The sequence below is a fragment of the Mastigoproctus giganteus genome, chromosome 10 (assembly GCF_048544385.1).
Source record: "Mastigoproctus giganteus isolate SK-2022 chromosome 10, ASM4854438v1, whole genome shotgun sequence".
NCBI lineage: Eukaryota > Metazoa > Arthropoda > Arachnida > Uropygi > Thelyphonidae > Mastigoproctus > Mastigoproctus giganteus.
The window spans coordinates 95,696,717-96,273,432 of NC_143584.1; the positions used below are offsets into that span (position 1 = coordinate 95,696,717).

General features: G+C 37.9%; 5 protein-coding genes across 7 annotated transcripts in view; 1 reads left to right on the forward strand and 4 right to left on the reverse strand.

Annotated features, from left to right (window-relative positions):
* Window positions 1–522: 522 nt before the first annotated feature.
* Window positions 523–274,092, reverse strand: LOC150079172 (mitochondrial carrier homolog 2-like). Its single transcript, XM_090384014.1, has 12 exons — window positions 273,958–274,092; window positions 248,936–249,020; window positions 168,816–168,922; window positions 157,340–157,496; window positions 110,359–110,410; window positions 85,589–85,648; window positions 66,143–66,236; window positions 62,939–62,971; window positions 35,789–35,856; window positions 22,067–22,142; window positions 5,436–5,565; window positions 523–633 (listed from the first exon to the last, which is right to left on the reverse strand). Exons 1-11 carry the CDS (start codon window positions 274,072–274,074, stop codon window positions 5,452–5,454), a joined length of 963 nt encoding a protein of 320 aa, XP_090240140.1. The 5' UTR covers window positions 274,075–274,092; the 3' UTR covers window positions 523–633; window positions 5,436–5,451.
* Window positions 274,093–367,491: 93,399 nt separating this feature from the next.
* On the reverse strand, window positions 367,492–373,223 carry LOC150079173 (uncharacterized). Its single transcript, XM_090382981.1, has 2 exons — window positions 373,114–373,223; window positions 367,492–368,074 (listed from the first exon to the last, which is right to left on the reverse strand). Exon 2 carries the CDS (start codon window positions 368,065–368,067, stop codon window positions 367,492–367,494), a length of 576 nt encoding a protein of 191 aa, XP_090239107.1. The 5' UTR covers window positions 368,068–368,074; window positions 373,114–373,223.
* Window positions 373,224–391,252: 18,029 nt separating this feature from the next.
* LOC150079174 (uncharacterized) lies at window positions 391,253–455,338 on the reverse strand. The gene is made up of 3 exons (XM_090382394.1): window positions 455,195–455,338; window positions 397,030–397,122; window positions 391,253–393,498 (listed from the first exon to the last, which is right to left on the reverse strand). Exons 2-3 carry the CDS (start codon window positions 397,084–397,086, stop codon window positions 392,056–392,058), a joined length of 1,500 nt encoding a protein of 499 aa, XP_090238520.1. The 5' UTR covers window positions 397,087–397,122; window positions 455,195–455,338; the 3' UTR covers window positions 391,253–392,055.
* A 45,036-nt stretch (window positions 455,339–500,374) lies between these two features.
* Window positions 500,375–555,380, forward strand: LOC150079175 (uncharacterized). 3 transcript variants are annotated; one of them, XM_090382574.1, is made up of 2 exons: window positions 500,375–500,488; window positions 553,436–555,380. In XM_090382574.1, the coding sequence occupies exon 2, from the start codon at window positions 553,643–553,645 to the stop codon at window positions 554,537–554,539; it is 897 nt and encodes a 298-aa protein (XP_090238700.1). In that variant the 5' UTR covers window positions 500,375–500,488; window positions 553,436–553,642; the 3' UTR covers window positions 554,540–555,380. The 3 variants fall into 3 exon arrangements, with proteins under 3 accessions (XP_090238700.1, XP_090238699.1, XP_090238701.1); XM_090382573.1 differs by lacking the exon at window positions 500,375–500,488 and adding an exon at window positions 522,413–522,650; XM_090382575.1 differs by lacking the exon at window positions 500,375–500,488 and adding an exon at window positions 529,924–530,027.
* A 15,455-nt stretch (window positions 555,381–570,835) lies between these two features.
* LOC150079176 (ras-related and estrogen-regulated growth inhibitor-like) overlaps window positions 570,836–576,716 on the reverse strand; it is a 10,451-nt gene continuing 4,570 nt past the window's right edge. Inside the window, exons 2-4 of the mRNA XM_090383925.1 lie at window positions 576,349–576,405; window positions 573,766–573,839; window positions 570,836–571,344 (exon numbers count right to left, since the gene is read on the reverse strand). Of these exons, the coding sequence (XP_090240051.1) occupies window positions 570,922–571,344; window positions 573,766–573,839; window positions 576,349–576,405 (554 nt within the window). The 3' untranslated portion in view covers window positions 570,836–570,921. The remainder of the gene's footprint in view (window positions 571,345–573,765; window positions 573,840–576,348; window positions 576,406–576,716) is intronic.

Consider the following 576,716-nt stretch of genomic DNA (forward strand, 5'->3'; position numbering starts at 1 on the left):
TGCATATTAGACTCTCATTCACTGTGATTCTCACTGGTTCATATGGTTGGTGACTGTCGTATTCCATATTCCATGCATCATATCCAGCATAACAAATTTCTGTGTTCTCTCTCTCATTGGTCTTACTAATACACTCACTAATTTAAAAAAAAAAAAAAAAAAAAAAAAATTATATATATATAAAAACTAAATAAAACCATATTGCAGTTTATGATTTTATTTAGTTTCTGATTTTATTGTTTCTTGTTATGAATCTGTATAAGTTTATACAGATTCATAATTAACCATTTGCTAATGAATATTCCATATTATTTTCACACATTGTACCATCTTGGTTTTATCACAGCAATGGCATTTTTGTGTTCTTTCTCTATGGTTTTTATACTATGTTCCTTAAACTGCTGACACGCGCACACACACACACTTCACTGAAGAAACAACTACACAGCAAATTTATAAACTATTTATTTATTAGATTTTCAGTTTATACAGATTCATAATTAAGTGCTACTGCTAATTATAGGCAGTAAACAGTATTACAAATATGACTATCAACTGGCTCTCTTGTTGAACCTCATAATTATAACAGCTTTTCAGGAACAAAAATGGTTTCTGGCTAGATTCACAGTTTACCTGGAAAGAATAATCAATTTTTCATATACTATTAATTCATAAAAATAATATTAACCTTCTGGCATACCAAGCAAGATCAGAATTGACTCCAGTCAAATTTTTCCTTGTAGTATGATATTTTTTTCTCATATTTTGCTGTGTTGATTTTATCGATCACAAGGAACATTCTGCTCCTTCAAAAGATCGATACCAAGAACTTGCCGGGAAGGCTTGCCTTATGTCCAACTTAGAGGCATATATCATTATCCACAGTTCACCTGAGTTGTGAATATATTCTTAAATTGTATAGCATCACCTGAATTCACTATGCATTTATAAATGCTGAGACATTGCCAGGATAGTAGTTTTGAATTTACTGGCTTCTCATCAGCTGACGGATTAACCTCTATTAGTAAACATATGCTGAACTGTGCGAATAATGTTCCTTCTTCTCTAAGTGAACACGCAATGTATGGAAGAAAAGTTCCATTTAAATACATTATAATTTCTGGGGGAACACAAACTTAACAGTTATGGTTTAAATGGAAGTTTCTTTCTGTACACCACTTAGACAAAATAGACGCAACCCACTAGCAGATGAGAAGCTTTGAAACAGTTGTCCTGGTGGTAATTCAAATTTTTCAATGCATAGTAGATTTTTTTTTGCATATTCTGGTGACATTACGCAATTTAAATAAATATTAGCAATTTAAGCAGAACCCCGTATAACAATATGCATGTTGAAGTTGGACGTTATGACCAAGCCTTAAGCAACAATCTTTTGAGGGAACAGAATGTTCCCATGATCGTATAACTAATGCAATAATGCATGCCAAATTTGTTTGATTTTGATTTCTACATTGAATTCCCCTCATTGTTATCAGATTTTGTTTCTTGTTATAAAATAACCAAAATAAAATAAAATTAGAACAAAGCTTGGGCCATATCTGACCATGTTTGGTAAGGTACATACTGAATTATAATTTTATGATTTTCTTAGTTTTATTTCCTCTAAAAAATTTTCCATGGAGAATTAATGCCCATCAATTTATTATTTAGAAATTGAGCCACATGTATTGTGAAAACAAGCTAGAAACCCTAATGCCGTTTAACACAATTCCTGTTAATTTCAATGAAAAGTTAAATATTTATGTCCACTATTGCTAAGATTGGAAAAGTAAAAAGTGGTGTAATGAACACTGCCATATATGTATTTTGAAAATTGATGACAAATTGTTTAGTTACATTAGACTATGATGTGGTTATGGAGATGTGATTACAATCTATTTTGTAATCAGCAGACAAATTATTAGAGGGGATGGACAAGTAATATCAGAAGTTTTTTTTTTAGTTGATGCTTTAGAAACTTGTTTGCTTCCTTGAATCATTTGCCAATACTAATATGCATGAAAATAGACGTCAACTTTAATGTTAAGTCATCACTGTTTTGTATTTCTATTTGCATGAAATTTATTTTAAAGAAATATTAAATAATATGTGTTGACGTTACTAAGTGAGTAATTATGAGAAAATTTTAGTATTAGTAGTAACAAATGATCCCAGAGTGCAAGTTTATACAGTCAGACAACAACTCACCATGTCACCTGTCCAATGATTTGTTTAATGATTCTTTAAATTTATTCAAACAGCCCAACTGTGACAATGCCAGATGAAACTTTGTTCTATCAGTCTATTACTGTAAGGATTTTTGCATGTCTATCCTGCAACCATCCTTTTTCAATTTAAATCTCCTTGTGTGTTGTCCAAGGATTTTAAAGCATTAAACACCTCAAATCAAGTCACCTTGCAGTTCCTAGTTGCTAAGTGCTGCAATTTTCAGGGTGAGGTCTTTCATGTCCTTGACTAATCTTGTTGCTTTGTACCTATTCCAAGAGATCCATATCCTTCCTAAAATGAGGTTTCTAGACCTGTATGCAGTACTGAAGATGTAGCTTAACCACTGCCTTAAAGAAATGGGACATAATTACCTCCTTGTCCCTGTTAGAAAAATTCCTGCATCTCATTGAGAGAACCCATGAACTTCATGTTGACTGCATTACTACTTTTCATTCTGCACTATTCTGCATGCATGTAGGTACCATGCAGAGTAGTGCAGAATAAAATAACACACCACATTTGGTATGTTACTCTAGGATTACTACTGCCCATATGTAGTATCACGCATTTATGAATATTAAACCCTGACTGCCACTTCTCAGCCATCTGCCTAATTTCTCTGGTCCTTGATGCAGCAGTAGGCCTTGATTGCTGTCATTAGTTACCCTGACAAATTACACAATAAGATTAATATGCTTTATTGATATGAGTATCATTAATAAATATTGAAAACAGTAAGGGAGCCTGCACTAAGCCACAAGAGAGTGTACTAATAACATTAGTGAAAGAGCAGCAATACCTATTTATAACCACCCTCTATCTTCTTCCATCCAACCACCCCTTTATCCATAGCAGTAACTTGCCCCTAATGCTACACCACTTCTCCTATTTGTGTTGCAGCATTTCATGTAGAATCTAAGGATATGATGTCAAAATTATTTTTTGCATCCACTTCCTTTATTACTGCATCAGAGTAACTAATTGAATTGGTCAGACAAGATCATCCCCTTAACAAATCCATGCTGTAATTTCCATTTAACTGCATGCTAGTCAAGATTATCCTACAATATTGCTTTAACCATTGACTACATTATTCTCCCTGGAACAGAAGTCAAGTTTACAGCTCAGTAATTACTCATTTTGCCCTTCATAAATAGGAGAGATATTTGAGCATCAGGGAACTCTCTCATAATTATGGCCTGAAATTTGCTCATCACTTTTGCTGCTTCTTTTAACATAATTGGATAAGTTCCATCAGTCTTTGGTGCCTCATTATTAGCTTCAACAACAGCAGCGTTTTGAGGTGGCTATATGATCGGCCTACATATTTTTATATTACTGCATCATTATTTCGCCACAAAGATGGAACAGTATTAGTAGTGGCAAATGATGCAGGAAACCAAGTTTATGGTTTCCTGTAATGCTTTTATGATGCTGATGCTGTAATGCTTTTTCCTAATAGAAAAATTCAAGTAACTCCACTAGAGATGTTTTCAACATAAAACAAAAAAATAAATAAATAAATAAAAAATTAAATTAAAAAATTTTATTCAAATTACTCACTTCCAAGCACCAGATATAAGTTTGTTCCAACAATCAACTATCCACTGGTTGAAAGCAAATTTCTGCGCATTAATCAAGAGGAAGGATGCCATCAGCATTTAGCTTACTCAATGCATTCAAAGTCTTAAATACCTCAATCAGATATCCTCACAGGTTCCTAGTTTCCAGAAAGAACTGAAGCTTTTCTTGGAAAGAGCACCCTTTTGTTCTCCTCACCAATCTTGTTGCCCTTCTCTATACCCATTCTAGCAGATTATTGCTCCTAAAATGAGGGTTGCAGACAAGTATACAGTACTCAAGATGTAGTCTAACCCTTGCCTTATACAACGGGATAATCACCTCATTATCCCTGCTGACAAAACCTCATGAGCTATTATAGACAGCCTATCTGCACAAGATATGTCCATCTTTTTCATTCTGCATCACTACTCTAGGATTACTGCTACCCATATGCAGTACCTTGCATTGCCATCCAATCTCACTTTGTTGCCTATGACAGTGAACTTAAACCTAATATTCCTTCATTAATAAATATTGAAAGCAACAATGGCCCCAGCACTGAACCCTAAGGCACTCCATTAATAATGATAGTCCAAAAAGAGCAGAAGAGCAGTGCCCACTGATATCCATGGCAGTAGCTTGCCCCTAATGCCACACTGCTCCAATCTGCACAGCAGTCTTTCATGTGGAACACTATCAGAGCATATGATATTAAAATTATTTTTTTTCATCCAGTTATTTCCTTGCTGTCATAGTATCCATCAGATTGGTCAGACAAAATTGCTCCTCAGTTGTAATGGCTGCATAACTGCCTTAACCACTAACTCTATTTTTCTATTTTCCCTGGAACAGAAGTTAAACTTACTGGTTTTTAATTATTGATTTCACCCTTTAGTCCCTCTTTGTGAATTGGGAATATATTGTATATCTCCAGTCCAAATGTCTCCCCCCATAATTATGGCTAAAGGTTTTAGCTGCCTGTAATTTGATATACTTTTGGCTTCCCCATCTCCAAAAAATTCCTTATCTGCAAACATAGATGCAAAATATCTATTCAGTTTTTACCAAAAACCCAAGCAGATCATACCATTCATAACTAGTGCACCAATGTGATTCACTCCCATTTCTTCTAGTGTTTACATAAGTAAAGAAGTCCTTGCAACGTTTCTTTGCATTCTTCTCATAACCTGCCCCCCTAAGCTTGCCTAACCCACTTTGTGACTTTAACTGCAGATTAATTTACACCCACTATCAGCTGATAATTTAATAGGCATCCCATGCACTTTTATCATGTTATCTGACAACCATTTAAGTCCAAACCTTGAATAATATCTCTTAGTTGGTATAAAAAGCCTAATAAATATATCATACAGAAGGGGAGAGAAAACATCGAAAATGAGTGATAGTGTGTGTGTGTGTGTGTGTGCATTTGTAAAAGAAATACCCTCTAAATATAGACCAAATGAACCTTGACCCACTCCCCTTTTTTGTTGTTCCTTAGCATGTTATGTACAAATGCTACTATGGCCTGAGTATGCTACACTTGTGCTATCACTAATCAGTTTGGTTAACAAGGTTTTAGGCATTAATGCTGTATTCTTTTAAATGCATCATGCAACAAACATCTGAACTACAGGACTTACTATTTAAAAACCACATTCATGGACTTCGAAAATTTGAACGTTTAACAAATTCTGGGTGTCCTTGCCTATCTAACACGTAGGGTCCATGATAATACCTCCATAAAATACTGGAACCTCGTTTTAATTGTCCCTAAAATTGAAAAGGAAGAGGGCACAGATTAAGAAAACCTACAATTTACTATTTTTTATATATATATATATATATATATATATATATATATATATATATATATATATAATTACACTATATGTAACTATTTGTAAATATATATTATGAAGTGCTGATAATTTTACTACCTCTTAGAAATCTACTGCATTTTGTTTTAAGTTTATTTATCACATGTACACAGTGTAAAAAAGTTCTGAAATTTTTGAAACGACTTTCAAAGGATGCAATCTTAAATTCTCATAACAACTTACTGTAACTGCATTGAAAATAAAATAAGATGGTAAAAAACTACTTTCAAAATTATATGATATGTTAAAATCTAATACTGTGTGAAAAATATGAGATATTACAAAAATGAATCATTTTTATCAACTCTAAAATATCTTCTATGCTGCTATTCTTACAACTATACAAGGTTTGTGTAACACCAAATTTCAGAAAATCAAGCAAAAGTCATAAAAACGTACACAAAGAGAAGACCTCAACAGAAAGGGGAAAAAGAAATACAATTCAAATATAGGCAGTAACACTTATGACACAAGTGGTTCCTGAAAATGGTCTTAAGGGAAAGAAGATTTACCCATAAGAGCAATATTAAAAATATGGGTTACATTCCCATCCCAGTGATCAGGTGATTTATTTAGTTTTTAATAAAATAATTAAAGGCTTCAAATAGGGATGCAGTAATGGCTTGGGAAACTGTCACTGAAAATAATACCAAAGGAATAAAGTGCTTAAGACATTAGAACCCCTCCCCAGCCCAACTATCTTTAAAATGCTCATAAAGAATCCTGGCCTTTTCTTGAATTATTGCTAAATCCAAGGGTATACAGCATTTTGTTTGAATGTGAATCCAAATGGTAAGAAGTTTTTCAACATCAGCAATAAAACCCTCTTGCTACTTATCTCATATTTATGATTGTCACCACTGATGTACGAGGAATACCTAAGGCTCAACCGATGTCTCACCTTTTTTCAGGATGTTTAATACTTCAATCTTGTATTCATCCATTGTTATGGTTCTACAATTCACAGAACTACAGGTAGTTCCCGACTTTACGAGTTTCCTATTCATTCCTAGCGAGAGCTCTTAAAGCGAAAACTCATAAAGCGGGAATTTTTTCCCCATAGACATAATGTTAAATAAAGGTCAACAAAACTAGTTCATGCTTAACAATGATTCATTTTCCAAAGAAATTAAAACTGTCTTTAAAAGTAATCAAATTATAATAATAAAGTAATTATGTATGTCACAAATGTTAAAGAATGTTTATTTGTTATCACTGACTAAATGCACACTCGACTCATTATTGGTTTGTTGGAAGCACAGTCATTTGCTTCCAAGATAGTCTTCTCTTTTCTATATAAATTTCACGATAGCATTACACACAAAGATCTTTAACAGTCATTCTGGCTGCATTTTTGTTTATGATCGCATATTTTGTTTCCAATGTTCTTTCTCTTTGCTGTTTCTTTTTATTAACATCATTCTCCGTAGTATTTTTGGCATACTGTACAGTATTAATAAGGGGGATAAATGTTATGTGAGTCAGTGAGATGCTATGTGGTGTGAAATACCTTATTTATGAATATTTAGCATTTATTTATTGCAATTAATGTTCATATTTTCGATTTTGTTGATATTTGGGGGGGAAAAAAAACTTGTAAAGTGAGAACTAACCTGTATAACAATGTAGTACTTGATTTTCTCTTATCAGCCATTTTTAAGGTGTAGGTATAAAAAAAATAATGCAAACAATATATACTCTTTCAGAATCACACAAGCATAACAATACTGGCTAAATGACATGCTCAAATCTGAATTATGCATGCACATATAATAATAATATGTAATATGTTTTGTCAAATAAATAATGGAAGCCACTTTATATAAATACAATATGTACAGTAATATAATCAAGACAAAGCACTTTGTACATTAGTCTGGCTGAGCTCTATAAGTGTAGAGTATACACCTTAAGATAAGGTATGTCAGAGCCATTTTTTTTTTTTTTTTTTTTTTCTAATTTAAACAAAATCTATACAAGTGACACCAATGCCAATTTATGAATTTCTCAATTATTGTTTTTCTGCATCTTTAATTGTTTTGCTATTGAACAAGTTTGGCCATAAAAAAAAAAAAAATACCAAGCCTGTTCATGCATATTAATTATCTCATGTTGAAAAACAAGAATTTAAAATTAGCCACATTTTTCCCATCCAATTACCGAAGTGCATCTTCAAATAGGCCTCAGAGGCTGGGAAAATTCTGATTCATAATAACTGCAATGTAATACTGAAACTTTATTAAAATAGAAATATTATAAGATAGGATCAAATTAAAAATGAAAATTAAAATACAATGATTGTACAATAAAAGCAGTAAGAAAATAAATAAAATATAAAGAATAGAAATTACACTATACGTGGAGGATACTGCCTGTGCTCCTATGGCAACAGGTGCTGCGAGCTACCATCCTGTAGTTATTTAAGGATGGACCATGACAAGTTAAGCTTTACTGTTGATAAACGAGGCGGTCGCCTCTGAAAGCCAAGGTTGTTTTTATCACTTTTATTCCGTATAGTGTAATTGCTATTCTTTATATTTTATTTTATCATTTTTAATTTAATCCTGTCTTATATAAGTTTTAGTTATACAGTTTGTGTATTACATTGCAGGTATTATGAATACCAAAGCATATTATTGTCACTGATCCATCTGTCTCCTAATGGAAGTGTTTGTTTGCTTCTGATGTTTATTCTCTCCGATGGTGGACCATTCACTGCATCATGCAGGATATTTGAATTTAGTTTATTTCAAGTTTCACTATCTGACAGTAAAGGTAACAGATCTAAAACATGGCAGTGGGGGTTTTATTTAAAAAAAATATTTTTTTATCTTTATTTATAAATAAAGATATAAAGAAGGGAAAGAAAACAGACAAAGTTCAATAAAAAAGAGAGGAAAAGGGTAACTAAAAAAGTAAAAAATTATTGTTGTCCACATTTGCACTGGAAAAACGGAACCCAACAACAGTTAGAAATAGATAACACCTGCAAACCTTCATAGCAGAATGATAACTCACAATGGTTACATCATGTTAAGTTATGACTACCTCCATGATAGGCTAGATTTGGACTACAGATCTGATGTTAGACTAGAGCAAAGGATGTAAAGAGATTCAAGTTATGATTTAATTTGTCAACTACCTCCATATTGCTTATGTCAAGTCAACCATAGCATTCTGTTTCTGTGCTTTATGTCTGCAGATTTGGCACTACCTACTGAATTTCTGTGGTAAACATTTGATTTCTTAGCCACCTTATTTATTTATTTTTGTGTCTGTAGTTGTGTGGGTTTCCTGCGAGAATTTGAAGAAAGCTTAGAATTCCCAATGCTTTTTTTTTTTAAATAAATGACACAGTGATTGTATGCACCTTCACTGAATAAAATTTGTACACTATACTGTTATCAATCATGAGATCTTGACTCCAGCTAAAGACAAATGGTTGTGTTTTCAACCATCAAGGCTTGGGACTTATGTTCAAATTAGAGACAAATATCATTATCAATGTTTCTGCCTAATACTTATATTGAATAGCACTACTGAAAAACAAAATCCTCTACACATTTAGAAATCTAAGACACACTGAAAGTACAATGCTTATTGGTTTTTCATAAGTTGGTGGGCTTGATTTTATTTTTTGGCAAATTGACAATTTAGGCCATAATGCACCAAGTCCAAATGTATATGTTAAAAATAATTTTAAAATAAATAATTTTAAATATTAATATATTTAAAATTATTAAAAATAATAATTAAATAATTATTAAAAGATAATAATATATTTAAATATATTTATACAGGTTTAAAAATTTCAGACAATATCTGAGGCTTAGATGGTTAAAAGTGCTAAAAGAAACCTGTGCAATGATAAAAACTCAGATATTCAATAAAACTGTGTCTGATAGTTAAAAGAATGCAAAGATAAACAGCAAAGACTTATGTAAATGCTAAAAGGAAGGGGATGAATCACATTGGTCCACTAGATGAGTGGTTTAACTGTTGATGAACTTGCTCAGGTTTCTGACAAACTGAATAGGTATTTTGCATCTAAATTCACACACAAGGAGCTTTTTAGGGATCGGGATGCCAGAAGTGTATTCAATTCTAGCAGTAGTGCAATGGGTCTGTGATAACTTGAGGAAAGTGGAAGAAAAATTGTTGAAGATAAATGTAAAAAAAAAAAAAAACAACACATGGGGTTGATAGATGTATCCAATTACATCAAAAGAGGCAGGAAGAGAGGTCAGTAAACCTTTAGCCATAATTATGAGAGCATCCTTGATTTCAGGGCAGGTAGGTATGGAGTGGAGAGATGTGCAAATGTATGCTCACTTCAAAGGGGAATCAAAGGGTGACACGAGTAATTACAGACCTGTTAGCTTAACTTTGGTTCTAGAAAAAATAATGATAGTGGGGAGTGCTATCATTGGGTAAAGAAGTAATGCAGGACCATCTAGACAGGAATGCATTTATACTGCAGTCATAGCATGGATTTATTAAGAGATGGCCTTATCTGACGGGATACTACTAGACAGTGAACTGGATGCAAAAAATAATATTTACATCATATACTTAGATTTTAGAAAATTTTATGATACTGTTAAAATTAAAAGACCGCTGTACAATTAGAGCACTGTGGCATAAAGGGCAAGTTACTGCCATGGATAAAGGGATAGCTGAGTGGGAGAAGACGGAGAGTTGTTATTTTACAATATTTATTAATGATACTAATGAAGGCATATCAGTCATGTCTAAGCCCGTAGATTATACGAAGGTTGGCAGGGTGGTTAATGATAATCAGAGAATGCTACAGCAACAAGATCTAGGAAAATTAGGCAGATGGACCGAGAAGTGGAAACGATGTTTAACACTGATAAATGCAAGGTACCATGTGGGTAGCAGTAATACCAAATTAATGTTCCAACTGTTTGGTACCAAAGTCAGGGTAGTGGAGTATGAAAAAGATCTGGGGGTAATCAAGCAATGGATATGAAGTTCTGTGAACAGTGCAGACAGGCTCCCAGGACAACCTATGGGGTTTTTGCCGGTAGGGGTAAAGAGTGATTATCCTGTTGTATAAGGCAATTGTTAGGCCACATTTTGAGTACTGCATACAGGTCTGAAAGTCTCATTTGTGGAAAGATGTGCATTCTGTTGGAGCAGATGCAGAGAAGAGCAACAAGATTAGTTAGGGGAACAAAAAAAGGATGCAAATTCAGCATCTCGAGACCACTTGTAAGAGGATTTGATTGAGGTGTTTAAGGTTCTGAATGGATTGAGTAAGCTCAATGATGGAATCCTTCCTCTTGCTCAAAGCATGCGGGTTTCAGGTTGTTTGGTTTTTAGGAGCATTAGCAACTAAGGCCATATTGCTCCAAGGATATGCGGTGGTCATTCCCTGACCTTTCCGCATCCTCCGTATTTGGTAATCATGGGCTCGAACCCTGGTCTAATCAAGAAGTATGTGCTGCGCACTGCTGCTCCTGCCCACCTGGCTATGGAGGCGCCTCAAAGCATGCACATGAGAGGGCATAAATTTAAATTAGGGAAAGATGGTTGCAGGACAGATGTGTGCAGAGTTGTCTTTGCAAGGGGATTATTGACTGTTGGAACAAACTTCCATCTGGTGTTTTAGAAGTGGGTAGTCTGGATAAATTCAAGGAAGAACTAGACAAACAAAATTAATTAAAAATTAAAAACCGTTTCTTTCTCTTGTTATTTTCAATGGAACGAGACTTTATTAAGCATTTCATTAAATTATAACTCTGTGTGAAAATCCTCTGTCATTTCGAAAAGTACTCAAATGAGACTTTAGGAAAGCAGATGTAAAAACCCACTGATCTTGAATGGGCATTAACTGCTCAGTTATTAAAGCATTTCCAAATGCTAAAGACGAAAGACTGAAAAGTGTATGCTGTATTGATTAAAAGATATATTATAGTCAACAATATGTTGTAGTGATTATATTTTTTTCATAGTAGTATGAATTTTTATTGGGCTGAACTGATATTTTCATTACAATGGTATTCATTAAACAAACCATTTTTACATAAAGATAAATTTGCACAGGATGGAAAGCGATTTCGTTACTTTCGTATTTGTTATATCAACATTTTGCTATATGCGTAAAGATGATTCACAGAATTTTAAAATTATTTTTGCACATCACTTTCATTGTATCTCGGCATTTCAAGAATTGTTACACACTTGAGTTCCTGGTTGATGAAAACAGATTACTAACATATGTAACATTAAGAAAAGTATGATGTAGTTGATAATTTAATAAAATTTTTAAAATTTGTGATTTGCTGCCTTCAATAATATGAAAATATTATTTGGTATTTAGATATAAATTTGCTAGTTATCTTCCCCCCCCCATAATTTATAATATGTATAATTGATATAAGACCACATATTTAATTTTTTTAAAGAAAATTTTAGTAAAGAATTTTTTAAATTCTTTCTTAGAAAAGGTGTAAAGTATGACTGTACTTTACAGTACATACTTTACCCATGGCATAAAGTTGCTATACAATGTTAAAAGTTTATAATTTTTTACATTACGTGTCTTCTCAGTTATTTAAAAAAATATAAAATGAACAGATATTAAAAGACATTGTTGTAAGATTAAATAAAAGTGAATATTTACTATATTCCAGTCCTCAGCTATGTAAGGTTTGGGATGTTATATCAACATGGGTCTGATTCTAAAAAGGTAACAGACTTCTGGCTGTTTGAAGTGTTTAAAAATGTCTACAGATTTTTGAATGGTAAAAAATAATAATTGAAATTATAAATAAGAATACACAAATACATGCCTAATAAAATGGTTTTTTTCACACTAGGTTCACTTCATATTCTTCATTTTTTTATTCTTTATATTAATTTTCAGCATCCAAAATTTGAAGTTAACCATGCTAAAGCACAGGATTACCCAATACGATTAGTAATTCTAATCTTATGATGGTGCTATAATATTATGCTGTAATTCTACATGCTGAACCAGTGGATCTCTTGTGGCAATGTTTAGAGAAAAAGAAACACCAGTATGCAAACCCATCACACAGTACAATACTATTTTATTATGTAATGAAAGTATGGCAATATGCCACTCCTGCATACCGCAGAGGGAAAAAGGGGGAGAAGGAACTGGATTTGAGTAAGGTCACTTCAGGAATGGAGAAATGTAGTGGATGTGCTGACAATTTCTTCTTAACTTAAATGCACGCATGCAAGCACACACAGTCTTTATTGCAAACATTCAATTGTAAATACAGCAGGCCCCCATTATAACGTGGTTCGCTTTACGCTGATTCGCTATAACGCTGTTCTTATATTATAACCCGTATCTGACTATAAAGCTGTCACAGATCGCTATAACGCTCTTTTACAGATTGCATCTTTGGCATATTTAACGAAATTGTTTCATTTGATGGAGTCGAAAACTTGAAAATGAATACCAAAACAGCATTAAAACGTTTCCCACGCTGACTTGAGAAATTTTCTCACACGCTAATTTAATTGCAGTACAGTGACTTGTTACGTCGATCAAGGAATCATGAAATAAATTTTTGCTTTGCGAGCGCATGCTAGGAACGAATTAACTCATAAATTTGAGAACTACCTGTGTATATATATATATATATGGGGCTTAGAGGGGAACAGGTATCCTGTGTGTTATCAGACACTCAGTCTAAAACACTGATGGATCCAATATCTTTCTATTACAGAAGATTTAGGAGAAGTCCGGTTGGCCTGCCTCCCTAAAATCCACTCATGCACACCTCGATGGTAAGCCCTGTTACGTCACTTAGGTGGCAACGAACGTGTAGAGTGGTTCTCTTCAAGATGCCTGGTCAGCGTGAAGAGGAAAAGACCAAACCCTCCAGCATATGACAGCACGACAAAACAAATGGCCCTCAGTCCCCAGCGGCTTTCACTCTCCCCCTCTTACGGCAGTGAGAGGATCAGAGTGGAAGCAGAGGGTGCTAAGAACCTCTGGGTACGACCAGGCTGCCATGCACGGAAACTGAACTTGGCCTGTTACAACGTAAGATCACTCATCGGTGAAGACAGGATATTAGAACTGGAAAAAGAATTAGAAAATGTGAATTGGAATATCACCGGTTTGGCTGAAACAAGAAGAAGAAATGAATCACTTATAAGTTTATCAAGTGGAAATCTGCTGTACACCAATGGAAACAGTGAAAGGAGTGAAGGTGGAGTTGGGTTTCTGGTCCACAAAGATTTAAAAAACAACATTTTGGAATTCAAAAGTACATCACCAAGGGTGTCAAGACTAATACTCAGGATTTCTAAGGGGTACAAACTAAAGATTATAATGATTTATGCACCAACATCGAGCCATGATGATGAAGAGGTTGAAGAAATGTACACCGAAATTGAGTCTTCTAGATGAGCAGAAAACCCACTACACTATTATTATGGGGGACTTCAATGCTAAGGTTGGAAAAAGACAAAACAGCACAGAAAGGGGAACTACAGGAAATTTTGGAATTGGTGAAAGAAATGAAAGAGGCGAAAGACGTGTGGAATTTGCAGAATCTCAAGGATTGTCAGTAATGAACACTTTTTTCAAGAAAAGGGTGAACAGAAAGTGGACTTGGAAGAGTCCAAATGGATTAACAACTAATGAAATCGACTTCATCCTCACTAACAGAAGATATATTGTGAATGATGTTACCGTCCTGAATATGTTGGAAGTGATCACAGAATGGTAAGATGTACACTTGATATAGATGTAGGAAAGGAAAAAACTGACTCGAGTAAATAATACAAAGGTCTTTGAGATAACAGAAGAGGAGAAAAAGCAGTATGTACTGGAACTTAAGAACAAGTTTGAGCTTCTGCAGACTGCTCAGGACCAAGATATTGACGAGGAATATTACAACTTTCTGAAAGTGATAAAGCCCAAGAAACCTATAGGCAAAAAGAAATCCAAAGAAGAAAAATTAGTCAAGAAACACTTATGATGAACTGAAGGCAAAAAGTGAAGAGCAAGATAAACACTGACAAGGAGAAAATTGAGTATACTGAGTTATGCAAAGCCATTAGAAAGAGACTCAGAGAGAACATAAGAAAAGTAGAACAAGCATTAAGGGAAAACAAAGGATTTAAATCAGCAGCCATGAGCTGCTGATTTAAAGACAAATGATACTGAAACTGAAGAATAGCGATGGTGTACTAATAAACAGCAGAGAAGGCATAATTCAAATAGCAGAAGACTACTATAGAGAATTATACAAGGAGCGAGGGAATGATGCCAGCAGTGGGAAAGATGGATTGCAAATTAGCAACACATACGACATATCCGATATTCTTCCCGATGAGGAAAAAAATGCATTGAAGAAAATGAAGAATCAGAAAGCCCTGGGGGAAGATGAAGTTACTGTAGAGTTGTTAAAGTTGGGAGGAAGAGACATAACACAAAAACTGGCAAGGCTCTTCACAAAGTGCATTAGAAAAGGTGTGACGGCTAAGCAGTGGAATAATGTAATCATAGTTTTGCTGCATAAGAAAGGAGATAAATCAGAAATTGGAAATTATAGACCAATTAGCTTGTTATCCCACATCTACAAGTTGTTCACAAGGGTCATTACTAACAAATTAGAAAGAATACTTGATGAGAATCAACCGAAAGAGCAAGCTGGCTTTAGGACAGGATTCTCAACTATGGATCACCTTCACATAATATCACAGCTAATGGTGAAAGCAAATGAATATAATACACCATTATGCCTGGCAGTTGTCGATTATGAAAAGGCATTTGACTCCATACAGCATAAGGCAATATTTCAGGCACTGGAAAGACAAGGCATTGATACCCCATATATTATGATTTTGAAGAAAATATATGAGAATGCTACCTCCTTTATTAGACTAGACAAAGACAGTAGGAAATTTAAAATCGAGAAAGGAGTTCGACAAGGAGACACAATATCTTTGAAGCTGTTTACTGCTGCCCTTGAGGAAGCTTTCAGAAGATTAGACTGGTCGCAGAAAGGAGTCAATGTGAACGGAGAGTTGCTAAACCATTTACGATTTGGAGATGACATTGTGGTCATAAGCCACGACCCCAAAGAATTAGAGGAAAATCTTAATCAGTTATGCACAGTTAGTAAGGAATTTGGACTAAAGATGAATATGGTTAAAACATAAGTAATGATGAACAAGTATGCCACAGAAAGGGAAATAATGATTGAAGGAGCAGTAATTGAAAAGGTGGAGTCATATACTTATCTGGGACAAGTTATTAGCTGTAATAATGATAAATGGCTGGAAATCAAGAGAAGAATAAATTTTGGAAATTTATTCTTCTCTTGAAAATTCAGGAAATATAGTCACATACTGAAGAGCAATATCCCAGTTTGTCTGAAACGTAAAATAATGAACCGATGTATACTCCCCACCATGACTTATGGAAGTAAAACTTGGGCACTCACCAAAAGAATGGAAGAGAAGCTGAGAACTACACAGCGAAGAATGGAACGAATTATATTGGGAACCAGACTGTTAGATAAGAAGAGGAACACACGGATTAGGCAGAAAACTCAAGTAATGGACATTCTTATCAAAATTAACGAACTAAAATGGTCTTGGGTAGGACACATAGCTCGAAGACATGATGACAGATGGACTAAGAAAATAACAGAATGGTACCAAAGAGGAGCTAGAAGAAAACCTGGAAGACAAAGGCAGAGATGGATAGATGAAATTCATGAGTTTGTGGGTAGTAAATGGATGACCAGTGCTCAAAACAGAAGGAACTAGAAAGTTGCTGGAGAGGCCTTCATCCTGCAGTGGATTGAAAACGGCTGATGATGAATGTATGTATATATATATATATATATATATATTTATTTTTTTTTTCATTTTTATATCTTCTTTTAGGTGCTATTAACAACTAATAGTATATTGAATTTATAATACATACCTATTCAACACTAGTAAACTGCAACAAATGGTAACTACCGAGGATAAATGCACAACATGCAATGCAGAGTTCATATGAATAAAACAGGTCACTGGGGGAAAAGTTACTTTTCCCAACTAGACAATCAGGAGCTTCCAGGAACTTTCAAATGGACAAATTTCCCCATGAAATTTCTCAAAGTCAGTTGATCAGTCAGTCGTAGAATAAATTTTAAGATGTATCTACCCAAAGGGAGTTGATGGTTTTAAAGACTTGTGGAAAATCCAAGTTAACATTTGCAAAATATTTTTACTGGAAAACTCTCCATGTGGTAAGCTCAGAGAAAGGGTACCAGTACGATTAGCATCTCTCCCTTCTAAATAGCTCTGGAAGTAGTTGCACGAGTCACGCAAGGTAAATCCTTGACACACCAAATTTCTCTCTCTCCACCTAAACCCCACCCGTGGAATCGACAGACTACTGCAACGCTGAATCTGCTTGGAAAAACCCTTTGCCCCTTAAGCTTCTGGAACTTTTTGAAAGAAACGATTCCTTCAGCAGCAAGAAAACTCCACTTCCAATGTTTAAGAAATGCGAACTGAAAATCTAAAAATACAGCAGGCCCTCGTTATAATGCGGTTCACTTTACGCTGATTTTTTTTTTTTTTTATGAAAACTCCAAACACGAAAGGTATCAAAACCTATAGTACTTAGTACCGTGCATGGGTTGAAGGAGAAGTATGGGGGGGGAGCCGGAAACTTTGCTCTAGAGACGAAACATCGGTTTCACCACTTCAAGCCTCCAGTAAGCAAAGTGGTGGTATTTCACCGGTTGATGATTTTTTTTTTTTTTTTTTTTGATTTGGTAGTTGTTGGCGCATCGGCTTCTGTGGCCATATTGCACCCCCAAGGTTTTTGCAGTACTTTGATCCAAGCCCGAGGCGGGAATCGAACCCGCGACCTTTGGGTTGCCGGGCAGGTACTTTACCCACTCAGCTAGCCCGGTCGGCACCGGTTGATGAAAGTCATCTACCGCTATACTGCTGTTCTTATATTATAACCCGTATCTGACTATAACGCTGTCACAAATTACTATAACTCTCTTTTACAGATGCATTTTTGGCATATTTAATGAAATTGTTTCATTTGATGGAGTCGATAGCTTGAAAATGAATATCAAAACAGCATTAAAACGTTTTCCACGCTCAGTGAAATTTTCTCGCACGCTAATTTAATTGCAGTACAGTGACTTGTTACGTAGTTCCAAGATCAACATTTTAAAAAATGATCAAGTATATTGCTTGTAATATTTGCGTTATACGCATTTATCTGAAATCTAGTCATCACTCGGTACAGTATTAGACATTGTGCGTAACGGACAGTTTACACAAAATCATTGTATCGTAATTAATGCAACCAACGCAGTTACATTTTCGAAGAGATAAGAATGAAAAAGCAACGTCTGGACGCAGTACGAAGACTATAAATGTAAGAAAAAGACTGAATTTGAAAATTAAATTAGACGTTTTGAAGCAAATCGATTCTGGTCAATGACAAGCGGATGTGTGCCACAATTTAGGACTTGCAAATTTAACTGTAAGAACAATTATAAAAAAATAAAGAATTAATTTTAGCAGTGGGAAAGATAGCTGTTCCACTGCAAGCAACTAGGGGTAGGCCGACTATTAGGATTGAAATGGAAAGACTTTAACTAATTTTAATGAAGATAATGTCCAATGCAGAATTCAGTTAAGTTAAATATTATAAAAGAGAGAGAGAGATTAGCCAATATAATGATCTAAAGAAAACTCACCTAAAAAAAAAAAAATGTGTAACCATTTAAAACTGGTAAGGGCTGGTTGAATAGATTTAAAATCCAGGGAGAAGCCACAAGTGCAGATGAAGGAGTCGAAACTTTCAAAAAAGAACTTGTTAAAATTATTGGAGGGGTATTATGTGTTATACTTCTCAACAAGTTTTTAACATAGATGAAGCAGGACTTTTGTGGAAACGAATGCCTAAAAGAAGTTTCATATTGAAAGAAAAAAAAAAAAAAACATGCCAGGTTTCAAAGTGGGGAAGGATCGGTCGACTGAATTTGAAAATTAAATTAGACATTTTTAAGCGAATTCAATTTCGGTCAACGACAAGCAGATTAATTTTAGCAGCGGGAAAAACAGATGTTCCACTGCAAGCAACTAGGGCTAGGCTGGCTATTAGGATTCAAATGGAGAGACTTTAATTTTATTGAAGATAATATCCAATGCAGAATTCAGTTAAGCTAAATATTATAATAAAATAAAAGAGAGAGAGAGAGAGAGAGAGAGAAGCCTATATGATGATCTGAAGAAAACTCACCTAAAAAAAAAAATGCAGAACCGTGCAGAACTAGTAAGGGCTGGTTGAATACATTTAAAATCCAGGGAGAAGCCGCAAGTGCAGATCAAGGAGCCGAAACTTTCAAAAAGAACCTGTTAAAATTATTGAAGAGGGATATTATGTGTTATACAGTCAGTCCTCATATAACACGTGTTTACACTACACAAATTCGATCATACACGATTTATAAATAGGGGAACGATATCTTATATAACACAAACTGAATTCGCTTATGCATGATTTGCCTTTGTGTTTGCAAGAAATGGCAGTCGAACGCAGAATCACTCCAACCAAACGCAGTATGATAGGAATGAAGAGAAGATTCTGAAAATGTATTTATGTTTTTTATATCAGTGAAGGGGAAACACATTTCACCATAATAACGTAAAAACCAACACAATTCCAGCTATTGGTATAATTGCAAATGCAATTAGATCGAGTTTACTACCAGTTTATAACAAATTCCACTAGCAGAAACGCAAAAGAAATTGCTTTTATTGTTTTATGGTAGTAACTCCTAGAAATGTGCTTTAGTAAAATGTGAGGTGTTAATAGTGTATCTCTGCCTTTACGGTGTTGTTTATTCAGTTGCTACACACGCGCCGCTTTGTTTTACGTGTATCAAGCGTGCCTCCTCATTTTATAATTGTGCTTTATTCTCTAAAAATGAGTAAAATACTTAAAAGGTGTGAAAAGGAAGCGTCCTGGTTACACTGCAGATTCAGAGAGAAAAAGAAAAGCAATATCGATAAACAGAGGCGGACTGGGTCAAAAATTCTTACCCAGAAAAATTTATAGTGGCCTCATACTATGGTTTATGGCCAAAATCACACCAGCCTCCGGCCCACCGGGGTTTCCCCGGTAAAGCTTATGGCAGTGTTCAAATACAATATTCAAATTCAAATACAGTATTTAAGTACCAGGAGTACTTAAATTTAAGCAAATGCTAATGAAATTGTTTCAGAATAGTGAACTTGATCCCTGCAGTTTCAGTTTATGACTGACTGCAGGGTACTTGTCACATCTTGATGGAGAAGTGACTTAAGATGACTGCACATCTGCTACTTTGGGAAAAGTGCTACCTCTGTCAAATGGGTGCATTGCTTTAGATTCCATGTGCCTCTTAACTGAGAGCATAACCCCCTGTCCTTTGTATACACCTCACATTCAAATTCTGTGCCATCCCTTATGTCTGGGTAGCACCATGTCTCCGATATCCCTATAATGTCCATGCTCGATGACTAAACTAGCACAACCACTCCCCGATTAACGTAAGGGTTGCGTTCTGTGGAACTCTACATAAGTCGGAAATTCCCTAAATAAGCATTTAGGGAAATTCCGCACTCGCAGCTATGCGTGCTGAATTTGATAGAAGAAAATTTGATTGAAGCAAAAAAGAAATATTGGACAAACATGTAAATACTGCAGAATTATTTATTCAATTTTTTTTTTTATCTCACATGCAGGAAAAATTACAGAAGTGTACAAAATTACAAAAATTTCAAAATTATAAAATGAGAGAGAAGACAGGCATAACATCAGCAAGTTTTACCTTTCAGGCATCGTTGCCAGAATCAACATCTCCAGCTGATAAGTACGCTGTTGCAGAGGTTGAGGGCTGTGGAGATTTAGAATAGGTTTTTTTCCAACACATCACAAAATTTCTCTGCAGCTGCAGAATTGGCACTGGCGACTTCACCTCATACGTAAATGTTTTGGAAACCAGCGAGATGCTTGAACCTATTAAACCACCCATTGCTTGCCACGAACTTGGCTTTGGGTTTGCCCTAGCTATCGTTATCTTCATAAATACTTCTTGCTTGAATGGCCGTTAAATTCAGGGGCACTTGCTTCTGAATCTGATTTTCCATCCATATTATTAATAGCTTTTCCATCTTCGATATAGCACCCGAACGCTGCTTTGTGATCACCGATGATCTTAAACGCGTTGATCCTTTAACATGTTCTTTTATACGTGCACTGTCCCTTAAAATAGTATTCACTGTTGAAGCAGCAAGACCTAATTCTTTGCAATAGATGACAAACTTTGTCCTGCTTCGTACTTCTTAATTAACCACCTTCATTTCTTAATCAATTTTGTTTCGTTTTGTTTCCTAGCACTGCCAGCACTTGCACTTTCCATTGGTAGCTTTCCCTTCATCATTGTAATAAGTAAATAGGAATGAAGAGAAGATTCTGAAAATTTATTTATGTTTTTTATATGAGTGAAGATTTCAGTGAAGGGGACATACATTTCACCATAATACCATAACATAAAAACCCACATAATTCCAGTTATTTGTATTATCTAAATGCAATAAGATCGAGTTTACTACCCGTTTATAATAGATTGCACAAACAGAAAAGCCCAATAAACCAGAAAGTGCAAATTGTTTTTGTTTTATGGTAGTGACTTCCAGAAATGTGTTTTAGAAAATACCACAAAATTGATTCTTATAGTGGAACATATGACAATGATGAAAGTATACTTCAATTTCCATTATAAAAATGACCTTTTAGAGAGATAAATAGCTTAGTTATATATAGGAAAATTTCAAATTCCGAGGTCTTGGAACGAATTACCAAACAAAACAATGTGTTATTGGGTTGACATTATGATATTTTCACGATACCTCCATTTATTCTTACAGATGCAAAATACGTTTCCACAATTTTTTTAAGTTTGCACTGGCCGCCAAAATCTTATGTAAAGTCAAATTTCCATAAGTCGTTGAGTTCCTGTACTTCAAATTCATCAAATTTGTTTATTAAACTCCTATCATTACGGTACATACAAGTACATATACATCTCTTTTTACTGTTCATAACCTTGACAGCTGATGTAAAATATAACCACTTAAATGGGGGAAGGGGGTCTACTAGTCTGATTCAAAACATAGCTAAATCTTTTTATTTCTATGGGAAAATTATTTCTATGATACAAGATTTAGTTTTAACCAATTTCTAGAAATGCATTAACTGTGCAACATGAAGGATATCTGCAATATTTTGCTAAAGAATAGCTGATAAAGATTCAAGTAAAAAAAATATTAAAAACCTAAAACACTGAAATTATAATTACCATAGCACTAAGATGTGACCAACAATCTGTCCAATTTGTGTATATACGCATATTGGGTGGCAAACCAGCAACAAGTCTAAATATAAAAAAACCAAAAAAAAAAAAAAAAAAACCCAATTATTATGTTGTAGAAGTTTAAATACATAACGTTTCTTAAAAAAAATCACAATGACAAAAAAAAAAAAACATAACATATATGCTATTTATATATCTTTATTCTATATCACATCATTCATCAAAAGCATTAGGACACTGATGATTTATACATTCACTTGCCACCTGTATATGAGAGGGCCCATCAAATGTGCTATAAATTTCAGAATGTAGAGAAATTAACATTCTGAAAATTTACAAATTCTCAGAAATCTGAAAATTTGTAAGTAATGGTTGAAAAGCAAAAGTCGGGAATTCATAGCTAAAAGTGAACTTAGTTTTTGGGCTGAGCTGTAAATCAGAACCAAACTCCCAAAATTTTATCAAAAGTTTTTTCTATGTATATAAATTAAACCTAAAAAAAAAAAAGAGAAAAAACAAATAAAAATGTGTGCCAAGCTATAAATAAAAATGAATTGTTGTTGCTAATGGCCTGGAGGTCAAATCAGTGTATGCCAACACAACTGAGCAGTTCACTTCATGTGCCTTTACTTTTACACCATTCATATATTGACTGCTTAAGAATGATTCCCTTTATGGCACGTTGAGTGTTGTTCCACAATGGATATAATCATTACAGAACAGAACTTTGGGTACAGCTTATACAAGTTACACAGTGAATGTGTTAAGAACATTTTTACTAATTCAAATATTGTAGAGAGAGAGAGAGAGAAGTGTGATAGAGGCATAAATGCAGCAGCAGAAGGTAAAGGTATTATTTGTAATTTGCATGCCACTGCCAACTCACAGACAAGTGGTGAAAGGCAATTAGCCAGCAAAGTTGAAAGTTGGAACCTCTACAATAACAGAGGCTCTTGCTATGAAAGAGGTTTCAGCATGATGGGTCCCAAAGTTATTGACAAAAGAACTAAAACATACAAGAGAGTTGTCAAGTCAAGTGAACATTTGCATAATTTTCAAGCAGATCCAGCAAATTTCCTTGCAAGGTTTGTAACCACGGTTGAGACATGGACCCATCACTTTCAGTTAGAGACAAAGGAGCAGTCCAAACAGTAGGAACACAGCTCTTCCCCATTAAAAAAAAAAAAAAAAAAATCTAAGTTGATTCCTTCTGCTGGCATCAGTTTTTTGGGCGTTGATGGAGTGGATATTAAGAAAGGCCAGACAGTCAAAGGAGCATATTATGTAGACTTTATCAGATGTTTGTGTGAAACATCAAAGAAAAACATCGAGGAAAACTCAGCAAAGGAGTTTTGTTCCACCTGTTCACAAGTCTGTCCTTGCCATGTCTGTACTGCATGAGTGCGGCTTTGAAACCTGTGACCATATTCACCAGATCTAGCATCAGACTTTTACCCATTTCGAAAAAATACCTAGCTGGCATCCATTTTCACACTGACAGTGATATCACTTCTGCAATGGATGCATCCCTGGAGACTAAGGAGACAACTTTCCTTGCAGCTGGAATCAATGCATTGCAGCATCGGTGGCAAAAAAGTGTATTGACTCTAAAGGAATAGTAAGATGTTACTGGAGTCTTCAAATAAGCCCTTCATTTTAATGTTTTAACTTAAGTGTTTTTTTTTTTGCCGCCCGCGGGGCGAGAAGTTTGACTTTATATTCTTGGAGAGGGTTAGACTTTTAATGAGGTCACTCAGGTCTGGCTGAAGTTCTCAGATCTCTGCAAATTGCATCTTCATTGCATTTCACTTTGTCTCCTATTTAACTAAATTTGCATTTTTTACTGTGTATTGTTAAGATATTTTTTATATAAAACTTTATAACCATTTTTAGAATTCTAAATTACTCAGACCTCTGTTTAACGAACTCCTTTTATAGCGAATTTTTTTAAATTCCCCTTGGAAGTTACATTTAAAATAGTTTCCATTGAGCAAAGGAAATTTTCATATAACGAATGGATTAGGAGACTTAACTCGGTGCATTTCTGGCCTTCAAGCAATTAGTGCTGCTGCATGAATTAAGAGAGCCAACGGGATTACCATTCTACAAATTTGTGGTACTCGTAAAACCTATCCGACCACCTGTCCCACATATGGAGAAGTCATGCTGGTGAAGAGTGAGCAGATCAAGGGGTATTACTGATGCTGACAATGGGATGTGGTCAAATCAACCTTCTACTGCAATGGTGTCCAACATTTTCCCATACAGGGGCTATATTCAAAAAAATAATTCAAAGTTAGATTTCTTTTGTGAGCAGCACTGAGTGATTCGAGAAAAATTAGTGTTACATTTTCCATATCTTGTTACATGTTAAAGTAAAATTGAAAATATTCAAATATTTTATTAAGTACAATACACAATTACATTTACTGAACAAAACATTTAGCGAGAAAATTTTTTTGATAATTAACAAAATTTAAAATGCTGTTTTGGTTCACTTTCTGCATGGGCCGTAGGTGGGACACCACTGTGAATCAACTGTAAGCACCCTGTTTGAGAATCAGGAGAGAGGGTGATTTTCTTTTACCCCGACAAATAATCATCTCTTGTTTTGCGGAAGTGCCTTATCCACATTTTTCCCTCTATTTGTTTACATGGTCACAGTACCTGAATATCCAAATAACACCAACATTTTGTACAGTTTCAAAAAATAAAATAAAATAAAAAATTAAAATTTAACTAGTTCAAAGAACTAGTGACAATAACGATGATGAGAGAAGGAAAATGAGGACAACGAAGGTATTAAACCTTCTAAACATGGAATGTTGGCATTTGGTGAAAATGAAGTTAGAAAATTGTCAATTAGGCTACAGTTAAATGAAAGAGATACGATTCGTGGATTTCGGGAATACCTAATTGAAAAGATCGTTTCGAAAGAATTGAAGCATTTGATGAATGCTCTGAGTACAACACCAATTTCATAAAGTGAATGTGAATGAGGATTTTCATGAATGAACCTGATCGTCAGCCCAACCAGAGCTTCGTTGATGACAAAAACAATTTCTTCACTATATTTCTTAAAATTGTAGGCCCACCGCTTCGATTCAGCAAAATATGTGATTCGTGGCTGCTTCGGAAATGTCATTCAGCAACAGTCAAAAATAGTAAGAAAAGGAGTCGGCATATTGTATCAGATGAGAACTTAATAAAAATTTGGAATATTCTACAAAAACTTTATTATGAAATTATTTTTACTTATTTTATTTATTTTTTACACATTTTACTTATATTTTTTATATACTATAATAATAAATTTATGCTTAATAAACTGTGTGTTAATATACTTAATTCATTGTTCTTATTTCAAAAACATTACTATTAAAGTAACAATATCAGGAAAAAAAACTTTTTAAAGTACTTTTCATATTCTTTTAATTTTCAATTTTTTCTGATAGCAAAAAATGAGTACTGGCACCTATTTTTATACAAAAAAAAAAAAAAAAAAAAGCATTATTATTATTTTTAAATCTCATGCTTAGCATAAAATTATTGGAGACACCATTGGAAAAGCAGTATGCAGACACAGCCAGTAAGCAATTAAGATGCATTTAAGCAAACTGTCTGTATTTCAGGTGTGCTTTTCTAGTAATAATTAAAAAAAAAAAAAAAAAATTTAGTATCATATAACTGCAAACTGTGAATGAATTTCCTTACACTGTTCTAAAACAGTTATTTAGAGAGAAGATATTCAGAATACCATCTTTAAATTTAATATTTAAATGCATCTGAATCTTCTGAAGGAAAAAAAAAATATATATATATATCAAATATATATATGAATATATATATATTCATATATATATTTATTCAGACACTGTGCAGGTTTCCATCATGTTTAGAACAGACTATATAATGCCCATGCAAACTGTCTACACTTAACTGAAACAAAGGAAGCACAGGGATTATATATATAAGTTAATTGAGAGGACGAAAATAGAAAATGAACTACAAATGGGGATTGGAACTACGGAAAACAGAAAAATATAAGAAAATAAAAAGAAAAGATAAAATAAAAATATAAGAAAATAAAAAGAAAAGATAAAATAAAAATATAAGAAAATAAAAAAATAATAATAATAAAAAGAAAGTACTTAATGCTGAAAAACTCATGATTTCAGAAAAACTTCAAATGGTCAACCATCGAAATCACAGGAAAGACAGCAAGAAGTAAGGCCTCTGTTTCTGACATGAAATATTTGCTAGAATATGGAGGTAGCGGTAAATAAATTTTGAATTTAGCAGTAAAGGGGGGTTAGGCCTAAATGCTGAGATGAGCACAGGAATAGTGACTGTATATTTCATGGCTGATCCAACAGAGGCGGAAAGCAAAAAAGGAAAGTTAAAATAAGTATAATTCACTGAATCTAAAGAGGTAGAGGGAACCTTCTGGACTGAACAAGGTGAGAAGCCAGAAGATCTATGAAGCTACAACCAGTTTCCACCTACTTATCTTTATTACCACTTTAATAAAGCCATCCATATCATCAAACATAAGAAGCTTATTAACCACCAAGTTAACATCCATAATATAATTGAAAGCTGATTTTCAACTGTTAAAAGGATTGTACATATTGTACACATTATACTCACAGCTTATTGGGGTTTTACAGTGTAGAAAACTTGTACCCACCAATTGGCTACTAAGGGGTATAAGCTCTGTATATAATTTTATTTTAACTCTATTTACTACATAACTGACTTAAACATATGAAGTACACTCCCAGAATTATGTTCAGGGTCCTAACTAGAGGAATTGCAACCCTGAACAGCCCGCGCCCACTTATTTCCCTCTTATTCCATATTCTTTTTACTTTCCTATTACTCTATATTTTTATTTCTCGTGAAAGTTTACTGAATGCAATACCAAGATGCTATTTTTCTGTAAAATGCTTTTTTTGTCTCCACAAAGTTTAGCGACTAGCTACTGCTACTTTTTAAGACTATTTTCCTTTCTATCCTGGCCAGTTCTACTTCATATATTTAATTCCAATTTTTCAACACACTTGTAATTTATTGTCTCTGACTTTCAAAACACAGGGTCATTACATACAGCTTAAATGCAAACATATGGCTTCACAGATCTTTTGGCTTCAACTTGTCTAGTCCAGAAAGTTCCCTCTGACTGCATACCTCTTCAGATTCAGTGATTATACTCATTTTAACCTTCCTTTTTGTTTTCTGCCATGAAATATATGGTCACCATTCACGTGCTTATCTCAGCATTTAGGCCTAACTCCCTTTACCACTTAATTCAAAATTCCATTACTGGCATGAAATATGCTAATGAATATTTCATGCCAGTAACAGAGGCCCCTACTTCTTGCTGTCTTTCCCATGATTTTGTTGGTTGACCCTTGAAGAAGACATTGAAACATGAGTTTTTCAGCAATTAGTACTTTCTTTTTTTCCTTTTTTCTTTTTATTTTCTCATATTTTTCTGTGTTTTCCATAATTCCAATCCCTGTTTGTAGTTCATTTTCTACTCTCATCTTCTCAATTAACATTTTATACAGTTTCTAATCTCAATTTTATACAATAGAACTTCGATTGTCTGTCAGGGTATGGGACCGAGACCATGATGGATAATAGAATATGTACATTAAAAACATTATACATACAATAGACCGGATCATCTAACTTGTTTATTTTATTACATAACACATAACCTAATGAAATTTAAACTTTAATTATTATTTATTTTTTACCGGGTCATCAAAAAATAATAGTACAGATATCTACATATATACCTATTTTTAATATTTTGACTTACATTGGTCTAGTAATGTCATAAAAAAATTTAAAAGAAAACAATATTACATAATTAAATTTCATTTCTAAAAAAGTCAGTCAATTTCTTTTTTTTCATTACTCATTGAGCCTCTTGGGAGGCAATGTTAAGAATTTTATGCAAAAGTATCACTTGCATAGCATCTGCTTCGTGTACCTCAAGTAGTTTCAGCTTCACAGTGGCTAATTATGTTTGTTGTTTCATCAGCAACAGATGTAGCCGAGTGGTCAGGAGCGAAAGTGCATAGCACGCATTCCTTGAGTGACTGGGGTTCAAGCCCGTGACTACTAAATACGATAAATATTTGTATCGACGATTTATTGTAAACTCTACTGACTTGTTTGTCATGCCGGAGTATAAACAGAAAATTTATTTATTTATTTTTCTTCTTCACTTTCAGTTCATCCAAAATTGCCATCACTCTTTGTACAATTTCATTGTCGTCTAAAATTTCACATCCGATGTCCATTTTGTCCATATCCAGCCAATCATTTACTTCCTCCATTAAAATATTTTTAAAACCCAGGAATATTCAACATAACTGCAAAATTTCAGTTTCTTTTGGAATCAATGGTTTCTGTCTCACTTGAATATATTTCTGGCCACAACTTATTTCAGCTTCTTTGTATTGTTTGAACTGGAACATCATTCCAAGCATCAGCGACATTGAAAATTGTATCTTTTATAAGTGTAGCATTTCCAAAACGCTATCACATCTAATTTATTTTTTGCCAAAACAAGTTTCTGAATGAACATTTTGTGATAACAACGTTTCATGCTCTCAATCACGCCTTGGTCCATTGGTTGAATGAGAGATGTTGTGTTTGCTGGCAGAAATTTTGATAACTTTGTCATCATCACTTTTTAAATCACATACGTGTATGTCATGAGTAGGCTCATTGTCCATCAGTAGCACTGCATATTGTGGTAAACCTTTTGATGCCAAATGTGATCTTACACATAGTGCAAATGTTTTATGAAACCAATCATGAAATATATCTTGGCTCATCCAAGTGTTGTTTTTTGAGAAATATTTAACTGGCAAAGAATTTAAATTAAAATTTTTATATGATCTAGGCTTTTTTTGGTTTTCCTATAACAACCAAAGGCAATTTATGACTACTGCTGGCATTAGTTTGTTATTTGGTTTTTAGGAGCATTAGCAACTAAGGCCATATTGCTGCGGGGATATGCGGTGGTCATTCCCTGACCTTTCTGCATCCTCCGTATTTGGTGGTCACAGGCGTGAACCCCGGTCTAATCAAGAAGCGTGTGCTATGCACTGCTGCTCCTGCCCACCTGGCTATGGAGGCGCCCTGGCATTGGTACATATCATTATAGTGATACAATATTTTTGTATCTTATATCCTGGTGCTATATGTTCAGTCATTGAGGCCAGTGTCTTTTGAGGTACTGCCTTCCAATTAAGGCCAGTCTCACCGCAGTTGTATATTTGGTCTTTAACCAAACTTCAATCAGCTATTTGCGCTTCTGTAGTTTTTCACGATAAACAGAAATTGCTGCTCTATCTGTACTTAGCTTCTCACCCTGGATCGACAACTGTCAAATATCATGACAAAACTTAAATTTGTCCAACCATCTGATGCCAGCCTTGAATGAAGGATCTCCGCCTAATTTTTTTTTATTTATTTCAATGGCTTTTTCCATTATTATAGGTCCCAACAATGGAATTCCCTGGCTACGTTTTTGAACAAACCATTGAAACATTGCGGTTTTCCAACTGCTCATTTTTAGCAAGCTTCACTGTTTTGCGACTTTTAACATTACTATCAGTGGTTTCCAATTTTGTCTGCATCATGATTTATATCATTTACTGTTGTTGTTGTTCTTCCTATTCCATAAACCGATGCTATACTTGTAGCACTTTCACCTTTTCTTAGACGATTGATTATTTCATTTTTCTTTGATAATCCCAACACTACTCGTTTATGTTTCTCTATAATTTCAATGGGTTTACTAAATAAAAATATGAAATGAGGTTAAAGTACAACTATATACAGTGAGTTGTAAACAAAGACTGAGTGACACATGGCACCAATATCACAATGCATTATGGCGTAGTGGGTTTAAATGATGGTTAACAGAGATTGATGGTAAATAGGGTGACAGAAAATTGAAGTTCTACTGTATACAGGGTAAGGGAAAGAATTTATTATAGTTTTACATACTGTTAATTTTACATACATTAATTTTATATAATGTTAATTCTCAACATGCCCACCGTCATTACGTATACAAACTGAGCTATGATTCTGAAGTCATATAAATGTTTTGCAACTGATTTTCAGTAATACCCTGAATAACATTAGTTATCCTAGTCCGAAGGTCTAAAGAGTTCTGTTGAATGAAAAAATCCATTGGGCTCAAATCTGATGAATGTGTTGGCCAAGAGGTGCACCTCTTCCAGTCCATCTGTAAGGAAATTTTCATTCAGAAACTGCCTAACACTGAGAGCAAAGTGACAAGGTGCACTATTTTGCTGAAGCACTGTATCGCCTATAAGTCCTAAATGTGTTCTAACCTATAAGTTCCTAAATGGGTTCTAAAACTTTTTTGTACTGCAATTACAGACTTCAACTCGGCCAACCACAGCACACAATTTACTTTCTCTTCTAATGAAGCCATTTGGTCAAGGCTAATTCTGCAAAAAAAATAATAATAATGAAATTTTTTGCTAAAATACAATAAAATAAATGAATCACTCTTAATACATACCAAACATCATTAAATTACATTTCTAACGATTTTTACAGATTGATTTGATCATGTATAAATCAATCAGTGCAGTGCACGTATCCATTAAATTTTCTGTAAAAATCCAATATTCACGGGTAATGTTAATGACTTCTTGCTACTTATTAGTTAACTTTTCAATAGTCTTGAACAGAACTTCCTTGATTTTGATGCAAAACTTGTTTTGACTAAAACCTTAATACTCTCACGAAGTGATTACATCAATAAGTTTTTTTAACAACTAGAACGTATTGTAGTTGGTAGGAGAGAGGTACGGAAGAAACTTACCAACCAAACTTCTCTGCTTCACAGGGAGGCCATAGAATTTGATTAATGCCCCGAGGGGGCCATGGCCAAAAAAAAGATTGAGAATGGTTGATGTATAGAACAGAAGTTATGAAAATTTAAAACTGCAAAAGGACCGTATAATGACCCTGTACATGTTTATTTAAGATATGGGACAGAGTAGGAACATATATGTGTGGTATGATCAAAAAGTACAGAAATTGAACTAATATTTTGAAAATGAAGCTCACCAACTGTTCAGAAGGATTTCTTTTGAAGTAGTCTCCTTGACACTATATATCACAATTCCAATGCTTTTCCAACTTCTGGAAGCATTCTAAATGCCTTTAGCTCTTGCAAATCTGTGACTTTTCAAGTGAAACTCTAAGCTTGGAAAAAAAAAAAAAAAAAAAAAAAGATAAATGTGGTGAGTATGCCAAATACGAGACTACAATGATGGAGCAATATACAAGAAATTCTTAGTGTTGTCATGATGAAAATGCTAATTCCTTGAAGCCTGCTTTTCAGCTGTGTTAGCATTAGTAGAGGCAATGATGCAAGAAAGCAAGCTTATACAGCATCAGCCAAAAGAAAAAAAAAAAAAAACCTTCCAATTTCACACCTCCACTCACTCCAAATGTTCGTCTAATTCTGCCTTGAATTTATTTAAGCTGTTAACTTCTACAATGACATGGAAGTTTGTTCCAGCAATCAATGACCCACTGGCTAAAGGCAAACTTCCACACATCTATTCTCCAAGTGTCTTTCCTCAATTTGAATATGTCCCCTCAGGCAATTAACTGGGCAAGAGGAGGAATCCCATCAGCATCGAGCATGTCAAACTATTCAAGGCCTTATGCACTTCAATCAGATCACTCACCTTGCAGATGTCTAGTCTCCAGACATTGTAATTTGCAAAACTTAAACCTTTCTTCGTAAGAGAAACCCTTTGTTCCATTCACTAATCTTGCAGCTCTTCTCTGTACTCATTCCAGCAACTCTACATCCTTTTCAGAACAGTACTGCCCAATTGTAGTAGTATTCCTGGTTCGCTCTTTGATCATGGGAATTGACTTGCTTTTTTGGGAGCCTTGAAGAAGGATGAGTCATCAGTTAAGAGAATTGGGTTTCTGTTTCTGGGTAATAGCCATATGCACACAATTCATCACTAGTGATGATGGAAGAAACAATGTTAGTCAACAGCAGCACATCAATTAAGATTCGAAAATGCAAAAACTTGTCACTATCTGTGATCATCAGTGAGGATGCCAGGCATAAACTTGGATGAAATGTATTACATTCCCAAATCCAAAATTAACTAACATATCCCATAAGAAACACAGGCAATTGAATCATCAATGTTTGAAGCTGAAGCACAAAGAGAGAGAGAGATTTTCAGTGGACAACTGGCCAGCTGAAAGTGTCTTTGTGCCTCTGAAAAACACAGCATTTGCTCCTAAAACTGTTTTTCATATGTTATTCGGTTTCTGTTTTTCCTAATTTTAAACAAAATTCAATGCAAATTCTTTGCTCAGTAAAATTAGTCATTTTAAAATGTAACAAAATGCACAAAATGAAGCATTCCACCTGTTCAGATGAAAGCTGGTAAGTTTCATCATTCAGTGTGCACTAATTTAGTCTGATTGCAGACAAATAAGTGATTTATGGGTTAATTTCCAGATACAGTCAATCCCACACTTTTTGATCATCACTCAAATATAAGATTTGTCTCTTTTTTTTTTTTTTGTCAAGTTTTATCTTTTTATGAATGACTGATTTGGAAACTAACAACATTTGATGAAACTGCAAAGGGATAATTTGATGTAATTTCATCAAAGGACAGATATGCTAAGGAAAAATAGGATGGAATATGATGTAGGTTCAACAATTTTGGGTAATGAAGTTATTTAACAATCCCACCATTTGTGGTCTCATAGTGCTACACACCAAACACTGCATTTCACTGTAGTGTATGATATTTGTATCACAGTAGCTGTGGTGTTTTCAGTATTAACAAATGATATCACCATTTGAGCTTTGTACACAATATATTTATGGAGGTACTTCAAAAATGTTGTGTGCAGAGTTAATGCAAATTTAATTTGTGCAAAGTTAATGAATTTTTGTGTGCAACATTAATGGAGGCTCACCATTATACCAGTTTTTCCAAGTGGTATAGGTTGGTTGGTTGGTTTAAATGGAAGTTTATTGGCACAAGGGCAACTAACTAGGGCAAACTGCACCTGTCACAGTAATTCTGCAAATGATTTTTTTTTTTTTTTTCCAGTCATATGTCAGATAAGTTCATAAAAACGAATTTGTTTTAAAAAATTAAATAAATCGGAGAAATTTGCATCATCACTAAGAATATGGTTCATCTCTAATGAATTGTTTTGGGTTAAAACCGACTTAAAATTTGTTAATCGAGCAGCATGATTGTAGGGACACTCGAGGAGAATGTGTTTCACCATAAGTAGGGCTGAACAATGATGACAGTGAGGAGGTTCATCACCTGTCAACAAATGGAGGTGGGTCAGATGGGAATGCCCAATGCGTGTCCTTGCAAGGACAACCTCTTCTCGTCTGTTTAATTATGAACTAGATTTCCAGTATTGTGGCTTTTTCTTTATTTGGAAAAGTTTGTTATGGGTCTGTTGCTGCCATACTGATGTCCATTGGTCAATACATAACTGTTTTATGATGAGTTTACAGTCCATATAAGGAATTGAAGCAAGTGAAGAAACGGGGTTGACTGGATTTTTTGCTGCCTGGTCTGCTTTTTCATTTCCCTGGATTCCAGCATGCCTGGGAATCCAGCAGAATCTTACGTCTGTGTTATGCTCTGTGAGATTAATTAACTCTGCTCTGATTTCTTTCAGGATAGGGTGAAAGTTCGGACATTTATGTTGTAAAGAGGTTACTGCACTCAAGGAATCGGTATAGATTATTATCTCTTCATTAGACCTGTTTTTGACGTGTTCGATAGCCATTTTTATTGCATGAAGTTCAGCGGAATAAACTGTCCTCAGTTTTTTGATAATTTTGAAGGATTTCAAGAACCAGCAGAGATCGTACAAAATGAAACAGAAGCAGTCATTAACTGCTAACCAATTGCAGCTTGAGGTTTCTACAACTCACGTCGCTGATCTGCTTCAAGCACACAAATGAAGTGGAGAGCTCACAAATGAAGACCTTGAAATGGCAAAATGGGAAGGAGCTGAGGAAGAAGATTTAACAGCCGAAACTCCTGTTCATTTCTTCACTCTCAAGTGGCTCTTAGAAGCTTTTCAACACAGAAAAAGCTTTGTTAGTTGTTATTTGGTTTTTAGGAGCATTAGCAATTAAGGCCATATTGCTCCATGCGGTGGTCATTCCCTGACTTTCCGCATCTGGTGACTTTCCATATTTGGTCCATGACTTTCCGTATTTGGTGGTGACGGGCTCAAACCCCGGTCTAATCAAGAAGCGTGTGCTACGCACTGCTGCTCCTTCCCACCTGGCTACGGAAGCATGCCCCACACAGAAAAAGCAATTGAAATTTGAGTCACAAGATTCAAATTTCGAGCACACTAGAAAAGTTGCTACAGATTTAAAAAATGCTTATGCATGCTATCGTGAAATTTATAAAGAAAAGAGAAGGCTGTTTCGGAAACAAACAACTCTTGAAGCATTTCTGTAGAAGCTGACTCCTTGTGCTTCCAACAAAACAACAAGTGCCGAGCTAACAATGAGCTTTGAACCATCAACGAGTGTGCATTTAGTTGATGACGATGAAGAATAAACATTCTTTAACATTTGTATGACAAATAATTTCTTTATTATTATAATTAGCTTGATTTTAAAGGCTATGTTTTTATTTCTTTGGAGAAATAAATCATTGTTTCAGCACAAATTATTCTTTTGTTGATCTTTATATAACATTACTATGATCAAATTTCATTGTTGAGAACGTAACCCCTGTTTTTAACATTACATATATGGGAAATAAATTCCCACTTTACGAGCACGCACTAGGAACAAATTAACTCGTAAAGTCGGGAAGTACCTGTAATTCAGCTGTGCCGTGGAAAAGTCCATATAAAGTTCCTTTTTCTGAAAAATTTAATCCAGACACATTTCCACAAAGTGGAAGCCACTGGGCTGGCTTCTTATGCAAACCAAGAACTCCCTTGATGGCTTCCACTAAATGAATCCTTAAGAAAGTTTCAAATTGTAACTTTCTGAGGGGTTTTATCATGGAGATGACCTAGAAGCAGAGTAGACCACCTTCCTGAGTAGAATAACTGATGGTAAAAAAAAAAAAAAAAAAAAGAGGTTAGCGCTTCTTGTATGACCAACGGACAAAACAGCAATTGTCAGTTTGGTACAAACATGCCTCACCTTGTTTGATGAAGTTTTAGCAAAACAGAATAAAGGGTAGAGTGCTGCAGGTAGTTTTATGAAAAAAGAATGATACCAGAAATTTCATACAATGCAAAAGAAATTGTGCATTATTATGGCAGGGGTATTAAGAAAACTGTACTTGGAGGACCTTACATCATAGCAAAGAAGTATATCTGTCAAAAGTATACTGTTCATGTGGCTTTTCCAGACCCATCTCTTTAAACAACTTAAGTGACGCTCAAGGGACACAAATGCAGTAGTGCTGTAAAGGCCAAAGTGACGATGACAGATGCTGTACCAATTGACAAGGGCTGCTTTGTCTCTAAAAGCATGCAGTGCCATCACTATCTATACATTCTAAACCTATCTCAATATTAAATAAATACTTTAGTTATATTATACTACTGAATAAATAAATAGTTCAAAAATAAACTCACCCACAGTTATTAACTGCCATAACATTGGAAACCAAACTGAAGGGATACGTCAACATATTTGCAAAGTACTAGAAAAATGCAATGAATAAATAAATAAATCTTTTGTGTGAGCTACAGACACACAAAGTTAAATCAATGGCTTTAAATGGTTAGAATACTTCTGTAAGAGTGAAATAGAAAAAAATTTCATTATCATCAATAATAATATAACATTATTATTTTTTTTTAATGTGAAGATTTAGTAAAGTACACACAAGTAGTACCAAAATCCACATATAATGCTGTGCAAGAACTGCATTAAAATATACAGGCAGCCCCTGTATAACACGGTTTCACTCTAACACAGTATTTTTGAGCTTTTGTGCTGGGAAAATCCTGCTTTTATGTTCAACATTTCCATTCCTTTTTGTGAATTCCCGCTGTTGACTCGCTAGTTGTTATCGTCTTCGTGATAATTTCCTGAAGCACATTTCTGGAGGTCACTACTATAAAACAATAAAAACAATTTACAGTTTCCGGTTTTTACTGGGCTTTTCTGTTAGTGCAATCAATTATAATCGGGCAGTAAACTCGATTTTATTACATTTGCAATAGTTCCAATAGCTGTAATTCTATGAGTAAAACAGCAGTTGAATGAATAAACGAGAAAAATGAAAAGTTGGTTCTGTGAGTTAGAAGTTGGACAGTAAATGGATGTTGACGGCACATGTTCGGACTGTTTTGAAAGAGAGAGCGGGAATTATAGAAGCCAATTCAGAAGAACAGTGCCCATGGAAGTATCTGAAGAAGAGGCATGCAGCAGAAACAGTACGTCTATGAGAAAGCGAGTGGAGAGACTCTGTTAGAGAGGAGTTATTAACCTAACTGCCCTCTTCTGAATGGAATGTAGAAGCCTGAGAGAGGTTTTGGGGACGTTGCCCCAGATGTGGGAACAATATTCCATGGTAGGGCGGATTTGTGATTTTTACAGATGTGCAAAATTTGTAATGTGCTTGTGCCAAGAGAGATTAGAAGTCAGGGTAATCCCCAAAAGAGATATATCATTTTGTCTAGAAATCGGAGTGTCACCAAAGATAAGCATAGGAGCAGAAGAATCCTTTTTGCGAGATATAAGACAAGACTGAGTTTTAGAAGGGTTGAAATCAACTAAGTTGTCTTTGCCCCACTGGAGAATTACCTGAAGATCGGCATTTAAGGAATTGGTAGCAGATTTTCGAGAAGTTGAAGCTGATTGAGCAGGACAAGGTTTCTCAAAATGGAAAGTGGAATGCAATGTGCTATCATTGGCAAAACTATGGATAGGATTTCCAGTCAATGGAAGAAGGTCATTAATATACAAGAGGAAAGAGTGGGGGAAAGAACTGAACCTTGGGGGACACCGGCATTAGTGGAGAAGTTAGAAGACAGAGAGCCATCTACCATTACCCTCAGTGAGCGATCAGAGAGAAAACTGGATAACCAATTACTAAAAACAGTTGGCAAACCATAAGATGGAAGCTTGTTTAGAAGATCTTTATGCCAAACACGATCGAAAGCCTCTGAGATGTCAAGAGCAACTGCTTGTGTTTCTCCGAACTTTTCCACTGAATTTGTCCATAAATCGGTAACATAAGTCAGAATATCATAAGCCAGTGGATCAACAATGATGGAATCCATACTGGCGATCATTGATCAGATGGAAGGTTTCTAGGTAGTATAAGAGTTGTGGTTAGTTGATTTCTCCATTACTTTAGAAAGAGTAGAAGTAATTGTTATTGTTATTTGGTTTTTAGGAGCATTAGCAACTAAGGCCATATTGCTCTGCGAATATGCGGTGGTCATTCCCTGACCTTTCCGCATCCTCCGTATTTGGTGGTGATGGGCTCGAACCCCAGTCTAATCAAGACGCGTGTGCTACGCACTGCTGCTCCTTCCCACTTGGCTACGGAGGCGCCCATAGAAGTAATTGCAATGTGACGATAACTGGATGGGAGAGATTTGTCACCCTTTTTAGGAATTGGCTGGATATGAGCAAATTTCGAAGCAGAAGGAAAAACGCTTTTGGGATAAGAAATTGAAAAAAGGTGGCAAAGAACAGGAGTAAGTTCAGGAGCACAGGTTTTGAGAACAAGTGGAGAAATACCATCAGGACCTGGAGCTTTTTGAGCATCAAGTTTCGTCAAAATCCTTCTGACATCCTTTTGATGGAAGACCGCAGAAGGCATTGAATGGAGTGTTTGGGAATGGTGGGAGGGGTTTTACCAAGATCATTAATACAGGAGTTGGAAGAAAAATGGGATGCCAGCAGGTCAGCTTTATCCTTGGCTGAAGTGACAACAGAACTATCTGGTTTGGACAGAGGTGGGAGCAGAGATGGGCAAAAGTTGTGGCCAATAGCTTTGGCAAGGGACCGGAATGCTCAGCTACCATTAGGGCAAGAAGCAAGTTTTCTACTCTTGGCCTGTTCAAACTCTAGTTTGGACTGATTAATAACAGCTTTACAATTGTTGCGAGCTTTGGTGTAGGCAGAAAATGAAACTGAAGAATTAGAAACAAGCCAATTATGATATGCAACATTCTTCTCTTGAACAGTCTTAGCACATTTATTGGAAAACCAAGGTTTAGATGAAGGACGAGATTTTAAAGTGAAGTGTGGGATAAAGGATTCCATTCCTGCAAGAATAATTTCACTGACACGATCTGAGCAAACGTTGACATCAGAAATTTTGAAACAGTAATCCGACCAAGGAAAAGACAAATCTTGCAGGTCATCCCATTTTGCATCCTTGTATTGCCAAACAACACGAGGTTGGGAATAGCCATGAGATAAAGGCTCTATTGGAGAAGAGATAATTGCCAAGTTGTGATCTGAGGTGCCTAAAGGACCACTCACACTTCGACTGTGTGCTTAGAAGGGTTGTTTTTGAGAAAAAGATCAAGCATGTTGGCTGTATGGTTAGGATTGTCCAGTATTCTCGTAGTTAAATGAACAATCTGTGCGTGGTCATTAGTAATTTGATCTTTTTGATCTTTTTCGGACTTGATCTTTTTTCAAAAGCCTCAGCATCTCTACCAGCTGGGTCTGTGTGACCAGAAAACAGAAGCCAGCTGGAGTTGTGAACATTAAAATCACCAAGGAAAATTACCTCACTGTTAGAAAAGTTGGACTGTAGAAAGTCAAGTTGCAAAGAGAGGCAGTCAAAGAGCTCCAAGTGATTAGTGGAGTTGGAAGAACAGTAGAGACAACAGATGAATTTGACAGAATGAGGTAGAGAGATTTTAAGCCAGATCTCGAAGAGAGGAGATTCCAAATTACCAAGTCTTTGATGGGGAATATCGGAACGGACATATGCACAAGTACCACCTTTGAGGCAAAAAGAATCATACAGCAAATAATTTGGGCAACTGAGATGAGCAGTAATTGAATCAACCGATAACTGAGATTCTGTCAGAAAAAGTACATGGGATTTGGCAGACTGGAAGTGGAAATGGACATCGAGATTAGAACTGAGACCACATATATTTGTGAAATGAACTAGGAAGCATTTGGGAGGTTTAGATATTTTCGCAGATAAGCTTACTCTATTAGTTTGACAATTCATGGTGTATTCAATAATAAGAAAAAGTGGGGGGGGGAACATGCTGTATGAAGTAATGAAATTTTTGGATATGGCGAGAATATACATGGTAAGAATATACCCAGATCCTTGATATAATGTGGCCTTGACATTGCCCCCGCATACACACTACTCGGACTCCCTCCAGTCACTATCTGGCAGAGTAGAGGTAGCACAAGATTATACACTAGCTGATCCGGAAGCCTCCTAGAGAGTTACCAATAGGTTTGGTCCGGTGTGGTAACTAGCGGCTAGCCTGCGAACACAGTTTTAGAGCCGTACCCTTAAAATGTAAGGAAGATTGGATCTTGCCATGATGTCCATCATAACCTCAAAAGTCATCAGTCATACTGCACTGCATGATGAAGAGATGGGAAAGGCTGACCGGAACTTAGCTCTGGAGACTAAACACGGGTTCCATCACTTTACATTACTCAGTATCTCGCTTGTACATATTGTGTGTGTTGCAACTTGTGCATACTGCATTCTTTGTTATTTCTTAATTGCTTATCATTTTTCTGTTTTCAATTTTACAACCAAAAAAAAAAAAAATGTCAGTGAACAGAAATATCAATTAGTTAGTATGTACATATTAATTAAGCTATGCGCGTAAGCACAAATTTATTTTTATTTTGCTAATTGGAAAATATTTTTCTGATTTTCACATATCATTTAACTTCGTTACTTGGTAAGGTAATAAATAAATTTTGTGCACCTATGCACAAATTGATAATATTGATAATATTCCTCCTATTTTCACTTATTAGAAATGGTGTTTAAAACTGTATTTTATTAAGAATATTCCATCATAAAGTGACTTGATTACAGTGGACCAATCGTAAAGCGGGGGGGGTCCACTGTATTCTGTTGGGAGATCTCTGGGTTAGGTTCTGCACTATGGAACATGTGATTGTTTGAGACCATAAAAAATTGTGATTTTAAAGAGTGCAGTTTGTGACTTTTAAGGTTTTTGTAAGGTTACTTTGGGTTTTATTTGTTCATTTATAAATTTTTCTGGGTATGTATTACTAAACTTTGCTCTTAAGAACCGTATTGGAATAATTTCCTTGTTGTGAATTAAAATTTCAGCCCTAAATTATGTCTAAGGAAAGCAAAAAAGCACCGCTCAAAAGAAACTTTATTTCTTTAGAATCAAAGATACAAATTTTGGATTGTCTTAAAAAAGGGGAAAAGGTATCATATGTTGCAAAAAGTTTAAATTTAAATGAAGCAACAATCTGGACCATAAAGAAAAATGGACAGAAAATTAGAACTGCTGTTACTGCTGAATCATTAATTTCTGCAAATATTATGAGTTGTCATATTTGCAGAAATGCAATATTTGCAATAACTGAGAAAATGGAAAAAGCACTCAGTATTTGGATTGACAATAGCAGTAAAAAAACAGATCCTGTTAGATGGGAATGTAATTAAATAAAAGGCACCAATAAAATTTATAACCATTTAAAAGAAAATGGAGAAACTTCTGTTAACCAGGGGTATGTTGCCAGTAAAGGTTGGTATGATTGATTTAAAAACCACTTCTCATTACATAACACAGGAATTCAAGGGTGCATCTGCTGATAAAGAAGCTGCCAAGAAGTATGCAGAGAAATTTTAAAAAATTATTGAAGAGCATGGATACACACCACATCAAGTTTTCAATGCCGATGAGACATGTCTTTGGTGGAAAAAAATGGCCAACCGAATGTTTATTTCAAAAATAGAGAATAGAGGTTTTAAGGCATCAAAAGATCATGTAAATCTTTTATCATTTAATCTCCTGATGTGCAGCAATGTATCAGAAGATTACATGATAAAACCTATGATGGTTTATAGATCCTCTAATCCTCGTGTAATGAAAGGTGTAAATAAAAATGCATTACCAGTACACTGGAAAGCAAATAAAAAAACTTAGGTAACTACTAATTTGTTTAAAGACTGGTTTCTAAATTGTTTTGTGCCAGCTGCGGAAAAGTATTTAAAGTGTAAAAATCTAGATTTCAAAGTTTTATTACTATTGGATAACCCGCCAGGCCAACCAAAAGGTTTAAGTCATCCAAAAGTTGAAGTAATGTTCCTACCACCTAATACAACTTTTTTAATTCAGCCATTAGATCAAGGCATTATATCTACCTTTAAAACTCATTACATTAGAAAATCGTTACAATGGATTTTGGAAAAAATTGATTTTGAATCTATGATGGAGGCATGGAAACATTTTTCAATTGTGGACTGCAACAGAATCATAGCTTTATTGCTCAAAGAAGTAAAACTGCCAACATTAAATGCATGTTGGAAAAATGTATGGCCAGAGTCAGTTCCTTCAGGAAATATGGTCGAACCAGCAGAAAACGGAATTAGTGCGATAGTAGAACTTGATAAGTCGGTAGGAAGGGAAGGTTTTGATGATATGACTACTGAAGACGTTCACAAATTATTGGTAGAAAAAGAGACTGGCGAAGTGGATTTGGTGGAAATGGCATCAGAGGCAAACCAAATTAATTCAGAGGATGATAGTGCAGTTGAAAATTTCACACTAAAAAGCATACGGGAAGGCAAACTTAGCCGAGCAAGTAGAATCTTATTTTTTGAATGAAGCTCCTTCTACTGAAAGGGGCACAAAGTTCAAAAGGGAGCTTCAAAAATGTTTAGCTCCATACCAAGAAAAAGCAAACAAATCCAGATTACTGATTTTTAAAGAGAGCAGAAGGTACACAAAATCTAGATGCTGCAGAAGAAAGTTCAGAAGGTGAAGATATTCTGCAACAGAGAAAACGTTCTCGTTTGATTGTGCTTAGCAGCGATGAAGAGGAAGAAAATTAAATGACCGTACATTATCTGACATATAATATGTATCAGAGTTTGTAAGGTAAGATGTTTGTTCAGTTATTACTATTATAAAAATTAAGTTTCTGATAGTTATAAAAAAAATGGTTTATTTTTGTTAGCTTTTGGAATGTAAACCCCCCCCCCCTTTTATACTGGTTTCGCATCACACGAGATTCTGTAGGAACCAAGCTACCATTGTCTTAAATGAGGGTTACTTGTATTGTACGTGTGAGTGATATACGTTGTACTGTGTTGGGTATCTCTCTCTCTCTCTCTCTCTCACTCACTCACTCACTCTCACACACACACACACACACACACACACACACACACACACACACACACACACACACACACACACACACACACACACACACACAATTTGCTTGCAGATATAGGAAAGCCCTCACTTAATACTATTTCAAAGTTGTGATGACATCTAAATCTCATTAACAATTTACAGTTAAACTAGTAGCTACAGAATTAATATTAGCACTCATATTATACAGGTCGATCATCACTAATCCGACAGCGTTGGGACCTGTGGGGTGCCGGATTAGTGAATTTGCCGGATCACTGGTGGTTATTTTAGCACATACAGTTTACCCAACAGCTAACCACTTTAACACGACTGCCAAGCTAGTTTAAGAAAAAAATTCCCCAGGGGACAAAAAATATTTAGCAAATAATTTGATTAGTAATTCTAAAATAAATATTGTAATGTCAGTGTTGTCGTTTTTTTGCTTAAAATATAAAAAAAAAAGTATATTTTTATGTCGCATATATGTGGCCAATGTGGACACATATGTTGGTTACTTTATTTCTTGAGAAGCTGTGTCGGCCACATACGTGTGACGCTTTTACGGCATACATATGAAGGTCGTTTGTGATTAGTTTATTGCACGTGCAGCGAGCACTGCAAAACTAATTACGATAAAATAAACTCTCAAACATCGTAATACATTTGTCGGTATTGTTAGAGATTTTGTGAAAACAAGTCCGTTAGGGCGCTGTATTATCCATCATATTGTGTTGTGTTTTTCCGCAAGTTTGTACAAGTGTGTTGTAAGAAAAAAAAAAAAAAATCTAAAAAGGAATGGCTAAAAGAAAATTACTAAATTACTTATCCTTAATATCTTCATAAATGCTTCTTGCTTTTGCTTGAATCGACATTGGACTTTTCCATTTCCAATATAGCACCTGAAATCTGTTTTGTGATCAATGAGGATCTTAAATGCGTTGATCCTTTAACATGTTCTTTTATATGTGCACTGTCCCTTAAAATAGTATTCACTGTTGAAGCAGCGAGACCTAATTCCGTGTAATAGATGACAAACTTTGTCCTGCTTTGTACTTCTTAATTAATCATCTTCATTTCTAAATCAAATTTGTTTCATTTCCTAGCACTGCCAGCACTTGCACTTTCCGTTGGTTCCTTTCCCTTCACCACTGTAATAAGTAAATAGGAATGAAGAGAAGATTCTGAAAATGTATGTATGGTTTTTATATGATTGAAGATTTCAGTGAAGGGGACATACATTTCACCATAATATGTAACATAAAAACCCACATAATTCCAGTTATTGATATTATCTAAATGCAATAAGATCGAGTTTACTACCTGTTTATAATAGATTGCACAAACAGAAAAGCCCAATAAACCGGAAAGTGCAAATTGTTTTTATTGTTTTATGGTAGTGACCTCCAGAAATGTGTTTTAGAAAAATATCACAAAATGATTCTTATAATGGAACATATGATAACGATGAAAGTGTAGTTCAATTTCCATTATAAAAATGACCTTTTAGAGAGATAAATAGTTTAGTTATATAGCAAAAATTTCAACTTCCGAGGTCTTGGAATGAATTACCAAACAAAACAATGTGTTAGATGGGTTCACATTACGATATTTTAATGATACCTTCATTTATTCCTACAGGATACAAAATATGTTTCCACGATTTTTTTTAAGTTTGCACTGGCCGGCAAAAACTTACGTAAAGTCGAATTTCTGTAAGTCAAGTATTACGTAAGCCGGGGGGGGGGGGTTCCTGTAATTTGACAATGTGTGCCAATGTGGAAGAGCTAAGTATGGCCAATTATAATAATTTTGAATGATACATGAATTTCCAAAAAATATTTTTGCAACATTTCTATTATATGCTGGAATAGCAAACAAACACTCAGAAAAATACAAATTTCAGAAAAAACAATTATCTCCAACTGTAATAAGATCTTTTAAGCTGTCATCATTCCTCTTTTTCAACTCTTCTAAATGAATTTTAAGCAAAGAAAACTGGCTAAATAATGTTTTCACCAATTCGCAATTCTACATCATTAATATTTTTATATATACAGTAAGACCCCTGTATCCAGAGGATACGTTCCAAGACCTACCGTGGATGTAAGTGAACACCTGCTGAATCCATATAGAACGTGATTTTCTTGAACATACATACGTATAATAAAGTTTAATTGATAAATTACACACACACACACACACACAGTAAGACATTACTAACATTAAATACGATAATAATAAAGTACAGCAGACTCTCGATTTACAGGGATTAACCGGGAAGTGGATTAACCGTGACAGTTCAAAAATCCAAATTAAAAAAAAAAAAAAAAACAAAAAAAACAACCAGAAATCATAAAATTTAAGTAATAACTAGAATAGGTATAAACAGATGTTTTGCGAGTCATAAATAAGTGACAAGAACCAGTGTTATAAGTCATTGGGAGATTAGTGTACCTATTATCTTGCAACCCCCCCCGCTGTCTTCACCTACCACTCAAAAAAAAAAAAAAAAAAAAAAAAGTGCGTCGCATTGATTGTTGTGTTGCACTGCACCACAAAAGGACAAATTTTGTTTCGTTTCGTTATTTATGTCAGGGATGTTGAAATTTTTTTTTATTTTGTTTAGAAATCGTGAAAATGATAGGAAAATGCAAGAGTTGTGCTTTAAAATTAAACAAAAACTTGAAATTATTCAACAGTTTGAAAATGGTGCAGCCATTAAATCTCTATAAAGAACCATTATAATGTTGGTGACCAAACCATACAAGACATAATAAAAAATAAAGGAAAGCATCATATTGGACATGCAAGTAGTATGTGCTAAGTTTTTTCTTTTTTTTTCCGTGGTTAACCACGGTAACTGAATCAGCAGATATGGGGGCACAACTGTATTTGGTACTTACTTCTTCTCAAATTGGTGTACTTTTTAGAAGTATCCATTTCATAAATTTGAATTTGTTGAATGATTCAGCCCATTTTTCTAGGCATTCACAATTCAACCATAGCCAGGTAGACATAGTTTAAGCCTGCATTAATGCTAAATACAGTGATGTTCCGTATTCTCTGTATATTTTGAACTTTCTGACCTTAACAGAAAATTTATTTTATTTCATCTTTAAATGATATTTCTTCACCTTGAATTCATGATCAGTTAAAATTTTGCAAGCACATAAACAAACAAATTTTTTTCAATGCATAATTTTGATCATTTGACACACATAACTCATCCTTCTATTATGCAATCTTCAGCAATTGCTCACTGAATATGTCAGGCATGTATGAATTACTTCTGCGTCATGGATGATCGTGATTCAAAAATGCTTATGATAAATTTTGGCAGCTTATTCTCAACAATAAAAATGCCTTCAATATTTTGAAAAATTTTAATACTCTATCGGCTGCTTGGTGTAAACACAACCAATGAGTTTTGGAATGTTTGATAACTTGTTATATGCTGCATTTTCTAAAGAACAAAATTCTCAAAATCAGAAATTTTGATGCACTAGTAATCAAAATAAAATTGCATTCTTGAGCAGAATTGGAGACAGCAAGTTAGATTGTCTATCCACATGGAAATTTGCCTTTTGTTCCATAGAACAAAAGGCAAATTGTACAACGGATACACTCAAAATCTGCACCACTGAGACTACTTATAGATAAAAGAGAAAGAAAAAAATATATGCTCAGCTGTGAGCCTTACTTTTTTTGAATGAGCTCTTGATCATTCTAAGAAAATAAGATGAGGTTACTGGTGAACTCTTTGATCATTTGACACACGTAACTCATGTCCTCTACTATGCAATCTTCAGCAATTGCTCATTGAATATGTCAGGCATGTGTGAATTACTGTGCATAATTACTGTGTGTATAAAGTGATTTTTTTTAGCATTAGAAATGTGAATGTTTTTATTTTTATAAAAGGTACTACCATTATGTTTAAAATTTTGGCAATTCGCAATTCCATATCATTAATATTTTTATTTATATTTGGTAGTTCCTCCCAAACTGGTGTACTTTTTAAAAGTTTCCATTTCCTAAATTTGAATTTGATTAATGGTTCAGCCCAAAAGAAACTACCAGGATATCAGGATAAATATAAGATATCAAAAATAATTTTGATATCATATATTTGGATTTCAGGAAAGCTTTTGACACTGTTGCACATGGAAGACTATTGTACAAATTGGAGCAGAATGGTATTAAGGGTAAGTTGCTACAATGGATAAAAGGATGGTTGAGTGGGAGAAGACAGAGGGTGGTAATCAGTGGGTGCTGCTCTTCTTGGACTAATGTTATTAGTGGAGTCCCACAGGGTTCAATGTTGGGTCCTCTGTTGTTTTGTATATTTATCAATGATACTGATGAAGGTATATCAAGCTTAGTGTCCAAGTTTGCAGATGATACAAAGGTTGGCAGGGTTGTTAATGACAGCAATGGCAGTGTGCTACTGCAACAGGATCTAGATATTTTTCGGCAGATGGGCTACAAAGTGGCAACTGAAGTTTAACCTTGACAAATGCAAAGTACTGCATATGGGTAGAAGTAATCCCAGAGAAACGTACCAACTGTGTGGTACTACACTTAAGGTGGCAGAAAATGAAAAAGACCTGGGAGTAATTGTGCAGTCCGATATGAAGTTTTCTGAGCAACGCAGACAGGCTGCCAGGACAGGTCGTGGGGTTTTGTCAATGATATATAGGAATTTTGCTAGCAGGGAAAAGGAGGTGATTGTCCCCTCTGTATAATGCAATGGTCAGCCTTGAGTACTGCGTACAGGTCTGGAGGCCTCATTTTAGGAAGGATGTAGATTTGCTTGAGCGTGTACAGAGAAGGGCAACAAGATTGGTGAGGGGAATGAAGGGATCCTCTTACCAAGAGAGAGGCTTAAGTTCTGCAAATTGCAGTGGCTGGAGACTAGGCACCTGCGTAGTGATCTGATTGAGGTGTATAAGGCCTTGAATGGGTTGAGCACGCTGAATTCTGATGAGATTCTTCCACTTGTACAGATTACGAACCTAAGGGGGCATAAATTCAAATTAAGAAAAAACAGATGTAGATAGATGTGCAGAAATTTGCCTTTAGCCAGTGGGTGGTTAATTGCTGGAACAAATTTCCATCTGTTGTTGTGGAAGTTGATAGGTTAAATAAATTTAATAAGGAACTGGACAGGCATTTGGAGGGATTTTTTTTTTTTTTTTTTGGCTGATGCTGCATAAGCTCATACACTTGCTTTCTTGCATCACATGCCACTACTACTACTGCTACTACTATCAGTGAAATCCAGAACAAATCCTCCAAAATCCAGGATGTTTGGTCAACCTAGCCTAGATGGAATTTTCTTTCCCGAATAAACAAACTACCATGAGCAGCATTTGCAGTGTTCCTTTTTCTTCAGTAGAGTGAAATTTATTTAACCCCAGGGGCTCACATCTGGTGAGTATGGGCTTGGCACACCCAGGGTCCTGAGCTGGATGTCATCATTCTTCTTTTTCTTGGTGATTCCCTTCTACTTCTCTCTCTCTCGGGGTAATTCAGAAAATTTTTTTTTTGGCTGGTGCAGCACAAGCCTCAGGCTTCCTTGCAACATATAGCTAATAATAATAATAAATTTAGGATTTAGTAAGTCTCCTACAGAGACCTGCAGGTTAAAATGGTTAATTAAATTTTGAATGATGTCATAAAAATTAAGATTAAAGCCTCAATATTGCACATTATTTGAATTTAGCTGAGACTGAGGAATTTTTTTTTTTTTTAAGGCAACAACACTAGTTGTTCTAAGTCTATGTTATCAATGGTTCCTCATGGCTTAATCAACTGTTGCAGAAGAATAAGGATAGTGCAATTGTGAGCAAGTTGTTATTGGCCTGTTCCTTACACTTTTGTCTTCTTTCCTTGTTATTTATTATTGATCTGTTGTGAAGGCCTAAGGGTAAGCTGATCAGTCAGAAGCTGACTAATAGGAGAACTTATATCAGCCTAGGTCACATTTTTTTGGGTGGTTCTATCAGATACAGAATCGTCCAAATGAACTGAAATATTCATGTTCCATTTGGGTTGTGTTAAGGTTACTAAAGGCAAAAACAGGTGCACATTTACTCGTCTGTAAGAATTTCAAGTATTGGTTAAGTCATTCATCTCAGACATTAGAGAGACAGCATAAAATGGTGATACTTGAACATAGTGGGATAGGAGGGGTGGGCAGAGTTATGTCCTTGGTTAAAAAACACACACAATCTATGTCGGTGCACCTGGTTGGCATGGGTAGCCAGTGTCTATGTTATACAGGCAAGAAGAAAATACAATTCTCTTGATCTAGTTATCGGCAGTGATTCTTCATGAATTAAGAATCTTCGGTAATCACAGCACATTGATGTGGGATTTACTTAAAGATATAACTACAATGGTGTTCAAAGAAAGTGCATCACCTAGGAATTTCACATTTCTAACCCTTTTTCGCAATGGTATAGTACATTAATGACTAGCATCACAAATAGAAATATCAACAAAAGATATTTATTAATAGTTAAAACAAAGCTAAGTAATATTTGACAGGTGCTCTCAAAATATTCCAAAATGATCATTTGAAACCTTTTTACAACAGTTTTGGTAAACACTAATTATGGCTGAAATGTTATCAGAAGCCCTCAATTTGCTTCAGTTTATCATTTTAAATGGAAAACAAAATGAAAAGTTCACCAGGTGCAAACTAATATTTAGTTGAACAGCAGCACACCGTCGAGATATCGACAAGATCAATTTCTGAAGATAATCAACCGATAGTTCGTGGTTCCAAACACAAATTATGTCTTCCTGAAGTTCACGAAGGGTCTTTGATTTCTTTCTGGAAACTGCAGATTCCACACGATGCCAACAGTTCTCTATAGGATTCAGGTCAGGGCCTGTTTCCTGGCCAGCTAAGAGTTGTAATAGACCGTTCTTCCAACCATTTTTTTCACCTGTAACAAATGTAAACACATTACTGTCAAACCTCTAATGCAGAAATGAAGCTAAAGTAACTACAGAAGTGCCTACTTATACTTTTTGCTCAATGACAAGGAGCAAAGTCGTCCTGAAAGATGCTGTTACTTGCCAGGTTGAAATAGTCTAATGGTTGGAAGCGATTTGCCTTCCAATATAGCCAAGTATCCATTGGCATTTAAGGAATCTTTTATAAACTGCAGGTGACCTACTCCGCAATATGAAATGCACACCATATCATTTCACTGTAGACACCATACAGTCATTGTTATTTGATTTTTTAGGAGCATTAGCAACTAAGGCCATATTGCTCGGGGATATGCAGTGGTCATTCCCTGACCTTTCCGCATCCTCCGTATTTGGTGGTGACGGGCTCGAACCCCGGTCTAATCAAGAAGCGTGTGCTACGCACTGCTGCTCCTTCCCACCTGGCTACGGAGGCGCCACCATACAGTCTGGATGGTATTCTTCACCACGTCTACGGCGAATTATTTGTCTCCCATCAGAGCCATGCAGGTTGAATTTCTTCTCATCTGTGGAAAAAAAAAAAAAAATTAATAACTGACTTGCATTGCTCGGGGTTCCATTTGGCATGCTCCTTACACCAAATTAATCGGGCCGCTACAAGTCCATTTTTGAAGAGGCGTCTTCTGATTGTTACTGCACTTGCTACCACTCCTGTATGTTTTTCCCATTTTCTTTTCAGCTCAGACGAAGAAGTTTTACGGTTTTTAAGGGATAAGTGCTTCAAAACGTGGTCCTGTTTTGGCATAGAGACTTGTTTGCGTCTGGTTCCTTTTTTCCTATCAGCAGAATTTCTTGAGTTTGGAAAGAAATCTACTCACTGTTGACTAATTACAAGACACTCTATAAGCAATATGATGGGAAGAACATCTTTCCTCGTATAACGCAACAATAGCACTCTTTCTTCGTGGCATCAACTGCACATAATTCGCCATCCTGACACAAGCAAGGAATTACTGCAACTCTTGCAGAACATGATTATATAGCTGAAAGTAAAAGCTGATGCAATATTACATCATCAGCTATGCATGTCAATCTTATCTTATGCAATCTGTAAGAAATATTGCCATATACTTATGTTATTCAGAGGACAATTACAATTTTAAGGGGTGATGCACTTTCTTTGAACACCAATTAACTGTCAAATGTAAGGAAAGTAATTTTGCTTTTGTAAAGATGACCAAATGGCCTCAGTTTTTAATTTCTTTTAATTGGAACTAACCGTTGCTATTACTAACGGCAAATTTTAAGTATAATGCATTTGGGAAGTAATAAAAGCCAGTAAACTTTTATACCAATTAAAAGTTCAAAGTTTAGACCTAAATGAATATTAAATTAATTGAAAGGACTAGTGGCAAAGAGGAAAAAGGCATGGGATGATTATAAATTAGCAGGCAACACAGTAAGTATAAACTAGCCTACAATCACGTTACGAAGGGGGTTTAGGCACATTATGAGAAATCTTTGGCTAATAATGCAAAGAATTCTTTGCTACTTTTCTTTGATGTCAACACTAGAAGGGAAGGGATAAATCATATCTGCCCACTAAATATAAATGGCATAACTAGTGATGGTCTTGTTTGAGTTGCTGACAAACTAAATATATAGTCTGCATCAAGGTTTACCAATGAAAAGTTTTTAGACATGACAACACAACAAGTAAACCAAGCTACAAATGGAATCTAAATGATTTTGTGATAACCAAGAAGAAAATGGAAGAGAAATTATTGAAGCAGTCAATTCAGCCATAATTATGAGAGCATCTTTGGATTCAGGGGATGTTCCTACAGATTGGAGATGTGCAAATGCACTCCTATTCACAGCGGGATCAATGAGTAATTAGCATTAGTATAGGCATATGATGCAAGAAAGCAAGCTTATACAGTATAAGCCAAAAAAAAAAAAAAAACCCTTTGCATTTCACCCATCCATTCACTCCAAATATTTGTCTGCTCTGCCTTGAATTTATTTAAGGAAGTTCGTTCCAGCAATCAACTACTTGCCTGGCTAAAGGCAAATTTCCACACATGTAGTCTATAACTGCCTTTCCTCAATTTGACTTTGTTGAATTTGTTCCCTCATGTCTGAGCAAGAGGAAGAATCCCATCAGCATTGAGCTTGCTAAAACCATTCAAGGCCTTATACACCTGAAACAGATCATCTCGCAGGTGCTTAGTCTCCAGACACTGCAATTTGCAGAACTTAAGCCTTTCTTCATAAGAGCAACCCTTTGTTCCATTAACCAATCTCGTTGCCCTTCTCTGTACTCGTTCCAGCAGCTCTACATCCTTCCTAAAATGAGGCCTCCAGACCTGTATACAATACTCAAGGTGTCCCCTGACCATTGCCTTATATAAGGGGATAATCACTCCCTTATCCCTGCTATAAAAATTCCTGTATATCATTAACAAGACACTATGAGCTACTCTTGCAGACTGTCTGCACTGCTCAGAAAACTTCACACCTGAAGTACAATCACTCCCAGGTTTTTTCATTCTTCACTACCCTGAGTATAGTCCCACACAGCTGATGTTATTCTGGGGCTACTGCTACCCATACGCAGTACTTTACATTTGTCAATGTTAAACTTCAGTTGCCATAGCTCAGCCAATCTGCTCAATTTTTCTAGATCCTGTTGCACTAGCATACTGTCATTAGTCATTAACTACCCTGTCAACCTTCATATCATCTGCAAACTTGGGCATTAAGCCTGATATACTTCAATCAATATCATTAATAAATACAGAAAACAACAATGGGCCCAACACCGAACCCTAGGGAACTCCATTAATAACATTAGTCCACAAAGAGCAGTGTTCATTGATTGCCACTCTGTCTTCTCCCACTCAACCATTCCTTTTTATCCATAGCAGCAGTTTTCTCTTAATGCCAACTGTTCCAATTGGTACAGTAGTCTTCCATGTGCAACAGTATCAAAAGCTTTCCTGAAATCCAAGTATATGATATCAAAATTATTTTTGCATCCAGTTCCTTTGTGACTACATCATAGTATCCAATCAAACTGGTCAGACAAGACTTTCCATTAACAAACCCATGCTGTGTCTGAACTATAACTGCAGTCTTGTCTAGATGGTCCTGCATTATTTCTTCAACCAGAGACTTCATTAATTTCCCCAGAACAGAAGTTAAACTAACAGGTCTGTAATCAGTCATGTCGCCTTTTGATCCCCCTTTGCGAAATGGGGGACACATTTGCACATTTCCAATCCATGGGGGATCTCCCCTGAATCCAAGGAAGCTCTCATAATTTATGGCTAAGGCTTTGCTTATTTCCTTTGAATTCTAGACCTATAAGCCTGATATCTGTTCCTGGGAAAATAATGGAGTTAGTGATAAAGTATTGCATCAATAAATCAATAATTGTACAGTCTGTCATGAAAGTCTCTGAGCACAACAAACACCTAGTGGGAAAGTAATTTCTCTAGGTCGTGGAGCACTGTCAATGATATACAGGTATTTCATTCAGACGCATAGAGGTGATTATCCTGTTGTATAAGGCAATGGTTTGGCTGCACATTGAGTAGTACATGCAGATATAGAAAAGAGCAACAAGATTAGTCAGAGGTGTACTCTTACCAATAAAGACTTCAGTTGTGGAAATTGCAGCAATTTGAAACTAGGAAATTGCAAGGAGATCTGATTGAAGAGTTTAAGGCTTTAAATGGATTGAGCAAACTAAACACAGGGCATCTTTATTATTTTTTGGATGATGCATATTGAGGGGATATAAATTTAAACTTAAAAATAATAGTTGCAGAATAATGTTCAATTTAGCCAGGGAGTAATTGGTTTTTGGAACAAACTTCCAACTAGCTTTGTGGAAGTGGGTACATTGAATAAATGTAAGGAAAGATTAAAAAAACATTAGAGGGGATGGAAAGATGATGTGGAAGTTTTTTTATTTTTTATTTTATTGCTGATGCTGTAATAAAGCTTACTTCCTTGCATTATTTGAGGCTACTAAGACAATTCTCTCAAAATGTTTTGGCTGTAGCATTTTATGCTATTTTTAGTCAGTGTTTGAAGACTGCAAGCTATTAGTGTATTGAAATGTCATTTTGGTTATATTCTGAGATTATTCATGTGGGCTAGTTTTCATCAGAATGATCTATTTACAGTAATTTCAATTCAAATTTAAAAATTTTTCTGATGTAGTAAATTTTAGGCTTATTTTTGCTTCCTTGTCTTTTTTAAGTTTCAGAACAATCATTATTGTCATATTTTGCAAATCAGATTTTTTGTACTGTGTTGGCATGTTTATTATGGTCTTTCTGAAAAGTCTACAGTTATGAAAGCTGCTAACTTTTAACTCTCAAAAAGATGGTGATCGGGCATTTGTAAGGAGGAAAACAGGAGAATTTTGGGGTAAGACAAGTAGTAAACATGATTTTTGAAAAGAGCAGGAGGAAAACAGGAAATTTTTCAGAAAAAGGAGTTTTTGTAAAGTCCACACTGCACTAGAAATTGCATTTCAGTGACACATTTTATATTAAAATATACATATAGAATTGTTAAACAATACCATATGTTTTCAATCATTAGCTTACCTAATGTTTGAAACAAAGAAATCCACTGGAAGTCTATGGATTTCTTTCTGTTTGGATACACTGTTAAAAGATCAATTAATTTTGATTGCTTCAAGAAAGATATTGCAAACTTGCCCACTTAAGAAATGTCGAGCCCAAGTTTTGTCCATAAAAATGGTCCTGTTGTCAGGAGAATTTTTAAAACTTCACCAGAAAGAGATGATCTCTAAACTCACCTTTTGTTTTTAATAACCTAGCTAAATATTCTCTCACACTCAGCATTGTTGTGAGGAATTTTTAAATGGCAAGCATGACTTAGGATAATTTCTTATATTTCAAGCTTTAGCATTAGCAGAGGCATATGATGCAAGAAAGCAAGCTTATTCAGCATCAGCCAAAAAAAAAAAAAAAAAAAAAAAACAACCACTACTCCCATTTCACCCCTCGGTTCGAAATACCTGTCCAGCTGAGCCTTAAATTTGTTTAGGCTATCAACTTCAACAACAAGCGATGGGAGTCTATTCCACAAACCAACTGCCCGCTGGCTAAAGGCAAATTTCTGCACATCTATCCGACATCCGTCCTTCCTCAATTTGAATTTATGCCCTCTCAGGTGATTATTCTGAGCAAGAGGAAGAATCCCATCGGCATTGAGCATGCTCAAGCCATTCAAAGCCTTATACACCTCTATCAGATCACCTCGCCGATGCCTAGTCTCCAGGCTCTGTAATTTGCAAAACTTAAGCCTTTCTTCGTAAGAGCAACCCTTTGTTCCATTCACTAATCTTGTTGCCCTTCTCTGTACTCGTTCCAGCAGCTCTACATCCTTCTTGAAATGAGGCCTCCAGACCTGTATACAGTACTCAAGGTGTGGCCTGACCAATGCCTTATACAAGGAAATAATCACATCCCTGTCCCTGCTAGAAAAATTCCTGTATATCATTGACAAGACACCATGAGCTACTCTTGCAGCTCGTCTGCACTGCTCAGAGAACTTCATATCTGCCTGCACAATTACCCCCAGGTCCTTTTCATTCTCTACCACTGTCAGCGTAGTACCACAGAGTTGATACGTTGATCTGGGGGTTACTGTTTCCCATATGTAGTACTTTACATTTGTCAATGTTAAACTTCATTTGCCACCTCTCAGCCCATCTGCTCAACCTTTCCAGATCCTGTTGCAGCAGCATAGTATCAGTAGTGTCCTTAACAACCCTGCCAACCTTGGTATCGTCTGCAAACTTGGACATTAAGCCTGATACACCATCATCAATATCATTTATAAATACAGAAAACAACAATGGACCCAACACTGAACCCTGAGGAACTCCACTAATAACATTAGTCCACGTTGAGCAGTGTCCATTGATTACCACTCTCTGTCTTCTGCCACTCAACCATCCCTTTATCCATAGCAGCAATTTGCCTCCAATGCCACACTTCTCCAATTTGTGCAGCAGTCTTCCATGCGCAACAGTATCAAAAGCCTTTCTAAGATCCAAATATATAATATCAAAGTTATTCCCTGCATCCAGTTCTTTTGTGACTACATCATAGTATCCAATCAAATTGGTCAGACAAGACCTGCCCTTAACAAAACCATGCTGTGTCTGAGCTATAACTGAATTCTTGTCCAGATGATCCTGCAGTGCTTCTTTAACCAGTGTCTCCATTAATTTTCCTGGAACCGAAGTTAAACTAACAGGTCTATAATTACTTGTGTCAGCCTTTGATCCTCCTTTGTGAATTGGGGTTACATTTGCACATCTCCAGTCCATGGGTACCTCCCCTGAGTCCAAAGAAGCTCTCATAATTATGGCTAGGGGTTTGCTTACTTCCTTTGCCGCCTCCTTTAATATAACTGGATAGATCCCATCCACCCCGGGTGCCTTTTTTATGTTTATCCTCAACAATTTCTCCTCCACTTTCCTCTCAGTTATTAGAAAATCATCTAGCTCACTGCCAATGTTTACTTCACCTACGACATTCCCCTTCCTGAATAACTCCTCATGTGTGAATGTAGATGCAAAATACTCGTTTAGATTGTTAGCCACCTGAGCTGGATCCTCAACTGTTGAACCATCAACATCCAGTGGACCAATCTGATTCATCCCTTTCCTTCTTGAGTTTAAATAGGTAAAGAACTCTTTTCTGTTTTTCTTTGCATCCTTTGCCAAGGATTTCTCATAATCTGCCTTTGCCTGCCTAATCTCCTTTGTGACTTGGTTACTCGTGCACTTATCAGCTCTCCAACAATGGATCACTGTACATCAATTCTTTCTTCTTTCATGATAGTGTCTGGTATGTTCTCACACTGAAACTAGCAGGACTAATGCTGCAAAAACATCTATTGCTTAATATACTTCTTTATCTTTAATAACCAAAAAGTACTGGACACTCGTCCACAAAACAATTTTAAAATAAAACACTACCAAATGTGCTATCTCATCATTTATTAGAACATTATTTTTCAATGGGAATTGTATACCATGTCACACACAGCAATACAGTATAAGATGTTAGCCAAAAGTTTCCAGATTGGGACAAAAAAATTAATTTAGACTACACCAATGAGCCAAAACATTATGACCCGCGAATCGTTATGCAAATCGAAGCAACTGCAGGTGAACTACGACGCGCGTGCAGGTCGGGACATAGAATAAAAAACACCTGATACTGAGCTCCATTATACAGTGTTACTCTTGTTCTTCAGATGGGAAAGGCAGCGGACTTAAGTGAGTGTGACAAAGGCCAAATTGTAATGGCCAGACTGGGTCAGAGCAAATCTGAAATGGCGCGGCTGGTGGGATGCTCACAGTCAGCCATGGTTAGTACCTACCATAAGTGGTCTGAGTAAGAGAAACCCACGAACCACTGGCGAGGTGTTGGATGACCATGGCTCATCGATGTTCAAGGTGAGCGAAGGCTCTCCCAGATGGTACGTGGCAACAGAAGGGTGACTGTGGAGCAACTAGCCAGTAATCGGAATGCTGGTGATAGGAGTAACGTGTCACAACACACAGTACATCGAACCCTGCTGAAAATGGAGCTGTAGCAGCAGGGCACTCCGAGTAACCATGCTAACCATGGTTCACTGGCGACAGCGCCTACAATGGGCAAGCTAGCATCGAAACTGGACCTTGAGTGAGTGGAAGCAAGTCGCCTGGTCTGATGAATCATGTTTCCTGTCGCACCATGTGGATGGCCGGGTACATGTGCGTCGTTTACCTGGGGAAGTGATGACACCTGGATGCACTGCGGGATGAAAACAAGCTGGTGGCGGCGGTGTCACACTTTGGGCAATGTTCTGCTGGGATACCCTGGGTCCAGTCATCCACGTGCCGGGTATCTGACGTCTACCACCTATCCAAACATCATTGCTTACCCGGTACACCCTTTCATGGCAATGGTCTTCCCCTCTGGCGGTTCAGTCTTTCAGCAGGATAATGAGCCATGCCACACTACCTGAATTGATCAAGACTGGTTCGCTGAACATGAAGGAAGACTTCCAGGTATTGCTCTGGCCTCCAAATTCCCCAGACATCAACCCCCATTGAGCATTTCTGGTTTGTGTTGGAACAGCAACTCTGATCTGTGGCATCTCAACCACAGACCTTACAGGAGTTAAAGGATCTGTTGGTCATGCATTGGTACCAGACAGCACAAGACACATTTAGAAATCTTGTAACTAATTGTTGTTATTTGGTTTTTAGGAGCATTAGCAACTAAGGCCACACTGCTCCGGGAATATGCGGTGGTCATTCCCTGACCTTTCCGCATCCTCCGTATTTGGTGGTGATGGGCTCGAACCCCGGTCTAATCAAGAAGCATGTGCTGCTCCTTCCCACCTGGCTAAGGAGGCGCCGAGAGAAATCTTGTAGCATCCATGCCTCGCCGAGTACAAGCTGTTTTGGCTGCATGTGGAGGACCAACATCATATTAGGTAGGTGGTCAATATTTTGGCTCATTGGTGTATATTATTTACATGTTAACTGCCCCTTCAAAGCAGTCCTCACCAGAGTTTATACATTGATCTCAGCACTTCTCCCAGTGTTTGAAGCATCTCTGGAACTCCTGTTTCATGTTGTCTAATGCTTTCTACAATTCAGCTTGAGCACCCCCCACCACCCACGATGCCTTTGAATCTTTGCCCTTTTCATTTTGGGGAAGTCACAGGGAGCCAGGCTGGGAGAAAAATGAGGATCTGGAACCATTTACCAATTTGCCCTTGGCTAAAAATTGCTGAATTCACAAAGCGAAGTGTGTACCGAATGGCACATTATCGTGATGCAGAGGCCAATCCTGAGTGTGCCATTTGTCTGGATGTTTTCTTCTGACATCCTCCTCAAATTGTCTTAACACCACAATATAGAACTAGTAATTACTGTCTGGTCTAGTGGAGGAACTCCTGATGAACAATTCCTCAATTTTGAATAAAACAATCAAAATCAATCTGATGCACTTTTTCAACATTTTCATCTGTCTGACTTGATGACAGATGATCTGAACATTCAAAATCCTCAAATGAAGTTTGGCAGCTTGTGTTTGTTTGTTTGTTTGTTGTTTGGTTTTTAGGAGCATTAGCAACTGAAGCCATATTGCTCCAGGAATATGCGGTGGTCATTCCCTGACCTTTCCGCATCCTCCGTATTTGGTGGTGACAGGCTCAAACCCCGGTCTAATCAAGAAGCGTGTGCTACGCACTGTTGCTCCTTCCCACCTGGCTACGGAGACGCCTAGTTTGGCAGCCTTCAAAACATAAATACCATTGAAAAGTTTGTATTCTACCCATAGCATTATCACCACTTGTTTAAGCATGTCCTAAGGTTACAAAGCTGTTTTTCCAAGTTTACAACAAAATTTGATTCATATTCATTGTTTCTTAACATCTGCCACTGTATAGGCTATAAAATACTCAATGGAAAAAAAAAAATAATAATAATAAATCTGTTGCACAAAGCACACTATTCTATTGGCACAAAACTTGCAACACGAATTTACAGTGAATTAGCAAATTGTTTGCTACATTCAAACATTTGAATGTAGCAAATGTGCCACATGGCATGGATTCTAGGTGTTTTAGTGGAATGGTTATAATTAGGACATTTTGGCCCTAATTATAACCATTCTTCCAGCAAAATATCATGTAGCTGCGACAAAGTTGAAGGAAGAGGATTTGTTACCAAATAGCTCTCTCCAGCATATCCCACACATTCTCAACAGGTTGAGATCATGTGAATGTGGGGGTCAGGGAGGATGGTGGAAATGAGTCTGGCATGATGTGCCGTTGCATTGTTATCCATAAAGTGGCCATTGCCTTCGGGATAAAAGTGTAACATTGCAGGGTGCAGTAGATCTTATACAAAATTCAGGTACTCCCTGGATGACCTTCAACTTTCTACTGGTATCAATGGACCCAGGCCATACCAACAAAAATATTCCCTATACCATGATAACACCTCCAGATGTTGTTGTTATTTGGTTTTTTTAGGAGCATTAGCAACTAAGGCCATATTGCTCCGGGGATATGCGGTGGTCATTCCCTGACCTTTCTGCATCCTCCATATTTGGTGGTGATGGGCTCAAACCCCGGTCTAATCATGAAGCGTGTGCTACGCACTACCGCTCCTGCCCACCTGGCTACGGAGGCGCCACACCTCCTGATACTTGGGTTGTTTAAACAAGGTAAGCGGGGTCCATCGTAATGTTCTCACCATACTCTCTGCCTACCATTAGTTCAAAACAAAGTGTTTCATAATTTGTCTGACTATGATGTTCTCAGCAGCACTGCAAGTGGATTTTTCTGTTTTTCTCTGAAACAAGTGACTCCTGAATAGGCAGGTGATGGCGATACCCCATTTCTTCAATATCTGGCACATGGTATGGTTTGAAATAGGGCGGTTCTGGGCTTGGTTGAATTTAGATGCTATTTGCTGCACAATATCTTATTTTCCGTACAATCCTCCTTAGAGTATGACTTCAAGACTTAATACTTCAAGAGTGAAGCTCTTGAAGTATTGTTTTTTTTTTGCCACATTTACACCCTTGAGATGTGGAAGAACTGCTTGCTTTTCAGTCATTAAAAACCTTTGAGATGGATACTTCTCAGAAAATAGCTGTCTTTCGTTTTTCTTGAACCATGGTTCCTGCTAAACGTGCACCAATGAAAAGACCTCTTTCAAAGTCTGACAAATTACGCATTTTCACCATTCTGGCTTCAGATTACTGCAGTTGAACAGCTGTGCAGTCTTTATACTCAATGAGGTAACATGTCATCATCCCATATCACAGTTTTTCTTTGCATGTACAGTAAACCCTCATTAATCCGGACCCCGGTAATCTGGATGTCGCTTAATCCAGAAAGCTCTAAAAAAATTTAAAAGCGTAAAAAGCAAATGACGATCGGGCTCAAGGTCATATGTATTGTGTCTGAGGTCACGGGGCCGTGATGACTCACGCTGCACAAACAACCTGGTTCCCGGCTGCGGTTCAGACAGTTGTTTGTCATTTGCTCTGCAGTTACACGCTTCCATCTTTTGTCATTTGTGCTGTGCAGTTAAACAATATCTTTAAGTAAGCCTAGTGTAGGACAGAAGCGTAAGCATAAAACGCTTTCTCTTCACGATAAACTATCGGTGATAGAAAAACTTGAAAAAGGAGCTTCAGTGTCCAGCATCTGTCTTGAGTATGGCATCGAAAAACAAACCGACACGGTTTGTTTTGTGATGAAAAAAAAAAAGAAAAGAAAAAAAAGTGAAATTCGTAATTTTGTTCTCAAGTTATACGTGGAGAAAGAAAAAAATAAAGATAAATGAATGCAGATGCCTACTGATAAAGCACTAGATGATGCTGTGTACAAATGGTTTTCTCAACTTTGTTCGTCTGGTTTGGATGTGCGAGGAATAGAAATTCAAGCAGCGGCAGAGAGACTGGCTAAACAGTTAGGAATTGAAAAATTTAAACCGAGCTCAGGTTGGCATTTTAGATTTAGAAGACGGCACAACATTTCAAACATGAAAATGTGTGGGGAAATTCTTAGTGCTGATTTTGAAGCTGTTGAGACTTTCAGGAAACAACTGAATGATTTTATTCAAAAGGAGGGTTATCAATTGAACCAGATGTACAACTTTGTTACACCTAGACATTACAAAGTGTATTTCATATAATCCGGACACCTCACAGGGGTTTAATGACCTCTTAATACAGAGGTTCGTATTTTTTGTTCAGTATGTATATAATGCTATATAAGAATTATCTGCCTAAGTCCAGTCCCAGAGATAAAGGCATATCCTTCAACATGTATTGAGACACTAAATGAATTCATTTCGTTAGAAAAAAAATTTAATATTAAGCACCATCTGGATTTTCCCAGTTTTAAGCCTGCAGAGAGTTCTCTTCTTGAACTAGAGTGTCCCATTCTGGCTCTCAGTTGTTTAAAAACATCCCAAAGGTTCAGCTGGATTCAGATCTAAGCTTTAAGCTAGGATTTACAGGTTTACCACATTATTCTTCTCAAATCACTGCTGAACTAACCATGCTTTGTGACATGCAGTGTTCCCATGCTGATAAAAATTCATCCAAAAAATTGCTACATGTAAATGAAGAATTATTCAAAATTTCACAACAGATAGCTACAATGATGATTTTATCCATGACAACCAGCAAATCAAGTCCAAGACACATAAAAGACAAGCTCATACCATCACTTTACATCACTGAGTTGTCAGTGGTTTAAAGTGGTGTTCTAGCAGTGCTAGAACACCACTTTAAACATGCATCATGTACTTCCATTGCTATAACAACCAATATTTCGGTTATCTGAAACCAAGAAAGGTATTGACATGGAAGACTGCTTTAGCTTATAAGCAGTTGAATGACCATTATTATCCATACTGTTTTTCAGATAGTTCTTGGTTCTGCACTTATCTCAGTTATGTCAACTGTCTCTCTTGAGTCAGCTTATTAAAGGTATTTTTGTAATTTCTTCTCACTATACATTTCAACTGTAGACATCCTCTAGATGTCAACAATGGTGGTCTGCCTAACTTGGAATGAATGACTGGATTACTGTCTTCCATTCACATGTTTCCAAAATTTGATTCTGGGTGAACCTCTCTTACCGCCATCTGGCAAATGGACACGTCGAGTAAGTGAAAACTTATGTGACTTCTCCTGGGAAGGGATCGAGGTCTTTTTTTCATCCCACTTTGGGACCAGCTACCATTATTGGTATTATTCCTTTATATCCTACTTTTAAATGGTACCACCATTTAACTTATTGCGATCTATGGAAATAACCAATAACCAATGCGTAAGGTATCACAATATGTATCAGAAGATAGTGTGTATCTTTGATCCCTCTTTTTTTTTGTTGAATGCAGAATAGCATAGCGAATTACTAATTATAATTACTGTATTTTTTTTTCATATTTAGTTAAAGATATAATTTCCTATGACACTAGATTTATGGGATCATCTGTATGCACTGGATATTTGGTAGGTAATTGATCTTGAACTGCCACAGGTAATTATTCAAAATATTTTCTTTCTATTCCACCCTCCCCCATTTCCCCAGTTGAAGTTGATTCATCCATGAGAATTCCAGTAGCAATAAATTACTAAATGTTCACTGTATGGTACCTGCATAAACAAAATAAAACAGACAAAGAAGCTAAAATTCTAAAAAAAAAAACTGCTTTACTATAGTTTTAAATTTTGCAAAATTACTGACATCACGGAATGTAAAGAAAATATTAATTCATTCAAAATTTTCTTGGAATGAAATTATTTTTGTAACATATGATAAACTGGATAATTGTCTTAAATGTTTTAATTAGTAACCTACAAATTTATTTCAAATCTTTCAACTTACTAACATCGATGCATTTACATAGCCTTTCAAACTCTGGAAAAAAAAATATAAAAATAATTGAAGTAGAATAACATGAAATTAAGCAATTTAACTAAGCTAAGCTTTTAATATCAGTCTTTATAACATTTAACAGAAATTATAAAATTTAAACAGAAAACTCCCTTTGGCAACTTTCTTTCCCTCTTGGGGGGGGGGGAGAACGAAGCAAATTCAAATGTGATAAGTGTACAATTTATTACCCTTTCTTGTTTAGTGTAACCAAAAAGTAAAAATGAGATGGGGAGAGGAAGATACAGTCTTCTGATTGAAAAAGCAAATTTCTTTATTTGCACACTGGTTAAGAGTTAAGCTGCACATTACCACCACACAGACATGCAGTGTTTGGTTCAGTTTTAAAGCTTACTGGTTACATACAACAATATATATATTTTTGCATTACTTCTATCAGGCTGTCCTTCATGTTATACTGTTTTACAATCCTTAACCACTATGTCTAGATGTCCTTAAGTTAAACACTCATGTGGCATAATCAGTGTAATTACTTACTTTCAGTATGCAAAGAAATAAAAGTATTCAAAAGACATATATTTTCCTAATAAATAATGTTTAACAAATTAATTTTTTGGTAAAAAATAATCCAAAAATTTTTTGAAAAAGTGGCAACTCTAAACTGGTTGCTACTAAATACAAAAGGAAAATCACTTAACAAAGGAATTCTAGAAATGAAGACACTTTCTGCAAACAGTTGTAACTGCAGTTTCAATAACATGTAGTAGTAAGAATTTACTGCTACATGTTATTCATGCCATTACATAATTTTGGAAGATCACACTTTCTCACCAACATTAAAGGTCAGCTAACCATTAAGTTCATAATATGTATTAGCATCCCTGATGGTTCAAGAGAATTCAGAAATTACACTGGATATTTATAATAATTAAGAAAAATTATATGATGTTTATATACTTGGTTTCAATTGAAATGTAACAGGATGGTATTCTGAAAAGGCAAAAAAATAAAATAAAATAAATTAATTAATAATAAACAATAAAAAAATAAATAACCTTTTTTGTGAGAAACCTGATGCAAATTTTGATCCATTCAAGTTACTTGTTGTTGTTATTTTGGTTTTTAGGAGCATTAGCAACTAAGGCCATATTGCTCTGGGATGTGCGGTGGTCATTCCCTGACCTTTCCGCATCCTCCGTATTTGGTGGCGACGGGCTTGAACCCCGGTCTAATCAAGAAGCGTGTGCTATGCACTGCTGCTCCTTCCCACCTGGCTACGGAGGTGCCTCAAGTTACTTCTAGGGGACTTTAAGGAGTCCCCATGTTTGATGGAGATTGGTCGAATAGTGAAATGAGTTAGCAAATACACAAGTATAAAAACAAATTTATTTTATATATTTAGATGCAGGTTATTTTATGACATGCGAGCCATACTTTTAGGATCAATTCAGGACCCAAAAACAGTGAAAAAAGTTTATGTAAAGTGTGTCAGTTCTTAATGGTTAATGAGCTGTCTGTTTGAATTAAAAAAAAAAATTGCTACGGAGTTTTCAATGGTAAAAATTAATAAAAATAATGAACAAGAATAAGTGATACAAATCTAGCAAAATCTAGCAAAAAAAAAAGTAAGAATAAGCAACCATGCTTATTCTTACTTTTTTTTTATTATTTTTTACCATTGAAAACTTCATAGCCATTTTTTAAAATTAAAACAGATGTAGCTCTGTTACTAATTAAATGTTTACATCAACTTTTTCCATTGTTTCCAAGGCCCTGAATAAATTATGAAAGTAGAGCCCACATTCCACGAAATAGCATGTGTGTGTGTGTGTACACGAACACACATATTAATCAAAATGTATATATAAAAATTTTAACAGTTTCATTAAAATATTCATTAAAAATACTTTAAATTCTTTCAAGTCAGAGTTTTATTATATTGCTCCTTATGGAAAAAGTTCTGCTTTAGCACTCTATGGTATCAATTAAGAGCACTAAGATGTATATATTATGTTGTACACCTGTATTATATAATATATATATATTATAAAGATATTGAATTATCAAATTATTTATAATTTTTATCATTCTGATATGACCCAAAATGATAATGACTAGGGAAAAAGAAGAGAATTCATAACACTACTTAGCTGATATTAATACATTTGTATGCCCTCTTTCTAAGAATGACTGAATTCTCAGCATTTTAATACAGTATATTCTCTTTACTTGGTAATTTGAGCCTCTAAAAAAAAAAAAAAAAAAAAAAAAGGTATTTTATCAGATAAGATGATAAAGCCCTTAGAAAGAATTTGATGATTTGAAAGGAAAGTGTTGGTAAAAGGATAGAGCAGGATTGCAATTTAACATAACACTAGAGGCATATCTGGTGGAAAATGATCAGGTATTAACTATCAGCACAGATAGTGCTGATGGTTAATACCAGATAATTACCTGATAATTATCTAGTATTAACCATCAGCATGTCTAACTTCACTTGAAAGCTGCTCATCTGGCAGTAACATTATTTTCCAAACATGATTTTTATGGTTTTCAAATTGAAACATTTACAGAACCTGTTATTAATTCACACAGCAGCTTTTAATAGTTTTATCCAAGGACTACATTTTCGCAACATGTGTTCTCCACCATCTTTGTACTTGAATAATTTATTGCCATACTTCTTATCTTGATGCTATTTTTGACCCTTTTCTATGCTTAAAAACATTGAAAGAAAGGTTACAACACATCTTTCATTTTCACAAATGGTGGATCATGAAATTTTAAAGCATCTATGGTATGATGATTTGTATGAGCATCTATGGTACCGCTCATTTGGAGATGCTCCAAAGTTCGAAGTGTCCTGTAGCAAGTATTAACCAACTGGTGAATTTTCTTCTTTTGCCAAACCATTACCTTGGGACAGGAATTCTTTCTTTGAGCTCTCATACCTGGATACCATTTTCCCCTGGGATCCAGGTATTTTCCCCATTACAAATATATTTGTAATTTATATCAAGGGCTATCTTTATACCAAATTTAATACTTTTATTTCAAAGATTGTAAATTCGTTCAAAGGAATCTAAATAAGTTAGTTCTGTTTATATATATTTCCATTTTAATAAGAAATAAAGACAGCAAACATTCAATATTATCACTCAGTCAGCATTCTCTGTACAAACAGCTGTATATTACCTTCTCTTGTAGTACATAAGTATCAATGAAAAATGCAGCACTGCCTGCTAACCACATTGTTAGTACTTCTCCAATTACCCTTGGAATCAAGCCTCTGTAATAAATATATCAGAAAAATTTTAATAGCATCACTGAGATGAATCAAAATTGCATTTTAAAGATTTTTAAATTACAGTTGGAATTTTAATATATGTACAAAATCTAAAATTCAGTAACCTTGGAAAATTTAAGTTGGTTTTTTGGACAATAAACCAGTTTAACCACTTTAAATATGATACTTCATTGCATGGGATGCAAAAACAAAAATAAATACAGTAAAAGCTTTGTTGTCCAGATTGCTGAAATGCTCTGGCATATTTATATTCTATAAACAGAGGATCACCAATAACAATAGCCTTCTCTTTGCATTCCACATTAGAAGGTTAGATATGGACTGCAAAGAAAGAAGTTTGGATTCAACTTTGGCATAAAATTAGTAAAATGTCAAGTAAACTCATCATAACATATTTTTATCTCTAATATTGTTAGAAAATTATGATATTATCGGAGTTCTATGGTGGATGATGATGAGAGAGGTAGCAGTAGTAAAAGGCAAAGGAATGGGTTTTAATTTCAAAAAAGGAAATTACGATGCCTTAAGGTACTACATGGCCTCTATTAACTGGGTAGATATCGTGCAGAGAATGAATACATTTGAACTGTGGTATGCTTTTAAAACATTAATCACAGCTGCCTTGAATGCGTATATACCATTAAAAAAATACTCCACGAGGAGGGTTCCAAGTTGGATGAATAGTGAAGTTGCCACACTACTCGAGCAGAAAAAGGTGGCACGGAAAGGTTACAGAACAATAAAAAGTACTGAAGCCTATAACAGCTACAAGATTATCTGTAATAGAGCCACAGAAAAGGTTTGACAGGCAAAGGCAATTTATGAGAAATCACTAGCAAACAGAGCAAAGAAGGGGGATAAGGAATTCTTCACATATATAAATGCCAAGAAGAGCAGGACAACCAGATCGGACCTTTATGTAAAGGAAAGGGGATAGTATTAAATACCACAGCTGCCGTTGCAGATGAACTCAACAGTTATTTTGCATCGATATTTACAAATGAAAAACCTTTTGTGGCAATGGAAAATTGTGGGAGCGAAGTTGAAAAATATGTAATTAATAATATTGAAATTTCTCAAGTTTATTTAATGAAAAAAACTTTCGAGCCTACAGGCCAGTAAGGCTCCTGGAGTTGATGGAATATACCCTATAATCTTAAGGGAGGCAGCAAGTGAGTGCATTGAACCATTGAGGCTAATTATGCAAGCATCACTAGACTCTGGAGAGATTCCCTTGGATTGGAAAAGTGCCAATGTATCTCCCATACATAAGGGTGGCTCTAAGAGTGAAGTGGGAAATTATTGACCTGTCAGTCTGACTTCAGTGGTAGGGAAAATTATGAAGGCAATGATCAAGGGTGGAATTCAGGATCATTTGGATCGAATTGAAATTCTCAAGGATACTCAGCATGGTTTTATAAAGGGAAAATCACCTTTAACAAATCTGATTCGCTATTTTGAAAGGGTCACTCACGAGGTGGATTTAGGGAATAATTTCGACATTTTTTATTTAGATTTCAGCAAAGCTTTTGACTCAGTCCCACATGAGCGGTTGCTTTATAAGCTGAACAGGTTGAAATCACTGGGAAAATCCTTAGATGGATAGCAGGATGGCTTCGGGGCAGGAGGCAGAGGGTTGTGATAAATGGCTATTCCTCAGATTGGGTTGATGTAAGAAGTGGGGTTCCCCAAGGATCAGTATTAGGACCAGTGTTTTTTTAATTTTCATAAACGACATTGATGAAGGGATAGAGGGCGTGATGTCTAAATTTGCAGATGATGTTAAAATTGGTAGAGTAGTTAACGATCACTGTCAAACTGAGCTTCTTCAGAGAGACCTAGATAGACTTCAGGAATGGTCAGAAAAATGGCAGCTATGCTTTAATCCAACAAAGCGTAGGGTATTACATCTGGGAAACAGTAATCCCAAAATAACTTATTCACTTGGTGGAGTTCAACTAAACCCAGTAGTGGAGGAAAGGGACTTGGGTGTTACGATACGGTCAGACATGAAATTCTCTGAGCATTGTAAACAGGTTGCAAGGAAGGCCCATGGTGTCCTACTGATGATCTATCGAACTTTTGCAAGTAGAGATAGGGACGTGATAATCCCATTATATACGGCTTTTGTTAGACCACACTTGGAATACTGTGTTCAAGTATGGAGACCGCACCTAAAGAAAGACATCGAGCTTCTTGAAAGAGTGCAAAGATGGGTAGCTCGCCTGGTGAGATTGGCAAAAGGGCGTCCTTATGAAGAAAGACTTCGAATATGTGGGTTGCAGAGTTTGGAAACTAGACACCTTAGAGGAGATTTGATTGAGGTGTTTAAGGCTCTGAGAAGCATCAGTAAAATGAATGAGGACGAACTTTTCAAGATTATAAATGATGCTAGAAGTAGGGGACATAAATTCAAGTTACGAGGGGAAATGTTTAGATTGGACTGCAGGAAGTTTTATTTTAGCCAGCGAGTTATAAATTACTGGATTAAGTTGCCTACATAGGTGGTAGAGGCTGACAGTTTGGGGAAATTCAAAGGTCATCTGGATAATACCTTCGGGTCAGGGAAGCGCATAGGATGATAGGTTTAATTTCCTTTTTTTTATTAATTATTTTATTTTATTTTTTTTCATCATCATTGTTTTATTCAGTTTTTTTTTTTTTGGCTGGTGCAGCATAAGCCATAGGCTTTCTTGCACCATGTGGCCATTACTAATACTAATATATAATTAATATCCATTAAGATAAAAATACATATATATTCATAAATATATAATCTATGCTTGCTGTTGGATGATTAAATGGACTGTAGGAAAGCCATTGCAGGTGATTTGTAAAATCTATGCAGGATCCATGCTTCCTAAAAAAAGTAGTTAGTGGGTGTTTGCCTATGATTCTGAGACCAATGTGGAATCATCTGAAAGGCACACAAAAAATGTTCCTATGGCACAAGAAGTCTCATGGAACAAAATCCACTGTCAAAGTCATGCTGATTATTTTTTTTTTGACAGTGAGGGCATATTGCACCATGAATTTGTGACTAAGGGAGAAACATTACTGCTGTTTACTATGTTGATGTTTTGACATGTTTGCTTGAGAATGTGAGATGAAGATGGCCAGAAAATTGGAAGGATGGCTAGATCCTGCACCTGACAATGTGCCCAGTCATATGGCAATGGCAGTTCAGCAGTTCTGTGAAAAAAATCTGGCTGTTCCCCAAACTTAAAATGGGGCTTCGGGGTCATCGTTTGGCTTAAGTGGATGACATTAAAGAAAAAATGCTGAAGTGGCTTGTGTGTACTAAAAAAACATGATTTTAAAGCTTGGGAAGACTGATGGAGCAAGGGTGAGTGAGTGTGTATAGAAGGAAGGAAGGTACTTTGAAGACAAATTAGGTTAGTAAGCCCAACTGTTCACTCAATAAACTTTTATAATAAAATTCTGGGAACTTTTTGAATATACTGTGTGTGTGTGTGTGTGTGTGTGTGTGTGTGTGTGTGTGTGTGTGTGTGTGTGTGTGTGTGTGTTATTTATGAGATTTTTCTGTATATGTGGTGTCGGTAATTGGTTATATCTACTGGCCTATCTTGCAACTGTTGCAAAGACAGATCTTAGTAGTATTACTTATATATACTCATTTTGTGTATATGTTGCGGTCACAGGCAATATATATATTCATTTAAGATGCACGTATAGCACATGGATAGTAAAAACAGGTTTTTATTGACATATCATTTTACAAGCACAACAACTTTTAATACAATTTTATGGGCAACTTATTTCACAGTTCCATTACATGCTGCATAAAGAAAACTTCGTATTAGTAAATTAATAAGAGGAGTTTACCTCAATATAGTAACGTGGAACACTTCCGTATGATACCCTCCAGAAATTAAAACGGAAAAAACGAAAAAATCGACAACTTACCGGTCCATTAAAGTAAAATATAAATAATTAAAGTAAAATATAAATAATTAAATAATCAATTTAACACAATTCAAAATCAATTCAAAACGATTAAAATTAAAATTAACGCAATTAAAAGAATAACGAAAATATTCAAAACGATCTTCCTTCCTGAAGCTGACAATGCTTTTCGACCGACTGTCGTGATCACAGGAATGAAAATCACCGAATCAGGCTAAACCTGCAACTTAAATAGTGATTATGTGTCTTCGCGCATGCGCGTAAAGGTCCACGCATCGGAGATCAAATATGGCCGCCGAACATTAACAGAATTCTCGTGTAATTTAATTTCAATGGTTTCTACAATTAATAGTCGCGTATAATTACGTTGAACGTTAAGTATTTTGGCCTCGTTAAATAAAAAAGTATGTTTTTCGTTAATGGCATGAAAGGCTAATTCTGACGCTGCTGACCGAGAAGCACGAACTGAGGCTTCGTGTTGATTTACACGGATATTAAGAGAAAACCGCGTCGAACCCTGATAAGACGAGTCGCAATCACCGCAAGAAATGCTGTATACTAGATCATTAATTTGTGTTGCGAACGCGGAAAGAACCGAGCGATTGTTCAGTATAGTGTGTAACTTCCGTATAGGCCTAGCTATAATTTTAAATTCGGTATCTTTAAAGAATCTGTTAAGCTGTTTGTGCCACTGTTCAACGTATGGGACAGAAATAAAGTATTTTTTGATATTACTATTGTTGATTGGTGCAGTATTTTGTATCCTATCCTTAGCTTGTACCCTAATTCGATTTATTGTGTTAATGGGATAACCCCTGTTCAAGAATCTGCTAGTTAATATTTGTATTTCTGAGTCCAAAGCAGAATCCGTCGTTGAATATTTATAGGCATTTAGAAATTGATTAAAGATAATCGATCTTTTGTAGGTGAACGGGTGGTAGCTATTATAATGTAGAAGCATACCGGTGTTTGTGGGTTTTCGATAGATGCTAAATTGTATTTTGTTCGAGTCCCGGGTAAGCGTGAAATTTAGAAAGTTTAATGATTTAGTATCCGTATCTTCCCTTTCCAATGTAAATTTGAGTCTAGAATGAATATTATTAAACGAATGTAAAATGTCTTGGATAGTACTACTATCGGTAATAACTAGAACATCGTCTAAATACCTCCCATAGTATGTGATACGGGGACGAAAAGGTGTCAAATGTATCTGCTCAATCGTTGAGAGATAGATCTCTGACATTAAGCCACTCAGGCTCAAACCCATTGGTAATCCAAAAATTTGTTTGTACACCTTGTCTCGAAAGGTGATGTAGTTAGCCTCAACTAATAGTTTAATTAAGTGAAAAATTTCCTTAATAGGCAGCTTCGTATAATTAATCGGTGTCGAGTTTTTATTTAACATATCCCAAATAATATCTAATGTGTATTCAACGTTTACATTCGTATATAATGAGGTAACATCTAATGAGAATAAATTGTCATTGTCGCCGAGTCTACAGTCTTTGTCAGCTTCAGGAAGGAAGATCGTTTTGAATATTTTCGTTATTCTTTTAATTGCGTTAATTTTAATTTTAATCGTTTTGAATTGATTTTGAATTGTGTTAAATTGATTATTTAATTATTTATATTTTACTTTAATTATTTATATTTTACTTTAATGGACCGGTAAGTTGTCGATTTTTTCGTTTTTTCCGTTTTAATTTCTGGAGGGTATCATACGGAAGTGTTCCACGTTACTATATTGAGGTAAACTCCTCTTATTAATTTACTAATATTATTATCAACGTAGAACATATTGAGTATTACAGCTCTGATTCATACTTTCTAATTAATTTCCAAACTCTTATTGACTATTTCATTCACTTCCTGTCTCTCCAGTAGTATACAATCGATACACACAATTATGGGAGATTTTTTGAATGGCTTGGTACAAAATTACATTAAATCTACACTAAGGTACTCGGCCCAAAGTTACCATATTTCTTTCCTAAAATATTGCCTTCAAAACAACATCGTTCCGAAGTTTGCCAGGGTGAATTTAAATCAAAAAATTTCAGGCATAAAACAACTATCACTGGCGACATCACGTAATATTGTTAAGCTTGCCTTAAAATCTCGATATTCGGATAAACAAAAATACCTTTCCCAGGTTAGGAAGCTTCGCGATAAATTAAAAAATTATCTACATCCGAACGATTGGTCTGTATTGAAGACCTCCATAGATTTGCGACGGGAAGCACAAGCCTCAGAGATAAAAAACAGACACGTTAATAAGTTGCAAACATTATCGAATAGTTCTAGACACGTTCATGCGAATTCTAACACATTGTCGCGAGCTTGCGACCAAGTTCACACGAGTTGGGTGACATCCCCCCCACAGACACATAACGCACTACCACAGAATATGTCGGCTAGTTCACGAACACCCCCTCACCCAGTATCCAACGAACCGACATATCAACAGGTTACAAATCTTTCCTCGTGTACACTATCGCAGGACCAGATTTCACTTTTATCCAAAGGATTAAATTATAATTTACCACCTCGAAAGCTGCCAAAAAAACAATGCGTAATTGATATTGAATTTGGACTTCGTAGTGTTCCACAAAAAGATGTATTTATTCAACAAGTTAACCAAGTAGTGAATAACATAAAAGAAACGCGACTTCCTAAATTGAATACACATGACAGTTCAGCTTTACGAGAACTTCGAGAAAATAAGGACATTATTATACAGAGGGCAGATAAAGGAGACACAGTGGTAATACTAGATAAACATGATTATATTAATAAGTTAGATTCAGTTGTGTCTGATACCTCCACTTATCGTGAAGTGGACCCGACACTGTTTACCAATTTGGTAAATCAATACAATAAAACATTAACCACATATCGTAAAAATGACTACATTACTATGGTTCAGTTGAAGGAATTGAAGTCCAGAACATACAATATTCCTGCACTTTTTGGTCAGGTAAAATTACACAAGCCTGGATTTCCGATTCGACCTATTGTTTCCTACAGGAACTCGGCATTTTCAGCCTTAGCCACTTATGTATATAACATTATAAAACCTTTTAGACAGGTTATACAATTTGGGATTAAAAATTACGATACATTATTTAATAATCTTAAAGACTGTAGACTAGGCGACAATGACAATTTATTCTCATTAGATGTTACCTCATTATATACGAATGTAAACGTTGAATACACATTAGATATTATTTGGGATATGTTAAATAAAAACTCGACACCGATTAATTATACGAAGCTGCCTATTAAGGAAATTTTTCACTTAATTAAACTATTAGTTGAGGCTAACTACATCACCTTTCGAGACAAGGTGTACAAACAAATTTTTGGATTACCAATGGGTTTGAGCCTGAGTGGCTTAATGTCAGAGATCTATCTCTCAACGATTGAGCAGATACATTTGACACCTTTTCGTCCCCGTATCACATACTATGGGAGGTATTTAGACGATGTTCTAGTTATTACCGATAGTAGTACTATCCAAGACATTTTACATTTGTTTAATAATATTCATTCTAGACTCAAATTTACATTGGAAAGGGAAGATACGGATACTAAATCATTAAACTTTCTAAATTTCACGCTTACCCGGGACTCGAACAAAATACAATTTAGCATCTATCGAAAACCCACAAACACCAGTATGCTTCTACATTATAATAGCTACCACCCGTTCACCTACAAAAGATCGATTATCTTTAATCAATTTCTAAATGCCTATAAATATTCAACGACGGATTCTGCTTTGGACTCAGAAATACAAATATTAACTAGCAGATTCTTGAACAGGGGTTATCCCATTAACACAATAAATCGAATTAGGGTACAAGCTAAGGATAGGATACAAAATACTGCACCAATCAACAATAGTAATATCAAAAAATACTTTATTTCTGTCCCATACGTTGAACAGTGGCACAAACAGCTTAACAGATTCTTTAAAGATACCGAATTTAAAATTATAGCTAGGCCTATACGGAAGTTACACACTATACTGAACAATCGCTCGGTTCTTTCCGCGTTCGCAACACAAATTAATGATCTAGTATACAGCATTTCTTGCGGTGATTGCGACTCGTCTTATCAGGGTTCGACGCGGTTTTCTCTTAATATCCGTGTAAATCAACACGAAGCCTCAGTTCGTGCTTCTCGGTCAGCAGCGTCAGAATTAGCCTTTCATGCCATTAACGAAAAACATACTTTTTTATTTAACGAGACCAAAATACTTAACGTTCAACGTAATTATACGCGACTATTAATTGCAGAAACCATTGAAATTAAATTACACGAGAATTCTGTTAATGTTCGGCGGCCATATTTGATCTCCGATGCGTGGACCTTTACGCGCATGCGCGAAGACACATAATCACTATTTAAGTTGCAGGTTTAGCCTGATTCGGTGATTTTCATTCCTGTGATCACGACAGTCGGTCGAAAAGCATTGTCAGCTTCAGGAAGGAAGATCGTTTTGAATATTTTCGTTATTCTTTTAATTGCGTTAATTTTAATTTTAATCGTTTTGAATTGATTTTGAATTGTGTTAAATTGATTATTTAATTATTTATATTTTACTTTAATTATTTATATTTTACTTTAATGGACCGGTAAGTTGTCGATTTTTTCGTTTTTTCCGTTTTAATTTCTGGAGGGTATCATACGGAAGTGTTCCACGTTACTATATTGAGGTAAACTCCTCTTATTAATTTACTAATATTATTATCAACGTAGAACATATTGAGTATTACAGCTCTGATTCATACTTTATAAAGAAAACTTCATAAGAGCTAACTATACTATAGTCTATTTCTTTTTAGTTTTTTTTCCAATGTAAGTATGTGGAAGTTGATCTTTATGATGAAAGCAGTCACTTCATATAATGGAATAATGGTCAAGGATGCAATCACCACGGCTGATTTATTCACTTATAATCTTGTAGCCATTTTTAATACAGATGAAACAGGGTTTAACTACAAGGCTACCCCAGACCATTGCATGATTTTTAAAAATTCCTCTGCAGCTGCATCTGCAGGAAAGAAGATCAAGGACAGGATTACAGTTTTTTTAACATGCAACATGATGGGAACAATCAAGATGAAGCTGTTAGTTATAGGCCTAGATGTTTTAAGAGTAAATCGCCTAGATGTTTTAAAGGAATAAAACAGTTGCCTGTTGAATATGCCAATAATGCCAATGCTTGGATAACAGCTTCTTTATTTGAAAATTATCTTCGTAAATGGGATTTGCAATTGGATAAGAAAAACAAAAAAATTGCATTGGTTTTGGACAACTTCCCAGCTCATCCAAAGTTGACTTTCAAAAATATTGAATTAGATTTTATACCTTCAAATACTGTGTCACTGATTCAACCTCTCGACCAGGGAATAATAAAAACATTTAAGATCTTTTATAGATCAGATATGAGGCGAAGAACCATCCAGTCTATAGATGAAGGTTTGGAAACAACATTCGATATAGCAAAGCAGATAACTGTTTTAGATGCAGTTCATATGACAATGAGTGCCTGGAATGAAGTTTCCGAAAACTGCATTAGCAACTGTTTAAAAAAATGTGGATTAATTACCGTATTTCCCCATGTATAAGACGCACCTTAATTTTGGGGCCCGAAATTTGAAAAAAAAAAAAAAAAAAAAGTATTACATAAAGTTATTGAACTCAAGTTTTATTCATCATAAAATTCATACAACTCCTCATAACTTGAATTCAGCACTGTACGAAAATCTTTTCTGAGCCATTTCTGGGCAAAACATAACCTAATATATTGGTAACAAGTGTGAAACAATGAGCGCAAAGACAACAAGCGCGAAAAAGCGGGAAATGCAAGTAAAATCATCTACAACCACTGTATAAGATGCACCCAGTTTTTAGACCCCAAATGTTTTGGAAAAAAGGTGCGTCCTATACATGGGGAAATACGTGGTATTCATCCTATACATGGGGTATTCATGATGGTCAACTAAGTCACGATACTAATCACGTTGAAAAGCCTTAAGGCATGGGTGAACAGGAGTTTAATGATTGGGTGGACATAGAAGGTGATCTACAAGTTATTACAGCTTTAACAGATGAAGAAATTGCCCAGTCTACTACTAATGATAATTTCACCAAGGAGGAGGAAAATGAAGATTTTGTAACCAGAATGAATTCCAGTTACAAAACAGCAAACTCGTGAAGCTATAGCCATCCTGAGGACAGTGTTGGAAGTTCTAGGTGGTAGATGACTTTCATCAACCGGTGAAATACCACCACTTTGCTTATTGGAGGCTTGAAGTGGTGAAACCCATGTTTAGTCTCTAGAGCAAAGTTTTCGGCATCCCCCCCTCCCTTACTTCTCCTTCAACCCATGCAGTACTAAGTACTATAGGTTTTGATACCTTTCGTGTTTGGGGTTTTCATAAAAAAAAAAAATAAAATAAAATAAAATAAATAAAAGTGATCGTGAATATAAACTGTTATGCAATATTGAAAAATCTATAAATATACTTTGTAGTGATAATTTAAAGCAATCTAAAATAAGTGACTTTTTAAATCATATTACAAAGTGTTATGTTTAATTAATATGTATATTAATTAAGCTATGGATGTAAGTATAAATTTATTTTTATTTTGCTAACCTGTGGATAATATTCTTCTGATTTTCGCGTATCATTTAATTGGTAATAAAGTGTAAATTTGTGCTTTATATCTTTAGTTTTATAGCCTCTGGATAATATTTGTCGATTTTCGCTTATTAGAATCAAAATTCAATTTGCAAACGTGATCACTATAACTGGCACTTACTGAATTCATACTTTTAGCTGTTTTAAAATTTCCATATTGATATAATTAAAGCAGGTGGATAGGCCTAATTTATATAAAGAAATATAACAATTATCACAAATTTATCCACTTTACAGAACTTATATTTTTTGGTTTCTTCCAGTAAAAATATGATCTAAAATAAAAAATTTTCAGTTTCCAGTTTCTAAATATTTGGCGGTTTAATAGGTCTGCAATAAACACATCAGACAGCAACAGTTCATATGTCATAAGGCATTTATTTATGAATAACTTGGAATACATTTTGCAAATTGACACTAGGATAACCAAACCTTTCCCACTATTTTAATGAAAGGACAGTTGTCCTTTATGTATTATGGTATGCAAGCGTGTACACATGCACAAACACATACCATTAAAATGAGATAAATTTCTTTATGAAGCACCTGCTACAGAGCTATAACAAAATAGAAGGAAAGGGATGAATCAGATTGGTCCACTTAACATAGATGGTTTGACTATTGATGATCATGCTCAGATAGCTGATAAATTGAATGAGTATTTTGCATCTACATTCACACATGAAATTATTCAAGGAAGGGGAATGCCAGAGGTGTATTAAACTCTGGCAGTGAGCTAAGTGATTTTGTAATAACTGAGAGCAAAGTGGAGGAGAAATTGTTGAAGTAAAATATAAGGAAGGCACCTGGGGTAGATGGGATCTACCAGTTATATTAAAGGAGGCAGCAAAGGAAGTATGCGAACCCTTAGCCATAATTATAAGAACTTTTTTAGACTCATGTGAGGTCCCCATTGACTGGATGTGTGCAAATGTTTCCCCAATTCACAAAGGGGATTCAAAAGGTGACACAAGTAACTATAGGCCTGTTAGTTTAACTTGTGTTCTGGGGAAAATAATGAAGAAGCATTGCAGGATCATCTAAACAAGACAGCAGTAGGATCATCTAAACAAGACAGCAGTAGTAGTTAAGACACAGCATGGGTTTGTTAAAGGGAGATCTTGTTTTTTTTTTTTTTTTTGATTTGGTAGTTGTTGGCGCATCGGCTTCTATGGCCATATTGCACCTCCCAAGGTTTTTGCAGTACTTTGATCCAAGCCCGAGGCGGGAATCGAACCCGCAACCTTTGGGTTGCCGGGCAGGTACTTTACCCACTCGGCTAGCCCGGTCGGCGGAGATCTTGTCTGACCTTTTTTGATTGGATACTATAATATGGTCACAAAGGAAATGGATGCAAAAAATAATTTTGATACCATATACTTGGATTTCAGGAAAGCTTTTGATACTGTTGCACATGGAAGAGTGATGTACAAATTGGAGCAGTATGGCATTGAGGGCAAGATGCTACAATGGATAAAGAGATGGTTGAGTGGAAGACGAGAGAAAGTGGTAATCAATAAACATTGCTCTTCGTAGACTAGTGTTATTAGTGGAGTTCTCCAGGGTTCAGTGCTGGGCCCATTGTTGTTTCGTGTATTCATCAATGATATTGATGATGGTACATCAGGCTTAAAGTTCAAGTTTTCAGATGATGCAGAGGTTGGCAGGGTTGTTAATGACAGTAAAGACAGTATGCTACTGCATACTGGATCTAGATAAGTTGGGCAAATGGGCTGAGGTTGGTTGGGTTTTATTGGCACATTAGCAACTAAGGCTATAATGTGCAGTCATAAAAAAGTAAATGGGCTGAGAAGTGGCAACTGAAATTTAACATTGACAAATGCAAAGTACTGCATGTGGGTACCCAAGAGAAACATACCAACTGTGTGGTACTACACTCAGGAAAGTGGAGAGTGAAAAAGACCCTTGGTTAATTGTACAGTCAGATATGAATTTGTTGAGCAGTGTAGATGGGCTGCCAGAGCAGGTCATGGAGTCTTGTCAATGATATATAGGAATTTTGCTAGCAGGGACAAGGAGGTAATTATTCCGTTGTACAAGGCAATGGTCAAGCCACACCTTGAATACCGTGTACATGTTTGGAGGCCTCATTTTAGGAAGGATGTAGAGTTGCTAGAATGAGTACAAAGAAGGACAACAAGATTTGTGAGGGGAACAAAGGGGGTGTGCTTACCAAGATAAGCTTAAGTTCTGCAAATTGCAGTGCCTGGAGACCAGGCACATGGGAGGTGATCTGATTGAGGTGTAAAAGGCCTTGTATGGATTGAGCAAGCTCAATGCTGATGAGATTCTTCCTGTTGCTCAGATTAAGAACCTGAAGGTGCATAGATTCAAACTGAGGAAAGACAGCGGTAGAATAGATGTGGGGAAATTTGCCTTTAGCCAGCAGGTAGTTGATTGTTGGAACAGACTTGCATCTGTTGTTGTGGAAGTTGATAGCTTAAATAAATTTAAGGCTGAGCTGGATAAACATTTGAAGTGAAATGGGAGGTTTTTTTTTTTTTTTTTGCTGATGCTGCATAAGCTTGCTTTCTTGCATCCTATGCCTCTGCTAATGCTAATACTAAAAATAGTGTCCCTGACCTTTCACAGTTCATTAGCCCACAGGATTAAAAACATCTTTAAGCACATAAAGGTTAGTATTCTCATCTTATTTTACTACTTGCTCCATGTTCCTTAACCCAAATAAGCTTTTCTACAGTGATTTAACTAATGTATAAACCTTCCAATAAGCCCCCATATGAGTGATTTAAATAACATACTTTTAGAGGTGAGTTACATTTATAAAGAAGTTTCTAGCTCATTTGTGATTGTTGTTTGGACGATCAGAAGCTATAATTTCAGAATATACATAAAATATAATGTACCATGACATCTAGGGCTATTCATTTAAAATGCAACTCTCAGTTTTTAATACAAAATTTTATTAAAAATGAAAATAAAATTTAATTTAAATTGTTGCCAAACGTGCTGCAAGTGTACAGCCTGCTCATATAGACATAAATTCATTATTTTTGATGTGTTTGATGTAATTCTCCATTTTGATTCAGTTCATTCAAGAATATATAGCTTGTCTACCGTATTCCTGAGCGCACTCCCCAAACCCACAGATAATGTTCCAAAAATAAACACTTCTTTTTGTGAAAAAAACTATATTTCACATACATACTAATAAATGCTGTACTGCTCCTCATATAAAAAAAAAAAAAAAAAAGTAAAGTGCGGCCATTATCAACCCACTGCAGGATGGAAGCCTCCTCAACAATTCATGCTGAGGGAAATAGACCATAATCTGCCACGCTGGTCCAGTGTGGGTTGGCAGATCGACCGTATTCAGCAGTCAGGGACTTGAACCCCGGTCTACTCAAAGAGCGCGTGCTACTGCACTCCCGCTCCTAACCACCCGGCTACGACTGCTCCTCATATACTAAATACTATCATAATGTAACTGCATTCAGCCATATTCTAAAAATATTTCATCCTACATCCAATGACACTGTGCTCAGTTGCCTCGGTACATATCACCAATCAATGGGTTGTAGAATAAATGGATAACAGAATACTTTTAAGGATCACTTTATTCTGTAACAATTTTTCCACTTCAGCACAAAGTTTCAGGACCAATTTCAGTCCCTTGTTCGAATTCAGAGTTAAGAAAAATATGCTACCTAACTATAAGCATCAACGTTAGCGTGATGACATGATTAGCATTTGTCATAACTGCAACTACATTTATTCATTTTTTTGAAGGACAATATAATTAGAAATGTTCTGAAATTCCATTACTCTTAACTTCAGTTTTTTTCTAAAATTTTAATACCTTATAAGCTTGATTTCACAACATAATAAAATAAAATTGTCTTAAGAGTACAGTATTATTACTTACATAATAACTGTGAATAAAAAGCTTTGATGAATCACATGGGAACATCTTCATACACTATGATGCTCCTGGCTGATACTGGTCCTTAACTCAGTGGTAATGGCAGGTAAATATTTACCTGCCACTACCACTTTTTTTTTTTACCTTCCTAAAAACAGTCATATTTTTAATGCAATAGTTTCTGAAGTGATTTTTTATGGTTTTTATACGTCAGTTTAAAGTTTTTCTTCTCCCACTAATTCAATAAACATCTATATTCTTATTCTAGTCTTGCTTTCACACAGTAAAGAGAATTTATACAAAACCCGATATTCTCACAAGATGGCCACTACACTGCAGGAAGCAAGATATGTGGTTACAAATTTCATGCACTGTGAAGAACACCATATTTGAAATAAATCTGATAACAGAACTAATAGCACTGAATATACATAATGCGTTTTTTTAATTATTTTTAATATGATTTATATAATAATCAGAAATATATGCACATGCATGTTTGAAATTTTGTACAATTAAGTCTTTTAAACTGTAAAATGGAAGAGAATTCAGAGATTGAAGTACATATTTTGTCTGAAATATAAATACAGTCGAACTTCCCTATGATGAATTCGATAAATCCATTGAAAAAATTTGTTATAGAGAAATTTCGTTATACAGAGAATATCTTTTTTTATTAGAAACTGTTATTTAATTATAAAATGAAAATGAATCTACATTTATTTTTAATGTATTTTATTTGAAAAAGACTTATTTAAATTACATTTATACAATTTTCGCCAGTATCACAAAAAAAAAATCTGTAATTTTCGCACAGTACAATTAAAAAATGTCTGATTCTCAAAGAAAACCTCACTTTTGTTCAGAGAATTAAAAACATTATCAAGAACATTTTCACAAAACTGTGGACCCATACGAACCGGTTTAAAAGTGTTAATCATTTCTTCGCGAGTTGGCTTTTCTACAGGTTGTTCTGATGTGTCTTCAGCGTCATCATTAATTTCTTTGTGATCATGGTCGTGTCTAACACTGTTCAGCAGTATTTCATCTTCATTTGGATGTTCTGTTGTAGTCAGATCTTGATCTACATAAACATAACTATCCAGTGTTATTTCATTTTCACTGTTTCCGGATGATTCTAATAATGTCCAAAAGTTTTTCAGTTGTGAAAGGGGCAGTTCATCTTGTTCGACTTCTGTATTCAATGCAAATCCCATTTTCAAAAAACAATTTTGAATAGCGTATTCAGTGACATTGTTTGTCCAAACTTTTGCCAGTTCAGAGATGCAATCTCTAAGGTTAATTGTAACCTCCAAGTTTCTATTTTCTGATAACGCATTGACAATCTCCATTATTATTCTCTTTCGATAATGAAATTTAAAATTTTTAATAATGCCTTGGTCCATTGGCTGGAGTTTTGACGTCACGTTTGGTGGTAAAAACAACAACTTCACACTTTCAAGTTTGGCAGAAATACTGGCAGGATGTGCCGGACAATTGTCAGTTACCAACACGATTTTCCTTTTTTCTTTTGTTATACGCTTGTCTAGTTTTAATATCCAGTCTTCAAAGATATCACTTGTCATCCATGCTTTTTTATTAAAGGTGTAGTCAACTTCCAAAGATTATGTGCCTATAAAACATCTTGGGTTTTTTGATTTTCTGATGACTAAAAGTCTTAATTTTTCACTTCCTGTCATATTTGCTCCAACTAGCACACTGATTCTTTCTTTGCTTTGTTTTCCGCCAAAACATTTATCATACTTAAAAGCAAGTGTTCTATTCAGTAAACATTTAAAGAATAAATCCATTTCGTCAGCATTAAAAACATCCTTAGGTTCCTTAAGAAAAATCCTTAAGAAAAACATCCTTATTCTTCCAAAATCTTCTTTAAGGTATTGTTCCTCCAACTGTTGCAATCTTCTTCACTTATATTAACACTTTCTCCACAAATAACCTTTTCCACAATTCTGTGGTGCTTCTTAAATTTATCTAGCCACCCAGTGCTCGCATTAAATTCTGTATGTCCCAGGGACTGTGCAAATTTCAGAGCTTGTTGCTTAATTATTGGACCCGATACTGGTATATTCTTTTGACGTATCATTTGCACCCATTTTAGAACAGCTTTATCAACATCTTCGTATATACACAACTTAATTCGCTTTTCGTCTGCTCCTCCTCCAATTGCATTTAAAATTGATTCTTGATTTTTTAAAATCTTAGATAAGCTGCTTGCAGGTATGCCATATTTCTCCGCAATATCTTTTTTCTTAAAACCCTGGTCAATATTATGAAAAATCTTTACTTTATCATTAATACTTAAACACCTTCCCTTCGACATTGTTACCGCAAATGTAAAAATTACTGGACTGCAGCTCTTGCCGATACATACACCGCAAACTTTGCTGGGCTGGCCATATAGTGAATTGTTAGTACGGTCTACTCAATGATGTTCGCTTGCCAATTCAACAGTATCATGTGACTTTTCCTATCAATCACTTTAAAGAAATATACGACTTTCATTCATTTATACACAGAAGAAAATTTACGGTTAATGTATGCTGTATGTTACTTTTCAGAAAAAAAAAAACACAAGAGCATATAGCCTATGTGATTGATGACAAATTGTTCTAAAAGAACAAAATAAAAAAAAAAAAAAAAAAAAATTCATGAAAACCATCTACTGGGAGTCCAGTTAGATGAGAACGGACATATTATATAATGATTGACAGGAAGGTCACATGGTACGGTTGAGGTGAGAAGTGAATGTCACTCAGTAGGCGTTACTAAAAACCGACTATGGTAGCTTTCTATGTATTGCTGCCACAGCAAGATAAACGATTACCGCAGCGAATTTTGTTTTCCCCTGAGCTAACATCAATTTAGAAATCTACCCTATTTATTGTGAAGTTTATGACCACTTTTAAGAAAACCCATTTGGTTTTATAACTGTAACAAAAATGAAACAAAGACCCTCCCCCATGGGTGTCAATGGCCACAAGTATTCACTAAAAGGATGATTAATTCCAGATGCTAGTGCGCAATTTCAGAGAGAAGGTGGCCGTATATTTGAGCGGCTGTTTAGCAGTAAATGCTTGAAAATCTTCAAAAATGCTTTTACTAATATTTTTAAAAATTCGTTATAGAGAAACTAACACTTCGCTATATGGGGTTAATTTTACATGTAATTTTGTTTCAAGGTGCAATGTTTTGCGAAAAAATTCGTAATATAGAGAAATTCGTTAAATAGAAGTTCCACTGTATATATTTTTTTTTGCAAGTTTCAATATAATTGATTTTTTGTTTGAAAATAAAAGGTGTTTAAACAGAATTTAAAAAAATCCAAAACATTTTCCAAAAATTAAAATGAAACCTGGACCAAAATTTACCCAAAATGATGGCAGGTTACCTATCAGGTAACCTTCCACCATTTTAGGTACATTTTGGGTGCTATCACTGCCAGGTTAACTAGTACAGTGCAGTCTCAGACTGCAAGACATTTAAATTTTCTGCTCGGGCTGGATTTACTTTACTTGTCATGAGTATTTCAGTATTTTTCTACCATCTGTTCAACAATATTTTTACTAATTTGTAACCAGCTGACATGTTTTGTTTTTTGGTGTGATTATTTTTTTATGCTTGGATTCTGACAGACTGCACTATGTGACTTGCATAACATTTTTGAGTTACATAATAATTAATATTCAATTAATGTTTTTACTTTGTCAATATATTTTTTCTTATCACATGTATTTCTGTTGCTTTAATTTTTAACAAACTAGTAAATATTTTACCTTTTAAAATGTTTGATAAAATTGGAATTTTGAAATGTTTAATTTTTTTACATAATACTTTCTTTAAAGTAAAATAAAAAATATCAGTCTGCCGATCAGCAGACTAATATTTTTTTGTTCTGCCGTGAATTACAATTCAAAAATTCAGCAATCAAAGTGCTAATTACTTAGAGCAATATTAATGCTCTAAACCAGTGGTTCCCAAACTACTGAGATCTACAGATCCCTTCAAAAATCAAAAAAAGTTTGCAGACCCCTATATATAACATATGCATGTGTTATAGGCATACATATATAATATATACAGGGTCATCGAAAAAAGTGTCCGTGATTTCCCTTTTAATTATCTTCGGAAATATTTGTTCGATTGCTGTGATCGTAGAAGCAAACAGCATGGTAACTCACAAAGTTTTATTTGACACCACAACAATGACCTTGGCTGCACCATGAGTGTGCGCAGAATGACTCCTACACGCACTGCCTCAGTCAGTGTCAGTAAGAAGGCCACCAAGGAGTCCTGACCTGACACCATTAGACTTTTTCTTGTGGGGCTACCTAAAGAACATCATCTACGCAGAAAAGATTCACAATCTGCACTATTTAAGAGAGAGGATCATGGCTGCAATAGCAACTGTTATGCCAGAAATGACTGAGTGCACATGGACAGAGATCTACTACCACTTGGATGTTTGCCAAGCAATGAATGGTGCTCATATTGAAACATACTAAGGTATGAAGTAAAACTTGAGATATTCCTGTAGATATTAACAAATAAATCAAATGATTGATGTAAGTATTTGCACTGTTATTTTATCATGAAATCATGGGCACCTTTTTTGACGACCCTGTATATATATGTGGTCAACTACCATTTTGCAGACCCCACCCCTGGAACTGGTCTACGGACCCCAGTTTGGGAAATGCTTCTCTAAACAATTCTACATAAATGCACAAATATTAGAGTAAATAAGTATAACAAAACAAAAAACATACGAAAAATATCCACATATTCCATCTTCTCTCCATATTTCAGCAACTGATCCAAATATACCACTGTAAAAAAAAAATAAACTAATTAATTAAATAAAAGAAAAATAACATTAAAAAATCTTCTCTCAGAATAAACAATTTTATTGGATGAAAGAACTAAAATAATGTGTAATAATCAGGAAAGCTTGTTAAACTGATATTTTTCTTCAAAGAATGGAATTATCTAAAATGTATTTCTTTGGCTCTGCAACTCCCCAACTAGTCAGCTTTTATTATGCTCAAGACATTAGGTTCATACTGAGGTGTTTTAGCTTACTTTGGTTGATGGAGAATGCTGGCTAAGACAAGTGAATAATAAATAGGAATATTTAGGGTTTTGTGCTAGTTGCTGATCGCAATATATTAAAACTGGATCATCACATGAATGTGTCTTTAAGATTATTTAAGGAGGGTTTGGGCAAAATATTGTAAGGAACAGCCAGCTTTTTTTATTTTATTTTTTTTTTAAATTCAAGAGATCCTGGAAGAAATAAAAAACAGCAACTGCTCTCCAAGTCTTACATTACTTATGTTAGCAACTAGCATGAAACATCTCATAGCCAACCACTTTAAGTTTTACTTAAGAAATACAATAAAATTTCTATGCTTGTGATAGCTATATTCATTATTTGATTATTCAAAGATCCCCCCCCCACCCCTCATTAATGCAATTTTATAATTGCTTCTGACAAAAATACAGAATATGTGCAATTTATAAAAATTACACATATCTGTAACAAACCAGTAAACATAAAGGACTTAAATTATAACAAGAAAGGATATCATAAAAAAGAGAAATTAAAGCAGCAATAGTTTTCGAAATTTAACAGCAAATTGGCAACTAAGGCCACAATGCACCAGTCTTTGATCTTAGTTGTCTACTATTAGTCATTAACTATCTATTTGTGTGGTGTTCGATATTCTTACACATACAGAATGAAGACTATTCCACTGAAGTACATTTTTTGGATTATTTCTGGTCTATTTGGTTAGAAATTAGAGATGATAGGCAGAGATTTATTAAATGAAAAAGATGTTCAAAATGTCTCTTCAGTCCTTTAGCAAAGTCTGAAGTATTAGTAATCTGAGTTTTTTTAATAAGATCCCTGAAAGCTACTTGACATATTCTTATAAATTTTGGACAGTCCAGTAATGGGAAAAGATATGGGTAAGTTTATTCAGAGAATTTAAAAGCATATATTTTAACAGTGAGAAGTTAAAATCAAGCAGCATGGTGTGTGCTTGTTAACAGGAGAGAATGTTTCTACAGGAATGAGATACACTTAAATAGAAGGGGTGCAAGAATATTTTCTGATATTGAGGCAGTCTTAGGTGGGTCAGAAAATGGGTAGCTTGGGAGGGGGATTTTGATTTCATTTGATTTCGGTTTTCATGGCACAAAGGTGACTAAGGCCATGATGCACCAAGTCCAGGATTTAAAAATAATATATCAGCATATACAAATGGCTATAAGACAAGTAAATTTAGATAAAAATAAATTCAGGTAAAAGAGAAATATATATGATGCATACTAAAAACATTTATATATGGGTATAAAGGTTTGTGATTTTTAAAAAAGTTAAAAATTGCGGACATATCGTCTTTGGCAGTTAAAATCTGACTGAGTGTATAAGGCTAGGTCATCAACAGAGAGGTCACTATTTACAGTTGGAGGAAGTTGTTCAGTAATAGAATTAACTTTGACAGCAAAAAGCTGTCAAAGTTAATTGTTTGACAGTCAGGACTGACTCTTGGGGAACTCCCTCCTCTTGATAAAAAGATGGAGAGAGAACAGAACCTACATGAACTTGAAATGAGTGGTTCATTAAAAAAATTTTAATAAAAAGGGATAGATAGCCCCTAAGACCCAGATATCCTTTAAAATTCCAAATCTCCAAGCCATGTCACATTCCTTTTCCATATCAAAGAAAACGGACACCAGGTGATCGCGTTTGAGGAAAGCATCTCGCATAGATGTTTCCAGTCTTATAAGATAGTCAAGTGTTGACCTATTCCTTCGGAAACCACATTGCACTTTGGAAAGGAGGCCATTTAGCATTAGCATAGGCATAAAATACAAGAAAGCAAGCTTTTATAGCATCAACCAAAAAAAACCCCATTTCACCCATCCATTCACTTCAAATGCTTGTCTAGTTCTGCCTTGAACTTATTTAAGTTTTCGACCTCCACTAAGACAGATGGAAGTTTGTTCCAACTATCAACCACCCGCTGGCTAAAGGCAAATTTCTGCACATCTATTCTACAATTGTCTTTCCTCAATTTGAATTTATGTCCCCTCAGGTGAATAATCTGGGCAAGAGGAGAATCCCATCAGCATTTAGCTTGCTCAAATCAATCAGGGCTTATACACCTCAATTAAATCATCTTGCAGGTGTCTAGTCTCCAGATGCTGCAATTTGCAGTACTTAAGTCTTTCTTGGTAAGAGCAGCCCTTCCTTTGTTCGACTCACTAATCTCGTTGCCCTTCTCTGTACATTTGCTTCTAAATACCACATAAGATGGGCATTCACGATCCTTTCCAGGATCGTGCATATGCAGCTTGCCAAAGCAATCCGACGGTAATTATTCGGAAATTTTGGATCCTTTCCTGGATTCAGAAAGTCAAGCATGATTGCCTTATGCCAGGAGTCCAGAAATTCACCTTCAAGAGAGACTCTGTTGTACAAACAGAATGGATGTTGTCTGGCCTGACGGCACTCACCTGGGATAGTGTTAGTGCTGCTTTCATTTCCCATTCCCACGGAATGGGAAATGAAAGCAGCAGCAAATGAAAGGTCGATTGTATTCTTCACAGTTATTTGATGACAACTTCAAATGTTGCTATTCAGCATTTTGTTTAAGGGCCAGAAACTCGTGGGGGGGGTACGATGTTTTGGCAGACATTTTACCACATATCTCCCCCCCCCTTTTTTTGGTAGTTGTTGGCGCATTGGCTTCTGTGGCCATAATGCACCTCCCAAGATTTTTGCAGTACTTTGATCCAAGCCCGAGGCGGGATTCGAACCCGCGACCTTTGGGTTGCCAGGCAGGCACTTGACACACCCGGCTAGCCCGGTCGGCATATCTCCCCTAGAGTGTTTGCAATTGCAGTTGGGTCTGCAACTGCATATCCATTATGCTCCAGGATCAATGAAGGGCACGATGTGTACCTGCCCTTCGTTTCTGTACTTTATCCCACACAAGTTTAGGTGATGAAGCCTGGTTAATGGAAGATGTGAAGTGGATCCAAGATTCCTTTTCACTCTGACGTAATCTGGTTTGGCACGTGCACGTTTGAAGGCTATTAAATTATCTATGGTGGGGTAACGACAAAATATAGTCCATGCCTTGTTTTGAGCCTTCCTTGCTGCTGGTCATTTAGTGTTCCACCATGGTTTTGAAAATTGTGGAAACCGAGTTGAAGTCTTTGGAATTGCAATTGCCATCGCTTGGACAACAGTGTCTGTAATGTGCTTTACCGAGACATTAATCGGCTCCTTGCTGACAGTGGTGGTATCAAACGATGCCAGATCTTTGAAGGTATTCCAGTCAGAGTGACTGATCTTCCACTGTGGCATGGTCTCCCATTGCAAAGGGTGAATATCACGGGGAAGTGATCACTACTGTGAAAGTTGTCGTTGTTATTGTTGTTATTTGGTTTTTAGGAGCATTAGCAACTAAGGCCATATTGCTCTGGGGATATGCGGTGGTCATTCCCTGACCTTTCCGCATCCTCTGTATTTGGTGGTCAAGGGCTCGAACCCCGGTCTGATCAAGAAGCATATGCTACGCACTGCTACGCACTGCTACGCACTGCTACTTCTGGCTACGGAGGCGCCCGTGAAAGTTGTTTCAACCTCCCATGTACAAACAGGAAGGAGAGAGGCGGAGCATATAGACAGATCAATCGCAGTAAATGTACAGGTAGGCATGTGGAAAATGGTGTTATGTCCCACATTTAGCAGGGCCAGGTCATTGTTTTCGAGCATGCGCTCTATAATCTGGCTCCTTCCATTGATGTCAGCACTACCCCACAGAGTATTGTGTCCATTAAAATCCTCTAGTAACAGAAAAGGGGAAGCAAATTGCCTACGTAAAGTGTATTAGCGTCTAATGGTGCTATTAGATGCTAAAGTGTATTAGCATCTAATGGCACCAAGGGTTTCCCCCATCTCTGCATTGCTTTCATTGTCGTGTGAAACAGAACACTTTTGAGGCCAGAGATTTAAAAGTGTGTGGGTAATGTATATTATGTGTAGTATTGTGTACTGCTGTTCATCTGGCCATTTAGCTGTTGGGCCTCTGCTGGGGTCTGATGGGGCCTTGTGGAGACAGACCAAGTATACCAGTACAACTTTTATTTTACTCGGGCAGGTCTTGCCACCTAGTTTTCTGAGATTTCGGTGGCTAGGACCTAAAAAAAAAAAAAAAAAAGGGACACTAAGTTTAGAAAAAGCCAGGAGAGGTTGATGTGGTTGCGGTTTCAACTTATTCGTTATTTTGATTAGTTCTGTGCCACATCCCCGCATTGTGTACTCTGTTTTTGTCACACAAAACTGTGGAGACAGAGATTTAAAAAGTGTGGGGAGTGGAATGTTGTGTAGTGTTATGTTCTGTTGTTTCTCTGACCATTTAGCCATTGGGCCCCTATTGGGACCCACCGTTACCTACTTTGCCTCGAGGAGGCAGGTCAGGCACCCAGTAGATTATTTAAGTACTGGTTTCAGTGGCAAGAAATAAAAAAAAGAAAAGAAAAAAAAGGGGGGGGGCGATGAACACTAGTACTTGGAAAGGCCGAAAGAGATTTACGAGAAAGCAGTTGAATTTTTTGACGCTGATTTGAATTTGGCAGCATTGTTAGGGGTGTACTCGGTAAGTTTTGTTTAGAGTGTGTGGGGGGGGAAGACAGGTAGAAATGGATGGGAACAATAGAGTAGGCATCCCCAAAGAGGTCAGTGGGGACAAGCCCCACCAGAGGAAGTATGAGGGAGGCAGGGAGGGGAGGAACAGAGACCCGTCTCCTCCCCCCCCTGCCTGGGGATGGGATTTTAAAGGGAACTGGGTTAGAGTACCCAGTTCAAATCGCCAAATGGCTTTTTTGTCAGCAAAGCTGCAGATGTCTCCATCAGTGATGGTTGTCAAGTCCATGCCTTGTAGAATCCAGTAGGAAGGTCAAACTGCCCATCCCGCTCTTGGAGTGGGATATGTTAGCTGGCAGTGGGGACCTACCAGGCGAGGGGGAGGGAAAGACACACAGTTGCCTAGTGTACAGTGTGTTCATGTCTAACAGCACCAGGGGTTTCCCCCATCTCCGCGTTACTTTCATTGTGGGTGTAACAGTTCACTGTAAAAGCCAGAGATTTAAAAGTGCATGGATTTTGTAAGTGTAGTGTTGTTCTTCTGGCCATTTAGCTGCTAGACCCCTGATGGGACCCAATGTTGTCCACACTATGCTTCATGGAGGCAGATCAGGTTTTTTTTTTTTACTCTGGCAGGTCCTGCCACCTAATTTCCTAAGATTTCAGTGGCTAGGACCTAAAAAAAAAAAAAAATTAAAAAAAATAAAAAGTAAAAAAATAAATTTCTTGCTCGGTGGGGGTTAAGAAAATTTGAGTAGAAATGGCAAATGAGTTTAGAGTGAACGCAATTAAATTTTTCAAGTTATGTGGGATATATGCTAGCGTATTAGATAGAGTGGGGGAGGCAGAAGGCTGGGGGGAAAAGACAGAAATATGGGCACAATAGAGTAGGCACCCCAGATAATCAGTGGGGTAGACCCATGCCCCACCAGGCGAAGAGAGGAGTGGCAAGGAGGGGAGGGGACAGAAAAGACCGTCCCCTTCTCCTGCCGGGGGAAAGAGGGGAAAAGATATGACCATGCAAGGGAGCATGGTTTGAGATCTAACATGGCCAGCAGCAAGCTGCAGTTAGTCTTCAGTGGTATTTGTGTTCCCATTTGGGATATCACTCATGGGACCAGGTCCCGTCCAGTTTAGTCAAGTCAATTCTTGTCATTTGTTAAGTATATATTTTTTCCTGGTTGTTATATGTAGGGTTCAGTTGTGCTCCATTGCAGTGAGCACTTGTCTTCTTGCGAAGAGCTCTTGGGCGCAACTGGAGAAAGCCATGCACTCTTGTTTTGTAACCAGTATGTTGTGCTCCCGCCCACTAAGACAATATGGGATCTTTGTTATTAGGATGTTGCAGAGGTCGTCATAAAGCTGGCAATCAAACATTAGGTGCTGCCAGCTCTCCAGACCACTGCAAACACAGGCAGGGTCCTCTTCAATTCCCAAAAGGAAAAGTTTGGCATTGATGGCGCCATGTCCGGTGAGAAGGTATGCCGTATGGAGTCCAGGTGAGAACCACGTTGGGAACTTAGGGTAGACCCTGCTGACATCAGGTAAAAACTTTCCGGTTATCTTCCCAGTGTGGAAGTTTGTCCATCTCTCTTGCAACACCTGCAGCAGGTGAGCATAGAGCCTCTTCTTTTCAGCGGTGTGGTTATTTGCTGGGTCAGTTGTATGTCTGAGACAAGTCATTGAAGTGCCCTTTGCCAGGTGGTAAAGTAATCTTTGCCCACAATCTCCAGGTCAAAAGGAAGAACTCTGGTCAGGACCTGTAAAGCATGGGTGCTCACCGTGCTGCAGGTGCGAGAAGTAAATAGTAGAATCGATCTTTGGGTTGAGTCGATGATACGTCGGTTGACTGCGGTAGTAGCCTTGTGATACCACACGACAGAGGCATATGTGATGATGGGTATGAATATGGCTTTGTAGAAGATATGTAGTGTACGCCGGCCAAGGCCCCAGTTCCTTTGAGCCACCCTAGCAACGAGGGCAGCGTATTTCCTAATCTTGGTTCGGATGTATTGTAGGTGGTCTTTGAAGGACAGGTTGTGGTCTAGGATGACCACTAGATACTTGAGTTGTTTGGAGAATTTTATTGTCGTCTGATTTATCTTAATTTAAGAAGGCCGTCGTAGGTCCAGGTTCCCTTTCAGCAAGGCTGAGTTGGTTTTTTCTGGTGATATTCTCAGGTGATTCTGTTTTGCCCAGTTCTGCAGTAGCCCCAAGGCCAGGTTCGCAGATTCTTCCAGTTTTGCCCTTGAGTTCGCCGAGGCGGAGAGAATGAGATCATTGGCAAATGACCACTTCTCCGAGGTCCGAGACGAGGAAGCTGTCCAAGACAACATTCTACCGATCACAGGAATCACAATTATTTCAATGTAAGAGCAATAGTAGGGAAGCTGAAGTCCGCCCATATAATGTCTATGGGAAGGGGGGGAATCTTGAAGGCACATTTTAGTTCACTATACAGTTCACATAATGTCTCAGAGTTAATAGAGCACAGTCCTACCCTATAATAGCACAGGGGAAGGCACCATCCCCAGTCAATAAGGGAAGTTCGGATGTGGTGGCTGAAAGGTTCTCGTGGCCACACTCCAATTCTAGAACAAGGTGCTCTTAATGGCAGGCCAAGTCACAAGACATCAGAAATTGACTATGTGGCCAGAATTCCATCATTTTCAGTGATTTCAGTTTGGTCATAAGCTGTTGGTGCAAATAGGATAAACCCTTCCTTAATAGTGGGGGCCTTTCTTTATGTTTTGTGTGCTCTGTGACAGTGTGGTGGTGTCACAATTCTAATTTCTGCCGAAACTGTGGTGGCAAAATTCTCTGTTCACATCCAGTATCCCGGCACACTGCAAATGTGTCGCCGACGACTTCCTTTTCACAAGAGAAACTATATTCGCCGTAACGCAGAGGCACACGACATTCAGTTACATCTTTTAAGTTTTTGTTTTCTCATTTGAGTGTAGTACAGAGATGAATGCCGTGAGAAGCAGGTGGTTGCAGGAGGGCAATTACTGCCAGAGGTGTAGAGTGCAACTAAGTAGCACTCGCTAAAGGGAAGCTTAAGCAACAAGTAACCTTCAGCTATGATTGTACTCACACAGGGGGTCACCCTCCCCAGTCAATAGTGCAGTTCAACCATGGTAGCAACAGAAATATGTTTGCCACACTCTCCAATACCGTGTACTATCCTGAACTTCACATTGGATCTCGTCAACAACAGGAAGCTTGAAAAAACCAGACTGCTCGACCACCTCCGACAGGAATGGCAGGATCAGTGGACAGAATCCACTAAAGGGAAAATTGCCAAGAAGTTCCTCCCGAGCATAAACAGAGTCTTTCCAAAACCCCCGAGTTGGTTCCAACCAGGGCTCCACGTAACCTTTCTGCTCATGGGGCATGGGCCATTTAATGCAAAACTATCTAGCTTCCGAATCACTGAGGATCCCCGTTTCCTCTGTGGTCGCAAGGAGACATGGCAACATCTCATGTATGACTGTGACCACTATGAGGACTTGCGATGCATGCTCACCACTGCTATCACCTACTTCCCGCAGAACATGGAACAGCATCTTCTCGACTCGGAACATGAATAAAAAGCCCTTACCATCTTTGCACAGAAACGCTTTGCTAGAAGGCGAGCACTTATAGCAAACCACCATGCACAGCACCCGGAAGCTGATGATGAATCTCAAAACTAGGACTGGAGAAAACTAGAATACACAAGAAAACTGTACCAAATAACCTATAACCATGAACATGACCATCATTTAGCCTTGTTCACGAGGGAACTGACAACCAGGAAGACCTACGTCTGAACCAGAGACAAACTGACAACCAGGAAAACCTACGTCTGAACCAGAGACAAACTGACACAGGACTTGACATGAACTGGATACAAATTATTCCCACTGGACCACTAGCTGCATGACTAAACCAAATGACCAAAGAACGAACTAAGAAAATGATATCACCAGGACCCAAGGCTGCATCCTCATGACATGCACACTAGGCGACCTGAACAGGTTACATGACCAACCATAAGACGAGACTGCCTCATGTATGACCTTGCGATTGGGATTTGACTCCTACATTGAAAAAGATCACTAAAGAAGATCCGGTTCAGATCACTTGGACTCTCACGTGTTCTCAACTGTTAATGCCTGATGGCGATCTGTACCTTTACTCCCTTTCCCCTGGCGGGGAGGAGGAGACAGTCTTGTCTCCTCCCATCTCCTCCCCTGCCAACCCTTATTCTTCTCCTGGTGAGGCACGGGCCTGCCTCACTGAAAATCCTGGGGTCGCCTTCTCTATCGTCCCCATACTTGTCTTTTCCCCCAGCCTTCAGTCTCCCCCCCCTACTCTGCCAGTGCATAACCCCACACAAACTGCAAAAACTTAACTTTGTCCAAATTAAACTGCATAAACCTGAACTGGCTTTTCTAATTCCAGTGCTCACCCCTACCGAGGGTTTTTTTTTTTTTTTTTTTTTTAAGCTCTAGTCACTGAAATCTCAGGAAACTAGGTGGCAGGGCCTGCCAGAGTAAAATTTCATTCTGTGTACCTGGTCTGCCTCCACGAGGCCAAGTGTGGGCAACGTTGGGCCTCAGTAGGGTTCCAGCGGCTAAACGGCCAGATGAACAACGATACACAACACTACACATATACAAAATCCACACACTTTTAAATCTCTGGCCTTCCCAGTGAACTGGTACACCTACAATGAAAGCAACGTGGAGATGAAGGAAACCCCTGGTGCCATTAGAAATCAAAACACTTTATACTCTCCAATTCTAGAACAATGCCGACAAGGTGGGCAGACACATTGTTACGAGCATTGGATAGGAACGAATTGAAATGCACGAAAATGGCCCAGAAAAACAAAAAACTGATCTCACCGCTGAGTTCCTCTTCCTTAATAACCCTTATATGACACAAATCCAAAAGCTGGCACTATTTTAAACTGATTAAAATTATCAATATGCACAGAGCGATTTGCAGCATGTGTTAGCAAGAAGGCAGCCATTTTAGGCCTCCACACAGTTGCCTAATGAGATCAAGTTCTACCTGGGGGATGCTGATCCCAGGTGGCAAATGGATGGAGCAAACAGTTAAGAGGAACCCTACTGTGAGCTGAACTGCTACTGCCCTCTTAAATTAGTGTAAGTGGCATAACTTGAAAGGGGTGCGGTTACCCACAAGGATGGAGACTCCTCCATGAGCAGGTCCATTCCCAGCTCTCTTTTCAAATAATTGAACAATTGTGCAAGTGAGGGTCCGTGTTTTCTTTTAAATATGTCTCCTGTAAACAAAAGCATGTTGGCTCATGCTTACAGAAGAGGGCCTCGATGTCATCACAATTCGAACAGAATCCACGGCAATTTCACTGTAAGCATTTTAGCATATTCATTATTTAGATTTTGGTGGTCCATCTGATGGTTTCTGGACTGAGGGCTTTATTTCCTCAGTCCTGGATTTGTCTTTCTTTGGAAAGACTGGGCGTTGGCTAGTATCCATTTCCTCTTCTTCGGCAAAGAGTTCCAGGACTGAGTCGTCTGGTAACCCCTTGTCTTCGACATCCATTTTCTCTTGTATTATCAGTGGCACTTCAGGTTTTTGTGGTTTTTCTTTCACACTTGGTTTCAGTGGTGGAGTAGCACTAGGAAGTATTGATATTGGAGTGGCAGCTGACTGGGTTTTTAGTGTGGGTTTTTGAGAGCTCAATAAATAATGTGCAATTGGTGTGAATAACTCTTCTGGTGGAATAGACATATTGGTCTGTGTCGCAATGGAATGTCCACCTGCAACTTTCTGCACATATCTAGGCTTTTTGATATTTATTGGTTTGACTGCTTTCTTCACCTCCTGAAAGGATACGTTCAGGTCCACCTTGAGTCTTTGTATCTCTTTTTCCTCTTTCAACTGCTGACATGCCCTTGAGTATACAGTGTGTTCACCTTCAGTTGACATTGGTGTGTTTAGTAAATGTACATGCAGTGCTTTCATGGTCTTTTGCACCACAGTGAGCACAGGCAGACGATCCACAGCAAGCCATCTGTGAATGCCCATATTTTTGGCATTTAAAACATTGCAGTGGATTTGGGATATATGGCCTTACAGAGGTTCCCAAACTTTCTCGGTTCACGGCACCCTTAGTGTCCCAGTAATTTTTTACTGCACCCCTAGGCCAAAAGAAATACCTAACACAGTGGTTTTCGACCTTTTAATATATACCTATATAATAATTTTATTCTTTATATAGATGTACTAAATAAAGATCTATTATAGATCACTACAAAATTGAAAAAATAAAGTACAATGGATACCGTACACCTTTTTATAATGAAATAAATATATAAATTTCAAAAAAAGTAAAATAATAATAATAACTTTTAGTAACTTAAACTGAAATTATACGGCACCCCGGTTGAAAACCATTGCCTTACATTGCAGTTGATATACCCAGTTTTTATCTCATTAGGATATGTTGGAGAGTTAAATGTAAGGATGTTTCTAGTAGGTACTAACTTACCATCCTTACGCATGGAAATTCTTTTAACTGCTACCACTTCTTGCGGCTTTAGCTTTGTGCAGATTTCTTCCTCAGTAACCTCAAGCAGGTCCCACTCTGAGATGACACCTCTTGAAGTGTTTATGTTCTCTGAGGTGCCACCGTAATCGGCATTCCTCCTATTGATGTGGCTCGGAGTAACTGCTCTGAGTGTCTGTCGTTTTTGGTCTCGATTAAGAGGTCCTCAGAACGAAAACTCTTAACTGATTTAGGAAAACCTGCTAACCCCTATAAATCCATCTGTATAAAGAAGCGCAACATTTTACCATTAGGTTTCTCAGTTTGTGAATGAATAATCAAGAATCTTGGAGTGGGACCTGATTGTTCTTCGGTACATGCTCTCTTTGCTACATTGGCTTTGTCTATTTCATCATTTTGATTTTCAGTTAGGGACTGGGTTATGGCCACAAAAGAAATTAGTTTATTGGTATTCATAGAGATTTTTGTTATGGTTCAGTGCCTGGGCTCCCCACTCACCACAGAGGCCAAAGGGATGCCCACTATCTGGCAGGCAATAAATGCACTCGGGAGTGGGGTGCCAGGGCTACCCAGACACCATACCAACACCACCGCCAGCCTGAATCCTGTCCCTCAGACCATGAGGGTAGGGGCATGGCATTGACACAGTTGACCCTTGCAGGTGAACCCACTAGCCGATTGATCCTACCTGGCCATCCATGACCACAAGTTTTGTTGAAGCAGGGGGCCAAAGTGGTGTGCTGAAGCTGGGCCCCTCAACCACCAGATCCCCCTTTCTGAATTTCCATGGGTCGCAGTGCGTGGCAAACACACTGGATTCTATTGATGTTAGCCTGGAACCTAGGCTGTGGGCATTGGTCCCAGTAATGCTAATCTGGAAGACCAGCAGTGTCACTGGGAGGTCCCCTCACCACATACAAGTGCCCACATTGAGGGGTGGGAGGGGGATACATAGACTAATAGATTAACAAGATGCAGGCAGAAGTGAAAGTGATTCTTGTATTGCTTCTATTGGAACATGGAACAGCCAGAAAGCAAGGTACTGGGGATTTCAAAGCCTACTGTGGCTCATCACAGAACAAGGAAATATATGGGTTATGTTAGGGTAACTAAGAGTAAGAAAATGTGCATATATACTTGCATTTACACCAATGCTAGGAGTACAGTAAATTTGATGAATTTTAAGTGCTGCTCAAGTTATTAAATGTAGATATTGCGGGGAATCAGAAAAGGGGTGTCACTCAGATATAAAGGATGCAGAATTTGAATATGGGGAGTGCAAAGCATACAGTAAGGCCAGATGGGGGGGGGGTTATGCTCTTAGTTAAGAAGCACAAAAAAAGTCTCAGTCAGTGCATCCAGCTGACATTGGTGGCCAGCACAACGGAAAGTGGAAGAGAAATTGTTGAAGTTAAACAAAGAAAGGCACCTGGGATGGATGGGATCTATCCAATTATATTATGAGAGGCAGCAAAGGAGTTTAGCAAACTCTTAGCCATAATTACAAGAGCATCTTTGGTTTTATGGGAGGTCCCTTTGGATTGGAGATCAGGGCCAGCAGAAATGGTAAGCCTGGTAAGCAAGGAATAGGGGCACCGTCTGGGGAAGCTGGAATGCAAAATTTTTATTATAATAATAGTATCTCACTTAAAGTCAGTAAATAATGACTTTAATCTCAATATAGAAACAAAAAATTATTATTGAAATGTATAGTGAAACAGCGCCCTATGTCTATTCACAGCTTAGGCACATGCATAAATTGTCTGCACTACACTCGATGCCGACGACCACACATGCAAAGTATATGGGTGCTCGATACTGACTGTAACCATAACTGAGTCTGCGTTTTTCGATTTGTGTGATGTTGACAAAGTGAATTCTTTTGTTCTTGATAAGTACCTCCATTTATTAAATAGTGGACAAGTTAGTCCCATCGCACCATGTTTTGTTTGTAGTGAACTGCTGAAGTAGTTAAATTGGCATCATTTTTGTTATATCTTTAGTTAAAGTCTCATGCTTTATGCAAAAAAACCTCCTTTTATTAAATTATATAATAATCTTTTAAATTATTTTGGTTACTACTGATGTTGTCCTGTAGTTAAAATTTGTTTATGTACATAACATAAAAGTCATGGAGGGATCAGATAGAGAATACAAAATGTAAAAAACCATTTGTCTATCTCTGTTGTCTTATTATGGGCGATAAGGTGAAATAAACTCAAAAATCAATTTTTTATGTTTGCTAAATTATCTCTTTTGCACTCAAAATTATGAACTTCTTTGTAAATTGTCACCATGTGATTTCTCTGAATTGTAAAATCTAGATATAATGAATTCAAAGGGACCATGAAATTTTTGTCATACTACTGAAATTGTGTTACTTTGCAATTAAAAAATAAAATTATTAATTATATATTAAACATACATAATGAATGCAGATTTTGATTATACATGTAAGGAACATAAAAATTTCAAATCAGTATTGCTTATTATATTTAAAATCTCTCCATCTTTCAGAATTGTCAATAAGGTAGGCACAAACTGCTGTGCTCATTGTTGTAGGGGTTTCATGGCGCATAAGCTACTTTGGCTATAATGTGCCTATTCGTTAATTAAAAAAGGAAAAGAGAAAGTCTCGTACAGCCTGAAAAGTCCTTAATTAGAAAAGATTAAAAATTCCAGTTTGCTTGAGGAAGTGGAAAAATTCAGAAATATTGGCATCGCCAATCAGATTCTCTATACTTACTGGTTGATGAAGGTTAACCAGTGATTGCAGGGTTGAAATTCTATCTTGTTTATAGTCAGTCAATGAGAACATGTTTAACAGTCAGACTTATCATGCAAAAGCATAATTTTAACGTAGCCATCTACGTTAAATTGACATCGCCTTGGTTATATCTCATATTGTGAATGCCTTCACGAGTTTCCATGGTATTGTACTACCTCGAATAAATAACATTTCACCAGTGGAGAAGACTACTGTTATTTATTCTCAACACATACCACCACCCAGACGGCACTGTTTCAAAGCTTGTTGGCTTCTCTTCGGTGGGTGGGCAGGTACCCTGGTGTTGCAATAGTGACAACCCAGTTATGGAGTATAACTACACAATATGAGAGATGCCCGATGGTGTGCAGTGATATAGACTATAAAATATTTAAGGGCAAAGGCCTCATGCTACGAGGTAGAATTCTATCTCGTAGCATGAGGCCTTTGCCCTTAAATATTTTACAGTCAGATTTATATAACAATGTGGACACTGTGTGGGTCATCTCCTGTGAGTAAATGAATGTTGGTCAGGTGAGTATGACCTATTCTAGCTCTTAAAAGTATTACTTCTTCTCACCTTGATGTACGGACAATGGAGTCCCAATTTTTGGATTCTGTTTAATCTGAGAAAGTTTATTATTAGTTTTAGAATGCCAGAGTGCTGTCCATTCTGATAGGCATGCAACATGAATGATTAGTGCATAGTCTGATGCTGGAACAGGGATATTGGTTAAATCTAAGGTGGTTGAATTTTTTGCAGCTTTATCAGCCAAGTGATAAAGCTGCAAATGCATAATTTCTTTTTCAACTTGTTCGATAATTTTTATTAAGAATAAACTGCTTTTTTTCAATCATTTTTACACATTTCAAGTATTCATGCAGTTCGATTCTAAGTAACCGAACAATATAAAAAACTTAAAAGCTTACTGGGTGCCTCATTGTAACGTCTTATCTTTATTGGTTTCTAGCTTTGTGATTTAAGGTACATATAGGTTTTCTAATGAATTGAAAAACTTTGATATTTTATTGCATCAATAATTTTCCATTTGCTATAAAAAATTAAGATTGCAATAGATTTCGCCATAGAAATATTCACTATATTGAAAATTTCGTTATACTTTTTTTTTGTTTCATCGAGATCCATTTAATATTATTTCTTATGGATTTATGCCAGGACTGCAAAAAAAAAATTCGTTATACTGAATTTTTCATTATATCGCTATTCGTTACAACAGGATTTCACCGTATCAGATATCTGAAGAAACAATACCAGGTAAGAAGCTAGTATTGTCAGAACAATGGCTTTTATTTCAAAATATATATAGAATCGGTATGGCATCATAAAAACAGACGGTACATATATGAAGAGGTTCTTTACATTGTTTAGTTAGATAATTCGATAAGTTATTCAGTATTAAATTAAAGTTATAATTCATTTTATGTATTTATATATTTATTAAATTTATTTTTTTTTTATTCACATTCATTTTAATATAATGAAAGAATCAGAATCAAAAAAGAAACTCTCAGGTGCACAAAATAGAAAAAAGAAGGTATCAAAAGGAGCACTTCAAAAACAAGCTGGAGCACTTGATCATAACATTACAAAATCAAAATTTGCAAATGAAAATCCTCAGCCTTTAGAAACAGTTCATGATCAAGATGAAGTTTCTGTCACTCAACTGAACACCTGTGACTTAAGCGATTATCTGCCTAATAACGATGACTTTTCGACCACTCAAATGTCTGAAAATTATCATGCACTTCAGAACAAACCCATGTCTCTCTGATGTCAAAGATTTTTTTCAACCTTCACACTGGAAAAAATTCAAATCATCAATGAAAAAAAGTCAATCAAAAAAATGAATTTTCAGCAGAAACAACAATCAGCTTGGAAGAACAATGTGAATTGCCATTTAATTTGGACACATTTGCGTAGGAACAGCTGCAATCAATTCAGTTAGAAGATCCTGCAAAGTGGCTAAAAACTCGCCGATCAATTACGCATCATCTTAACAGAATTGGGATCTGTTCAAAAGAAAGATATATTGTATCCTAGAAATTCAACTGGATGTAAGTTTAGTAATGCATATTATAACCAAAAAATGGACAATGGCAAAACTGTACTGAGAACATGGCCAGTATATTCATCTTCCGGAGACTACATGTTTTGTTTCTCTTGCAAATTATTTTCAGAAAGAGCTTTATGTGATTCAGGCAGTAGTTTTGTGTCGACCATTTACAATAATTGGAGAAATCTATGCAATGCTCTTCAAACACATGAAACATTTGAAACAATGGTGCAACTTTAGAAAGAATCTTACAAATAAAACCATAACTGATGCACAAAATGAAAGATTATGCAAACTGGAGAAGAAACACTGGACAGATGTCATTTCAAGAATTATCGAAATTGTAAAATATCTTGGATCTCAATGCCTAACATTACAGGGTTCGTCTGAAAAACTTTGAGAGAAACAATGGAAAGTTTTTAAAATTAATAGTATTGTTTGGTAAGTTCGATCCTGTTATATCAACACATATCGAAAGAACCTTAAGATCTGAGCTTAAATGCCATTACTTAAGCAAAGATATTCAAAATGAAATTATTTATTTGTTAGGCAATGCTATCACTGAGATTTTCACTGCAATAAAAAAAAATCAAAATATTATTCTACCATACTGGATTGTACCCAGGATATCAGTCATATTGAGCAAATGTCAGTTATTATACATTATATTCCTCATTCAGACAAAACAGTATTAATTGAAGAACATTTCCTGGGGTTTCTGCCAATATCCGATTCAACCAGTGAAGGTTTATGTAGTGCTATCCTGCAGTTTTATTGTAAACAAATTTAAGTGTTTGGTATCTGGATATTGGCGACATAAGAGGACAAGGGTATGATAACGGCACAAATATGAAGGGTTCAGAACATGGACTACAAAAAATGATTTTAAACAAAAACTCTCGTGCCTTCTTTGTACTCTGTGCTGCCCACATCCTCAATTTAGTAGTCAAATGATGCCGCTAAAGTAAATACCGAAACAATTAATTTCTTTGTAACTGTGCAAGAAATATACAAATTTTTCACAGGATCAGCAAAATGCTGGGAAGTACTCGAGAAACATTTCTTCTTTAACATTGAACTCGTTGCGGATACACAATGGGAAAGCCACACTGACGCTCTGTGACCATATATTTCTCCAGTTTTGATAGCTTAGAAGGTATCAAATCTGGAGAAATATATGATTCCCCATATACAATTTATAGTAACGAAACAGTCTAAAGAAACACCGATGTAACGCAAAAAAATTATGCGCTAAGCTAAAGGATTTCAAATTTTTGTGTTCATTGATACTATGGTATGGCATATAAAATCATATCAATCCCATAAATGAAATGCTTCAAAATTTTGGTGCAAACATGGCTATATCTTTGACATACATAAAAAATTTACAAACTTTTATTTCGAATTATCGTTCTGATGCCAGCTACGAGAAACTTCAACAAGAAACAAAACAACTTTGTGAAGATCTTGATACTATACAAACTTCCAAACTGTCGAACAAGTTTGGCAAAGAAAAAAATTTAAGCATTTTGACTATGAGCATGAGGACGAATTGTTTCGATTACTGGAAGATGAATTTCGACTGGATTTCTTCAACATCATTTTTGATGTTGCGATGTCTTCCCTAAACAAAAGATTTGAACAACTAAAACTACACAACGAGCAGTTTGAGTTTTTGTATGATTTACATAAACCCAGCGATTCTGATTATGAAAAACTTTGACAGAATTGTAACGATTTGCAAATAGATTTAACAGACGGAGATGACAAAGGCATAAATGGAACTGAGTTATTTGACGAAATATGTGCACTCAGGTATCTTTTTAAATTGCATTTAGCTAAATTTAGAAATTCCTATGAAACATTAAACTTAATTTGCAGAAATAAATTGCCTTTTCCGAGAGAGAGAGAGAAAGAGAGAGAGAGAATCATTTTCCAAATTAAAGCTTATTAAAAACTATTTAAGATCAAGAATGTCACTTGAAAATCTGGCAATGATATCTATAGAACATGATATTTGTGAAAAATTAAATATATCTGAACTTGTATGTGATTTTGTCAATATTAAAGCACGTAAAGTAAGAATGTAATTGATGTAAATAAAATTAATAAAAAATGTATTTTCATTTCTATTTATTCAAAATTGTAGTTTTCATTACAATCTTCAAGGGAGCCAAATACATTTCTGCATAGGGATGCCAAAAACCCTAGCGTGCATGTGTGTGTGTGGGGGGGGGGAGAAATCAAAGGGTAACACAAGTACAGGTACACAAGTTTTTTTTTTTTTTTTTTTTTTTTGTTAGTTGCTGGTGCATCAGCTTCTATGGCCATAATGCACCCCCCCAAAGTTTTTGCATTTTACTCTGATCCAAGCCCGAGGCCAGATTCCAACCCGGGACCTTTGGGTTGCCAGGAAGGCACTTTACCCAACTCGCTAGCCCGGTCGGCACTTACAGACCTGTTAGCTCAATTTCTGTTCCAGGGAAAATAATGGTCATTGGTTAAAGAAGTAATGCAGCACCATCTAGACATGAGTGCAGTTGTACTTCAGCCACAGCATGGGTTTGTTAAGGGAAGATCTTGTCTGGCCAATCTGATTGCATACTATGATAAGGAACTGATGCAAAAAATAATTCTATCGTATACTTGGATTTCAGAAAAACTTTCGATACTGGTGCAGATAAAAGATTGCTGTTCGTACTGGAGCAGTGTGGAATTAAGGGAAAGATACTGCTATGGATAAAGGGATGGTTGAGTGGGTGAAGGCAGAGGGTGATTACTGTCGACAATGCTTTTTTTTTTTTTTTTTCAGTTGTTGGCGCATCAGCTTCTGTGGCCATAATGCACTTCCCAAGGTTTTTGCACTACTCTGATCCAAGATCGAGGCGGGATACGAACTCACGACCTTTGGGTTGCCAAGCAGGCACTTTACCCACCTGACTAGCCCGGTCAGCATGGACAATGCTCTTTGTGGACTAATGTTATTAGTGGAGGCCCCAAGGCTTCAGTGCTGGGCCGATTGTTGTCTTCTGTATTTATTAATAATATTGATGAAGGCATATCAAGCTTAATACCTAAGTCTACAGATGATACAAAAGGTTGGCAGGGTGGTTAATGACAGTGCAGAATTCTGCTGCAACAAGTTCTAGAAAAATTACACAGATGGGCTGAGAAATGGCAACTGAAGTTTAACATTGACAAATACAAGGTACTGCATATGGGTAGCAGTAAATCCAAGAGTAATGTATCAAATGTGTGGTACTATTCTCAGGCTAGTGGAAAGTGAAAAGAAACAGGCTTCCAGGACAGCTGGAAGCCTGTCTGCACTGCTATCAAAATTCCTGATATACAGGAATTTTGCTAGCCGGGACAAGTAGTAATTATTGCATTGTATAAAGCAATGGTCAGGCCACATCTTGAGTGCTGCACACAGGTCTAGAGACCTCATTTTCAGAAGGATGTAGAGCTGCTTGAACAAGCACAGAGAAGGGCAATGAATTGGTAAGGGGAACAAAGGGGGTACCCCTTACCAAGAAAGGCTTCAGTTCTGCAAATTGCTGCATCTGGAGACTAGGCACTGTAAGGTGATCTGATTTTGACCTTTAAGACTTTGAATGACTTGAGCAAACTCAATTCTGATGTGACTGTTCCTCTTGCTCAGATTATGCACATGAGTAGGGGCATAAATTCAAATTGAGGAAGGATGGTTGCAGAATAGATATATGGAGGTTTGTCTTCAGCAAACGGGTGGTTATTTGCTGGAACAAGCTTCCATTCATTGTTATGAACATGGATAGTCTGAATAAATTCAAGGAAGACCTAGACAAACTACTGGAAGGGATGGATAGGTGAAATGGAAATATTTTTTTTCTATTTTTATTTTTCCTGATTCTGTATAACCTTGCTTTCTTGCATAATTTGCCACTGGAAACACTAATACTAAATTTTATATTAATTTAAAACTAAGAAGATGTGATTATAGAAAAATTAATGAATGATGCCTCTTTTGAGTACTAGATTAATGATATCTTACATTTAATGATGTTACTTAAAGCAATGTATGTTTAAAAGGTGTACATCTACTGCATCATATTCATATACAGGAGAAAGATATGATGGAGCCAGCAAAGGCTTTGTGTTATGCTAGTTAAACATTGACTTTTTTTTTTTTTTTTTTAAATAGTAATCTCTCTCTCTCTCCTGTTTGGTGAAACAGGAAAGAGAGAGAAAGTTTGGAGAATTCCATAGTAAAAGAGGTTAAATTAGTTAGCTGATAAAGGTAATTAAGTTTAGTTAAAATCTTATACACTACCTTACACTAAATAAATAATACTAAAACTGCTAGAACATGTGTGAAATGAAAAATATATTTGTTCTACTGTTTTGTAATAGAGATATCATTACTATCTAAAATATTTATTAAATGTCAATAAATATTGCATGTCAAAATTTGCATCAGATACTTTTCCTGGCCTGTTTTAATATAGTGTCCCCATACCACTAAACATTCTTTCAAAATGGGTCAACCATGGCTAGTCCCATATTGTAGCATAAAAAAAAATAGATTTCAAATCGGAGAGAGAGACGCTAAGATTATGCCTTTCCATATACTTTTTAGTGTAAAATTTGGAAGTTCAGAATTTTTATTTGCGCTATCATCCTCTGAATCGATTTGATTTTCCTCCGATGCCATTTCCATCAACTCTGATTCTTTTTCTACCAGTAACCCTTGAATGTCTTCAGTAACCATATGTTTTTTGGTTTTTTTTTAGGAGCATCGGCGAAAAAACCATGCTACCCTTGCCTGAGACCGACTAACTCAGCCACATTGTGAAAAAGACCCATAAAAATTCCTCCTGTCATCGACAGGATTCGAACTTAGGTCTTTTCCACCTGGTGTATGGGTGGAAAAGACCTAAGACCACACTGATTCTACCAAACCCACGAGGGCTTCAGTAGTCATATCATCAAAACTTTCTGTCGGTTCGACCATATTTCCTGAATGAACTGACTCTGGCCATACATTTTGCCAAAACACATTTAATGTTGACAGTTTTACTTCTTTGAGCGATAAAGCTATGATTCCGATACAGTCCACAATTGAAAAATGTTTCCATGTCTCTATTACTTCAATTTTCCATCAATTCAATTCAGGATCAATTTTTTCCAAAATCCATTCTAACGATTTTCTGATGTAATAAGTTTCAAAGGTAGATATAATACCTTGATCTAATTAAATAAGTTGTACTAGATGGTAGACGGTAGGAACATTACTTCAATGTTTGGATGACTTAAATCTTTTAGCTGGATTGGCACATTATTAAATAGTAATAAAACTTTGAAATCTAGATTTTTCCACAAGTTCAATAGCACAGAACCTAACATGGAGATTTCCCAATATTTTTTTTTTTTTTTGCATAACAATTAGCAAGCCAAAAGTGGGGATTCACAAAAAAGAATGGATATGTTGAAAAATTACATCCAACATATAGCAGAATTTTTCCCTGCACAAAAGCTCAAAAATACTGGGTTATGAGAGGTTGCGACAATTCTCTAACTGTGTTAGAGCGAAACTGTGTTATATAAGTACAGTGTTGTGCAAGGATTGCCGCACTTTATCAATCGTGTTAGAGCAAAACTGTGTTGTAGAAGTACCGTGTTAACAGGTTTGGTTTGGTTTTAATGGAAGTTTATTGGCACAAGGGCAAAGGCCAAATTGTGCCTGTTATACGGGGGTTGCCTGTATATCGGGTCCCTTCATCAACTGACATTACAATGGAACATCAAATGATGCCCAGAGTGGCTGTGTATTAGACAATGAAGCACGTGCATGAGATTGGTGAACGTTATGGAGGCAACTGTCTTTGAATGGAAGACAACAATGTAATTATTTACTTGCAGATTTGTAATGACGTAATTGTCATGATCTCTTCTCCCATTGGCTCGAATAAATATCACTAGGAGGAAACTTTTTAATGTATAGAGAGAAATAGCAAGTAAGTTTCACATTTTCATTTTCAAGGACTATCAAAATTATATATACATAAAAAAAATAATCTTCTTACATTGGTTTCCATTCCAGAATATGATTTCTGGATTTCCTATGGGTATCAAAATTTTAATCTGACCTGCAATTTCTCAGCTGTCCTGATTATAATCGGGTGGCCTCTAATTAGAAGCTTCTGAGAACACAATCTGATTTCTAATTACAGGAAAATAATACTTTTAAATGGAATATCTGTGGTATTAGATTAAATTATCCAGAAAAGGCTATTATTGTAAAATGGATTACTATACACAGAGGGCAAATCTAACCTCATTGTGTAACAATCACTGCTGCTTCTGAGAGAATTTCAAAATGAGGATGGTGAATGCAATCAATAGCTTTCAAAATGGTACTCCAAAAGATTTGAATTGGATTGGTTTTGTTTGCATTTTTCTGGTGCATCAGCAATAAAGGCTATAATGTAGAGGATGACACTCCAAAAGAAGTGTCATGCTTTGGTGATAAAGCTTTTTACCAGAATAGTAATTCCACAGTTAGAGAATATTGGTTTAAAAGGATTAAGCACATTTCTAAAATAGACTGCACAAAATGATGAAAAATTCAAAGAAATGGGTGGCTTATCTGTAACTCACAGCAGAGGATTCCCCCCCCCCCCCCGAACTCATGGTGGCAGTTGAATTGATTGCTGTTGCTGTGGATGATGGTGCAGCACAAAATCAACATTTCCCCATTAGTGCAAACATGGTGTCACAACAGCTTAACACTCCATGGTTCACTCAAAATTCTTTGATTCACATGGTGCAACAGCTAACAAACTGATCCACAACATAATGATTTTGCTCTTTGGTTTCTAGAAAGGATAAGGGTCAACAACATTTGTGACCAGGAAAACATCTTGTGGAACAACAAGGGTCATTTCTGTTTAAGTGGCAGTGTCAATGTACATAGATTGTTGGGTGTGGGGATTATCACCAGGTGTTGTCAATGAAATGCCTCTCCCTTGTCCACGTGTCATTGTTTGGTGTAGGTGTACAGTGAATTTCATAATTTGACCAGTTTTATTTTAGAGGTTTGAACTGTTGGTCCAGAGATGGCAACCAAGCATTACTGTGACTTTTTCCATCATCATGTGATTCCTGCTCTCCAGGAAGGGAAGTTTGTAAACAACTAGTTTTTAAGCAGAATGGGGCTCCTCTACGCATTCGGCCAGTAATTTAGCTTCTTCATAAGTCATTCAATGACATTGTCACGTTTTGCCATTTTAGGAACATTTGACTAGCTCACTCTCCAAACTTCAATCCACACAACTTTCATTATGGGGATATTTTGAAGACAGGTTGTATCAAGGCCATATCCAATCTTTGGCCAATTTAAAGAAAAGCATCAGAAGACACATTACTAATATTTCATGATATGCTTTAGGCAATTATGTTTCCTATAGTGGATGCAACTGTCCATACTGAACATCTCAATCTTCATACCTAACAGTTCATTGAAACAGTATTCTGCTGGAACTTTTTTTTTTCCCCACTTTTTATTTCCACACGCATTGTACTCTCGTAATAGAGCAGATGTCTCAGACAGTGGGTCAAGTGAAACCTTTCCACTATGACAGCATTTGGTGTTTTTTTTTTTTTTTTTTGGTAGTTGTTGGTGCATCAGCTTCTGTGGCCATAATCCACCTCCCAAGGTTTTTTTTTTTTTGCAGTACTTTTGATCCAGCCCGAGGCGGGATTCGAACCCGCGACCTTTGGGTTGCCAAGCAGGCACTTTATCCACCCGGCTAGCCCGGTCGGCAGCAGTTTAGTGTGTTTATTCAATGTATTTAACTCATGTTCCCAATATCTTGCATTGGAATTCTCACGGTTGTAACACATATTTCCTATGTCATGCTCTTCCACATTAATACAGCTTGTTGATTATTCACATCAAGTACGTCTATTTGATTAATCCTATGGCATTTCGTCCATCTTCTCATTTCTAATCTTGCTTCTCTTTCTTCAATGTTTTCTGTCCATCTTTGTAGTTGTAGAGTCTCATTTCGGTCTTAGTCTATTAGATCTCTCTCTTCTAATGTTTCATTAGCATTTCTTCTACATTTTCTCAAAGTTCTTACACACTGTTCAGCCATTTTTACACTTCTTAAAACTTAGAATGGTTTATTAAAATTGAAGACAGATAAAATAAAGTTAAAATAAACATAAATCGATAGCTTTCAGGCATAGGTTGCCTTTCTTCAGTCGAAAAAAGTTAGTACAAAATACAAAAATTAATAAAGAATGCCCGGTATGATGGTCATGCGAGTTGAACTACGTGAACGGGTGCTGACAATCAGCAGTTGGAAAATTTGGACAGCATACCTAAGCATATTATATATATAGATAGACAACTAAAGTGACACACTAATTGTAACCACCCTATATATCAACCTATATATATTCACAGCTGCAAATATTTGAAACTAGAGTATTCTACAAACCTGTACTTTGTTTCTCTTCCCACAAACTGGGCCATTGTTCGTATTGTTATCACTGAAAAAAAAAAAATAAAAAAAATAATAATATAATAAAATAAATAATAGTATCAGTTATGATGAATTTGAAATTTTGTGCTTCTTAAAATTATAAGGATAAAATAAAGACCTTCTGAAATAAAGAATAGCTAGTAAAGAAGAATTCACATTTTTAAAGTAACAAAATTATAGTTCATGTAAATTACACAAATAGTGCTAAAGCACCATTAATACAACTTTAAAGTAAAATTTAAAGTTACAGTACATTAATGAAATATACAAAGTTTGCTTTAAAAATGAGCTTCTTCAGTCTGCTACCATCTGCTGTATTCTAAAATCTCTCATAGTGCAAAAGCTTCTCATTGGATTGCCAATTCATTAGCTACCCACTGATAAAGGAAGATACTCTGAAATTGCTCTTTGGAGAATGGTACTTAATTACAAATAAAGGGCAGCACACTTCTTCTGTAGCAAGAATTTGATGACACATGGTGTTTCAAGTGTCATCTTTCCAAAACATGAGCTGCCTGATGCTTTTCTAGCTGTGTACAGAAGTAAAATAAGGCTCTAGCAATATTTGTATATACAGCCAAACTAAGTTATGGCATGATTGTGGGTGCTATGAAATTCTTGATACTATTAGGTTGACATTTTAAAAATTACACTGAATTTAGCAGAAATTTAATGAAATCAATATCATATCACATACAGTTATAACCACAGTTTTACTACATAACATAATTGTGTATTTTTCTATGAACCACCTTGGGTTTCTCTCACTGCAAACTGTCTCTTGTGTTGATACATCACTTTGTAGAGGCAGTATGATTTCGTGTTTGGTATTGTGAATTGTGCTATGTTGTATGACCAGCTACTCAGCAACCCATTAGTTGCAATTACCTGGAAAGCCATGAAGAAAACAGCCATATCTATCATTCCTGAAGGGTCATCTTCAATCTAGCAGAGACACAGAAGGAAGGCAAGCCTTTCAAAATTGGATATAGAAATAAGTAGGATGAAAGTCTGAGGGGGATGAGAATAGAAGGCATACCATGATGGTTAAATATTCCCACACCTAGGACCCCTAACATTAGCCATGCATTTTACCTAATACCACTAACATTAGTCATGCTAATGGCTAATGTTAGTGGTCTTGGGTAAAAAAAAAATTATATATATATTTTTTTACTAGAAATAATATTAGCATTGTTAATATTATTTCAGGAAACAGTCAAATAAAAGAGCTGCAATTTTAAGTTTGGTTCGAGTAAAATTATCAATTGGTTAACTGTAGGAACACAAAACTTCTAATCTATGTATTATCATGTTTTATATAAGGAAACATTAACTACAAATACACAAAAATCAAAACAGATTTTAACTATTAGTTATGTTCTTCACTAGATCCTATTTTATTCAGATTTTCTGTTTTATAACAAAGTTAAATTTTCAAAAACAAAACAATCTGTAATCAGTTGCTACATGGTATTGCTTTCAGAATAGAGACTTTTGTTCAATTTCAATCATCCAGTGTATGTTCAAAAAAATATTATTTCCACATTGACATGATGTGAAGAAATTGCGGAGGGGGATTTGCACTTTGAATATGGCAAAGTGTCTGAGTTTAATTTACACCTCCACAGAAATATTGTTAAACTGACCGAGTTAGTCTCAGATGAGTGTTGTACAATGTTTTTTTTTCTTTTTAAAACTTGAGTTTTGCAAGAAAATAACCAACCAAAGATTACGTGCTATTACAGATACAATATTAGTATTAATAATGGCAAATGATGTAAGAAAGCAACTTTATATAGAATCATTAAAAAATTGAACTTCCCATATCACCTATCCACTCCTCCAATAGTTTGTCTAGTTCTTCCTTGAATTTATTCAAACCACCTACATTCCACAACACCAGATGAAAGTCTGTTCACAATCAACTACTCGCCTGATGAAGGCAAATTTCTGCATACCTATCCAGCAACTATCCTTCACCAATTTGAATTTATGCCCTATCAGTAGTGAGCTTACGCAATCCATTCAAAACCTTCTTCCTTGCATAATGCCTAGTCTCCAGAAACTGCAATTTGCAGAACCGAAACCTTTTCTGGTAAGAGCACCTATCTGTTCCACTTGCTAATCCCATTGCTCTTCTATGCACCAGTTCAAAAAGAAGCACGTCCCTCCTAAAATGAGCCTTCCAGACTTGCTACACTCAAGGTATAGCTTAACCACTGCCTTATATAATGGAATAACCATCTCATTATCTCTGCCAACAAAATTCCTGTATATCATTGAAAAAATCCCATGAGCTGTCCTAGCAGCCAATCTGAACTGCTCAGAGAACTTCATGTCTGACTAAAATTACCACCAGGTCATTTTTATTCTCCACCACCTTGAATACGGTACCAGAAGGACATTGAACCGGAACTGAATCAAAAACTGAAACCAAAAATAAAACAATATATCTGCTGGAAAAACAATTCTTGAATCTGAACTGAAACCCATTTCAAGTTGTCACCTGTAATGGGTTTCGTTTGTTATTTGGTTTTTAGGAGCATTAGCAACTAAGGCCATATTGCTCCGGGGATATGCGGTGGTCATTCCCTGACCTTTCCGCATCCTCTGTATTTAGTGGTCATGGGCTCGAACTCTGGTCTAATCAAGAAGCGTGTGCTACGCACTGCTGATCCTGCCCACCTGGCTTGGGTTTCATCCGCTTAACGCTGATAATTTGTTCCGGAAAAACAGAGTGCTAAATGAATCTGGCTCCTTGATCTGAACTTGCAGCTTCTCCCTGGATTTTAAATGTATTCAACCAGTCCTTACTAGTTCCACATGGTTCTGCATTCTTTTTTTTTAGGTGAGTTTTCTTCAGATCATCATATAGGCTAATCTCTCTCTCTCTCTCTCTCTCTCTCTCTCTCTCTCTCTCTCTCTCTTTTATTTTATTATAATATTTAACTTAACTGAATTCTGCATTGGATATTATCTTCAATAAAATTAAAGTCTCTCCATTTGAATCCTAATAGCCAGCCTAGCCCTAGTTGCTTGCAGTGGAACATCTGTTTTTCCCACTGCTAAAATTAATCTGCTTGTCGTTGACCGAAATTGAATTCGCTTAAAAATGTCTAATTTAATTTTCAAAATCAGTCGATTGATCCTTCCCCGCTTTGAAACTTGGCATGTTTTTTTTTTCTTTCAATATGAAACTTCTTTTAGGCATTCGTTTCCACAAAAGTCTGCTTTATCTATGTTATAAACTTGTTGAGAAGTATAACACATAATACCCCTCTTCAATAATTTTAACAAGTTCTTTTTTGAAAGTTTCGGCTCCTTCATCTGAACTTGTGGTTTCTCCCTGGATTTTAAATCTATTCAACCAGCCCTTACCAGTTTTAAATGGTTCCACTTTTTTTTTTTTTTTTTTTTAGGTGAGTTTTCTTCAGATCATCATATTGGCTAATCTCTCTCTCTTTTATAATATTTAACTTAACTGAATTCTGCATTGGATATTATCTTCAATAAAATTAATTCAAGTCTTTCCATTTCAATCCTAATAGTCGGCCTAGCACTAGTTGCTTGCAGCGGAACAGCTATCTTTCCCACTGCTAAAATTAATTCTTTATTTTTTTATAATTGTTCTTACAGTTAAACTTGCAAGTCCTAAATTACGGCACATATCCGCTTGTCGTTGACCGGAAATAGATTCGCTTCAAAACGTCTAGTTTAATTTTCAAATTCAGTCTTTTTCTTATATTTATAGTCTTCGTACTGCGAAGACTATAAATATAAGAATGTTGACAGTTTATACAGTTCATTCTTATCCGCAATTATTAACTCTTCGAAAATGTAACTGTGTTGGTTGCATTAATTACGATACAATGTTTTCGAGTAAACTGTCCGTTATGCACGATGTCTAATACTGTACCGAGTGATGACTAGACTTCAGATAAATGCATATAACGCAAATATTACAAGCAATATACTTGATCGTTTTTTAAAATGTTGATCTCGGAACTACGTAACAAGTCACTGTACTGCAATTAAATTAGCGTGCAAGAAAATTTCACCGATCGTGGAAAATGTTTTAATGCTGTTTTGCTATTCATTTTCAAGCTATCGACTACATCAAATGAAACAATTTCGTTAAATATGCCAAAAATGCATCTGTAAAAGAGTGTTATAGTGATTTGTGACAGTGTTATAGTCAGATACGGGTTATAATATAAGAACAGCATTATAGCGACTCAGCGTAAAGTGATCCGCATTATAACGAGGGTTTGCTGTATTTTTTGATTTTCAGTTCACATTTTGTAAACATCGGAAGTGGAGTTTTCTTGCTGCTGAAGGAATCGTTTCTTTCAAAAATTTCCAGAACCTTAAGGAACAAAGGGTTTTCCCAAGCAGATTCAGCGTTGCAGTAGTCTGTTGATTCCATGGGTGGGGTTTACGAGGAGAGAGAGAAATTTGGTGTGTCAAGGATTTACCTTGCGTGACTCATGCAACTACTTCCAGAGCTATTTAGAAGGGAGAGCTGCTAATCGTACTGGTACCCTTTCTCTGAGTATACGGAGAAGTTTTCCAGTAAAAATATTTTACAAATGTTAACTTGGATTTTCCACAAGTCTTTAAAACCATCAACTTCCTCTTTTCCTCTGGGTAGATACATCTTAAAATCTATTCTACGATAGTATCAACTGACTTTGAGAAATTTCATGGGGAAATTTGTCCATTTGAAAGTTCCTGGAAGCTCCTGATTGTCTAGTTGGGAAAAATAACTTTTCCCCCAGTGACCTGGTTTATTCATATGAACTCTGCATAGCATCAATCAGCCTGGCTTCGCTCTGTTTTTAAGGATTGCCCTGCATTGCATGTTGTGCATTTATCCTCGGTAGTTACCATTTGTTGCAGTTTACTAGTTTTGAATAGGTATGTACAGTGGTACCTTGGATTGCGAGTAACTTGGTCTACGAGTGTTTCGCTAGACGAGCAAAAATTTTTAATAAATTTTAACTTGATAAACGAGCGAGGTCTTGCAACACGAGTATAGTCAGTCCTCGTATAACACATGTTTACACTACACGAATTCAATCATACACGATTTATAAATACGCGAATGATAGCTTATATAACACGAACCGAATTCGCTTATGCACGATTCGCTTTTGTGTTTACAAGAAATGGCAGTCGAATGCAGAATCACCCCAACCGAACGCAACACGATAGGAATGAGGAGGAGATTCTGAAAACGTATTTATGTTTTTTATATCAGTGAAGGGGAAAAACATTTCGTCATAATAATGTAAAAACACACACAATTCCAGCTATCGGTATAATCGCAAATGCAATTAGATCGAGTTTACTACCAGTTTATAACAGATTCCACTAGCAGGAACGTAACTGGAAATTGTTTTTATTGTTTTATGGTAGTAACCCCTAGATATGTGCTTTAGTAAAATGTGAAGTGTTAATAGTGTATCTCTGCCTTTACGGTGTTGTTTATTCAATTGCTACACGCGCGCAGCTTTGTTTATGTGTATCAAGTGTGCCCCCTCATTTTGTAATAGTGCGAGGGATGAATCTGTTTAACGACAATGCAATGTCATATTTCCATGAAATCCTCAAGAGGAGGCAAGTGTCAATGGAGAGGTTCCTTGTTAAAGTCGCACAAAAAGAAAGAGTCAACAGATAGCAGTGATTCCGTTAGTGACAGTGAAAGTCATCCTACCATAAATCCGATTGCTTTATGTATATTAAATTTAAATATTAAAAATATCAAAAGGTATGTATGTATTTTGTATTAATCATTTTTACAGTATATGAATATTTTTGAGTTTTGGAACAAATCATCTGGGTTTCCATGATTTCTTACGGGAAAATTCGCTTTGACATATGAGTGCTTTAGATTACGAGCATCTTTCCGGAACACGAATTATGCTCGCAAACCAAGGTACCACTGTATTATAAATTTAATATACTATTAGTTGTTAATACTACCTAAAAGAAGATATAAAAATGGAAAAAAAAAAAAAAAAAAAAAATGTGTGTGTATATATATATATACACATACACACACACACATTAGACAGAAATAATATATATATATATATATACACACAGGTAGTTCTCAACTTTATGAGTTAATTCGTTCCTACCTTGCGTTCGCAAAGCAAGAATTTATTTCCCGCAGACAGAAGGTTAAAAATAGGGGTAGTAGTAGTAGTGGATGTGACGCAAGAAAGCACGTGTATGAGCTTATGCAGCATCAGCCAAAAAAAAAAATCACACCATTCCCTCCAAATGCCTGCCCAGTTCCTCCTTAAATTTATTTAACCTATCAACTTCCACGACAGACGGAAGTTTATTCCAGCAATTAACCACCTGCTGGCTAAAGGCATATTTACGCACATCTATTCTACATCTGTCCTTTCTTAATTTGAATTTATGCCCCCTTAGGTTCGTAATCTGAACAAGTGGAAGGATCCCATCAGAATTCACTGTGCTCAACCCATTCAAGGCCTTATACACCTCAATCAGATCACTGCGCAGGTGCCTAGTCTCCAGCCACTGCAATTTGCAGAACTTAAGCCTCTCTTGGTAAGAGGATCCCTTCATTCCCCTCACCAATCTTGTTGCACTTCTCTGTACACGCTCAAGTAAATCTATATCTTCCTAAAATGAGGCCTCCAGATCTGTACGCAGTACTCAAGGTGTGGCCTGACCATTGCCTTATACAGAGGGACAATCACCTCCTTCTCCCTGCTAGCAAAATTCCTATATATCATTGACAAAACCCATGACCTGCCTGGCAGCCTGTCTGCATTGCTCAGAAAACTCCCAGGTCTTTTTCATTTTCTACCACCTTAAGTGTAGTACCACACAGTTGGTATGTTTCTCTGGGGTTACTTCTACCCATATGCAGTATTTTGCATTTGTCAAGGTTAAACTTCAGTTGCCACTTCTTAGCCCATCTGCCCAAATTATCTAGATCCTGTTGCAGTAGCACACTGCCATTACTGTCATTAACAACCCTGCCAACCTTTGTATCATCTGCAAACTTCGACATTAAGCCTGATATACCTTCATCAATATCATTGATAAATATACAAAACAACAGTGGACCTAACACCGAACCCTGTGGGACTCCACTAATAACATTAGTCCACGAAGAGCAGCACCCATTGATTACCACCCTCTGTCTTCTCCCACTTAACCATCCTTTTATCCATTGTAGCAACTTACTCTTAATACCATTCTGCTCCAATTTGTACAATAGTCTTCCATGCGCAAAAGCTTCAAAGTGTCAAAAGCTTTCCTGAAATCCAAATATATGATATCAAAATTATTTTTGCATCCAGTTCCTTTGTAACCACATCATAATATCCTATCAAATTTGTAAGACGAGAGCTTCCCTTAACAAACCCATGCTGTGTCTGAATTATTGCTGCAGTCTTGTCTAGATGATCCTGCAATGCATCTTTAACCAGCGACTCCATTATTTTACCCGGAACAGAAGTTAAACTAACTGGTCTGTAATTACTCGTGTCACCCTTCGATCCCCCTTTGTGAATTGGGGATACATTTGCACATCTCCAGTCCGTGGGAACCTTCCCTGAGTCCAAGGATGCTCTCATAATTATGGCTAAGGGTTTGCTTAGTTGATTTGCAGCCTCCTTTAATATAACTGGATAGATCCCATCCACCCCAGGTGCTTTTCTTATGTTTAACTTCAACAATTTCTCCTCCACTTTGCTCTCGGTTATTACAAAATCATTAAGTATCCTGCTACAATTTGATAACCTTCTGCCATTTTCAAACCTTAATAATTCCTCATGTGTGAATGTAGATGCAAAATAACCATTCAGTTTGTTTGCTATCTGAGCAGGATCATCTACAGTCGAACTATCCATGTCAAGTGGACCAATCAGATTCATTCCCTTCCTTTTAGAGTTTATATAAGTAAAGAAATCCTTGCTGTTTTTCTTAGCATCTTTTGCCAAGGATTTCTCGTAATCTGCCTTTGCCCGCCTAACCTCCTTTGTGACCTGATTACAGACTAGCTTATATCTGTCATAGGCTTCTGAGTCACTTGATAATTTATATGCATCCCATGCATTTTTCTTCTCTGTTACGAGTCTCATTAGTTCATTAGATAACCATTTAGGCCTAAACCTTGAACAATATTTCTTAATAGGTATGAAACTTTTAGTAGTTTCCCCGATTAATTCCTTGAATGCTTCCCACTTAGAATTTACTGTTGGTAACATCGTCAGTTGATCCCACTGTACAGAATTTAAAAACTGTCGGAGACCACTTTACGGAAGCAAAAACCCTTTGCTTTACCTCTGATGGTAATTATATCTTTAAGTAAATCCCACATCAGTACACTGTGATCACTGCCACCTAGTGGTTCCTTTATTGCAAATTCTTAATACACGAATGATCACTGCTGATAACCAGATCAAGAGTATTACTTTCTCTGGTTGCCTCTCGAACATGCTGCTGCAGAAAACAATCATCCAATACCGTTCTCAACAATGAAATTAGTTAGCTAATTAGTTTATGTTTAAACAATGATTAATTTATCGAAAGAAATGAAAATGTAGCCTGTTAAGTCAAGCAAATTATAATAATAGAGAAATTACTTACAACTTACAAATGTTAAAGAATGTTTATTCTTCATCATTATCGTCTAAATGCACACTCGGTTTGTTGCACAAGGAGCGTCTTCTTCAGAAATGTTTCAAGAGGTGTTTGTTTTCAAGATAATCTTCTCTTTTAATTATAAATTTCACGATTGCATGCATACACATTTTTTAACCGCACACACAAATGGTAACTAACACGATTCACATGGAGTTACAAGTTTTACAAAGCTTAAAAAAAGGAATGAAGAGAAGATTCTGAAATTTTATTTATGTTTTTTATACAATTGAATATCTCAGTAAAGGGGAAACACATTTCACCATAATAACGTAAAAAAGCACACAATTCCAGCTATTGGTATTTTCGCATATGAAAGAAGATAGAGTTTACCACCCATTTATAACTGCTTGCAGTAACAGAAAAGCCCAATAAACCAAAAAGTGCAAATTGTTTTTATCGTTTTATGGTAGTGACCTGCAGAAAAATATGTGCTTTAGAAAAATATCACAAAGCCATTCAAATTTGGTTCTTATAACAGAACATATGATAACAATGAAAGTTTAGTGCATTTTAATGATTTGAATTGATAACTAATGCAATTTACAAGCCACGCTCAAAACTATTTATACGGGCTTAAGGTCGCTACGCTCGTGACGTTAAAAAAGACATTTTAGAGAGATAAATAGCTTAGTTATACAACAAAAATTTCAACTTCCAAGATCTTGAAACAAATTACCAAAAAACAATGTGTTATTCGGTTCACATTATGATATTTTAACGATACAATGGTGTCTCTGGAACTGATTAATATTGTAAAGTGGGGTGCACTGTATTGTATAGCTATGCACATGGTTTGGAATGAAGTATTATGAATGTTTAACATTCATTTTTTGCAATTAATGTTCATATCTTCAATTTTGTTGATACTTGGTAAAAAAAAACTCGTAAACCCGGGAACTCATAAAGTGAGAACTGCCTGTATATATATTAATGATGACAGAACCTAAATTAACTGGTGTGGGAAACTAAGTGATATTGGTACTAAGGAGAAGGTTAATCATCCAGCATGAAACATGTAAATCTCATTTTCCACGTATATTTATGCTTTAATCATGAGAAAATATTTAGTACAGTAGAACGTCGGTTATCTGGAAGTTGCTGATGATTCTTCTTCTTTTTTTTTTTTTTTTATTAATGGTAGTACTTGAGACTAATGTTTATTATGTTACGAGAGTATTTCAATTTGTTTTTTTACTTTGTGTATCTGGTGGCAGGTTGGATTAGGAAACCATGAATGATAGAGTTTACTCATTCGCTTCTGTGAACCCAATTTTCCATGGCATATTTTGTTCCCTTCATCTCATATTATGTTTAGTTTAGCTCCAGATTCAATAAGAATAATATCAGCCCGAGACTGCGCAATTTATTATTTTTCTCAGTTTGTTATAGTAAAATGTCAACGAAAAGAAACAGCACAAAAATAGGCAGAAAAGCAGGAAAAATGCAATATAATCAGAGTGATATTGTTAAGGAACTTGAGATTTAGTAGCCAAAAAAAAAAAAAGGTCACAGCAAACAAAACAAAAAATGATCGAACATTATTTTTTAAAAAATTACTTAAAATTTGCAGTAAAATACCTATCTGAATATACATACATATGTAAATGTGAAAATTTTATGTATAAGGTATTATTATTAATTTTTTAATTAAATAAATTCATTTTTTTCATGATATTTAAAGTTTTTTTTCTTTTACTTTAATACATTATAATAGAGTTTATTTAATCCAAATACGTTTTATTATCCAAAAAATTTGGCTATCTGGAAGAGGTCTGACATTAATTATTCCAGATAACTGATGCCCTGCTGTATAGGAAGAAATTAATTCTGAGTGAACTTATATTGTGGGTATGATGTAATGACCTTATATTTGATAGTGTTATAATCGAAATCAGAGAAAGGGGTTACAAGAGACAGACTGCCAATTTAAATATTTCTTATCCTTTCTGGAGCATAGGACTCAATTTCTTTGGGCTTTTGCTAGTAAAATTATTTTCCAATGCATCTACACTTCTCCTTTATGACGCAACTAACCTTGCACTTCATTTACTGCGGCATTATTGAAATAACTCTTTTCATTCTGTCACATTCATGAAGCTAAATTATTAGTACTTGAAGCATTTCAGCTTTAACATCAGTCTATCAGTAATTCAATCTGAATGCAATAGCATAGCGGGTTAGTAAATGCCATGATTTATTAATGCTTTAACTTTAAAATTTTATATTTCACGAATCATGCTTAATTTAACATATTTTATTTTTATTTATAATTTTAAAAAAGTGACAATCAATTTTGATTCCTTAAATTATAGCATGGGAAGAGATAGAGTAAATCTGTGTTGATGATCCTTCAAATTCAAAAAACTGGAAAATAAAAACACATGTAAAGTTTGTAACATAGTCATGGCTGAAGATCACGCTGCCAACTTAGAGAGATGCTTGAAGTGAACCATAAACAAGAATTCAATATGGTACAAAAATAGGATAAAGAAGATAGAAGGAAGTGATAAAAAAGTTAAAAATAAATCCCAACAAACCACAGAAAAATTGCTGCAGCAGAGTACTTTGGAGTGAAATTAGATAAGCAAACAATTGTTGAAGCTTGTGTAGAGTTCATTACTGTTAACAGTTGTGCATTTGAGCCAATGTAATACTCAGGATTCTGCAAAATTTTAAATCCTATTATTAGAGGAAATGGTCATAATTTTTCGATCAACAGAGAATATAAAACTAATTTATACCGGGGATATCCTAAAAATTTTTCTCAAGAATGATTAAATTCGCACAGTAAAATGGAAAAGAGAATCATCTCTTTGAAAGTGGATGTTGCCACTATATTAAGTTGATCTGTCCTCAGAATAAATATTCTATTTGTGAAAGATTGTAAAATACACCGTTTACATTGGGTATGAAAGAACTGAAAGAAAGAAAGATATACAGGAACGTATATAAAAAATATAGTTTGCCAAATTTTAGAAAAATATAACGGGATTCAATAGATTTACTTAGTTACCACTGATAATGGGTCAAACATGATTAAATTTGTTAATTTGCTAGGCAATGATAATGTACAGTAAACCCTCGCTATTCGCGGGGGTTACGTTCCTGAGAAATGTCGCGAATACCGAAAACGCGAATACTGAGTTATGGCTCCCATGGTAATAAAGGGGTTCCGTTCAAAAGTATGAAATATATAAGAAAAACTAGTCTAAAATTTTGTCTATGTATGTATTATATGTACCTTCATAATATGACTGTACATGACAGTACATAGTGAAATGCAAGCATATGGCATCGAAATGAAAATAAGAAACAATTTAATATTAAATGTAATATTTATTAGAAATTTCAAACAAATCTTTCAAATCAGCGCCTTTGCTAGCAAAAAAAACCTATCCCGCCAGTGCTATCACCAGTTTCGCTAAAGTGTTGATAAAGAAGTTTTGCCTTTTCACGAATGATGAGTGAACTTAACGGAATTTTATTTTGAATTCGGTCTTCTATCCACAGATTTAAAGCTTTTCCATTTTTTTTAATTTAACATCACGAGTTACAGAGCAAATTTTTGAAGCAATTAGCGCGGTTTCACGGACACTACGGCAGATTTTTTCTTCCGATTTCTTGATTGATCGTACTGTTGACTCATTGATTTTATAATGTTTTGCCACTGAGGAGACACTTTCACCTTTAGAAATTTCGTCTAATAACTCAATTTTATTCGCTAGTGTCATCACCTTCTTTGATATTTTCACATTTCTCTTTTTATTCGTAACCATATTTTTGTAGGGGTTAGAAAGAACTTGACCACAATAAAGTCACTTTCTTCCGTTAACGCACTCGAAAAAGTCTGTTTTACACTGCAAAACGGTAGAGTTATCATTTTTGTAAGCATATCAATTTATAAATTGATAAATTTATTCAATATATAAACATATAAATTAAAATCAAACGACGAAACCTTCCATGACTAACACATACTGAACAAGGATTAGCGAGAAACATCCACGCTCGCGATTTTTTCACCCCTGTCCCCCCACCCACTGAGCGCTGTTTTGACCGGGAAAGATAATTTTAGCCACGCCCATGTTTTTATGGCGGAAAATATTCACGGCGTTTTAAAATTCACATTTTTTTAGGTTACATTTTATATTAAATCGGCGATCGCGAATACGCGAAACCGCGAATACAGATACCGCGAATAGCGGGGGTTTACTGTACTTTCGTGAAAGTAAAGCTCCCAGAGAAAAAAATTATTTTGAAGAAGTTAGTTTCTCCGATGAAAACAGTCTTTCCTACAGGAATCGGCTTATTTGAATAAAGTGTGGAGCACACACATTTCAACTGGCAATAAAAGGCGATCAAGGACCCTGAATTAGGAAAATTTTTAAATGATTGTTGAGAACTTGTCCGAAAACTACTAATTCAAACTTTATCCTCCAAATGTTCCAAAAATAATTTAAAAAAACCTGTATTAGATTGAACAACAGGATGGAATGTACATATATCATGCTGGAAACATTATAAGGGTTAATAATGTTTGCAAACTGAACAAATAAAAAAAAAAATAATAATAAGTTAGTTCTTCAGTTTGAAAAACTGAAGAACTAACGACGGTTCGTCGTTAGTTCTTCAGAAATATCTTTGACGGTTATAAAGATTCCAAAATAAACAACTAACTTTCAGTGATTTTTTTTTATGTCTAAACTAAACTAAACTAAACTAGATACTAAACTCAAATCGGAAAAATTAACAAATTTATTTGTTAGTGTTTCGGTTGAAATATTAAATATCAGAAAAAAACTTATAATGGAAAATGAGTGTATCTTAGTTACAGTTTATTTGGATCTGCACTATCAAATTCTACTTAATTCTAACAAAAGGTAAAGACCAAACTGCACTTAAAAACAGTTTGGGAAATGACTGAAAATGTAAAAATAGGAGAAAAAAGATAGAAATACAGAGGAAATGGCAATTTCAGATGAAGATGTTGATGAGATGGAAAAATTTCTTAAAAAGAAGGAAAAAGATATTAAAGTGCAATTTAATTTAGCTAATACTGACAATTAAAACATTTTGTCTAGTTTTGATGGGGTGAAAAGAGTAGAAAGAAAAACATTTTGGAATTTTGGGAAGAAAACTGTTTAAAATACCAATATTTATAAGAAATAGCTACTGCTATTTTAGGGGCTTCAGCTATGAAAATTAGTGTACAGAGGACTTTTTTGGGATTGAAGTTCATGCAGGATAATAGGAATAGCCTGAGTGAAACTATTGGCAGAGAATATGCTGCTAATCAGAGGTAATTATGGTTGCTTGTATTAATGAATTTCCTATGACTGTATCTCTTATATTTTTATATTAAACGATTTTGACTTTAAATGTAAGATAATTCAGCAGTTTATATTATGTTATAATATAATATAAATGTTATATTATGTATATAAAATTCTATTATGTAGGTTGTTATGGTTTAAGGATAAAAGATATGTTTGTGTAACTGTAAAAATCAAGATATTGTAAATAAATTCTGTTCGTCATCATTACTTTATAAGCGTATGCCATATATATATATATACCAATTCAGTTTTATTCAAATATATTACTACTTAACAAATGTATTTAACAAAATAAATACTTAATATTTACATTTAAATAATTTTTTTAATATTTTGATTAGTTTTTTTTTTATAACTGAATTTAATTCAATCAAAAAATACACATAATTAACTTTCAGGTTTAATATGATTTTAAGGTTGGCCAAAAAAAACAATTAGTTGTCGGAGCAAAACCAGAACCTAACCAAAAGTTGAGTGAACAGGAACAAAAGCTGGAGCGAAAAAAAATACGGTTCGATGCCCCGGGTACCACACAGTTGGTATCTTAGTCTGGGATTACTGCTACCCACATACAGTACCTTTGCATTTGTAAATGATAATCTTCAGTTGCCACTTCTCAGTCCATCTGCATAATTTTTTTAGATCTTATTGCATTTTTAAATAATTGTCAATTAATCATAATACTCTTATTATTTATTGTCATTAACCGCCGTCACAACCTTTGCATCCCTTCAAACTTAGACATAAATCTGATATGCCTTCATCATTAATAAAAATATATAACAAGCCCATGACTGACCACCCTGGGAAACTCCACTAATTACAGTGGTCCAAGAAGAGCAGCACCCATTGATAACTACTCTTTCTTTTCTCCCACTTAACTATCTCTTTAATTTGCCTCTAATGCCACACTGTTCCAATTTGTATAGCTTCTGTATTTCTTTTTCTTCCTTTCATCGCTGGCATGCTTGTGAGTATGCAGGGTGTTCTCCTTAGTAATTTAAACAAACAGCTTTTGGAGTTGAACATCCCACAATTCTGTGGTCCTTTGCACCATACTGCACGCATTCCAGAATACCACGACGTGCAATTCATGAGTGTCTTTATTTTTGACATTTAAAGCAACTCAGAGAATTCAGTATATATGGCCTTACTGGAAAATGCAGATACCAGATATAATGGAATTAGGAGACAACTTGTGAGTTGAAGGTAGGGATATTTCTAGAGTGGACTATATTTCATCCCTATGCATATTCGTTTTACAACCAGCACTGCTTGTGATTTCAGCTCAACAAATTTCTTCTTCAGACATGTCAAATGAATGCAATAAGTATGATGAACAACTATATAGTTAGACAAATAGAGTGGACCAGTAAATCAGTCTTTTAAGAGGGGAGGGGGATTTCAAATTTCCAGATATTCACTATAACTCATGGGTTAATCACTCATACAATAACAAATTTTCTGGATGACTGTTTTTTACAGCAACATGTTAGAGAGACAATAAGAGAAAGTAATACTCTTGATTTGATTATCAGCATTGACTCTGCACATCACCATCAATCTCCAGATAAAGGAGCAAAGGTGACAGTGATCACAATATACTGATGTGGGATTTACTGAAAGATAAAACTACTGTTAAGGATAAAAGGAAGGGATTTTCCTTTCATAAAGATGAATATAATGGTTTCAGTCTTTAAATTCTTTTCATTTTGATCAATAACTGGCATTATTACCAACTGCAAATTCTAAATGAGAAGTAATCAAAGAAGCTACTAAACTTTTTATACAAACTCAGAGATACTGAGGGATAATTGTCTAGAACAGCTTTTTTGGGGTTTTGTCAATGATATACAGGAATTTTTTCAACAAGGACAGGGAGATGATTATCCCGTTAATACATACAGGTCTGGAAGTCTCATTTTAGAAAGGATGTGGATCGGGTGTAACAGTGCAGAAAAGGGCAACAAGATTAGTGAGGGCAACAAAAGGGTACTCTTATCAAGAATGGCTTCAGTTCTGAAATTGGCAGCATCTGGAAATGAGGCACTTGCAAGGAGATCTGATTGAGGGGTTTAAGGTTTTGAATGGATTGAGTAAGCTAAATGCTGCTGGCATCCTTACTCTTGCTCAGACACACACATATTTGTTTGGTTTTTAGGAGCATTAGCAACTAAGGCCATATCGCTTCGGGGATATGCGGTGGTCATTCCCTGACCTTTCCGCATCCTCCGTATATGGTGGTCACGGGCTTGAACCCTGGTCTAATCAAGAAGCGTGTGCTACGCACTGCTGCTCCTTCCCACCTGGCTACGGAGGCGCCACACACACACATATGAGGGGCATAAATTTGAATTGAGGAAGGATGGCAAGGTAGATGTGTGGACATTTTCTTTCAGCCAGCAAGTAATTGATTGTTGGACAAACTTCCATCTGATGTTGTGGAAGAAGGTAGTTTAAAAAAAGTTGCATGTGTGCTGAGTACGTGCGGTAGATGGTTTTATGTGAAACATCCTTAGTATTTCTTTCAGGCATTTTCATTTCTGTATATTGATTATGAAATAAAAGAGCTTTTGTATTGTAAATATTTTATTGATCATTTACAAATTTCCATAATTTCACCTGGAACACAAGATACAATGGATTTATGATAACTAAAGTAACAGACGATACTTGCGATTCCAACTACAATATCGTATGCCATTCAACTACAATATCGGGTGTCGATTGAGGCACCCGATATTGTGGTTGAATGGCATACACAGCTGTTGGGGCACCTAACAATGGAGTGTAATGAAACTGCAAGACAAGAAAAGAAACTGTTGCAGTCACATGCCAAGTACAGTAAACCCCCGCTATTCGCGGGGGTTACGTTCCTGAGAAATGCCACGAATACCGAAAACGCGAATACTGAGTTATGGCTCCCATAGTAATAAAGGGGTTCCGTTCCAAAGTATGAAATATATAAGAAAAACCAGTCTAAAATTTTATCTATATATGTATTATATGTATATTACCTTCATAATATGACTATGTTCATAGACAGTACACAGGGAAATGCAAGCATAAGGCATCGAAATGAAAATAAGAAACAATTTGATATTAAATGTAACATTTATTAGAAATTTCAAACCAGCGCCTTTGCTAGCTAAAACACTTATCCCGCCAGTGCTATCACCAGTTTCGCTAAAGTGTTGATAAAGGAGTTTTGCCTTTTCACGAATAATGAGGGAACTTAACGGAATTTTATTTTGAGTTCGGTCTTCTATCCACAGATTTAAAGCTTTTTCCATTTTTTCTAATTTAACATCACGAGTTACAGGGCAAATTTTTGAAGCAATTAGCGCTTTTTCATGGACACTACGGTGGATTTTTCTTCCGATTTCTTGATTGATTGTACCGTTGACTCACTGATTTTATAATGTTTTGCCACTGAGGAGACACTTTCACCATTAGAAATTTTGTCTAATAACTGAATTTTATTCGCTAATGTCATCACCTTCTTTGATCTTTTTACAATTCCCTTGTTATTCGTAGCGATATTTTTGTAGGGGTTAGAAAAGAATTTGTCCACAATAACGTCACTTTCTTCCGTTAACACACTCGAAAAAGTCTGTTTTCGCTAACACACTGCAAAACGGTATATTTTTTGCTTTTGTAAGCATATCAATTTATAAATTGATATATAAATTTATTCAATTTATAAGCATATAAATTAAAAGCAAACCACGAATTCTTCCATGACAAGCGCATAGCACATACTGAACAAGGATCAGCGAGAAACATCTACGCTCGCGATTTTGTCCCCTCACCCACTGAGCGCTGTTTTGACCATGAAAGATAATTTTAGCCACGCCCATGTTTTTTTTTTTTTGGCGGAAAATGTTCACGCCAATTTAAATTTAAATTTTTTTAGGTTTAATTTTATATTAAATCAGCGACCGCGAATACAGATACCGCGAATAGCGGGGGTTTACTGTACTTGCATTGTTACAATTATACTACGGTAAGTCCCCGACTTACGTAAGCCTAAGTTATGTTTTCACTGGCGCAGAGGTCGACCTCTGTGCCAGTGAAAACAATGGCATGAATAGCTAAAATAATGCAAGATCACCTTGATAGATGTGGAGCTGTAAAACAATCACAGTGAGCCAATCTATGAGGCAGCCACAAAGGAACTTCTTGTTGTTTTGGTTTTTAGGAGCATTAGCAACTAAGGCCATATTGCTCCGGGATATGCGGTGGTCATTCCCTGACCTTTCCGCATCCTCCGTATTTGATGGTGATGGGCTCGAACCCCGGTCTAATCAAGAAGCGTGTGCTACGCACTGCTGCTCCTTCCCACCTGGCTACGGAGGCGCCCACAAAGGAACTAGATGCTGTGGATAATTTCAATATAGATTACATATTTGGTTGAGTGGGAGAAGACAGTGTTATTAATGGACACTGCTCTTCATGGATTAATGTTGTTAATGGAGTTGCTCATGATCCCAAGGTAGCAGAAAATGAAAAAGGCCTGGGAGTAATTGTGTAGCCAGATAAGTAGTTCTATGAGAAATGCAGACAGGCTGTCTGAGGATATACAGGAGCTTTTCTAGCAGGGATAGGGAGGCGATTATCTCATTGCACAAGTCAATGGTTAGGCTGCACCACATCTTGAGTACTGCACATTGGGAGGCCTCATTTTAGGAAAGATGTGGATCTGGAATAGATGCACAGAAGGGCAATGAGATTAGTGAAGGGAACTTGGGTGGTCTTACCAAGAAAAGCTTTAGTTCTGCAAATTGCAGTGTAGAGACTTGAAAGGTGATTCTGAGTGTTGGGATAAAGGCAGGTGATGTCGAAAGTTTTTTTTTTTTTGGCTGATGCTTTATAAGCTTGCATCATATGTCACTACTAATACTCATATCAGTAAACTCTTTAATATTGTACACATACTGTACTATATAAATTGGAGTAATGAATCACTAGCGGCAAAGTTACTTCTACTGATAAAACAATGGTTATGTGGTAGGAACCAATGAGTAGTTATAAATGATGACAGCTCTTCATAGACGAATGTGATGAGTTGAGCACCACAGAGTTCGCTGTTGGGACTCTTACTATTTCTACTATTTATTGGTGTAAGTATTTCAAGTTTGATGTCTACAAATTAGCTAATAATAAAAAGTGGGCATAGTGTTTAATAACAATAATCACAATACGCTACTTCAACATCTTGATAAACAGCCAAATGTAATGTTCGTAAATGCAAGATAGTGTGTATCTCGGTAGCAGTAATACTGGAATAACATAACACATCAAATTGCTCCTACATGAAGTTCTGAGCATTGTAAAGAGACTACTAGAATGGTTCTAGAACTTGGCCAGAAGGGACAAAAAAGTGATTATCCCATTGTATAAATCAATAATTAAATCACCTCGAATACTACATACAGGTTTTGAAAGTCATTTTAGGAAGGACACAGCTCTGTTGAAAAGGATGCAGAGATGATCAAAACTAAGTTTGTTGGGGAGCACAGAAAGATATTCTTACAAAGAAAGACTAAGGTTCTGTAAATTGCAGTTGCTGAAAACCAGGTATTCACATAGTGATCTAATTATACTAGGGGTAATGGTTGTTTAACCAAGAAGAATATAACAAGAGTAGAAGCTGTTCAAGGTGGGCACATGAATCTTGGAATTTCTTCCCCATAGATTGATTGTGAACAAGGATCTGTGGGGTCTTCTCCTTGTGCAACTGGGAAGGAATAATCAATCATCACACATGGTTGGTCAAGGTAGACCAAATGAGATGAGGTTGTAGTCATTAGAATAGTCTAACATGAGGCTTTTGAAATCCATGGACAGATTACTGAAATCATTATAGCTTCCCTTGCATAGTGACCTTGATGCTGAGAATAAACTGAATACTAATGACAGTATGCAACCAATGTCTGAGTGCACTCCTACTCTGATGTACTACCCAAGAAGGCTTTATAGTGAAGCACTTCAACCAAACACAGGTCCTAGGAGTATTTCATCAAATGCAAGTGTTGTTAAGGTGGGGGCAAGTCCTGCTCTCTCAAGTAAGAAAATTAAGTTCTTTGTGAAAATTAAATGAGGCTGGCTAATCTTTGCAGACTAAGAGTGAAAAATATTAAAGTGTAGAGATAATGCAGTGGTTGGTAAGGTAGTTAGCATAAAAGACATTCAGTTACTTAAATCAGATTCACGTTTGAAGACACTGGGACTTTCCATTAGTATGCCATCTATACTATCAAGCACCTCACATTATTATTTTTGATGTTGATCGAAACATGAAGGAAAGTGATCTATTGAAAGATCTATATGAACAAAATCTGACTGATGTTGGAGTTGATGAAACTGAGTTTTCTGAAAGTTGTGTGATTCTCAAGGATGAATGGAAAAGGGAATGGTAGGAATTGGATATTATCTGAGAGTTTTAAAATTTGTAATTTTCTAGAATCAACAGGATGTATTTTTCTTTGGTGGGAAAGTCACAGATTTTGGAGGATTTATCTTATGACAATATGTTATAAGTGCCTTCATTATGGATATATGGCAGTACACTGCTATATTAAGGAAACTGTGTTCACATTGTTCAAAGAGATGGCACTTATTATTAGGAATTAGAAGCTATCTAGCTAGTGAGGGATCAAAAAGCAATCTATGCAAATTGTCAAGCTATGAATCACAGTTCATCGTACTTAGCACAAAGCGGCCTTTCCATCAGAGAGCCTAGGAGTACAAGAGAAAACAGACTGAGGACTGAAATATGATCGTGTATGTATTTGCCTTTGGATGATATAATTAAAATAGAATGAAGATCATTTAGCATTGAGTATTTCATCATCATCATCATCAGCCATTTTCAATCCACTGCAGGATGAAGGCCTCTCCAGCAACTTTCCAGTTCCTTCTGTTTTGAGCACTGGCCATCCATTTACTACCCAAAAACTCATGAATTTCATCTATCCATCTCCGCCTTTGTCTTCCAGGTTTTCTTCTAGCTCCTCTTGGGTACCATTCTGTTATTTTCTTAGTCCATCTGTCATCATGTCTTCGAGCTATGTGTCCTGCCAAAGACCATTTTAGTTCTTTAGTTTTGATAAGAATGTATTTTACTTGAGTTTGCTGCCTAATCCATGTGTTTCTCTTCTTATCTAACAGTCTGATTCCCAATATAATTCGTTCCATTCTTCACTGTGTAGTTCTCAGCTTCTCTTCCATTCTTTTGGTGAGTGCCCAAGTTTCACTTCCATAAGTCATGGTGGGGAGTATACATTGATTCATTATTTTACGTTTCAGACAAACTGGGATATTGCTCTTCAGTATGTGACTATATTTCCTGAATGCTATCCATCCAAAATTTATTCTTCTCTTGACTTCCAGCCATTTATCATTATTACAGCTAATAACTTGTCCCAGATAAGTATATGACTCCACCTTTTCAATTACTGCTCCTTCAATCATTATTTCCCTTTCTGTGGCATACTTATTCATCATTACTTTTGTTTTAGCCATATTCATCTTTAGTCAAAATCCTTACTAACTGTGAATAACTGTTAGTAATTGAGTATTTAGTGATGCATAAATGTTTTCTGGATGGCATAGTTACATTAATGAATAGAATAGCTTATAGAATAGAGAAGTGGTTTATGGAATTAAATTAACTATTAAATCCCTCTCTTCCCATACAGAGAGTGAGCTTGATTAGTACATGCGACAGGAACCCTGAGAAGTAAAACCCTGAAAAAGCTTCATGTGAGAGGGATGGTGTTCAGAAGGTGGCAGCTTCTGCTGCAATTTGGGCTAAGTGGCCAGTCACTCAACACAGACAACATAATCTAATATTAGACTATGATACAGTTACATTACTAGTGATTGGCCTTTATCAGTACAGTATCAGCATACAACAGACTGTGGAGTTACCACAGTTTGGTTGGAGCCATGTAACACAATAAATAAAAAATATACAGCAATACCTCTCTTAGCACGGCTTCAAACAGCACGGGTTTCACTATAACATGGTTTTCAGTTAAGTTTAAGTTGAAAATTTACTGTACGTATTAAAACTCATTTGATAGCCGCGTACATATATGCTGCAGTGCCAATAGCTTCCCTCAGGCAGTCAGCTGCAATTTGCAACAGTGTTCATTATTCTTAATTCCATCTTGATGAGACGACGTGATATTTTCAAACTTTTCATTTCAAAATTTATTTTTTACTCCTTAAAATACAATTAAAAATAAATTTGCATCTTGGCTAGAAATCACTACCAACAACATGCGTTCTGTTTGGCAGCATGTTTTGTCCCATTTGGCAAATGATTTAATTGGTTTTAATTACAAATTCAGACAATTGTCAAAGACACTGCAAAGATCGGAAAAGACTTGGAATTAGAAACTTTGGACACTGCCAATGTATATGACTGCACTGACTCACATGCAAATGACTTAGATAGTTCATTCTCCTTGAAATTGGCGAGCAAACTGCATATGAAGAAGAGGAAAACAATTGTGAAGTGAATAACACTGAAGTGCACCAAAAGAATTTTCAACAGAAGAATTGGAGAAAGTTTTTTGAGAGGTTGACATGGCCTGTGAGGTGATATGATAGGAGATCTGAATTTTGAAGTAGCATCAAGATACTGCAAATTTTACAAGATGGGATTAGGTACTACAAAGACTTGTACCCTGAGAAAAGAAAAAAATGACTTCACCAGACATTATTATTGAAATACCTAAACAATAAAGCTGGTTTCTCATCTCTCATTATGTTACCTTTTCATTAATAAAATTTTTGCAATATTTTTTATTTCAAATCTTTTAATTGGCTATCAAGTGCAAATTGTTTATAGATTTATTATAATATAATTTGTTTATAGACTGTTTCTCTGGTATGCATCCAATTAAAACCCATTATAATTATATATCAATCAGCACGGTTTCACACGGAACAGTTTCAGTACTAATTATCAGTGCTATGCGGTGTATTGCTGTATATAAATTTCTTTATATTAGAAAAGTGCAACAGAGGTTCCTGAACAAATAATGATTCTTTACAATATTCTTCAGTGATTCATTAGAGCAAATTTTCAGTATAATGAAATGATTCATGAACCCCTTTGCAATGGGGTGTTTATTTGATATATAGTGAGGGAAAAAAATAAGGGAGGAAGAGAGAGTGACAGGAGGTTAGAAGGTAACAAAAAATATATATATAAAATAAAAAATAAATAATTACAAAATTGATAAAATAATTAATATATATAAGTACTTACTGTTATTCTGTATGTGTGTGTATTATTTATAAGGTAGTCAGAAAGTAAGTTTACAAAGTGCATAATCTTTGCAACAACCACAAGATTTACACTTATGATGGTTATTACACTGTAGAGAGTATTAATTATTGCTTGTAACATTGTACATCAATTTGCCTGCTGTCTACTGCACATTGTGTGTACCAATTAGTAAAACACAGGCAGTGATTCAAGAATGAAGTCATTGCTATAATCTGGTTTTTGAATGCAACAAATGTGTCAGCAGCAGAAATTCATCAACCAGCTTGTGGAACTTTGCAGAAAATATGTTACGAATCAGCAGAATGTAGCAAAATGGTGTGTGGAATTTTGTGATGAAAGAATCATTAAAAAGGAGGGAGCAGCATATTCGCAAGATCAGGAAACCCATAAGCAACATAATACTTGTGGATTTTGCACAACAGAAGGATTGCAGTGAGTGAACAGTAATACAAACTCGAATCTGTCACATGTAACAGCTATCAACATCATTCAGGAATTATTGGCTGCTCAAACACATTAAGAGAGATTATCGGTCCATGAGGTTGTCACAGACATTCTCTCAGATATGCCAGACAAGCTGTACTTGCTACCTGGGAGTCTAAAACGCTGATGGAACTGATATTCGGGTGACACTCAAGTCAAGTGGACCCAATTTTGGCGAAGTACGGACGGTCTGTGACAGCCAAATCCTCTGCTTGCACCTTCACGATGGTGGCACTGTTAGTAATCCTGGGTATAACCTCCATGCACAAGTACATGGTGGGCGACCACCCAGGTGTGAACCAACGTAAGCAGGGGTCGAGGTGTGGCGCCCACACCACATGGAGTAACGCCGCCCCTCTATGTTACCAGGCAGTACTAGGTGGTAGATGACTCATCAACCGGTGAAATACCACCACTTTGCTTATTGGAGGTTTGAAGTGGTGGAACCCATGTTTAGTCTCTAGAGCTAAGTTCCGGTCAACCCTTCCCTATCTCTTCCATCACGCAGTATGATTGATGACTTTTGAGGTTATGATGAACATTGTGGCAAGATCCAATATTCCTTACATTTCGAGGGTACAGCTCCAGTGAGGCAAAGACAACTTAGTTGATTTCAACCCTTCTAAAACTCAGTCTTGTCTCATATCTCGCAAAAAGGATTCTTCTGCTCCTATGCTTATGTTTAGTGACACTCAGATTTCTAGGCAAAATGATATATCTCTTTTGGGGATTACCCAGACTTCTACTCTCTCTTGGCACAAGCACATTACAAATATTGCTTCCTCTGCATCTAAAAAACTTGGTTTTCTCTTTCGCTCTCGGCATTACTTTTCTTCCAAACAGCTGCTCACTTTGTGTAAATCGCAAATCCGCCCTGCCATGGAATATTGTTCCCACATCTGGGGTGGTGCCCCCAAAACCTCTCTCAGGCTTCTTGATTCCATTCAGAAGAGGGCAGTTAGGTTAATTAATGATTCATCTCTAACAGAGTCTCTCCACTCGTTTTCTCATAGACGCACTGTTTCTGCTGCATGCCTCTTCTACAGATACTTCCATGGGCACTATTCTTCTGAATTTGCTTCTATAATTCCCGCTCTCTCTTTCAAAACAGTCCGAACACGTGCCGCCACCAGTCAACATCCATTTACTGTCCAACTTCAAACCCACAGAACCAACTTTTCATCTTCCTCATTTATTCATTCAACTGCCGTTTTCTGAACAACCTTCCTTCATACGTATTTCCTGAAAATTACAATCTACAGAAGTTCAAGTCCAATGTCAACAAATATCTTCTTTCGTCTTCTCAACCTCCAACACAAGCACGGTACTAAGTACTATAGGTTCTAATACCTCTCGTGTTTGGGGTTCACATAAAAAAAAAAAAAAAAAAAAGAGAACACAAGAGATGACAATATATTCTATCAGTAGTCAAGAATTTCTTGAGTGAATTGCCACAGGAGATGAGACATGGGTTTATCGCCATACTCCAAGAAATACATGCACTAGCACTGTTTTTAAATCAGGACCGGTTTTACCATTAGGCGATCACCTAGGGGTGCCAGAACAACGGGGTGCTTGTCCATCAGACGAAACTGCCATTCGTTTGTTGGACTTTCGCCCCTGAGCTGCTCAGGCGTGAAAGAAACCGAAAATTCCTAATTCGCTTATTTACCGGTCGATTTGGGAGGTGCATTATGGCCATAGAAGCCGATGCGCCAACAACTAACAAACAACAACAACAACATACCGGTCGATTTTTGCATTTTCTTTACTTTTGAATAGGACTGTACTGAATGCGTGTGCTGTCTGCTGTGCCGCTACCGTCATCGTCCGGCAACGAGCGTGAGGCTTAACTAACCTAGAAACAAGCTGTAGTATATCTACTCTCTTTTCCATGATCTTTTTGTATCAGTCAGTCTCATATTATTGCACCTTGTGCATTGTCTTGTGTTAATATCAAATGAATTGGTAAGTACCTATAAACGTTTAGGTTCAGTACTGACTTTTTTTAAAGTAGAATATGTTGTATCGGAGGACCATCGACATATAGAATGAACTGCGCATCATGCGGTTTGATCTGTTCACGGCTTAGATAAAGAGGGTAAAACCGTGGGGCACATACTGCTCTTTTTTTTTAAGTCTTTTGATTGGCGCATATTGTTTCCAGGGTCGCATATTATCGATGTATGGTACTGAAAAAGAGAGTGACTTATGCTCCACAGTTTTAGCCTCTTTATCTAAGCCATGAACAGACCAAACCGCATGATGCGCAGTCCATTCTATATGTCGATGCGGAGGACCAACCTGGAAAATCAGTTACATTATGGTTTTTGCGTTATGGTTTTCTTTTTTATAATTGTCCATATCTAGTAACAGCATATATGCAGCGATGAGGTAGGCATGTGCAATCTTCAACTAATATTATCATTAATATTTAAATTAAACAGTTAAAGTTTTTGACCGTGTAGATAGCGGATCTTTCCCTTGCGTGCAATCTGAAGTTATATTGCTTATATGCTAACTGCATACAGCATGCGGTGTAAAACTTTTAAATTACTTAAAAATTGTCAAATTAATTTTTATCGTCAAAATTTGTAAAAATCTTCTACAATATTGATTAACATATTTTAAGTCAACTACACATCTTAATTATTATTACATTAATATAAACTTAACTTAAATATTTTAATATAAAAATAATTATAAAAACAAAATAATACATACCAGGTTGCGGCCAGCTGATAGTGTAGGTAATCAGTTATATAAAATAATCTTGGTTCAAATCTCGCATCTGTTTAATTTTTTTTTTATTTTTGTTGATTCTCTATTATTTTACAATAATTATATCTCAAAAAATACTTTTTACAGACCTTCAAAACGAACTAAAAACCATCTGGTTACCAATATAGAAAACAAAAAGCTGAAAAAGACAATGTTTTGAAAAAAAAAGAAGGCACTTTCTTAAAATACTTATGTCAAGAAGATCGTCAAAAAGAAAATGTTGAAACTCTTAATACAATATCGAAGGAGATAGTGACCGAAACAACAACTGAAGAGGTGAAATCTTCATCAACTGTTCTGGATATTGTCGAGGTCGATTCCGAAGCTGAATGTTCAGCAGGTGGTACTGTTGGTACGGAAGAAATCAATTTTCAAAATTTAAGTTATGATGATCCAGCAACATGGAGTAAATTAAAGATTTTAAATGTTGATAAATTATGTCAACTGCTAGTTGAACATGGACCAAAACAAATTTATAATTTTGACTTTCCAAAAGATAACAACAGTTGAAGATTTTCAACAAACACACTATACCCGAAAGTTATTTCACGGTGAGACAATACAGCGTTCGTGGTTAATATATTCAAAATCAGATTCTGATTCTGCATTTTGCTTTTGTTGCTTGTTATTTGATCATTGGAATATTAACATTGCTGATTCTGGCTTAAAAAACTGGAAAAATATTTCGCAAATTATAAATGCTCATGAGAAAACCCAAAGGCATGTCGAAAATTATCATAAATGGAAAGAACTGGAGATAAGAATTAAAAAACATACAACCAACGATGAACAGAACTTAAGAGTTATTAAAAAAAGAAGAAAAACATTGGTTGCAAGTTCTAGAATGACTGTTTACATTAGTTCAAACATTGGCTGTACAGAATTTGTCTTTTCGAGGAACAAATGAAATATTATTTGCTCATGGAAATGGAAATTTTTTGAAATTCGTTGAATTCTTAGCAAAATTTGACCCGATTATGAATGAACATTTGAGAAAAATAAAAGATAAAGAAACATATCTGCATTATCTCGGAAAAGATGTGCAAAATGAAATAATAAAGATTATTTCTGATGCTGTGAAGAAAAAAAATTTTGGATTTTGTTTCTGTCGTCAAATACTTTTCTATTATTACAGACTGTACTCCCGATATTGCTCACACAGAGCAAATGAGTATAGTAATACGTTTTGTGGACACCACTAACAATAAAGTTTCCATAAATGAACACTTTTTGTGATTTGTAGACATACAAAGTAGTACTGGAGAAAGTATGGCAAATGAAATAATACGTTTTTTTAGAAAATTTATCTTTACCTATCCAGAATCTATGAGGTCAAGGATACAACAATGCCAGCAACATGAAAGGAGATATAAAAGGTGTGCAATGACGAATTTTAAATATAAATCCAGGAGCAACATATGTACCTTGCAGTTCACATTCACTGAATTTAGTAGTGAATTGTACTGCTAATAGTTTAGATGCCACTGTATTTTTCGATTCAATACATTGTTTGTATGTATATTTTTCTGGCTCAACTCGTCAGTGGGAATACTTGAAAAAGCGCATAACTAATTTTACTCTTAAACCAGTCTGTGACACACGATGAGAAAGTCGAATTGAGTCACTGAAACCTTTGAGATATAATTTGTCCGGTGTATGCGATGCATTGGAAGAGATATCTCAAGATGATCGTTTGTCGGGGTTAAATGGCAATACTATGAAAGTAGAAGCAAATGGACTTCTTAAAACTATTATGAAATTTAAATTTATTGCATCTTTAATTATGTGGTATAATATACTTTTTGAAATAAATGCGACAAGTCAGAATAAAAGCACTGATATGAGTAGTGCCATGAATTGTATAAATGACACAAAAAAATTCGTAATGAGAATTCGAAATGATGATGAGTTTGAAAAATTGTTGATTGAAGCGACAAAAGTTGCTGAGATTTTAGGTGTACTGCCTAATTTTGAAGAAGAACAAGAAACAGTTCGACTTAGAAATAAGAAGAAGCAATTTATGTACGAGCAAGAGGATCAACCTATTAGCGATTTTAAACAAAAATTTAAGATTGATTTTTATTTTTCAATCATTGGCACCGCTATTGCAGCTGTGGATGATAAATTCAAACACGTCTGTATTAAATGAAAATTTTGGTGTTCTTATAAATATATACGAATTGCAAAAAATTTCTTCTGAAGAGTTGCTTAAAAAATGTTTAATTTTAGAAAGATACCTTATGCACAATAATTCTCGAGATATCGATGGACCAGATTTAAGTAACGAATTGCAAGTAATAGCAAGACGAATTTCCGAAAACACTTCCGCAATTAATGTCCTCTCATATATATGTCAACATAAATTAGAAAACAGTGTTCCAAATATATTTATCACGTTGTGCATATTCGCAACATTGCCAGTATCAGTAGCCAGTGCAGAAAGGAGTTTTTCAAAATTGAAATTGATAAAAGCAAACACTCAATCGACCATGGCTCAAGAAAGACTGACTAGTCTGGCAATAATATCAATTGAACACGAAATTGCAGCTAATCTTGACGTCGATACATTAATTCAAACATTCGCAAGAGCAAAAGCATGAAAAATTAATTTCTCATAATAAATATTAAATTGCAATATGTATTTAACTTTAACTGTAAATGTATTATTAAGTATGTTAATGAATTATTGATGTTTAAAATATGAGTTAATGAAAATTATTGAAAAAAACTTTTTTCTTTTTTGTGCAATTCAAATACTGTATTGTTAATTTAAAAAAAAAAAAACAATAAATTTTTTTTATATCAAATTTGTTTATATTTGGCTATGTTATGTTTGGCTATGCATGTGAATATGTAAGTACGTATTGATAAGGGGCACATAAATTTTTCTTTGCCTAGGGGTGCCAGGTACCCTTGCACTGGCCCTGATTGAAATACTTCCATTGCCCACAATCAAAAAAGATCAAGACTGAAGTCAGCAGCCAAGAGTGATGGTCCATGTTCTGGAACTACAGAGGCATTTTGCATGTAGACTTATGAAAAGAGACAACAACCAGTGAAGCAACTCACTGCACAGCACTGGCATGCTTATGCACAATGATTAAATTAAAATGTCTGATCTTCAGCATTTTGCTAATTTGCTGTAATAACTAACCACTTTTTGTAATGTTTCAAATGGGAAATATTGGCAATCCTGTGTACTGCCATGATCTGGCAACCAGCAATTGCCATCTTTTTCTGGTAATGAAGCAACAACAATGATGCAAGCCACAGGTTTGAAAGTGATAACAATACGAAGAGAGCACCGAGTGCTGAACAAAAAGGACATGGATTTCTGTCAATAGCGAACAGAGTAACTCATCCTACAGACTGTTGAAAAGTAGTGAAATATCAGTATTATCTGTACTATTCATATTATGGGCTTGAATACATAACTTCAACTATGTGCATAGTGAACTTATTTACTGGCCACTCTCTCTCTCTTACACATACACACAGTAAATGGACTTAGGAATTTTTTTTCCTCTTTTACTCTCCTCAAGTAGTACACTATCCACATAGCTAAAACTACCTTAGAGGTAGGACTAGTTGAGAAAAGTGTTTTCTATAATTTCTCTACTGACAACTCAAGAAATATCCATTAACAGTTAAGCAAACAGGAAAAATGTGGGATCAAGTACAAAAAGTTAACAATAGTAACTCTTAGTAAAGCCACATTTTGTGTTCTAGCTGAAAAAGCAGCAGAAAAAAGATACCATCCATTGCAAAATAGCTTTGTGTAACCTTTTTTATTATCTTTTATTGTACAATTTCTGTGAACTTTGCATCAAAGTTGATACATAGACAAACGAACCCCTCTCCCATTTCCATCTTGTGTTGTGTGCAAAATGCATGCTATTCATAATTGTTTTTTAAAAAGTGTATCATCATAACACTTTCTTGAATGTGTATTTTATCTGATAACAAAACTTCAAGGAATACAACATGTGAGGCAAAAGTTCTCTAACTGACAGCTATGTGACTGAACTGCACAGCTTTGTGCTGTGCTGTGCACTGTTCAGCACACTAGGTGCTACTGAACTGCTTCATTACGAGCTAGTCTGGTGTGTTTCACCACTGTCTTCCACGGCAGCTTATTTGGCATAATATATCTCCAACTGCCACTTGTTTGGAGAAATCTGAGTTTGATTCCTGTCAATGACTGGAGGAATTCCTAAAGTCCCTCAACTGAGGCTGTAGACAGCTGATCTCAGTAAGAGATAATAGGGTTCCCTACCCCTGAGATAATCTGGGGTTTTAAGCCTGCATAAACATGCACATTGGACCTTGACCTTGAATATATTAGTAAAGATAAATATAAACTATATATAAAGTTTACATAAGCATTATATTTATTTAATATAAACAAGCTCTGTTGCTATTAAAGTAATAATTTGAATTTGTTTTTGGTCTTAAAACACAAATGCATAGTTATGTAATGACTGGTTAAATGCATATGTTCAGTGCATTTTGCCAATAGTACATTAGATGCCATGAAGGAGCAAAGAGTTTGCATCAAATCTTTCTAACTCAGCAAAACAGCTTCAAAGGTTCAAGAAATTCTGAAAACAACACTCCATGTATTTGAAATGATTTCAGTGATAATGCTATTCAGAGGATACCATTCAAGCAGTTGAAGTTGTTTATCACTGATATGGACTAACAAAATGCAGAAGTGTGGCAAGTCATCACAGAATACCGATGACATACCATTAATCACGTGACTAGGAGATTATACAAAGTGCACAGCTTTGTCCATACTGCAGTTTTTGCCAAGAACTTAGCTGTGGTTCTTAGACTCTCTGACCTTGACCCAACCAATTTCATTTTATTCCCCAAGATGAAACTGCAGCTCAAAGATAGAGATTTAATGATGCACATGAGATCCAGACAAAATTGCAGGCAGTACCAAATGCAATCTCCAGCAGAGGCAGAAATTCTGGGTTTAGTTTATTAACTATGAACAAGGCTACTTTCAAAGGGGCAACACCAACCTGTGACTAAGATAAGCCTGCCCTTTGTTACTGGACAAGTTTGGGGAACTTTTGGCTTGTACCTTGTATTATCTATTTATACTGCCAGCACAAACTGCCAAAAACTGGTATCAATAAAAAAAAAAAAAAAAAAACACTTTAACTAGATGGATTTGTTTTTTGAAAAAACAAAAAAAAAAAAAAAAAAAAAAAATATATACAGTGGATTCCGGTTATTCGGGCCACCGGTTAATCGGGGCAGCCGTTTATTTGGGGCAAATCTTAAAAAACAAAAACCAATCGAGAAAATAGCCAGGGTTTACTTCGCTTAATTGGGACAAAATGCCGTTTAATCGGGGCAGGAGACCTCAGCACTGGAGATTACCCTACGATTGTCTCCGACCGTACCACGTAGTTCGGTGGGATTTCTGGAGGTCACAACCATAAAACAATAAAAACAATTAGCAGTCACCTGTTTATTGGGCTTTTGTGTTAGTGCAATCTATCATAAACGGACAGTAAACTCGATCTTATTGAATTTGCGGTAATACCGACAGCTGGAATTCTGTGGATTATTATGGCAAAATGTGTTTACACTTCCATGAAATCTTCAATCATATAAAAAAAATAATTTTCAGAATCTTCTCTTCATTCCTATTTTGAAAGCTTCGTAATTTGTTACTCCGTTCTCACTTGCGCGTGTTGTGTTACTTGCAATTTGTGTGTGCCGTGTTCTTTGTTATTGATTGCTTAACTTGTTACTGTTTTAAATTTTAACCCCCATCCACAAATGTCAGTGAACAGAAATGTCAACTAGTTTAGTTAGTATGTACATATTACAGTACGTATTAATTATTCCGATTTTCACGTATATTCTTCCGATTTTCACGTATCATTAATTTTTTAATTGGTAAGGTAATAAAGAGTAAATCTGTGCTTAATATATCTTTACTTTTATAGCCTGTGGATAGTATTCCTCATATTTTCGCTAATTAGAATCGCTGTTTAATAGAATTAAAATTCAATTCACAAACGTGATCACAATGACCGGCGCTTACTACACATCGTATAGTGAACGGTACTTTACTGTGGTGAGTTCGTCGTAATGTGATTTGATTGTACAGTGAACTAATTGTAAAGGGGGGGGGGGGGGGTAAATTGTATTTTTAACTATTTACGTGAAACTTCGGATAATTGGGGCAGCCGCTTAATCGGGCCAAAATGCACTAGCCCGATGTGTCCCAAATAACCGGAATCGACTGTATATATATATCTTATATGCTCTTCTCTGATGGTTATTTGATCTACTAACAAAACTTCTAGACATTTTAATAACAAAGGAAAATTATCTATTGGCTACAGCATTATTGACTAACAAAACAAACTGGCATTAAACAGAACAAAAAATTTATTTTCCACCTTCCATTGTAGGCACAAAATGGAAAAAGTGTGCATTACAAAAAAAATTGTTTTTTGAAAGCCATATTCTTATAGCATCTTTCTTGGAGGTTTATTTGAATTGGCAGCAAAATTTAAAAGAAAATTTAAATTTATTGGCTGCTGAGTATAAACGTCCAAACACTGATGTCAATTCTACATGAAAATGAATATATCTATTTTTTAAAAGAAATAATTACTACATTTATAAGATATTTTAATGTCACAAACTGAACAGCATTATTGACTACCTGGAAAAAAAAAAAAACAATAACAAATTTTAATAAATGCCAGCATTTTTGTGTTTTTAAAACTGGGACTTTTTTGATGTGTGTAATGTATGTTTATTAACAGTTATCCTTTGACTAATCGAGAGCATAATTGTTGCCAGACCCACCTGACTCATTAGATGGAGACCTGCTAATTTAGTAAATTTAACTGTTATGGTTCAGCACCCAATATCAGTTAAACTTAATTGTTGTCTGATCCCATCTGATGGGTAAGGCAGTTATACTCCCAAGTTTAGTTTTTAATATTTACCCCTTTTTTCACTAGCTGTTGACTTTCCAATTCTTAATTTTATAACTCACAGTCTATTACAGCAGTTGAATGAACACAAGGCTAACTGTTCTCTCTTTTTTTTTTTTTTTTCACTTTTCCTAACTTTTTTAGAACTTGCTAGTTTTCCACTTTCCCATAATTATAGTTTATATATATATACGATTTAGTTTGCTATCTGTTGGGCTGGCTGTGTTTATGCCAGTAAGCTGTCACATTATAGATTATAATATATAATCACATTTTATGATTTCTAACTCACTATGTAGCTTATCTCCCAACCTAATTATAGTCAGTAAAACAGAATCTTAAACCATAGCCAGGTGGGAAGGAGCAGCATTGCGTAGCACACACTTCTTGATTAGACCGGGGTTAGAGCCCATCACCACCAAATACGGAGGATGCGGAAAGGTCAGGGAATGACCACCGCATATCCCGGAGCAATATGGCCATAGTTGCTAATGCTCCTAAAAATACCAAATAACAATAACAGAATCTTAAATGAATGGCTGTGCTTATTATGGTTTAGATATATTGATGGTGGTGGTGATGGTGTAGAGGTTTTGCGGCACAAGGGCAACTGAGGCCAAAATGTGCCTATTCAAATATTTTGAATGGTACCGGAGTTTGCCTTATTTGATATTAGATATATTCATAAAGTCTAATTTGTTTGAGATAAGCGAAAAGCTCATCCAGATTGGCATTGTTTTCCAATAGGTGGGTTAGTGATAAAGGTTCTTGCATTTGTGTCAGAGAAAGGAAGGTAGTATTTCTGATATGGGAATAATACGAACAATCTAACAGAATATGTAAAACTGTAAGTTGTGATGAACAATGCATGCATACAGGAAGGTCATCGCCCATGAGCAGGAACAAGTGGGTCAGGTGTGTGTGCCCTATGCGCAATCTTGCCAGTATTACTTCTTCATGTCTGTTTTTCTTCAAGCTCGAGCTCCATATTTGTGGTTCTTGTTTAATTTCAAATAATTTATTGTTTGTATGTCTTCCAAATATTTAACCATTGGTCCCTACAGATACGTCAGATATGTTTTAGGAAATCTATATAGGGTACTTGGTAAGATGGAGGTGTGCTGCTCTTTGGGTGCTTGGCTGCCTGGTCTGCTGTTTCGTTACCTGTGATTCCAGCATGCCCTGGAATCTAACAGAAACTTACAGTATGATTCAGATTCCTCAAATGATTTAGACGAGACTGGATTTCTTTTACTATGGGATGTGGGGTTGAGAAATTGTTACTTATTGCGGAAAGCGCACTCATGGAGTCTGTATATATTAAACTATTAGTGTTGAGACAGATATTGATATTGTATATAGCTAGGTGGATTGCATAAAGTTCTGCAGTATAACTGCTACATTCAGCCGGGAGAGATACAGATACTGTAAATGTGGGAAAGACTGCTGCAGCATCCTACAGCAGCATCTGATTTTGAGCCATCAGTATATATTAAGCAGCTCTGTGCATTGCTAGCAGCATGTCCTTCATGCAGTTGCTTGATGTAACAGTTTTCCATGGACTTTTCCCCCCATTGTTGGAAATAGGTGTCACAGTAAGGTGGGTTTGAGGACCAAGACAGATCAGATATTTTGGTTTCTTTGAGCATGTTTTCAAAATGAACATTCCAGCAATGCATCAAATCTTGTAGTCTAATACCAGTTGGTCTATTTTCAGTGGGTTTATTGTTATAGAATGTTACCTTTTCAGGATTGAAAAGTAGCGGTTGATTCGGATGATCTGGAAGGCTTTTAATCCTGGCTGCGTAGGTGAGGAGTAACATTTTCCTTCTGAGGTGGAGTGGTGGTTCGTTTGCCTCTATATAGAGACTTTGGACCGGGGATGTTCAAAAAGGTCCAAGAGCAGTGCGAAGAGCACTGTGCTGTATTGTATTCAGTCTTGTAAGTACAGTTTTCCTAGCTGAGCCATATACTATTGAATCATAATCTAGACGAGACCTGATAAGCGAACGATACAAATGCAGGAGAGTGCATCTATCTGCACCTTATGCCATGGCAGAGATGACTCTGAGTATATTGAGTTTTCAAGCAGAAAGTTCTGAGATAAGTTATGAGCATGGCAAAATTAAGTTTAGTATCTAATATTAAACCTAAAAAGCGGATATTGCTGGCAAGAGGAATTGGTTGGTTTTTTAATTTAAGTTCAGGCTCTGGATGTAATCTGTGCTTTTTTTTAGAAATGAACTGCAATTGTCTTTTGCTTTGACAGGCGATAACCATTTTGTACAGTCCATGTCTCCAACTTATTTATGGAAAGTTGTAACTGTCTCTCTATGCTGTTAATGGTTGGTGAATGGCATGATATAGCAAGATCGTCGGCATACATATATATTTCTACGGTTTTGGGAATATTCTGCATCATGGTATTTAGCCTAATTGCAAAGAGGGTAGGACTAAGTATGGACCCTTGAGGCACCCCTTCTTCTTGAATAAAATATTGTGAAAGTACATTCTGGTGACGAACTTGATTCTGCACTTGAGAAAGTTCTGGATGAATTGAGGTACGTGTCCTCTCAACCCTAGGGCATACAGCTCTCGAAGATTGCCATACCTCCATGTGGTATCGAATGCCTTTTCAATATCTAGACTCACCATTACCAGATGTTCAATTTTAACATATGCATTGCAAATGTTAGTTTCGGCTCTTACCATAAGGTCCAAGCAGGATCTGTTTTGTCGGAAACCATATTGGTTGATATTTAGCAGCATTTTGCTTTATAGTATCCATTTTAATCTCCTATGTATCATTTTTTCTAGTGTTTTACTCAAACAGCTGGTTAGGGAAAATTGGTCGGTAGTTTTGTGGAAGCGATTGATCCTTTCCTGGTTTTGGAAAGGCAAGGATTACAGAATGATGCCATGAGGAAGGATAAACACATTCAAGAAATATCGGTTGTAGAATACTAGTAATAATCTTAAAGCTGTATTATTTAGATGTTTAAGCATTATATAGTAGATTCCGTCTGGTCCTGCTGATCTGTTCAGAGCTTCTTGGAGTTCAGCTAGGATGAATGGCTGATTATAAGGAAGGGATTGGGTGGTGTTGAAATTTAATTTATATTTTTCTGCGGAGGTTTTGATTTTCAGGAAACAATTGTCGTATGCAGAAGCTGATGATATTTGACTGAAAGTCTCTCCAAGGAAATCGCCTATTTCCTTTGGGGAAGACAGTTCTCGTCCATTCTTAATCAAGATTGGAGCAGAAAAGGGAATGCACTTATTATTTAATTGTTGGATTTTCTTCCATATTAGACGACTGCTGGTGTCCTTCATGATGGTACTGGAAAATGTTATCCACGATTCTTTTTTGGCTTGTCTTCTGATTTGTCGTGCCCTTGCCTTTTGTTTTTTTTATATAAAATGAGGTTGGCTGTTGTAGGAAATCTACGAAATAGGTTCCAAGCTTTATTTTTTTCTCGTTTTGCACTGTTACCGGCCTCATTCCACTAGTGTTTTGCATGTCTTTTTTGGTTTTCAGAGGATTGACAAATTGCCTCAGAAGCTGCTGCCAAAATTTGTGCGGTAATGTGCTCTGTGACTTTATCTATTGGTTGTGATTTAATAAATTGATCATGAAAATAAACACAGACTGAATATTTTGTCCAGTTCGCTTTTGTGAATTTCCATTTTACTCTGTAATCTGGAGAGTGGGATTGTTTTGTTTGTATTTTATATATAATTGGAAAGTGGTCGTCGTTGTGTGGATCATATAAGGTTGACTACTTTTTTTTTTTTTTTTGGTAGTTGTTGGCGCATAGGCTTCTGTGGCACCTCCCAAGGTTTTTGCAGTACTTTGATCCAAGCCCGAGGCGGGAATCGAACCCGCGACCTTTGGGTTGCCAGGCAGGCACTTTACCCACCCGGCTAGCCCGGTCGGCCGGTTGACTACTCCATACTGGGGAATAGTATGGGAGAACAGATTGACAGATCAATTGCTGAAGTGGAGCCTGTGGGTAGATGGACATAAGTGTGATGGCCAGTATTTAAAAAGGTTAACTGCTGTTGATTCAGTAATGTCTCTATCATATGTCCTCTTTTATCCATGCTTGAAGATTCCCACAACGGGTGATGCCCATTGAAATCTCCAAAAAGGCAGAAAGGTTCTGGCAATTGTGCTATAAGATCTTCTAGTTCTTTAAGCATGAAAAGTCTATTTGGTGGGAGGTATTGAAACAAGAGTTAGTGTTATTCCAAGTGCAATACGCACAGCAACAGCTTCTAAGTCAGTCTGTAGAGAGAGAGATATGTCGAACTAGGATTTTAGAGTTAATTAGTATTGCTACTCCTCCATCTGCAGATTTTGCAGTATTCCTGTCTTTTCTATACATTGTGAAGTTTCTAATTGAGAGAGTTACCTGTGGTGTTAAATTTGTTTCTTGCAGACAAACACTCACTGGATTATACTTATTGATCAGGTCATATATATCATCAGTATTGGCTCGTATGCCTCTGCAATTCCATTGAAGTATGTGCTGCATTACTTGCTTTTAGGAGTTATGTTTTGATCTGTCTGTTTTTTTGAAGCAGTTTGTTTGTAACGATCTGATTTGTCTTTTTTGGGGGGAACCGGTCTCTCTGTATCCATGTGTTCTTCTGCTTCTGCATGAAGTTCTAATATAGTTTCTTCTTGGTCAGTTTTGTTGTCAACATCCATATGTATAGGGAATTGTTTCTTGGTCTGAGCATGATCTGTTGGTACTGTTTTGTCTGCTTTTTTCGTAGTTTCAGGCATGTTAGGTGGAACTGAAATTGGAGTGTTAATTCCTTGTTCCAGTTGCTTGTGTTTGGCAGGTTGTGGCTTAGCATTAAGCATGGACCTGGCCCAATCTGCAAAAGAAATGTTTGGAGGGACTGCAATGTCAGTTTGAGTAGCAATAGAATGATTGTGTTGGGTTGCTTGTGCATACATGCGTTTCGGCATAAACTGTATAATATGCTTTTTGGCTTCCTGATACGTTACTTTGTTTTCTGTTTTGTATTTTTGTATTTCTTTCCCCACTTTCCACATTTCACAATTTTTTGAATATGCCATATGGTTACCTTTGCAATTGGGACAGGTGAAGGAGGTTACGGTACAATCCGCTTGAGTGTGTTCTGTTGAACCACAGTTTGGGCAAATCATAGTGCCACGGCATGCTACCTGGGAGTGTCCATATTTCTCATTTGTAACACCTGATGGGATTCGGTATATATGGACGTATATATACGACAATTCAGATACCCTGCTTTAACCATTGTTGGTAAGTTTGGGGTACTAAAGGTCAGTATTATGTTCCTTGTTGGCTTTAATTCTCCATCTTTCCGCATTAATATTCTTTTTGCATGTATTACTCTTTGAGCTGTCAATTCTTGTACAATTTCATCCTCTGAGATGTTAATCAGGTCCCACTCTGCTATAACTCCTTTAGATGTATTCAGAGTGGCATGAGGCATTATTTTTTCACGGGAATTCCACCAAAAGTAGTCAGTTTCAATAATATTTCCAAGTGTTTTGGCTTCATTGTCTCTACAGCAGATCTCCAGACTGTAATCGCTTTACCATCTTCGGTGATGCTGCAGCATTTTCCAAGCATTTCTGGATTAGAAATGGGGATAATTTGCTAACAGGAGAATCTGATACAGAATGAATAAGGAGAAAGGCTGGGTGATCTTGTTGACATAGATCTGTTTTTTGTCTTTTATTTTGATAGGAGTCATGATCGGGTTGGTCTTGATCAGTAGGTGATCTCACCTGATCAAGTGAGGGAAAGGTTTCTTTGTCCATTTTGTACTCCTTTTGGCCCTGAGGGTTGGCTTTCCCACTCAGGTTTCCAGCCCTGCTACGGGGAGGCAGGAGTAATGCCACGAGTGGCCAAGCGGTTGTTAGGTTAATTGGGTTAGTAACTCTAAAAATAAAAGGAAAGTTGTCTTTTCTTTCTTGACTTAACTTACAATTTGTAAGATGAAGTCTACTGTGCTTTTTTAAAGAACTTAAGAGAACGGGGAACTTAAAGAGAAGAGTGATTCTTTAAAGGAGAATGCTTTGAATCGCTTTATAGAGCTCAGAAAATTGCTTGGTTACGGAAATGCTTGGCATCCGGGGCCTAGATATATTGAATGGTACTAGCCCTTGGAACATCCAATAGATTCTGTTAATAAGTGACACTACATTATGTATATATAAATTCTAATTTTGATATTAACTTTTTATATTACAGTGAATGTACTATGCTTACATATAAGGTAAATACACCGAGCTCCTTGGGTGATAGCTAAATTGGGCAATTCTTTCTTCATAGCTAAAATACCTCTATGGTTGTGTTCTAGGCATACACAATGTTCAATCAATTTATGATGGCATTGATCTTTCATATGTTGTCTGATACCTTTACCCATACCCACCAACCTTTTAAAAATTGAAAATCCAAATACCTTTTAAATTAAGAAATCCGACTTTAGTCCGAATACTATGGACTTGTGTTCTGGCACTATCTGGATGGTGTTCCTGGATTTTTCCAATTTGATGAAAACTAACTTAGTGCATGCCACATGCTGCAACATGGTAAATTATGCATGTTGCCACAAAATGCAATGTTCTTTTAAAGTTGTAAAAGTGATAAAGCTCTCACTCACTCACTCACACACACACACACACACACACACACACACACACACACACACACACACACACACACACACACACACACACACACACACTTAATATAGCAAGGAGCTTTATCACTTTTCCTATCATGTGATACATTAGCGTCATCCCAAACTGCAAACATAATTTGATATTTTTGATTGTAAGCTACACTTCTTTCACAATCATACAAAGTAGCAATAATACTAACAGTATTTGCTCACTGTGTGCAAGGAAGCCATGGGTTTTTGTGGGACTGGCAAAAAAAAAGAAAAAAAGATAAGCAAGCACAAATTAAATGCTTCCCTCTTCACATAGGTAAGTGGCACCTCTGTAGCCAGGTGGAAAGGAGCAGCAGTGCGTAGGCACACACTCCTTGATTAGACCGGGGTTCGAGCCCATCACCACCAAATACGGAGGATGCAGAAAGGTCAGGGAATGACCACTGCATATCCCGGAGCAATATGGCCTTAGTTGCTAATGCTCCTAAAAACCAAATAACAAATAAAGGTAAGTATCCAGTTGACCTTTGAATTTATTCAAACTGTCAGCCTCAACTACCTGCAAGGGCAACTTGTTCCAGCAATCAACGACTTGTTGGCTAAAAGAAAGCTTCCTACAATCTAATCTAAACCTCAAGTCCTGTAATTTGAATCTTTCCACCTTCACTCATTTTACTAATCCCTCTCAGAGCCTTATAAATCTCAATCAGGTCACTTCTCAGGTGCCCGGTTACCAAGTTCTAGCCCACATAATTGGAGTCTTTCATCATACGGTCTTCCTTCTGCCGATCTCATCATTCGTCTTGCCCAGCTTTGGACCCTTTCAAGAAGCGCGATGTCTTTTTTCAGATAAGATCTCCATACTTGAACACAGTATTCCAAATGTGGTCTTACAATTGCCTTATACAATGGGATTATGACCTCCCTATTTCTACAGGATAGCATTCAATAAATCATCGAGAGTATACCATGGGTTTTCCTGGCTGTCTGTTTACACTGTTCAGAAAACTTCATATCTGCCTCTATTGTAACTCCAGAGATCCCTTTCCTTCTTGACTGTTTTTAATTCAACCCCACCAAGAGATTAATTTATTTGTGGGTTGATATTCCCAGGTGTAAACCTTGCATATAGCAGCATTAAAGCATAGCTGCCACTTCTCTGACCATCTTTCAAGTCTGTTCAAGTCATCCTGAAGGAGCACTGATTGGCAGTGATCATCAATGTGGAACTGATCATCACCAATTTCTAGGTGGCACCATGTTTCTGTTAGGCCTATTATATCAGCATTAGTTGTCCTAAACAGGAGTTCAAATTCCACCATTTTATTAACAATACTCCTGACATTACTGAAGACACGGTTAATCTTTTGTAGTTGACACCCTGACACCCCCCCCCACAAAGTTCTTTAGCTATATCTTCCCTCTCATTTGAAATATTGCTACCCTAATAAACACTAAAAAAAAAAAACAACAAAAGGATCAAATGATAAATCATTAAGTGACAAAGAACACTTTCCGCAAATACTAGAGACACCTAGTCAGCTTTTAAGTACCATTAAATTCAGTAAGTTTTTAATGGGACACACAATGCACACCTGGAAATTTGAAAAATAATACAAGTTAGCCAAAATTGAAAGAAAATGAAACAAATCAGAAAATAATTTAATTCATTTATTTATATAGGTCAAATTCCAGTATAATGAATGCGACAATAACAAAAATTTCAGAATAATGAACAATTTTCTTGTATTTGAAAGAACTAACTTAATAAAATACATTAAACAGATCTCTTTATAATAAAATCAAAATTTCAGTATAATGAATATTTATTGCCAATAAAAATAAAATTAATTCCATACCAATGCAAAAACAAACAGTTTACATTTATCTTTGCTGTCGATAGGTACCTACTGTCAGAGTACTTATTTCTGCTAAATTTGGCTAGTTTCGGGCTCAATGGCATTGCCCGAAGTTCAGTTGCAATTTTATCTGTATTATCCAGAGTTACTCCGTATGTGAGTTGGTCAGTCTTCTGTTCTTGAGTGTACTGTATACTATATTGTGTGTAGTTAGGAGTATTGCAGATTATAAAGTGATTTCATTAATATTTTTTTTATTTTGGTGACCATTAACATGTATAAAAAAACAACTAAAAATGATGACAATTCACATTAAAAGAAAATTTTCAATTTTGGAAAAAATAGATGCTGGGAAGAAGAAAAGTGATGTTGCAAAAGAATTTTGCATTGCTCCTTTGACATTGTCTATAATTTTAAAAGTTCATAAAAAGATTGAAGACAAGATTAATTAGAGAACCTTTGGACCTCAAAGAAAGAAGATTCGAAGCACTTTCATGATGACACTGATAAAGCTGTTTTTTTATGGTTACAAAACATTCAGTCAAGAAATATCCCAATTAGTGGTCCAATAATATGAGAAAAGGCATTAAATTTCAGGAAACTTTTATGACATGATAATTTTCAAGCAAGTGCTGGATGGCTCAGAAGATTTCAAGAATGATATGGAACAGCTTCTAGGGCACTCTGTGGAAAAGAGAATGATGTACCATCTGATCGAGTTAATAAAATGGCATGCTACTGAAACTAAAAGGATAACTGCAAAATACAATATCAATGATATTTTTAATGCCAAAGAGATGGGGATGTCCTATCAGTTACTTCCACATCATACACTCATTAAGGGAGATCTATGCAGAGGAGGGAAGAAATCAAAACGTTTAGCTGTTTTATTTTGTTGCAATACTTCTGTGAAACCATTTATCATTGGAAGATATGCAAATCCATGATGTTTTAAGAATGTCTGATCACTTGTCTGCAATTATTGTGCAAACAAATGTGCTTAGATGACACAAACACTATTTAATGAATGACTGAAAAACTTGGATCCAAATGAAAAGACGAAAAAGAAAAATTCTTTGCTCGGCACATAATTTGACACGTGTATTAGCACATGTTAAAGTCGAATTTTTTCCTCCAAATTGTATAGCAGTTCTCCAACCTTTGGACTTGAGAATCATAAGTGCAGTGAAAATGCATTACAGGAGTCAACTTATTAAAAAGCTATTGCTAAAATTAGTTTCGGAGGATAATGAAAAAATAGATGTTAGAGAAGCATGCGATATGATCATTGTGGCATGGAGGTCCTGAAAAGAGTCAAACATACTGAATTGTTGGAAGAAGACTTGGTGATCTTGAAATACAGACAACTGTAAGGGAGACAACAGGAATAGAAGTGTCACATGAGATTACAGAAATGCTGGATTCTATAGATGCTGACGTGGGAGTTCTGAACACAGTAAATTATGAAGATTAGATAGAAGCAGATGACAATTTATTGACCGAGTTGAGGACCAAGAAATTATTGAAAATGTACAGGCACCTTCATGTAATGACTGCATGAGGTTTGAGAGTGAAGGTGGTGAAAATGTGTTGAGCCACTGGATAAGAAATTTTATTTCACTCTCAGAAGCTTTAAAAACCCTGAGAAAAGTGTTTGCATATTTGTCCTCTACTACTGAATGATGTCCTAGAAAATATTTTTTTAACAGTTAAATGGAATCAAAAATTTAATTTTTTAATGATGATATAAAAATATGAGACAATCAAAAATAATGAACCTCTTGATTGGAAAATAAAATTTTGTAATGATTATTTGAATTTGTATGACTATTTTTTAAAAAAATGAATTTATAATTTGTTTTATTTTCTTTATCCAGTAAAATGAAGTAACTTGTGTAGTCCCAAGAGTTTAATTGCAATGAGATTTAACCTGTATATAAGCAGAAATAAGACATAAGCAGAAATCTGTGAGCAAGCACAATGCTGAATTTTTATTCCTGGGTATATAATTCGTGTAGAATCGTATGCAGCTACTATTCAGAAACAGATGTAAATACACAGAACCAACTAATTATGGCTTTTAAGTACATATCATTAAATTCGTTAGATCTATAATAGGGAGGGGGGAACCAACATAACTGGGTATTTGAAAAATAACTAATTTTTTCAAATACCCAGAATCTGAAGAAAACTAAAGCAATCAAATATTGAAGAAAAGCAAACTAATGAAAAAACTGCACTCATTTATTTGAAAACTTTTAACTAAATTATAAATTATGAATGTTTATTCAACACTTGCTATCAATATTGCCTTCCTTGAAATTTTATTTTATACTATACTACAATTTCAGGTGGTAGATGACTTTCATCAACCGGTGAAATACCACCATTTTGCTTATTGGAGGCTTGAAGTGGTGAAACCCATGTTTAGTCTCTAGAGCAAAGTTTCCGGCATCCCCCTCTCCCCATACTTCTCCTGCAACCCATGCACGGTACTTAGTACTATAGGTTTTGATACCTTTCGTGTTTGGGGTTCTCATAAAAAAAAAAAAAAAAAAGTTTTGCATAAAATTTAATTTATTTATGTATATATAAAACATAAGCAGAAATTTGTGAGCATGTGTAATGCCAAATTTTTGTGCACTGAATGGTTTTGTAAACCTGAAAATAAAAAGACTAATAGTTTCATGTTTGTTTTTAACCCCCTCAAGCAGAATTAATAAGTTGTGCTTCATTGAAAATAGCAAGTGTAAAATACACAACAGTTTGCATATTTTGCACTTGCTAAATCTCTGAAATTTTTATTAAAAAAAAAATAAAATATTGCATTTAATAAGTATCACATCCCATTAGTAAAGGGTTAAACATTGGTATACTGCAAGCCTCCATAGCTGAGTGGTCAGGAGCGGGAGTGCAGTAGCACACGCTCTTTGAGTAGACTGGGGTTCAAGCCCCTGACTGCTAAATACGGTCGATCTGCCAACCCACACAGGACAAGCATGGCAGATTATGATCCATCTCCCTCAACAATTCATGTTGAGGAGGCTTCCATCCTGCAGTGGGTTGATAATGGCTGCAGTTTACTTTTTTTTTACTTTATACTGCAAGCATAACTTTAAAAAAAATATTTTTTTCATAAATGAAAGAGAAAACTTGAGGTCTGTCAGAATCTGTGTGACCAATTTGATATGTCTATATTACTTATGTTGACTGCAGGTGCACTGATGGATTAACCACAAAACTCAACTTTAGTACCATTAGAATACAGTGGCTACGATACTATTTTTCCACACCTTGTGGAAAAGGTCTGAATTTAATTCCCATTAAGCTGGGAGGAATTTCAATAAAAGCATAATCTCTTTCTGTCATGTCTGTCTCTGTGCATGTCATAAATAGCACATTCCAATTCTGAACACCTTATACTGAAACACACTATTTCTGACGTTATATCAATTTGTTTCAATGGAACTGAAATTGAAATCTGTTAACAGGAACTGTTGATGTGGATGGCTATTCAGGGTAGAAAGTAGGATGCAGGGTTTGCTTGCTTGTTTGTTTTGTCAATTTGATTCTTTTTATACAATACTGTTTCTCTTGTTACATGGTGGTAGTAAAAATTGTTAACCAGCAATTAGGATAATTAATGACTTCACTGAAGAATTCATTCCTATCCCTATCAAATATTTTTAGTCTCTGTTGTATACTGTGGATGTGGAAATGTATCAGATCAAGGTTAACACTTGTTAACCTTGATCTGATACATTTCCATGGTCCTTTTCTGTCAAATTAATTGTTATTTAAAAATTTTTAGCACATTAACTGCTTTATCTATGCATCAGTTCATAACATTAATTGCATATACCTGCAAAAATTGTGTTCACAGGATGATATACATGTCGTACAAACTGAGAAACCTGGATAACTCAACAAGGGAAATTATATTCCCTCTGACGGAGACCACGTAACTACATCTTCAACTGAGCAGGGAGGGATTTTAAGAATGTCTCTATACTCTTATAAGATTTAAACCCAGCCCTTTTCAAACTCGAACCCAGACTTAAAGTTATTTGTTATTTTTTTTTTTTTTTTTTTTAGGAGCATTAACAACTAAGGCCATATTGCTCCGGGGATATGCGGTGGTCATTCCCTGACCTTTCCGCATCCTCCGTATTTGGTGGCTCATGGGCCAGACTTAAAGTGCCAAATCCACTATACTGTTAGGAAGAGACGGAAGTTCTCATCCATCCATGGGTTAGCAGCCTGCATACTGGTACAGAACTTTGCATGTCATTTGTTCAATCCACATGATGCTCCAAAATATGGATTTCAATGTTAAGAGTGAATGCTATGTACTATACATGTAGAACTCCTCTTGGTGAATAAGACATGGTTGAAATACATGAAGAAAGTTTATATTCTATCAGTTTAGTGATGGAGGACCAGTAGTACATGTAGGAAAATATACTCGCATGCAGCTACCCACAAATAGTTTATACAATAATTTTTTTTTTTATTTGAAGACAGAACTGTTTTGTGGTAGCCTATCAACATTTAGCAGTAAAAATAAGAACTTCAATTATGTGCAAAATTATGTAGCAACAAAGTTCTCATTACACACATTCATGTATTGATGCCTCTTTATGATATCAATAAAAAACTATTCACAATTTTAGTGGTATATTTTATATTTATTTCAAATTTGTATCTGAGGCTTCCAAAAATTGTTATTTTTTGTTTTGACTTATTTTTGGCACACCATAAAAGGTTTGCTATATGTAGAGACTCATCCTCATTGCATTTAAAGACTCTTACCATGAAAAGGATGACTAGCAATAATTGAAATACTTCGTGCCAAGGTGTCTCGACACATTTTATGTATAAACAGAGTTATTCTCTTCTCTTCCGTAATTTCATCTTCTTTAATTTCAGTTTGTTCTTCCTCATCTGGAGGCATTTCAACAGGTATATTCTGTAAATGAAATAAATTCTTACATAAAGCTAAAGTTTACTTCAAAATCTGTGCAAGTTAAAATTAATACATTGTATTCAACTATTACTGATAATAAGCTAACTGAAACTATGTGTAAAATAAGCCTATTAATGCATAATGACGAATTTATGTGCAACGCTGTTTATTATTAAAAATATTATTTTTACTAATAAAAATATGGATACAGGATGAAACAAAATCCATAAATTCAAAATTAACATTCAAAAATTACGATTACAAGAAAACCACATTAATTCAGTATCAGAAAATTCAATGTACCAGCTAATACCAAATGGTTTTAATTCTCCTACCATAACTGGGGATTTTAGTACTAGTTTTAGTAGCAAATGATTCAAGGAAACATGCTTATAAAGCAACAGTCAAAAAACATACACACATATTACCCAACTCATTCGTCCATTCCTATTAATAATTTGTCTAATTCTTCCTTAAATTTATTCAAACTGCTCACTTCCACAACACCAGATGATAGTTTGTCCAATGATCAACTACTCTCTGCTGAGAGGAAATTTTTTGCACATCCATCCTGCAGCCATCCTTTTTCAATTTAAGTTTGTTTCCTTATGTGCATTCAAGAAGGGGTAAGGATACCATCAGAAATTTAGTTTAATTAATCCATTTAAAGCCCTGAACATTTCAATCAGGTTTACTGGTAGAAATAATTTCCAAGCGCTACAATTTACAGAACCTTGAATTTACAGAAGTCTTTAAGAGTATCCTTTTTTATCATTGACTAATTGATGGCTCTTTTCTTAAGGTGTGGCCTAATCACTACTTATCTATTGCAGTACTAAAGGTGTGGCCCTAACCATTGCTTTATGCAATGGTATAATCATTTCCTTGTCCCTAATGGCAATGGCAAAATCATATATATATCGTTGGCAAAACCCAATTAGTTGTCCCAGAAGCTTGTTTGCACTGCTCAGGAAACTTAATGTCATATATATAAATAACCCTAGGTCTCTTTCAATTCTCCTACAGCTTCAGTGCACCATATAACTGCTTGTTAATCTGGAATTACTGATACCCATATGTAGTACCTTACATTTATCAATATTAAACCTCAATTACCACTTCTCAGCCCAGCTGCCCAATTTTTCTAGGTCTTGTTGCAGGTAACATGCCTTGAATCTTGTCACTGGCTGTAGGTAACATGCCTTGAATCTTGTCACTGACCACCCCGCCACTGCATTATTTGAAAACTTAAGACAGTAAGCTTGATATTCCTTCTTTAATATTGTTAATAAATATTGACAAGAGAAAGGAATCCCTGCATTGAATCCCGAGAGACTGCTAATAAAATTACTCCAAGAAGAGCAGTACCCATTTATAACCAACTGCTGTCTACCACTCAATCAACCCTTTATCCAGAGCAGTAATTTGCTCCTAATGCCATACTGCTTTAATTTGTACAGCACTTTCATGTGGAACAGTGTCAAAAGCTTTGCTGGAATATAAGAAAATGATCTCAAAAATTATTTTTTAATATAATAAAAAATAATGAAAAAAAATAAAAATAAATAAATTTTTAAAAAATAAAATAATGGAGTCACTGGTTAAAGATGCATTGCAGGATCATCTAGACAAGACTGCAGCAATAATTCAGACACAGCATGGGTTTGTTAAGGGAAAGTCTTGTCTTACAAATTTGATAGGATATTATGATGTGGTTACAAAGGAACTGGATGCAAAAAATAATTTTGATATCATATATTTGGATTCCAGGAAAACTTTCGACACTGTTGTGCATGGAAGACTATTGTACAAATTGGAGCAGAATGGTATTAAGGGTAAGTTGCTACAATGGATAAAAGGATGGTTAAGTGGGAGAAGACAGAGGGTTGTAATCAATGGGTGCTGCTCTTCTTGGACTAATGTTATTAGTGGAGTCCCACAGGGTTCGGTGTTAGGTCCACTGTTGTTTTGTATATTTATCAATGATATTGATGAAGGTATATCAGGCTTAATGTCGAAGTTTGCAGATGATACAAAGGTTGGCAGGGTTGTTAATGACAGTAATGGCAGTTTGCTACTGCAACAGGATCTAGATAATTTGGGCCGATGGGGTAAGAAGTGGCAACTGAAGTTAACCTTGACAAATGCAAAGTACTGCATAGGGGTAGAAGTAACCCCAGAGAAACGTACCAACTGTGTGGTACTACACTTAAGGTGTTAGAAAATGAAAAAGACCTGGGAGTAATTGTGCAGTCAGATATGAAGTTTTCTGAGCAATGCAGACAGGCTCCCAGGGCAGGTCATGGAGTTTTGTCAATGATATATAGGAATTTTGCTAGCAGGGAAAAGAAGGTGATTATCCCTCTGTATAATAAGGCAATGGTCAGGCCACGCCTTGAATACTGCGTACAGGTCTGGAGGCCTCATTTTAGGAAGGATGTAGATTTACTTGAGCGTGTACAGAGAAGGGCAACAAGATTGGTGAGGGGAATGAAGGGATCCTCTTACCAAGAGAGAGGCTTAAGTTCTGCAAATTGCAGTGGCTGGAGACTAGGCACCTGCGCGGTGATCTGATTGAAGTGTATAAGGCCTTGAATGGGTTGAGCACACTGAATTCTAATGGGATCCTTCCACTTGTTCAGATTACGAACCTAAGGGGGCATAAATTCAAATTAAGAAAAGACAGATGTAGAATAGATGTACGGAAATTTGCCTTTAGCCAGCGGGTGGTTAATTGCTGGAACAAACTTCCATCTGTCGTTGTGGAAGTTGATAGGTTGAATAAATTTAAGGAGGAACTGGACAGGCATTTGGAGGGAATGGTGTGATTTTTTTTTTTTTTTTTTTTGGCTGATGCTGCATAAGCTCATACACTTGCTTACTTGCATCACATGCCAGTACTACTACTACTACTACTACTACTAAATCCATGGCATGATTTCATTATAACTGCATTACTTCTTTAACAAGTGACTCCATTATATTCTTCCACGCAGAAATCAAGCTTACAGGTCTGTAATTACTTTATCCTTTGATCCTGCTTTGTACACTGGGGAGACATTGAACATGTTCAATCCATATGGACTTCACCTGAATCCAAGGATGCTCTTATAATAGAGCTTTTAATACTGTTGCATATAAAAGACTGCTGTACAAATTTGAGTATTAAAGGCAAGTTACTACCTTGGATAAAGGGATGGAGTGAGAGAAGACAGAGTAGTTAGACAGTTAGTTATCAATGGGCACTGCTCTTTGTGGAATAATGTTACTAATGGAGTTCCTCAGAATTCTGTGCTGGACTCACTGTTGTTGTCTACGTTTATTAATAATAATGATGAAAGTACAAGGGGTTTCCGAAAAGTAAGACAACACATTTTTTCTCTCGATGATGTTTAATAATATGAAGCTGAAATTACACACCAAGAAACAAGAAGTAGCGTACATGTGCTACTTCTCCACAAAGTCTTCAGTTTTATTGATGCACTTGTCCCAACGATGGATCAGTTTATCAATACCAGTACTGAAGAAGTCTGTGCTCACACACAGTAACCAACATCGCACCGCCTGATGAGCTTCCTCATCCATGGTGAAATGCTTTCCTGAAAGATGATTTTTCAGAGGGCCAAACAAACGGAAGTTGCTAAGTCTGGGCTGTAGGGAAGATGCGACAGAGTTTAACAACGATTACAGAGCAACCACTCACAAATGGTGTGTGGAGTTGCGTTGTTGTGCAACGAAATCATGGTGCTTGTCAGGAGTCCTCGTTGTTTGCGTCACATGTTGGCTTTCAGTTTTTCCAACGTTGCACAGTAAAGCTGTGCATTGATTGTTCCTCCCTTCGGCAAGAAATCCACCAACAGAACACCTTGGCGATCCCAGAACACTGTGGCCATGACTTTTCGGACACTGGGAACAGTTCTGAATTTTTTGCGCACAGGAAATTGTGGATTTTTCCAGATCACGGAGTCTTGTTTGCTCTCCAGGATAAAGTGATGAACCCACATTTCGTCTGCTGTGACTATGCGAGCGAGAAAATCCTCTCCTTCATCACTGTATTGCAACAGGTTCTCCAGACACACCCCTATGTGTTTTGCTTTGTCAGCAGCAAACAATTCGAAAGCCAAGGACATCGTGAACAGTCAGCTTACTCACATTCACTATTTATGCAATTTCACACAGTTTCACTTGCCTGTTTTCAAGACGATGCCATTAATGTGCAAAATGTTGTCTTCTGTCTTGCCCAATGAAGGCCCGTCCGCCCGATGTTGATCTTCAATGTCAACAGCTCACTTTAAATTCATTGCACCAAAACCACACCTGCTTCTCTGTCATCACCTTTTCGCCATACACAGCAACCAGTTCATGGTGAATGTCACTTGGTGAAGACTCTTTTGCTTGCAAAAAGCGAATAACTTCACGAACACCTGTTTTGGACCACACTTGCATGGTAGCCGTCATTTTGCAACTGGAATCTACTGTGAGGCGACAGTACCGCAACACTGCACTGGTGGTCTTTTTGAATGTTATTAACGGGTCTATCTGTCCACTGCATTTCATCTCATTTCCTTTCACCATTATTAAGGAAAAAAAGTGTTACCTTACTTTTCGGAAACCCCTCGTATATCAGGCTTGATGTCTTAAGTTTGCAGTTGATACATATAGTAGCAGACTGGTTTATGACAGTAATCAAAGTATACTGCTGCAATAAGATTAGGCAATTGTAGTTTAACATTGACAGATGAAAGGTACTGCATATGGGTAACAGTAATCCTGTATTAATATGCCAACGCCGTGTTACTACAATCAGGTTAGTGGAGAATGAGAAAGACCTGGAGGTAATTCTGCAGTTGGATACGAAGTTGTTATTTGGTTTTTTTTAGGAGCATTAGCACCTAAGGCCATATTGCTCCGGGGATATGTAGTGGTCATTCCCTGACCTCTCCGCATCCTCTGTATTTGGTGGTCACGGGCTCGAATCCTGGTCTAATCAAGCGTGTGCTACGTACTGCTGCTCCTGCCCACCTGGCTACGGAGGCACCTGGATATGAAGTTCTTTCAGCAGTGTAGACATGATGCCAGAGCCAGAACAGCTCGTGGAGTTCTGTTGACAATATACAGGAATTTTGCCAACAGGGATGAGGAGACGATTATCATGCTGTATAAGGCAATGGTTAGGCTACATCTTGAGTACTGCATACAGGTCTGGAAGCCTCATTTTAGGAAGGATATGGATGTGTTGGAACATGCGCAGAGAAGAGCAACAAGATTAGTGAAGCAAACAAAAGGGTGCTCTTACCATAAAGGTTTCAGTTCTGCAAACTGCAGCATTTGTAGACTAGACATTTGGGAAATCTGATTGAGGTGTTTAAGGTTTTGAATGGATTGAGTAAGCTCAATGCTGATGGCATCTTTCCATTTGCTCAGACTACACACAAAGGAGCATAAATTAAAGTTGAGGAAGGACATTTATAGGATAGGTGTGTAAAAGTGGGTAGTTTGAATAAATTCAAGGAAAAACTAAACAAATTGTTACAGGGGATGGACAGGTGATATGAGAAGCTTTATTTGCTGCCATATAGGATTGCTTTCTTGCATTGTTGACACTACTAATACTAATGGCAAAAGTCTGCTTACTTCTATTACTGTTTCTTTTAATACAGCTAGGTAGATTTCTTTCAGTGTTAGATGCCTTGTTTCCTTTTAGCTTCAAAAATATCTTTCACTTTCTTAGTTATCACAGAATCACTTGAGTATCAGTTATAATTTGGTTTACTTTTGGTATTCATGTTCACAAAAACTTCTTCATAGGTAAATGTAGATGCAAAATATTTATTAAATTTGTCAGTAACCTGAATAGGATCATTAATAGTTATGCCATTCATATTAGATTGGCCAATCTGATTCACCTCTTTCCTTCTAGTGTTAACATAAGCAAAGAATTCTTGCTACTTTTATTTGCATTATTAGTTAGCGACTTCTCATAATCTGCCTTAGCTTGCCTAACCCCCTTTTTGACTTTATTGAAGCCTATTTTGTAGTTTTCCGTATCCCCTGATAATTTATAATCATCCCACATGTTTTTCTTCTCTGCCACTAATCTCATGAGTTTGCCTGACACCTATTTAGGTCTAAACCTTTAACAGTATTAGGTATAAGAAACTTAGTAGTTTTCTATAATTACTTCTCTGAATGCTTCCCATTTAGAATTTGCAGTTGTAACATCATCAGTTAGTCCCACAGAAAGGAATTTATAATGGTCTAACAGTACTGGAGTCATCTTCACAAAAGCATAATCCCTTCTCTTTGCCGCTGACAGAAGTTATATCTTTTAAGTAAATCTCACATCAATATGTTATGACCACTGCCACCTGTTGGTTCCTTTTTTTTTGTATTATATTCTTAATGCATGAAGAGTTACTGCTGATAATCAGATTATTGCTTTCTCTTGTTGCCCTTCTAAAATGCTGCTTTAAAAAGTAGTCATCCAATAAATCCAGAAAATTTCTGCTGTAAGACAAATTCACAAGATCTAGTCAATATCTGGAAAGTTAAAACTCACTATTAAAAGACATTCTGATTTACTAGACCACTCTATTTGTCTGCATAGTTGCTTGTTATGTTCATCATGACATTTGTTCTATAACACTTTCCTACTCTCATTTTTGTTTTCCCAGTGCATGTCATATGAAACTGACTCAATATTACACTGGCAACCCACGTCAACTATGTGCACTGTCCTCGATACTATGTGCTTCTTAAACAAAAGCCTAACTCCTCTCCCATTGCTGTTCTGCCTGTCCCTCCTGTACGGCTCAGGTGCCAAAGCAATTTAATTTGTGGTTGGTTTTGTGTACATAGTGCTTTGTAAATGAATTGAAGCATATTGTCTTATGTTTTTCTCCACAGGTTAAGTCCCTTTGAAGAAGCTCCACCTCCAAGTGGTATGGGCCGGGCAGCTGGGGCAACTCCAGCTGGGAGAGTGAGGTTTCTTTCTGTTTAGTCTCGTTCAAAATTCCAACGTTGATTGGACCGCGTTGAATTTGTCTGAACTTGTAAATTGGTTGGTGTTTTGTTTAACACTACTAACAAATTAGTTTAACAAATTTGAAATGGCTTCAAAGAAGTGCGCAACTCAGGTGGAGTCTTGAGACGAGGTCCTGGAGAAATCTGAGGATGAAAGTGCAGAAGGAAATGATGACCATTTGGCAGAATCAATAGACACATTCTGAGAAGGGCAGATATCTGTTTGCTTTCATCCCCTCCATACAGACTGTGAGCGGGCACAGTGCTTGGTTCCAGTTTGGACCGGCTGTCTGCTGTGTCCTGACTGGACATGGCCTGAGATCGAGGTTGCTCCAGATGGGGTTGGTGACCTCAGACTTATGTTCATGTGGTGAGACAGAAACTGGCATCCACATTGTGCTGAACTGTCCCCAGTATTCTGACCTCCGAGCGAGGCTGGAAGGAGGGATGTTCGCTCTCTCGAGTGCTGCTTTGGTGGAGCTTGGTCTTGATTTAGAAAAATTTGATAGAGTTGTTAAATTTTCTAAAGCTGTGTTTGTTCGTTGACAATTGAGTCGATAAATAATAATAATGTCAAGAATAATTGTATGTATGTTAAGATATTGATGTCAATAGTTTTGTTAGATAGGGTAACCTACCTCCTTGCGGTGGGGAGGGAAACATAGTGGGGGTGAAGACACTGTCCCCACCTCGAGGCTAAATGGCCGTTCTGTCTCAGTCATCTGTCATTGGAATATTGACTTGTGGTGAATACCAATAATATTGTTGATTAACAATACTAACCTTAATAAGGTAAGGATGCAAGTTAAGAACAAAGTATTAGTTGCTTGTTTGTTATGTTTGTTATTTGGTTTTTAGGTGCATTAGCAACTAAGGCCATATTGCTCCGGGATACGCGGTGGTCATTCCCTGACCTTTCCGCATCCTCCATATTTGGTGGTGACGGGCTCGAACCCTGGTCTAATCAAGAAGCGTGTGCTACGCACTGCTGCTCCTTCCCACCTGGCTACAGAGGCGCCTAGTATTAGTTGCATATGTGTGAAAGCACAGGAGGCAACCAATATATAGGTTCATTCAAATGACAAATTGACAAATGTACCTCCTGTACATATTATATGGACACATTCAAATTCTGCATCCCTTATTTCTGTGTGGCACTATGTTTCTGATATCACTACAATGTCTGTGTTTTATGACTTAACTAGCAGTTCAAATTTGTTTATTGTACTTATATAGTGTTAGGGTACAAGCAAATGACATGCACCTGTTTTTGCTCTTAGTACCTCTAACATGCTGATGTATTTGCTTGTCTCATGAAGACCCCAAGCAGGACTTGTAATCTAAGACAGCTAACCTTACAGGCTGCTGTATGTCCCAGTAGGAGTGAAGAATCACTTACACCTCTGCCTGCTGCTGCTGTTAATCTATTAGTTTGTGTATCTCCCTCACACTAGAATTTCTTCTGATCCATCTAACACTGCCTCTATAGTATTAGTAAATATTCTCGAACCTTTCTATTGAAATGTATCCAATTCCTGTAGAAAGAGTCCCTCCTGTTAATAAGCATAGACCATGAGAAGAATAACTCTATTCCTAAGTATTGCAATGTCGTTCCAGTGCTGAATTGGTTGACAAGGCTCATCATATATTCCCTCTTATTATGTCTGGGCAGAATTGCATATACTTTCAAATTTAATCCTAACTTGTGCACTACTACAGGATTGTAGAGGTATTCCAACACAGTAGTTGTAATCAAACAAAAAATTCATACATTTTACTTGTTTGATTTCAATCATTTTGAGACCTTCTGGTCTCATTGAACACCAAGGACTACATATTCAAACTTATGGCTTTGGCATATGCTCAGCTTTGAGACAAATAATATAATAATGCTTCTGTTTAAGTTACTAATATCTTTTCAAATAATATAGCATTAGAAGAAAAGGTGAATCCACTATACATTTAAAAATCTGCAACACCACCATTGGGTAGTTGATTCAAAGCTTACAAGCTTCTTATCAGCCAGCTAGCATTCTCTATTAACAAATGTATGCTGAACTGTGAATAACCTATTTTGCCTAACAGTTCTAAAATAACTTATATACTTTGACTAAATTAAAAGAGTAAAATGGTTTTGTGGTTTGCTCTTCAAGCAGAAATGAAGTTCTGTGTCTATGCAGACTTGCAATGAGGAGGGACAACACCAAGTGCTGTACGGAAATAAAAATTTGTTATAATCCAAATCTGTCAAATGGAAATTTTACTACCATAGTAAAATTTCCATTTGACAATTACTGACTAAGAACTGCTTAGCTGTTCACTTAGACAAAATATTCACAGTTCAGCATACAACTGCCAATAAAGATCCACAGGAAACCAGTGAGAATTGAAAAAGCTGTATTGCCTGAGTTTTAAATGTATGTGGTTTCATCTTTTCTGATGATATCATACCATTTAAAAAGATATTAGCAACTTAATCAGAACTGTATATAACAGTATTTGTTTCAAAGTTTAACATAAGCCCAAGCTACAAGGTCAAATATTTCGCCCTCAGTCTTCAGCAAGAAAGAAGAAAGTCTGTCTGAGTTATAGTTCGATTTTGATCTGTTTAATATAATTTTGTTTTAATATAACTGTATTTCAAAAACCTGGCTTCTACAGTTTATGCACCCAGATTGAACACTGACCTTTAAAAGTGAACATCATGGCAGAAAGAAATCAAAAGATCAACTGACTGTGTTGTTCTCCTGCAGTGTAAATGAAAGTGAATAGTTATATCCACTTTTCACTGAAAAAACAAAATGTCTCAATCTTCAAAAATCTGGAGATTAAGTAACTGCAAGCAAGAGGCAAAACAGAATTTTTTGGCCTAAACAGGCAGGAAACAGCTTTTCCTTAAAAAAAGCAGTTTTTCAAAAAAAAAAGAAAGGGAGGGGGGGGGGGAGATTTTTTTTAAAAATCAGAAGTGTTTTTTTATTAAGTCCATATTGCACCAGACTGGCTTTGCTTTCTTCAAATATGGTGAAGTACGTTTTGTTAATAACAATGGCCCCACTGTCCAGACTTGGCTATCAAGAACACTTTTAAAGCTATAGCAGAAAAAGATGATCTGAGCTGGGAATTTTTCCCATCTAGCAGAATATCATCTCACTCTCAGCATTACTCACAGAAATTATTAGAAATTATTTCCAAGCATAACTTGGGAGAATTTTCTATATTTCAAGCTTCCTAGTGTACTTGTCAGTTTCCCAGCCAAGGACCAGTGTACATCAATCCTTTCTTTTTTTTTTTTAACACTGAAACTGACTGAAATGATGCTAAAATTCCTCTGCTACTTTATCTATCTCTTCATCTTTAATGACACCATAATTAAGAAGTATTAAAAACTTTTCCACAAATAATTTCAAATAATGCATTACCAATTGATGAAATTTTTGCTACTTCGGCATTCATGAGAACAATTTTTCATTGGGAATTTGTACACTATGTAGGAGGCTTAGAGGGGAACAGGCATTCTGTGTGTTATCAGACACTCAGTCTAAAACATTGATGGATTCAATATCTTTCTATTTTAGAAGATTTAGGAGAAGTTTGATTAGCCTGCCTCCCTAAAATCCACTTATGCACACCTTCTCATTGGTAAGCCCTGTTATGTCACTTTGGTGGCAACGAACATGTAGAGTGGTTCTCTTCAAGATGCCTGGTCAGCATGAAGAGGAAAAGACCAAACCCTTCAGCAACTTATTAAATATCACAACATGATGAAACAAATGGCCCTCAGTCCCCAGCAGCTTTCCCTCTTCCTCTTATGACAGCTAGAGGATCAGAGTGGAAGCAGAGGGTGCAAAGAATCTCTGGGTACAACCAGGCTGCCATGCACGGAAACTGGACTTGGTCTGTTACAATGTAAGATTGCTCATTGGTGGAAAAAGAATTAGAAAATGTGAATTGGAATATCATTGGCTTGGCTGAAACAAGAAGACAAAATGAATCACTTACAAGTTTATCGAGTGGAAATCTGCTGTACACCAATGAAAACAGTGAAGATGGAGTTGGCCTTTCTGTTCCATAAAGATATTAGAAACAACATTTTGGAATTCAAAAGTACATTACCAAGGGTGTCCAAGGCTCAGGATTTCTAAGAGGTACAAACTAAAGGTTATAATGATATATGCACCAACATCGATATAGACACACATAATATCAAGAATATGAATTTTGTTACATTGAATACCAAATTATGATTTTACAATTCATGTTAGAATCAAAGGAAGAAATTAAAGATGCTGCAATCCTTACCTCTACTACTACAGCATAAACTGCGGAATTGACAAAATTTGTGCAAAGTTTCGGAGTAATTCCACGATACAGTCCCATAATTCCATCAACATTTTTTATATGTTTCACTGGTGAATACATGAAACAAGATAAATATCATTATTACAACTTGTATTATAAACTATAAAAGAAAAGATTCACAGAATTCAAAATTTCAGAATTGTCAGAGAAAATAATTAGGAATTGGGATAAAATCATATCAATTTAAAAAAAAAAAAAAAACAGAAAAGCTTACAGTACAAGAGTAGACTGTAAAGTATGCCTCTTAGTTTATAAATGCAGTGCTATGTGGCATAACAAGTTCCAACTAGGTTCTCCACACAGTTAACAGTTTTGTATGCATTATGATTGTGTGTAATAGCATTTTTGGTGGTTGTTAGTTTACAAGTTACATTGTTTTAAACGAGAGCATTCTGAACATGCAGTTCAAACAATGTGCAGTTACTGAGTTTGACTGCCAAAAATGTTAGATCTATTAAAATTTACCAAAAATTACTATCTGTATAAGGATGAACTGCTGATTTAAGTACTTCTCATACTTGGATTTCATAAATCAAAGGCAGTAAAGTTGGTAAAGCTATTGTCAGCGGTTGAAGTGGAGGCAGACAATTGGAACATTGATTCATGAATTGCATAAACAAAAAACAGATGAACTTATGTGTAGTTATCATCATATCAAACAATGAGATAATAATGAAACCTTCTAAGGGAAATCTAAAGAATGTGCTCAATGCATTTTGTCTGTGATAGGGTACAGAAAGATAGGTACAAGATGAGTCCCTAGGATACTTGTTAATGAGTGAGACAAGTGAAAGTTTGTCAACAACTTTTTTCAAATTTTGAATGCAAAAAAGATGCATTTTAAAAGAATTACTTTACTGGAGATGACTCCTGAATTCATCACCATGCTCAAGAAAACAAGAGGGAGAGTCCTAAGAATTCGCCATACATCTCTTTTTTATTTATATATATATATAAGGGCCTTCATAGCTGAGTGATCAGGAGCAGGAGTGCCATTGCATACAATCTTTGAGTAGACCGGGGTTGTAGCCTATGACTGCTAAATACAGCCAATCTGCCAATTTGCACTGGATCAGCATGGCAGATTGTGGTCCATTTCCCTCTACATGCCTTGCTGAGGAAGCCTGCATTCTGCAGTGGATTGATAATGGCAGATTTATTTTCTTATATATATATATATATATAACCATGCAAATAAATTAGAATGGGAGTTAAAAATAAAAAATAAATAAAAAAATAATAAAATAATGCCAGCAGTATGGCAAGACCAGAACAAAAATAGTCGAAATTAAACCTAAATTAAACTTAAGGATCAAACCAAACAGGGAGGGAAGAGAGGAGTAACAAGAGTAAAAATACTGCAGCAGAAACTCTAAAATAATTTAGAACATCTAAATGTAAGAATAATAAATAATAATTCATTAAATTTTGAAAGCCAATTAAATAGAAATTTAACGGCACCCCCTCTGACAGGCACCAGGTCCAAATTTATGTGACATATCACCATCAGAGATCTAAGCCACTACAATAAAATAAAACAAAAATAGACTGACCATTACGCCCCATCTCAACAGAGGACCACAAGGCCAATAATAGTCAGGGAATTGCCAATAATAGTCAGGGAATCACTGAAATATAACCATACAAATAATTTATTTGTATGATTATATTTCAAGCATCATGTAGAGGAATACGCTTTTTGCTGCCTCTGATGTTTGCTGTACTTTTTAGTAAAAAAGGACTACGTGCTCTGGATTCATTACGAAAAATTTTATTTTGTTTCTCAGAGCAAAACTGGAGTTACAATTAATAAGCTTTCGGCTGGGAGGCAGCCTTCTTCAGATTGAATACATGAATGGCAGTTGGAATAGAGATGTGCACTGCCAGGATGGTGCATGAGGCGCGTGGTCAATTGTTTGTTGATGTTTGTGGCTGTGACATATGGTGGTGATGTGGCCAGCGTTTGTCTATGGATAGAATTACTGCCTCTGTGATGGGGTTAACTTGGTAACCACTGTTCCTGTTCAAAGAGGCATCCGAGCATTTTATATTTAACGATTCCAACCAGGTGCGCTTTAGGTAATGGTGGGACCTGTCCAGAACCACGACATCGCGGTGTGGGTCGATGTTGTGGCGGGTTGTCCAGACATGCTCGGCGATAGCTGAATGTTCTACATCTGCCAAACGGATCGCCCTTTTATGTTCTGAGAGACGTTTCTCGAGTCGATGTCCAGTCTCTCCAAAGTAGCAGCTGGTGCAGTCACGGCAAGAGATGCGATAGACCGAACCGCTCTGTAGAAGAGTGGGGACGGGTGTTTTTACGTTGGAGATAAGAGAACGCAGTTTCTTGCATGGGAGTTGGACGCATTTTATCCCATATGATGTTAAGATTCTACCGATCTGTTGTGACAGGTTGGGGTAGTATGGGATAAATGCCCTCGTGGATGACTCGTCACTGTTGGCGTTGCTGTTGGTCGTCGCGTTGTCGCGTGCCTGTAGATCACACTTGTCAAGGACGTCGATGGGATAGCCACACTTCGTAAGGTCTACTTTGACTCTGGTGATCTCTTTGCGTCTCTCATCTGTGGAGCTGGAGTGTGTCCAGGCGCGAGTTAGCAAGGTTCGGGCAGTGGAGAGGAGGTGGCCCCGCGTGTGTGCTGACCGGAAGTTGGTAAATTGGCCAGCACACATAGGTTTGCGATAAACTGTCGTCTTCAGGCATGTGTCTTCGCGTCGGACAAGTGTATCTAGGTATGGTATAGAGTTGTTCGACTCCAGCTCAATCGTAAACTTTATGAAGGGCGATAGTGAGTTGAGGTGGGTTAGGAGCCGTTGACCTGAGTCTCTAGGGATGACAACGAACACATCGTCTACATAGCGACACCAAAAGGCGATGTGATCTGGCGCGTGTGTAAACGCACGTCCCTCTAACTCCTCCATCACGATGTTTGCTGTGACAGAGCTGACAGGGGAACCCATGGCTGTGCCATGTATCTGCTGGTAGATTGAGTCGTTAAACATGATTGCACCCCCTGTTAAGCACAGTCTGAGGGCGGCGGAAATGTCATCAGGCGTCAGCCTAGTTCTGTCGCTAAGGGTTTCATCGTTGTCCAAGAGTTGTTTTGCACAAGAGATGGCAAGTTCCACTGGGATGGAGGTAAATAGTGATATTACATCGAACGAAGCCATGACTTGATCCTGTGAGATGGATATAGAGTGGATCCTTTCTATGAACTCAACACTGTTGGAGATGGTGTAGGTGGTCTTGCCAACTAGAGGAGAAAGAAGTCTCGAGACAAACTTGGACAGCTCGTAAGTCGGTGATCCACAGCAGGATACAATTGGTCTTAATGGTGTGTCTTCTTTGTGCACCTTCGGCAGGCCGTAAAACCGTGGGATCTGACGCACGGAGGTGATTACGGGTTGACTGTGTGATTTTTTCTTGTTTCAGCCAGCTGTTGATGAGGATATTCACCTCTGACTCCCATCGTTCCAAAGCTCTGTTGGGGTTAATGGCTAAGGGTTTGTAGACGGAAGTGTCTCGTAAAAGCAGTAAGGCTTTCGCCACGTAATCAGCGTGGATCATTACAACCGTGCGACGGCCTTTGTCCGCCGGTAGGATGATGATGGACGAATCCTGTTTCAGTGCCTTGAGGGTAGAAATCTGCATACGGTTGAGGTTTGAAGAGACGGGGCGAGCATGGTGTAGAACTGCTGCAGTCTTCAACCGGATAGCGTTGGCTGTATTTTCCGGGAGGCGTGATAAGCTCGCTTCCACACCCAAGGCGATGTCGGTGATCGGTGGGTGCTTTGGAAGAACGGCAAATGTCATGCCAAGGGTTAATAAGTTTATTTGTTCTGCAGGTAACTGCTTGCTGCTTAGGTTCAGTACAAAGTCCGTACAATTTGTGAGAGGGGTATTATGCAGGCGACGAAATTGTTGGGATTCATTAAATAAAGTATTGAACTTACGTTTCTGTCGGGCACAATAACGATCTGATTCTCTGACGGCCTGGTAACATAAAGTATTGATAACATTGGTGTAGACCGGATCGGGAATCAAAGCCTTAAGGTCGGCTAGTAGGCATGCTTTGCTCGCTGAAGCATGTTGTATGTCATAATGGAGGCAGCCAATCCATATGTGTAGGGTCTTAAAGCCGAAGTTCCGACAGGCACGTCCCATACGCTCATTAGAAAGTCCGAAGAATAGTCCGAACATAGTAAAAAAGGCCTCTGTGCTCTGGATTCATTACGAAAAATTTTATTTTGTTTCTCAGAGCAAAACTGGAGTTACAATTAATAAGCTTTCGGCTGGGAGGCAGCCTTCTTCAGATTGAATACATGAATGGCAGTTGGAATAGAGATGTGCACTGCCAGGATGGTGCGTGAGGCGCGTGGTCAATTGTTTGTTGATGTTTGTGGCTGTGACATATGGTGGTGATGTGGCCAGCATTTGTCTATGGATAGAATTACTGCCTCTGTGATGGGGTTAACTTGGTAACCACTGTTCCTGTTCAAAGAGACTGACTATTCTTGGCCAACCAGCATATGATATGGTCGTGAGACTACAGAAAGATTTTATCTTTATAGCCTGTGCCAGACAACACCTGAGGTTTGCACATAGATGCAAAGCTAACAAGATTATACCGAAAGGGTTCCGGTACAAACAACCGTTTTCTAATGAGCGTATGGGACATGCCTGTCGGAACTTCGGCTTCAAGACCCTACACATATGGATTGGCTGCCCTCATCATGACATACAACATGCTTCAGCGAGCAAAGCATGCCTACTAGCCGACCTTAAGGCTTTGATTCCCGATCCGGTCTACACCAATGTTATCAATACTTTATGTTACCAGGCCGTCAGAGAATCAGATCGTTATTGTGCCCGACAGAAACGTAAGTTCAATACTTTATTTAATGAATCCCAACAATTTCGTCGCCAGCATAATACCCCTCTCACAAGTTGTACGGACTTTGTACTGAACCTAAGCAGCAAGCAGTTATCTGCAGAACAAATAAACTTATTAACCCTTGGCATGACATTTGCCGTTCTTCCAAAGCACCCACCGATCACCGACATCGCCTTGGGTGTGGAAGCGAGCTTATCATGCCTCCCGGAAGATACAGCCAACGCTATCCGGTTGAAGACTGCAGCAGTTCTACACCATGCTCGCCCCGTCTCTTCAAACCTCAACCGTATGCAGATTTCTACCCTCAAGGCACTGAAACAGGATTCGTCCATCGTCATCCTACTGGAGGACAAAGGCCATCGCACGGTTGTAATGAACCAAGCTGATTACGTGGCGAAAGCTTTACTGCTTTTACGAGACACTTCCGTCTACAAACCCTTAGCCGTTAACCCCAACAGAGCTTTGGAACGATGGGAGTCAGAGGTGAATATCCTCATCAACATCAGTCCGCCATCCGATCCACAGATCGAACCGCCAATGCAGAAGACTCGAATAACAGTGGTCCTGGCGCAGCAAAAATTAAAAATAATTTTTAATTTTTGTGGTATTTTAATTTTTAAAATACCACAAGGCCAATAATGGTCAGGGAATTGCTGCATATCGATCGCCACAAAGGTGAGTTGATCGAAAGATCAGTCCGCCATCCGATCCCCAGATCGAACCGCCAATGCAGAAGACTCGAATAACAGTGGTCCTGATGCAGCAAAAATTAAAATTCAGTTTTCAATTATTTCAAACATTATCCAAATATAAGTATATATATATAAAAGAAGTCCAAACTTCAACTGGAAAAATGGACTATTTTTTGGGACTCTGTGTTATCTACACAAAATTTTTGGAAAAGGGACCACAATTTAAACAGTGAACAAGCAAAAAAAAAAAAAAAAAGAGGGGGGGTGGGGGACTTGGAAATATAATACTACCGCTTCAATATGACAACATGCATTGGCAACAATTTCATAGCCGAAGATTTGAAGTTGTCATCCTCAGCCCAGATTTGGTCTTAAGTAACTTTCTTTTGTTCTCAAAGCGTGAAAAACATCTCTGAGGCAAAAATATGGCTCCGACAAAGAAGTTAAAAGTAGTCGCAACGAGATGGTTGATTTTGTATGCCAACGAAGTAAAATTGTTTTGGCTCAGCTAAAACCATTTTATTTGAATGGCATACAAAACCTTAAATGAGATGTACTGAGTTATGTAGACAAAAATTACATTTTTCTTTTTATCTAAAGTACATTTTTTTTCTTGTTAATTTATCTCTATTCCTTCAGAAGTTATGCAATAAGAGGCATTACTTTTTAGTCCAATTCCATATAATGATTAATCCAAATTTTAAACTATATACCAAGCCAACTTTAGTAATTATAAGATTACAATTACTAAGATTGGCTTGCCTAGTTGATGGATGACTTTATAAAACTATTTTAATTATTCTGGTTTATTTTATACTGCAGTGGTGACACCCTCACTCATCACAAAACCAGTGGCATGGGCCCTGACAGACCCACCTATTTCTTTTTTCATTTCTGAAAAACATTTCTGGGGTTTAAAACTTCTGCTTACAAATGCTTGACCTTTTCTCAACAAATGGAAATACTTATTAAACATAATTATTTTTTTATGAAACTTTTAAAAATGTGATAACTTTTACAACTGTTATTTTCAAAAAAATATTTTATTAATTCCCTTGGAATAAAAAAAAAAAAAAAAAAACATTATAAACATAAAATATAAACATGAAAATAATAGTCACTTCCACTTTTAAGTTTATAAAACTGTTAACCTGTCAGCACCTTGAGGATTGAGCCAATTCCCAAAGTATTCAGAACTTCTTAAAACAAAGAAAGAAAGAACAATCTAAAGCTGCTGAGAAAGTCTTGAGTTCCTTCAAATAAAACTGCCATTTGTTTGATAATACTAATTATTTTATCAACTGTCACTATGCAGTAAAAGGCAGTCAAAAATAATCAAGACTGTTTCTAGTTAGTCCTATTGGCTTTTAAAGAAGGCATTTCCAACTTCTGCAGTTATTCCAGAGTCAATAGCACAACAGCTATAACAAACCATGCAGTAAGAATAGTGTGGCTATATGCATAGCGTCAATTCACTGGAGGTAATGTTCTATATTGTTTACTTTTTCATGTGAAGCTATTTGACCATTGTTTACTTTGGTTGAATCTATGCAACCATGGAGAGCAGGCAGCTCATTGAAAAAACTTAAATAAGCTGTTTTTATTTGTTTATATAACAGCTCCTCCTTCACAAGACATTCTGTTGATGTTGTTGTTATTTGGTTTTTAGGAGCAATATGGCCTGACCTTTCCACATCCTCCATATTTGGTAGTCACGGGCTCGAACCCCGGTCTAATCAAGAAGCGTGCGCTACGCACTGCTGCTCCTGCCCACCTGGCTACAGAGGCGCCGACATTCTGTTGAAAGTGCCAAATTAATTTTATTATAAGATAAAATGGAATGATTTTATATATATATAAAAAAAAAAAATCTTAAAAAAGTAACAAACTGAGCTTGAAATGTTACATTTTCAACAAGAACAGCAACTCGGACATTTTTTTAAAAAAATTATGATAAATCTTGATATACTCCTACATTATAATCATTGAGTTGTATATTTTTAAAAAATATTATTAAAAATAACTACTCCAGATACCAATCTCATGAATCTGATATTAGATATTCTCAAAGCTTACTCTATTCTTTATTAAGAGGGAAAAATATGATAAGATATATTTATTTCCATGCTATTAGTTTTCAAAACCGAAGTGTAAAAAATCACCTTCCTGACAAAATTGTACTTTCAAAGAAAAGCTGCTGGTAATATGAAAATGATAGCTATGTAAGAATTGTACAACATCGAGCAGATAAGGAATGTTTGAATTTGAGAAGAAACACCAAACACTGTGTTGATTTATGTTTTTCCAATTTCACTTAACTCTGCATAAATAATATATCACTTTCAAAACTAATTAGTAAATATATTTAATAAATAATACAGGGATTACCTTGATCTCTTTATAGGAAGGTTTGTTTTCCAACTTCCTAGTCCATCACATAAAACAATTAAAGTACAAAGATAAAATTGATAAAATTCATTTTAATGTGTTCCAACCAACAGTACGGCAGTGATTTAATAACCCGGAATCACCGTTGAGACCCCAAACTCTAAAAATATCAAACGCGAAGCAACTATCAGCATAGGAAAACATTATGTCAAAATTACAAATAGATTAAAAAACGAATATGAAATACGTGAAGACAGATTTCCTCCTCCTTAAGTTAAGACAAATACTTTTCGATGTCTCGTGTTCACAGGACGGAATAAAACTAAAAAATGCGCCGATGTGTATGTATTTAAAAGGAAATTTAGTTTTCATCACGCATGCATTTATAGAACCAATCATTCGATATCAAAAAAGACCTGCAAATGTTAATCGAGTTTCTAGAGAGTTTCATTTCAAGAGTTTTGGCAATAAGTAACTTACTATAATTATGCTGGATATTAATTATTTTGGCTTCATTAAAGAGGAATGTTCCTCATTCACAGTATGAAATGTCAACTCTGAAGCGTTTGTTCTTGCCATGCATACCTAAGCCTCATGTTGTTTTATCCAACACCCCCCCAAGTAGATCTGATATAAGCTGAGTCACAGTCTTTACAAGAAATGCTGTAAAACAAGATCATGTTGTTGAAAGGAAGAACTGGTCAAATGTTTCTTTAATAATGTATGTAATTTATTAGTAGGTCGTCTAGCTATCACTTTCATATGCATGCCCCTATATAAATAATTCAGTTTGTTATACCAATTTTCAACATATGGGATTGTAATAAAATGCTTTTTATCAATATTTGTTTTTTGATTGTTATTGGTTCTCTTTTCCTGGGCAATCAATTTAACTTTATTGATAGAAGTAATTGGATAACCTCTATTGAGGAATCTCTTTGTTAGCTCCTTGATTTCTGACTGTAACACACTCCGTGTGGTTGAATATTTAAAAGCATTTAAAAATTGATTGAGCATGACCGATTTTTTTCTATGTATATGGGTGATAGCTATTGTAGCGTAATAACATGTAATATTAGTGGGTTTCCGATAGATACTAAAATTTAGTTTATCCCCTACCCTCTGTAATGTAAAATTAAGAAAATTGATAGATTTAGTTTCTTCCTTCTCAATTTATAATGTGAATTGTAATCTAATATGAATGTTATTAAGGACTTGTAAAACGAAATTTATGGTAGTATGGTTAGTTATGATGAAAACATCATCTAAATATCTGCCGTAATATGAGATTTCTGGTATAAATGGATTTAAATATATATTCTCTATTTTATCTAGATATAATTCTGCGATGAGTCCACTAAGGCCCACTGGTAAGCCAAAAATCTGTCTATAATTGGTGGTAACTAATAACTTGGTAAGTTCGAAAATCTTATCATTGGGGAGCCTGGTTTTATTAATATTGCTGTCATTAAGTAGGTCCCAAATAATATCTAGTGCACATTGAAACTAAATCTAAAAAAAATTTATATATACACCTTCAGATGGTAAAATTTTTCTCAAATTTTGATAACTTCTCATTTCTCAGATCATACTTCAGGGGTCCAATAAATTCAATAACTACCAGCAAAAAGGGGTGTATAAATTTTCTAAAAAAAATTAAGTAATAAAAATAAGGATAATACTGTTGGAACTTTCATAAATTAAATGAAAAAAAAAAAAGTTATTTATGGTATGGATAAAGTTTTATAGAGGCGGGTAGCTGGAATACTGACAACTAAACTCTACAGTAAAGCTTAAAAATTATAGGCTAAACACTAATAAACTAAATAATAATAACAAAAAAAATAATAATTTGTAGAAACTGGTTTAAAATTCTTTAGAAATTAATACCATAAGTGGCTGTGTTCTTCTCTTTTGATCATTTCCATACTATTTAGAAGCCACATTTTGCCACTGTAAAATATGAATCGGACAAACTAAATATTAACTACGTTTATTTCATTGTCAGTCTGCACAATGAGACAAGGTGTGTCACAACTGCTGTTCTACCACACAGCACCACTTATGGAGTAATGTCAGAGAGGCAACAAGAGAGAAAGCAATACTTTTGATCTGATTATCAGCATTGATTCTTCATGCATTAAGAATCTGCAATTAAAAGAACCACTAGGTGGCAGTGATCACAGTGTATTTGATGTGGGATTTATTTAAAGATAACTATCATCAAGTGTAAAGGGAAGGGTTTTTGTTTTTATAAAGGAGACTACGGTGGTTGCACACAGTTTTTAAATTCTATACAATGGGACCAACTAATGATGCTACCAACAACAAATTCTAAATAGGAAGCATTCAAGGAAATAATCATAAAAGCTACTAGTCTTTTCATACCTACTAAAAAAATACATTTCGAAGATTAGCCTAAATGGATGGCAGATGAACTACTGAGACATGTGGCGGAAAAGAAATATGCATGGTGTGCATATAAATTATCAGGTGATACAGAAGCCTATAGTAGATATAAATTAGTCTGCAATCAAGTCACAAAGGAGGTTGGGCAAGCCAAGGCAGATTACGAGAAGTCTCTGGCAAAGGATGCCAAGAAAGGCAGAAATAACTTCTTTCGTTATATTAATAGTAGAAGGAAGAGGTTGAATCACATTAGTCTACTTGATTATTGATGGTTTAACTGTTGATGATTCTACTTGGTTGTTCACAGGCCGAATAGATATTTCACATCTACATTAACACAGGAGAAATTGTTTAGTTCAAAGATGCCAAATGTTTATCAAACTCTAACAAAGAACTGAATGATTTTGTGATAGCTGAAAGGAAAGCGGAAAAGAAATTGTTGAAATTAAACAAATAAAATAAAAAAGGAACCTGGAGTGGATGGGAACTATCCAATTATATTAAGGGAAGCGGTAAAGGAGGTAAGGGCACCTCCATAGCCAGGTGGGAAGGAGCAGCAGCAGCAGCGCGTAGAACACGCTTCTTGATTAGACTGGGGTTCGAGCCCGTCACCACCAAATACGGAGTATGCGGAAAGGTCAGGGAATGACCACTGCATATCCCGGAGCACTATGTCCTTATTTGCTAATGCTCCTAAAAAAAAAATAAAAAAAAAAAAAAACAAAAACCAAACAACCAATAAAGGAGGTAAGCAAACCCTTACCCATAATTATGAGAGCATCTTTAGATTCAGGAGAAGTCCTGTGGACAGGGACTTGCGAATGTACCCCCAATTCAAAAAGGGGGATTACAGAGTGACATGAGTAATTACAGATCAGTTAACTTAACTTCTGTTCCAGGAAAAATAATAATGGAGTCACTGGTTAAAGAAGTAATGCAGGACCATCTAGACAGAAGGGTAGTAAGGGGAGATCTTGTCTGAACAATTTGATTGGATACTATGATGCAGTGACAAAGGAAGTGGATGCAAAAAATAATTTTGATATCATATACTTCGATTTGAGGAATGCTTTTCATTGTGTTGCACATAAGACTACTGTACCGACTGGAGTTGTGTGGCATTAAGGGAAAGTTATTTCCATGGATAAAGGGATGGTTCGGTGGGAGAAGACAGAGTGGTTATCAGTGGACACTGCTCTTCATGGACTGTTTATTAGTGGAATCCTACAGGGTTTGGTGCTGAGCTCATTGTTGTTTTCTGTATTTATTAATGATATTAATGAGAGTCTTAATGTCTAAGGTTTGCAGATGATACAAAGGTTGGCAGGAAGATTAATGACAATAATGAAGGTCTGTTGCAACAAGATCTAGAAAAATTAAGCAGAAGGACTGATAAATGGCAACTGAAGTTTAGCACTGGCAAATGCAAGGTTCTGCATTGGTACCGGTAATCCCAGAGTACAGTATCAACTGTGTGGTACCACACTCAGGTAGCAGAAAATGAAAAAGACCTGGTGGCTATTGTGTAGTCTGATATGAAGTTCTCTGAGTTGTACAGACAAGAAACAAGAACAACTCATGGGGTTATGTCAATAATAAATATACAGGAATTTTGCAAGCCAGCAGAGATAAGGAGGTGATTATCCCATTGTATAAAGCAATGTTAAGGCCACATCTTGAGTACTGTATACAAGTCTGAAGGCCTCATTTTTGGAAGGATGGAGATCTCCTGGAACAGATGCATAAAATGTTAACAAGATTGGTAAAGTGAATGAAAGGGTGGTCTTAACAAGAAAGGCTTCACGTCTGCAAATTGGACTGTCTGGACTGCATGCTGAATGGTATTCTTCCTCTTGCTCAGACTATGCACGAGGGGGCATAAATTCAAACTGAGGAAGGACGGTTGCAGAATAGATGTGTGGAAGTTTGCCTTCAACCAACAGGTGGCTGATGACAAGTTACCATTAATTATGGATAGTATAATAGTATGAACAAATTCAAGGAAGAACCAGACAAACAATTGGATGGATGGATGGATAGGAGAAATGGGATTTTGTTTTGGGCTGATGCCATACAAGCTTCCTTGCATCATTTGCCATTATTAATACTAATACTCTATCAATACACTGTAAGAGTAATGGCATAATATTATCCATCCTTCTTATATGAGCTATTAAGCAATACATAACAGTAGAGGAGAAATTGTTGAAGTTCAACATAAGAAAGGCACCTGGGGTGGATGGGATCTATCCAATTATATCAAAGGCAGCAGCAAAGGAAGTAAGCAAACCCTTAGCCATAATTGGCAAATGTATCCCCAATTCACAAAGGGTGACACGAGTAATTACAGACTTGTCAGTTTAACTTCTGTTCCAGGGAAAATAATGGAGTCACTGGTTAAATAATCACTACAGAATCATCTAGACAAGACGCAGTAATAATTCAGACACAGCATGGGTTTGTTAAGAGGAAGTCTTGTCTGACCAATTTGATTGGATACCATGATATGGTCACAAAGGAACTGAATGCAAAAATTAATTCTGATATCATATACTTGGACTTCAGGAAAGCTTTTGATACTGTGGCACATAGAAGACTACTGTACAAATTGGAGCAGTATGACATTAGGGACAAGTTGCTACAATGGATAAAAGAGTGGTTGCATGGGAAAAGACAGAGAGTAATAATCAATGGACACAGCTCTTCGTGGACTAATGTTATTAGTGGAATCCTCCAGGGTTCGGTGTTTGGACCATTGTTGTTTTGTATATTCATCAATGATATAGATCAGGGGTTGGCAAACTTTTTTTTGGAAAGGGCCAGATCGTAATATTTTTAGGCTCAGTGGGCCAGGTAGCAAGCTCGAAGATATTTACATGGGTAATTCTACTCATAGAGCAACAAAAAAAAAAACAGATTCAAAATCTTTTTATTAGGAAGTGATGTTTTACATAATATTTATACACATGCTGACACTTACAAAAAAATGAATAAAATATTTCTATTTATTAATAAACGTATTATAGAACTGGTTAAATTTTGTACTAATGCGATGAATGTAATTGTTTTTTCTGAGATAATATTTCATCATACTGGAGTTCGAAGTTAGTACTTCCTATCATTAAAGTTGTTTGCAAATGGTCATCCGTTAATAATGATCTGTATTGCGATTTTACATATTTCATTTTCGAAAATGTCTTTTCACATTGGTAAGTACTCCCAAATACAGATATAGGGTAAATCCCCGTGCATATGATTTTAATTGACGTATTTATCTTCCGAAAGATATTTATAGAATTGGGTTAGATCCATTTCTTTAAACCTAACCTTTAGCATATCATCATTTTGCAGATATCATCACTTCCAATTGAAGGTCTGATGGAAGCTCCTCAATTGTACAGCCAAATGGATTTTGAAATATGGAAATGTCTTTTGCACTTGCCTCAAGATCCGAAAAAACGCTGTTGTAACTGTAGTTTAAGTTCAGAAAATATATCCGCCGTGAATTTTTTTGGGAATGGGGATTTCGCTAATATTTGAAATTTTTTGCAGCAGGGAAAATGGTCAAACTTGGTTAATGTGATTTGTGTTTCAAATAATGCAAATTTTTGACGCTATGACTTTACGATAGAATACGTTTCACATATGAGCACTGTTTTCCCCTGTAATTTTAAGTTAAATTTGTTAAGATATCCCACGATGTCTGTAGCAAATGCTAATTTCTATAGTCATTCATTGTTAGATAATGGTGGTTGTGGGCAGTTTTTCTTATTTAGAAAAATTTCTATTGCTTCTCTGAGTTCAAAAAATCCCAATAAAACTTTTCCATTGCTGAGCGCCATCGAACTGCTGTATGGTAGGGCAAATCAGGATATTCGGCTTCAATCTCTAATAAAAAATCACGAAATTGACGATGGTTAAGTCCACGAGAGCGAATAAAGTTAACCGCTGACACAACTGGTTCAATAACACATGACAGACTGAGGTGTTTCCCACAAAGAGCCTGCTGGTGAATAATACAATGAATTACCAGAGGTTTTGAACATTTAGCTTCTTCACAAGCCTTAAAAATTTGTCCAACTAATCCTTTCCACGTTCCACACATTTTTTATCACCATCAGTTGTGACACATTTTAACTGATTCCATTGCAAATTGTACTGTGTTAGCGCTTTCTCTACTTCCTTGAGTAGTTGTTTCTCGACTTCCTTGAGTATTTTCGTATGTAGTTGTTCCATGAAGACTATTTATAGAAGCTAATTCTTCAGTAACCTCAAACTCGGTATTGACTCCTCGAATAAACAGCAACAATTGAGCAGTATCAGTAATGTCTGTAGACTCATCAAGAGCCAATGAAAACCACTTGAAATTTTTTGCCTTGTCTTTTAATTCTCTTGATGTGGCTTCCGATGCCCTCAACTCTTCTAACAGTTGTTCTCGCCGAAAGACTGAGAGATCGAAACAAATCCATTTTCTCTGGACACATTTCTTCGGCTGCCACAAGCAAACATGATTTAATTAATTCAGCATCGGTAAATGGTTTCCCTTTCTTGGCTAATAAATGAGCTATTCGTAAGCTTACTTTAGTTACTGCTTCATTATCATTTTTTATTTTAACGAATAAATTGCATTGTGATGATGCATTACGTTTTAAACTTTCCAATTTTAGTTTCCGTTGATTTTCTGTGAGTTTTGAATATTGTGCCGCGTGCTTACTTTGGTAATGACGACATATATTATACTCTGTTCACACAGCTATTGTGTCATTACATAATAAACATGATACTTTGTCATTTATTTCTATGACAAAATAATTCACACTCCATTCAGCTTTAAAAGCACGACATTCGAAGTCCACTTTTCTCTTCATATTTGGTCTTGAGGGTGACATGGAAATGGTGGGTAATAAATAAAAGGGGAAAAAAAAGATCGCAGAGCGCCATGGCAGACAATACCACGTGTACCGCTAAAGCAAAACTGAGAGAAATGCTGGCAACACTTGTTCTACGGTAGACGACAGAATGCGAATATGCAACGACAGTAGCGCCATGTGCAGTCATTATTCTCAACTTGACTATCGGCTATTGCAGCGCGTAATTTGATTTATTTTAAATTTTTTTTCATGTAAAAAACAATATTAACCCGCGGGCCAGATTAAAAGGAGGCGGCGGGCCGGATTTGGACCGCGGGCCATGGTTTGACGACCCCTGCTATACAAAAGTTTGTAGATGAAGGTATATCAGGCTAAATGTCCAAGTTTTCAGATGATACAAAGGTTAGCAGGGTTGTTAACGACAGTATGCTACTGCAACACGACCTAGAAAAGGAGGGCAGATGGGCTGAGAAGTGGCAACTTCAGTTTAAAATTGACAAATGCAAAGTGCTGCATATGGGTAGAAGTAACCCCAGAGAAACGTCCCAACTGTGAGGATACTACACTCAGGGTGGTAGAGAATTAAAAATACCTGGGGACAATTGTGCAGTCAGATACGAAGTTTTCTGAGCGGTGCAGACAAGGTGTTGTCAATGATATACAGGAAGTTTGCTAGTAGGGATAAGGAGGTGATTATCCCATTGTATAAAGCAATGGTTAAGCCATGCCTTCAGTACTTGAGTACAGTTCTGGAGGCCTCATTTTAGGAAGGATGCAAAGTCGCTAGAATGAGTACAGAGAAGGGCAACAAGATTGGTGAGGGGAAACGAAGTTTACCAAGAAAGACTTAAGTTCTGCAAACTGCAGCGTCTGGAGACTAGGTACCTGCAAGGTTATCTGATTGAGGTGTATAAGGCCTTAAATGGGTTGAGCAAGCTCAATGCTGATAGGATTCTTCCTCTTGCTCAGATTACGAACCTGAGGGAGCATAAATTCAAATTGAGGAAAGACAGTTGCAGAATAGATGCGGAAATTTGCTTTTAGCCAGCGGGTAGTTGATTGATGGAACAAACTTCTATCTGTCATTGTGGAAGTTGATAGCTTAAATAAATTCAAGGAAGAACTGGACAAACGTTTAGAGCAAATGGATGTGTAAAATGGGATATATATATATATATTTTTTTTTTTTTTTTTTGGCTGATATACGCTTGCTTTCTTACATCATATGCCTCTGCTAATGCTAGTTACAGTATCACCAGGATGAATTTATTACACATAATTAAAACTATGCCACTTGATTATAACAGCAAAAGCAACTGCAAAAGGCCAGCAAGCACTGTTTTTGACATAAGTTATTTTGAGGAGTAAATTTATTATTCAGATGCCTCCTAGGGTATAGTTTCACTTTCAGTTAATCAAAACTAACTAAAAAATTAAAGTATTCTGACTAATGAAGAAAATGCTCCATACTTGAATATCTTCAGTAACAAACAAGAATGATATTTTAGGTTACAGGTTTGTGCAGACTCACCTGTAACGTAAAATACTGAGTAATACTTGACCCTGGAAGAATGCAGGATCTTTTAGGAATTGTGAAAAGTAGTTTGCAATTCCCAGATATATGGCAGTTTCATGAGGAGAGTAGATAAATTCATCCATATTCATTCTACAATGAATTGTAATATAGCAGACAAACTTTTAGTATCAGAATGCTGCTCCTGTAAATATATGAAGATTTAACTGCTACACACAAAAACACATCAGCTACAATGTATAATATCTAGAAGAATTAATATTCAAGTATTTTTGCTCCTTTACAGCCAGCTATATTAGATTATAATACTATAAGCATATGCTATCTTATAGCTTAAGTAGACTAGGTCTTACTGCTTTGTTATAAGTTCCTCTATTTCTCTAAAAATTCTAGTAAGTTTTGGCATTGATCTGTTCACTTATGCACCATTTAACACCTTTCAAAACTCTTGTTAACTGTGATACGAACACTGAACTTCACAGAGGAAAAAACTATTTTTAATAGAAACACATTTTTATCAAATTTGTAAACTTGATAAAATAACGTGATAAAACTTTAAAAATAAAACCTGATATTATATACAAATTCTTGTATATAATAAACGAGTCTATCTAATGGTAATAAAGCAAAAAATGTGATGATATTATACTAAAGACTATCTTGGCAAAGTTTGTAAAGTTTCTTTATTAAAAGCACTATCTATGATTCTTTTTCATTAGAAATGGAATATTTCTACAATACAAATGGCATTTGAATTGCTGCAAAACTAAAAAGCATGTCTGAAGCTGTAAAATTATGAAACATTTCAGAGAAACCTCTTGGTGAAAATTCCATTACCTGTTGAAATTTTGTTATGTGAAAATTCTGTTGTATTACTAATGTTCTGATTTGATGCAGGATATGTACTGGAACATGTAATGGAGATTTAACTTAGCTCAAACCACAGTGATGATCACTAGTACAAATTTTAAGAAAATTAAGGAATTTGCTCTTAATGTAACACCATTAGGTGATGCAAGAGGTACAGAAGAAAGAAATCAGCTTATGGACAATATGGAGAGACTGTTTAACTTGTGGATTACCACTGGATGACAAATTATTTTTTACATAGTTATATAACGTCATGTTTCTCCATGTCCATTGAAGACTACCATATAAAGATAAACTAGGATAATAAAACCTAGATAATGTACCTTGAGTTTTCTCAATCAAACATAACTCCATTAGCAAAGACCAGAAAAAAATTTCCATGTGCTATGCTTGCTACAGCCTCTGCACAGAAATTTAGCTGAAAACTGCCAGAAAACAAATATTAAAGCACAGTACATCAAATTATAAAGAAATATTTCATAGGAGTCTATTTCAATTAAAAAAATAATGTTGACATAAGTTTTTATGTAATGTTTTCTGAGAACACATTTATGACATAAACAAGACTCCTTTAATATGAACAGATTATAAAAATCCAAATATATTATCAATTATAATGGCAAATAACAGCTAACTAAACAATTAAACTATAAAAATTAAAGAAGATAAAATGTGCATAAAAATCAAAGCTATATATATTAAACAAAAACTTTCAGAAGAATACCTTCAATTTTATTTTACTTCTACTGCCCCTATATGCAAGAGTGAATTACAGACATTTATATCAACACAGCAACCAAAACCATTTAAAGTCATTTGGCACACCCATAACAAAATAGTGTATAAGAAATAAATATCTGGCCTGAACGGCTCTCATTCTGTTGAATAATTTTACAATACAATATAAATGAATGTCCATTAAACAACCTATTATATCCAGTAAGTGTACAGGTTGCAGATATATAATATAAACAGATAATACTGTTCGATTATCATTTTGAATATTTATTTAGTTAATCTTTTTTATATATATTTCCATATCATTTAAGTTTGTTCACTTAACTGATGGAGTTGAAAGCTGGGTAAGGAATACTGGGCTGATCAAAAATTATGCTTGTCTGAAATGAGAGTTTTTAGAAAAATAACTGAAGCTAAGAGTAAAACCATATTACAAACAATGACACAAGATGAAATACCCACAACAAAGTGGTTAGTGACTGCAAAAATACCGGACCTTATCGATACAGGTATTTTTCAAAAATTCTTCAAAGTAATAATAAATCATTAATAAACAAATAAAAATTTATTCAAGTAGAACACAGGATTACACAACGTAAGTGATAAAAACTTTAGCTTGACAACAAGAAAAATTCAAAGAATTAACAGAAACGCAAAAAAAGAAAAACTTATCAAAAGTTCAATGCTCTAAGTTCTTAATTTTTTTAAAAAAAAGTGCGTGGAAAACACAATGTATCTAAGCTTTGGTGCAGAAAAGTCCAGCCATGGAAAATACTCTTTCTGAACCCACACTCGTTGGGTGAACTGATTTCAAACTTTCAAAGACCATTGTTAAAAATTTTCCTCTCATTCTTCTTGAAAAAATGTCATTTCTTTTAATATGATTTGCAACGTCTTTCAGGTCCAGTCCAGACACACACATTAAGCCATGATTCAAAAACTTGTCATCTGCATAAATAGTGATATTTATATAGCACTGCCTTTTTTATGGACGTCCATTTGTCAAATGTGAGGCTAAATGTCTTTTCACCAACTTTTTTTGTGTTTTTAATAATCTCCCAACTTTGTGTTTTTAATAATCTCCTTCTTTTAGGATTTTTTTGCGATATTTCAGAATGATTTCCCTGTGTTCAGAAGTTGGAATATCTTTGCAGCCTTTCGCTGTCAATAATTTCTGCAAATTGTATCATATACAAATTTTGTTGAATGGTATGCAACAGCAGAAAATGGCTCATCCAGTTATTTTTAAAAAAAGTTGCAATTTTTGCAGGAGAAGGGGATGGCTGATCTGGTATATATAAACTGTCACTGTCTTCATTTCCTCTTTTTAACAAATTTATCATGCGGCTGATTCATAAATGGGCATGCAGTCTGCTTGTACTTCCTCCAATCGCTTTTATTATTTTTGAGAATTCCCTGCACACACACCTGCATTCTCATCTTTTGCTTTGTCAAAATAATACGCTAGCAAAATTTTATCCATAGCTGAAAAATTTTTCCGTTTTTTGATATGGCTAAACACATAAGTAATATTATTAATCTTACCCATTTGCAAGTTGCCAGAAAATGTATAGCTAATTAGTTACAATCAAAAAAAACAAATTGAACAGTGCACTTCTCAAGTCAATGTGTGTTGTATCACAGGAAACTGTAAATAGAGCTAGACACATTTATGTATGAACAGAGATTGAAAATTTTGTAGATGGATATACATCAGTTTTAGTATAGATATCTTGACAGTTTTTCCAATTACAGAATTAATTTAATAAATTTATCTTGTTGCTCATTCATAAATGGGTATGCAGTCTGCTTGTACTTCCTCCAACTGCTTTTGTTTTTTTCCCTTTTGTACCTCAAAAATTATTCCCTTCAAAATAATTGCCTTGGGCTTGCACATTGTTCCATACATTCTTCCAACCACAGAAATATTTCTGGAAGTCATTTTCTGTAATCCTTTTTAACACTTCAGTTGTTGGTGTTTCCCCCTGCCCCCCCTTAAGTACACTTTTCAGTTTAGGGAAGAGAAAAATTCCACAATAGGCTAAGGCTAGAGAGTAGGGTGCATGTTTACACAAGAATGTGTGTGCTGGAGTATTGTCTTTAGGGAGCATCCAACCAACCTTACACAATTTCAGGTCTCTTCCTTCAATATTTTCATGCAGCCTTGTCAGAACTATAACGTTAGTATGTTTAATTGACTGCTGATTTGGTGGGACATATTCAGACATAATAATTCCTTTAATATCGAAGAAAACGAGAAACACAGCTTATATTTTTAATTTTGACATTCTTGCTTTTTTTTTTTTGTCTGGGGTTCTGTTTTGTTTTCCATTGCACTGATTGTCTTTTAGTTTCTGGGTTGTACTGGAACAGACAACTTTCATCACAAGTAATTACACTAATCAAAGTCTGGAACTTCTTCTTGGCATCTTTTCATTCTTTAGTCTTCATTCAAAAATTTTGGTGCAATCTTAGCATACACCTTTCTTGTGCCTAAATTTTCAGTTAAAATTTGTCAAACTTTCTTTTTCCATATTGAGTTCTGATGCAACCATTTCTAATGCTTTAACGATGATCGCTTCTAATCAAATAAAAAACCTGGGTTTTCTCTTCCATTATGAATGTTACTTTTCTTCTAAACAGCTACTGATGGTGTACAGATCACAAATCTGCCATACTATGGAATATTTTTCCCACATCTGGTGGCCATTTTTCAAACTTTTCTTTAAACTTGCAGAATATCCAAAATTGGACGGTTAGGTTAATCAATGATCCTAATAGAAACTCACTCTATTACACAGGCACTGTTTTTGCTGCATGTTTTTTCTTAAAAAATTTCCACAGGTACTGTTCTTCCGAACTAGAATCTGTAATCCCCCCCCCCATCAAAAACAGTCCAACCATGTGCATCAACTAGCCAACATCCATATACATTCAAACCCAGACTCACGGAAATTTTTTCTCTTCCTCATTTATCCTTTCTATTTCAGTTTTTTGTTCATTAGAACAACCTTGCATTACTGATTAAAATATTTTATTACTGAATAAAATAATGCTTACCAGCTGCATGCACAGTGGTGGGGCCTGTGAGTCCCCAGAGAGCTGTTGGTATGACCCCAGCACTTCTGAGTTTGATACCCCTAGTCTAATAGAAATTCAAAAAGAAAAAAATCTTGTGGTAACTAAATATCCAATAATAATAAATTCCTATTTATATTCTGTGTGGACACCATGGAAAGGGGAATTTACAACTTCACTCTTTTACTGTAGCTAATATACCAATACAATAGTTAACAGGGCCATGCATATTTTTGTGGTATGGAAATTAACTCACGCAATAAGCATATCTGAATCCACAACCATATAAGTATACAGCATTGTCTTTTAGTTATTTTTGCTTTTGCTCCGAATGAATTTGGTTGAGAATGACTAACATATTTATGAATAACATATTTATCTCATTTGGTGATGTTAATCAATTAAAAATAATATTAGTAATTTTAGTCTGATTCCAGAATGATGATATTATGTCTAAACTGAGTGCAAGCCTATCATTATCAATGCAAGAAATATAGTGCCTTCAAAGCAGCAAGGTAGAAAAACAGAATTCAGAGCAACATTCATTATCTAATTATTCCAATATTGATACAAAACCCCCACACTTTTATTAATTTAATTTGTAACTTCTATTTGTGTGTAGCTACTTTTAGCATTAGCATTAGTTGAGGCATATAATGCAAAAAAGCAAGCTTTTATAGCATCAGCCAAAAAAAAAAAAAAAACCCCCTTCCCATTTCACCCATCTGGCCACTCCAAATGTTTGTCTAGTTCAGCCTTAAATTTATTTAAACTATCAACTTCCATAACAACAGATGGAAGTCTGTTCCAACAATCAACTACCTGCTGGCTAAAGGCAAACTTCTGCACATTTTCTACAACTATTCTACAAATGCCCCCTCTCTATGCCCCCTCATGTTCTTAATCTGAGCAAGTGGAAGTATCCCATCAGCATCGAGCCTGCGCAAACCATTCAAGGTCTTATACACCTCAATCAGATCACCTCGCAGGTGCCTAATCTTCAGGTACTGCAACTTGCAGAAATTAAGCCCCTCTTGGTAAGAGCACCCCTTTGTTCCTCTCACCAACATTGTTGCCCTTCTCCGTACTCGTTCTAACAACTCTACATCCTTCCTAAAATGAGGCTTGTTGGTTGGTTGGTTTTGATTTTATTGGCGCATTAGCTACTAAGGCTATAATGCACCAAGACCAGGTCATATATAAAAAATTTTAAACTCTCAGTGACCTAATTAGTTAGGTCACTATGTCAAAATGTATAACAAATGTATAAAAGAAAAATGTAAATTTTATATACGAGCAAAAATCTTTATTGATTTTAAAAAGCTAAAAACAGCAGACACATGGTCATTGTCGGATAAAATCTGACTGAGTGTATACGGCTCAGTCAGATGATTAAAAGCGGTAAAACGGATATTGCTAAAATCTGGACAATCAATTAAAATGTGTCTGATAGTTAAAATTGTGCCAGAGGACTCACACATAGGAGAGTCATCAGTCCTCAGCAAAAACGAATGAGTCAAATGACTATGTCCTATGCGGGTTCGGGCAAGAACAACTTCCTCCTTACGATTCCTGCGCAGACTAGACTAGACTGCCACGGTTCAATTACAGGCTTTATTTGATATAATTTATTCGTAGTCTGTCTATTCCACGAATCCTGCCATTGGGAGTATATCTTTTGATGTATTATTTGCCTGTAGTCTGTATAAGGAACTGACAGGCAGCGATTATTATTGGGAATTGCTGATTTGGCTGCGATGTCAGCCAAACCAAATCATTTCCCTTAATCCCAATTTGGCTGGGAATCCAGCAGAAGCGGATATCACATTCACGTTCATGGAGGAAGTGAATCTTCTGCTGAATGCAAGACAGAACTGGATGAGAATTATATCTCACAGTTATTAAAGCCTGTAACACGCTGAGAGAGTCGGAATATAAAATGAACCGTTGGTATTGGCATTCACTAATGTGATCGAAGGCTAACTCTATAGCGTGCAGCTCTCCAGTAAATATACTGGATTCAGAGGGAATCTGCTCCAATGTAGTGCTGTCTGTAAAGACAGCAGCAGATCCCACATATGATTCCGACTTCGAGCCGTCTTGTAAACTGGCGCGAAGTCAGAATGTTCAGCTCAGTGTGCTGAATAAAGCTGCAGGTAGACAGATGATGGAGTGTCCGACTTTCCCCAATTTCTAAGGGACAAGTCGCATGCCGGGACACGAGCATGCCAGGGTGGAAGGGGTTGCTTGGTGTTTGGGCAACCTTGTCTACCTTGATATTAAGTTCTTTGAGTAGCTCTTGGAGACGAATACCAAAAGGTCGGTTGTCAGTCTTACAGGTGTTGTACAAATTTTCCCATTGTGGCTCAAAAACGGATAGCCACGTAGGATGGTCTGGCAGGGATTTCAGTTTTAAAGCGTAGTTTAGAGACAACAGCTTACGTCGAAGCGATAACGGTGGTTCGTTTGCTTCAACGTATAAGCTCTGGACTGGAGATGTTCAATATGCTCCAATGGTGATACGGAGAGCCTGATGATGGACAGGATCCAGCCATCAAAGTAAACTGTCTCTGGCCGAATTGTATACCAGGGACCCGTAATCTAGCCTGGATCGTACAAGTGCGCGGTAGATGCGTAGTAGGGCGCATCGATCCGCACCCCAAGATGTAGAGGAAAGAGAGCGCAGAATATTCAGCCCTCTTGTGCACTTTGTGCGGAGTTGACGGATGTGATCCAGAAAGGTCAACTTTTTATCAAATACGAGTCCCAAGAATTTTGTGTCCGCCACTACTGGAATAACATTTTGTCCGAGCCTTAATTCAGGTTCAGGATGAAGATTATGCTTACGACAAAAGTGTACGCAAGCGGTCTTCTCCGGCGAGAACCTGAAGCCATTAGCAAGTGCCTAGGAATTAAGGCGATCAATGGCTTTTTGCAATTGTCTTTCAATAACCCTCATGTTGCATGACTGACAAAATATGCTAAAGTCATCAACATAGAGGGCACTGTTTACAGTTGGAGGAAGTTGTTCTGTGATGGAATTTACTTTGATGGTGAAAAGCGTGACAATTAAAACTGATCCCTGTGGTACTCCCTCCTCTTGGCTAAAGGAACGAGAGAGTGAGGATCCCACACGAACTTGGAAAGATCGATTGGCTAAAAAGTTTTTAATAAAAATGGGGAGTTGCCCTCTAAGACCAAGGCTATGCAAATCTTTTAAGATGCCAAATCTCCAAGTTGGGTCATATGCTTTCTCCATGTCAAAGAACACTGACACCAAGTGTTCGCGTTTTAGGAAAGCATCCCGGATGGATGTTTCCAGTCTAATAAGATGGTCCAAAGTGGACCGGTTCCTTCGGAAGCCGCACTGGATGTTCGAGAGAAGGTCATTTGATTCTAAATACCAGATTAAACGAGAATTAACCATTCTCTCCAGGATTTTGCACAGACAGCTAGTCAGAGCAACAGGACGATAATTTCTAGTGACTTTTGGATCCTTTCCTGGCTTAGCAAAGGCAAGAACGGTTGCCTTGCGCCAGGAATCCGGAAACTGCCCTTCAATAAAGATTCTGTTATATAGAAGGAGCAGATAATCCATAGATTTTGGTGAAAGATGCTTAATCATTTCATAATGGATGCCATCTGGTCCAATAGCACTTGCTTTGGAAAGAGTGAGGGGTCTTTTCAGTTCCTGTATAGTAAATGCCTTGTTGTAAGGATAAAGGCACTTAGACTTAAAATTAAGTGCCTGTTTTTCGATTTTATATTTCAGGACCAGGAACTCTGGGGAGCACGATGATGTTGCAGAGATTTTAGAGAATGTTTCCCCAAGAGAATTGGCTATTGCAGTTGGATCTGCAATAGTACATCCATTATAATCTAGGATTGAAGAAGGGTGGGATGTATATTTTTCCTTCATTTTCCGGATTTTATCCCAGACCAACTCAGTACTAGTGGACTGAGTAATTGATAAAGTAAAACGGATCCACGATTCCTTTTGACTCTGACGGCGGATGTAGCGTGCTTTGACTCATGCACGTTTAAAGGCTATAAGGTTGGTCGTGGTAGGATATCGGCGAAATATCCCCCATGCTTTGTTTTGAGCCTTTTTTGCTGCTGTGCATTGTGAATTCCACCAAGGTTTGGGAAATGGTGGAAACCAGGAAGACGTTTTTGGAACAGCATTCGCAGCTGCTTGGACGATAATTTCTGTGATGTACGTTACTGCATCATTGATAGGCTCCTGACTGACGGTACTGAGGTCAAAATTTGCCTGATGTTGGAAGGCAGTCCAGTCAGCCTGATCAGTCTTCAGCCGTGGTAACCTGAAAGGAAGACACGGTCTCCCACTGTGTAACGAGGTTATCACAGGGAAGTGATCATTTTCGTATGGATTCTCCTGCACTTCCCAAGTGAGTGAAGGGAGTAGAGAAGGGGAGCAGATAGAGAGATCAATGGTAGAAAAGGTACGGGTAGGCATGTGGAAGAAGGTGTTTGTTCCAGTTTAGAAAGGAAAGGTCATTGTCATTTAGCATACGCTCTATGACTCGTCCCCTTCCACTGATGTTAGCACTACCCCACAGGGTGTTATGTCCATTCATATCCCTGAGAAGTAAGAAAGGAGGAGGCAACTGCGTTACAAGATCATCAAGGTCTTCCTGGGAGATGTCAGTCCCAGGTGGCAAATAAATAGAGCACACAATTAATAAAAATCCAACTGTAAGGCGAATTGCAACAGCCTCTATGCTGGTTGTAATTAGCAAGGGCTGAACTGGGATCTGGTTACCCAAAAGGATAGCCACTCCTCCACGAGCAGGACCAACCACAATTCTATCCTTACGAAAGATTGTGATGTTATGCATGGTGGGATCATCATTTGCCTTTAGATAAGTCTCCTGCAAGCAAAAGCAAACTGGCTCGTGCTTTTACAGGAGGGCCTTGATGTCATCAGTATTTCGCTGGAATCCACAACAATTCCATTGTAGGAATTTAGCCATTATTTTGGCTTGGTGGGTCCATCAGGCGGCTTCCGAGGTGCTGAGCGCTTACTTTTATCGGTCTTGGATTTATCTTTTTTGGGGAAGAATGGACGCTGTCCTGTGTCCATTTCTTCCTCCGTAAAGAGTTCCAAGACTGATTCATCCGGTACCTCCTTATTCTCTACATCCATTGTTTCTGGTGTCACGGGTGACTCTTCTGAATGTTTTGGCTTTTCTTTACCACTTGGTTTTAGTAGTGGTGGAGCACTAGGAGGTACGGATATAGGAGTGGCAGCCAATTGTGTTTTTTTGGTGGGCTTTTGTGAACTCAATAAATAGCGTGCAATCGGAGTGAATGACTCTCTTGGTGGTATAGTCATCTCAGTTTGTGTCCCGATAATGCGCTTTGCAGAAACTTTCTGGGCATATGAAGGTTTCCCGCTATTTATTGGTTGGATACGTTTTCTGGTCTCTGGGTAGGAGATATTCAGCTCTGTTTTCAGTTTTTGTATTTCTTTTTCATCCTTCCACCGCTGACATGCTCTAGAATAGGCGGGGGTGTTCTCCATGGCAATTGACACAGATCGGTTTTGGAGCTGAACATTCCTTGCTCTCGTGGTCTTTAACACCACATCGAGCACAGGCAGGGTTACCATGACAAGATGTTTGTGAGTGGCCGTATTTTTGGCATCTAAAACACCGCAGTGGGTTTGGGATATAAATCCTCACTGGGCAGTTTAGATAGCCTGCCTTGATGTAACTTGGAGGCCGTGGGGTGTTAAACGTGAGGATAAGAACTCGGGTAGGGACGAGATTCCCATTCTTGCGTATCGATATTCTCTTAACAGCTGTCACTCCTTGGTCTTTTAATTCAGAGCAGATCTCTTCTTCAGAAACATGAAGAAGGTCCCACTCTGATATAACACCACATGAAGCATTCAGAGTTTTCTGGGGGGTTACGGTGATAGGTATTCCCCCTATGGATGTAGAGTTCAAGAATTTTTCTGCTTGTTTTGTGCTGGAAGCTTCAACCAAAAGGTTGCCAGAACGCAGTCGTTTAACGGATTTTGGTGAACCTGCCAACCCTTCTAATCCTTTCTGGCTAAAGAAGGGTGACATCTTTCCAAATGACTGCTCTCCGGTGGAATGGAGAATGAGGAAAAGCGGTATCACTGATGGTGGTGGTGTATCCTCAGTCCTGGCTCTTTTTGCAGAAGTGTTTTCTTTGTAATCGTCTCGATTAGGTAGGGGCCTTGTTGGGGCCCCAGAAGAAGAAGGATTTAAATTACTCATAGGAGTAAGATAAAAATTTCCGATGCCCTAAGTACCTCACCCACCACGGAGCCCTACAAGGGGACACCCACTCGTGAACTAGCAGGTACTGCGTACACGATTGGGACGCCAAGTTAGCTTAGAGGCACCATACCCACGTTTCCAATAAGCCTTGATCCTGTCCCAGGACCAAAGGGAGGGAGATTTATTGGAACGCAGTTGACCCTAGCAGTAAGAACCACCCGCCGATTGATCGCAGTCGGGCCGGTCTGGAACCACCTGTCTTGTCGAAGCAGGGGCCAAAGTGGTGTATTAAGGCTGGGCCCCTCAACCACCAGGATCCCCCTTTCCGAAATCCACGGGTCGTGGCGCACGGCTGCATACACCGGATTCCAAAGATGTAACCCTGGAACCAAGGTATGGACGTTAGATCCCAATGATGCTAGTCTGGAAGTCCAGCAGCGTCACTGGGAGGTCCCCTCACCACGTACAGGTGCCCATGTCGAAGGGCCTAAAATGAGGCCTCCAGACCTGTATGCAGTACTCAAGGTGTGGCCTGACCACTGCTTTATACAAAGGGATAATCATCTCCTTGTCTCTGCTAGCAAAATTCCTAAATATCATTGACAAAACTCCATGACCTGCTTAAGCAGCCCGTCTGCACGGCTCAGAAAACTTCATATCTGACTGCACAATTATCCCCAGGTCTTTTTCATTCTCCAACTTCCCAAGTGTAGTACCACACAGTTGGTACGTTTCTCCTGGGTTACTGCTATCCATATGCAGTACTTTGCATTTGTCAATGTTAAACTTTAGCTGACACTTCTCAGCCCATCTGCCTAACTTTTCTAGATCCTGTTGCAGTAGCATACTGTCTTTACTGTCATTAACAACCCTGCCAACCTTTGTATCATCTGCAAACTTGGACATTAAGCCTGATATATCTTCATTGATATCATTGATAAATACACAAAACAACAATGGGACCAGCACTGAACCCTGGGGAACTCCACTAATAACATTAGTCCACATAGAGCAGGGTCCATTTATTACCACTCTTTGCCATCTCCCACTCAACCATCCCTTTATCCATTGCAGAAACTTGCCTTGAATGCCATACCATTCCAGTTTATACAGCAGTCTTCCAACAACAGTATTAATAAGCTTTCCTGAAATCCAACTATATGATATCAAAATTATTTTTGCATCCAGTTCCTTTGTGACCACATTGTAGTATCCAATCAAATTGGTCAGACAAGACTTCCCCTTAACAAACCCATGCTGTGTCTGAACTATTACTGCAGTCTTGTCTAGGTGATCCTGCATCATTTCTTTAACCAGTGACTCCATTATTTTCCCTGGAACAGAAGTTAAACTAACAGGTCTACAATTTGTGTCACCCTTTGAACCCCCTTTGTGAATTGGGGATACATTTACACATCTCCAGTCCATAGGGTCCTTCCCTGAATGTTCTCATAATTATGGCTAAGGGTTTGCTTACTTCCCTCACTGCCTCCTCAATATAACTGGATAGATTCCATCTGCCCCAGGCACCTTTTTTATGTTTAACTTCAACAATTTCTCCTTCACTTTGCTCTCCATTATTACAAAATCATTTAGCTCCTTGTTAAAGTTTAGTAAACTTTTGTCCTCCCCTTCCTTACAAAATTCCTCATGTGTGAATCTTCATGGCTGGAAAGAAGGTAAATTAATTACATCATGAAAATTTGTTTTTTGTATAGATATAACAAGTTTTTCCTTTTTTTATTTTAGTCCTCTTTGCTGGTAGATGTATTTTACTGTTTTTGGTGTCGGAAATACCAGTATTTCAGACGCCAAAAAACAGTAAAAATTATGAATTTAAGTATCTATTAGAATTACATTAGTGTGTGTTTTAGCATTCTTTCAGTATGATATTCACTTTCAATCTCCATCATTATTTTTTTAATGGAAAAGTTTAGCTGTAAAAAATTCTTTATGGCACCACACATGTCAAAAAATACTGTGCTTTGGAAACTTAATGGAATTTCATAGGTTTTTTGGTTTTTCCTTCTTTTTGCAGCTGTTCATGGTCCCAATTTTTACTCTACAGTTGGTTGGGAATTTTTTTTTTTTTTTTTTGGATAAACAAGGCTGTTGTTTCAAATGATGTTTTTTGAACTTATGAACTTGACTTTATAGAGACACTGAACTCACTTGATGGTTAAAATATATCAAAATGTAAATAAGTGCAAGTTTAGAGTTAAAACACTTCATACAGGTCATTCATACTTCAAACACTCATTTAAGAGCACATCTTCAACATATAATTGATCCAATTTTTATAATCTCTTATGTGAAATTTTCTCAGTAAATTAAATTCTTTTATTTAAGTGGTCATGAAAATCATAAGAAGTAGTAGTAATAAGGTGCAGCCCTATTGACCTTAATCTTAAATTTAATTAAGTTTAATCTTAAATTTAATTAAGTTTAATCTTAAATCATTTCTCAATGCTTCCCCAGATTTGTAGATTTAATATAAACTTTTTATTCTCTTTAAAAGATCACTCTTCATGCCATATTTTTCTAAAAGTTGAAAGAGTAGATTTCTTATTCAGTTACTTTATCATATGCTTTTTCAAATTCAAAATGCTAGTTTTTATGTTCTCGTGATTTTCCTTTAATTTTTTTTTTTTTTTTTTTTTTTAATGCAAATATGTGATCTTCACATCTCCTGTTTGGCTTAACTATCTTGCATGCAAGTTGCTAGATGCACATGGGCCTCATTGAGTTTGTCAAATTCTGAAATTTTTGTAAAAATGAATGCTTTGTAAATAAATAAATGCTTTAAAATATTAATTTGTTGTTCTGATTTGACTGTTCAACTTTAGAGTAAAATTATTATCAAAAATCATGAAAGAAAGAAAAAAAAAAACCTCACTGTTTTTCTTTTTTATTTGATGCAATAATATTCTTTACATCTATCTTTTTCATATCACCAGATTCAAAATTCTTCAACTTCTAAATCAGAAATCCAGTATATTCAATATCAGCTTATGCAAGCCCAACTAAAGCTAACAGGTAAGAGCGTCTCTTCCAAATTTCGAAACTATTTTATCCAGTTACTTGGATATTCAGATAATCTGACAGCACTTACCTTAACATTTCTAGGCAATTCATACGTAAGCAGATACTATATTTGAATTGCCTTGCAAAACCTATATATAAGTGTATATGCAAGGAAGGGTTAAAACCTGACTGTTCTTCCCAAAGATTTTGCAAGAATGCTTTTATTCCTCTTCTTCAAGATATCTGCATCTTTCAAATTCCAAATCTTTCAGAATGTTTCTTACAGAAAACAACCTCAGCAAAATACAATGTAACTACTGAAAAACTATTATCCCTTAGTTTTCTGCATTTTGGATCAAATATCATCTAGACCTACTGCTCCTTCCACCCACCTAAAAGTTTTACATGACCTTTTCCTACCTCCACAACAGATAATAGTAAACAAAATGTCTTCCATTTTTTCTGTTTTAAATTCATTTTCATGATTTTTAAAATGTCTGAGGAATCAGTCCAGTTCTGAGGGTTCAGGATCATTTTCATCAATTGTGATCTTTCTGATATTTCTTCACTGCCAGATGCATTAAAAATAATTTTTAACTTTTCAACAGTCAGAATGCTTGCCAATACAATTTAAGGCTTGACACATAATTATGTACTGTACTTCAATTTGCTTGCTTCAACAATACAAAACAAACTGCAAGGTTGTTTGAAGTAAATACAAGTAGAACATCCAAAATCTGTTGTTCAAAGAGTGGATTTCCCCCCCTTCCAAAATTGATCTATTTCAATTTGATTCAGAACTTATTCTCTGAACAGCACTGATAAAAACACTGATAAATACAGGAGACTTAGGAAGTCTCCTGTATGCAAAAGCAAGATGGTTTGTGCTTTTGCAGGAGTGCCTTGATGTCTTCTGCATTTTGCCGGAATCTACGACAATTCCATTGTAGGAATTTAACCATTATTTTGGCTTGGTGGTTCCTTCAGGCGGCTTCCGAGGTGCTGAGGGCTTATTTTTGTCAATCTTAGATTTATCCTTCCTGGGGAAGTATGGACGCTGCCCCGTGTCCATATCCTCCTCAGTAAAGAGTTCCAAGACTGCTTCTTCCTGTACCTCCTTCTCCTCAACATCCATTTTTTCCTGAGAACTAGGATGTACGTCAGATTTCTTATTCTTTTCTCCAGAAACTGATTTTCTAATTGGTGGGGCACTAGGAGGTACAGATATTGGAGTGGCAGCTGATTGGTCCTTTTGTGCGGGTTTTATTGAACTCAACAGGTAGCGAGCAATAGGAGTGAATGACTCCTTTGGTGGTATGGTCATTTCGGTCTGAGTTCTGATGGAACATCTCCCTGCTACCTTCTGAGCGTAGGTTGGTTTATTTATATTTAAAGGTTTCACCATTTTCCTTGCCTCTTGATAAGATATGTTCAGCTCTGCCTTAAGTCGCTGAATTTCTTTTTCTTGTTTCCACCTCTGGCATGCCCTTGAGTAGGCCGGGTGGGCTGGGTGTTCTTCTTGGCAGTTAATGCAGGTTGGTTTTGCAGCTGAGCATGATGTTGTTTCCTGGTCCTTTGCGCCACACCGAGTGCATACAAGGGTTCCCCGACAAGCCATCTGTGAGTGTCCGTATTTCTGGCACTTGAAGCACCGTAACGGATTTGGGATATACAGACGCACTGGGCAGTTAATATAGCCAGCTTTGATTTCGTGAGGAAAAGTTGGTGAATTGAATGTTAAGATGATATTTCTAGTGGGAACTAATTTTCCATCCCTACGCATGGATATGTGTTTAACAGCTGTCACTCCCTGTGGTTTTAACTCTGAACAGATTTCCTCTTCAGTTACATGCATCAGATCCCATTCCGCGATGACACCACGGGATGAGTTCAGTGTCTTGTGGGGGGTTATAGTGACAGGCATTCCCCCAATAGATGTAGCACGGAGGAGCTGTTCTGAGTGTATGTCACTTCTGGTTTCTACAAGTATGTCACCCGAACGAAGCCATTTGACAGACTTGGGAGAGCCTGCCAACCCTTCCAAACCCTTCTGGATAAAGAAGGGTGACATTTTTCCTATAGGCTTCTCACTAGTTGAGTGAATTATCAGGAACCGAGGTGTAGGACCTGATATAACCCCCTTTTTCTGTCTTTTTGCAGAAGTGATGTTCTCTTGGTCTACGGTAAAATTTTCAGTTAGGGACCGGGTTGGGGCCCCCAGAAGAAATTAATTTATCAGGATTCATGTAGTTTTTTAAGTGGTTCAGTGCCTGGGCTCCCTACCCACCATGGAGCCCAAAGGGACGCCCACTACCCGGCATGCAATAAATGCGCTCGGGAGTGGAACGCCAGGGCTACCCAGACACCATACCCGCACCGCCGCCAGCCTGAATCCTGTCCCTCGGACCATGAGGGTAGGGGCGTGGCATTCACACGGTTGACCCTCGCAGGCGAGCCTACTAGCCGATTGATCCTAGCCGGGCCTTCCAGGACCTCCCATCTTGTCGAAGCAGGGGCCAAAGTGGTGTATTGAAGCTGGGCCCCTCAACCACCAGGATCCCCCTTTCCGAATTTCCACGGGTCGCAGTGCACGGCAAACATGCCGGATTCCATTGATGTAAGCCTGGAACCTGGGCTGTGGGCGTTGGATCGCAGTGATACCAGTCTGGAAGTCCAGCAGCGTCAATGGGAGGTCCCCTCACCACGTACAGCTGCCCACGTCGAGGGGGCACAAAAACCAACAAAATGTTACAAACAGCTTCTGGGAAGATGCTATTCATTGTTTAAAGACTTTTCCCATGGTTAGAAAAAGTTTAGATGGCATCATGTCTGTCAAAGACGACCCTAGGTAGACCTAGGATCGTCTTTGACAGATCTTCAACACCAACGATTCAATTGTTTGTGTTCATGATCTAGTAGTCATAGCAGCAGTGGCAAATGATGCAAGAAAGCAAGCTTATACAGCATCAGCCAAAGAATAAAAAAAAAAGAAAAAAAGCCGATGCTTCCCATTTCACCTGGCCATCCCCTCTAACAGTTTGTCTAGTTCTTCCTTGAATTTAATCAGACTACCCACCTCTACAACAGCAGATGGGAGTTTGTTTTAACGAACCTAATCTAACTACATACATAGTATATATAAAAACAATATATTATATAAAAGGATAAAGAAGAAAGCAAAAATGAAAAAGGAAGGGAGATTTTATGGACAAGAGTCACTGGTATACAGAAAGTATCTAACAACTAGAAAGAACATAAGTGATATAAGTAATAGTGAAGAAATATATCAGAGAAAAAAAAAAAAAAAAAAAAAAAAAAGAGTAGACATAAGTAAGAGGAGCAAAAAAATATAGAAAAGAGTAAAGAAACAAAAGAAATTACAGTATAAAAGAATTTAAATATACGTAAGCATACAAATAAAAACAGATAAGTATATTGTCGTACATTGCACAACCCTGGTGTCATTACTGAGAGTCAACCACCAGAATTACATGAAAAGATGACAATATAGTCTGTTTCTAATGCAAAGCACACACAGGTCAAACCAAAGCACAATTAAAAAATGGTGAATTTAGAAAGAATTTAATAAAATTAATGAATTTGGAATTTATGATGTTAAGGCCAAAAGGTGATAAATACAGGGGTAGAACACATAATGCAGCCATGTGGTTCATGGCTGACTCAACTCACAGAGGAATAAAAGGAAAATGTACAAACAAAATAGCAAAAGAACTCACCCAACCAACCAAGTCAAAACAAAACCACGAAGATGTAATGGAAATATCTAGAACATAAAAGACTAAGAAAACAGACACTGCAAGTGGTTAAAAAAAAATAAAAAAGGGAGAGGTTAAATTCATGATAAATACAACACAACTAAAAAGAGAATTTTTAATTGCATTTTGCTTTTGGCATGTGCTTTATGCTAGAAACAGTGACTCTATATTGGTATCTTTTCTACGGTTGTTACAATGAGTGTGAAATAGCATTAGTTTTTTGACCTACCATGGTCATTATAATGCACTAGGGTGTTAAAAAGAGGGTTGTTATAAAGAGCATCGACTGTACTAACCGTGGCCTTTGTGAATTAGAATAACTCTTTAGACAATTATTCAGAATACCAGACAGATTAACAAAGAAATAAAGCATAAATAAGTGTGCCAAAGAGCACCTGTGTCACATCTCCTACAGCAGAAAAAATGAAATGAAACGAAATGCTGTGAACCTGGCTAACAGAAAACAACACAAAATTGGTCATTCCTAATGCTTTCCATATATACACACATAAAAAAATAGTTGGAAATAAAAAAATACCATTTTTTTTTTGTTTAATTTCATGCCTCGCTTGGCTTTGCCATTCTACGTGATTCTTATGTCTCACCTACTGACATCTACCTTTAAATAGTATATATAAGCACAGTAAAACCAGGTATTTGTTATCTGGTAAAATATGTCACATTTAAAGAATATGTATATAGCTATATATGTTGTCATCGTTTACAATTTTGTACTGTGTTATGTCAACTGAATAAATAAATATAAATAAATAAATATATAAGAATCTTGACTGAAAATATCCATTCATATAGAGACAGCTGATACTGTAATGACAGATGTTCCTGACTGCTTTATACACTACTCATCCCAAATTAAAAAAAAAAAAAAATAATAAAAATAAATAATTAATTTGGCAAAAATTTTACCATTTATTCCTTTCTGTTTCCTATAAGCATATGGTTGTAGTTTTATAGCTGCCAATTTTGTCTAAAGCTCCCATTTTTTTTTTTTTTTTTTTTTTTTGCTTGTAAAGCCTGGAAGTTTCTCTATTCACTCAATTGCTCCATGCACTACTGTTGCTGTTTCATGTATACTCTCCACTTCAGGTATGGATTTATTTTCTTGATTACTGCATGCATATATCACCTATTTATAAATAACTGAATGGGTTATTCCCATTTTTGTTCAACTCAACTTTTTCTTCTGATAGCCTTGTATACTGTTGAAGCAGCTCCTACATGAAGATAACGATGGTGACCATTCAGTGCTTTTTTTTTTTTTCTGAATTGTTAGTGTCATTATAATTTTAAAATAAAAATTTCTAATAAGTTGCATACTTATAAAAGTTATTGATTAAAAGAGCAGGCCTTTGTCCTTGTCCTGTAATGGGTTAAGAAAACATTCTCTAAAGAAAAGTTTTTTCTAAGAAAAGCACAGATTTCTCATATTTGTGCAAATGCTATATATCCACTAATAGCTAAATGTAATTTAAAAATAAGAGCTGAGAATTTCAGGGAAAAACCCTTCAATGTATGGTTTTAAATAAACTTATTTTGTGATATAATATAATAATGATTAATTGCAGGACATAAATCTGAATATTTCCTTGAAAAGTATGCAAAGGTAAATTTTCTAAAAATATGTCCCAATTGTTTTCATGAACAAATTATTATTATGTCTCACAAAATAAACTGATTAAGAACCATACGGCAAAGTATTTTTTCACAAAGTAATTTTATGCTAGTGTGAATATGCCTAGAAACCAACACTGATTCAATAAATCATATTTCCCATTTGTTTATTCTAGAATAACTTTTAAGAAATGTTTATTGCCAACTGCATAATTTGTAAAAATAAAAGCAGTAAAACTGACACACATTTAAAACTATTAAAATGTACCACAGTTAATAGCACTAAAATACATAAAAGTCTGTTAGAATGAGAGGTGATAAAAAACAGGACAAAATAAATAAATCAAAATCAAAATGGCGAAGGTAAAGAAATCCAACTCGAGAACCACGGAAAATTTTGGGATACTTACCAGACAAACTCGCTTCCCGCTACTGCTGCTTCTCCCTGCATTCTCGGTAAACAGATGTTGTGTGTTATTGGTAGTCGATAATGATGTATAGATTAGTTTTCTTCTTGTTATTATGTAAACTCCAAACACGAGAGGTATTAGACCTATAGTACTTAGTACCATGCTTGGGTTGGAAGTTGAGAAGACGAAAGAAGATATTTGTTGACATTGGACTTGAACTTCTGTAGACTGTAATTTTCAGGAAATATGTATGAAGGAAGGTTGTTCCATAAAACGGCAGTTGAATGAATAAATGAGGAAGATGAAAAGTTGGTTCTGTGAGTTTGAAGTTGGACAGTAATGGATGTTGGCTAGTACAGCACGTGTTCGGACTGTTTTGAAAGAGAGAGGGAGCAGGAATTATAGACGCCAATTCAGAAGAACAGTACCCATGGAAGTATCTGTAGAAGAGGCATGCAGCAGAAACATTATGTCTATGAGACAGCGAGTGGAGAGACTCTGTTAGAGATGAATCATTAATTAACCTAACTGCCCTTTTCTAAATGGAATCAAGAAGCCTCAGCAAGATTTTGGGGGCGCCACCCCCAGATGTGGGAACAATATTTCATGGCAGTGCGGATTTGCGATTTATATAGAGTGAGCAGCCGTTTGAAAGAAAAGTAATGCCGAGAGCGAAAGAGAAAACCAAGTTTTTAGATGCAGAGGAAGCAATATTTGTAATGTGCTTATGCCAAGAGAGAGAGATATTAGAAGTCAGGGTAATCCCCAAAAGAGATATATCATTTTGCCTAGAAATCTGAGTGTCACTAAAGATAAGCATAGGAGCAGAAGAATCCTTTTTGTGAGACATAAGACAAGACTGAGTTTTAGAAGGGTTGAAATCAACTAAGTTGTCTTTGCCCCACTGGAGAATTACCTGAAGATTGGCATTTAAGGAACTGGTAGTAGATTTTCGAGAAGTTGAAGCTGATTCAGCAGGACAAGGTTTCTCAAAATGGAAAGTGGAATGCAATGTGCTATCATCGGCAAAACTATGGATAGGATTTCCAGTCAATGGAAGAAGATCATTAATATACAAGAGGAAAAGAGTGGGAGAAAGAAGTGAACCTTGGGGGACACCGGCATTAGTGGAGAAGTTAGAAGACAGAGAGCCATCTACCATCACCCTCAGTGAGCGATCAGAGAGAAAACTGAATAACCAATTACTAAAAACAGTTGGCAAACCATAAGATGGAAGCATGCTTAGAAGACCTTTATGCCAAACATGATCGAAAGCCTTTGAGATGTCAAGAGCAACTACTTGTGTTTCGCTGAACCTTTCCATTGAATTAGTCCATAAATGGGTAACATAAGCCAGAATATCACCAGTGGATCGACACTGACAAAATTCATACTGGTGATCATTGATCAGATGGAAGGTTTCTAGGTAGTTTAAGAGTTGATTTTTCCATTACTTTAGAAAGAGTAGAAGTAATTGCAATGGGACGATAATTGGATGGGAGGGATTTGTCACCCTTTTTAGGAACTGGCTGGATATGAGCAAATTTCCAAGCAGAAGGAAAAACACCTTTGGAATAAGAAACTGAAAAAAGGCGGCAAAGAATAGGAGTAAGTTCGGGAGCACAGGTTTTGAGAACAAGTGAAGAAATACCATCGGGACCTGGAGCTTTCTTAGCAACAAGATTTGACAAAATCCTTCTGATATCCTTTTGACGGAAGACACAGGAGGCATTGAATGAAGCATGTTGGGAATGGTGGAAGGTGTTTTACCAAGATTAGTAATACACGAGTTAGAAGAAAAATGGGATGCTAGCAGGTCAGCTTTATCCTTGGCTGAAGTGACAACAGAACCATCTGGTTTAGACAGAGGTGGGAGCAGAGATGGGCAAAAGTTGTGGCCAATAGTTTTGGCAAGGGACCAGAATGCTCAGCTACCATTAGGGCAAGAAGCAAGTTTTCTACTCTTGGCCTGTTCAAACTCTAGTTTGGACTGATTAATAACAGCTTTACAATTGTTGCAAGCTTTGGTGTAGGCAGAAAATGAAACTGAACAATTAGAAACAAGTCAATTACGATATGCAACATTCTTCTCTTGAACAGCCTTAGCACATTTATTGGAAAACCAAGGTTTAGATAAAGGACGAAATTTTAAAGTGGAGTGTGGGAGAAAGGATTCCATTCCTGCAAGAATAATTTGACTGACACGATCTGAGCAAAATTGACATCAGAAGTTTTGAAACAGCAATTCGACCAAGGAAAAGAAGAAAAGAAATCCTGCAGGTCATCCCATTTTGCATTCTTGTAATGCCAAAGAACACGAGGTTGGGAATAGCCATGAGATAAAGGTTCCATTGGAGAAGAGACAATCACCAAGTTGTGATCTGAAGTGCCTAAAGGACCTCTCACTTCGACCGTGTACTTAGAAGGGTTGTTTGTGAGAAAAAGATCAAGCCTGTTGGCTGTATGATTAGAATTGTCCGGTATTCTTGTAGGTAAATGAACAATCTATGCAAGGTCATTAGTAATTGCAAAAACCCTAGCATCTCGACCAACTGGATCGGTGTGACTAGAAAACGGAAGCCAGCTGGAGTTGTGAACATTAAAATCACCAAGGAAAATTACCTCACTGTTAGGAAAGTTGGACTGGAGCAAGTCAAGTTTCAAAGAGAGGAAGACATAAAGCTCCAAGTGATTAGTGGAGTTGGGAGAATGGTAGAGACAACAGATGAATTTTACACAATGAGGAAGAGAGATTTTAAGCCAGAGAAGATCAAAGAGAGTAGATTCCAAATTGCCAAGTCTCTAACAGGGAATATCAGAACAGACATATGCACAATACCACCTTTGAGGCAAAAGGAATCATACATCGAATAATTTGGGCATCTGAGAAGAGTAGTAGTTGAATCAACCGATAACTGAGATTCTGTCAGAAAAAGTACATGAGGTTTGACAGACTGCAAGTGGAAATGAATTAGGAAGTGCTTGGGAGGTTTAGATCTTTTCGCAGATAAGCTTGCTCTATTAGTTTGACAATTCATGGTGTATTCAATAGTAAGAAAAAGTGGGTGGGACATGCTGTATGAAGTAATGAAATTTTTGGATATGGTGTACACATGGTAAGAATATACCAGATCCTTGAAATAATGTGGCTTCGACAATGCTCCCCACATACACACTACTCGGACTCCCTGCAGTCACTATCTGGCAGAGTAGAGGTAGCAAGATTATACACTAGCTGATCCGGAAGCCTCCTAGAGAGTTACCAATAGGTTCGGTCCAGTGTACTAACTAGTGGCCGGCCTGCGAACACCGTTTTAGAGCTGTACCCTCGAAATGTAAGGAATATTGGATCTTGCAACGATGTTCATCATAACCTCAAAAGTCATCAATCATACTGCATGATGGAAGAGATAGCGAAGGGTTGACCGGAACTTAGCTCTAGAGACTAAACATGGGTTCCACTACTTCAAGCCTCCAATAAGCAAAGTGGTGGTATTGCACCGGTTGATGAGAGTCATCTACAACCTAGTACTGCCTGGTAACAGAGAGAGGCAGCATTCCTCCATGTGGTGTGGGCGCCACACCTCAACCCCTGCTTACATTGGTTCACACCTGGGTGGTCACCCACCATGTACTTGTGCATGGAGGTTATACCCAGATTACTAATAGTCCCACCATCGTGAAGGTGCAAGCAGAGGATTGGCTGTCACAGACTGTCCGGACTTTGCCGAAATTGGGTCCACTTGACTTGAGTGTCACCCGAATATCAGTTCCATCAGCGTTTTAGACTCCCATGTAGCAAGTGCAGCTTGTCTGGCATATCTGAGAGAATGTCTGTGACAACCTCAAGGACCAGTTAAAAGTAGACTATTGGAGTTCACGAGTGTAATGCCTTTGCGGCTGAAATTTACTTATGGGTACACCCTCCAGGCTGCCACCTCTTAGGGTATTTATTCCCACTGTCTTAAAATAAGAATACTATTCTACAGATATGCGTGTTATCAGTAGTGGCAGAAGAAGAAGTTGTTTCCTATTTTAAAACACTGGGAAGGGGGATAAATGATCTAAGACTGAGGCAGTCTGAAGAGTGTACCAGTAAGTAAATTTCAGCCGACTCATGAACTCCAATAATCTGCTTTTAATAATGAGAAAAAACTAATCAATACATCGTTATCGACTTCTACTGCCACTACGGATAACATGCACCATCTGTTTACCAAGAATGCAGGGAGAAACTGCGGTAGCAGGAAACGAGTTTGGTAAGTTTCCTGTGTTTCTCGTGTTGACTTTCTTAACCTTAGCACAATTTGGTTTTTTTTTTGTTTCTTTTGCATTTATACATTTTTAAACGTATACTTCGGATTTAAAATAAATTTGTCATTTTTAAATCCAAATTATAGATTAAAAAATATATAAATGCTCAGGAAACAAAAAAAAAAAAAAAATGTATAGGCAAGACAGGATTTTATCAAGTATATTGCTTTTCCAAATATGTACTACAAAAAATATTATATGTTTACAATTACAACTAACATTGGCTACTGACCTGCAAAAGTGAAAACAAAAAAGGCAAGTCAAGTTATACTGAATTGATACTTTCCTATGCATTCACTCCAATCCCCTAAACTTGTTTACAAAACTCTGAAGAACAAGTATATAATAGCATGTGACAAGTTACATCAACAATAGTTAAAATTAAATCAGATGTACCTATAGAACACATACAAGAAAAACTGAATTATTGCTACAGCCTAAAGCACTTATTAGACTAAAAAGTTTCATATTTATTTTTCCCTTGTTATAAACACAGAATTTCCCTCTTTGAATTGACAGTATATTAATAATTAGCATTAGTAGAGGCACATGATGCAAGAAAGCAAGCTTATGCAGCATCAGCCAAAAAAAAAAATAAATAAATAAACCCATTTCACCCATCCATTCACTCCAAATGCTTTTCTAGTTCTGCCTTGAACTTATTTAAGTTTCACCTCTGCTAATACAGATGGAAGTTTATTCCAACTATCAACCACCCGCTGGCTAAAGGCAAATTTCTGCACATCTATTCTACAATTGTCTTTCCTCAATTTGAAATTATGTCCCCTCAGGTGAATAATCTGAGCAAGAGAAAGAATCCCATCAGCATTTAGCTTACTCAAACCATTCAAGGCCTTATACACCTCAATTAGATCACCTTGCAGGTGCCTAGTCTCCAGACACCATAATTTGCAAATCTTAAGCCTTTCTTCTTAAGAGCAACCCATTGGTTCCATTCAGTAATCTTGTTGCCCTTCTTCCGCACTCATTCCAACATCTCTACATCCTTCTTAAAATGAGGCCTCCAGACCCGTATAAAGTATTCAAGGTGTGGCCTGACCATTGCCTTATACAAGGGGATAATCACCTCCTTATCCCTGCTAGAAAAATTCCTGTATATCATTGATAAGACACCATGAGCTACTCTTGCAGACCATCTGCACTGCTCAGAACACTTCATATCGGCCTACACAATTACCCCCAGGTCCTTTTTGTTCTCTACCACTGTCAGTGTAGTATTACAGAGTTGATACGTTACGTTACTCTGGGGTTACTGCTTCCCATATGTAGTACTTTACATTTATCAATGTCATTTGCCACCTCTCAGCCCATCTGCTCAACTTTTCTAGATCCTGTTGCAGCAGCATACTGTCATCAGTGTCCTTAACAACCCTGCCAACCTTCATATCATCTGCAAACTTGGACATTAAGCTTTATATACCATCATCAATATCATTTATAAATACAGAAAACAACAATGGACCCAACACTGAACCCTAAGGGACTCCACTAATAACATTAGTCCATGATGAGCAGTGTCCATTGATTAATATTCACTGTGTTCTCCCACTCAACCATCCCTTTATCCATACAGCAATTTGCCTCCAATACCACACTGCTCCAATTTGTTCAGCAGTCTTCCATGTACAACAGTATCAAAAGCCTTTCTAAGATCCAAATATATGATATCAAAGTTATTCTCTGCATCCAGTTCCTTTGTGACAACATCATAGTATCCAATCAAATTGGCCAGGCAAGACTTTCCCTTAACAAAACCATGCTGTGTCTGAGCTATAACTGAAGTCTTGTCTAGATGATCCTGCAGTGCTTCTTTAACCAGTGCTTCCATTAATTTTCCTGGAACAGAAGTTAAACTAAAAGGTCTATAATTATTTGTGTCACCCTCTGATCCTCCTTTGTGAATTGGGGTCACATTTGCACATCTCCAGTCCATGGGTACCTCCCCTGAGTCCAAAGAAGCTCTCATAATTATGGCTAAGGGTTTGCTTACTCCCTTTGCTGCCTCCTTTAAAATAACTAGATATATCCCATCCACCCCGGGAGCCTTTTTTATGTTTATCTTCAACAATTTCTTCTCCACTTTCCTCTCAGTTATTACAAAATCATCTAGCTCACTGCCAGAGTTTAATTCACCTCTGGCATTCCCCTCCCTGAATAACTCTTCATGTGTGAATATAGATGCAAAATACTCATTTATTTTTGTTAGCCACCTGAGCAGAATCATCAACAGTTGAACCATCAATATAAAGTGGACCATCTGGTTCATCCCTTTCCTTCTAGAGTTTACATAGGTAAAGAACTTTTTGCTGTTTTTCTTTTCATCCTTTGCCAAAGATTTCTCATAATCTGCCTTTGCCTGCCTAATCTCCTTTGTGATTTGGTTACAGAGCAGCTTATATCTATCATAGGCTTCCATGTCACCCATTAATTTATATGTATCCCATGCATTTTTATTCTCTGCCATGTCTCATCAGTTCATCTGACATCCATTTAGGCCTAAACCTTGAACAATATTTCTTAGTTGGTATGTAAAGCCTGGTAGCTTCCAAGATAAATTCTTTGAATGCTTCCCATTTTGAATTTGCTGTTGGTAACATCATCAGTTCGTCCCACTGTATAGAATTTAAATACTGTCTCAGACCACCGTAATCGCCTTTATGAAAGCTAAAACCCCTCCCTTTACCCCTGATGGTAGTTACCTCTTTGAGTAAATCCCACTTCAGCACACTGTGATCACTGCCACCTAGTGGTTCATTTATCTGCAGATTCTTAATGCATGAAGAATCACTACTGATAATCAGATCAATAGTATTACTCCCTCTAGTTGCCTCTGGAACATGCTGATGTAGGAAACAATCATCCAATAAATCCACAAAAGCCTTGCTAGTGTATGAGTGACTAACCCACAAATTCCAGTCAATATCTCGGAAATTAAAATCCCCCATTATAAGACACACTGATTTACTGGCCCACTCTCTTTCCATGTACAGTTTCTTATTATACTCATCAAAATCATTAAGCCTATAACACACTCCTACTCTCAATTTTGATCTCTCAATGCTTATGTCACACCAAACTGACTCGATACTGCACTGTCCAGTGATGTCAACTGGCTTCATTTCCTTGGATTTTATGTGTTTCTTAACTAATAGCATAACCCCTCCTCCCTTCATATCCTGTCTATCCTTCCTGTACACATTGTACTACCCAAATTCCAGTTCTGCATTCCTTATATCTGTGTGACACCACATCTCTGATATCCCAACAATATCTGCCTTTGATGTTTTGAACAATACCTCAAATTCATCAAATTTATTTACCAAACTCCTAGCATTGGTGTATAAGCAAGTATAGTAGTAGTAGTAGTAGTAGTAGTGGCATGTGATACAAGAAAGCAAATGTAAGAGCGTATGCAGCATCAGCCAAAAAAAAAAAAAAAATCACACCATTCCCTCCAAATGCCTGTCCAGTTCCTCCTTAAATTTATTCAACCTATCAACTTCCACAACGACAGATCGAAGTTTGTTCCAGCAATTAACCACCCGCTGGCTAAAGGCAAATTTCTGCAGATCTAATCTACATCTGTCTTTTCTTAATTTGAATTTATGCCCCCTTAGGTTCGTAATCTGAACAAGTGGAAGGATCCCATCAGAATTCAGCGTGCTGAACCCATTCAAGGCCTTATACACCTCAATCAGATCACAGTGCAGGTGCCTAGTCTCCAGCCACTGCAATTCGCAGAGCTTAAGCCTCTCTTGATAAGAGGATCCCTTCATTCCCCTCACCAATCTTGTTGCCCTTCTTTGTACACGCTCAAGTAAATCTACATCCTTATTAAATTAAATGAGGCCTCCAGACCTGTACGCAGTACTCAAGGCGTGGCCTGACCATTGCCTTATACAGAGGGATAATCACCTTTTCCCTGTTAGCAAAATTCCTATATATCATTGACAAAACCCCATGACCTGCCCTGGCAGCCTGTCTGCATTGCTCAGAAAACTTCATATATCTGCCTGCACAATTACTCCCAGGTCTTTTTCATTTTCTACCACCATAAGTATAGTACCACACAGTTGGTACGTTTCTCTGGGGTTACTTCTACCCATATGCAGTACTTTGCATTTGTCAAGGTTAAACTTCAGTTGCCACTTCTTAGCCCATCTGCCCAAATTATCTAGATCCTGTTGCAGTAGCACACTGCCATTACTGTCATTAACAACCCTGCCAACCTTTGTATTATCTGCAAACTTCGACACTAAGCCCGATATACCTTCATCAATATCATTGATAAATATTCAAAACAACAGTGGACCCAACACCGAACCCTGTGGGACTCCACTAATAACATTAGTCCAAGAAGAGCACCCATTGATTACCACCCTCTGTCTTCTCCCACTTAACCATCCTTTTATCCATTGTAGCAACTTACCCTTAATACTGTGAGACTGATAAATTCTCAGCTCACGACGATCGGATAAATCTAATTCTTTGTTCAATAAATAAAACCGATATTTAGGGTATGAGGGCGAAATCTTCGAAAAAACAGTTTCAATTAGAATTCGTAATATTCAAGCTAGGGAAAGCCAAACCGAAAGTATTGAAGAGAAGATGCGAGTGAGCCAATGAGAAGGCAAGAGCCCATGACTAACACAAACTTACTTTCGCTCTGAACAGGGGATCGTAACGGGGGTAGAAAGAGTCAGCGAGAACTTCGGCCCTGCGCTAACGATAATAAACAAAAAGCAAGGTTTAGGTTGATAGCGAAACCAGGCTCACACCTGCCTGTGACGCAGACTTGGACAACTAAAAGAACAGGAATCTGTCATATTTACGACTTTCCCCACTGTCATTGGGAGGGAGCGAAGAATTCCTCGTTGTTGAGTAATCAACGAAGAAAAAAGTTAAAGAGGGAAAGTAGCGCCCAAGTCCGAGATATATACAGGAGGGCTGAGTCAGACAAGAGAGGAGGACGGACGATGGCGGTTACGACAGAGAAGGAGACAGACTCGGACGGAGACAGAGAGAGGACACCGAGGAGAGGAGAGTTGGCTCTTCGCAGACGAACATCTAGTCGAAAGATCGCCAGGGCAGCGAGAGACAAAGGCTGAGAAGGAGCAGAGTGGCCACCAGAAAAGTCGCCCAAAAACCAGTAGAGGACCCCGCCCAGATTTCGCTGAAGAGAAGGACGCCGTATCACTGAATTCTAGGAGCGAGCGAATTAACTGGTAAGCAATTATATTATTCGTGCGAATGTAACAATCCGAAACCGAAACTAAAATGATAACCTGTTCAATGCTTCTTTCCTAACCACAAATGAATTACATGTTAATACGCTGTAGGTTAAACGACTAGAATGCTCCCATAGACACGAAAAATCCCCATCCTGATGTCCATAAGAAAAGTGCAACATAATCGAGCGTGATCAAGCGCTAAGCTCCGAATGATGATGAAGGATGCACTGAGAGATAACTAGCAGCCAGGAGAATTAAACACACCCACTCGCGTTTAGCCTCAGAATATGAGGAGTATCAAAAAGGTCTATAAGCATTCTGGACGGTTAACCTAGAATAATCTAGTACACTACAAAAGGTAAGAATTGTGAAGAGTTAATGTTGCAAGACAAATTACAGAATTTCTATGAAGAGAAGAATGTACTAGCTTAACACGTTCGCTGCCGGTCATCAGTCAGCATGCTATCGTCAATAGCGCGGCACAGAAGGCGGAGACTGTCGCCAGAAGCCGACTGTGTTTCCATAACCAAAAAGCTTGAAAATTGGTAATAAGGGATTGTTCGGTATACCATTTCAATATTTAAGTGTCGTATAAGCAGTTTCCAAAAGATTTTGAGATTCACGCGCCAGCGCGTGATAGGCACTGGAGGTCAAATTTGGCTTTAAATGCCACATCACGCGCTGGCGCGTGACATAAAAACATAATAATATAATTTGTAAATAATAAAACAAAAAACATGGTAACATTAAGAAATACGTTTTATTTCATACCGAACCAATACAGATTATAAATACTGTGTGTCAGAATGTTACTTATGTATAATTTTCGCACAATCTAAGCAATAGCCGGGTGATCCTTCACAAACACTGCAGATATAGATTGTATCCTTACGTTTCCCTTCGGAATAGCAACGTTTGCATTGCTTCCTCAATATCTTTCCACCTTTTCTTTCTTCCCATGGTTTGAGCACATGTTCCAGTTCAGGTACATGATGCACAGTATGAGGGAGATCAGATGGCTGTTTTAATAAAGATCTGATCACTGATAAACGGAAGTCATAAAGTTGCACCTTGTTATGTGAATATTTATTATAGATATGGTGTGCATTTATCATTATTAGTTGCAAAATATGCATAAATATTTTTGTAGGCCACCTAATGGTTTTCCTTTCGCAAGGATAATAGGCAAGCATTTGATCTTGCTTGTCAATGCCTGACATAAACCTATTATACTCAATTATAGGCAATGGTTTTGATTTCAGTTCGCCTCGTTTGTTCTGCATTTCCACCATATCATTTTGGTATTCTGTAGATATGTAACTGACATCTCTTCTATCCTTCCACTTAGCAATCATTACACCACGGGCACACCTTGATAAAGTTTCTCCTTTCTTCAGTTTTTTTTCTCGAACCTCTTTCGGAAATGTTTTCCTATTACTTCTGATTGTCCCAGTACAATGTGTTTGTCTGTCAGCGAGACACTTAGCGAGTTCATAGCTATTGTAATAATTGTCCATAAATATGCTATGCCCGACATCTAACATCCCATCAAGTAAGTTCATGACGACTTTTTGTGCATGTCCTTTTCCACCAGAATCATCCAACATACCGGTATACACTTGAAATTTGATAACCATGCCAGTAGGCGTTGTGATCATATACAACTTGATGCCGTACTTATACCGTTTGTTTTGAATGTACTGTCGAAAAACAAGCCTTCCACGCCACAATATCATAGACTCATCTAAGCTAATCTCACGTCCTGGATAATATATTTCCGACATTCGTTCATTGAACAGATTCACCATTTTCCGAATTTTATATAGGCGATCCCGTGGACATACCTCTTTCTTTTCTGGATTTTTTGCAAAATGCAAGGCCCGCAGTAATAATAATAAACGATTCCTGCTCATGTTGTCTGCGAATACATGTAATCCGAACAGCTTATCTGTTTTCCAATAATCTTGTATGCGGTTCAGTCGAATGGTTCCCATATGTAAAATTAATCCTAAAAATACCAGCATTTCATCTCTAGTGGTGTCCTTCCATGCATTTATTCGAGAATGTTCTTTATTTTCTCTGGGAAGAAGTATTTCATGAGCATAAACATTTGTTTGTGTAATTATTTCATTCAAGATATTGTCGGTTAATAAATGACGAAAGTAACCTATTGGATTCTCACCTGGCACGGGTTGCAGCAAAGACTCGGATTTTGTGAAACGAAACTGTTTCATCGATGTTACGTCATTTTCCCACACGACGTTTTCCAACTTACAGGGATCCTGCAGTGAAAGTGTAGCCTCTTCCACAATACCTTCTTCATCTACACTTTCCGAATCCGAAGCGTCCTTTGGAGGGATAAAATCTTCATCATCGTCGTAACTGACGTCACTGGAATATACGTCAGATAAATCCTCCAATATTTCTGCAATTTCTTCATCTGTAAGGGATTTTTTATAGTGCACTTTCCTTCTTTTCGGGCCCGACTGGCCTGCTAAACTGTCATCTGCACAACTCATATTACAAGGCTTTTCCTCACGTCACGTAACAAAATATTCAACACCACATACAACTACATATAGTTTAAACCCTTTACTTGACGCCAAAACAAATATAAACAGCAGAAACACAATGCCAACTGAAGTTGACAACTTCATACAAAAGTCTAGTGAATCCCACGCCCGCGCGTGATTGGCTACTGGGTAATGATGCCACATCCCGCGCCAGCACGTGATCGGCTCTTCAATACTGCTGCAACATCACGCGCTGGTGCGTGATCGGCAGCGAATGTGTTAATACCTGATTCACACATTGACATTATGAAATGTAACTAATGCCTGGATGCCACTATTTAAACTGATCACTTAAGTAGAGTGCAAGTGTTGTATATTTAGTTTTGTTTTGTGTTAATAAATATTGTTATGTGTTTTACTAAGTCTCATCCTCTCTGCCCATTTCCAATCACACCAGCACAGGTAAGAACCAACTAAAATAAGTTATTGCGGGGGATCGGGTCAACGCATTGCGATTGTCCGATCCTTTAACACAGCGCTAATCCTTTGCTGCAGTCACAGGGGCTATATAACTTCTGGAGACCGAGGGCGGGGATTTTGTCCTAAAAGATAGTGAGTTGAGTGACTAGACGGAAAAAGGGCGTCGCCCCACAGAAAAGAGAGGAAACAAGATGGCGCCTTGAATCAGCAAGAGAACCAACCCAATCAAGACGTGCCACGTAACCAAAGAGAACAGGGTCATCCACAAGATGATGGTGACGCCTTACAAAATGGTGCCGTGACCAGGATGAAATAAGATGAGATTTATAGAAATTAAACAATGATTGCTGGTATCATTGGAATGTTGGCAGAATAAAATACTATATTATTTTCACATTTCCTACGTTCAATAACACTATATTGTTGATGTCATTATTAACATTATTTAAGTACGCACAGCAAGAAGTAGCAACTGTTTCATAAACCAGTCTAGAGAAGACTAACCAAAAGATAGAAAATAGGTAAAATTTAAGTTGCTGCTTATTGCTAGCATAAGCATTTTATACTATGTCTTTTACTGTCTTTTAATGTGAGTATTAATATATGTATTTAATATATATATGGATGAGAACTTCAAAAAGGTAAGGCTCTATTGTGTTGATGATATTAGTGTAGCTTAAAAATATTTGTTTTGATATATGTGAAATATTACAGGTGCTCTTTTTTTCAGTGGGAAGAATTATACCGAAAAGTCAAGGTTATTGTTTGTACAAATAACAGTAAAATTAAAATATTAACTGAACATGGAGAGCCAGAATATAGATGGGGCAAGTTTAGCTATATCTGAAACATTATTCCCAACGCAACCAGAGCCACCTCAAGAACAAGTAAGGGTTCAACCAGCCTCGATCGCGGGTTACCTAAACCTAATACCGATCTATCTAGGTAAAGATGATGAAGGACCCCCTGTATCCTTGTTTTTTGAATCTGTAGAAGAGATATCCGAAATTGCAAATTGGTCGGATCGCGAGAAATTAGCAGTAATTCGGTCTAGACTTAAAGGGCCAGCGGCCGAATTTTTCTCACATTCGCTCGAGTTAAGAGCGGAGAAAAATTATGAACGCTTTAAAGAAGCCTTCGTTAAACGCTTTGAGCGACCAATACCTTTAATTTCTCAATTACAATTGTTTAGCACCGCTAAACAGGAGGCAGGCGAGGCTGTAATACAATTTGGAACACGTTTAAGAAATTTATGCAGGGCTGCATTCAAAAGTCGGAATGAAACACAAGAAGTGGCAGTATTAAGAGACCAAACTTTACTGGCCCAGTTCATAAACGGGTTAAGCATCAAATTGAAAAGATTAGTTTTGAGCCAGAATCCAACTACTTTTCAACAAGCTCTGGAAGTGGCGATAAGAGAGGAGGAAAATGAGAAGTTAACACATGCAAGGCAACATGTTACTATTAATTTGGCAGATGCCACTCATAAACAATGTAAACAGAATGAGACCCCCATGGAGGAGAAAATCTCTTCTTTACAACAGTCTTTTGATCGTTTGTCAACTAATGATGTTAATTTTGATGCTTTAGAAAGGCACTTGTCTTCCCTTGATAGCAAATTTCAAAATTACGCAATGGGAATAGATCGACAACTAAAAGAAATAAGACGCGATCAACGCGAACCTTGCTCTTCCTACTCGCGACCGCTTGAAGTTAGTGGACACACAGCTGGGAGGCCAATACGAGGGAGCGCTTCGCAGGGAGAACGCTATAGCAGGCAGGGAGACAGCTACGGTCAGAGAGTATCACATGACCTAGGTCACCACAGGGAGCAAGCGTCGTTTCAGGGACTGGAAAGCAGCGACGTTAGCGATTATTTGGCAGGCAGACGACGCACTTTTATGCCGAGGAGAGGCAACTTTTATCGGCAGAGAATAGCGGGGAGAAACGTGTACACTCCCTCACCAAAAGTTGGGAGGTATTTTTATAGTAGAAATAATAACTGTGTTCCAGCTAGAATAAATGCAAATAATTTTAACACAGGATATAGGGAAGCATTCCAGGGTAGATATACGGAATATAGACAACCTAGGGGAACGAACCTGAGACAAATAAATCATTTGGGGATCTCTTCGCGTTGGCAGAGTAGGGATAGGTCAAGTTGACAACAAAATTTTTTCCAAATGGGTATGAGAAGGAATAGGGCAGAACACGGGGTATATACAGCAGATAATGACACAGATTTACCCCTGGTGGAAGGTTTTATACAGGGCATAAAAACAAGGTTTCTCATAGATAGTGGAACGTCAGTTACCCTTCTTAGTGCAGGAATGTTTGACAAAATCAAACATAATAGATATTTAAGACAGAGGCCTCCCGATATTACTGTTTGTGGGATTGCTGGGAATATTGTGCCTCTCAATACAAAGATTACTGTAGAGTTAACTCTGGATGGGAAATCTTTTAAAGTAGATGCTTTTGTAGCTCTTGATAGATTAAGTCCGCGATACGAACTTATCTTAGGCTCTGATGTTTTACGGAAATTCTCGTTTGTACTAGACGCAGGGAAAAGAATTTTCAAGTCAGTACCACTTGGGATTTGCATAAGAGAAATGGGAGTGAGAGAACGGATTATGGGCAACCAAAAGCCCTGTGTCGGGAAACTGACCTCCAAACACATTATTCCACCCAACACAGAAACGGTTTTGACAGTTCAGTGTGCAAACACATACCATCCAGGACAGTTGGTTCTTGCTGAACCCAATTATAATCTCATTAGCAGTGAATTAGCAGTTGGGAATTCTTTAGACAAGTTGTCCAAAGACAGGAAGGTGGCTATTTCAGTAGCCAACACGTCCTCTGAGCCGTTACATCTCGCAGCGGGAATGGCATTAGCAAAAATTGAGCCTATTAATATGCGCAAAGTTAATTTTGCAGGTGAACAAAGAAGGGCTGAAAGATCACCTCCGGTGACAATCGAAGATTTCGAGCTAGAACATTTGACTGTTACTGAACATCGAGAACTGGTTAAACTGTTACATAAATATAACGATGTGTTCGCCAAGTCACCTAGCCAGTTGGGTCGATCCAATGTAGTGCAACATAGAATAAAATTAGATTCTAGTGTTCCAATTAAGCAATCTGCTTATCGCACTCCCTACGCCCTAAGATCTCAGGTAGAAGATCAAGTCAACGAACTTTTGGACGCTAATATAATCACACCTAGCTTCTCGCCTTACTCAGCGCCCATTGTGATGGTCAAGAAAAAGGATGGCAATTTACGTTTTTGTGTTGACTACCGTAAATTGAACGCCCACACGGTGGCAGATTGTTTCCCTATCCCTCAAATTCATGAGATCTTGGACATCCTTCAGAAAGCTCGATATTATTCCACTTTGGATCTACAGGCGGGCTTTTGGCAGATTCCAGTCCACCCTGCGGACCGACACAAAACAGCTTTCACTACTGGCCAAGCTTTGTACGAATTTCGACGTCTCCCATTTGGTTTAAAGAATAGTCCGGCATTGTTCATGAGAGCCATGTCTATTGTCCTTGGAGGATTGAAAAGACAATCCATCTTTTGTTACCTGGACGACATAATTATCTCAAGCCCCGACCTCAAAACTCACATGGAAAGATTGGAAATGGTCTTTCAACGCTTGAGACAATACGACCTTAAACTCAAGCCATCAAAATGTGAATTTCTAAAGCAGGAAATATCTTATTTGGGTCATAGGGTCAATTCAGATGGAGTTCTTCCAGACGTGGAGAACGTGGCGGCCATCAAAAAGTGCTTGGCACCCAGAACCGTTAAGCAAGTGAGAAGATTTTTAGGGATGACTGGGTTTTACAGAAAGTTTATTAAGGATTATGCAGAAATATCTCGTCCATTAACTAATCTTACGAAGAAGGATACTCCTTTTGTCTGGAATGAAGCGACGCAGGCAGCGTTTGAAAAGTTAAAAACAGCATTGATATCGGAACCGTTGCTGATCTATCCAGACTTTTCTCAGATGTTCTATTTGAGTTCTGACGCGAGTGATTTTGCAATTGGAAGTGTATTGGAGCAGATTACAAAGGATGGCTCCAGGCAGCCGATCGCATATGCAAGTAGATTGCTGAAGCAGGCTGAGAAATCATATAGCACTGTGGAAAAGGAGAGTCTAGCTGTTGTGTATTCAATCTCGCAGTTCAGACCTTACTTATATGGCAGAAAGTTTGTCATAATATCAGACAACGCCACATTGAAGTATTTACTTCAGTTGAAGAACCCTAATCCTAGATTAACTAGATGGAACTTGATGCTGCAAGGGTACGATTTTTCAGTGGAGTACCGTCCAGGTCGTCTACACTCAAATGCAGACTTCTTGTCTCGACCAGTGCTGGAAGAGGAGTCTGAGCCTAAATCACACAGGAGAAATGTCACAAAGACAGTTGCACCCTTATCAACTGAAATCACCCTAGAAGCATTAGTGATGCCAAAAAATGCCACTAAAGATCTGGTGAGATCATTACAGAGAGAAGATGACAAATTAAACCTCTTAATCACACAACTAGAGAATAATACTCAATCATCAGTGAAGATTCCAGATTCATACTATCTGAACGATGGAATACTATATCATTATACTCTTCCTGATGCAAGATCTACTAGAGAGGGACCTCTAGAACAATTAGTTGTTCCACATGCATTAAAATTGGAAATCATGAGAGCATGTCATGATCTTCCTCAGAGTGGTCACCTGGCGTTTGATAAGACATTACAAAGAGCTAGAAAAGATTTTTTCTGGCTGAATATGTTTACTGACATTAAAGGTTATGTGGACACCTGTGCCTCATGTTTGGAGAGAAGAGGATATAATCCTAAAGCGAAGGCAAGCCTTATGCGGGTTCCGGCTGAAATAACACCTTGGTACAGGGTTAGCATGGACATACTTGGGCCATTACCCACGAGTCTAGATGGGGACAAATATCTTCTAGTAGTCGTGGATTGCTTCACAAGATATGCTGAAGTGGTACCCTTGAAGACACAAAAAGCTGAAGAAGTGGCAACTGCATTTATTAACTCTGTTGTGGCAAGACAAGGAATTCCACAAGTACTGTTAACAGATCGGGGTAGTAATTTTTGCAGTCAACTAATGGAAAGTATTTACAAACGCCTTGGGATTAAGAAGCTCGAGACAACTCCATATCATCCGCAATGCAACGGCAAAGTAGAACGTCTGAACAAAACACTGGCAACAATTCTGTCGCACGTGGTCAATACCACACAGTCAGATTGGCATCTGTGCATACCGCTAGCCGTGGCAGCCTATCACTCTGCTGTTCACTCATTTACACAGGAAACGCCTAATTATTTGTTATATGGCAGAGATTTGGTCCTACCTCAACATATTTGGACATCTCAAGACCAGCCGACTTATGCTTCTTTAGAACATTACTCCGAACAAATGGTAGCAAGAATGCAACGCACGTACGATATTGTTGAACAACATCTTCAAGAGGCAGCAGAAAACCAAGAAAGTTATCGCTCCACCAGAGCTGTGGATAAACAGATCAGAGTAGGCAGTGTGGTATATTTATATACACCAAAAGTTAGACCAGGTCAGACACGCAAATTGGCACGGCAGAGTATAGGACCTTATAGGGTAATAGCACAAACCTCTCCTGTAAATTATCAAATTCAACACATTTATAAGCCCAAGGATAAACAATTGGTTCATGTAGATAGGCTTACTAAGGTAACAGATCGTAGACCTTTTCCAGAGCTACGGATTGAGCGCTCTGAAGCTGATACTCCTCCAGGCTCAACCTTGGAACAAACTAAACCGAAACAGTTATATGAGGAAATTGAAACCGAAGAAGAGCCATGGGATGATTCGATGGATACCTCATTTGTGGTCCCGAGGCTCCCCGTTTCCATACCATTGAGATATTTACCAGACAAGGGACAAAAATTTCAGTCAGAAGTAAAACAGGATAAGCAAACAGAGATAGAGCAGACCAGGGGTCCAGTTGAAACCGCCCACACACCAGTCCACTCACATGGTTACAATTTGCGTAGCCGGAGTCATGCAACCCATACTCCTCAAGTAGTAACGATTGTTCCCCCCACACATGATGAAATGTTGGTTCCCGAATCAGCTTCCGATGTAAAAGAAGAAATAGAGCAAAGTAATCCCGCCGGTGAAATGCAGGCGCAGAGAACGGAACCTCCAGAGCAAAATGTTGAAGTACTGAGAAATGCAGATCAGGAGGAACAACCAGGTGGGGCTGAGAGAACGTTGCAGTGGATGCTTGGACCACTTGCTTCGAGAATGGATTCACGAGACAATGACAGAGGTTTTGATTTAGCAGGTCTTATTAGAGACGCTTGGAAAAATTGAGGAAAAAAGAAATAATAATCAGGTTCATGGTTATTTGTTGAAAGGTCGTTCTGTTTAACTGAAACCATTGTCACCTGGGAGCCCAATTTCCCAGGTCGTGACTACTTGTTTTAAGAAAAGAATGAGCTTCAAAAAAAAAAAAAAAAAAAAAAAGAGAATGAGCTTCAAAACTGATACATATATTTCAGAAAAATAGGCATCTCTTGCCCTTTGCAGGTTAAGAAGGTAAACAAGGTCATTTAGTAGAAAGGTTGAGATGAAGATTGACATGAGAAGAGCACTGCTGAGACATTGTGGTTAGCAGAAATAGGATTACAGGTCATTTGAAAAAAAAAAAAACGCCGAGTATATCCTCTAAAGTGTAGTTGTAACCATTAAAAAGGAAGATACGACCTATGTACAAGGGGGGGGGGCAGAAGCGCCAACCCCACACTCAGATAACCCAGGACTAGTGGAAAGATTTGTAGGTTGGGTTACAGCTCTTGATACCGAACCAACTTCAGAACGAAATTAAGTTGATGGGTACATTAAAATGAGCTTATGGTTAAACCCCAAGAATTAGCATTTTCGTGTATTGTCCTTACTGGCTTAGTATGGCACTGTGCATCAAGGTTACTTTAGTGGAAGAAAAGGAGAAAGGATAGATTTCATGGGACTCTATCATTATGTTTTGTCAACAGTTATGTTATTGCATAGATCAACAAGCAAAGAGTATCAAAATGATGTAGTTAGAAACACAGGGAAGAGGATTTAATTTATCATAACTGTAGATTTCAGGCAGAAGCATAAATTATTCTTCAAAAAAAAAAAAAAAGGGGGGCGATAGTATCAGAACTTTTGATTAATTAATATTGAACAACCACTATTACTGAGCTGATATTAAAATTTTTCTCTCCCGGAAAAAAAATATATATATATATTCGAGTATACAAAATTTAAAGCAGGAAGAGGAAGGATGCAAATGGTCTAGGACTAAATAGGCGCCACCCTAGTTACTCTTTGTTTTCTCTCTCTCTCTCTCTCATTGCATGTCTGAATTCAAGTTCAAGGAGAGGATCTAGTGAAAAAAAAAAGTAAGGAAAATTAATATTTGTTTTTTAGAGATGAGAAGAGGCAATTAGCCTGAGGACGGCTGGTTCCTCCCAGTCACTACTTGTTTCTATCATTCTCTTTAAAGAAAGAGTTAAAAGAAAATTGAGATAACTTCTGAACTCCAAGGTCCAAATACGGAGATTCTCTTCTTGTGCTATTTCGAAAAAAAAAAAAGAAAAGAAACCCAAATTTTAATCTCGAATAAAGGTTTGAAGCGATCTATATCAGAACTTTAGTCCTACAAATAATTTTCAAATAGAACTTTATCTACTAACTCTATCACGTAGGAAATTACAGAGCTAGTGATAATGCATTAGCATATGAAGGTCAAGACAGAGCAATTACATGACTATTAAATAAATAAAAAAAAAAAAAAAAGAACGAAAGGAGCTCAGGATCTAGATCTTTATACTGTGTTCATACTATACCACAAAAGATATTTACTATTTCACCTCTTTCTTACCCTCTGATAGGCCAGAGAAGAACAAGAAAAAAAAAAAATCAAAGGACGTAATTAGCCAGATTGGAGATAGCTATGGGAATTCCGACAATCCTGCAAATCATGATAGTTGCACTATTGTTTCAAAGCTCAATTCTATACTGGGGACCTTTTTGTTCGTCAACCACTAGATAAAGAAGCAATAGCAGGACAAACCGTTACTCTCCCATGTAAATTGGTAACAAATATCACCGCTACGGTAAAATGGGTTTTTGATGGGAAGAATATTGACAGTTACTACAGACCACGGGGTCTTCCAGATTATAAAATCATAGGATTGTCTAAAGAAAATGACTATGCACTACAAATCTCTCAGGTACAATTAATGGATGAAGGTAAATATTACTGCCAAGTACAAACCACAGATGCACATCAATACCAATCCAGTGTAGCTACATTGACTGTTTACGCAACACCGTTGCCACCTATAATAGGAGAAGGGTCTTTCCTGAGCGGAATCGAAGGGGACCAAGCCACTCTCACGTGTAAATCCCTAGCAGGAAAACCACCCGCCATATTGCGCTGGATTAGCTTTGATGGAAACTCGGTAGTAAGATCGACGCAATCTAGTCAAGATCTATGGTCAGACCAAATCAGAATAAATACGTATCTAAAGTGGATCTTTACATTTTCACCAGAACACGACAAAAAAGCAGTTACTTGCATAGCAAATCATGTTTCATATCCTCATCCAATGATGATTTCTATAAGGATAATAGTAAAGTACAGACCTAGAGTTTCCTTGGAAACGACTTCGAAAGTTATTAGGGAACTTGACCGGTGCAAATTGAAATGCAAAGCATATGCAAACCCAGATGTGTTTCTTTACCAATGGTTTAAAGATAATAAACAACTAACGAAGGAAGGGAATAGTACTCTAGTTATTAGCATTAGCATTAGTAGAGGCATTTGATGCAAGAAAGCAAGCTTATGCAGCATCAGCCAAAAAAAAAAAAAAAAAAAAAAAAAAAAGTAACATAAATAAATAAAAATAACCACTTCCACTTCACCCCTCTGTTCGTTCGAAATACCTGTCCAGCTGAGCCTTAAACTTATTTAGGCTATCAACTTCCACGACAAGGGATGGAAGTCTGTTCCACCCACCAACCACCCACTGGCTAAAGGCAAATTTCCGCACATCTATCCTACATCTGTCTTTCCTCAATTTGAATTTATGCCCTCTCAGGTGATTTTTCTGAGCTAGAGGAAGAATCCCATCAGCATTGAGCATGCTCAAACCATTCAAGGCTTTGTACACCTCTATCAGATCACCCCGCTGGTGCCTAGTTTCCAGACACTGTAATTTGCAAAACTTAAGCCTTTCTTCGTAAGAGAACCCCTTTGTCCCATTCACCAATCTAGTTGCCCTTCTCTGTACTCGTTCCAGCAGCTCTACATCCTTCCTGAAATGAGGCCTCCAGGCCTGTATACAGTACTCTAGGTGTGGCCTGACCATTGCCTTATACAAGGGAATAATCACCTCCTTATCCCTGCTAGAAAAATTCCTATATATCATTGACAATACACCATGAGCTACTCTTGCAGCTCGTCTGCACTGCTCAGAGAACTTCATATCTGCCTGCACCACCACCCCCAGGTCCCTTTCATTCTCTACCACTCTCACTGTAGTACCACAGAGTTGATACGTTGCTCTGGGGTTGCTGTTTCCCATATGTAGTACTTTACATTTGTCAATGTTAAACTTCATTTGCCACCTCGAAGCCCATCTGCTCAACCTTTCCAAATCCTGTTGCAGCAGCATAGTGTCAGTAGTGTCCTTGACAACCCTGCCAACCTTCATATCGTCTGCAAACTTGGACATTAAGCCTGATATACCATCATCAATATCATTTATAAATACAGAAAACAATAAAGGCCCCAATACTGAACCCTGAGGGACTCCACTAATAACATTAGTCCACGATGAGCAGTGTCCATTGATAACCACTCTCTGTCTTCTCCCCCTCAACCACCCCTTTATCCATAGCAGCAACTTGCCTCCAATGCCACACTGCTCCAATTTGTGCAGCAGTCTTCCATGTGCAACAGTATCAAAAGCCTTTCTAAGATCCAAGTATATAATATCAAAGTTATTCCCTGCATCCAGTTCTTTTGTGACTGCATCATAGTATCCAATCAAATTGGTCAGGCAAGACTTCCCCTTAACAAAACCATGCTGTGTCCTAGCTATAACTGAAGTCTTGTCTAGATGATCCTGCAGTGCTTCTTTCACCAGTGCCTCCATTAATTTTCCGGGAACAGAAGTTAAACTCACAGGTCTATAATTACTTGTGTCAGCCTTTGATCCTCCTTTGTGAATTGGGGTCACATTTGCACATCTCCAGTCAATGGGTACCTCCCCTGAGTCCAAGGAAGCTCTCATAATTATGGCTAAGGGTTTGCTTACCTCCTTTGCTGCCTCCTTTAATATAACTGGATAGATCCCATCCACCCCAGGTGCCTTTCTTGTGTTTATCTTCAACAATTTCTCCTCCACTTTGCTCTCAGTTATTACAAGATTCTCTAGCTTACTGCTAGAGTTGAATACACCTCTGGCATTCCCCTCGCTGAATAACTCCTCATGTGTGAATGTCGATGCAAAATATTCATTTAGTTTGTTAGCTACCCGAGCAGGGTCATCAACAGTTGACCCATCGATCTCAAGTGGACCAATCTGATTCATCCCCTTCCTTCTAGAGTTTACATAAGTAAAGAACTCTTTGCTGTTTTTCTTCGCATCCCTTGCCAAGGATCTCTCGTAATCTGCCTTCGCCTGCCTAACCTCCTTTGTAACTTGGTTACAGATCAACTTGTATCTATCATAGGCGTCCGTGTCACGTGTTAATTTGTATGTATCCCATGCATTTTTCTTCTCTGCCATATGCCTCATTAGTTCATCTGACAACCATTTAGGCCTAAACCTTGAACAATATTTCTTAGTTGGTATGTAAAGCCTAGTAGCTTCCACGATAAGTTCTTTGAATGCTTCCCATTTTGAATTTGCTGTTGGCAATATCATCAGTTGATCCCACTGTATAGAATTTAAATACTGTCTCAGTCCATTGTAGTCGCCTTTACGAAAGCAATACCCCTTCCCTTTACCCCTAATGGTAGTTACCTCTTTGAGTAACTCCCACTTCAGCACACTGTGATCACTGCCACCAAGTGGTTCATTTATCTGCAGATTCTTAATGCATGAAGAATCACTACTGATAATCAAATCAAGAGTATTACTCCCTCTAGTTGCCTCCCGAACATGCTGATGTAGAAAACAATCATCCAATAAATCCACAAAAGCCTTGCTACTGTGTGAGTGACCAGCCCCCAAATTCCAGTCAATATCTGGGAAATTAAAATCCCCCATTATAAGACTCTCTGATTTACTGGCCCACTCTATTTCTCCGAACAGTTGCTTATTATACTCATCAGAGTCATTAGGCCTATAGCACACTCCTACTCTCAATTTTGATCTCCCAATGCTTATGTCACACCAAACTGACTCGACACTGCACTGTCCAGCGATGTCGACTGGCTTCACTTCCTTGGATTTTATGTGTTTTTTAACTAATAGCATAACCCCTCCTCCCTTCCTATCCTGTCTATCCTTTCTGTAGACATTGTACTCCCCAAATTCCAGTTCTGCATTTCTTATATCTGTGTGACACCACGTCTCTGAAATCCCCACAATATCTGCCTTTGATGTTTTGAGCAATACCTCAAATTCATCAAATTTATTTACTAAACTCCTAGCATTGGTGTACACACAAGTATACATGCACCTGTTCTTTTTCTTAGCTACCCTAACACAACCCATGTGTTTACTTGTACCCCAATGATTTAGAAAGGTTCTCCGTAAAGACCATAATAGCAATTATACTTGTGTGGTTCGAAATGAATTGGGTTCAGCCCAAGCCTCATTAGTAATAGCAGTATCATATGGTCCCACGCTTCAAACGACATTGACCGACATAGCCACGATCATAGGAAACCCAGTGCAGTTGAAATGTGATGTAAAGGGAAGTCCCCTTCCCGTGATAAAATGGTATTTTGAAGATCGGCTAATTCAAAGTAGTATCAGTTCTACTTTTTCAATTAGAAACATATCCTACGAGACATCAGGTCGTTACACATGTATAGGGGAAATCTCTGGATACCCCATTGTGAAAAGTGAATCGTTAGTCTTTGTAGAGGGACCGCCAAAAGGAAGCTGCAGATCATCCACAGCACATTTGGGAGACACAGTTCAAGCGAAGTGCATTTTTAGACACGTACCGCCATTGGGAAATGTGTCTTGGAAAGGCCCAATGAAGAAGGAATTATTTGGAAAACACACAGAGGAATGGAATCCCAGAGAAATCAGTAGTACTTTAACCATTACTTCGATTCAAGCGAATCAATTTGGCCCATATGAATGCCATGCATGGAATGCATGGGGGAGGTCAATATTAACACTTCAAATTGAAAGGAATTGGTCCAAAGAGATCATGTATGCTATTCTAGGAATACCTGCTGTCTTCCTAATCGTAGTAACATTAGGAGGGGTGATCTGGAACTTATGCTCTGAAAAAAATAATAACGCAAGTGACACGGATACCTCATACAATACCTACCAGGTATATTACAACGAAAATTTGTACAAAGATGACGTCAATCATGTAGAATAAGGAAAGAAGAGAAGATAAGATTCTCTTCACTATAACCCTTGAAACCACCAAGCTCTTAAATATAGTGCCTACAGTAGTTCATGTGTGTGTTTTGTCTATTTCTGTGTGCAGTGATATTAGTGCGCGTTGCCAAGCCGCGATCTTCATGTTTATTCACCTGAAGTTTTCAACACCAAATTGAAATATTCAACAGGAGATTCGCCAAGCCATAAGGAAACACCCAGATTATCACATCTTCGATGAGATCGATAGTACGGGAAACAGTTTCCCTGGGAGGATGCAGAGTATTGCAGAGGGGTAGACTTTCAGATGAAGGCCCATTTGAAGTGGACAAGGCACCAGAGAAAAAGAACAATGGATATTATAGTATCAAAAATGTAATAGTTGTTCTCAGAATCAGTGTTATGTAAAATTAGCTTAGAATTATTTGATAAAGTGAATGTTTTTATGATTATCAATGCCTATATGAATGTTATCTGTAGTTTTAGGATTGTATGTAGCTTTGACACATATTAACCTTTGTATTAGAGAATTGAAATATAACTTGTTAGATTGATTTATGCTTATATATTTAGCAAAATGATAAGGATATAGACTAATACTTTTATTCTTATTTCATGTCTACTCCCGGGAACACCCGGAGAAATTTGTGGAAATAAAGAACATGTGTACCTGTGCCAGGAATACATACCAAGAAAGAGAAAGTGTTATACTATACCCCGCCAATCAAGAGCTAGTGAAGAACAAACTTTGTGTATCACAGCTAGAAGAAGTGGAGATGGGATCACACATACTCTAGTGAACTTACTCCTATGCACAATGCACAGGCATTTATCAATTAACCAAATATGTATCACATATAGTATTGTAGCATTTATATTGTTAACGTAATTTTCACTTATATTTTATAGTTAGTTAGTTAGTTATTTGGTTTTTAGGAGCATTAGCAACTAAGGCCATATTGCTCGGGGGATATGCGGTGGTCATTTCCTGACCTTTCCGCATCCTCCGTATTTGGTGGTGACGGGCTCGAACCCCGGTCTAATCAAGAAGCGTGTACCACGCGCTGCTACTCCTGCCCACCTGGCTACGGAGGTGCCGCCTATATTTTAGAAGCATGTTTCGTCTATATGTCAGGCAAACATACATTAGCGCCTATAATAATCAAGTGTTTATCTTATGTGTTGTTAAAGTGTTTATCGTGTGCTATATGTTATTCCAGTGATTTATATACTCAGATTACTCTAGATTAGTTTTTTCTCAATATTACACGAAGGTAATAGGCCTAGTTTATTACTAGCCTGACACCTTTAGTAGTTTCTTTGTGCACACCTTTATGTTACGATAACATAGATAATTTGGATTACAGTTTGTAAAGGAAAGAAGCATGAGGAAATTTTAAGTCGATGTCTTCACGTCCCACGGACAGAATCTCCGGATGCGAAGCCATTGTCCCGGATCCGGCGATTCTATTAGTGAGAGCAGGGGAGAATGTGAGACTGATAAATTCTCAGCTCACGATGATCGGATAAATCTAATTCTTTGTTCAATAAATAAAACCGATATTTAGGGTATGAGGGCGAAATCTTCGAAAAAACAGTTTCAATTAGAATTCGTAATATTCAAGCTAGGGAAAGCCAAACCGAAAGTATTGAAGAGAAGATGCGAGTGAGCCAATGAGAAGGCAAGAGCCCATGACTAACACAAACTTACTTTCGCTCTGAACAGGGGATCGTAACGGGGGTAGAAAGAGTCAGCGAGAACTTCGGCCCCGCGCTAACGATAATAAACAAAAAGCAAGGTTTAGGTTGATAGCGAAACCAGGCTCACACCTGCCTGTGACGCAGACTTGGACAACTAAAAGAACAGGACTCTGTCATATTTACGACTTTCCCCACTGTCATTGGGAGGGAGCGAAGAATTCCTCGTTGTTGAGTAATCAACGAAGAAAAAAGTTAAAGAGGGAAAGTAGCGCCCAAGTCCGAGATATATACAGGAGGGCTGAGTCAGACAAGAGAGGAGGACGGACGACGGCGGTTACGACAGAGAAGGAGACAGACTCGGACGGAGACAGAGAGAGGACACCGAGGAGAGGAGAGTTGGCTCTTCGCAGACGAACATCTAGTCGAAAGATCGCCAGGGCAGCGAGAGACAAAGGCTGAGAAGGAGCAGAGCGGCCACCAGAAAAGTCGCCCGAAAACCAGTAGAGGACCCCGCCCAGATTTCGCTGAAGAGAAGGAGGCCGTATCACTGAATTCTAGGAGCGAGCGAATTAACTGGTAAGCAATTATATTATTCGTGCGAATGTAACAATCCGAAACCGAAACTAAAATGATAACCTGTTCAATGCTTCTTTCCTAACCACAAATGAATTACATGTTAATACACTGTAGGTTAAACGACTAGAATGCTCCCATAGACACGAAAAATCCCCATCCTGATGTCCATAAGAAAAGTGCAACATAATCGAGCGTGATCAAGCGCTAAGCTCCGAATGATGATGAAGGATGCACTGAGAGATAACTAGCAGCCAGGAGAATTAAACACACCCACTCGCGTTTAGCCTCAGAATATGAGGAGTACCAAAAAGGTCTATAAGCATTCTGGACGGTTAACCTAGAATAATCTAGTACACTACAAAAGGTAAGAATTGTGAAGAGTTAATGTTGCAAGACAAATTATAGAATTTCTATGAAGAGAAGAATGTACTAGCTTAATACCTGATTCACACATTGACATTATGAAATGTAACTAATGCCTGGATGCCACTATTTAAACTGATCACTTAAGTAGAGTGCAAGTGTTGTATATTTAGTTTTGTTTTGTGTTAATAAATATTGTTATGTGTTTTACTAAGTCTCATCCTCTCTGCCCATATCCAATCACACCAGCACAGGTAAGAACCAACTAAAATAAGTTATTGCGGGGGATCGGGTCGACGCATTGCGATTGTCCGATCCTTTAACACAGCGCTAATCCTTTGCTGCAGTCACAGGGGCTATATAACTTCTGGAGACCGAGGGCGGGGATTTTGTCCTAAACGATAGTGAGTTGAGTGACTAGACGGAAAAAGGGCGTCGCCCCACAGAAAAGAGAGGAAACAAGATGGCGCCTTGAATCAGCAAGAGAACCAACCCAATCAAGACGTGCCACGTAACCAAAGAGAACAGGGCCATCCACAAGATGATGGCGACGCCTTACAATACCATTCTGCTGCAATTTGTACAATAGTCTTCCATGCGCAACAGTGTCAAAAGCTTTCCTGAAATCCAAATATATGATATCAAAATTATTTTTTGCATCCGGTTCCTTTGTAACCACATCATAATATCCTATCAAATTTGTAAGACGAGAGTTTCCCTTAACAAACCCATGCTGTGTCTGAATTATTGCTGCAGTCTTGTCTAGATGATCCTGCAATGCATCTTTAACCAGCGACTCCATTATTTTACCCGGAACAGAAGTTAAACTAACTGGTCTGTAATTACCCGTGTCACCCTTTGTGAATTGGGGATACATTTGCACATCTCCAGTCCATGGGAACCTCACCTGAGTCCAAGGATGCTCTCATAATTATGGCTAAGGGTTTGCTTAGTTGCTTTGCCGCCTCCTTTAATATAACTGGATAGATCCCATACACCCCAGGTGCCTTTCTTACGTTTTACTTCAACAGTTTCTCTTCCACTTTGCTCTCAGTTATTACAAAATCATTAAGTATCCTGCTACAATTTGATAACCTTCTGCCATTTTCAAACCTTAATAATTCCTCACGTGTGAATGTAGATGCAAAATACTCATTCAGTTTGTTTGCTATCTGAGCAGGATCATCAACAGTCGAACCATCGATGTCAAGTGGACCAATCAGATTCATCCCCTTCCTTTTAGAGTTTATATAAGTAAAGAAATCCTTGCTGTTTTTCTTAGCATCTTTTGCCAAGGATTTCTCGTAATCTGCCTTCGCCTGCCTAACCTCCTTTGTAACTTGGTTACAGATCAACTTGTAGCTATCATAGGCTTCTGTGTCACGTGTTAATTTGTATGCATCCCATGCATTTTTCTTCTCTGTTACGAGTCTCATTAGTTCCTTTGACAATCATTTAGGCCTAATCCTTGAAAAATATTTCTTAATAGGTATGAAACTTTTAGTAGCATCCACGATTAATTCCTTGAATGCTTCCCACTTGGAATTTACTGTTGGTAACATCATCAGTTGATTCCACTGTACAGAATTTAAAAACTGTCGGAGACCACTGTACTCGCCTTTACGGAAGCAAAAACCCTTTCCTTTACCCCTGATGGTAATTAAATCTTTAAGTAAATCCCACATCAGTACACTGTGATCACTGCCACCTAGTGGTTCTTTTATCTGCAAATTCCTAATACATGAATGATCACTGCTGATAACCAGATCAAGAGTATTACTTTCTCTGGTTGCCTCTCGAACATGCTACTGCAGAAAACAATCATCCAATAAATCCACAAATGTCTGACTAGTGTGCGAGTGCCCAACCCACAAGTTCCAGTCAATATCTGGGAAGTTGAAATCCCCCATTATAAGACATTCCGATTTACTAGCCCACTCCATTTCTCTGTACAATTGTTCATTGTACTCATTTGAGTCATTAGGCCTATAACACACTCCTACTCTTATTTTTGCTTTCGTAGTGCTTATGTCACATCAAACTGACTCAACAGTGCACTGTTCATCTATATCAACTGGATGCACTTCTTTTGATTTTATGTTTTTCTTAATTAACAGCATAACACCTCCTCCCTTCCTATCCTGTCTATCCTTTCTGTACGCATTGTACTCCCCAAATTCCAGTTCGGCATTCCTTATATCAGTGTGACACCATGTCTCTGATATCCCAATAATATCCGCCTTTGATGTCTTGACCAACACTTCAAATTCATCAAATTTATTTACTATACTTCTAGCATTGGTATACATGCAAGCATACATGCTCCTACTTCTATTCTTTGTTACCCTAACACATCCCATATACCCACCCGTTCCACGATGACCGCCACCCGTCCCTAAAACCCCCAACACCCCACGCTCCAGGTCGCTACTTATTCTAATAGAAGTTGTGCAAGAATCACCTTCACCTCTGCCTACGGCTACTGTTAAACTATTAGTCCTTGTATCCTCCCAAGCTATCAGTTTTCCGACCCACCTAACACTGCCTCGATAGCATCAGCAAATATTCTTGCACCCTTTCTATTTAAGTGTATCCCATCCCTGTAGAAGCAGTCTCTCCTGTTAACAAGTACAGTCCAGGCTGAAAAAAATTCTATCCCTTGAGCCTTGCACAATCTTTCCAGGGCCGAATTGATCAACAAGGCTCTCATCATATACTCCCTCCTATCATGTCTGGGCAGAATTGCAGACACTTTCAAATTCAACCCTATTTCACGGCTTTTTTTCATCAGCACCTGTTCCTATTCTTAGCTACCCTAAGACTACCCATGTGTTTACTTGTACTGCAATGACTCCTAGCAGTCTCTGAAATACCCAGAATCTTGTTTATAGGCTGCTGCTCATTTCAATAGAAGCAGTGCAAGAATCACTTTCACCTCTGCCAGTGGCTACTGTTAATCTATTAATCCTTGTATCCCCCCAAGCTAGCAGTTTTCCGACCCACCTAACACTGCCTCGATAGCATCAGCAAATATTCTTGCACCCTTTCTATTTAAGTGTATCCCATCCCTGTAGAAGCAGTCTCTCCTGTTAACAAGTACAGACCAGGCTGAAAAATATTCTACCCCTTGAGCCTTGCATAATGCTCAATATTCCCTACATGCCATACTTGTAATAACAAACTCTCATTGCATAGTCATTCATCACCTACCTAATATTCCTGAAGGTGGAAGTGTGCCAGAATTCATCTGCTAATTTGGATATGGTACTTTATATTAATATATTTGAAAAGATGATATAAGTGAAATATGACTATCTTAATATCATCCTTTCTACATGTATTCAATTTCATTCTTCATGCTTTAAATGAGTTGACATTGAATCAAGAACTACAGCTTGCAGAAATCCAATGCATTTGGGGCAGTTACCTAGTGTTCTGTGAAAGACTTTTACTTGTATTATGAGAATTAATTTATTTAATTGTTTTGTGAACATTTAAACCATATAAATTTAACTGGCTGTTGAAAAATATTTACTTAATCTTTAAATATTTAATTTATTTGCTAAACCTTTAACTAGAATTTAATTTATATAAATAAGAATTTCAAAAAAAAATAAATAAATAAAAAAAAAGGCCAATGTAAATAAAACAAATGCAGATTGGCCTATTCAGCTGCTTTCTTCATAATCTAAAATATATACCATCTTAAAATGATTAACTGAATCCAATTTTGACTATACCATCTCCAGGATCCAAATTTATACCAATTTAAAATCTCTTTAAAATAAGAGATGTGACAGTCTCTTTATTAATTATGACAGAACATTCAAAAATATTTTCAAAATGTTTCACTCTTATTTGATTTCACTGAGGCTAAAACTGCTAAATCACTTGGCAAATGCTATTCTAATTTTAACACCAAAAAGTAAAATTCTATAAGCAAGTTTAGTGACACACACACACACACACACATGGATATTGTCAAATCAGACATGTAAAACCTAGCTTTTAGAACAGAATGGAGACAGTGGACAGGTGGGGGATATCAGTCTATGTCTACCTGGGTTGAATCCCATCTCAACGGAAAGATTTTTTTAAATCAGGCAAATAGGGAAACTGACCAAAGAATACACACCCATACAGATATCATACAGTGATGGCTTACAACCTTTGCTTTGCAATTTACACACACCAACCAATAAATGTCAAGAAACATAAACAAAAACAAAATTTTCCATGCAGTTGGTTCTTTGCTCATGAGACATGTATTTTGATAATAATTTTATATTAAGAAGATACACTGCTTGTAGACAAACTTATAACCAATACAAAAGGGGAATCAATTCTTGCAGCTGTAAAGGCATATTTTGAAAAATACCATATTCCAGAGACAAACTTAATTATCTCCATAAATGATGGAGCACCAGCTATGGTAGATTAACTACAGATGTTTTTTTTCATTTTTAAAAAATAGAAGTAAACACAGTTTTTGGCATTCACTGTATAACTCACAGATATCTTGTTGCCAAAAGCTTAAGCCTAATCTCACATGCTTCACTTAAAACTGCGATAAATGACATAATCATAATACAGTAGCACTAAACATAATTATTAAGTTTTTAGGTGTGTTAGCATACAAGCGCAAAGTGCCAATTGTCTTCGCCACATCTGTCTGCATGGAATAACTTGACTTCTAGTGAATATATTTTCATAAAATTTCACATTTGGCTCTTTTGGAAAGATTTGTCAAGCCTTCCCAAATTTCATTAAAATCAGATGAATAGAAAGCTGGTAATTATTATTTCATTGTCCATCTATTCATATGTAGTAACTCAATTCTCAGTGGATGGATTTCCATAAAAATTTACATTTGGTTCTTTTAGAATGACTTGTTGGGTATCCCAAATTTTATTAGAATTGGACCAATAGAAATCCAGCATCATTATTTCACTATTTGCATATATATCATGTAGGGTATCCGTATATTGTATACTGTATCATGAATTATTATTATCTGCTGATGCACCTGAAATGTTAACACACTGCCTATAATAACTATCTTGTTTCGTTTGTTACATACCAAAGTTTAATTATTATTGTTGGTACTCACAAGGTAATTATTTCACAGGTTTTGTGGGACGACATCATGTTGCTATTTACCATAATGAAAACAAAATTTATATCTGCAATGCAATGTCAGTGGAAAAGAATACTTTTTCACTTGGCTGGAATATTTAAAAAGTCTATCACTTTTTAAATAATCACTTTCTTATCCTGAAGTCTACATATGACTTCAGGATAAGAAAGTGACATTCAGTTTTGGTTTGGTTTGGTTTGGATTTTATTGGCGCATTAGCAACTAAGGCTATAATGCACCATGACCAGGTAGACATTCAGTGACTGCATAAATGTTATCTCAGTATTCAAAAAATCCTGTAAAATAATTTTTTTCGATTTCTGAACTATGCAGCAACAAAGATGATCATACAGGGTTTTTTTTTTTTTTTTCTTTAAATGAAAAAACCCAAGCATAAGAGTATAAGAACCTATAGTACTTAGTACCATGCATGAGTTGAAGGTTGAGAAGATACCTGTTGACATTAGACTTGAATTTCTGTAGATGTAGATTGCAATTTGCACGAAATAGGTATGAAGAGAGGTTTTTACAGAAAACAGGTTGAAGGGATAAAAGGGACTGGATTGGAAGAGAGAGCATAAATTATAGAAATCAATTCATAAGAACAGCACCCATTTATAAAAATGGGCTTGCATCTATGAGACAGGGAGAGTTATTATTGTTATTTGTTTTTTTTTTAGGAGCATTAGCAACTAAGGCCATATTGCTCTGGGAATATGCGGTGGTCATTCCCTGACCTTTCCGCATCCTCCGTATTTGGTGGTGACGGGCTTGAACCCCGGTCTAATCAAGAAGCGTGTGTTACGCACTGCTGCTCCTTCTCACCTGGCTACAGAGGCACCTGACAGGGAGAGTGGAGAAATTTTGTTAGAGATAGGTCGTTAATTAACCTAACTGCCCTCTTCTGAATGGAATCTAGAAGCCTTAGAGAGGTTTTGAGGAGATCCTCCCAGATGTGGGAACAATATTCCACGGTAAGGCAGATTTGCAATTTGTACAGCTGTTTGAAAGAAAAGTAATGCTGAGTGCAAAAGAAGAAAATAGTTTTTTTGATGCAGAGGAAGCAATATTTGAAATGTGCTTACACCAACAGAGATTAGAAGTCAGTGTATGTGATCTTGTCTAGAAATCTGAATATCATCGAAGATAAGCATAGGAGCAGAAGAATCCTTTTTTGCGAGATTTGTGACAGGACTGAGTTTTAAAAGGTGACAGGACTGAGTTTTGAAATCAACTAAGTTATCTTTGCCCCAATGGCAAATTACCTGGAAATCAACATTTGGGGAATTAATAGTGGATATTCGATAAGTTGAAGGTGTTTGTGCAGGGCAAGTTTTCTCGAACTGGAAGGTGGAACGCAATATGCTATAATCAGCAAAACTATGGATAGGATTTCTAGTCAACGGAAGAAGGTCATTAATATACAAGATGAAAAGAGTACTGAACCAAGGAACACCTGCATTAGTGAAGAATTTAGAAAACAGACAGCCTTCTACCATCACCCACAGAGATCAGTCAGAGAGAAAACTGGATACCCAATTATAAAAAACAGATGGCATACTTTTTTTACTTGTTACATACCAAAGTTTGTTGGCTGTTGCAAGGAAATTTTTTGACAGGTTATATATAGCATGTTGCTATTTACCATAATGAAAATAAAATTTATATCTGCAAAGCAAAGTCAGTAGAAAAGGATACTTTTTTTTACTTGGCTGGAATATTTAAAAAATCCACCCTTGACTTCAAGGTAAGAAAGTGGCACTCATTGACTGATAAATGTTATCAGTATTCATTGAAAATTTCATTTATTCAAACAAAAAATCCTGTAAAAATATTTTTTTCAATTTCTGGAACTATGCAGCATCAAAGATAATCTTACAGTTGAAGACAAAGTTTGTAGATCAGCTTCATATCCTTAGAATTGATATGACTCATTTTTACAATGTAATTGACTTGAAAGTGACACATGGATAGTGATTCCATTCATCATGAATGGAATGGATGGTGGTTCCATTAGATACGTTGTGCATGACGTGAAAGTTGAACGCCAACAGGAGATAACAGAATTACTTCATAATTGGCAAGTTAAAACTAATTTCAACCAAGGTGATATGTGCAAATTTCGTAGAATAAGAAAATGCCATCTCCACATCCACAATTGTGGAAGAAATGTTCTTGTTAGTTTTCCCTCTTTCACATCTAGTCAAAAAGGGGTTCATTGTAGTCAGCAATCTCTTATCTGAAAAAAGAAATCACTCAGAAGCGAAAAGATAACTCCAAATGATTGTTGCAAACTTGAAGCCTAACACTGATTTCCTGGTTAGCAGCCACGAAATATTAAGTACACATTACAATGCTAGTCAAATGTTCTATATTTGTTTTAGGACTGATAAATATGGTTAAATTTGATGTATTTTTAAACATTTCTTTTATCAAAAATTTTACTGTAGGTTGATACAAAAAGTGAGCAATGAACATATTTCAAATGGTAAAATACAGTAAAAGTGTGCAGTGAATCAAAAATGGTCAAAGACCTCTGCTCCAGATTAACTCTTTACTAACAATATTCTGAAATTTATTAATGATAATTTTTTTTTTTTCATGTTGAACAATACAAGTCATGCTGTAGACCTAACTTTTAACACTCTCACACATGCTTCAAAACCTTTTTCACTTCAGCAGCATGCATTAACTGAAACCATTTCAGTCTCTTTCCTTTTAGCAATATATTGATGGTAATAAGTGTCTACCAAATATTCATCTACTTTCAGAGAAGGGTATGCGACCCCCTCCATTTTCAGCATATAAAATGACCTGTTGACAAGGGCAGCCTATATCCCACAAAGTGCTCAATCTCTTCTTTTGTTAATTACTGCAGTCTGCAACAATTCAAAATAGCACATGTTTGAAGAAGTTATCATTACTTCTCTCTCTTCCCCACATCTCCCCTCCTCCAATGAAGCTTTTTTTTTTTTTTTTTTTTTTGCTATTTCACTATTGAGAAACATTTCTGAAAAACACACCTACACGATTAACACATATCAGATCAGATATATTTTTGTAAGGAAACTAGGGAAGAATACACTGGATCTGTATTACAGAGCCTCATTTATTAGGTCATGCTGATTATCATCTTTGACAACAAGGGGTTGGTGTTATCAGAATTTATTTCAAAGAGTATCTCTGTTAATACAGCTTACTACTAAGGAGTTCTAAAATGATTGAGAGTGATGCAATCTGTTGCAAATGGTTGGAAGAACACAATCTTCTCATCCTGCTTTGGACTTCGCACAATTTTAATAGAAATGCCTATGACTAAGCAAGAATAATCTTTCTCACTTAGTCTGTTTGATAACTAGTTTCAGAGGTGGAAGATTTAAAAACCGTTGGTAAATAAATTTGCACATAACTTTCTTTGGCACATATATTGGAGCGTGCACAATGTACATAATGACCATAGTAGTAGTAATGACAAATAATGCAAGAAAGCAAGCTTATATAGCATCAGCCAAAAAAGAAAACACACATACACTTCACCCATCCTTACCCTCCAAGTATTTGTCTAGTTCTCCCTTGAATTTATTCAATGCATCTACTTCCACAACAACAGATGGAAGCCTGTTCCAACAACACCCACTGGCTGAAGGCAAACTTCTGCACATCTATCCTACAACCATCCTTCTCAACTTGAATTTATGCCCCTCACGTGTGTAGCCTCAGCAAGTGGAAGAATACCATTAACATTCAGCTTACTCAATCCATTCAAGGCTTTAAACACCTCCATCAGATCTCCTCGCACGTGCCCAGTCTCGAGACACTGCAATTTGTAGAACTGAGGCCATTCTAGGTAAGAGAACCCTTTTGTTCCCCTCACCAATCTGGTTGCCCTCCTCTGCACCTATTCTAGAAGATCTACATCCATCCCTCCAGACCTATATATGATATTCTAGTTGCAGCTTAACCATGGCCTTGTACAAAAGGATAATCACCTCCTTATCCCTACTAGCAAAGTTTCTGTGTATCACTGAGAAATCTTGATGAGCTGTCCTAACAGCACGTCTGCAGTGCTCAGAAAATTTCATGTGTCACTGCACAATTATCCCCAGGTCTTTTTCATTCTCCACTATCCTCAGTGTAGTACAACACAGTTTATAAGTTACTGTGGGGTTACTACTACCCATGTGCAGTACCTTGCATTTGTCAATGTTAAACTTCAGCTGCTTTTCTCATTTCTCAGCCCATCAACCCAATTTTCCTAGATCTTGTTACAGTAGCTCACCCTGATGACTGTTGTTAACCACCCTGCCAACCTTTGTATCATCTGCAAACAGTACATGGATACTAGATAGGAGTGAAGAGCTACGTTCAAATTTTAAAATGCTGGCACAACATTTAAAAGAAACAAACAAATTACTTTATTTAAGCCAGAAGAGAGAAACATGAGCAGACTTTCTGCATACGTGAGGACAATATGACTAAAATTATTAATTAGCTTCCTCAGGCCAGTTTAAGATTGCTTTCCAGAAGTCTGCAATTCAGAAATTCATTCGTTTGTCTTCTTTAAAAATTTCTTTAGGATCATGAACTGGATTTGAATGTGAGTAATGGTGCTCACAAGTGATCACTTATACTTTTCTATTTGCTAATTCTGTCAGGTGCTCATATAGACTTGTCACAGGTTGTCACTCTTTTACCAGTCCAGTTACACATTTAACCAAAGACAGCCAACATCTACATACATGCTTCAAATTTTTTTTAATTCAGTGGCATCAGCTGAAATTATATAAATCCATCTTTCCTTTCTAGATAGTAGTAAATGTCCACCAAATAGTCACCTACTTCCTCAGAAAGGCATGTGGTTCTTTTTTCAGCACACAAATTAATAAGATAGCAAGGACAGCCCATTACCACCAGGTGCTCAATTTCCTCTTTTAACACTCCTGTTTTAGGCATACCATTACATTATCAACACTAAGGGACAAACCTCTGAAGAATCCCACATTCTTTCAGGTTGTTCTCAGGTGTCCAATGTTACCCTGTAGAGTCACCTTCCAAAGCTGGCACAGTGAACAAGCTGCTTTTGATTTGGTGATTTTTTTTTTTAATCAGAAAAAGTCACTAAAGTGGGATATAGCTTGGAATCACTTTGATTACCACCATCTCTAGCAATCAAAAAGCCTATTTTCAGAGCGATCACTAAACCTTTCCCTATCTGTACAATTTCACTAACAATTGCTGTTATTTCTGTTCTTTCACAATTGTATTTTTTTGTTATTTTGCTATTAGGACACACATTTCTGTACAAGGCATCTGCATGATCAGTACAACTAAAAGGAAAGTTATGTTCTATGACAAAAAATGTAGATAAACATTTGACATGTATGCCATTATTGTCATCAAATGCAACATCTATGTTTATTTGTTTTCAAATGGTTAATTATATCACACTTCCCTCCTCTTGAAATTAAAAAATCACATCTACATACATTACAACAGACAACCATGTTACCTTTTTTAGATTTTACAATATGTAGAAAATCTTGCATATATGTCTGTTGAAATTTTACATTGTATTTCTTTGGCATCTTAATGAAAGACACTGTTAATTAGATTTGCATTACACAATTGAAATGAACGAAACAAAACAACTATACACAACACAGAGTTACATCATTATGGTGCATTTCTATTTTGCAACATGGACTATCATGGTCAATAAAATCAATCCTCATGGTAGAAATCTGCAGAGTTTATAATAAAAAAAAAAAAAAAAAATTTCGTTTTTAATGTAGTTTTATTTTTTGTGAAAAGGAAATTTCTGTACAAGGCAAAGAAACTTTTGTTATCAATATATTGCAACAGTGAGATGGAAAGGGTCAAATCAAGTAAAAAAGATGGAGTCCATTGTAAATCCAGAGAGCTGACAGCTATGCAAACTGGTGACTATACAGAAGCCTAATTTCCATAAACTACAATTTACAGAAGTCCAGTCTTTCTAGATGTGGCCTAACAATTGTCTTATACAATAAAATTATCATCTCTTTGTTCCTGCTGCAAATTTACTGTACATCTTTAACAGTCCCATTAACTGTTCTAGCAGACTGTTTGCTCAGAGAATTTTAGAATGTACAATTACCACTAGGTCTTTTTCCTTATCAATTAACTTGGTTTAGTGCTAGGAAATTACTTCCAGGAGATTACTGCTAACCAAATGTAGAACCTTGCATTTATCAATGTTAAACCTCAACTGCTATTTTTCAGCATAACTACTTCATTTATCCAGTTCTCAAAGTACCATACCTTGATTACTGTCATTAACCCAGTGACAATCATGCAGAATCTGAAAAGTGACCTTCAAAAATGTCTACTGCACATTAATTTTTTTAAATATTTAAAAAATCTGAATTGTTTTTTTCCTACCTTTCTAAGTCAAAACCTTAATTTTAGATGTTTTGGAAAAGAAATTTCATTTATTTTGAATTAAAAAGCAACGAACCTATCAGGTCACGTGTAATTATTTACTGTTTTTGTCTTTCACTTCAATATGCTAGTTTTCCTTTCAGTGTATATTATTTAATATGTTGCTCACAAGTGTAGTTTAAAATTGGTGTGTCAGCTTATGTGTGGCGGAAGCATCTACTAGAGAAAATACTACTTTTTGCCTTATTGTTTAACTTTTTATACTAAATGTATTTTTTGTCTTGATTATTATTATTTTTTTTATGTAAAATGCTTTTTGCTTATTTAATTTTATTTAATTTATTATTTATCTATTTATTCCTTCATTTGTTTGACAAAATGCATTAATATAATAAAGGTTTTTATTATTAGTATTATTATAGCTATATGGTGCAAGGAAGCTTGAGGCTTATGCTGCACCAGCCAAAAAAAAAAAAAAAAAAATTCCCGAGTTACCTTGAGAGAGAGAGAGAGAGAGAAGTAGAAAGGAATCACAAAGAAAGAGAAGAATGATGATATCCAGCTCAGGACCCTGGGTATGCCAAGCCCATACTCACCAGATGTGAGCCCCTGGAGTTATTTTTTTTTAGTGGCTGTTAGTTTCACATTCATATTTTATAACTGCAAGTGCATTTTTTCATTTTCATCAGAATTAACAATGTATACAAAAATGCATTTTTAAATACTTTTTTAAATTTTTTATTAAATATTATATACAATAAGTCCTTTTATCATAAATTTTAGACATGTTTCTAATTATCCAAGTAATAATTACAAACTGTTAGACATCTTTATAAGGACAGCTCACCTCCATAGATATGCTCATTAGACATCATGGGGGGAATCAGTTGGGGGGGGGGAACTAAATGTATAGGAAACCATTAAGAAAGACAGCCTCTCTGAAATGTACTTCAATGGGATGTGGTATTCTTAATACTGCCATTGCTGAATATAATATAACCGAAAGTGTTATATTATATTCAGTGGAGGGATATTAAGAGAATTTTTTTTTTTTTTAAAAAAGAACATCATCAGCCATTTTCAATCCACGGCAGGATGAAGGCCTCTCCAGCAACTTTCCAGTTCCTTCTGTTTTGAGCACTGGCCATCCATTTACTACTCACAAACTCATGAATTTCATCTATCCATCTCCACCTTGTCTTCCAGGTTTTCTTCTAGCTCCTCTTGGGTACCATTCTGTTATTTTCTTAGTCCATCTGTCATCATGTCTTCGAGCTATGTGTCCTGCCCAAGACCATTTTAGTTCTTTAGTTTTGATAAGAATGTCCTTTACTTGAGTTTGCTGCCTAATCCATGTGTTTCTCTTCTTATCTAACAGTCTGGTTCCCAATATAATTCGTTCCATTCTTCGCTGTGTAGTTTCATGGTGGGGAGTATACATTGTTTCACGTTTTAGACAAACTGGGATATTGCTCTTCAGTATGTGACTATATTTCCTGAATGCTATCCATCCAAAATTTATTCTTCTCTTGACTTCCAGCCATTTATCATTATTACAGCTAATAACTTGTCCCAGATAAGTATATAACTCCACCTTTTCAATTACTGCTCCTTCAATCATTATTTCCCTTTCTGTGGCATACTTGTTCATCATTACTTTTGTTTTAGCCATATTCATCTTTAGTCCAAAATCCTTACTAACTGTGCATAACTGATTAAGATTTTCCTCTAATTCTTTGGGATCGTGGCTTATGACCACAATGTCATCTGCAAATTGTAAATGGTTTTGGTACTCTCCATTCACATTGACTCCTTTCTGCGACCAGTCCAATCTTCTGAAAGCTTCCTCAAGGGCAGCAGTAAACAGCTTCGGAGATATTGTGTCTCCTTGTCGAACTCCTTTCTCGATTTTAAATTTCTACTGTCTAATAAAGGAGGTAGCATTCTTCAAATTTCTTAAAAATCATATGTGGTTTGACTTTCCAATGCCCGAAACATTGCCTTATGCTGTATGGAGTCAAATGCCTTTTCATAAACCACAAATGCCAGGAATTTGTGGATTATGAAAATAACTCTAAAACAACTTATATACTTGAGGAGCTGAATTAAAAACAGGAGAGGAAGAAACAAATTTGGAGGTTACTTTTTTTTTTGATTAGGTAGTTGTTGGCGCATCTGCTTCTGTGGCCATATTGCACCTCCCAAGGTTTTTGCAGTACTTTGATCCAAGCCCGAAGCGGGAATCGAACCCGCGACCTTTGGGTTGCCGGGCAGGTACTTTACCCACTCGGCTAGCCCGGTCGGCTTTGGAGGTTACAGAGATAACAATACAGGCAGACACAAAGTTCTGTGCATGATGCAGACGGGGCAGCAGCAAGGAGGCCCCATGGTGTCCTATCCATGATTTATTGAACACTTCATTAAAGAAATAAGGAGGACATAATCCACTATATGGCAATTCATTTTCAATCATGACTAAGTGTTCATATTATATAAGCATCTTAAAGAAACATATATACATTCACATATTTTATCTTAAATATAGCAGACTCTCGATTTACTAATATCGGATTAATCAGGAAGCGGATTAACCGGGACAGTTCAAGACTCCAAATAAAAAAAAAATAAAAAATAAATAAAAATCAACCAGAAATCATAAAATTCAAGTAATAACTAGAATAGGTATAAACAGATGTTTTGAAAGTCATAAATAAGTGACAAGAAGCGGTGTTATAAGTCATCATTAGGAGATTATTGTGCCCATTATCTTGCAACCCCCGCTGTCTTCACATCCGCCGCTAAAAAAAAAAAAAATGTTTAATTTGTTTTAGTGCATCGCGTCGATTTTTGTGTTCTGTTGCACTGCAAAAAGACAAATTTTGTTTCATTATTTGTCAGGAATGTCAATTTTTTTTATATTAAATATTTTTTTTTGTCTAAAAATTACAAAAATGATGGGTAAATGCAAAAGAGTTGCGCTTTCAATTAAACAACAGTTTAAAAACAGTGCATCAGTTAAATCTTTAATGAACCATCATAATGTTGTGACCAAGCCATATGTGACGTAAAAAATAAAGGGAAGCATCATATTGGACACGCAAGTAGTGCATGGTAAGTTTTTTTCATTTTTTATCTATTGCCATACTTTTTACGTAGATTGCTGAACATTTTTCGATACAGTAAGTCCCCGACTTATGCAACTTCGGACTTGTGTAAATTTTTTTTCGCCCATTTTTTTTTTTAGGATTTAAAACAAACAAAAAAATAATAAGCAATCAATAACGATGATCAGGGCATGCACAAATTGCACAAGTGGGATACGGAGTAACAAGCAAAAAAATAGGAAAAAAGAGAAGATTCTCATAATTTATTTACGTTTTTTCTATATATGGAGGGGGTACACATTTCACCGTAATAATGTTATGTTATTTGGTTTTTAGGAGCATTAGCAACTACAGCCATATTGCTCCGGGATATGCGGTGGTCATTCCCTGACCTTTCCGCATCCTCCGTATTTGGTGGTGACGGGCTCGAACCCCAGTCTAATCAAGAAGCATGTGCTACGCACTGCTGCTCCTTCCCACCTGGCTACGGAGGCGCCCCGTAATAATGTAAAAACCCACAGAATTCCAGCTATTGGTATTATTGCAAATGCAATAAGATCGAGTTTACTACCCATTTATAATTAGATGCATTAACAGAAAAGCCCAATAAACCAGAAAGTGCAAATTGTTTTTATTATTTTATGGCAGTGACCTCCAGAAATATGAGCCCATGTGGAGTATGAAAATGGTAAAACATTAACAAGTATCGTGCCAATTTCGGATTTATCAATAATAATATAGTAGCAATATGTTATTAGCCATTCTTGAGTTATGCAAAACTCGACTTACGTAAGAAGTCCTGGAACGTATCTCTTACGTATGTCGGGGACATCTGTATATTTTTGGACTAATCGGGAAATCGATTATCCGGGATTTTTTTTTTTTTTACCATCTATCCTGGAAAATCGAGAGTCTATTGTATTAGTAAGGCCAACAAAAGTACTCACTATATCTGAAAGCTCCTGGCAGTACAAGTGCTCTCCTACCAAATAACGTATGGGATGGTTTTGGTGGTAATGGTTCGTGACCAATCTGGAAATAAGAAGAGATCACAGTTATGATAAAAATAAGAAAACTGTTACAATACTAGATGTAGTCAACTTCTGGAGAGAAGAAGCAATTGCAGCTGCATATTTACTTATGCCTCAAAGATTTAAAAAAACAGCAGACTTGAAATACCTCAGCAACTTAAAAGAAGTTAATGAGCAGCCTGCAGTGTCAATGGATTAAGTTTGAGGTAAAATAAATTTGTATTAGTAGTGACAAATGATTGTTTGTTTGTTATTTGGTTTTTAGGAGCATTAGAAACTAAGGCCATATTGCTCCGGGATATGCGGTGGTCATTCCCTGACCTTTCCGCATCCTCCGTATTTGGTGGTCACGGGCTCGAACCCCGGTCTAATCAAGAAGCGTGTGCTACACACTGCTGCTCCTGCCCACCTGGCTACGGAGGCGCCCGTGACAAATGATATAGGATAGGAAGCTTATACTGCATCTGCCAAAAAAAAAAAAATAAATAAAAAACCCCAATCACCTTTACATCCCCTTCAATAGCTTTGTCTATTTTTTCCTTGAATTTATTGAAACTACCCACTTCCACAACAGAAGTTTGTTCCAACAATCAACTACCTGATGACTGAAGGAAAACTTCTGCACAACTATCCTGCAATCATCCTTCGTAAGTTTGAATTTACATTCCCTTAGTGTGTGTACTCTGAGCAAGACTAAGAATGACATTAGCATCGAGCTTGCTCGACCTATTCAAAGCCTAAAACACCTCATTCAGATCACCTTGCAAGTACTTAGCCTGCAGATGCTGCAATTTGTAGACTTGAAGCTTTTCTTGGTAAGAGCACCCTTTTATTCCCATCATCAACCTCACTGCTCTTCTCTGCATCCATTCCAGCAGATCCATTTCCTTTCTAAAAATGAAGCCTTCAGACTTGAATACAGTACTCAAGATGTGGCCTAACCATTGCCTTACACAGTGGGATAATTACCTCCTTATCCCTGCTAACAAAATTCCTATATATCATTGACAAAACTCCATGAGCAGTTCTAGCAGCCTGTCTGCACTGCTTGGAGAACTTCACATCTGCCTGCACAATTACCCCAAGTCTTTTTCATTTTTCACTACCCTGAATGTGGTACCACACAGTTGATACATTAATCTGGGATTACTGCTACCCATATGCAGTTACCTCGCATTTGTCAATGTTAAACTTCAGCTACCATTTCTCAGCCCTTGCATTTGTCGATGTTAAACTTCAATTGTCACTTCTCAGCCTGAGTGCCTAACTTTTCTAGATCTTGTTGCAGTAACATACCTTGATTACTGTCATATTAACCACCCTGCCAAAATTTGTATCTTGAAGGAGGAAAATGTCCATGATAAATCTCTATCTGACTGGTTAATGTCATTTAAAACTGATGAAAGTGTTGAAGAGGGACTAGATATAAATTTAATTCATATATATTTTCTTTCATGTAATCTATGGATGTGTAATTAATATTATAACTGTATCATAAATTTTATGTAATACATATCATTGCATAATAATACTCAGCATAGTAGAAATAAAATGACCTGTGGATAATTGTGTAGTCAGATATTCTCTGAGCAATGCAGACAGGCTGGCATGACAACTCGTGGGATTTTTGTCAATGATATATGGGAACTTTGCTAGCAGGGATAAGGAAATGATTATCCCTTTGTACAAGGCTACATCTTGATACTGTATACAGGTCTGGTGGCCTCCTTTTAGAAAGGATGTAGATCTGCTGGAATGGGTGCAGAGAAGGGCAACGAGATTGGAAGTGAACAAAAGAGTACTCTTACCAATAAAAGCTTCAGTTCTGCAAATTGCGGCATCTGGAGACTAGGCACCTGCAAGGAGATCTGACCGGTGTTTAAGACCTTGAACATTGCCTTCAGTCAGCAGGTAGTTGATTGTTGGAACAAACTTCCATCTGATGTTGTTGTTGTGGAAGTAGGTAGTTTGAATAAATTAATGAAGACTTAGACAAATTCTTTGAGGGGATGGACAGGTGAGGTGGGCAATTTTTTTTTTTGCTGATGCTCTATTAGCTTGCTTTCTTGCATCTTCTGCTACTACTAATACTAATATATATTATTGCTATATTAGATGGGAATAGAGTATTATTATTATTATTATTTAATAATAATATTAAATTACATAAACATGAATGCCTACATGAACAGAACTTGTAGAATTGCAATTGTCTAACAGTTGAAGAAGTTTCAAATCACTGTTACCATGGGTTATGGATAGACTATAATCTAAGTTGGGCAATGCAAATAACAAATTTGTACAAAAAAATGAGATTGTATGTGTACTTCTTTTATTATATTAAAAATAAATTAAATCAAAGAACAAAAGTCACCTTATATTATGCATTAGTGGACTCCCAACTCAATTATTTAGTAAATGTATGGGCAAGAGCAAATATAACTGAAATCAGGGTTATAAACAATTTACTAAACAGGATTCTGAAACTGTTAATGGGGACAAACTCTTGGAATGATCTGAATAAGAGATGGCAATTTTTGTTAAAATACAAAATACTATATGCAATTCAAAAACTGAAGTTAAATTTATTCTTGAAAAATCTTAACACTATTTATGAAGAGTTGAATCTTCAAAGGAATGTTTCACACAACTTAAGGAATTCAAAAGCAGTTGTTTTGCCTCACCCTAGGGTACTAAACAGATTTGGAGATAAGCATACAATGAACATATTAAATAACTTGTTGGCAAGCGCTGATTTCAGGCTCAGGAGAGGTTATTCAATCTCCAAATTAAAATTCCTAGTAAGAAAATTTTTGATACTCAATGATACAGTAGAATATATTTTCAATGCAGATCAATCACTACCTCTGTTTGCAGAGTGGAATGTACTTCATTGTCTTTTCTGTTAGCTAACAATTTTGTATGCAAAAACTGATTTAACTGATGAACTGCAACTTGTCAAGAAATTTACTTTTCTTAACGAGTTCTTTTATTGTAAACAAATTCAAATGATAAATAAATTTGTATTGTATTGTATTATTATTATTACTTGCTTGCTACTCAGTAACTAGGTTATATTTGAACATGTAGTCAAAATCAATTTGTGAAGGAACTATAACAGTTATTTCTACAATTTTACAAACGCTCAACATATGCTCCTCGTGTCACATGGCACATATCAATCCTGCAGTTCATCCCAGAACCCTTTGTTGCATATTACCGTTGATTGCTGAAATGGCAGCCATGATGCATTCCTTTCTTTAAAGTTGTAAGGAAGAGTACAAGCACAAGGTTCTTGATGTATCCCCACAAGAAGGCACAAGGTGTGATATCTGGGGATCATGGTGGCCACCGTTCCAGAGGCAGGTTATACATATTCAGTTATTTTTAAATTCCCCTGTATAAACTATATAATAGGATTTCAAAATTAGAAGGGCATCTGGAAAAAAGGAACAGAATCCGGAAACAACAAGATGATACTGGAAGAGTTGAGGGGATAAAATGATTAAGCCAACAAGTACCAAACATCACACATAAGCAAGTATAAGAAGTATTACAAATGATTAAGCCTAAACAAGAAAGAATAAAGTCAGTGAATACGAGGAAGACCAGGAAGAAAGGTGTAGTGCTTGTGATGATAAGATCTAGTGTGAATGCAGAAATTATTAGAAAATGTATGTGTGATATGGGAGAAAGGTTTAATCACTGAACCTTTGAAATTCTAAGAAGGAAGAAACCAACTGCCATGATAATTCATAATGACAATGATGTCAATCAAGGGCTGTTAGATAAAATGTGGGAAAAGAAATTAAAATGATGGGAAACAGAAAGAGTTGTCTTCTGTTTTCTAGTCACACACACACCCAACTGGTTGAGATGATGAGGATTTTGCAATTACTAATGATCCCACACAGATTGTTCATTTACCTAACAGAATACCAGACAATCCTAACCATGCGGCCAACGTGCTTGATCTTTTTCGTACAAACAACCCTTCCAAGTACATGGTTGAGGTGAGTGGTCCTCTAGACACATCAGATCACAAATTGGTGGTCTATTTTCCAATGGACCTTTTCTTTCAAGGCCATTCTCAACCACATGTTGTTTGGCATCACAAGAATGGAAAATGGGATGACCTGCAAGATTTCTGTTCTTTTCTACTTTGATTGGATTACTGTTTTAAATCTCCTGGTGTGTTTGTTTGCTCAGATCATGTCAGTGAAATTATTTTGTGGGGATGAAATCCTTTATTCCACACACCCATCTTAAAATCTCATCCTTTATCTAAACCTTGGTTTTCCAATAAATGTGCTAAGAATGTTCAAAATAAGTATGTTGCATATTGCAATTGGCTTGTATCCAAATCCCCCAGGTTCATTTTCTGTCTACATCAAAGCTTGCAACAATTGTAAAGCAGCAATTAATAGCCCAAACTAGTGACAAGCTATTGGCTACAAGTTTTGCCCATCTCTATTCCCACCTCTATCAAAACCAGATGGTTCTATTGCCACTTCAGCCAAAGATAAAGCTGACCTGCTAGCATTCTACTTTTCTTCCAACTTGTGTGTTGATGATCTTGATAAACCAACCTCCTACCATTCCCAGCACACTCCATTCAATGCCTCCTGTCAAAAAGATGACAGAAGGATTTTGAACAATCTTGATGCTAAGGAAAGCTCCAGGTCTTGATGGTATTTCTCCACTTGTTCTCAAAACCTGTCCTAAATTTACTCCTATTCTATGTCGCCTTTTTTTCACTTTCTTATTCCGATGGTGTTTTCCCTTCTGCTTGGAAATTTGCTCATACCTAGTCAGTTCCTATAAAGGGTGACAAATCCCTCTCATTCAATTATTGTTCCACTGCACTTACTTCTACTTTTTCTAACGTACTAGAAAAATTTATTAACTGTCAACTCCTAAACTATCTAGAAACCTTTGATCTGATCAATGATCGCCAGTGTGGATTACATCGGTGTTGATCCACTGGTGATATACTGGATCAATGTTACCCATCTGTGTACACATTCAATGGAAAAGTTTAGTGAAACTCAAGCAGCTGCTCTTGACATATCAAAGGATTTTGATCATGTTTGGCCTAAAGGCTTAAATAAGCTTCCATCTTATGATTTGGCAACTTTTTTGTAACTGGGTATCCAGTTTTCTCTCTGATCACTCACTGCGGGTGATGGTAGACGGCTCTCCGTTTTTTAAATTCTCCACCAATGCAGGTGTTCCCTGGTTCAGTTCTTTCTCCCACTCCTTTTCCTCTTATATATTAATGACCTTTTTCTATCGAATGGAAATCCTATCCATAGTTTTGCTGATGGACATTGCATTCCACCTTCCAATATGAGAAACCTTGCCTTGCACAAACAGTTTCAACCTCTTGAATATACACTTATAATGCCTTAAATGCTGATCTCCAGGTAATTCTTCAGTGGGGTAATGATACTTAGTTGATTTCAATCATTCTAAAACTCAGTCCTGTCTTATATCTCACAAAAAGGATTCTTCTGCTACTATGCTTATCTTTGATGACACTCCTATTTCTAGGCAAGATCATATATCTCTATTGGGGATTACCCTGCACTATTATGGAATATTATTCCCACATCTGAGGCGATGCCCCTAAAACCTCTCTCAAGCTTTTAAAATTCCATTCAAAATTGGGTAGATAGGTTAATTAATGACTCATCTCTAAGTCTCTCCACTCTTTCTCATAGACATTCTGTTTCTGCTGCATGCCTAGTAAATGGGGTGCACCAATGAGCCTTACAACAGCATTGCTACGTCCAGCTAATGGGTGGAGTCACTTCAGATAGGTAATGTTCTTTTCGTGCTAACTGGAGCTTGAAGGTGGAACAATGACATAAGCTGCACTGATATTGGTTGATGATGTTGTAAAGTGGATATCATCTTTTAAGGGCACAAAAGGTGATATAGTTGTACATGTTGGCACTAATGATATTAAGAGTAGGAGATCGGCAGAATTACTTAACAAGTACAGGTAACTGTTGAAAAAAAGCCGAGAATTAGGGTTGATTTTGAAAGTGTCTGCAATTCTGCCCAGACGTGATAGGAGGGAGTTTATGATGAGAGCCTTGTTGATCAATTCGGCCCTGGAAAGATTGTGCAAGACTCAAGGGGTAGAATTTTTTTCAGCCTGGTCTGTACTTGTTAACAGGAGAGACTGCTTCTACAGGGATGGGATACACTTAAATAGAAAGGGTGCAAGAATTTGCTGATGCTATCGAGGCAGTGTTAGGTGGGTCGGAAAACTGCTAGCTTGGGGGATACAAGGACTAATAGATTAACAGTAGCCACTGGCAGAGGTGAAAGTGATTCTTGCACTGCTTCTATTGGAATGAGCAGAAGCCTGAAAAACAAGATGCAGGGTATTTCAGAGACTGCTGGGAGTCATTGCGGTACAAGTAAACACATGGCTTGTGTTAGGGTAGCTAAGAATAGAAACAGGGGCATGTATACTTGTGTGTACACCAATGCTAGGAGTTTGGTAAATAAATTTGATGGATTTCAGGTATTGCTCAAAGCATCAAAGGCAGATATTGTTGGGATATAAGAGACGCGGTGTCACACAGATATAAGGAATGCAGAACTGGAATCTGGGGAGTACAATGTCTACAGAAAGGAGAGACAGGACAGGAAGGGAGGAGGGATTATGCTATTAGTTAAGAAACACATAAAATCCAAGGAAGTGAAGCCAGTCGACATTGCTGGACAGTGCAGTGTCGAGTCAGTTTGGTGTGACATAAGCATTGGGAGATCAAAATTGAGAGTAGGAGTGTGCTATAGGCCTAATGATTCTGATGAGTACAATAAGAAACTGTACAGGGAAATAGAGTGGGCCAGTAAATCAGAGTGTCTTATAATGGGGATTTTAATTTCCCAGATATTGACTGGAATTTGTGGGTTGGTCACTCACACACTAGCAAGGCTTTTGTGGATTTATTGGATGAGTTTTCTTCATCAGCATTGTTCGGGAGGCAACTAGAGGGAGTAATACTCTTGATTTGATTACCAGTAGTGATTCTTCATGCATTAAGAATCTGCAGATAAAGGAACCACTAGGTGGCAGTGATCACAGTGTGCTGAAGTGGGATTTACTCAAAGAGGTAACTACAATCAGGAGTAAAGGGAAGGGTTTTTGCTTTCGTAAAGGCGACTACGATAGTCTGAGACTATTTAAATTCAATACAGTGGGACCACCAACTGAGGATGTTACCAACAGCAAATTCAAAATGGGAAGCATTCAAAGAACTTATCTTGGAAACTACCAGGCTTTACATACCAACTAAGAAATAAGGTTTAGGCCCAAATGGATGTCAGATGAACTAATGAGACATATGGCAGAGAAGAAAATTGCATGGGATACATATAAATTAACACATGACACAGAAGCCTATGATAGATATAAGTTGATCTGTAACCAAGTTACAAAGGAGGTTGGGCAGGCGAAGGCAGATTACGAGAAATCTTTGGCAAGGGATGCAAAGAAAAACAGCAAAGAGTTCTTTACTTACATGAACTCTAGAAGGAAGGGGAGGAATCAGATTTGTCCACTTGATATCGATGGTTCAACTGTTGATGATCCTGCTCAGGTAGCTAACAAACTAAATGAATATTTTGCATCGACATTCACACATGAGGAGTTATTCAGCGAGGGGAATGCCAGAGGTGTATTCAACTCTGGCAGTAAGCTAGATAATCTTGTAATAACTGAGAGTAAATTGGAGGAGAAATTGTTGAAGATAAACACAAGAAAGGGACCTGTGGTGGATGGGATCTATCCAGTTATATTAAAGGAGGCGGCAAAGGAAGTAAGCAAACCCTTAGTCATAGTTATGAGGGCTTCCTTGGACTCAGGGGAGGTACCCATAGACTGGAGATGTGCAAATGTGACCCCAAATCACAAAGGAGGATCAAAGGCTGACACAAGTAATTATAGACCTGTGAGTTTAACTTCTGTTCCAGGAAAATTAATGGAGGCACTGGTTAAAGAAGCACTGCAGGATCATCTAGACAAGACTTCAGTTATAGCTCGGACACAGCATGGTTTTGTTAAGGGGAAGTCTTGCCTCACCAATTTGATTGGATACTATGATGCAGTCACAAAAGAACTGGATGCAGGGAATAACCTTGATATCATACACTTGGATCTTAGAAAGGCTTTTGATACTGTTGCACATGGAAGACTGCTGCACAAATTGGAGCAGTGTGGCATTGGAGGCAAATTGCTGCTATGAATAAAGGGGGTGGTTAAGGGGGAGAAGACAGAGAGTTGTAATCGATGGACACTGCTCATCGTGGACTAATGTTATTAGTGGAGGTTCAGCGTTGGGTTCATTATTGTTTTCTGTATTTATAAATAATACTGATGATGGTATATCAAGCTTAATGTCCAAGTTTGCAGACGATACAAAGGTCGGCAAGGTTGTTAAGGACACTATTGACACTATGCTGCTGCATAGCGTCAATAGTGTCCTGGAAAGATCTGGAAAGGTTGAGGAGATGGGCTGAGAGGTGGCAAATGAAGTTTAACATTGACAAACGTAAAGTACTACAAATGGGAAATAGCAACCCCAAAGCAATGTATCAACTCTGTGGTATTACACTGACAGTGGTAGAGAATGAAAAGGACCTGGGGTAATTGTGCAGGCAGATATGAAGTTCTCTGAGCTGTGCAGATGGGCTGCAAGAGTAACTCATGGTGTCTTGTCAATGATATACAGGAATTTTTCTAGCAGAGATAAGGGGGTGATTATTCCCTTGTATAAGGCAATGGTCAGGCCACACCTTGAGTACTGTATACAGGTCTGGAGGCCTCATTTCAAGAAGGATGGAGAGCTGCTGGAACAAGTACAGAGAAGGACAACAAGTTTAGTGAATGGAACAAAGGGTTGCTCTTACGAAGAAAGGCTTAAGTTTTGCAAATTACAGTGTCTGGAGACTAGGCTCAATGCTGATGGGATTTTTCCTCCTGCTCAGAACAATCACTTGAGAGGGCATAAATTCAAATTGAGGAAAGACAGATGTAGAATAGATGTGCGGAAATTTGTCTTTAGCCAGCGGGTGGTTGGTTGGTGGAACAGACTTCCATCCCCTGTTGTGGAAGTTGATAGCTTAAATAAATTTAAGGCTCAGCTGGACAGGTATTTCTAATGAACGGAGGGGGTGAAGTGGAAGATTTTTTTTTTTTTTTTGGCTGATGCTGCATAAGCTTACTTTCTTGCATCATATGCCTCTACTAATGCTAATGCTAATATTGAAGCATTCCAAAACACAAAATTTAAAAAATTAAATGATGCATTATTTTATCCATGTTCTCAGCAAGACACTTCCGTAAAGTGGAGCACATCAAAAACTACATTATGCAGGATTCTAAAAAAATCATAGTAAGTTATACAATTCTAGTACCTCTAAAAAGAACTGCAGTAGGAAAAAGAAAACTCCAAGGAAAATGCTGTAACAGTAACAGTGCCCTGTTAGGTTGGCATATCCAAGCTAAAATGTTAAATGCTCCAATGGGTAGAGTTCTTGCGGAGAAAGCTGCAGAATTTGGAACTCGACTTGGCAAAGAAAACTTTAAATCAGAGAGGAAGTGAAAGAATTCCAAGTGATTAGTGGAGTTGGGAGAATGACAGGGTTAACAGATGAATTTGACAGAATGTGATAGATATTTTAAGCTAGAGAAGGTCAAAAAGAGAAAATTCCAATTACTAAGTCTCTGAGAGAGAATATCAGAGCAGACATATGCACAAGTACCACCTTTGAAACAAAAGGAATCACAGCAAATAATTATGACAAGTGATAATTTGGATTCAGTCATAAAAAAGTACATGGGGTTTGGCAGACTTAGTGGAAATGGACATCGTCATTCTTCTCTTTCTTGGTGATTCCCTTCTACTTCTCTCTCTCTCAGGGTAACTTGGGAATTTTTTTTTTTTTTTTTTGACTAGTGCAGCATAAGCCTGAGGCTTCCTTACACTATACAGCTAATAATAATAATCACTGAGATTGGAACTATGACCATGTATACCAAGTGATTATAAAATAAGTTTCCCTATTCAGGAGACCCTAGTGTCAAAATGGTTAGAGCTGGTGCTGTGAAAATCATTGGGTATTTCATTTAGGGCAGGGGTGGCCAACAAGTTGATCGCAGCTTTAATTTCGGTCGATCATGACAAATTTTAAATATATATAAAAAAAAGATCCCCAGGGGCTCACATCTAGTGAGTATGGGTTTGGCACACCCAGGATCTGAGCTGGATATCATCATTCTTCTCTTTCTTGGTGATTCCCTTTTACTTCTGACTCTTGTTTTCTCTCTCTCAGGGTAATTCAGAAAGGTTTTCTTTTTTGCCTGGTGCAGCAGAAGCCTCAGGCTTCCTTGCACCATATGGCTATTAATAATAATAATAATAAATAAATTAGTCAATCTAAATGTTTTATTATTATTAAGGGCCCCACTGCATACGATTACCACCAATATGTTTAACAACGTGACTAGTCTTGTTGCCGCGCAACTGCTAGGCTTGTCTAGTGAAAATTCACATAGTTCGTTGTGGAGAGCATAGTGTATGTGTGGAATTCTTATTTAGCTTACTTAATATTAATAACTGGACAGTACTTATACATTAATTTGATTTGATCTGATTTAAAATGAATACTACGAAAAAGAGTAAAACGTATTTTCAGCAAGAGTGGGAACTAGAACACTTTTTTGTAATGATAAAAGAAAAATGTTGTTTGATTTGCAATGCTTCCGTGGCTATACCCAAAAAAGGAAATTGAGAAAGGCACTTCATGGTAAATGCCAATCGGATTTTCTGCCTAATAGTGACCATAGAAAAAATAAATTAAAAGAACTTAAATCCAGATTATTCGTACAACAAAATTTCTTTGTGATACCTAATTTAAAATCTAAAGCAGTAACTGTACCATCATTTAAAGTGGGTCATCTTCTTGCAAAAAATACAAATCATTTTCTGATGGTAAATTCATCAAAGACACATTTTTAGAAATAACAGATTCTCTTTTTGAAAATTTCAAGAACAAAAATGAAATTAAAAGTGCTCTTCAAGATCTGCAATTATCTCGAAATACTGTGATGCGAAGCATTGAAAAACTGAATAAAAATGTGAGCAAACAATTGCATGCTTATATTGCTAATGGTGTGTCCTTTTCTTTACAACTGGATGAATCTACAGACGTCAGTGATACAGCTCAATTGCTCGATTTTATTCGTATGGATTTCATTAAAAGAAAGAACTAGAGGTCTTGATATATTTAACAGATTCAAAAATTTTATTACCACTATTTAAGCTCGTATCAATAACAACAGATGGAGCTAAAACAATGATGGGGCATCTTAACGGATTCATCGCATTGTGCCAAAAGGATGATGAATTCACAGATATTTTGAGTTACCATCATCCACCAACAAGTGTTAACCAGCAAAAGATTAAATACTAAAAGTGTTATGGACATAGCCTTCAAAATCGCGAATTCCATCAGAGGACAATCTCTTCAAAGGAGACTTGAAACTGCAACTCAATGAAAATGAACCAGATCTGATATTACACACAGATATGAGGTGGCTGAGTCGGAGTAAGTTTCTACAGAGATTTCGAAATTTGCTGAATGAAATTAAAAAATTTGTTTAACAAAGGGGAGATGATTATCAACAGCTGCAAGACAGGAAGTGGTTGTGTAATCTGGCTTTTTTTGGAAGATTTTACCAGTAAATTAAGTAATCTGAATTTGGAATTACGAGGAAAAAAATAAAAATGTGGGTATTTTTATTTTTTTCATGATTAGTAGCATTTATGCATATAAATATCAATTTTTGGCAATGGCTAAGGATCTAAAAGAAAAAGAATTCGATCATTTTGCAAATATGCAAGATCATTTGCAAAAATATCCTTTTTGAATTTAATAGTGAGAAATATGTTTCTGAAATTGAGAAAGTTGTGGATGATTTTAAAACCAGATTCGGTGATTTTAAAAAAAACTGAAGACATCGTTCAATATATTTCTTATCCATTTAATGTCGACTTAGATACGAAACAAATTGCAGAAAAATTGCTGAGATTTTTCACATGGAAAAAATATTACTTGAAAATGAAATTATCACATTGCGAAACGATATCTTCCTAAAAGCCAGTTCATCAAAAAAAGACTTTTGGAGATACGTTTGCTGAGAAAAGTACCCAAATATGAAAAAAAAAAAAAAATGCAGTGAACTTTTAAATTCTTGTTTTGATTCCACAAATCTATGTGAATCGGCCTTTTCGTATTTGAAACAAACAAAGAATCACTCTACTCTTACGGACTTGCATACAGAAGATTCTTTACAGTTGGCCTTATCACAGTACATCCCTGATTTTGAAAGCTTGGCAGATGACACGAAGACACAAACTTTGCATAAATTAAAATTTTAAACACGTGTGAATTCTGAATTGTATTTAATTTTAAAAGTTATAAACAACATTTTTCAATATGTGTCGATTAACTTTTTTAACCTTGTGCAATGAATCTTGAGATGTAGATCGCATCTCAAATTAAGTTGGTCACCCCTGATTTAGGGTATGGGGGAGAGCAATTTGTAGAGAATAAAAATTAGTTCAAATTTCTGCCACCAGTGGGGAAAATGGCTCCGCACATATATAAAAGTTGTCATTTACTTCAAGACACCCTGCTTACACAAATGACATCCTGTTAGATAAAAGCAGAAAGGCCAACACCACTATTAATAACCATTATGCTCTTACAAAAAAGAAACGTGCACTTTTAGTAAACTACCAGAATAATAGTAACGCTAATGCAGCACTACGTGAATACCAGAAACTTACAAAGGTTTGCATAGAGGACCTTTGATGTCAGTGGGGCGTTGAAAATTAATAAAGAAATTAAGTGACTGGGGAGTTAGGTGTAATAAGTTAGGTCCATACATTACAGTAATTCGGGTGATGACCACGTGTCAGAACAGAGGTAGTGGATGAAGTGGCAGATGCAATGGTCAGAATGTGAAACCACCAGTCATTAGTGCCTACCAGAGGTGTGTCAAGAGACTTGAACCTTTTTATGCTGATTCCCGTACAAAATTCACGTAGCGCAAGGACTAAAGTCTTGTGATCAGCAACAATGAATAGACTTTGCTCTACGATTTCTGGCTCGTATGGAACGATGATACATGGGCTCGAATGATCTTGTGGTCTGATGAGGCACATTTCACTCTTCATGGAGCTGTAAATGCACAAAACCGCTGAATATTCTTGTCCATCTGCTGTGCATGAAAGACCAATACAAAGTCCATACGTTACAGTATGGTGTGGATTCACAGCAGAGTTTATAATCGGAACATTTTTCTTTTAAGAGTCTACACCTCATGGCCTCCCCTGTAGAGTGTACTGTAACTAGTGCACGGTACTGCACTCTTTTAAGAGATCACATTATTTCTGCTCTGCAAGAAAGGCAATGCTTGGAGACTGTAGTGTTCGTGCAAGATGGTCCCCCTCCCAATGTTGGTCGACAAGTGAAGGAACTACTCTGTTCAAAATTCAGAAATGATCACATCATTTCTAGACTTTCTGCAGTTGTGGCCAGCCCGATATCAAATCTCAATCCCTATGATTTCTGGCTATGGGGATACCTGAAAGACAAAGTTTACTGTGGCGGCATACAGATGCTTGTTGATTTGAAAGCAAGCATTAAACAGCATGTAGCCAACATCCCCAATGAGATGCTACACGAAACTGTCGCACGCAGTCCTCCATTTTCAGAATGTCATCTCAAGTGAAGGAAAGCACATAGAACAATATCTGTAGATTTCTAAGTTCTTATATTAAAATCTAATCCCAAGTTAAGTATTCCATCTCATGTTTACAGTGTCAATTTCTCTCCTGGCGGTGGAAATGTGAACTAATTTTTTTTCTTCTACAAATCTCTTCCCCATACTCTAAATGACATACCCACTGATTTTCAGTGCCATCTCTAACCGTTTTGACACTAGGGTCTCCTGAATAGGGAAACTTATTTTATAACCACCCGGTATTTGTGAAATGAACAAGGAAGTGTTTTGGAGGTTTAAGTCTTTTCACAGATAGTTTTGTTTCATTAGTCTGACAATTCATGATGTATTCAGTAATAAGAAAAGGTCGGGAGGTCATGTTGCATGAAGTAATGAAATTTTTGGATATGGCATACCCAAGGCAAGAATCTACCTGGCTCCTTGAACATAACATGGTCTCAACAATTCCCCCGCCCCACATACATACTACTCAGACTCAGTTCGTTCACTATCTGGCTGAGTAAAGGCAATATTATACACTAGCTGATCAGGAAGCCTCCTAGAGAGTTACCAATAGGTTCGGTCAGGTGGATATCTAGTGGCCGGCCTGCAAATACTGTTTTAGAACTGTACTCAGAAAATGTAAGCAAGATTGGATCTTGCCATGATTTCCATCATAACCTAAAAAGACATCAATCATATGGCGTGATGAAAGAGATGGAGGCTGCTTGAGCTTGGCTCTGGAGACTAAACATGGTTCCACCCAGAGCTGTGGTGGAGGGTATATGGTGTTGTTTGTTATTTGTTTTTTAGGAGCATTAGCAACTAAGGCCATATTGCTCCTAGGGAGGGTATATGTGGGTATATGCCATATACCCTCTCAATTTTTTTTAGGTGAATATTGTATACCTTCTGGTTTTTGAAAGACTTGAAAAAAACAAATACTATTAAAATATTTAACATTATAGCATTCATAGAGTATACCACCTGCTAAGTTTAAGACTACAGCACTAGTTCCACCCATTCAAGCCTCCAATAAGTAAAGTGGTGGTACTGCACTGGTTGATGAGAGTCATCTACAACCTAGATTTTGTGATAACTGAAAGGAAAGTGGAAGAGAAATTGTTGAAACTGAACATAAAGGCACTCAGGGTGGATGGGATCTATCCAATCATATTAAGGGCTCTTTTATATGAGTGTGTTTTCCGGGGAAGGGGGAATCTCCTGTGGAAAGTTGTTGAATTACAAGGCAATATAAATGGACAGGTAGGTGGAGTGCGTAAAATGCAGCAGGTAGCACGACCAGTAAATTACATGAGGGGTTTCTAGTAATCAGATCAGTTTTGTATGAACATCAGAAATGGATACAACCCAGTTATACAGTCTGTCTGCACGCTGCGTTTAATTTATAAATCAAAAAGACATCACAGTTTGTTGGTGTTCAACTTGTTCATCCTGTCATGGTACACAAGATAGGTTGGTGGGTGTTATATCTGTTCATCCTATCTTGTGTACCAAGCTGACAAGTTTTTCACTTGTAGTTTAGTGATCACAAAAAATACCCTGGTAGATTCTTTTTGTATTAGCGCATGTCAGTGAAGAGCTTTCATGATTACTATATTTCTCGTATCATACAGAGCTAGACATTTTTCGATGTCTAATAAATTTTTCAATGTCGAACACTGCAGACTGACAGTTTTTAAATTCTATACTGTGGGACCAACTGATGATGTTGCCAACAGCAAATTCTAAATGGGAAGCATTCAAGGAATTAACCTTGGAAGCTACTAGACCTGTTAGTTTAATTTCTATTCAAGGGAAAATAATGGAGTCACTGGTCAAAGAAGCAATGCAGGATAATCTAGACAACACTGTAGTTATAATTCAGACAAAGCATGGGTTTGTTAAGGAGAAATTTTGTCTGATAAATCTGATTGGATACTATGATGGAATCACAAAAGAAATGGATGCAAAAAATAATTTTGATATTATATACTTTGATTTTAGGAAAGCTTTTGATACTGTTGCACATGGAAGACTACTGTACAAACTGGAGCTGTATGGCATTAAGGGCAAGTTGCTATAATGGAAAAAAAAAAGGATGCTTGAGTGGAAGACAGAGAGTGGTAATCAATGGGCACTGCTCTCTGTGGACTAACATTATTAGTGGAGTTCCCCAGGGTTCGGTGTTGGGCCCATTGTTGTTTTCTGTATTTATCAATGATATCGATGAAGGTATATCAGGGTTAATGTCAAAGTTTGCAGACAATTCGAAAGTTGGCAGGGTTGTTAATGACAGTAATGATTGTACACTACTGCAACAGGACCTGGAAAAGTTGAGCACATGGGCTGAGAGGTGGCAACTGAAGTTTAACAACCCATATGCAGTCAAGTACTGCATATGGGTAGCAGTAAACCCAGAGTAACATACCAACTGGGTGGTACTACACTCAGGATAGCGAAGAATGAAAAGGACCTGGGGTAATTGTGCAGTCAGATATGAAGTTTTTTGAGCGGTGCAGACAAGCTGCAAGAGTAGCTCATGGTGTCTTGTCAATGATATATAGGAATTTTGCTAGCAAGGATAAGGTGGTGATTGTCCCCTTATAAAGGCAATGGTCAAGCCTTGAGTACTGTGTACAGGTCTGGAGGCCTCATTTTAGGAAGGATGTAGAGCTGCTGGAACAAGTACAGAGAAGGGCGAGAAGATTGGTGAGTGAACAAAGGGCTGCTATTACCAAGAAAGGCTTAAGTTCTGCAAATTTCGGTGTCTAGAGACTAGGCACTTGTGAGGTGATCTAATTGAGGTGTATAAGGCCTTCAATGGTTTGAGCAAGCTCAAAGCTGATGGGATTTTTCCTCTTGCCCAGATTACTCACTTGAGGGGACATAAATTGAAATTGGGAAAGCCTTTAGTCAGTGGGTTGTTGATAGTAGGAACAAACATGGAAGTAGGTTATGATGGAGGTCAATAACTTAAATAAGTTCAAAGCAGAACTAGACAAACATCTGGATTGAATGGATGGGTGAAATGAGAGGTCTTTTTTTTTTTTTTTTTGGCTGATACTATATAAGCTTGCTTTCTTGTGTAAGATCTGAAAATCTTACAAAAATAAAATATTTTTTTTAGACCTTGGAAGTCAGTTTTCCTTTTTGGATTCTTGCCGTTGGTAGAATAATATGGTAATAGCATCAGTTTCAATAACAAGAATTATTCATTAAGAATTGTAAAATTAAAAGGTAGTAGGAATGTAAACAGAAAAATTAGCTTTACATCCGTTAAAACTGAGAACTGTCAGAAAATACTATGGCAATACCCAGCAGGGGGTACGGTGCGACAATCAACTTAGGTTTATGAGAGGTCACGCACCGGAAACGCATTCGGCAAAACGCACACAGTAGTTTCTAAAAATAGACGCAGTGTCACATTTTGTGGTTTTTCTGAAGTGCTATAGAGACAAGCTGTGATGACACAGGAGGAGTTGTTTTGATACATTCGGCCTACATGAAAGAGCTCAACGGATGTCAACAAAGAAATAAAAAAGGAGAGGGGTATTGTGAATCACGTGCTACTGGGCCGGCGGAATAAGGGGTTTTTTCAACAAATGAAATGAGATGAAAGCGAAAGTAAATGTTAGATTGGTGAAGTCACTAGGAAATGGGCGTGACGAAATCGGCACTAAGATGTAGGAAAAAGGCAGTGAAAGTGTGGCAAGAGACAAAAAGTTGAGATTTTTTTGTGGGGTGAGAAAACATGGTTTAAGACACTAAGTTGAGTTTTGGCGGTGTGAACTAAAATGGTCTAAGAAAAAGTAAAAATTTTGTCGGTGTGAGGAAGAAGGGGAGAAATGTTTTAGTCGGTCAGAGTTGAGCAAGTGCTGACCAGTTGAAGATGAGATAGTGAGTCAGTGTGAGTAAGTTGAGGAGTTGTAGTAAAGATTAGTGTTGGGAAAAAGGAGAAGGACGAGGAGAGACCTGTGTGGAGCTATGTGGTTGTGTGGGTTGTTTTTGTGATGTTTTTTTAGAAATGGAAATAGTCAGCGGACACAGCAGTTAAGATTTTGGTCAGGGTAAATAAAAGAAGTGAGCAACAGTTAAAAATTGAGGGTTACGTCGTCTTGGAAATTATGTGTAGCAGCACCTGAGTTTCTGAGTGTTAGGAAGAGTAAGGAGATAAAGCCATTCCGAAACAGGAGAGGAGCATCAAGCGGGCCGAATAAAATGGAGCTGGAACCACCTCGCAGCACAATTACCAGTGCCTAATTCTTCGAGAAAAGTAAGACGTCGCCCCTGATAGAAAAAGATAAGCAGAACCTGACGGGAAAGACGGAAAGACATAGGGCAACGTCACGCCGAGTTCAATAAGTAAGTGGCTAGATTATATTAGTACCCTCATACATATATAAAGGACTGTAAGGACACTGATAATGAATTAAAAGAAATTTAAGAAAGATAATGTGAGAAATATACAAAGTACATAATGTAAGGATAGGTTAGTGAAGAATTAGTGTTGGAAGACGTTAAACAAAAGGGAATAGATAGATATACAAATTTTGTATGATAATCGTATTGTTTTAGATGATGTATAATTAAAGAAATTTTGGAAGGGAAGAATAGGAGAGACATTAGGAATAATTATATTACTGTATGTAGGCCCTGTTGTAATGTAAGGGTCCAGTAAGAGTTTAATGACCTAACGTTGTTGTTGTCATGACCAAATGGACAAACGCTAGTTTGAAAGATAATTTCAATTGTATAAGTTAACTTTGATTAGAGAAAGTCTGTCAATTATATCTCTAGGCAAGAAGAAAGTATTATATAAATCAGAGGATACGAGTATAGACACTCAAATTGATCTTCAGAGTAAGAATGATTGGTATTGAAGGTGTAACATTAACAAAATTTCCTAAAAGAGTTATTAGTATATGAAAGGAGTGAATGGAATGGAATTGATATTTCTTGTTTAATTGATGCAGTATCAAATATAGGTAAGAAGGAATGGAATAGAACTGATATTTCTTGTTTAATTGATGCAGTATTAAATATATGTAGGATGAAAGGCAAATGGAATTGATAACCCTTGTTAATAGTGTTTAAAGAATGCAGTATTAAGTATATGTAGGAAGGAATGGAAAGGATTATGATATTTCTTGTTTAATTGAGGCAGCATTAAGTATTTCTAGAATGGAATGGGATTGATATTAGCTTGTAAATGATTTTTACTAATGTATGAACATGATATATATATATACACATGTAGGTGAGACCTAATCATGTTGTCATGTGTATAAATTCAATTAATATTTGGTTTTCATTATGCTCATGTAAATATGTTTAATAAACTGATTTGTATATACAACATTTGTGTGGTTTCTTTGTTGTTCTGAGTAAAAGTCTATCCAAAGGGAATTAAACACATTAAGGAGCTTTCCCCTTGAACTTGGAATTTTCTGTAAAATAATAGTCAGATGCGCAAGTGGGGAGGGGTTTATTACAAAAGATATAATAATATAAATAAGATAAAAAAATATAAGTATAAACATTTATTTCCCCCCCCCCACAATTGGCGAAATGCCAGCCAGAATATAATTCCCAACGGAAGGCAGTGTACCAGAATAGCAAAGAAATAAGTTAAGCCCAGTTGCTGAAACTGAGAAAAAATTCAGCTGGCGAGCCAGAATACATATCATATTGATTGAGAATTGTTGTGTAATATAAAATTGAGTATTGGTTGAAAAGGATAGATTTTATTAAGGTAAATAACTGTGGAGATAAAAGTTAAGCATTAAGTTATGATTATTTATGTGTTATTGAATTGATCATCAGGTAAATTTTCTAAGATAGAAAATTGTAGATTTAAAGAGTTAAACACTGAAGTACAGTTAATTATGAATTAGTGAATTGATCAGAGATTGAATAAGTAGATAAATGAATAGGTAAATGAATAGGTAGATAAATGAATAGATAGATAATTGAATTGAGTAGATAAATGTGAATATAAAGAGAGAAATATTGAAGTATTAGGAATATTTAAATGTAAAGGAATTGATTATTAAGCTAAGAGATGAAGCATTTTACGACAGATTAAACTTAATAGGTAAATTATATTACTATTAATAGTAAAATTAATTAAGTTGTCAATTAAATTAAAGATGGCTACTAGAAGGGCACATTCCAGTAGAGATACGGAAGGAACAGAAAATAATGGAAGGGAAGAATCAGTGGAAACCAATCCCGGTATAGAGAGCTACAGTATGAGATCTTTTAAAGTGAGTAAATTTTTTTTAAGTCTTTAGGGGAGAAGCATCGGAAAGTGTGGACTACAGTACTTCCTAAGCAAACTGCTAGTGATAAGAGAAGGGCTATAACAAAAATAAAAGGGGCGAAAAAAAAGGGCACAAGGAAGGGTATGAAGGAGAATCAGGCAGAAAAAAGTTGTAGCGAGCGGTCGAAAAAATGTAAGGGAGTGAGACAAACTCCAGAAAGTGGAAGGAGAAGGTTAGGCAGAGCAGAGTTAAAATGTTAAGTTAAGATGTAGCAGGAGGTCTGTCATGTCAGTTGAGTAGCTGGTTATAGCAAGTTGAGAATGGAAACCAATGGCCCGAATAGGTGGAGCCAAGTTGAGACTGGAAACCAGTGGCCCGCAAGATGGAGCCAAGTTGAGACTGGAAACCAGTGGCCCAAAGATGGAGCCAAGAAGTTGAGAATGGAAACCAATGGCCCGAATAGGTGGAGCCAAGTTGAGACTGGAAACCAGTGGCCCGCAAGATGGAGCCAAGCTGAGACTGGATACCAGTGGCCCGAATGGAGCCAAGAAGCTGAGAATGGAAAGCAGTGGCCCGGATAGGTAGGAGCCTTGTTGAGCCCAAAAGTAGCAGCCTTGTAGAGCTGAGTCCTGGGAATGCAGTAGGGAAGAGTCCAAATGAAGACACTGGATGAAGGTTCCCCTTTTGAAGACACCTAATCATGGTATCTAAATTAAGTGAAATTTATTTTTGAACATACTGTAGGTTAAAAAAAAAAAAAAAAAAAAAACTGTAGTACGATATTAAGGGAACTCAAGGAGAAAGATCTATTCTAAATCTACTCTAAGAAGTAAGGGTTAAATCTACTCTAAGAAGTAAGGGTTAAATCTACTCTAAGGAAAATATGGTGAGTTTAAGCACTGATTTGGAATAGGGTAATGAGTGGGATAATAGTGGGACAGTGGTTATTATTAAAATGAGAAAGTCAAAATTATTTTTAGTAAGAATAGTAGTATTAAAATAAGGAGATAAAAGGTTGCATTCTCAGTGAGTTTTGTTATGATTTAATTATAAATATTTGTACATTCCAAAGGGTAATCAAAATGAGTAAGTCCTTTTGGTGTTAGAAGTTAATGAAGAGTTAATGTATATTAAGGAGTGAATAAATAGATGTAGGTGGTTAAATTCCAGGGAAAGTGATGGAGTATAGTGAAAAAATTTACACAGGTATAAATTTTTTTGGGAAAGGAGTGGCAATTGTAAGATCTGAAAATCTTACAAAAATAAAATATTTTTTTTAGACCTTGGAAGTCAGTTTTCCTTTTTGGATTCTTGCCGTTGGTAGAATAATATGGTAATAGCATCAGTTTCAATAACAAGAATTATTCATTAAGAATTGTAAAATTAAAAGGTAGTAGGAATGTAAACAGAAAAATTAGCTTTACATCCGTTAAAACTGAGAACTGTCAGAAAATACTATGGCAATACCCAGCAGGGGGTACGGTGCGACAATCAACTTAGGTTTATGAGAGGTCACGCACCGGAAACGCATTCGGCAAAACGCACACAGTAGTTTCTAAAAATAGACGCAGTGTCACATTTTGTGGTTTTTCTGAAGTGCTATAGAGACAAGCTGTGATGACACAGGAGGAGTTGTTTTGATACATTCGGCCTACATGAAAGAGCTCAACGGATGTCAACAAAGAAATAAAAAAGGAGAGGGGTATTGTGAATCACGTGCTACTGGGCCGGCGGAATAAGGGGTTTTTTCAACAAATGAAATGAGATGAAAGCGAAAGTAAATGTTAGATTGGTGAAGTCACTAGGAAATGGGCGTGACGAAATCGGCACTAAGATGTAGGAAAAAGGCAGTGAAAGTGTGGCAAGAGACAAAAAGTTGAGATTTTTTTGTGGGGTGAGAAAACATGGTTTAAGACACTAAGTTGAGTTTTGGCGGTGTGAACTAAAATGGTCTAAGAAAAAGTAAAAATTTTGTCGGTGTGAGGAAGAAGGGGAGAAATGTTTTAGTCGGTCAGAGTTGAGCAAGTGCTGACCAGTTGAAGATGAGATAGTGAGTCAGTGTGAGTAAGTTGAGGAGTTGTAGTAAAGATTAGTGTTGGGAAAAAGGAGAAGGACGAGGAGAGACCTGTGTGGAGCTATGTGGTTGTGTGGGTTGTTTTTGTGATGTTTTTTTAGAAATGGAAATAGTCAGCGGACACAGCAGTTAAGATTTTGGTCAGGGTAAATAAAAGAAGTGAGCAACAGTTAAAAATTGAGGGTTACGTCGTCTTGGAAATTATGTGTAGCAGCACCTGAGTTTCTGAGTGTTAGGAAGAGTAAGGAGATAAAGCCATTCCGAAACAGGAGAGGAGCATCAAGCGGGCCGAATAAAATGGAGCTGGAACCACCTCGCAGCACAATTACCAGTGCCTAATTCTTCGAGAAAAGTAAGACGTCGCCCCTGATAGAAAAAGATAAGCAGAACCTGACGGGAAAGACGGAAAGACATAGGGCAACGTCACGCCGAGTTCAATAAGTAAGTGGCTAGATTATATTAGTACCCTCATACATATATAAAGGACTGTAAGGACACTGATAATGAATTAAAAGAAATTTAAGAAAGATAATGTGAGAAATATACAAAGTACATAATGTAAGGATAGGTTAGTGAAGAATTAGTGTTGGAAGACGTTAAACAAAAGGGAATAGATAGATATACAAATTTTGTATGATAATCGTATTGTTTTAGATGATGTATAATTAAAGAAATTTTGGAAGGGAAGAATAGGAGAGACATTAGGAATAATTATATTACTGTATGTAGGCCCTGTTGTAATGTAAGGGTCCAGTAAGAGTTTAATGACCTAACGTTGTTGTTGTCATGACCAAATGGACAAACGCTAGTTTGAAAGATAATTTCAATTGTATAAGTTAACTTTGATTAGAGAAAGTCTGTCAATTATATCTCTAGGCAAGAAGAAAGTATTATATAAATCAGAGGATACGAGTATAGACACTCAAATTGATCTTCAGAGTAAGAATGATTGGTATTGAAGGTGTAACATTAACAAAATTTCCTAAAAGAGTTATTAGTATATGAAAGGAGTGAATGGAATGGAATTGATATTTCTTGTTTAATTGATGCAGTATCAAATATAGGTAAGAAGGAATGGAATAGAATTGATATTTCTTGTTTAATTGATGCAGTATTAAATATATGTAGGATGAAAGGCAAATGGAATTGATAACCCTTGTTAATAGTGTTTAAAGAATGCAGTATTAAGTATATGTAGGAAGGAATGGAAAGGATTATGATATTTCTTGTTTAATTGAGGCAGCATTAAGTATTTCTAGAATGGAATGGGATTGATATTAGCTTGTAAATGATTTTTACTAATGTATGAACATGATATATATATATACACATGTAGGTGAGACCTAATCATGTTGTCATGTGTATAAATTCAATTAATATTTGGTTTTCATTATGCTCATGTAAATATGTTTAATAAACTGATTTGTATATACAACATTTGTGTGGTTTCTTTGTTGTTCTGAGTAAAAGTCTATCCAAAGGGAATTAAACACATTAAGGAGCTTTCCCCTTGAACTTGGAATTTTCTGTAAAATAATAGTCAGATGCGCAAGTGGGGAGGGGTTTATTACAAAAGATATAATAATATAAATAAGATAAAAAAATATAAGTATAAACATTTATTTCCCCCCCCCACACTTGTATCATATGCGTCTACTAATGCTAATGCAATGCAGTCTGTTTTAGCAGCGATTTTTTTAAAAAGAAATGTATTAGCTTTTTCACACTCTTCCTTTCCCATATTGCAAACTTTTTTTTTTTCTGGAAACAGCATTTCTCAGTTTGGCTTTAATTACCTTGCTAAATGGAGTGCAACAGTGGAACTGAAAGGATAGCTCAACTAAGCTTGTAAACATTTTTTACCAGCAACAGTGAGTGTGTTAATAACATGTTGTGCCATCTGCCCAGTGAGTAATTCACAGCCATCACTAGTCTAATTAATATTACTGTAATGACCTTGAGGGTCCTGAGCTGGATATCATCATTCTTCTCTTCTTGGTGATTCCTCCCTCTCTCTCTCTCTCAGGGTAACTCGGGAATTTTTTTTTTGGCTGGTGCAGCATAAGCCTCAGGCTTCCTTGCACCATGTGGCTAATAATAATATTCACTTGCCTTCATAACAAAATCCGGTTTACCAACGAAAATGTGCATATGTGTCAATTCCCTTGAAAGTGTATAGGTATGTCAAAAATACCAAAATGTCACTTATTAAAGTATCTGTGTACATAACAGTGAGTGTCCGTTTTGGAGAGGTCGTCTAACATGTAACTTCTAATATTTCTTTCAGGGACTCAAACTTGAGTGTCCACAAAAAGGGGTGTCCCTTTTAGAGAGGTTTCCTTGTACTAGATTTGTATGCTGCAAAACCTTACAAACCATTCCTTGTATGCTGCAAAATCTTACAAACGAGCTTCTAAAATCATTCTGAACAAACAAATAGAGAAATATAACAAATGCAAAGGATGGGTGATGTGTAAATATATACACACATAATTTTGGAAGGGTGTTGGGTTAGTCTTTACAATCTGGTACCCCTTACGATTGTTGTTGGAGTAGCAGTGATTGACATGCCTAGCCCGCTATGGTTAGTCTTAGTTAGGGTGTTCCCCGCCGCCGATTTAAAATTCGGGAACACGTTTTCCGCTTTTAAAACAGCGACGTGGGGTGATACATAACCGAAGACTAACTTTAGCGAGCTAAGCATGTCACTCACTTACTGCTACTCGCAACAGTCGATCAGAAGGGGTACCAGATTGGAAAAACTAACCGGGTGTTGAAATGCCCTCACCTGTATTAGTACTTTTACATAATCGAGAGGATAAGCAACAGCAGTCACTGCAACTTTCCCAAACATCGCCATCCATTCTATGTGATTTATGCTCTGTCGATTCTCACTGGAAGCCATGACAGTTTAAACTAATGAGAACACGTACTGCCACCTGCAGTAGCACATGTGCCAGTCTCAATAAAATTTACGCAAAAAAGAAACGAAGCAGTAAACATAGCATTAAATTAATGCTTTATTTCACTTGATTGGTGCTAAGCCAAAAACCAAAAAAAAAAAAAAAACTATTTATTAGGGTCACCCAGAATATTAATTCAACTACCCATGTGTATTGTGTCTGTAAATTGCGCGTGTTCTCTGGTCGATTTGCCTATTTTGCTGGACGAAAACCCCCGGTATCTCGGGGTTGGGGGAACCTTGCTACCCAGCCTTTTACTACCCGGTGTGGAGTGGACGGTGACGATATTCGGGCCGGAACGCACAGGAACGACGTTCCAGTACTTTTTTCTAAATGTCATAATTAGATAGTAAGAGTTTAAAAAATGAATTAGATAGTATGAACCAGTACTGGTTCATACTATTTTACAAATAAATGCCATAATAGAAAATTATTAAATTTATACACCTAATGTTATGAAACAATGGCATAGTCAAAGGGGAGGGAGAAATATCTATTTTACTCATTGCTACTAAAAATATATATTAATAGTGATTTTTAAAATTAATAGATTTCTTTAAAAATTTATTTAAAAACAAAAATATAAATTTCGCAATGAAACGTTTCTTACTAAAGTACAATGTGTTAGATAAAGTGATCCAACGATTGAGTATTAGCCTGAGAGTTTTTACTTTCCCTGTAATTCTAACAAATCCAAACTAATACTCAGTTATCAATATTGTAAAAGCTGAATCGTGAAACTCTTGGGAACCCATCGCCAGTTGAAAGAATAGAAAGAATATTCCCATTGTAGCTAGACAAAATTTGTATCTCAGGGAACGCGAAAAACCTCTAGACATGTAGACATGTATAGTATCTTATGTAGGACGGCACCTGAACGAAAGTTCAACTCCGTCTTTGTACACTGTGATGGTTACAGAAAGCACTGTAACAGGCCAGAAATGTGTGTAACGTTATGTTCGTGCAGTGTATGTGTTGTTGTGTTGTTTAGTTGTTTCTGGCCGTTTTGTCACCAGGCAGGCGATCACCTGGAAAGCCTGCCCAGTGTCCGTCTACACCACGGGGAGGTAGGCCACAACTGCGCAAGAACCATGGCCAACCTCAACAGTCACGTACTGAATGTCCAAAGAGGGTTTGGAGCCATTCAAAAGAACCCCGCGCCAGCAAGCCGGCAACAGGGCGCGCGCGCACACACACACACACACACACACACACACTCCCAGGAGACAGAACAGCAGAAGACGAAGAAATAAGGATGAGAATAGCATAAAATAAAAAAAAATAAATAAATAAAAAAAATAAAATCTTTATCCATTTCTTGCCCACATCTGTATGCAGTGCTGCCCAAAGTGGTCCACAAAGAGAAAAGGTGTATTGTCAAACAGAAGTTGTAATGTCATTCAATCATGATCGGCAGGAACAAGTTCTAGATATAATTCTGAATTCTGTTAAACTGGAGTGGTGTCAGAAGTCTCTGGTAGATGACGGTATCACTGAGCAGAGGTTTAGTTGAAGAGAGTCTTGATAAAGGATGAGTCAGAGAAGTGCAGCATCTGTCAAAATCTTTGCGTGTTCTTGAAAGCCACAACAATTTTTTATATGACGTCATCAGGACGACGAGGCAGCGCACAGTTGTATTATGATTTATGATGCATTTTCAGTTTCATTTCTTGAATTAACATTGAGGTTGAGAGCCTTCCTGCGATTAAAAGCAGCATTGCAGAAGGTTTGAAGGGCCTGGAAATTGTTGACAGAAATGAGTATCTTCTCACCTCCGGGACACAAGTTTGGTACTGTTGCCTTAAGAACCTCTAGCTCTAATTAGGTTATACGCCGACCGTGCTAGCCGGGTGGGTAAAGTGCTTCCCTGGCAACCCAAAGGTCGCGGGTTCGAATCCCGCCTCGGGCTTGGATCAAAGTACTGCGGGGGCTCACATCTGGTGAGTATGGGCTTGGCACACCCAGGGTCCTGAGCTGGATATCATCATTCTTCTCTTTCTTGGTGATTCCCTTCTACTTTTGACTCTCTCTCTCTCTCTCTCTCTCTCAGGGTTACTCGGGAACATTTTTTTTTTTTTTTTCCTGGTGCAGCATAAGCCTCAGGCTTCCTTGCATCATATGGATATTAATAATAATAATAATAATAATAAAAACCTTGGGAGGTGCATTTTGGCCAAAGAAGCCGATGTGCCAACAACTACCGAAAAAAAAAAAAAAAAAACTAGGTTATACGAATTTCTCTTCATACCTAATAAGGAGTGAGGCAAAGTCTCCCTAGTCCCTACAAGATGTAGAAATGAATTAATTAATGTGTAAGGGAAAGGAATGCAAGAGCCTAGCTTCTCACGATACATAGGGGATTTTATGGCCGGGGTGACAGAACGGAAGTCGTGGGAGGTTGGCAAGAAGGGAAGCCAGTGTGAGAAAAGAGTAGGTGGACATTTTTATTAATGTCTCCGACACCAGGACACTAAGTAAAACATCCAGAGACGAGGGGACCCATGTGGAGGCACGAGTCACCCCTGGACTGTCTTGGACAGGAAACTCGTGACTTCCAATGGCCAATGAGAGAGTTTTGCTCTGGAAGACAAAGGAGAGCACAGATTATAAAAGGGCCAAAAAATGAGACTAAAGGGTTGTCTCCGTCGTCGCCGCCGCCGAAGGCTCTACTGGTTTTAGTCGCCATCGTCCCTATGTTTGCTGAAAGATCATCGCCTTAGGTTGCTGTAGGTTCGCCTTTGTATAATGGATTCCTGCAGTCATTGATGCTGGTCGCCGTCACTGCCTAAGTCACCAACGGCGTCTCAACCAAGCCTCTTCAGTAGCTGTCCGCACCATCCGTTCTGGCTGAAGAGATGGAATTGTGATGGCCAGAGAAGACCACAGTCCACTCCACTATAGAAGGAAGCCTTGTACAGGCCCCAGGACAAACCAACTTACCCTGATAAGAAAACCATCCTTACGTGTGAATGAAAATGTGTGATACAGCCAAATTAAACTGAATGCTTCCTTTCTCATTCTCTTTTATGTGTAGAAGTTAGTATTAATTAAATAAGGTATATAATAGTTTATATTCTAGTATTATTCAGAGGATGTCAAAGACCGGATTTGTTTTGAAAGGTAGAATGTAGAATCGCATGAAATCACTAGACCATTGGATTTTATAATTCTAATTATGTCCTGTTGTTAGTATATGATTGTACTTGGAAGCGATGCATACTTTACTCATTGTACTATTATTGTGTGAAAGTAGATTGTATACTTGACCTTTTTGTTTATAATAAATGTTGTCAAGTGTTATTTGTATATCGTATTCTCTCTGTCAGCATCTTGAAACACGCCAGGGTAAATAAATATAGGAAATGGATTTTTGCGGGATGGAAAGACACTAAGTGATCTTTCCATTACAAAACACAACGCGACCTGTTGTTACAACAATCAGGGGGTCATGAAAATCTCTTGGTTGCTGAGAGCACGGGTTTTTGTCCTAACCGATTGAACAGTTGAAGCAGAATAGACATCACAGGCATACCCCGAAGAAAGGGGGGTCAACATGAAATGTACTGTGATGCGTGCGAACGCTGCATTTTGATTGGCCATGAGCTGAACGCTAGAACTGGTTGTTCTATGAACCGTGATGCTGAAGTCTTATTCGATTACTGTACAGTCGATGTGGCGTTATCATATAGTCTTCTGGAGGACGAACGTTCCGGTACTATTTTTTTACGACGAGCGTTCCGGTACAATTTTTTTTAGCAATACAGCTCTGGTGACGATACCACTGTGCTACCCACGAAGACGGTGCTAAATCATCAGGGCTCCTTTATAAATTAATCTGCGAATTCCTGAACCGTTCGAAAGCCCATTTTTTGGCGAAACTATAAATTATAGGTGCTGCCAGATTGTCGAACGGCTTCAGATGATCTTTAACAACCGTGCCAAACTAGCCATTGAGCCTCAATGCAATGATGGACTTGACTGCAGAGTAGTTTCTCCACTCCTTCCCTCCCCATAGTACTTTTTAACAATAGCTTTAGCCCATTCGCATCATTATGTAACAAAATATACTTCCTCAAATAATTATTAAGACAGCGCTTCCTTTTACATAGGGAAGGCATAAGAGCCACACAAGCTTGATCTTGTCATGGCAAGTAGAGGCGAGCTGACTGATTTTGACATGGGTATTGGTGTATGTCAACACCATGTTGCTGGCTTGCCAACTTGCTGTCAGCCTATACCATCCAGAGTACATCTTCAATGATGTTGTTGTTGTATTAGGGGTTTAGGACCATCAGTGACTAAGGCCATATTACTCCATATAGAGTTTCTGTAAATTTCGTGTGTTCTGTGGTATTTTTTTTTGCAGGAAGTAAAACCTGAGTTTCCGGTAGAAGTCCGGGCTTTTATAAAATTTCGTAATTGATTACATAAACCCGTATCAGTGTCTGTAAATTGTGTGGGTTCTCTTGTCGATTTGCGTGTTGTCTGGACGAAAAACTCCCAGTTTTCTGGGGGAAGGACTTGCTATCTACGCCTGAGACCGATTAACTCAGCCACTAGTGAAAAAAGCCCATTAAAATTCCTTGCGTCATCGACGGGATTCTACTCCGGCCTTTTCCACGCGATGTGGGGAGGACGATGACGATACCGCTGCGCTACCAGCGCAGACGCCCAACAGTACACAAACCAAATTATGATATTAGGGTCCAGCGTAAATGATTACATCTACCCATATATTTATTTGTCTGTAAATTGCATATGTTCTCTGGTCGATTTGCCTGTTTGTTGAAAGTAAACACCCCAATTTCTGGGTAAAAAAACCTTGCAATCTATGCCTGTGATCGACTAACTCAGCCACGGAGTGAAAAAAAGCCCACTAAAGTTCCTCGCGTCATCGACAGGATTCGAACCCCGGCCTTTTCCACCCGGTGTAGGGAGGACGGAGACAATACCACTGTGTTCTACCCGCGCAGACTCCCAACAGCACACAGGAAGACCACGGAAGATTTATCTATGCGACCAGTTTGTGTTCGGAATGGTATTGCAACAATCATATACATCCCGAAAAATGATCAACCACGAGTTTAAGGCAAACACAGGTGTTCAGATCTGTACGAATATATTACGTGCACATTTTCACAGTAAAGCGGGAGGTGCATAAGCCAAATATTACCAACTTCAATCAGCGGTTTCGCCTTGCATGATGTAACAATTCAAATCAATCAGATTGGAAGATATAGGAATTGTGAATGCCTAGAATACGTTTGTTGCGAGAGGACATTGCACCAACAATGAAGTTCGGAGGATATGGGAGAGGGGCTATGATATTATGCTGTTTCTCATGATATGGACTAGGACCTGTGATGGTTGTGTGGGAAACCATGAACAACTTTATGTTCCCTACGATGTGGCAGTTCTTCGTTACCGACTCATGTTTGCTTCAATAGGATAATCCATATGCCGTATTAGAACTTATTGTTCGAAACGGTTCATTTATATCAATGCACAAAAGTTGGAATAGCTGGCACAGAATTTCAGTTTGAACCCAATGAAACATCTATAATGACGAAAACGTTAGGTAAGGTCCAGACTAACATATTATACATCTGTTGTTCAAATGGTGCAGTGGAGCGAAGAACTGCACTCTCTATTGTTCGAAATTTCTGCAGAGTGGTGTAAATTGGCTGACAAAAAGCAGCTATAATTTGTATAAATAATAAATTTTCTATTTACTCTTTGGGACAGCCACACACGGTCAGAGGAGCTCACAAAATAGACAGAATACAAGGAACAGCACCGTATTTATTAGTCACGTGAGATTGAACCATGGTCTTTTTTCTTTCTTTTTTTTTTTTTTTGTTAGTTGTTGGTGCATTCGGTTCTGTGGTCATAATGTACTTTCTAAGGTTTTTGCACTACTCTGATCCAAGCCCGAGGCGGGATTCGAAACTGCGACCTTTGGGTTGCCAGGCAGGCACTTTACCCGTCCGGCTAGCCCGGTCGGCGAACCATGGTCACTCCCAGCACGTACACTTATGTACCCATGTTTCCCACTATGTAGTAACCTTGAGGCTGTATCAGAGTATAAATGGAATTTATTTCAGTAACAGTCCACCCCTGCCAGCCATTATACACTATAACATTTCCCTACATTTTTTGATTTAAGTAATTTGTGAGTTTCTCGTTGTTTCTTATTCTTAAATAAAATCTATCTTTCTACAATCCATGTAGCTTCATAATGATGTCTTCCAATATGATGTTCTATACAGTTGTCTGTGGGAAATGCAGTGAGCCCAAATCCTTCAACACTAAATCTTACAATATGGCACCCAAATACCTGTCTACGTTCGAATCCAGGGAGTTATACTCAGAGTGGCATGTCACTTAAAAGTGAACAACGTACATTGAGAGGTCCAATTTACATTTAATTATTACCTTGGGCAGAGGCTGATCATTGGTATATGCAGCGTGCTTGCATAAACCCCTGGCATTGCTGCTGTGAAGGGTCTATTGTATATACCACGTTTGTATACAATAAAGATTATATATATAAGTAGGTTCCCATACAGCTGAGGGGCCTCGAATTCAAGAAAGAGAAAAATTCCAAGAAAAATAAATAACTAACTGTAAAGTAAGGCGCATTTAGGGCTAGAGCCTCAAGCTGCGAACAAATTTAGACTATGTATATAAAGTGCTTAGCATCATAATACACAGCCATTTCTGAATAAACAGAAAATTTTTAAGGTGGCATCGTTTTAGGTTATATCTCATATTGTGAATACCTTCACAACGAGTTGCCATGATATTGCACTATCATGGCAACTCGATAGTGCAATATCATGGCAACTCGTTGTGAAGGTATTCACAATATGAGATATAACCTAAAACGATGCCACCTTAAAAATTTTCTGTTTATTCAGAAATGGCTGTGTATTATGATGCTAAGCACTTTATATACATAGTCTAAATTTGTTCGCAGCTTGAGGCTCTAGCCCTAAATGCGCCTTAGTCTAAATACATCATACACCATCAGGCATCTCTCATATTGTGGAGTTATACTTCATAACTGTTTTTGCCATCATTGCATCACTTGGGTACCTACCCACTCACTGACGAAGGGCCAAATAGCCCTGAAACAGTGCTGTCTGGGTGGTGGTACCTATCTGAGAATAAGTAACACTAGTCTTCTCCTATAGGTGAAGCGTTACTTATTCGAAGTAGTGCAATATCATGGCAACTCGTTGTGAAGGTATTCACAATATGAGATATAACCTAAAACGATGCCACCTTAAAAATTTTCTGTTTATTCAGAAATGGCTGTGTATTATGATGCTAAGCACTTTATATACATAGTCTAACTGTAAAGTATAAATTTATTGTTAACATTAGTTTTTATTATTATGTATGTCTCTACTTATAATTAAAACAATTTGTAAAAATATTGCACATATTTAACGTTGTCTGAAATTTTTTTACTCAGGTGCATTTCTGCACTGCGCAGCTATAAGAAAAATTAGAGGGAACATTGGCTACCAGAAATATTTCCATTGGTAGGAGTAGGCCAGGCGGTACGGTAAGACAGATATGGCCAAATGCGGAACTGAAGTAGACTAAAACTTCGACAGCGGAGTGGGGTCTTTTCAATTCTTAAAAGTGGAGAGTAAGCTGTCTGCACTGAAAGAAAGGGTGAATTTATGAAAGTTCTCAAGGGTAGGCAGTCAGCGGAACATTAATCCTTAAAATGCACGACTATTAGGGGCAGTACGCAGTTCAGGAATTTGAGGTAGGTCTGTCGGCGTATGGACGTATGGGGAAAGTTTATTTGGATGAAGTTACGCGATTGGGGAAAGTTATGGTTAGAAAGGTTTTGGGTGAAGACAGTGGGATGAGGTGTGTGTGGGAAGTACTGCATAGGGAAATGTCATGTGAGTGAACAAGGGAGGAAAAGTGTGGCAGTTTTCGTGTGCCCCCGTCAAAAGGAAAGGCTTTACCACACCTCGGAGGAAGAGTCCCGCCGTAGGCAACATGATCCCATCGCATAAGAACGGAATGTAAGTCTATGAACTATTAGTTTCCGTGTAATGTTGTGGAAAAGCTACGTTAGACAGCGAAGTAACGTTTGATTATTAGCGGGTGAACTGAGAGCTAGTGGGTGTGTATTTGCAGGAATAAGAACAATTCCGAAGGTTATAAGGGAGAGAGAGAGAGAGAATAGTATTAGAGTAATTTAGGGTGACAAATTTCATTTTACACAGTTAATTAAATTGAGATTTTTGCAGGATGGGCAGTTAGTAATTATGTTTTTAGAGAGCACCGTGTAGAGATGTCAGTTTTTCTATTAATAGCAGTAAATTGATAAGAGTTGAGCTTAACAGTTTAAAATAATATTAATGAGAAAGTTTTAAACGCTGCGTAAAATAAAATTATAATAAAAATATAGGAAAGGGATGTTATTGTTAAATGAATGAAGGAAGAGGGTAAATACTTAAAATAAATTGATTTACAGTTACTTTTTGAGAAGAGTTCGAGTTGGTTGCGAGAGAGAAAGTGGATTTGTTAATGAAAGGAATGTCATAGTAAATTAAAGGAAGAATGTTAGAATGCTAATGCAATTAAATTGATTAAGATTGAGTTAGATTGTTGATTATAAATATAACTGAAAAAGGCTGATGTTGTTTGAACAAGATTAAAAAGCAATGATAGGAAAAGGATGTTATAACTGAATAAATGAATGAGAATTGGAAATCCAATTGAAGTGAATATTTAATAAGTATATATTTCGTAAACAATATTTTATAATAAATGTTTTGTTTTGAAATACTGTGTCATTATTCGTGAGATACTAACAGCCCGTATAAATAAAATATAATTTATAAGAGGAAAAATTTTTTATAAGAGTTACTTAAAACGAAATAAAGTGTTTGGGGACCTTAGAGTTTGAGGGAATCGGTTTGCTACTATACAGACAATTGCCAATATCGGCAATTCTAAGGGATATGTGTATATGTACAGAGCGGCGCCTGGAACGTCTGTTCAACTCTGCCTCGTGTCTCTGTGAAGAACAGAGTCAAATGTAAAAGGGCCAGAAATATGTTGGTGTAGGTTTGCGTGTATTCTGTGTGTGTTCTGGCCTCTTGGCTACCCAGAAGCATCAGTCACCTGGACAGATGATTCTGGGTACTCGTCCACACCACGGGAAGGAGGGCCAGTTCCAGTAGAGCACGTAGTGTCTCAAAAGAGACTCTGACCAGCTAGTGTTGCCAAAAGGTGGACCAAAATCCTCTGGAGCCCATTCCAGAGGAAAAGAAAGAAGAGAGAGAAACAAACAAACAAAACCCAACCCGTGGTGCTAGCTATGAAAAAAAATAATAAAATATAGTAAAATAAGAAAAATTAAATAAATAAAAGCCAGTAGTGTTGGTTAGAAAAAAATAAATAAATAAAAAATAATAATAATACATTGGTGCTGGTTGGAATAATAAATAAATGTTAATATAAAAAAATAAATAAAAGACAGTGGTGTTGGTTAACAAAAAATTAATAATAATAAAAAAAAGTAGTCTTCGCACTTTACAATACTGTAGACTTTTAAATCTCTAGCCTTTATAGCCTACTGTAACACACGACAATGTATACTACACGAAGATGGGGGAAACCGCTGGTGTCATAAAACCCACTTTACAGTTAAGGAGCACCAGGTGCTCCTCAACTGTAACGCTTTAACCGATTTAGAGAGTAAAAAGGTCACATCAGGCAGCAATTAGTGAGAAATGATTGATTATGGAGTGAGTGTTTGATTATTGGATATTTGTTAATTAGTTGATTACTGGATGATTATGAATTTATGAGTCGTGATAGATAATCTCCTTAAGATAATCGGCAAATATTTTTTTGCTAAAGATTAAAACTGCTAGCGCTACAGATTCAGTAAAGAGTGTGAAAGATTTCCACTATGAACATTGACTTTAATCTTTAAATAACTTCATCAATATCATTATTAATAAATATTGAAAACAACAAAAAGCCCACCACTGAGCTCAGGGGAACACTCCTGATAACATTAGTCCACGAAGAGCAATGTCCATTGATAACCACTCATTGTCTTTTTCCATTTGACCATACCATCCCTTAGCGGTATAGCAGTACCTTGCTCTTAATGCCACATTGCTCCACTTTATACATCAGTCTTGTATGTGCAATAGTATCCTGAAATCCAAGTATATGATATAAAAATTATTTTTTTGCATCCATTTCCTTGGTCACTGAATCGTAGTTAACTATTAAATTGGTTAGACAATACAACCCCTTAACAAATCCATGCTGCGAGTGCAGTGTAATTGCATTCTGTCCAGAAGGTCCTGCATTTTTATTTGACTAGTGACTCCATTATTTTCCCTGGAACAGATGTCTTTCTTTGACTTTCTTGTCACCTTTTGATACCCCTTTATGAATTGGGGATACATTCGCACATCTCCAATCCACGGGGACCTCCCCTGAATCCAAGGATGCTCTCATAATCCACCTCAGGTGCCTTGTTTATGTTGAGCTTCAACAATTTCTCTTCTACTTTCAATTATCACAGTCATTTAGTTCTCCGGTGCAGTTTGATAAACTCCTGATATCCCCACCCGTAAAGAATTCCTCGTGTGTGTATGTTGATGCAAAGTATCTATTCAATTTGTCAGCAACCTGAGCAGGGTCATCAACAGTTAACTCTAAGTGCCCCAATGTGAATCAACACATTCTTTCTACTGTTAATATAAGCATAGAAATCTTTGCTGTTTTTGCCAGAAACTTCTCATAATTTGCTTTAGCTTGCCCGACCTCCTTTTGGTACGGTTTCCATATTTTGGTACAGTATTCTGATTCATTATCAATTAAGAAAATAAGAAATAGAAATAATAGTCCCAATACCGAACCTTGGGAGCCCCACTTCTAAACCTGCCCCCAATATGAAGAGTAATCATTAACAGGAATTCTCTCCCTTTTATTATTATTAATAATATCAATTTATTTCCAAAGAAATGTCCCTTTACAGCTATCGAGATCTTGCAGCTGTCCTGAGATCCATCTAAGAATCTTATCAGTGACCCCAACGTGTTGCCCTCGTAGGTAGACAGTTAGTAGAATCATGTTATTCAGCGTGCGGGGGAGGGGAGACCTCAGTTCGAATCCTATCGATGATGTGAGGAATTTTGTTGGGCAAATGTTCACAATTTGGCTGAATTAGTTGGCTTCAGGCAAGTGGAGGATTGTTTTTTCTTCCGGGAAACTGTTTTCTCGTCCCGCAAGAAGGAATTCAACCACAGAACACACGTAATTTACAGACATAATATATACGGCGCAATATAGCTAAAGTCGTTGATGCGTCTTGAACAAAACTCCCAACATATACAGTAACTTATTGCAACTTATGCAGTAATCTTTCGTGCGGGACTGTGACAAATGTTTTGCTAAAATCGAACTAAATAACGTCGAAATTATTTTCTACATCCCGTTCATGAGTAACTGTTAAAATAGCTAACTAGATTAATTAAACGTGGTTTCCCTTCATCTGAAGAACGAACAGATGTTCCTGAAATAGCACCGTCTGAGTGGTGGCACTCAACTGAGATTAAGTATAGTCTCCATACTTGGGAAGGTTACTTATTCAAAGAGCAAGATTAGCCAACTCGTTGTGAAACGTTTCATAATAAGAGATATAGCATGCATGCCAATTTTCAAAATGAGATTGCCCTTTCATGAATTTTAAAGCGTGTTAACATGATACTTTATGCACTAACTTACAGGGAGACCAAACCTAGGCATTGCTGCTGTGAACGGTATATTGTATGTATCACTTTTGTGTACAATAAAGATTATAAGCACAATACTGTCATAAATACTGTCACATGTGTCACTGCATGTAGCCACAAAATAAAAAGACATAGGAACTCAAAACTCTGTGGGTTTATTCTTGAACACCCAACAAATGAAGCAGCACAACACTCATTCAGAATGCCCCCTCCCCTTGTTTCTTACACAAGACCTGAAACGTTCCAGCCACTCATCAATAGAAGCACGCACAACATCCAGCGGAAAATTGGCCACAGCATGTTCCAGTGATCTCTTCAGGCTCTCCATTGTGGTATGCCTTTTAGCATGCCATCCCTTCCAAAATAGCCCACAAACGGTAATCAAGTGGATTAAGATCTGGGCTGGCAGGAGGCGATTCATCACGATTGATGAACTCTGGCACATTCTCAGTCAGCCATATTTGGGTGCTCTTTGCCTTGTGGGCAGGCGCTGAGTCCTGTCGAAAGATCCAATGCTGACCATTGAAAAGAGTCTGATTGACACATGCGGCTATCATTCAGGTACACCCTTGCACTGGTTTTCACCTCCTGAATACAAAAATGCATCTTTGTTACACCTTCGTAAGAGACTCCTCACCAAACCATCACTGATGCTGGATGATGACCCCTTTCAATCAACCCTTTTAACGGCCTGACATTCTTCTCCAGAGCTATGGTCATACACCTTGTCATTTTGACGGTTATAACTCTCCTCGATAGTAAAAATCTTTTCATTTGTGAAGAGTATCTCTCGATGCTTACCATTCGCGTACAGATGCTGCAGTGCCTCTGATCTTTTGCTCCTCCGTTCCATCAGAGCTGGAGTTAGGAATTGTCCTGCTCTCCTGCTGTAGGCACTCATCCCTAGATTACTTTTGATTATGCGTGACATCGGTCTTGGGATATTCCCATTTCTCTGGACATGATTTTCTGTTCTCCACCGCCTTGATAGCTGCAGGGGTCCTCACAGTTCTTGGGCGGACGGACCGGGGCCTGTCATCAATTCTCCGTTGTTTGTTGTACCTATCAATTGCCCTGTATACAAACCTTCGGCTTATTCCAAGTGGTTTCAGAAGTTTGAAAATTATAGGTACATCGTGTCCTGCCTTATGAAGACCTGTGACAGTAGTCCTGTTTTCTTTATCTCCCCATTCCATTTTCACTGGCTTCCTTTACTAGTTGATGATACCTGTTAAAGAAAACCATACATTAGTACTACACATGATGCAAAACCCACAGCTCTCTGATATCATTTTCTATTTTTACCGGAGTCTTACTTTTGTAACAGTATTTATGGCAGTAGGTAAAAATGAAGTAAAATTAGTAAAAAGTGAAATCTGTAACAGCGAAAAATTTAGTAATAATGATAAGAGTAACAATGCAGTTTTGTAAAGACAGTAAACTGTTTTTGTTCCTGTGTAAACAATTTATCACTGTTGGTCATCAACAATTAAAAATATGCAGGTGACAAGAATTTTCGTTATTACAATACCAGTTTCTCCTCTCGAATGCCAAGGTAAGTCCATAGATGCAAAAAAGTTTTTTTTTTTTTTTTTTCAATTTAAAGCTATATCCGTTGTGTTTGGGATGAGGAAATATTGGTAACTCATGTACACAATGCATATAAACGTTTCGAAATGTCCTTCGGAATATTTTCATACTGTCCGGTGGGTCCACGTCCATAGGGATCTATGGTTCCATGAATTAAGATAATGCGACAGATCCTGTGGGTGGCAAGAATCATGTTTTTCTGGTTGGTATGGAGTTTATTTCTCATTTTTACTAAGACCGCTCAGTGAAACCATGCTCCTGCAGCGTAGGAGCATGGTAGAAAAACCGCTTTATAGTATACCAGGAGTGTTCTTTTAGAGAGGCCCCAGGCACTTCTGGATACTCTAACAATGACTGCAGTGAACCTCTTAACCTTAGTAGCCATTTGCTGCAGGTGCGGCAGGAAAGACAGCTTGTGGTCAATTACCACTCCTGAAACTTTGGCTTATAGTGCTAGTGGAAGTTGAACGTCGTTAATCTTGACCTGAGGAGGCTGCCTGATATCTAGTTTAGTTTTAAATATGATCATGTTTGATTTGGCAGGGTTGATTTGCAGTTTGTTGGTTCTAGCCCAGGTCATGAGATGATTAATTGCGCGTTGGGCATTTGTTTCTATTGCAGATCGAGACGTTCCTGAGACTATGCTGGTTAAATCGTCAGCAAAGGCTATGATTTTTGTGTTGTCAAGGGTATTATGTAGCCAGTCTTGTGAAACCATATTCCATATCCGCTGATATGGAATATCAGCATCTACCGGATATATACCCGGTAGATGGACCGCTGCACTTGGTGATGTCTTGACTTTACGATTGTTGTTCTGTTGGAGAAATAGGATCTGAACATTTTGTATAAGTTGAGGGAACATCCAGCTGCTCGGAGGCAGTCCAGGGCGCTCTTCCACCATAGATTATCAAAGTCCTCCTCGAAGTCGATGAAGACCGCTAATTCGTATTTAGACTGAGACATTTCTAGGTGGAAGATTTGATCGGTAAGTGCCTCCTCACAAGACCTTCCTGGAGTGAAGCCATACTGTGAAGGAAAGATGAGCTCTTTGTTACTGAAGAGATTGGTGATCCTTAAGGCCATTAGGCGTTCTAGTATTTTGCTCTTGTTGCCTAAGAAATCCAATGCATGCTCCAGGTAGTTCAGCAGCTTTGCAATATCTCTTGAGGGTGGAAGTACAGTGAGATAAGGTAGAGTGAATATTGTTTCGTGCTGAGTTGGACGCATGTCGCAAACTGTGTACAAAGTCCGTGGATTACCAGGATGCTCAGCTCTCTATTGAGTATAACAATACAAGTCTACAAGTCTCTGGGCCCTCTTTGGTAGGCTGGATCAGCCTTGTTTGTAGTGAGTATCCCGTGATCTTGTGGCTGTTTCCAGCATGTGCTTTGGCCCCTAACAGCTCCTGGACACAGATGACGTCCACTGCATCCAACCAAACACGAACTCGCCCATTTATTTGCATTATTTTTAATGGGCGAGTTCGTGTTTGGTTGGATTTCTCAATACTAACTGCCCAAGCAGTCTAGGGAAGATGATTTACGGTGAGACAAGTGTTACTCGTTAGCAGTCTTAATCTTGCCATTTCTAATGCTCTCTGATATTCTGGGCATGCTGCATCCTTTACTAAGCGGTTGTGAACTTCCTGCCTTCTTTTGCAATTGGCGGAACAGGGTGGGTCTTCCTTGCTTGGACACTCAGCCTGCACATGTCCACTTTTCAAGAGCATAATGTCCCTTCCGATAAATAGCCTCGGAAAGGACATTATGCTCTTGAAGAGTGTAGGCGCTAAGCCGATTGTAATAGAAGTTGTCCTCATAGAAAATCTACGGGTAATGTTAGTGCTAACTTCTTCCAGCATGTTCCAGGCCCATCAGGTTTATGTAATATAGCTCCTCAGCCAGTTACTCAGTAATGAGTTTGCTTGGGATATCATAGATGAGTATAGATTATCCCTTAGTGAAACCTGGTAGGGGACCCTAGCATTTTCGCCTGATATGTCTGGTGGCAAGAAGTTTTCTTTGACCTTGTGCCAAGCCATTGGCAGCAGGGCAGTTGGCCTGTAGGATTCCTGATTCGATGCTGGCTTGGACGGGTTTTTCAACAAGATCTTCAGAAAGGCTGTGTTCTAAATAGTCGGAAAGACCGCCCCCCCCCTGTTTGAGGCAGACATTAAACAGATTCACCAGTAATTGTGAGGGCCACCATCCACGTTTTCTTCAACTCTACTTCCATCTCATTGTTACCTGGGTACTCTCTACATCAATTCCATCATTGCCTGGGCACTTTCCTAATTTTCAGCCTTTGATGACTTCCTCATTCTCTTGTGCCTGGAATATATTCGCGAGGAATTGAAGTTTGTGCTAGGTAAGCAAGGCTCATTTTGTTTTGGGTGGTATTTATTGTCCTGTGCTGTCTTGATATACCAAGGCTATCCAGGATTATCTACATGTTCTCCTGCCACATGGTGGTTTCAGTCCTGTCACTGCCAGTGACTGGAGAAGATTTCATCAGGGTGTATTTTGGTGGTGATGATCATGTGAATGAGTCCCCAGGACTCTCATTACTAGTGGTTTTGACCAGATTTCCTACGAGGAGTGTTTTTGCTTGTAGCTTTCCTGTGGTAATTTCTTCTACTCGCCTTACATCTGCTTAGTAGAAGGTCAATGTCAGATCTGTTTCTGAAGTGATCCCGCTTCTCTTACTGGTACTCCCCTCTAGTGATCCTGGTCTGCCTCCTTAGGTGCGCGCCAAGTTGCGACGTGGGACGTGGTCAGGGCGTCTCTTTTTTTGTGGTATGGAGTGCTGTCATGCTGTCAATAGGATGTTTTGTACCTTTTTGGTCTCCTCCTCAGTTGGCAAAATCCTGATGATATCTTCTGATGTTATCTTCTTCAAATCAATTCTTTGATTTTGTTGTATTCCTTCCAGTTAGCACAGCTTGTTTTGTACCTGAGATAGTTTTTGGTGTTGGACACCACCGACCACAATGCAATCATTTTCTCTATCGGGCATCAGGCAACACTCCGGACGACACACCAAAAACTATCTCAGGGAATTACTTCCTGACCAATGATCACAGAAGAAACTGAGGGGTTAGAAGAATGACATCAATATAGGATTGGTCCCTGGGGGTCACACAAGTAGGAGTTTTGTTGGATCTGTTAAGAACTTTAAGATTTTTTTTACACGAAAAATTCTTCTATTATTTCTCCTTTGGGACAAATGGCGGGACTGTTACAGAGGACGAAGCTTGCATTAGCATTCGTGGAGATGATCATATGCCTCGCTGTTAATTTGTGTAATGCTTGGACTAAATAATCAATGAAAGGCTTCATCTGTTGATTCTCCCTGTTCCAGTGGTAGTACAGGTTGATGAGATGTAATTGCAAAATGAGGCTCCCCTCAATGCAAGCACAGGCAGCATAAGAAGAGCATAGGCCGGTCATCTTTGTGATATTAAGGTCGGATCAGCCACGGAAATAGCCGCCCAGTCTCAGGCAGTGGCATTTCCTCCCTGCCTGTAGGTAATGGCTTCACACTGAATAATTCTGAAAGAAGTGGGAATGTCCTCGACAGCTACTTTATAAAAGTAAGATTCTTGCAGGAGTAAGACTTAGCTTTTCTTCTGTGATGGTTTTTGCAAGTCGATTCATATTTAGGAATCTTTGACAATTTAACTGACAGATTTTTATTGTGTCTCTGGATTTGCTATTGGTTATGGGTGAACTGTTCATAGTCAACCTTCAATTTTAATATTTGGCCTGCCTTTAGATATTCTGCGCACTTTGGATCCCTTCAGGAATGAACATGTTGCATTTTTCTTGCCTTTCAGCTAGGGCAAAGGGGGGGGGGGGGGGTTCTCCTTGTTGAAATTATTATACAGATGGCCTGCCTTACCATACTAGCCGCAGGTGTTGCCTTGCTGTAAAAGTTTGCTCAGTGGTTATACCCCAGACATTTGTAGCATCATGATATTAAGGACTAGTTAGTCCTTAATAACGCGAGGCTGATTATGATAATGTGGTTTGTCTTCTGTGGCCTTTGTTTAGAACGGTCTCTCCTTCCTCTTCCATTATGTGAAAGGGGAACAATTTGGCTGTTGCCCGTGCATAAGGGGCAGGTTTCAAACGTTTAATCTGTTGTGTCATTTCATTTTTTACTTCTAATTTACGTTTTATGTTCTCATTTTCCAAGATTATCACCGTTGCCAATTTCCCATTCGGCTCCAGATGTCTTCCACGTCCAGCACTAGAGCTTTCTTCACTCTATTTCCTTTCAGGCTCTTTGATAATGCTGTTTTTAAAGCATATATTTTCTCCATTTGTGATATTCCTGGTCATCATCGGGAATCGGAGTCTTCTTGCTTCCTCTCAAAGCTGGAGCTAGGGTCTAAGACCGTTTCCTCCTCTTCTATGATCACCTCCTTCGCAGAAAGTGGAGGGTATTCCTGTGATGACGGCCTTTCTTATGAATTCTTGCTACGATGATTATATGTGTTTGTACGTGAGTTACGAGTTTTGCGTACGTTCTGTGTGTGTGTGAATAAGGACAGAAAAAATTCTCTGGTTCTTATTTGACTCGTGAACCAACTCATCTGTCCATATTTATTAAACACGAATTATAGGGGTATAGAAAACATGTGCAGATCAATTGGTTCTCGGGTGACCCCAATATAGCAATTTTTTTCTCCTTGTTGTACGCTATAACTCTATCTCCCAGTAGTTTCAAGAGGCCTGGGTTTTATTCCCATCGGCGACTGGAGAAATTTCTAAGTCCTCATCAGTCGAAGCAGTAGTTAGATCTTCTCAGGCGGAGGGGGGAAAATGGCTTTTCTAAGAGATTTATTCTGGATTTTTCCAGTCCACATAGCATGCAAATCGGCTGTAAAACACAAATCTATACACGGATCAGGCCTGATAAATCAAAATCCCGATAGCCTTAATATCCTGTAAAACTAATAAATAAAAATCCCTACAAGCTATAACACCAATAATACTGGACCGCCTTCAGTAGATTTAAAAATTCTAGGAATTAATAGTTTTTTTTTTTTTTTTTTGGTAGGACAGCGAACCTATAAAAAGTGTACAAAAAAACCAAACTATTATATTTAGACCACCCGAATAATTAAATTCAATTCATCTGCCTTGCTGTGTCTTATGTCTATTAATTGCGCGTGTCCTCTGGTTGATTTGTTTGTTTGCTGGACGAAAAACCCCAGTTTCTGGGGGAAAAAACTTTGCTCTCTACGCTTGAGACCGGCTAACTCAGCCACGGAGTGAAAAAAGACCATTAAAGTTCCTCGCATTATAGACGGGATTCGAACCCGGGCCTTTTCCACCCGGTGTGGATAAAGAGTGTACAAGATAAAACTCATGTGTTAGTTCATCCCTTTTGTCAAAATGGACGAAATTTGCGCAATCGTTCCATCTCAAAAAGAGAGTCTACGTGGGAGTCTACTACACAGTGGTATCGTCATCGTCCTCCCCACACCGGGTGGAAAAGGCCCGGGTTCGAATCCCGTCGATGATGCGAGGTACTTTAGTGGGCTTTTTTCACTCTGTGGCTGAGTTAGTCGGTCTCGGGCGTAGATAATAAGGTTTTTCCCCCCCAGAAACGGTTTTTTTTTTTCGTCCAGCAAAACAGGCAAATCGACCAGAGAACACACGCAATTTACAGGCACAAATACGGGTTTATGTAATCAATTACGGGTAACCCTAATAGAATAATATAATAATAATCTCAAAAAGGGAACAACAAAATTAACACACGTGGATATTTAATGATAAAAGACACATCGCGAGGATATTTATCATTGGTGTTGTGAAAGAAGAAAATTAGAAGATTGTAAAGGTAGAGCAACAACAAAATATTTGAATGGACAACATCTTCATAAATTTCTGAATCATAATCACGCTCCAGAATCAAGTGCTGCTTCTGCTGTTGCAAAATTCATTGAGCATATTAAGATGCTCGCAAAACGAACGAAAAATCTGCTGTGTCAGATTATTCAAACCAACAGTGTTGCCATCGCTCAACAGCTTCAGCTGTATATGCGGTCAAAAACAAAACGGGTGAGGAAAGTTGAATGGCCTGCCGAGCCACAATCATTGGACAAAATTGACTTTCCAATTGCTTTGCGTGAAACATTACGTGGTGAGTTATTTCTGGTTAGAGATTCTGTAGTGGAAGAGGAAGGAATTTTGGTTTCTATCAGCTTTATACAATACATGCACCAGTTGGTTCTGGAAATTACCGAATTCTACTATTAGTTTGTGTTAATGACCAGTAAGGGTGAAGAAAGTTTTTAACATTTTATTTCAAGATTTCCCTGACTTTGCTGAAGAAAAACGAAATTGAACTGAAGACAGAGACAACATTAAGAAACATAGAATTGGTTGCAATAAACGCTTCTAAAAGTAAATTTCCTGTTTTATCGAACAAGTTTTTCTTCCGCTTGGGGCAGTGTGGTTGGAGAAGGATTCAAACGAGTGGAATGACATCTCGATACGGCACTAATGAAGATTTTAGTTTTTGATGCTGCGTCATTTGTTTGCCTTGGCGTCTATTCCGTCTGATGAAATTCCATAAGCATTCAACGCACTGAAGCCCTATTTGCCAACAGAAGCTATGGTGTGATTGAGTTGTTTGAAAACAATTATATTAGAATAAGACTGTATATGCGTAACGGTACTGCCATTATTTTTGCTATTTTTTTTTTTTTTTTTTTGCTATTATTAAGAGGATATTCCGGCTGTTGGTATTATAGAGCGTCGGGAGTTTGGCTTGTCTGGATTATTGTTTGTTGGGATTATGGCTGTCGGTATTACAGCTCACAAATGCTATACATACCAACAAGCAGCGAAAGCTACCAGTAATGTCTCAGCTTGTCCTTTATTGAATTCGAAACATATAGTCTCCATTTTTGTGGGGATGATCATATTTCAATGACCATCAAGTGTAGCAGAGTTGAGGGAAACCTCCGGAGCCGCATTACAATCAACACTATACATTATGACAATTTATTTTGGTTCCAATAATCAAGCACGAAGAACTCATTATACCTGTTATATCTTTTAGCATCATCATCATGAGAAAAGGAGGACAGAATGAACTCAAAGTTCCAGTTAAATGTTTCACTGTTTGTTTCTCTGATGCTGATCTTTCCTTTTCCATGTTTTCTGGATGGAGATGGAGATGCATTGGTAAATCTGCTACAAATGACATCGTGTAAAGGTGCTGCGGAAGCTAATAAGCCTATAATAGCATACTCGCCATCCAGATATGCTCAGTTAGTAGCACAATTCCGACACAGAAACAAAGGTAAGCGGAAATTAGAAAAAGAAATACTGCTGATCATAAATTAATAAAATAAAATGTACTGGATGACGTCATCCAGTATATTTTTTTATATGCAAAGCCAGCAACATAGGATTGGAGGACTTTAGAAGGCCGATTTTTTTTTTTTTTTTGTTTAGCGCATCGGCTTCTATGGCCATAATGCACCTTCCAAGATTTTTGCAGTACTCTGATCCAAGCCCAAAGCGGGATTCGAACCCGCGACCTTTGGGTTGCCAGGCAGGCACTTTACCCACCCAGCTAACCCGGTCGGCTGTAAGGCCGACTACAAGATATTAATATATAGTAATCCGTGTTATCACATGAATTTGTAGAAGCAGTTGGGGCTTAAATTCATACACTTTCAAAAGCTGATCACTTACTAAATGGCCAAGGTTATTCTGTGGCCTTCTCATTATAAGTTCATGCGAGCCTCTTAGAACATGGATACCAAGTAATTAATAATAATAATAATAATACAATACAATACAGTTTTATTTTATCAAGAGAATTTGTTTACATTAAATGAACTTGTTAATAAAAGTAAATTTCTTGACAACAAGTTGTAATTCAACATTACAACAGTTTATGCTTATAAATTTTATCTAACAGAAAAGACTATTAAGTCACTACACATAGTACATTCCACTCTGTTAACAGAGGTTGTATTTTATCTGCATAGCAATTCTAATCTACTGTATCATTGAGTATTAAAAATTTTCTTATTAGGAATTTTAATTTGGTGTAAGAATAACTTCTCCTGAGCCTGAAATCAACACTAGCCAACAAGCTGTTTATTATTTTCATTGTGTGCCTATCTCCGAATCTATTTAGTACCGTAGGATGAGGCAAAACAATTGCTTTTGGGTTCCTGAAGTTATGTGATACATTCCTTTGAAGATTCGACTCTTCATAAATAGTGTTAAGATTTTTCAAGAATAGATTTAACTTCGGTTTTTGAACTGGATAAAGTATTTTATATTTCAACAAGAATTGCCTTCTCTTATTCAGGTCATTCCAAGAGTTTGTCCCCATTAAAAGTTTCAAGATCCTGTTAATTAAGTTGTTTATTGCCCTTATTTCTGTTATATTAGCTCTTGCCCATACATTTACTAAATAATTGAGTTTAGAGTTCACTAATGCATAATATAATGTAAATTTTGTTCTTAGATTCAACTTATTCTTAATGTAGTAAAAAAGTACACATAATATCTCATTTTTTGTACACATTTGTTATATGCATTGCCCAACTTAGACTATAGTCTATCCATAGCCCAAGGTAACAATGGTTTGAAACTTCTTCCACAGTTTGACAATTGCAATTCTGGAAATTCTGATCATGTAGGCATTCATGTCTATGTAATTTAATTGAGGGCTGAATGTCCAAGGGTTGATGAGCGGGTCTTATTACCAAAAATTTTGTTTTTTCAAAGCTAAATTCTAATTTATTATCATGTAACCAATTTTGTAAATGTATTACATCCTGCTGTAAATCTGTTGCCATTTTTGTCAGGTTCTTTCCAATTTTATATAAGATTATATCATCCGCGTAAATCTTTATAAAGGAGTTCTTTATTACTTCGAATATGTCATTAATATAGATGTTGAACATGATTGGCCCTGCATGAGTGCCCTGAGGTACTCCTCTCTTTACGTTATAAAATTTTCCTTTGTCTTTTCTACTTCAGCTGTTATTCTTCTTTTGGTTAAATAACATGCTAAGAGTTGATTCATTCTTCCCATAATACCATATTTGAGTAATTTCTGTTGCAATATTGGGATATCAATTAGGTCATAGGCTTTGGTCAAATCTATAAATAAAATCAATATGAAGTTATTGTTGTTTAAATGTAAGTTTCGAGAGTCTATTAAGTTCTCTAATAATGTCTGTGTGCTCTTGACCTTCTGATATGAGAATAGAGTTGTTTAACAGTCCATATTGATGTAAATATTTGCTTATATGGAAAATATATAATTTTCTATTATCTTATTTATAACTAACTGTATTGTTATTGGTCTATAATTGCAAAAGTCATCAGGTGGTCCCTTTTTATATATTGGAATTATCTTAAATGAAAATAAATTTGTAGGATAGCTTCCCGACTCTAACAACCGTGCTATAAGCTCTACCAAGTGGACAGAGAAGTTTCTTTAGCTGTTCTATAATCTTAAGCAACTCATTGTATTGTGGAGTTAAGACTACACATGAGTTCACAATCTGAGGAAGACTATCTTATTGAGTAAGAAAATCTTGGCACTAATGTATGTGGTATCTGTTCAGATCTAATAAAACTTTGGCAAACCTATTTACAGCCTCATATTGTTTGTTTGTACCAGAAATCTGTTCTAACAGTGTTTTAATTTGATTTCCCCTTGATTTTTTTCTTCCTTTTGCTTAACAGGTTATGTTTTTTTGTTTTCTGATCATACCTGTCAATTTATTTCTGAGTGTTTTATAATTGTGATAATGTTCTATCTTTGATGGACAATTTCTATATTGCTTGAAGTATTTATCCCTTTGTACCATTAATGCTTCTATTTCATTTGTCATCCGAGGTTTCTTTAGCTTAATCCTGCTTCTCCTAGAATTTGTTGCAAGCTGAGTGGTTTTCTTTTCTTTCCGTATTATACCTCGAATTGTTTATCATTTGAATTATCTTATTTGAAAATACATTTGCATTTGTTGTTAAGATACTTGCTCTTGTATTAACATGTTCTCTATGTTCTGTTTCAGTTTGCCTGTTGATAAAAAATTATTCTTATCATTTGTTAATTTTATATCTTGACATGGATGTTGTTTTGAATACATATTAGTATGCATGTTCTGTGGTCTGAAAATTGATTTAATAGTATGTAGGAATTGGTATACATCAACTTTATATTTGTTATAATAATAATAATAATAATAATAATAATAATGAGCTTGCACACACAAGCACCTGGAAGAGCAGTTGACCCAAATAATAATACTAATAAATAACAATATTAATAGCAATGCTGAACGGAGGGAACACAGTTAAAGCCATAAACACCTATGCAATCCCAATGCTAACATACTCCGTCGAGGACATAGATTGGACTAACACCGAACTGGAGAATATCTTGAGAAAGACAAGGGCAATGATAACCAAGAGCCGCCAACACCATCCGAAATCTGCCATGGAGAGACTGACAATTGCCCGGAAAGGATGAGGAAGAGGTCTGGTAGACCTCATTCAACAACAGAAGACAGCAATAGTTAACCTGAGGGATTACTTCTAGAAACACAGCAGCACTCCACCAGGCTCTAAGGAAGATAGACAAGCGGTATACTCCACTCAACCTAAGCGAAGAGTCCCCCCAACCAGGAGCCACAAACGAAGCTAGAAAGATGGGCACAGAAAACACTCCATGGCAGACACTATAACGATCTCCATCAAGATCACATAGATAAAATTGCTTCCAATGCATGGCTCACGAGCGGGACGCTCTTCCCCGAGACTGAAGGATTCATGCTCACCATCCAGGTAATAAACACCAGGAACTACAGAAAATACATCGCCAAGGAGCCCGCAGTGTTCGATGACACACGTCGACGGTGCCACCTGGCCTCAGAAACGATCCATCACATCACCGCAGGATGAAAGGTGATCACCCAGACTGAGTACACTCATAGATACGACCAGGTAGCCAGCATAATACATCAGAAGCTAGCAAGGAAATACTGGTTTATCGAAGAAAGTGTACCGTACTACAAGTACGAACCCCAGGCACTACTAGAGACCCCACCCACAAGCTGTACTGGGACCGTGCCATAATGACGTATAGGACAATCCCGCACAACAGACCGGACATAACCCTTGTGACAAAAAGGAAAAGGCTATCTACCTGATTGACATAGCGGTACCCAACACTAACAACCTGCAGAAAACCCATGGAGAAAAATTCAGGAAGTACACGAACTTAAGACAGGAGATCAAAGAGATGTAGCATATGCAAGAAGTAACGACCATCCCGATCATCGTGTCAACCACAGATATGGTGCCAAAGACGCTACATAACAGCCTAGCATCAATAGGTCTCCCAGCGAACACCTACAAGGAACTCCAGTAAGTGGCAATCCTGAACACCTGTAAGGTAGTCAGAGAGTTCCTCGACCAACAGTAATACCAGACATAACAAAAACCACCCTGTGTACTTGGTAGCAATACCCGTCACGAAGTGGAACCCTAAATCAGGGAGAAATAATATAAGAGCAATAATAATAATAATAATAACACCACTCCACCAGGCCATAAGGAAGATAGATAAGCGATATACCCCACTCAACCCAAGCGAAGAACCCCCCTCCCGCCCAGAAGGTACAAGAAACGAAGTTAGAAAGATGACCTCCATCAAGATCACATCGATAACATTGCTTTCAATGCATGGCTCACAAGCGGGACGCTCTTCTCCGAGACTGAAGGTTTCATGCTCTCCATCCAAGACCAGGTAATCAACAGCAGGAACTATAGAAAATACATCGCAAAGGAGCGCGAATGTCAGATGACACATGTCGACGATGCCACCTGCCTCCGAAACGATCCAACACATCACTGTGGGGTGCAAGGTGATCACCCAGACTGAGTACACTCATAGACATGACCAGGTAGCCAGGATAATACATCAGAAGCTAGAGCGAGAAAATACCAGTTGACCAAAGAAAGTGTACCATACTACAAGTACGAACCCCAGGCAGTACTAGAGACCCGAACCCGCTAGCTGTACTGGGACCGCGCCATAATAACGGATAAAACCATCCCGCACAACAGACCGGACATAACCCTTGTGGACAAGATGGAAAAGGCTACCTACCTGATTGACATAGCGGTGCCCAACACTAGCAATATCCAGAAAACCCATGAGGAAAAAATTAGGAAGTACACGAACCTGAGACATGAGGTCGAGATGTGGCATATGCAAGAAGTATCGACCATCCCGATCATCGTGTCAACCACCGGTGTGGTGCCAAAGATTCTACATAGCAGCCTAGCAGCAATAGTTCTCCCAGAGAACACCTACAAGGAACTCCATAAAGTCGCAATTCTGAACACCTGTAGGGTAGTCAGAGAGTTCTTCGACCAACAGTAACACCAGACATTACAACCACCCTGTGTACTTGGTAGCAGTACCCGTCACGGAGTGTAATCCCCCAATCAGGGAGAAATAATATAAGAACAATAATAATAATAATAATAATAATAGCCTGCATTAGAATCTAGCAGTAGACTTACCAGAGAACTGTTACATGGAATTTCAGAAGCCACAATGGTGAACACCTGTGGAATAGGAAGAGAGTTCAACCAACAGTAATAACAATAATAGCAGTAATCAGACACAACCAACTGCCCCATGCACTTGGTACCACATCGGTCATGGGGTGGGAAAATAAAATCCCAAAAAGGTGAAAGCGTTGTTATTGTTGGTGTTACTCTTGGTCGAGACTTCCTCGACCAACAGTAACACCGCACATAATCTCTCTGTGCCCTTAGTACCAGTACCCGTTATGGGGTGGAATCCCAATCAGGGAGAAATAATACAATAATAACAATAAAAATAAAAGATCGACGAGGATAATGATGACTAAGAGCCGCCAGCACCACTTTAAGTAGGATATCGAGAGACTGACCATAGCCCGGAAAGAGGGAGAAAGGAGTTTAACAGATCTTAAGGAATAACAGAAGAATCCAATTAAGAACCTGAGGGATTACTTCCAGAAAAACACAGCGCAATCTACCCGGCCATAAGGAAGATAGACAAACGGAACAAACCGTCCAACTTCAACAAGGAGACTCCACTCACAATGTAATCCATGACAGTCACAACGACTCCATCAAGACTACATAGATAAGATGGTTTCACTTGGCTTATCAGCGGAGGAATGCTCTACCCCGAGATCGAAGCATTTATGCTCTCCATCCAAAAGACCAGGTAATAAACTCCTGGAATACAGGAAATACATTGCTAAGAACGCCGGAGTGACACATGACAAATGTCGACGATGCCACCTGGCCCAAGAAGCAATCCAGCACACCGCATGATGCAGGGTGATCCTCCAGACGGAGAACGCTCATAGACACGATCAGGTCACCGGGATAGTGCATTAGAAGCTAGCGCAAAAATACTAGTTGATAAGTGTAAGGTGTGCTTAGGGTCAAACGGCACCAGGAGGTTCCCCATCAACGCGTTGTTTTCATTGTGGGTGTATCAGTTCACTGGAAATGCCAGAGATTTAAAGGTGTGCGGATATTGTCATGTACCGTTGTTTTTCTGGTCGTTTAGCAGCTGAACCCCTGCTGTGGCACAACGTTGCCCCACTTTCTCCCAGTGGAGGCAGACCAGGAAACACCAGTAGACTAAGATTTACTCTGGCAAGTCCTGCCGCTTAATTTCCTGAGATTTCGGCAGCTAGGACCTAAAAAAAAAAAAAAAATGATTAAAAAAAAAAAAAGGGAATAATCGCGTAGTGGGGAAATAGCGTTAGGATTTGAAAGGCCGGAAATATTAATGGACGAATGTAATTTGGATGAATGTAATTAGGTTTGGAAAGTGTGGGGCATTCGCTTGCATCCGATAGAGTGGGGGAGGCAGACTGAAGGCTGGGGAGAAATAGACAGAAATATTGGAGTCAACAGGCAAGACGACTCCAGATTTCGGTGGGGCATGCCCATTTTCCACCAGAAGGAAAAGTGGGGGTGACGAGGAGGTGTGTGTGTGTGTGTTTATACTGGTTCAGGGTGGTTCCCAGGCAAATGCCCATCTCCACCTAAATCATTTAAAACAGAAAATCTGTAAAGTGGACCTGATAAATAAAAAGATAGCTAAGAAATAAGAAGACAAAACATATTTTTGAAAAGAGAAGAAAAGTAAAAAAAAAAAAAAAAATTTTAAGTTAAGTTAAGTTCATAATCTAAGCTAAGTTAAGTGTATAAACAAGAAATTTTGAATAGGAAAGAATAAAAGTAAATATAAGAGAGATGTTTGTGAGTGTAGTATGTTGTTTATGTCAGGTCACTTTGCCATCAGAAAGCAGCTGAACTCTTCAACTGCAATCTGATGCCCGTCCCTGGCACGTGGAGCCGGACCTGGTTCTGTCTTTAAAAGCTGAAGCGCCAAAGCGCAATTAAACACTCAACAGAGAGAGTGCTAGACTGTTGAGTGCCAGCTGTCCAGCCTTGGGCCGCCCAAACCCAAGAACTGAACAACAGCCGAACAAAAAAAAAAAAAAAAAAAAACCCACTTAAGTGGTCCATGCCCAGGAGCCCCAGACCCGACCAAAAGCTTCCAGGTCTGAAGCTCCCAAGCCCTGATGCAATCAATGAAGATTCTGGTTGTAGACGGCCAATTCAATGTCCGTGAGGTTTCGCACGATAGATCTTTTACGGAACACAGCATTTGCATACTCTTGCAAGGCCTGAAAGTTGTTAACTCCTTGCACCAATGTATGTACGTTATCTTCATTAAAATTAGCTATCTGTTTTCCCAAAAGACACCGTTCAGCATTATAATAAGGACAAGAGAACAAAATATGCTGCCAAGTCTCTGCCGCTCCACAAGAACACCATGGATCCGGCTCCAACCCTCGAGAATACAGTTTATCTCTGATCGACCCATGACCTGTTAGCAAAAAACTGGTATACATAGACGGACAGAACCACGACGACACCGGTTTAGTAATGGCAAAATCTGCCACAGGAATGATCTTCCTGGTTATCTCTCCCACCTCTGAAGAACTCCACCGTGCTCTCCATATTCCGACCAACCCAGTCCAAATTCGAAGTTTCTCCTCCTTAACTGTAGCTGTAAGATTCAATGACATCCCTAGATATTGTGCAGGAATACCTTCCGCATCGCATACATCATTCCTCTATAGACCACATGTAAATCCAGAGGTAACAATCCAGCAATCACCTGAAGTGCCACCGTAGACACAGTCCGTGGTGCATACAAATAAGTCAGTATCATAGAACGTGGCAACGACATTAACTTACGTTGGATTCTGGCCTTGAACACATCCGCAATCCATACACCGGCAGCATAAGCAATAATTGGTAAAAAGATCGTCTTGTAATATAAACACATAGTTTTTTTACTAAGACCCCATTCTCTTCTTGAAATTCGTACAACTGAGTAAATAAACTTCTTTATTTTGTCATTCAAATGTGCAACATGTAAATGGAACCTCATCCTATCATCCAGTATCACCCCCAAGTACTTAATGTTGGACACAAAAGGAATTTGCCTTCCGTTTAACACTACTCTAGGTGGGCGGTTATAATTAAAATGATTTTTAAATACCATGCATTTAGTTTTTGTGGATGAAATTTTCAACTTGTTCAAGGCAGCCCAATCAGCAAGGTCCACCAAAACTTCCTGTATTCTATGCTCCAACACAATTCTAGATCCACCCGGGGACCCCCACAATCAAATCATCCGCGTACGCCACACGGAAACAACTTATAGCTAGAGACTTCTGCAACCACTGATCCAGTACGGCATTCCAAAAAATTGGACCCAGCACTGATCCCTGTGGACATCCTCGGCCTACATAATAGCTATACATTAGGTGCTTCGCACATACCTTTACCAATCTATCTCTAAAATATGAACGTATTACTCCATATAAATACCGGTCACAGCCAGACCTCCTCAAAACACTCAGAACACTCTCCCACCACACGGAGTCAAAAGCACCTTCAAAATCTACAAACACAACCAAAACATATTTCTCGGAAGAGAAATAGTGGAAGAGAAAGGGTGGCGAGGAGGGGAGGAAACAGGAGAACCGTCTACTCTCCCCCCTGCTGGGGAAAGGGAAGGAAAGGTGGGCCAGGCAAGGGCGCCGGCTCAGACCGCAAACGTGGCTTATGTCATCAGTCGGTGAAAGGTCACTCATGAGACAATATCCCGACCAAGGTATCCAAAGGTCCAATTTATTTATTAGTCATTCATGGGACTAGTCCCGTCCAGATCGTCTCATTTCTTGTTTTCTTGTACTCACTACAGTTGAAGCTGTCGGTGGTGTAGTCTGTTTGCAGGCAGTTTATGCCGTTCGGGGTTATGTTGGTATCAGGTCCATGCCGTGGTTTGCCACAGTTCATGCCGGATAGATTCTTTACGGTTGCGGTTGTGGGAACATCCTTCTTCTTTTAAAGAGATCCTGTGCGAACTGGGTGAAAGCATTATAGGTGTCTTCTTCGGTTAGTAGGAGGTGCTCCTGGTCTTGTAATATTATTTGGGTGTTGGTTATGAGTCGGGAGTGGAGGTCTTCGTACCAGTTGATAGTTGATCAAGGAAATCGTACCGTATTACAAGTACGATCCCCAGACCTTAATATAGACTCGTACTTATAAACTATATCAGGACCGCGCCATAATAACGGACATGACAATCCCGTACAACAGACTAGACATAACACTCATCGACATAAAGAAATGGCTACCTACCTGATCGAAATAGCGGCGCCCAACACCAGCAACCTATAGAAAACGAGGAAAGATCAGGAGGTATACAGAGTTAAGACAGGAAGTTGAACAAACGTGTCGTATGAAATAAGTAATTACCACTCCGATCACTGTGTCAACAACAGGCATGGTGCCAAAGAGCTTCCGTAAAAACCTAGCAGCAACAGGCCTTTCAGGTAACACTTACATGGAACTCCAGAAAGTTGCCCCCTCCAGAACACCTGTGAGATAATCAGAGAGACCAACAATAATGATAGTAACTGGACACAACCAACCAACCACCCCATGCACTTGCTAGCGCTACACGTCAAGAGAAGGAAAAAATACCATAAAGGAGAAAATGTTTTTTTATAATAACAATACAAGATAATATTGATTAGTTACCAACAATTTCATTACACCATAAACTCATTGAGAATTTTAAAATCCTTATTAATTTTATACAGTTGAGGAAACATAACGTCTAAGTACCTTAAAAAATTCAGGAAAGGGAAAGAGATAAAAGATCGAAAATTGATTGACTCCTCGAAATCATGGTAGAAAGAAAGAAAGAAAAATATAAATAAATGACTACAGTATTTAATTCTCATATTGACTAATTGGATATTAAAAACCTTAAATATACTTCATTTGAGAGTATTAAAGATTGTCTAATCTTATAATTAAACTTCGAAAAATAATGTCAATAATGTAATAAAGAGATCTTACACCATATTTAATTGTTTAAAGTGTTTGGAAGAAACAGCCCTTGGGTGACGTAAAATTATAATTTGTATTATCAAGAGAATTCCTGGCAGCCAAAATTGCATTAAATTTTTTTAAATATCAAATTAAATATTAATTTCTGAATAGGAAAAAGAGCTTGAAGTGTAAAATAAAAAAAATTCTTCAGTTATTATCATTCCAAATATATAACTAACTTTAGTGTTCTTTGTAAAATATTCATCATGAATAATTCAGGACTAGCTCTCGCCCAATTATTTCTGGCATAATTTAAGACCGAATCAACCGATGAAAACAATCTGTAGGCAGTCTCGTTGCTAAAGTAAACGTATGTCTAATATGATAAAAGAGAGAAACGGAATATTCTATCTTATTAAGCAGATGATTAATAGGTGTATTCCATTTTAAAGAATAATCAATCCATGATTCTAAATATTATACTGAGTGAATATTTCTTGACAGAACATGACTTAAAATCATTGTGATGTAAGCAACTATGAGAATGTAGCTTGTTATATGATGTAATCTCAGGTATTTGATGTGGTGCATTTATTAATATTAATTTTGTTTTTTGAAAGTTGATTATTGTGAATCTTGGAGTCGCCCTAAGGGAAGACTGTGGGACTCTCCAAGAGCACAAGTCCCAGAATGATTGGACCGAAATCTTGCCAACGATAATTTTTGACAGTCGTGGTAAGGCGTTTTATCCTAATCAGCGTGCGGAGCCTATGAATTTGTATCAAACTGGCCATTTCAGCTTTTAGCTGTGAAGGAAGCTTGTGTGTGCTAAGGGTAGCAGATGCCCATACCTCTGCAGCATACAAAAGCGGAGAGTATACCATGGTTTTTATATACAGTGTTTTCTGGTAGTTGTGACTTCATTAATATATTGTGAATTCTGTTTAGCAATCCATCGGAGTCGAGCAGCTTGTCGATGTGGCGACTGAAGCAGAGCTTAGGATAAAATACAACCCCGAGATCAGCTTATTGAAGATAGGGATAGGAGAATTACACAGTGCTGACTTAATATAAGAGGGCGTTTTCTTTAAAGAGAATATCATAAATTCAGACTTTTCTGGGCTTATTTTTAATCTGAACTGGTTGAGGTAGTTTACAAATTCCAGGAGTGTATTATTAATTGATGTTAATACAAGTTATCATAAGATCATCGTGCGGAGAAATCAGTGTGAGGAGCCTCATATCATCTGCATAACATGAAGTATCATGCCTGGATTCAACAAGTGCTGTACAAGAGCACAGATAAGGCACCGCCCTGTGTCACGCCTGGGAAGATTTTATCTATGTACGCTCTGCCGTGGAGTGTCTTATTCACCTGTCTTTTGTTTCTTCTGTCTCTGTCAGTGTGGTCTCCTTGTTGAGTGTTGTGTGTCGTTTGTCTATATTTCTTATGGCTTGGTGCTGCGTTTTCCTGGAAGTAATCCTGCAGGTTCTTAATCGCCTTCTGTTGTTCAATGAGGTTAGTTAATCCCTTCCCTCCCTCCTCCTTCCGTCCTATTATCGGTCTCTCGACAGCCGACTTCGGATGTTGCGGCTCTTGGTCATCATTATCCTAGTCTATCTCATAATCTTTTCCAGCTCGGTGTTGGTCCAGTCTATGATCCCGAAGGTGTACGTTAGTAATGGGACTGCATAGGTGTTCATAGTTCTTACCATATTCCACACATTCACCTTTTACTTCAGCAGACTTCAGTCTCTGATGGTATTTCTCAGTTAGGCCGACCTTGACCTCCTTCGATTCTAGCTGTTGAGCCTGCATCATCCCCAGATACTTGTAAGTCTCTCCCTCTGTCATGGCGTCAATGTCGTCATCAGTATTTAGCTCTTCGGCTAGGCCAATTTGCATCCTGATGTCAGTGCTGAACCCTTCAGTGATCCAGAGTAGCTGTTGGAGTTGATTATCGGTTGCTGCTTAGAGTTTGACATCATCCAGGTTCTTCCTCGCTCCTTTTAAGAAATGTTCTTAGTTGTTGTTTAGTATAGTGAACAGTGGATTGAGTGGTAGACAGAATCACAGTAAGCTCAGGGTATCTCCCTGGAAGATTTTTCTACTGATGGCGATTGGTCTTGTCGTGATGTTTTCGAACTTGATGATGGTCCTCCATTTTACCATGGTTACTTTTAGGAAGTGACTGTAGATATTCAGTGTCCCATAGTTGTCTCTATCAGACAGCTATGGGACACTGAGTCGAGGGCCTTGGGATAGTCTTTAGGCCGTGTACAGGTTGCGATACTTCTTTTAGGCTTGCGCCATAATTACCGCGTCAATGGTCAACTGTTCCTTGCATCTTTTGCTTATCTGCTTGCATCTCTCCTGCTCAGCCACGATGTACTGGGGTGTTCTGGCCAGAACAACTAAGGTGTTCTGGCCTTAGTTGCTAATGCTCCTAAAACCCAAACAACAACAGCAACAAGATGTTTTGGCTCTCCAAGTGGTATGATGTCTTCTAGGCTATGCAGCTGGTCAAGATCTTGTACATTGTTTGGATACAGGTGATTGGTTTGTACTTCGTCGAATTTATGGTGTCTTTATCTTTAGCCTTTAGATAAGTGATTCCTTGATACAGAAACTCTGGGATTGTGTCAGGGTGCCTTATCATCTGGGTGAACTGCTCCGTTATGTGTCTGAGTGGTGCAGCTGAACACCATACAGCCACACAGCGGAGCAGTGTCTGTGTTTATTATTATTATTAATCTAATTTTTTTTCTTTTTCGAGACATCCTTTAACAGCCTTTAAGTAGTAAGTATGCTTACATACTTAGGCTTACATTCTATTCAGTAATTATTTCAAAATTTACAAATCATAAACAGATGCATACAACATAAGATTAAATTAAGCTAAACATTGCTATTAACTTTTATTCTTTCAGCAGCATTTAGAATTCGTTTTATAAACAGATCATTATAACTGTAAGAATCATGGCATACAATTATATCATTGCAGATAAGGATTGCGAAACTGGAAAACTTCGTTCGGAAGATTTCGATCCGGACGATTCCAAAACTTGGCATTTTTGTGTTGTTGGTTCGTGTTATGAAAAGGTAATCGAGGCATTAAAGTTTAATGGGATAACTTTTATTATATTCTTTAATTTTGTCATACTAATTCAAAACAATTACGTTTTTAAGTGTTTCATTTTGAGGGCGAAATACCAAAGTTAAAACAAAAAACTTGTATTGTTGCATTCATACTTCCTGTAGTTACCACTGCAGGAAGTATGAATACAAGTATTTGTCAACAATTTCTTTTTTCGTCTTACATTTTCGTTGCATTCCATTTCACATAAAACTATCTACCGCGCATGCTCGGTACACGCGCCATTTTTTTTTTTTTTTTTTTTTTTTTTTGGGGCCCCTCTAGCTAAATTGATCTATCCTGCGGAATGTCAATTTAAATAAATAAATAAATTTTCTGTTTATACTCCGGAACGACCAAACGAGTTCACAAATAGACAGAATACAAGAAACAGCACCGTATTTAGCAGTCACGGGCTTGAACCCCGGTCACTCAAGGCACGTGTACTTATCCACCCGCTTGCCTGACCACTCGGCACGGCGGCCGTCATTCTCCGTTTCGGTCTTTTGGCTGTTCTTGTGACCCAATGTAGGATCTGACCACTAATCCGAATTTGCTGCAGTTTATATAATAGCTGTACATGGGGAAAACCGTATCAGAGCTTCTCTGAAAATACTTCAAATTTATTACAATTTTAATGTATTATGCATTTTGAATGATGTAGAATATAACTGTGAAATAAAGGGTAACGTGGACAACATCTGAGAACATAACTATGCGTAAGGAATATTTTTTTTATTCACTTACAGATCTAAGAGCATGTTTCAGACTGAATCGACAATGGAAGTCTCATTCTCTGACTATCATGGTCACGCTTGATTTAATCAGAGCTGATTTCTAGTTGTGAGGAATAAAATGCGGTAGCACAGTGAACAAAACCGTTATTGTTTCTTGCTGTACGGAAAAGGACTGCGTTCAAATCCAGTCAATGAACCAGCGATTCCCCCCCATGCCGTTGCCGAATCAATCGGTTTGAGCAACCCTTGCTGAATCCGGTTTATTTTTTTCTCCTCGAAATTTTGATTTTTAGTTCAGCAAAATAGGCGACCAAAGAACATTCGTAATTTACAGCCATAATTTATTTATTTGGAATAATACATGTGCAACTATTTTCAGCTTTGAACAACATATGAATAATAATAATGTAAAGATTGAGAGAATAGATAACCTTCTTCGTTAGTTTTGATTGAAATAATAGGTGAATAGTAGAACTTAAAACAGAAAAAAAAATATTTTAGCACACCAGGAATTGGCTTCCTGAATGAATTTGTAGGAAAAAAAATATCAATCCTGTGAAGATTAATTAGTTTCATACCGTGAAATCCTGGGCTCACAAATGAATAATTAGTTCTGAGAAGAGGCAAGGAGAACGTGTATTGATGACGAGAATTTTTTCAAGGAATAAGATCTTAGTATAAGAGCGGGCGAGTCACTAAATTATAAATGGAAGAGCAAGGCTGAAGATTACTTCGTAAATTAAGAGGAATTAAATCAAAGCTGTTGCGTTGTAATGCGATGGAACGCAATGGTGTTTTTTTTTCAAACAAAGGAAAGGAATAAATTTCATTTGAATATGTTCGAGTAGGTCTGAAAGATATTTCTGGGATGGAAGCTTCGGTTCAGGGAACTCCTAAAATGAAAATGTTCTGTTTGTGGTGGGGGGAGGGACATAAAAATCTCCTTTACAAGTAAGTCTGTCGTTTGGTATTCATTGTGGCCCTAATATATCGGACGTAGTTACTTACTCTAGTGCTTTCTCCCGAAATTTCCAGTTTGATATTAGGTTAATTTAGCCCTCCTTGCACCACTGTTCCCTAAATTCCCATTACGAGGGGTGGGATTGAAAAGTTCGTGGCTGAGTATGAAAGGGTAGTGGTACAACGTTTAAAAATTCTGTACTTAATGTGCAATACTTAAAATGGTAACTCATCAGGTTTCATGCAGTCGGAATCACGTGTTTTTTGTGTTTTTTTTTTAATTACAGGTCCTGAAGTAAAAAAAAATATATGTGAATAAGAAAGATGGACAAAATCAGTCAACTTGCAGTCATCTAATATTTGGGGAAAAAAGACGAACGCCAAGGACAATTCATGAGGATATAGTTACAATATTATGGGTGGATGTCCCATTCTTATTTCATGTTTAAAAAACGGAAAGCGGAATTTAAAAGAGGGAAAAGAGGGAGGGAAAGCCTGGAAGATGAACCACACTGTGGAAGACCTACAACGTCCATCACTCCAGGAGCAGTTGACAGTGTTCGTGATTTGGTGATGAGTGACAGTTCGGTATATTTCCAGCATCTTGGGCATCTCATCTGAATGTCTGTACCAAATAACAATAAGAGATTTTTGCTATGAAAAAGATTTCAGCACGATGGGTCCAAAGTTGTTGTCAACAGATCAAAAACGCACAAGAGTTGTCAAGTCAAGTGAACTTTTACATTGTTTTCGAGCACATCCAGTAAATTTCCATGCAGTGTTTGTGACCATGGAATTTCTGACAGAAAATGGTATACCTACATTCAGCCAGAGACGAAGGAGCAAGTCAAGCAGTAGAAACACAGCACCCCTTCCCCACTCGAAAGAAAGCCAAGTCGATTCCTTTTGCTGGCAAGACGATGACATCGGATTCATATTTTGGGATCTTGATAAAGTGTTGCTAATGAATTATCTTTAGAAAGACCAGACAGTCACAGGGGCATATTACGCAAACCTTTTGAAGTGTTTACGTGAAAACATCAAAGACAAACGCCGAAAAAAAAACTCATCAGAGAAGTCTTGTTCCATCAGGGCAACAAGCCCGCTCATAAGTCTGTCATTACCATGGCTGCATTGCATGATCGCGGCTTTTAAACCTTGTGCCAACTCCCATATTCACGGATCTAGCACCATCCGATTTTCACCTACTTCTTAATTAAAAAAAAAAAAAATACCTGGCTAGCATCCTCTTTCCCACCGACGGTGGCATCATTACTGCAGTGGATGCATTCCTGGAGGCCCAGGAGAAAACTATTTGCGTTGCTGGAATCAATGCATTGCAGCATCGGTGGCAAAAGTGTATTTTATCCAAAGGGGACTATGTTGAAGAGTAACATATTATCAGACTCCTCAAATAAACCATTCATACTCAGGCCATGAACTTCTCAAATGTACTTTTCCATTTTCCCGCAGCCTTGCAGCCAGTTTCGCTTCTTGTTGTTTAGTGTTAAAGGAACCCTAGTGAGTTTATTTCGAGGTCGGTATGAGTCCATATACTGAAGCAGTGCAAGAACCTAATCTACTTCTGCTTTTAACATAGATTTCGAAAATAGTAGTGTTTCGAAAGACCTGCCCTATCTCATTAGCATTAGTAAATTTAGCATTTCTATTCAAGTGTATCCCGTCTTGAGAAAAGCAGTCTCTTTTGTTAACAAGAGCAGTGCATGCTTAAAAAAATTACCTAACGAGTCTTGTTCAGTCTTTCTATGTTGGAATTTATTAATAAGGATCGGAACATAATCGCCTTCCTACTACTTCGATGAAATTCCAGAACACTTTCGTATTAAGCCTAACTTATGACTTTTTCCATAACATCACGTTATAACTTTGAACTAAGCAGTCAGGTTGCATATGCTTTGTTCCCTTAAAAGATGATGATTGCTCAATGATTATTGTTAACCAAATAAAATTTAAACACTTTATCTGCTCATAAATGAGATATTAGAAGCATTTTTAAAATGATGTAGGTATGATCTAAGTTTAATTCGTGCTTATAAAGATTGTGATGTATTGAATCTAGAGAGAAGTTCGATTATATTGAATATTCTTTTCTTTTTGCCATTTTTATTTTAAAATAGACTTGTTTTCCTAGACCAAGGTGTACTTTAGCCAGCCAGATGCTATGAGGTGGTTCTTTAGTTTTTAGCATCAAGTGAAAATTTAGACATTATATGGCATCTTATGAAAAATATGCATCGTAGCTAATCGGGAATAAATGTATATGGAAGTCTTCTAAAATTTTTAACTTTGTTTCCCAATATGAGATGGTAGGGAGAATTCAAAAAAGATCTGGGTTTTTATTTAAAAACGCAAATATTTTGATTTTTTTCATCCTGCTTTTAACCACAGTGATTTTCTAGTTATAAATAAATAAATATTCATTTATTGCAAATGCAGCAAGCCCATCACAGCACTATCCTAGGGGCATAAATTCAGTACAAAGGAGACAAATATAAAAACAAATACATAGCATCTTCTATATATATATATTAACAATGAATATGAATTATAATGAGCAAAAATATGTTGCAGAACATCACATTTGGCTCTCGGATGCAGTTGCAGGCAGGCAGCTGTTTTTATTTCTCATCATTTGATTGGAAATGAGACTCCTGTAGGCTTCAGAGTTGAGCAACCTCTTGCAATCAATGTTTTGATAATTTATGAGGTGAAGGGATGCACTAGGGAACATCCTGTCCATTTGTTTGTCTGGAGAGTTTGGATTTGAATTGTTGTTGGTTTCTGCTGGTGGGAGCAATTATGTTGGCTAAGCTTGGTGAATCGGTTTGGTAATTAACTTTGCAAGAAGCATGACTCCAGACTCGTTGATCATCTGTTGCAGAGGCTTTGTTTTTAAGTTTTCATAAAGCTGTTGCCTGGTACGGGGAAAACGAAGTTTACTGTTCAGCCATCTAAGAACCCAGTACTCTATGGCAAGGAATTTCTTGACGGTAACTTGGGGAGCACCAGATCAGATTACGGAGGCATAAGACAGAATGGGAAAAATGCATCTCTGAACATGGTTTATGACTGTTTTTCTATCTTCAATCGCCGCTGTTTCTTGCTTGATTAGCCATTTTGATTTTTGAATTTTTTAGCAACATATACATAGTGAGAATTAAAGGAAAGTTTTTGTCAAAAACAACCTCCTAGGTATTTGTAAGCATATACATTTGGAATTGAAACATCTACAATTTTAATTTCTATGTGGTTTGGTTGTTTCTGTAAGGAATAAGTTATTTGAGCAGATGTGTTTGTATTTATAGTCAGATAGAGATTCTTCAGATACTTGATGATTCTGCACATCTGTAAATTCGCATCATGGCTAACCTTGGAAATGTCATCACAGGATTTGGAAATAATAAACAACTTGAAATCATCGGCATAAGCCAGTAGATTTGGATTTTCTTGTAGAAGTGGTTGTAGAGATTCTGAAAATATAGAACTGGAGAGAACACCTTCTTGAGGAATGCCTGTTGCGGTTGTGACGAGAATATTATCGGTATTAGTGGGGAAGATGAGATTTCTGTTATTTAGGCTGTACTGTAGATAGGATATGACCATTGTGTCAATGAGGAAATGATATTTTAGTATTTCAATGGCTTTCTTTCGATCAATGTTGTCAAACGCACCTTTGATGTCTAATTATGTATTGCATTATACTGCGTCAGTCATATTTCCTCTCCGAACGTGGTCCTTGGTGACAGTATAGGGTTTTGTTTCTAAAGGCCTCTTCAATCACGGCTGTAATTAGCTTCTTTCAAACAGAAAACAGCTAATTATAGCCGTGATTGAATAGATACCGAATAATTCACCATAATTAGTCGAAGTTTTTCAACATAATACGTAGCTCAGCAATATGTTTAGAGTCGCTGATGCTCCTAAAACCAACAACCTCAACGTACGTATTATTTTATATGCCCTACCCTTTGCGGCAACCCTTAAATGATTAACGACAACGCCTATTTTAGTGGTGGGTTTGAGTTGTTTAAAATATTTGTGCTGAGTAACTATGGTCTTGTTGTGGCGTGCATCTTGTTCGGTTATAACGTCGATTTGTCTGTTATAAGGAATGAAAAATAAGAGTTTTTGGGATTATAAACCATGAAACGCTTTCCCTAGGCCAAATAACTTAGTCATATGAAAAAGAGCGTATCCTTCCTACCTTCAGGAGGACATAGCCGAGTGGTCAGCATTGGGTCAACAGTAGACGCATTTGACTTGAACGTGGTCCAGGTCCAAGTGACCGTTAAATATATTTAAATTGTTTAATGAGCATTAAGTCTAGATTTAAAAATCACTATAATCATCCCACAGGACGTTTACATTCGCGGTTAATATTTTTCAGTTATTGGAACACAATGTATAAGATAAATTTCACAGCTGAAAACATCCGAAGGGTGCAGAAGGAAAACATAACCATACGAATAAATAGTGTCAAACGCTTGTTTTAACAAGTGTATCAAAATTTCAGCTCGTGTAACTCATTTTTTCCAGTTTTTAATATTGCTAATTATTCGATTCATAATAAATGTTGGCTATAATAAGGGATAATTGATAATGTACTTATTACAAAGTGTATATTTTTGATAATGTCCTCGTATTTTCAAAGTATTACTAACAATAAGAATACAATTCCAGTTTACAACCACTACTAAAATATAAACAAAGATTATAGGTTAAAGCAAGCAATTCTAACGTTATAAAAACATACGGACATTGCTTTAAAGTTTCCTTTATTTAAGAAATTAGCCACATTAAGAGTTCTGATATTGCAGAAGTGTTTACTTAATTTAATTTATGGAAAACCTAATCTTTGTTGGATATGTCACTTTAAAAACGAGTTCTGAGCTTCTTTAATAAAATAATTATGTCAACAATTATATTCCAGGAGTGTGAATGCAATCATCAATACTCCGGTACCAATTGCGAAAAATATGAGGGAAATTGCTGGCTTTTGTACTGTTTTGTGGAAGAATGCAAGGATGATAACCGAAATTTCTTTTGCTTGTGCGATAAAAAACTAACGGGATTGTCAGTGCAGAGTAAGTATGGCTCTTAAATTCACTGAATCTTTTTCCAAATAAACAAAACGAAACATTCCAAATTTGGAATGTAACATAACAAACTTGTTTTTCACAAGTTTGTTAATCTATTTACATGGCAAACATCGAGCGGGACAATTAACAATGCTTAGATTGCAATACACTGCTGCTAAAAATACTAAAATGTAGAAATAATAACTTCAACTTAAGATTATTTATACAAGTTCTAGATGTAAATATGTTTGTCTGGGGTGGTATCAGGAATCATTGGTTGATGACGGTATTACTGTGCAGAGGAAGGATTCAGTTGCGAAGAGTCTTAATAAGGATGATCCAGAAAAATGCAACAAACATCCACTAAAACTTTCGTGTGTTCTTGAGAAACTAGCAAAATTTTGTACATACATCATCAGGACGACAGACGAGGCAACAGGTTGTATTTTCATTTATGACGTGTTTTCAATTTGATTGCTAGCATTAACGTTGTGGTTGAAAGTCTTCCTACGATTAAAAGCAGCATTGCAGAAGGTTTGAAGGGTCTGGAAATTATTGGTAGATGTGAGTTGCTCCTCATATCCAGGAGACCAGTTTGGAACTGTTGCCTTAAAGGCTACTCTTAGGTCCTCGTAAACAGTGCAATTCATAAAGGACGTGAGGAGAGTCTTCCGGTAGCCCATATCGAAAGAAAGCCGTATTGGAGAGTCTAAATTGGTAAAGTTCTGCGTTAAGAGAACCATGTCCAGTTAGTATTTAGGAGGTAAATAGTGAAGGTGAAAACCATTTTCTGGTGGATGATTGAAGTAATGTTGTTACATCAAGAACGACTTTTTTGGTAATGGCTCCTTTTCTGTAGAATTCCATCTATTCTGCCAAATGGTGAGTACTAAATAACAACATCGGGTTCGTTCAGTTTTGGGATCAGCCTGAGGATTAACAATGATTCCCCGAAATTCTGTAGGAATGCCGCGGCAGATGTAAAAACAAAGACCTCTAAATAGAACATGCAGGTTAAGTGGTAAAGTGTCTGCAAGAGTGTAGAGCTGTAGTTGATACTGTTCAGCAAACGTTACAGCGGTATATGGGAGAAACCCTGGAGACTGCAATTAAAACAAACCTTGTTCGGCAAAAGTTATCTGCGCGGGTAGCCCACTGGTATAGTCACCGTACTCCACAAAACGGGCGGAAAAGGCCCGGGTTCGAATCCCGTCGATGACGCGAGGAACTCTAATGAGCTTTTTTCACTCTATGGCTGAGTGAGTCGGTCTTGGGAGTAGATAGCAAAATTTTACCTCCAGAAACTGGGATTTTTTCGTACAGCAAAAACAGGAAAATTGAACACGCAATCTAGAGACGTAATACATATATTACTATCAGTTTATTAACACAAGGTTCACTTTCTGTCCCCTGTACAGAAAGTGGGCTAGGAGGGTGTACAGAAATTTTAAAATATACATTATACACTTTTGTACAAATTTTCAGATATTTACAATATAATTATTATATAATAATAACTATTAAATAGATATATACATTTGCTTAATTGTATTCACTTTGAAATAATTTTCATATACACATATTTCATATGTTTCAGCCATCATTCAGGAACTGCATCCTTCGATTTAATAGTAAGGCAGCTTTGCATAAGTCCAGTATGGTCGCCCTTATGAAACAGCAGAGTGGTGTTCGTTCAGAGCGGAAAGTTATTTCATATACACATATTTAATATGTGTATACATGAAATAACTTTCTGGGTGACCCTAATTTAATAGTTTGTTCGGCAAAGGAGAAAACAACATTGAATAGTGGATAACTTAGTTTGTGCCGTTTTGTGTGAAGTATGTCTAAACCAAAGACTGGCAGCATACATTGTAATTACCGAATCATTATAAAATAAATGTAGGGTTTTGGTGTTCAATCCTCAGTCTTGTCTGGTAATTAGGAGCAGCATTGCAGTAAAACTTTCATGAACAGGTGTTGAAGATGTGCGGTAAAGGAAAAGTGGTCGGCGATGATGTCTCCTAAAAATTTGGTGCTTCTGACAAGTGGAAGTGATTTCTTGTAAAGTTTTACAACTGTTGGTCTGCCATAATTTAATTTGTGTTTTAAAACCATAACTTTGGATTTGTTTGGAGATAATTTCAATTCGTTCTTAAGGATCAAGACGATATTTCAAGAAGTACTTTATTGGCATACAGTTCTAAATCAGATCTTGAGTTTCAATTAACCACAATGACAACATCATCGACATAAACAAGTTGTTGCACATTTTGAAATTCAGTCGTCCTAAGCAGCCAATCATCAAGAACTACGTTCCAAACCTAGTTCTTGATGATTGGCTGGGTCCGTGGTTGCCCCAAGGACCCAAAATTGATCCTTGGGGCAACCACGGGAGACAGATCTCTGAATCTTCGTGCTTTTAGTGATGACGGTGACAGTGCGATCAGTAAAGTAATTTCTAAAAAGTTTAAAGAAACTTAAAATAAGGTCACAAAAATGCAGTTACATTTTTAAATGCGAATAAAAATAGAACTACACATTCATCGTTTATAAAATAAAATAAAAATAGTCGCTGTCTCACTCCGTCAATAAAGTCGCATGCAACCTGTTACAACGTGCAAATCCAATTTACCAGAAATAATAATTGCGAAATAACTGATTTTCGGAACCATCGTATATCGCAATTATTGCTTGCGCTATCGACTTCAGGACAGCTATTGATTTCACGTGAATTTATCTTAAAGAATGATTCTTTGAGATGAATAGCTATGGAGAAAATGGAAGCAAAACAAAATCAATCCCAAGTCGCCAGTTGGCTGATTGTGACTCAGAACGTTATAAGCAGGCTGTATAACCAGTTCAGAAGCATGCAGACTGTCTCTCTTCTGCGAGTTGGCCCTCGTGCCTCTATAGAGCATTATAACTGTCATCACTGCCAAATTTGTGCATTCTTCGTGCATTGTTAAGACACATTAAAACGAATGTCTCACAATCTAATAAAAGGTTTTTTGATTTATTTATATTTTACGTTTGTTCCTTACCTTTCGAATTCAATGTATATACGCATGTACTGTGCCCATATCTCTAGGGAAGTTTTTCGATGGCAACTTCAAGAGAGAACACTCGAGAATAAAGGAAATATGCAAAACCCAAACCAAACTATTATATTAGGCCAACCCGAATATTTAAATTCATGAACCGTGCTGTGTGTCTAATGTCTGTTAATTGCGTGTGTTCTGTGGTCGATTTGTCTGTTTTGCTGGACGAAAAACCACAGTTTCTGGGGGGAAACCTTGCTATGTGGACCAGGGTATGTCTGCCAGGGGCAATGACGTTGTAGAGCGGATATCATCTTTTAAGGGAACAAAAGGTGATATGGTTGTACACGTTGGCACTAATGATATTAAGAGTAGGAGACCGGCAGAATTACTTAACAAGTACAGGTCACTGTTGAAAAAAAGCCGTAAATTAGGATTGAATTTGAAAGTGTCTGCAATTCTGCCCAGACACGATAGGATGGAGTATATGATGAGAGCCTTGTCGATCAATTCGGCCCTGGAAAGATTGTGCAAGGCTCAAGGGGTAGAATTTTTTTCAGCCTGGTCTGTACTTGTTAACAGGAGAGACTGCTTCTACAGGGATGGGATACACTTAAATACAAAGGGTGCAAGAATATTTGCTGATGCTATCGAGGCAGTGTTAGGTGGGTCGGAAAACTGCTAGCTTGGGGGATACAAGGACTAATAGATTAACATTAGCCACTGGCAGAGGTGAAAGTGATTCTTGCACTGCTTCTATTGGAATGAGCAGAAGCCTGGAAAACAAGATGCAGGATATTTCAAAGACTGCTGGGAGTCATTGCGGTACAAGTAAACACATGGGTTGTGTTAGGGTAGCTAAGAACAGGAACAGGTACATGTATACTTGCGTGTACACCAATGCTAGGAGTTTGGAAAATAAATTTGATGAATTTGACGTATTGCTCAAAACATCAAAGGCGTATATTATTGGGATATCAGAGACGGTGTGTCACACAGATATAAGGAATGCAGAACTGGAATTTGGGGAGCACAACGTCTACAGAAAGGATAGGAAGGGAGGAGGGGTTATGCAATTAGTTAAGAAACAAATAAAATCCAAGGAAGTGAAGCCAGTCGACATCGCTGGACAGTGCAGTGTCGAGTCAGTTTGTTGTGACATAAGCATTGGGAGATCAAATTTGAGAGCAGGAGTGTGCTATAGGCCTAATGACTCTGATGAATATAATAAGAAACTGTACAGGGAAATAGAGTGGGCCAGGACATCAGAGAGTCTTATAATGGGGGATTTTAATTTCCTAGATATGGACTGGAATTTGTGGGTTGGCCACTCACACACTAACTGTTTGTTTGTTTGTTATTTGGTTTTTAGGAGCATTAGCAACTAAGGCCATATTGCTCCGGGAATATGCGGTGGTCATTCCCTGACCTTTCCGCATTCTCCGTATTTGGTGGTGACGGACTCGAATCCCGGTATAATCAAGAACCATGTGCTATGCACTGCTGCTCCTGCCCACCTGGCTACGGAGGCGCCTCACACACTATCAAGGCTTTTGTGGATTTATTGGATGATTGTTTTCTACATCAGCATGTTCGAGAGGCAACTAGAGGAAATAATACTCTTGATCTGATTATCAGTAGTGATTCTTCATGCATTAAGAATCTGCAGATAAAGGAACCACTAGGTGGCAGTGATCACAGTGTGCTGAAGTGGGATTTACTCAAAGAGGTAACTACCATCAGGGGTAAAGGGAAGAGTTATTGCTTTCGTAAAGGCGACTACATGGTCTGAGACAGTATTTAAATTCTATACAGTGGGATCAACTGATGATGTTACCAACAGCAAATTCAAAATGGGAAGCATTCAAAGAACTTATCTTGGAAGCTACTAGGCTTCACATACCAACTAAGAAATATTGTTCAAGGTTTAGGCCTAAATTGATGTCAGATGAACTAATGAGACACATGGCAGAGAAGAAAAATGCATGGGATACATATAAATTAACACACGACAAAGACGTCTATGATAGATATGAGCTGGTCTGTATCCATGTCACAAAGGAGGTTAGGCAGGCAAAGGCAGATTACGAGAAATCGTTGGCAAAGTATGCAAAGAAAAACAGCAAAGAGTTCTTTACTTATGTAAACTCTGGAAGGAAGGGGATGAATCAGATTGGTCCACTTGATATCGATGGTTCAACTGTTGATGATCCTGCTCAGGTAGCTAACAAACTAAATGAATATTTTGCATCGACATTCACACATGAGGAGTTATTCAGCGAGGGAATGCCAGAGGTGTATTCAACTCTGGCAGTAAGCTAGATAATCTTGTAATAACTGAGAGTAAAGTGGATGAGCAATTGTTGAAGATGAAGACAAGAAAGGCACCTGTCGTGGATGGGATCTATCCAGTTATATTAAAGGAGGCAGCAAATGAAGTAAGCAAACCCTTAGCCATAATTATGAGAGCTTCCTTGGACTCAGGGGAGGTACCCATAGACTGGAGATGTGCAAATGTGACCCCAACTTACAAAGGAGGGTCAAAGGCTGACACAAGTAATTATAGACCTGTGAGTTTAACTTCTGTTTCAGGAAAATTAATGGAGGTACTGGTTAAAGAAGCACTGCAGGATCATCTAGACAAGGCTTCAGTTATAGCTCGGACACAGCATGGTTTTGTTAAGGGGAAGTCTTGCCTGACCAATTTGATTGGATACTATGATGCAGACACAAAAGAAATGGATGCAGGGAACAACTTTGATATTATATACTTGGATCTTAGAAAGGCTTTTGATACTGTTGCACATGGAACACTGCAGCACAAATTGGAGCAGTGTGGCATTGGAGGCAAATTGCTGCTATGGATAAAGGGGTGTTTGAGGGGGAGAAGACAGAGAGTGGTAATCAATGGACACTGCTCCTCGTGGACTAATTTATTAGCGGAGTCCCTCAGGGTTCAGTGTTGGGTCCATTATTGTTTTCTGTATTTATAAATAATATTGATGATGGTATATCAAGCTTAATGTCCAAGTTTGCGGACGATACGAAAGTTGATAGGGTTGTTAAGGACACTACTGAGGCTATGCTGCTGCAATAGGATCTGGAAAGGTTGAGCAGATGGGCTGAGAGGTGGCAAATGAAGTTTAACATTACATTTGTCAAAGTACTACATATGGGAAACAGCAACACCAGAGCAACGTATCAACTCTGTGGTACTACAGTGAGAGTGGTAGAGAATGAAAAGGACCTGGGGTAATTGTGCAGACAGATATGAAGTTCTCTGAGCAGTGATTATTCCCTTGTATAAGGCAATGGTCAGGCCACACCTTGAGTACTGTATACAGGTCTGCAGGCCTCATTTCAAGAAGAATGTAGAGCTGCTGGAACGAGTACAGAGAAGGGCAACAAGATTAGTGAATGGAACAAAGGGTTGCTCTTACGTAGAAAGGTTTAAGTTTTGAAAATTACAGTGTCTGGAGACTAGGCATCGGCGATGTGATCTGATTGATGTGTATAAAGCCTCGAATGGTTTGAGCATGCTCACTGCCGATGGGATTCTTCCTCTTGCTCAGAATAATCACGTGAGAGGGCATAAATTCAGATTGAGGAAAGACAGATGTAGGATAGATGTGCGGAAATTTGCCTTTAGTCAGCGGGTAGTTGGTTGGTGGAACAGACTTCCATCCCTTGTTGTGGAAGTTGATAGCCTAAATAAATTTAAGCCTCCGCTGGACAGGTATTTGGAACGAACGGAGGGGTTAAGTTCAAGTTTTTTTTTTTTTTTTTGGCTGCTTTCTTGCATCATATGCCTATGCTAATTTAGCCCTTGAGGTTGTCACAGACATTCTCTCAGATATGACAGACAAGCTGTACTTTGCCACCTGGGAATCTGATGGAACTGATATTCGGGTGACACTCAAGTCAAGTGGACCCAATTTCGGCGAAGTCCGGACGGTCTGTGACAGCCAAATCCTCTCCTCTGCTTGCACCTTCACGATGGTGAGACTGTTATTAATCCTGGATATAACCTCCATGCTCAAGCACATGGTGGGTGACCACCCAGTTGTGAAACAACGTAACCAGGGGTAGAGGTGTGGCGCCCACACCACATGGAGGAATGTGGTGTGGGCGCCACACCGCAATGCCGTCCCTCTGTGTTGCCAGGCAATACTAGGTGGTAGATGACTCATCAACCGGTGCAATACCACCACTTTGCTTATTGGAGGCTTGAAGTGGTGTAACCCATGTTTAGTCGCCAGAGCTAAGTTTCGGTCAACATTTCCCCACCTCTTCCATCATTCAGTATAATTGATGACTTTTGAGGTTATGATGAACATCGTGGCGAGATCCAATATTCCTTACATTTCGAGGGTACAGCTCTAAAACAGTGTTCGCAGGCCGGCCGCTAGTTAGTACACCAGACTGAACCTATTGGTAACTCTAGGAGGCTTCCGGATCAGCTAGTGTATAATCTTGCTACCTCTACTCTGTCAGATAGTGACTGGAGGGAGTCCGAGTAGTGTGTATGTGGGGAGCATTGTCGAGGCTACGTTGTGTCAAGGATCTGGGTATATTCTTACCATGTGTACGCCATATACAAAAAATTTCATTACTTCATACAGCATGTCCCACCCACTTTTTCTTATTATTGAATGCACCATGACTAAAAGAGCAAGCTTATCTGCGAAAAGATGTAAACCTCCCAAACACTTCCTAATTCATTTCACAAATATACGTGGGCTCAATTCTAATCTCAACCATGTCCATTTCCACTTGCAGTCTGCTCAACTCCATGTACGTTTTCTGAGAGAATCTCAGTTATCGGTTGATTGTACTACTGTTCATCTCAGATACCCAAATTATTCGCTGTATGATTCCTTTCGCCTCAAAGGTGGTACTTGTGCATATGTCCGTTCTGATATTACTTCTCAGAGACTTGGCAATTTGGAATCTCCTCTCTTTCATCTCCTCTGGCTTAAAATCTCTCTACCTCATTGTGTCAAATTCATCTGTTCTCTCTACCGTTCTCCCAACCCACTAATCACTTGGAGCTCTTTGACTTCCTCTCTTTGAAACTTGACTCTCTCCAGTCCAACTTTCCTAACAGTGAGGTAATTTTCCTTGGTGATTTTAATGTTCACAACTCCAGCTGACTTCCGTTTTCTAGTCGCACTGACCCAGCTGGTCGAGATGCTGAAGCTTTTGCAATTACTATTGATCTTGCACAGATTGTTCATTTACCTACAAGAATACAGGACAATCCCAATCATACAGCCAACACGCTTGATCTTTTTCTCTCATAAACAACCCTTCTAAGTACACGGTCGAAGTGAGAGTTTCTTTAGGCACTTCAAACAACAATTTGGTGATTGTCTCTTCTCCAATGGAGCCTTTATCTCATGGCTATTCCCAAACTAGTGTTGTTTGGCATTACACGGATGCAAAATGGGATGACCTGCAAGATTTGTTGGCCGGATTACTGTTTCAAAACTTCTGATGTCAACGTTTTCTCAGATCGTGTCAGTGAAATAATTCTTGTAGGAATGGAATCCTTTATTCCACACTCCACTTCAAAATCTCGTCCTTTATCAAAACCTTGGTTTTCCAATAAATGTGCTAAGACTGTTCAAGAGAAGAACGTTGCATATCGTAATTGGCTTGTTTCTAATTCTTCAGTTTCATTTTCTGCCTTCACCAAAGCTTGCAACAATTGTAAAGCAGTTATTAATCAGTCCAAACTAGATTTTGAACAGGCTAAGAGTAAAAAAGGTGCTTTTTGCCCTAATTGTAGCCGAGCTTTCTGGTCTCTTGCCAAAGCTATTGGCCGCAACTTTTGCCCATCTCTGCTCTCACCTCTGTCCAAACCAGATGGTTCTGTTGTCACTTCAGCCAAGGATAAAGCTGACCTACTAGCATCCCATTTTTCTTCCAACTCATGTATTAATGATCTTGGTAAAACACTTCCCACCATTCCCAACACGCTCCATTCAATGCCTCCTGTGGTCTTCCGTCAAAAGGATGTCAGAAGGATTTTGACGAATCTTGATACTAAGAAAGCTCCAGGTCCTGATTGTATTTCTCCACTTGTTCTCAAAACCTGTGCTCCTGAACTTACTTCTGTTCTTCGCCACCTTTTTTCACTTTCTTATTCCAAAGGTGTTTTTCCTTCTGCTTGGAAATTTGCTCATATCCAGCCAGTTCCTAAAAAGGGTGACAAATCCCTCCCATCCAATTATCGTCCCATTGCAATTACTTCTACTCTTTCTAAAGTAATGGAGAAATCAATTAACCGCCAACTTTTAAACAACCTAGAAACCTTCCGTCTGATCAACGATCGCCAGTATGGATTCCGCCAGTGTCGATCCACTGGTGATATTCTGGTTTATGTTACCCATTTATGGACTAATTCAATGGAAAGGTTCGGTGAAACACAAGTAGCTGCTCTTGACATCTCAAAGGCTTTTGATCGTGTTTGGCATAAAGGTCTTCTAAACAAGCTTCCATCTTATGGTTTGCCAACTGTTTTTAGTAATTGGTTATCCAGTTTTCTCTCTGATCGCTCACTGAAGGTAATGGTAGATGGCTCTTTGTCTTCTAACTTCTCCACTAATGCCGGTTTCCCCCAAGGTTCAGTTCTTTCCCCTACTCTTTTCCTCTTGTATATTAATGACCTTCTTCTATTGACTGGAAATCCTATCCATAGTTTTGCCGATTATAGTTCATTGCATTCCACTTTCCATTTTGAGAAACCTTGTCCTGTTGAATCAGCTTCAACTTCTCGAAAATCTGCTACCAATTCCTTAAATTCCGATCTTCAGTAATTCTCTATTGGGGCAGAGACAACTTAGTTGATTTCAATCCTTCTAAAACAAACTCAGTCTTATATCTCTCAAAAAGGATTCTTTTGCTCCTTTGCTTATCTTTGGTGACACTCCGATTTCTAGACAAAATGATATATCTCTTTTGGGGATTACCCTGACTTCTAATCTCTCTTGGCACAAGTACATTACAAATATTTCTTCCCCTTCATCTAAAAACTGGGGGTTCTCTTTCGCTGTCGGCGTTACTTTTCTTCCAAACAAATGTTCAATCTGTACAAATCGCAAATCCGCCCTACCATGGGATATTGTTCCCACATCTGGGGTGGTGCCCCCAAAGCTTCTCTCAGGCTTCTTGATTCCGTTCAGAAGAGGGTAGTTAGGTTAATTAATGATTCATCTCTAACAGAGTCGCTCCACGCGCTTTCTCATAGACGTACTGTTTCTGCTGCATGCCTCTTCTACAGATACTTCCATATGCACTGTTCTTCTGAATTGGCTTCTATAATTCCTGCTCTCTCTTTCAAAACGGTCCGAACACGTGCCGCCATCAGCCAACATTCATTTACTGTCCATCTTCAAACTCACAGAACCAACTTTTCATCTTCCTCGTTTATTCATTCAACTGCCGTTTTTTGGAACAACCTTCCTTCATACATATTTCCTGAAAATTAGTCTACAGAAGTTCAATGTCAATAAATATCGTCTTCTCCACCTACAACCCAAGCACGGTACTAAGTACTATAGGTTCTAATACCTCTCGTGTTTGGGGTTTATATAAAAAAAAAATCTACGCCTGATACCGACTAACTCAACTACGGAGTGAAAAAAGCCCATTAATGTTTCTCGCGTCATTGACGGGATTCGAACCCGGGCCTTTTCCACCCCGTGTGGAAGGACGGTGACGATACTACTGTGCCACACGCGCAGACGAGGAAATATGCATTACGTTGCCTTTTAAAAAATAAAGAAAACTGTGCCTCACGAAAGTAAATTGTGATGAGGATTTACTTTGTAAATCCTCATCACAGATGTGAGTAAATTTCAAATTTCCTCCAATAAGTAAATTTACAAATTTACTTGATAAATCCTTATAACAAAAATTAAAAAGTATTAATTTTTTAAAATATATATCTAACAGTATACTTTACTTTTGTCCCACTTTCAGGCGATCAGTATTGGTATGACGAAGGAATGAAATCAAAATATATTCCTCCTCCAGAAGGAGCGTCAAAAAAATTTACTGGATTCATTGAAAAAGGCTTTACAGTTGGAAGTAAGTACAGACATTGAGCTTACACAATACCAAAATACATTAAAACCCTGTTAAGTTCTCGGGGGAAGGTGGGATGGGAAGTGAATAATAACTTAAATTTCCTTTTTATTCTATATTACTTTGTGCACTCTTATTATGTCTATCACCCGTGGACTGGTAGTTATAAAGGAACCCGTAAAAGTATGATCGCTTTATATTTTTGCGGAGGCTCTCAACTTATTTTTTTAATTATAAGGCAGGACGAATTTCTTAAATTCAAGTAAATTATTTAATTCACCTGAATTGAAGTGATTGAAGATTAGCATTATTTTATATAGAACTATTTCGAATCATTTAAAAAACACTACTGTTTTAGTAGATAAATTATATTTATAAAACTGGAATCGATATACAAAAGCTGTCAAGGTATTCTTTAACACATTTTGTCTAATTATGAACTAATAATTATATTATAACTATGTCATTCATTGCAAATTATCCACTTTGTCGTGTTTGAGGACAAAGTAGGTCTCTATGATGAGTAGCGTGCATCATTTATTTGTAATGAATATTTCGAATAACTGGAATCATCATTACCAGAATAATCTCTACCATGTCAATTATGAAGTATATATTTCAGAAATGGCAAGTTGCTTAATTTTATACGTTTCAGCTTCAAAATGTAAATACAATTTTTTCTTGTCGCTTAATTTTTCTGACCACTTTTTACGCTTTCTTACCATGGTGTTATACAGGGTCGGTACAATTTTATTAAAAAAAAATTATACAAATTTGTATGTAAGTTGGTTCCTCAGATATATCAATACGATAGACGGACAAATATTTTTTGTTCTTTATGGAAAAGTTAAAATATTTAATTACTTTCTCCTAACCTCTGATACTAAATAGTATGTATGAAGGACAAGTACAGAGAATTTAAGTTTGATGAGAACCCACGCAGGGAATGGTGCAGGGGAGGAGCGGAAATAGGGTAGAACAGCTGGCATAATGTCCACGGGTCCGTATTTCACAGAGGGCCAGCGAAGTGGACCAAGGTATAGGAGTGAGGAATAGAAAGATCACTTATTCAAATTATTATTATTATACCATAGCGAGGTTATCAATTATAATAAGGGATATATTTGAGGCTGTGTACTTCACACTTCTCAAGTGGTTAAATCATTATTATCAGTCGCACCAGATCCGAAGGGGATGCAGCAGGTGAACACAACACCATGCATTTCATATAGTTTCATTCGAGTTATCGGAAATGAAACTCGAATGCGTACAAAAAATGTTTAATTTAGGATGAGTTCGAGTTTAATTTTCAATTACTCTAAATCATAAACATCATCATCGTTGTATCGTCTTCCCTCCAGACATATATAATAATTATTACATTCAGTCCCCAGATAAACTACTAGACTAGCTAGTGATTTTCTTGAACGCATTTTCCCATAGAAAGAATGTTAGAAAGAATGAAAAGACAGCAAAGGCCGATTTGAACATTCTTGGTGCTCGAGACTAGGCACAATTTTCGGGTCCCTAGGTTGCCTATATAAATAAGTTGTGGTGTAAGTAAATTTGCGGGAACACTGTTGCAGCTGTTGCCCAGGGCTGGAAATATATGCACTATTATATACACAGTTTTTAATTTCTTTGAATGCGATGCGAGAATAAAGACTCAAAAGGCATAGAATTTCTTAAAGCGCCGCTCCAAACGCTTTGAAGCGTCACCATAATTATTTCATAACATAAGCGAGGTTTTAGAAGGTCGTATAATTCTCAGTTGCTATTCAGGAAGAAGATTAACAACCCTTTGAAAAATGGGACTTTTCGTAGGTTGTCCGGGCAACAATTAAAGCTATTTATGTATTTTTATTAATATAATTAATTGATTTAATTCGGAGTTGATATTTATTTAATTAAATCAATACTAAATTAATAATATTGACACAGATGGATAGCCTTTCTTATCCCAAGGTTGTATATTCTTGTACGGCCCTAATGTAGGGCAAATCATGTAAATGATCAAAAGTAAGACATATTTTCAACTTTATTTTAGTCTTTACTTTACCATTTCTTCAACAGTTACTTACTTTCGTTCAATCCTTTATTCCACATGGAAAATTCTCGGTTCCATAATGAATTCTCAGCTTATGTTGACAGAATTTTTTATCGCAATGTCGACACATTGTTCAGTGGTCTCTTTGATATCCTGGATTTCTCTTTCTTATTAAGCATATGTAGGACATGATGGGAATTGAGAGCTATGGTTAACTGACCAGTCCTAACTAAAGCAGTTTAATCCAGCAACTTTTTGACTCAATGCCAAGATGCATAATGACTTGCATTGCTGTCGCGGGAGGTAGGGTGGAGTGGAAATCATATTATCATATTTCGTATTGATGTATGTGTTTTTCTCATTAAATAAAGATCTTTTGCTACATAGCAAAAATCATCAAAAGATTGGTGGATTAAACTGCTTTAGTTGGGACTGGTCAGTTAAGCATAGCTCTCAATTTCCATTTGTATTTTTAGAGTAGTATAGTTCTTGGCATTGTATGATAATAAAAATTATCACTCATTTTATACAAATTTTTCTTTAAAATTTAAAACGCCTAAGTGTGCACAAATGCTTATCTAAAATAGCGTACAAGTCAAACATCACATAATCCTCTTAGTGAGATTTTTGTTGGAATCTTTACTAGTTTATCATTTACAGGAACATACTGTAAAACTTAAATTTATGAAAGAAACCTACTGACGCATTGTGCTGCAGAGTTTCCTAATGAAATATATATATATACACCTTTTAAGTGTTCAGACACGAATGGGTTTTTCAAATGTGATTTTTCTGACGCGTAACAGTACCCGGTACATTTTTTCAGTGTGCAATTATTAAGCATAACTACATAAAGACATTCTGCAGAGTTAACACACTGGCGACAATTCCATTGAATAATAATCTTTAGCTTAAATGAATAAAGGTATTTAATTAAAGCCTCATGACTTTAGTTTGTTTGGCATAAAAGCGAAACAACAAAACCGTATTTCTTATTTGTTCATTTGTCTTGTTCATTATATTTAGATAACGTTTCTGTGTGAATACAAACAAATAATAGTAAATTTAATTTGGGCGCTTATTATATTGTTGAAACTTAAAATATTTTATCTTTCTCCTTTTTCATTCTCCCTTCCTTTTCAATTTTTTTTCGTCTAATATGTAAATTTATTTGCTTTGTACTAAATGTGCGCTTAATTAATTTTTATATAGCAAATATGTATGGTGCCAACTTACACCCAAAACAGGGAGCAGCAGCAGGTGGCAAGAAGCCAACAGCTGGTAAAGGCAAAGGAGCGAAACCTTCAGCAGGATCTAGCAAAAATGCCAATAAGAACCAGTTAGCTTCTTCAAATACTGCTGAAGGAAATGAAGGTTTACAGAAAATCGGTAATAAGCCAGGAGAGTCTTCACCTGCCCAATCTAAGGATGACACTGAGGCATTCGATGATGCTCTGGCAGAGACAACGGAAGAACCAAAGGAGGAGCCACTTAAAAGCTTTTCATGTCCTCGATTTCGTTCAGATATAATCATCTATTTGTTCACTTTCTTATCTACCTTAGTCCATTTAATAAAAACATTGTAAGAAATTATAGAAAACAGTTGATGGATTGCAAAATCGACAAATATTGTACTTTAATACAAGGAGAGTAGAAATTAAACAAAATTCAGTTTTGATAATGTGTTATATTTCTGATTAATTTTTAAACTGTATCTTAAACAACTATTAAACCTATAACAACTCGATAACTGGTTGTATTAGAAAACATTATATGCGATTAGTGTGCAGTAAATAAAGAAGGATAAATTAATCAATATCTTTATGTCGTGATCCGAATGTATCAAAGTTCCAACACTATGATTTGTCAGCGTATGGTGTACACCACTTCGTTTCTGCTCTGTCAAAATATCTATGCTTACCCTCGTGGGTAGCACAGTAGTTGGACTTTGTCCTTCTTCACCAAGCTGGTGAAGAAGGACAACCACACGATGAATTCCGACAACGACACGATGAATTTTTACGGGCTTTTTTTTCCCCCTTTCCTCTCATAATGTGGCTGAAGTAGTCTGTCTCTGGCAATATTGCACATTTTTTATTCTCTTCTCCGTCATCTCTTGGGTAACGAGAGCGTTGCTAGGTCAGTGGATCTAAGTCCAGTCCAGATGTGATTCTTTCATGTTAGTCCACCTCGGATAATATTCTTCTGTTAATAGGTAAGAGAGCTGGGGTTTTATAAACCTCCTCACCCCTTCCCTGCTTCGACACAGAATGGAGAAGTGAATGATGGTGCAAATATAATACTGGGTTAGGCAAAATTACGTTTTGACGAGATTTAACTAATTATTGAATAGGAAATTTCAGTCATTAAAAACTCCTGGTTGAGCGAGTAGAATGGGTTCACCAATCAAATATGGGCAGAGTTTAGTTTTGTTTTTAAAATAACTGTAGTAGATTTAAGCACATTCCACAGAGGATCATTTATTTTGCTAGCTGATTCGGTTCCTGGTTTATTAGCTGGGTTATAGTTTGGGAATCATGTGTTTGAATGGTTGCCATCAGCTTGATATCAACGGCATAGCAAATGAAGTTGATCATCCCGTGGAGAAATTGCAGCACCACAGCAGTGAACAATAAAATTATTATCCACTGGGTATGGCAGGTGACAAGTGACAGCCAGTTCCATATTAGAGTCAAAGAGAGAAAGGATGACATTAAAAAAGTCATTTTCAGAATTTTTTCAACAAGCTACAGGCACAAGCTAATTAATTGAAACAACTTGTACATCCACCAAGTTTGGATGTGCAACAGCAGAGATTCAGATTTCTCCCATTAGTGAGGCAGAAAATCATTCATACCTCTGTAATAGACGGTACAGAGTTTCGATTGATTGAGGAAAGTTCTGACGAACCATTCTTATTCCTCCGGACTTATCCCATCGTGATTTCTTTTATTCGCTACGGTGAAGGGGTTACTCCTGACTTAACATATCTGGTATACCGTCCTTATTTTATCGGATCTATTCAACGCGGGGATAGATCTAAAGAAATAAGGACGGTGTGCCAGCATTTTCTAACCAAAGGTCTGCAGCAATTGTTGAAAATTTCAGCGGCAGTGAGTTCTGCAGAGTCTTGAATTTGGACATGCGGGCAGACATGTGTTATACATTATGTAGGGCAGCTGCTGAACATTAGTTTACCTCAGCCGTACTACATTGGGATGATTGATAATACTGAAAAATGGCCAGAAATGAGTGTAGTTTTAAAAGTCTTCAAAGTAAGTGATGCTATTTTATAGTAGTTTAGTTGCTTCCAACTAAAATAAATAAAAAAAACATAAAGTGCAGCCATTATCAATCCACTGCAGGATGGAAGCCTCCTCAACAATTCATGCTGAGGGAAATGGACCATAATCTGCCACGCTGGTCCAGTGCGGGTTGGCAGATCGACCATATTCAGCAGTCAGTCAAGGGCTTGAACGCCGGTCTACTCAAAGAGCGTGTGTTACTGCACTCCCGCTCCTGACCACTCGACTACGGATACCCTTCCAACTAAACTACTGCATAACTAAACGTATCTATTAATTGATACGTTATGGCCTTGGCTTTACTGTCACAAGTTTTAAACAATAACAAGGCATAGCTGCAAAATTGGTGGAGCAAAATTACTTTTTGCCATAAAATTTCTACCAGAAAATCGTATACAAGATAAAAATTAACCCATTGCCCTATGCGCCCTCATGCAACTGTCAAGAATTACAAGCTCTGTTCGAAAATTTCGACATTAATTGCAATTTTGCACATCACTTGTGTCACATCCTGAACAAAAATCCTTAAATATTGCGCATTAATATTAAATTAATTTGCATAATAATAGTAATACTATTACCTGTTATTATACAAATAATATTATGCTATTAGAAATTTCACAGTAGGATTTGAAACAGAAAAATAAATAAATTTAAGCAGGCGACTGTCCTTGAATATCCAAATACTCTTCCTGCATTGTGCAGAAGTCCATTTGGAGCTTCAAAAAACAGTTTCCTGAAAACCATACGTACCTAAAGGGACAGAGGTATTTTTACTTTATTATTATTATTATTATTTTTTTTTAAATTGCGTTTTGGGTATGTTTATTATGCTTCTCTTTTTCGTGACAAAATAATTTAAATAAAAAAAGGGCCTTTTCTATCGTTTCACTACATTTTTTTTTCTCGTTTTTACTCATAGTCTAATTATTTTAATTTCTCACTGCTATACCGGATTGAGGTTAACAAACATATGCACGCGTAATACCAAAAAATATGCAAATTGTCTGAATGACTCGCGATGTCAAGTTTCGCGCGACAGCTGCTTGTTAATACTTTCAAAATCACGAAGGGGGAAGGAACAGAAAACGTGTTAAAATGGTGTTTTTGTGTTTTTGTTAGAAGTACGAAAAAAAGGAACATGTACCTTGTTAAAGAAATAATTAGAGGTAAGATATCGATTTGTTACCTCTGTAGTTTAAGAAGCGAAAATAAATTTAAAGTAGGGTTCTTAATGTAGCGACTGGCACTAAATTTCTTTATTATTTCATTTTTATTTCTTTATTATTCTTTCAATTATTTTATCTGAAACGCATCGTCGCTATAATATTCATTTCTGTTCGTATGATTCCCTCCCTCCCCCAGACCTACTGCTTAGTACGCGTAAAGAGAGGGACATTTGATGTTGTGGTGGATTATTATTGTAGTTGTAGCTTTAGTACCAACACGTCACTAAAACCTGCAAGTAGGCACATGGCATTCACAATAAGAAAGTATATTTTTAATCTCATTCAATCTTGTATTCACCAAGCAGAACATCACAAAACTCTCCTAGAAGAAGTAAACTGGACGCCGTAGCCGAGTAGTGAAGCAAAAAAGTATAGAAGATATTAAAAAAAAATTGAGAAGACCTCTCTGTTCGGCAGATTAGTTCAAACCTCCGGCTTGAAATATTCATTCTCTTTATAGCTTTAATCGCGGTACTAATTTCATTAATTTTTTTATGTGATTTCTATACGTTTATAATAACCTAGCGTTCGCGTATCGATAAACTTCGCTCTGTAAATCAGTGGAGTTCTCACTCGCTATGCTATTCGTTTTGAAAAGAAGGGGATCAAACATTATCGACAATGTGAGGTCATATCTCGCCTAAATGAATTAACCGGTTTCAAGTGGAAGTGTCACTTTTAATCCCTTAAATAGAAAAACCCACTTTGGAACACACGCAATCAGGAAATATGATATAATGACACGTTGTAACTTGAGTTACTTTCACAATAATCCGAACAGTTCAGTCTGAATCTGATCTGATTCAAGCTCAAATTGCTAGCACTTTGAGCTTGAATTGAAACGAAACTATCCCACATAAACGAAAAGTGTTTTCAGCTTCAATTGTTCAAACTGTGCATAGTCTTCTCTGCAGACAGTCACGGTTTAAACAGAAATGCATTTTTAAAGGAAAAAGCGCTTATTTTTAAAATAGAATAACTGTAAGCTTGACAAGGTTGGTTGCAAAACTAAACAGAATTTCCAGATTTCTAAATTATGTATAATGATAACCATTTCCGGAATATGAAAAATAAAATCAGGTTCTGCGCTGATATTATGATGGAATTTGGTGCTGAAGGGCAGAGGACTATTTCTATTAGTTTCACTTAAAGTTCTAAGAGATTCCACCTGCTAATCTTAAAATGTGCACAAGTTAAAATTATTGACCAAAACTGCGAGATAGGAACACACGTGCGGCATTTAAATGCTAAGAAAGAGGCCGACAGATGCCGCTAAAAGTTTTTTGCACGTAATGTAATAAAAATATAAAATCTGTTACTGATAATTATCAATATATATATATATATATATTGAATTATTGTCCTAACCTGACCATAACATTACAAATATTCTTAACCTAGTAAAAATGTCACCATGTTATTTTATAACTGAAGTAAGAACATATCTGTTTCCTCCTCGGTGGTTCAAGACGTCTTTACATATTTTACCTGTCAATAAACTAAACCCTTCAAGCTATAATTGACAGGAGATTAGCTGATTAACAGGAAAGTGGAAAGTAGCCACTGACAATTAAAAACATAAATTGCAATTCATAGATCCAATCTATGAATTGCGATTTATGAATTGCAAAAACTCAAAACTTGAAGGTGGGGCCTGTGTCAGCCCGAGGTGTAAGTCAGGGCGGTGAATCCATAGACAACTCTGTAATAGGGACGAGTGATTGTAAAATTCAAACTATATGAACGAAAAGTGCTTTCGGCCAGCAGATTGTTCCAGCTTGACTAGTGATTTTTATGTAATTTTGTATCTTAGTGTTTGGGTTTCTCCAAGTTTTTTCGTTTAAAAAAAAGGTATGGGGATATAAGACCAAGGCATGCTATTTTATTGATATTTTAATTGCTTTGGCATAATTTAAGGGCTGTCCATCAACCAATGTTTAGTGACAGTTTTGTCTTTGATAGTACTCTTCAACATAGTTGTTTCGTCACTGGTTTGGGGCGTCTGGACTCGAATCTCGTCAAGGACTTTTTAAAGAACTCTTCAGTGTGGACCGTAGCCAATCATTGAAATCGAATTCTGCCTAATATTCGGAATAAACAGTTGTTAATTATTAAATATTCAACTCGTTGGCCTATCAAGGCTACGAGTGCAATCTGCATCGCTTCCTTAATTGAAATTTATCCTTGGCTGACACGGTTCCTAAGTTTTATTTTAATCAAAGAACATTGAAGTTTAAATCTATTTTATTTCCTAAAAAAAAACATTGAATATTTGTTAAATAATGTTGATGAAAAGGACATTCATTGCTTGCCATGCAAGACACTATCAGTACACGATCTTCTCCCTTCCCCACATACACTTCACCGTTATGCTGGGAAATTGTAAATTAACAATAATAGTTCTTTAAGTGCACATAATATCAGCACATGAGGAGAAAAGAAAAATGTCCTAACTGCTGCACTTTCTTCCCTAGCCGTGTCTTCCATGTAATCTTGAGGCGTTTCTCCTCCTCCTCCTCCTTCTTCAGATGCCCGACTTTTGAACTCTGTCAAACTAAGATCCTCGTATTCACCTTCATTTGCAGAAGGGCTTTCTAAGGTTACCAGCATGGAAGCTCTTCCAGCTTTGTCTAACACGTCGTCATCTAATTCCCTTCCTGTCGAGAAATAAGAACATTAAATCCAGGATCTACTGCAAAGAACTGAAGTGTTTAAATTTTAGGAAACACCAAGGAGCGTATTCCTTTTAATCATCCAATGAGTAATCCTTTGACATTTTTAAGATTATAGTTAATGAGAGAGAATACGTGTCTCCACATAATTAAATCAGTTTTATTTATGGGGAAATTTTAGTAAACATTTCCTTAGTAAAGTGTTATACGGGCATGCCTATAATTGTATCATTGACAATAGAGAACAGAGTAAATGAAAGATAATCAAGGTTGCATAATGTCATTATAATATTTTTACAGAATACTTTGGCAATTTGATAAAAAGAGCGTTTAACTTAATTTATCAGTCTGTACTCGCCAACGAACTACTGCATAAAAAAAGTTCATTATCCAGCATTGATGCAGTAATCATTTGGAGTAGTTCGAATAAGAACAAACACGATTTTCCATCTAATAAAACACCTAACATGAAGGAAGAATTTCAAATTCGTAAAATTTAATTTTTAACATCTACATCAAAAATATGCCTGACTGGAAATGTGTCCCACTATCAGATTACCGAAATCATCACTAATGTGCAAGACGTCACCGTGGGTGGCTAAGAATCTGCTCCTTATTTTGTTTTGTTAATCTCAAATTTGTATATATTTTAATTCTAGTTTGTATTAATTTATACTGTTTAGTATTGATTCTTTAATTATCAGCGTTCTCACCATTATCTAGGGTCTGTGTACCCTGTGGTTGAGATGTCTGCATGTAAATAAATATAAGTAACGTGGCGGAACTGCCTGTATGTAAATGCAACACTGTTATGCAAATTAATGTGTACTAATATGCGAATAAAATAAGCTGATCTGGCAAAAGCCCTGCAGTACAATAATTTAATCATTCTCATAATCGAGTGTTTATTTTTTAATACAGTATTTATGACTGTATGGAGTGTGAAGGCATTCAGTAAAAACCAGGGACCAAGTTTAATATCGCCCTGTGCTGGATTATAGCTTGAGTTTTTTATTTATTTATTTTTCAGTTTACTTATCAGTAAATGCTAAACATGTGTAAAGGTCAGCGATAAATTAGATAAATCTTAATCGAACTCCACCGATAATTTCCAGGAGAGAATTTTTGTACGCCGATTATCTCCAAAATGACTGCTTGATTGTACTCGTAAATCAGCAGTTTGTTCTGCTACGCTTGTTTTTTATGATAAGGCAATCGAAAAATTAAAAAAAAAAATAAAAATAAATTAGCTCCATAGAAAGCCTTAAACCTCCAAAACAACAATTTCTTAAGAAACAGCTACCTTGGTGAATGTCATTTAGGACGCAGAAATACGTACCAGATGTGAATAATTTTGGGCCAGAAACAAGATCGTACATTTGGCCAATAAGGAGTTTGTCGTCTGCCCAATCACTTGGAGGGGCTCTGAACTTATGCTCCAGTCCCTCGTCATACCAGTAATCTCCGCCTAGTGAGAAAATGAGATATTATTTTTACAATGGAAATTTAAATTGATAAAATTTAGACGTAACATAAATTAAACAGATTTACGTAAAGCTTTTTTAAAATAAAAAATAAGGTACGCACGAGTACAAAATGGAATTTATTTATATATTGCTTTTTATATATTATATATTTATATATATTTATACATGAAGTGATTGGACACTATAACGTGGTCACAAAGGAACTGGATGCTAAAAATAATTTTTATATCATATATTTGGATTTCAGGAAAGGAAAGCTTTTGATACTGTTGCGCATGGAAGACTGCTGTACAAATTGGAGCTGTATGATATTAAGGACAATTTGCTACAATAGATAAAAGGATGGTTGAGTGGGAGACGACAGAGAGTGGTAATCAATGGACGCTGCTCTTAGTGGACTAATTTTATTAGTGGTGTCCCGCAGGGTTGGGTGTTGGGCCCATTGTTGTTTTGTATATTTATCAATAATATTGATGAAGGTATATCAGGCTTAATGTCAAAGTTTGCAGATGAGACAAATGCTGGAAGGGTTGTTAATGACAGTAATGAAAGTATGCTACTGAAACAGGATCTAGAAAAGTTGGGCGGATAGGCTGAGAAGTGGCAACTGAAGTTTAATATTGGCAAATGCAAAGTACTCCATATGGGTAGCAGTAACTCCAGAGAAATGTACCAAATGTGCGGTGTTACACTCGGGGAAGTGGAGAATGAAAGAGACCTGGGGGTAATTGTGCAGTCAGATATGAAGTTTTCTGAGCAGTTTTCTGGAGACTAGGCTCCTGCGAGGTGATCTGATTGAGGTGTATAAGGCCTTGAATGGATTGAGCAGGCTCAATGCTGATGGGATTCTTTCTCTTGCTCAGATTACAGACCTGAGGGAGCATAAACTGAAATTGAGGAAAGACAGATGTCAAATAGATGTGCGGAAATTTGCCTTTAGCCATCGGGTAGTAGATTTCTGAAACAAACTTCCATCTGTCGTTGTGGAAGTTGATAGCTTAAATAAATTCAAGGAAGAAGTGGACACATTTTTGGAGCGAATGGATGGGTGAAGTTTGTTTACAAAGCACCACAACAATATTTTATTGGAGTGATTCACTCTTCATGAGAATCACTAAAATTGTGGAAAAAATTATTCATTACGAGTGTTATACTGCAGAATGATTTTGTGTATAAATCCATGAAGCGTCAGTACTGTGTCTGCAAATTGCGTGTGTTCTCTATTTTTTATTTTTATTTATTGTATTAGGTGGTTCCTGCCAAAGTTTCGCAACATCGCTATCTAATATATACATAATATATATAAATATAATGTAGTCCCTCCCCTGTTTTTCCCAATTTTCAAGGTGGGAAAACCCTCTAAAACGGTACATACATCTAAAGCGACCGGCAAAAATAGATACATACGGACAACAGTTAAAAGTCCACGTTAAAGTGCCCAATTCGAGGTTATAAATAATTGTCAGCCCATTTCAAGGTCCACGGCATCATCAGTTATGATGGTTACCGCAAATCATACCAAACGACAAATCAGATAATGGTGAATAGACGGTTTTCTGTTTGCTGATGAAATATCCAAATTTCGGTCACAAAAAAATGAATAAATAAATGCACCCGCGAACGACACCAACTAATTCAGTCGCCATGTGAAAAATCCATAAGTTTCTCTAGCGTAGACTGGACCTCGAGAATTTTGCACACATGGAAGGATAATTACTGTAATTATAACCACTGTAATAATCGCAAGAGTTGTTATACTGCAGAAGTTACATAATTGTGTGATCCGTTTATCCTGTAGAACCAATCAGTTGATTGCTTCTGCAGGATACCACTAAGTTTTACAGTGTAATAAGAGTGCGCGTATCTTTCCCAATTATTTTAGTGAGAAAGCTTGCTAAAGCGTAAAGAAAAACCCCCTCGAAACGTTGACCTGATCAACTAAACAAAACAGAGAAATTTTTTTGAATGTGGTGCGTGCCACTAGATTTCATCTGAGCATTTTGAAATTGCGTAATTAAGGAGTAACGTAACACCACTTACTTAAGACCTTCTTGGAGTATTGCCCCGGATCACAACCGCAACTGACGTCTGTAAATTCTCGGCTACATCCATTAAGTTTACAGTAAAACAGCCAGCATTTTCCATCAAATGTTTCGCAGAACTTCCCAGCAAAAGAACTGAAGCAAACACAGGTCTAAAATGGGAAAGAAAGATGAATCAGTTTTCGTAGACTCGAAAAAGTCCACGTGAAAATGGAAATTATAAAGTAAACGCACCGGCCCATGAAACTTTTGTTTTTGTTCTGTCTATGGTGGTAACCTTGAAAACTATTTTTTGTTATACACCGACAAGACGGATTCAATTAGTCTTTGATTTCACTTCCACCGTACATTATAATTTGCCTATATTTTCTTATCGTTTCAGCATTAGGCCTGATACTTGAAGCTTGAAGGCATTCATCCAATCTAACGATGGCAAACCAATGGCACGCGTGCTACGAGTTGCATGCATAGAAAGATAAACTAGCGCGCAGCTACCATTAAATAGTTTGCTAGGGGAAAAAAAAATATATATTTTTTTCATTTATTTGAAGGAATTTCCATTTGAAGACAAATTTGTTTTAGGGTCCATCGGCGACATTGAGCGGTTTGCTATGTAGTGCATCGATCTCATATTGTGGACTTCGCCATGCATTGTCTAGGAATTAGAAAAGGGTTGATGTAAAACAGTAATTTTAGTAGGAATAGGGATACAGCACATTCTGGAGTAACGACACAGATAACAAAATCTGTGTCAATAACAAAAACTGAAGCGTTCATTACAATAAACGGCTATTTTTGTATATATTTATTAGTTTACGTCTCATCGGGACTTCATAAAAGTTATAACATTACACGAATGATAACATAATCCGTGATCACGTGCACTGTATATTTTTGTTAAATGAATATAGGCCATTTGTGTTGCATTAACCTCATCCCCTTTCCGTGTTTTGGTGCGAGTATGTGCTACTGGAAGTGGCAAGCGCAATGTTAACTATTTGGTATAATAAAATTGTTTTAGCAAGGAGAGTCGTCATTCACGAGTGGCATTCCCTGTGACGTATTTCCTCAGGGTCTTGTAGATTGTGACTTATGAACGCGAATAGGATTACGCGAAAGCCAGCCATAGCATTGATTTTCGTGTCTTTCTCGGAAAAAATAAGAATAATAAAGACCAGAAAAATCTCATGAAAATCTTTCCACTAGGAGTTGAGTCATTGCATGCAAACTGCAGGATTCGCATGCATTTATACTAACCCACCCGCCTTAAAACATGAATTGTCAGAAGTCCATATAGTGGTTGCCACAGTAGAGTACAAATTATAGACAGCGTGCCAAACAATCTCGGCTTCTGCCTCCCAAGCTTCCCAGCAGGAACCTCAATCACTTTTTCACATTAATTGATTTTGAGGTTAACTTTTCCCACTTTGGCTAATATTGGCTTTGTAAGATTCGAAGTGAGTAGTGAGATTTTCTCCGGGAACTCTGATTCCTTCTTGTACACAAATCATCTTCTGAACGTATTAAGAGACGGAAACAGTTCTTCATTCCATGTACGATGTGTCATTAGAACTTTGGCCAAAACAGTCAACCTTATTCCGTGTGAGGAGATTGTTCATATGAATGTACATACGGACATCACATGTCGATTGCTGGCTGTAGTTTATGGGGATGGAGATGGAAAAGTGGGCTGTAAAAACGGAAAAGTCAATTCGTAGCATTAAAGATTCATGACACAAGTCAGTTTCTTAAGGGAAGCCTTTGAAAAGCGCTAATCGAAACAACTTATATTTACAAGGAGCATTTGGGAAATTATGCTCCCCGGATTCGGGGAGTATAATTTCCCAAAAATACAGAAAAGCAGCTGACAGTTATTGTGAAACAGTCATCATATAAGTCAGCGCAACAGCATCATTTCTGTACACAATAAACCAACCCAAGTTGTGCAGTGGCATCATTACATAACATCTCGTATTGTGAATTCCTTCAGAACGAGTTGCCCATCTCATTACAGTTTTTTGACTTTTTGCAGATGTCGGTTCAAAAAATCGTGAAATTGAAGTAGCAACTTTTTTTTCATACTCTCCTCTTTTTCTGATTTTCTTTTTCGGTAGGCTGCGCCGGAAAGTTTATTTTTTCTGTCAGCCATCTAAAGAGAATGATTTAACAAATTGTTATTTAAATAAATAATATTTAACAACAAAAAAAGTAATTATAATTCGTCAAAAATGATTTAATTTCTATCCAAAATTATTAAAAAGTTAATTTTAATTTTCTGCCCCATTACTTAAGTGACTTAAAATAATAATTAACAATTATTATTTTAAGTCACTGATTATTAATTTTAAAAAATCTTTTATAATTTTTTGTTGAGATTTGTAATATAAGAATTATATAATTTAATGGCCTTTTGTGTCGGCGCCCCTAAATATTCAGCGCCCGGGTGCGATGCACGCCCCGGTCGACCCGCCCCTGGTAGGTACCCCGATGGTGTAACAGCTGAAAACCCAGTTGTGAATTAATTGCGCAATATGAGGGATGACAAGTGGGGTGTGGTTTGATACATGCAGGATTTAGGGTTAATTTGAGAGAGAGAAAATCTTTATTGCAACTAAATGAATACAATGTACATAGATGTAAGTGAAGTTGCAATCGTCCCGTCACGGCCAAAGGCCAGGGGCTCACATCAGAATAGATAATTAGTTATGTGCACACTGTAAAATTAAAAATGTAAACATGTTATTACACTTCCTCACATTACGCATTATTAACTATATTTACAAGCTACATCATCAGCCATTTTCAATCCACTGCAGGATGAAGGCCGCTCCAGCAACTTTCCAGTTCCTTCTGTTTTGAGCACTGGCCATCCATTTACTACCCACAAACTCATGAATTTCACCTGTCCATCTCCGTCGTTGTCTTCCAGGTTTTCTTCTAGCTCCTCTTGGGTACCATTCTGTTATTTTCTTAGTCCATCTGTCATCATGTCTTCGAGCTATGTGTCCTGCCCAAGACCATTTTAGATCTTTAGTTTTGATAAGAATGTCCTTTACTTGAGTTTGCTACCTAATCCATGTGTTTCTCTTCTTATCTAACAGTCCGATTCCCAATATAATTCGTTCCATTCTTCGCTGTATAGTTCTCAGCTTCTCTTCCATTCTTTTGGTGAGTGCCCAAGTTTCACTTCCATAAGTGACGGTGGAGAGTATACATTGGTTCATTATTTTACATTTCAGACAAACTGGGACAAGCTACATCATACAGTTATATTTACAATAAAAATATATAATATACATGAATGGCATTTCTCTGTCAAACAAATTTCGTCGTGGCACGGGAGAGCTTGGCAGATGGAGTGTAGGACGCGCGAGCTTGTTCTTATTCGATTCTGGGATTGGAGCGAGCTGCTAACACTTATTTCCTGTAGGTTTTATTGCTGCAAAACCTATGCAAAGCAGTGTCGAGGTGCTGTGCTTCCGTTAGCATTTGGTTTGGAAAGAAGCGGTTTGAGATATGGAGCCTCCGAATCCTCGAGCAGAGCATCGGGGTTGACCAAAGTTCTGGCTTGAGTATTCGCCAGTAACACGAATCCCAAATGTACGGTGTTGAGATCTGACCCGTGATAATTTTAACTGCAGCTATCAGTCGTTGTATTTCGATGATTTCGGGCAGTCGCTGCATCCCCAGTGAAGTAGCTAAGGCTGTTCTGCCCTGTGGTTGGGAGACAAGCTTTCCGATTAGCCCATTTAAAGAGCCAGAATTCTGCAGCGAGGATTGGTTTATTCGTTGTAGTAGCTGCTGATGCCCACACTTCAGGAGCATAGAGGAGTGGAGAACAGATTACTGGTCTGGTGAATTTCTTAATTAAATGATGCTCCTTAACATAAATTAGTTGTTGTTTAGCTGCCCATTGGAGAGAGGCTGTTCTGGACGTGAGATTGTCTACATGAGCCTGAAACCAAAGTTTTGGGTCAAATCCTATTCCCAAATCCGCATGTGTAGGAGTGGTAGATATTATAATTCCATCGAGTGTTGGGATTATTATTGTAGGGGTTGGTCTGAGAAAGAACACCATTAGTTTTGTGTTTTGTGGGTTAATTGAGAGTCCATACTGTTTGAGGTAAGAGGTGACGTTGATGAGATTATTATTGATATATGCTATATATATATATATAGCCTCAAGGTGATTGTTGGAAGTAATCGGCGTTAGAATTTTTATATCTGCATACGTGATGATTTTCTCATTGTTACGGACAAGAGATGATGGCTGTAAATAATAAGCCAGATAGGACTCCTCCCTGCAGAACACCAGCAGAGATCGCCTTCTTGTGCGATTGTGCATAGGCATCGACTTGTAGTACCCTATCATAGAGGAGTGATGCTAGGAACCAGAGGATATTACCTTGGATTAGATAGTGATCTTCCAGTAAGCGGAGGAGCGCCGACATGTTGATGGCGTCAAAGGCAGCTTCAATATCCAGGTACGTGGTTGCGAATTCCTCTTGCTCTTCAAAGGCAGACAATGTATTACATGTGGTTGCAAGGAGGTTCGTCACTGTGGATCGGTTTCGGATGGCGTAGTGGATCTGTGGCGGCTTATCCCCAAGGATCTGATTCATTAAGGGGCAGCATAATTTTTTCCAGAATTTTCAGGAGCATTGAGGGGTTAGATATTGGCCGAAAGTGTTTAGGTAGAGTGGGGTTTCGAACTTTTGGATGTGGTTTGACAAGGTAGCTATTCCACGCTTTAGGAAATATTACTGTGGTTAGAATTCCATTGAAGATTGACCTGAGCGGTTGGAGGATGGCGGACTGAGGCATTTTACCATGAATTGTGGCACTTTGTCAGCCCCGCGGTTGCTGTCGCTGGAAGGAAGTTTATCGCTGCTGTCAGCTGGTGTGTAGAGATGGTGATGGAATGCAAGATGTCATGTAATTCATTGTCGGGACATAAAAGAGAGTTTATTTTGCGGGCTTAGTGAATCTGGTGATATGATCTAGCCATTGAGCTGGGTCCGGCTGACTAGGAAAGCTATGGGATCTGAAGCGGTATGGGATTTTTCTTTTTTGAAGTTGGGCGCCCAGGTGTGCTGTTATTGCTCTTGATTTCTCCCTATTAAATTGCGCTCGTGCTCTTGAATAAGATATCCGTTCGGAAACCTGTTGAGTACTTTTCCAGATCTGGTGTAGCTGCTGCTTTAACAGGAAAGCCATGTGTACATTTGGATTTCATCGAGCTTTGGAGTGAGATGAGATCATTATCTTCTTTGATGCGGAATATTGTGCAATGGTGTTTACCCAGTTTGTCAATAGTGTTACTGCAAGCGAGACGTCACACGTTTCAAAGACATGCCAAGGTATAAGGGTGGCAGCTTGCAGGCATTTTTGGACGTTAAGGAGCTTGGGGCTGACGATGGCGGCGGTTTGAACGTTTTTTCGGATAGGTGGTCCCCGAGTAGTAGTAGTAGTAGTAGTAGTGGCATGTGATGCAAGAAAGGAAGTGTATGAGCTTATGCAGCATCAGCCAAAAAAAAAAAAAAAAAAAAAAAAATCACGCCATTCCCTCCAAATTCCTGTCCAGTTCCTCCTTAAATTTATTTAACCTATCAACTTCCACAACAACAGATGGAAGTTTATTCCGGCAATTAACCACCCGCTGGCTAAAGGCAAATTTCCGCACATCTATTCTACATCTGTCCTTTTTTAATTTGAATTTATGCCCCCTTAGGTTCGTAATCTGAACAAGTGGAAGGATCCCATCAGAATTTAGCGTGCTCAACCCATTTAAGGCCTTATACACCTCCTATATTGAAGCTGCCTTTGAGTAGGAATAATTAATTTTGCGTAGATAGGTTGGTGATCCGATTTGTAGTGCGTCTCAGGTGGTTCTTCAATCATATAATCTAAGGAGGAAAATAGCAAGTCAAGATGGTTTTCTCCTCTAGTAGGGCAGTAATCGATTAGGTGTATATTTGCTGACTTCAGGTAGTCAACAAGGATCTTCTTGTGGGCTGTGGAGTGAGGTCGAAACCCCCGATGACGATATGGTGAGCTGAGGGGTGAAATGGGTTATTGCCCAGTTGGCTGCTTCAGTAATGATATCAATTGTGGGTACGGACGGGATGTACTTAACGCAGATATCTGTTGTGGATGCGTTTCTGAGCAGATCTTCGAAATTTGGTGAGTCACTGGAGTTAGTGTTGATCAATTTGAAGGCCGCGTCTTTGAAGAACATACCAACACCACCTCCCCTTCTATTCCTCCTGGGGGTGAACTCCGCCGCATAGCTATCAGTATGTTCTGTTGCTCGTGCTCAAGCCATGTTTCGTATAATGAGATATCAGTTCGAATGAGATAGCAGTTATAATGAGATATCAATTCGTTGTGAAAGAATTCACAATATGAGATGTTATGTAATGATGCCAATGCACAACTTCGATTGGTTTATTGCGTATGTATAAATGATGCTGTTGCACTAACTTATATGACAGTAAATTCATCTCGCAGTCTGCGGCTTTTCAGCCCTAAATCCTATATGTATAAATGGATATTAATTACCGATAATAATTGAGAAATTTTCTGAATAAGTAATGTCACGAATACTAAAGTTAGATTTTAAAGAAATGTGGCATTAAGGAAGTGTTCTGCTTTAACTCAGAAAAGTGTGTTTGTGCAAATACAGCTATGTATTCTCGTATAAAAAATTCTCGACACTATTCCAAGATATTTAGCAGTAATATTTCAAATGTCTACCGATTTGTCTACGCATACTCCTGCCGCACAGAAAGTCCAAGTTCTTGGATCCCCAAGGTTGGGTGGTGTCCACACAGCATGCTTTCTCGTACATATACCAACTGAAATGAATAAAAATAACGATCTGTTAAACATTAATTAAATTTTAATTAAACGTTAAATTTTAATATTATAGAGAGATCAGACTCTCTCTCTAAATTAAAATTAAAATAAACGAGTTAGTTATGTACGCGGTTTTACATTTCAGGCACGTTCCGAATTAAGAAATAATTTAATTCGAATTAATAAGAAAAAGAAATTGAATTTTTCTTTTTCTAGGATTAATACAATTGAAAAGTAAATATAATAATTATTAATTACTACAATGAAACGCGATAGTTTTACGTTATCTAAACTTAACCGTTCAGTTTAATTAGAACTGTATAATATTTATCACTCTTCTACCGTATACTCTTTTCTCTCTATCTATTTCTTCACGAGCGATACGACCTTCACATGTTGTGCGTACAATACACGTATCGTATTTTGTATTGTATTAAATGTAGTTTAAATGTTGTTGTTTGTAGTTTTACATTTAAACGACATTAAATGTAATTTAAATTTAAAAACTACATTTAATCTACAAATTTCTTTTTTCCATACAATTTGTATAGAAAAAAGAAATGTTAATTGCCGGATTTCTATTTGTCCGATTTTAATTAAATATGGACTGTCTCGACAAATATTATTAAAAGGCCCAAATATAAAATTTCATGAAAATTCGTCCACTGAGGGTCCCTCTGTTATTTGTGGATGGACGGACACGGTGATGATAATAGGAGGATATATATATATATTTTTAATATTATATATATATAAAATATTCGAAGCCAATTTTCTTTAATAAAAAATATAAATATATTTATATATTTATTTTTATATTTATACTCATAAATATATTAATATTTATTAATATAAATATATTTTTATATTTATATTAATATTTAAGAATTATTAATATATAACAAATTTTATATTTATATTTATATTAGGATCATTTATATAATTTATATTAAATGCATTTAGGTTAATGAATATATTAATATAAATATATTCATTAACCTAAATGCATTTATAATTTTCTTTAAGTATTTTAATAAGAATGAGAAAAATCTATAAGGGCATAGCTTGGGGGAACCAACTAAGAGTGATAGAAAAAGGGATGGAAGGGTGTTTGCATAGACAACCAGATGCAGACAACCGCTCTGGATTCGAACTTTTACTATTATTTGACTATTATTACTTTGACAATATTGGTGTTCGAATGCCGATGTAGCATTTTGTAGGCTTTCTAAGCGAGAAAATTAGCCGAGCTTAGCTGGAGAGTATGCGGTTTTTATTTATTTATTTTATTTTATTTGCTTCGAAGAGTACATTTTCTATGAACGTCAAATGAGGTCCTGTGTCGCAAGTAGTCCCCGAAGGGATTATTCGTAGTCTTCGCAATAAAGGTACGAATATGAAAAACGATAATTGTCTAGAAAAGTACTGCTGCTGCAAAATTGCGCGAGTTGTCATTATCGGTCGTACAGCGGCCCTTAATGGTGTCACCGGCTTCGTCGCAGAAATAAGGCTTTATCTTTGAAAGGCAGTCTCTCTTCGCTTTTGAAATCTCAGATTTCGTAGCCCACGTACTGTATTTCGAAAGACCATGACATAGTGAAATGAGGGGGCTCTGGGTGATTTGTTCAGCTGTTTCTTACTTTGTTTTTATCTCTCATTCGTGCGAAGAAAGGCCGCCAATTTTAGGATCGATTAACATCTTTTCTGATGCTGCTGGTTAGGCAAAAAAGGCCAGTAGCAACTGTTATTCCTGATTTGCTTTGGCTCTAGTATTTGTACGTATTGCAGAAATTTGTGCAATTATTATGATTGGCGTTAACTTATTTATGATGGGTTCTTTTTAAGTAAATTTTTTCACCTATAGGGTTGAATGCTGTTCTCAACGTTACAGTAGCATGTGCCCTGCATGGAGTGGATTTAGCACACGCCAATTGAACATATTGGTGATCGAATGCTGATATGACATTTTCTAGGTTTTGTAAGGAAGAAAAGTATCCATTCCAGCTGGAGCGTATGCGGTTTTTATTTGTTTATTTATTTTATTTTTTCTGTTTCACGATAGCTCTGGTTTTCGTCCTGGAAATATATAAACTGACTTTAGAATACAAGCAGTTACGTATAATCTATTTATGTATCCGATTTAGTCAAATATTGTATCTAGAAAGGTATCGATATCCTTCTGACTATAAAACCGAAATTAATTTGCGACATTCTCTTAAAATCTAGAACAAAATTGTACTGTGCTGCCATCTCCTGGTTTCTCAGGGAAATTAACTCACTTTTAGTGATAACTAAAAGAACGTTTTTCGTTAGAGGTTATTCCCATTTATATTGGTACAGCGTAAACTCATGCAATTATAATGGAAAGGTTCAGAACTTCCCTTTCTCACCTAATCTTAAAGGGATTTAACGCTTTGTCACGTATGCGAGCGTCGAAACTGTATTATATGATTATGTAGCATTTATTTGTGAATCTGATAGAAATAATTTCACTGTAGTTTCCAATATTAAAAATAATGGATTGCGTAGCTGATAAAAGTGAAAAGATTGTGACTCGTAGCAGCTAATACAATCTGAAAGATGACGCAGAAAAAATGCTGGCTATATAAACTCACTGCTTTGCTCGGTGACGTATTGGAGTGGCCCTTAACCCCGTATGACCCCAATTAAATTTTTGGATATGAGAAGAATTTCGGCAGCTGAAGCTAACATAAGATTCCTCATCTGGAGATTCTCAGGGGATTTGCAGAGTAAAAAAATCGCAAGAGTTTATAAACAGTCTAGCACGAGTACTTAGATTGGAAATTACTGCAGTAATAACTTGACCAGACCGTCAAGTTTCGATCAACCGTTTCAATCCACGCACTGGTTATATGGACACAAATCGTTGGAAATGATGGGTTGATCTTTTTTGTTTCATGGCGATAGAAAAAATAATCGTCGAATTTTAGGAAAAATAAATAAAAGACTGTTTAGCATTTGTTCGATAAAAAGACTCACCTTTGTTGTATAACCGAACTATTGCAATGAGCTGCAGAAATCGAGCCGGAGAAAGTGCGATGACAGGGTCATCAGGAGGAGTAGCACCGTTACATCTCATCGCTTTCTGAATGCTGGCCTTGAGTAGTTTTCGCAGCTTACTAACGTCGGCAGATGAAAAAGGATAAATCAGAATCAAGCAGCACATCACTATACAAATATGGGAGTGCAAAGAGGTGATGGACGACAGCATTCCATCAAAAGCTCGACATTATGAGGCCGGTGTGGGGTTGCAGATGGAGAAATTCTGAAAAATACACGCACGCTGAATACACGTACAAAATTAATTTTTGAAGCAGCTGTTGTACAGTGAATCTTATATTTAAGAAAATTAGAGCACTTCTTCGTTATGGAACAGATTTATACTTTTCTTCCTCAGAAATATATATACAAAACATACATTTCGTGGTATGATTCTCGGTTCGCTACTCCTAATACTAATACTAAATGTTTAATTATTAATAATATTGTATTTAATACGATCTTCCGGCAGAAGATCGTATTTTTCACAATAACGAACCTAAAGTCTTTTCCAAAGAAGAAGTGGCATAGCCGTTGTAATAACAATAAATAAAAATAAACAGAACGTATAGTGAGACTAATATGTAATTTTAAATTGGCTTTACTCTAAAAATATTTCATATTACGTGTAGAGATCAACGGTGCCTTACGTAGGTGGTTGGTTACTAAAATGTATTGCAAAGAGATAACTCTACTTTCTCCCTCCCGTTATCTAAGGGACTAGTTACCGTGAAAACGCCCACATTTCAGATAAATACCTCAGCAAGATTTCGCGTTGGACGTGTCTTAAGGCAACGGGGTTGAGACTTTCGTCTGAGAAGCGTGCTGTTCATTTGAAGAGACCGTTAACGAAGTGGGTGTGGGTGGATGAATGCCGAGTTCAAATTCTCGGGATCGAGCAGAAAGGGAGGCATATCAACTACTCTTAGAATCCTCTATGAGTACTTTCTATACATTTTTCAAGATGGATTCACTCAGACCACCTTCTAAGAGGCAGGTCAAAACAAATAATAATAAATAAAATTATAAAATTAAAACTGACTGGTCAGCAGAGGACGCTGCTCACCAATCGGTTTGTTTTTGATACACAAAAGAAAAAAAAAAAAAAAAAGACAAGAAAAAAAAGCAAGAAATAATTTAAATTAAAACGATCCCCCACCTTGCGCTTATAACCATATTATGTATTATGTCCAGAAGTATGTGCGCACGCTAGCCGTTTTCCAAATGAGTCGCTGTTTGTATAATAAGAATGAATAATATCTTAGTAATGGCAATCTTGTTATAATATTTCCCGACTACGTTAAGGCCAAATCTGAGGGCCAGCAGGAGGAAATCGAAGGGAAACCAAAACGAGTGAATGGGTTAAAAGTAGAATAAATAATAAAACCAGTGATTTCATATAACATTTCAATCCTAAGTTTCAGTGCGAATGGAGCGCAGTGTTCCTCTTGAGATTACTCGATTTGTTTCTTTTGGGTTTATATATCGCAGCATCAGTGAAATGGAAAGGGAAAAAATCAGTTTTCAGTAGAGTTTACAGTATTAAATAATTTTTAAAGACCGACGACGACGCTTTTGAACTTACTTCGTATTTTAAAATTCGATGAGTTACCGGGATTTCAGCGCAGATTTTTCTATTGCAGTTAGCCATTGCGAATTCTCACAACAGTTGCAACAATCATCGAAACCAAATCAATAAGAGTATTATCCAAATGAGATGATTGTTTTCTGAAAGAGTGCAATAATGAACAGCATCGTTGAAAATGCAGCGTGAATAATGCTTTAATGAAAGAACAGGCGAGGAATAACAATAACGTAACAGAAAAGACGCGACATAAAGAGACGCTTTTAAACCAAACACAACGATATCGAAGATAATTCTATAATACCATGGAAGAATTTTAGTCTCAGAGCGCAATTTCAAGGGGTTAAAAAAATACAGAAAAAATAAGCGAGAATTCTTTCTTATTTAATCCCTGCAATCTTAACACTCGTACTTTAATGGTGCAAAGAATGAAATCATTCTATTTCATCCCCCCGGTCTCTTCCTCCCATCTGTTCAGATAGCGACAATCTGAATGAGTCCCCATCGAGTGCAACTCTGTTGACAGGTGCTGAGTGATGGGCCACTTGGAACATCCAAACCACATTCGGTGCCACACAGTATCCTATTATCTGTGTACAGAAAGAGGTGCGCGCACAGTAAAAGCCTCTATTATACGACGAACGTGTGCACGAGGAGTACAGCTGAGATTCCATCAATCGATCGGATGCTTGGCGTTATTGACTCAGCAGTGGCTTGGACGTTTCTTTTCTTCCTCGATTACGACCGGAAAGGAAAAGAAGGGTTACACGTATCTACATCCAAATCACGTGTGGGCTTGTTGGGATAACGAGGACTAACTACTCCACTGTAGCGGAAGAAAGGGAATAAACCATATTTGAAGAGATCCCGTGGTGGGATGGCGATTGTGTAATCAATGACGAACTGTGAGACAAAAGAACATAAAATGAAAGACGCGGTAGCAACGGCGTGGGAAAACATCAGATTTATTATCCAGTGCTTATTACGCTTATTAGCACATATTTCTTGGTATCTGGAATATGATTAGGTGGATTTTGTACGTACACTGAGTGGCCAATTTATTACATCCTAAAGGCACCTTGGAAAACCTTCATCCCGGTTTACTTCTGTAGCACATCTTGGCGATAGAGTATAGGATTCTTAAAGGTGTCCGAAGAAGAATTGAGTACCACGTAGTCAGCGGAAGGGTGTATTCACGAAGATGGCGTTCCAGTATATTCTACAAATGTTCTATTGGATTGAAAGCTGAAGATTATGCTCGTCAGGGCAAATGTGCAAAGTCCTTGTCGTGTTTCTCAATCGTACCGGTGGAGAAATAACGTCATGGAATAAGAAAATATGCTCCATATCATCATTCTTCCACAATAGAAGTACCATGGGCGGATTTCATTGTTTCATATAATTTCTTCATTTAATCACTTCGGAACAGTATGAAGAAAAATTTATCAGCAGCGACCTTCGTCTATTCGTCCTAAATCCACTCTTTTCGCTGTTAACACCATCGTGGCCTTTCCCACTTCATAGCCAATAGGTTGCGGAGTTGTCTCTGACTGCCGTGGTCCATTCTCTGCAAAGTTTTCCACATCACACAAGTGCTAATGAATTACGAAGTTCCTGCGTTGAAGTCATCCATTAAGTTCTCGGTAACAGTGTAGTGATTTCGCCACCTATCACTCGTTCCTAGAGGTTTGGGTTCAAGTTTCGTTGTAGACTGGAGGATTTTCTAGTAGCCTCTTCAGTCGGGGCTATGTTTAGCCGATTGCAGATGGACGTTTTCAGCATGGGTTATCCCAGATTTTTTTAGCCCACACAATTTGAAAATCGGCCCTTGAACACACACTTGTACAGACACAATATACACGGCGCAATGCTGCCAAAGTTGTTCATGCGCCTAAAAAAACGACAGTAACATCTGTCAATTATGCTCCCGTATGCCCGATAGTTTATCTTAACATTATACTCTTCTGGGTTTTTTTTTTTTTTTTTTGGTTTTTTTTTTGCAATTTTCTGTTTTTTAAGTATTCAAATAATTTGAGTCTTAACGCCCGACAAGGATAACTGAAAAAATTATAGCAACTACTTTACGGGTACCCACAATCTAGCGCTATCCTTAATTTCCCATTGCTGGTGAATATATCAGGCCTCTTTATTGAGCTCTCTTTCATACATCACATTCCAAATAACTGCGTTTGTTTGCCTGGATTTGATTAAATGCGCTCCTCATCGATAATAACGAAGTGTCCAGGAAGGATAGACAGAGAGAGGTCTGAAACCAATGGCGTGAATACAGTTCTTCAAAACACCGCAACACGACCCATACTGCCCAAAGGGTCCTACTGTTAACATGGGCACAAAAATATACGATTTAGTTTGGGAACGGGGAAGCGTTCTGGGAGAAGGCCCAAATTTATGTTTTACGACTTTCCACTTTGTAAATTTATCACACAGGACGCAACTGTATCGCTTATCACAATGACATGGCCACGACTTCAGAATAAATGAAATTCTGAATCATTTATTCAGGAGTGAAAAAAGGATGTTTTATTGTTTTGAAGACCTTTCGCGAGTCATTATCGTGTTAAATGGTGGAACGTCAATGCCGGGTGGAGGGGGGACAGCAGGATATCCTTAAAGAGAATGTGTAATATAGTCCTGTAATGTGGCACGATCCAGGATTTCCATTTTTTTAAAAAAGTCAGAAATGCTCTTTAAAAGTCGCACATCATGGAAGGTATCCCGTAGTTCACCAGTCAGCCACGCGCTTAGTGTCCTAACATATTTGAACAGTTTCGTTTCTATTAATCTAAACTTCGACATTTCCTGCACCCCTACGAACACGGAACTCAGACGCACAAGGATATACAGAGAGAGAGAAACGGAGACAACCCCATTGCTTCCACGGTCCGCTGGTCTCAAGCGGGTGTGTCTATTTAAAGGAACAGGAAAGTCTGTAACGAGATCTCCCCGCATTTTCCCCACAGGTGAATGAAAATCAAATCGATGCGATTGCCAATAAAATAGGGACATCCCACGTATAGCTAAATTGTTTTAAACAGTAATCATCAAGGAAATCATCGAGGGAAATTATCAAGTTGGCTTTAGCATGTTGTATTCGGTCTAATTGTGTAATAATTGAAACCTAGAGAAGGAAAGCAATTTTAAAGTTTAAAATCCCCCTCCCCCTCGCCTCCGATTTAAATATCTACGGATATTTAAAATTTTATTGCGACTACAACGCTGCTGTAGTTATTCGCAAAGACTGGGATGCGATCTGAAAGTAGTTTTTGAGAAAGAATATAATCGGTTGATATTTATCGTAGAATTTGTGTTCAATTTGAAGTGTACAGCGATCGACTGCCTGTCTAAAAGTGAATGAAGGGGTTATTTAGAGGTGCTTGCCTATTGAACGATACTGCCCGTCTTCGTACTACTCATTCCACGTTTGAGTCGACAGAGGCAATCTCTTCAGGGCTTTATAAGCCTCAATTAGATCCCCCCACTTAGATATCTGGTTATCAAACTTTCCAGACCACACCCTCTAAGCTATTCTACATCATGTGCATCACCAGTCTTGTCACCCTTCTCTGAAACCTTTCCATCCAGAAGTTCTGTCTTTTTTTAGATGCGGTTTCCAGATGAACATAATATTCCAAATGTTGTCTAACCATTGCCTTGTAAAGAGGGAAAATGACATATTTCTCCCTACTAGTAAGGCCCTATAAATCACCGACAGGACAACAGGTATCTTCCTAGTCGCCTGTTTATATTTTACGTAAATTTTCGTATCAGATTTGAATTATAACACCTAAGTCTTTTCGGTCTTGAACCACTTTTAGCTCCTCTCTCTCCCTAGCTTATACATAACTCCTGGATTTTTGTTCCACAGATGCATAACATTTAGAAGAAAATGTGGGATGTGGGCAAAATGCTCTGGTACCCTCAAAATAATCATTGTAATTTTGAATTTGCAATAATAAAATAAGCAAAGAATGAAGAGTGAGATACATATTTTACATGATCTTCTTAAGACTTAATTTGAATCACATTCGTACATTTGAAGTGGCTTATACTGTGGTGGTTTATTCCAAACTGTAGATGACAACTCTTTATCATCCTGATGATGCTTTCAACAGAATAAGCACCATCTATCTCGCCCCATGCAAGATGGACTCCGGGAGTGATGACACACCTTCCCTATTATCCTGATCAGTAGTCCCTGGATCTCAATCTTATCCGGAATGTGCACATAAAAACGTAGGCTTAGGTACATTGTTGATTGCAGAAACAGCTATAAAGGTCCATCGTCAAAAAGAACCACCAGAGGATCAAGTGCTTAATGTTGAGAAATTTTGGTAAGCAGAGTAGAAGAAAACTACCGATGTGTTCATGACAATTGGAGTAACGAATGATTCAGCATATCGGATAAGCATTTTGAAGTGCTGATGGCCGGAAGTTCCTGTTTGATATGCCACTAAGATTTTGATTTTGATTTCTTTGAAGTGCTGATAAAGAAGTGGAAGTTTCAATGTAGATGAGAGCCATGTCTTTATGGGATTTAAACTCTGGATTCGAGTATTGTTTATTTTGACTTCTGACTAGCTTCACTGTGGTAATAATATCTCGATACTGTATAATTACAGAGAAATATTTCTATTATTATAGTACAACTCCCTTTACTCCTTTGATAAGTTTAAAGCCTCATTCTGAAGTTCGAATTTGAGATACTTTTAGCGATAATTGCCACTGAATGATGTGGTTTCATGACGGGACTTCGTTTTCAACAATATCACAACGCACAGCTTTTGAAATGGAAGTTATATTTTATCGTGAATTGAAGTCTCCTTCATATACCAAACCTAACGAAAGTTAAGATGGGATTTCTTCTTGAGATACAAAAAGATAAACCGTGAGGAATCCACTTGCAACGCAAGGTTGTAAATCCTACAGAGACAAAAAAATAAAGATCCGTTGAAACATTGAAACCAGTAAAGAGAATATTGTTGGAGAAACAGAAATAGCCGTACTCGCAGCAACGATCTTCGATTTATAATGAACGTGCACAAGCAGCAAAGTTGTCATTACCTGGGGCGATCGGATGTTTCTCGTTAATTTACTCAACAGCATTCGGCGCCTTCTTGCAGAGTATTTCCAGGAAAGAAGGTGAAGACGTTCGCTTGACTAATTAATTGGAGCCTGCTTTTCTCAGCTCCGTGAGTTTCTAAGGAAGACTTAAGTTGTTAAAAGCCCGTAACTGAATTGTCTATTCAAATAATAGATCGATTACTGATGGAAACAATTCTCTTTCTCTCTCTCTCTCTCTTGGCCTCACTCTCGCGTCCAAGAGATAATGCGCCGAGCAGCCATTAAAGCCGGATATCTTTTCAGGTAACGATGCATTCAGAAACCTGCACCTGATTCCGAGTACATACATAATACGCAGTTCCGTTTAACCACACTGCACGCTGATCACATATGCACGTGCTGTGCTGTGCTGCTTGTTCAGTTGCGTCGCAATTCGCCAGAGAAGGAGAATTTACTTTACTTCCCAACAGGAAAAAAATTACGCGCTATTTGTTAGAAAGAATAAAAATGAAGGGGGGGGGGAACTGCCACATTGTCTCTATGTAGGAACTTAATGGAGCGTGTTTTGATCAATGCCGAACACCTGTTTCAAAGGACTGGGCAGTTCCCGTGCCATTTTCTATATAGCGGGACTATAGACGAGCATGCTAGTGCCGAGTTACGCTCGCTGTGTGTTTAACGCCGAGTGATTCCCCGCAATACGTAAAATTTTATTCTTGTTTTCAATCTCATCCGGAATCTGCACATAAAAATGCAGGTGCGTTATTGATTGCAGAAACAGCTGTAAACGTACATACTTCAAAAATAGATCGATGGCTGTAAACTCTTCTGACCCTCTGTGACTGTACCAGAGTATAAATAAGACGTTTCTTTATTTATGGCCACTCTTTTAGTATTAGTATTAGTAACGGCCATATGGTGCAAGAAAGCCTATGGCTTATGCTGCACCAGCCAAAAAAAAAAAAAAATCCGAACAAAACAATGATAAAAACAAAAATTAAATAAATAAATAAATAATAATAATTAATAAATAAATAAAAATAATAAAATGAAATTAAAAATTAAATAAAAAGGAAATTAATCCTATCATCCTATGCGCTTCCCTTACCCGAAAGTACTATCCAGATGACCTTTGAATTTCCCCAAACTGTCGGCCTCTACCACCCATGAAGGCAACTTATTCCAGTAATTTATAACTCGCTGGCTAAAATAAAACTTCCTGCAGTCCAATCTAAACATTTCCCCGCGTAACTTGAATTTATGTCCCCTAGTTCTAGCATCATTTATAATCTTGAAAATTTTGTCCTCATTCATTTTACTGATGCCTCTCAGAGCCTTAAACACCTCAATCAAATCTCATCTAAGGTGTCTAGTTTCCAAACTCTGCAACCCACATATTCGAAGTCTTTCTTCATAAGGACGCCCTTTTGCCGATCTCACCAGGCGAGTTACCCTTCTTTGCACCCTTTCAAGAAGCTCGATGTCTTTCTTTAGGTGCGGTCTCCATACTTGAACACAGTATTCCAAGTGTGGTCTAACATAGGCCTTATATAATGGGATTATCACGTCCCTATCTCTACTTGCAAAAGTTCGATAGATCATCGATAGGACACCATGGGCCTTCCTTGCAACCTGTTTACAATGCTCAGAGAATTTCATGTCTGACCGTATCGTAACACCCAAGTCCCTTTCCTCCAGTACTGGGTTTAGTTGAACTCCACCAAGTGAATAAGTTATTTTGGGATTACTATTTCCCAGGTGTAATACCTTACACTTTGTTGGATTAAAGCACAGCTGCCATTTTTCTGACCATTCTTGAAGTCTATCTAGGTCTCTCTGAAGAAGCTCAGCTTGACAGTGATCATTAACTACTCTACCAATTTTAACATCATCTGCAAATTTAGACATCACGCCCTCTATCCCTTCATCAATGTCGTTTATGAAAATTAAAAACAACAGTGGTCCTAATACTGATCCTTGGGGAACCCCACTTCTTACATCAACCCAATCTGAGGAATAGCCATTTATCACAACCCTCTGCCTCCTGCCCTGAAGCCATCCTTCTATCCATCTAAGGATTTTCCCAGTGATTCCAACCTGTTCCAGCTTATAAAGCAACCGCTCATGTGGGACTGAGTCAAAAGCTTTGCTGAAATCTAAATAAACAATGTCGAAATTATTCCCTAAATCCAGCTCGTGAGTGACCCTTTCGAAATAGCGAACCAGATTTGTTAAACATGATTTTCCCTTTACAAAACCATGCTGAGTATCCTTGAGAATTTCAGTTCGATCCAAATGATCCTGAATTCCACCCTTGATCATTGCCTCCATGATTTTCCCTACTACTGAAGTCAGACTGACAGGTCGATAATTTCCCACTTCACTTTTAGAGCCACCCTTATGTATGGGAGATACATTTGCACTTTTCCAATCCAAGGGAATCTCCCCAGAGTCTAGTGATGCTCGCATAACCAGCCTCAGTGGTTCAATGCACTCGCTTGCCGCCTCTCTCAAGATTATAGGGTATATTCCATCAACTCCAGGAGCCTTACTAGTCTGTAGGCTTGAAAGTTTTTTCATTAAATAATCTTGCGAAATTTCAATATCATTAATTACATATTTTTTAACTTCGCTCCCACAATTTCCCCATTGCCACAAAAGGTTTTTCATTTGTAAATATCGATGCAAAATAACTGTTGAGTTCATCTGCAACGGCAGCTGGTGTATTTATTACTATCCCCTTTCCCTTACGTAAAGGTCCGATCTGGTTTGTCCTGCTCTTCTTGGCATTTATATATGTGAAGAATTCTTTATCCCCCCCTCTTTGCTCTGTTTGCTAGTGATTTCTCATAAACTGCCTTTGCCTGTCGAACCTTTTCTGTGGCTCTATTACACATCACCTTGTAGCTGTTATAGGCTTCAGTACTTTTTATTGCTCTGTAACGTTTCCATGCCACCTTTTTCTGCTCAAGTAATGTGGCAACTTCACTATTCATCCAACTTGGAACCCTTCTCGTGGAGTATTTTTTTAATGGTATATACGCATTCAAGGCATCTGTGATTAATGTTTTAAAAGCGTACCACAGTTCAATTGTATTCATTCTCTGCGCGATATCTACCCAGTTAATAGAGGCCATGTAGTACCTTAAGGCATCGTAATATCCTTTTCTGAAATTAAAACCCATTCCTTTGCCTTTTACTTCTGCTACTTCTCTCGTCATCATCCACCGTAGAACTCCGTGATCACTTCCTGCTACTGGTTCCTCTACTGTCAGCCCTGTTATGTCATCTGATTCATGTGTGATGATGAGGTCTAGGAGATTCTTTTCTCTAGTACTTTCCCTGACATGTTGATACAAATAACAGTCATCTAGTTGATTTAAAAATTTTGTTCCCCATGTCGAGTTTCCTTCCCATTTACTCCAATCAATTAGAGGCAAATTGAAATCACCCATAATAAGGCATTGACGCTTACTTGCCCATTCCATTTGCATGTAGAGGCTTTTGTCATAGTCTTCACAATCACCTGGTCTGTAGATTACGCCTACTCGCATTGTACCTTTGTTTCCAACTATCTCACACCATACAGACTCTATACTAGCATGTGAAATGTCTAAATCTGGGAAAGCTATCGTAGCACTCAGGCTGCTTCTGATAAGAAGCATTACCCCACCACCCCTTCTATCTACTCTATCCTTCCTAAATACATTATACAAGCCGTACTGAAACTCATCATCCCCAATTTCCGGGTGGCACCACGTCTCTGTAAGCCCTATTATGTCGGCGTTACTTGTTTTAACCAGCAGTTCGAATTCGCTCATTTTATTGGCGACACTTCTAACGTTACTGTATAAACAATTAAGATTTACTGTTCTTGTATATTTAACAACCCTAACACAACCCTTGAAGTTTTTTAGGCTCTCTTCCCTGATATTAGCTACCTGCTCACGTGAAACGTCTTTGCCCCCAGAACATCTAGATAATACGTCCAGTTGGGGTAACAGATAAGAACTCTTAAGGTATGTGCAAGAGTTACATTGACCAATATTATCAGATAATATTGGACGAGGAAGGGCGAATTCGTGTCACAAACAAATCATTTTGTAGATATAAAGCATTAATTCCAAGTCACAACACAAAAATATTGCCAAAAGTAGCCCGCTTGCTAGGAGTAAGCGGGTCAACGAAATAGAGCAGATGGGTAGAGGTGTTGAGCTTAGCGACTTCCAGCGGGGATTCATCAGAGGACACATTATTAGCAATCAATCTATTTCCTGTCATTGCACAAAACTTCAACAGCTTAGATCAACGTTGGCGACGTAATCATCAACTGGAAACGCCAAGACGTTACTACAGCCATGGAATGGGATAGATAGCAGAAACCGGAGGATGCCCAGAATGGTGGTACGTAGGGTTCACTCATCAAATATTGTCAACCAAGAGTTCGGGGAGGCCACAGGAGCTAATATTAGTACAAGGGTGATCCACGGAGAGCTTCGCGGCATTCAATACACATGGAATGTGTATTGAATGATAGTTTCTGCTATCTATCCCAATACACAAATCAAACATAACAGAATGCAATGCACAGCGTCGATCTGCCTCGTTTCGTAATTGGCCCTTCCCTGGAACGCTGGAGCTATGCTGTGTTGGGAAGCGATGAAGGCTGTACTTGTGTCTGGCGAATGCCCGGAGAATGTTATTTACCAGATGTTGTTCTAACTGTGAAATTTGGACAAGGTTCTGTCACCGTCTGGAGTTGATTCTTGTTATTTGGTTCCTGGTTGTTGTTGTTCCTGGAATAATGAGTGGCATGCGTTGGTTCGTAAAATTGCATTCTTTCTGTGCTGCGGCAGTAGTATAAGGATTAACCCTTTTACTGTTAAAATATGGATTTTTGTTATACCTCCAAACACAAATGGTGATAGGTTTTCTATTTCTGTTCTTTTATATGTGCCTCTCTCAAAAAAAAAAAAAAAAATGTACCTAGTATCAGAACCCTCTTTGAAATGCTGATACAGCAAGTCCTTTACATCCTCCAGGTGATTCTCATTCTTTTGTGAAGGAATTTCGTCAATATTATTTGACATATTATAATTTTGTTTCACAGCGGCAACAACGTTATTCATTTTGAGCTTAGAGAGTTCAAAAATTTAACGCAAGTAGTGTAATGTGTAGACGAATTCATACCATCGAAACTGTTCGTGCTTCATCTCTTTCGGTAAAAGTAGCTCAGCTCAGCTCAATAAAGATCTGGGCGCATAAACGACAAAACAGCCGCAAAAAACGAATGCGGATTCCTTTCAGGAAAATGTGAGAGCCTCACTAAGCAGCAACAAGCAGTTTTGTTTATCAGCTTGACTGCCAGATCAAAGTGAACCTTATGTGTCATGAAAAGCACTCTCTGCAAAGGTCATTCTCCCCTCACATTTGAAGGAATATCTCACAGAAATACCAGAGGCTGCTTTAGATCAGTTGTAACCTCTCTGTGAGCTAGTTTTCATTTACAAAAATAAAATTGGTCACGATATGCGTTGCACCCGAGTGCTTGGGTTTTGTAATAACCTACTTTATATCTGCACTGCTACACAGCAATGGTGATGCTGCAATCGCCTCTGATATTTGAACAGAATACTGGCAGTGGAAATTTGTTGGACATGAAACGTTCACATCGGAAAAAGATAATAAAGTATCAGAAGCTTCTGTTTCGGGATTCCCTTGTTTATTTTTCCTCTCCCACAGTCAATACCAAATGAATTCGGCAAATGTCGGTGACTGATCGAAAATACGTTTCCAGATTTTTAAAGGAATACGAACAACTGTACTTAAGCAATTGCACATCTAAAATACCGTCCGAAGAGATTTCTCATGAATGAATATTTCACAAAAAATTATTTTTCGAATTTATGAATGTATAAGCAATATTCAGTATTGCGCATTGAGCTCGGGTAAAAAGAAAGATGATATGCATTATATTACTTTGGCAATACAGTGCATATGACTCCATTTGATATTACTGTAATGCAGAAAACACCAGCCTAAAATAGATGCGAGGAAAGAGGATCAGTGAAAGGACAGATATGATATGTGTTTGTTCCTCTGCTCTATTCGATGATTGAGATCCGATTTGAAGCAGTGAAGGGTAAGGTTTAGAAGATTTTACGCGGAAATTGAATTTGTCATAATCATTCTGACCCCTTATGTTTGTGCAATGAACTACGAAGTTCCCCCATATTTTGGGGAAAGAGAGGGGGAAACGAATGATGCTGCATTAGTCTGTTTTTCCTGATGGTTCATCAAGATAAAAGTTGAGAGCTGGGACATGAAGCATGACATTTTTATTTATATTGCAGATATGCAGAAAATATACCTAATCTCTTAACAAAGCGTGGTCTCTGTAGTGCTTCCATGTTCCCGTACTCGTACTTACTCCAGAAACAACCTGGCCGAGAGGTGGCTGCAATATTGTTCTTCACAAGGTTGGGGAAAATAACACACGGAACAGTTAAAGTCCTCTCTATTGGTCAGATAACAACAACAATCCGTTCCTTCGTCAGTTGCAAAGCTGATTCCTGTCCGAGCAAGGGAAGTTAGTGATGACGTTTTATACGAAAACGCGGACCAAACTGTGCTTCATGTTTTAATAGGTTTTACTGGCGTTTCCAAATTCTTTTTAAACACAAGTTGGCACAGGGGATGATTATTAAAAAACATAAACGGGTTTACAAAGTCCTCTAGCCACCGAACCGGTGGTCCTCCCAACCGGCCCTCTGTGTAAAGAATAGTTGCTCACTCCTGAATTAGCTGCTGGTCTCTACAAATCCGCTGGTACTTGAAATCTAAGGAAAAGTGGCTACGGTATCCGTCATAGCATCAAAAAGATGTCACCCAATTTACTGCACATGGCAGAAGGAATGGGGAGGGATAGATAAACCAGAACTTTGATCGGGAAGGGGTCAGTATGGTTTTGGTTGTTTCAAGCCTCTAATGTGCATGATTGTGGTGTGAGAGTGGATTTAAATTGCCTGTTATCTAGAAATTTACTTCCTCATTCGGCCTTTTTGTAAGGTGGATGGCATACCTTTCATTCTGGTGGCGTGACTTTTATATTTTCACCAATAAATGCACTGACGCAGATTTAGTTGGTCTTCTCTTGCATATTACATGTTACACATTGATAACTTAATTCCAACCGTCTGGGATGGGGGGAATCATGCTCAGGTATCAGAAGCAGGTTCAATACAACGCAGCATTTCTACTGGTCAAGTGGTCTTCCTTTTCATCCAGGATGAAATTGAGGCATGTTTGGCTCCAAAATCTTAATTCTCGCTATACTGTACTGCTAGGGAGTGATTCATCGGTTCCTTTGATCAAGTTTACATTGAAAATATATTAAAAAATAAAAGATTTTTAACAATAATTTAGAAATGATTCAAAGGGTTAATCAGTTTCTTTCTTTTTACAGAACAATATGTGTTGGACCTCCAAGATATTACTTGTTTATTTATTTTGCGTTGACAACGCTGGATACTTCGGTTCATATTGCAGTTTAACGGGCCATTATGGGAGTGCAGTTTCTCCGCTAGATTTAGTTTCCCGTTAAATTTGAAAGAAATGCGCATATTCACCGAAGTTACTGGACTACGAAATGAAAAAACATTAAATGTTGTAATACTGTTTTACTGCACTTTGTATTATGTGGAAAAAGCTTGAAATTTTGCTGTGTCATATAATGGTGGGACAACCCCGATTAAAGTTTATTCAGAGTTTGAGGAGCTCGCTTTTGAATACTTTAACTGAAGGTTCTCTGCTGATGTTTGACACACTTAGCATGCTAATGGAAGGTGATGGTGTGGAAAATCCTGGCTCCTTGGTACTCTTTTTTGTTGTAAAATATTTTAACCGTTGGTAGATACCATCAGACTGAGGCAGTTATATCACTGGTTCCAGTATGGAAGAAAAACTTGGTTGGATGTGGACGCTGCTAGTTATTTCCGATATCCACTAAAGCATTGTTCACTGTATTATATTTTGTAAATTTAAAATCTCAGTGTAAGTCATTTTTCCAGTTTTTCAAACAACCTGATTGAATGAGATTCATCCCATTATGTCAGTAATCTATTAGTATTGGAATGGCTAAGGGATGCACGGAAGTGGACTTCATAACTGTTCTCTTTATAATCTAACACGACCACATAAGTTACAAGAGATTACATGCAGTTATTCGACAAGAAAACAGGTGGACCATGTGCTGTTTTATCGAGAAACGATTTGTACAGTTTTATTCGTGAAGCTAGGTTCATGTCCATACCACTTTATTAATATTACACTTAAATTATGTTATTTGTAATTCTCTTTTAAATGAATCTTTCAAATTGTTTTCTTTCTTTTTATTCAGTGCAGATGAGACGTCGCTCATCAGCAAAAACATGAACCACGTTACATATGTGTATTTCGTTTTCACGTGAAAATTACTTGTCTGCCAATCACCCTATTCCGATCGGCCAATTCAAGCTTCAAAATTCTCATCCAGGTATTGGTGTATGTTTAGTCCTTTGTGCGGAGGTGATTGCCCTTATTCCAAGTTAATGTGACATCTTCATATCGCAGACTGTTTTGTAATTTGAATAGCGCAACGCCTGTTAATATTCTCCGATGGAATTGGAACCGAAGACTTCTTCATAGAAGTAATAAGTGATGAATAACTATACCAGGAGTTCTCTAGCTTGATGCGAGTTGCCACGTACGTTTAATTTGACAACGGCGAGTATGTATCCAGATGGGTACAATTCCTGAATTCTGTCCTATTTACGCTATCGGAAATAGGACAGGATTGAGGAACAGAAACCGAATTGAGGATAAAATTTCATAAAGCTGTAGGACGGATTATCTTGTAGAGTATTTATATGTTAAAATAACTAGATTTATGTTTTCAGGATTGAAGATGACTTTGAAAACTAAAGCCTTAAATTTTGCTTCGGTTTGAATGAAATAAAATTTTAATGAAAAACCTGCATTATGAATTGCCTGAAAACAGCTATTTAAATTCTGTTAACATGCCATGGTTTTCAAGTAAAGAATGCAAGCTAGAGGGGACTGAAAAAAAGTTACCCAAATAATGTATACTCTATTAAACTACAATTTTCCCGCAATCTGAGAATGCAATTCTGCATTTGAATTGCGGACAATATGAGCTGATGATGTTCTTTATGAAAAAAAAAATAATAATAATAATAAATAAATGACACGAAGTATAGGGAGAGATAAGCATCTTTTGAAGTGTAGTTTAGGTTCCAAAATCGGAGAAGGAACATCTGGTTTGCATTCTGGAAGATAGATTTTCTATAGAATGTTCCCAGCAAACACTGCAGGAATCTTAGATAATCACAAAGTTGACTGTGAACTGCAGTGCACTGAAAACACCCTATGTTTCCAAAGAGAGGGAGACGTTTTTCAATGTGGAGGACCACATTGGAAAGCATAAAGTGTAACTTGAGCGATGCATCTCTGAATGTAATTCTTTGCAAAGAGAAAGTGCTGAACAAAGGAAAGCTCCTCATCCTACACAATTCCGAAATCTCTATGGTGGCCTTGTTTGTGGAATAGCGCCATTTGTTTAATGTGGAAACAGACTATACCAGAGGCCTTAGTGGTTGTTGTTGTTGTAGGATTTTAGAAGCATGAGCGACTAAAGCCGTACTGCTCGGGGAATACTGTCTGTAAATTGCTCTGGCCGATTTTCTGTTTTCTGGACGAAAAACCCGAGTTTCCTGGAGAAAAAACCATGCTACCCTCGCCTGAGACCAACTAACTCAGCCACATTGTGAAAAAGGTCCATAAAAATTCCTAACGTCATCGACGGGACTTGAACTCAGGTCTTTTCCATCCGGTGCGGGGAGGACGGCGATTCTACCAACTGTGTTAACCACGAGGATTTTAGTGTTGTGGGGAATAAAGTCAACAAGGAGAATCTCCCTGAAAGATGTCTTCCATGATCTTCCCACTAGCCGTGTTGAAATTCTTTAGAGTGGACGACCGCTTATGTTACCACTGTAAGGATTCTTGCTTCGTTTTTGTATCCCAGCGATGGACAGCGTTCTGGTATTATTTAAAAATGTTCAAATTTTTATCCGATTTTCTTTCACAAGCGGAGTAAACAACTTTCAGCAAGAACTCGAAGAACTTGACAAGAACTCGGTCTTCATCTATCAGCAAGAATTCAGTCTTCTGTTCAACTGCTTTCTCCAGAACTTTACACGATATGGCGAAGGAGCATATTGGCCATATTTAATATAGTATACACGGCTCGTATATACGACAGCTTCTCGTGAATTTCCTTGGGAGACTTGCTGCCTTTGGTGAGGAATTTAATGATCGCTCTGTATTCAACGTCTTCAGATTCATTTTACTTGCAATATACGGAACACGTTAGCTTTTTAATGCATTTGTGCGTAGTACGTAACGTTAACGTTAAAGACGTGTCATAATAAATTAACAAAAATTGAAGGTTCTGGGCCATTATTTTTAGAGTAAAATAACTATTCTAGTGCTCTCATAATTTCTGCAGGTCTAAAAATTCCTTTAAATACTTTTCAAAAACAAGGACTGTGAAGTTACATCTGAATAAATGTTCAACAATTCATCCAAATCGGAACGAATGTTTAATTTGAATTCATATTTTTAGTTTATATTTGTAATCCTACGCATATAAAGCATCTGAGCGTGTGTGATACATTCTTGTGTTGCTTTTTATTTCTGTTCGAACTGTCATTTCTTGCCTTTTCTAGCGATTTGTGAACTATAATTCTAGCATATCTTTCCATCAAACTGCAAAATTGAAGTTTTGTGGGAAAATATGCTAGAAGGGCTTCGTATGAAGTCTTTATATCTTCAATAGAAACCAAACAAAGGCACTTGTATATAATCTGCTAAGTTACCTCACACAGGCAATCCTTCAGTGCCGGCTAAAATAACTTGGAGCTTGGGTATCACAAGTGGATGGTATCATTACTGGTGAAGAGCAAAAGCAGATGACCCTCGTTGAACTGCTTGTGATATTCTTCCGTTGTTATTTTGTTAACATATGGATTACCATACACCGCCTGCATCTTGTGATTCTCTCTCTTCGGGCTGACATCTCTCGGCACCAAATTTGGGCAGTAATGAAATCTCATATTCATTATCTATAGATCACGCGGCTTCTTTCTCAAACTCGCCACGTAACTAACTGACATTGTAGTCGATACTGCTGGAGATATTGGAATTATAGCCGAACGGGTTTCTGTTGAATCTACCTTTTTATTCTAAACATTCTGCATAGATTATGAAAGCGAGTAACAGTACTGTTTAGCACGATTTATCCATACTTTTTTTCAGTTTTACTGTAATTAAACCTATAAAAATTGGGGGGGGGAGAACCCTTTCCCTCTTGAATAAGAAATAATAAGTAAATCAATGGAGATAAAATATTAATTGTATTATTATTAATGACATTTCGGAGGGAAACATATTCTGGTTCAGCTGCTACCAAATCATTAATAAATTGCCACTTTGGGGTGTCCATAGTTGTTATCTTCTTGAAACATCGCTCATTGTATCATATTACATCTTTTCTTTGGGGGGGGGACACCCTTAATTCCCACTTTCAATCTCTTCGCACATCAACATTATATTGTGTAGGCAAATTCTTCTAGAAAAGTATTTTACAGTTAAACCAAAACTGTTAGGCATGAAATTAATAAACATCCAGAGCAAGTTTTATTTTTAACAAGTTTTTATTTAACTATGGTAACAAATAGATATACACATTGGCTGTTGTCCCACTTTGCATCTCGTAGTCAGAAATATTTTAGAATTATTCTCGGCATATTTCATATTTAATCCCACCACTGTACAAGGGACAAGACTAGAAGCACTGACTTAAAATGTAATAAACAGTTCATCCGGTTTTCACACTGATCACTGAGAGAGCGAGCATCCAATACATCGACTTCCGTTTTAACAGCGTTCACTCTTTGCTATTATTCTGTTGCAGAGCTCTAATCTATAATCGGGTATTCTGTTCCGTCCCTTGCCCTGTTCTCTTTGGCCTCTTCGTGTGCCGCTTTACTCTCCTTGATCAAATCTTCCATGTACCGTATGTACCATATTGCCATTCGAAGGGTTTCTACTTTGCTGATTCGTTTTTCCTGTTCTTTGTTGCTCAACGGCAGGTGGCTTCTCAGTCTCTCAAATCCGTCGTTCACATTTCTCACCCTTTGTCTTTCGCGCTCATTGCGACGACGTATAAACGAAGGCTCTAGCCAGTACTCATAAGACACATAGGGACCGGGCAAAGGAATTTTGCACTCGGGGGCGAATGGGTCTGCGGCTCTGTTAGCGCTGTCGCTGTCTTCGTCGTCTTCTTCATCTTCGGCATCTGCAGAGTCACCGGGAAGTGCGTAGAAGTTGGCAGGAGGCCGGTCGAAATAGTTCACTAGCGAATAATGAGATAGCAGTTCATTAGGCAAATTCGAGGCAATTCCTAACCCAAGCGGGTCAGGCTCAGTGGTGGCAGATTCAGGAAGAGGAATCGATGCAAGGATGGTGTATTCTGCAACCTCTTCAGACGCCATGGAGGACCTAAAGTAAAAAGAAAGGAATTTGCTTGTAAGAAAGAAATTCTACGTCAGTTTGTTGCTGAATTATAATTTAAAAAGATTCATGCTTTTGTTATCTTTAACAACATAACTACATTAATAATTATTCAGTCAGTAACGATATGAATACATAAACACATCAACACTGACACTAGACTACCACTATTTGATGTTTTTATCAATTGCGCATCGTGCCAAGTACCATCAGATGTCAGTGGTCATAAATAACATCAGAGCACGGCCTACGAAGAGCTGTTTACTTTTTCTATTTATTTATACATCAGCACACATAACAAAGAGAGTTCTTTTTTAAATGCATTATTAAGAATTCAAACATATAATACAGAACATACAATATCTTGAAATCAAAGGCTAATCGTATAAAAAGAAAAGAGACCATAGTAATTAACTTGTTCTACGCAGAAACATTGGACACACATTGGACCTGTTTTCTGTTTGTTTAATAACAGAATCTATTTCAGTCTCGAAACGAGATTAGAATATATCAAATCATCCCCGCCCCCAGCACACGAAATACTTCCTTTTATGCAATATAAATTTCCTTTGGATCGAGTTGTCAACTCAAAAATTAATGGGCATGTATGTGTTGGATAAGTGGGCTAAAATGCAGCGGTAAATACATTTGTATATTATATTAAATCCATGATTCGCATCAATTATACAAGCATTAAGCGGTAAAAAGAATCGAAACAAACCACCCACACATTAAATAAAACTGCGAAGTAGAGCAATAGCTGCGATTTAAGGAATAAAATAAAAATAAAGCGCATGCCTTCGGTACTCAAGAAAATTGCCTGAAGTTATCTAAGCCATCAAGACTGGAAGATTCCAGCGTACAGTTAATCATATTAACTTACAATAAATTGATTCTTGTTATGTTCGTTGTAAAAACATAAAAAAAACTCATAATTTAGTGTTTCTAGACGTAATGGGAAATCCAGTTTCACTTAATAGTGAAGAATGAGCAAAACACCATTACGTCGTTTGTAAAGGAACCATATGGCATGGTGCTTTCTTCGTTCACTTTAAGGAACAAACATATTTCTTTCCAAGTATCTGCGATTGTCATTGTGATAAGAACAAAATGAATCTGTACTGACGAGAAAGATTATTTATTATTTAAGTTGAAAGCATTAACAAGGCATAAAATTTAGTTTTAATATAGTATTTTGGAAGGGGTTAACGAATCATCCTTTGAACGTGGTGAAACTTGCTCTTTCCGCCCTTATTTGAACAGGAACCACATGGGTCGCGTTTAACAAATTTAAGACTGAAAGTACAAATTTAAGACTGAAAGTATCTGGTTTGTACAACTTTTTGTAACCTGTGCGTGCTGAGATAATAATTCGCCAGCAGTTTCCCGCTGCAACTGGCAAACTATATTAATCAGCAGTCGGTATGTTGCATTGTCAAATTGAACTGAATTTTCACCCTATCTATACGACTAATTCTTGTTAGTGTCATCTCCTATACAGGACCAGTCCATTATAAACAATGTCCTGGATCTCCTGAAATCTTAATGGTGTTCCTTATTTTTGGGACAGCTATCTTACACGTTCTGTAAAAATAATAAAAATTATTATTTTTAGCAGGAAAATTACCAGTTCTCAAATTAAAATTGATTCTACCCAGAGTGTCGGATTCAGATTATTTTTCTAGTGGGAGGGGACATCATAACGATAATGATATAATTTATTCGAGCTCTGGTAGGAATTGATTTTCCCTTACTGGGTACGTCATTAACTCTACCTAATATCACTGGCTCGAGATAATTATCACTTTTTTTTTAGAAGAAGAATTATGGAAATAAATAAGAGAAGTAATCAAAATTTCTTTGACAACATTAACTTCATTCAAGTTAAAAACGTTTATGCTAAGTGAATCCAAAGATAACCTTCGTTTATCCAAAGATAACCTTCGTAGGGCTTAATTAAGAGTAATTTTCAGAATAACACTGAAGCGTTAAGATAAGGAAAGTCTTAAGAATTTTAGGAACTACGTGTGGTTCAAGGAAGTCCTTTTCATATCTTCGGCTATTCAAAACTTCAGTTGTGATTTCCTGTACTGTGTACAAGTACTAATGAGGTGAATGGTATACCAAAAGAACCAGGCTATTGAAAGATGACTATTAACCGGTTAAGTCACTTTTATGTCATTCCGTCAAAGCCTATCAGTTCTTCTCTGACAAGGTGCCAATAAGAACCGACACAAGTGTACCGAATGGCAAATGGTTTCGTATGGTTGGTTAATAGTCACCTTTCAATAGCCTGATTCGTTTGGTATACCATTCACCTCATTAGTACTGATACATAGTACAGGAAATCGAAACTGAAGTTTTGGCTAGCCGAGGATATGAAAAGGACTTCCTTGAACCACACATAGTTCCTAAAATTTTTTAAGGCTTTCCTTGTCTTAAGTTCCTGCCCTTTCCTGCTCTTTGAGTGGACCGGGGTTAAAGCCCGTGACTGCTAAATACGATTAAAATTTGTATTGATTGATTTATTGTAAACACCACTGACCTGGTGGTCGTGTCGGAGTATAAACAAGAACATTACATGAGGGGGGAGGCGGGATAAAGGAAAACCAAACTACCAAAATTAATCAAAACTAAAGTTATTGTTACTTGTATAAATCAAAATACAACTGAATTATAGTTGATGTTTTAACATAAATAATCGACTAACTGAAAAAAAAAAAAAATGCATCAGAAGCTAGCGCAAAAATACAGTTGATCAAAGAATGTGTACCGTATTATAAGTATGAACAGCAGGCTGTACTAGAGACCCCTACTCGCAGACTATACTGTAACCGAGCCATAATAACGGACCAGACGGTCCCGCACAACAGATCAGAAATCATCCTCATCGACAAGAAGGAAATGCTACCTACCTGATCGACATAGCAGTGTACCGAACATCAGCAACCTCTAGAAAACCTATGAGGAAAAGATCAGGAGGAACACAGACCTAAGACAGGAAGTCAAAAAAATGTGACATACGGAAAAAGTAATGACCATCCTGATCAGTGTCAAACACCTGTACGGTCCTAAAAAGCCTCCATACGAACCTAGCTGCAATAGTCCTCCCAGGAGAACACTTACATGGAATTCCAGAAAGCTACAATTCTGAACACCTGTAGGACAGCAAGAAAGTTCCTCAGGCAGCAGTAACAATAGTAATAGTAACCGGCCATAACCAACCATCCCTTGCATTTGGTAGCAGTACGCGTCACAGGATGGAAAAAAAACCTTACAAAGGAGAAACAGTTTAAATAATAATAATGGTACAGTTTGCATCGTGGACCTTATATCCACTTCCCAAAAGGAACGTCCACAGCTATTGATCTTTTAATCTGCTCTCCAGCATTATTTCCAAGCATCGCCTGGTCAAGTTTAGACAACCCACCCAGTAGTGATCACTACCCAACCGTTGCAAACTTCGAAAAATTAGTACACCAGAGACAGAAACCCACATAAAATGCAAATTCACCAAAGAAAATTGGATCATTTTTACTTCTAGTATCTCCTTTAATGATCAGATCATAAAATCCCAACCAAATGATGATCTATACTGACCATATGGAGTTAGTAAAATGAATGAATGAGGAATTTTCACTGTTATAAAGAATTTCAGAACTAGGGGCCATAAATTCATAAATTCAAAATAATCTTTGGTGAATCGAGAGAGAAACAGCACCGTATTTAGCAGTCACTGGCCAGAACCCCTTCCACGTACGCTAGAAAGTTATTATAAAAGTATATTTTTTGCGCACTTTATTTACATGGATGATTATTACGGTATTTTGTTGCGCAAAACAAAATGTAATAATCATCCATATGTCAATAAAAATTAGTATTCTATCTCTGATGCGTATAAGTTAGACCATAAAAGTTAAAAAGAAACGATATAGGTGAAGCTATTTCCAAGGTAAAAGGCCAAGTATCGCAATGTAAGAAATGAATTATAGAGCTAATCTTGGTGGCAACAGTACGTCGAGCACCAAATAAAAACATCATAAGTTGAAAATATTGGTAATTATAATCTATATATATCTAAGATTATTAATAAACCTCTTCACGTTCCTCATAACATTTACTAGACATATTATCCCTTTCTTACGAAAGAAAAATCATTCCCCGATGGAATTCCTGATTTTCTTTGCTCAAAACAGAAATAGATGACCTTCCAAACACACAAAAAGCATCATTTGAGTTATCTCTGCGCCACTCTGTAATTAAGTGAACGAAGAAAGGAAAGTTCGATTCTTTTTCCAAGCTCTGAAGTCCCCCTAGTTGTTCATTAGTAACAGTTGATTTCCGGGAATTTACGTTTTTCCCCTTTAAAAATTAACAGAACAGACAGTTATGTCGGTTAACAATCTGTACATTAAGAATAGATGTGGTGTAAGTGGGCTGCCTAAGAGAATGAGATTACAGATGAGGAGAAAATTGAATGACCTTTGGCAGATCCAGATATTTAAAAAGAACTTCAACCGGGAGCGAAAGATTGCCATGTTCTATTTGTTGGCTACTTATTCTATTTTCCGTATCATTATTTTCTTCCCTTTATGTATTCGATTAGCCGTGGATTCAACTTTATTTTCAAGAAGAGGGGAATTTCGTAGTACGATTATAACTGTCCGAAGTTGTGGAAAATTACTTGTTTACCTAAATATTACCGATTTTCGGTCTTATTTTATGCATATAGATGAAGGTGAGTAATTTCCGATCGCATACACTGTACACGGGATGTACTCGTGACGAAATGCTCCCTAATGCAGCGCTACACGAACTGTTTTTTGAAGGTCGTTTCAATTTCCGAATTCATCGAAGAATTTTTAGATTAAGACTGCAAAATTGGCTCTCATTTTTGGAAACTGGGCCGAGAAATAGTGGCACGATTATCCCTGAAGAAACCACGCGTTGCCCAAATTGATTAAATTTTAAAATGCACGCGTATCTAATTGCGATATTACAGAAGAATAATTAAAAGTCTGTTTTACCTTTGATGCCGAAGGAAATTCTCTGATAAACTGTGGTATTCAAATGAAGTAAAGTAGACCCGGGGGTCCTCGGTAACTGCTATATTTTAGCGTGAGGCGTGTATGGCGGGTAGGTCCCTACTACGTTTACTTACGTAGTGCTCTATCCGGAGGTACAGTAGTTGCACATGCACCTGTATTAGCGCAAACGAAACTTGAACCTATTTGTTATCTCGCTGGCGTTTGATCTGTCTGTAATAGTCGGTGTGGATACAGGTGACGAATGTCCTCCATGGAAGGGGACAGTTATTCATCTGTCCACGCCCTCTCATCCGTGACGTCAGAATTATTTCGTTAAATTGATCTAAGCGCACGGAATGCCGATTCCGGTGGATTGTCAGAGGATAAAATTAACAGTTTTTTGTAGAGCGCACCGGATACAGTGTTTATGGAAGCGAACTAAAACTTAATTAAAATTTCTGAAACTTTAAAATTCAGATGACCACTTTTAATCTCCTTTTCATTATAGTTTTACACATGTATGGGAATAATTTTTATTATATTTTTTAGAGAGAGAGAGAGAGAGAGGGGGGGATATTTATTGTAGCGTAGATGGATAAATGATGTACATGTAGTATATTGCACGTTTCAATAGTTCGTCAAGGCAGGGGTTGACGTTAAAAAATGAAATATCCTTTAACTAAAAAAAAAAAACCTAATACTAAAACGTATTTTGAAAAACAAATTAAAATGAGGAAATACAGTAAAATAATATATAAGATAAAGAGATTTAACGATAGTGTTATACCTAATAGATATTAGTGTTTAGCACTTATCCTTGCAGATCAAGCAAGAATTTATTAGTCCTGGGGAAGGGGAATCCAGGAAAACTTCGATTCTAGGAGCGGCACTAGGCGGATGTCTTTCTTAGCTGAGAAAAGTTGAATAACGGAATACTTCTGTGTCTCAGTAATTTGTTTTTCATTTGTAGAAGTCACAAGTGGAAAGATTTTAAAACGTAATGAATTTCATGTTTTCTAAGTGGAATTTCCTTGGCTTGGATCTTAAAAATTAGTGATTGTGGTTTTTTAACCATACGAAAATTCTCCATTTCATAAAGAAAAAACGTTATTGCCACTTAGTTTCTTTATGTGGAAGGTTAAGTGTTTCGACATTCCTTGTGCAGATGTTTATGTATAAAATATGCGAATTTATTCTTGCTGATATTAGTTCAGCTTTACACACTGCAATGAGGAGTGGACGTCTTCGTCATTTGTAAACAGCAGTTGATTTCCTACAGAAGAACCGACGTTTAAAATTCACAATGTCCATTGATATCACCAAAATTACTTAATTTTCAAATTAGACGGTGACGTGTTTAATATATTATGCATTTAAGAATCAGTTCCTGTGACTTATTACAATTCCTACTGTTACAATTGAAGATTAAGTTATTATTATTATAATTATTGGCTGCAATAAGAGAGCCGATGAACATATCCACCATCTGTGAGGATGGGTCCCCATCGATGGGATTCTACCCGATACGAATTATTATTAGCGGGATAATAATAATTATTTTTCATAATGTTCTCTTCAAGGATATTGAACTTGAAGTTATTTGTAGTTGCAAAATCCTGAAAGTGCTTGAAATGGAGTATTCCCGGTACTACTGCTACAATAACGCGAGTAGAGCATTCATTGAAATCACTGTGATAAGGCATTCCTGAAAATCAACGTGATCAAGCAGTGACAGCTGAATTGTGCTGTGCTTCACGACAACGTTTTAATTCCACTGCTCTAAGGCAAGGCTTCTTAACCAGGGAGGTCATCTCCCTAGAGACGGTGAGAAAGCGTACCAAAACTGAAATTTCTGACCTCGTTAATATCATTTAAAAGTTTCAAAATTGGGAGGTGTCGAGATAAAATTGGAAGGGAAGTGGCTGTACAAAAAGGTTAAGAACCTCTGCTCTAAGGCAGCGTTTCTCTGTGTTCCGCAGGAATTCCGACAAGAAGTATAAAGGATTCCAGGAGAAAACTGCAGTAATAGTAGCTGAATTGAAAGGTTTTTTAAACTGAGTTTTAGTTTTACTCTTTCACATACTAGTCCCAAGCGACTATTATTTGTTCAGATACCTCAAGTCTCATCTTTCTTCATGAAATTCAGTTTAAAGATGAAGCGCTATAAGCAGCTGAAGCAACCTGAAGAACTTTTTTGAACGATTAAACTCTTTGCAGATTAAATATAAGTGTATTGAATTTCGTGGGGAATACAGTAATAAAAAAAAACATAGAATTTGGTCTCCGTTCTTAGAACTTGTTGAGCATCCAAATACGAGGAGTGGTCAACGTTGATCGCAATGTTTCGATTTTATTTTGATATTTGGTTTCTGTCTAGTGTGTAGTTCATATCCGTCAGCTTGGCATTTTCTGTTGAGAGTGATCGTGTATGTGCTATAACGAGGCGCAGATGGATATTTCTTATTCAAATTTTCTTTTCTGGTCAAATCGCGGTGTTTTTAAAATGTATGTTAATTGAAATTAACATATTTGCCCCTTGGCTACAGTGTAAGTAAATGCAATGCTCGTTATATTTTCATAAAATGGTTATTCCTTATTAATATAAGACGAAATTAATCTGGTAAGAAATAATTTATCTTTAATTTTTACATGAAATCCCGATTATACAGTTACTGAATTTATCGCGAAAACACCACGATATGCACCAACATAATTAGAGCACGTGATGTGAATGGACATCGAGAGTAAGATATTTTTAGACAGATTATATGACACACGGAATAACAAACATTTATTATGCAACGAGGCTTTTTACATAAGGAGAACCATTTCTAATAAAAAATCAATTTAAATTTCCGATCGCTATTCACTTCTTTTATTCATTTAAAATTTTCTCAGTGCATGAATTTTATAAATATATAAACAATCTTCAATATTATAAACCTGTGGCTTAATCAACGATGCTGAATTTTAAAACCTATAACATTAGTACCTAATACTCAAACTTTCATGATGCTTCGTTTTTAAACTACCTACAATTCCCGAGAAACACGATTATCATTACAGTATTTCGTCAACAAAAAATCCAATTCCTATAACACTAAATCTTGCCGATATAAAAATGTTCTCTAACCAATAGACTTCCTTCTAAATAAATTTAAAACTATACTTCTGCAATTCGTTTTTTTTCTTTTTAATTTACGCTACTTAATAAGAAGAATCTTTATTGCAATGTTTAGAATGATAATTTGCATAATAATAGTTGCAACAGCCCGTCACGGCACAGTGGCCAGGAGCCATAAGCCACAAATACATAAATAAATAATAGAATAATAAATAAGTGAAATAACGTACAGGAAAATGGAGAAATGATTTGCGTATACTACATATATAGAACATTAAGTGAGTGTACAACCATTTGTTTCAAAATACATACTATAAGGATATACATTGAAGTACATAAATATGTACATGGTTGGGTTAAGAATATACATTACTCAAGACTCAGATTATAATAGTAGTAGTAGCCTTGGCCACCCCACTGAGTATTCTTTTCCGATATTGTCGATCTTGACAGAACTCGTTTAAGTCGACATCTAAGTCCTGGACTCGAGATAGCATCTGCTGAGGAACGGGTCCGACAGATGAATGCGTCTTTGCAGAGGGAATAGATGGGGAATTGCTCGTAGACGTGCCACTGGGATCCTCCATGCACAGTTTTCCCAGAAGGAGGGGAAGAAGATGAGACCCGTCATGAGTTTGACTGTTGTGACGAGGCTCCTTTCATTAATGACCAAACTGAGCTTTGGGATGTTAAGTGCGTTGGCCAAAGCGATGGTCCGGAGCTGGTGAGGCAGGCTAAGCTTGTGGCATGTGACACGCCCACTTAAGAAGCCAATACTCAGATGAGAAAACTGGTTTAGTGGTAGAGGGAGATGCAGATGCCCAAATCTCTGCAGCATAGAGAAGTGGCGGATACACTATTGTTGAAATGTGTCTCGCCATGGTGGATTTGTCTGTTACATGGTTCAGATGTTGCTTGCGTATCCATCTCAGTCTGGCGGCTTTTGTGAGGAGTATAACTACATGCTGACAAAAAAGAAGCTTTGGGTTGAATCTGATTCCTACATCAATGTGATGTTGGACAAGCGGGATGGAGACTCTACTGAGGGCTGGATAGATTTTTTTTGGCTGTTGCTTTAACGAGAAGACCATGATTTCTGACTTCTCAGGATTGAGATAATATCATACCTCTTATTTTCTATCAGTCAATTCAATCCCTTCCACTCAGTTACCTTCTTTATTCAATCTTAATATTGAAGCTGTTTATTCCAATTACCCTTAACAACAACATTTATGTTCTTACTTTGATATTTATTTTCAGTACTTTTTTTTGCCTTCTGATTTTTTACCTATTCATATGGTTAAACCTTTCTATTTTCTTTCTCTCTCATATATTTTCTCTTATTCGTATACCAACCTGTATTTTTCATGTTAACTGCAATCTAAAAGATCCAGGAAACCAATCAATAATATTCGCCTTTTAATACATTAAAACATTTATCATGCATTATCTTCTGTAATTATCTCAGTTCTTACACCAGGCTACTCTGAGCCTTACACTTCCCTTTTTCCACGGTGTCTTTTCTCTGCAAACACCCTCTTCCATATAATGCGGGAAAACTTTTCTATCTAGCCGGTCCAGAAGTCTAGTGAAATTACCATAGCTGTTTTTTATTTTGAAGATCAGCGGCTCTCTGTATGGCTTTCATCCCAGCATCTGGACCATCTCATATAATAGAAATCTGTCCTCCACAGACTTAATTTTTCACTTCCAAATATTCTGGTTAATAAAGCTGAGCGCCTGAACAATTTCAATTCTCATATTCCAGGATTCATCATAAGCAACGGGCTACAGTTCGTCGGTGGAATGCTACGTTCGCCTCTTGCCATCATTTTTATTTAAAAAATTCTCCATTGCATTATTTCCCACCTTCGTCCCTGTTATATCGCATCAATTTTTCACTATTAATAACTGCTGTTAAACTACTACCTTATGTTATTAACCCTACCATTCACTATTAAACTACATTCCATTTCTTTTCTTTACTCGAGCCTACCCCCTAGGCACACTTTTAAAACTATATCTTCAATCTTCAAAATCAGATTCCATTCCATTCCACACTTCTCCATTTCGCGTGGTGGATTACATATATAATTCTCTTTTAAACATCACAAGTCATAAATCCTTATTCCTCCTTACAAACTGTTCAATGAGAATTGTCATTATTACAGTTCTCATTGAACAATTGACTGCCCTTTCTTATTCGTCTAAACCTACAGTTTTACGAGTACAGTATTCAACTGTTTTTCTTTACTAAAACTCTTTTCTCGTGTTTACTTCTTACGCTGTACCCAAGCTTCCCCGTTTGAAGTGTATGACAAGTCACCTGTTCTAAAGCCACTCCCTTAAGAGTCCTTTCATGCAACCCGTTTTATGTAACCGCTGATATTTTAGCATACTAGAATTTTTACTTATCGGCTAATACCTATTTCTAAGCGCTGTACCTAGTTGGCCTAATAGTTTTATAAAGTGATTTTATAACTTCTGCTTTGTTCGCTACTTAATCCTCTACATTCCTTTTTTATTATTGTATTTTAAATTCCCTCTTCAGTTCTTTGTTCGGTTGTTTTCTTTCGCGGAATCTAAATGCTTTCTGTGTAATTTTATAAACAGGTATATGTATATCTAATTTAAGCATAAAAATATAATAATGATATCTTCCGGTTTCTATCCTATATAAAAAATTTAATACTTGTAAGTTTAGAAGGCTTACACTGTTAAATCAAACTGTTCTCTGCAAAATATTGCAGTTCTTTTTTCTGTTTTTTTTCAGCTGAAATCAATAACATTATATTGCATACGGGTTAAAGAGGTAACTCGGAATTCAGTACTTTGCCACACACACACACACACACACACACACACACACACACACACACACACACACACACACACTTCTCGTTCTGTTTGTCCCAGGGACGATTTTTAGGATCAGTTCCAATTCCGCAGTCCTCCCCTACTGTAGAAATCTATATTGGTTTGGATGTTCCAGCATCAGTCGAGGAGAAAAAGTCGAATCGAAGCCGAATTTTCTGCGTATGTTTTGTTGGTCTCCGTGGGGATGTTTCAGATATAATTTTGATTCTATAATCCCATGTCCCCTCCCTACAGAAATATTGCGATATATTTGGAAGAGCTCCGATCCTTTTTAAAATTTCAGGTTTTTTTTTTTAGAATATTTTTTCGAGATCTTTGTATGGAAGATGCCAAAGTCATGTCAGTAGGTTAACCCATTTCCGTGAGTATTATTCCTTCTCCTCCTACCCAAAAAAGAACTGCTGTACAGATCTCTTCACAGCTAACCAACACGCCGTGAACATCACGTGGTGATGTTTTGATTAACACTTCTTGCCTACAGTACTGAGGATTTTAAGTACGACTTTTGATAATCGAGCAATGCATACATTTCCTAATTTATTTTCATTATTAATAGTTATATGTTAGGGTGTGCGTACCCAATGGAGGTATTAACTTTGGATATAAATAAACGAAACACAATTCAAAAATAGTGTTTTGTTAGAGGTAGGTTGCCTTAAATGATAAAAACTATTACGTTTTGGTTTGTGTTATGAAACTATCAATTACATTAACAGGACATAGTCACTTACGAAAAGTAGGGTCGGCCGAAGCTTTCTTAGCGCCCTAGGCGAAAATTTTCAATTGACAGCGTCCTTCAATACTGATTAATGATGTAAAAATCTATCTTTGCTGCGAAAATTATATAGGAGTAGTCAGATAAGGTTTTTTTGATCCAGAATAAGGAACTTCCTTTGAACAGGTTTCCTTGCGCTCAGATTTAATGATTTTGGCATTTAAACACTTTGAATTCGTCTCTGTTAAGTGACAACAAAGCCAAATCTAATCTTTTGTAGCTTTCGCCCTCCAAATCTCTTTTTCTGTGCTCCAGTGGCAAAAACTTCACAAGAGAAAAGTCATATTTTGTGTTTACTTTAATCAACGCTTTATAACTGTTAAATATACAAGAAAAATAAGATGAAAGTAGTGAAACGAGGGGTGTTCAATAAATTATCTACCTAAGGTACTTCCAATAATTAATTTCAATGATTCATGATTTATCATGTTCCTACATATCTCAAATTGAATCGTACTAATTTTGATCCCACTATGTTTTTCGTTTGTGCTGCTGCTGTAACAGAAAGAAGGAAGATGTATCAAATTATGGATTTGCTGAAACTGGAGCATTGCTCAGTAGTAATTCCCCTGAACTTCAATACAAGTGAATTGAAAAATAAGAAAAATATAGAATTTTGCCTCTATTGTTTGTGAATATTCAAATATTCACAAACTGTTGGAATACTAAGGATCTAGTCTTGTCACTTTAGTGAAATGTGACTATTTGTTATTCGAAAGAGGACAGATCAATCCCAGGTAGGTGAGCTGACACTTCCAAATCCACGAAAGACAACGAGTTTATCGATAAGTAGGTGTGTACCTTGTCGAAAACATTTTGCTATCGATAAAAAAATAAACTAATTTGATGATGTCGACTGGGGTTAATTTTGTCCGTTCCTTGAGGGCAGAATCTTGCATTAATAAGCCGCGTAATTGTGATACGCTTTAATCGACATCGACATTAGCGTATAAGGGCACCACATCATAAGAAGTTACGACAGGAAGATTGTCGCCGTCCTGTAAAAGAGCATTAGCGATGCTTGACTGCCTCTCGGAAGTATTAATAACTGTGCATGCAGAAAACCTCATTAGTGGGGAAATGATATCGAGCAAAAAGGATGATAAACCAGCAAACGAGGAAGGATTGTGCGAAACTGTCGGTCTTATAGTTCCTGGTTTGTTCACTTTTGTAATTCCAAGTGAAAAGGCTTAATGAAGTTAAGTGAAGTTATTCCAATTTAGCGATGTGGGAAGTGAAATCTTCGAAACAGATTTGGAAAGAAGAAGAAGACAACAACCTCTGTAGCCGTATCATTGAAAATAAATTATCAAGCCAAAACACTACTTAAGTAGTCCATACATATCTCAACCAACTGGCTCGTCACTTATAATAGATCTTTAGAGAAACTAATACAAGTTGTGCGCTTCTTTTCTGTTATCTTATTCAAAAATAAGCGCAATCTTAATTTAGTTTAATTCAACTTCATTGTTTTTCAACATTATAGTTTGGAGAAAGGTTTGCGTACATAAAAAACACTTGCTAAGCTTGTCATTATATTGGCTTTATTTCATTGGAATCGAAAACAATCGCTAGCAAAAATTATTTTGATAATACCCGTACTTTTGATAAACATATTGAGTAAATTTTCAGGGAAGCCTTTCAAATTATCCATTTCATTAAACCTAACACTGGAAATTTTTTTACTTTTGTGCTGGACATATTCGGATTATGTCGATGCATTTGAAATCTGCGTCGAGACTACGATATCCAAAAGTAATCTATGGATTCTGTCCCACTGACCGATTGGTATTGTAGATGTTTAAAGCTTAATAATCTTTATTATTTTTTAAGTACCTTCACATTTGCGTATCAACAGTAACATCGAGGGACTATCTGGAGAATTTACATCAGTTCAGTATAGCAAGAATGCCAGTTTTTTTTTTTGTTGTTGTTGAGACACATCCATTGCTATAAATTTTCATAAGTTACTGCACGAGGAGAGAGCAGAACCCCTCAAGGGGTGGGGGTGGAGCATTAAGAAAATATGAAGATTTCAAGAGTAATCATAGTCAAAACGACAGAACAATTACACTCTGCATATTAATGTGGGACCATCACGAAGAATTAGTACTCACACCATACAAAGATCCCCTAAGAAGAATGCAGGAGTAAGAAGCCAGCGTTCTTGCACTCCAATCGAAATGTACGGCTGCGTTGGTGCCAGGAACACAAAGGATAGACGCAGGAGGATTGGAGAAAAGTCACGTGGCCCGATAAGTCCCAAATGATTATGCTTTTCAGCATTCATGAGGCAATGGAACCAGTCTGTGGTGTACGGGGAGCATAGGAAGCTGGAAAAGATGTCAATATATGCTCTAAACGTTGCGAAGATGTACTGGCGTTCACAATATCCTCTAGTGGGACTAGTCCACCACGAAAACAGTTCAACGCCACTAAGAATCAGGTACACGTTGCAGCGTTGCATGCTTACTCTCTGAACACACACACACACACACACACACACACACACACACACACACACACACACACACACACACACACACACACACACACACACACACACAATCATATTAGCACCACTGGAGAATTGTCTCATCTACTCATGTGTGTCATATCCATAAACTGTGAGTGTGTAACCCTCAGCTACAGAGTAAAAAAAATTCCTCACGTCATTGGCAGGATTCGAACTCTGCTTTTTTCCACCCGGCTTGTGGAGGATGGTGATTATAACCACTGTGCTACCAGCGAAGAAACCTCTCTGAAAAGGAATACTTTCAGGATGAGAATGTGACTAAAATGTTTAAGAGTGGTTTTAACAACACGAGGGAGACTTCAGGCAGCACGCCAATATCCTGGATCTCAGTCCTATTTAACATTTGTGGACTTGGGATCCGGAAAGGCGTACTCATTAGAACAATCCTCTGTCCATCACTCCAGGAATTGAGTTTTGTTACATGAATGGTCCAAAATTGCTCGTGTTAGTTTTAAGCACTTTGTTGGCTCCAAGCCTGGGAGCAGCGATTCGACATTACTGATGGTTCTAATAAAGTGGCCAGGAAATATATAATTGTATTGAACAAAGACTTTTTCCAGAACGAAGAATAATAAATCAATTCAAATCATTGATTTCCATGAGTACAAATAGTAATAACTGAAATAATCTTATTAATAAGTAATAATACGCTCCTCGTAAAACGTTTTTCAACAAGCGTCCATCAGCCGGTCACTTTTTCTGGTGGAGGGAGGAGGGTGCAAAAGATTCCAATGCGCATGTTTTTCTCTCTGAATTATAAAATTCTATTTCTGATTATAAAATTCTGTCTCTAATCATATCATTATTAATGCACACTAATACATTACGGTAATAATGATATTGTAAGTGAACTTTATTAGGCTATACTTACCTAATAGCGAGTAGGATCCATTTCGCTCTCAAACCAGCCTAAACGAGCTGTTCTAAGCTATTTTGACGACTGAAGGTGGTCAAGTTATCGAATCCAGGGTGCCACAGTGATGCAGGTTCATGTTGACTTAATTCCTTCCCACAGTTGCTGCAAATTGGATGGTTGTAGATCTCTACTCTTTCCACATCATGGGTATTCATTTGGATATTAAGATCTGGTGATAGAGGATTTTTTTTATTTATTAATTAAAGCGGTCCCAGCCAAACCTATGGCAACCCCGCTGTCAGTTACACATAATTTAGCACTCTGATATACTCCCTCTCCTGTTTGGCCAATTACAGGGAGGGTAAAACTGACACAACCAAAACAAATATACTGTATATGAAAAAAACTGAAGATAATCAAAATACATAAAAAATAAATATAATGAAATATCACACAAAGTCCAAACTTCATCGCAAAGAGCTATATCTGTTCACAGTTTAAAAAGCCAGCAGCGCATGGAGCTGCCGAGAGGAGACTAACACAGTTGGCTGAATTAACTGTCATGTTCCTGGAACAGTTCTATATAATTCTGATATTCTGCGACCATGAAGGGATGCGCCTAGCAGGAAACAATTTCCAGATAACCTGTGGCATCCAAACGTGGCTCCACTGGTGTCAAACGGTCCAGTGAGCATCACGAAAATACTCACCACACTATTATACCACCAACACAGTCTGCACTGTTGACACTTGGTAGGATATGTCCATGGACTTTTGATATATTCACCATATTCTGATATTCCCATCAGCGTGAACGAACTATAACCGGGATTCATCAGACCGGGCAATGGATTTCCAATCCTCAAACGTCCAGTGTTGGTTTGGTCGTTGGCTTCATTACCTCATCCGTGACAAAGTACAACATGTCCCTTTAGTTACTAGTGTTCTTTGACTAACTGTAGCCTTTGTGTTACTGTTCGGTAGTCTTTGTCAGCCTCCATTGTCCTCTGGTATCAAGGAACAGGATCTTCGTTGCCTTGATGTTATTTGGTTACTGGACATATCCCGATAAATCCGAGAGACGAAAGATTTAAGTCATACACTTGTACGACTTAAATCTTTCTTCTTGCTCATTCTCGCACTGAATTCCACATTACAGAATCGCTATATGTATAAAGTAATCCAAGACTAATTCACTAACTATACCATCCCTGTTCTTACCCCCTTTGCGCAGCATCAACACGGGCTATTTCTAAAGTTCCATCCCGGACCAACTTGCTAGAACATTTGCTGGATGAATTGCGACAGTGTTCGTTCAGTGATGCACCCACCGTCGCATATGCAGATACTTTGGTCCTTTTAATACAAGACAACTCTCCTGATGACTTTGATTGGAAATTTATGGACGCACTGGCTGAACTTACAGGCTTGGTGCAATACTAACAGGGTTTTCATATCAAAAGGAAAAAGCTGCATGACGCTCCTTAGAGGGAGCTTAAATCCACGACGGCATTCTAGAACCATAATACAACACCAAGCATTGAGGTACACTACCACCACCCACAAGTACTACAAGTACGCCTTGAAGAACAACTCTTCTTTACAATGCATGTACAGTACCTGAGAGCCAAGATCAAAAATTACTTTGCCGTGCTCGCCCATATCATAAGATATTACCAGGGACTCAAATTAAAGGCTCTCAACTTAATATACAACAGTACTGTATATTTACCGTGTGGCCATATACGCTGCCAGATAACGTGTAGAAAGAAAATTTATCCAGCACCATTTAGATGCATTGCAATGCAGCATACTTCTCACTAACACGAGAGCAAACCGTACATTTTCAGCAATTGCCCTACAGGTTCTAGCAACGAAGCTGCCTCTAGACCTGGAAGTAATTTACACCAACATTCCCCCAACATCTCAAAAAATTCGAAACCTCGAGAACTTAGGAATCCAAACGTAGCTAAACACAAATACCAGACGTGATAAATCGAGAATTTACATTGAACTCGCGAATGCATAGCAAACTCAGATAACCAAATAACTCGACAGCAGATCTCGCTTGCCTCCGTGTAGCTAACGATGGAAACTAGAAATTAGGTGATCACTAATTTTATTTATATTCACTAGTTTTATTCCGCAGGTCCCATTTTTAACAGAGACCTGGTTCTCTCCCGACTAACATATGGCTTTCTGTCTCTTCTACTAGTCGTGGCTCATTTAATAAGAAGTTAATAACACTTGGATTGGGTACCTCGTCCAACTATATATGTGGAGCAGAAGAAGAAGATTGGGAGCATGTTCTCCATGAATGCTCCGTCTACATGATTCTCAGATTTCAGTTTTCGTCATAAGCAAACAACACCACAGGATAAGAACACATTGATTTGTAACCTGAACAAATTTAAAGCCTTTTCCACCTACGCAGACAGTCTTTGCACAACGAGTTAGAAGACACATCACTGTGATACCACAACTAACTCACCGTTAAACACAAGGCTTACGACCCTTGAGCCGAACTTATTCACTCATATTCAACTCGTACTCATACTTGACTTCGGTTTTTCCATTGTACTGAGATGGGATATAGTTAACTTCCCCCAACTCAGAGAAAGGATGAACTCGTCCTGCTGACGTAAATTTCATCTCTGACGCCACTTGGAATTGTTACACTACTGATAGCAGAGGCAAGCTCTGCTCTCTGTCGCACAGGAGCAGGATTCCATCATACTTGTTGACGCAGGCAAGTTACTACCGCTATCGGATATATTTCTTGCTAACCGCGTTTGTGCACCTTCCTGGATTAACAACCAACTAACCCCTGCATACTAGGGGTAATCTATCCAACAGGTGACGCTGGAAAGGCCTTTGCCAATGTGGGAATCTTTTGGTTGACGGTGCGTGGATCCTTTCATGCTATGTCATGGGAGTTCACCTGCTGATCCCTACATCCTGTACAGAGAAGTAAGATTCCAATAGTTTCAACCATCTCTGATCCCCCCCCCTCCTCTTCCACAAATAGAACTAGCTGACAGGCCTCGAACTAGTGTGGGAGCTCATAAGGGCTCTGCTCTCTACAGACCCAGTGTGGATGAAAATATCCAGCTATTCTCTAATATTTGTCTTCTATTCACTCTTTTAGCTTATGCTTTGGGGGGAGAGGTTGTCATCAGCCCATCCCTTCCCTTGTTATCACCTTTACACTCGCCCTTCTCTTCGCTATTTCTCCTCACCCACCTTTCAACAATCACCTTTCAACAATATTTGCTACGGCTTGCCTACCTCCTGGCCTATACCTGACAGTAAGTAGCCATGTCAGAGATTGCAGATCTCGCTTGGTTCTACGTCTCTAGAGATAGGAACCAGGGAGCAGCCTTCCAAGTGATCCCTCGCTCCCTGGTTGCTAAATGTTCCTAGCATGAGTGGCTTGTCAAAGTAGAGGTTCTTCTCAATGACACCACAGCAGATATGTGGGAAACTCCAGGAGCTGCCCAAACAAAGACAATACAAATCTCTACGAACTGCTTCATATCGCATGCTGCTGATAATGTAGAGCTCCATTTCATGAAGAGGATAGGTGTAGCTAAAAAATGACCGCTCAGTATACATTAATCTTTTTTAATGCATGTATCGCTATTAAATCATTGCAAATATATTAATCGATAGATTAATTGGTTGCGTGAGGAATTTCCTATTAGTATTCTAAGAATATTAGTATTCTAAGAAATAATACAGTTAAGTTAATTTTCCATGTTACTGTTGTTATTATTATTTAACATCCTTTTATTCACATATCGATGGGCAGTCCCTGGTAAAACCTATTTCAGCCAGTCCATTTCATTCCATCAAAGCAAGAAATGCAAAATTGCGTTTACTTTAATGTTATTTGGAAGGATAAATTCAATAAACCTGTCTCACACATTAACGTCAAAGTATCTGTAAATTTTCAAGAGTATATCCTAAAGGCGTTGTTTAGTTATTTTTGATATTTAACTATTTTTTATGAAGTTTATGTTCGACAATGGTCATTTCACAGAAGCATTGGGTACATTTTTTCTTGTTTAAGATTTGTTATGCGATACCAGTAAGCCGAAATAATTTTTTTTTTTTTAATAAATAATAAGATGTGACATCTTTGGCTGCAATAATTACAAAGTCATTGGAATGATTTCTGACCAACTTACAATAGCAGATAATTGGTATTTTTCTGTAGGTCTGGACAGATTGGTGCAGGACATCTCGGCACTGCAATCGATGAGCCAATTCCATGGCTCATGGAACCTCGTCACATTTTCATAGCGAAGGAATTCCTTATAAGGTCATATAAGGGACTAAGAGGAAAAGACTGGTGCGGGATAGGAACCAATTCAAGAGATTCAAACGCTCCCCGATATGTTCTCGATATCCAATTTTTCTTGCATTTCGATGTATTTTGTGTACATCCATGAAAAGCTTGAAGTATGCTGAATCTGTCTACTTGGATTCGAGATATTACAGTGGACTGACATTGTGAAAATGATGGGGCCATCGCATATATGCAAAGGTGCCTAACAAGATTCATACCTTGCTTTACAGTTCAGGCGCGTTCGTTCTTTTCTTTATAAACTTAATAATTATTGTAATTGCTTTTATTTAATTATGTTATGTAGCATTATAAATAGTTGCTTTATGAAAATCCTTTGAAATATAACCCCTAGCTTAGTGCCGTGAAGGGTATTGTAAAGTCTGGGTACCTGTCTGTATTTTTGCACCTTACAAATAAAGATCATATAATATATTAACCCGAGACATGTGTAAATAAGTAAAGCATAAATTCAGTCTTGGCGTCGGTTGTTATAAATATTTACAGGAACTCGATAAGTTTCGTAAATGGTTACTAATTCTATTATATGACTTCAATACCCCTCGTCTTGACCCGTATAATCTTCCAGCCATCGATGGACTCGATGACATCTCTATTGCTAACGCGTCGAATGAGCTTTTCATCATCAAATAGTGTTTCAATCAGTGCAGTATGCTGATCTTCATTGCAATGAATTTCTAACATGTTCTGGAAAACAGAACGTGAACTCAGATCACGCAAAACGAGTGGCACCATACTGACACCGAAGACTAATTATTTCTTTATTCTATAAATATTAAAATACCCCTTACCATGTTGTTTTTCATTTTATTAAAATCCACGACGAAGTAAATTAAGTACGTTACAGAAAGTTTGGTGTGTATTATTGAGCCACATGCAGTGTATTGAAAATTATTACTTTTTTATATATTATTAATTAATTAGCAATTAATTGTAGAAAAGTTAGTTATATGTTTTAATTTCTTTTAATTACAGAACATGGGCAAATTCGGTTAATTTAATAAATGAATATATTCCTGAAATGTCAATTTAATAACTTTTAACTATAATTTAATTTAACTATAATTATTGCCACGAATTCACTTTTGCACGACCCTTTCTGCTCACTCAGTTGTTCCTTCACCTCCCCGAAATTTTATTCTTTGCGTAATTCTGATGTGGCAGAACATATCTCAAAAAACTCACGATTCGAACAACCCAGTTTTGGAATCGCACATTTATTGAAGTGGCTTCGGGCAACAGCCTACAAATTTCAAAACTGTTGTTGGGGTGGCCTCAACCTAGAAACTTTCCGAAGTTTTGAAGGTAAGTAAAGACTTTATTCGTTTCAGTTATCACATAAAGAAGAGTACCACATGTGTCCTCTTTGCGTAAGTTGTATGCGAGCACTGATAAAGTAATTAATTTGAAAAACTGGACATCGAACCCCAGTGAGAAAAGCGATACGAGTCAGAAATTGTAATTTTGAGTCATTATACGTTGATAATGTTAAAAGGATATACTTTCATTAGAAAAATGCGACAATACGTTGTGTTGCAATTTTTTTAAGAATGGGAACACAAATTTACGTCTCAGCTGAGAATGTAGAAGCCCAACAAAAAAAATGGGCATTTCTGACTTGAATCAATGCTGTCTTACACTTTTCGCTCAATCCAGTTTTTTCTCTATTCTGTCGCGCTTTCTGAAAAACGTTTTTTTTTTTTTTTTGTACCGCGCTTCGAAACTGGTTTAAAGTTTTCGATTTAGACTTAGTGGTGTGGGAAGATGATCAGAAGGATAACCTTAGTCGAAAGTCTTGACGCCTGAACGTTATTCCTTGCGGCCTTCGCATCTTTTATTATTGATTTCCACACCATGATGAAACTCAGTCAATAATGGCTGTGACTTCCAAAGAAAAATGTTAGCATCACTTTGAGTGGACTGGAATCCCCTAGTGGTGGAAAACGCATGCTTCGGTCCAGCTTTGGTGGCCCTGTACCATGTCAACTGACTCTGTGCACTGGATTTGGTAATAAGGGATTATAAGTTGTAGTTCTACAGCAGAAATAATGGTGTACTAGTGAGTTTAAATACCTACAGCGCGATCTGCTAATAACTTTTATAACGCAACTACTTTCCATATTTCCACGTTCAATGCATTTTCCTCCAGGGAAGTGCGCATTAGTAAAAACGCTTAATAGTATCCATGTCACTCGTAAAATTCTAGAATTTAATAAAGGATTTTTAGAATCTCTGTTCAGTGCAGTCGCTTGCCTACCTCTTTCGGTTTCCTGCTCTGGCGTTTCCGATTCTACTTTGCTTTGGGCATTAATCTCTTGTCACTGGCAAGAAAAATAAATGTATAATCGATGATGTGGTGTTATCGATCACTGCCTTTAGTGATCGATAACAAACTCCACAATATTTATGCAATTGTATAAATACAACGGTACGGTGTCAGATAGCAGTCAAATTCATACCGAGTCCTTTCTGGGTGACTTCACCTTTTACCCTTAAAACTAGAAATGTTGCACAAATGTTGTTTTGCTTTGCTAGTGTTAGTGTCTGTCTGTAAGAGGGGGTGCTTGTACTGTCTTATCAGGAATAGTAAAACATAGGTGAGATCAAAAAGATCCACTCCACCAAAATATTTAACTGAGATAATCGGTTATTATTTTTTTTTTTATTTCAGGCAGATTTTTATCCAGGGAAACTGCAAATATTTCAAGACTTGTATTCCAGATCTTAATTTTAAACTTTAATTAAATCAATTATTTATTTTTCCAGCTTTGGTGGAAAAATGGACAGTATATGGGTCGTATAGAAAAGGAGGGAACCAGGTTTTTATTATGTTTATTAAATGATATATTTTATAATATAGTATTTATAAAAAAAACATATCATAATATGTTTATAACTGCTGGTAAAGTGCTCGTCTTTCATGGGAGGAACTCACCTACATCTACTCACTGAACAGAGTCGTATTTACCAGCCTTGCTGTTGTTTGCTGTCGTGGTTTGTAGTTTGCATTATTTTTAATTTTATATACAATATTTTATTTATGCTTTAATTTTCTTCGTTCGTTTCCTTTATAAAATAATCTGTTTGTCAGAATAATATTTGCCTTTGGGCAAATTTTTCAGTTATTTTGTGTTGTTGCTTCTTTTTGTAAGGAATTTGATGATGCGTTTTCGTCGTAGATTTTAAGAAGCACGTGCAATAGTCGCTGCTCTGCGCAGTTAATAGAAAGCAGCACTCAAGCCATTGTACTGGGTTTTTGATGAATTGTCTTTGGTCCATTAGTGTTTATTTTCAAACTCTTAAGTTATCATATTTCTGGTTAGGCCATCGCTGCTCACTCAGCTTGTTGTTTGACATAATGGGGTGAAGGTTCATTTGAGCGAAACGTGCTGCTTCATTTATTTTTTGTTTTGAAGTAACAGTAGTTGTCGACAAGCACATCTTCATGTTACATGAAAAAGAACGCGATCATTTCTTTTGCAGAACTTATAGAAGCTCGTCAATACGAAGCTTGACTCTTCACTACAGATGAAAATAAGAATATGTCTTTTAGAAGTAAATCTGAGTGCTTTGCACCAGTTTCATTACCACTATTTGTGACTGGAACGGAGATTTAAAAAAGTGTGGAGTGTTGAGAAATCAAATCGGAGTTGTGTAACTGTCATTTGGCCTGTTCGTTTTCTGTTATCCTCCATCTCCACAGTTCACCACATTTACATTAACTATGGACATTCATAACTCATTGTAATTGCCTGTACAAGATTCAGACTGGACAGCAGTTGCAGATCTGTGATAGCCACCATTGATTGGTGCCAGAGAGGCAGCATGAGCTAGATATGAATTTTAATGTGAAGGATGTCTTGTAAGAGGGCTCCATGTGTTGAGTTTATTTTAAGCGGTTCTTTAATTTATGCATATCTGCTTATCGTGAATGAGCATGTAAAGATGGTTACCTGAAATACTTAATTAAATGAGTCCGTGTTTGTGCCCCCCTGTAGGGTGAAGGTTCTCTTGTCTAAAGAGAGGCAGATGTTGTTAGAAGAATTAATTTGTTGACATAATCAGTGGGCCAAAGATTTTTAGGGAGCAGTATGGACTAAAGTGTTGGAGATTACTTTATGTCGGCCATGAGATATTTACATGTATCTTTTTCTCACAATTGTACAGATGAGATTCTATTTCTTCGCACTAAGCAACAGCTATGAAATCTAAGACTCAATTTGTTATCAATAAACTATATATGTATAATCATATAACTAAATGTCTACAGTCTTCAAGGTGGAAATTCTTCTGCTACGGGCCTTGTAAAGCACTATGAACTTGTGTCTAGTGAATGACTGAACACTATCGGGATTTCTCAGTCTACTTGGCTGCGTCACTCTCCTTTCCAGCCACCACATGGAGTTTAAGATGTAGGTGTGCTTGTCGATATACTGCCGTTATGCCGTGTTTTCCGAACGCTGTCGTTATCAAAGAGGCACGGATTCGCAGAGTTGGACAATGCAGCAGTCCTGTCGAAGTCTATGGTAGCGTAGCCCTCGGGGGCCCTAACTGGAGAACTTGGCTGCGACGTCGTCACACTTGGGCGGCTAGTGGGTGACGACGGCGACACAACGGTTGTGCTTGAGTCGGCATTAGGATCGAGGTCCAACATGATGTAGTTCACTTGTTGGTCAGTCTCCTGAGCCGAGCTGTCATCCGTAGTGGTGGTGGTGGTTGTGGTGGTTTTCTCTGCATGGCACGTCACGTTAGCGTAAAAATGAGAGGCGGAACGCCTTGGTCCTTGCTTTGCGTGCGACGAGAACTTGCTGCAGTGAGGAAGGGACCTCCACGACGCACTTTTGCTCCTCGAAATGCCATTTGGTTTAGTCGGAGCCACGTTCATGTAGAAATGTCTGTTGGAAATTTTCTTGATGGACTGTTCTTGTTTCAGCAGGTCATCCACCCTGGCGTAGTTTGTCACCTGGTCGACACAGTTGTTGCAGTGCACTGGGCAATTGTCAGCTGAGCACGGAAACTGACTAGATGGCATGAGGCTGCAACAGCAGTGGACGCATTTCCTCACCTGACCTGCAGCGTCCAGTACATTGCCCATCTCTGGCGTGTCGTGGCATCGGTTGATGTTCTCGGCGATAACAGTAGAGTTAACGTACGGCTGGACGACGCACATGTTCAGCGAACAACTCCGGCACGTGCCGCATGTGGCATGACGAAACACATCCTCGTTCATGTAGTGAAGACTGGAGGCCTTGATGCAAGTCCCTATGGTGCAGCAACGAGGTAACGGGGCAGATGCGTAGTCGGCATTCCGCCTTTGCATTGCAGTTCTGTTAGAACTCAGGGCGGTGTACAGTGGACTCGTGGGGGAGCTCACGGTATCCTGCGGCACACTGGGCAAGGCAGACACGTCTGGCTGGATACTGGTGCCTGCTGAATCAGACTGGATGATCGACTGAGCGATTCCATTTGCCTCTATGTCGGCAGTGTCGCTCGCGACGAGAGCGTTGGTGCTCCCATCAGTTGCGGTACCACCCTGATCTTCTAGTACGGTCTCCGCAGCATCCCCTGACGCAACCTGGCTGGTAGATGCCGAGTTCTGCAGGGATTCCTGGAGTAGGTTGAAGAGAATCTCTGCGCGGTTGCACTTGAAGGCATAGATGCCGGGACCTGTCGGACATCTTCGACCACATTCGAAAGAAAACAGCTCAGAGTCAAATCCATACCGCCGTAAGCTGCGGAGAGGCCACACAACTGGTGTTTTGCCTTTCTGATAGAGAATTAAATCTGTGTCAGTCACCTGGATCTTCCCAGCATTTAAGTTGTTTCCTTGGTCATCGACGTTCCATACCTGAAACAAGAAACAAATCAATTACAGAACACTTCAAGACAAGCTGGTTTTGAATTCGCTGCTAAGTAATGAAATACGAGTATTAAAATAATACATAACTGTCCAGTTATTCCTTATTTTAATTTCTTAATAGAAAGGATAACTTTTCTATTTAATTTGTACTTTAAGGCAACAGCCTTTTGTTTTATAATATTTTACCGATGGAGTGTACATACTCTAAAAGGAAACTCAATCACTGGGGTCACATCGCACTAAGATAATCACCGGACATTCAGCGTCTTATCCTTGCGTAGGGCTTAATGTATTGTGGCGAAAACTTGATGCACCTTTATCTGTTTTTCATGAGAATGTGTCTGCTTACTGAAGTGCTTGAGATAAACAGCGAGATTGCTGATTTATATTTATAAAGGGGAGGGCATATTTTTATTTTATAATTGCTCAGAAATGGGCTCTCCGGGAAATGATCATTATTCTTTTGAAATGAACAGGGCTAAAATTGCGCAAGTTATCAGCTTATTCATTTCGCTAAAGCGAAACGTAACTCTTGGTTTCTTTCACTTTCTTTTTATCCGTCTCAGTTTGGGGGCAGTTGGCTTTACCCAGGCGCAAAGACTCTTGAGCACTGACATATCCTCCAACTTTGTAGTTGCTTATTCGTCCAGGCTGGAATTTAAACCAACTGTCAGCTTTGTGAAAGCTGAGAGCAGTTGGTCGCCATCACCAGTGTAGATAAGATTGAGTGCTTAAAGCTGCGCCTCCTAACTTCAAACACGAATCCGAAAATTAGACTTACAATTCGCGACTTCAGTAATTAAACTGACGACTTAGCGACCACACACAGAGAAAAAGGCCTCTGTGCACCAATTCACAGAAATATATTGTGATACACGGCAATTTCCAATGGTTTTATCGTGATCTTGATAGCCACTTAATGACACGACTAGAAAGTTCTTTGTATTCAGGCCTCACACTTAACAAGAAAACTGCCTTTTAAACAAGGGGTCCTTTATATTAATGAAATGACTCTTTCTCCTCCCGTTGTATAGCACACAGATTAACAATATTAAATACAGTACTGATTTTGCCAGCTTATTTTACGTTTACGTCGATATGAAGTCGTGCTACCTCTTTGGTGAGAAAGGTAAAAAAATTTCAGCCGATTTCGCGATGCCCTAAACAGATCTCAACTCCACGATTGGGAAGTTCTGTCTCAAAGGAATTCTTTGTTAGATGCCTTAGAAAGGCTGTATAGAGCAAGCAGCTAGCTCAGAATTTCTCAACCTATGACGTGGTTCACCACCGCTTAAAATTTCTTACGAACAATATTCATTCTTAGCAGTTTTTGCCCAACATACAAGTTGGGCAAAAACTGCTATGGATGAATATAAAGTGAGACAAGTTTTTCTCTGTCCACATGTTAATCTTTCTCTCTTTCCCTCCACATTGTTGGTGTTATTAAACAAATATAGCTGCCAAATAATAATTGACGTACTCGACAATCATGATTAAAGCTGGGCTCTTATTTTTTTATTGGATTGAATTATTTTAGATTAGCGCAAAGGCAACTAGAACTATGAAGCATTATGGCCTGCGAACTGCCTGTGTTCCAAGTCCAGCTCTTTTGTTTAATGCACGAAAAAAATTGGTGAGACAACCAGGAAAAACACAATTTCTGATAGCACCTCAGTTCTTCTTGAAAGATCTCAATAACAGGATGACCAAACATCCCAGATTGGTTGGTGAAATTTTATACAAATGCACTGGAATTTTGACTTCTGCATATATCACTGCGCATACTCTTTGAGTATGCTTAGTGATAATATATTAAAGTATAATATGCATACTTAAGTATATATTTAACATATTTTGTTAATTTATTTAACAAAATATATTAAATATACCTTGGATAAGCTTTGGACAAGTAATATAGAACTACAGCGCTATATTACAATTTGAAAGAATTCTGATTGGTGTATGATATTTTTATAACAATAATCTGGTAAATAGAAACCAAAACATTATTCTGCTTTATAAATATGGTGCTTGGATTACATAAAAAAAATAGATTTCTTATAATTTGTAGTGCTAGCTGACATTAAATGTAAGAGTTCAATAAATGAAAGCACCTCCGAAAATTCTGATGAACCGATTCGATTTTTAACAGAAGATTCAACTTTGAAGAAACTTTGAAGATTCAACTTTTCAACTTTGATGATATTCAACTTTAAAGAAAATTTAAGAAAAGTACGTTTGACTTAACAATGAGTCAAGTGAGTGAAATAAATGTCACGAGGTAGGTAATGAAGTTGAATAATCGCATGAAATAATTGATACCAGAAATCGTCCTGAAATTTTCTAAATGTTCTTTAACAACGTTGAAGATCCCCAATAATGTTTAACAATCTTGGAGATACCACCGTTGTATCTTAATCTTATATTAATATTAAAGATTTTTCCCCCTTTTGATTCTGTGGTCATCAAAGGTTTCTCAAAGGTTTCTTGCGTCGATGACGCAGGAAACTTCACACTGAAACTTTTTTTGTCAAGTCATTCATAATAAACATCGGTTATCTGATATGATGCACCTGTATGAAGATGCACCTGTATGAAGATGCATTACATCAGATAACAATTGGAGAAATCGCAGTCAAGGCTCATTCTCTAACAAGATGGATTCCCCTGCATTGGGATGGCCTAGTTGCGTGCCAGGATTTTTGGGAGGAGTTTGTTGACAGGTAGAATACGAAAGATACTCATCCAATTCTTTTTTGGACGAGTAATGAATTGAACGAACACTTTACCTTGCAGTTCTAGATGAACTGAAAGAAAGAAATATCCATAATGTGGGTTTTTTTTTCTTTCTTTCTCATAATGTGAAAATAAGCACCCCACAAACACGAATCAGCCCTATCTATAGGTTCGAATATTGTCTTTTCGTGCTGCGAGAGATGAAGAATAACATGTGGAAGTTTGCGTCGTATCTTAAAAAAAAAAAAGACTGGGTTTATCTTTGCTCCAGCGAAAAGGTAGACCTACTGTTTGTTTGTTATTAGGAGCATTAGCAACTAAGGCCATATTGCTCCGAGGAATATGCGGTGGTCGCTCCCTTGACCTTATCCGCATCTTCCGTATTTGGTGGTGACGGGCTCGAACCCCGGTCTAACAAGAAGCGTGTGCTACGCACTGCTGCTCCTTCCCACCTGGCTACGGAGGCGCCAGAAAACCTACTAACTGATTTGCTTTAACATCATTAATGTGATCCTTTGGGAGGTCGTCTATTTTGCTCCCTCTGGGTTACTCTTGCTGTTCAATATCGGGATCATCCACATCGACAAATAACACGAAGAGAAGTTCACGAAGACTACTGGTATCATCTTAGCTCATGCGGACATGCTGCCTTATTGCATTAGTCGGATTAATAGAACAACTGCGATGCCAATGGAAGTTACGAATATTAGGCGATTTACACGAGTCACGAATTCATCAACAATTCACAGTTCGTAGTGATAACTGACATCAAAGGTTACTTACGTGGAATATTGGCCTAGTCGTGTCGTCGATCTCTGGCCTCGAGGAAACACACCCCATGATAACGATAAACAAAATGCTGCATTGCAGGGACGTCTATTGGAAAAGAAATGGAAAGCAAAAAGTTTAAATATTTTATATTTAGTTTTATAGGATTATACTAAATATACATATAAAAAAAATTAATGCACTTAGTTACGTTTCAAAGCAAAGGAGGTTCGACTTAATCAACAAATGCTCGTATATTTGTCGATCCAAGTTATGACCCTAATCGAAGGCCATTTACTTGTGCATCACTCAAATTTATAAATAACCATGGCTAAAATGCGCAAGGTGTTGTTTTTTTATATTCTGGATACTAAGTTACAGGTCCGCTAAACAGAACATAAACCTGGAACACAAAATAATCCGGGCTATAAAAAGATGCCTGTTAATCACATATTACGCTCTCTATACAGCTGTTTTGATGCTTGTGGGACCTCTTCAGCGAGGATCTACTCACTAACAGCACAACCTAAAATTAAAAGAAATCTCATTGTATTTTGTTTAATATGATAACGTCTTATTGGTTTTTAGTCGTCTGAGTTTGATTCGTTTTTTCCTTTTTTATTCACGATGTAATTTTAAGGTTTACCTATTAAGAATGGTTGCGTCCAGATCACATAAAATGAAGATTTGGAAGATTCTTTTACATATTAAACGGAACCTTGCAAATTGTGATAAAGAAGTATTAGAGCATCCACTCGCAATTGCTGAAACTACTCCCCCTTCATCAATTGGCAGCAGCCCCTAGACAGCAGAAGATGGCACTGCGTATCCCAAAACCAAAACCTGAATTTGAGAGAAATAGTTTTATGTACAGAGCTGTACCGAAAGTAAACAGTTATAATATTGTTTTGCTCAGACATTAACCTAATCAGTCGGAATTTATAAGAACAAAGTAACACTCAGTGCAAACTTGAGGTGAGCATTTTAGTTTTGGATATCTTACCACTGCTTTTAACAAAAGTTAATCGCCATTTTATACGAAGGTTTTAATTTTAAATTAACCGTTAATACATCTTTCATAAATTATTGTACTGTCACTTGTAACAAGTCGCTTAAAAAAACAACAATCGCATTTGTTTTAAAATTAGCTGGAAACTGAAGTGTTTTACTATTTTAATGACTCGTTTATAATTTCTGCTTACGATATGGAACTTATTCAAAACGAATGATTATTTTTGATTTATGAACATAATCATTGCGAATCATTAGAATACGAATATAAACGCGCAGTTTTCTTATTTTTATGGGGAAACCAAGTTAAAAGTTTGGGAACTACTAATGAGTTGCAGAATTAACGTGTGTTTCCTGTGGGTTGCTGTTATGTGAGAAGCGCCGATTCGAAAATTTCCCTCTTGCACAGCAATACGGAATATGCATAAAGCCGAAAGCGAATGGACGAGCATCTAAAACTCAATTGGCTTATAAGAAAAGGTGAGATGGTGAATTACACGTGACCTTTTTCGTTCGCATATTCCGAAGAGTCCGTTAGTGTACAAATGGCTTAGCGCTGCCATAACAAGACGCGCACTGACCAGCGGCAGAATACAAATGCTTGCCACATATAACCACGAAGTATATTAATCCCGTTACCACGGAACGTGACTGTTTCTTTAATGGAACGTGGCAATTTGTTGTTCGTTCTAACAGCGCATCTATTCTCAGACTCCCTTCTTGCTCAGCTGCAAGTGCGTTAGCTCACTGCAGAGAAATGACAGAACGAACGTTTCCCTTTAGTCACGGCCCTAAACAATAGCTATCTGCTGTTTAAATCTGAACTTACTACCCCATCAATCTACGCAGCTGGATGTCTTCCAACGTAATCTTGTGCAGTGTTTCTCCCCGCAGTTCACCCATCCGCCTGTCTGAAACCTTCTTTATGTGAGGCATGTCTGCCACCATTCTCTTGTTTATATTTCGTCACGGCGCCAATCTTTCTCTTTTTTTCTTGTTGCCGTTTCCCCTGACCTCGTTTTTACAATTCAGTGAATCCTGTGGATTTGCACGGGTATCTACATCATCCCTGCAGATTAGCTTAACTTATTACATCGAGTTAGTACTTTCGGCGCTGGTATCGAGTAGTTCCTTTTTATAAGAAACTTTCTACCAGATGCAGAATGGAACCCTTCCACGGGTTACAATGGAAATTCGCTTATGATAAAACAGCGGTTCATTTACATTAGGAACGCTTATTCCAAGGAGATCAAACTTTGACTTTGATCGTTTATGAATTAGGAAGAGCAAACAGATTGTTTGCAGCTCCATTGCCAAGAGAAACCAGCAATATAACGAACCTAAGTGTTTGTCAGAAAATGAGCAGTGTGTTTTTAATGGCAGCGTATGGATTCTATAGCACAACATACACATTATCGACTGCGTTTGTTTTACTCTGACCATGGCCAGCCTAAATAATATGGATACAGCTTTAGAAATGCATGGCAGAATTATCCGAAAAGTGTGAGTGTGTTCACATTGATCCCTTCTGAAGAAACAGGTAAAGGTAAACTGCAGCCATTATCAACCCACTGCAGGATGGAAGCCTCCTCAACAATTCCTGCTGAGGGAAATGGACCATAATCTGCCACGCTGGTCCAGTGCGGGTTGGCAAATCGACTGTATTTAGCAGTCAAGGGCTTGAACCCGTCTACTCAAAGAGAGTGTGCTACTGCACTCCCGCTCCTGATACCAACCGACAAATCCAGTCTGGAGAAGTTTCTTAATTTTGGAGCCCTGGCTGGCCACTTCATATGGCTTATTAAAGAAATTCAATCCCCTAATAAACCACATTCTCCTACAGAAAGAAGATGAAATGGGTACTATAGGATAGGTTAAAGTTGGGCAATTTGAAAATGTCAAAATGTCTATCAGTACACGAAACATTGGTACGACGAAAGGCATCGTTCGAGAGCTCTTTCTCTCTGTCTCTCGCATTGGAGGTGTTAAGGTCGAGGAAATTACTACGTTACTGCACCGTGGTCTGCTGAGTGGAAGGTAAAAAGCAATTTGGTCAATAGAGGTGTTTTATAAATCACTTCTTTTGTATTTCGAGGTGGTTGGTGAGGTGGAAATGCTGAAGACTACACTAATGGGACTTTATCAAGATCTAAACAGAATAAAAAAGAGATTAGAGGAAAGTGGTTGAGAAAATTAACAATTAACGAAGGTTTTTCCATACGACCAGTTAATATTTTCGTTTATTTTTATTCTGTAGCCAACACTGCATTTGAACTAGTACATTTGACTTCCTACAGTAGGGAACAAACCGCTACTTCATACCTCGAAGTGCAGCTGCGCAATTTGTAATGTATCTGAAATGTTTTCAAATTTCACCTTCAGATATATCGAGCGGCTATTAACGAGTACTAATCGCTGTCCTATTGAAATGTCCGGGTGCTCCATATTGCGCAATTAACAAAATAAAGACAAAAGCCGAGTTAGCTAACATCGCAGAACACATTATTAATGTTTCATAAGTTTATTTCTTTGACTTTAATTAATATACAAATAAAACCTGGCATGAAAGCTCTCCATGCACCAAATCTCATCTCTTCAAGATGTACTCAAGGTTATTTTCCCGACAGTATTACTTAACTGCGTGGCCCTTTTCTGCGATGTCCTTTGTAAAGAGCCACTTTATAAGCCGCAATAACTTAGTTTTTAATATTTCCGACAGAAGCCAGTAAGTACCCGCTCGTATATACAGAGGACTTATATAAATATTATATTTACCTAAGCACTTAGCTTTAGCACTTAGTTTTGTGTATACAAGCTCCTTGATTTCGTTTTCATTATTCTTATTCATTCGTCTTTCGTTTCTACTTAACCAAATGAAGTGAGCAATTCGGGTCTTTTATTTCTTTTTCCAAGCCTCTAGAGTCATTACGAATGCATTATTTTAATTTATAAATCATGCGAACTTTATGTTTATTTATTTACAGAGCATACACGGGGGGGTCTCAGTGAAAAGCCACCTACGTATAATACATAAAATTGATGTGCTACATATTATGCGCGTTTCTGTTTAGTAAGATGAGATAACTTCAGAAGTATAGTCTATAAACAGTGGTGGTATAGCGAGGCAAATCTGAAAGCCCAAACTGAAAAGCAAGGGCATCATTTATTTATTTATTGTAGACTTTTTGGCCCATCGGGCCAATCCGCCGAGCAAGTGTAAAGATGGTGATCGTGTATCGTGGTGTAATGTCGTGGTATGTTGTATTGGAAAAGATCAATTGAGGTAGGATACGAAAGTGAAATTACTTTTAAAACATGAAAATGTGAAAGTTGTTCAACGGGAATGGACGAAGAAAACTCCACAATTAAAAATTCATAATCCACAATTTACAAAACAATATAAACTTTTGATAAACACATTTAGTGTAGCAGATCTTCAAAAGATGTAGTAATTTGTGGAAACCCACTTTAAGAGATCCCAAAAAATCGAATTCAGAGACGTTCCAATGAAACAAAGATATCAAGAACCCCCATAGGAAGGATCCTATAGCTCACCGGATTCAATCCTCAAATACACAAATTAGTCCGGGTCCTTAGTGGTCCATAATTACTTTAGTATGAACCTTTTCAAGCCGATGTATGAACTTTTTCAAACGTCTATGATAAATGGTTTTGTACACCATTACGAAGTGGAACGCAAAAAGAAATATTCAAAAATAAGAATGAAATACTCCCATTTTCTATAGCTAAATATTAATTCTATAATAAGACGAGTCTTGTTTTCTTATAGAAAAAAAGTGTGGTGGAACGACATGTATGTCCATAATATAAGAGTGGTTATGTAGAGAGAAAAATTCCATGGAAAATAACCACGTAAACGCCATTTCCTAATCATAATAGTTACTTTTTTTTATCGAGATGTTCTTCGGAGGAATTTTATCGAACTACGTAGTGGCAATGTTTTCCAAGCAGAACAGGGTTTTCCCTCGGAATCATGTGGTAAACTCAGACTTCATTTGCGGTATTAATGCTTGTCAAGAAATGTTCGTCCAGTCTAGAAACTTTGTCCTCAAAGATAAACAAGTGCCAACTCCGAAGTAATATTTACTGGAAAGTCGACAAACGCTCTCCCAACGGACACAAACACGTGACATGTGAAGATGGGATGAAATTATGGAACGATAGTGTTGAACGGGCGCACGTAATATGGCATTGCTTGATAACCAGCGTGAAATTGGAAACGAAAACTTTAATCTAAACTTTACTGAATGCCAAGAGTTCCCATATTTATGTTGACGCTTTCGTGTCATTTTCTTTTCCTGTTCGATAACATCGCGGTTTAATATTTTGGAGTTTGCAGCAGTCAGTATCTTAATATTTACATTTTATGGCCTTTTATTGAATGGTTAAAAAATACTATCGTTTTATATATTCAGACCCACACGTTATCGTTATTTTTTTATGCAAAATAAGTTAAAGTTGATTTGGTTGATTTATTTATTATCGGCAACGTATAACTCAAGGAACTTACCCGCCTAATGTCGCAGTATATCAGCAAATCACAACTGGACTGCCAGGTTCTGCACTAATACGTGCCTACCCCCCACTAATGGAGTACCAATAACCTCCAATCGAAACGGCCGCCTCGGAAGTGATATACTTCAGAGATCTTCTCTGAAGTATAACTGTATACTTCAGAGAAGTGCTACTTTTTATAGTATAATACCTAAGCAACTCGTTGTGATGGTCTCACATTATGGGATATCAGCGTCAAGTTATAATCGAATAAAAATGCGTTAGTACTATATGTACTAACGAAGATTTATTTGACTTATACTATATGTTCTTTTGTATTATTAATTGTGTTCCTGATTCAGTATTAAATAGAACCTACCTAACGCAGTAACGTTATTTCTTAAGTTGAAGACTTGGCGTTATCTGTCTAATTTCTTATGAGAAGCGCGTGCAAATACATCCCGTTTTTTATGTAAAAATCCTAATTAACACGTATTAAAGTAAAATAACCGAATAAGAACAGAGAAGGAAAGTTAATTAATTCTCTAAAATTAATAAGACTTTAATAAAAAAAACATGAAACGCTTTGAGTATTGCAGAGTGAATCTAAATAAAGAAAAAGTGGTCGAAACATACGAATATGTACCTACATATTTCAAATTATTCTGTTATTTCAATAAGGACTTGCTGATGAAAGCGCACTATTTTCTGTGTCGCTGGTTTAAACAGATCACACAGACAAAAATAGGTATCAGCGAGCAACTCACGAATTTTGTCTGTAACAATCACGAACCTTGAAAAATGTTGAGTTAAAACCTTCATTAAATCTTTTACACGGCGCTTTTTATTTGAAAGTATGGTAAGTCAAAGTTGGCCAACTCCTGAAGGAAAGGGAAGCCAAAATGTATTTCATTGCATTCATCCGGAACTACATTATTTTGCTTGGACGTTTCATATTTGAATAATGGAGTTCATCGGATTATATTTCGATATAATTAACGAACAAGCGCGGAAATCAGTGCACTCCTGCATGAAAACAAATAATTTAATTCGTTAATTAACAATAATGACTGGAGCGACGGGAGAACATGATATCGCAATTTAACAAACAAAAGAAATCTTCAATTCAGTTAACATTTCGGTTTATTGTACGCTATATCTTTAATAAAGAATAATGAAGAGTTATTAATTTATTTACTTATAAAACATTTCTAGACACTCTTCGCATATTGTCTAGTGAGCAGCCAGTTGAACAGCCCTATGGTAAGTAATTTTGTTTCTGAAATATAAAGATTGAGAAATTTTCTTCTTAACTAAGAAATGAAGAAAAATTAAAAGAATTTTAAAAATTAAGAAAATTTTGCATGCCTTAACATGAGATTTTCTCCTTATGTGTTCATAATTTCTTGTTTAACTTCTTAAGTGTTAAATGTGAGAATTCCGAATTATGTCCAATTGTTCCAAAATAGACAGCACATCATTTAATTTTACTAAATCTTTATTCATTGCTAGGGAAAAAAAAATTTTTTTTATATAAAGCCACCAGAATATTAATTCATCTGACGTGCGGTGTGTCTCATGTTTATAAATTACTTGTGCTCTCTGGTCGATTTGTCTGGGTTTTTTGGATGAAAAACCCGAGGTTCCTGTGGGGGAGAAACCTGAACACCTGGATATCTACGTCTAAGACCGGCTAACTCAGCCATGGAGTGAAAAAAGCCCATAAAAGTTCCTAGCGTCATTGACGAGATTCGAATCCAGACCTTTTCCATCTGGTGTGGGGAGGACGGTGACGATGCCATTGCGCTGCCCGCGCAGACTTCCATTTCTAGAATCCACTCAAAGCCTTCTCATTCTTGGAGAGTTTACTACAAATCAAATCCACTTGTTTTCGATTGATAGCCCGCCCTAAATACAACTCGAAAATCCTTAATTGCTACAGTCCTATTGCTTATTTTATTACCGATACAGTATTTTAAAAGAATAGATTTCATCCATGTCTTCCATCAAAGGTATCAGTTGTATTTTGCGCATTTAATGATATGGATTTGTTGAAATTTATCACTTTTGCGAGCTGGGTACGATCATAGATACGAACAATTCCAAGAAAATTCTTTATAGTATTGATAAATACGAGGCAGTTGACAAAGGTATGTTCAAAGATATGGTTTTGCTATTTCCACCATACATGAGCTCTTTTTTACGAGAGCTGCTCAGCCATGACAGTAGTGGATTATGAAGTCCACATCTTCACAGTATTTTAATTACATTGATCCTGCCTGATTACTAGTCCCAATACTGTAAATATTCGGTAGGGTCTGTAGATCTGTCTTGATAACCTTGCCCTGATTTTCTCACAGAATAGTGTTTTTCGAATTCTTTGAAGCTGTTGATTCCCCCCCTATGAAATCTCATTGTTTCTGGGAAACTGCGATTATATCTCTCTTTAAAAATGAATTTATATTCTGACGTGGATTAGGAATCTAGAGAACCAGAGCACCGATCCATAGAGGTTCAGAGACTCCGTCAGATACATTCAAGAATTTTTCTTTGCCTCTCCGATAGTTATGGAAACGTTTAACTTTCTTGTTAAAGATAAATCTAAAACGAATTTTATAGTATTTGCAAGGTCATTTGGTTTAGTCGTTATAAAAACTACTGAAAATTATATAATTGTAAATTGAGGAATGGTAGATGCAAAACAGTGGCAAACGATTGTTTCAATACTGGACGCATAGATCCCTCTTGCATCTTAACATTCGTAATTGTCTCGCTATGGTCCGAGTTGGCGATGCATCAGAAGATCCCTTATTCATGCTCAGGGGAATAAGGTTTGTTTCTGTATAACCTTTGGTTTGATTCAGTCGCGTAGACACCCCTGTCTGCTCTACCCAAATAAACCAAAGGCTATACGGAAAAAGCGCAGTCGAATAAAATTGTCGTGCGTGCAATTTTAAAACGGATTCGCGGACCGGTTACAGAATGAACCGTATCTAACGGTTGTGCTGTAGAAGGCCTCTGAGTCAACTAGCAAGTAATCTCGCTGCCACTGAAATGCCAACTCGCGACTAGAGGGGGTTCAAGTAGTAACATGTGCGTTGAGGCGAGACCACGCTTTGTCAAGAAGTGGCTATACCTTATGTGGGTGGCGTATTTGAAAATTCCCTTATTTCACTCAACGCGTTCTCCTCTCGCCTTATTCAGTCGCGATGAAATCATGATCAACTCTTGTAGTTCACTTTTTCCTAACTGAATTTCAGCCATCGTCTCTCAGAAATGTCTGGGGACAGAAATGCTACTCTCTTGAATATTGTATACTTCGTCACAGATTGGAGACATCTCTATCTCTTCCTCCCTGTAAAAACGTCTTCTACCCAGTTTAACACCCCCCGTCAAAGCTTGTCCTTCAACTAGGATAAGCTTCACTAAGATAAAAAAAAAAAAAAAAAAAAAAGGCGTCTCCACAATTTCCAGTTTACTTTTCTTGCTACTCAATTAATACTAATGCTCAGTTGAACTTAATCTCTCTTGATGTCTTTTCTGCCTTTGATGCCGTCAATTCACAAACACTTTTCATTTACCACACTACTTCTCTTCCGTTTCTGACTCGCCTCTCTCCTTAATTTAAAATTCCTTCTCTCTAGGAAACTGACCTTCAGAATAACCTCCTCATAATTGTCTATGCAGATGATTTGAAGATCTGGTCTATCTCACATTCTGTGGAAGAAGCTAGAACAAATAATGTTTGCATAAATCAATGTTTAGATACCATTTGTAATTTCCTTCTTTCCTTTGGCCTTTCTCTAAACCGTCAAAAGTCCACTCACCTCTCAACAACTAGAATTTTTATTTCCATTTCAGTGTTCTTCGGTCATTTGCAACACCGTAATTCAAAAGGTTACAGTACATAAAGATCGCAGATATTTTGATTCTAAACTTACTTTTAAAACTCGCGTTTAAAACTCCAAAACGTCCTTAACAGCGCTTGGAGCCTGGAGCAAAATCTAATTGGTATTTCCCATCGAGCCATAACAGCGAAGTACATAAAAACTCACTTGCATCGAGTCATGCTTTACGATTTTGTCTGCTTCTGCAAAATTCAATCTTTTTCTTCTTCTATCTACAGAATTCCACATTCTAAAATGGGCAATTTGAAGGCTGGTAGTTTATTTATCTAGTTCAGATCAGAAATATATAACTCACTTAACTATGACCCTATTTCCAAACTGTTCCTGATTCTCTGAAGATTCTCTCTCTAAAATGAATATTTCAATTCTTCCGTTTCCACCTAGTTGGGAGAAAGCCAGTATCCAAGGTTCTCGGAAAAATGCTAGATCCAGATGTTCTCTATATCCGTTGCAAAATATGAACTAAAACATTGGATAGATTTTTTTTTCCATATCCAACGCTGAAGTTTATAAATGACAACGAAATAGATGCGCGTTTGTTTGCTACCAATAAAGTCTCATTCCAGGGTTGTTGCCAATTTTCAAGAATAATATGTATAGGCCCAACTGCAAATTTTTTTCAATGCAAGCTCTCTGTCCATGTTTCGTCCAGGACTCCAGGAAGGGGTAACTCTTCCTTGTCAGCGCAATTTCTTCGATTAGCGACTAATAAACGGATATTAATTTCTACTACTGCTCATTTCACTTTCTCTAATTACTCACTCAATAAATTTTACGATGAAAGTCTTCTCTTTTTTCTTTCCTACTCCACAAATCTTCTGAACTTTGCTGTCTTATCCTCTAGAAAGGCAACTAATACTATCAACTAATACTATCTACAAAGGCAACTAATACTATTGATCTTTTCTTTACCTGCAACCTTTCAAAGTACACGATGGACGTCATCTGTCCTCTAAGTACCTCAGCTCATAGGTGATAATCTCTTTCCCGAAGGAATCCTTCAGCCTCACATTGTTTATCAATGTAATAATGCCAAATGGAGAGATTTATGGGATTTCTGTTCCTCTTTTCACCTCCACGTTTCGGATGGGGAGGAGGGGGGGGGGAACAACTCCTGGTGGAAGGAGAGAGGAATCTAGGTTAAGTCTTTAATAACGCTCCATCTCTACTCATTCAAGAAAATAATAACCGCTGTGCTGCACGAAGACCGGATGAGATTTCGTGAACAAAAGAAAAGGATTTTGAAATCCTTTTGATTTTGAAAGAAAAGGTCATCTGTCCATCTGCATCTGAAGTGATGCAGATGGACAGATGACCTTCATTGTGTGTGATGCACTAGATCAGTGATTTTTAAATTTCATTTGTCCACAACTCTCATCGCGAGGGTTCTGTCTGCTTTTGCGCCCTTCTTTCATCTCTTTCATCCTACGACCAGAGTTAAGAAATATAATTTTCAGTACAATTTCATTTTGCGACAATCAAAAGGTGATTTCTCTTTTAAGGGTGCGAATCACGGTTTGAAAACCATCACTGAATGGATAGATAAAAGTGTATTCTGGGACATGAGGACAGTTGTAATAAACCTTCACACTAATTACGATCTGCAAAGACTGGATAGAAAATATTCTGTTAAAACAGTGATTAATTCTATTAGAATTATATCACTACAACTGGGGGGGGGGGGACGGCACAACCTGCTCACCTGAAAATTTATTTCCGGTTACGATTCTGGAAGATTATATTTTATCTAGACTGCTTTTATATTTGCTATGTGAAGTTGTACCTCTGAGTTAATCGGCATATCAGCACACTGCTGCAGGATTTTCAACCAAGTAAAAAAATAAATAAATCTAGGAGGAAATGTTCTCAAAAATGTCTAATATGTTAACTATCCACTGATAAAACTGAGCCAAACGTTTCCTCTGAGAGGCTTTTTTATTTGTTGAAAAATCTCCGAAGATCTCGCATCAAATCTTGCCACACTCTCTTCCACAAATACATTTTTTTTGCATCAGGAAAATAAGCCGTAACTAATCTCTTCTCTGAATCTCATCATATCGCCAATGCCCTGCAATATAGGGAGGAGCTTTTTGTGACCTATTTAGATATTCACTCAACCTTAGATGCAATATCGTTCCCTTAGCTCCTTTCTCTTCTCCAGCATAATTACCATATTCGTGGAGATGTGCACTTCTGTCAAAGCGCACCTTGATGCTTACGGACGATGAACGCTCTCTAGCATGTGATATTTCTGCCGGTGTAATCCTAGTGCTCTTTTCAATTGTCATAGTCCCTTTTATGATTAATAAAACCAACTATCTAACTTATGCTTATGATCAAAGTATTAACAAATATTTCTTCATCAGATACAGCTATGACAGTCTCCAACGAAATTGAATTAGAACTTTAGGCCCAGTCAACTTATCTCTCTACATTCAATCTCCATATACATCCAGCCAAATCCGCATAAATGGTCTTCTCATATAAACTTCTCATATAAACTGGGCTCAATTTATATGAGTATGTCATATATCCTGCGCCCGATACGATACCCATCGATACTCAGCTTATACGATACCGTATTTTATGGACCAGAAGTCTGGGTATCAGTAGTCCCAACAAACATAAAATCTCTCTATACTGCAGAATTCTGGCACCTGAAATTAGTTAGTTTATTTGGTTTTTAGGAGCATTAGCAACTAAGGCCATATTGCTCCGGGATATGCGGTGGTCATTCCCTGACCTTTCCGCATCCTCCATATTTGGTGGTGACGGGCTCGAACCCCGGTCTAATCAAGAAGCGTGTGCTACGCGCTGCTGCTCCTTCCCACCTGGCTACGGAGGCGCCTCACCTGAAATGTGCAACCCACAAATTTCACCTTGTCCCAGACATCCGAACCACAGATATGGCAATCGCGCTCACGATTGCACTGCTAAAACTCTTCATTCAGGACCGGCGTTTTTCCTTTGTGTTGCAGATAGTGACAGGATGCAGACACAAATCCCAGATCCTAACATTTGGGATATATATCTGAAGGATTCCTTCACCAAACCTACGCTCACGTCCTCGCCAATCACCTAGTGTTGGGCGATAGATTCTTACTTAGGGAGATGCTGCCCATTGTAAACGCAATGGACGATGACCTTCTTGACCCACTCAAAGACAAAACGATGCGAAGTCAGCTGTTGAGTTCCCGGTCTGCCCGGTATCAGCGGTAGACCTCAGCGTGTATATTTGTTTTCCTTTTGTATTTTTTAAAATATTTCCCTGGCGTTACCTTCGCTGCGATGGGAATATTAGATATATAGATGTCTATACAATAAAGATGATAAATCTGTCAATTTGCAAGAAATGCATACTATTATGAATGTATATATTTTAAAATACATAAATATCAACATAGCCCATTAAATTCAACAAGGACAGGGTCTTAATAAAGTGGTCACTAGTGTGCTGGTGACCACTTTATTAAGTAGTCACCAGCAGATGCTCAAATTGAATTGATTTCTTGGGACTGTGATGTATGAAGTCCTTGTTCTGTACTTTGACTGTTCAGCCAATTATGTACACTTAGCCCGGGGACTAGTGTCATCGTCGTCCTGGAAGTACCTATTTGCATCAGGATAGACAGATAACATTCTTGGATGTACTCCTTGATCTGCCAAGATGCTTAAGTAAACTCCTGTCTGCATTACTGGCCAGTGCTTCAGAGAATAAAGAGTAAGCCATAAGAGCATACCATGCAGCATTATTTTTACACCAGCAGCCAGTCTGTTGGTGTACAGTAGAGGGGGGGGAGCATTGTTTAATTATGTTTCCTCTGTATGTCAACTCTTCCATCATTTTGGCAAGATTCATCAGGCCACATGACCTTTCTAATTTCTCCTGATCCGCTGTTTAAGCCTGTGACACTTTTCTTCTTATTTGGTGAAACACAGCGTGGTAATGGTACATCCAAACATTTTGATCTCTTGTATACGCCACCTACCATATAGACACAAGAGGGACCTACCACCTACCAAGAGGGACATTATAACCTCAAATGTATATTATACAAAAAAGGGCACAAACACTGTCATCCTCTGGTTTCAATTTATTTAGATATGAAATATAATATTTTACAATTAATTTTTTTAAATTAAAAATTCCGATGTACCAGACATTAAAATTTCGAATTTTGGCCATTGATACGAAGATATTTTTACTTTATTTTTCAGCCTTAAAAAACGCTATGATTCTCAATTAAATCCATGCCATTTTAATCAAATTACTAAGAAATTGTTCGATACAAAATAAGCACAGTTTGTATGAACCTATCTAAATATATCGATCAAAATAAATCCGCGTCAAAGCTGCTTCATTTTAATGAGAATTGCGTGGCGTGGTTTGAGCATAATCGGGAGAAGTTTCAGTGCTGTTTTTCACTCTTAGCTTTACTAAATTTTACTTAAACCTTACTACATTTGTGTGAATTAAAGCACGGTTCACTACTGGTATTTGAACAAAAAGGGCATCACCATCCACCAGGGAATCGTGCTATCTTTTTAAAAAGTAGTGCAACACCAAAGTAACTCATGATAATGATAAAACACTATCATTATAATATTGTGATGAAACATTATCACAAGCGTGACAAAATTTCATTCTGCTGTCAGCATTAATTACAAACTGGGCAGTTTATAAATATCTCATAAACAATTAAATAACGCTCATAATTACTGTTACTTTTCTGAATATATTCCAGATACAAACAGATAAAAATATTCGTTCCCAAGTATCACATTAAATATCTACTACTCTCCTTTTAATTAATTAATACTTTGTTATTTTCACGACAGTAATAAAGTATTTACTACGATTGTAATTAATTAATTAACACCGATAATTTATATCGCACTAATAATGCATGCTCCATACTTTAGAAACAATTATTTACCTCCTGTTTTTATAAATAGTTCTGTCCGTCGATGTAACTCATGAAGGTAGCTCGTTGCTGAAAAGGTTGGTGAAAGCAGACCGTGATACCTTGTACATCTTTAGTTATTTTTTAAAATAGAACAACAACCACCACTGGATCATAAAACAGTTCCTTCCACACTTCAACAACACGTCTTCCACAGTTCAAAGAGAACAGAAAAGTCATATTATGACATCGTGGAAGACTAAAGGTTCTACAGTTTCGTTTACTTGCTTTTGGGTGGAGTCCACCAAACACGTGAGTGCCCAACCAGAAATCCTGTTTTGAGAGCTTAGACAGACCGATTCTTACACCGTATTGGTAATGTCCGTTCCCTTTAACTGAAGGTAAAATAGTTAGGCGAGAAAGCAACTCTCCCTTATGATGGGGAGGCCACTGCCCTTAGTGGAAATTAGCAATTAATTGCAGACTGAAAAAGAAAAAAAGAGTCCATTAAAAGAGTGCGTCTTAAACCCGATTTTATTACGAGACTCGATGAACGTTGGTATAAATGTACTCGTAGTTAAGGCTAACAGATTTTGTGATAAAGGTGCGCTTTTACAGTTGCATATTCCCTGACATAAATCTGCAAAATATCTGTTTGCATTAGTAGCGACATATTTTATTAAAATAAAAAGTTGCTGGTTTTTATACGCCACAGTGTATTATGGCTGTTAAAGTATCAGTTGTGTTGGCTGACCGAATTGTGTTGTACACGCTGGAAAACCCGGAATAACTCACTGGGGAAAACCTGTCCTTTCTGCCTTAGATCGCCTTACTTTAAAAAAGCGTTATGCAATCCATTAGAGAGAAAAAACCCCGCATGTATCCAAATACAGGTTGGTATCCAAATACAGGTGGCAGCACTTCATGCACAAAGCTCCATTTTGTTGTAATCTGTAATACACAGTGTCCTACAGTTATTACACAGCGTGGAAAAAATTATGTAAAAGGCTTAATTTGTTTGGGCAGAGTAAAAAGTTCAAAATTCTGCCATCAGCAAGTGCATCAACCTTCCTAATTATTAGGAGAATACACCCACCATCGCTTGGTCCACTTTACGATAATGAAGCCTCTGTTTGTTTTTTCGAGTGGGCCAGCTGGTGCACACACACTGAAGAAAGTCTGGTTGAGGTCAGAGGCTACGTACAGTGTGGCATATTTTGCATTTCGAGTGGGGTACTGTAATTGCAGGCATTTGCTGTGTGCAGAGCTGTAACTTGAAAACAAGCGCACGTACAGCTCTTTTACGCGCTGATCCTTTGGCATTTCGATCGGCCCCTTGGCAATCCCAGGGGAATACTTTGGCTTGCTGTTTAGAAAACAAGGTGCTACAGAGAATACTCAATATAGTCCACGTGGTCTCTGCTGGGTGGAGGGGGGGGGGGATGGAGAACAAAAGAAAGGAAAATCGCATACCACGAGTGTTGTGGGATTTGCAATTATGGAGATTGTTGTTCGGCATCAACGTGCCAATTACCACATAATGAGATTAGACAAGGAAATATGTTTATAATTGAAATATGTTTGGCTACAAACAGTGAGCTGATGTCGCGTTTTCCTGCTAACGTATTATGATTCAGTTGGAGCGCTGCCTTTCGCATGATTTCTCCCTAAGGATTACTGGCTTCGTTCCCAAGTAATGCTTTATTTTTATAAATTAAAATCGCGTACCCTTAAAAGTTTAATGAAAGACAAGTTTATGGGAATTCATGAAACGTTTAAACTGCTGGAAATTTCCAGAAGTGTTCGTTGGAACTCATAAAATCTTTCGAAGAACCAGGGAATTTTTACAGATAATTTTTAAGATATACAGCGCATCAAAAATATCGGATACTACCACGAAAGTGTCGAATGACCACAAATAGCTGAAGCAGCCAGTATTTGGACGCAAGGTGGTGTTTACTAAATTTAAAATGGTTTTGTTGTGTTATTTCAATACAGTCAACTGTTGCTGTGTTTCTGCAATCACTGTTATCTTTCTTGAGTCAATTTCAGCTATTAAAAGATGGCAGAACGAGGGTGGTATAGCAGTCAAGACACGATGCTGTAGTCTAAGAATATTAAGAATAGGATCGTCAGTTCCTGATGAGGATGGTTAAGTTATCCAAGCAGTTTCCACTGCAAGAAGCAAAGTGAGAATGAATCTGCAACTGTTTCTCGACTCCCTTTACGAGATGTAACAAGGTTAGTTGATGGTATGTATCCAGCGAACAGTGCAGAACAAAGTGGACAATCAGCAACATATTATCCTTTAACATACAAAGAAAATTACGTTGCAATGCAGAGTGGTGCTTTTCGACTAAAGCACGAAATGGGTCTAAAGTTCTGTATCAGTTTATGGAGTTAAAGCGGACACTAAATGAACTTGAAAAGAAACTGTTTATGAGTGACGAAGCACATTTTTGCTTGAATGGTGACGTTAACAGAGTTATTTCTATTGGAACCGATAATCCTCGTCGAGTTTGAATTGTTTCGCCAAAGGTCAGGCTGTTCTGGAAAGATTTCTTTTAAGAGAAATATTTCCAGGTCGACTACGGACGACGAACAAATGGTACGCTTTAACTCAGTACAAGTGGTTCTCAAGAACTTGACTCTATAAGACATTACTGAATTTACAACGCATTTCTATGCATATGTTTATCATTAAACAACCAACACTTACTATCTCAGTTAAATTGAGATAGTAAGTGTGTACTAACTTTTACTGTGATTTAGATATAAAAGTGGATAATTTAATAATATTTTTATTTAAACGAGGCTAAATGAGCATGCCAAATTCTACTTATTTTACTTTCAGTGCAAGTTTGCTACAAAATGAAGTTAAGTGTTGACAATACCTATAAAATATAAGAACACTAAAATATGTTTATAACACTAAGAAGTAAAAAAGGAATAAAATTTAAATATAATTTTTCCCCCAGTTTGGACAATGACAGGTGGATGCGTCTTGCAGAAGTATTTCTTACAGGTCGAAAAGTAACGTTATTTTTTGTTATTTAAGAAGGGCAAACCTATAGTGAGTCCATCTGATATTTATGTCTCTTGCGGAAGATTTATTTCACCAATTCTTTCTCGGATCTTATTTACAGTAGACCAGTTTTCTTTATTCAGTGGTTTATATTTCCTTGATATAATATTACGTGAGACCACACACGTGTACAGGATTGCCAAGCTGATCAATCTACCGCTTCGTTTAGTCATGGTAGAGAATGATCAGAGATATATCATCTCTGTTATTTATAGTTTATCTTTGTGCAACGTAGGAATTACATTTTTTTACTTCTTGGGAATATTATTTGTATAATATTTTAAACAGAAATAAACTGACCGTTTGTTGATGAAATAACAAGTACACACAAACACTTCTTTGCTTATTAATTACTATGGAAATGACTTATATTTCCTAAAATATGCAAGTCCTGTTTCAGAAGGAATTGTCCCAAAAAAAAAAAAATAATCGCATGTTAATGTTGTGTCTGTCCTCTTAGCTCATAAGAGGAGATTACATCCGTGGAGCTCTTCTTTCATGAATTTCACTTTTCAGAATATATGATGTTGCAAGTTTCTGTGGATAAACTGCTTGAATAGACTCTGGACCCTTTAGGGCCCCAGAGTCCATTCAAGCGGTTGGTTGGCAAAAGTCAGGATTTTCTCGTTTTGCGGTTGGTTGGCTTTTGCCAACCAACCGCAAAACGAGAAAATTCTGACTTGGCGAGTTTAGGTAGAATTTCCACCCATTTATCTCACAGTTCTCTAATTCAGACAAGTTTATTAGTCTTTTTTTCACTCTTGACAGCTTGCAAATTTTTTTAAAGAGGACTGTGGCACACAAAATACATGACATCCAATTTTGGTTCACACAAACCTTTCAAAAGAACCAAAGCTCCAACAGCAATATACCAATGTGGGTTTGTAAAGTAACGCGGACTAAATTTTCCTGTTTGATGCTGTGGACTCTTTCGTCTGCAATATTTGTGGGTTCAAACCTTTTCAAGCGAAGGGCTGGATATCTTCCCAGAAGTTGTTTTCACCACTGATCCTTGAGGTAGCTTATCTTGTTGAAGCTTGCATCGATGTACTTTTCCAACAAAGTGTTATCCGCGTTATCCAACAGTCAGCGCTTTTATTTATTTTTGCATACTGACCGGAATGTAACAAAAACAACAACAACAACAACCGTGGCTTGTTAACTCGGCCACGATATGAAAAATAATGTCCATGAAAGTTCTGTCCACCTCACCTCAACGCGAATCAAACCCAGGCCTTTCACGCGATGTGGAAGGCCGGCGAGCGTAACGACTGAGCGAGTAGCGAGGGCTGTAACCTTTTGTTGGAGGCTTTATAAGATAAAAGGCTCTAAATAAAACGTTGTTGAAGGATGTGACTGGAACAGACACTGCTCCATCAAATGTGAGCAAAGGAAACTTCATTTATTATAAAAACGATCGTTAATTGCGTTTATTTATGTATATGACAAGTTCATCGCTTTCAAGAGTGTGCGCGAGTGAGATTTCTCTTCTTAGTTTTTGTTTCTGCGCTCTCATCCTGCCTTTTAAGTCTTTGGTGTTCATAAAATGTAATGATGTTTAAAGGGATACATCCTGTGTAATGGAGAACAGATTTATGCCATTCTCTATGAAATTCTGCCTGCAGAGGGCTGATAATTCACGGTTCTTGTCACGGTAATGAGGCAAAGCAACTTCGCATCAGAATTGGGTTTTTTATTTTTTTAATCGGAGACTAATTATTCGCTAAATAATCGCGGTTGTAGAGATTTTTATTTCGTAGGTTTTTAATTTAAATTAGGTTGGATAGCGGATAATTTTTATTTTTTTTATTTTTCGAGTAGAAGAACTTACAATGGACAAATAACCAATAAAACGACAGACCGGAAGAGAACAAGAAGGAAGTGTCAGTAACAGAGAATTACTTTTATAGTGCGCGCGTGAATTGAAGAGAGAGAGAGAGAGAGCGAGCGAGAGAGCGCACACCTACAGTGAAACTCTGCAGAAAGAAAGAGTGCGGAACATGATGGCTTGTTGAAGAACAGAAGAAGGAAATAATAGAAATGTTTTGGTTGCTGTAGAACGGGCAGGCACCTTACTAAAATATTACGCCCACAAGTAATTACGCATGCGTAGTGTTAGTACTCTCTTATCCTGCAGGTGCGTTTCTGAAAAGCGCGCAACGTTAAACTTTTTTTTTGCCCACAAGAATCAATGCTAGAATCAATGCTAAGAGAGTTTAAGATAAATGCAGTTTAAGATAAATGATAGGAGAATCAATTACGAATACAATATAAAGTTAGAGGTGTATCAGGGAACGTCCTCCGTGTCATTCTACCAGCAAATACATTATAATAGATAAAATATTATAATTTGTGGTGAGCGCAGTATAATATTTATTAATACATAAGCTCGCTTTCTTGCTTCACTGTTAATACTAATAATAAATCTTCCTGGATCTCTACTGGCTCTGGTGCATATATAATGTGTAAAGTGCATATTATATTTAATTCAAGCTGATTTGTTGAAAGACCAGCTGGAAGCAGTGGGCGCATCGCAGATGACTATTTGGAGTAATGCATAGATGTGCAAAAATGCGTTTAAAGTTTAGAATTAATTAGTTTGAACTGGAATGTTTTATAGTGAGGAGAAATTGTACTGGCGGTTGAAGGTTATTCACTCGCTCCCTTCTTCTCTTTAACTATGTATATCTTTCACCCACATAAGTCGTGGTATCGACTGCTGAAAATAAGCATTGTGTTTCTTAGACCAACGGTTTTTGATGGGTAGGCTAGCACTGTAGCGGGAATGCGAAGAAGAAGCCAGTGAGACCTTGACGCGCCTGTAGAATTTCTCTTGAATTTAGTACTCTTCACTATGGATGAACGGAGAAGTTGGGAAGCATGGGAAGTAGAACAGAACTTTTATTAATGTTAAGACTTAGTATTTCTCAAGATTCTGATTTTCGATGGAATAAATATTGAGGAAGGTTATACCCTGGAGAAAAGAAGATTAGAAACATCCCAAGAAGAAACTGTGTCTGTATGATGGACGTGGACTGTGTGTGTGTTTGCGTATTTGGAATTCACACATGGTTAATAGTTGTTCAGGAGAAAATATTTGGTATGGAAGAGAATGTTGGATGTGGAGGAACCATAGCGGACCTTCTTTATGGATTCTTAATACGAAAACATTAAGTTTCACTATAAACGAACATTTATTAACCACCAATGGAAAATAATTTAGAGTGGTAATCATTTGGCATTAAGTGTGTCGTTAGAGGTAGACGAGGTTCTTATAAGGAAAAAAACGGGAACATTAAAGGCGATGTTTTTTGTTCTCATTACAGTCATAACTGCCACCGTAGCCTTGCTAGGGCATATTAGTACACCCCTTTGAGTTGATTCAAACGCGTTTACGAATTTGGTTCAAGCTCGTGTGGTTGACAAATGAGGTGGTGTTTTTGCAAACTCCTCTGACCTCATGTAGTCCTCCCGGAGTATAAATAGAAATTTTATTTATTTATCTAGTTTTTATGGTTTCAAAAAACGCCCTTCGTATAACCTTCATGTGTCTTCGAAGATGTTTCAAATGATATGTGAACTTCAAAGGTTGGCTATTAGTGGTCTATTTTATAAATAGAAATTTTATTTATTTATCTAGTTTTTATGGTTTCAAAAAACGCCCTTCGTATAACCTTCATGTGTCTTCGAAGATGTTTCAAATGATATGTGAACTTCAAAGGTTGGCTATTAGTGGTCTATTTAAAGAGATAGAAACAGATAATCCAGCGATGTTGGTTGTTTGTGAAGAGCAACGTTTTATTAAATAATGAAAAAGATGAATGTTGCGAACTTCCATTAGAAAAATGTCGGATAAGATTTATAGACAGAAGAGCAAAAAAAAAATACTTTTAATATTCGTATTAAGAGGAAAAGTGTTGATGAAGAACAGAGCCTTGTAATATTCTAGCGTAGTTTCTTATATGCAGATATTAAGGGTTAGTTTGTTAAAAATGAGCACCAAGCCAACTGTACCGGAGGAACACGTTTATTTCTCTCTTTAGGAACAACCCATGAGGTATCAGCATTTCTAGGGTATGTAGCGCCCCGCTTTAAAATTTTCTTCATGTGTGCAAGTTTCAGGTTTTCAGGCTACACTTGAACGTTGGCGCCCGGGTGCAGTGCACCCCTTTTACCCTCGGAGCGGCCCGCCCCTGCTGCTGTGTTCTATGACGAACTGTCGTCCGTTGGAGAAAAATGTAGCGAAACCACTCAGTCACGCAATTTTTTTTTAGCCATGAACTCATTTGGATTCGTAGTTTTTATAGGCGAAAGCACAAATTAAAATATTTCTAATCCACCTTCAAAATTTGCAGTCCCGTTTTCAAGGTACGCAGATTTTAAAAATGAAATTATAAAATTGTCTGCCTGTCTGTGTGGAGTCTGTTTGATATAAACCGAAGTTGAAGGTATAAATGAGGAAGAGAAAAGGCTGGTTTCATGAGTTTCGAGGTGGACAGCGAATGAACGTTGACTGGTTGAAGAACGTGTACGGACTGGTCTAGAAGAGAGTGGAGGAGTTAAGGATGCCATTTCAGAAGAATAAGGCCCATGGAAGTGTCTATAGAAAAGCTATCCAGCAGAAACTGAACGTGTATGAGACGGTGCAGAGAGACTCTATAAGAGATAGTCATTAATTAACTCGACTGCTCTCTTTTAGGTAGATTCCAGAAGCTTGGGTGAGAGGTTTTGCAGGCACAACCCCCAGTTGTGGGAACAATATTCCATGGTAAGCCAGATTTGCGATTTGAGAATAGTTGCTTAGAAGAAAAGTAACGGCGAGAGCGAAAAAGAAAATCCAGTTCATTAGACGCAAAAGAAACAATATTTGTGGTGTGCTTATGCCAAGAGAGATTAAAAGTCAGCGTAATCCCTAATAGAGATATGTGATCTTCTCTAGAAATCTGAGTGCCGTTGAAGATGCGCATAGAAGCAGTAGACCTTTCGGAAGAAACGAAATAGGGCAGAGTTTGGAAGGACCGAAGGATTATTTGGAGGTCAGCATTTGAGGAATTAGGTGAATATTAGAGAAGATTAGCAGTTTTGAGGTGTTTATTCAAGAAGTTGCAGAAATTTGTGTGGAGCAAGGTTTCTCAAACTTTAAGATGGAATGAAGTATGCTGTCATCTGCGAAACTACAGACAGGGTTCGCAGTGAGATAAAGAAGATCGTTAATATGCAAGAGGAAAAGAATGGGAGAACGAACTGAACCTTGAAAAACATCAGCATTCGTTGAGAAGTTAAAAGACGGGGAGAGAGAGAGCTATCTACCATCACTCTCAGTTAGGGGGATCAGAGAGAAAACTGGATACTGATTACAAATAGAGGATGAGAATCATGAGATGGAAGACCTTTATGCCAAACACGATCAAAAAGCCTTAGAAACGTTAAGAGCAACTGCTTAAGTTTCACAAAATCCTTCTGTCGAATTTGTACAAAGAGAATAACATTGTATCTGAAAAAATGTTCCAATATCTGTTAGTGGCACAATCCCCGACTATGAAGTCCTACCGTACACTTATTTTGAGGCACAACCGTCTGGAACTGTGTGATCGTTTCATACCCAAACACTTCCAAAAATTCAGGCATTTCTACGACTTGGAATTGACCTGCAGAAGATGATCACTTGCAAATAACTCGTGCTAGTTTTGGGACAAAAACAGTGCAATACCCTTGTAAGGGAATGGCATCTTTTAATGCTGAATCGAACCCAACTTCGTTGCTACATTTTTTTTCCAGAGATGTATAACGTTGCATATATTTTTCTACTTGTATTTTTTTAACTTTTTAATACATATGTGCCATTAATGAAATTCGTCATTCTTATCTAACCGTAATTCTCCTGACTGTGATCACTGCCTTATCTGTTCCAATTTAACGATGTAAACATTGTTATTCATTTTTCGTTTTACTCTAATTATTTATGCATCATTAATCATGTTTATCAAACGTGCCAAAATGCGATACTCTTGGCCCATGCAGCCGTGATGAGTAATATTGTTTTTGGTACCTTGCTTAGCAATAATAAAGAAAATTAATTAATTAACCAACATAGCCAATATGTCACAAGTGGATCGAGATTGATGGAATCCATACTAACGATGACCGATCAGATAGGTTTGAGATAGCTCAAGAGGTGCTAAAATGTCCAAATCGTGAAATCTCTGTCTCCTCTGAAAAGAAAATAAATACTTTTAAGATTCCTAGTCCTCTGAGAAAGACTTCGAACTGCGCAGTGCTGCTGTCCCAAGAAATTTATAAATATATTTAATTCCTGCTTTTGTTTCAAATTCTATTTCTCCCACCATAAAATGCCACTCTCGATGAGCTGTTCTACAAAAGGGAGAAGATGACATTTTCTAAGAAAACAAGCCAATTCCGAGAACCTCTCGGTCGATGCAGGAGAATCGGCAACCCCCTTTGTCTGTTGCATTAATGTAAACTTGCATTAGATCATTCCACGAAGAAGAAGAAGAAGAAGAAGAGGAATATGCGCTGCTCTCCGTTCTTCATGTATTCAAATTAGACAACGGAGGGAAACAGCAGTTAGCAGCACTTATTTACGCACACACACTCAAACAAATGCGCGTCAGATGGAGAATCAGTATTAATATAATCTAAAGTGAATAAAAACGGACTTTGCGTTTATGTTTTGGATATCTTAAAGATGCTGAAGTTGCTGGGAAAATTTGACACGGATCCTTGCCCGATAATGATGAAAGCTGTGGAGGTTTTCTGCAATCAAAATTCAGTTTGGGAATCAGAGGTAAACGAACTGCTGCGTAGTCATCATATGCTGAGCTCGCAAGCGCACTCGGAGCTAACACGTTCAAGGACTGTGTGTGTGCGCGCGCCAGCCAGCCATTATTTGTTTATGAAGTAACGCTTACGCTCTTTGACGTCACTGTGTTGAAAAGTAAGGTTTCCAGGCTGAAAGGTCCTTTGTTAAGTGTACTAAATGTACAAGAGTTGGACTGAACTCTCACGGCATGAAACCGAATATATGTCGCCAGAAATCTGGATTCTGCACAAACATGGCAATAACATTTTCTCACGTGTTTAGATTGTCATCATTTAGGTGCTTTTCAAAGTATATATTCGAGTAAATTTTGAACTGTGGTACGATATCTGAAGCATAATCAGTAAAAAATAGAAACGTCGTCTTAATGTATTTGTAATTTGCCAATTTCCTTCTGACATTTGAGCCTTTCGAAGTCCGTCTTCCATTTGGATTGAAGGAGACAATTATGGAGTTCGAAGGAGCATTGATTCTATATGAAAGAAGTTGGTACAGGATTTTGATGTTCGTTGACATAGTGATGAGGTTTCCAAGGTTTTCAGTAGTATAAAGAACAGATATAGATATTGTAAAAGGGTTATTAGGTTTTTCCAGAGAAAAAGAGTAGAAAGGATAAACGAGGAAGAGAAAAAGTTGGTTCTGTGAGTTTGAAGTTGGACAGTGAATGAATGCTGACGTTGCACCATGGAAGTATCTATAGAAAAGTTATGCTGGAGAAGCTGAACATCTATGTGAGAGAGAGAGAGAGAGATCATCAGTAATCACAAAAGCCACAACATCTCTACCAGCTCGATCCTTATATGTAGAAAATTGAAGTCAGCTGGAGTTGAGTCATAAAATCGCCAATGAATATTACCTCACTGTTATGAAAGTTAGATTGGAGAAAGTCGAATTACAAAGAAAGGAATTCAAAACGTTCCGCGTGATTGGCGTGATTTGGTAGAACGATAGCGACAACAAATGAATATATTCTGTTTATATCTGGGACAGCAAGAATGCGACAGTGGGATGGAATACACGAGTACTTTGTTGGTCCAAAATAAATGCGCCAAAATAGTATTCTATAATGAAAAGATACTGAAGGACAAAAAATTTGGACAGCAGTAACGCTGATCCAAACTAAGGTGATCAGATTTCCTGATATAGTGAAGAATATTTTCTTTAAAATATGAGCTAAGTGTAATTTCAGTCGTATTGTTGCTAAAATTTGCTTTTAGCTGGTGGGATCTGTCAAGACCCAGGTGGTACACTATCTAAGTAATACACAATTTTATTTTATAAACGTTCACATGTCAAAAAGGTAAGGCATAGTGTATATATATTACGTCAAGTTTAAGTAAATCATTTTAGGAATATATTTTTATATTATGCATAAGTGGACAGTTAATTAGAAAAACGTTAGAAGACTTCTTCAGGAACTTTGGCGACTACAAAGGCTTAATTACTTAAAATGATGGAATGATATGAAAAAACAAAAAAACATGTACAAATAGAGTTGAACCAAAAAAATCAATTGCATCGCGGCTTGAATTCCTGCACATCTGTCCAAAGACTTCCAAAAGCTAATAAAAATGACAGCAAACGCACAATCCAACGTGAGCCATAAAAGAATGGACAAAAACCGCATACCATTCATAGTGGCAAGAAAAATATCTCTTCCTGTGCTATCTGCAGCAAACAGGCTTCATCTTCCTTAGAAGATTCCATGATTCCAGAGAAGTATAGAAAACTTATATAACTACTCTCAGTTCAATTATGTCAATTCCTTTTATATAAGAAGAATAATGTGTCTTGGATCAGCTTTTCATCCCTTGTATTTTCACGTTTGTGTTGCCCACAAGATAATGCAAAACATCTTGAGTGAAATAGCTCGTCCATGCATCTTCCACATCATTATCATGGCTACCTTTGTAGCTGGATTGGGCAGCTGAAATAGAAGAATCTTCTTCTCTGTTTGCACCTTCAGAAGATAATCATTTATCGCCATTTCCACCTGGAAAGGCCTCTTCCAGCAAGTAGCAAATTCAAAAATCAAACAAAGTCCTGTCATAGTCCTAATTACTAGAATAATCAAATAAAACTTATTCATTTTTAAAAATTATTTATTGAGAAACAAAAAAACACTCTTAATTCCAAAAAAAATATATAAAAAGTCTCAGAGAAATATTAGAAAAGGAGATGATATTGTAGTACGCTAGTAATATTTGCATAATATAACGAAAATTTATAGTAAAGTATACTTTTATATTATCTATACGAATGTTCTGATAGTATTAAGTCTTACAATTGCGTACTAAGATTGCGCAGTTAATATTCCAAAAGATTTGTAAAATATAAATACAATTGCCAAATTCATTGCCAAAATTTAAGCAACTTTACTAATTCGATTTTCCATTACTTTCTGAAGCAAAAGCTTCTAAGGGAGAAAGTGTAGCAAATTAAATCCTCGTGGAGTTTAAATTTAATTAAATTTAAACTCCACGCATTATATATATGTACTAATACAATACAGACCTACTGAAACTTGGTTAAAACTTGTAATTTGTGAGTACCTCTACTTTATGTCAAACCCGCATACACAGAAGGGTTTAACAATGATGTGCGCATGACTAAATGGAGATTATGAACCGAGACGTATTAATTGTGTTAATACTGGAAGATTAAGCAGATACAACAGCAAAACGAAAGGGAAGTGTGGAGGGGAGTGGACTTACTAGACGCGTGGTATTACCACAGAACTTACATTGTATTACGTGGAACCGTTACCCTTGTAGTTCAAACGGAGAATTAATTACTGCGTACATTCTGTTGTGGACGAGAGAGTCACCCGATGGCACTTCAAAATAATGGGGTGACTCTGCTTTGTATCGCGTTGCCTGCCGATAGGCTTAACTGCAGTCCGATGTTTCTTTACGATAACGTCCCCACTTACCTCAGTCTGTTGATATCCGCCGGTGACTGCGTTCACAAGTTCATTCGGATTCGGCTTGGGCGTTCGGGGGAGAGCACGTAAGCACTCGGTGAACAGGTACCGGACAAACGACAACTAAAACCAGTGCACGGGCGTGCAAAGTAGCCGCCTTCGCTCACCCACTCTCTCTGTACGACAAAAGGCCAAAGGCTACAGCTCCGTGCCGCTTAACAGCACAGTGACCCTGAACAGAGGCGAGCGTCAAATTGTCCCAATAGTGTTCTGACTTCCTGTGACGTGAGCTGGCGTTGGTTCTTCATGAGTGGCCACATCAACAAGCCATCTGGTCGGCGGCCCATTTTCTTTCTTTCTCTTTTCATTATTACCTAGAATGTTGTGGGGTGGGGTGGAGGGGGGTTGAGCGCCGAACGAAAGGTAATGAAGGACAAACTTGGGCTGTCGTGTGCTTCGTATTAAAGTACAAAAGAGTCGTGGAGTCGTAAATAAGGGACGGGCATATTTGATACGTAGTCAAGTTGCACACACTTGTTGGAGTGACTGGCACGAATTCCGTGGAGCGACAGGCAGAGAGAGAGATGTGTCGCTGATTAAAGCGTCGCCCCTGCCATACAGCTCGGTGTGATTCGGAAATTAGTGGAGGGAGCTGGAGATGAATGACTGTTCCCCGTAACTCATCCACGAGCGCTCAGAAGTGCTGATTTTTAAGTCTTAGGTACACTCGTGTCACAAGGGAAGCGCTGGGGGTGTGCTCCCCAGCCCCAGGGTAGGATCCAGACTGTTTTTCTGGGAATGGAGGATAGAACAATGATGAGATGTGATTGGCAGTAACTGAATTAAGAAAATAAAACACGAGGTATTTGTTTCAATTTACTCAGGATCCAACACTGCTCAGTCCTTGCAAAAAGCAGTTTGCTTTGTTTACTAATTTTAAATTAAAGCAAAAATCTGATCGTTAATAAGTGCTTTAAATGCAAGCCCCTCCACCTCGTCCTGGACTGAAAAGGATTCCAAATCCCAGCCAAAAGGGCCCGCAATCCAGGCAAAGAAGACCCCTTTTTTTTTTCCTTCTTTTCCTCGACATTAATTTTCTACTCTGGCTCTGCTTGCATCTTTCTCAAGTTATACTTAAACTATTCCTCTTTATTTCCAAAGCAGCAAACGCATGCATGTCACCAGTGAAGATTATAATCGGCTATCTACCGAATTTGGATTCTGGCTCAGTTTAATGTGATTATGACCACTGTGCTACTTGAGAGGGCCTCAGTTTAGTCAAATAAACGCGCGCATTCTTAAAAATATTAGAATCGTTAACCATGAAGGACACAAGAAGTATGTACTTGTTGTAGACAAGTTTCTTTGCATTCCACTCATTGGGTCTTTATGAACATCCCTATGTTTTGGGACTGTCCACGGACGCTTCATAATATACACTTATATCAGTGGGTCAGCCAAGAAGAGCCAGTAGATTCCCGTATATCAGCATTAAAATATTAAACTGTAAGATAAAAGATTAGGCTTTAGATTAAACTTCGATATTGCATTGAAGTGTGAAGGAGTCACCTTAAAAAAGACCTTTTTTTAGGTGACTCCTTCAGACTCCTTTAGAAGTTCTTTAAAATTTTTTTAGGATCCAAAGAATGACTATCCATATGAGGAACGTCTAGAAGATGTGGATTGCACACCCAGGTGACTTGATAAAGGTGTTTAAGACCCTTAAAGGAATAAGCAAAATAATGAATGGAGAATGTATTTTCATCTTGGCAATTAAAAAAAGAAAAAAATCGAAATGAGGGGGTCACAAATATAAAACTCCGAGGTCATTTGTAAGAACGGAATAGCAAGCCAAACGAGATGGTTCAGGGAGATTATTTCGGCAAGTCAGTCAGTTATGAATCAAAAAAGATATTGGATTCGGGAGAGGGTAGGTAAACAGGAGATAAACGTTCGCTAACCGAGCCTCATTCAAAATCGTTTGAACATTAAACAACGCTCATCTAATTTCGTATTTGCGTGGAGTTGTCCACGAGACCTCGCGGTATCTGCGAGCATCTGCGCTACTCTGATTCACATCTGGTATCGGGTATCTGCTCACTGGGTTATCTGGCTAGCGCGTCATTGCATTGTTTGATTTTCTGAAACTGCACAAGCGCTTTCTGAGTGGGTGGTAGATATGCCTTTCAAAATATTTAAAGCGTCGCATAAAATCTTTCCTTAAATGGAGCTTTTTCGCCGAACTGTCATCGCTTCTTCGTACTTGTCATGCAAAAATTTATTCAATTATTGTTTGAAAACAATCATCTTTTATTCACAAAGATGGCAGCGCTCCCTGCAGGATTAAAATGTATACAGCAGGAATTCTGAACTAATGACACATTTCCCATGCGGTATGTGGGATTGAATATAATGAGAGTCAGTGGCTATAGAAATCAAATGCCTTTATTTATATTATAATTTCCATCCATTGCTCGCTAACAACAGTACTATGGCCAACCTTAAGCATATTCCAGTTAAGTGTGTGTAATGAGGGGGGGGACTGGAAGAGCTCTGGACACGAATTTCTAACTTCAACGAATGAAACTGTCCATCAAAGTGATCAATTCACAGATGACTCAAAGTGGCCAGTTAGCAGGTATCGGAAAAGTAAAAAACAATCATTCAGAATACATGTAGAAAAGTTCTGCTACTGTGTGAATGACCAGTCCACAAGTACCAATCACTTTCTGGCCCAGTCAATAACTGAAGCGTATAAGGCTTTATAGACTCCAAAAAGAATAAAAGATGATGGCATCTTTAATCCTTTTCGGATGGCGCACATGATTGGACAGGTTTGAACTGAAAAAGGAATTGGTGTATAGAGTTAGCTGTTGAAATAAACTTCAACCTACTGTTGAGGAGATGGGCAATCTGAATAAACTGGAGGAAGGTTTAAACAAATTATTGGTAGCCCACACTTTGATAATTCTTTTAAGTCAATATACTTCTTAAGATTGACTACCTCTTTTTTTCCCCAATTTGTTTTATTAATTATGAGATTATATACAGTAATACTCACACCACATATAGAAGACCGCTGTTCAAATTCGAGCAGTGTGGTACTAAGGGGAAGTTGCTGCTATGGATAAAGAGATGGTTGACGGGTAGAAGACAAACTGATTATTAACTAGCACTGCTCTTCATTATAAAACACCAACGACTCAACACTAGACTCTGGAGATTCAGTGCGGAGCCATTGGTGTTTTACGTATTTATTAATGATATTGATGAAAGTATGTCAGGCTTAATGTCTAACTTTTCAGATGATACAAAAGCTGGCAGGGTGATTAATGACAACAATCAAAGTATCTGCAACAGGACCTAGAAAAGATGGGCTGAGAAGTGACAATTGAAGTTTAACATTGACAAATGCAAGGTACTACATATGGGTAACAATAATCCCAGATTAATGTACCAACCGTGTGTTACTACACTCAGTGTAGTGGAGAATGAAAAAAAAAAACAGGGGGTAATTGTTCAGTCAGATGTGAAGTTCTCTGGGTAGTGCAGACAGGCTGCCGGGACAGCTCATGAGGTTTTGTCAATGATATACAGAAAGTTTGTTAGCAGGAATAAGAAAATGATTATTCCAGTCTATAAGGCAATAGGTATGCCGCATCTTGAGTACTGCATGAGGTTTGGAGGCCTCATTTTAGTAAAGATATGGATCTCCCGGAACAGATGCAGAAAATGGCAACGAGATTGATGAAGAGAACAAAAGGGTTCTCTCATCAAGAAAGGCTTCATTTCTACAAATTACAGCATGTGTGGCACCTGCCAGATAATCCGAATGAGGAGTTTAAGGCTTTGAATGGATTGCGCAAGCTTAATGCTGATGGAATTCTTCCTGTTGCTCAGACAACATACGCGGTTGGGGGGGGATAAATTCAAATTGAGGAAGGTGGTTGCACAATAGATGCGCGGAAGTTTGTCTTCATCCAGCGGTGGTTAATTTCTGGAACAAACTTCGATCTGTTGTTGTGGAAGTGGGTAGTTTGAATAAAATCAAGGAAGCACGATAAAACTGTTGGAGCGAATGGACAGGTGATATGGGAAGGTTTTTTTTTGGCTGATGCTGTATAACCTTGCTTTCTTGCATCATTTGTCGCTACTAATATTATGAAACAGCGCGATGGTTAGCATTAATAAATATTAAGAAACAAATTATGTTGTTAAAAAGGAGCAATTTAATTAACGCGGACGGTTTCGAAAATATGTAATTCGTCACTTTGTACTTCCTATCAGTCTGAGGTTGGAAATGTCTGACTGTGATAATTAAATTATTGCTTTTTTTTAGCAACGTATGTAATTCGTGTTCCTTACTATTAACTAACATTCTCAGTTAGTACCAATACAATGTCTTGGAAACGTTATGTGAGATCTATGCGGGTTTTCCATCTTATGCTTAGCATACACTAAACATTGTCCATGCTTACCTGTCTACGATTAATTGCTAACTTTAATGTCAAATGAATTTTGTATATAGGGAGAGAGAGAGAGAATTAATATTAATAAACCTTGGCAAAATGTGAATGAAACCAATGTAAATTAATAAAAGATGATCGTCAATTAAGTGGGAGAATTAAGAAGCACTTTGTTTCTTATTATTTATTTTAATTTTCTTTTATTTTTATCTAAAGGATATTTCTTGGCTAAATGACTAATTGTATGAAGGAGTTTAATTATGCATGGGTAATACGCACATCATTTCTACTACCAAAGTAGTTTTAATGCATCGTTTTAATTATATCTCATATTCATAAAGAGTTGCCATGATATTGCACTACCTCGAATAAGTAACGCTTCACCTATGGTGAAGACTAATGTTACTTATTCTCGGCGGATACCACCACACAGGCGACGCCGTTTCGAAGCTTATTGGCTTCTCGTCGGTGGGTATGCTTCTTTTATTTTTGTTTATTTTCTTTTATATAAAAGAAAATAAACATTTCTATCCTCCTCACATAGGTAAGTAACTTTCAGCTGACCTTTGAATTATGCAAGGTTATCAGCCTCAATTGCACAAAGGGTAACTTATTCTGGTAATTAATTAATAGTTGGATAAAGGAAAACTTTTTTTGACTGGAATTTGGGGGCTGGTTACTCACACACTAGCAGGGCTTTTGTGGATTTGTTGGATGATTGTTTTCTACATCAGCATGTTCGGGAGGCAACTAGAGGGAGGAACACTCTTGATTTGATTATCAGCAGTGATTCTTCATGCATTAGGAATCTGCAGATAAAGGAACCACTAGGTGGCAGTGATCACAGTGTGCTGAAGTGGGATTTACTCAAAGAGGTAACTACCATTAGGGGTAAAGGGAAGGGTTATTGCTTCCGTAAAGGCGACTACGATGGACTGAGACAGTATTTTAATTCTATACAGTGGGACCAACTGATGATGTTACCAACAGCAAATTCAAAATGGGAAGCATTCAAAGAACTTATCTTGGAAGCTACTAGGCTTTACATACCAACTAAGAAATATTGTTCAAGGTTTAGGCCAAAATGGATGTCAGATGAACTAATGAGACATATGGAAGAGAAGAGAAATGCATGGGATACTTACAAATTAACACATGACACAGAAGCCTATGATAGATACAAGTTGATATGCAACCAAGTTACAAAGGAGGTTAGGCAGGCGAAGGCAGACGAAGGCAGATTACGAGAAATCCTTGGCAAAGGATGCAAAGAAAAACAGCAAAGAGTTCTTTACTTATGTAAACTCTAGAAGGAAGGGGATGAATCAGATTGGTCCACTTGATATTGATGGGTCAACTGTTGATGATCCTGCTCAGGTAGCTAACAAACTAAATGAATATTTTGCATCGACATTCACACATGAGGAGTTATTCAGCAAGGGGAATGCCAGAGGTGTATTCAACTCTAGCAGTAAGCTACAGAATCTTGAAATAACTGGGAGTAAAGTGGAGGAGAAACTGTTGAAGATAAACACAAGAAAGGCACCCGGGGTGGATGGGATCTATCCAGTTATATTAAAGGAAGCAGCAAAGGAAGTAAGCAAACCCTTAGCCATAATTATGAGAGCTTCCTTGGACTCAGGGGAGGTACCCATAGACTGGAAATGTGCAAATGTGGCCCCAATTCACAAAGGAGGATCAAAGGCTGACACAAGTAATTATAGACCTGTGAGCTTAACTTCTGTTCCAGGAAAATTAATGGAGGCACTGGTTAAAGAAGCACTGCAGGATCATTTAGACAAGACTTCAGTTATAGCTCAGACACAGCATGGTTTTGTTAAGGGGAAGTCTTGCCTGACCAACTTGATTGGATACTATGATGCAGTCACAAAAGAACTGGATGCAGGGAATAACTTTGATATTATATATTTGGATCTTAGAAAGGCTTTTGATACTGTTGCACATGGAAGACTGCTACACAAATTGGAGCAGTGTGACATTGGAGGCAAATTGCTGCTATGGATAAAGGGGTGGTTGAGGGGGAGAAGACAGAGAGTGGTAATCAATGGACACTGCTCATTGTGGACTAATGTTATTAGTGGAGTCCCTCAGGGCTCAGTGTTGGGTCCATTATTGTTTTCTGTATTTATAAATGATATTGATGATGGTATATCAAGCTTAATGTCCAAGTTTGCAGATGATACAAAGGTTGGCAGGGTTGTCAAGGACCCTACTGACACTATGCTGCTGCAACAGGATCTGGAAAGGTTGAGCAGATGGGCTGAGAGGTGGCAAATGAAGTTTAACATTGACAAATGTAAAGTACTACACATGGGAAACAGCAACCCCAGAGCAACGTATCAACTCTGTGGTACTACACTGACAGTGGTAGAGAATGAAAGGGACTTGGGGGTGGTTGTGCAGGCAGATATGAAGTTTTCTGAGCAGTGCAGACGGGCTGCAAGAGTAGCTCGTGGAGTATTGTCAATGATATACAGAAATTTTTCCAGCAGGGATAAGGAGGTGATTATTCCATTGTATAAGGCGATGGTCAGGCCACACCTAGAGTACTGTATACAGGTCTGGAGGCCTCATTTCAAGAAGGATGTAGAGCTGCTGGAACGAGAAGGGCAACAAGATTAGTGAATGGAACAAAGGGGTGCTCTTACGAAGAAAGGCTTAAGTTTTGCAAATTACAGTGTCTGGAGACTAGGCACCAGCGAGGTGATCTGATAGAGGTGTATAAAGCCTTGAATGGTTTAAGCATGCTCAATGCTGATGGGATTCTTCCTCTAGCTCAGAAAAATCACCTGAGAGGGCATAAATTCAAATTGAGGAAAGACAGATGTAGGATAGACGTGCGGAAATTTGCCTTTAGCCAGCGGGTGGTTGGTTGATGGAACAGACTCCCATCCCTTGTGGTAGAGGTTGATAGCCTAAATAAGTTTAAGGCTCAGCTGGACAGGTATTTTGAACGAACAGAGGGGTGAAGTGGAAGTGGTTTTTTTTTTTTTTTTTTTTTTTTTGGCTGATGCTGCATAAGCTTGCTTTCTTACATCAAATGCCTCTACTAATGCTAATGCTAACTTCCTACAATCCATCCTAAATCTCCTTCCCCGTAATTTAAATTTATGGCGCCTGGTTCTGGAATTATTTATAACACTAAAAATTATAAATTTCAGTGAGCCTCCCCCCCAAATGTACCTGCTGGTTGCTAAGCTCTGTAGCTTAGACATATTCGAAACCTTTCTTCTATGGGTGTTCAGGTGTCCTGTAGATCTCACCAAGTGGCCTGCTCGTCTTTGGACCCTTACAAGAAGCTCAATGTCTTTTTTAGGTACGGTTTCCATACTTGAAGACAACGTTCCAAGTTTGGTCTTACAATTGCCTTATACAATAGGATTATGACCTCCTTATCTCTACAAGCCAGTGTTCGATAAATCGTCGATACGACACCATAGACTTTCTTTGCTGCCTGTCCACTCTACTGCATCAAAATGCTTTTCTGACCATTCTAGAAGCCCGTTCAACTTGCCCTGATGGAACATTGCTGATCATTAACCACTTCCCAATTTTCAGATCATCTGAAAATTTTGACATCAGGCCTTCTATCCCTTGGTCGGTGATCCCAAAACTGATCCTTGGGACGACGGGCCCTTCTAACGGTGATCAATTTGAAGAGTAACCATTAATCACAACTCTGCCTCCTGACTTTCAGCCACCCTGAGATCTGTGTGATGATCATACTGTATAAACTGGAATATGTTCAACACGACAGCATGACAACAGTTTAAACTGGAACATGTTCAACATGACAACAGTTTAGACTGGGACAGGTCGAAATTTATTCCTATATAGAGATCATGAGTGATTCTGTCAAAATAGTAGTTAACAAGGTAAATTAAACATGAATTTCCCTCGACAAAACCATGTTGTGTACTGTTCAGAATTCCACTTCTATCTAAATGACTATGTACTGCGCTCTTTATCGTATTCGGTTCTCTTCATATTGAGTTGAAGCAATCGGACAAATTAAGTTCAGTGGCGTAAATTTGCCCACTTTTCGGGAATAGACAAGACAAGACATGGAGTGAGTTCCTGCACTAAATGCCAATAGAATGAATTATAACAGTTCGGCATAAAATGGAAATTAATTAGAATTGAGACAACGTCTATGTGTGAAGTGAAATGCAAGATGCAAAGTTTTTGGAGGTTTCCTCAATTTCGCAAAGTTTGTTTCATTAAGTTAAACGGCCAAGCATCTTCTTCTCAATCCATAGCAGCAGAAAGCATCTCAAATCAGATTTTAATGCTACTATCAATGGGCACCGATAACATTCCATAATCTTTCATCAAATGTCTAAGAAAGGTAGAACCAACCGTTTCACATCTACAATTCCATCATATCACAAGGGTTCTTACAGCCATCTTGGAATAAGTACTTATACAGCCTAACCCGCAAATAACACTAACAAAAGTGACAAAATGGGCGCTGCCAAACACCCAGAACAGATCCATTATTGGACAGAATGTATCAACCACCACCAACCTCCAAGGTGCAACACTGTATATCGAGAATATAATTAGTTACAGCTAGAGGCTTTCGAAGATAACAGTGAACTGAGTTCTAGAATTATTTACTTTGACATCCAGTCTGCCTTGACGTAATGGATATAGCAGCATCCATTTTCATTTATGGAAGCAACTCTTCTGGTTTCTAGAATGTCCTTCGCGTTTAGAATCAACTAATTAACATAATTTCACTATTTACAGCGGCGTCTGGCAATATCTACATCCGTCCCATTCGAGTGATATTACCGCGAATAGGTGTCCTTTTCACCATCCTTATTCCAGCATTTCTAATGCCCTATGGCATCAATAGAAAGGACACTGTTCTTTTGGTGATCTGAAAATATTAGTTGGTACAGACCGTAGAGAAAAGGCTTCAGGCTCATCGAAAACTTTATCTCCAAACTTCAACAGCTCAAAAACTATCTCGAAAAATTTCTTCATCACCCTTTCGAAGTCTGCTTAATGTTGTATACTCTCTCTAGAGTCTAGAGTACTTCCACGAGGGCTACTCCAGCGCTGCAGGAATCCCAAGTTCGAGTCGTTACCATGGGAGAAACATTGAGAGAAACATTACACTCCAACTTCACTTTCACTACCACATAGAGTTCCTCCACCAAAAAACATTCTGCCTGAGTTGACAAATGCCCTGCTCTATGCCCATGGTTAGAGAACATGAAGCAATATAGACAGGTTCATCTTCGCAGCCATCTTGCGGTTTGGAAACGAGTGGCTTTGCAGCAGCCACTGTTCACGAACCGCTTCCCGTATTAAATTCTGGATCACCATCTGAGTCTCTTACAAACGTCATATCCATTCCTCCACGTTGCAACACCAACGGAATGACAACCATTGCTGAACTGACTAGACTTCCAGAGAAAATATTCGAGAATGATATTCGCAGAACCTCAGCGATTAAAATAATAGCAAGAATTATTCTTGGACCATCGTTCTAGGCAAAACTGTGATTGGAGAATTTCATCTCCATCCTGGTGTCCATAGGGATGAAGTGGCTCTAAGATATAGCGATAGAATGCGCTAATTCTCACTCTTCTGTGAATATGCTCAACTCTTTGGGACGGTCTATAACAAGTTTCCCAATGATAAAAAGAATTTATGACTTGAGAATATCTTCCATTGCGAGTTAATGTTCGAAGAGTCTTTTGATCGTATCTCATTACCCTCCCCCTATTCCTAAGTACTTTTATCACCGGCTTCAAGCAAAGGCCTTTTTGTAGCTTTTTCAATTATTATTATTGTTTTATTTTTGATTCTTTTCAGTGTATTTTTTATGAATTACATTTATCGTCAAATAGAGGTACAGTATAGCACTATTACTGTTGTGTTTATCATTAAAAGTATATTTTTAAATAAATTTTCTGTTATACTGCGGGACAGTCACAACGTCAGAGGAGTTTACATAAACAATACCTTATTTAGCTGCCATGTGGTCAACTTAAATGAGTGCATTATTGAACTGCTGCGTTATCGCTCGGCTACGTATACTTTATTGCGATTATATCATGATCGGGTAAACGTACTTATATTTTTCTGTGTATATTAAAATTACTGTCTTTACAGAACTTACTGTGGCCTGTACTGATGGCAGATGCCATCAGCTTCAAAATATGAATTTTATGGTTCTTGCGTTTTGTATTCGAAGATTAGCAATGTGGATGAGAATCCTCATTTTTGAGGTCAGGTCCAAGGACAAACAAATGTGTTGTAACAAGAGAAATGAGCCCGTAATGGCACGACTGGAAAGTTCTTGCATTCCGACCCCTCGCCGAACCAAAGGTTACCTTACTCTTAAAAGAGGGGTCTTTCGTACAGCGAAATATCGCTTTCTCCAGCTCGCATTTTTAATACTGAAACGTTGCCAATTGTCTTACGTTTTTTCCTTCCTCCATTGATGAGCAGAAGTGTTCCTTGTCCTCCTTAGGAGGAAGGTCAAACAATCTCCAACCAGCTCATGATCCCAAAGATTATCTTCGCAACCTCGCCATTGGGAACTCTGCTCTGCTGTAACCCGAGACATAATACGATGGAGAGGATAGTTTTTGTTTGGTTTCTAATGGCGCAGTGGGCAACAGATAGGTGATATCGGTGTTAGTGGTATTCGGCGTTCAACACCTAGATGGTTTCTCGCTGAGAAAACTTAGTGGCTGCCAGAGTGGCAGGTCGGCTTCATATGTTTCGTTCCCATGTAGTTTGTAGCCGCAATTACATGGCTTTTTGAGTTGTTTATCGCTTTACAGCCTTCACGGCAACTTCCCTTCTGTTTTATGACAAACACTTCTCTCCTTGTGCCAAGTTCCACTTCCGGATTACAGAAGTTTATTTCCTCGCTCTCTTGCTCTACGTAGACAAGTGCTACTGGACGTAGCATGGGTCTCCGAATCCTATTCCTGTTGCTATTTCGACCCTCCCTCCACACTCTTCATTGACACCTGGGCTACGACTGACTACATAACCCGAGTGATAGGATTCTCTTCAGTTATTGGCGTTTCATGTGCCATTCTTTGACTATTTTTATTTATTTATTTTTTTATTTTTTTGTACTATAAGCTTGATTGTTTTCGTAATGTTTTAATACAGTATTTCTGTTTTTAACCTGACAGTAAGGTTATTTGTGTACGGGTGTTTTTAAACGAATTCGTAAAAATTTTATTTTAAATTCGCACAGTAGAATTCTCCCTTTTACGTCGTGTGAAATTTAAATAGCAAAAAACTATTATAACAAAGTAAAATAAACGTAAATATTAAAATGAATTTAAATAAAATTCGAGTATTCGTACAAAAAATAAAATATTACATTAAAAATAGATAAATATCATCAAGTTAATACATTTAGTTTTTTTTTTCAAGTTTTCATATATACTTAAAACAATAGCAGAAGATGTAATCATATTGTTATTATTATTTATTTCGTTTAGTTTTAGAAAATAATTGAATTTAAAAAAAAAAATTAGCTGTTAAACGTTCTATTTTTGTGAAAAACATCATACGGTGAAATTCTATTTCGTATTAGAAATGTAAAATTCCGAAAATTCAGAATTTAGAGGAAAAAAATCATCTTTTTAAGAATGTGATTGATTAATTTAAGTTAAATGAGGAATTACTACCTTTTCAGACTGAGATCGTTGCGTCTACCTGGGCTTCGTGAATTCCGATCGCTAAGCGTCTCTCTCAACGACCGCTTTTACCATCTGAGTGAGGTTGGCGAAATGCGAAATTGAGATGTCAAAAATTTGCGGAGCAATGACGAAAACCCTCGAATTGGGTTGCGTAATGAATTCCCCGCGTGGATGCACGAGGGCAGATTTGAATGTTCACCTGACACAGACGAGATGTTTCGCCCAAACCTCATCTCGCGAGCCGAGTGCACGTGCGAAGGCGTATCGTGCTCTGAGGATTTCCGGTTGACGCGCCGAAGCAGTCACTAATCCTTCGCGAGGTAAGGGGGTGTGACAATGTCACCCCAAGACGCCCAATTGCGTCATCTTCGGTGCACTCTGCAGAAATCCTGGCGGACTGGAGTATTGTCTTCGAAGTAGTTTGTTGAAGCAGGTAGATGAGGCTCAGCACAAAAAGGATCTTTTCAGACAATGACTGCAACGGATGTGTGCAATAACGAGTCATGCGCAGTACAGTTATTGGTTTAGTTTGTTCTAGGGAAACGCATACAGTTTCAAGAATGGCTTGGAAACGTTCGTGACACACTACACTAGAGCCTGAAATTTCGTAAAATTACTGGCCTTGAAGAGTCCAAAGTACGTTCGTTGGTTTGCACTTTGCCCTATGTTTAAAACGCGAGTGGATTTACATCAAGACCATCGATTAGTAGAGTTGTTTGTTTCTTCCCCCTTCCCTCCATCTAGAAGAATACTTAGCCGAGTGGTCAGGGGCGAGAGTACGCAGCACACGATCTTAGAGTAGACTATGCCGTGGTTCAAGCCCATGACTGCTAAATGCGATTGTTTTCATGATTTATTACACTCCTCTGACTTGGTGGTCGTGCAGGAGTATAAACAAGAACAATTTATTTGTCAGAAACTGTACAGATGGTGTACTTAAGTGGCAGTAGTACCAGGTCGAGGTACTCTTCATTCCGAGACCCTACTACATTAAATCAAGCATATTAAAATGCCCTTGCGTTAAATCTACTTTTTTTTTTTAAATGCAATTCGAAAGAGTTTCTGTAATTTAGTTTTGAAGTTATTTCAACAACACATTTCAGCAGCACTGACTTACTCGCAATATGAACTTTGATGACATTGTTAATGATTTTGCTAACAGAAAGAACTGATCTTTTAGAAATTTACTGTTGGAATAAAATGAATTATGTTTTTTTCGGGTCCCGGTTTTTCTTAGACTAGACCCTAAAAACTTCGTAAGCCCTGGGCACAGTGCCTAAAGTGTCTAATGGAAAAGAATATATACCGAATTCTACTGCAGCTTATCAGATCAACGTATACTACCCTACCAAAAGTATTCGGAAATCCCTCTCTGTGCATACGATATGTGTGCTAAGCACGAACAAGTTTAAAAGCCTTCGAACGACAGCAGAGACACAAATAAGCAGCGTACAGATGATCAAGTAGAATGTCTCGTGGCAAGGCACTTACGGGTTTTCAAAGAAGTTTAATCTTCCGATATTATATTATTAATGGCAGTTTGTCAGTGCGTGCTACTGTGACACGTTTGAACCCGGCGAGGTTAACCATAGCCTTTGCTGCGAAAAGATGGAAGAACGAAGGCGATTCAGGTGTGCGGAAACGGGCGTGTAAGCCAAAAATAAACTGCGACGAATCACGTCAAAGCCTTCAGATCGATGGTAGCGTGATTATCGACCGCGATGCATTGTGCCCAGAATTAAGTTCGGTGAAGCGAGTCCATGGTGTGAAGGTGCTTCTCTTGGGCTGAACTGATGGTGATTGTTGTGCCAAAACCATCATTGTATAGCGACATCTTGGACACTTCATTTTCCAGAATATGAAATAGCCAGTGTGGTCCCAACACTCTGGAAGTTCTTTGAAAAGGGCCCTCATTGCGTGTCGCATATTATAATGGAATTAAGACGCGTGCCACTCGAGACAAATCGAAAAAATAATAATAATAATAAATAAATTAAATTAAATTTAAAAAAATCTCAAAAAACAAAAAATGCACATAAAAACTTTAAGTTCGAGTACTTAAAGAAGGTAATTAATCATCCCCTCTCTTATTAATCTGGTACTTTTGGATGACCTGAAATGCAGGATCAGAGAGTGGTCAATACATTCTACGGCTGAACTAGCGACCGCACTAAAAGTGGACACAAATTGCTTCTACCTACGAGCGACAGATTGAGTGTTTCAGAACTGTTCAATGTTTTCGCTGAAGCCAAAACTCTATTAACTTGATTTGTTGATTAAAACGAATGCTTTTCCAAATGCGATGGTGTTCTGGTAAATAACTAAATCTTTATTGAATATAAATGCCCTTCTCAGCTAGAGATCATGGGTTAAAAAGAAAGACAGAAAAAGTGGGTTTCGAATCGAGCTAAGAGCACGCAACCACAGTGTTACCATTTGGCTATCAAAATGATTTAGGATAGCTGATGTGCACACTTGGATTTGTAGCGTCATTGGAGAGATATATGTAGCTAAGAGCTGCACCCAGTTTACACTCGGTGTACCATTTCCCTCCAGAATGTGGTTTAAATTGATGTTGAAAAGTCTGTTCTAAAAGGTAATGGTGCCAGCATCTCCAGTTAGCACTTGGTTGGCTAACTGGATACGCAGAACATGGGACTATGGTATTGGATGAAGAACCAGTCTTACCACACAAGTGTTTGCAAAGACGAAAGACGTGAATATGCTTCTCAGTTCTCAATGGTGAGGTGGAAGGTTATTGTATTTGGCATAACATAATAATCCTTTAACGGCAATGAGAATCAGGGGTTTAGAGTAAAAGGAGGGGGATTATTCAATTGAAAAGCACGTTGAAACAAGAAGAAAGGAGTTCAGGAAAGTAGGTTTATTTTTTAATATCTTTAATTAAAGATATTAAAATAATCAATAATAAAGTTTAGTAAATCGTTTTAAATTATGTAAAGAAGTAATCTGTCTGAACTTAATCAGAATATTGCATTAAAATTCATTAATGTAACTTTATAATGCGATCCTGTTTTAACCCTACAATTGCTAATTTTTATTTCTTTCGTGTGTTACTTCCCCGATAGGCATGATGACAGGGTTCAGTTGAACCCCGAAACGTTGCTAAAGTATTAAGTATAAATTGATGCGATGTACTTCAATGAACATTTAAAACTCCATCACGTGGTGTAACAGTGTTTTAATTTCCTTTAAATCATAGATAATAAAATCATTTTTTTTATATTTTAAAACAAAGTGATTTTAACATAATGGACCTCAATCCATGCTGAGTTTTCTTCATTTCGATTCTTGAAATTCTGCCTTTGCACTTTCTTTTTCGCTAATTTTCTTGAATGGCAATATAGTCTGACGGTAAGAATTAAAGGGCTCTTCGGCTTTCTTATATGGCGCTAGAAATTGTGAAAAGCCCCATAGCGCACAATACAATGAGAATGTGATAAATAAGCAAAAAAAAACAAGCGCCATATCTAGCACGAAAAGCGCTAAAACAGCAACAGTTGGATAAGCGTAGCTTGCCACCACACCTTAGAGATTAGTCTGATGTTATAGATCTACTGGCCGTTGAGTAGAAGATCACATCCTTAGGCGATGGTGTCTAGCAACAAAGAAACTTGATTTTTAAGTAAAATGTTGTCTACCTTTAACTCTTAAGACCAACTTTAAAGATGGGAGCGCTAAAGCCTTTTAATATGCAGGTTACGCTCGTGTCTTCTTGAAATGAAGTTACGGGAAATTCTGACCTCCATTTCTGGGAATATTTTTGACAATAAGGCAATAAAACAGTGGAATCTCCCTCCTCCACCCGCTTTAAAAATATTAACGTGATTGAATATTGTTACTCAAAAGTAAAAGAAAATCTGAGTGGTTTTTTAAAAATAGTTTGGCCCACGTTAAGTGAAAAGCATATTTTCCGTTCTGAAAGGTGAAGGTGTGTTTCTGAACGAGCTGAAATCTCCTAAATCATCCACATTGATGTATGACGTACAGAGTTCTGCTACTGTACGCTATATATAGCTACAGTAATACCATAACAAACATATCACATTACCTAACGTAGTAAAGGCAGGATAAACGCAGAACTGCAAAATCCTTCTCTTCATATCAAAAACGAATAATCATAGTGTGGACTTCGAACCGAACACCAAAAGGATCAGCAAATATATAAAGACTGGGTACGTGGACACGAATTCTGTGTCATAGGGCCGATGGCCTCAAGGTCAAACGCATCTGATATTATGTGCGTGCTGACGAAGAGAGCCGAAACTTCGGTATTAGCCGTTTCCTCCTTCTGACCTCACGTATGTCACAAAACTGCAACCCCTCGATTTTTAAAATCATCTGAAAGGCACGCAGTACTCTCTTATCACATCGAATCCAGTCCATTGAATCTTGCAGTTTTATGAACACTTAGATTAAGCACGACTTTTTAAATATAATGCTGACAATCCAATCTTAAAATATTTAAAAGTTTGTGCGATGATCACAAGCTTTTAAAAAAATTTAAGATTAAAATTTTAATTTATTTAATACTTGAACAGAAATTATTTTTAAGCAGGGTAGGCGCTAGAGTGAATGGAACCCCGAACTAGACTCTTTCTTAAACAGTACCTTTGTCCACGGTTGCCATTAAGTGATCCATGATGACGCCCGACACTTCGGTGCTCCGGGCGATTGCTGGTTTCTCTGGCCCTTCTCACATGATTATTAATTTTGTTACTGAATTGCATCAGTTTGTTCAGAGATAATTTTTAGTTTTGAAAAAGTAATGAATACTCGTCTTAGACCACCCTTTCCTTTGTGTGAAAATAATTAATATTCAGAAGTTGTTAAATTATATTTTCGCATGCCAATGTGCCTTTTCTTTTAATATTTATCTGCAGTTTTTTTAAACTTTTATTCTGTTGTGTGGGCGTGCGTGATGTCTGCTTCAGAACCCTTCAGATGCGTTAAAAATGGATTAATAAAATAATACTAACGAATTATCATAACCAGTTGGCAAATAAAGCCCGTAGTTTTGTAACTGCTTCTTCTGTGTTATTGGAGGCAAAGGGGTCATCCGCTTGAATGAGTATAAAGGACATTCAACGGTTGTCTCAATACGAGAAATGTCTGGCTCTTGTGCTTCTATTTATAATATATTTTTAAAACAAAATACCAAACAAGCTAACACGTTCTAAGGAAGATTATAAGAAGTTTCGTTTCTAAACTACAACTTAGGAACACATAAAGACACGTATTAACATCTTATGTAGGGCAGCTGCAGAACGTTTAGTTCAGCTCCACCGTTGTATTCTGTGGTGATACAGAAACTCTGTAGAATGGCCTGAAGTGTGTGTGTTGTTTAGTGCAAGACCAGCGGATGCCAGCAGACCCATTCCCAGGGACCCTAACCAAATGCACTAGCAAGGTCCTGCTTCTAACATATGGCTAAAGGCCAGTTAAAAAAAAGTATATATAAAATATAAATCCCACCCCAAAAAATAAGCTGGGTGTTGCAAAAATAACTTAAGATTAAACAAACAAGTTTCTTGGAAGCCGTTTCGTCTATTGATCATTTGGAAACCTATTCCGTAAAATGGACGTGGGTGATGGGTACGCCAAAGACCTTATTTACCACCGAACGATGCCCTATTTCGCAGGCGCGTGAAGTTGCCGTATTTTCTAATAACAATAATAAAAGGAACTGATGTGACGGTCTGTTTATGAACGCAGCTGCCTAGCAACATCGCATGCGATTCCGCTAACTTCAATGGAGTCACATGATGCCTCGCATACAGAAAGGTGGTACCACCTACACGTACACCAACACCATTGTGAATATCTCAGGATAAAGTTGCTTTCTGCTTCAGCGACCGAATAAAATGGCGCTTCTGAGTCACGTTACACTTGGTGAGTGCTGACAGCTGGAACTTCAACGCCCTTTGAGAGTTTGTCTGCCCTGCACTTGTAGGGGTGCTACGACCGGCAAAACAACAGCAGCGAGAAAGCGATTGTTTAAATGGTTTTCTACTTATATCACATCGCATTAAAGTCCACAGTCACACTCTGGCGATGGACTTTAATCATAGCCAACAGTTTCTTCCTGTAAGGACAGTGAAAGTAAAACTACGATAAATATTAAATTTATAAATATCGATGGTAAATTCACATCGAAAATAAAATGACAATGAAAAGACGCATTTAGAAGCAGGATCCAATTTCGGTCTCGCGTCCTTGGTCTAATATCCGATATTGCCTCTGCACAATTAAAATCTTCATCGGACGGTGGAGTGTCACCCCAATATATTCTCAACACGCGGATGGTTATCAAGCGTGTCTTAATTGAAAACTCGTTCCCGTTTATTATTGCCGCTTTACTGCTGTCTGAAATAGCCTGGAAGCATATCAGTGGGGTCCGCATCGGATCACAGCCAACTCCAATTAGTAGGGATCGGCACTATTTTGCAATCGACTCTTTAAAGAGCAGCTGAGTAGAAGAACACCCTTGCTCTCAGCAAGATGAAGCAACAGGCAGCAGCAGCGACACCATCGCCACTAAATACAGCGCAGTGCGTCACGCGTTGGACGACGACCACACGCTTAATAGGGACATCAACCTGGGTATCGCCAGACTTGCGCCTTTTATTCGTGAGCAGCCTGGCAAAGTTTATTATCGTGCTGGTGGCCTGCACGAGCTCAAAAGCGCCTTGTAAATAAAAAGAACGGAGCTGCTCGCACTTGTAGAGTTGCATCGAAAATAATAATCCTCGTTTTAGTGCCAGCAGCGTGTTTTATTGTAATTGATGCAGTGATCCGGTAAAGGGTTTATTAGACAACGATTTTCTTCGATTACATAAATTAATTTGCATTTGATGGACTGAAAGTCCAGAAAATAAAATCCAAAAATATTGGCGTTATCCTAAGGTAAATTTCACACAAATTGGGCAATTCTCAATAACGAGCACGTCTATGGACTTCGCGGCTGGCGCACTAGTTGCGATCGCTGTCCATTCACAGTACCCTTGCGGTAGCACAGTGGATGTAATCACCTTCCTCTCACACTGGGTGAGGAAGACCCCAATTTGAATCCCGTCAGTGACACCAGGAATTTTTATGGCGTTTTTTATAACGGGCTAGTCACTTTTTTTTTTTGTGTAATCTGCATATGCGACTTTTCCTTTCTACATTATGTCAATGAGCTCAAGAAAGTGGGACACCTTTAAAAGAACCCGAAGGTTTAAAAAACTGTTTAAACCAATGATGGTTTTAAACCTTTGGATTTAAAAATCTACGACGTCTTTTAGGTTTAAAAGAACCTTTTATGGTTAATTTGATTTCAAAATACAATTGTCCTGATCTCAGCCAATAATGTTGCCTACAAAAGTATTATTGGTTCCGCTGGGCAAAATAGTTACCCATGACAGAGATTTGGAAACAGTTCGCGGATCTGGAGTTTCATGTATGAGTGGGGTTAACGTAATCTGAGGTAACTGCACACACTTTACATGATCAGTGCCCAGAAGGATTCCGGCCATCGTCATTTAAACCGGATAACTCGCTAAAAATTGGAATTTAAATTTTTGGCCCGGGAATGCATAAACATGAAGAGAAGGGCAAAAAGAGAATTTAGGTAGATTTGCATCATCTACAATTGTAACGGTTTCGGTGAGAAGGGGGGACTAAATATTGCCAGAGACCGTTTCAAGTTATTGTTTGTAGTAGGGTTTTAGAGCATCAACGACTAAAGCCATATTGCGTGTGTTCTCTGGTCGATTTGTCTGCTGGACGAAAAACCAGAGTTTCCGGGAGAAAAAATCATGCTATCCTGGCCTGAGACCAAATTCCTCCCGTCATTGCCTGGATTCTGTCTGGTATTTTCCAAACGGTGTGGGGAAGACAGCGATTCTACCAACTTTGATACCCACGAGGACAATTCTAGGAGCATAGGAAATATTGATGAATTTGAAGTGAATTCGATGCAGAATTTGAATATGAGCAGTACAATGCGTACAGAAAGGATAGGCAGTATATGAGGGGAGAGAGGTTACGTTCTTAGTTCAGAAGCACATAAAATATAAGGCAGTACATCCAGTTCGCATGAATGGGCAGTGCAACGTTGATTCAGTTTGGTGTGAATAAGCACTAAGAAAGCAAAATTGAGAGTAGGAGTGCGTTATAGATCTAATGACCCTGATGGGTACAACGAATAACTGTACAGAGAAATAGTGGGCCAGTACATCAGAATGCTTTATAATTGGGAGATTTTAGTTTTACAGATATTAACTGGAGCCTGTGGGTTGGTCACTGATAGACTAGCGAGACTTTTGTGGATTTATTGGAAGTCTGTTTTCTACAGCAGCATATTTGAGAGGCAACAAGAGGAGGCAATACTCTTCATCTAATTATCGGCAGTGATTATTCATGCATTTAGAATTTGCTGATAAAATAGCCACTGTGTGGCAGTGAACACAGTGTATTGATGTGGGATTTAAAGATCTAACTACCATCAAGGTTAAAGGGGAAGTTTTTGCTTTCCTGAAGGAGACTGCAGTGGTCTAGGACAGTTTTTAAATTCTATACAATTGATATTACCATCAGAAAATTCAAAATAGAAGCATTAAAAAAAAAAAAAAATTCAAGGAATTAATCATAGAAGCATTCAAGGAATTAATCATAGAAGCTACTATGCTTTTCGTACCAACTAAGAAATATTTTCTTCAAGGTTCAGCCTAAATGGATGTCAGATGAACTAATGAGACTCGTCGCAGAGAAATATAAATGCTTGGGAGGCAATATAAATTATCAGGCGACATAGAAGCCTCTGGCAGATATAAACTAGTCTGTAATCAATTCGCAAAGGGGATTAGGCAAGCGAAGGCAGATTACAAGAAATCTTTGGCAAAGGATGCAAAGAAAAACAGCAAAGATTTCTTTAAGACTTCTTCTAGAAGGAAAGGGATGAATCGGATTGGTCCACTTGATATCAATGGTTCGACTGTTGATGATCCTGCTCAGATAGCAGACAAACTGGATGAGTATTTTGCATCTACATTCACACATGAGGAATTCTGTAGAGAAGTGGAGGCCAGATATTTATCGGACTCTAACAGGGAGCTAAATGATTTCTTAATAACTGAGAGGAAAGGGTAAGAGAGTTGAAGTTAAACATAAAAAAGGCATCTGGAGTGTATGGGATCTATCCAGTGATATTAAGGTAGGCAGCAAAGGAAGTAAGCAAATGAGGTCTGCAAACAAACCATTAGTCACAATTATGAGAGCATCTTTGAATTCAGGGAAGGTCCTCCCAGACTGGAAATGTGCGAATGTATTCTCAATTCACAAAGGGGAATCAAAGGGTGACACGAGTAATTACACGCCTGTTAGTTTAACTTCTGTTTCAGGAAAAATAATGGAATCACCAGTTAAAGAAATAATGCAGGATCATCTAGATAAGGTTGCATTTATACTTCAGAGAATTGGTTTGTTAAGGGAAAATCTTGTCATACCAATTTGATTGATTACTGCAATGTGGTCACAAATTAACTGGATGCAAAAAATAATTTTGATATTATATACTTGGATTTCAGGAAAGCATTTGATACTGTTGCAGTTGAAAGACTACTGTACAAATTGGAGCAGTGTGGAATGGAGAGAAGACAGAGCGTGGTAATCAATGGACACTGCTCTTCGTGGACTAATGTTAGTGGAGTCCCTCAGGGTTCGGTGTTGGGTTCATTGTTATTTTCTATATTTATCAACGATATTGATGAAGGCATATCAGGCTTAATATCCATGATGATAAAAAGAGTGGTTAATGGCAGCAATGATGGTATGCTAGGATCTACAAAAGTTAGGCAGATGGGCTGAGAAATGGAAATTGAAGTTTAATAAGATTGAAAAATGAAAAGTATTGCATATGCATTGCAGTAACCCCAGAATAACATACCAACTGTGTGGTATTATACCTAGGATAGCGGAAAATGGAAAAAACCTGGGGGGGGGGGGAAGGGTCATGGGACTTGTGCAGTCAGATATGAAGGTCTTTGAGGAGTGGAGACAGGCTGCCAGGACAGCTCATTGGATTTTGTCGATGATATATAGGAATTTCTGTCAGAGATAATGAGGTGATTATCCCATTGTATAAGGCAATGGTTCCGCCACATCTTGGGTACTGAATACAGGACTAGGGACCTCATTTTAGGAAGGATGTAGAGCTGCTGGAACGAGTACAGAGAAAGGCAACGAGTTTGGTGAGGGAACAAAAAGGTGCCCTTACGAAGAAAGGCTTCCGTAATACAAATTGCAGCCTTTAGAGGCTATGCACCTGCGGGTGAGCTGATTGAGGTGTTTAAGGCTTCGATTGGATTGAACAAGGATAGGTGAAATGGGATTTTTTATTTTATTTTATAATATTTTGGCCGATGCTGTATAATCTGGATTGCTAGTTTAGACTGGATTGCAGGAAGCTTTATTTTAGCCAGGTAGTTTAAATTATTGGAATAAGTTACGTACATGGGTAGTAGAGGCTGACAGTTTGGGGAAATGCAAAGGTCAGCTGGATACCTACGGGAGAAGGGAAACATAGGTTGTCTATTTCCTTTTCTTTTATTAATTATGTATTTTTTTAAATTTTCTTCTTATTATTTCTTTTTTTTTTTTTGGCTGGTGCAGTTACTAATACTAAGCCATTTCCATTGCTAATACTAATCTTGCTTGCATCATTTGCCACTACAAATTCGAATGCTAATTGCACTCAATACGAGATTATCAACATACGATATCACATCGTTCGTGGATAGTTGGTAACTGGGACGATTATAGACGAGAATAACAGGCCGACTGGACTCTCATTTGTGAGACCACCCCACTGATCGTTCTAGTTATTGTCCAGTCGCTAAACTTGAGGACTATATCTGTCATAAAGGAGTGCATTCAAAAACCACAGGTCACCTTGAACGGAGAAGCAATGCTTATGCAGATCCTAGCGATTGGATATTAGCATCAAAAGAATCTTGATTTGCGGTGTATGGCCATGTCGACTTTCTCTTAGAACGCTTCGAAAATGGCAGTTGTGGCAGATACAAAGTTTGTTGTATTTTCTAGGAGGGCAGGTATAACTGGAGGTATAACAGCATGAGCCATAGCGTGTTTGTTATGGCTGATGCTGGAGAATCTGTCTGGTCGGACAAGAAAGAAATATCCTCTCAAGAAGATTTAGAAGACTTCTTGTCTTCAGAAGCAGAACATTCTAGAAGCAGTTTTGCATTTGGGAAGAGGCCTAATTAAATAAATGAGTCAGCTAGAAGGACAGATGTCTTATTAAGGATTGAACTGAGGGATTCAATTATGAAGGAGCTAAGACATTTTAACAGAAACTGTGGTATTCCGTCGGTGCCGTTTAGTGCGGAGGGTGCCAGAATATTAATAGCGTTTATCAACTGTTGTTTAGGGATGAAGATTGGCGAAATAGAGGCCGTAGGGTCATATAACAGAGGAAATTGGTGTGCCAGGGACGCATGATTCTAATTCTAGACACGTGATGTATTCATGCATTGGGCCTGAAGCCACTCATATTTTCGACGCCAAGTTTATTCGTATAGCATACCTTTTAAGGAGGGTAGCATCAGGATCTGCTTTTATAGCAGTATTATCCTGTTAAATAACATCCTTGCTCTTGAAAAGGTAATCCTGTCGTGAATGTCATTTGATTATGTCAGTTGGAAATCTTGTAATGAAAAGCGTTGTTCAGATTAGAGTTCCACCAGCTTTTATACAGATTTTTAATGTTTTAGTTGCAGCGAATCCCCAATAGATCTTATCCAATGAGTAAGTAGGTCACGGGCAAGGTCGGTATCGCAATCTTACAGCACGTAATTTCAAAGGCAACCTCTAGACACAGGGATACGTCCAGAAATTTGGGCGAAATAATCTTTTCAATCAGTCGGTATTAGGGGAAGCTAGGACTTGGGAGGACGGAAAGAGGGTCACGATCACTTGAGAAAGAAATCCCGGGTAGTTGAGTTCACTTTCTTCAAATGTAGAAAAATAGAGATGCAGAAGATTTTGACCTCTGGTCGGGTTGTAATTAACTAGTGACTTGCCAAGGGACTCACAGAAGGTGAAAGCTTTGCCATAAGTTGGGACGATTCAGAATGTCTGTTAAAATCACCACATAGAATGTACCCAGATGAATTGTGCAAGGTGTTGATTGGCTAATTAATGAGCTCGTCGCTGGTTTGGTCGGAGCAATATGGCCTTAGTCGCTGATGCTCCTAAAACCCTACAACTGGTTTGGATTACAGGTTCAGGTGGAATATAGGCCAAAAGAGCGTCGATCATGGTGCAGTTGATCTGCAGTGATACCATGACGGCTTTTAGCAGATGGGAGAACAGCTCAGTAGAATAACTTTGTTTCTAAATTGTATTCATTATATTATCGGTTTGCCTTGCCTTTTTCGGATGAAAATCGCGGGCTTCTTGCAGGGATACTACTCGTTCCCCACCTGCGACCAATTAACCCGGTCAGAACGAAAAAATTTCTTTCCATTCTGGCAATGGTAGCAGCATTCGAAAATAATGGAAATCTAACCTTAACGCATTGGGGAAAGGGAGGGAGGGAGAGAAATAGCATATAAAATTTGTTTTGCAGATAATGCAGAAGAATAAAATAGAAGTACGTGCTCGTTTTAGAATAACTGGGGAAAGGGGATGAGAAATTACCTCAATTATTTTCCACCTGATGCGCTCTTGGCAGCAACGTTATTAATTATCAATGCTAACTTATTAAGTCTTCTTAAACCAGTATCGAATGTTTCGGTAAAAATAGGTATATTCCTCCCCCCCCCCTTTTAAATATTAATTGATGTGAATGAGCCTGTTGCGCAAGTAACTATTAATACTTCATCAGCTGATCGAGTAAATTAGAATAAGAACTACAGCCACATAACTGTAAAGGAAGACAATGAAATTTCACACGAGGAACAAAAATAGTCATTAATACAAAGAACTATAATGATATCTTGACATTTTTTTAAAAACGTTGACGACCTAATTAAAAATTAATAAACGCATTTATTGCACAATTTCGGGCTGTATGAGTGAATTTTATATCTCTGTAATGAAAAATAAGCAGATAACGAATAAAATAATTTAAAAAAATGTTTCTAATGGGCAGTTCTCCAATAAAAAATGTTTTTTAAGATAATTTTATGCTCGCTGAAGTATATCTGAGGAGGCAACTGTATTGGAGCTCAGAAGTTAGGAAACGAACACAAAAACGCAAATACATTTTTAAATAATAAAAAAAAAAGAGTCACACATGATCTATTACAAAACGAAAATCGGGTAACCAGATAAAAACAACCCTAATCCGGTATATCGTGCTTGTAGCTCGCTTATACATTCAAACCAACCATCATTGCGTGATGTACCGAAAATACGGTTTGAGTGTTCAAATTCAAATTCTTCTCTTCAAATTCTACAACTAGAATTTGAAGAGAAGAGAGAGAGAATTGGGAGAACTGGGGCAGAGAAAAGTCAGTTGCATTGCAGATGGCTGAATGTAACAAGCACGATTGTAAGCAGACTGCCTTAATACGCAAATAATCCCTCGAAGAGCCGTTGGAGGCCGTCCTCGTGTCACACCTACGCAAGATGACCGTTATCTGGCCCTGACCTGCGAAGAGTCATTGAGGCTTCCCATCACGTTAACTGTCCAGAGCTTGCTGGATGAATATGAGAGCTTTTTATCCAGGCATACGTTGTCTCGTAGAAAGTTTCACGGATCTTCAAATGAGTCTTCATACACGATGGCAGGCTATGCACCCTCCAGTCTGTTTTCATTGCCAACACCATGTACATTGGATCCGGGAGCAATGGGCTTGGTCTCTTCAGTGATAAGTCAATCTGTCTTCAATTGGATTCTCAGGCAACTTTCATCTGGAGAGAACGGGAATAAGATTCTATTCCAATGACATCATGGAATGATTGCAGGCGGAGGTTAATAAAGTGAATTCTTAGGGCCGTAAAATATCGGGATTAAAATCCTTATATTTATGTTCTCCTTTCTTAAGAAGAAATTAGTTCGGACTTTCTTTTGACGGACGATAATGCATGGCCTCACAGTTCTCATAGTGAACCCTCAGCTGGCGAGTACAACTGTATGGAACTTCCAGCCAGATCCCCGTAACTCAGTCCAATACATCGTGTCCGAGATGCTCGAAGTAGGAGGGGGTTCCAGTTATACCTCCCCTCCTAGAAATCTCACTGAACTTGCGTCAGCCCTTACGCAAGGATGGGAACTGATACCCTCAGCACTAATTAAGAGAGTCTGACGAAAGTCCCAAGCCACTTTTTTTTTTTAAGGCGTTTGAAAATATGTAACCCAGATTACCTGAATCCCTAAATTTCAGGCAGTACCCGATATCAGCTTCCTGGTACTAATAGTGGTAAATATCTGTTGACTATTGGACATCTCTTTTGGAAGATGAAGCCCATTTCTGAAAGGAAATATCAACACTGCCAAATTTGAGTAAAAGACGATCCACACCCTGTATGTACAGAAGGATTTCCTACACCCACCAGTGTGATTTTAGAGGAATATTTATTATTACTTCATTCTTCTCTACGGGCCTGTAACCTGCTCTGTAACTCCCCTGCAGTATCAGGACATGTTGGCGAAACAAATCATTCCCTAACTTTAATAGTAAATATGACAACTAGAATTCAGAATGGGCGGTCGCCATACGTCGCAGGTCCAGACCAAAAAAAGAATTGTTATTACTACAATTTAACTGAAGATAAATCAATGCTGCGTCTGTTCAACGGTGTGGTCACCCTATTCACCTGATCTCGCCCTCTGTGACTTTCGGTTATCTGAAAGTAGTGAAGAGTAGCATCATATTGGACAATTATTAGATTAATTTTTTTCCAACAGCAATGCCACTTTTATCCCATACTAGTGATTTTTGTACTTTTTTCACGCAATCCTATTTTGCATGTTGGGGGCTTCATCGGTGAAAAATTTTGTACGTTAGCCAAAAAAAATTAGTGCTCGAAACAGTTTGGAGTAGGGATAGTTGCGATTAATTGCGATAACCTCGTATTATATTTCGAAGCTTGTCAAGAAAGTGTTAAATATTGCCACCCTCTAAGACAGTTTTTCTCAAACTATTTTGATTCACGCTGCACTTAATAAATAAAAATAAATAAATTTTCTGTTTATACTCCGGGACGACCAAACGGTCAGAGGAGTTACTATCAAGGATCATGACCCACTCAGAGTCTACTGTAATAGTATAATAAACGTAGTCAGTTCGCCACTCGCGGTTCATTTGAAGAGATTCAGGCTCGGAGCCATCGGAGAAGTGGAAGAATTCTGATAACCACTTTACCAATCTCAGGAGGAGGTTTCCCGTAAATTATTCCGAATTTTTCAGTCCGCAGAACATGAGATTCTGCCCTTTGCGCAAATACGCGATTAAGAGTACATTTCACATCTTATACCTTATGAGCAAGGGCACCATGGCCAATATAGTCGATGCAAAAAACCAGCAAAAACATCCCCAAAATGGGCAACCGACCATAAGAGGAAAGACTCAGATTATGTGGGCTGCAGAGCTTGGCAACCAGACATATCAGAGGGGACCTGATTGAGGTTTATAAGGCTCTGAGAGGGATCGGTAAAATGGATGAAATCTGAATTTGAGTATGAATTTGAATTGTTGTAAAGAATTCCAGAATCAGGGGCCATAAATTCAAATTACAAGTTGCCTTCTGCGAAGGCGAATTGTTCCAGCAATCAACAACTCTCTGGCAAAAAGTAAACTTCCTACAATCTAGTCTAAACTTCTTTCTCTGTAATTTGAATTTATGGCCCCTGATTCTGGAATTCTTTATAACAATTCCAAATTCATACTCAAATTCCGCTTTCATTCATTTTGCTGATCCCTCTCAGAGCCTTATAAACCTCAGTCAGGTCCCTTCTGATGTGCCTGATTGCCAAGCTCTGCAGCCCACATAATCGGAATCTTTCCTCGTATGGTCGCCATTTTGCCCATCTCACCATGCGAGTTGTCCATCTTTGGACCCTTTCAAGAAGTTCAATGTCTTTTTTTAGATGAGTTCTCCATACTTGAACACAATATTCCAAATATGATCTTACCTTTGCCTTATGCAGTGGGATTAGATGTTTTCAGGGTGATGTTCGATAAATCATCTAGAGGACACTATGGACTTTCCTGGCTGCCTGTGTACACTGCTCAGAAAACTTTCAGCAGCAAATCGAATATGGAGGAGTTTCTGAATGCACCGCGCTCATCAATAAACAGCAACGTATATTGTGTGGTTAGTTACTTCCAGACGTTTGCAGGCGCGTGCGCGCACACCAGACGGAGACGGTTGGGTCACCGCAAGTTATTGCAGAATTTTCAGCCCACACAATATGCGGATCGGCTCGTGAACAGACACTTATAGCATGTGATGTCTGCTTCATGAATTAACAGACCATCAGAATTGCACACTGTGACCAAAATAGCCGATGAAACAAAAATATCTCCAAAATAACAAGGCACACGTGACAGGGGAGTTAATAAAAAGCAGAAAAAAAAGAAAAATAAATATTAAGTTCGTGAACTGTTTTTGAAAATAAGGAGTAGATGGAAGAAATGGGAAACCCCACTTAAATCACTGCATTTATCACTGTTAGAACTTTTGAATTATTATTATTTATTGTATTGTGTGGTCCCAGTCAGCTTTCCCGACAACTCTCAATGTAATGTCCACATCAATGCAATACTATGAAGGTATCTGACACCATAAGGTTCCAGCATAAGATTGTGATGATCTCTGAGATCCAATTACCACTTATAGGTCCCCTATGAAGATGCAAAATGAGAAGTCAAATCCAGGAAGTAATAAACCAGGAATTATGGTCACGGTGAAGTCAACTTTTCCTTAAACCTGAACCTCAAATTAAAAAAAAAAAAAAAAAAGAAGTGGTAAGGGTCTGGACGAATAGCCGAAGGACGGAAAGTCTGCTTAGCCATTCATTAGAATGGCTAATAAATTAATAATATTGACACTAAATACTTAAAAACAATGAAAAATATAATGAAAAATTAAAATTGAGAAATCTAAAATCGGTTTGTTTCACAGTTTCATTATGCGACCGTAATATGTGAGAAGTTCGAAAATAAATAAATAAATAATATTGCTTGTAAATGGGAAAAAACGTTCCCCTCATCCTCCATTGTACAACAGAAGTTTGTCGGAGTTTCGTGCATCACAACTCAAGCCATGGTTAGAAGATATTATAGGCAAGGATAAATCACGATGCCAAGAGGACGAATTTAGGCCCCCAGTGAACCACAGTAAATAGGTGGAGGGGACAGTAAACAGTTCCCTCCATATTTCCTGGGTTTGCTGCGACAGTACAATAATCGCCATTCGTTTGGAGAGATTTTCCTGTCGACTGGAGAAATTTTTAAAGGCCTGTTCAATACAGGCTGTAATTAGCGAATCTCGAGAGGAAGGAATGGAGGCTCCCTCGTCAGTTATTCCAGGTTTTTCAGGTCGTACGACGCTTTTACAGACAAATACACGCAATATAGCGTGCTGACTCTTCTAAAACTCAACAATTGTTTCTGGAGTTCCTCTTGATGGAGACCCAAAACTAGTTTCTCATGCACTTATGCATAAATCCTTCCTTAGACGTTGATCTATTTAGAAGCGAAAACTTGAGGATCATCTTGATATAGACAATAACAAATTTTTAGATTAAGTCCCAAATAAACGTTGATTTCAATTTGAAGAGTAACAGGAGGAAAGCTGGCATTTCTGACGATGCCATGATTCCATAAACTGTTGGATTGAAACAAGCTATCAGACTCTCGCATGACCTTGGTTATTTTTTGTATTTGTGTTTCTGTTTGTCCGCGTATTACTGAAATGTGTTCAGCTCTCTGAAACTCTCCAAAGATGCAGAAATATCAGAACGGGCCGATGTTTATCGCGGCTTTCGTGCCACGTGATGCGCATTCTCACATCCTACTCAAACTTACGTTGTTTCATATCCAGATCAGTTGCGCGTGTGGTAAACAAACGCGCATTTTGTTCCCATATTACTGGCTAAGAGTTTCCCTTTCAAGAAGCTGTCAGTGTGAGAATAAAACAATTTCCTTCGCTTAATAAAGCCAGCAAGTCCACGTAGAAGTCTCCTCACGCGGTGTTCACACGAAGTAAAAATATCCGGTGGTGTCCTCGCTGACAATGCGGAGTTCGAAGCTCGGATGGGCAGACAGCCCATCCACGAGCCGCTTCCTCCGTAATATTCGTGTTCTCGAGGACTTCGCGCAAATATCTCACCGGGCGCAGACAGCCTGGAAATGTTTATTCTAAGACCTGTCACCCGTCTCGGGATGAGCAAACATATCCGAACCGTCGCATCCCCAGCGAGACGCGTCCTTGTGAAATGAACGCTGACGCCACCGATTGAGACGCACTATGCCGCAAAATGGCCAGCGATCCGCCCACCAGAAAGCTGCTGACAAGTGATGGAGCGGCGAACTCGCCGCTAACTTAGCTTCGCCGATAACGCGACACAGAACTCGCCCCTGTGTCCTCCCCGGACTCGCACGTTTCATTTCGGAAATGCGAAGTTACGGAGCGGGATGACGTCAAACGCGACGAATTCCCCATACGCGAGGAAAAGTCTATTAGAACGCGAACGCGTACACACGCTCGCGCCCCACCGCCACCCTGCAGCAAAGATACGGAGTTTGCGACACGAGTTAAGGCTACGAGAGGAAGCAGAAGAGACGTACCTTTCTTTTAATCCGAAGCACCGACAGTAGAGAAGGAGGGAGGTCGTACTGTAGTCTCGCGCACGAGAGAAACAATCTGCTTTGGTTACCGAGTCCCGGAAAGTAACGGTAGCCGCACCCAAGGCCACCGCACCGATCTCTCTCTCTCTCTCTCTCTCTCTCTCTCTCTCTCCCAGCTCCGGTATCGTAAATGGAACGCTCCTATTTCTGTGAGGCGGGGGGGCAAACGTAGCATGGCGACGAGGATAAGTATGCCCGCGGAATGTTTTAAATTCTTCCTGCACGTGATTTAGTGAAGAGCAGACGGAGCAAAGCGAAGGTCGTTTGTCAAACTCTTATGAACTTGAAGTGAAAGCATTTTTAGGCCCAAGAAAATCTTTTACTTCTTTGCTGGGGACATTTTTTTAGGTGCAGGTGGAGCGCCTTCTGTCTGTATCGAAGCCTAATTTCCAGCATTTGAGCATTCCTGCAGATCTTTTTCCACTTCTTCAGTTATAGAAGAAATGTTTTCAAAAGACAGGCGCTTCAATTTATGGACGCGACTGTTCGCTGCTTTTAATCCGAGCAAATCGTCCGTTAAACTGAGGAAATCGTCTGCTGCACCTTTCTTTGTACAACTCCGCAAAAATATTTCGATTTTGCAAAAGAACATCCGGAGTAGGATGATAACTGTCTCACTGTTTGGAAAAGATCACAGCGCAAGTCCCAACCAGGAAGTAATTTAAGTCTTTTAAAGCGGGAAGAAGTTTATCCTGTTTCAAGGAGATTAAGGTTGTCCTGGATTCCAATCCTACAACAGATAAATAAGAACGCACGCCACTAACAGATACAAAGCGCGTATGCTTCTCGATCCATTCTGATGGGATTCTGTGCTAGGTCGAGGCATTTTTTTGTTTTTGATTAGGTAATCGTTCTCCTGATTTTTCGAGGACTGCCCATTGCAGATATTTTAACCAGAAGAGTTCAATTTCATTTAATCTATGACTGTAGATGTCAGGCTTGTGGGATTTTCTGAAATATGCGGGCAGGACTCCCAACCAGTTCATCTAAAGGCCAAGGTACCAAGAGATTCAGTATTGGAGCCGTACTTTTTTAACATGAGGAAAGTATAATATGTCTTAGATGGCCCGGGTGATGTTGAGGATAAATTGAACAGTACTTTGCATCTATATTTACTAAAGAAAAGCCCTTCGTGGAGAGAAGAAACTGTGAAAGATAAGCTGGAAAGCATGAAATTATCGATATTGAAATTTCAGATTATTTATTAGAAAAAACTATCCAGCCTATTGGCGAGCGAGATTCCTAGAGTTGATAGCATATGATCAGTAATTTTTAAGGAGGAAGAAAAAGAATATTATTAGCTATTTTTACAGAGTCTCTCATGACCTGGGTGTAGGAAATACTTTCGACATCTTTTACTTGGATTTCAGCAAAGCATTTGACTCAGTCCTGCACGAGATGCTACTATACAAGCTGGAACATGTTACAATCGCACAGAAAATCCTGGAATGGATTGCAGGAGGCAAATAGTTATTCTTCAGATTGGGCTAACTTAAGAAGTGGGGGCTTCCAAAGGATCGGTGCTGGGACCACTGCTGTTTTTTTTTTTTTTATTTTCCTAAATGACATCGATGAAAGAACACAGGGTGCGATGTCAAAATTTGAAGGTGATGTCAAGATCGGTAGAGGGGTTAATGATCAGCACCAAGCAGCTCTTCTTCAGGACGATTTATAAAATGACATTTATATATTAAGACAACAAAATCCAAGGTCTCGTACTGGGAATAGCAACCCAAAAATAATTTACACACTTCGTGGGGTCGAATTAAAAACAGTAATGGAAGAAAGAAATCTAGGAGTTGATGATACAGTCGGACATAAAGTTCTCCAAGAAGTGTAGGCAGGCGGCAAGGAGGACTCACGGTGTCCTATGGATTATTTATCCAATGTTTGCTTGCAGAGGATCATAATAATACTGTATAAAGCAATTGTAAGATTGCACTTGGAATACTGTGTCAGGTATGGAAACCGCACCTAAAAAAACATCGAGCTTCTTGAAAGAGTTCAAAGACGGGCAATGCCCATCGTGAGATCGGCAAAAGGACGTTCATATGAAGAAATCTTCGAATATGTGGGGTACAGAGCGTGGAAATTAGACACCTTAGAGGAGATTTGATTGAGGTGTATATACGGCTCTTCGAAGTGAAAGTAAAACGAATGATTGTGGTATTTTCACCGGTATAAATGATTCCAAAACTAGGGGCCATAAATTCAAATCCCGTGGGAGAAAGTTTAGATTGGATTGTAGGATGTTTCTTTTAGGCAGCGAGTTGTTAATTAGAGGAATAAGTTACTTCCATGGATGATTGAGATGACAGCTTGGGGAGATTCAAAAGGTCGGCTGGATGGGATGAGTTTGAATCCCTCCTCTACACGAGGAGTGATTCAAACAGATCGTTTATTTTTTTATTATTTTTAATTAATTATTCATTTTTAATCAGTATTATGTGTTTCTTTTTGGCCAGTGCAGCAAAAACCTAGGGCTTCCATGTATCATGTTGCTAATACTAATATATATTAGCACAGTATCTGCTATATTCCTCCATTCATGCAGCTATAACTTGATTTCCTCACTATTTGGTACAAATTTCTAAACTTGAAAAGATGGAAAACTGCCAAAAAGAAATGCTGGAGTTAGACAACGAAATTCGGTTTTCTAAAAAGACGATGGGAAATAGGTGTAATATAGATTTTTGCTTTTTTACCAGTAGAGTACTACTTAATAAATCTGTTTATTCGCAATTTAAAAAAAATATATATATATATATATATACACACGAGGGGAATATCAAAAGGTTCGTACCCTTACCTAGAAATAATAGCCCTAGAAAGGTGAAACTCACAGGAACTTTACTCCTTTTCTTTGTACTCTCCATTTATAATAACACACTTCTCCCATCTATGGATCAGTTGTTTAATGCCTTGATCATACAAATCCGCACTTTTTGCCTGAAACCACGATTCCACTTCATTGATGACTTCCTGAGACGACTTCTCTCCACTGCTTTGACATGTCTTTAGTCTCCTGATCATACTAGTACACCCAGCATTCGTCATTTGTCACCAACCGATCAAAAAGTTCTCAACATCCTCATTACACAAATCCAACAGGTGGCGAGAACATTGCATTCGACAAAGATGTCAGCAAACTTGGAACCCATAGTGCGGAGACCTTAGACATGTGCAGATGGTCATGTAAAATGCAGTGGGCAGTCCCATAACTAATTCCCATTGCATTTGCGATGAGATGAATTGTCAAACGTCTGTCACTCAGCACCAAATGCTCAACCTTTGCAACTGTCTTCGGATGTTGATGGCCTTCCTTCTCTTAGCTCTTCAAAGACACTTGTACGACCGCACTGGAACTCCCGTTTCCACTTTTTTACAGTGTCATAGGATGGAAAATTCTGCTAATATACACAGCTTTCATGTCTTCGTCAATTTCTTGAGCTTTGTTGCCCTGCAAATGATCACTGCTCGATACTCCGCTTTGTCAACCGTAGCGTCCTTCCTCAGATTCTGGGCTCCACCTCTGGTGTACGATCACCTACGGGAATGAAATTTCACACGTTACTTATTGAATATGTAGACAACTTATATTGAAAACGGAATCTTCCTACTGATGTTTTTTCTAGGTCACGGTACGAACTTTTTGACCCCTTCGTATACACACAAATAGAAATTTTTATGCATAAAAACCTGATTTTGGTTATATACAGCCCGATAAACAAAATCGTAAATACAATTAATGATTTTGATCTCGATCGTTCTTGACCCTGAACATTTTATTGGTAAAAAAATCCGGAACTATTGATAAAAAAAACTCTTATAAGGGTACTGTCTTAATTTTGTTATACACATACTGACGAAAAAATAGGAACCTTTGTATTAAGACAGTCACAGACAGAAGGAATGCATGTGGATGCAAAGAAAGGCCACCGTAGCCTAGTGGTCAGGTGCGCGGGTGTATAAGTACACGTGCCTTGAGTGACCGGGGTTCAAGCCCGTGACTGTTCAATACGGTGCTGTTTCTTGTATTATGTCTATCTTGTGAACTCCTCTGACCGTTTGGTCGTCCCGGAGTATAAACAGAAAATTTATTTTTTTTATTTTAAAACTGTGACATACGGTGATAACATGCTGACCATGCTATTCGACTTCAGTAATCCGGAATGGAGAAAGTGAGTGATCTGTCAGACTTAGAAAAAGATCTTATCATGAGCGTGCTCCTTTAGCAGGAGCCACTATTCAAGAAACGCAAGACATAACTGGATTCTCAAAAGCGTCTATCTCAAAGGTTTTTAATGATTCAAAAATAAGCGATTCTTCCACATCTTAAAGGGGTAGATGTGGCAGAAAAACAATACTTCAAGAACGAAACCGTCGTACTCTAAGAAGGACTGCACGAAAAATAGAACGTCGAGTGTGCAGCAAATGACACCTGAATTCAATCAAGCCCAGAATTGCTCTATTCCAACTGTACCATGCGCAGGGAATTGAAGAAACTGGGTATTGGCAGTTGTCTTCCTATTCGGAAGTCACTTATCGTGACGTGTAGTGGACTTCAGAGTCGTCGCCAGTGCTTGGGAGGGGGGGGGGGGGGGTCGTTTGCGGGTGCTTGTCGTGTTTTTCCGACAAACAAGGTGTGGTTCACATGGAGTGTGTACTGAGGAGTTGGTCTGCGTTCTGTATTCGGGGATTACTGAAGCACATTTCGTCTTCCTCTTCTCCGGGGATCGATCTGCCAACCCACACTGGACCAGCGTGGCAGATTATGGTCTATTTCCCTCAACAGGAATCGTTGAGGAGGCTTCCATCCTCCAGTGGATTGATAATGGCTGCAGTTTACCTTTTATAGTGAAAAGTATTTGTTTGAGAAGAGACGGAAAATCAGTGACAGTAATCAATTGACAGGAATTAGTAACAGAGTCTATGATACTGTAAACAAAAAGAGACCCATAGATTGTAGTCTGAAGGAAGAGAGACGATTCTGAAACGAGAGCGAAGTGCTTCATAATGTGGACAGTGAAAGGCAAGACGATTCCGAAAGCATAAGAATTTAATTTGAATTCGCTGTAGTCTGAGAAAGGTATTTCTGTTGTGAGAACCAAATAATATCACCGCAGTCAAAAACAGCGAGTATAAGCTGCTTGTACAATTTTGTCTCTTAAAAGTCGAGGAAGAATGCTTAATTACGAGAAGTTTGGGATGTTATGAGAAGGCAAGGTGAGTGAAGAGTAGATCGGAATAAGATACTTAACTTCTTGAATGTATAGTACTGGCAATCATAGAATATCCAATTTAATAATCAGCGACGTTTAAGGGTCGAACTGCACGATTCTGGCAGAAGCGACATAATTTACATTTCAACTGGTTAAGAAGCGAGTTATTTTTGTTGAGCCAAAGTGAGAATCGAGGCAGGAATGGAATTCATCACTGTCGTTTGAAGAATAGATAACTTTGTAAAGTTTAAGACAACTGCATGAAGTTGACACTCAACTTTAGCAGAGAGAAATATAGTAAGCAGATCGTTAATGTAAACGATAAAGCAAAGCGGACCTAAGGATGAGTCTTGAGAGACACCTTGTGAAACAATAAAGTTAATGAAGCTCAATTATTACAGATATATATATATGACGATTTATAAGCAGTGAACAAGCAAATCCAGTAAAGGGAGTCATAAACCATAAAATGTTAGCTTGAAGAGGAGAAGATCGATGGGAACAGAGTCAAATGCATGCAAAATATCAAGGAACATTATAGTGCTCATCTGTGCCGGTAAAACCTTAATAATGATCTTTATGGTAGTTGACAGACATGATATACTAATTTTCAGGGACTTTGTTACTTCAACATCCCTCCTCCACACATGGTCGGCTCTGACTTTATCGGCTTTTCCAAACTTCCTTTCGGAAACCTTGTTTACTCTCTTCCTCCACTCATTCATTTCATACCTTTACTCTGTTTTCTTAATGATGCTCTTACTTGTTTCCTTATTCTCGTAGGAGCACTCACGGGTGGTCGTGAGGAAGCGAGACGAACTACTGAAGGGCAATTTAACTTAATAATACAGGACTTAGGCCTTTGCGCTAGACTCAGTTACGCCTGAGACCAAAGTCTGCCGCTACCAGAAACACCAGTTTCTCTGGAATGGCTTTATTTAAACAGTATTCGCCCACCCTCAGTTTTGGCAGCTGCAGAATGTGAGTGTAATAAGAGGATGGTATAAACAGAACGAATTCCTTGTGTGGCACTTGCGAAATTACGGAAGGTACAGAAACTGAATCATAAGTCTTTAGATTATTGGAATGTGTAACCAAAGGAGCTGAGAACCGCCATTGGTAAAGGGGAATACATATGATAGTGCGGAAAAGGAAAGAAAAATAATAATAATTTAAGAAAAAAAAAAGGGAACCACTTGAAACTTGAAGGTAAGTTTTAGAATTCGAAAAAACAGAAATTCTAGTTGGATTTCTTAATAATTAAAATATGCAAAAGGTATACACGGACCTTTTTATGCCACACCCCACGATGATCGAAAATTTATTAAGTGACAATTATTGTGACCCACATCGGTGGGGAGGGAGAACACGAAAATAAAACTACTCCGCAAATTAAGCTTTTTCGTGGTGGCAAAAGCAGTTACGCCATTGGGATTGGCAATGGCGTATCATTAAGAGCTTGAGCCCTGATGCAGAAGTTTATTTATTGGTCTCCGCGGCCATTTTTCTTTCCCACCCCCGAACTCAGGACCGTTTTCCGAGGAAATTAACTATCAAAGGCTCCACTATTAAAATTAATGATTCTAAGATCCCTCTAGTATCGAAAATTAAATATCTTGGCATAACTGGAGATAAATTAAGTTTTGCAGAAAACGAGGACGAGATCCGCAAAAAGAATTAAAGCTGTCACTGCAAGAGTTCCCAGGAGTGAATGGAGACTGAATCGAAAACTTATTATAACTCTGTGGTTGTTCTCATGGCTACGTTCGGAAGTGGTGCGTGGTTTCACAGGGAAATAAACTCCGAAGATCAGGCAAAACACCCCTCAATTCACAGAGCTGAGTTCTTTTGCGTTCTTGTACGTTAATTTCCTCTGCTGCCCAGCAAGTATTGGCAGGAGTTCTTTCCGTAGACCTCCTCGATACCTATGGATGAATTAGCTATAGAATTAAGAGAAAAATCTCACAGGAATTCCTCGTATAGCCAAGATTTTTTGTGGGATTTTTCCCCAAATGAATAAATGTTCGACCAGATCATAAAAAGGAGAGATTAAAATGTTAACAAGAACTGATCAATATTTTGCAGACACGTTGGAAAAGCCGTGAAACACGATGGCTAGATCTATATCCCCCGAAATTACGTTTGCGACAAAAACAGAAGTTAAAAATTGGTTTGCACCGAGTCTCTTCTTATTTACTTACAGGCTCTGTCAATTCGAAATTGCACCAACTTGGTCTAATTGAGATCATTGTGAATGTGTTTGGCGAAAAAATTTGGTCACACATTTACCAGTGCCCTCTCTATTTTTACGAAAAACCATAAACACGAAAGGTATTAGATTCTGTGGTACTTAGTACTGTGCATTGGCTAAAGGTTAAGAATACATGGATTTCAGGTTAGCTGAAAATTTTTACTCGTGGAGGGAAAACCAATTCGTTGGTGATTGCAGAAGTTTTCAATTCTATCAATTTTTTGTTGAGCAAGTCTTTACGAGGAGGAAGTCGCTTCACTTTCAACAGCCTACTACTGTTTAAATATGCAGGTATCAAAATTGTCTTAACCACACCCCCTCCCCTCGTTTAGACGACTGGATGCTATAAAACAGATAAAATTAGAACGGATATTCTATTAAAATATTTTCAATATTTTATAGATATTCTTAAAGGATCTTTTAAAATTATTGCCGCAAATTTTGGCTTGTTCTTTCCTGGAAGTTTTCTTTACTCGGTTCTGAAAATCTAGGCACCTTGTGCATATTATAAGCGCTGGAACTGATCGTCGACGACCATCTGTGAAACAGTACACTTGTATAACTTTTGGATTTACAAATGTGAAGATGAAATTCGTATTTTGATCTTGGATATTTAGTATTAGTGTTGGTCCTAGAGTGCAAGGAAGCCACAGACTTTCGCTGCACTGGAAACAAAAATAGATAAGAAGATGCACATTATGTGCTTCCTCATCACGCAAGTAACTGTCCAGTTGGCCTCTGAATTTATTCAAACTGTCAGGCCTCAACTACCTGCAAAGGCAACACGTTCCAGCAATCACCAAAGTGGCTTAGCCAGGATTTTTTTTTTCAGCAGGTACATTCGCAAAAAAAGACGCCATTTGCTTTCTAAAAAAGCGCCACAATACCAGATTTCGAAGTCAGGGGGTACAAGCTGACCCTACGCCACTGATCACCAACTCCCTGGCTAAAAGAAAACTTCCTACAATCTAGTCTAAACCTCTTCCCCTGTAATAAAGAATTCAAAGAATTAAGATTTCAATCTTATAAAGAATTCCATAATCGCAGTTCTGTAATTATTTATAATAGTGAAAAATCCGCCTTCATTTATTTTACTGACCCCTCTCAGAGCCTTATGAACCTCAACCAGGTCTCCTCTAAGGTGTCTGCTTGCCAAACTCTGTAGCCCACATAATCAAATCTTTCTTCATACGGTCGACCTTTTGCCGATCTCACCATGCGAGGTTCCCTTCTTTGGACCAGTTCAAGAAGCTCAGTGTCTGTTTTCAGATGAGGTCTTCAAGTATGGATACCTCATCTGAAAAACTGGCACAGTGTTCCAAATGCGCTCTTACAATTGCCTTGTACAGTGAAATTATGACCTCTGTATCTCTCTACAGGATATTGTGCGATAAATCACCAATAGGACACTGGACTTTACTGGCCTCCTGTTTACACTGCTCAAAAAATTTCATAGCTGTCACTTTTCTGACCATTCTTGAAGTCTGATAAAGTCATCCTGAAGGAGGGCTGCCTGGAACTTATCGTTAAAGACTCTCCCAATCGTTACGTCGTTTGCAAATTTTGACATCATGCCTTTATCCATTCTTCGATGTCATTAACGAAAATCAAAAATAACAGTGGTCCACGATCCTTGGGGTATCCACTTCTGATGTTACCTCAATCTGAAGAATATCCATTAATCCCCACCCTTTGCCTTCTGTCCTCCAGCCAACCTGCAATCTCTCTTAGTATGTTTCCAGTAATCCCAACATGTTTCCAGCTTATACAAGTTTATTTTTTTTTTTCTTCAGCAGAGTTTTTTGGATTTTAGCAAGGGATTTGCTAAAATCCAAATGAACTACGTCGAAATTGTTCCCTACAACTGGCTCATGAGTAACTGTGTCAAAACAGCTTACTGAACTATTTAAACTTGATTTTCTCTTAACAAAATTGGATTTTGTTTAGACAAAGATCAAGAGTGCAATCCAGGGATTGCATTCTTGATCACTACTGATCTAAGACTTTCCCTACCACTGAAGTCAGACTAACTGGTTAGGTACCGATTTCACTCTTGGAATCACTTTTATGTATTGGCGATACGTTGGCGCTTCTCCAATCCAAAGGAATGGATCCCGATTCCAAAGATGTCCTATAATTAACCTCAGTAGTTCATACTTTCTGGCCTCTTCACTCAAAATTATTGGGTATATGTCATAACTCCAGGAGCCTTACTCGCCTTTATTCTCGAAAGTTTTCCTAATAAACAGACATCAGTAATTTCAAAATCACTAATTTTAAATGGCTCAGCCTCACTCACACAGACTCTCCTCGGGATGAATGGTCTTTTCAGTAAAGGCCGTCGCGAAGTATCTGTTCAATTCATAAGGAACAAGGATCTGATCAGTTTTTTTTCTTCTTCTTTGTATTCATGTATATGGAAAAACTCCTGGATCCCATTCTTGCTGTCTTAGCCAGTGCTTTTACATACTAAGCTTTGGCCACCCTCACATTTTCTGTGGTGCTATTACAGATCAAACATTGAAGAGGTATAAAGGACATTTATAGGGGTTGCATAAGAATTACCAAAAAGCTACCCTCATGGGTAGCACAGTTTGAAGAATCGCCGTCATATCCACACCGGTGGAAAAGACAAGTTCGAGTTCCGTCGATGACGTGAGGATCTTTTTCACAACGTGGCCGAGTTTCGCGGCAGGGCAGCATGGTTTTTATCCCAGAAACTTTGGTTTTTCGTCCAGCAAACAGATAATCGGACACAAAACACACGCAATTTACAGACTGTACACATGGAACAATATGGCCTTAGTCACTGATGTTTCTAAAACCCTACTACTGTACAGTGCAACAACAACCAAAAAAGGTCCCATTACAGAAGTCGATACAAGATACTCGAAAATATGGTCACATGACATCAGTACGGCGTATGATACCCAACGGCTAAACAAGCATGACAGTGGTGAACCATATTCGATATAAGGGTATCTACAAGATTCTGTAGCAACAAATCCCCTTTTTCCACCAGTGCAGGAACTGCAGACCTTAACTCCCTAAGTGACCGAGGAGTTGGCTGCTGGCGTTCAATGCGACGCCCAAGGGCGTCTCACACATGTTCGATCGGATTTAAGTCTGTGATCGTGCTGGCCACAGCAGTCATTGAATATCTTCAGTTCCAAGATATTCCTCCACCACTTGAGCTCTATGTCAGTGGCGTTGGCGTTCGTGAAAAGAAAATCTGGACTAACCCACCCCTAAAAAGTCTCGCAGGGGGTTCGAGGATCTGTTCTCGGCATACCTCTGTGCAGTTACGGTACTCCTATCAAAAACATGTAGTGGGGTGCGGCCGTTGATCGTTATCCCCCCCCCCCCAAGAACACCGCCTCCAACGTAAGTGTCCTCCCTTTCTCTGATGTTGGAGGGATGGTACCGCATTCTTCTTTGTCTCCAAATGAAATAACGTATAGAATCTGTAGGCTAAAACGGGACTCATCAGAGAATAGAACTGTACCCCATTTGTCAGGGCTCCAAGTCACACGTTCATGGCATCAGTTTCGACAAGCTCTGTGGTGGTTCGAGGTTAATGGGATACAAACCACTGGCTTCTTTGCGTAGAGTCCACTTGAGTTGAGCCCTCTTAACACAGTACTAGTGGAAGTGCTTTCATCTGTGTGGCTGCAGAAACCTCAAGAGACAGTTGATGAGAGGACATTGTAGGGTTCCGTCTTACTGTTAATGCCAGATAGTGGTTGACGTAGCCCTCAGGCAACCCTGGCCAGCTGTTCGTGTTATGTCTCCTGAAACTGCTTCCGCAGTGTGTTACACATTAAGCCAAAGTACCACCTACCCCTGCCAGACTTCGCCTGTCTGACCAATTTGATTGGACAATTTGGTCACAAAGGAACTGGATGCAAAAAAAAAAAAAAAAAAAAGAATAATTTTGATATCATATACTTGGATTTCAGGAAAGCTTTTGATACTGTTGCACATGGAAGGCTGCTGTACAAATTGGAGAAGTATGGCATTAAGGGTAAGTTGCTGCTATGGATGGATTAAAAAAAATGTTGAGTGAGAGAAAACAGAGTGGTAATCAATTGTAGAGAGCGGTAGTCTCTTCGTGGGCTAATGTTATTAGTGGATTTCTCCAGGGTTCGGCGTTTGGCCCATTGTTGTTTTCTATATTTTTCAATGATATTGATGAAGGTATATTAGGCCAAGTTTGCTGATGATACAAATGTTGGCAGGATGGTTAATTACAGGAATGATGGTGTGCTACTGCAACAGGATCTAGAAAAGTTAGGCAGAAGGGCTGAGAAATGGCAGCTGAACTTTAACATTGACAAATGCAAAGTACTGTACTGCGTATGGGTAGCAGTAACTCCTGAGTATGCACCAACTGTGTAGTGGTATACTCATGGTAGGTGAAAATGCAAAACATCTGGGCGTAATTATACAGTCAGATATTAAGTTCTGTGAGCGTTGCAGACAAGCTGCCAGGACAGCTCACTGGGTTTTGTCGATGACATATAGGAATTTTTCTATCAGGGATAAGCAGATTATTATCCCATTGTATAAGGCAAGGGTCAGGCACATCTTCAGTACTGCATACAAGTTGGAGGCCTCATTTTAGGAAGGATGTAGAGCTGCTGGAACGAGTACAGAGAAGGGCAACGGGATTGGTGAGTGGGAAAAGGTTGGGCTCTTACCAAGAAAGGCTTCACTTCTGAAAATTGCTACGTCTGAAGACAAGGCACCTGCGAGGTGATCTGATTGAGGTGTTTAAAGTTTTGAACAAACTGAGCAAACTCAATGCTGAATGAGATACTTCCTCTTGCTCAGACCACATACATGAGACCGCACAAATTCAAATTGGGGAAGGTCGGTTTAAGAATAGATGTGCGGAGGTTTATCTTTAACCAGCGAATTGTTAATTGCTAGGACAAACTTCTATCTGTTGTTGTCGAAGTTGATAGCTTAAATGAATTTAAGGAAGAACTAGACAGACTATTGGAGGGAATGAGTCTGTGCGGGTGTTAGCACAACGGTATCGTAACCGTCCCTACATCGCGTGGGAAGGGCCTGGGTTCGAATCCCGTCGATGACGCGAGGAACTTTAATAGTCTTTTTTCACTCCGTGGTTGAATTAGTTGGTATCAGGCGTAGATAGTAAGGTTTTTTTCCCCCCCGAAAATGGTTTTTTTTTTATGTCCAGCAAAACAGGCAAATTGACCAGAGAACACACGCAATTTACAGATAAATAAATATATGGGTAGATGTAGTCATTTACGGGGGACCCTAATATAATATATATATATATTTATTGGAGCGAATGAATAAGTGAAAAAGGATAAAGTGTTCATTGTCTAACGGCACCAGGGGTTCCCTCCATCTCCGGTGTGTATTATGTTTGTGTGTCACAGTACTCTGTGAAAGCCAGAGGTTTCAAAAAGTGTAGTTAGTGTTGTGTAGTGTCACGCTATATTGTTCCACTGACCATTTAGTCGTTGGGCCCCTGGTGGGACCTACCGTTGCCCATCAGTAGTCATGTGGCAGAAGGTCAGGCAGTAGAGGGTTCGCTTTTACTCTGGCAGGTCCTGACACTTAGTTTCTGAAGAATTTTCCAGCAACCAGAGAAAGTAATACTCTTGATCTGGTTATCAGCAGTGATCATTCATGTATTAGGAATTTGCAGATAAAAGAACCACTAGGTGGCAGTGATCACAGTGTACTGACGTGGGATTTACTTAAAGATTTAATTACCATCAGGGGTAAAGGAAAGGGTTTTTGCTTCCGTAAAGGCGAGTACAGTGGTCTCCGACAGTTTTTAAATTCTGTACAGTGGGATCAACTGACGATGTTACCAACAGTAAATTCTAAGTGGGAAGCATTCAAGGAATTAATCGTGGATGCTACTAAAAGTTTCATACCTATTAGGAAATATTGTTCAAGGTTTCGGCCTAAATGGTTATGAAATGAACTAATGAGACTCGTGACAGAGAAGAAAAATGCATGGAATGCATATAAATTATCAAGCGACTCAGAAGCCTATGGTAGATATAACTAGTCTGTAATCAAGTCACAAAGAAGGTTAGGCAGGCGAAAGCAGATTACGAAAAATCTTTGGCAAAGGATTTCTTTACTTATATAAAGTCTAAAAGGAAGGGAATGAATCTGATTGGTCCACTTGATATCGATGGTTCAACTGTTGATGATCCTGCTCAGATAGCAAACAAACTGAATGAGTATTTTGCATCTACATTCACAAGTGAGGAATTATTAAGGTTTGAAAATGGCAGAAGGTTATCAAATTGTAGCAGGGTACTTAATGATTTTGTAATAACTGAGAGCAAAGTGGAGGAGAAATTGTTGAAGTTGAACATAAGAAAAGCACCTGGGGTGGATGGGATCTATCCAGTTATATTAAAGGAGGCGGCAAAGCAACTAAGCAAACCCTTAGCCATAATTATGAGAGCATCCTTGGACTCAGGGGAGGTTCCCACGGACTGGAGATATGCAAATGTATCTCCAATTCACAAAGGGGGGGGATCGAAGGGTGACACAAGTAATTACAGACCAGTTAGTTTAACTTCTGTTCCGGGTAAAATAATGGAGTCGCTGGTTAAAGATGTATTGCAGGATCATCTAGACAAGACTGAAGCAATAATTCAGACACAGCATGGGTTTGTTAAGGGAAAGTCTTGTCTGACAAATTTGATAGGATATTATGATGTGGTTACAAAGGAACTGGATGCAAAAAATAATTTTGATATCATATATTTGGATTTCAGGAAAGCTTTTGACACTGTTGCGCATGGAAGACTATTGTACAAATTGGAGTAGAATGGTATTAAGGGTAAGTGGCTACAATGGATAAAAGGAATGTTAAGTGGGAGAAGACAAAGGGTGGTAATCAATGGGTGCTGCTCTTCTTGGACTAATGTTATTAGTGGAGTCCCACAGGGTTCGGTGTTAGGTCCACTGTTGTTTTGTATATTTATCTATGATATTGATGAAGGTATATCAGGCTTAATGTCGAAGTTTGCAGATGATACAAATGTTGGCAGGGTTGTTAATGACAGTAATGGCAGTGTGCTACTGCAACAGGATCTAGATAATTTGGGCATATGGGCTAAGAAGTGGCAACTGAAGTTTAACCTTGACAAATGCAAAGTACTACATATGGGTAGAAGTAACCCCAGAGAAACGTACCAACTGTGTGGTACAACACTTAAGGTGGTAGAAAATGAAAAAGACCTGGGAGTAATTGTGCAGTCAGATATGAAGTTTACTGAGCAATGCAGACAGGCTGCCAGGGCAGGTCATGGGGTTTTGTCAATGATATATAGGAATTTTGCTAGCAGGGAAAAGGAGGTGATTATCCCTCTGTATAAGGCAATGGTCAGGCCACGCCTTGAGTACTGCGTACAGATCTGGAGGCCTCATTTTAGGAAGCATGTAGATTTGCTTGAGCGTGTACAGAGAAGGGCAACAAGATTGGTGAGGGGAATGAAGGGATCCTCTTACCAAGAGAGGCTTATGTTCTGCAAATTGCAGTGGCTGGAGACTAGGCACCTGCGCGGTGATCTGATTGAGGTGTATAAGGCCTTGAATGGGTTCAGCACGCTGAATTCTGATGGGATCCTTCCACTTGTTCAGATCACGAACTTAAGGGGGCATAAATTCAAATTAAGAAAAGACAGATGTAGAATAGATGTGCGGAAATTTGCCTTTAGCCAGCGGGTGGTTAATTGCTGGAACAAACTTTCATCTGTCGTGGAAGTTGATAGGTTAAATAAATTTAAGGAGGACTGGACAGGCATTTGGAGGGAATGGTGTGATTTTTTTTTTTTTTTTTTTTGGCTGATGCTGCATAAGCTCATACATTTGCTTTCTTGCATCACATGCCACTACTACTACTACTAATTCAGTGGCAAGGGCCTGCCCATATGTAAATTTAAAAAAAAAATGCGCAGTTAGAGTAGGATTGAAGACTGAAGGAAGGGGAGAACAATAAGAAGTATGGGGATGATGGGGAAGGCAATCCAAAAAAAGTCAGTGGGGACAAGCCCCACCAGATGAAATAGAGGGGACAGGGGGATGGCAATAAAGATACCACACTAGGTAGCATGGTTCAGATCGCCAGAAGGCGCTGTAACTAAGATGTAGGTTGTCACTGTTGGTACTTTTTAGTCCATTCCAGAAAATGTCAAGTCCGGTAGTGTGGTCAAACTTAGGACGTACGTCCCGTCCAAGAGAGAACTCATGCCAGGTTGATTTCTTCAGGTTCTTTGGTCAGGTTCCATAGTTTCTTCCAGTCCTAAGTCTAGTCAGTTCGTTATCGCAGCCAGGGGTTCTTCGTTCTTCTTCTTCTCGCAAAGAGGTCCTGCGAAAATCTAGTAAAGGTCATATAGTCGTCTTTTGTGTCCAGATTAAGTGAAATGGGAAGTGTTTTTTTTTTGGGGTTGGTGATGTAGTATAAACCTGCTTTCTTGCCTCATCTGTCACTACTAATACTAATACATACCGCTTGCCTCTCTACAGAGTTCTGTATCATCACAGTTCACCGCTGCGGAGTACAAGTAACGTTCCGTACAGTGATACGTCACTGTACGTTGGTACTCTCCTCGTACGTTCACTCGTTGTCACAATTAGTGCATTCTTTATATAACTAATAAAATTAAATATCGAAATCTCTGTAAATAAATGAAGTTAAAATCATTTAATTGAAAGAAGTCATTTTTATTTCAGCATTTCATTTGTGTTGAAATTTGTATCTAAATTTACAAATTAAGAGAGATTAATAGTGTGTGTGGGTGTGTTGTTGTTGTTGTTATTTGGTTTTTAGGAGCATTAGCAACTAAGGCCATATTGCTCCGGGGATATGCGGTGGTTGTTCCCTGACCTTTCCACATTCTCCATATTTGGTGGCTCACGGGCTCGAACCCCGGTCTAATCAAGAAGCGTGTGCTACGCACTGCTGCTCCTGGCTACGGAGGCGCCTGTGTGTGTGTGTGTGTGTGTGTGTGTGCGTGCGTGCGTGCGTGCGTGCGCGCGCGCGCGCGTGTGTGTCAGCGGTACCAGCGGTCCCCGTAAAACCGCGTGTCACTGTGGAGTCTTCGCCATTGACTGAATAAACTTTTGTTTTGTTTGTGTCAGAAAGATCTAAGGCAGCGAGGCGTCGGTGTATTGAGCCTGTAAATTTCTATATTGTGTGGTTGCTTTGCCCGAAGAAAAACCCAACTTTCCCGGGGAGGAGAAGTGAACTGTGGCTCTGTCACCCCTGACACCAACCGACAGAGCCACAACGTGAAACATGTCCATAAAGATGTCTTCGTTATTAAACGGATTTGGACCCAAGTTTTCTGCACATGGAGGGGACAGAGAGTGTGTGTGTGTGTGTGTGTGTGTGTGTGTGTGTGTGTGTGTGTGTGTGTGTGTGTGTGTGTGTGTGTGTGTGTGTGTGTGTGTGTGTGTGTTGTTTAGTGTCAAACGGTACCAGGGGTTTCCCCCATCTCCGCACATGGAGGGGACAACGATTGCACGTTGTGGCGCCCGCGAAGGTACCGAATAATTATTATTTTTATTGTAGTAGGGTTTTAGGAGCATCAGCGACTAAGGCCATATTGCTCAATGTATACGGCCTTTAAATTGCACGTGTTCTGAGGTAGATTTTCTGTTTGCTGGACGAAAAATCAGAGTTTACGGGAGAAAAAACCTCGCTACCCTCGCCTGAGACCGACTAACTCAGCCACGTTATGAAAAAGTCCCGTAGAAATTCCTCCCGTTATCGACGGCACTGCAACCCAGGTCTCCTCCACCGTGAGTGGGGGAAACGGCGATTCTACTAAGGGTGCTGTACCCACGAGGGCCGAAAGATCTTCAATTCTGCCCCGACACGATAGGAGGAGGAAGTATATGATGAGAGCCTTGTTAATCATAAAACTGTTAATAATACAACCGTGGCAAGAAAGTGTTCTATTTCAGGAATTATTAGAAATTTTTAATTTTATCGCTATTATTTTTATTTTTATTTTTTTCGCAAAAGAAAGATTGCATCTTGCATCATAGCGAATATTATCAGTTTGATTCTTTCTTGTATCCATCTGTATCTCGTATATATTCTTCTATATTTTTAGATTCTGAGTTCATTTTTTTTATATTTGACTACGTTATAGTTTCGTCGTTATAATCTATTAATAAAAGAAAAAAAATTAAAATTTTTAATTTTTTGGCTATTTAGTCCTTAGGATTCACGACAGATGGCAGCACTAACCATGGCACGCGGGCGGCTAGAATGTTATGTAATTTTAGAAAAATGATAGGAGTAGAATACTTGTACTCGGTTGCGTGCGTAATTTTCTATTTTTACTGAACTCACTCAGAGGTTACTCGTCCTAGTGGTGTAATAAAGAGTTTAATTATTATCCGAATAATGATAAACAACCAGTTTAAAAAAAAACTGAAACTTAAAATGTAAAAAAATAAAAAAAAACGAAATTCAAGTACTGTATAATGAAGTAGTGGAATTTTAGAAAATTAATAAATAAACAGATAAAAATTGAATTATTATCGAATTAGCATCTCGTTATTATAGAAAATACTTTGTCCATTATTATTATTAAATTACATTTAAATTAATTAATTAGTAATTTAATTGATGAAGAATAATAAATCTTGTATTGTTCAAATATTGTTCAATTACAGTATTAATTTAATAATATTATTCATTAATTATTATTATTTATTCTTCTTAATGGGATTTTTTCCACCCCATAACTGGTACTGGTACCAATGCATAGGGTCGATGGTTGGTTGTATCCGATTATTATTATTTCTCCCTGATTGGGGGGGAGGTTCCACTCCGTGACGGGTGTTGCTGCGAAGTACACTGTGGTTGTTGTTATGTCTGGTGTTACTGTGGGTCGAGGAACTCTCTGACAATCCTACAGGGGTGTTCAGGATTGCGACTTTCTGGGGTTCCTTGTAGGCAGAGGCGGATTTAACGGCGGGCGCACCGGGCGCGCTCCCTGGGCCCCGACTTCTGAAGGGCCCACGCAAAACCCCAACAAATTAGTTTAATTAATATGTTCAACTATTAGTTCAAAACTTTGTGATTATTATTATGCTATTATTAATTATATTATACATATATTATATTCAAATTTTATTGGAAATAAAACATTAATAGTACATAATATTTTTTTATTTATTTAAAAAAATGGTTAACATGTATTTTTATTTTCCCTGTCTCTCTCTTTTTTTTAAGGGGCCCAATATTTTCTTCTGCACCCGGGGCCTCAACCGACCTTAATCCGCTACTGCTTGTAGGTGCTCGCTGGGAGACCTATTGCTGCTAGGCTGTTATGTATGGTCTTTGGCACCATACCTGTGGTTGACACGATGATCGGAATGGTCGTTACTTGTTGCATATGCCACATCTCTTTGATCTCATGTCTCAGGTTCATGTACTTCCTAATTTTTTCCCCATGGGTTTTCTGCAAGTTGCCAGTGTTGGGTACCGCTATGTCAATCAGATAGGTAAGCTTTTCCTTCTTGTCCACAAGGGTTATGTCCGGGCTGTTGTGCGGGATTTTCTTATCCTTTATTATGGCGCGGTCCCAGTACAGCTTGTGTGTTGGGGTCTCTAGTACTGCCTGGGGTTCGTACTTTTAGCCTGGTACACTTTCTTCGATCAACTGGTATTTCCTCGCTAACGTCTGATGTATTATTCTGGCTACCTGGTTGTGTCTATGAATGTACTCAGTCTGGGTGATCACCTAACAACCCGCGGTGATGTGTTGGATCATTTCTGAGGCCAGGTGGCATCGAACACTCCGGGCTCCTTGGCGATGTATTTTCTATAGTTTCTGGTGTTGATTACCTGGTCTTGGATGGCCAGCATAAATCCTTCAGTTTCGGGGAAGAGCGTCCCACTCGTGAGCCATGCATTGGAAGCAATTTTATCTATGTGATCTTGTTTGAGATCATTGTAGTGTCTGCCATGGAGTGTCTTATTTGCCCATTTTTCTAGCTTCGTTTATGCCTCCTGGTTGGAAGGGGACTCCTCGCTTAGGTTGAGTGGGGTATTCCGCTTGTCTATCTTCCTTATGGACTGCTGGAGTGCTGCTGTGTTTACTGGAAGTAATCCATCAGGTTAGTAATCGCTGATTTCTGTTGCTCAATGAGGTCTATCAGGCTCTTTCCTCCTTCTTTCAGAGAAACTGACAGTCTCTCCACGGCTGACTTCGGGTGGTGTTGGCGGCTCTTGGCCATCATTGTACTTGTCTTTCTCACGATATCCTCCAGCTCGGTGTTAGTCGAATCTACAATCCCGAAGGAGTATGTTAGCACTGGGACTGCATAGGTGTTTATGGCTTTAACTGTGTTCCCTCCGTTCAGCTTTGCTTTCAGCAAGCTTCTGAGTTTTGATGGTATTTTTCGGCAGGCAGGCCTTAATTTTCTTGTGTTGTAACTGCCGAGCCTGCATCATCCCCAGGTATTTGTAGGCCTCTTCCTCTGCCATGGCTTCAATCTCTTTACCAGTCTGCAGCTAGTAGTTTCGGTTGGCTAATTTTCCCCGGTGCAGTCCGTGGGTCTTGCGTTTGTCTAGACCAAATTCCGTCCTAATATCATTGCTGAATTCTTCGGTGATCCGGAGTAGTTGCTGGAGATGCGTCTCGGTTATTATTATTATTATTGTTATTGTTCGTCGAGAACTCTCTGACAATCCTATAGGTGTTCTGGATCTCGGCGTTCTTGAGGTTCATGTAAGTGTTCTCTGGGAGTGGGAGGCCTATTGATGCTAGTTTCTTATGGGATGGTGTTTCCCTTTGATACCATGCTGGTGGGCGACACTGTGATCTGAATAGTTATTACTTGTTCCATACGCTAGATATCTTTCATTTCCTCTCTTAGGTCTGTATACACCCTGATCTTTTTCTTGTAGGTTTTCTGGAGGTTGATTGTGTTGGACACTGCTATGTCGATCAGGCAGCTAGTCATTTTCTTCTTATCAATGAGGGTTATGTCTGGTGTATTGTGAGGGATCGTCTTGTTCTTTATTATGGATCGTTCCCATTACAGTTTGTGAGTAGGGGTCCTAGTAATGCCTGGGGTTTATAGTTGTAATACGGTACACCTTCTGTGGTCGACTGGTATTTAGTGCTGGCTTCTGTTGTATTATCCTGGCTACCTGTGTCTATCAGCGTACTACTTGTGGGTGATCAACGTTCATCCCGTAGTGATGTTCCGGATTATTATTATTATTATTATTTTTTTTTTTGTGGGTCAAATAGCATCTTCGACATGTGTCATGTATTATTCTAGGGTTCTTGGTGATGTATTTCCTGTAGTTCCTGGTGTTGATTACTTTGTCTTGGATAGCGAGTATGAATCATTCAGTCTCAGGGAAGAGCCTCCTGCTCGGGACCCATGCTCTGGAAGCCATTTTATCTATGTAGTCTTAATGGAGGTCATTGTAGTGTCTGCCATTGAATGCCTTCTTTGCCATCTTTCCATCTTTGTTTCTACCGTCTGTATGAGTGGGGTCTCCTTGTTCAGGTTGAGCGGTGTGTTCCTTATGGCTAGGTAGTTTGGTGCTGTCTTTTCTTGGAAGTAATTCCTAAGGTTCTTAAACGCGTTCTTCTTTTGTTCAAGGAGGTGTATCAAACTCCTCCCACTTTCTTTCCAAGCTATGGTCACTCTGTCGATGGCCGATTTCGCGTGGTGTTGACTACTCTTGGTCATCATTATCATGGCCAATTTCATATGGACCATGAATCTGTGATCACGAAGAAGTACGCTATTAATGCATAGGGGTTTCTGGTTCTGGACATGTTCCTGCCTTTCAGTTTTTTTTTTTTTTTTCACTGATCTTGGTATATAATTTGATCCTGTGCATTGTCATATGGTCTTTAGCTTGGTTCTTTCGCAGTGTGCTCACAGGATGAACGTATTCATTCCGATGCTCCACATTACGCACTGGATTTTTTTCTTTCGTGGGTGGTCACTGGCTCAGTTGTGCTCGGAGCAATTCCAGTTCGTTTGGTTGGAAGATCTCACTGTTCCCTTTTGGTTGCCGTATGGGAGACAGCGCCACCTGCTCCACTCTCTTCCTCAGGAGACTCTCCGAGTTTTCGAACGGATTGCTTTGCTTAAGACCTGAATGTGAGCGACCTTATCCTGCGCCACCTACGACGCAGTATGTTAAATATTTCAGTGTTGTTGTTTTTGAATCCAGTGGTGGGTCTTAGTTATTAGGAGCGACACCAGATGGCGCCAAATGTTGTTCATCCTTGGGTTAAATAATATTAAACAATTATGTACCTTTTTAATTGCTCTGTTATAAGGAATTCTTGTTTTATCAATTTAATTAATAAATACATCTAAGTCCATTCGCCAGGACCAAACCAGAGTAATTACAGAAAATCCAAATCAGGTTTTAATTATACTGACATAATTGAAACAGGGCCCATATGAGCACTTTCTCTGGAGAGTGCCCATATGAAGCCGGGTACAGTTTTGTGGTTCTAGATTGCTTAAATATATTAAAAAAAAATTGCGTCGGTTATATAAGAACCGAAATCGAAATTTTCCAGTTTAAATTAGCGGGTGCCGAATTGTATTTGTAAATAAATATTTTAGCTTAACGAGGAATCTGTCTAATTATGCAAACCTGAAATTGAAATTTGAGCAATTGGATTGCTTAATGGTTAGTCACTTTCCCTATTTTGCTGCGCTCATTTCAAAACTGGCATCTATTTTTTTGTGTGACCTAAGGGTTTTATACAAATTGGAAAACACTCTTCCTTATTATATAAATTTTACTTTAATTTATCCAAATAGCAACTTAAGTCCATGCACGATGGGCCTTATACCAGCTGGTAGATTCTAATACGAAACACTCTTTGATTTTTGGTGTTATAGCTTTGCACTTTAAAAAAAGAAAACTTAGCACACGTCTGTGACATCTCAGATCGACAAGACCATGGGAATAGCCAAAGGAAGAGATGTTTCCTGCTTTAACTTCATTTCTTCGACTGTTCAACCAGCTAAAACAGCGCAGAGAATGGCACATCACTAGAAATAACCTCTGGTTCCGTTGGAGTCAATTCCACAGGTTATATTTCTATAATTAATTATTGTTTTTGATAGTATGGTTAATCCTTCGCCGTGCTATCAATTTTTACATTTAGGTGATCCCTTAGCATTCGCTACCATGTCATTTGCTTCTACATGTAGAGTGGACTACTTGTTAACAGCCATTTACGCTATAGAAACGGTTTGTCCAGCTCGCACTGCTGTACATTACCACCAAAAAGTATCTGGACACACATTAGTTTCGCCCTCAAATCACTACCACTCACTCGCTTCACTAGTGTTTTGGTCCCTCTTTGGCCACTATGGCACATTCCACTCTTCTTGGTAGGCTTTGCATGGGAATCAGTCTATTAACAATAGACTGTAGCTGTATAGTCCACCATTCCTCCACTGTTCACAGGAATGGGACATATTGGTTTGGTCCTTATTCACTGTTCCAGTTTTTCCCATATGTGATCCGTAGAACTCAAATCGGGACCTTTCGCTGGCTCATCCAACATTTGTACATTGATGTTGATAAACCACGCGAAACAGCATCAGGTATATCGTTGGGATTATCCCGTTTTAACAAACATGGGTCTGTATCAGGGAACTGCCACATTGTAAGAAGCATGGAACTGTCCAAAATGTTAAGGTGGGCGTCGGCGTTCGAGGATTAACGCCCAAATAATGATGGTCCTAGTCCAAACCTTGAGAAACAGTTCCACACCACAACTGCACTTTCTGAACTTCACCGTTGGCACAGTGCATTATGCCAGCAGATGTTCTCCAGGCATCCTCCACACCCACACTAGTACATCCGATCAGAATAGAGTTTAGCGAGGTTCGTCACTCCATGGAACCGAGTTCCATTGCCCTATGGACCGCATTCGTTATATAAATTTTCCATCTGGAATACAGAGCAAGAGAGAGAGAGAGAGAGAGAGAGAGAGAGAGAGAGAGAGAGAGAGAGAGAGAGAGAGAGAGAGAGAGAGAGAGAGCATTGCAGAGTTAGAGCAAACTGTTCAGCTGTTGCATTTCGAATGGTATTCGAAACAGCTGTCAGGATAGTCTTGTCCCTGTTTAAATAAGTAGATATTTCTTCCTTTATTTTAATATTTACAGCTGATTTCAGTGGTAAGTGGCGCAATACCAAGTTATTGCACTGTTTTCCACTGTACGTTGTGCAATATCGGGACAACTTGCTTTGAAATACTAAGTCGGCCCATGTATGAGAGAACAACGGGGTGACGTTGCCGAGTAGCTCTCTCCAGCTTATCCCACACATTCTCAATAGGATTGAGATCAAGTGGATGGGGGGGAAGCAGGAAAGATGGTTTCTCGGAATGATTCTTGCACGGTTATGGCACGATGCGCTGTTGCATTGTTATCCATAAAGTGGTCATCAAATTCAGGATAAAAGTGTAACTTTGAACTGTGCAGTAAATTTGATACAAAATCCAGGTATTTTCTGGATGACATTCGACCTTCTGCTATGGATAGATCCAGTCCATTCCAATAAAACATTCCTAATGCCATGATACCACCTCCAGATTCTTGGATTGTCTTAAAAAGGCAAGCAGGGTCCATCGCTTCGTGAGGTCCTCACCAGCTCTCTGCCTACCATCAGTGCAAAACAAAGTGCATCGTGATTCGTCTGACCACATGACTTTCTTCCATTGTTTCACTGTCCAGTCGAAGTTCTCGGCATTGTTATAAGTGGAATTTTGTTTTTCTCTGAAACACGTGGCTTTTGAATAGGCACGCGACTGTCAATACCCAATTTCTTCAATTCCATGCGCATGCCACGGGCTTAAATAGGGCCGTTCTAGACTTGGTTGAATTCAGATGTTATTTGATGCACATTGGATGTTCTGTTTTTCCGTTCAGTCCTCATTAGAGTACGACGGTTCTGCGAATGAATTTTTTTTTTTTTTTTTTTTTTTTGTTACAGTTACGCCTTTGAGATGTGATAGGATCGCTTGCCTTCCGCTTTTGAGAAACAGTTGTCTTTCGTTTCTTGAATCGTGGCTCCTGCTAAACGTGCACCCTTGATAAGACCATTTTCAAAATCTGATAGATCATGCGTTTTCCCTATTGTGGCTTCGCATTAACTGCAGTCGAACAGCCTGTGCGGCCTTTATACTGAACGAGGCAACATGTCATACCCCCCATCGCATTTTCTTTGCATTTATTTGTCTTCTGACTGTATTAATATAGAGGTTCGTATTTTTTTTGGCCAGTGTTTATTTATTTCTGGCTGATAAAATGCTAGAAATAATTCTTGAATTTCAACCAGCCATAAATAAATACACTGAATTTAAACGGTCTATTAAGTTCGATACGCCATGCAATAATAATTAGCGTATCGTGCACCCAGCCTAATAGGCCTTTTTAGGCATTTTTGTTGGCAAATATTGGCAGACTGTGTTTAAAAGTGGGGAGTTTTTGTCCATTTAATTTTGATTTTAGTCTTCGACTGACTTCGAAAGCTATCGAAGTAAGGCAAATCATCTTCTCTAACAGAGACAGTTTTTTTTTTTTTTTAGATTTTGTAAGCGCCAGTCTCTGAATTCAGGATTTTCCTTAAGGACATTATTTGTACTCATTAACCAGCTGTCTTTTCTGACGTCATATACTTTATAAATCTATTTCAAGGTTGCATTGACGGTACTGCAGTCTTTTCATGATTTTGTAAAGCAGTTTTTATCCAGTCATAGGGTAGAATATTCGTGTTGGATGAGAAGGCTTTTTATCTCAGCTTTGGCTGAGATAAAAATGAACCGAATTTTACGAAAAAAACAACGCGGCAACTTTTACATTCTTCTGGATATTTCCTGAAATGTAGGCTTACGTTTATGTATAATACAATGCAAGTACTCGTACGGGGCTGTTTGGAAAGTAAGGTGGCAAATGTCTTTGGAGAGAAACCTCGTCTACCACAATAGTGAAACGTAGCACGAATAAAGGAAGCACCTTCTTCTTGAAGGGGGAAAGGAAAGAGGGGGCCCCTCCAAGGGCCCCCTCTTATTTATTTATACCCAATGATTAGCTACTGATCACGGAAGATCTCCATAATGCCTTCTTGGGACACGCACATCTAATAAAAGACAATGTTATTGAAATGCAGGTGCACATTCAGGAAAAGGTCTTCTCGCTGCTGCTTAAGAAGACAAAAGGCCGCAGATCACTGCTGAAAATAGATGACACTGACGGATAGGAGGAAGAGAACTGTGCTTTGTACGCAAACTAGGATGAGCATTACGAATCTCATTGTGTTTGGTAGCTGTCCTATTTCTGATGGCCCGTGCCTACTGCGCGCGCGCGTGTGTGTATGCAACGTGCTCATAAAATGTGCATTCGTACGTACATCTGTATGTGCTGACCTTCGTAAAGTAGCGACCATCGATAATAAATTAGATGTGCCTCTTGGGATGTTTATTACATAATAACAAATGCTAATGGCCACTCCCTCTACCTCGTTCGTAATGATCCTGTCCTCTGTCACGCAATATGCAGTTACTCCGTCCACTGACTGCTGACATTATTTGAATATGGAATCAACTCGCGCAGATTTTAACTTTATTCTGTCGCATTTTCGTAGAACAATAGGAGTGTAAACGGACTATTTGATTGTGTATTTTTATCTTTCTTTGGATGTACGACCAAGGTAGATTTAAATAAATTCTCTCGAGAGAGACACTTGAAGATTACAGGACAAAATGAAGACTTGTTGTTTAAGGTGCGTTTGACTCGAATAATTAAACAATTATGCTTTGGTAAATTATTTTCTTAAAATAGAGCTTTGTGAGTAAACATAAAAGTTCATTAATAAATACGCTGATTAGTTTCATAAATTTTTGATAGAAGGAGCTCGAAAACCCAAACAGTAAACTCCCATTATAGCGCTCTTGTAGGGACACGCCTCCAACAGAGCATTAAAAGTGGGTTATTAAAAATAGTCTCCCTTTTAAGAGTGTTTTTCATCAATTTTTTAGTAGATGACATTGGTTTTTTTGCAGTGTTTATGAACAGTGGTTCTCATGTAAACCTGTACGCTTAATGTATTAGCCTGCCTTTGGCACCTTCAACCTTTTTTGCACGCTATTAAAATGAATAAAAAAAAAAAATAAAAGATTGTATTAATATAAACTAAATATATTTTGAATATTACTGCATAAACTTGATAAATGTACTATTAATATAATAACAATAACTAGGGGGCTTCGCCTCCTGCTCTCTGCGCTCGCTTCTTTTGATAAAACAAAACAAAATACTAATAGAAGCTTTCGACCTTGTGTGTGTCTCTTCCTCACAACTTTTTTAATGTATAGAAAGATAATAAATGTACTATTAATCATTTTAAAAAAAGAAAAAAAAAATGTGAGGCCAGCTAGATTGCTGTATATCTGTTTCTGGCTGTTCTAAATAGTTCAGGGATGTTCCCCTTCCCCCCAAAGAGAACTGCAGATTTACAAAGCTTTCTTAATTTTATAAACCGTATTAGTATCTGATGTAAAATAAATTTCTTGCTTTTCCATTGGTTTGTTTTAATAAATGACCATCGTAGAACAATCGTGGCTCACTTAGCCTTTTCCAGACATGTGACTGCCGTACCGGGATCATTCTATCCATTTTATCGGCACGCGGACATGTTGTTTGGGTCAATAAACAACTGCCCTTTGCGATTCAGTGAATAAGCGCAACTCTTAATTCCTTAAGGAGGAAAATACGGCTGAGAACCCGCCCCCCCCCACCAACCCTCAATTTTCTGCATGTGCGTTCTCAGTACGGAACAGTAGAATACTCTTGCGCAACGGAACCCGTAAAACGGACGGTCAGCGAACACAAAGAGTGAGGCTCGAGGCAACAGAGGCTGTCACGGTCTGATTACTAATGTATCTATTAATGATATTTTCCTCCTATTTATTTATACCTGTTGTTGGCGTACACCGCGGTATAACTGGCAGCACTGAAGTGATTTATAGAAAGCTAACTGGGCTTCGGGCCCATGAACTGGGCTGAAATATCCACACCACGAGGTTGAAACTTAAATAGAGACGCTGTAAATCATAACAGTGGGAGAGCGGGGTTGTCATTCATTAGAAGGCCTGGTTAGGACGTCAATAAGACGTTGCTAGTTAACACTCTGGAATGGGATGCTGCTGCTGTTGTTGTGGCAACCCGTTTTGTGCTGACCTCCAAACCTCAAAGCCTGTTTTTGCTGCCACCTATAAACCTTTGAAATACCATTAATTCTGACCGAAACTGTGGATTGTTCCGAAATCATAGTTGTAGACATTCTGCGCTGACCTTTGTCTTGTTTCTATTTAATAAATAACCCCCGTTTTATGTTAATGAGAAATGAAGGATCACTTATTTTGAAGGCTTCCAGAAGTTAAAATAAATCCTGAAAATAAAGAATATCACTTTGAAACGGTGATGTTGATTTCGGAAAGATGGGGAAGAATCTTCATATTTTCTGAAGCTCACTGATCGCATTTTGTGAGAATAGCTGGAGCATCTTCAGCTGCGTGAAGATACTAGAAAAGGAATAAAAGATAACCACGGGTTCATTTAATGAGGTTTCGTTTTAGATGGCTGCTCTGAGTATAGATGAAGGCAATACAGTGCCATCCCTCAAGCTGTTCCCGGCTTATATCTTTCGTCATTTCGCAGATACAGTACTGTACTGTCAGCAGGAAGCCCATGTTTGAGACATACTTTGGATAATGGGTCCCAGATAACTAATACAAAGTTCCAATATAGCGGTCAGGCATGAGGGTGCGCATGCTTTGAGTGACCGTGGTTCAAGCCCGCATGACTACTAAAGACGTTTCTGTTTATTATAATTGTTGTTATTAAATCCGTTTATTATTCTAGCAAATGTTTGCTTTCACTCCTTTTACAGAGTCGATCGGCTAGAAAGATGTACAAAAAAAGGCAAGAATAGCAGCTCAAAGTTTTCTGAAATCTATAGTTGAAATAAGCTGGGTACTTCAGATAAGCTCTTCACTCTATTGCTTGATTTCAGAGTATTTCACAGGGACTATTGCAAGTGAATTAAAGCCGTTGACTGCGTTGTTTGAAAAGAAATTTTTTTAGACAGGAGAGGTTGGACAGCACGGAATATAACGGTAGGAATAGGTTGTCATTATGTGTCTAGCACGTGGATTAGAGGTCAATCACACCGGCAAGCATTTGAGAAAAAAGAAAAATATTGATGGATGGTATAGAACTCTCCAGGGGATGATATTTAGGTTGGTATATAAAGAAGAGCTCTCTCAAGCATGTCCCACACATTCTCAATAGAATTGAGATCAGGTGAACGTAGGAGGCCAGGGAAGATGGTGGAAATCCGTGTCCTGTTCTCCAAAACATTCTTGCACGATGAGCTGCGTATTGTCATCCATAAAGTGGCCTTCACCTTCGGGATAAAAGTGTAACATTGCAGGGTGCAGTAGATCTGACAAAATTCAGGCATCCCTAGATGACGTTTGACCTTCCATTTGCATCAGCGAACCGAGTCCGTGCTAATAAAACATTCCCCATACCATGATACCACCTCGAGATGCTTGGATTGTCTTAACAAAGCAAGCAGGGTCCATCACTTCGTGAGGATTTCGCTTCTCTGTCTACCATCAGTGCAAAACAAAATGTATCGTGATTCTACCCACATGACGAATGTGTGATTCTACACACATTCGTCTACCCACATGACTTTCCTCCATTGTTCCACTGTAAAATAACAACGTTATCGGCACCACTGCGAGTGGATATTTTTCTGTTTTTCTCTGTGGCTTCCGAATAGGCAGGTGACTGCTAGTACCCAGTTTCTTCAACTCCCTTTGCGTGGTACGGGTGTTGAAACAGAGCAGTTCTGGTCTTGGTTGAATTCAAATATTATTTGATGCACACTGGATGTCCTAATTTTCTATACAGTCCTCCTTAAGATACGACAGCTTTGTTCTTGAAGTATTGTTTTCTGCCACATCTACGCCTTTGAGATGTGGAAGAACTGATTGCTTTCGAGTCGTTAAAAGCTTTAAGATGGATGCTTTTGAGAAACCAGTTATGTCTTTCGTTTCTTGAACCGTGGCCCCTGCTAAACGTGCATCCACGATAGGATCTTTCTCAAAGTCTGATAGATCACTCATTTTTCTCAGTGTAGTGTGTAGTTTCATAACATATTTTCAGAAATTTATCAGCCCTGATGTAAGGAACCTGGGGACACTGTTTTCCAGTTCACATGCCATTCGTAATCGCCCTCCAATGCAACATACCCTCTAGTTGAGCGCAGTAGGTACAAAACGTGTTCTTCTGCAACGTTTGGAAAAGATCTGGATTCAGTTTCTCGGAAATGTAATGGGCTTTTTTTCCTACCACGAGTAAGTTAGCAGTCACGGGCGATAGTTGTGTGGATTTTGCTACCAGAAACCTGGACTTTGCATTCTTCAAAACAGGCAGACCGACCGCCTTGTAGTCAATTACCTACATAACTCGGAAGCATTCTGAATGGATGATTTCCAAAACATGTATTCTAAGAAGTGCCACTCGCGCATTGATGGTAACCTCCAATCTCAGACGTGGGTGAATGTCATGGGTTATAATTTAAAGGAATAAAATTCATTCTTTGTCCTGGGCAACTTCCAGAACGGCCGCTCGGGATGACAGCACATCGGATCATTCTGTTGAAGAGCATCCTTACAAAAATTGTACGTATTAAACATTACTTACTCAATACCGGCACTTTTGTCACGTGGTACTTTACGTTGAATATTGAGAACTTAATCGCTGACGTCAGAGATACTTAATTAAAGAAAGTATGTCGATAACGCAGCTCGCTAGAATTACTGTTGAAAAAGCCGCCCAACCACAGGCGTTAAGTTCACCAACGGTCTAGCAGATTTGCTGCTATAATAAATCACCGAATGTTGCCAGGACAACTGTGACAGGGGCATGTGACCAGTCAGCCGGCTACTGTGATAAGAGACGGATTATATGCAACTCGGAGAACTTAAGAATTTCCAAAGCAGCGACCGATTTGGAGCACTTACTCGCAACACTTGCCTTCTTATTTAGTCAAGATGAGTTTATTCGTTCCACCACCCACTCCTTGGCCTTGAACTGGCATTTCTTCAAAACAACGGTGTTTTGAAATCACACTCTTGACGTCGATCAGTGGAGAAATGATTCGACATTCATTTGGCGTTGACGTCATTCAAATATAATCTTTCCTTAGTGCCCCTACGCCGGCAGTCAATATTTCCTTCCCAGGCCTTCAACACGCACGCAAGCCTTCCAAAGTACTCGGCAGCAGAGTTATTGTTTCTTTTAATTACAGGATGACAAACATGATCAGAATTTGCCCCTCTCTTTTACTACGTCTGATAATATCAGGCCTGATTAATACCACCCGTAAGATTCTATCAGAAAGGAGGATTGTTCTATCAACAGTCCTCCCTAATTTGCGTTGAGGAGGAAAGATTCTACTTGGATTAACTCTGGGCTTTGGTTGGCCATTTTGGTATTAGGGATAGAACATTGAGAGCCAGCATATGTCTCGAATAAAAACAGCTTCAATGGGGCCCGCCTTTACTGTCCAATTCCTGTTTACTCCAAAAATTCCAACGCTTTTTCGATTCGGACATCGTGTAGGGAAAGGGGGTGGGAAACTCGGATATTGGCAGAAAAGAGGAATTCGACGGGAAAGGTGGGTCTCGGCGAGGCTGTTTTCTGACCCGCATGCTCCACTCCTGCTTAGGGATAATGACCTCTTATTTACTCCTAATACGATCACCCCTGCAAGTTTGACACTTGTCAGGCATCCAAGTGGAATGCACAGATGAGCCAGCGAAAGCTGACACTGGCCAGATACGCTGATCGGCTTCTTTAGGAAAGAAGATTCGCTTTATAAAAACAAATCTTAAACAGCAAACTACAGTAGCCCTGGCAAATGGCATATAAATTCTTAAAAAGCTTTTCAGCCGAGTTAAATGACCTCCATGGCTTCTAAAAGAACTATTAAAGAATCGCATTAACAGACAAGTATGCTTTTTTTTTTAAATTTTTACATTGCCTTAATAATTTTACTATTTTACAACTAGACTAAATTATAAAAGAATCAAACACTTGTTAACCAAAAAGACTTCCGTTCAAAATCGTTATTTTTATTGTTTTTCAGTGGCAAAGTTGGATGAGCATTAAAGCATCTCAGTGCAGTTTGCAAAATTACTCGGTGAGCGTTTAACTCAAGCATTCGAAGTATAATGAGGTCACTGCCCAAAAAACCATTTGGCAGCGCCATCTAGTGCTCATAATAGAGGTCCATTGCTTGATTCAAGGTAACCTTTAGTAGCGTAATATGATGATAGCAATAAACTAGTTGCTTGTGTCGTCAGCTGAGCAACACTTGATGGGGTTCTTGTTGTACCACCCACCTGAACAAAGGCTTGTCGTCAACTGTTCCCCAGCTCACGAAACACACACACACACACACACACACACACTCGTGCAAAGAATCTAAAGGAAGCAGTCGCCGTGGGTAGGGTCGTCGCCAGTTTTATTGTTGACGTTGCGTCCCTGATTGAAAGTCAAAGGTCCTCTCGCATGAGCTAAGCCCAACACAATAGCTGCTGGTGTCAGGATCTGGCCGATGATGAATGCCTTACTGTGCCTTTCATTAGTGGGGTATGCGTTACGGGTCCACTTCTGATGGCGTGTGATACATGGCGCCTCTGCAGGGACGAAAGAGTATACAGATTACGCGATCATCATCCTGGAATCAAGTGGGAGGATTGATAATCTTGCACGGGTTAGTTAATGCAACAAAACAACCCGAAAAGGGACATTACAGTTATTAAGAAGTGACAAATGACCGATAAATAGCAACCAGCTCATTGAGATATGCTAACAGGAGTTGGAGAACCGAAAGCTCCACCCAGCGATACTTAAAAGGTATAGCGGAGTGTATTAAGGGCAACGGACCACTCCTCTCACTGGGTCCGATGCCACAGTTTTCAAGAAATTGCATTGATATGGAAACGAGGTGGTGGAAATGGGTAGAGTGGACGAAAAATAAAAATAAAAAATATAAATAAACTGATGATGCCATTCTAAGCAAGTGCACGATTACTTTGAGGACAGCCGAGGAATTTAGGTAAATTAAACCAACTATCAGATGATTTTGCTTTTAAATATCTGTCTTTATTTAATGGGCAGCAGCATTTAAAAAAAACAACGCAATTTCTCATAATTTGAATTATTATTCCTACTTTTTAAAGTGATTACCATGCAGTGCCAAAAAGAGGAACTCGATCTCCACCAGAAGAAAACATTAGCCAAAACCCGTGAAGCCTTCGCGGTATAATTTGTGATTCTGGTTATAATCTTCATATCTGAAAGTATTCTCCAATGTTTCAACTGTATTTAAACAATAAAATTCTTAATTTTTGTAATTCTTCTATTTCTACAGAGCCATAAAAATTTTCATCTTCAATGTGGTACTACGAACATGAATCCAGAGCGCGTTGCTCCCCTAATCCTCTCACTGGGTCCTTGATCGATAAGCAGAATATCAGCAGGACCACAAAAGGTTTTTTCTTTAGCATTTCGGCTAAAACCTTTTAAGGAGATGAACGAATACCACCAAATGGATACAAATGATCTCGGTGTAAAAGCAACGGGAAAAATAATGGCTGTTCGGCCAGTTATCGCTCACTCAGACGTTCGTTCGTTCCCCAGTAACGGTTCTTAGAATTTCGGTGACACACACACTGTCGAAAAGGAAGTTTGAATGAACGGTGGGACACGCGAAGCGTGTGAAGCAGAAAGGAAAAGCAGGTTCGACTTGCTTCTGCTGTAGGAAGCAGCGGTGCACAGCAAACGACTTGTGATCGCCCGGAGGGGTTACAAGAGAAATTTTAATAAAAAATAAATTAATTAATTAATAAATGAAAAGGAAAATTTAGTTAGAATACCTCAGCATATCTTAACATATCCAGTGTGGGATTTTGAACTCCATACTACGTTGTGTACGTAGATGAGTATTTCAACTCTTGGAGGATCTAAAAAACTGGAACACTAGGCGCTTTCATAGGGCCTTTATGCTTAAACGGGCTACTGATCACACACACGTAAGCTATATATATATAAACAGATGTTTGAATCCTATCAGATACCGGAAAAATTCTTAAAAACCTCTTCAACCGGAGCTGTAGTTAGCCGATCTCAGGGGGAGGGAGTTAGGTTTTTCTCCGTGAGTTATTACGGGTTTTCCAACCCGTACAGACATAACACACTGGCGCAATATGACCTAAAGTGCTGATGCGCCTTAAATAACGACAACAGCTAAATGATTTAAAAGAAGCCTCTCTTTCTGGAGACTCAGCCAACACCCTGCAGATGCGTTGACCAATTACGATGCTGCTCGTGGAAACATTCAGAAGTCAGCGCTCCCGACTGTGTGATAACCGGCAGTACCTCGACTGCAACGTGACCGATGGGCTTCTCGGGTAAGGGAAGGGAGGGGGGGTTGCAAGAAGATTGCCACAGACAGTGAACGTGAGGCACGTTATTTCATGACTGGCCTTTTTAGTGGCTCAGCAGCTCTGCCGCCCACCTGTTGTCTTCTTGTTGCTAGGGTGGAGTTCTGGCGAGAAGTGGGTTTTGAGGTTCTGTACGACTGTAACGTTTGTTGAAAAAACGGTCCCCCCCTCCTAAATTATCTTTCACAGGAGCTGGTTTTTGTTCTTAAATCGCATGAAGGTGGGATTTCAGTATTTTCTGTAAGTGTACGTTCGAGTGACTGTATGCGGCCCATTAAATATAAAAGAGTAAACGCCTTCCACTCGTGACATTTAGAGGCAGGGTCGCAACTGCTGCGGTTGTCCTTTCGTTGGGCAAAGGGCAGCCGTAGCAGTTAGTTGGGTCACAAAATGCAACTTATTTACAGAAAGGAATCGTTTTCATCCTGAGTTGTGCATAGGATGGTCTTTATGAACTTGATAGGGTCCAATGAGCCTTGCATAAAGAAATGCGTAGTCTGAAACTCTCTTTTGTGCAGGAAATTTAGGATAAAATCATAAAATAGAAAGTTGGATTTACATTATGGTAACTGTATGCTATTTGTTGGCATTTTCATCTGAGCACATCTCCTCCGCTTTTTGCCCCACGTTCACGTTGTGATGGTCTTCCGAGATAGTATGGTGGTTTCGCCACTTGTCCCTCCCTTGTTTAGGATATATGGGTTAGAATCCCGTCTGAGACCGGAAGAACTCTTAAAAAGCCCTTTTCAATCGGTGTGTAGTCAGCCTTCTCAGGTGAAAAAAGTAAGGCTTTTCATCCTGCACAAATTCGGTTTGTGAATACACGCTTTTACAGGCATAATATGGCCTTAGATGCAATGCGCTATATAAAAAACTGAATCCATCGAAATGTAATTTGTTTCCAACTACACCAGTTCATCACTGCAATAATTCTCTTAAAACCACATTTCTTGCAAAAACTCCATTTGGCATTCAGCAACTCTCTTTGATTCCCACCTTTGCTGACTAAAAGTTGGGAATACTTTTTCTTTCCTCAACTCTTTTTTCTCTATTCAACTGTTTTCGATTTTCTCTTAAAAAAACATTTAATATCGCTTTAATGAATTATTAATACTATTATTAAACAAACTATTCTTATTACTATTATTACGTAAACAAATGTTCGTTTATTATTAAATGGGAAATATTCATTGCAGATTAGCAGTATTCTGGTTTACATACTTTGTTAAGGCACAGTGACCAGAGAGGATTTGTCCAGTAACAGAATGTTAATGAACAGTTCTCTCTGGTCTCTAATCGTATATCTGTCTAGACGCCTAAAATATCTTAGCCTGGCAGTCATGTTAACATCTTTGTAACTATCAAACAGCGGTGTCCTTTTCTTCCGTAGAGCTTAATGAACTCACAAAGCAGCAAAGTGTGCGCACGGATTTCTTTTAGTTGATCTTTCTGATAATTTCCTGATCGAAGGAACCACGAAGAATCATAATGGTTTTGAGCACAGAACAACTTACATCGAAATAGTTTCTACATAAGTAAATCGGTTTCTATGGCAACTGATGGCAGCTGGTAGATGATCGCGATATTTAATGGAATAGTTTAATTGAAATGGATCTTACCACAGCGGTAAGGAGGTGGAATTCTCATAATTGATCAGGAAACTTGGAGATATAAACTAGGTACAGTCATTCGCAAAACATGCACCCTTTCCGCTCGGCTTCCCGAAAGAAGCTCAGTAGCAATAGTGAACAGAAGACAAAATACTCACTAAGTACATCATGTGGATCAATAATGGTAAGGACTATAGTTTTCTTGGGCTACTTAATAATTACGATTGATCGCCATGGCTGTCTTAACCGTTGGACTGTTTCTTCCCTAGCACAAGGCAGAGCCGGGATGGAAAATTAATGCTTTAAAGGTTGCTCAATTCCTAGCCTTAAGCCTCCGGAAGGTGCCTCGTTCAGGCTCTGACACAAGGTCCCTAAATCTGCGAAGATCTAAATCGACAACGCTTTTTTTTTCTTTTCTGTTTTTTTTTTTTTTTTTTTTTTGTATCTACATATGTATTGTACCTTTCTTTATTGAGAAGAGGGAGATCCTCATGAATCATCAGCATATGAGTCCTCAACCTCTCCCGCTGAGGTATATACTGACTGTCACTTTATTAGCACCTACCTAATAGCGAATAGAGCCCCTCTCTTCTAGCCTTTAGAACTTGGTATGGAGAGCGTGCTACAAGGATGTTGGTCCGTTGCGGTTCTGTACTCCAAAAAGCTCACACTCCTACAGTTCCTTAACTGGATTGAGATCTGGCGATTGGGGACCACGGCAGTAAACTGAATTCCTTTCATTTTTCTGGATGCAGTTCTGTTTAGTTCTGGCCTTTTGACATGGTGCAGTTTGAAGAACCCATTAGCAGACGTACCACCCACGTACCACTCATAAATACTAGATATCAATAAATTAGACACTCTTGTACGCTAAATATGGAGATAAGATTACATAGTTTCTTATTAGAGGTCATTAAAGAATTACGCAGCCATGAAGGGATGCGACTAGTTGGAAACAATTTCAAGATATTAATGATTAAGTGAATAGTTTTTTGCATGTAATTAAAGAAACAATAGATGTGTAAATTCCCACTATGGTAACCAGTAATAGGAAGTATGCTGGCTAGTTTAATTTTGAATTAAAGTGCAAATTGAAAAAAAAAATTAAACGTCCCAATTTACCAACTGATAGGCCACGATTCGTTTCATTTGGAAAATAAACAAAACAATTAATTAAGGTGTAAAAGAAAAAAATATTGATTCTATTACCAACAGTATATCCAAGAAAAAAGATGTTTCCATTTTGGAATCTGTTAAACGCAATTGGACACAAAAAGTCGTATACTTTATTTCAAGCGTGCATTATAATAATAAAAAAGCCACTACCATTATCGTGATTTTCAACGTGCAAAGAAACATCTAAATAATGATTTTGCTGAGGGTTCTGATGAATGTCCATATACTACTATATGCCGATGACGGTTTTTACAGAATTATAATCAGAGTATCTCAAGAAATATAATCTACAGTTACTTCATCGTAGAAGACAACTGATAGGGCTAAAATTCATCCATAAGGTTATCAACAATAATTGCATAAACTTCCTTCTAATTCCTTACATATCTCTGAACACCCCCAGTTTATTTTTCTAGAAACGTAAAACTGTTTTATTTAAAATTTCGAACTAACCACGGTGGATTCAGTCCAATATTTTATTTGCTTTTATTGGATGTTTTTATGATTGATTCTTTTTCTACATTTTAATGAGTTTAGCAAACTTTTAAAATTAAAGGATATGCAAAATTTTATCAATATTCAGTTTTTATTAATATTAATACAATTTATATAAGTATTTAATGTGTTCCATATATATTCGTATTAACGCTATACAGTTTTTGTAATTTTGCCCTGATTTCTCGCGCATTGTAAATGGGAAACTGTAATGTTTGATAAAATAACCCGTGGCATCCAAATGTCACTTTAATGGTACCAAGAGGTTCAATGCGCAACTCAAAAGCACTCAACACCATTACTAGCCGACACTTTTGATACTTGGTAAGATTAGACCGCGGAATCATGTAGTTGTTGCTATATTCTGATCCTCCTCTCAGCGTGAAAAAGCAGGAACCGGGATTTGTCATACCAGGCAACGTTTTTCCACACATCCAGTGTCCCGTGTTGGTGTTCTTGGATCTTCTGTGACCGCGCATTCTTGTTTGCTGAGTACAATTGAGATTTGGTAGTTGGCTGCTATACACCCATCCGCGACACGACTCGATAAATTGTGCTTTCTGAAGTGCTGCTTTGGTTACTAGTGTTGCACTGGGTTGTTATTTGAGAAGTCAAATTTTCGAAGATATTTTATTACCACCAAATAAAGATACGAATAAAGGTCAAAAATAAGGTTCCAGATTAAAATTCGGTCGATTTATTTATATCTCTCACTGATATTATTTATATCTCTCACTTCCTTCAATTTGTTTTCTGCCATAAATCAAGGAACAGACATAAAAAAAAAGCCTACATCTGGATTTGGTGACATATCCGTGATCAAAACACATATGAAATCCATTTGTCCGTTACCCTACTAGTTCTGCTGTTATCATCGAGCATACAATATCCTCATTTACAATGTCAGAAGTCATTTACGTAAACGTACCAATTTCTTAATTTCATATTTGCAGATTAACTCAATGGATTTCGGTTAATATCATAAACTCGATTCGTGGATCAGATTTTTTGAATGATATGTGGTTTATCTTCGTTGATGCAAAATTCGAGTCCGGTATCGTGAACAAAGATGTATTCAAGAACTGCTTTGATAATGCATAGCAGATTGACGCTATTCAGATCTTCAGTGGCATTGAGGTGATCGCCATCGCTTTAAATTACTGAGAAGATTGAGTCATTAACTTTACGGAGAAGACTGAGCGCATTAAAACTCTCCCTCTGGAAATGACAGAGAGTTTTAATGCACTCTTAATTTTTTTTTTTTTTAGCTTATCAAGAAGACCTTTTATTGAAGATATGTTTCATTTACACTTTCTGTTTACAAAATTGTCAAAAATGTCGATTTTCTAGTTCGCCTGCATTGAACATTTCCTTGTTGTTTGTAGCTGTAGTCCATTGGCCTACGTTAACATTTGATCAAAAGTTCAACAGGTCGTTTTGAAGGTCGTGAGCATTTTGTTGTTAAAAGTGCACAACAGCTATCGTATTCGATAGAGTATTTGCGCAGATTGTGGTGGACGACTGCAGTTTGGATTAATGATTCCCGGAAAGGATGCATATCTCATTGGGAACATTAATCAAATATAATGACGATTTGCTTATTGGAATTGTTGTATCGATTGCAGTGTAATTGTAAAGTCCGCTTACCATTGGGTGATTGTCCCAGAGTATAAAAAATAAATAAATTTTAAATTCATTTTTTACTTTATTCCGTTTGCCTTTATTTATAACTTTATTCTGCATTTTCCATCTGCTAGGAAGTGTACCCGCGATAGCGGTTTCTACCAGCTGGCACTCTTCTTCAACGCAACTGTCCACGATTGCATTATGGCACTCCCATATCCTACATATCACCCGGATATGGGGCTAGCGATGCGTTTCCAATATATTCTCCGCTCCTTTTTTAAAAAAAAAACTTTCATAACCGAACAGGAGCACGCTCTGTGGTGCAGCAGTCACCAATTTGCGTCGTCCTGTAATATAAGAGGTGTACGTTTAACCCCACTCACCTTCAATCAGTTAGGGATTTCTACTGCTCTGCATCAGTGGTCAAAAATAATGGCGTGTACTAGTGAATCAGAGTGGGCGTGAATCTTCAAGATATCCGGTACGGATTGCTTCGCCGATTTCAAGTTTCTGTGAAATTTGAAATTTGTATCTGAGCGATGTTTCACCAATTGACACAAACAACGATATTGTAAACTCCAATTTATTTTCGATCCAGTGACATCGCATAATGAAATTATGCGATGTCCCCAAACATCGCATAATGAAATTATGCGATGTCCCCAAAGTGCGTATTCAATGCACATGCCAAACGTCCACTCTATGTAAAAGTATAATACGTTAATAAAAATTGTGATCAAAATTTCGTATTCAATGTTTGACTTTGCTTTTTAATATCGGCGTTTAATTCAGCTCAGAAGAGTTCTCCCTACTCCTATTCTCTAGTTTTATCTCCAATAAACCACAATATAAATTTGTATATTGATTTGTGGTGTTCAAGAAATCCTATTCAAGAAAATGTGCTGAACCCACGAGTAAAATATCCCCCGCTGTGTTTATTTTTGCTTTCAGAAAATTTTTCGTTATAAAACTCGAGAAAATTCGAATGCACGTGACACCACAAAGTACGGTCGTTCGATTTATACTCAGGAGGCAGTTGCCCCGAAGATACGGAGAGTGGTGATAAAGAATAATTATAAGAAGCTTACTGTAATTCACTTTTGTTTATCAGTCTTTGTATTATCTGACAGTATCATAGTGGAACCGGGGTCCATTGTACCATGGGTCAGTTGAAACACTTCAGATTTCTTGCCTGCCCGAGTTGCTGTAACTGACAATAGGAACCTGCTGACCAACGCACTATCATATTGAGAAACTATGGAACCGAAGGATTTTGCTTTCATTTGTGAGTTGTGCGTGTTGCAAGCTGTAACTTGTTTCTCCAACAGTTAAGTAAAATTGTTTCTTTCAACTTTTTATTGCTATACGGCCGATAAACGTCTGTTATTTTACCTTGACATTAAAACTTTTGGAATTTGTTTCGCTTATTAGCCGAGTAGTCAATTCCCAAGTAAAGTGGTACATGCGGTCGAATTAATGGCGGTTCAAACCCACTCAAACACAGTTAATGATAATATTCTTGTAATAACTGCGCAGTCTTCTGACTGGCATGGTTGTGCTTGAGTGTAAACAGAGCATTTCTTTCTTTTAACACTTAGGTTTAAATTGGTTTATTTTGTGGCTTTGACAAGATGTATCTTATCGGAAATGGCGCCTTGGGGACTATTGGAGCGGGATGAACAATTTCCTCGAGTACCTGATGGCTTTGTAGATTATTTTCGTAATTTAAGAGAAAACACTTCAAAGGATTTAGAAACATCAACCACAGAGAGAGAGAGAGAGAGAGAGAGAGAGAGAGAGAGAGAGAGAGAGAGAGAGAGAGAGAGAGAGAGAGAGAGGATTATTGAGGTTCTTTGCTCTCAGAAGATGAATTAATGTGAATTAAATTTGGGAAGTTTCCGATCAGCCGCGAACAGTTATCGCTCGATGTTGGCAGACTGGAACAAGAACAATAGATCATTCCAATATGGTATGAATAGATGAGGATCTAAAGGAGACCTTGTGAGACGGATGCAGCTTAATAACTGAAAGGAATTGAAGTCTCGTATTCAATGACAGCAGATAATACCCGACTACTAAGCAGCAATTCAAGCAGATACAGTAAACAGAGAAACATATTCCATAGGCATAAAGAGAGGAATGTCTGGACAAAGAGAATCAAACGACTGTCGAGGATGAACATGAATGTATACTTTTATCTGCTTATTTTAATATTTACTTTTGTCCAGTACCACTGTATTTATTCAATTTCTAAGTAGCATCAAGTACTTTAAAGTGAATAAATACAATGATCTTAGAAGAAGGTGGATTTTTAGGAAAAAAGGATTGATAACTATTGGTAAAAAGATGGGGGTAGATACTGAGATACTTGAAAATTCTCGTTTAAAAAATTTTGGTAACAGCGTTGAATTTGGTGATGGGGTAGTAACTAATCAGTTCTCCCTCCCTTTTTGTAAACTGGAGTTATGTGATCGTGGATAACAACTACTACGAAGACAGAGTTGAGCGTAATGGTTAAAGCATAAAAAAGAAATTGCGTTTCTTAAAGAAGATCATCTGGATCAGGAGTAACAAAATCTTTTAGTGACGCATGATTCAATTACAACAATTGCAGAATCCTTTGAACAAATGTTCTACTAACAAAATTCTAACAGCCTGTTAATTTTTGTAGTCTTTATTTGGATATGTATTGTAAGAAGGGGCATATTGTCTAGATTTTTTTGAAATTGTTGTGAAGGAGAAACCGGATGGCCACTTACAAAACACAGATCAGAACTGCGGGAGAAGTTAGGACCGAACAGATGCTGTCTTCACTCTCTGGTCGGTCCTAATGCGTTGCTCTCTCGTTTACTATGCATGCTAGAAAGTCAAAGTCAAAAGGTTCTCACAACACGTCTAGCTGGAAGGGAAACAAAGACGCTTAACGATACAGTCTTCATTTCTGTCTTGGAGTAATGCGGCTTAACGCAAAGGTGAAATGCCTGCCATGAATAGCAATTGTCAAACATGAACGGCGAAGATTACTTGGAACTTGATACTCCCGAGAGGTCAAGAAAGCGGCGATGAGGGTTCTCTTGACAACTAATGTAAGCACCCTCGTGCAGCCATTCTCGCAGTGACCTCGTGCACCACTTTAGCGCATTTTTCACGTTCTTGAGAAGTTTCCCCTTCTCGGCATGCCTGTTAAGTGACCTGTGTAAACAATGAACCAGAACTGTCCAAGGCAGAGCTCTGAATGGGTTTCCTCATGTCCAAACATCTTAGTCCCGTTAGGAAATGTGCTCGGTTATGGAGTCAAGTGTCTCCAGACATTTTACAAATAAGAAATAGAGGACAACATAAGTGAGCTTAATTGTAATTTTGTTTACCTGTCTACCAATGTTTATCATTATCATCTTTCGTCATTTAGTGCCATGGCAGAATAAAAATAAGCGCGACCCATTTCCTCCCTATTATGAGTACTCATGTTATTATGTATCGCTCGATTTATTTGTTTTTTTCTGTTTTTGAGTTCAGTATTACTGTATCATTAATATGCTATAGCGAGCAGGTTTTAAGTGGAAGATCTAATTCCATTTTCTTTTCGGAACTCCTCGGTCCACTTATTTATTTCCTTTTAAATTAGGTGTAGATCACAATAGGTAAATTTAGCTGGACACAATAACTTGGCCATCAGCCCAAATATTGTTTCACAGTTCAATGGGAGGACGGAAGGACCACGATATACGTCTTGACCACCATTACAGAGGAAGGATAAAAATATCGTGATAATACCAAAGGAAATGATGAAATTGCTTAAATAAATCGTTCAAATGATTACAAACATAAAAGTGCGTAGCATTCATTGCTGTTACCTTTTATTATGTAGAGATATTCGGGACGGAGTGGAGGTTGTGGGGGACGAGTTGGATTGATGGATTTCTGAAGTATTGTTCTTTATGTACCAATTGTTTACTTCTCCCTTTGTTATACCAACGATAGAAAAAACAAAACACGAGAACAAATGTTAAATTTATGAACTTTTCAAGTACATAAGAAAGAAACAAAATTTACTGGTTTAGGTTCTCTGTAATGGGAGCTTTGTTTTGCTATGTTATATTCAGAATTAGTCGATGTCTTACTTGACAAAGGAGAGGTAAATGGGAGTCGTATTTCCATAGTACTGAATCTTTCATGTCCATTGCTTACTCTCATCAGATGATGACTCTGGAGATTGCTTCGTTGTCAGCCAGTAGAGGATTACTTTTAAATATTAAATGCTTATAAGTTTGCAAAGTCTTGCCATTTTTTAATCGTTGCTGGATCCAGACGCTGCATGTGATAATTAACCATAGGAATGATGTCAACACTTTTCGATGTCTGTTTTCGTTGATGTACGATTTACTCTTTCATTGTAAAAAAGACGCTCAAATACAAGAACAAACTGCTATCCTTATCTAATAGCTATTTCCAGCATCTATATTTCTGACTTTTTCTTCGATACCTTTCTCCATCACCAGGGCCCCGTCCCTTTTTATCGATAACACATTCCAACCCATCCTGCTTATTTAGCGTACTTCCGCTGCGGAGCGGCAGGGAGTAGAATGAATAGAAGGGGGACACCAGGGAACATGGTTTTATATGCATCAAGTACAATGGCTGGAATCTCTCCTTTTCTCTTCGTTCTTTCGCGTTGTTTTCTTTCACCACTGCAACCCCAGGAATGAGAGGTCAGTACTCATTGGTACTCTGTCGCGCGCAGTAATATCTTTGGAAACTTAGAGTTAGCAAGCACAGATGCGGTTACAAATTTTGGTGAGCTGCAAAGAGAAGTTCTAAGTGGGATGAATTAACCTATAATTTAATACCACCCCCTTCTTCATTTTCTCAGACTTTTTGACCTTCTTCTTAGTGAATATTTCTTTTCGCGTGCATGTTGTGTGCACTATTTTATATTTTCCGGCGTAGAACGTATTTTTTTTTAAAATAGAATGAATTCGAAAGGCGATCTGTCCTGCAAATAAAGTTTCATCCTTAATAGAGATGCCTCTGGCGTTTTTATTTGTAAGAATGTTAAGGAAGCGGTTCACGGATAAACAAACAAAGACTGAGAAAAGTGGTCTCACAATCCCTCTACTTTACTAGGAAAATTTTTTGTTTGTTTTTCTAATTTTAGCTGCTCTATTTTAAGTTTTAGCATCCCGAATTGCATAACGCAGATGTTTAGAATGAAACAAGTAAATCCTTTCTGAGAAAGTCCTGAAGCCGCGACAAATTAAAAGGCGAATGGAGACGATACTTGACCATATAAAAACCAGTTGAGAATTCAGCGGATCAATGATATCTCAGTGACGTAGCAACTGACGCAAGCCACACAAATCAGTGTCGTGTTGAAAACGCTCTTTCTCAGAGAGAGAGAGAGAGAGAGAGAGAGATGAAGTTCCTGATGTTATGTAATCTCCGCTATCTTATAATTATCTCTTTCTATTGAAGTGTTTGGCCTTCTCTTTCTTAACCACCCATTTTAGGATATAGAATTAAACACCAAGTTTCTGTTTGGATTGAGAATAAAGGAAACATTTCATCGCTATACTATTTTGATTGGGGTGGGTGAGCTGGTTGAAAACAAACAGTTTTCAGATTTCTGAGGTCTTTAATTCGCTTTCAGCTTCTTCTGTTAGTGCTAACAAACTTTTGGTAGTTAATTACAAAAGTAACTAAAGAAACAGCAAATACTAAAATGCCTCTATCAACTACTCAAAAATACCAAAGCAAACAAACACGACAATTTTCTTATTGCTGAGAAGTTCTCCCCTACTTTTTTTTTCTGGTTCCCCAATATTCGAAACCACTCCTGAAATGGGATTGTAATTTTCGTGATCGTGCAGTTCCAGAAGAAAAAAATTTCTTTCTCTTAAATGTCGAGCACTTGAGAAGCTGTTCAGCCATTCCCTCCTCTCCACCCTTCCTTCTTTACCTCCCCGACTTCCACTTTTCCTCTTCATCACTTACATCCCTCCCCTCTTGACATAGCTTCGTCATTCCGTCCGACAGGCGCTACGTTGATTCATATCGCTGCAGCAAAAGAGGACGTCGTCCATGCAGGGCCTTCAGCGTGACTCATCGCTGCCGTGATGTGCTGGACTTTCGGTGAGCGTCTTGCAGTGGTCGTGGTTGCTTTAAGGAGCGGCGCACAGGCGTGTCTCTAAGGAGGAGGACTGGGTAGCTGAAAGGAGCACGAAGAGGCGCAATTATCTGTAAGTATCACCGAAGAATCATTTGGTCTGTTGTATCGTTGTGAAAATCAGCATTTTGTTTAAAACATCTGCCAATTATGGTCGCGTTTCATGGGACACAGAATCACGTGACTGACTTAAACCAAAGAATGTGGGTAAGGAATTATCGTTCAAGAAAGCGCTCGTGTTCTTCCTTTTATCTATTCATTTCATTTCTACGATACCATTTCTGATAAAGTAACTTTGTTTCAGTAATTCTGACTGCACGTGAACGATTTGTTTTCCTCGTCCGTGTATGAAATAAAGCAGAACAACAAACTTTGACTTTAATGCGATATATTTATGCCAGCCAAAGGTGATTGAGCGTTGAGCTCACAACAAAAAAGATTGTTTCTTGTATGCAGAATACAACATGAACTCAAATTATATCCAACGTGCTACCACGAGGACACAGGAGGCAATGTTTTGCGAGTCACAAGTCGAAGCATGCGCAGTTGTTCTTGTTGCAATAATTCTGCGGATAAAAGATATAATTCTATAATTATTTGCTGGGTTAATTTAACGATAAAATATTCAAATAAGATTGTTTCCATCACTTAAATCCAATGCTCAGAATCTGCGATGGAATTCTGGCAGTTTGTTAATCACGCCTTAAGTCGCTGATTTATTATTCAATATTTGTGCCTTCCGGTAATTTAATTTTGAAAAAACCGAACTCAGTTTCGTATAAAGCATTCCAGTTGTTATTTTCTTTGAATTTGAGCGCTGCTTCAATCTAGGATTAAAGGGAGTAACGCGGCTGTGTCTGATTACTTTTCGTGATTGCTGTGGACGCTGTATCACAACCACTCACCACGAAGTACTTTTTAAATGTCACGATAAGAATTACGAAGAGCTGCTGATTTTGTCATAAAATACGTCTTTGATGTACTGAGCAGGAAGAAGAGAAAGTGCAGCGACTGTGAATTGGTGTTCCATTAACGGACACATTTAAAGGAAAGTTGGCACGGGTAAACATTTTCTGAGCTGGTAACTTTTGCCCTTCTACATAACTTTTGTAAAAGATGCCAGTGATACTGAGCTGCATGCGGATGTCCTACTTTTCCCCGCAAACAACACAATAGCTCGACTCGTAAGAGGATTTAGAGAGAGCGCGTTACACATGCGCGCTTCTTCTTAATCTGAACAGGAAATATTATCAAAAGGGTGACCTCATTCGGTCACGAGCACTTAAAAAAAAAAAAAGAAGACTTCTGAAGTGTTGCGGTCTGCACCATCCGAATGTATTCGGACACGTTTATCCCTCGTGGATCCCTTATTGCTTTTTGTTTATCCAGATCGCTCTTAATTTATTCTCTGATGGAAAAAGGATCGTGTTGGTGATGCAGATAAGTGCGGGCGAAATATTTTATGATAAAAAAGCTTTTCTTTGACGAAGAATTTGTCTTAATTAATCCAGAAAGTGCGTGAAATTCAGCTGGTCAGCTGAATTCTGACTATTTCTTAACTCGTACCTTTAACTGCGTGATCAAGCTTGTCTTGCGTTTGATATAAGCATGTTTCCTAAGTGATTGTGTTATCAAGTTCAAAGGAAATGACTGAAATATGTGGCACACTTCTAGAACCTTAGCAACTGCACATCAAGTGAGTGCAGGCGGATATATGTTTCCGCTCACCTGTTTTCTGGTGCGTTATTGGATTTACGATTGCATTCGATACGGTGGTTACTCCAAACGAGTCAGTTGTTATTCCTGCAGTTATCTGTTGAACTTTAGCTTTGGTGCAAATTTCACGTTAGCTCTAAGCATTCATTCTTTTAAACTCAAAAGGAAGTTTATTAAGATGAAGAGGACATAGACATCTCTGGTGTCAAGGCACGATACAATATCCATGGAAATGAGAGGTAAATAACCAGATGAAGATGATGGGACTGGGGAAAAACAGCTCAAGCAAGGAGTGAAAGCAAGATAGGGGGAATCAATCCAAGTGTCAAATGTCAAGGTTGGTCTGGAAACAAACTGCTGGAAAGCATAAAGATCTGTTGAATTAGATGCAATTGAATAAACCAGTTTCTGACGCGAGCATGCTATTCTTCAGGCTTCTGAGTGAAGGACACGTACAATCACAAAAGTACAGGATTTTTCTGTGGCAAACGGGGTGGTGCAGTTTTGCTCTCCTAATATACTTTGTGGGTGTTACCTTTTTTTCATAGGTGATGAATGGTTTTTGGCTCTGTAATTTGGTTCTTTTATTCGTAGATGTTTTCCCTTTTCCGCTGACAGTATCAGTTTGCTGTTTCATTATTCCCATTAATTGGACTTTCCTGCATTTTCATCGCGCATACATCGCTGGCACGGCTGTATGGACTTTAACGTGGATGATAAAAAGTAAAAAACAGAACAGAAAACTTTGTTACCATGATATACACGCTGTATTATTGCGGTTATGATTACAATTCTGATACTACACTGTTCGCTCAGAAGTATTCAAACACCTGTAATGTTTGAGGAATGGATGTTTATTTAAACGAAAATAAATAAAACGAAGTTACCGATTTCTGGGCATTCCCTAAACCCAAATTTTATCATTGCGTCTAATCATTGTGTAGCATGCCTCTTGGTTCCATAAGAGCCGTTGTTCCAGAATTAACGAACAGTGGCTGAAGAGTACAACCCCAAACAACGTTTAAACGTATTCATCGATGTTAGGTGGGCCGACTTGTGAACTGCAATTCTTCCATAAAAACGAAGTCTAAGTGCCTTTTACGCCTTCCGTGACAGCACACTGGTTTCTTCACTTGTCATCCGTTTAGAGAGGTCTGGATTAGAATCCTGTGAAAGCGGAGAAATTTTTGTCGATCTTTTCACATCGTAGGAGACTCAGTCTCGACTGAGAATTGTTTTGTATTGACGGACATAGTTAAGCGTTAAGCATCATCCATAAGGGCTGCATCGGTCAAGGCCTGAAGGGCCGTGATGAATTACACAATTAAAATTCAGTTATCTGCAAAAGCCATTCCTGTAATATTCAGATTCAAAGTTATAGGCAATAAATTGGAGAAGTTCTTGTAAGAATTCATCTGTAACCATACTGAAAAGAAATGGACTATAGAAGATTATCATTAGTGAAGGTGTTGTTAAGTAAATTATTAAGACGGTTAAGAGCCACAGTGTTATTTTCACCTTATTTGTGGTATTTGCTTCCAATTCCGCAATATGCGATATTTAGGACCATCTTCAATGAACCTGCCTTTGGACAAAAGCTTATCCTTCGATAAGCTTTTGTAAAAAGTTGGTTCCAACTTGTATAAATTACTGTGTTATCATTTAAAGTTCTCAATATTTATGCACTAATAATCCATAAAAATAATCCATAAAATCCATGCACTAATAATCCATAAAAGAAGGAAAATGGGTAAATGGGAAAGTCATTAATGGCTTTATATTAAACCAATCATTAATATATGGAAATATCGTTATATACTAGGCATGGCTAAACAGTTCCAGGAAAGTTTGGCTCTTATCGCCTTGGCAACTAATTTAAATCTTAATTTCAAAAACTGCTTGCAAAGATTTCATCATTCTCATCTATTTTCTAGAATAATGTAGTGTAGAGTGTGTTTAGTGTCAAAGGGCACAGTGGTTCCCCCCCATCTCCACGTAGTATACATTGTTGGGGGTGAAACAGAACACTGCCAATGCAAGTGCCTCGAGATCTTTCCTTATTGAAACCTGGATCGTGTTATTTATTGTATTTTTCCAATTGAAAAACCTCCAGAGATGAGTTCCCCAATTTCAACAGAAAAATACCAGCGTCAACAGTAGCTGTGCATGAATCAAACAAATTGCAAGCTGCAGAATACATAGAAAGTAGGCAAGTCTTCTTGTTACCAGTCTTCCTAGTTTTGGCTGCTCTTTGTGTTTAAACGATTGCAAATATTGGGGAAACGAAGTACAGTACTTCTAAACCGGAATTCGTCGCGTTTTTCGCACTCTTTAAAAAACAGCAGTGTGATTTCTACTGAACTATTAAAATAATTATTCAGCCTCTAGTTTAAAGAAGCCCTCGCTTTTGAATCTTATCTTGATACAGGCTCACGAAAATGAAAATTTTAAATATGTTACGCTTGTTCTTTTCAGCTCAGGTCAGTTGTTTGTGACTTTTTAAGTTCCTGTCAGCTGGACGTTATATTAACCAACACAAGCTTTGTCATATGCAGCTGAATGACCGTAAAATAACCTTTAATACACCCTGTGAAATTACCCGGCCGTGATGAAAATAACAGTGCACTGTACCGCTACGCCAATTAAAGATTATTTATTTAATGTAGAATTAATTAATAATGCGCGTGTGATTTGACACATATATAGGAATAAAGACCACGAGCTAGAGAAAATTAAACAGAACTCTGCGTGGTAGTCTCAGTGAGCTCGTGACACTTTCCCTGGCTAATTTCCCTACATAATGACCCACAAAGGTACAAGATGTAAAATGTGAAGTGCATTGTTATGTTCATGATAAATTCAGTACCGTACTGACACCTTGTTCCCCCTTGTTGAATAAATAAAAAAAAAATATCCTTTATTCTCGCAGCAGTCAACATTTATGAGTAAAATGAAAGCGGGGGGTCTGACACCGAAGTGCAACGATCCATGTATTCCTTTAGCCAGCACACTGACAGAGTCTGATGGTCATGGGAACGATTATAACAGGGCCTTAAATGATAATTCAGCCACTGGAGTCGCATTGTCCTTCAGTGTCCTAAGAGAAAAAGTTGTCTTCTCCAAGGATGCTTGGATAGCCTTTATTTATTTCGCTCCTTGGGATTGAACAGATTTTCTTGGCTCCGGGGCCGACCATGTAATCGGAGGGAAAAAAGTCAAAAGTGACATTACAGTTTAGGTTGATGGGCTTTGAAAAATCAACAAATTATTCTTTAAATCAACAGGAGAATCACCAGAATTTTACTTGTGTGTGTTGGGAAGGATTACTTCCTTGAAAGCCGATCAACTGATAATACTGATTAAAAGCGAAAAGATATAAATACACCAACATAAACTTAAGGAATCAAAAAAAATTGCGGTCCTAAATCAAAAAAAATATTCGGTCCTAAATAGTTGATAAGTCAAATTCCAAATACCGTATTGAGCGAGGCTACTATTTTAGAGCTAATGCTGCTGGTGCCAACTGGACTTGTTGGGTTGTTAACTGGATTCTACGAAATTTATGAAGACCAGAAAAACGTAGCCTGTTATACACGCAGTTTGCTTACATCCAACTTAATTGTTTCCGGTTCTGTTGGCCAACTGCTTTTCAAATAGTCGCTCTCTGATCACTTTGACACGATTTGCCAGTCAAATTAATCGCTTGGATGCGTGATTTTATTCGTTGAATTTATACCCAGTGCTGCTTGGGAATATCCTAATCTAACTCGATACAATAAATAGATAAAAACTGTTTCACCAACAAATAAAATTCATTGAAACAGTGTGCTGGTTTTCCATCGGGCCTTAGAGTAGATTGCACAACGTCCACGATTAACTGAGGACACTGAACTGTCCATGATTGGCGTTAGATGGATTATGCATAATTCTGCGGTATTGAGACATTAAGAAGGACAATAGTAGATGAAAGGATAAGTAGGCCTCACTGTGTTTTCTTTTCTTTCCTTGACGATTATCTAGGGTTCTTAATGTAGCCTGAAGCGGAAGGCTCTTCATATGACAGGGCTCATTGTCACCAGTCCTACCATATGAAGATCTTCCCGGTTCAGGTTCTGTTGTATTAATTGGAGCTAGACCCTCTGACGTAATATGGTATATGATCCCCTCCAACAGCTAAACAGGGCTAACAGCAGTGAACCATGATCGATATAGGGGTGTCTATAAAGTTCTGTGGCAACAAATCCCATTCTTCCACCAGTGCACACCTTAGCCCACCAAGTGACCGAGGAGTTGGCTGCCGGCGTGCAAATTCGATGCCCAAAAGCGACCCACACATGTTCGATCGGATTTAAGTCTGTTTATCGTGCTGGCCACGGCAGTCGTTGGATATTTTCAGTTTCAAGATATCCCTCCTCCACTTGAGCTCTATGTGCAGCGGCGTTGTCGTGCATGAAGAGAAAATCTGGACAGCTTTAAACAGTCACACACAGAGTTCGAGGATCTGTTCTTAATGTTATTACTAATATTAGATAATACTAATAACATTATATGGTTATAATAATTTCTTTAAAATATCGCGATATATGTTTATAACAATATCCCTAAATTCCGAGGAAGATACACAATATAGGAGACAGCAATATAAAAAAAGTCGAATCTTATTTTAAAAACTGATACTTTCAAAAATCAATGTGAAACTATTTTGTGACACGCTGGTGTTAAACTCTGAGGACGGGACGCATAACGCTTGATGGCTGTCTACATTGCCGCGGACCACACAACGTAATGGAGTAAGCCGCGGATTAGACACTCCTGCGTTACTATGTTCATTATTTCCTGATTGATTTTGGTTTGCTACAACACGAAATGGTAAGAATGACATCTTGAATATCTGTAATTAAAGTCTAGTGAGCTTTAAACTCATTACTTTTCTTGGCAAATTCTATTCTCATATTGAAATTGGTAAAGTGAAATGAAGTTCTACTAGATTGAAAATGGACGTATATCTTGCACTTTGATACCACATTACAGCAGCAATCGGCTAAAATAGCACATTTATTCTTCTTGATATTTGTTGTTCGATTAATCCCGTTTATTTCGCCAGCTTTTTTGAAAAAGTAGGTTTCGCTGGGGGAAGAGGGGCTGGTTATAAGGATTGAGGTTTGTGGTAGTAAGAAAGCAGGTGGCAGCGTGTCTGGCAAAGCAGGAAATTGAACTGCTGTTAACCTATAAAAAACATCGGCAACTTGAATTCGTGTTTACGATAATGGATTCTGATAAACAAGCTTATGGTTCATCATTTGCAGCTCCCCATTTTATCCGTCGTTTAGGATAATCATGGCAGCCCCTTCCCATTAAACGACTAGCCTACTTCCTGAAAGTGGGAAGGACAGAGACGAATGATGTGGCGGGTGACGGGGTGGAATAAGATGAAATACAGGAACTGTCTGCAGTGCAGAAAGAAAAACTGCAAATAAAATAGGCGGTAATGTTTTTCAGGACACAGTAGCAATGCTCTAATTCGTAATCAGCTGCTTCCACATCAGATACGCATCTTGGCTTCTTTGAAGTCCTCTCACAAGTGTCTGAAAATGGTAGGGCGTCTACGTTTCATTGTGGTTTTTGCTGCATCATTCGATTTAACTTTTTCCAAATTTTTTCCTCTTGCTCCATTCTAACTTTCAAATCATCAGTTGTTCAGTGATTAGTGGGAGACACTTTAGAAACCACTTTGGGAAATCCCTGCAATAAATGAGTGTGAATCCAACCTTAAAAATGGGTAAAGCAAGATCTCTGACACGAAACCTAGTGAATGTGCCTCAGATAACTGTGTTTCCCAAAGTTTTCCTGAAAATGTTCACTGCGGTGTCTGCTGCTGTACAACTTGAACCTGGTGTTATCGAAAACTCTTGACGATTGGTTAGTCTTTAATTCAATAAGAGATATCCAATATATTATCAAGGTAGCATTAAGTCACAGCGTTATATTTTTCTTATTCTGCTATAGGTCTTATGCAGCTTTTGTAAAGGATGTCTCAATGTTTTTTGGAGGCCCCTCTATTTTTCTGCCGAGCTGTTTTGGAATTGTCATTAGAGTTATAATAGCTAAATCGTGCAAGAAAGCGGACTTTTATGCATCTGACAAAAGGAAAAAAAATATATCAGTTATACCTTCCTGTCGCCAAAAGAGTGGCTATCGAATTCCACTTTGAACTTTACCAAACTATCAACCTCGACACTGCGGCAGGCAGTTCATTCCAGTGATGTACAACACGCTGTCTGAAAGTAAAATCCGTGGTATTCAACCTTCTTTACTTCCTCAAATTTTGTATTTGTGTCCCCTTCTCTCTGCTCTTTTATGCCAGTGAAAATAGACCTCCCTTGTTCATTTTACAGATTCCCTTCAAGCCCTTATATTTTTCTATCAGGTCTCCTCCAAGATGTATATTTTGCCAAGCTTTGAAGTCTGCACTTTCTAAGTCGTTCTTCACAAGGATATCGATCAGCAACCCCCCTTACTAATGGGTGCCTTTCTTTGAATAATTTCTAGAAGTTCTATGTCTGCCTTCAGACTCGAACACAATTTCTAAATGTGGACTCATGATCGTATTATACAAAGTGATAGTAACATTGGTTTCCCTAATTGCGAAAGTGCTATATATTATAAACAGAACACCTGTTAAAACTGAAGAGGCCTGCGGTACCGAGTTCCATGTATAAATGAATAAACAGTAAACAGTACGACCGGTAAGAACAGTAACTAAGTTTAGTCAAAGTAATTACAGAAGCTTTCGAGATTATGTATCTCTTCGTCAGCTGTGAGAATGCATACATAAATAACATAAATATAAAACATTATAAAATGGAAAGTGCAGAGCGTCATCATGTTGAGATAAAAGAGAGAGAGCGCGTGCACGAGGATGCTGGAGCGTTTGTTGGGCAGAACTAGGTGATTGTTTTTGATGTAAAGTGCGTACATGGGTTGAATGCCAGCGTTTGTCGTGCTGTAACACTACAGACTCCATGATTGGGTGTAGCTTTAAATCATTATCAGACTTTGATGATGATATGATTTGAATAAATAAACTTCCCGTGCCCTCCCTCATCAATGTCATTAAAGAAGATAAGGAAAAAAGTAGTCTCAACACTAACTAATCCCTCAGGGTCTCCGCTTTGTATACTAATCCTCCCCGAGGAATGTTCATTTATGACCACTCTCTGTCTCCTTCTCTATCTTCCCTCGATCCAGCAAAATACCTTATCAGTAATCCTAGTTTGCAGTTTATATAACAGCCTTTCATGAGGAACAGTATCAGAAACTTTACTGAAGTCAAGATAAATAATATCAATGTTGCTTCTTGCGTCCAACTGTTTTATGCTTTGTTATGATAATTAACTAGATTGGTTAGGCAGGATTACCCTTCACAGATCCATGCTGCGATCCCTTAAGGATACCATTCCTATCGAAGTGGTCCTCTATTATATCCTTAACCACAGAACCATGATCTTTCCCACTATTGTACTCAAACTCATTGGTCTATAGTTGCCTATCACATCTTTCGTGCCCCTCTTGTAGGTTGTGGAGACGTCAGCGATTCTCCAGTTCAGAGGGATCGTCCCAGTTTAATGTGCTCTCATTACCACTTTCGGAGGAATGATGCACTTACTTGCAGCCCGTCTTAGTATATCAGGTTGTATACTGTCCACTCGTGGAGCCTTACCTTCGCTCAGCTTCGCATAACCTCTTCTACGAGATTGCTATATCACTTAATTTACAGTAGTCTGACTCCTTTTTCCACTGTTCCCTCGTGCTTGGAATGTTGATTCGTAGAATTAATATTCGAAGCACGAAGGATCTTTGCAAAGTATATATTTAATTCGTCTGCCACTTCTTCTGGGCTTTCTATGACCTTTTCAGTTCGGTCAAGGAAGAGACCTATCTGATTTATCTTTTTTTTACATTCACATACAAAATATAACTCTTTGTTTTTATTTTTATCTCCCTTTGATATCGATTTCTCCTATTCAGCTTTAGTCTGCTTATCGCATCAGTGGGTTTATTAAATATAAACTTATAATATTCATATAAATCAATATTTCGCGATAGTCTATAACTATTTTCATGCTTTATTTATTTATTTATTTTTTTAATTAAATCCTTAACCTCTTTTATCGTCCACTTGTGCATCTTTCATTTACAGAACTTCTCCACTGCAACAAACGCATTTGTAGCTTTCAGGACAAATCCCTTTAATACTTTCAGTAATGAACTCGTATCCAACGGCTTATAGTTTTTCTTCTCCAGCTAATAGAGCCAAGAAATAACTCAATCCACTATAGTCCCCTTCTCTTGAAATTGAAGATTTTCCCTTTTTCCTGAACCACAGAAATCTCTTTGGACATTATCCATTTTGTGGCATTATGGCCATTACCCACTATTGGTTCCTAACTGTCAAATTTTGGTTGCATTTTGGATCGATCCTTGGTGAGAATCAAGTCGAGTATATTAGAGCTCCTTGTACTTGCTTTGACATGCTGGAATAAATATAATTAGCCAAATGGCTCAAAAATCTGTTTTCCCTTGGCATATTGTCCGTCCACTATTTCCAATCTATGAGTCAGTTTTAAGTCGCCAATAATGACGTGATCATATTTGGCTCCCCATTCAAGTTGACTACAGAGATTGATGTCGTACTCCTCAGAATCGTTTGTTCTGTAACATACCCCGACTATAATTTCTTCTTTGTCGCAAGTCTTGTATGTACTCAACCATTCAGACGCAACGAATGCTGATTCGAGTCTGTATGGTGCAAGATGTTTTATTTGTTTAGTATTTGCACCTATGCAACCAACTAAAGTCATGGAAACCAATGGGATTATGTGGATTTGCCTGTTTGATCGATAGAAAACTTGGGTTTAAGGTATCGAAACTGTGCATCCCTTCTCCCCAAAACTGACAAACTCGGCTACAATATGAAGGCAAGTAAAAATTCGTCCAGTTTCGACCAGATTCAAAACCATGCCGTTTTCACACGGTGTGGATGGACAGCGATCTTCGATACTATGCTGAAAGGCGTGTGTCGATACTTCTCTAAATATTCATTCCAGGGCATTTTTATGGTCACCACAAACCATTCTGTTCACGCTACATGTTTCGAATGAGAAACAAGAAACATGCATTTTCATAAGCATCCCGACCGCCTACGCACAAAGAATAATGACTGTCTTGGTGAGCCACACTCAGACGCTGCGAGGTTACCCACATGGCATTAACACGAAGCGAAGGAACGGCTGCAATTAAGAATTTAAGTCAGAAACTCTTTTCTGTGAAGAACATTTCTTTGAGAAGATAATGGAAAAAGGCAAACATGACCGTGGTTAAACAAGGCTGCGAACAGATGTTGGAACTGTGATCCTGGAGAGTGTTTTTGTTCTTTCCGAGAAAATAACCAGGAAAGTGGACAACAATAATAATTATCTTTACATACATTTACTTGTCATTATGCCCTCTACGATGCACCTTTTAATTTCACTACTAATGCATCGGTATATCAACTAAACGTACATTGTCTGAATAACCTCATTGTGAATTCAGCATTAATGCGCGTGCTAACAACACCAACAACAAAAACTCATTCTCCTGGAACTAAATGCACGATGATAATCAGAACATTGAGTTGCACGCGTGGTTAACAATTTGGGCAGCATTTATAGCCTAAAAAAAAGCAAACTTGCATGTGGACAGAATACAGGAATGATGGTATGGAACTCGAAGTTAAGTAAAAATATTCTGAAATGATACGTAATACAAAGAAAGGTTTCATTACTATTTTTGTTGTCGAAAAATATAAAAGCATGCTACTGGAAAAGTAAAGCTATCGATTAATGCAAAATAGTGGAAATATTCAGTTCATTTTTACTATTCTAAGCGAAGGACAATTTTTGGGAAGGTCGTATCAGCGTGAAGCCATTCTCTGACTATCCAGGCAGCAGTACCAAGGGCGAAACATCTGTCAGAGAGCTGACACTCATTTAGATAACGAGCAATATACCGGCCTCTCTGGCGTTTTCATCTAACGAAAACGCCACATTAAATTTAATAATTCAGAACTCCCCAATGTGTCTCTTCTGGAGAGAACGCTTTATTTGAATGTAGCTCAGTGCATCCAGTTCATCGATAATTATCGACAAGTTGTGACGTATTCTGCCCAAGTCGGCTACTTACGAATATGAGCGAACTAAAACAGCGGGAGAAAAAAGACTTGTGTCTTACTCGCATACTTAGAACAGCAATGAGGAAGAAGTGGTTCAGTTATTTGGCGCAAGTTCTTTTATTTTCCTTATTTTGATCGACAATTTTAGCCTAAATAAAACAAGCCAGTATATAAGTCATTTACAACAAGGAGCTCCAAGCAGAACCAATGGCACTTTGCGTGCGCTTGTTTCAACATGACGAAAAATGGAGTCTTATAATCTAGTTTCTTAAGGATGGACCGAAACAGAAACACCAGCGTCGGAATACCCCAGAACCCTCTAGTACCGTTAACTTGGTTTCGATCGGACGAAGAATACAATCTGGCTGTAACCAGAAGGGTTCTTAATTCGCGGTGCTTATTATTTGAGTGGAAGGTTCCATTTTGTTTTAAGATGATGGATCGAAACAAAAACATCCCATCTGGTTATCAGATTATACCGAATGTCGTTTTTCAGATCGTGAGCAACCGCCCCCATCCTTACTTTAAAATTTCCCCCTGCTTTTTCTGATACAGCGACCAAGAGATTCCTGAGCAATGCACCATCGTGCTGTGAACTGTGGAACGAATGCAACGTGGTTTTCCAAGAATAAATCGAAATTCTGCTTTCTTGGACTTATTTATTGCCATTATATTGTATTTATAACATTGCCATTTCATTGAAATATGTTGGATTACAATCTTACAACTGTAAGAATGTGACTTTGTGAAAATATTTGGAAAAAATACAACCGTAAGACAAATTTACAGTTCTTTTAAAGGTCTACCTGCAGTCACAAAAGAATGATCTTTCTTGTGAATAAATTTCTTTTTCATTTCGTTACAATTAGCTTCATTATAGAAGTAAATGCAAAAAACGCTACAAATGACTCCGATTTACTTTTAGTATAGTTGTAATAATATAGTTGCAGTGCATTGCTTGGCCACTTTATTAGGTACAGCTACACTTTTGACATGAAGCGCTCTCTCACTTACAGCCACGGTCTTAACATTCAATATTAAGATGGTGGGACCATATGTGGAGATGCTATATGTGCGCATGCAGTTCAGGGCGAAAATTATGCAAGACGAAAGGTTTAAGTCATTTTAAACATTGTACAGTACAGTCGACGTCAGACGCGCCTGTATGAGTATCTCGGAAGCTGCAACCCTTCTTGGGATTTCACGTGCGACTACTTCTTGAGTGTATCGAGATTGGTTCCATAACCAAACAGCATTCAACCAACGGCAATCCTGTGTTCGGAAACAGCTCATTGATGCGAGAGGCCAACGGAGGCTGAAAAGATTTGTGCAGGGTAACAGAAAGGCTATGGTTAGTCAAATGACAACCCAGCACTACAGTACTAACCAAGAGGGATTCCAGAACGAACACCTAATCGTACCTTGTACGGATGGGGTATCGCAGCCGAAACTAAACCAGGTTCTACTCCTGTTAGACTCTCGTGGGTAGCACAGTTGGTATAAACCCCATCATCCCCACATCGGGTGGAAAAGGATCTCAGTTCGAATCCCGTTCGATAATGCGAGAAATTTCTGTGGGCCTTTTTAGCAAATTGGTTGAGTTAGTTGACGTCAAGCGAGGATTTCTCTACAGGAAACTTTTGTTTCTGTGTCAGCAAAATACAAGAAGATACTGTAACAGTGAGTGCAGGAAAATCGACATTGAACAGTGGTGGATTGGAAAAAAAATTGCCCCTGACTACACGAATTCCAGCTACTGCCGTTTCACGCTGCTGACAGCCCATGATATGGCGAAAACAACATGAGTCCATGGAGTCATCTTGCCAGTTGTTTGTAATGATGGTGACGGTGTAATCAGGGGCGTATTCAGGGGTAGGCAGAGGGGGGTTATGCTCCCTTAACCAAAAATTTGAAATGAAAGAAAAAGAACGTAGAAGGCGTTCTAAAAAAAAAAAAAAACTCAAATGCCTGGGCGCCATGCCCTCCCTTACGGTGATACCTGGATACGCTACTGGGGAGCATGGCGACCAGGTTTTGAGTTTTTTTTACTGGGTGTAATAGAATGTTTTGGTGGTGTGCGAGGGGTTGGTTTTTTCCATTGTTTCTTTATTTTTTAAATTTATTTCCCCCTGTACCTTAGTATTACCATCAGTGGCAATTGTTATTATTTTAGTAGTAGTAGTAGTAGAGGTATGTGATGCAAAAGAGAAAGCGTATAAGCTTATGCAGCATCCGCCAAAAAAAAAAAAAAAAAAAATTCACACAACCATTCCGTCTAAAGGTTTGTTCAGTTCCTCCTTGAGTTTATTTAAGCTATCAACTTTCACAACGACAGATGGAAGTTTGTTCCAGCAATTAACCACCCGCTGGCTAAAGGCGAATTTCCGCACATCTATTCTACATCTGTCCTTCCTCAATTTCAATTTATGCCCCCTTAGGTTCGTAATCTGAACAAGTGGAAGAATCCCATCAGAATTCAGCGTGCTAAACCCATTCAAGGCCTTATACACCTCAATCAGATCACCTCGCAGGTGCTGCAATTTTCAGAATTTAAGCCTTTCTTGGTAAGAGGACTCCTTCGTTTCCCCCCACCACCAATCTTGTTATCCTTCTCTGTACACGCTCAGACAAATCTACATCCTTCCTAAAAGGAGGCCTTCCAGACCTGTACGCAGTACTCAAGGCGTGGCCTGACCATTGCCTTATACAGAGGGACAATCACTTCCTTTTCCCTGCTAGCAAAATTCCTGTATATCATTGACAAAATCTCATGACCTTCTCTTGCAGCCTGTCTGCATTGCTCAGAAAACTTCATATCTGACTGCACAGTTACTCCCAGGTCTTTTTTCATTTTCTACCATCCTACCCCATTTTCTACCTTCTAGTACAACAGCTCCCCTCAAGCGCTAAGTCCCAAAAGGCTGTATTAAAATATTAAAATTATGGCTAAGGGATTTTCCCATATAATATATATTATATAGTAAGCTGTCATTTTCTCATGAGCAATGACATAAATATTACAAAACAAATTCATTAAAGTAGTTATTTAATTATTATTTTTTTATTTAACTATTTAATTTGTAATTTATTTATTTAAGTAGTATTGTATACTTAACTGGTATTCATTTTCCTCATTTAATCTGTTAATACGTGCCATCATTTCCATAAAATTTCTCTCAATTAACAATATCAATCTCTCTTCAGCAGCAAACACTAAACTAATTCAATCTTAATCGGTCCCTCATATTTCTCTTAATCATCAATATCAGTTCTCTTCATAACAGCAATCCATAAGTCACTAACTTAATACTAACAATTCCATACCTCTCTCTCTTAATTTAGCAATATCAAATCTCTTTACAACTTCAACCAATAAACCAACTCGATACTAAACACTTCCTTGTATTTTTTGGAATTTCTTCAACTTTACTTTAAAATAATTACAACTTTATAAAAAAATAATAATAATAAATAATTTTCTGTTTCTCTCCCGGCGACCACACAGTCAGAGGAATTCACAAGATCGAAAGAATACAAGAAACAGCACCGTATTTTAGCATTCACAGGTTCGAATCCCAGTCACTCAAAGCACATGTACTTAAGAGTATGTATCTTCGCGTCTGACCACTGAGTTACGGCGACCTAAAGTGCCATTTCCAATTCAACACAGTTCAGAGGACTTACATTCCTTCTCTGTCACGGTGGGGGTTCTTTATGCGGATTCCTTACACGGAATGTGGTGAAATCTCTTTTCTTAGTTGAAGTCTGCCGTATAGCTCTTCCAATACTGTCTTATTTGGGGAACAGTTCTCTCAATAGTGAAGGAAATTACCACAGCTGTAGTAGAGGGCCAGGGGCACTATCTGACTGGCCTGTTACTAGGCTTCTGGATTAACTTCTATCACAGGAACTGCCGACGACAGATAAGCTAAACTAAACTTGCCCTAATAACTTTACTCCTAACACTGAGACTTACCCCCATACGCTACTAAAACAGCCTGTGTAGTGCACGGCGGGACTCTTCACTACATAGCGGAAGTCTCCCAGAAGTGGACCCCGAACTGAACCCAGAACTACAACAGAAACCACTCTAAACAACAACGATAACCGCCTGTCTAATTTAAACCAAACCCAATTACAGTGTTATTCTTTAAACTCCACTCTTCTCATACGTCACTAATTCACATTGTGTTTTCCCACACAACGGAACTCTTTCATCTTTTACCTCTGGAGCACCTGCTGACCATACCTTTTGAACTTCTCTGTACCGACTCCCTTCCCCAAAGTGCACTAAGTGTTGCGTCCTCAAGTAGCGGTGTAATAGAGGGATTAAACTATTGTTCCGAAGCTTTTAATTTTAACCCTTCTTGCGCCTGACCCTAACCATGGTTTACCACATTCCTTAAGTGCCCTACCGTCAGGCCTACCCTTACTAATGGCAACACCGTATTTCTGTAATGATGTTTTCTTTATTCCTTAAGTGCCTTACTTCCACACACTATTCTTACTAACAGAAATATATTTGTAAGACTTTACGACTTACAAATATATATCTTGGTCCCTTGATACAAGTGTAGCAATATTTGGATGGTACAGGTTATGTGGATATTGTTTTGATGGCTGAACTATATCAATCTGCGAAACGGTTCTTCACTATAGTCAACACACGGCCTTCACAGGCGATATTTTAGTCGTGACTTTTAAGTGTAGGTCACTTAAGGCAAAACACTCTTGAATTCAGCCTACTGCGTGGCTTCGCGGATAACAGTCCACTTGAGCATCTGCAGGATGGGGTGGTATGAACACTTCGGAGTAGCGATCTTCAGCCATCCAATTTGCAACAACTGTGGCCGAGTCCCCAGTTAGCCAGAATGTGCTCGTCGTGTCAACTTGGACTAGCATCCGTGTGACAAGCTTTTGATACCTCCTCGAATCTATGGCACGACGAACCTAGGCTGTTTTGAGGACTAAAGTGGGGGGATCTACAAGTTATTAGAAAGGTGTACCTTGTAAAGTGGCCACTCAGTATATGGTACAATTGTAATACGATTTTGAATTTTATTTTATACTATTTTTTATTAAATCTTAAAATTATTTTATCTCCACCGGATAACCAAGTTGTGATTACGAAATAATTTGGATCAGCAAACGAATATCCATCCTTTTACTGAAAAGCAGCAGCTTTGTTGATCATGACAGTTTTGACATCACATTTGGTTGAGAAATAGTTTCAATGAAGTAATGCAAGCTGCCAATTAAGAAACAAAAACAGAATGAATACGAGTTCTCGTGCATGCGTTAGAAAGTTGTTGTTGTTGTTCTGGGGATTTATTAGGCGCATCGGCAACTATGGCCATAGTGCGCCAGTGTTAGAAAGAGAAAAACTTTTGTTTGCGTTGTTGCTTTTGCACCAAAGCAACTGAGGTTCTGAGGCGTCAGCATATTGCATTTCTAAATTGCGTGTATTCTTTGAATGGTTTGCCTGTTTTTTTTTTATGAAAAACCCGAATTTCTGGAGATGAAACCGTGCAAGCCTCGACCAAGACCAGCTAACTCAGCCACGGAAAAGAAGCCCATAAATATTTCTTACTCCTTGGTGAGACACGGTGTGGAGGGTCAGCGATTGTAACCACTGTGTTACCTGTGAGAGAGGTGAAGTACGATAAATTTAAGAAATATATTGCGCACTTAAGAAAACGGTTTAAGATTCTTGATTTAAAAGAACCCAAGGGAAACAAGAATCGCGTACAATATTTAAGTAAGGGATCTTTAGACGTAATCGTTGTGTTGTTTATAAATTTACAGTCAAAAAATTTCTTTGCTGTAATGCACGCTTCCCCGAACTTCCTTAAATCCAGTCTTTGGACCGAAAATGTGGCAATAATTTATTAATCCAGATTAGCCAAACTGTGCTCTTTGTTTTGATGGCCCAACATGTGTAACAAAATTCCATAACAAATGCACATTCGTATTCTGTTTTCTTTCATAGACATTCGTTGGGAAGCTCTGTCTAGCTTGCACGCCGGTTCTTCCGTTCTGAACTCTCGTGCTTTGTAATCTGACCTGAAAAAAACAGGATTTTTGTCCCAACTTCTCAAGTATAACGGGGCGTTATCCGCCTTTACGTTTTATCCTAAAAACTGGAGGACATTGCGACACATCAAAACATAATTGGGCCAAATAACGCCGACTACAATCTGTCGCGCAGAATACCCTAATTTGCACGTGCATCACAGTAAGTCGTTGGCGGATGAGAAGGGTGATTGGCTTTTTATTTTCCCTTTTGGGCGTGAAAGTTGTTGCACTCGAGTGGAGCTTAATAATTTCTAGAATATTGCTCCCTCCCTGTGTTTCACCCGAAGTCTGGCAGTCAGGGCCACTCCACTTACCACAACAACCAGACAACGCTCGAGGTTAATGACACGGATCACATCTTTCGCTCGTGACGGTCAAGGAAGGGATAGACGTGTAGCCGTCGGTCCACAATGAAACCCCTTCATAAGAACTATATTTATGCATAAAATAGTCAGCGGAACACAGCCTTCACTAGCGAGAACAATTAAAATTAATGCAGTGTTTCAGTCGTGGCCTAAATGTAGGTCGCTTAGGGCTAGACCCATCCATACCGGGTATTTTGACACGGCCATTCATTTTCTTCCGTCATGAAATGGACCCTTTTCACAATCGGTGGTTGGAACACCACAGATCTACTGACTTTCAACAAATATTTACTCTCTAGAACAGTGGCTGCTTTGTATGCTTCGGTTTAGGGTAATTGCACGGTTTAATTGCTGGAGTTCCCGATGAATCGTGCAGAAGACCAAAATACGGTTGTTTCGCTGGCATCATTTACTAGTGAAGATATGGTTGCCCATCTTCACACCTAATTTTCAGTTACTCGTAGAAGCCGATTGCTGAACGATGAAACCAATTATTCAGCTTACTACATCCCGAAAATAAAGATTAAAATGTAGATAAGTGAACGATGTAACTGGTTGTGCATATTTAACATTATAATAGTGTAATCGAGTTCCACTTATGGATTGGGCATCAGTTTTATGGTTCTTCATGTGCCTTTTTAAAATAAATATTTGTATGGCGAATTATCAACAGAAGACAAGGTAAAACCACGAATGATGACATACATTAACGAAGTTGTTCGGTTTTGGCCATGGCAGCTAAGGTCTTGAAGAGTCAGTGAATTCTGCCAGTAATTTGCGTGTAATAAATTCTAAGATAGGTTTTACAGTGATCGTAACCACTTGCAGGCCGCACCTTTCTCCCACCCAATCAGAGGCGTACCTTATTACTTTTGGTTAAGTAGAGTACAGTATCTTAATTCTTTAATAGTCAAAATATGAACTTTTTGAACAAAAATTCAAAAGCTTGGATTGCGCCAGAGTTGCAGTCCAAGCAGTCAACAACAAACAGTATCCAGATTGTTTCACCTTCTTTAACACACACGATCAGAATTTATTTCATGGCCGAATGTGTGCTAAGTCGTTTGCCCTGATGCAAGTTAAGGGTGGCTAACTCCCTATACTGAGCATCCACCTCTAGGGTCCAGTGAACAATTGTGACGCTACTTCCATCGATCATCCACCCAATATCTGTAATGACAGTGACACGAATGTCTCGTGCAGTTTCCTGCATGGCTCGATACTTTGTTTAGCATTTGTTTGTACTTAAGTAAGTTCTCTCTGTGTCCCACTTTTATTATTGTGAAAGTCCAGCAGGCATCCGGGACTGTAACATTTTCATGTCAGGCCAGTCGGCTTATTTATTAATTCGGTTCACGCTGTTCCACATTTTACTAAAGACATTTTAATATCTCGGAAGTTTTTTCGATATAACTTATAGGCTGCTGTTCTTGCTTATACTAGTGCCGGATTTCGATAGGCCGTGATCCTGGAGCGCATATTTTTAGAGGCTCTAAAAATAAAGTCACAGGGATGGAGATATGGTCCTGGACCAACAGTAATTAATGTACTAACGAAATAGATAAATATAAATCATAGGTATGGAAATCATTCACTCACGACATTACGCCAGGAACTAAATAAATTTTCTCTTGCTAATCCAGGATGGACCCATTTTATGGTCACAGGAGTTTACAAGATATAGAACTCAAGAAAAATTGCCTCATTTAGTGATTATGTGGACTGGAACCACAGTCAACTGAAACGAGTGGACTTTTGAGGTGACCACACGGCTCCGTCAGGGCAGATTAAATTAGTTGTTTTTTGTTTTAAGTTTCAGTCTCTGTTTGTCCTTAGTTTATGATCTCGAATATGAAGTTCTTCACGGGTCGAACGAAGCACAAGTCAGTTGCTGCACCTACTTGACATTACAGAACCATCGCAGCCTCTGAAAATCCGAGAGTACTTTCGGGTTCTACGACGAATAACTTAACTGATTTATGCAACCTTTATATTTTAATTTTTCTTAAAGCAACGAAGGCATACGTGGACATCAAGTCGCGTGACCATGTTAACTTGGCAAAACAACAAAAGAGTTTTTGAAGTGGAAAACCGTTGAAAATTACTTTCTTCGTCAACGGACAGTGACCCTGGAAGACGTCTGAAGACCGGTCACGCTGGTTAAGTTTCGCTAAACAGATTATGGCAGATGTGTCAGAAGTTTAACGAAGGTTCTTCAATGTGTGTGAAAATGCACCAGAACAGCGCAGCATTTGGGATTTGCTATCTGAAAATTATAGCCAAATAGTTTATTGTTATTTGGGTGTGATGCCATGTGATTAAACGATAAATTCTGAGGCATGGTGTTCAGAAGAGTTGGATCTTTTGTCCAAAATAAAAAGAAAACCTTTTCCAGGGTAAGTTCTTCAAGTATAACCTTTACAATTGATCGCTCATCAACTGTTCGCTGTTTTGACAATATCTGATTACACTATATGTCAAAGGATCAGAACTACACCAGTCGAATAAAACGGACTTCGCTAATTGGAGCTTTTCAGAAGTCATTGTGCAGCTTTCATAGCTTGAGGCTTTTTTGCCTAGACTTAACTGTGTCAGCTTTTGAGGAGTTACTTCCTAGCATTTCGATGTGATAGGAAGCAACGAAAATAAGGATAAAACTGTTGCATTTCTTTCCAGAAGATGGTGTCAGATAAAGGATTTCATTGCAATCTGTACCCCTACGTTGATATCGTTCTACATTTTGTGCAATTTATAACATTACGAGAAAAGGTAAATTTAAAGCCAAAGGATTTCTTTCGAGTTTAATTATTATTAGTTTTTAAGTTTAATTATTAATTGCTATTAATAATTTTAATTTTATGAATTTTTACGTTTTGTTCCCCACTTCTTCCGACTATGGACTCGTTTGTGTAAGATTTAAGTTTATTAAATATCAAAAATATTGATTCAACCCGCTGATCAGATTATTTAATTGAACTAAGTGCAATTTCGCTTTGAATTTTACAATTTTGACAAAATGGGCTTAGTACTTTATCTCACTACTGGGCATGGATTGCTAGCACCGTGCTCCCAACATAACTGGCTTAAAAGACCTGTCTACATTTCAGCGTTCTTTACTGCTAGGACTTGAAGACTTCACAACGAATTGCCATAACAAAGTACACCAGTTTCCAAAATTTAATCCTCCCTAATCTGTTTTGAAGCAGCCCTCTGCACTTGTTCCTTGATGTACACCAACTCTCTGAAAAGGGGCTTCTGTCCAAGCCCAAGCACTGTTTACTCCAGATCGCAGAGGCTTCAAGTGTTTGTTTGGAGCACCTGCCTGTGCATCTAATTGAACTTTGTCCGGAGTAAATCCTGCGAGCTCTCTTATCCTCCCAGTTACTTCCGACCTTCCTTTCGGAGAAAATAGGAAAACCGCTAAACATCTGCTCACGTGCAACGCTGCACTGCCTTTCGTGGGGTTCTCTGCGGCCCGAGAGCGCGCGCACGCACAAAAACACAGACGCACCAACCTGTACATAGATGACGAGGTTCAAACGTTGCGTCACAACCGGCTGCTTGCTTCGAACTCTTCCGCTGCCCCCAGCACGCTCGATCGACGGAGTGGCATTAGTTGTCAGTGTGGGTGGCTACGAGGTGCACTTCGCGCTTTTGGCTCGCAAAGCAACCCACAAGGTGAGGATGTGAAAGTAGCGTGCGGTTTAAATAAGCCGTGGTGCTGTTCTGGTTGTGAATCACACTTTGCCCGATTCGAATATGCAGTTGGGATAAGACGGGTGTGGTAACTGCACGCGCACTGCAGACAGTCTAACGGCGCTCTGCTACTTGTTGATCCCCGTGGACTTGAGGAGTTCCGAGAGAGGGTGAGTAGTCAAAGTTCGAACTTGTTATATCAGCTTTTGTTGTGAAGTAGCGCAGAAGGGGAGGGGAGGGGATGGAGAGGGAAGGCTTTCTTTCTGTTGCTGCCTTGAGTGCGGGGTCTTTTATCCTGCATGACAGAACTTTGTTGTCTCCTGTTTTTGACAGTCTTTGAGAGAACCTGGGATTAAAATACGCTCTGGCACATCATCAATCGATGTGCCCTGTGGACGCCACGTTCGTTTAGCCTTCATAGTTAGAATAAATAATTAGGAGGCCGATGTTAGTTGCCGTGAGCGAAACCCAGAGTTGATAGTAGAGCACACCGACAGGTGTTTCAGTTCCTACTCCTGAGTCACTCTCCAATATAAACAGAGTGAACACTCCGCGTGCAAAATAAGCATGCGATGAATGATTGTAACGAAAGTAGTAGTCCAAGCTTCACAAGCACGACTTCGGAAGATTTAAAATTATTTTTAAACTTGCTGTCTCTCATACTTCGCATGAATTTTGAGAGACAGAGATTTAAAATCTCTGTTTACATTTAAAATCTATTAAATGAAATATTACTAGAGATTTAAAATCTATATTTACATTATTAAATAACGTAAATATATTAAAAAAACATTGTTATTAAAGAAATTGATTTGTATAAATATTAAATGGAAAAATCCTTAAATTAAGATGGCAGATCCTGTGTTTTGTTCCAGTCTTCTTTTTGAGAGCTTTCAATCTCAATGAAATGGCTACGTTATCTTGTTTAACCCCGAAACGTGTGTTTATCATTCCTCATCTTATCACTACAAACATTCACACGTAGGTTATCACCAGTTTTCACCACAACTTTCGTCACGTAACATTTTTCAGCGTTGCTCAGCAGGAGTCGCTGCAAACCATCGAACAGAGAAGTTGGATGGACCCTTTTTGAAGGATACGAGCAATTTTTACAGAAGCCATGTTTTTAACATCATCACCAACTTTCTTTCGTTCGATAAAAGAGGAGCAAAAGGGTGCGAGTGAAGGTTTAATTGACAGAAAGGGGAAGGAGCGAATTACTTGTGGACCCCTTTTTCTGAAACAAAACTAAGACCATGATAATGTCCTGTATCTTTTAGTTATCTCATAGTGGCAATACGCAGCCATTATTAGATCTCCTCCTTTTATTATTGTAAAAATGAAACCACCTTAACGAAACCATAAGAAGGAACTCATATGGATATTTCTTCAAATAATCCTGAGAAAGTCGCGTATATGTGCCAAGCACCTTGAGCACAAGTCCGGGAAGGTAGCTTTTGATTGTTTTATGGAGTGCTTAAATTGGCAGCGTAATTTATTATACAAAGGTTAACCTTATATACAAACAATAGCTGGGGTCCAAGAACCAGTTGACCAATGTCTGAGCCTTACGCTGTTGTTGTTGGCCTTCGCTGGGAAACTCCCTTCATGGGTACAGCAATAATGTCCCGCTTCCCTAGCCAGCGGCCACGAATGACGCTTTTTAGAAAAGAAAAAAGTGAATGCGGTCTGTCGGGCTGACTGCAGTGGAAGTGTAGTGAACAGTTCACAGAACACTGGCGCAGCCAGCTTCCAACAAGATGCTTGTTAACGTGGAAAACGGAAATGCAATTTTGAAAGTACTTCCGTTAATTTAGTAACAATAATGTTGTACTCTTTCAGCAAAAATAGCGAAATGCAGCCTAAATAAATCCAGAGGTCACAAAGAGGCGAATGAGAAGGGTAGTATTTAGCAATCTGATAGTAATACACGTAATTGTTATTATTATCTGATATGATTATTTATTTATTAATATAAAATACGGTAAACATTTAAATAAATATTAATTGCACGGAAATGGAACAACTGACCAGCAGTTTCGTGCAATTATCCAAAATTCTGTCGATAAAGGAAGGAAATTGGTAAAGTAGTTCGTCGGAAAATAACCTAATATTTCCACAACATCCCTTTTTATAAGTATAGGTCTTTCCTTTCTTTTTCAAATAGTAAAAAAATATATACACGTACACTTTTTTATATGGCGTAATGTTTCAGTGTGATTGTCATTAAGTTCAAAGGGAATCAACAACTCTGTCCAAAACCACGAACAATCCAGAAAATTCTGTATTATTTTTCAGAGAGTTCGGTCCTAGATGTATCAATTAGCCCTATTAAGTTTTGCTTTCAGAAATTTCCTCAGCCGATTCAGGTAGTGGTGGTGTTGCTCTTCCCAAGCTTTAAACCTCGTCCTCTCATGAATTGTGCAAGGATCAGTGTAGTAGAGGGGTCCAGAAATGAAATAAAAATAGCGATACACTCCTACGATAAACACAATTATACGCAGAACTGAAAGCCTTGGCATTTTTCGATCAAAGCAAACCCCATTGCAATGCCACTGATAACAGTTTTATGGTGATTGTGATTTTGTTTAAGGTATACTAAATATTTATAGCTTGCATTCGTACATTCAAATTACAGCTGCAAGTCTCTGATTCAATCGCATACTCCCGAAACAAGTTTTCAATGAAGATGGATATCTGTCTCTCTCTCTTTCTGTATATATATATATGAGAGAGAGAAAACGAATGTGTCTAACAAAAGAATGGTTACGAAAGGAGAAATACGAAGGTCTGGCTGGTCATGAGGTTTCAATCAAAACGACTGAACAACTTAGATTGAATTGAATACAAAGTGGCAACTGTAGCTGTTCTATGAAGTGACCTTCGGTGAGAGGTAAACTTCAACGCCTTTTGTTGTTGCCCTCGCCATTTCACTTTCATTTCAGCGCAGATATTCGACATTATCATTCAGATGACAAAATGGTTTCGCAACATCCTGCAATTCCATTGTCGTACGCAGTATTTATGGAATTACCTGCGGCTTTTCATTTTCTTTAATTAACTTTTAAGATATTTACACACAGAGGACTGGATTTAGCACGTTACTAAACGGAAGGCGTAGCAGGAACCTCTCCGCTAGCGTATGCGTTTTTGTTTATACTCCGGCTCGACCACCGGCTTATAGGAGGTTACAAAATATCACGAATACAATCGTTAATGGTATTTATCAGTCACGAGCTTGAACCATGGTCCACTCAAAGAGCGTGGACCATAGTTCAAGCATGGTCAGCATGGTTCAAGTGGTCAGCAGCGAGTGTGAACCATGGTTGACACTCGCTGCTGACCACTCGGCTACATCATAGACCTCATCTGAAATTTGTAACTATATATTGCAAATACCGCGCGCAATCTTGTCGTTGTCAATCCAAACAAAAGTCAATCTGAAGTGTGCAATGAACTTTCCACGCTAAAGAAAAAACTGCAGTGCTTCTGAAGACAACGCATATCATTGTTTTGGTTGTTATATTTTAAGTGTCAACATCAGGTTTAAGAGTTATGTACATGCGTCGTACATGTACTGTTACGCTGCACTTTTTTTTTTCGATTTTTTCGTATAGTTCTAACTGTTCGAGGTCCTTGGCCCGTTGAAAATTAACGGTATCTCTCTTTGTAGCTATCTTTCCCATCGTTCATCGCATTATTTAAACGAGTAAACAATGGGTACACTTGTTGGGCAAACACTGGAAATAGGACCCAACAATAATTTATTGGGTAAACAGTTGAAACAGGGTTAACAAACACTCATTGAGTAAACAATCGTTGCAGCATTGACAAACGAAATGAAGTGCATGATGGGAGCGTGACGGATGGAAGGAAATTAGACAAAAATTCCATCAAATACTCAGAAATACATAGGATGGCGATTTTGAGAATTTAACTGTACATCAGCAATTTTTGAAACAAACACCTTCACTTGTCCATTCCTTCCAACTTGTCCAAACTTTCGTTAAATTTATTCAAGCTACCACCTCGACAACAAAAGATGGAAGTTTATTCAAATCAATGATTAATCATTGGCCGAACGTGAATTCCCGCACATTTACCAATTTAAATTTATGTACTCTTGTGCGCTTCATCTGAAAACAAGTAAAGATGCCATCATCATTTAGTTTTCTTAACCCTTTTAAAAGCCTTATACGCTTCAATTAGGTCAGGTGCTATGTTCTAGAGACTGCAATTTGCAGAACCCGAGCCCTTCTTGGTAGGAATTCCCTTTTGTGCCCCAACTAATCTTGTTGCTCTTCACTCTCTCTCTCTCTCCAGCAGATCCCCATCGTTCCTAAAATGAAGCTTCCAACCCCGTATGCAATATCCAAGATGTAGCTCAACAATTGCCTATACAATGGGATAATCATTTCTGTTGGCAAAATTCTTGTGGAATCCCACGATCTGTTCTAGTTTGCATGGCACCACAAATACAATGTTGCTGATTTGATATTAAAACTTAAATATAGCCTGATCCATAAATACATGCAGCCAGCAATTTTGGAAACAAACACCTTCCATCTTCCCGTATTCCCTAACAATTTTGTTGATAAACAGTAAAAGTTTTCATATTAAAATAAATGCATCACAATATATATAGTTTATTCATATCAAAGCAAAAGTAACTATACTACTCGTATATTCCTTATGCAGTGTTTGCTCATTTTTAGGTTCCGATCTTGTCTTTAAATAAGAAAGATTTAAGTGACTTTGCTGGAGGCATGGTACTAGACAAAAGATGAATCGCATGACTAAATTACAACATTACCTGAGTGTTCCTAAGACTGTGTCTCGAGTATATCGAAACTGAATTGGTCCAATAACCAAATAGCATCTAGCCAATGGTGATTCTGTAGTTATATACCGCACGTGCGAAGCCAACGAAGCTTGCAAAACTTGTGCGGGGTAATAGAAAGGTTACAGTCAGTTAGATAACAATCCATACAACGGTGCTCACCAAAGAGACGTTCCACAACGCACAACTGATTGTACCTTGTAAGATAGGAAATTGCAGCCGACGACCAAACCGAATTCGACTTCTATCAGCAAAAAGCAAGAAGGTACAGTTACAGTGGGCTGAAGAATGCAATACTCCACTGTTTCGCGCAGATGAGAGGACCAGAATATGGTCCATGGACCCATCTTACTAGATGTTAACAATGGAAGCTAGTTGTGGAGGTGCAAAGGTGTGGGAAGTGTTTTCGTTCTACACATTGGGTCCCCTTGATACCAGTGGGGCAACGTTTGGATGGCACAGGTTAATCTGGAAAATCAGGAATCAGGATATGCCTAGTTTCCGACCAGATGCATCCCTTGTGGTTACAGTGTATCCATCCGCAAAAGGGTTCTTCTTCTAGCGGGACAATACCCTATACCACATGGCCAGAATTGTACAGAACTGGTTCCATGAACATGAGAATGAATTCAGCCCATTGGGATGTGGTGATTGGCCTACGTAATCACAGATCTCAGTCCAATTGAGCACCTGCGGGATCGGGAACCAGCTCTTCGGAGTAGAGATCTGCAACCGACTAATTTACAACAATTGTGAGAAAGAATTGAGTTAACATAGACATCCTTGGACATTAACATAGATATTAGCATCCTTGTGGCATGCTTTTGACGCTATTACATAATATTGACACACTACATAATATTTGCTATTTTGTAGTGTGTGTCTAATTTATGTAGGTTAACGTATTCAGAAAAAAAATCTAGGTTATTTTCAATGGTAATAATAATTTTAATCATTTGTTGGCAATACAACTACAGGCAAAGATAATGCTTAAGAGTGGTTAACAACTGTCAAGACCATTTTCAGAGAACAATTTTGTTCAACTCCCATTGAGAAATAGAGCAATTTTTTAACGGCGTTTTCAGTGTGGTACTTTAATCTGCCAGTGTTTATATTTGAATAGCATTGAGCGCGTATGGATAGCGCTTTTCAGCCGTTTATATTTTTATCTTAAAAATATCAATATATATTCAAATTAAATAAAAACACAGACGAACCACTGGAACCAACATAGTTTCAGTGGTTCTATAATGCAGGAGTTACTTTTGAACCCCAGGGCTGCACCGAACACAACATGTTTCAAAGGACTCCAGTGGAAAAGCGGGCTTCACTACCACAATGGCTGTTGTTAATGCTTGCAATGTCGACCTTTTAATAGTAGTCCTTAAAAATAAAACTAATCGCATGACTCAATTATATCACACAACGTTCATGAACGCAGGAAGTTGCAGCATTTAAGTTCGAAACTATTTTCTTTCTATGGTTTTCTTTGAAAATTAGTTTAGAAATGGACTGAATGTCGAACCAGAGTTAAAATTGTCTTCTTTTGCTCTGGACTCATCGTTCCCTTCTTAATTCTTTAAAAACCATAAAATGAACGCATAATAAATGACTCGTTATAATGTTCAGTAACCAGTGAAATTTATTCATTTTTTATTGTTTTTATACGCGTTTATAATTTCGGGATGCAAAAAACACAGAAACTGAAAAGGCAAGTCCCCATATATGCGAACTTTGGATCCCCAGCCACATAAATCGGTCTCCACCTGTATAACGTTTGGGCAACATTGTTGCGGATCATTGGAATGAACTGCCTGCCACAATGGTCGAGGCGGACAGGTTGATAAAGTTCAAATTGTTCAAAGTTCAAAATTGACGCCCGCGTACTTCAGAAATTGAATGCTCTACTCGTAACTTCACTCACGATGCTATTGCACCAAAACATGCATTTTCATTCCAAATTTAAATTGACTTTTGGACACCGATGTGGTTGAAACAAGCGTACGAATAAAAGTCCTAAAATCTTTAATGCGATCGAATGCTGTTGATGATCTCCTTATTTGAACGAAAACATCTGTTCTTTGGAACAAATAATGGGAACGGATGAATGAAATGAATCAAACGGAAGTGGGAAGATTGTAGACTTATGACGTCAAAGGAAGTTCGTTTGTTTCTAGGATATTCATTACGCTGGAAGAGGAGTCGTTGATGAAGAAAGGTATAATCGAGTGTGCGTCCGTGACATACACCGAATATTCGTATCAAGAAGTAGGTTTTCGTGACTTCGCTTTGATCTCGAAACGTTTTCTTGAATTGGCAACGTGTCGGAAGGTGTCATTGTCTGGGGAGAGTGCATCGGTGGGTCGTTAAATTGCGTGAGCACAGTACGGAAAGAGGTGCAGTCCACGAAATGATGACGATAAACTTAGTAAATTGATCTGGGTGCTGCCTACTGCATCGTCTCGCGCGGCTTTAGATATTCGCCGCATTAATGCGACGCCAAACAAACTTTCCATGGAGATGGTTGCCGCTCGCTCAGAACGAGTGTGCTCTGCTGGCAGATGACCGAACACAACAAGCGACTGCTCGTGAGCTGAAGTGACATTAGCTGGCTCCTTACACGAACAGTGCTGCGCAGGACAGACTTACCAGCGACTACCTCCACGTGTAAGACAGCTATTAAGGCCACCTGTGGAGTCACGAGAGTGTAAGTGCATTTTTACCGATTTATTTGTCTTCTTCTTTCGCACGCTTCCAACGGGAACTATTGTCGCCGAATTTTCTGAGAGCGGAGGCAGATGTTTCTTCCCGAGATGGAAAGGCGCCGTTATTAAGGTAATGCGTGGTGAGGGCGTGATTTACGAGGGCCCAGTTTTCGCATTTCGAACATCGGTGTGTCTGATCGATGCTTTAACTGTTTAGAATAGCGAGTTGTGTCACGAAAGGCTAGGAGAAGTGTCGCCAAAGAGTTGAAATTAGCAATTAGTCCGCTGTGGGTGTTACGGCTTGGTTTATAAACGAATTGGGGTATACTGTTTCTCCCCCTTTGTATACCGCGTGAGAAATATTAAAAGTCGATCGTTGTATTTGGAGTTCAAATGCCACACAGAAAACATGGCATCTGCGTGGAGCATGCCAGTAAACAAAACGGAATATGGAGTGGATGCTGTCAAGAAATTTTCCTCTTTGAAGGGGATAATCCCCCCCCCCCGACAAAACGCACTTTGGCATTCGACAGATATTACGGCATATTCAATGGGTGTTCACTACTGTGTTAAACTGTGGCTCGACAGAATTATTACGAAGGTCTCTCTAAGCACCTGTCAACTTCTTTTTCTGAGGAACTGTGGTAATTCTCCAGTCACGCACTTGTTAAGCGACTGTCAGCTGCATTTCTGGTCTGCTGCCATTTTGCGCGGTGCTGTGGTATACACGCAGGGTCGCGGTGTAACGTGAGGCCGAGGTAAAAATTGCATTTTTACCTTTGCCTCACATAATACAGCGTACCTTTTCCGAAAAGTGGAGACGCATTTTTTACAAAAAGAAAAAGGGACATCGGAGGAGTGGGGGGGGGGAGGATTTAAAGCTTATTACGTTGCTTATAGCTTGGAATCGTGCACTACTTTCGTTTTCAAGAAGAGTTCGTGTTGCTGAGTGTGGACAAAATCGTGGCTTTTTTTATTTTTTTATTGGGATGCGGAAGAGATCGTGCGCTTGATGATTACCTGTAGTGAGGAGTTAACTAGTACAGGCAAGTGCTATCCGCCGCTCTTAGGAAGACTCAGTCAGTCAAGGACAAAAGACGCATGAAATTGAGACGTGGTTCGCTGTTTCAACCCGATTGCACGCGCGTTCACAGATATTCAGTTGCAGTGGCTTCAAACGTCACCAGATTGCTCTTCGGATGTGGCCCACATCGACTTTATTAGCCATCAATGATGAAACTTCAGTTTTTAGTTGTTTAGAATATGATCAAATCGTCAATTTATGACTAGTCCACACAAGGGATTGGAAACCGATGTTCAACAGTTGGCCGGATGAAAATTTTAACAATTTGCTGCGCGCCGGTCCCATAATTAGGATTTTTAAAATAAAAGTGGCAATTACTGCAACTAATTATTAGTCATGTGTAAAAATTTATCAATTCAATAATAATAATAATAATCAATTTAATAACAGTTCGAATTTGAATGACTCAAATGTGTCATATCAGCAATATACAAACGCTTAAAATGGAAATCACGCATTATTATTTTGTTAGATAATGAGGCTATCTTGGGTTATTGAGGAATAGATATCACATCATGCAGCAGTCATTATCTGTAACCAGATTCACGACTGCAGTTTTATTCTGTGAGCTGAATATAATTCAGCAAAAGAAGTTCGCGCACTTCGGACGTATATGGATCTGCTGTTGATTATTTCATTATTTAGTTAGAAGAAAATTTTAATTGAACTATTCTTTGCAGTGGAACAAACAGAGTAATGCGCCTGGTAAGATACTCAGATTCTACTTCAATCCATACTTATTGAATAATGTTCCATAATTGTTTCAGAAACCTTAAGTCATTTGCTAATCTTGTATTCAGTAAGTACGTTAAATGCTACTCTCAATCATACTCTACGACCTTTGAGTGCAAAATTTAGTTTTGGGAACAAGAAAGAACCACAGGGAGCTAGATATTTAGCCTCCCCCCACAAATATCAAAGCCCACCACATAAAGGATGGGGCACTCTTATTTTTGGCCATCAATTGTCACTCATTCAGAATGGCACAAGAAGAAGCGCTGGTGTAATCAAACTCCATTTCACCATTTCTTTAGGCATTTTCGTAGAACTTCTTGTAGGAATGCTGGTTGACAGTTGAATTCAGTGGAACAAATCCTTGATGGGTGATGGCTCGATGTCATAAATACGATCAAAGTAAATAATTCAATCTCAAAATCAGTAAATTATCATTAAATATAAAAACAATGCATAGGACTAGCCAAATACCTTAAAAAATTGCTAATTTATTTATATTATATTAATTAGATTATACCATCAGACTTACAGAGGGGTTAAAGATAAAAAAATAAGAGAGAAATTGGTTGCATACACCTGACAGCGTGTTTGTGCCGAACAGGCTGCAACTCGAAGAATGTTCGACCTCCACTCCAACCACTGTGCCAGAGTAGGTTAATTCTTCATCCGATTATTATGCGGTAAAAGTCGCCGTTTCCTGTAATCAAGTGAACCAGTTTTAGTGCGCTGATTAATATAAAATCTGATTGGTCGTTTACCATTTGTGGCATCGACCCTAAACTTGTAATAAATGGAGTAGGAAATGACTGCGCAATACTGTTATTCATGTTACCGAGAGGGCAGGTTGTGTACTAACAAATAACGCAATGGAACCGAATGGAGTTTGTTGTTCATCGAGTAACCAAGTAAAGTAAAGTCACATCGTATATCTTAACTGAGTTAATATGATGTGATGTGACCTTACTGATACGTATGGCGAACAGGAACGGCGTCCAGCTTCCGTTCTGAGCCCTGGTTTGAACGGTACGTTTCAAGGGTTGTCTTTGATCTGAATTGTTGAATTAAAAGCACTTCACCCGTGTAAATTTTTATAATCTAGTTGTTCTCAGGAGGGTCTACAAATGATGCATTTCGCGGATATTTTCCCCACCTTTATAATGATTATAATCCTTATTACGATGATGTAACTGCAAGATTATAATCACTGGAGAGGAGGAGAAAGTATCCATGAAATATGCGATTTGTAACTTCTATTAACAATAAATAAATGCTAAAAGCTTTACACAGGTCAAGTGCTTTCGTTTCAACTCTTCAAATTCTCTTTCGTTTTATTTTTATTTTTGTTTTACTTCAAACTTGCTGTGTTATTATGAAAGAGCTCGATTTGAAACTTCAAATGCTTATATAGAAAAAGCTAGTGAAATGATACGTATATGATAAAGTGTGGAGGGGAAGGGTAAGTCCTATATGTGAACCAAAATTTAGATAATAGGATATTGAGCGAAGGCCATAAGCTACCTATTTTATTATGTATAAATTGCGTGCTTTAAAAAGCCATTTCATCTCCGCCCGAAGTCTTAATGCCTTTTCAAAATCCTGTTTCAAAAGGTTAAGTTATCCTCAGAGGCTTTGTTAAACTCTTGCCACTTTTTTAAGAGAATCACGAGTTTCAGATAACTGTTATCGGCAGTTATTATGTAAAATATACCAGGAAAGTATTTTATATTACAGTGTCAAAAAACTTATGTCAAAGAGCATGTTTCAGGATGTTGGAGCACGTGGAGGTGCTCCATCTTACTGTCCATGTTGTCTTACTCACTTAGACTTCTACAGCATCCTTTCTTTCCGGATTTATTATTTTTTTAAAGTCTGCAATAAGAAGCTCACGTATCTTGAGAAGCCAGGAGTTTCCTCGATACTGCCTTATCTATCAACGCAGCTGCACTAGAAGAAGTTTTTAGGTTGAATATGTAAATAAGATTGATTATTTTATAGTTAACGATGGGAGACTGGATTAATTAATACAAGCTCGTTAAGTTAATTAAATATATGATACATTAAAAATTTCCAGCGTCATCTAATTAATAAAATTAATAAAGACAAGAGTCAGTCATAGAGCGCTTATTTAAGAAGACATTAAGTTTGTGGAAAACACCTTCCACTGATGATTTTGGAGTTCATCACACGCTTTCAGGCTCGGGAAGTAGAAGTTCGGAAAATGGTATGGTAAAAAACAAATAATGAAAAAAAAGCACGAAATTTGCTAGCAGGAGAATGAGGAAGGGCGTGTTTCAGATGAGAAGGTGGAACCTTAATGGGAATGAAACTAAGCGTCACGTTAGGTGTACCGCAACCCGAATCAAAACGTGGTTCTGATGAAGGTGGCAAGCAAAGGACTGCATTCATGTTTAACACCTCAATCAATCGACATTCATTTGATTTCTCTGTTTTGCTGCACCTCGAAAATTCCACGAATCCAATAAAGTATTTTCAAACTATGGCTCCATCTCATTTTCCGATCTCATCTTTCCAAATCGAAAAATGAGATCAGAAATACTGCTTGCTTAGTTTAAAAAACACGACCCTCCAAGGAATCCCAATGCAGATTATATATTAACGTTATAGTTCATCATTAACCCATATAGATATCATTTAATAATTTAGCCGAGATTAATTTTATCAGCGTACATAAGGGCTGGTGCTATCTCTCGTGGAAATCTCATAGAATTTATTCACTCTACGCAATTCCATCCCACTCCTTGTAGTAAATGCTACTAATAAAAACTCACGATTATTACTTTTACAGCAGTGTAACGAGATAAATAATTAGGGAAGGACGTTACGCGGTTGTTTTCCACGAAGCTTAATTACTATAATTAATAACCACTCTTATACCACGTGAAATTAATAATATAGTTTATTAATTTCACGTGGTATAAGAGTGGCTATTAATATACGATGTATAGTGGTTTGAGCAATAAGCTTAATAAACTACATTATTGATTTCACTCGGTATAAGAGTGGTTATTAATTATAGTAATTAATCATCAGAGATAAATAATCCTTATACTGTATATTTTCTAATTAATAAGTAAAGCACGTTCCATTGTTTTATTAAAAATCATCCGGAATGAACTACCTACGAAGAGGAAACCTTAGTTGGTACCAAAGAAGATTAATTTCTTCTCACACTCCATTAGCTTGCAGTGATTTGATTCATCTCTGTTTTCCACGATCGGCACTGAAGCATATTAGAGACTGCGAAATTCAAAATTTACAAATTTACGTATCAGTTTAATCAGCACTGACGTTAAGCAGAAGAATTGATCGTTGGAGCAACTTTGCCCTTCGCTCTTTCCAAATCATTTATTCTTGTTCCGTCCAAGGCCGCAGGAAGAGTCACGGGAGACTCAGAGGTGCCCATAAAAAGGATTGATAATGTTGACTAGTAGCCTATGGCGACCTTGAAAACGGCGACTAAGAAATCACGCTGTTTCTTAGCCCAGGGTCACCACGACAAAATACAACTGAGTCATAAGCGTTCTGCCAGGAAACTGTTGTCTCCGGATGTTATGTCATGTTCCAGACTGAGAGTCAGATGCGTGCCCCTTTTGTCTACCCTCGTGTGTCGGTAGGTGGGGCTGCAAAACACGAAACTCGCTTTTCAGTTAAATTCCTTCCTGCTTAACCAGTGATTTACTTGCGCTGTTTTATTTTGTCGTTATTCTGTCGCGTTGTTGCTTATTATCACGCGCAATATCAGGTAAGATGCCGCGTCACTTTCTGATTCAGGAACATTCCGCAGAAAAGATTTATTACAGCGATTTCGCAATGCAAGATTGACAGTTGGCCACAATCTTAAATAGCGCAGTCAGAGATTAAAATGTGCCCATTGTCATCGGGATATTCAGTTCACCCATTTATTACGATTTATCTTATCTCTGAGCACCTCTTAACAAGAGCTCGCTGTATCACGTCAAATGCCACGTTCACACAAACATTGTCCTATCACACTCTTCTCTCCACATTTAGCAACAGGAGTGAAAGCAGGCTATTCTCCGATGTGTTTTTAAACTTCTCATTTCTCGGAGTTTATTGTAAGTTATTACTTTAATTTTGGTATTCCCCGATTACAAAGATTAACTAGTTTCGATAATTTAATTGGCAAAGCTGTATTCATCAATTCACTACAAGGCAATTCGTGGTTTAGAGTCTTTCCAAAAGACTAACAGAGTGTTCCGTAGCGGTGTTTTCTAATAATATCTTGAGGTACCCACCTCCTTTCATCCACATCACTTTCTCAAATGTTTGAAAAGTATTTTGTGTCTCTGCTTAAAGTAATCAACAAAACTAAAGACGTCTGTTGAGAAGAAGAAGGTACAGAAACAAATATTTTTCTTCCAGAAACTCTTTGGTAGGACACGAAAACTGAAAAGTCAGCCAGTCTTTGCGGGAACCACCTTATTTTCTTTGAAAAATCAGTAATTATTTATTAGTGCCTGTGTTCTATCATACGCGTATTCTGAATTCCTGAATAATGGTATGGAGGCAAGTTGGTTGTTCAACATTAGTGTCTCTAACAGGATTATAACGATTGCTAAAAATGTAATGTTTATTGAGAATTATAAATAAAAATGATGGTTGCCCGCCATCATCCTAATAGGGACTAGGAGAAGAATCTGTCTTCAGAATGCGTCACAAGGTTCCTGTGCAGTTCCAAGAAAACGTCCTTTCTTCATCTCATTGTGGTTGACGGATGCGACACTTATAGGAATAGACATTGTGTCCAAGGAAACAAAGCCCTGATACTAACAGCTTTTGAATAACAGTCTCACAATCTCTCTCTCTCTCTCTCTCTCTCTCTCTCTCTCTCTCTCTCTCTCTCTCTTTCTCTCCTTTATCCTAAGAATGGCGTGGTTGGCACAGCAGCGTCAAAGAAATGTCCTTATCAGCCTTTGCACGGCAAAGACGCGTGGAGTTTGAATCTCCCGTCATGCGAGTGTCGTTGACTTGTCGCTGATAAGGAAATGTAGTTGATACTGTTGATATCTCTAATTACTTTGATCCCGTGTTCTCACAACTACCGAAACTTGTAGCTTTTTTTCTTCTTTTGTTTTTCAAAGGCAAAAGATTACTTGAAATGCAGTAGCCATAATGTAGGGCGATTGCTGTTTAGACCTACGAGAAATGGAGACCTGTTCATAAATATCTGGAAAAATACAGTTGCGCATCGAATACGGGATTATATTTACTGTCCGCAAAAAAAAAAAAATAAATAAAACCTGAATGTTTGAAACATTGATTTAATAATCTTAACGGTTTGAAACAACCTTCCAGAAAATGGCATGGATCTCATCAAACTATCCAGGGCTTGATCTCTATAAATATAACCAACAGAAGGCTTATAAAGCCATGAAACTAGCAGAAACATATGCACTTCTACAAATGTAATAATCGAGGGAGATTGAACAGTTTTTAGGATGCGTACACCCAAACACTCCAGTCGGCAATCAACAACGACGAAATGCAAACCCAACAGAATTATGAACATGAAAGATTCCTCAGACACACAGACAGTGAACTGCGAACACTAACTTAATCAGTTCAGTCTTTTAGTATCTGTTCACAAGTTTGCCTGAATTAAATACTCCGATTTTAATAATAGTCTACTGATTTTAATGTTCAAATTTGCAGGTTCTTATTGTTCTAATTCAAATTCTTATATTCTTAATATGCAAGTTGATTTATCAAGTTTACCTTAAAAGTATTGTCGTGGTTTAGATCATCATAGTGGAATGGTTGTCCAAAGGAGTGCAAACGAGTCTAGACTAGTTATAGATTTATTAGATAAATAAACCCCCATAAATTAGAATGTATGCTTTTCTCCCTCAAGAAAATGCTTTCCAATAGACAAGTTGATCGAACACGCACCCCAAATTTCGTTTTCTCCACTACCTTGCGATGTTTCTCAGACCGGAGTTCGAGCCCGTGACCACCAAATACGGAGAATGCGGAAAGGTCAGGGAATGACCACCGCATATCCCTGGAGCAATATGGCTTTAGTTGCTAATGCTCCTAAAAACCAAATAACAACAACAGCTTCTCGCCCATGCTGGCTATGTGGGATTGCGAGACTGTTCTCGCTACCATTAAATTGCTATTTTTCGCTTAATTTTGGTATGGGCTACCAAAAAGTTCAAGACTCAACTCCACCTCCTCCAGCATAGAGCAACTGCAATGGTACAAGGCTCAATGTTCAGAAACTTCCTGCTGAAATATAGATATACGCCGTCTAACAGCTCCCAGGTCAGCCTCGAGGTCTCTCGACGGTTGCTGATATATCGGATTCTCTCCGGATTCAGATCCTTTACTCAGACTTAAACAAGTCTGAGTAAAGAGTCAAGCTTCTGTTAACGCCTTACAAGTCCAAACATGCCCTTGATCTCTTGCAGTAGAATTTTTGAGAAACTTTATTTTATCTTGGATATCACATTTTATTAGATTGGGTGCGCTGCACTCGCTGTATCACTCTGAGAACTGACCGTGGCCTTGATGAGAAATAAGGTAGGAATTTGGTAAATGCGGGATTGCAATATAAGTTGAACGCATTTGATTAACCTACATGCCGCTCCATGTTTGATCTTTGCTCCAGTGATCTCATTAAAAGCGTATCAGAGAGACAAACACTTTAAAGGTCTAAAGAGAAGTGCCATGTAGAAGTATAATAATTCGCATTACTTTCCTTAGCTCATCTGTCCATAACCATACATGGACACCCAGCATACGCATATAGAAGGACCAAGGGATGGGCCTATCAGCGCACTGTAATTGCAGCAGGATGTACTTTCAGATAATACACACGTATTTTACATCATCAGCTTCTTTCTTGGCGATTTTTTATTTTTTTATTTTTTGGTTAGAAGTGACATGAGACTGGCAAGATGCCAGGAGAGACGAACGGAGATAAAGGAGTCGGGCTAACCCATATAAGTAATGCAGCTTAACTCTTACTTTACAAGAACACGTTCTAGCGAAAGTGTGCTGTCAGATTTCTCGTGACTCTCTTAACCTTTACTACCAAGGGATAAAAGATTTCTTTTGAGCCTTCGGCAGCGAGTATCACGTGCGCTTGCGGAAGCAGATGCATGAAGAAAACCAGTTGGGAGCTATTTCCACATTGTGGCCGGAAAGGAGGCCATTTTGGAAGTGTCAAAACTTATATGGACATGTCCGGAGAGACATCACCGCTGCATAAAGACATGGGACTTCGGGCATCGTATTCCACTTCCGAGTAATCCTCAAGTAGAAGAGATGCTGTCTCCACCAAGTATACAATACTGTATTACCATCCTGAATTCTGCCCAAGAAACATCAGTATCTGTGCTTATGTCTGGGGCAAAATTATTGGGTGAGAACGTCTTTTTTTAGTTTTCCGAAGCATCCCTCATTAGTGCAATGCCTTGACCTGAATCTCGCACGCCCTATTTGAAGTGAATCATGTGGCCTGCAACAGCAGATAAGGTCAGTGAGTCAGCGGGTGAAGTTCACAGTTCCGATATAGAGACAGCCTTCGCAAAGTAATCAGTCCTGGATAGCCTTCCCAAGTAACCAGACCTTCAGTAACTAGGTTACCCCACATCCCATCATACAAACTCATTAATGGGAAGAAGTATTGAAATTTATGAGTGTCTTAACTGCAGAAGCATTCCAGCAGAAGGAAATGATTCACGTTTTCTATAAACTGCTGTGTTGGTATGTTTCTTAAAGGATCCTTTCTCGGTAGTGCAAAAAATTAAAACAGACATAAGCATACAAACTTTGTATTAGTACAGAAAAAAAAAAGCTGGTAATGTTATAGATCTCTCCACCCTCACAATCAGCTACTTTCATATTGTACCACTACTGACATCGAATCTATGGTACATAACGAAAGTTACGCCTCTATTGCAACAGGAGGTGTTGGTGCCTCTGCCGACAAAAGAGAAATTTCTGTTGTTGAGATTAGGGCACATCAGCAATATCGGCTGTGCTGTTCCAGTGTCTTATATTTGTACAAGGGCGTGGTTACGATCCGACTTACACGTTGTTTGGGATGAAAAACCTTAGGTTACAGAGAAAGCCGTTACTCCCTCTGTCTGAGATCGACTAACTAGAACCCTGATTGAAGCCCAAACAAGCGATTGTCAGAAAACATAACGAGTACTTAAAATTTTGAAAACTTTGACTCCGTTTGTGGTAAGTAACTCGCTGCCTCACCTTACACGAAAGTGCGCCCACTGGAGTCCAGTTGTGACGCGCTGAATGACTGAAATAGGCGCTTTACGCATTTGCGCACGCTCCAAAACAAAGGCAAAAACAAAACTGAATGCGTGACGATGCAGACCCGTATTCTGAAACCATGATAGTTGTGTGTGGAAATTACAAATTCCCATTCGCGCATACTTCTAAAGCTGGACAAATGAAAACAAAGAGAGAGAGCGCAATTTAATACTGTACACGCTCAAGGTTTTTCGTTTTGTAAACAAAGAAACCCGTTGGGTAATTACTATCGAGGCTTGTATGGTATTTTCTATTAAGAAAGAATATTAATAAAATAATTGTCATTAAGAATGATAATAAGAAAATGAAGTGGGACTCATTTTCCAAGACAATGTTTCAGTATTTTCGTCAAACTGTGTGTGTGAGAAGTACAGGAAATTGCTGGTCTCAAACAAAAAAAATTGTGGGTGTTATATTTGACTGGAAAAGGTTTGCCATCGCAGAAAAATAAAAAAAAAGCTAGTTAATGTTCGCGGTGCGTTAAATTTCAGGCGCATTCTATTTTTCCTTAATTCGACAATTCGGTGAATGTCATTTCACCGAATTGTCGAATTTCACCAGGGACAGATTAAAGATTGAGATACAAGAGAACGTTCTGTACGTTCCATTTCCATTACTCTGTTCCAGAGACTAAAAGTAGAGATCGTTAATGGTGCTGGCTGGGAAATGCCGATCTTCTGACGTTCGGTTTGCAACCCGCGCTATATATATATATTGAAGAAAGTTTGTGGTAGACTAAGAGTAGGAGGTAAGTTTCCCCAATCATCAACCAATTCATGCTCCTGGAAAAGGATACGATTCAACTGGGTAGGTTTGTTAATAAATAACCTTAACTGATTAAAGGTGTTACGGTATGGACGGAGTCGTGCTGAAATAGGCACGTGCTCACTTTATAACGTCCAATGAGAAGGATCGACAGGAGTCCTTTTATATAAAATTAATGGATAAAAAATATATCGCTTTCTTTTTTCAAAATTTCAGCATTCCTCCTTTCTAAGTCGCCAAAATTTCTCTTGTTTCCTAAACCTCCATCGATTTTGTTAATTTCTGATTTCTGTGTGTTACACCGAATTGTCGTATCCACCAATTGTTTTTCACCAAATTGTCATACACATGCGCCGAACTCTCGTCCTCTGGTTTCTTTACCTTCACTGTAATCCAGTCCATTTGGTCTATTTCCGTGTTGTGTCAACTAATCGTCGGTGGTTATACTGTTGTCTTTCCTTTTTCGTAATAACGTCCTGTCAGATAGAAATGGTATCCTCTCTGGACGTTGATATCTAGTCCAGTCTTTAGCGTTTACTAACTGAATGAATCAGAAAAAGTTGCTTTTCTGCCTTCTCTTCTTCTTCTTCTGCCCAACCTTGTAGTCTGTATCCTGTTCTCGTGAAAGTCGTTTCTTCTTTAACTCCTATTTTTCTTTTGTCACCCTTTCCGATTGTCCATGCTCCACTTCCATTGGGTGTTGTTGGATTAGCTGATATATATGTGAACATCGTTTACTTTTGTTTTATATTAAAAGGCGGCCTCGAACGCCTAGATAATTATTCCATTTAAAACCACAGATTTGGAGACCGTGTAGTCCATACATGCAGGGTTACAACAAAAAATGAGTCAACAACTTCAAAAATTATTACAGTGGAATGGACCATTTCAACGTGTTATATTAAATAAACACGGAAACGCTGAGAGTTTTTTCTTCTCAATCTGCCAGTAGTTCACAGGTGTTCAGTATGGACTCGATGGGTCACCTTGCAGACACCCACACGTTACTTCCTGCTGGCTATTCCTCAAATAGCATTTTCCCTTGTTTATGTATGCAGTTAGATCATTTCCTTCCTGCTTGAAGGAAAACCTTCTTAAATTTCCTTCGATACAGATATTGTTTCATGAAATGCGAGCTCACAAAACGTTTTACTTTTTTCACTAGCGCAGCCACGTATAACGCATCCTGCCACCTGCACTATACAGACGAATCACCAAATTTAATGGATATATGTACTTAAAAATAAAACTTTCCGTGTAGGCGTTTTCTTACAAGTTTAATCAGCGAATATGTGTATTTTCACTATAATAAATTTTTAAATAGTAAGATTCATTCTGCTATTTCTTCTCCCTCGCAGTTACTGAAATGGAAAAGACCCGAGGCCGATTAAAATTAAGAAATACCGCCCTTCGAGTGGAAGGAATGTCTGTATATGGTTTTTCATCCCGTAAAACAGACACCACAGAACACACCCAGTTTTAGGCACACGACACGGGTATTCCTCATGGCCTTAGTTACTTCGGAGCAATTCTAAAACAGCCCGAACCCTCTGTTTAATAAATATCCACAATAAAGCGGCACTTGTTCACCTTACTTGGAGTACTGGACCCAGATTCATAGCCAACCATTTAATGAACGTGTAATGCCAGCGAATAATTAAAGTTATGAATTCAGAACTTCGTTTTATGCCATCGCTGGTCATTAATTACACGCTAATTGATTATTGTAAGCGCGCACAAATCTGCGCACTATTGAGCAGTGAGGGCGAATAATTTCTGAATTACTTTCGCGCAAAGTAATGCCTATGTATTCGCAGTCAATGACATAACAGGAATGCGACTAGCAATCGCTATTTACTCCTCAGAAGTCTTCGTACGAGCAATTACTGGAGAGTTTAAAGCCACCTGACCCATAAGAAAGTCTTAAGCGTTCGTGCAATACGCCAAAAGCCACGTATTAAATTCTACTCCTGCGTTGGGGTTTCATTTCTACTGTATACACACGCTTCTGCTCATTTGTTAACGGTTGTCCTTGGCATAAATGCTGTTCTGTAAACATCCCTGCAACGAGCTCAAACACACGCAACTCAAACTGGCGGGGATTCATTTCATTTCCTTTCATTCTGCCACCAGCGTCCAGCTGAGGACAGCTCTCTTCAGATGTGGAGGATCAGTAAACACAGCTGCTTACATCTTACATCACTTTTTCCCTTTCTTAGGTTTACGTCTGCTACTCGTTTGGAGGTGCGTACGCATCCACTTCCTTTTCTATCCACCCACGTTCAGTTTGCGATGTTTGAGATTTTACTCTGTTTACGTTTTTTTACTTAGTTTATTAAAAATAATAATTCGGATTATTTTCTCTCCATCCGATCTTGTTTTGTTTTTCTGCTCCACTCTTTCATTCCACACTTATTGCAGCTTTCTTTCATTTTAATGAACCTTTGTTCGTATGTGAACAGAAGACCCTCATTTGCCAATGGGGTTTCTATTTCCTGTTTATACTCGATCCTGTTCCCCTTTCTCCTTTTGAAATTTTTAATATCTAAAATACAGTAAAATATAACGCTAATATCTTTTAGAAAGCTTACTCTTTGATATAACAATTAGTGACTGATCACGTGCATACTTGTGATTAAACTGTAATGGATCTCTCGTGGGGCCAAAGCACGATTATCAAATGTTTTGACAATATTAAAGCGCAAGAGATTTTGGACGTAATGATACTCTTTTGTTGTTGCCATAGGCAACCGTGGCAGATTTCGTTCTCTCACTGCTGCAGAAAACAAAGAGGGGTTCCCACATCGGCTGCTAATCTCGTCCTTGGAGGCAACAAAAGAGTCTGGCTCTTGGCCCTCGTTTCGTGTAACGTTGTGTGTGTTTATGCTCGGTGGGGTGGGTGGGCGTATGGAGGTGGACATGTGTGAGATAGGGTGGGCAACTTGCGGTGTTTGGTTAACTGCCTGTTGCCACATTATTTCTCCTTTCTTATCTTAAGGGTTTGACGGATAATTCGAATCCAGTAACGGACCATGGGAAAAGTTGCTTGTTCTGCAAAATCTTAAGTGAGAATTCCGAGTATTTCCCCCCCCCCCTTGCCACTGCTTAAACCTTAATAGCAGTTTACCCTTTTCTTGTTGAGCTTTTAGAGTCAGACGATACTAAGCGACTCTTGCAAATCAAGAGACCAACGAACTGCCACCCACTCACTTCAGTGGTCGTCTGCTTCCAGGAAAAACTGGTTTGTTGTCGGGGTTCCATCTGGCTCTAACAAAATATAAGCGGCGTCTTCATTGTGACTAGTCTTATTGTCGTCTTTTTAAAACTATTTTGTTAATTCTTTTGTTTTTTATTTATTATCATTTTATTAGTTTTTTCTTTTCGTTTTTTTTTATTTCCGGCCGATATATTGTGTTCTTTATAACGTGGAGTTCGTTTGGTAAGAGAATAGAAAACTGGATTTTAAGAAGAAAATCCTGTGGTCAAGTTCCAACTGAGGAATAATTCCACTTGAGGATTAGATATTTTGTTAGAACCAGATGGACACGACACGCTGAGGCAACTAAAACCGAGAAGCCAATATTGGTCTGTCTGTGAATTGAGCGTGTTCCATGACTAGTTCGCCTATTTTGCTGGATATAGAAAAAGAAAAAAAGAACTTCTGACACAAAATCTTCTACCTTGCCAAGCGCTGACTGCCTCCACCACCGCTTGAACATCTTTAAAAGTAGTTGACGCCATCGATGGTAATAAATCGCTCTGATTATATCCAGAGGTATGATGGTCTTAGAAAAATATATAAAATAAATTTTCTGTTTATTCCGGGAATACCACATCATTTAGAAAGGTTTCATGTATTCTAAAAAAGACAAACGGGCAGTTCAGATAGCCCCCAGATTATGGTGCCCGGGGCAACCGCCCACTCGCCAGTTGTTCAGGCATCATGGCGAGTTAAACATCTCTGTAAAATTTTAGCCGCCATTACCAGCTGCAAGTATCCGATGAAATGTTCAAATCTGAATTTGGGTGGATGGTGTGTTCTGAAGCTGCAATCGTAACGGCTTCTGTAGAGGGACCCGAGGTGTAGTGGAAGAAACTGCGCCTGTGTCTCAAGCGGAGGGGACAACGCGGTGGCCATGACCTTGTGAGTCGTAAGGTTGAGTAAGACTCCTTACGGCTTTCTGCTTATCACTTCACTTTGCCCCTCCTCAGGGTCACGTTTAGTATCACAAAGTACGGTAATATTATTGAAGTTGTGAATTCTTTCGGCCGTTTGTAGCCATCCCAGAGTATAAACAGAAAACTTATTGGAATGTTTTCGGCCAGTGCACAAAATATAAGCGATGGCTTCATCGTGACTAACCTTATTGTGGTCTTTTAAAATCACAGATTGCAATGCCAGAATCTTCTTCTTCTGGCGTTATAACCCAGGATGGGTCTTAGCCTTCACAACAATGTTCCACCAGAAAGCCCTCCCAGAAGTCAAACTTCTCCAGCTTCATATTCTCAATGTCAGAATATAGATATAAAACACAGATTACAAGAACTCACAGTCACCGAGTGCATTTCTCTGAAGCTCTTTTAAGAACCTTTTATGTTGATATTTTTCGACTGTGAAATGCTGTGTCATTATTAGACAGCTCACCATTGCGACTTGGATGACAGTGATGAGGACGAGTCAGGAAGTGACGGTATTTTCCCCCGGGAAAATGCGTTTTTTGTTTTATTTTTTTCAAGCCCAAAGAACAAACTGTAGAAAACCGCATTTATAAACAACTTCGCGTCCCTTTCGAAGAAATGAAGCAGTAAAGCAGGCAGCTACACGCACACTATTAGCCATAAGCTCCTATAAGTAGTTATTTAAGAAACTCAATACAATGGAGTAGGACTGAAATAAGGTCAGGGAACGTATTGCATAATTCTCGTCAAGGCCCTATCCACAGTGAATGTGGTGCGATGATAGCTGTATGTCATCAGACAGGAAAAATCTGAGTCATTTCTATAAAGCTGGTGTAAACCCACGACACTCCTAGTCACCGAAGATCTCCCCTGTTGGCATGGAGACTGCCAATACCAGTCAGTGAAAAGGTATTGCTCACAGCTTCCCGTTGCTTTCATTTCAAAGTCAAATTTCTGTCTGAAAAGCAAGTAAATAAATAAAGTAAAGCGAACTACAGAATGAAAGCAGTCAAGCTGATTTCGAGACACGCAGAGCCTCGCAATTGTATTTAACACAAATGGTCAACAACCATCTTGGGTCCTTTTCTCTCTCAAAATAAAAATACGGAGATTTGTATCGACCACTCTGTTGTCAAGCGTGACAATGCGGGAACCCAAAATTGAAAAAAACAGTTGTTGATGAAGGAAGAGCAGAATAATCGCACGCTATTCAAGTCCTGTTCTGCTCTGTAAATATTCCGTTGAATTCTATATTTTGCTTCAGTCTAATAACTCTGTATTGTGAAGATATTTGCGTGCTTCTCTTAAGGGAACCAGCGTACAATGAAGACTTCATCTCGTGACTGAACAGACTTATCAGTTGACTTATTTCTCGGCTATTTCTGTTATTGTTGACTCGAGACACCATCATCGGAACGATTGGAAGATAGGGCTCACCAACGCCCCTCCAGCTTCACGTTTAGCTTACATCTACAATATTATTTTCCTGATATTTTGGTCTCGCTATTCCTTCCATCAACAATCATTCAAGAAGGATTTTGAATGCTGTATAAAGACCAAGTCCAGTTTCCAATTTTGATGTCTGCTTTGGGGTTCAGATTATAAGAGCTCGCTTTTGTTCATTAAGGGTATTTTAAGGAGACTGTTGCGCGTGCAAATTTATCTAATTGGCGTTTTGCTCGAAAGAGGGTCTCTGCGGTCGTCACCCAGCTGGGCTGTTGTGGCGTTGTGAGAAACCAGACAGTTTTGGTTTGCCATTTTCTGCGCTGCGTTTTTTTGTGTGTGGGCACTCCGTCATTAGCGGAACAAAAGAAACAATGCGACGGAGGTTCACGGAACATGTAATTATGAAAGTGACCCCTTAACGGAGGTTCATTTCTTCCGCGTGGCTTCACGCATTAAGAAGTAGGTGAAAGCTCCGCACATTGGAGCGAGTCACTGGGACGCCTGAAAGGAGATTTTAAAAAAAGAAAAGTTACTTTCCTAGTTCCACCAGAATTCTGAAACAGATCTGCTCACACTTTCTTCAAAACGAGCAATTAAAATTCTACCTGCAGGGAATGTTACAATCGGTTAATAAATCAAGGAAATGTGAGGGGAACAACCTCAATGAGCCCGCCCCTGGACTTCTTATTTTCTTGCTTTTAGCGGGACAACTAAGACCTAATTGCGTATCAAATATCTAAGTTTTATCTTAGGGGTGTGTATATAGCGCCAACCCGAGGTACTTTGGCAATTGGGCAGTGACAAATTCCAGAAATCCGTTTTTCTTATCAGAAATATTGACGAAGCTAATTTGAATATTTTATAAAATATTTACCATCATTCATCAAATTATGCGGACTAAAAATATGAAACTAAAAACTATCGAGATCTTTATACTCACATAATCATTGTCAGAAATACTTTTTAAGCGCTTCTTTTTTAAATAGTACAAAAATAATTTTTGAATTAAAATTATAAATGCTGATAGCATCGATATAAATTTTACGTTGTAATAAAAAATATAAAAACATCGGTGACTTCTGTCAAATCCATGCTTGAAGTAGTATCATTTTCAACACACACTAAAATTGCTAATTGATGTAATATTTTGGTTTCTGCAACACCCTAAATAAAAACGCAGCCGGGGTTTATATCCATGTAATAAAGATTACACATTGTCCAATTCTGTTATTTTAAAAAATCATGGATGACATTGAAGCAAACATTGAAGCACGACTTCAAATTTTGAAGCAGAACAGCACCAGGTTGTTTTGGACATTTGACAAAGCTCAGCTCTGGTCACCAGAATGCGGGATCGGTCCGTTTTGCGTATTTTTTCATCAACTATTCGCATAACTTTCAGTTTTTGCTCTACAAGATGATTTGATTGGTCATAATATTTAGCTAATTATTCCTTATACATCGCTTTGTTGCTCTCCCCTTTGGATACGTGCCCTCGTGGGTAACACAGTTGTTAGAATCGCCGCCCTCCTACACCGAGTGGAAAAGACCTGGGTTCGAGTCTCGTCGATGACGAGAGGAATTTTTATGGCACTTTTTCACAATGTGGCTGGGTTTGTCGGTCTCAGGCGAGGGTAGCGTGGTTTTTTCTCCCGGAAACGTGTGTTTTTCGTCCAGTAAACATAAAATCGGCCACAGAACACACGCAGTTTACAAACAGTATATATGGGCAATATGACCTTAGTCATTAATGCTCCTAAAACTCAATAACAGCAACAACAACCTTTGGATACGTAATTGCTGGACATTTTCCTTTAAATTATTTATTAATTTCTGTGTCCTTGACAGAACAGATTCCTGTGAAACCTGACCAGGCCCTGACCTTGGTCCAGATGCTTGCAGCTAATGGTACACCACGCCATCCTGTGTCCCGAGAGGTCGGATCAGCTGTGTATTTGTTCTAAACCGTGTTTGCACCAGTAAAATTATTGTAATTACAGTAAATAATTTAATCGAATATTATATTATAGTTTTTATCAAGGGGTTTATATAAACTATAGTATTAGATTATATCAAGGGGTTCTACAAAGTCTAAATAGACGACATAGGCGAAATTTTTTTCAGTTCGGTTCAGTTCAGTTATGGAAAAAAAAAAAAGAAAACAGAAGACACGATTTCTTATGAAATTGTTAAAAGTCATCAACATCAAACACATGTTTACACGTCTCGAAAAATCCTGAACTACAAGAAGATTATGAAGAATATAGTTTATTAACTGATACCTGAAAATTGGAGATTCCAAAGATTTATAACAAGAAGAAGAAGAAGAAGTTATATAATGGACTGAATAACGTTTTCAAACAAATCGTGTTCGATCTAAATATGAAGAAGAGATCAAATCAATCCAGATCTGAAAATTTCTCTTGTAGCAGCCAAAGCACACACGCACACACACATATATATATATATACTGATGAGGGGGGTCATGGTGACCTCCAACAGTTATATTCTTCACTTTCCCACTCGATTCGGAAATCTCACAGATTCATCCACAACTCCTGATTACTGTACTTATAAATTTTCAGGTGAATAGCCTCATAATACAGTCGTTTAATGATGTTTTTGTACTGCCTTTGAAATCTGAGCTATAATCAGTCTGAGATTGCCATTACGTCATCGTAATTACACCCCAAGGTCACCATAGCTCGTTGCTAATCGCATGTTTTTCATCCCTTTCTTTCTTCGTAGGCATTGTTTTTAAATGATCTTTTAATTTTTCTCTTCAATGACCAAATTTTACTGATGTAATTAGTGAAATTTTAGGTTCGGAAAGGATTTTAGCGATGTTGAAGAGGGAGTTGATGATTCTTTCTGCGTCATCGCCCAACTAGCAATTATTTATGCTTGCTTGATGTACTTTTTGTGAGAAGTGAATGGTTTTCAGTAAACTGTTTTGGATTCCAAAGTTACTAATAGTTGTGATGTACAATAATAGTTTAGTTTAATTTTCCTGAGTGGTAGGAATTCGTAATTTATAATTATTTTAAAATAAAGTATTGCTAATGTCAAACATATATTTTCGGTTCAAATGTAAAAGCAAGTATTTTCAGGATATTTTTCAGAATGGGTCCTTAAGGCTGTCGCGGACATTCTCTCTTGTATGTTAAGCTGGGCTTGCTATCTGGGAGTCTAAAACCCTGATGAAACTGATATTCAAGTGACGCTCAAGTCAAGTGGACCGAATTTCGGCAAAGTCCAATCGTTCTGTCACAACCAAATCCTCCCCTTGCACCTTCATGATGGTAGGTCTGTTAGTAACCCTACATATAACCCCCATGTGCAAGTCCTGAAATACGGCACTTAGTGTGTACTGTAGATGACGGCGCCTCCGTAGCCAGGTGGGAAGGAACAGCAGTGCGTAGCACACGCTTCTTGATTAGACCGGGGTTCGAGCCGGTGACCACCAAATACGGAGGATGCGGAAAGGTCAGAGAATGACCACCCCATATCCCCGGAACAATGTGGCCTTAGTTGCCAATGCTCCTAAAAAAACCAAACAACAAACAAACAAACAAACAACAACTGTAGATGACCACCCAGATGCGAACCAACATAAGAAGAGATCGAGATCTGGGGTCCACACCACATGGAGTATTGCCGCCTCTCTGTGTTACTAGGCAATGCTAGGTGGTAGATGACTCTCGTCAACCGATGCAATACCGACACTTTGCTTATTGGAGGCTTGAAGTGGTGGAACTCATGTTTAGTCTCCAGAGCAAAGCTCCAGCAACTTTCCATCTCTTCCATCGTGCAGTATGATTGATGTCTTTTGAGGTTATGATGACATAATGACGAGATCCAATTTCCTTACATTTCGAGGTTACAGTTGTAAAACGATATTCGCAGTCCGGCCGCTAGTTTGTCCACCAGACCGAACCAATTGGTAATTCTCCAGGAGGCAGGATTCAGTATCAGTTAGTTAGTTTGGGTATATTTTCGCTGCCTCTATTCTGCCAGACAGCGACTGAAATAAAAAAAAAAAAAAATATATTATTTTTAGGCCACCCGAATAATCAAATTCATCTGCCGTGCTGTGTATCTTATGTCTGTTAATTGCGTGTGTTCTATGGTCGATTTGTCTGTTTTGCTGGACGAAAAACCTTGGGGGTAAAACCTTGTTATCTATGCCTGAGACTGACTAACTCAGCCATGGAGTGAAAAGAGCCCATTAAAGTTCCTCGCGTCATCGATGGGCCTTTTCCGCCCAGTGTTGGGAGGACGGTGACGATACCACTGTGCTACCGCGCAGACGCCAGACAGCGACTGCAGGAAGTCCGAGTAGTGTGTATGCGGGGACATTGTCTAGTTCACGTTATGTCAAGGGGCTGGGTATATTCTTTCCGTGTGTACGCCATATCCAAAAACTTCACTACTTCGTGCAACATATCCTCCTTACCTATAGTTACAAGTGAATACATCATTAACGGTCAAATTAATAGAACAAACTTATCTGTGAAAAGATCTAAACTCTCCAAACACTTCCTCATTCATTCCACAAATATACATCGTCTCAGTTCCAATCTCTGTGATAATAAATAAAAATAAATAAATTTTCTGTTTATACTCCGGGACGACCAAACGGTCAGAGGAGTTCACAAGATAGACAGAATACAAGAAACAGCACCGTATTCAGTAGTCACGGGCTTGAACCCCGGTCACTCAAGGCACGTGTACTTATGCACCCGCGCGCCTGACCACTAGGCTACGGCGGCCTATTATGTCCATTTCCACTTACAGTCTGCCAAATCCCACGTACTTTTGGCCTAATTATCGGTTGATTCAGCCACTGCTCATCTCACTTTTTGTCCTAATTGCTTGTTGTATGATTCCTTTCGCTTCAGAGGTGGTACTTGTGCATATAGGCAGAAGTCCACTCTGATATTCCCTGTCAGAGACTCAGTAATTTGGAATCTTCAGTTTTCGATCTTCTCTGGCTTAAAATCTCTCCACCCCATTCTGTCAAATTCATCTATTGCCCTTATCATACTTCCCCCCTCCACTAATCACTTGGAACTCTTTGACTTTTTCTCTCTCTTTGAAATTTGACTTTCTTCAATCCAACTTTCCTAATAATCAGGTAATTTTCCTTTGTGATTTTAATGTCCACAACTCCAGCTATCTTCCATTTTCTAGTCACACGGACCCAGCTGATCGAGATGCTGAAGCTTTTGCATTTACCAATAACCTCGCACATACTGTTTATTTACCTACCAGAATGCCAGACAAGTCTAACCACACAGTCAACACTCTTGATCTTTTTCTAACAAAAAACCCTTCTAAGTACATGGTCAAGGTAAGTGGTCTGCTAAGCACCTCAGATCACAAATTGGTGATGGTCGCTTCTCCAATGGAGCCTTTCCCTCATGGCCATTCTCAACCTCGTATTGTTTGGAATTACAAGAATGCAAAATGGGATGACCTGCGAGATTTCTTTTCTTCATTTCCTTGGTCGGTTACTGTTTCAAAACTTCTGATGTCAACATTTGCTCAGATCGTGTCAGTGAAATTATTCTTTCAGGAATGGAATCCTTTATTCCACACTCCACCTTAAAATCTCCTCTTTTATCTAAACCTTCCTTTTCCAATAAACGTGCTAAAGCTGTTCAAAATGAAAATGTTGCCTATAGCAGTTGGCATGAATCCAAATGTCCAGGTTCATTTTCTGCCTACACCAAAGCTCGCAACAATTGTAAAGCAGTTATTAATCAGTCCAAACTGATTAATTTGGATACGTTTTTGCACAAACAGCTTAACATATGTAGCAAATACTACATATAAAATACTGAATCATTTCATCCGATACCAGCAGATTAAGAACACGTCAACTGCAGGATTTGAGAGGTCAATAAGTACGGCTGTTTCAGATTCGAATGCCGTTGAAGCAGAATCAACTTGCTCTTATACAACTTTTTGGGTGTAAAGGACTGTCAGCGAGCGGAGATTTGTTGCAGGACACAAAGATGTATGGAAACACACTTACTTGGAATACAATGGAAAATGTAGGAAACATCTCCACCCATTTGATTCGGAACTTTTCATATCTTTCATAACGAGCCTCGGGAAAACGACTGAAGGATACCGTTTTCAGTCGGACGCTGATGCTCAAGTTGTCCGCGATTATTCTCATCAATAATGGAAGGTCGAAAGGTATAATGATCAAACCTTAGAATTTTATAAAATAAAACCGTTTCATTGGAAATAGAAAAGTTAATTAAAACCTAAGACAATAGTAAATAGTATTGAATCTCTATTTAAGTTGCTCGCGCCCCACAATTTGTGTGTGTTAAGCACCAAAGGCTATGAGGCATCGGTATATTATGTGCGTTACTGCGCTTATTATTCAGTTGGTTTGCTGGACGAAAAACCATGTAATCCTCGCCTGAGATCTACTAACTCAGCCATGTTGGAAGGAAAACATTCCAAAATGTAAAAATTCTTCCTGACATTGATGGATTCAAAGCAGGCCCTTTCCATTTGGTGTGGGAGAACGGTCACTTTGAAATCTAAAAGAAAGCATTTACGCTTTACGTGAATGAATATTTTATAGTTTATAAAATTAGACACAACAACTTGGAATGACATTATGTCTTCAAGGACATTATGTAAATGAACAACTAGCGTGAGATTAACTTTGATTTTAATTTATTCATTGTTGATTAATTTAAATTTCAATTTTTAAAAACAATGGCTCATAATTTACAGAAGCACGCTGCCGCTTTTATAAATTTGCAAAATATTATTCTCTCAGAGTATTACTGAAAATTAGTGCTGAATGGATTTAATTTCAATTTAAATTGATTCCTATTTTTTTATTTATAATAGGTTCAAAAAGACGAAAGCTCCTTCTTTAAGTGATGACTTGGAAATAAGTGGATAATAGATGGACTCCCATTGCTCAGTGGATACGTTTTTGAGCTTACTTAAGCGCTAATATGATGGACACGAATCACATTAAAATGGCTGAGGAGATGGTGATGTCATTAAATAAATGGTGAATGTGCTTTTTTCATCAGTCTGCTTTATTACCTGATGCGCTTCAGTGCTGATCTCTTCCGACAACCAACTTCTATTATGGAATTACTCGGGAAACCTCTTAGCAAAAATAACAACCTCTCTAAATCTTGTGACGGAAAGCTGAATGAACGCAACATCATTTACTCTTCCGGTCCTAAGATTCTGGACGTGCACATTAGACAAAATGGTGACGGCTACGGCCAGCTCATAGAACAAACCAAAAACCTGAAATCGGCATCCCAGTCCCATGATTCCGTTCTCATGACGAACAGCATGTCGAAAAAGTCCTACGAGGACGAACTGACGGAACAAGACATCTCTCAAGTGGAAACGTTCTTCGGAAGTCACAAAACATCAGTTTATGTATGTCAGTGTTTGGCCAATTTGTATTTCACTCGCGTAGATGGGAACTCCACCCCCGGCAAGTGGGACTTGGCCAGGACAGGGATTCCGGTCTTGCTGTTTGACAAAGGGGAAACAAGAGCCCGCAACAAACGCATGCTGCAAGTTGTGCTAGCAGAAAAGGGGACCGGGTTTCCCTTGTGGCGCGACGTCATAGACAATCTGACCAGTTATAAGGTGCAGGACGTTACTTTCCACACGATGTATTTATCCATGGACCATACGCGGATGGCGGGGCTGAGTTTTGATAACGTAGCGGCCGCAATGGAATTTTTCGACCAAATGGAGCAGCTGACCTCTGATCCGTTGAATATTTGCCTCTCGGCGCCAAAGAAGAAAAATAAAAATCGCAAGAAAAAACAGGACAAGGTTAAACTTCCCAAAAAATGTGATATTTCTCAGCCTTGTGTCTTTCAGCACGTGACCAGCGTGGCACTTGACGATAAAGAGCACCTGTACAGCCTCGCCACGTTAGTATCTGGAAGCCCGGAAGACAGCGAATCCAGTTAATCTGTGATTACGCGTTTGTGTCAAAACTAGACAGTAGGCAGGTACTTTAGGGGCCAATTCTGTTTGTTGTGGGAACAACACTTGCCAATGTTAATGCCGTAGACTCTTAGTAAGACTCGCGTATGATTATAGCTTCTATAAAAACATGTAAGGTACATTAGGGTAATCGCGAATTGTAGTCAACACATGCAGTTGAGAAAAATCCCTACAATTTCTCCTGAAGTCAATAATTACACGCAGGGTGGGGGTGGAAACACTACTGGAATTCTTCTAAGAAGGAAATGATGATTTAGGTCATTGTGACTGGACTGTGATTCTGTCCAAAGAAATTTGCAATTGATTATGTGATACTTCTCTACTATTATCGCTAAAATAGTTATTTTTTTTATAATTTAAATAACTTCCTCTTGCTACTCACTAAACAGATTTTCGTGACTATATGTGTGTGTATAATTTGCACTTATGGCTTTGATGGATCATCAAGGCAGCTAACCTTTTGTTTTTTGGTCAATCACCATCCATCTTGTGCTAGAATAGAGTGGATGGTGTTAAAAATGGAGGGCCGTTGGCATTTCTGTAAGCGACCTTTGTCAGATGTTTCAAAGCTATTATTAATCGTTGAATCTTAGTATTTTATTGGCTTTCCTTAAAGTTAAGAACCAGAAAAAGAAGAAAATAACGTGGCCTTTAGCCACGCCAAAGGCCACGTTATTTTGCATTCCTGATTGTGCGTTGTATAAAGAATGTATAAATCTCGTCCAAACTTACCGGCTAGTCAGCATGTCTTGAGTCAACTGTTATAAAACTTAGACTAACTAACACTAAATTGAATACTGACATTCCCACGGAATAGTTAAATTGTGTAGATTTGTTAGCAATGTTACAAACGAAATGTATACGTTTAAAAGAAAGTATGAATATATGAAACTGTGTCATGGATACACGTGTAATATTTCTTTCAAATATGTAATTAATAAAGCTACTATATTTGCACCTTTTTTTCTGAATCAGCTGGATAACAGTGCGCCACTCAAATTGGTTTATGCATCGAAACACGTTTTACTGCTATCACTGGAAAGTTTAACACGTTCAAATTTACAAATAAAAATCTGATGAAAGAAGTCACGCGACACTTTTGAGGTAAGTTTTGTAAGTAATGTCTTTGGGGGCCGGGAAGAGATCACCGAATTGATTTAAGTTTATACTGGAATGCAAACCTAATTGCATATTTAGAGAGGGCACATTGTTTTATAGTCTACCACTGAAGTTTCTCAGTGTTTTTGATAAAATGAAGTATTTTTCTAAATGGAAAATGAAATTGAATACATTTCTCTATTTCTCATTAAACGTCTCAAGAATTCATCCTAATCCAAAATGCGTCATATCGAGACGAAGAAAAATAAACTAAAACTTCATTCCAGATTTGTATTCTATTTTTTAAAAAATATCTATTATAATTTAGTTAAAGCGTTAAAAGTGTGCTCTTAATCATATCTAATATTCTGTAAGTAGGACCTTAGAATTAGCCATTCGTTTTACACTGAAATTGCTCACTTGAACTGAAAACGCCATTTTCCAATAAGTGGAAAGTCCATGGTATTCTAACAGCCAAGTCTCGACGCCAGTAGCTACTCCATTGCAAACTTACATCCCCGTGACGTTCGAAGCTTTGACAACGGCAGATACACGTGTCATTTGTACTTGGAAAGTGTTGGGTGTGTTTGTGTTCACATCGTGTGGAAACCTGCCTTCCTTGGAGAGTAAATAATGGTGTGCGTTCCAGCTCATTTAGTGTATTGACCACCGTACACAAAAGCTTCCAATGATGATTAGCATGCCAGGTAGGTTTCTTTCGTATTTATCAACTGGTTTATAGGTATCTCATTAAAATCGCGTTCTTCGCTTAATAGTTGATATTTTAGCATTCCTTGAAAAACTTATGCGCTGCTGAAGGCCGACCAGTTTTATTTTCTTCTCTTTTGGGATGAATCCCACTAATCGGACTTTGTAAGATTTGCCATAATACTTGCACGCTACTGGTAATTATAATCCTCACTCAACTAACAAATCGTGCAATGACAGAATGCGAAGAAGCAGCAACGACTAATGCGTCATTCACGGTTCGCAATCCTTTTGCCATTCGCTCTTTGGATTGAATTTATGCCCATTAATTTCACGCGGTTTCTAGTTTGGAACTGATGTACGTATTCTGAAGTGCCCTTGTAGACCTTTCTAGGTCTCGAGCCGCATAAACGTAATTACTACGCGTCCATTAATTAAAATTCCCGAGTAGTTTTCAGATCAATCAGCCCATTACTCTGCGCCATCACAGGCTGGCACTGGCTCGCAATGGTGTCTCTATGAATGGGTTTAATTGCTTCAAAATTACGATTCTGAGTGCGCTTCTATAATTCGGTAATGAATATTTCAACAGTTCTGGCATCGTACGATGCATTAGTGGGTAACCACAATTCCTTGCGAACCCTCGCGCTAGTTTCTATCGTTCTGGAAGCTTCTACCATCGAAGAAGAGTTTTTTTTTAAAAATTATACAATTAATGCTATTAGATTTAATTAGCGAGTACATAACTGTTCTCGTTCCTCTGCTTATTTATTTAATACATAGGCGGGGCGTGGTATTAACCTGCCCTTAATGATTATATAAAGTTGTTTTGTGGTGCCAGCTTCCGATTAAGTTTTTCTCTTTAAAAACAACTTTTAAAATGTTTTGTTTGATATTGAGTTCTTCATTATATGGTGTTAATTGTATTCTGCACAAGTTTACGAGAAAAAAAGTTTCTTCAACTCTCAAACTGAAATTGTTTCCTTTTGAAAATTGTTTATGCGTAAATCTCACTGATAGCCAGCATGGGAATTTGAGTGAGTGGTTTTGCCACTACATTATCATACTGGACTATTATACATATTTGAGATAAGGGCTGTTAGTTAATTAGGATACTAATGGTTCGCCCTTATACACGTACCGAGTGAATTTTAACAGATTTTGTGATTCAGGGCCTCGAGGTAATTTACATCAGGAAGAAGTGGTACATTAGCATTTCCAAATAGAGCCTGAAAACTTCAGTTTATCGTACGTAAAATTAATTTCATCCACAAGATTTGCAGTTAGTTAAAGAACAAGTAGCAAAGCTTCTTCAAGAAGTAGACGAATGAAGATAGTACCGGGTCCTGTATTTCATGGGGGGATTCGCGAAGCGGACCAAGAGTGTTGGAACAGAAACATCCACTGTGCTGAAAGTATTATTTTACCACAGTGTGGTTAACAATTATAATAATGGTAATTGTATTTCGCTCTTCTAAGTGGTTAATCAGTTTTAAACTGTGGTTCGAACCCTACCAGGAGGCGCGAGAAACTGAGGGGAGTTAAATATGATTGTTTATTTTCAATCAACCAACAAGGACCTTGCAAGTTTCTGTGATTGTTTTATTTGGTATATAGATAGAAATTTATGAAAAATGTATTTCTAATGCAAAGGGGTAATCTAGATGAAATCAGTAGCTTTATTTATGGGGGAAGGGGTCGCACAGATTCCATTATCATTCTAGGGGATCGCAGTAACCCAAATTTTGAGGATCTCCTGGATTAAATCATTATTATGAGTCCAAATTAACTTGCTACTGGCTATTATTCATATGGTCATCTCAGTTTCTTCATTTCTTTCAAAGAATTTTGAATGTAGAATCTTATTACGTTTTACGTAATACAAATGTCGGATGGGTCCGGCTCAGGAGTACCCAAGGCTGGATATACCGAACTGTAGTAGCGCGGTTGTTCAAGGGTCTCGAGATCGCAGAGAGCCCCGAAACAACGCAATTGCTTATTCCGGGGGTCGTGGTGCAGCGACCCATTTTAGGGCTAAAATATGTGCACCAGGGTCCCTACCACCTAAACTGGCATTGTTAGTACTCAGAGTAGCCCGCAAAAGCTTCTTCAATTCATGATGAATTAAAATCAGGAGCCATCCAACCACTCAGCGTTCAGGGATGGCCCAAGCTTCTTGATCCCTAAAACACCCAAATATATAAGTAAATTTTTGGCTCCCCATCGCAGCAGCAGCAGTTCAGAACTGCAGCCCTTTTTTGCCTCTCCCTTAAATTAGCTCTTCCTAAAAACGCATTGAAGAAAGCGCAATTAAGTAAGTCTACATAACTACAAATACATTTATTTTAATTTTTGTGGCTTATAGTTGTGTTAATTAGAATCATACTTTTGAACTGCTCGACAAATTAACAGAAGTTTTTCATGACTATTTTATTGTGAACAGTGTGGCCGAGCGAATATTTGATATAATAGGCATCCTGGCATGCAAATTCCGAATATCTAATAGAAATCGATCTACCACCTTATGTAGCAGCAAATTATAGAAGTCTGTAAAAACACGGGTTATGTCCACGTCACATCATTTCTTTTTTTCTTGCTTGGTAGGAGTGCTTTCAGTGTCACCAGTTACAAGAACCACTCACCAAACAAGCATACATGGTAGCCTACAATTTCAAATATAGTGAATCTTGTCGAAATTGGAGGTTGAACACACGATGCTCCTCTGATTCATTCTTGTCACAGGCGCAAAGGTAGAGATCAAATGTCATTTTACAAGCGCAAGGTACTAAAATATCGCGCGCCCATGGACACAGCAACTGTAGCATCTCTAATCGTTAAGTATTTCATTTTTTGCTTGTTTCGGGTAGCGAAGAATCCATGGATTCTCGCATTTCTGAAAGCTTTTGTGTTTGTTTTACGATGTAATAAGCGGTACATTGAGCAATACAACGAAGGCTTGTATTTTGTTATTTCCACTCAAGGTGCATGGGACCTTTCATTCGCCTCTCTATCTCTCTCAATCATCGTATTGAGTGATCATGCTAAGATTTCTGGTGGTGCTTGGGATAACTGTAATTTTCTTCTGCTCAAACTTTTATCTTGTAGCAATGGCTTTCTTCGACAAACAGCCTGTTTGACTTTCGCAATAAATATCTTTTAGGCAACAGACATTCAAGAAGTTCCAAGTGTAGAGAAAAATCAGAGCATTAATGCTCGCTAAACCACCAATGTGGCAATTAGATGTTTTTTGTTTTTTTTTCAAAAACACCTACGGTCAGTGTGCCGCTTTGCTTGACACACTACTTGTCAAGGTGCTCTTTACACCTGCGCTAAGTACCATTCGTGAGCACGCATAACTTTAAGACGTGCTCAACTTGTGGGGGTGGGAGGTTGAAATTTATAGGGATGACGAAGACGGTTAGTCACGGTGAGGGAACGAGTTCACGCACCCTGAGTGAAAGCAAATCGTAGGCCATTTGATGAAATGCTTTCTCGGCAGTCGTACATTTGGCTAAATGTAAAAAAATTCTTCGTACCGGACACACTTTTGTAAACAGGATTTGGTGTTAAGCATTTGCACGCCACCCTGCGCTGTAGTTTCCTTTCCTACCACCGAAGCGCATTGCGAAATTATAGTTGCGCGTGCATTATAATTCTTCTTCCAGTCGGGGATTCTTATTTCAATGTCGCAGCCAGTAAGGCCTATTAACCTCCGTTAAATCATTCGCGACACTTCCCGAGTGTCCCAGTTTAGTAAGAGGTTGAGGTCTTCAGAGAAGACGACACGCATCAGTTACTCCGTGCAATATGGCCGTCCCTTGGCAGTGGGACTGCTTCGTCAAATCGTCAGGTACAAAAGGGTTTAAATCGACATTTATCAATCAGTGTCGTGTCCTGCAATGGCGTGGCGCCGATTCCGTGAGAAACAAGCGTAATGAGCTTTTCAACTGGTCCCCCTCACAAAGAACAATGAGTAAGACAGGATGGTGCCGATAACAAAGAAGTGACCCCACCGGCCAGAGGCCAATCAATCAACAACGAGCAGTTGTTTATGACTAAATACGAAAGGCAATGCCTCCAGCTACTTTCAGGCCGTGGGACCTTGTATGTACGTGACAAACTTTGAAAAAAAAAAAAAAAAAATACCGCGTATGGAAACTTTTTTTTTTTTTATGGTAAAATCGCCTTTTTAAAATGTACCAACTTAATTGCTTGATTCTCTCAGCTGGAGCCTGCTGGCCCCATGAGAAAGGGTCATTTTAAACTTAAAATGCTGATAGAACTATTAATAATATGGGCGGTGGGATATATTCACACGCATGCCTTATGCCAATACATGCGCGAATTCGTCTAATTATTAAGTACAAATTACTCAATTCTTCTCCTCGTTCACCATTTTCGGGGGCGCCTCCGTAGCCAGGTGGGAAGGAGCAGCAGTGCGTAGCACCCGCTTCTTGATTAGACCGGGGTTCGAGCCCGTGACCACCAAATACGGAGGATGCGGAAAGGTCAGGGAATGACCACCGCATATCCCGGAGCAATGTGACCTTAGTTGCTAATGCTCCTAAAAACCAAATAAATAACACCATTTTCGGGGAGGTGAAACAAATTATTCCGTAACTTAATTGCGCAGTGAATATTTTGTTAATTCCACAAACCACTTCATAAAAAGAAAATCTTTCGCGTATTTTTCATTCTTTTCACTATCATTAAATTCCATGGTTGTTTTTAAGAAATAAACTTTATTGATATCAGCGCACGTATACCAATAAAATTACTCAGTTCGTGGCACGAATTGAGCAAATAAAATTAACTCCAACTTTTATGTCAGTGCCATCGAATAATTAATACGATAGATAGTGCATTATTGGTCTTGAGACAGAACTCATTTGGGTGGCCTTTAATAATCTTCATTAGCTTATACGTTGTATGAACGCCCCTTTTTTTTTTTATTTCAGTCTTGCAACTTGATCGGCTCGTGTACATAATTTGCGCAAAAATAAAAAAAAAATTCACAGCCCACACGCTTGCACGGACATAATACTTAAGTCACACGAGTTGCGCTGCACTGTGATAAAACTTCCTCACTTTTTCCTGTTCGCGTGTAGTTGCATTGTACCCTCCTCATATGCGTGCTGCATCGATGTAAACGTTTCAGATGGGCACTGTTAAAGGAACATCAAATTTGATGATAAGAATCATTTCACAAATTACCTAACTGAAAGGGGGAGGGGATGTTGCGATGCATTATGGGTAATTTCGTTAAAAATGACTTGTAATAGCACGGAGGGGAGAGGTCAAGGTTATTGTTACAAGCGTTGTATGGAGTAGGGGCTGTTCAAAACGTTTAAAATCGCATTACTTAATCTGAATAGTTCTTAATATTGGGCTCAATGTGTTTTGCCAATCTTACGTTATATTTGCATCATATCTATTAAAAATTGAGATAGTACATTACAAGAACGCCTCTGCCTTCTGATGTCATATTTGCAACCAGTTCTGGGTCGCTGTGTTGTCACAGGTACGTGAGTTACGTAGCTTTGTACATTTTCTTCTTACTTATCCGCGTGCCGAATTAAGGTGCTGACGTATTACCGAGAGAGCAACAAGTTGCGAATTCTCAAATTCAGGGAATACAATTTTGAACAAATAATTTATAAGGCTGACAACAAGTGCTTTTCTTTATTCTGTGGATAAATCATCCCCGGTTGTCATACATGGCTTGCGAAATTGTTCTCCACAGAACTGCCTTCATATCCCTATTACAATATTCCTTCGATCTCGTATGGTCCACAGCTGGACGTTTATCAGCTTCACTAATAATTTCAATGTCGAATATATTAATCAATTAAAAAAAAATAGATGAAAAGATAATCCTAACGAGTAGTGGAGGAGAACTGAACTGAATCAACTGCTCGAATTTGTTCTATACCGTCTCGTGTAGAACAAATAGGCGCATGCGCAGGTCTAACGCGCCCAGTTGCGTTATGTCCGCGGATACTGTGGGCAACGCGTCAACCCGCGGCGTGAAACGCTCTTTTAGTTTAATTGAACTACTTTGTTGACACAGAGATTGATTGTGTGGCGTCAAATAAAAAGCGAGTATCGTTAAGTGAACCCTAAGCTGAGTAATCGATCATTTAATATCCATAACTCGCAGTATTGGCAACCCACTGTCGAAATAGACGTACACATAATAAAGTAACGCGTATTATTCCGTTATAATCTCTTCTCATAAGGAATTAGGGAGAACAAAATGAGTGCGCAGTTGGGCTCGCTAACATTTCAGTTTGGAAAGCGTTGGTGTAATTGTTTGCTGATTTGCATTTAGTTCATTTACTTCCTGCGCTTCACCTTCAAAAGTTATCATTTTCGAGTTTCAAACTGCTTAGTTGAACTACTCGATGTGATTTTCACTGTGGTCGGCCACACCTGGTTAATTTTCAATGCTCTGTACTGTATCTAACCACATTGAAACCCATTGGAAAATAAAGAACCGCGATAAACAGCAAATACGCCTCTAAGGAAAGTTAAACTGCACTGATAATACGAAACAGAAAGCTAATAAAGAAGGTGAGTATAGTGGCGCCATCTAGTAAGGTACAGAGCAATCTCGTAATAACAAGCAGCGTTAGTCAATGTTTTTCGCGCAGTCTTTTAGCCACAAAATTGCTTTTAATTACGATGCGAATGACCCGAATTAAAGGACTTCGTATCAAATTTCTCAGTTGGCTATAAAAAGCTTTTCAAGGAAGAAGTGACGCGGACGGTAATTAAGGGAGCACTTACTTGAATCGAAAACTAGCAGAAGAACAAATGATTGTATTGATCAAACGAGGAAAAATTACAAAGGAAAAAAAAAAAACTAATTTCTTGCTGTTCTTAATAAGAGTATTGGAGAAAATGTGAATAGTGGCTGTTCTCGGAAGAAAATTAAATTATACGCGAGCTCTTAACGATCACGAATAATAGAGGCAGTTGATGAGGTTTAAAATAAAATAAAATAAATTTTCTGTTTATACTCTGGGACGACCAAACGGTCAGAGGAGTTCACAAGATAGACAGAATACAAGAAACAGCACCGCATTCAGCGGTCACGGGCTTGAACCCCGGTCACTCAAGGCACGTGTACTTATGCACCCGCGCGCCTGACCACTAGGCTACAGCGGCTTTGTGGCCCAGGTTTCAATGAAATGTTCTTGCGGAAGAATTACTGCTATAAATATGATGCCTTTTTTGTTGCATTTAACTTTGCTATATCACTTCTGAGGGTTAAACAGCCGAGAGAGAGAGAAGGTGGGGGAGGGGAGATATTGTAAGTTCTCGAGTTTACAACCAAATCGTCCCTGGAACAACACCAATTTACAGAAATAGAGTTGATGCTCTCACGGCTTGAATTCCCTTATTATTACCACTGTAAACTGCTCGACTACTTCCTGATTTTTTTTTCGTTATTATTTGGTAAAGTGTAAGCATTTGGGAAGCTTTTAATACCCAGAAGAAGAAGAAGATCCAAAGTGATTCAAACATTGAGTGAGAGTGGACAGGTATATTTAGCTTAAAAAAAAAACTTACGGGTTAAATTCATCGAAATGCGGCGTTAAACGAATATCGTTAAGTGAAGCGTTTTCCATGTTTTAGTTAAAGTAATAGGCGTGTTCCTTTGATACGAGTAGTAAATTTTAAATATAACTTGCTCGCTGCTTTATTTAACGTGGAACCAGCCCTGTTAGGCCCATGAAAAAAAAAGGAAATTATAGAATCAAAAAATGAATTTTGTTTTTATAATTAAATCATAGTCCGTCACATTTTAAGCGAATGAGGTTGTTCCAAATGTTTATTGACATCTACGTATTCCTCTTCTTACCTTTGTGCAACAGCCAGTAACATTTACGTGCCTTTTGTTTTATGTTCCAGCTAATTGTGCTCCTTCGCGTGGCCTGAGCTCACCCCTACTGTTTTTAAATGGCTGACATATCTTTGGTTAATAAATTTGTGGGCCGCACTGTTTAGTATTGCTTCACCCATGCCTTGCATTCTTTGGTCTTTAAGGAGTCAAATCCTGGCTGTGTGATTCTAGTAAATCGACCACACCAGCCACTTGAACGTTATTGAAGCCAAACTTTTCGGCAATCGTTTTTATGTTTCCTTGTGCATTGTACGATGGCTCTCCCGATCTAAATTACTTTTGAATATAACGGGCCATAGTTTATTCCGACCTCTTGTTAATGTTTGATGTCAACTTCCTTCCATTCTGCTGCTTCCTTTCATGAAGGTTTGTTTTTGGATCCATTTTTTTAATAGATCCAAAGCGGGACTGTTTAAGTGAAATCAATAAATGAATCAACTAAAAACAAATAAAAATGATACAAGAGTACTTTCTGTTTACTTTATAAATGATACGTCGATTTGGAAATAAACGTTAAAATGAAGTTCTATTTTTATTCATCTTGGATCGCTGCTGTTTCGTGATGCGATTTTCAGTATTTCTGTAAGTTATTTTTAAATTATGATTATAATGAGGATATCGCAAACGAATATTGGTGGTGTAATCTTCAAGTGTCGTTATAATGCATTGTCGTTAAGCGAACTCCTGACTGTTTGGTCGTCCCGGAGTATAAACAGAAAATTTATTTATTTATTTATTTATTTATTAGTAGAAGAGGCATGTGGTGCAAGAAAACAAGCGTATGTAGCATCAGCCAAAAAAAAAAAAAAAAATTCACACAGCGATTCCCTCTAAAAGTTCGTCCAGTTCCTCCTTTAATTTATTTAAGCTATCAACTTCCACAACGACAGATGGAAGTTTGTTCCAGCAATTAACCACCCACTGGCTAAAGGCAAATTTCCGCACATCTATTCTGCAACTGTCTTTGCTCAGTTTGAATTTATGCCCCCTCGGGTTCGTAATCAGAGCAAGCGGAAAAATCCCGTCAGCATTGAGCCTGCTCAAACCATTCAAGGCCTTATACACCTCAATTAGATCACCTCGCAGGTGCCTAGTCTCCAGGCGCTGCAATTTGCAGAACTTAAGCTTTTCTTGGTAAGAGGATCCCTTCGTTCCCCTCACCAATCATGTTGCCCTTCTCTGTAATCGTTCTAACAACTCTACATCCTTACAGAAATGTAGAACTTCCTGGTCGCAGTATTGAAGGCGCGGCCTCACCATTGCCTTATACAAAGGTTTAATGAAATTTAGAATTACTCGACATATGTTTTGAAAGTGCTGTATATCGAAATAAAATTTCATGCAAATGCATCCGCTGGGAATGGAGCTGTTAAATGCGAGAAGACGGATAAGACGAAGACAACAGACGCTTTATACATATGTACTAATGCACATAAAAATGAAAAGAGCAATATTTACAACCTAAAATTATCGAAATAGTATTAATTACATATTTATTGTCAATACTGCGTGTAGAAATCCAGGAAGAATATTTATTCGTGTTTTATCAACCTTGTTAGTTTATTTTTATGATGAAATGACGCCACAGTGGTTTCTCCACTTGTTCGTTTGGAGAAGACTGGATTCGAATCCTTCAGAAAGTGGAGTGATTCTTAAAGGCCTCTTCAATTTTTTTCAGTCTGCACAACATACAAATCAGGAGGCGAATACACACCTGTACGTAAATAAACACAACGCAGTATGGCTTAGTTGCTAATGCGCCATATAAATAATATAGCGCCTGAAAAATTCGGATAATTCGCCTTATGGGGAGGGGTGGGGGAAGGTTTACTCCTTCCTGAGCGTTAACGAGGACTGTCCGATGTTTCAAAGATGCACGCGCAAACAAGATGAATTCATTCGAACAGCTTCGCCTCTGTCTCGAGATCTTTTTAAATACCCTTCCGAAGAAAGCGAGTCTTGTGCGTGTGGATTGGCTATCACGGCTAAATATATTGCTGAGAGCGGGAGACCCTTTACTGACGGGAGTTTGTGAAGAGTGCACGAGGGAAGTGATGGGGGAAATGTGCTGATAAGTTATCGCGTGCCAGGAATGTCAGTTTATCCCACTTGCAATCATCAGACTTGTTGTGGAGGGAGAAGAGCTGCAGACCACACCGATTGACAACGCCAAAATTTTCTTTGGGGGAGGGAGGGCGGGCATCTATATATGTGTTACGCCACTTCAACATCTGCAATTTTTGATCTTCCCTTCCTCCATCATGAAACCTAAATGGCTGCAAAATTACGACTCAAATTAACGATTCTGGATTTAAGTCATTGAAAAGCATTCTGTTTTGAGAGAGAAAAAAAGAGAATGCTTTATTGTAAATTGTAATATCTTTCGTGGAAAACAATTTCTGAATAAAAATTCATCAGCACTCAGGTTTCTCAACGCTGCCTGATCATAAATTGGGGAAGGAAAAAAAAAAAAAAAAAACTCCATCAACCTAAACAAAGATAAGTTTTCTAACTTTGAAATTACAGCCGAGCTCCCACACATGAAGAAAACTCGAACACCTTAATTGGGGATTAAGCTCAGTTGCTGCAGTGCTTGCCCGATAGCATTTTATTATCGATGTGCCAATTTTGGGTACATTTGGTAAATGTCCAAATGCGTGCATCTGCTTAGGAAAGATTTTGAATTAAACAGTTCGTTAGTTTGCCTAATGTACAGTATGGTAGCCACACCAGTTATTTTAGCAGCATAACAAAAAAAAAAAAAAAAGAAGTGTTTTGGAGGGACATTTCTTCTTCCCTCCCAAATCCAGCTAACACAGCAATGTAAAATACAAAACAGGCAACGAGACCTGTGCGCCCTGGATTCATTCTGTATAATTTATCATGTTGTGCAGAGCGAAAACGGAAAATAAAATAAATGACAGGTTTAATGTTAAATAGTAAAACAGAATATGTTAAATACAGTACAAAAAGCTTTCGGTTATTATGGTAACCATCAGTTGAACTGAATTATTCCGAAAGGTTTTCTTGACAAACCTCCGTTTCCTAGCGAATCTATGCGACATACCGGTCGGAACTTCAGGTACAAGACCCTCAATATTTGCCTACCCTACCATACTTAGACACACTTGTCCGACGTGAGAGCACGCGCTTGAAGACAACAATGTATCGCAAGCCCATGTGTGCTGGCCAATTTACCAACTACCGATCATCACACATGCACAGTCATCTTCTTGGCACTGCGCAGACCTTAACTCGTGCCTGGATCCACTCTAGTTCTACGGATAAGAGGCGCACCGAGATTGCTAGGGTCAAGACGGATTTTACGAGGTGTGGCTATCCCAACAGTACCCTATTTAGGTGTTACCTACAGGCACGTGACCACGTAGTGACGAACAGGAACATTCAAGGTAATGACTCCACCGCGAGCGCCTTTATCCCATATTACCCGAACCTATCGGAGGTTTCTAAGGTCCTGAAACCTCATGGGATAAAGTGCGCACAGCTCCCAGGCAGGAAATTGCGATCCCTCATCTCTAGAATGTAAACACCGGTTCCCACCTTACTACAAAGTGAACTAGTCTACCGAATTTCTTTCCGTGACTGCACTGGTTGCTACGTCGGAGAAACTGGGAGAAGGCTCGGCAAACGTATCTCAGAACACGAAAGAGCCATCCGCCTAGCGGACATAGAACACTCGGCCATTTCTGAGCACTTCTGGTCAAACCGTGACATTGACCCACGCCGCGATGTCATGGTTATCGATCGGTCCCGCCATTACCGACGCCGCGCCTAGTTGGAGTCGTTGCACATCACTTGCTCTATCACTTCGGTCAACAGGAACAGTGGATGTCGTGTCCACCCTATTATTGAGGCAACTATTCTCATGACTGACAAACGTTGGCAACGTTCGCATACGTCACAACCACAGGCTTCAACATCACTCAGTTTACTGTGCATGACTGGCACACACGCTCTTATGTTTTCAACGTTCCTAAACTTTCAGTTCATTTGATGAAGGTTACCATAATAACCGAAGGTTTTTTGTACTGTATGTATTTAACATATTCTGTTTTACTATTTAACATTAAACCTGCCATTTATTTTATTTTACTTTCCGTTTCGCTCTGTGCAACATAATAACTCATACAGATATAAAACAACCATAAAATGCAAATACTCTTGTTTTATTTTAACCTGTTCAATGAGATTTTCGAATTGTTTCATTTAACAAATATTCACTATGTGGCTTGTTGTTATTTGGTTTTTAGGAGCATTAGCAACTAAGGCCATATTGCTCCGGTGCGGTGGTCATTCCCTGACTTTTCCGCATCCTCCGTATTTGGTGGTGACGGGCTCGAACCCCGGTCTAATCAAGAAGCGTGTGCTACGCACTGCTGCTCCTTCCCACCTGGCTACGGAGGCGCCACTATGTGGCTTAATTCGTAGCATTGACAGCACTATCAAATCCAAATCTGCACACACACACAGAAGAACAAGATCGTTTTAATGCAGGGAAATCTTTATTGGCAGCAATTTTCCTCTATTCTCGAGTACATAATGATTTTCAGTTCTTATTAGTCACATTTTCCGGAGCACAAATTTAAAAAATCAGGGACATCTCAGAAACAAGTGACTAAATAGGAGAGTGTCCCCAGACACTAGGGCCATCCGGTAAGGCTCCTTAATACGAAATCTTACCAAAGTGAAGTCATAAAGCTCTCGAAATTTAGCTTTCTGCCTAGTGCGAGTTTGTGTTTTAGAAATTTCTAATTGAATTTTGCTGCAAAATCTACTTCTGTTTCAATCTACGAAATGGAAAAGGAGGGATTTATGAATAATTCCATATTCTCCACGTTCAGCATTAGATTGTTAAAAACAAGAATCGAATGTTTCCTTTATTCCCGATAAACATTATTCTGCTGTAAACAGCGAAATAATATTTGTCGGACCCAGGCCTTCCTGTGATTTCCATTTGAGCAGTGTGGCTGGTAATAAAGCGCTTGTAGCCAGTTTGACGTCACTTACAACAGCTGAGAGCGAAAAGAGAGTCCAGTATACGACTAGACTCAAACTCAGACCGACCTCTCCAAATGAGAGGCAAGTGACGAAGCCACTCCACTGACACAGGAGATGTCAGTTGCGCAAGTTATAATGGTGGCAAAAACAAACCACATTTGCGATCTTTGTTAAGAAGTGCGAAAAATTGAGTTTCTCAAAACTACGTTATTAAAATGAAAATATCATGTAATTGACAAAGGCTGCACATACCTCGTATAACTATTCCTTATGAATAGTTAATTTTTTTTATTGTTCTCCAATTCTAAAGTATTGTTTCTCTGAAGACATTGATATTCTTCTTGATAGTGAACCAGGCTTGCATTTAAAACTTGCATTACATTTGCTGTGATTGTTTATTGTCATTTGTTTCGGTTTAACAAATTGAACTGTTTACGTTTGTAACCACGAGCACTACCTCTTAGTCATTACAAATTTTTTTTTTTTTTATGTAAAAGTTCAGTTGTTTATGTTCATTGAAATGTGCTTCTCCAGAACTTCTCAACCACAAGTAGCTCTCAATCCGGACAAATCCCTCAAGCTCTAGATTCCATTCTATCTTTAGGCAAGTCAATAATATCAACGTTAACCAACATGTGGTAAAGTACTTCACGTATAGATTGGTCTTGGCCACCCTCTGGTAGCGTTCACCCTTCGACATCATATAGTTATTATAATCAGGAACTTGATAGTATAAATTAGAGCTATGATGCTCAATACGTTCTACGTTGATTTCAATACTGTATTTGTAGAAGAATACGAGAAATTTACCTCAATATGATACGTAGAAAATATTGAGTTAAATTTCTCTTATTCTTCTAAAATATAATCCGGGACCCTGGTGATTGGTTCGTTTTAAGGACTCCTTTTTTGTTATAGCTGTTACATCTACTTAAGAAACGTTGGGGGAAGCACTTCTGTGTCAGTACTGAAGGTGTCACATCCAAGTGCATTTCCCTTTCGCAAGACCTTATAAGATTTTTGGTAAATTATTACATAATCTAACAAAGTTTAATTATTACATGTAATTTGATAAAATCTTGTTATAAATAAATTATGATGAACGTTGGGGGTTCATTACAAATTGGTAGATTTTCTTTTATCAAACGTCACGATCGACCAATTCAAATTTCTGTGAGGTTCATATGTGTGTGTGTGTTGGCCATCCCATATTTACGGGTATTTTCGACGCCTTGGCATTGGGTTTTAAGTTTGATATTAAGCATTGTGAAATGCAGGAGGAAATTCTTTACTATGAAGATCTGGCGAAACTCATCCCATAGAATTTGCCCTTCATAAGGAGATTTCACCATACCATTTTCAGTTCTTTTGAGGGTGAATAGAATTTAGGCATATCTTGTCGATGCCCAAGTCACTGAATGGTCAAGTTGACTATTCGAAATGAGAAAGGCTGTCAGTTCTACAGAATAAAACAAATCGTTCTGTCCATTTTGACTTGAACTAAACTAAATAAAGAGAGCACACAGTGGGACAGACATTGACGTTTAATGTCATCAGTACAATCATACACGCATATATACAGCGTTCACGTATCAGCTACCGTTTACAGTCATCACCGAGTAAACAGGCGACTCCTATACCGTTTGTGTACATCGGCTAACACAATCTCTTTATCGAGTTTCAACGTCACAGGAAACTTCCCCGTCTGTTCTTTCTGTTTTCTGATCTCTCTGTAAAGAAAGTGAAACGGCTGCGTCACAAGCGCGTAATCTTCCGTCGCTGCAGTTTCGAATGCTTTGCAACCCCACTTTTGAGCGAGTTCTTGAACTTCGAGAGAGGTTACTTCACGAGCATGTACGAGATCCCGTTTGTTTGCCACAAGTACCTTTGGCTTATTGTTCTCACCGATTTGGTCGATGTGGTCTCGGATTCGAATCAAGTCCTTCAAGGAATCTCTAGATGTCAGGGAAAGAATGAGGACGTATCCGTCACCCCAGTGAATCTGTTCTTCTCTTTTGTGGACTGTGCGCTCAACCTGGGAAAGAAATAAAGAAACTGCCTTAATGAGCCATTCGACACACACACAATACAGAAAATATTCGTACAAACGTTAAAGGTACATGGCTAAAGAATTGCAAAAGCTAATACTAGTGGACAAATTTAAGTACAAATGACAAAATTACAATGGTTTGCTAAATAACTGATGCGAATCAAATCAATGAAATTTAGTATGGAAGAGCATTATGTTTTAAAGCAACAGGACCACGCGATCTTATGAGTAAAGTATATGATTTCTGAAGTGAAGATTAATGGAAGTATTAAACAGGCCCGTGGTACTGAAGTACATTCCTCAAGGAGAGCACAGATCATCAAATCTCTATTGCGGTCATTTTTCATGATGGTTATGGGCCGATTTCAATCTCCTTTTTATCGGATAGAGATACGTCGGTCATCTTATTGAAGACTGAATCCGAATTCATCAGTAAGGTCATATTGGTCCATGCTCTTTGGTCGAACGGGCATGGTCACTTTACCAATTAAAACAGGCTTCCTCTGTAATAAGATTAAATGGACACGAATCGTAGGCTATCTCCCACCCTCCCATAACATTGGGGCACAGTTCAGTGGAGAACATTCGATCCTGATATTTTTAAATGGAAATATGGTGAAAAATATGCTGTATCTTTGAAAAATATTCCGTGCTCCGGTAGAACGATGATATATTGTCATCTTTCTCTGTCAAATGGTATTTAGAGCCAGATATCGGTCATCTGAAGATCTGGGATCCTGTCAAGTCCGAAATATCGAAGTGCACTTGCTCCAAGGCATTAGAACACGGGGATTATGGAACAGAGTAATAATTGTTTGACAAACGCCCATATATTTTATGGCCTCTAAAAAAAATGTGTTCCAGGGATCCAGCTCCTTAAATCCTTAATTATGTCCCCGTTCTACTTCGTACAACTGTTTTATCAAATTATTATTTCAGTGAAACGTGAGCTTATCATTCATATCTGTATTGTGCATATATATATATATATATATATATATATATATATTTTTTTTTACTTTTTTTTTTGTACAAGTGTGTTCAGGAGCTGATCTGAATGTTGAGTGGGCCGAAAATGTCAGAATAACTCACCAGGAAACTACTTACTCTGTCCTCCTGGGATCGATCAACTACACACTCGATCCAGAAAGTAGGAATTCTTTCACTCTCCGACGGGATTTGAACCTAAGCCTCTCCAAACGAATTGTTTCTACAATCGGGATATTTCATTTCGGTGGACATTCGGACTCTATCGATCATCAGCATACGATCATCAGCCTGCCCTTTTCAAAATGGTGTATATTTGCATGTCAGACTGTGTACATTTGCTTTAGCCACTTGGAGTATTTATATATTTCAATTTGATTTTTACCATTTCCTGGAAGATGTCCCCCCCCCAAACCATACCCGCTCTTTTAAATAATAGTCAGAATGAACAATCTCGGGATTGTGATAAGTCGCTGAACATCCCTAACATTCTTAATGTCGCACCTACACCGCATGCAGATGATAGATGGGGTGTGTCATTGTCACGCAGCAAAACAACTTATCACTTTTTTTTGGGGTATACCTGTGTTCGACGAAACATACAGATTCCAGTTGCCGATGGCTTTCTTTGAGCTTTTATCCATTTAGGACACAGAAATCTGACAACTACACACACTTCTTTATCCGTCCAAGTTTCAAGTAATTTTGGTTTAGGCACCTAATGTCAATAGAGGTGGGCCAGTTACATAGCTTTTTGATTTACGTGACGTTGCAAATTTTGGGAATTTCTTCAGTGTATTCCATAATTTAGGAATCCCGAAAATTTGATAATCGACGAGCAAGAAATTAGAATTTTCATCGGTTTGTTCAGTTCAAAATGAAGGCAAAATGAATGGACATTGCGACATCCATAAAAAAAAATTAAAATAAATCTCCTTGGAGGAAGAAAAGTATTACAATAAGACAGTCAGCAAGCACCAACAAGATATCCTGTAAATATCCAAATGGTTCTTTGTATTCATTTTCAGACAAGAAGATCTACACTGGCGAGTTCCATCTTAAACTCCACCACTGATACATTCTGTTCTTCAATCAGTGACATAATGAAATTTTGACTTCGCAAATTGTAAGGAGATATCTTGGTTAGTGCGATTCATTAAACTTAGATTATTCCATAAAGCGCTGCGCATTTTTTGGGTTAGGCTTTTCCCTAATTAGATGGTACACCAGTTATTTGCAAGTAGATTGGGAATTAACGCCCTGTTAAGCGCATTAATTCCCAATCACACACGTTAAGGAGTAACACGTGTGATATTCTCTACCCATGATACACCTTTGCTTTCTGATCAAGTCCCATTACGCAGATCTCGTCAATCATAACCACTTCCACCACCTCTCATAAAAATAGGAAATACTTACCAGGCCTGCTGTGTCCATGATCTTCATCACTACTTTTCGTCCGTCCACTTCGGTTTTATACGCATATACGTCCTCTGCAAAAGTACGAATGCAATGATTTATAAATGCAGCACGCCTCGAATCAATATCTTCATTTATCTGAAACCTTATTGTGAACTTCCCGCATGTATTTTAAGCTAAAAATAAATCGAACAGCCGACTGATATGCGCTGAGCTTTAAAGGGCAGACTGAGAAACTGCCAGCCGTTTATTATATAGGCTAAACAACCAGATAGTGTGCACTAGAAACACACAAAAAATATTTTTAGCGTGACACTTAAAAGTGGGACTTAACAAGGTGGGGAGGACGGATTGGGATAATAGTAGTGTTTCATATCAAGCGTCACGGGGGGTCTCTTCCAACTCTGTGGTACAAAACGAGATACTGAAGCCAAGTAGACACCTGCGTTGATATCTTCGTACTGTAGTGTCCGAGCCGCGTTACAGTCTGAAGGAGATAAAGGGTGAACCGATAAGAAGAATTCTATTTTAAACGCTTGTTGATTCTGATACTATCAAACATATTCGGTGCATTGTAAATAGAGGAGAAACTTGGGAAAAGCTTTCAGGATGGTTTGGACTACTCCACAGAAACTGCACTATTTCAATACTAGAATTTTTCAAGGAAAGAGAACTGCACTCAACCAAAATAAGGGATAGCAGATAGGTCCAGCACCTTAAGGACACAGGATAACACCGTTTCTGTGTGCAGCGCTTGGTTCTTTAAAGTTTACGAAAAGAGTATGCTCTGTCCAACACCTTTGAGAAGAGTATTGAAAGTTTATCTTGCATTACAGTACTGTACTTCCTCTGCAAAATACAGATGATATACTTTTAACTGATACTGAAAAGCTTGATCACGTGAAGATGTGCCTAAAGTTAATCGAGTGTTGGAACTGGATAAACTGTATGGCTTACTGATGAAGCACATTTTCACTCAGGAGGTTCAGTGAATTTGGAAGAATTTGGAGATTCCAGAAAAGAAGACACCCAAAGAGGCTGGAACAGCATCGTTCCAGCCTCTCCATAGCTCAAAATGCATCGCTTTGGGTGCGAACTTTAAGTACCAAAAGGCACTGTCGGCACTTTTATATTTTCCACTGGGAATTGGCCACCTTGACAATCAACAAAGAATGGCCCCATTACAATTTTATACTAGATGCGACGACACAGAGGCGGCAAAAAAGTGGACACCAAGGCGGTGACACACCCTGGAACTGCCCCTGCATGAAGACATGTGCAGACGAATAATCAGAAACTATGCTTAAGCCAAAATTTGAAACTCCTAGACCATATTGAACACGTGGTTTTGGGACAATAATATTTACCGCCATTCTTCTGCATCGGGGGTGTGTAAAAACAGTACTGCACTTGTTTGTTGCCATTAATAAGAAAATTCTAATGAGATGCTTTTTATTGCTCCACCCTGTACTTTCACCTTGCAATTACTGTTTTTCTCTTAGATGCGATTATTTACGGTTACGGCTAGTAATTCCTTTAATCTGGACGTGACTGCTCATAAGACACTACAAACGTAAAGGAAATTTAAAATGACCTGTACTGCAGGAAGGGTGCTTTATACCGCCCGGGGTTAAATGACCAGGTGGTGGAGAGAGACCAAAAATCAGAATTTCTTCATTAATTTCTAGCCTGAGTGTATTGATGGACCAGCTGGTCAGTGGCGAACATCGCTTATCAGAGAAGCTACTATTTGTAAACCAAAACACGAGGGGGGGGGGGTTATAATAACAGAACCTGTCGAATTATAAAATTAATTGCTCGTTGTGTCAGACGAATTTCCTTCGATCATTTGCACTGTATTGTCGAATACATGATTCCAATTTGGGGATGACAAACAATGCTGCTATGCCATGAGGGTACTACTATCGGATGAATGCCCCATGAGGGCATTTATCCCATCCCGTGTGTTAAAATCCATGTCATACCAAGAAAGATGGTGATATTTTTGACTCAATATGCAAACTTCTGATCTGTGTATTCTGGGGATGATGTGATCACCTATAGAATACAAACAATTTTATTCGTTGTAACTAATGATGAGCAACAAGAGGCTCGACGTGACATTCTGCTGGGTGAATGACCTTCAGTAAATCGCGAATGAAATTCAGTAAATCGCCAAATCCACCCACTCCGGAAATAGTAGCATGCTAGTTAAGAAGGAGTGGGAGAGAATCGATTTATAAATGTTAGTATGCAAATTTGGTATCTTTCGTGGAAAATATTAGTGCATGCTTTTCAAAAACACAGAACTTAGATTAATCTTACAAAATCCGTCTAAATAACAAACGGCATTCTTCAGACCATCCATGGGCAAAACGTATAATGAATTTTTACTGCTGAGCTTCGAAAGTACCGTATACTATAACAGAAAGAAAAAGAGGCTGCTCACTAGTTCTCTTCCACAGCATTAATAGGAGGTGTAAACTCGAGCCATCTGTTATAGAGAAGTCTACTTCAACTTGTCTTTCTGTATTATGGAAATCTGAGCGATCAAAGGAATGAAAGCGATCTAAGAATACTCACCTGATGTGGGATCATACTCGTGAATGAATCTCTTCGTAAGGAATCGAACAATTAGAGCTGAAATTAAAATAAAATAAAAGTTACTTCAGATAGATTAAATTTTAATATTTAAACTATATTAAACTTGTATTTAAAAGGGTTAAAATAGTCGAAATAAAAGATATTAATTGGATTTAATTAAAGCAAATTGGTGATTTTCGAAACAAAATTCAAAAAGCGCTGTACTTCAAGTAAAATATTATAAAGATTTACTTTTTACAACTTGCAAAGAAAGTGTTTAGAAAGTCTTTATTCTTTACATGCATAGAATTTCCAGAATATCTTCACGATGCTGGAAACTCTCCGTTTTTTTCTTTTCTTCAGCCTCG

Coding starts and splice junctions, on each gene's coding strand:
- LOC150079172 (XM_090384014.1), bottom strand. CDS start 274,074: ATGGCTTCCAGTGAGAATCGACAGAGCATAAATCACATAGAATGGATG. Junction 249,021..273,957: donor ATGTAAAAGTACTAATACAG/GTGAGGGCATTT, acceptor TCTTATTTCCAG/ATTGGTCACGAACCATTACC. Junction 110,411..157,339: donor TGCTAGTCATCCTTTTCATG/GTAAGAGTCTTT, acceptor TTTTTTTTTCAG/TGATAACAATACGAACAATG.
- LOC150079173 (XM_090382981.1), bottom strand. CDS start 368,067: ATGGCGTCTGAAGAGGTTGCAGAATACACCATCCTTGCATCGATTCCT.
- LOC150079174 (XM_090382394.1), bottom strand. CDS start 397,086: ATGGGGTGTGTTTCCTCGAGGCCAGAGATCGACGACACGACTAGGCCA. Junction 393,499..397,029: donor CGACTAGGCCAATATTCCAC/GTAAGTAACCTT, acceptor TTCTTGTTTCAG/GTATGGAACGTCGATGACCA.
- LOC150079175 (XM_090382574.1), top strand. CDS start 553,643: ATGCGCTTCAGTGCTGATCTCTTCCGACAACCAACTTCTATTATGGAA.